General features: G+C 39.1%; 1 protein-coding gene across 2 annotated transcripts; it reads left to right on the top strand.

The window, feature by feature from the left end:
- Window positions 1–3,092: 3,092 nt before the first annotated feature.
- Window positions 3,093–318,680, top strand: EFNA5 (ephrin A5). Of its 2 annotated transcripts, XM_003405004.4 has the most exons (5): window positions 3,093–3,583; window positions 259,299–259,591; window positions 309,687–309,752; window positions 310,158–310,238; window positions 315,578–318,680. In XM_003405004.4, exons 1-5 carry the CDS (start codon window positions 3,459–3,461, stop codon window positions 315,697–315,699), a joined length of 687 nt encoding a protein of 228 aa, XP_003405052.1. In that variant the 5' UTR covers window positions 3,093–3,458; the 3' UTR covers window positions 315,700–318,680. The 2 variants fall into 2 exon arrangements, with proteins under 2 accessions (XP_003405052.1, XP_064130772.1); XM_064274702.1 differs by lacking the exon at window positions 310,158–310,238.
- Window positions 318,681–487,587: the final 168,907 nt, after the last annotated feature.

Raw genomic sequence — 487,587 nt, 5'->3', positions numbered from 1 at the left:
TCTACTGACCGTAATTTATATCTAGTCAGAAAACAGAAGTTACTTTCCTAGAACAATTTTGGATCTTTTTTTTCAGGTAGGAAAAATTCCTATAATTGAGAAAATACTCAATTTTTAGGTAAGAGTATGTAACATCCGGGTAACCCTGTACCCATGTGAATTGTTCCTTTTCCCTCAAATCTTTATTGGTCATGAACCCAGATTCTCGGTCAAACTCAACCGGTCTGAGCTACAGGCAATACCCCCGCTGGGTGCGGACTGCAGGCCCACCACTGGAGGGCGTCTGGACGCTTCTAAACAGTTTCGAAGCGCCTGGAAATCCCGATTGGAAAGTGGAGGAAGAAGACGGTATTTGATTTTATTGGGCTAATAAGTTAAGGGGAGAACAGGCAGGTTTGCGAGGTGAAACTAAACTGTCTTCTTTCTGGGCTGAGGCAGCAAAATTCCGGAGAGAGCAAGGGAGAACATTACGACGGCCGACAGGAGACCACGGAGCCCCGCGAGGGCGGGTCTCGGGGGTTTATGGCCCCGCAGCGCCTGGCGCCCAGCTTGCTCTCCTGGTGCAGGAGCACAGGGGGACGCGTCCCGAGGCGCCGGGGCCTCCTCGCTGCCAGGTGATCGCGCTCTGGTGACGGCCAAGGCGCAGCAACCTGCCCCGGGAAGTCCGAGAATGCGAGGTCTTTTCAAGGAAATGGGAACTCCTTTTCATCCCACCCGCGCCCTCCGTTTTTTCCCTCACCGGGTTCCTAAAAGGCATTTATTCTTTGGGGAGTGGGCAGCGAACCAACCTCGGGATTGAAATGGAAAAGGTGTAAAGTATTTCTCATGGGCTCGCCTACCGCATCCATTCCCTCCCTGCTGAAGGTTAGCATCGAATTGTAATCACTTTCAAGTGTATGATTTTAAAAATTGTTTTTAGAGCATCACTTTAAAGAAAAGTCTTGCTTCCTGCTCTTGAACCTTTAAATCCGTGGCAACAAGAGAAGGGTTGACAGGCCTAAGATGCTCAGGTTTGCAGGCAACCCCTACGCCCGGCAATGTGCGATGTTAGAAACAGGGCAGAGATTTACAACACGCACTCACTGAGGTTCCATTCCAGCCTGTCTGCAGGGACTTCATGTCACCTGAGAGGCCCCGGTGATAGATTTCGGCTCTCCAACTACAGGGTGGGAACCAGTTCTGTTAAAATCTAAAGACCCATTCTCAGGTAAAAAGATGTCAAATCACTCCTCGGCTCAGACGGAATTCAGTATCCAAAGGGTTACGCGTGGCTGACGGGCTCGGCAGAGGAGAGGGCGCCTTGGCACTCCCAGTAATTCAATTAGTCAGGTTTCTGGAAGGTGGGGCCGGGGTGGGGGTGGGGGGGGAGGAAACGAGGAAGGGAGGAGATTAGGAAAACGCCTCTTTCTCGTGGAGCAAACCAATCCGGTTGGAGTAAAGAGAGAGGAAAAAACCCCAATCTGTAAGCAAACAGCAGGCCGTTCCCTGACTGGCTGCTCCAGCCACCCCGCCTTTCCCAAGTAAACTGCACGGAAAAAAAAAAAAAAAAAAAAAGCAGCCCACATGACCCGGGCCCCGGCGGCAGCGCTGGCTGGGCGCGGGCTGGCGGCACCTCCCCCTGCTCGGTCCGAAGCTTACACCCGCGCTCGCGCCGCCCAGCGCCCTGCACCCCGCGCCCGGCGCACACACGCCCGGGCGGAGCCGTCCCGCGCCGCCCACGTCCACGTCCACGCGCGCGGCCTCGCGCTCCCCGCAACCGCCGTGCGGCTCCTGCTGCTGCCGCTGGGTCGCCGCTGCTGTCGGCTTTACACGCAGGTCATTAACGAGGGGGCGTGCCCGAGGAGATTTTTCCCATAAAGCATTTTTTCTCTCTCTTTTTTTTTTTTTTCCGCCTCTTTGCAAAACTGACTTTTACCCCTTTTCACTTCTAGCCAGTCGTTTCAATTCTTGCCGGGCTGCTCGTGCTCCTTCGGCTGCACCCAAGTTTATTTTCCCGCCTGGGTAGGGGTTTTAGGATTTGGTTCGTGGTGTTCACCTCTTGTTGCTGCTGTTTCTAAGGAGGGAAAGAGGAGCAGCTGCGGGAGGATCGGGAAGGTTTTCTGATGTAGTCATCGGGGAGGTGCCGCTCGCTTGCGCGCGCTCTCTTTTTTTCTCTTTTCTTATTTCAAACTGATTGATGCATCTCTACAAGTTGCTAGGCTTGGGACCGGACCCGTCGGAGTCGCAGGGACACTTCTGAGAGCTCACCCGGGGCTCTTGGCACCGCGTCTGGGGGGCTCCGTCTCGCTCCCGGAAGGCGATCAGAGACTGACATCAGCCCATCCAGGAGTTGGAGGGATCCATTTGAAAGTGATTGTTTCCCCTCCCGCTCTCCAACCCTGCAGGTTTGGGCATCTCAGCTCCGCCCCGCTGGCTGGTTCGTAACCTCTGCTCTTCATTTCACTCTCGTACACCCACGCCCCGGCTAGGAAAAGCACACAAGAGAAATCCCCGCTGAAGCTTTGTCAACGCCCGGAGTGTCTTCTCCCGCCGCCGCTGCAGTCCGATTCTGCCGAGGGACCTGCCGGAAGACGCGGAGAGACAAACTTTTCTTTGAGGGTTGAGAGGCAAGACTGTTCTTCGCCCGCGCAGCTGCCGCTTAACCAGTTCCAGGACGCCGGCGGGGCTGCGTTTGTGGCCCCAGATACCCACCCTTCTCGGCACACCGCCCCGAACCCGCAATACCTACAACTCCTCCGAGATTTCCTGGGGTCGTCTGGCAGAGCGCAGAGGAGGCGAGGAAAAGGGGCTCACAGACTCTCGGGGCCCCAAGCGCGCAGCCCCCCAACCACAAGGCGCCCTCCTCCTACAGTTTCCCACCGGCGGCTAAAGTAACTTGGAGAGAAGCGGGGCGCAGTGCAAGGGCCTTGGGTGGCGGCGGAGCCGTGCGCAGCCCGCGGCACTGACGCTGAGCCGGGCCCGGCGGGCCGGTGTATGTCTCCCCGCGGCCGCGAAGCGCAACTCCCGGTGACTGTGCAGCGCGCGCCGCCGCCTGCCCCAACCCGCGCTGCCACCGCCCGGCCCGGCGCGCACCTCCCTCTCCCGGGGTGACCGGCCTGAAGCCGCAGCCTGAGACACAGCTTGGCACCCGTTCCCCCGCTGTTGCCGCTGCCACCACCACACACATACGTACACACACACGCACGCTTTTCTCCATCTTGTGATTCCTTTTCTCCTCCTTAACCCTCCAGTGGGGGTGCGAGTTTGTTTTTATTACCCCCACTCCACTGCTTTCTTTTCTTCTCGCTCTCCTCCCCCTCCCCAGCTTGGTGTGTGCTTCTTTATTTTCTTACTTCCCTTTATTTCTATTTATTCATATTTATTTGGCGCCCGTTCTCCTTTCTTCCCGTTCCTCTTCCTCCGGATTCCGCTCTCTCCCCGGAGTGGCGCGTCGGGGGCTCCGCCGCTGGCCAGGCGTGATGTTGCACGTGGAGATGTTGACGCTGGTGTTTCTGGTGCTCTGGATGTGTGTGTTCACCCAGGACCCGGGCTCAAAGGCCGTTGCCGACCGCTACGCCGTCTACTGGAACAGCAGCAACCCCAGGTAAGGCAGCGGGGGACGGAGAGCCGAGGCTGCCGGGGCCTCGGGACCCTGTGGAAGGAACGGTGGCGGCAGCAGGCGGGACCAGCGCGCATGGGCTGCCGGCGGCGCGCACCCTCGGAGCCTGCGTCGCTCGAGCGCTGATAGCTTCGGGGAGCCCGCGGGAGGCGCGCCCGTCGCGCTCTCTTTGTTAAGCCCCGGCGGAGAGGCCGTGCGCCCCCGGGAGTGCCCAGGGCTGCCCAGACCGACTGTCTGCAGGACCTGGCGAGATTCGGAAAAGGGCAGGCGCCGGGGATTTGGGACTGTTCCGCTTCCCTGCCCGGGCAGGCTGGCCGGCTTCCCGATCGAGGCGCAGGGCTGGGGCATGGGGCACCTTGGGTGCACCCTGCTGGAGCGCCCTCCTGGAGCGTGGGTGTTCAAGAACTGTGGGGAGAACCCGCCAAATATCCCTGAAGTTTTTGTTATTCTCGTTTTGTTTTTAAAATTTCCTTCTTTTTTTCTGGTTCGCGCAGGGAAAGCGCACGGACCGGGGGAAGTGAGGGTGCTGGGAAGCGGAAGCTTTAGGCTATTATTTTTCTCTTTAACTGCAAGGAAATCAACCGGCTCCTGGGTCAGTTTGGGCCCGGTGCACTAGGTAGTGGCGAGGATTCTTCCACCTTATTCCCCCCTCCCTGCAGTGGCTTAAGGTGCCAAAAGTTTGATCTAATGTCGGGTTACGTCATGTGTGCAGAGCAAGCTGGTGGAGTTAGCAGAGAGGAGAGGTGGGAGCCCTTCGCCCAGGGACCGGCAGTGCGCAGCCAAAGAAACGCACTCGGTTACCTGGAACCGTTTTGCAGGCGTTCCTGAAGCCTGCTGGGCGTGCGATATGCGGGAGGCCGGAGATGGGCACCTGGGGCAGCCCTAGCGCGTCTGCTGGACCTCGGCCGGCCGCCGACATCCCGGGTTCATGGACCAGCGACGCGGAGAGGGGAGATTGTCCAGGGTGCCTGGCGCACCTTCCGGCCCGGAGCAGCTCCAAGCCTTACTTGCCCCCGGGCCTAGGCCGAGCACTCGGCCCCCCGGGGCCGTATCACTCTCCCTCCACGGGACCGAGGCCAGATTCCAGATGTGCGAAGCAGCACCAGTTGTACCTAAGACCACGGGTTTTTTCCTGGGCTGGAGTGGAAGTTGAGAGGGGAGAGGCGTCCAGTGATTGCTGTGCGCCCAGCGCGCCTGGGAAGAGAGAGGAAAGGCAGGCGCCTCCAACTCCTTTCACCACCCGCCGGCCTCCCGCCTTCCCTTAATCTGCAGGCTAGCGAGGGACTCCGGCTTGAAGTATGTCAGCTCAGATGAAGATGGGCAGATTTTCCCCCCAAGCAGTCCACTGGTTGCTGAACAGAGAAGGGGTTCTGTCATGCAATGCTAACCCAGGAAAGATAGTTGCACCTAGGTAGCGGGAGACCTAAATGGACCGCCCAGCAAAAGTAGAGGTATCCCTGAAAGTTTGGTTTAAGACGACAAAAAAAAAAAAAAAAAAAAAAAGGCTTGTGGAGGTGGGTGGTGGGATGGGAAGCTATTTCTTACTTGACATGCTACTTACCACTATTAGGAAAAGAGAAAAGAGAAGCCATCCCGCCAGAGGAGATGCCTTTTATTAAAGCTGACAAGACAAATAGAGCGAGCTTTCCAGTTGTGATGGTGTTAAAAGCAAGCCTCATTATGTTGGTTGGTTTTATTCCCCTTTGGGCTTTATTAGACAGCATATATGAAACAGAGGAATTTATATTTCTAAACCTTAGTGCCTTATTACAAAAAGCAACAGTAAAACCGGTTAGTTGAGTTTAGGACATTTTGATCTTGGTTGTCTTTTATTCCCAAACTTCATGGTGTGCTCCTTTTCTCATGGGCATTCATTTATTTGGATACTTGGGTGTTCCAGTTTTCCCTTGGTTAAAACAGAAAGGATCGGCAACACCCCCCTCCCTAACACCCCCCCCCCGTACTTAACCTGTCAAGCTAGTCTGAGGACATTTTATCTTAGGTTATCTCTGTTTTATGCTTTTGATACTCTTGTTTGGTTTGAGATTAGCACATTGATTTTTGTCACAGGTCATGTTTTTTAATAGATCTGCCTTGCCTGCAGAAAACTCTTCTACTCTGGATGCCATGGTGGCTTTGAACCTGTCCAGACAAAGTTAATGTGTAGAATTTTAAAATACCAAGAGTATTCTTGGTAACTCAGTATTGCAATTGGTGGTTTGTGGGAGCACCTTTCTATTTGATTATTATCAGTTCGATTATGTCTGAAGAAAGACTGGCGTGTCCACCCTCCCCCAAGAGATTCGGCTGAAACATTTAGTATTCTTTGGAGTTTATGGGTGCATTTACTTCTATGTTGTCACAGTAACACTGACTTTTAAAAATAATATAATTTCAAAAGTATGTACTGGTAGACAGTTTTAGCTCTGAATGCTGAATAAGATGGCACTTTTTTGATTCATTTAAAAGGAGCCAATGCAAAATAGGTAATTAAAAAAAAAAAGTTCATCACAAAAACCGTGAAGAAATCTTTCAAAAAGTTTGAATGAGTTTACCAGATTTTAGAAATTAAATGTTTTGCATTTCCTTTTCATATATGCTATCACTTTTAAAGTAAGAAAGCTATGCCTTTTGATTTTGTATAAAGCCTAACTTTTATTTTGCTAAACTAGTAATATGTTATAAAAACTTTAACTTTTTGAAGAGAATGTACAACAGCAGTTGCGAATTAAGTAGATTTTTAATTTTTTTATTAGAGGAAAGTTTAATAGGCACATTCAGCTGAAACTAATTGATACTTCTCTATGTGAAGTAAATACCTTTAGCTTATCGTAATGGACTGCAATTTGAAATTAAGTTTAGATAAAATCAGAATTATATGTGACATCTTGATCATCACATTTAAATATCTTATTATGTAACTGGTATAATTGTAGGATTTTATCAGGTACTGTGAGGTTCGTTCTTGACTCTCCATTGATACAAGTATCCATAGATGTAGGTACACAGAGGGAAAAAAAATACTAAATTTATTTTCTGTCAGAGTAGTTTTACTATTAACATGTATGTTCCCAGGTACTTTTGGGAGGTAGACGTTCAATTTTCAAATGCTGATAACATTTGGTGTTGACTCGAGCTAATTTTCTGTGTTCAGTTGCCTCCGATCTGTGAAACAGCATTTAGGAGTTATTTAATCTGAAGAGAAATATATGAGAACATTTGTCTGAATTCATCTTCTCTATTTTTAATATTTGAAAAGTTGTATGAGTTTCACCTAACTAGTAATAGAATGGTCCTGTAAATGTGAAGTTGAATTCTGAACCGGAATGTTATTAAGTAACTGTAAGTAATGGAAATCCAAATCAAGGAAAATATAGCTGTTTGTCCTTAATTTCTTTAAGACTCTAAAACGCTTTTAAGTAACTTTAAAAAGGTTTTCAATAATAAATCCTTATTTAATATGTCCCTTGGTATCGATACTTATAAAGATAGAGGTGCCCCAATATTAAGAGCGTCCCTCTTGATCACACTGTGAACAGTTTGATTCTTCTAATGAGAACATTCTTATAAACACTGTGTCTATAATGAAAAACTTGAATTCAAACGTGTCTCCTACTGGTTGGCATGCCTGGATGGAATAGTAAAACAAAACAGTAGCAAATATAAGAAATATACCTTTAGGAAAACTGATTCTCCTCATTTGGTGCTTTGCTTCTGCGAAGGTTTGAGTGTCACTGGTTTAGAGTGCTCTCTTCAGGGAAAAAATATCTCTTAATTCATGAGGGATTTACACAACGTTAACCTAATCATATGTTTTCTTTGGCCTTTTTTGAATATTTGTAGGGACTTGTAAATTAAACATTTCATATTAGAGTAGCAGGTAATTGACACCATTTAGTTTTGTTAGCATGTAATCTTGGAGTTGTGAAAGTAATGTGAATTCTAGGTCAGCACTCCCAAATTTTCCTGGCAGCACAGGTCATGTATGTATGCGAATAAGTAGAGAGAGGCAGTAACTTTTTTTCCCTAATCATATTCTTTTAGTCTCTGTCCTATTGCAAAATTCAGTTTTTTCTTTTCTGAAAATCTGAGCCGTCAGCGTGTGTTGATATATGTATACCAGTATATTGGCACCGTGTCTTTTTTCCCTGACAAGTAAATGAAATCAACAGGGTTTAAATCTAAGAATTTGTTTTGGGGAACGATGGAAAGTTGATCTTGGTGCTGAATGAGTTTTTCATCGCCAGACTTGTAAAGGATTTCCTTTCTTTTTAGAATTTTGAAGTGTTTTTGATAATATTTTTATGTGTTGGAAGCATAAATGTTCTTTAAGTAAAAGACAGTACTTAGAATCTATTAACTTTATTAATCATGAGCCTCAATTTAATGTATTGTTTTTATTGGATATGCTGGGTAATTTTGTTTTGATATTTATATCAGAATTTATAGAAATACCAGGAAAAAAATACAATAGTATGCCTGAGATGTGTATCCCATGTTTTTACCCTTATTCATTTATAAGCCAAAAAAACCAAACCCACTGTTGTGGAGTTGACTCTGACTCAAAATGACCCTACAGGACAGAGTAGAACTGCCTCATAAGGTTTCCAAGGCTGTAAATCTTCACCGAAGCGGACTGCTACATATTTCTCCCGTGGAGCGGCTGGTAGGTTTGAACCTTCAACCTTTTGGTTAGCAACTGAGTGCTTTAACCACTGTGCCACCAGAGCTCTCTTTATTCATTTACAGGAAACCTGAAACAAATCTCCCCTTTCTCTTTTTTTTTTTATCTAGAAATTTGTAAAAGAGAAGTATATTTCTTAATTTTTGGCCAGCTTGTCGTAGAATGTTGAAAAGAAGAGTTAGTTACTGAGATGTTATATTACACCCATTTATGCATTGTTTGTGTATGTTCTTAATAAGCTATCAGAAATAGCCAGTTATTTTTTAGATGGTTGTAGAACATCCATGCTATATGAAGCACGTTTGGATATGTAGTCTAATTTGGCATTTCTAGTATGGGAAAACCAAACCCAGCCCATTGCCGTCATGTCAGTTCCACCTCACAGCAGGCCTGTACGACAGAGTAGAACTGCCCCGTAGGGTCTCCAAGGAACGTCTGGTAGATTTGAACTGCTGACCTTTTGGTTAGCAGCTGTAACTCTTAACCACTGTGCCACCAAGGCTCCCCAGTATGAGATCAAGATCAATAAACTTGCTGTGATTAAAATGTACCAGAGGGAGTTTTCAATAGTTCATTACTCCCTGTTAGTTGATTTTAGTGGTGCTTGCTAAACCATTGGCTCACTGAATTAATACCTTGTTGCCACGTTTGGTCTCATTGAATATTCAAGGGCTTTAGAGGCTTCTACCTTTGAAGGCCGAAGATCAGGTTTGGAAGGAGCATTTAGGTATTTGGGGGCAAATTAACTTCCTGAATTTCCTGCCATTTAATCTCTCAAGATGCTTTCTGAACAGGCATTTCATTGCATTCTGCCCACTGGCCTGGTTTCTGTTGGATAGGGACAGATAAAGGTGAGCGCCTCCTTTTCTCTCCTGTTGCTCTGAACCAAGTAAGCTACCAGCTCCATGCTGGGCCAAGAAAATGAATGAATACAATTAGTTCTTCAGGAGTCCTGGCCTTTGCAGTCTTGGGAGAAGTACATGTCAAAAAGATATCCCTGTAAGAGAGAGAAAATGTTAAGCCATAAAATGAAAAAGAAAAAAAAAAAAAGCACAAGAACATGTTGAGAACAGAATTTTTCATGTGTGTAGTTGCGTTTGGTCTATTGCTTGGCATCCCTGCCCCCCCCCCCCCGTAAGCCACTTGCTTCATAATTTTTTAGAAGATACCACTCAACCCTCTTCATTTTTACATTTGTCTTTGAACAATCTTGAGTAGCCATAAGGATTTAAAAAGCTATGTTTTATTTTAGGCAGTTATGTTGCCTGATTCCATATTATCGATTTTCTTTTCAGAAACAGTATACAAATGGTTAAAATTGCAGTCCTGAGTAGAGTTTTCCTGTTGAAAGGGAAGCCTATATTTCTCTAAGTACAGTGAGGAAGGCCCTTGTCACTTGCCCAGGTTACTCAGTCAGGATCAGTTTTCTGAACTGGGAAAAAATTGCTTTCTGATCATTTGTGATGGATGACACCTTCATAAAAAAAAAAAAAAAATTTTTTTTTTTTTGCATATTCAGGTATAAAAACCTCAAAAAGGAGTGTAAGAAATGAGGTGTTAATATTCAGGTTTAGTGATTTGTCTTACCATGGTGGTCTTAGACAGCAAAACATCAATAAATTATTGTTTCTTTTAAGGGCCTGATTTATATTATTAGATTTATATTTTAGTCTGCTTCTCAACCTCTGTTCTCAGTTCTTTTGTAGAAAAGTTTCTTGTGATTAATTTGAACTTCCAGTGTCTCTGAATGGGATATTACTCACTACTATGAGATCTGTGTTCTCTTAAATTCATCTGCATTTGTGTTTTAAAATATAGTTATACAAGTATTATGTGATTCTACTTATATCAAATATGTAAAATAGGATAATATATAGAGGCGGAAGTAAATTAGAGGATACCAGGGGCTGGGTCGAGGGAGAAACAGAATCCTTGCTTAATGGGTACAGAGTTTCTGTTTGGAGAGATGAAAAAGTTTAGTGGTGATGGTTGCCTAACATTGTGCATGTAATTAATGCCACTCAATTATATACCTAAAATGGTTAAAATGACCAATTTTTTTCATATATAATTTATCACAAATTAAAAAAAAAATTTCTGACTGTAGTCATAAAACAGCATAATGACACAGAACGACTTAGTTTAAAATGAAAAAATGTTGCAACTTTTCTTGCTACTGCAACTATTATGCATAGTTTTGAGTAAAAAAAAAGAAAAAAGCTGTTCATATTTTATGGTTTGTGATAATCGGTACCCCTTATTGTACTTTCTGAAGGATTTATTGTAAGGTACTGATATTTGTATATTAGTCCCTAATCTAAAAATTTGTGGTGTTGTAGACTCTTGGTTTTGAAGTGTCTGAACGTAGTTTTCAAACGATGAACTATAGATTTCAGTAAAAACAATTTTAAACTAGTTTTAACTAGTCGCGGAGAGACAGTACTGTACTGCAGTGATGGTTAGCTCAGCTTTCACTCAGGTAGAATTCTATCATTTTCAATAGGGAAAAATAAACCTTTGTCATCTGTAGAAAATCCTTCATACAACTGACAGCTGACAGGTTGAAGAAAATGTTACTGTCAGGTTTTATTTTCTACTCAAGTGAGGAATAAAAATAGGTTTGAGTGATTTTTAAAAATATTGATTTTTTTTCAAAATTCAAATTTTTTCTAAGGAAAATGCCTTAAGTTTTATATGTATGTCCTAGAATTTATCCATCATTTGTTTCAGGGAAGGTCAGGAGAGTGCAGTTTAGGGAGCACTTGTCAAACAGTTAAATTTCTAGGATATTTATTCTTAGAAATCCAAATGTAATTGATTTATTTGTAACAGGATATTACTGGACATTTTTACAGTTGGATTCTTTAAGAGACATAGAGATCAGTATTATTACTTCTATTACTTTATCAAGTGACCTGATTTTCATGACTGATGATCATGATTCTGGTATGAAATGTAAGCGGGATCTTTGACCGTGTGATAGTGCCGTGTATATGCATTGAACAACCATGTTATTAGTATGCAAAGATTAGATGGGCCTTCTGTAATTGCTTCGCTATGAATGATTTTTAAATAACTGCACAATATAATCTGTGGATTTCCTTGAAGAAGTACATGAACACATAGTTGGAAGTTAAAAAAAAAAAAAGTCCTTATTTCTCAACTTAGAAAAAATAGCCTTTTGGTTTTCCTTTATATCAGCGTTCTTTTTTTTTTTTTCCCCCTCTTCCTAGAAGCAGCCATCTTGTTTTAAGACCGATTTTATTTCTTTCATGAAAATGGTCCGGAAATGAATATGGACGATAGGAAAGGACTAAACCACTTTTTAATCATTTTGGCAGCGCTGTACATTTAAAGCTCTATCTTTAGTAATTTGTACGCTCACTAAAATGCTGTCTTCTTGTATTTAGTTGAGAAAGAAAAAGGCGTTTTAACTTCATAATAGTATATTTAAACTAGGCATATGAAACCTTAATGCTAAATGTTGGGCTGTACCATGTTTACATACATGTTTTTCTCTGAAGCTTATCATTTACTGTTAATTTCAAAATAATATAATAGCCCTCACTCTTATCCCTTCAAATCCTGATTTTCTTTCTCTGATCATACTAAGTTGTACTTTTTATTGAATATTTTTCCCCCTAAATTGCTTAGCGGTATTGGGACTCTTCTGCAATTAAAGCATTTGAGTGCTTTAAGAGGCAATAGATGCAATCAGAGCCCCCCGGCTCTCACTGGCTTATTACCAAGCCCTTCTTGTGAGTTCTTACAGAAAATTATTTTGGAAATGAATTCGTTTTTGTTACTAAGAATTATGAGAATATGTATCAACTGAGTCTGCTATATTTTCCACTATGTTTTGTGTTTCTGGAATCTGGATACATTTGGAAGGACATGTGGCCTGGTAAACTTTACCAAGAATTTATGCTACACTTCTTGCTACTGTATCTGCTTGATGATGTCTGGGAACATTATTCCCATGTACTCCAGTAAAAGCAGTGCTTTCTTAAGATTAATTTCAAAAGTAACTTGACTCAGGCAGTCTGATGAGACTGGGCACAGATGAATACTATGTATGTTACAGATTGCTTCAATTCATTACCAGTAGGTTCTTTGGTTATCGTAGATCCAACGTAAAGGTGATAAATAAAATGCATGTTTTCAGAGCAGATATACATCTCATGGGCTCCTGAGTAAAAGCCAGGTATAAGCTGACAGTTTTTGTACCCCAAAAAACCTTCCTCTGATATTCATCATCTACTTTTCTTTTGACTGGCTGGTGGGGAAGATTCAAATAGCTCAGTGCTCAAAGTGATCCTTTGGTTTTAAGTGAATTAATAAATACCTTTTGTTTTTTCTTGCTGTTTCAAGCTGTCAGAATTTCCATTTTAAGTTTTGTCAGTAATTTGTCTATGTAAAAGCCATAATTAACAATTAGTGTTCCTGCTTCCTATTTTGAAAATACATATTATGAAAATACTTTCTTCTATTAAAAATGCAGTGTTGTGGCTTGAATAACATCAAGTTTTGGCTTATTTTGTTTGGGTAATTATAGTGCAAATTGTCATCTAGATTTTGATGGTGGGCTTGAAACTCCATGTTTCATGTGTCATAGACATATGACTTTGTCGCCTTACTGAACTGAATGTTTAGGGGACTTAGCCTTTTGGTTAAGTTTTTTCTAGTGTTTAATTTTATGGAGACAAATGGGATTGGGGAAAAGGAAAAATAACTCTAAAAACGGGAAAATTATCCTTTGTGTTTAACAATTAGGTTAAACAAAGTGGGAGCAAATGAGTCTAGTTCCCCTTCTATTGTTTCAGGGCAAGAAAATGCAGACAGATGTCGGCATGTGGAATCGGTGACCTCTGACACGCACAGCATGGCCACTGCCCTGGCACACAAGTGTCCTGAGCCACCATCGTAGCAGGATGCTTTTTTGAAGTGACTGATACTTTGAGATGGAAAACCTGAAACTGATTCTGTAGCTATTTGCAGCTCTCCGAAGTATCAGCTCCAATTTTAAGTTCCTCACCTTACCTTCTAAGAAAAATGTTTCTTTGTTGGGCTCAGCCAGAGCTTTTGTGACTCTGTCCATGCAGTCACTATTAATCTTTGCTTCCCAATAATTTTATTCATCAGGTTGGGAGAATGGAGGAGGTTAAGGGAGATTCAGACGCATAGTTCTGCTGCAGCAAAGTGTTTGCCTGCTTGAGTTAGCTAGTGCTTTTTTTTTTTTTGTAAGACACATGAAAGCAGTGGTTTTGTTAAAGGCCTTTTCTTTTATTCTCTGCTCTGCAATCTTGCCAATAACCCCTGGGTTCAGACAGACCATTAATGTTTTAGATACTGTGGCATTCAGTGTTTTCTTCATATATTTGTTTACTGTTACTGCTTCAATAAACTTTTATGCCTATTTTGGTAGTTTTCTGGCAGGGGCTCCATTTATTAAAATTTAGTGACCCAGCACTAAGAGGGGTACAGTTCAAATTGTGGTCCTTCTGACAGGGTTTTGTGTCAAACTAAAGAAAATAATAGGGAAATGAAAGCTGCCAAAATGTGTCTCCCAATTACTAATTAATCAGGCAAGAAAGGGCCTCAATGACAGATCTGGTGTCTGCCATGACAGCAACTTGGGGATGCTTTTTTTTAAAAACTGTATAAAACCAGTTAAAGTAAGCTCAGGGAATCTAATACCCAGATATTTGACATAACAGGTGCTCATTTTTTAGGCTTGTGGAAAACAAAGCAAAAAAAACAAAAAACATAGCTATTCTGAAGAGTATTTCCCTTATTAATAAGCAATGCCTTTATTCTTATCAATATTTTATTACAGGTATGATAATTGTATTCTTTGATTTTCGTACTGGTGTAGCATTGTATGTATACCTTAGTGACTCTAATTGCAGACTTGGGAAAAAATCTAAAATTTTTCATCACATGCCTGGCATTAATATTTTGAGCATTACTGTAACTGCAGAACGAAACTTTATTTCCTCCTGCAGATAGTATTTTTGCTATCCCAGAGGTTCCAGTCTTTTCTGGCAACGTTCCCACTATAGTTGCTGGACCCATAATTAAATGCCTGTTATTAGTGTATTTTTTCCATTGCGTTTACAACATTAAAAGAAAAAGGTCTTGTATGGAAGTATAGCTGTCAGGGGAACAGTGAAAACTAATTACACACTCTGCTATCACCATTGTCAACTATACTCTTGGGAAAACAACAGCAGGACAGAGTGTGTGTGGGGTGTGTGTGTGTATGCACATGCATATGTATATATGGGATATTCCATGTGGATATGTACATACAGGGTCAGACACATGTAGTGGCTTGACTCTAGACTCCCTGAAGCAAAAAAATAAAATAAAGTAAAAGACTATAATTCAGTAAATTAAAAAAAAAAAAAGGCAGTTGTTTGGAGAGGGGCTAGCTTCTTTAGTATCCCTCCTTTCTTTATAACGTGGACTTTTATAATATGGACTAAGAGCACCAGCAGTATTTATGATTTCTGAATATCTCATTATTTTGAGTAATACTTTGGGTATGATCTTATTATCAATACATCCATGCTATTATCATCTTAGTATTTCTTACAGTTATCTCTCTTACAAATTATTATTTCTTTAGATAGTCTTAGAGCTTTGTGTTGCTCTCTGGTTATTTCTGGGCTAAATCATTTAGTTCACTTATTGAGTCTCTCTATTGCTATCTTTTTCTTTGGATGGCTTTGGTGATTTCACTCTCTCTGGGCGGTAGGTAGATTTGAGAAAAGAAAACTAAAAACTGATATTCCTGAAAATTATAACAGGTTTGTTACAGGATTTGGTAAGAAAAGACTTTGAAGCTATTGAGTTACAGGAGGTTTTAGGATCAATTTTGGATTTCAAACATTCATGCCTTTCCTGTTCTGTGGTTCATGCCTTTCCCATTCTCTGGTTCCACGTAGAGTTGGGACTTAGCCCTATATAGTGTTTCCATTAGCATTTCAGTTACTTGGGTGAACTTTCTGTATGTAAACCCAAAGCCAAATAGATGGATTCAGGAATTCTATGTTGATTTTTAACATCTTTCCAAAATTTTCACAATAAAAATGTATTCTAGCTAATATATCTAACAGGAATATATTCCTATATTGAATATCTGAAACTTAAATTTGGTAAAATATTTATTATTGAATGATATTATATATTAAAAACTGGGAGACATACAGGGCATTCAAAGATGAATAAGACAACATCTGCACCCTTAAGGAATTTAGAGTTTTGTGTGGACATGATAGTTTTTTATATATAATCACAGTATAGAATAGAAAATTCCATAAGAAATTTTCACAGATAGATTCATTTATTTGACAAAATTATCTAGTGTCCACTGGGTGCCAGGTATTTTCCTCGGCACTCAAGATATTGGAGTAAACAGTATAGACAACCCTGCCATCATGAAACATTCAATTAGGGATTTCTAGCTCACTGCTTCTCATTCTAATGTGCACATAACCCCCCTGAGGATCTGGTTGAAATTCAGATTTTAATTCAGTAGACCTGGGATGGGTCTGACATTCTGCATTTCTAACAAGCTCCCAGATGATACCAGTGCTGCTGGCCCAGGCACCACAGTTTGAGCAAGGAGGAATTCACTTGGGAGAGAGATTGCTTCTGGCTCCTTATCAAGAACTTTGGGTTGTATTTGCCCTGAACTCTCTATATAGTTCTGTAATCTCTAACAGGGCGCAATATTTACTTGAATGAAAGTGTTATTTAGAACCCTGGAATACCTAGTAGTCTTTATTGGCAGCCACTTCCCCCCAAATCTCAGACAAATAATATAGGTTTTTACATTGAGGTTTACGTGTCATTAAAAATAAACCACTAGCAAAGGTAATCCGGTAAGAATTTTGTTCCAAGTGTCACTTTCTATAGACAAATTCTACTAGAACAAAATTGTTGCCCTGGTCCAAAATGTTGAAGGAGGATCCTGCCGTAAATGTCTAAGCATGTTTATTTGCAAACCCTCCCCAGATGTATTTTATGTGGCAATGCCAGAATTATGCCTTATAAACAGATTTTTAACACTTTCCAATTTAAATCCGTATGGTTAAATGAACCCAAAATGTTCATTTTACTCTCAGTATATAAGATGACTAACAGTTTTTCTGCCTTCACTGGCTTTCTCTCATGGATAGCTTTCCGAAGCCTCCATTTCCAGTGGAGTTATAAAGACTTGAAAAATGCTTTTCTGCCCTAAAGTTCTGTGATTTTAGTGTCCTTAGTGAGAAATCTCTGTTGCTGTAGAGTCTAGGTAATATGTAGCCTGTACATGTTTCTGCTTTTTCACAGTATATATATCAGACTTAACTTTGCAAAGCAGATATTATGTGATGCTTCTGTGAACAAGTAGGGAGTAAAACCAAAACCCACTGCTGTTGAGTCGATTCCAACTTACAGTGACCCTAAAGGACAGAGTAGAACTGCCCCGTAGAGTCTCCAAGGAGCGCTGGTGGATTTGAACTGCTGATCTTTTGGTTAGCAGCCATAGCTCTTAATCACTATGGCCAGGGTTTTCAAGTAGGGAATGGAAGTAGTTAAATTCAGAAGATTGTCCTACCTGCTTACCTATTTTTTTTTTCACTGTTCTTCACTCTGTGTATATAATTATAATACTGCGTATCTCCTGAGTGAATTTTAGTCTTTGAAAGCACCAGCAAATAGACTTATTTAACTGAAATACATCTCTATGAAACAAAGATGAAATAGTTCGTACTGTAAAGCAGGTATATGTTTATGACAAGAAACAAAAAGGGAGGGGAAGGTGAGCACTCAATTCATTAAAGTATCCCCTTTTATTTTTATAACAATTTTTATTATTACTTTTTATAGTCAGTTATAAAATGGAAACATATTTTTTCATTTGAAAATTGTTGATAAAAATTTTTAAATTCCATTTTTTTCCATTTTTAAATTAAGACATTAGGAAACATTTCATAAGAACTATGAATATTGTTGAGAATGGTATATTAAGACATTAGTGTTTTCGTCTGTTTTTTCCTGGGAGGTTTATGATTATGCTTACTGCGGTGTGAATAAGCTTTCTTAGACAGTGGCTTTAAGGTGACACCCACTTAGGGTTTCTAGTTTTATGAGTCTCATAGATACAGAAATGAAAGAATCTTCTGTGACTATGTGTGAACTTAAGCGGTTCCTAAAGGAGAAATATGCTGTATGCTTAGAAGATTGTTAAATTTAGAAATGGAATATATCCATTGATTAAAATAAAGTCATTTGCATATCTCTAAGGAATGACTTTTTCAAAATAGGGTTGATAGAGAGTTGTCCTAGGATTTACAGTCATTACCTTGTTATAGGGTAAAGTGGGTGATGTTCCGTGGTTCTAATTATTGCCCCCCCCCATTTAAGGAAAGTAAGTACATTGAATAGATTTTATTTAACTGGAGGTTGTTAACAGTGATTTATTATCAAGTTAATTGGTTGTAAACAAGTTCTTAGGTACACTGATATATGCACATACATAGATTATTTTAACTACTTAAAGTAAAAACATTGAATTCGTGTACTTTTTTTGTTTTGGATTTTTTTTTATAGCAACTGTTTTGGATAAATATTTTCAGATGTGTCGGAGAGTTGTATAGGCACGGGCTCAGAGAGTGAGATATTAAAATATAACAGATCAGATTTTTCAGTTGTTTTTGTTAACCTTTTTTTGTTGTTGTGTTTCAGATTAATTTTCAGTTCTAGTTGGGTGTAAGTATGCCATTTGTAGTAATGAATCTGAGTCTCAGTTTCTTAACCTAATAAATAAATTGACTACAGTAAAAAGAATGTCTCCCTCAGATTTATGAAAATTTAAAGTGTATATGTGACAGTACTTTAAAAATGGCCATAAAACTGATATAGAAAGAATAGAGACTAAGAAGTCACCTCAGTTGATACAAGTATAGCTCAGTATGTAATTCTGTATATTCTTGGAAGTTGTGTAGAAAATACATTTTTACCAATAAAAACTTACTTGCAAAGCATTAAAGAAAATGTGACCTTTTAAAAGAAAGACTGAGTTGTATTATTTTGTAAAATATGTTGCCCCTGATGGGTTTGTTTTGTATACTTACATTGGGTTTTCTTTTAAAGATTGGCGTTTTAGGTTTTATCTTGTCATTTCTACAAGACTGGGAAGAGTGACACTTGAAAGGTGTGTCAGCTGGGAAGGAACTTAGAATCTCCTTTGTAAAATTGGTCAAGTTTATTTTTAGTGCCCTCTCTCCCCGTCTTTGTTTGTCTGTTCTGTATTATTTCCTCTTTAAAACCCTAATATTCTACTTTGCAGTTCGTAGATATAATGACATATCTCCATCTCAAAAGAGAAATTAATGAATACAGACACCCTCTTGGAGAATGCTTGTATTTCCGGTGAGGAGCTTGTTGAAACAAATCAATTTCTGTCTGGGGCTGCTCCTTATAGACAGCCTGGCTGTCCCTCAGATCCTTGGATTCTTCTGAATCCCACTGCCAGAAAAAACAGGATTTAGTTTCTTGACACCCCTGTGTTTAAAAAATTTTGCTAGGGACTCCTTTTAAACTTAGCACGTATTAATTACACACACATTAATATTAGGACCATAAATAGATCATAACAGCATCTAGCTGAGAAAGGAGACAAAATTTGTCAAAGAACACATCTTTTAATGAATTGAAATCTGGAGTAACACGTAACTCTTAAAGTGCCACTCTCCTGGGGAATTGTCTGGTGGTTATTCAAAGCAGGTTTTACTTCATATGTTTATAGTTATTTAGGGTGAATATCAAATGTGCCTGTTAGTTGTTTCAAAATTGCAATCATACACTTACGTAATTATTTTATAATATTGTTTTACTCCTGAAGGTATAAACCTCACGTTTGCTGCCCCCCTCAAAAAAAAAAAAAGGTAATTCATAAGGGAAAGTATCAAAGATCCTATGTGCTGTACCCAGAAACTTTGTGAGGGCAGAACTTGGCCAGTAGCAGTGAAAATGTTGGTTTTAGTAATTCCAAAATTATTTGAAAGAGCACCACTTTACATAACCTGTTTCCCTTAAAAGTACAGTGCTTTAATATTTATTTATGTTCACTGGAATGCAGAATATCTTTGTTGCTCCTGTGCCGTTTCACACACAAGCAAGTTCTCTTGCTTGCTAACTTGGAAGTTAAGATTTTTCAAGGGAATGAGCTTGCTCTGTGTTAATTTTAAGTTTAAAACTTTTTAAGTTTATGTTACTTGTTTTCTCTGCCTGATGAATGATTAATGGTTACAGTCTCTCCTCTGTTCCAGACCTCCTTTCTTGGCAAAAGGGTAATCTGGAAGTTTAAATTTTGAGGACTTACTTATTGACACTTTGTATTATAAAAGAAATTAATGCCTTATTCTCTTATATATTGGTTAAAAAATATCAGCCAAAGACTTTACCTCAGCCAGGCTTGCTTGTATTTTCTTTCCTTGAGAGCATGTTGATTGATCAAATCGACTGTATAGCAATACAGTAATTCCTTAAGATATTGAAGTGATTAGATTAAGTGGCATTTTGATTAATTTTTATTAATATGGTAGTAAAGATGGGCACACAGCACATTCCAGTGTATTTGATAAACTCAGACATTCAAACTTAAAAGAACAGGCCAGTCGTAGTGTACCACTTTTTACCTCAAGATTTTTTGGAGGGAGGAGTGGCTTGAATTCTCTTCATTTCTCTTTGGAAAAGGCTAAATTATGTTAACATGTTTTATATGTTTTGGATACAGGAGATGGTAAACTGCCCTTTAATACTAGGATTGTCATAAAGTAGAATTTTAAAACTGGGTAGTTAAAAATCCTCTTCAGTTTCTCATTAAACTTTTCAGATCATTTGGCTCCGTCCTTATGGAAATGTAAAATGTGAATGGAATGTTTGGTTAGGTTTTTAAGGAAAGAGAACAAAATCTACTTATTGATTTGAACGGAATAATGACTGTTATAATTGGTTACAGCACACTCCTGTGAATTTGTTTTCTCAGGTATCCAACAGAAATCTTTAATAATGTATATAGTCTTAATCTTTGCAGCAAAATTTCCCACCACCACTTTGGATTAATTTTACAATAGTTGACCCTTTAAAAAGATATTTAATTGGGCCAACTGGGCAAAACCAAAGGAGCCTGGTGGCACAGTGGTTAAAGTGCTCAGCTACTAACAGAAAGATCGGGAGTCAGAACCCATCAGGCATTCCTCAGGAGAAAGATGTGACAGACTGCTTCTGTGAAGATTACAGCCTTGGAAATCCTATGGGGCAATTCTCTTCTGTCCTGTAGGGTCACTATGAGTCGAAATTCACTTGAAGGCAGTGGGTATGGGTTTGGGCAAAACCCAAAATATTTGCAGTTAAATAGTTATATGTTTAATTTTAAAAAGTATGTATGTTTATCCCAACAAAACCAAAACCATTGCCATCAAGTTGATTCTGACTCATAGCGACCCTATAGGACAGAGTAGAGCTGCCCCATAGGGTTTCCAAGGAGTGCCTGGTGGATTTGAACTGCTGACCTTTTGGTTAACAGCCATAGCTCTTAACCACTACGCCACCAGGGTTTCCATTCCAACAAAAGGGAATGTAAATTCCACTGACTCTAGTATAGTATTGGAACCAACTATCTATCCCTCCCCATCCCACCTCCCATCCGCCATTCCATAGTAAGCCACTTTCACTGGCAAGAAGAGTGTTCATGACTTCTTTTCAGTCACTGTCTTAAGAGCCATAGGTTCACCTCCCCAATCTATTGTTAAGATAGCAGACACTAGTTATTTATCATAAAGTTATTTATTATATTATGATATATATCATATTATGATATTAAATATCATAAAATTATCATAGCACACTCTTAATTGATGGTGTTTGGTAATTATGATTTCATTTTAGAATATACTTTGAGTTGGTTCCATTTGGGAGTCAGAGTCATGGAGTTTGGGCTAACTTTACCTAGGGGCCTTGCATTATGGGCAGTGTAGGCAAACATTGGCAAGCTTTGGGCGATTGACGGGATCAGGGCTCTGCTCACAAGATATACAGGGGTCCCATTAAGCGAATTTGTGTTGCAGCCTGATACAAAGTTTAAGGCTGCAGTATTCAGTGTTGGAAGGCGATTGGTTTTTCTTGTTATAAATTGCTAATTAGTATTGAAAGTCTAACCTGTTTTGTTGAACAGCCTCCCTTATTTTCTCTGAAAAAGTGGTTTGGACAGTAATCTATTTACTCTATCTCTTCACCCCTCTTCCCTCTTGTTAAAATAAAATCTAGAAACCTCTGGGGACTCCCCACTGTTGAGTTCTGCTTGGAAGGAGCTTTAAAGCAGTGGCTCTAAACTGAAGTAAATATTGACTGGGCCTGGGGCTGAGCCCTCCTCAAAGCCTCCTATTGTTCCTCCTTCATCAGCACTCCAGAGTCAGCTCAAGTATGCATGTGTTTGGGAGAGAAGAAAGGCTGCAGAGGGAAATTAACAGGGCCCACAGCTGAACTCGTAAATGCGCCATATAGAGGAAAGGGAAGCCGACTACAAAGCCAGCGGGAGCTTATGCTGTGTTACAGAGAATGTAGGAGACTGAAGTGCAAAAACACTGGCTGCCCTGTCTGTTTTAGAGAAGTTTCAGGTACATGAAGCTGTTTGTCTTGGTGGGGCCAGCCTGTCTCTGTGAAACCTTCATGCCAGGGATGCTGTCTTCTCAAGGGGAGAAATGTAACGTTTTTGTGGACTTGCAAGAAAGTTAAGGAGTAAACCTGGATTCTAGACTAACACTTCTCCCTCCCTGATACCTGTTTCTCATGCCTCTCTCAGCCTCCCTCCTTCAGCTGTCATGTCGGATTACACACTCTCCAGCCTCCTAAGTGCTTTGGTATCCCTGGGGTGTGGGATGGGTGAGGAAGAGCCATATGCCGTCTGAAAGTTCTAAAGTTCTGAAGATGGGATGTTCTTATTATGTGAAAATTTTGAACTTTTTTTTTTTTTAAATTAAATCATTTAAATGTGGAACAGATTCCCTTGTTTAAAATGGAATACTTTGAGTAAAAGCTGCCTTTATTTTTACCATTCAATTCAAGAACCCAAACAAACAGCTGGCTGACTTATGTTTTAGCAAAAGCTACCCTGGTTCATTTGCTAACTGAAAAAGTAAACATCCTTAAAAAGAAATTCTCGTGTGTCCTAACTCAAAGTGATTTTTAATAAATGTACAGTAAAACCAGTGGCATCTTTGAATTGTTATTTATTCCCTTTGGTATTGTAATGGTCTTACATGCCTAGTTTTTATATGTTATTCGATATGCACATGTCAGTGCTAAAGTCCACATGCAGGCAAATACCAGAACAATTAGAAAATTCATTAATTGTCCAGGCAATGACCAAAATGTTCTGCATCACTCAAGCCACTATTAGAACAAGTAATGTCACAATAAAGCATGGGATGCTGTGGGCAGAGAGAGAAAGCACATCTGTTCAAGGGTATCAGGAACTACTTGGAGAGGAATAATTTAGTCTAGGCCTTGAATGATGGATATGATTTTAGTAGAGATAAACGGGAGTAGAATATTCCAGGGATCCGTAGCAACAGAAGCAAAAGTCTGCTGTCTGGAGCCTGGAAATGCATTGGGGGATATACAGAAGGTAGTTTATTTAGAGTGAGGAGAACCTTGCAAAAATATTTGAAACGTGGACTAGAAAGATGTGTTGGGCCTTGTCGTAGGGTGTTACTGTGTTTTTATTGTCCAGGGAAACGTCATTACAATGGATTATTCTTCATAATGGATGAATTAACAGGATTCTAATCTGTATTATGGAAATCCTGGCGTAGTGGTTAAGTGCTACAGCTGCTAACCAAAGGGGTGGCAGCTCAAATCCGCCAGGCGCTCCTTGGAAACTCTATGGGGCAGTTCTACTCTGTCCTGTAGGGTCGCTATGAGTCGGATTCGACTCCACGACACTGGGTTTGGTTTTCTGGGAAGATGTATTATAATTATTTTGCACCGTTGTGTATCTTAACCACTGTTTAAATGCTTTGTAAATATAACTGAATGCTGGTAAATGTTGAAGATCTTCAAATTTGGCTTGGTTTGTAAGTGGTTAGATGGTGGGATGGTAAAAATCAGCACCATTTTAATATTTCCAAATGAAATCTGGGGTGTTCTGTTATATCTGAATTGTTTCTTGATTTATGGATTAAGCAGTTGTTTTGGAAATTCTTTTTTAGCCAAAAAGCTGTTTTTCACAAATAATATTAGCAAAGGCCCAATATGTAAAACAGCAAAAATAAAACAAAACCCAAACCAACAAATGTAAGGCTATATATTTAGAAGAGGCTGGGGTCTGGGACTCTGCCTGCCTCCCTTCCCAGGCTTCTGAGAGGGCTGTGAGGCCCCTGTGACTTTTTAAAGCATAATTTAAAACCCCCTAAATTGGAGTGTGGACTTCAGCATTACTCAGGGACAAGTAGGAGCAATGCTGTGGAAGAAATTGCTTTTACAGCCACAGTAAGTGCTTGCGTTCATCTCTAGGAGTCGACTTGAATAACTCATATGTATTGAGCACTTACTGTATACCAAGCACAGTGCTGTACAGACTTCATAATCATTATCATTTATTTAATCCTGATACCAGCTCTTAATGAGGAAAGTATGATAATGATCATTGTTTCACAGTTGAGACAACTGAGTTTTTACATAATTTAAACTAGATGAAGGTCACTTGGCCAGGAAGACCTCTTTCATCTAATGGAACTCAGCGTAATGTCAAGGGTGACCTTGGGGCAAAATTTCCAAGGAGACACAGAGGAGAATGATGCGGACTGTATTCTGATATTATGAAATGCATACTTATATTCCTCTCTGTTGAGTATTTAGTGGACTGAAGTAGCAAACCACACTGTTGCACTCATAGCATATAATTAGTACATCCAGAGGTTAAATGTTTTGTGGACTTGTTCTTTGGAGCTGATTGTAAGGCTGTATGAATGTACAGTGTGCATTGTATATGAAGGATAACTAGACTGTTAGGGAATTCGTGTTCCAGCTGGCCCTCTGTGTTCAGGTAGGATTGATTCATGAGAGGTGGCCCAGGTATAGAGCTATTTTTGAAAAATTTCAGAGGAAATTTGGAATATCCCTTGAATAAAATTTTCAGAGTTTAGCAATCATATGGCCGGGAAAAAAATTTCCCCATGTTTAATCTAAATTTCTGTGCTTTATGTCAATTTTGGCTTGCATAATAGCAGTATAGATTTACTTAGAAATTTTAAATGTAGGCTTTGCCTTTCCCACAGTAAACAAATTTTGAGCAAGAAATAAACATTTTATAAGCTATAGGGAGCAGCATATGAATGCCCAAAATGTTCTTTTGTGTCCCAACCCTACCCCTCCATCCCCATTTTGTTCTTCTTCCTATGGCTTCCTTCCATCACAGGACTTTTTGCCCTATAGTGCAGCCAGTAAATTACTCCTGATTAGTTTCCAAGACAAAAGTCTCTTGATAGGATGTGAGTGGGTCAGGTTTCCACCTACTCTCAAGTAGCTGGGGACCAAAGAGTTTTGTCACCTTCTCCATTTTGTACATCTGCTGTGCCAGACTAACCTGGATCTTACAGTTGAAATGTGTTCCTGGAAACTTTAGGTGACCCATCCCTCATGCACAGCACTTTGTACCTGTGCCGTGGAAGTTGTTACTCCATCTTCTACTTCAGTTTATGTGAATAATATTGTAGTTTGTGCACACTACCTGCATCTTTGTATGTATTCTATTCCCATTACTAGATTATAAAATTCTTGAGGCCAGAGATTCTAGTTTTCTTGCAGAAGCACTATGCACATGACCTGGCCCTTAATGACTAAGTCCCTGGGTAGGTACTTGGTGTAGCGTTCAGTTCTCTGCTCCACCACCCACTAGTTGCTATGGTCCTGGACAGATTATTTAACCCTTCTGTGTTTTGTTTTCTTCAGCTGTACATAGATACAATAATACGTTTATCTCATAGAGCTTATTGCGAGGAACAAACGACATATGTCTTAGACCAATGTCTGGTACATAGTACATGGCCAATAAATGTTACCCATTAATAAATATTTTTGAGTGTATTTCTGTAGTTTTGGTTGTCTCTTTAATGTACAAAAAGATCTTATTATAATGATATACAGAGATATATCAAGGAGAGAGCATAGACTAACTTGGAAGTCAGGATGACCTGGGTTCAAATCTTGACTCTTTTCTCTAACCCTCAGTTTCCTCTTGTGGAAATTTGCAAGACTGTTGTGATAATTCATTAAGAAAGTAAATGTGTGTAAAATGTTTGGTGCATAATACTCTTTCAGTAAAATTTAGGCATAATTCATTATTGCCATTATTCTGATTCATTAATTTAAAGAATTAATTATTGGAGCATTAACATAAGATACGTTACTGCCCATAGATTTTTTCTCGTTATTTCATTTTCTTGGCTGCCTATTGCCAAATGTTTTGATAACGTAATTGAGCTCATGTGTTAATTGTATGAAAATTCTCCTTTCTGATTTTGTCAGCTTGAAAGATGAAGTAATACAGCTTAAAAAAAAAAAAAAGTCTAAGGCTGGAAGTCAGGTTATGTGGGTGTTACTTTTTCTCTTCTGCCGACTAGATGTTTGACCTTAAGCAAATCACTGAATGTTCTGGGACTCTGTTTTTCATCTTAACAACAAGATGATTGAATTAGTTGGTCTCTTAGGCAAGTGCATCTGACTCAGAATATCTGAGTTGTGACAAGGCCTTGACACTATTTAACTGTTTGACCTTGGGCAAGTCACTTAACCTTGGCCAAGTCGTGTTTCCTCATCTGTGAAATGAGGGGATTGTCTCCTTTGAGAGGTCATTTTCAACTTCATGAGTCTATGGCCTGTTTAAGTTCCTTGGATAAAACATGTTATTTACTTTGCCCCTTTTATTTTTGTTTTATCAGTGCAGAGAAACCAAGGCAAACATATTTACAACATGTGTAAATTTTTGAAGAGAACACACGGGTGATTTTCCTTTCAATCATGATTTCAAAGATTTTTTTTTAAGGATTTTTTCTTTCCAAACATGACTTCAAGGATTTATATCTGGAAAACCACACTGAAGTTACAGTTAATCAGTAAGAGAACAATGAATGACATGTATCCGACTACCCAGGTTACCCAACCACCAAAAATAAGTCCTATCCTGAAATTTGACACAGGGATATCTTTATGATTGACTGAATGTTATCTGATGAAACTCCTAATTTAGATTAGTCCTAAAATTAAGAATAGTTCTTTAAAAATGTAAATGTTTCAGAAGAAAAGAAGCAGCTCAAAAGAGAAAAAATATTTTAAATTCACAGCTATGAGATCTACCACAAATTGAATTACTGATTTTTTTTGGTTTTCCCTTGCCTGTAGGAGAAAATACGAAGTAGAATAGGGAAGACTTTAGAAAATTTAATAAATGAGTACATATTACAGTACAGTATACAATTATACAGTATAAATCTTTTATCGTAGTTATATGAATCTGACTCCTGTTACACTTTTGTTTTTTATATAGCTCACCTTTTTTTTTTCACATTTTTCATATATGATCATTAAATTATGTACTTATTATTTGAAATGTTCTTTCAAAAATTACTAATCAGTGAAAACCTAAGTGGATAAGACATGTGTAGCCTATGAAAGAGATCCAAGAAGTCCGTTCATTATGTGAGAAAGAATGATTCAGCCAGAAAATCAATTACAATTTAAAATAAGTTATTAAATGAATTTGCATGAAGGTGTAATGGTAAATGTAGGCATAGGTACATAAACAGCAATGGGTAATTATTAGCTCCATTTCGTGCCATCCTTGCATTGAACAGACCTGCTTACAGAGGAGAAATTGTCTCGTTTATTTGGAGATGCTTGGCCCACTTCAGGGTCTATTTCTCAGCAGTTTCTAGTCAAATTATTGCTAATCAGTTTCATGGGTAGATTGGACTGGATTCACCCCATTTCATGTGGCAGTGTGGGTTTTCAGTGGACTAATCACAGTCACAGAGCGCAGAGATCTGTTCTCTTAGAGGTTAGGTCTTGTTCTCATCCAAGGAGATTGATTTGTGAGCAGCAGCCGTTACCGACAGTAGAATGTGTGTTTGCCAGTATGTTTCTGCATTTAGTAATTTGTTGAACAGGAACTTTATGTTTTTCATTTCCTTGTTATTCAGTAAAAGCAGCCTGACTAAATTTAAGAATCTAACTTTTGTGGAATCTGTTCTTTCATTTTGCCATTAGCTTGTAATTTTGTAATCTTTGATTTTCAGTTATTAGAATGAGTATTAAAGTAGGCTTATTTTGCTAATATTTACTTCCAGTTAATAATATTTACTTTCATTAAAAGATATCCTTAAAATAAGAGCTTATAACAATGCTAATTATAGAACATTTTAAACTACATTCCCCTTTTACAAATACTGAGTTATTATTAATCCATTGTAGACAGTTGTAGTCATGATACAATTGTGAGATACTGAAGAAAGTGTATATAGAGTAGCTGTACAGTGACACGGAAAAGCTTGAGTGTCTGGTTCTTAAGTTTCCAGAATTGAATAAGACAAAAATGCATCGATGTCTCACGATGCAAAACAAATTCTTTTCTTTAAATACATACATAAATTACGTTTTACCTTTTCTACTGTATATCATTTACTTGTGTTTTATATTGTTATCAGGGTGACACCATCACAAAGATGCAGTTTTTGAAAGAATAAAAGTCAATCATTTGTATTATAGGGACCTTACTGTGCATGTCATAACTATCTTTTATATGACATTTAAACATGCTTATTAGCTGCCTGGAAACCCTGGTGGCATAGCGGTTACATGCTACGGCTGCTAACCAAAGGGTCGGCAGTTCGAATCCGCCAGGCACTCCTTGGAAACTCTGTGGGGCAGATCTACTCTGTCCTATAGGGTCGCTATGAGTCGGAATCGACTCGACTGCACTGGGTTTGGTTTTTTTTTTTTGGTGTTTATCAGCTGCCTAGAATTTGCTGATAACAACGTGGACCAGTCCCAGTTGAGGTAGAATTCATATAACAAAATATTATTTCTGGAGGAACTTGGAAAACTGATCTTGAATATCTGTACTTTTCATAAAAATCCTACACATTGAAGCTTTGTCGGTAAGAATTTTTTACATTTCTTTGGAATCAAGGAAATTCCGTCTAAAGAACTACTTTTAGTGACAATTCTCACTGTTGGCAAACAGCAGTATTCCCCACTTCCCTTACACTGGCAGTTAAATAAATACGTTATTTTTTCAGAAGCAGTAGTTCTAACGTTCTTCCAGCAGCTATCTCTTTCAGTATGATGCACACAATATGAGTATATGTGTGAGATTCTTCCTGTCACACATTTACTGGGAAACAGAAGAGCCCAAGTCAATTTATAAAAGGAAGAACTAACACCAACGTGTTCAGTTAGTGCCCCTCTTCATTACCTTTATTATAATAGCCATCTAACCTCATTAAAAATATCAACACTAGATACATTGTAATCTCCTGAGTTTCCTGGTGGTGGTTTGTTAATCTTTGTGTTTACCTTGTTTAGCATAGTATTTGGCACACAGTAGGCATTTTGTAGATTTTTTTAAATACCAGAATGATAATGCTTTTAAGCATATAGGGTCTGTTTAGATTCTGCTCACCTTTCATTTCTTAGAAAGGGAGCTATGCTTTTAACCCATTTTTTATTTGATAACTGGTTAAGCCACTGGGTCTTACTTAAGCTAACCTATGATTATTCTTTACAACAGAAGTGTAAATGGATCCTTGTTCATTGTTTTTCTCAGCTTCATTGTTTGATCTCAGCCTCTTAGATTTGAAAAGATGGATTGATGATGGCAAAACAGGTGACAGGCTTCAGGCCACAGGGAATGTGTGGTCAAATGAGTTTGACTTCCTTAATGTTACTGAATCCTCCATATTTGTCTGGAAACAAACAAACAAACAAACAAACCAGTAATAGCTAAGTCAGTTAGTTTGATCAAAGCCTAGAGTGAGCCTTTTATGGTGGTTCTTGTTGTTTTTGTTTTAACAATCTTCTGGCAAGAATTTCATCATTAAATATGCTTAACACTTAAACATTTGGTAGCTATTCTGTAAAGACGTGATGACTTTAGATAGTTGCAATATCCACAAGATATGGGTAAATGAGAAATAACTTTATGCCTCAAAATCCTTTTTTAAATGAGATTCTGGCAAAAAATCTTGTATATTCAAATGCTTATTTTGGCATATTGGGGTAAATTTAATGATAGAATCAGACTGACTGTAAAACTTGAACCAGTATAGTGTGGACAAATCGGTTAAGATGGCCCTAAAAACAGTCACCAAAAATAAAAATAAATAGATTGAAATAAGATTGGTAGAGTTGTTAACATATGAACAGTAAATGCACTGAAATTTAGGGGGGCTGCTAACCAAAATATTATGAATGGTGGTACAAATTTAATTCAGCCTGTTGGAAAAAAAAAAAAAAAACTTTATAAAATACGAATGAGTAGTTTAGTGTTACACAGGTTTAAAGGTGGCTAGGAAGGCAGATTTATTCATTTTTATTGTTTGGAACTTGTCAGATAATAGACATTTTATAATTTTTTTTGAATGAATTTAGCTCAGGTGAACAGTTGAAGTCATTTGGGAATCTTAACATTATATAATTTGATTTTTTTCTCATTTTAGAAAGAGTAACAGTTATTTATAATGTGTTGGGGAAGTTCATTTATTAACTCTGGATTGAGCATCTACTGTGGACCAGGTACTGATTAGATAATAAACAGATATTTTTGGATGAGAAAAAACAAAACAAAATTAAAACTGTTTATGGATTAATAACTGGATTTATCAGCTTGCTTTCCTTTACAACAAAAAGTACAAGTTTCTGTTTATATGTGAAATTTCTTTGGATAAAATTATTTTTTTCCCTTTAATGAACTTCCTCCTCTTACCATGTTTTTCTTCCTTAATTTGTATAAATAATTTTCAAAATGAAGCAGAATGTTGGCTTTGTACTTTTTTGTTCTAAATAATGTTTCTTTCTCTCTTTTTTTAACTAACCACTAAATTTTTTCGGAAGACTAATAGAAGGTAACAGTAGCAGTATAGTGTTTGTCTGAGGAATCTGAGGCAAGGTGGCTATTTATCTCTAATGGAGGATGACAGTGAAGGATTTAAGAAGGCATCCCCTTATTGTCTCCAGCACAAAAACCTTCCGCCTGCATCTTTCAGTTTGTATCACCACTTCTAAAGGATCTATGGGCAAACTGCTGAATTTTTATTAATCAGCTTAACTTAATGAGATGAAAAGACCTTTTCAAAAGAGTGGAGAAGGGAGAGACAGATACTGAGAGCTACTCTTATTCTTTTCCGTGAAAAAAAACATTTTCCTCACAGTGTTGTAGGGAAGACATAATCAGTTCTGTTTCCAGGTAATTTATCTGACTAGTCTTTCTAATTTTCACACAACTTACGGACTTAGCCATGTGCTGCCTTTATTATTATTTTTTAAAGAAAGTAGACAGCTATAAAGAATTAATGAGAGTTGAGGGGGAAAATACCTTTGGGAAAAGAGGCAGGAAAACTTAAGCTGATAAAACATGACTCTTTTTTGATGGGGGTTCTGTTTGGATAACTTGCCCTTGTCTAAATTCTTCTCTCTTCCAGCCCCTCCCACTCCCCCCCATCTTTCCCTCCCACTCTCTTGTCAAGCCTACTTCATAAACGGTAGCAGCTGGAGATCTTATAGTGGCATTCAGGGATTACTTCCCTTTGGGGTTTTAATAAGCCCTGATGCTTGAAACATAGTAAGGGCGCTCCCAGAGACAATCACCATTCAGGCTGGGGGCTGACAGCCCTTTGGTGGCCCAGATGTTTGGGTTTTGGTGGCACCCCAGGATGCGTTGAGGATGACAGATCACTGAAGCAGAGAGTCTACGGGCCCAGTAGAACAGACGGGAACACAGTCAATGGAAGTATTGATTTCTGTGTGGTCAGTAGAGGCTGGCTTCCTGTTACTTCTTAACCAACTTGACTCATCCTCCTTTAAAGGCCTGGAGTTAAGTCTATGACCAGCCATATTTGCCACTACTAAAGTCATATGGTCCAGTGGAGACACTAAAATGGCAAGATGTTAACCTCATTCATTATGTCTAGTGAAGCGTTACAGGGGCTGTAGTGGTTCAGTGGTAGAATTCTCACTTTCCCGGGGAGACCTGGGTTCAATTCCTGGCAAAGATACCTCATGCCACTGGAGGCTTGTATGTTGCTCTGATGGTGAACAGGTTTCAGTGGAGCTTGCAGACCTAAGACTAGGAAGAAGGGGTTGGCAATCAACTTCAAAAATTAGCCAGTGAAAACCCTGTGGATCACAGTGGTCCAATCCACAACTGATCTTTGGGATGGCACAGGAGCAGGCAGCATTTCATTCCGTTGGGCATGGGGTCACTGTAAAGCAGGAGCTAATAACAACAACTGAGGTGTTATTTAAAGGTCTAGACTGAACCTATTGAGAATTGAAGGGGTGCAGAGTGTATCAGTGTTAGAAGAAAAATGTGGTATTGCCTCCTAATTTTTTTAAGGCCAGGTAATTCTCTTATATTACATAGTAATTTATTCTAATATATATGGGGAAATAAAAGACAAAATGACATTTTTAGATCTCATGCAAAACACAGGTCTGTCCTCTCACCTATGATTGCTAGGATTTTTCTCTCTTTCACTCCGCCCTGTGGAATTCTATGTTTAAAGCGGTCTCTGAAAGAATTTCAGGAAAATCCCAATATGCCAAGGAGCATCCTTTAAAACCCACAGCCACTCCCTGTGTTGTCTTTTTCTTTCACTCTGGAAAACATGTTAATTTTCCTTTTCCCTCCATAATGTCTTGACTTCACGTCATCAGGCAGGTAAGGGTACAGCTGTTTGAGGGAGTGTTCATGCCCGTGCCTGGTTATGTGACCATCTTTGCCTGTCTGTCATGTTCTTTAGAAGTCACATGAGTTCCAGGGAAAGAACTCCTATTTTAGGGTTGGAAATCAGTCCTCTCTCCCAACATTTCCTGGCCTTTTAAACGCAGGTGGGTAGGTGGTCTCATGAGGTGGATTTCTGGACATAGGAAATAAGATTATGATTTTACAAAAGCCCTAAGTGATGGTGTTAGAAGGTGTTTCTCAAAATGCCATCTGGTTAGGCCAGGCCCACTCTGCCGTGTCTCCACTTAATCCAGTTCATGGCCCTGACAGTTTCAACTGGGGAAAACCAGAGTGTGGGCAGTTTTAGGCTAGTCATTGGCTTTAGCATGGGCTCAGTGCGAGCGGGAATATTAGGAAACAGCTGTTCTTTGTCTGTGTGGACAGTCATTGGTTTTTAAATACTTGGGCCTCCTGATGGCATAAAAACCCATTTGTGCCTCTTTAGATTAAGGTTAATTTTTGTGGTAGTGAGTGCAGATGCAACGAACAGATGCCGCACACTTGCTTTAGCTTTTATACGTACCCTTTATACTTTAAAATGAAATTTTATTAAAAATTAAATGCGTCATTAGGTCATAAAGAGAAAAGGAAAAAAAAAAATCCTTAACTAGAATGTATTGCAGCAAATAAAATCATGGTGCCAGATAAACCTTGGGAGCTGATGAATTATTAAAGTTCATAGATAAATGTGAACTGTTCATTATTGATTAGGTTGTTTTTTTTTGTTTGTTTTTCTCCTCCTGTAGGTATCAGCCTGCCATGCCCTTATCTAGTGATTTCTTGAAACTACATTAACCCTAATCAAACAATTACAAGGATTGTAACTTGATGTTTATTTATTTTCTCCAACACAATGAAAATCACACTTTTTATAGCATGTGTAAGCAGCCACATAAATAACTGGTATGTATACTGGGCCGTTAAACTTCAAGCTCAGAAAGCAGTCTAAGAGAAGTGATAATGGTATGACTTGCTCGGGTGTGCCCGCCCTTGCCCCCAGCTCATCTTGTTCTAGGAAGAAGAGAAACCCAGTTGTCTGGGAGATTTGTGATTGACCTTGCATGTGGCAGCATTCTCATTTGTCTTTCAAAGTATCCGTATAGTGGTTACCTCTGTGGTTAGGAAATCATTTGTAGCTTAGAGTTGTAATGCTGTGAGACAGTCTGCTCACCTGCAGATAATGTTTCATTAGCCTCTTTCAAATTGACAGGGCTGACTGCTTCCATGTCTTCCTCTGGTGAAGCTGAATGATCGCTGTGTTTGTTTTCTCCTTTCTTGTTACAGGTCACTTTCAGTAAGGATTCTCCCCTCAGGCCTTATTAAAGTAACAACCAGATAAATAAACAAACTATACTTCCAAATCAGGAAGAAGGAAGATGGGACTTGATATCACTGAGTCGCATTGGTTTTATTATTATCATTGTTATGAACTTTTTTGCGTAATAAAAGTAAGATTACGTTACAGAAACATTCGCAGGTAATTCTGCAACTCTTCCTGGGATATTTCTGTCTGAGCTTTTCTCATATCCTTGGCTATTAGTTCATTGATTGAGCCCAGTTTTTTTTTTGTTTGTTTTCTCTCTTAACATTATAATAATATTTTCTCTTGTTGCTGAAAACAGACTATATAATACTCAAAACTATCCTTGCCAATGACTGCATAAATTTTCTTCAAGAAGATTAACCATCACTCATTTAACCTGTACTTTCTCATCCTGTTCCATGGCACTCTAAATCAATGGGAAACTTAACATATTGCTGTCCAAAAATGTTCTGTTATTCATACATTTGGGATATGCTGGATTAAAGAGATGACTTTAAGTCCAAGCCTTTCCCTGCTTTTAATATATGAATAATCACCATGATAGCACAAGATGGGGAATCTGGTTACATGTAGCACATCTTAAACTAACTGCCTCTTTTGAAGTACTGACTTATTATTTTCTTATTCTTATCGACATCTGTGTTGTTTCCAGTTTTTCACAACATATTCAACACATAAGTAACTTAAAATATTTGTTTACTTAAAGTTTTCTATAAGGAAATACAAGTTTTGGCTTTTCTTTAGGGTGGGATAGGAGGATTATTGGGTCAAACAGTAGTAACATTTTATAATTCTTGATAGTATTGCCAGATTGCTTTATAGTTTCTTTATACTCTTACCAGCACTGGGTATTTTTTTTTTAAAGGGTCTCATTTTAATAAACAAAAAAGAGCCCTTTTTTAAATATACATTTCTTTGATAATTAAGATGAGATGCTTATTTATTTATTTTCTAAAACTATTTACAGAGGTAAGAATAATTGGAAAAGCTTGCTCTTATTGACCTGTGCCGTTAGGATAAAAATATCACTGTTGGCTACCACTGTGCTCAGTTGGGCACTGCTTGGGGCACCTTGCGTGCCTTGTCTCTGTTGTCTGCACAGCAGCCTTGGGATAAGCAGACAGATAGCTCTTACTAGGTGCCAGTCACTTTTCTAAGCACAGTGCGTATGTTAAGTTTTACAGTTTGCACAATGACCTTAAGACGGTGGTGGTTGTTAGGTGCCTTTGCGTTGAATTTTCAACTCATAACAACCCAGTGTGACAGAGTGGAACTGCCTCATACGGTTTTCTAGGCTACAATCTTCACAGAGAGGAACCTTGGTGCCACAGCGGTTCGGTGTTTGTCTGCTAACCAAAAGTTAGGCAGGTCGAACCTACTAGTGGCTTTGTGAGAGAAAAGACCTGGCAATCTGGTCTCCTAAAGATTACAGCCTAGGAAACCCTATGGGGCAGTTCTGCTGTGTCATATGGGGTCTCTATAGGAATCGACTCCATGGCACACAAGAATAACAACAATCTTTACTGGACTAGATTGCATGGTCTTTTCTCCTGTGGAGCAGCTGGGTGAGTTCGAGCTGCTAACCTTTCAGTCAGCAGCTGAGCGATTAACCATCGTGCCACCAAGCCTCCTTATATAAGTGCGTGCGCGTGCGCACGCGCACACACACACACACACACACACACACACAGACACGAAATGGACCTAGAAGTTACCTTAGAGGTGTAGGGCCTTATATTTTTCTTCTATTTTGAGGATTTTGAAGTAAAAACTTGTTCTTTTTTTTTTTAATTCAGTAACTCATACTTGAAAAGCAAAAAATAAATAAATAAGTAAACGTGCTTGGCAGCTCTTTGGGACTGTTTGGTCCTGAGCCTCTCTAATGATATGCTTTCTCCCTCTGAAGTATTATTCATCTCCTGTTAGCATTCTCCCATGAATTGAGAGTTAGGTTTGTGATTTTCTTGACAGATGGCTGGGAGCAAGATGGAGTCACAGGACTTCCCTTGTCATTCTAAATATTATAGATTGAAGGGACTTATTTTAAGCAAGAATCTTTTTTGGAGGGGGTGGGATAAAGGATTAGGGAGGCTATGGCTGTACTTTTGATCTTTAGGGACTTTTGATTCTCCTTAAAATTCTTTGAAGATTTTATTTTTTCATTATGGTTTAACAAAAAAGTGGCCAGTAATGAACTCATTTACCGTTGTTGGCCGTATAGAAGAAATTTAAGCCTCCCACACAGAATTTAGGGATGGAATCTTTGCTTAGTTCAGCATTTAGGTATTTGTCGTGGTCATTGTTGGCCTCAGTAAAATAAAAAAAACAAAAAGCGGGCAAATTTTAGAAAGATTTATAGTAGGATGTTCTTATAAAACCAGAAAACGTTTAAAATCTGGTTGATTCAAACCAGAATGCTTGCTTTGCTGTCACATATTTATAAAATGCTAAATACTTTTCATGCTTGTTTCTGGTGGTTTACAGGTTACCGTAGTGCCCTGTGTCGTCGTGCCCACTCCCCTGCCAGACCCCTACAACCTACACAGCTAGTTAATTAGGCAACCATGTTTGCCCATGTTTCAGTCTTTCCTTTTAGACAGTCTTCATGGGGCTTAGCATTTAAATTTTCTAATTGAAATGTTGTTATCCAAGATACATATCTAATGCACATTTATCCAAATTATAGAACATAATCAAATCTTCTTGAGAAAAAAATTGGATGAGATATTCTGTTATTATAGCTGTAATAAAGAATGTAATATGATATGACAATTCTTCTGGGAACAAATATTTTAAGTAAACAGATAAGTCAAATAAATCCTGTATTTCAGATTTGCCATTTTGGTAATAACTCAGAGGTGCCCAGAAGAGCTGACATGTTGTTTGGTTAAAACTTGTCATGGCTTTCTGAAGTTTCTGACTGTTGGATTATCAGTCTATAAAGGATGAGATAAAGCATTTCCTTGTATTGGATTTGAACATGCTCTGTGCTCTGGGCTCCATGAAATATTAAATTGTGTTTGCCATCTTTACAGGCAAGCGTGGGGTTGGGGTGTGTGATTGGGTTTGTGCCATCTTCGTGTGAAGATTTTTTTTTTCCTCTCTCTCATTTAACAGTAATGGTTACCTGGGATGTGTTTTGAGGAAGTCATGTGGGCCACAATTATAAATGTAAAACATACATAGTGTTTTCATGAGAGTTTTACTACCAGCATCAGTTAAGCCCATATAGGCTGGTTTTGTCTCAGACTATGATTTCACAGTTACAGCATGCAGAGTATCTAATGTGGTAGCTTAAATGATGCACTTAAACAAGACAGTTTTAAAGTCATAAAAGGATAAGAAAAAGGAAAAATATCTCAGTCATTGATGCTTATAATAACATTTTCGCCCAGTGTCCTTCAGGTTTAATTGCCCCAGAGAAGTTAGATTTGCTCACTATCTGGGCAAACTCACGTAACCTTGCTGAGTGTTGGCTCACTCCTGAGACCATCCATTCCAAGGATGAATGCGTTCCCTAACCTGGATGTCGCTGTCAGCGTGTCTGCACTGGGCTGAATTGATACATCTACACTTCTTAATGAGGAGTTTGGTCTTAAATGTAGTGAACCCTCTCACTGTGAGGCTGTCTGTTACCTAAGGCTCAAAATCTATCATAATTACCATTTCTCTTAAACACCCATCATTAAGGAGTGAACAAAACGCTTGCCTTAAAAGGATAGTTTCATGGAGATTGCTTCTTGGGTATGTGTCAGCACAAAATGAAATCCCTGGGGTTAAAAAAAAGAAGCACTTACACACAGAAAAATGGAGGAAAATCTAAAAATTCAAATACTGCCGACTGAAAGGCAATTAATGGGTTGCAAGGTGGTGCAGCCTCAGAGGCAGCTAGCTTTGTGCCCTGCTGAAATGCTGGCACTGTTTCTTTCACTGGTGGTGTGTCGATGTTGAAAAGCAGGACCTGTTACGTGAGAAAGAGCTCATTTGGCCTAGGCAAGAATATACATCTAACTTTGGGCTAAAAATTGTAAGGAGTTGGCTTGGAGCAAAAAAAGAAATAAAATGAAAAGCAGTCATACATTAAAATAAAAACCCTGAATCATGATTTATTGACTTTGGCCATATCAATTTGCTAAATCATATGGATACGATTTAAGAAGAATGTTATTTTAAGAAGTTGTGCTCCCCTTTAATTTGACATGACTAAACCTGAAGCCTTTTGGAAACCACAGTTCAGAATGGTTTTTCCCCCTAGAGTTTTCATCAATTTGCATTTAGAAATGTAATATTAGCTCTCATGTAGACTAAGGATTAATTTTGGAATATTTCTAGATAATGGGAGCCTCATTCCAAAAATGAAGCCGAGTATCGTTTGACGTGAATTAAGTGCTGTTCTTCTAAATTTTCATCTATTTTAAGGTCAGCCTTTGATTTATCAACATCCCTACTGATACCTACTTTTATTCTTTCCTCTTTCACTGTTGTATGGACTACTGGGATTATTCTGCCTTTTAAAACAAGAGAAATGTGCATTATACCTTGAGAATTATTTCCATAAGGAGATCAAGAGACACTTGGCAGTTATCTGAATTTTTTCAGTCTGAAATGCCGTCATTTTTTGCTTTGGGGCATACACCATTGGTGACTCCATCTAACATCTAGTTTTCCTGTGTGAATAAAGAGCATCCTCCTGGTGTTCAGATACGGTCAGTGTTACCTAGTTTGGAACTTCTCGGGGCATTCAGGGAGGACACTTTATTTCCTTTGCGGTTTTTGAACATATAAAAGTTTCTTCTCAGTTGGGACTTTTCAAATCACAATTCAAGAAAAATAGAATACCAGCAAAGAAACTTGTAGAGTTTCTGAATTACAGTTGAGAGATGGTAAAATGCAGTAGAGGAGGGGTTAGACAGATCATCTCTGTGTCTGTAGCCCCCTTCTAACTCCCAATTATACTTTACCATTAAGCAAATCTGTATACCATGTGCCAAAAAGAGTTCTTGGAATTTGAATGTCGGTAAAGTTTGAATACATTTACATTGAAGCAATGTGTCTTTTTCTCTTAAGATCTTTGAATATATAATTGCTTATCTTTTTTAGAAGATGTGAAATGTGATGGACCTCTACAGTACCGCTCGCTTCACCTCATGGCTGGATGGGACCATAAATGCATGCCAGTTGTTAGGTCCTGTGACCTTTGCGAGATTTTTCATGTTTTTGAAGTGTGATTGCTTTTGTGAGATTCCATTTATTTCGCCCCTTTCTTCTCAGTGGGCAGTGAACAGGAGGTTCAGTAGTGAGTGTATTCTGGGCTTTGCCGAAACTGGTCATTCTGGTACATTTGAACCTTCCACATACATCACATTCCCCTCGCCTCATATCACTGGTAAAGGGAACATGGTACACAGGTGTTTAAATTATTAACCGCCATAATCGGCCTTTATGTTACACTGCCTTGCCAGGCCTCTGTTATTCTAGTGCATAATTGATGGTGCTCAGAAGTGGAAAAGTTAGAAAAGCGGAAGTAATGTGACGCACAGTGCAGTGAGGCGGCGGGGGCTCCACCCGCTGGGACTGAGCACGGAGAGAGGCGGCTCACTGTGGAGGATGCCTGGCAAGTTCCAGGGCTTATTTGGTATCTTGTCAGGAATTTTCCCTTGTTACTTTTTCGATGCAGAAATGGACAAGAAGAGGGGTGGGGGGGAGAGTGAGCACGTGAGATTTTTGCAGCCTAGTTGCATGTCTGATCCTGACTCTTGAGTAGAACTGGCTGGTATACATGTAATTCTTCTTGAAACACATAGTATTTTTAGAGGAGCAGAAATTTCACTTCAGAAAAGAACCATGAGCCTTGGCTTGATTTTTATTAAGATTAGCAAATGGCTCACAAATAATGAAGGCAGGGAGAAATTTTAAAAGAGTGGAGTGTGCTCAAAAAATGAACTCAATTTAGAATGTTAACAGACATTTCTTTCTCATACCTCTGTGTGCCATTTATTGGAAAGCAAGAAATGGAAAATACACTGCATTGTACATAAAAGTGCACTTGCAATGACAATGAGTTAAGTGCAATTTAAACACATATAAAGAAAAATAAAATAAATGAATTCTAAAATGTAGTCTTGGACAAGTTATTCTGAAAGGTATATATACGTATATGTATCTGTGTGTGTGTATATATATATACCCTTGTTAGTTGCTGTCCAGTTGATTCTGATACATGGCGACTCCATGTGTGCAGAGTAGAACTGCTCCATAGGATTTTCAAGGCTGTGACTCTTCAGAAGCAGATTGCCTGGCCTTACTTTCAAGGTGCCTGTGGGTGGATTTGAACCAGCCTTTTAGTTAGTAGTCCAGAGCCCTTAACTGTTTGCACCACTATCCAGGAACTCTCTGTATATAGTAAGTAAAATATTTTGGGGTACATGAATAGATGAGAATATTTTCAAAGAATGCCTTGAACAGCCGTATTGGAGATGTCTTATGATTGGTTGAAACATTTGATACATAATTATTTCCATCCTAGGAGACTGTTTATTTTGAGGCATATCCTCTGGATTTTCTGTTACAGGTCTACGAAGGAGAGGAGAAAGTGTGGTAGAAAAAGGAAGGTTCTCTGGATAAAACGTGGTGAGATTTTATGTATATTCAGAAGGGGAGGCTATAGAGTAACTGGTTAATTTTGAAAGCATGTTCTTGGACTAGAGTAATAAAGATGAAGAGAAGAACAGAGAAGAGGAGAAAAGCATGCTAGAGGGGAGAATAACTGAGAAGGTAAAGGATTGTGGTAAAGAGAGAAGAGTAGAAGTTGTTGGAAAATAGAAGACAGGTGATAAGATGGAAGGTTGGAAATGTAGCGAAGAGAACTACAAAGGATTCAATACTCTAGTCCTGCTCACCTGCTGTAGCTATATTTTTCCCCACTGGACTTTTATCAAAATGTTTAGTTTTGTGTTTTGTTTTAAGTATCATAAGGCTTTGTGGAACACTGCCGTTTACAAACAAGTGAAATTTGTTAGAGGAGTGACAAGAAGTAGAAACTTGAGAAGGGAAGGAATGGAGAGCAAGTGAGGAAAAGAAAAGGAAAGGGGAAAAACAGTAAAGCAAGGACAGAGGGCTAAAGATGGAAAGAGACAAGGCCATGGAGAAAAGAGAAAGAAAAGGAGAGAAGAGAGGAGAAAATCAAGGAGAGATGAAAGGGAGAAGTGCGAATGAATTAGAGAAGCAGTTATTTCTAAAATGTCTTGCCTTGCGTCACCCTGTCCACTCTTCCTTCTCTCTGCTGTGTGCTAGGTTGGTGGGGCTAGAAGGCGGAACCTCTCCCGAGGCCTGGAGGGAGGTTGTGCTGTGGCTCCTTTTCAGTGGCTGTAGGACTTGGTTCCTTTAGAAATGACCCCAGCCCCATTAAAATCAGATTGGTATCTAAGAAATTTCAAATACATACAAAATATCCAAGCACATGTGTTTGTGAAATCTGATCAACTAACGTCTCCATGATCTCTTCCAATAATTTAATTTTTTCTCGAAAAATAAATACTTTGTGTCAATTCTTTTTTTTTAAATTCGGAGTGGCTGAAATATTTTGTGCTATGGAGATAGCTTGAGATAGGGTAAATAAATATTTATCATTTACTTTTTGCTGGGAAAATGTATACCTCTACATCTCCAAATTACTCATCATGTGTGTAAAAAAAAGGGTACACAACAAACAAATGATAGCAATTATTTATTTCGTACTTACTAGTGTTCTATGGGATTTTTTAGTGTTCTATGGGGTTTTTTTTTTTTATTGGAAGAATTGTTTTTTCATATAAGACAGTAATGTTTCTGGTGTCCAGGAAAGCTTTATTTACTTACTCATGACTAGTTCTTTGTTTGCTATGTGGGAAAAATTTGTGTATGTATGTATATATATGTGTGTGTGTGAGTGTACATATATATGCATATGGAAAAATATATGGAAAGGGCAAGGCTTATATATTTTTAAGATATAGTTTTATATTTTTCTCCCTACCATACTGTTTGAAATGTAGATTATTCAGAAATTATTTTATTAACCATTCATTAATTCATTAATAATCATTCATTAATTATTTAAAATGACTAAGTAGAATTTGCTAAATATTGCATTACTTTGGTGAATGTATACTGAGACTGAAAATTTTATTTTTGTGAATATAATAGGGAATACAGGCACATAGTAATTTTTGGACAGTACAAAACAGTTCAAAGGTATAGAGAAAAAATGTCTCCTTCCTGCCTCTGTTCCTTTTAGTAGAGGCAAATGAATCAGACTTGAAGATAATCACTTAGGATGCCTAAAAAAAATACATGTTCAGAAAAGATAGACTTTTTCCATTTATTTTCTGTATCTGCAGAAACAAATAATTATATCAGAAGCATGTCCTTACTTTCTTTTACCATGTCCTTCTTATATATATATATATTAGTATTGTAATATTAATCAGAAATGATGTCACTATCTTTACCAGACCTAAAAAATACTACTTTATTTGTGCTAAATAAGGCCTTCTCTTTTCATATGCCTCAGAAGACTGAGGGACAGCTTGAGTGGGACAAACATCCATTTTATTTCAGCTTCATATTTCATCTTTGAGTTACATTGTAATTTTGTTTTCAGTTGCCATTACTCATTGTCAATGTAATATTTAGTGTTTATCAAAGGTTCTCTGGGTACAATATGGTGTGGCATTTTCAATAATGTATAGATTAGCTGCTATTCCAGCTATGAATAGTTTGTAATGTAAACAAGAAACAAACACTTTCAATCTTATGTATATGTAGCGACATGTTTTTATAATGAATTGATTGGGAAAGTGGAGCAGGAGGTACTCAGTTTATGAAAAGTGTTTATTCTCGGTACCTTCTGAGTTTATTTATTTTGTTATTGCTGTAAAAATATAGGTAACACAACATTTGCCAATTCACCATTTTTCACTTGCACAGTTCAGTGAAACCAATTACACCAGTCATGTTGTGCAACCATCACCAACATCCGTCGCCATATTTTCCATCCGCATAAACAGAAGCTCAGTGCTAACTAAACGAATAGTCCCCTCTTTACTTTTCCCTCATACCCCTGGTGACCACTGTTGAACTCTGATCTATATACATTTGCCTGTTCTAAGTGTTTCGTATTAGTGTGATCATACAATATTTTTCGTTTTGTGTTGTTTCATTTTATACATTGGTACGTTTTTGAGACTCTAACATGAAATTTTTAAAGTGCCACAATGTGCATAATACTATAAACCTATTTTAAAATTAAAGTTCTTTTCTTGGTACTGGTAAAATGTAGCATTTGATTTGTGTCAGATTTCTTAAGAAGACATCATGGCATACTGGCTTAATTTTTAATTTGGAACATAAGCTCTAGAGCCAATTACCCACCACTTACTAACTGTGTAATCTTAGGCAGGTTCCTTAACTTCTTGGTGTATCACTTTACTCATTTGTAAAATAGGGATGATAATGGTACAAACCTCATGGTGTTATTTTACAGATGAAATTGAGTTAATATGTGTGAAGTGTTTAGTTTGCTCCCTGGCACACAGTAAGAGATTAGTAAGCATTGGTTTTTATTATTTTCAGTGTTAGATTACTGTAGATGTAGCCCAGTTAATTTTTATGCTTTATTCTCATTAAATAATGACATATATTTTGAAACTAAATATTGTATGGCTATGATGGTGAAAATAAATGTATTTCATAATTGACAGTGAGCAGTGCTAGTAAATAGGACTTACTCTCCTCTAGTAAAAATAAATGTTTGCAGCTTGTGTAAACAACGTTATGGTAATTGAAATGAAACTTCATCACAATATAAAATACTTGATTCAATACATGAAACAGCACACTTAAATATATATGCATATATAAATGTATTTACTGCTGAGAATTGGTGCCTTAATGACACAAAAACAATGGCGTAATGCTCCTTAACTGCTAATGTATTTTCATCTTAAGTAGCATCCTCAGGTATTTTTGGTTGATGTCATAAATGACCAGGCACTATTTAACGAAGCTTAGACTTACATTCTGTTGAGGAAGAAGGTAGTTCTTACATAGGCATTTGCATGCTAAATACTCCCTTGGTGACAATCCCTCAGGTGATAAAGTGGCTAATAATGTTTATTATTGTATCTATGCAGAGAAAATGAATGTTCCATCTCCATTTGTTAGGAGGAGGAGAGTTGAGAGCTCAAATCAATTCATCCAGGTACTCCACTGTCCCTCTTTAGTAATATTTCTATATTAATTTCACCAAAGTTAACAAAACAAAAAATAGACAATAGAAATAAGTCACTCAAATATTATTATGACAAGAGGACTGAAAGGAGGTATGTACCTATTTTTTAATAAGAAAAAACAAGTTAGTGAAGGGACAGAAGTCATTACAGCCTATTTGATGATGCTGTATCAAATCTTCTAATAACCCATGAAGAGAGGCATCTCAGGACTGTGTACAGATAAGGAATGGCTGGAGGGTCAGTTCCACAGCTTTGGACCGGGGGAGCCTGGGGATACCAAATACTTTTTTTTTTTTTGTTCAGGGCTTCACCAACTGTGATTTTCAAGGAAAAGTTGTCAAGAGATGTTTTTCTCTGAAGTTAAAAAATAACCAAATCTATCCCAGTGCACTGAAAGTAATATGGAAGCAGTCTGAGTTTAATGAATAGATATTCTTTAAGAATGCCTATTACGTATGTAACGCTGAAGAGATGTATCATCAGAGTAAAGCATCATACGTGGGCTGTAGGTTCAACCAGGCTGCTGTCCATAGCATAGATATCTCATTACCAAATTTTTAGTTTTCTGTTTTCTAGGATAATGACTTGGGGATTTTGATTGAGTGGTGCTGTTTTTCTTAAAGCTATCAGCCACCTTTATACACAGTAACACATTTTAATTGGAGTAGAGCTTCCATATCATTCCAGGACCTGCGTACAGCCAGTGCTTAGTTAAACAACACTGCTAATCAATTCATAAGGTCTTACTTCAATAATGAGTAATTATTCGTCAGGCTAGACCTGAAAACAGGTTTGTGATCCATGAATATATCAATTGTCTTACTCGGGCAAATAATTGATTTTCACTGAGTGAGTAGCAATTGTGGTGAGATACTCATTGAAACTATACTTAATCTTCTATTGAAAAAAAAAACAACTTAAATATGTAAAACTGTATTGTACATTTCATTAAAATTTGAAAATAATGGTAACAAGACAGTGATTTCTGAGTTACAATCAATAAGACTAATTTAATTTGGGGTAGCTGAGGAGAAAGACGAAAATCAAGTACTGTAGTTTGAATTATGGAAAGTGTCATATTTAATTTCACAATTGGTTCTGGTGTGTTTGGGGATTTAGAATAATTTCATACCTTAACATTCGATCTTTATTTTACAGTGAATAAGCTAATTTTAGATGACTGCTCAACCTGCGCCTGCCTGCTATTATGGAATATTAGCTTTGGAATAATCTGGTAACTCTTACTTAACACCAATTGATAAGGAATTGGGATTATAATTTTAGGTGTGAAAAAATTGCTTCAAATTAACGCATTATGTAGCTTATATAAAGTGTTACTAGTGACAGAAAAAGAATCAAGAAGGTATGCCGCCTGTTGGTTTTCTTTCACTTGTCTTTGGTTCTGCTTTGTTCAAATGTGTTGGGAGAAATTGGCTAATTGTGAATGTTATAATCATGCTAACTTATCGATGGTTCCTAGGTGCAGAAATACACAGGAGACAATCTCAAGACACTTCACCTGTCAAATTAAAGCATGTGTCAGTTAGCCACCTAAAGGCAGAACAGCCAGCTAAATTCACTCAATTGAGTCAAACAGCTGGATCTTCAGGAAACAAAGCTCTCTTGTTTACTAGCTTTGAGTAGGATTTAAACATTAGTTGTCGTACTGTGTGGGCAGTTTTACTCTGACTTACAGGGGCGCTATGAGTTGGGATGCACTTAATGGCAGACAACAGCAACCACAAGTTTAGTAGTTATTTTGGGGAGAATTTTCCTTTAAATGTTCACATTTTGGGTTGTGTTAGGGCCATCCTTCTGCATGCAAGATAGAAAGATAGAAAGCTTATGAAAACATTAGAATTAACCTGATAAAAATCTCTGGAATTATTTGACCAGAATGATATTAAGTGGTTGACAAATGAATGTTTACAAAGAAAATACATTCTTTGTGAAAACTGTACTTCTCCCCATAAATAATATAGTTAAGGAAGGAAGTTTTAAAGGTTATACCTCACACATAGCAGATACTAATTTTGTTAGGGCTAGTATATATTTTGTTGTGTATGTATAAGATCACTCTAAAGTGAATTGGCTTTGTTGTTGGTGTTAGGTGCCGTCCAGTTGGTTCTCACTCATAATGACCCTATTAACAACAGAACGAGACACTGCCCAGTCCTGTGCCATCCTCCCAATCATTCCTGTGTTTGAGCTCATTGTTGTAGCCGCTGTGTCAGTCCATCTCATCAAGGGTCTTCCTCTTTTTCACTGACCCGCTACTTTTCCAAGTATGATGTCCTTCTCCAGGAACTGGCCCCTCCTGATAACATGTTCAAAGTACATGGGGACGAAGTCTCCTCGTCCTTGCTTTTAAGGAGCATTCTGGCTGTACTTCTTCCAAGGCAGATTTGTTGGTTGTTCAGGCAGTTCATTGTATATCCACTATTCTTCGCCAACACCATGATTCAAAGGCATCAGTTCTTCTTCAGTCTTCCTTATTCATTATCCAGCTTTTCATGCATATGAGGTGATTGAAAATACCATGGCTTGGGTTGGATGCACCTTAATCCTCAAAGTGACATCTTTGGTTTTGAACACCTTAAAGAGGTCTTTTGCAGCAGATTTGCCCAATGCAATGCATTGTTTGATTTCTTGACTGCTGCTTGCACTGGCTTTAGAGTGGTCTTATGCACTTTAGAAGGTTATTTGTGATTTTGGTGGGTTTATTTTTAAAATGGCTGCTCTTATGAGATGAACTTAATCCTGTGATTTAACTTTTATTCAGGAAAACTATATCTACTGTAAAAATTCACCGCCAAGTTGTTGAAGTTTCTAGAGAGAATATTTTTAGTCAACAAAGTTAGTAGAAGTTATATGCAGAATTTGGCAAAGAATACAGACATCTGTGCTGAGCTGGAATTTGGGGACTACATGTCTAGAAAAACAAGAAAGAAAAAATTTTAAACTCAGGCTCCACCAATAGGTGATCTTCTTTACAGTGGTGAGCATTGTATTAGCACAGCTGTATATTATGCTTAATGCATTGAGAGTTATCACTTTGGAATTCTATTAAATCTGCAGTAATAGAGTATATAGTGAAAGAATGAAAATTATGAAAGATACATTGTGTTCCTAGGTATGTGGCTGGAGTTTTGGGTTGTCTTGAGGAAAATTTGTGAAGGACCTTTCTCATGCAGGTGGGAATGCTAAACTTTGATTGCTGACTTTTGTCATTACAATTTAGTCTGTGGTCACTGTCAGCTTCACATCAACACTCCCTTTTAATTATAGCATTGATTATTGACCTAATTCTGCTTATTAAGGTTAAGTGAATTCCCTGGCAAAATTAGGGTGGCTGTTAGTGGTATTATAAAATCCATTTGGATTGAATAAAGGCCTGGTTCAGGCCTTTATCTCTTTAGATGTTTCTGGAGCAAAAGACATTTAATTTTAGGTTTGTGTGTTGGATAAAGTACAGGGGGCTTTTCCACTAGTCTATTAGAAAAAAAAATACACATTTTTTAGTCTCATTTTACTGATATTCTTTGGAATTTGGTAGGGATGGGGTGGGGAGTGAGTTGAAAACAATACAACCCTGTTCAAAGAAATGAATTTTTTAAATTCTTTAAGACTTTAGCACAAAACTCCTTCCTTGTCATTTTTGGGTGACTGGAGAAAGAATTTTTTTTTTTTGGAGAAAGAATTAGCATATCCTTAGGATCATAAAAGATTTTTCTGCCTTTGTAATTTATAGCACTGGCAAAGTAGTGAATACCTTCTTTTTTGGTAACTGACTGCTTCCCCTCCCTTTAAAAAATGTTTTTCGAAGTAATAAGGCAAAATTATAAATGATAAATTATTGTCATGGTGGCTGTCCACCAGCCTGCCCACCCGTTCATGCTCTATAGTCCTTCATAGAAAGTTATGTTTAAAGTCATTTAATGAGTCCTGAGAACTGGTGTGCTCTCAGACACATTGATGGGCTGTTGAATTTACAAATGTTCTATGGCTATAAATTATCATTAAATATTAGGAAAGAGAAGTTTTTCTATGCATTTCTTGTGATTTATTTAAATTTCTACACCAGGAAGCTGAAAACAGTCGAGGATTTGGTGCTTCTGCTCACGTTTTGGAATGTAATCTGAACTTGGCACATTCTGGATCTAGATCAGAGAGAAGTTTGCGTGAAACAAATATAAAGTTTTATTAAGTAGCTATACATAATGGCTAGGTGAAAGTGACTTCAGTTAGGTTCTTGTTGAGCAATCATAAAACCAAACCTGTAGCTGTCGTCACTGTGGGTTGCGCAGTCATAGGACTCAAGAAATAAGGTTCACTACTGGTTATTTAGAGTGGATTGTTTTTAAATATTACTAGTAGTCTCCTCCTCCTTCCTTCCCCACAATCTCACTGTTCACTTGTACCTTCACTGGCACCCTTTAGATGAAAGGAAAGGAAGTAAAACACATCCGGAGAGGCAATACTGTGCAGTGGTTAGGAGAACTACCTTTAATTTAGTTAATTCTGGGCTTGAATACTGACTTGTGGACCTCTAAGCCCAGTGCTATAACTTGATACACCTCAGTTTCCTGGGAAATAAAATAATAGTAATATTGACCTCAGACCATTGTTATAAGAATCAAGTTAGGGAATGTGTATATACAGTAATTTTCAAGGAATCTACCTAGCATAGTGGCATAATGGAGATATTCATTAAGTAGTAAAGCCAAAAACTAAACCCGTTGCCTTCTAGTTGATTCCGACTCATAGCAATCCTATAGGACAGAGTACAACTGTTCATAGGGTTTCAAGGAGTGGCTGGGGGATTAGAACTGCCAGCCTTTTGGTTTGCAGCCATAGCTCTTAACCCTGTGCCACCAGGGCTCCCAATAAGTAGTAGCTGTGTTTTTTTTTTTTTTTTTTGTTACTATCTGATATTGTTTATGCCATTTGAACAGAAGTCTTGATGGAATAAGGTATTAAGTGATATGATGGGATGATCATGATGTGTTTAAATCAGTGGTTTTTCAATTCCTGCTTCACATTTTGAATCACCTGTGAAACTTTTAATACCCATGCCCAAATACTTTGCTTTGGCCTGACTCAAGACAATTTTAAATCAGGCTATTTGAGGGTGGGGCATGGATTTTTTTTTAAGCTTCCTAGGAGATTCTACTATGCCACCAAATGCAGCCAAGAATGGCTAGTCTGCCATTCCTTGGGATGTAGCCCATATCGTCATGATCCACAATGACTGCTAAAGCTCCAGTCATCAGGTTCACCTTCTAGGGAGCAGGGTAGAAGAAAGACCAAAGAGCATGTTCCCTCCTTCTAAGAAGTTCCTCATAATTTTACTTATGTCGTGTTGATCATTACTTGATCACCTACGTGCAAAAGGGGCCTTGCTATAAAGTGGATCCTCCCTTTTTTTCAGTTAAAAATTGAGAGAATGATATAGGGATGCACTAATAGTTCTAGAAACTGAATATCAAATCAAGGGAAAGTTAAGTGTAGGAGGAAGGTGTTATCCCCTACCTAGTGCCTCCATCTCTAACTCTGATCTCTCTTCATTTTAGAAAACAGCTCATCTAAAAGCAAACCCGCATGACGCTGTTTATTCCATATTAATATCAACTTAAAAAAACCAAAACCAAACCCAGTGCCGTCGAGTTGATTCCGACTCATAGCGACCCTATAGGACAGAGTAGAACTGCCCTGTAGAGTTTCCAAGGAGTTCCTGGAGGATTCGAGCTGCCGACCCTTTGGTTAGCAGCCGTAGCACTTAACCAGTACACCACCAGGGTTTCCACTTAGATCTCCCAAAATGGTATATGTGAAGTCCTTATCCTTCCTCTATATTGTCTCTCATTGACTGATGATGATGATTATGATTCTTTGAGTAATTTCATAACAAGCCAGGAATTAGGTATTATTCCCATTTTATAGATAAGCACACAGAATGGAAAGCACCTCCTTCAATGTCCAGCAGCTCAGAGAGTAGAGCCAGGAGATGTCTTCTGGTCTTGCTAACCCTGAAGCACATTCTGTAAACCCTTGTGCTTCATTGTCTCTCATATATGATCAGTTGTTAAGCTCTGTTGACTTTGCCTTAATTGGCCACACTGTTTTTGTTGGATTTTTTTGGTTGAGAAGACTAACTTACGTTCCATTAACATTTGACTCAGGTGCCCATTCCTAGGGTGCTGAGTGACCCCAACTGGGCATGAGTGGTCTAATGTTGCTTCCCGGGGCGAGGAACCTTGTCAGGGCTGGAAACATAAGCTAACCAGGCACAGAACATCATCTCCCAACCATGGACCCTCACAGTAGCCTCTTACAGTCTCTGTTCCTATTCTTGCTCCACAATCCATTTTCTCCCAGATGTTTTTGCTAAAGTTATCTTCTGCCAGACATGTCTACCACAGTTATCTTTCAAAAACATGAAGCTGATCATATCTTTCTTTTACATAAACACTTCGATTGCTCCAAAATCAATTGATGGCTCCTTTACATTCTAGCCCTACCTTCTCATATTAACTTTTACCATTGCCTTCCCATCCACTATTTTCTGGACATATCAGATTACTTTCCATTCTCTTAAAGTTCCATGCTGTCTCACTCTCTTTCACACAGTGGTGATCCAAATCTAGAATGCTCCTATCCCTGTCTTCTACTGGTTCCTGCTCATTAGTTATTCCTACCTCTGTACACCTCAAGTTTACACAGAAACCTCTATGATTATACTAATTACCTGTCTTGTAATTATTTGGTTTTCTCTTTTAGCCTGTAAGTTAATGGTGGGGACTTTCAAATCTATTTTCCTCTACTGCGTTTCACCCATGGTAGAGGAGCTTAGTTCATGCTGAATAAATGCTCAGTGAGAATACATATCCTGAAATGACTGGCTAGTCTTTTTTCGGAATTTGGTGGAATAGAGCCTTTTGCAGGGTTGTCAAATACTACATTATATTACATTCTCCCAAATATAGTGAAAAAATAAGTTTTGACAGTGCTCCTTTGAAAAGGAAAAAAATCGTGAAGCCAGGCTGAAAATACAGAACCCATGTTAAGTCAGAAAAATGTATTTTTTCAGTGTCTCTTTTAGTTGACTTGGTACATGTTTAGTTTGGGAGACTGCATATAGCCCTGGTGGCGCAGTGTTTAAGTACTTGGGTGCTAACGGAAAGGTTGGTGGTTTGAATCCACCAGCTGCTCCATGGGAGAAAGATGTGGCAGTTTGCTTCTGTAAAGATTTCAGCCTTGGAAACCCTCTGGGGCAGTTCTGCTCTGTCCTATAGGGTCGCTATGAGTCAGCATTGACTGGTTTGGTTTGGTTTTTTGGTTTATGTATAGACTTAGGCAATAAAGAAATGATTCTTTATTTCAGTGTATAAATTCGTAAGTATGTAAATTTTCAATCAGTTTGAAATAAGTAATTTTGAGTATTTGGTAATTTACACTGCAAACATTGATAGATTGCTGCCAAATTGGTGGTGAAAGTAAATGAAACGTGGCCAGCACAATTAGGAATTGCCTGAGTAGGGATCTTGTTTTTTGTTTTTTAGAAAATGAGAGATGCCAAGTGTTAACAGAGATTTTGTCAATATTCTTTATTATTGCAGATTTGTGCAACATCATTTATAGATGGAAATCAGATGAAGGTTGACAGTGCTGGAGTGGTTAGATGACTTGGAAGAAACACGTCTGAATAAGGCACTCTGCATCTCCCATCTGAGAAGCTCATTGGGGTTTGCGATTGTCAGAATACAGTGCTCCTGCAGAGATTTACAGCCATTTAGTGCCTTCGGGCTGATTTCTTTTGGAGATCTGTTTACAAATGGGATATTGGAGGAGTCAGAGTTTTGTAGCCAGAGGTCGAAACACGGGTCTTGGCTCTGTGTAGTGCCTCTTGGAAAACTGATTAAGCTGTTTCTTCTTTCAGCCACAATTTGTAGAATGTGATTGTGTGAGTGTGCATGTGGGGCGATGGTGATGGTGGTGACAGAGGGAAGTGGGTTTATATAGAATTCAGGAAGGAGCATGACGTAGATTAGAATTTGCCTTCTCGTGTTTTAATTTGCTTTAATATTTTAAAATGTTTTATTGTATTTTCGGTGAAGGTAATACACAGCAGCTCAGGTTCCCATTCAACAGTTTCTACACATAATGTTCAGTGACAATGGTTAACTTCTTCAGTTTGTGTCAACATTCTCATTATTTCTGTTCTGGTTGTTCCACGCCCATTAATTTATTCTCACTGCCCGCCAGACTTCTCATCTGCGCTTTAGAGTAACTGTTGCCCACTTGGTCTCTTCTGGATAGGTAATTTTTAAGAGCATGCAGTTCTCAAGGGCAAAATTCTTTGCTTTTTGAACTAACCTGCTATTTAGTTAAAACATATTTTCAGAGGATAGTTTATGTTCAAAGTTTAGAGAGTATTTCAGGGCAGTAGTCTTGAGGATTACTTTAGTCTCAATAGATGCAGTTAGCCTGGATACTTTGAGAATTTGAAGTTCTGTTCCGTATTTTTTCCCCTTTCTGTCATCTGTTGTGGCCCTGATCAGAATGTTTGGTAGTGGTAGCCAGGCACCGTCTAATTCTTCTGGTTTGAAGGTAGAGGAGGCTGTGGCTGTGATTTTTTTTTTTATTTGCCAAGACTAATAGATGAAATGTAAGGCCCAGTAGAGGTATGTCATGCCATACCTTCAGCTCAGAGCTAAGTTTTGCTTTCTTAAAATTTTCACTCCATACTGTGGTTCATTCACTCATTCGCCCACATTTATTAAAGTACTCAGTTGGTGCAAGGCATGTTGGGTGGCTTGAAGAGGAATGAGGCTGAGCACCTCCCTTGAGTAAATAGGATTGTTTTTATAAGCAGAAATACAATAAGATACCTTAATCCTTTTAACCTAAGTGGACATTTTCCAAGTTATGTGTTTCGTTAATTAAGCAGTCAGGCATTTTATAACATCTTTGTCGGAGACTCAAGTGGCATGTCATACATTTCGTCTTGTTGCGTGTAGTCGTTTTCTCCAAAATAGCAGACAAAAGTGGTTTTTCTCCCTCCTCATTCTAACTTGGACTCTGAAACTTTGGTGTGCTAAAACTGTCAGGAAAACTGTGCCTATCTTGTCATCGCCAAACCTGACATTTCTGAAGATTATGCCACATGTATTTTCTGACACATTTCAGTTGATTGAAGCTGAGAGGTACTTCTTATCTTTTGATTTGTCAGTCTACTGGCCTGAGGAATATAGCTACAATCCCTGGGAATCATATGACATGCAGAAGCTGAATGGCTGTTTTCAAGTGCTGTCAATTAGTGTTTGGAAATGGGGGAAAAAAACAGTGCATGAGAATGTCACAAGTTCATATAATGAATTTTGTTTAAAATGAATTTCGTGTTCACACATTTTCTTACCAATATAAAATAACTGGCTGAAAGCCTCAGTTTTCCTTCTGTGACTTTACCTGTTCAAAAGAGACAGAGGAATTGCTGACAACACTGCATATGAACTCTTTGGATTACATGTACGTATTATATATATAAAGACATGGTGCCTAGAATAGGGCTTGGCACATAGTAGGAGCTCAGCAAATCTTTGTTTAATGAGTAAATGAAGGATTGTAGATAATGTGGTAGGGTATATCTGTATATACATACATATGTATGTATGTATATATATACTTTGCTTCATGAAATACCTTTTAATGTAAATATTTATTTAATAGGTTTACTTATGTGGATGCTTTTTTGCATGGTTAAAACCGTTTTGTTTCCACTTCTGTTAGAATTTCCCTGTGGCCCCAACAGAGACTTCAGTGCATGTTCTGCATTATACTTGTTTCTATAGCTGAGTTCTCACAGTAGGAGGTAGGAAAGGACTTACTTTATCAGTGTTTTCAATTCATCGTTACCTTTGAACCACTGCAAACCCTGTGGGACAAACTTGCCTCCCAGTATGCATTTTCCTTCTTTCCTTTTATTTTACTTCTTTTTCCCTCCTGTCACTCCCAGACTCAATGTAAGTTCTGAAGTAGCAGAGGGGGCTGGGTGAGTCATTGTGAGTGTTGGGTAGTGGTGCTGAAGGTGACTCCTGACCTTCTCTGGTTAGGAGGTAGCTTCCCCAGAGCAGAATCCTGTTTTATTATTATTAAAATCTTTCTCAGTGTCTGGTACTGTTACTAACATCTGGTTGGTGCTGAATAAATATTTGTTGAATTAATGGTTGACAGAGTAGGGACCGCATTGCTCCAGTTCCTTTTTCCTATACTTGGCAACTGTGTGTGTGATTTCATGAGTGCGTGTTGAGATATGTTCACTTTTTTATGGATTGAAATTTAATGTTAGGATACATAGTAGTGGTATCACCTGAAACAGGTTAATTTTCTCTGGGGTAAAGCTAGGGGGATGGATCTTGGTGATTGTTCTGTGAATGTACATTAAGCGTGGGTCAAAATTTCCTTTATAAGATTACATTTTCAGATGTAGCCAAAGGTACCCGGACTCATCCAACTTGATATATGGATTTTTTTTAATCCTATTTTTGTTTGTTGAATAAAAAGTGTTGCCTCCACAAATTCTTAGTGGCATTTTCTAAGACCATAACTTATAATAAATACAGTAGATCTTTATGTAAAGAAGCCTTTACTTGTGCAACTACTTGACACATAACTTTTTCAGATACCTCTTAATGGGCAAGATACTTTGTTAGCAACTGAAACATGGCTCTTTTCTTTCTTCCCTTTTTTTGGCAGGGTCGGGGGGATGGTGGTTGATGTATAAACTTTAGAGCTCTCTCACTCCCCCCCCTTTTTTTGAGTGTGTTTGTGAACTTTATTCATATTTACCTCCTTCATTACGTCACCTCCAACTTATCCACATGTGGTTTATTTAGCCTTGGGAATCATCTGCAGAATTTTTTCAAATCTCAGACTGCACTCTGCTATCATTTGTATGAATTATGTTACCGTGTCATCAGTGTGTGCTGTGGTAGTGCGGCCTAAACCAAGCATAGCTGGAAAGCAAATCAGCCCATCCCCTCTGTGTGATATTCTGAGGCACAATATTTATCATTTTTGTCACTCTTTTCCCCTTTGGGATCATCCTATCCGTTATTAGCACTGTTGACTATGAATTATATGTGCTCTGATTAAAGATGAAGTATCACATAATGTAAGATCTTCCAATTCACTTTATTTTTCCCAACTTTCTTGGCAAAATTAAATTCTTTTGACTTGATCAAAGGTGCTGCATGGAAAGGCTTGACTGAACTTTGGTTACTGGTTTCAGTATTACCCATTCCCATTGAGTCGATTGCCACTCAGAGCGACCCTGTAGGATAGAGTAGGAAGTGCTCCATGGGATTTCCAGGGAGCCGTTGGTGGATTCAAACTGGTGACCTTTTTGGTTAGCAGCCAAGCTCTTACCTACCCACTGCGCTACCAGGGCTCCGGTTTCAATATAATACTTATTAAATCCGAACATAATTTCTCTAATTTCCTCTCTAACCCCTTACTTAAATAAAATAATAGATCCTAAAGTTAAGTATAGTTAGAAGAATAACTTATAAATGGAAAATTATTTTTTTGTGTTTTGGGTACCAGTCTTCTTTGGACTTTAACCTCCTTCTGTCCCTCTTTCTTATTCTAGGTACTTAAGATAAGGTGTGTTTTGTTTCTGACCTGCTCATTGTAAAACATAGATTTTGGCATAACTAGTTTTTTTTTTAGGGGGAAGAGAAGATGGAAGAGACACCCCACCCCGTGCTGATAATATCTCTAACTGACTGAGGGTTCTGATGAGGAGATAGAGGGATGATTAGTCAAAATTTAAAGTGGAGCCAGCTTTTAGAGAGCAAGAGAAAAATTATTTGGTTGTTTTTTGGTGTGCTCGCTAGAAACCCGAGAGGAAAGGATGCATAATGGGATGCCGTACTTGTGCATTTCGCCAAAGATCTCATCTTTTGGAATTCATTGCTTGTGAGTTATTATTTCTAATCATACGCTTGATTGACTCCAGCTAAATGACTGTCTGACTGCAAAGGCAGGGGTGTTAAATCCAAAACCATAAGTGCGCATTTTAACTGAAAATGGGGATCATCACGGAATGCCTTCTCAATCAGTAGTGTCTGACACCCTCCCTCCCACCCCCCAAAGTATTTTTAAATAGATCCTCGTGTAGGAACAGAGAATCACAGAGGGTGATTGAGCTCCAAGAGAGAAGATTGAAACCCTGGAGGGGATATCAAAATGATGAAAACTTAGGCTCCAATGGTGCTACCATGAGTGTAGTTAATATGCCACTTTAGTTTGACGAGTCAGGCAGGTGCCCCTTAAAACTCCTCTTTGAGATTACCTTGTCATTTTAAAGATTAAAAAAAAAAAGGAAGAAAGAAGAGGCTAGTGGAAGTATTATTTAGAAGCAGGACTTGGGTGTTTCAATGCTTTTTGCATGAAAATTTGTTAAATACCTTGTTCTCTTTTGGCAGTTCACATAGGTATTTTCCAATGTCAAAGCACTGTGGCTCCTTAATAATTTGATTTCATTTGAAATAAAACAAGATAAAGTAAAATCACATGTAGGGGAAAAAAAGGCAGCAATAAAAGCTGAGACATCCTTTCACGTAGGGTTTTTTTTTTTAATATTGGTTTTTAAAAATAAGCCATCAAGGCATTGTTTAAACATTTAAGCATATTCATTATGTTATAGCTTACTAATAAGGTCTGTCTGTTTATTATGTTACTGGGACTTCTGCCTTTCTTGCTTTAATATTCCACAAATAGTTGAAAGTTTCCTTCTGGATTTGTGAGGGAGAAAATTTTTACGGAATCAGGAGTCTTCTGGAAATTGATTTGAATGTATCTGCCTGTATATCCTGAAAGCTAAAATAACCATTGGTCTTTATTAGTGAAAAGAGCTTTATCAAAAGGCAGCTGCAGGTACTCAAGGATTGTGTGTGTGTTGCCTTCAAAATAGAGGGCAGAATGATAAACGGACGCATGATAAATCGTCTGAACCCCTTTCTACCTAGGAGAAAGCCAGTGAAAGCTAAGCGTTTCCTCAAATGGCTGGCTTGTTTTTATCAGTATTTTAGTGGTAATTTAAAAATAATTGCAAATTTTACATTCGATAATAATTTGTATATGATTTGAGATTCTTTAAACCACTACCTGATTTTATAAAGCCACTTGAAATTTAAACGCCACCAACGATGTGTTAATATGTTAAATATTCAATGCTTGATGGTTTAAAAATAAAATTTTTCTTTCATCTCAACATCACAAGCTTCCTGCAGGAAGACCTATCCAGTTCTGTCTTGTGCCTGGGGAGGGGATTGAAGTCGTTTGTGAACCAGTTCCAGCAAGAAGCATTATCTATGTAATTAGCACAGCGATGATATTATGAGGCATGTGGATTATGTGTGTAAACTATACAGGGTGTGAGGTTGGGTGTTAATCTTTTTATGAAGGTCATTGGATGGTGAGTAGGAACAGGTGCTAGGATGACTATGAGTTCTCTGAGGATCAAAAGGTTAGACAAACTGCTTCTAGGATTTATATAGAGTAGTGATGTCTATGTCAGTTTAATTATCCTTGTGTTTTACAAGACTGTCAGTCAGGATGCCTGGAAGTTTTACGGAATTGGAGGCTCTGAAAACTTTTGAGGCTATTTCTTATTGGGTTTATTTGATATTCATTCTTTTTATGATGACCTTAGATGAAATGAAGAGCTGTTGGAACTACAAGGCCTCCTTTAGTGTCAGAAGAAGATTTAATCAGGAGTATATCATCCAGTGAGAAAAATGCTTTTCATTCTCTTTTCATTCATTTGAAATTACTTAGAGATTCAGGAATCTCTTCTCGGGGTCATTACTTTAATTTTTAACTTAGTAATGTAACTCTTGAAATACTTTATGTAAATGATTTCCTTCAAGGTGTTCTGTGTTTAAAAAGCTATCAATCAGTTGAAATTGTTTTTAATTTATTTCACCCTAGAAGCATGATCTGTCAGGAATAAATGGAGAGAGAACAGAAGTTCATACAGCCAGGGTCATGCTGTGCTATCCAATCACCAATTCATAACGGATTTTTAGTGGTTTCTTCCTTTTTAGAATACTGGAAACATCTTGAAGACTGTGTTTATTTTAATTTGCTGGTAGTAATTACACCGGCCACATTACAGTTAATAACTTGCATATCATTTCTTCAACCCCAAAGGCATGAAGATAAAAAGAAACTTATATGATATTTAAAAAAAAAAAAAACCTCAGCAATTTTTCCAGGCCCGTTACTTTTATAAAACACTTGAGATTTTATTTTTATTAGTGTAAGACACTTAAAAATGAGTAACTAGCAAATAAACTTAGTGATATAATTCAAGTTTATATTGCTGGGCTAAATACAATGAATAAAATCATAGCCTTTCCCATGGTTTTCCTTCATCTTTCTTATTTTTTTTTATTGCGAAGAAAATTGTCAAAGTTATAGGTTTACAAGTCTTTCAGGAAATTATCTTCAGTTGTTTGTGTTACTTTCTCACTGTTTGTAGAAGGTGAAGCAAATTTTGTAGCTTTTGCCAAAGCGGTGACTCTTTCAGAAATTTTATTTGAAAACTGTTTTACTTCCTATTTTGCTGCTGAGTTTGTATGTCTGGAAGGCGATTTCCTTTAACTTTTATTCATCTAAGAGGATTCTGGGATCTTATTGCAGATTTTACAGTCTAGTAAACACAAAATGTATTCTCGTAGTGGCTCTGTTTCGTCCACAGCAGTTCATTAAGTAGGCTTCCCCTGTGTTAATACAGTGACTGATGGAATATCACCACCAGGGCCTTTATGTTGGGGAGCCGCTCACAGCTTTGTTCCGGTTCTTCACCGTGCTTTGCAATGATATGCTTCTCTTTGCATCTGTATTCCGATTAAACAAAGAGCTTGCTTTCCTGGATAACTTCTTAATATTAATCCTGTGTGGGCCTCAACAGTTCCCAATTAGGTTTAGGGTCCGAACAAGGTAGGTGTTTTAGATGAGCTCTTATTTTTTGAAAGTATGGATTTCAAAATATATTTTTAAAAGAGAATTTTTAATTTCTCAGCCAATTGTTTGCTTGCCTGGGCTATTGATGATTGCATGTTCCATAACACCAAATAGGCCTTCCTGGTTATAACCAAACTGGTCATGAGAGTCCAGAGCTGTTACATAGTACGGTCGCCTTAATAGATATCCCTCAATGATTCATGTATTTTCCTGATTCTGTACAATTTCATTGTGTTGTTATAATACAACTTATTACAAATGACATGGAAGTTATAATTAATCACTTCCTTATTTACCAGTAAAATTTACCTCCTAAGAAACATCAAAAATGAGTAAAAGAAATAAATATAGTAGTAGTAGAATAATCAGAAATAATTTTTATCCAGTTGCTTACGCATAACATATACCACAGCAAAAAATAGCCAGAAGTTTTCCTGCTGAATGATGATATTTAAGAAAGTATAAAGCTTATAGTAAAATTCTTTGTTAACTTCGGAGGAAAGTAGATACATTTGAAGGCTGTCCGTTATTTATTGCTACTTCTCCAGTGTTGTTAATGTTATTTAATTAGTATGTTGTCAAAATTGTGGCATAGCTGAGTACAGAAACAGTTCCCCATGTGGTATCCTCAAATGAAACCTAGCAGAGAAAATTATTTCAAATAACTACTCTTTCCACATTCACCCATTTCTTCACTGCCACTGAAGCACTTTTGTTCCTAATCAGGTCAAGGACATGGATTGAGGCTGCATTAGACTAGCTAGTTTAATGCCTTTCTATGGGCAAAAATGGCTATCCTAACCCTGGCCTTCTCTCTTAGAAATATTTATCTTTGGAAACAATTGAAAGATCAGGTGACAATACAACGTCAACCTATATCCTCTCTGAAAACCAAAAACCGATAAAACCTATAAGGTCATACTCTGTGTCCTGTCATATTCACTTATCTGCAGTTAGAACCTAGAATTCTTAAAAAAAAAAAAAAAAAAACTCAAATCTAAAGGAAAAAACCTTCTGTGTATATTTCAGTGTCAGCGAAATAAGATAAATACACCCTAATATGTTTATATTCAAAATTTGAATGATCATCAGAGTAACCTCAGCATCCTTTTACTACATCGAGGACCAAGCTAAGTCAAGACTTGAGGAAATCTTTGTCTTATATGGAATTTTTACAAATGTGAGTTTTTATCAATAATGTATGATTTTACATAGCAAGAAAAGCATACACTGACATGGCGCTTGGTTCGTTGTGAGTTAAAATAATCTACTAATGTTTCATTTGTCTTACGGATTGAATATAAAACTATTTTAAATATTCTAGTTTGTGATAGAGTTCTGTCGTTTTCCTTAAACTATGGCCTTTCCAGCTTGGTTTTTATGTCATTATTTTTGTCTGTGGACTACAGCCTCTTATGCGTGGTGGAGTGATAAAGCTGTGTTGCTAGGCAGAGTTCTTCCAGGCAGTTCATGCTGGGCTTCATATCTGTCATTGCCCCACTTTCATGTTTCTATGAGGATGGAAATGATTTGAGACAGAATATCATTGGGAATAGGCACATAGTTAAGTGCCCAGGTCTCCTGATTCTCCATTGAGTCATCATGAGCATCTCTGAACAGCGCCAGTGGTATTCTTGGCACGCGAGGCTCAGCGGGAATAACACTGAAATAGCAAAGATCGAAACCTGCGTTGCTAGAAAATTCTCTGCTTGCTATATGACCGTTTTTGGTCTTCTACCTTTGAATATGTGCCTGCGCATCAGTGCCACTATAGAAAGATCAGGGCTGCCATAAAAAGTGCCGGGGAGAATGCAGCAAAGATATGAATAAAACGAACAGTTGGTGAACAATTGTATTAATTTTTTTTAATGTTCCTGAAATTTATATCAGAAACATGGGACTTTGACAGAGTTTGTAATAAAAAAATAATCAAAAGGTAATTCAGGTTTTTCAATAGCAAAATTTTAAAGAGTATTTTAAAAAAAATGAAGCACTTTTAGTGACGATTCAATGATAGCATGGCTGTTCTATAAAAGGAGTAATTAGAGTGGCCCCAATAGTCTGCCATTAAGAAGATAAGGTTGAGTCTTAATAGTTGGAAAAAATAACTGATCATTTTCTTTTTTTGTATCAAGTATTTGGCTGTATATATAAATTAACAAGCTCTTGCAATTGAATTGCTATATGTTTATTAGGCTTTTCAAAATGTCTGCCAGGCTGAGGAACCTCATAAAGAGAGGCGGTTGCTGTGTGAGGCTGGTCTGCTCAGCATTTCTCTGTAAATACTCCTCTCATGATATGCCTGAAAACCTTCAATATTACACTAATGCTAATAAAAATGGAAAACTGAATTCTTTATAGATGCATAAAAAAGTGTAATTTCTCTGTGACCTGAATAACTCTTCAAATCGCTGCTCTGGCCCTTTGAAAGAAGGCGGCTTTACTATACTGCTTTGTGTTCCTTTGAACGCCTTGCTATCTGACTATTTTAAGGGTGGAAATAATAGAAGAGAATATAAGTCAGGGTTGTACTTTGAAGGACAGGTGGGATTCCCTCCCACTCTGCCCTGTGATTTTTTTTCTCCCGCTTCCCATTCTATTGAATGTTGCAATCTAGCCTGGCTACTTAAATGAGAGGTGATCTTGTTGATGAAAAAAATTAAATGATAATACCATTTTTCACTTATTCAGACTCTTCCACCTTTTGGTTTTGTCCCTTTGAGAATGGTAAATTGGATTTGTTATCGCGACCTTTCAAGAGGCACCGTTCAGTCGTCTTATTTCAATCGTCGGCGGGAAGGGGCGCCGGTGGCTGGAGGAGTTCTAGGGTGGAAGGCAGAAGGGCTGTGTGCTGGAGGCCTCTGGCCTTGGGAAGCAGGGCAAGTGCAGTGCAGGTAAATTCGGGGAGAAATACTTCCAACAGTGGCCCGTTCTTACTTTCTAACGCTTTCGATGGAATGAGTGGTGGACACAGACTGAAGTGTCTGCAGTAGTATACCCTTCAGCTCTGAGGTGGGCTCGGGGGTGATTGTGCTTCTCCCGCTTTGCGTGGCTTGGCATTGGGGGCTGCTTGCTGTGTTTTAAGCCTTCTTCTTAAGAATTATTTTTTCTCATTTGATGTGGATCTACTGCTCCTGCCACTAATGTTAATAACTTGGGGAGAAAGATCAAAGGAGGCCAAGCCCCAGGAAGAGGAGAAGGGCAACCTGGATTGGCATGGCAGAGACTTAGTTTTAATGATCAGTTTTATAGGTAATTTTAGTAATGACAGATTTTGGTTGTTGCTTAAATGAATGGAAATTGTTGATAGTAAATTTTCATTGTTTTTGTTTCTTCGTGTGCTACCAAATGCTGGCATAAAAATCGTACCCAGTCATAAACAGCAACAACCAAGTGCATTTTACTGGAAATTTAGAGAGGACGCCCTTTTAATTATACTGTGTAATTTTAGTTGGTCTTCTTCCAGTTTCCTTCATACTTAACAGCCTCTTGATTATTTGAGATTTTTTTCTTTATAAATTATTGTAGCTGCATATAGATGTGTATGGGGTATATAAAATCCATGTTTTGTAAGAAGAAATATTATACTCAGAATTTAGTGCATGAAGAAAAAGATCAGGAAGTTCTCTAATGCCCCATTTAATGAACATTTCCTAATTAGTAAGTTCCACTTATGGTTAAAATAAAAAGCCCACAGCCCTCCTGATTCTAGTAAAGTGTTCTTTGGCTGAGTATTTGGACATTCACAGAGACTGAAGTCTTGGTTCAGCCTCTGAAATAAGCCGAACTTGAGGACCGCCTACTTGTGGCCATCATTAGCACCATTGCAGATAAAGGATGAAAGCTGTGGCAGTTTAGGCTTTGCACTGCTTTGTGGAAAGGGGAATGCTGCATGGAGTCCTGGCTATGTCCTGCCCAGCAGGGAGGTGAAGCACAGCCTTGACGTTGTGGTTCCCTTCCTTCTCACTCCTCTGCTGCAGAGTGCTCACATGCTGTGTGAGAGGACAGGCCCAGCTGGGCTTGCAGCCTCCATCTTGTGCTCCAGAGAGCCCCTGCCTTGGGAAATCCGGATACCGCTACTCGTGATCTCTTGGCATTGTGGCACACAGGGGACAAAGAGAACATCTTGCAAAGAGCATATTCAGCTGAAATAGCCTGGCAGAAAGACCTGCCTGCCTGCAACATACATTTGAAAGTATGTCTGTGTAAGCGAGCGGGAAGCCTAGGGTTTGAGCAGTGTATTTCTACAGTGAATGAGGCTTAACATTTTAGATTGTGTATGACACTGTGGCCACGGCATGGAAACCTGACTTAGTTTTGTTGCATCGATGGCTACATCAAATCTCCTAGTACAGCTGCTCAAGAGGGGGTGCTATGGGAATCACAGAATGGGGCTAGAAAAACGTGGAGCTGCTTGGGGACTCTGAACTGAGAAGGAGGTCAGCTGAGTGGCAGCCAGGACACCCAGTGGCTGGAATCAGTTAGTTTTTGAAGTCCTTGCTTCAGTGGAAGTTATAGGTTTCTGTGTTATAAGTACAATTCATACTTTACCACAGCAGCAGTGATGCACATGCGGCCAGCCCTCTTCAGAGAAGAGCGTGGTCTGCGTTAGTGTTGGCATTGCTGAATGCTGTTTTCCTTTTATGGTGCTGAATTTTAGAAACTCGGTGAAATTTGTGAGCAGATGGGTGGTAGATCTCTGGGACTACGAGGCTCTGACAGCTTATCTTCATTTTACTGTGAAGGTGGCAGCATCAGGAAGGGTGTTAGGGAGTTGAGGAGACATATAGGGAATATAATGGGTTTGTCTGGTCCAGGTCTTTTTCAGATGTGAGCTGTACAGGATCAGCAAGGTGAGGCCCTTTTTGACAATGAAAATTGCTCCTAGGTCACACTCCCCCTTTTTCCTCCTTGCCCCACCCCATTCAAGTTTGTGATAAACTTTGTTGAGAGGAAAAGACAAATTTTGAATTTTCAGCTGAAAAGATGCACATTCAGCTACAAAATATAGTCTCTGTCATTATGAGAGTTGATTTAAAATGTGGCAACAAATTATTTTTTCAGTGTTAGTAATATACATTAGTAAAACCTGAAATCTTGGGGTGGGGGGAAAGTCATTGGTTTTAAAAGTTTGTACAATAAATGGCCAGAAAGTAAAATAGACAGTGTTGCCTTAAAACAGTTATTTTAAGGTATTGATTAACTAGGCTCAGGCTCTACTGCATATGTTTGGAGACGGAGAAGCAGTGAGTGCAATGTCATCTGCAAAAGGCAGGAGGTCCGCCCACTCACTCCCTTATTGAAGTGTGTGTGAGTGGGTTTCTACCTGCGGGTAGGAGAAGGATCACACACCCCTACTGTTTTGTATCCTAATGTGTTGAAATAGGTTATCAGTCATAGTAGAGTCTGGTTCCAAAACGTTTTCATTAATATTTGTAGACCATCTTTTTTAATGGTATAAACTTTATCTTAGCTTTCTCTGCAGTGTGACATTTTTTGGCATTTTAAATGCAACTGTAAAACTCTGGGCTAATGACAGGATGGCTATATTTATGGTTTTGTTTTAACTGGGCATCCATCATTAATATGGTTATATTAGCTCTCTTTTCTTTGGAGAAAGATTGAGAAACAGAAAATATTAATCCTCTTTAGATAGAATACAGATTTATGAAAGAAAGGGTAAGAGGTATTGAAATAAGAAATTGACAATGGACAGAAAACGTTTAGGACTTTTTCCACCATCAGCAAACTCCAGAAGAAACTCTTTCCTTTTTGTTTATCTGTCAGGTCTGTTATAAAGAACATTGTGCCTAGGAGGAGGGGAAGAGGTGGGAAGTGACCAGTATTTATAGAGGGTCTACTATTGCTGTGCTGTGATATTATTCGGTAGCTCTACAAGTTAGGAATTACCATCTTGATTTTATGGAAGGGGAAACTGAAGTTTCAAAGATATTAAGTAACTTGCCAAGGTTAATTGGCAAGTATGTGGTGTAGACAAAAATTTTAGCACACCACACTACTATACAAAGTACAGCAGTATTTTGTATTGTTGAGTCGTGGTGTGTGTGTGTGTGTGTTGTAGACGCATTTATGCGTCTGTGATTGGAGTAGAGTAGCAGAGGCTAAAGCACCAAAGCAGTTAAAAACAAAATAACAACAGGTAGATGGATAGATGGATGGATCAGAGGGAGGGAGGAAGGAATTAAAGCTTCACTTTGTGAACTGTGTAGATTCATTTACTCATTCACCCAATGAGAAAACTCATTTTTAAGAATTAAGGCTGTCACTGTTCTTTACTCTGCAGTAAAGTTTTACATGTAAGCAAATCATGTGAGTGGTAGCAAGTCACTTTGGATGGCTATTCCTTATGTTACAGGCGAGAATACCAGAGTCTGGGAAAGTAAAAGGACTTTTTAAAAAGATAAGCAATAGTGGCTTTATTTCATTAGGTATTTGCAACAGCTATTTGTCTGAGCAAGTAGAATTGTTAGATTTGCCATGTTTTGGAGGAGCTGAGGATTGGGTGGAAGGCTGGCTTGTCATGCCTGTATTGATTTGGAGCCTGGGGGCTGTATTGTGTACTCTTCACAAGTGTAGTCTCCTGCTCTTGTCTGCTTTTGATCACCTTCTCACCTTGAATTGACCTAAAGTGATCTTATATAGGAAACAGGAGTTTTATTAAAATGGGAGTGATACTCCATCCCCTAGAAAACCATTTTATTCAGTGCCAAGAGAAATAGAAAGTACTTCCCTTCCCCCTTGCTTCCTCTTGGTTCCCCATATTGGCTTTACAAGGAGGGAAGAAAGCCTGTTATTGAGGACAATATTGAAGGGAGGAGAGGTCAGGGCAGGCAGGGGAAAGGGAGGTTCTTGTAAGAACAATACATTCTCTGTGTTTTTTTACGTAGTGTGTGATATTAATTCTCAGTTAAAGCTGAAAGTCAAAGCTTCTTGAAATATGTATGGATCAACAGAACCGCTTTGCACCCAAAAAAGGATAAAGTGCTGGCATCGAGCCATATTGAAATCTTGGGCTTAAGAGTTTGAAGGTGGAATGGGGGGTAGGGGGATGACAAAGGACATGTTGGCAACAGGATGTACCATTGGCAGACTGGTAGGTCAGCCTTAAATCTCCCTGTTAGCTGGGGTTTATTGCTCCCATAGGGTTTCTCTTGGTTATCATGACTGCTATCTGCTAGCAGGGCAATTTTATGCTGTGTTACCGTATTTGGATAACAGGGGATTTAAAAAAATTATCAAATAAAGGTTTACAGGAGTTTACCTCATACTCCTGGCAGGTAACTTTCGTCTCTAACATGCTGAGTTATGGCCCCTGGCCGCATGTAGAGTCAAGAGGGCTGAGCCTCTCCACTGGGTCATGCATATGCTTTCCTTCCTAATACCCTTAAGAGGCTTTAGGGGGAAAGGAGAAGAATATAAACACAGAAACCACATCCTAACAGCTGCCTCCAGTTAGCTCTGGTTTCCCCCTTAGCTTTTAAATCTTACAGCAGCACCTAATTTGTCCCACATGGGTTTCCTCCCGATGGAGCTGCTGTCCCTCTCCTTGCTGCCCTTCTTTGATCCAGAGCAAACAGTTACGAAGAATCAGCTAGTTCAGCCAGTTTAGGACACTGTCATTCGGCTGCTGGTTTGCAGGCGTCTATGAATTAGGGAGAAGATGACCATTTTTACATTGTTGGAGACACAGAACAAGTCTGAACCAATTTAGGTGCCAGTGGACTTATCAGAATATCCCCCCCATTAGACACTGCGTGAAATTAGTCGATCAAATGGCTGAGATGGTGAGCCACTGAGTGGACTACTGTGATTTGCATAGACAAGTAGTTTTGACCTAGGGGGTTATGCCAGAATCATCTGGGGTGCTTAAAAAATTCATGCACATGCGCAACTTCTTCTCTTTCATTCTTCCTCTATTTTAATAAGCCTGGGAGTAAGGAGTATAGACTTAAACAGATCTGTGCTCCAACATGTCTCCATGGGAAGTGGGTTGCAACTTGCACTATTTTCATTTTTTTAAAGTTCTAATTTTTTTTTTCCTGTGTGCGTTACTCATGTCTGCACTCCCTCTCCCATTCTTTTTTTTTTTTTTTAATACAGTGAGGCCAAAGACAGAGGCTTATAGGGCAGGCAGAATACTGAATTAAGTTATTTCCTTCAGTGAAGCTACTGTTCTGTTTCTCCCTTCCAGCTCCTGTTTATTTCTTAATGCTGCCGAGAAGTAAGATGTGAAATCCTCACATTCACTGTCCTTTTCTTGTAGCTTTAAAAAAAACGAATTTGGTCCTGCTTAAAAAAATCCAGATTGATTTTAGTGACGGGGACTTGCCATTGTCGTACTGATGTTACCTCTCACATCATTTATTATTTAAGATTTATTAATTGTCTGAATTTTATCACACATGGGCAGAATATTACTGCTTCACGTCCTCTAAGATTTGGGAAATATATGTATTTCACCTTGAAAAAGGAGTACCTGAATTAGTCCTTACAAAATCGCCTTGTCCTGATGATTCCTGCTAAATAGCAGATACTCTTTTTCTATAGTCGGGAATAAACCTATCACTGCTTGCTTTAAAAGGTCATTGTCTCTTGCAAAGTAGATTAGCTGTCTTTGCTCCATGAGCAGGAACCATGCTGCAGTTCTGTAAAACTATACATATAAAGCAAATTTCTGATATCATTTTAGCTTGCTCTTGTAAAAGAAATTTCATGCCTACCAGTTTTCACTTGCTAACATAAGTCACAGCTCCTCATGGGTAAGTGAAGTGGCAGGTCAAGAATGGTGTCTATAGCATGCTTCGACTTTGAATGTTTCTCTGCTCTTAACAAATGCAGTGTATCAAGCATGGGAAACGGGTATAAAAACACCAGTGATGTATTTGGTGACTTAATGTTTTTGGTGTTGTTGGGACCGGTTGTTAGTAGGTGAGTCATAGTAGTAATTGAAATGACTGACTTGCATTTTATGAAAGTGAATGACTGAAAGGGACTCTTTCCTTTGGTTCATGTGTATCATCCAGAATGAGAGAGAGCACTGTTCTCCTGAAGTATGGCCTATTAATCTCTGGTAAATATAAATCCCCACGCATCAGAGACAGTCATTTATCATGTTACTTAGAAAAGCCTGTAAATTTATATGAAAGTAGGAGATAAAAATTGCCGTGATATTTTCTTGAAGAACAATAATTAATTCTATATATTCTTTCTTTCTCTCCTAAGCTAAGAATGCAATGGGAAGAAAATCCCATTAAAAGGAACAGTGACTCTTTGGTACACCTTAAAATGCAACCTTCCCTACAGTAACTAATTCATCTAGTGTCCATCCAGGAAGGAGGAGTTCTGGCTAAATGTGCTTAATCCCTTGAACAATGAAACAGTTATAACTGCTCTTACTGCAAACGGTTCTAAAATGTCACAGTCATTATAAGACAAGGTCCGGTAGAGTATGGTGAGTTTTCTCAATGAACCAGGACCCTCATTAAGAACACCAGTTATTGAACTGTTTGGTAATACTGGAATGCACTCGGGAGCCTGACTTTTTATGATTTTTCCCAGATGGCTGGTCCACTCGCCTCCTACCAGTGTATAGGGCTCTTTATTCCAAAGCCCACGGCCTCTGGTCACTGTGCTTTTCTCATTTTTTTTTTTTTTTTCCTCTCTTGTGGTAATTTCTATTCTCCTCTGCCATTTTTAACTACTGGGAGCCTGTTCTGACTTCTAGAATCCAAAATTGACTTTTCTTTCTTTTATTTGCAGCCGTGGACCAGTTTGAGGATTGCAGGTTGAATCCAGATAAGTCAGTTTTACCTCTGTAATTGGTTCAAATCATTAGTCTGATCCCCAGCCCAAAAGGTGTTTGGTGGGGAGGAGAACAGGGCTGACTCTACCCTGGTCCGGGAAAAAGTACACGGGCTTTGTAACTGCTGTTTTCCTGTAGCTTGTGCATTCTTTTGTTTTGCTCCTGATGTTCTTCTGGGTTCCCTGACCAGATTCTGACCAGAAAAATGAGAACCAATTCCAATTATCCCCTAAAGGCAGTTTATGGGCTCTGATTTCCTGTCTGCCCCATCGTCTCTGACTTTTCTTTTTTCTTGGAATGGTTATTTGTTGGAAATACAAATCCACTTACATTAACAATAATGTAATATAAATAATGAAGTCTCAAATCCATCCCACTACCCCTTAACAATATTCATAATTAGACACATTTCATGAAAGGCCAGGTTTTAGATAGTGAAGTATCTGCTGATTTTCCAAACCTAACTCCTACCTTAAATGGGGACTGTGAAAAGGGGTAATCATATTGAACATGCTTTTGCTTTGAATTTCATGAATAATGGGCACAATTCCTGAGTGATCGTCAATTCCCGTTCTTTCTTTGCCTCCTCAGTGAGCTCACATCTCTTTCCCAAGATAAACTGGAGTGTTACATTCAGAGTAATGCTCATTCCAAGTATTTAGTAAATTGAGGAAAATTTGAATACATGCATTAAGGCTAGAAAGAAAAAAATAATTAGTTCCTGGAAAACTGTAAATTAATTTATCTAAAACATTTTTTTGGGGAGGGGGAGAAAACATATTCATGTGTTAAATGAATGTTTTGGTATGCGTAGTTTATTGTATCAATGAGTCAGCATCCTGAATTCAAATTCATAGGACTCTAGATTACCTCTACTTTTTATCAAGTTTTTTTTTTCTTTGTTTCTACAAAGATATTAACCAAAAGTAAAAAGTGAAAATGTGAGTTTCAGAGTATTCAAAGGACCTGGTGCTGTGTCCGCCAGCTAGTAAGTGCTCAGTTAATGCGCCTAGTCTTTGGGATGCCTTTACTGTCAGTTGCACATGACTGTTTCTATTTATTAAACTCTTATAGACTTATTTTCTTTAAAAAGATGGTCATTGCCTTATTTACCTAATCAGCTGATAATTTTCTTATGTTATTTTGCAGTCTTCTTGAGATTAAATAATACAGATTCCCTAAAGTTGTTTAATTCTGATTACTTGATTTGTTTGAGTTGTTTTTTTGTTTGTTTGCTTGTTTCAGAATAGCATTTATTTCCACAGCCCTGAGAAGATGGTGCAGCCCAAAGCAATGGTGTGTGGAGACTGAGCGTGAATTACCTCATGCTTCTCCAGTGCTACTCTCTGGCTGACATTGTCTTCATTTCAGATTGCCCCTCTGTCAGCCCTGCTAAGGGACCTAAGAGCTGAGATAGAAGTGGGACTGCAGTATGAGTTGTTTGCTTGCCAATGGGGCCAAAGGGTTGTGGACAATTAAGGACTCCCTCCCTTGGGATATATTACAGACTTTGTTTCTAGTAATTGAATGTATCACAATCTAAACCTCTTTTGAATTTAATTTTAGATCCAGCTTGTGTCCCTTTTAGAGGTAATAAGTTCTCTAAGCTTACCTTATACTGTATAAAGACTGCCTCCTTTAATTTCTCATATTTACCAGGTTTAAAGGGGAGCCCCAAAGCTCAAATAAGAATTTGATTATCACTTTTCCCAGCTCTCGTTATTTCAGACAAAGGGATTTCAAACTTTGTAGATTTTCTGGGCTTCTCCTTATCTCGACCAACTTAGTTTCCCTCCTCTGGACTGTCTTCAGCTCTTCAGGGTGTGGGATTCAGATTTAAGATGGAATACCAAGTGTAAACATACCTCAGGTTTGTATATTAAGGAGGACGGCCTTCAGTTTGTTGTTGACCTTTGGCTATAGCAGTATATTAGGTTGTAATCTTTAGTGAGTAGTCATCAGTGGCCAGCAGCTCCTCTTCTTGGGTTGTACCTGACACTTTGGAGCCCACTGATCATCCTCCAAGTATAATTTATATTCATTTCCCTTAAATGCTGCCATTACATTTGCCCACATTTCAGCTTCTATGCCACCGTTCTGTCTATCCACATAGCCCTGTGAAATCTTGCTGCAATTCATCTCATCAGCTTGTGTTCATTTCCCATCTAGCACCTTCAAAGCTTGGCTCCAGTTCACTTCCTCTAGGAAGTATCCCCTGATTAACCCTGACTGACACTGATCACTCATCATCCCGATTTCATCACGAGGAACTTCAGCTTTCAAGCCCTTTTGTCATTAATCATTTCTTGAGTATGACTACTTCATATTCTTTTTTACTGAATTTGGAAGGTATTCAAGAGATGACGAAGAGTCCTGAAGGGAAGCTGCCGCTCTGGGACTATAGCAGATAGTTTCCGGTTTTTCCAAATGTATTCTTAAGAGCAGTTGCCATTGAGTGCCTGCCAGGCACACCCTGGGTGATGCCTTTCGGAAAATGAGGGCTCTCACTGGAGTCTTTATAAGTAAAGTCACTAAGATTCTCCTGAAAGCATATACTAGCTATTACTCTTCTTTCCTCATCAGATCTCCCAAGTTTTGTCACATGCTCTGTACCAGTTGATGTCAAGTCGATTCTAATTCCTGGCAACCCCATGTGTGTCCCAGTAGAACTATTGCCCACAGGGCTTTCAGGTTCTGATTTTTTGGAAGTCGAAGGCCTTTCTTCTGAGGTGCCTCCGGGTGGATTCAAACCTCCAACTTTCTAGTTAGTAGCCAAGTGCATTAACCATTTGCACCATCCAGGGACTCTACATGCCTTATAAGTAGCTACTTTTCGTAAAGCATTTGTTAAGTCCTTCTTGGCTACAGTGATATTTATGACTACTACATACTGTCAGAAATTTTCTGTCAGTCTCTAGTTGTCTATAGACTCTTCTATCTTACTTTACTTTTTAACAGTTAGTGTATTAAAAAGGTTCAGAAATTAGCATGCTATAAAAAAATGAAGGAGTCATGGTGGCACAATGGTTAAGCGCTCAGCTGCTAACCCAAAAGTTTGGCAGGTTAAACCCACCCAGCGGCCACATGGGAGAAAGACCTCATGATCTGCTTCCATAAAGGTTACAGCCAAGAAAACATTCTGGGGCAGCTCTACTCTGTCAGATGGGGTCACTATGAGTTGGAATCGACTCAATGGCACCTAACAACAATGACATAAAAAGATGTATAGAGAGAAGTTTTGCTGCGCATTCCTGTCTCCATCCCCCTGTTCACTACTATCCGCCGTAGGAAATCTCTTTAGTTTTTCCAGTATTTTATTTTTGTGCAAATGCAAGCATATACAAATACTTTTTTTAAAAAAATATAATCTCTACTTTCCTACTGAAGGCATATTATACTCAGAGCATGTTGTATAGTCTGTTCTGTACCTTGCTTTTTTCACTGGAGATTTTTCCATATCGGTGCATAGAGAGCTTCCTTATTATTGTTTACAACTTCATATTGTTCTGTTGTGTGGATATGCTATAGTTTACTTAGGTGGTCCCTAGCCATGGGCCTGTGGGTTGTTTGCAGGGTTTTCCTATGTAAGCAATGCTGTAATGAATAACCTTGTACACACGTCATTTCATATATGTGCCTACTGATCTTTATCCTCTTTTTTCCTTGCTCATTTCCTTGTAGACATCTTAAGCTGCTGTAAAACTGGGTAAGCATGATGTTTTTATCTCCATTAATGTATCCACAAATGACTTCCTGACTAGGGAAGTAACGTCTTGAACTGTAGGATGCCCCCAATTCAGACTTCTCTTGTTTCTTGTGAGTCTCAATCCTGTCCTCTTTGGGTATCTTTTAATTCTGTGAATTGAGCTAAAAGGGAATGAATATAATTCAAAAGAAGTACCCCACATTCAGATGTAGTTAAGAAGTTAAACTTTGAGGATATATTTTGTCATACAGTGAAATATTAAAATCTTAATTAGATTACTAGCTACTTGAAAGAAAAAAATGGAAAAAAAATGGTATGTTGAGATTTAAGAGTAGAGATCTAAATGTAACTGCATGATTAACAAATTAGTGTTTCATGGTACACTGGTCAGCGTTTATAATTTTGATTTTGAATTCTGATTTTTCTAAGGCTACTATATGTTGATCCATACCTATTTACAGGCTTAGAAGTTGCTTTGTGGGAGCATTTATAATACACAGCCTCCCAAAGAACAGATAATCAGCTTCTCAAGTGAATAATTCTATTTTATTTTCCTGTCTTTCTTTTCTGTCATATTTCCCATCATTTCTGGTTTTCCATAAAGAGTCTGTGGTCCACTATGAACCTTGCCTTTTCTATATTTAGGCATAGCTACTCTTTTCCCAGAATTTGATTTTTTCTACTCATAGAGAAATTCTCTTTATTGCTTCTCTGTCCTTTCAGAGTATTTCCTATTTCTTTCAATTTGGTATCAGAGCCAGTTATTACAGATAGGATGGATAATAGCACAGTGTCTCTCCCCTGGTGTTAATGAGAAGGGGGTACTGATGAGAAACGTGAAATACCTAGCACAGTGTCAAACTCATAGTTAGCAAAAAAATGAATAATAGGTGTCCTATGTTATCTCTACATATACTACTTTATGAGTTTTTATTGTCTTTGAGAACAATTAAAGGTTATTGTAAATAGTTGAATAAATCATTCAAATGTTCTTTAGTGATTGTCTCATTCAAAAATAGGAAAATGGCTATAAAACAAACAAACAAACAAACCCACGGCCGTCAAGTCGATTTCGACTCAAAGTGACCCTATAGGACAGAGTAGAACTGCCCTACAGAGTTTCCAAGGAGCGCCTGGCAGATTCGAACAGCTGACCCTTTGGTTAGCAGCTGTAGCACTTAACCACTATGCCACCAGGGTTTCTGCATGTGGGTGTAGAAGTTGTTAAAGATCTGTGTTAGTATGCTTACATGGAATTGTTTGGTCCCTCTGGTTTGTTTAATACTTCTCCATTTTTCTGCCAGTTCATTAGGAATTCTGCCGGGGGATGCGCTTCTATCAGCACATTATCAGCCGCTGAAGAATTTTCAGTTTTCTGCTCACTCAGTGCTTGTAAAAATTGAATATATATCGCTTCCCCTTTATCATGTTGAAAATCTCTGGTTTGTGGTCTGTTGAAATTCATCTTGTTACATTCAAAATGCATCTCCTGGAAGCAGCAACAATGCACAAGGCTTGAGTACACTTAATTCTCAGTGTTTTTGTTTCAATTCTCTTTCTACACTTTTTACTTGGAGATATTTTGTTTTACTCTTCTCTTCCCTTTTCCTCTAGCCAAGTTTTTTGTTTGTGAAAAGTAATATTTTTCCAAGCTGTATTCTGTGTGATACAATATGGCCGTGTTTCAAGATGTTCTTCAGCTCTCACATCCAGCTTCTAATTCATTGCTTTGAAAAAACTAGATGATGTTTGTGGTGATGGGTCAGTGCCAGTGGAAGGAAATAATTTTGTGGAAGATGAATCCATTTCCAAGTAATGTTGGCTGAGTGGAGGCTTTCGCTGGAATTTGTTAGGTTGTTTGATAGGATCCAAATTTGACCAAGATGAGGCTGAGATCTTCCATTGTTTACTCGTGTATACCTCGTGGAATGTATGTATAGAGGATATAATTTTGCTTTCATTATAATTTAAAAGATTAAAATAGTAGCTTTTATTTCCCTTACTGATTTCTTTTTGGTGGGTGTCCTAAAAAATATTTTTAATCAATTTTAAATTTAATGAGCTATTTTAAAAAATGGTTTGATGTGCTTGGTTCTTTAACTTACATCATCTTACTTAATCCTTGCACCAGGTCTGAAGGAAGTGAATGTTATTAACCCCATTTATGGGTGAGGATGTATGCTCAGAGAACTTAGGTAACTTGCTCAAGGTCACACAGTTATTAAGTGCCAGAGCTAGATTTTGAGTCCTGGGGTCTTGATCTACTGTATTTTTTACACAACTAATGCACATGCTATTATTATTATTTGCTGATGCCCTCCCTTCTCCCCCCCGCCAGGTATTTCCATAAGTGGGCTATGCTAATTTTTTACATGTTCACTTGTGAAAATACCTCAGGGATAGGGGGAGGATGAGGTTGGAAAAAAAACTTATAACACATGTTATTGACGTAAAAATATGGTACCTGATTCCAACACTGGGCTATTTGGTTGATACTCAGTTCTGTGTAGTGAAGTGCTGGTGAGATTTCACTTTAGGGCTTAACTTCCTGTTGATACTTTCTGAGAATATAAAGTCACAGTGGTAAGAAAAATAGAATCCTTGGTATCGTCTTTGGACAGGGTCGGATGGAGGAGTGTGGTCAAAACCCACTAATGTCATATATCTCCTATAATAGGGAGTTAGAGGATTTTCAGTTTCACAACTTGAATAACTTTGCAAGCATTTTGAGGCTATACATAGATTTGGACTCTTTTCCAAATCACTAAAATGATTCTTGATAAATTAATTAAAAAAGGAAAGACATTTGTTACCACTCTGTATTGAGGAAATAAAATTTGCTTCTAAAAAAATATTTTTAAGTAAAACCGTGGCTTTAATACTTTACCTTTGAATTCTATTTTTCAACTTTGCTTTGATGAGCATTAGTGGGAAGGCCCGGTAATATACCTAGGAGAGGTCACAGCCATTGAAAACACGATGTACAGTTCTGCTCTGAAACACCTGGAATCACCATGAATCGGAATTGACTCGATAGCAACTGGTTACTGGTTTGGTTAATAGAAAGCAGGATGTATTTTTTCCTAGACAACATAAGAAAAATAGCTACTTGGAATCACCTTATAAGTATATAAAGTCTTTTTCTTGTCACCACCTAGAAATATATGTGCCTCCCCCCCTCCTTTTTTTACTTTTTGAAGCTCATTTTCTCTTAATAGGTACCGTTTATTGAGTATGTATCTGCCAGACACTTTGAAGTACATATTTTATCCCCATCTTAGAGATTGGGAAATCAAAGATTGGAAGCTTTAATTAACTTTCCCATATCACAAAGCTAGTAAGCAGAGCCGGAGGTCAATCTTGGATTTGTCTGACTCCAAATCCTGTGCTGTAGTGTGAACAGGCCACTCAGATGTGAAGCCTTCTCTAAATAAGTTTTATAATTTCACAGAAGTTATAAAGCTGAGTTCATAGTAAATTAATTTTATCTTTCCCTTTCCTGGCTTCTAAAAAGTGAGTTATTGCTTCTTTTTCTATAAAGAATATTTATTGAATAATGAATTTAAAAGGGTAGATGGTAATAAATAACAATTGAGCGTCGTGTTAATGGTATATTGAAGCCGTATGTGATAGGGTAAGGTGATTTTAATCGTTGGGGCTCAGTACAGGCTTAGATCAGACATACCCGTTTCATAATGAGACCTCAGTCATATAGTATGCCCTGCCTGTATTAGATTGTACAGGGAATTTCCTTTGAAAAGTATGACTGACTTTTCCTCCTCTTAGGAAGACAGATTAATAATTTTTCACTATTAGTTAGGTTCCATCTGCTCTTCCTGGCTTAAATTGTAAAGGTTGTACTTATTACCATATTCACAAACCAACCCAACTGTGTAATCGAAGGTTTTAAAAAATTTTAAACCAAAGATTCAATCTTGGTTTCTATAGTGTACTTTTCTTGGCTACTACAGCAGGGGACCAATGACTCCACTTCCTTCTTCTTCCTTATTTTCTTTGATTCCATTTTCCTTCTTCTTGAAATCCTGCCATTGCCACAAATTACACAAAATTAAACTATCTGATATGAGATACAGTAATAAAAGAAGTGGGGCACCCACTCAACCGCCACTTTGGTCAGAAGTCCCTTTAGTATCCAGGTCACAAAAATGAGCAGTGAAAAAGGCCTAAATGACATCTATATTTGGGAAGAACGCATTGTGTTTCATATTTTGTGTTCTCCTAATTTCAAGCGCAGCGCCTCAGCATATACCCTTTAAAACCAGGGCTCCCATTTGCCAAGGCCTATAGGCTGTGTTTGTGGACCGCTCTGTGAGTGGATGATGAGAAAATGGTTGGAAGAAAGCAGGCCCTGACTTCGTAGCTAAAAATATGAATAAATGAAGCTCCATACCACAAATTGAGTAAAATTTGATGATAGGGGATTACTGGAACATTTTATTAACTTGGGGTTTACTTTAAAAAAATTAACTTTTGAAAAAAAGTTGAATCACTGAGCTTATGTGTAAGGGTTTGGCTTGTGGATGGTGGTGATTACAGCAGCTGGCACAATTATCCAAACCCCTTACTGTTATACCCTACAGTGGCCCAGCTCATTTTTTCCTCTCCTCCCCCCGCCCCCTTCTTTTTCTCCTGCCTTCCTTTTCTTGGCCTTGTGCCTTTCCCTACCACCACCAGATAAACTCTCTTTTTACCTTTCATTATAAGCCCAGGGTAGCTTTTGTGACTTACACAATTAGAACATTATTTACAGAGTAATTAAGAATGAGTATCTATATACATAATCTTTAACAATCTATCTTATATTCAGAATTGGTCTTTGATAAAAGAGGCTCACAATTTTCAACAGTATCACAGACCTTGGCATTTTCGTTACAGATGAAACAGGTTGTATCAACCAGGCAAATAACTTCAAGCTTAACAGCATTATTTGAAGCAAGTTGCCTTTTTTCCACTCGTTTCGTTGTTCAGAAAGCCAGTAATGAAGAGGATTGAGAGGACGTGCGCATACCTGGCTTTGCCTTACTTCTTTTACTAATCATATAACTATTTCATTAGAAGCAAATATTTTTCAGTAGGCAGAATATAATTCTAGTTCAGTAGCTTAAAAAAAAAACAAAACGAGATTGTACCTAACAGAAGGATTTTCAGGTGGAAAGAGGGTGATAGCTAGGTCAGGAGAGGAATTAGATCTGAGTTTGGTTGGGTGACCTAAGTTTGTAATTATTTGGTGGCGGCGGTGGTGGTAGGGGTCCTTTTATAGCAACATCCCATCTTTTACTTGGCCTTTTTCTTTTGAGCTAGCATTCCCTTTCTGGTTCTTTTTCCTTTTTCACTTTAATTCTTCTAGGCCCATGATTTTCAACACTGGCTGCACATTTAGACTCACTTTGCTGAGGATGGGGGGGAGAGAGGGATGCTAAGACTCCTCCCTTAGAGAATCTGATTTCATTTGAATCGGGTGAGGCCTGAGCATTGGTATTTTTAAAAGCTCTTTAGGTGATTCTAATGTGTAGCTAGAGTTGCCATCTTCTGCTGTAGAGGTTTGAAAATCTCTGCAAAACTGGCATGCCTTTGGAACCATGGAGTGGGTTGGATTTTAAGTCAAAAGCAGTGCAGTTCCTCATCATAGTCTTGGCATGATCGACCACATTAGAGTAATCAAACAGATTGGCTGGAAGGCTCCTCTCCTTCAGAGAGAACAGATTTGTTCTCCTGGTACACAGCCACAGAATGCCTCACCGCTGAGTCCAGTCCTCTTCTAGGAAGGCGCTGGCTCCTGGAAACAGGCTGGCCTTGTTTTGACAGTCCCGGATGGATGATTGACAGCGAGGAATGCACGTAATGGCCGAGGATCTGTGTCTCAAGAGCATCGTCTCCCAATCCTGGGTCACTCAGCTGCTCTCAGAGCAGTTTCAAAACAGGTGCTAATGTACATGCTTGGAGAGCAAGGAATTAAACAGACACTTGCTAACTAGGGGCGTGAGCAGAATTCACATGCTACAACCCTTCTGGAGCTTAGTTTCTCACATCCTTTTAATATTTTGTACGGCTGCTTTTGTGCAACGTTAAATTTTTTGCAACCAATTTGCTTCATTGATGGTTCTCATGACTGCTCAGAAAAATTAGTCAAAAGAAGCCTAGGTTTTTCCTGTCTTCACTATGACTTGTGAGCTAACTCATTCACAGAAGGAAAAAAAAAAAAAAAAAAGGCTTCCTGGTGGGTCTTTTGGGTGAGAGATTAGGAAGTGTGATGGTTTATTCACAGTCATAGATTTCACTTCATGTCCGTATGTGTGTCAGCTTCCCAGAATAGAGAGCTCACCACTGTTGATTCATTCCTGCTGAAGTGGCCCTCCTCCAGCGACGGGCTCCTTCCCTTCTAAAACTGCCTGTCTCTGCAGCTCTTTGGTAGTAGTGTTCCTGACTGGGGTTCCGGTGCCCTACTAAACTGCATGGAATAAGTTCAAAGCCATCTAAAAGAAATCTTTTTTTTTTTTTTTTTAATTTTTATTGTACTTTAAGTGAAAGTTTACAAATCAAGTCAGTCTCTCATACAAAAATTTATATGCACCTTGCTATGTACTCCTAGTTGCTCTCCCTCTAATGAGACAGCACATTCCTTCTGTCCACCTTCTATTTCTGTGTCCATTCAGCCAGCTTCTGTCGCCCTCTGCCTTCTCATCTCCCGTCCAGACAGGAGCTGTCCACATAGTCTCATGTGTCTACTTGATCCAAGAAGCTCACTCCTCACCAGTATCATTTTCTATCCTGTAGTCCAGTCCAATCCCTGTCTGAAGAGTTGGCTTTGGGAATGGCTCCTGTCTTGGGCTAACAGAAGGTCTGGGGACTATGACCTCCGGGGTCCTCCTAGTCTCAATCAGACCATTAAGCCTGGTCTAAAATAAATCATTTTTTTTGGTCAGCCACATTTCTCCTTCAAGACCAATTTTAAATAATGTTTAAAGTAGCAGGTCCAGTTTTTCAGGTTTTTTTTTTTGTTTTTGTTTATAAATGAGATAATGAGAGGGTTCATAGAATATTTAAAACATGTCCATGTTACAAATAATCATGTGATATTTGGCTTAGATTTGTTCAAGAATAAGGACCATATTTGCATCCATCAACAGACTTTTTGGTCAAATTTGTGTACTACATATGTACTGTGATCTAGTGGACATTCAACTTGGTATAGATGAAGTTTACACAATCTTTTTTTTACCATTGAAAATCCATTTGAAGATATTCTTTAATATTTCTACAAAATTAACTGTAGAAGAAGTAACTGGTTTGAGAAATAAACTGGAATATGTTTCTGGGCTTGCTGCTCTGATGTTTTTTAAAATTTGTTCATTCATTGATTCATTCACTAAATAGATCTATATTAAGCATCTGCCATGTGTTAAACTTCTTGATCTATATCAGGCTCTCGAACTCAAACGCCAATAAAGGCCAAACAGGTAACATAAGTGAGGCAGAGAGGGTGTTATAGAAACAATAGGGAGAGGTGAGGACTGTGATCAACTGGAGGATCTAGCTACCATTGAAAGGGGCTCTATTGCTGGCCATGAATATTAATATGAACAGCATTGCCAGGTATTACCATTTTTTTATGAAAAGCTAGCAATCTAGATTTCTTAGGTCAACACTACACTGAATTTTTAAATATTGGCTCAAATTAAAAAAAAAAAAATGTGTCAGACAAGTAAAGCATGTTTGTAGGCTGAGGACTTTTTGTGACCTCTGATCTTCATAGCTCTCTGTTCTCTGCTCCCCTCCGCATCCCAGACACATGGAAACCATTTGAACAGGACTGCTTACTTAAATATATTCTCAATGCTGAGACTTCCATGTTAAGTAATGAAAAATTATTGAAACAACAGAAGGTAATAAAATACGTACAGTGATAGGTTCACTTCACATATACACTCCTGTACTGACCCACCCACACAACTGTTAAAATTTTTGCATTAGGGACCAAACAGGTCACAAGCATCTCTATGATTATTGGTATGGAAAATGCCCATAAATATAAGCACATAAACTACTCAAATGAGTTCTGGTCGCATTATCTCTCAAAACAGTTTCTGAAAGCAGTTGCAGTTAGCTTGGTTCAGCCTGATGGCCACAGAACACCAGAGGTTCTTGCCTTCTGTGTGCACGCCATTTACTTTTCAAGATAAAATCATGCTGGTGGCTAGAGATCCTAGGTCGTTGACATTTGACACCGAACTATAAATTCTCTTCCTTCTGGATGGAATTTCTCTGGAAGCATTTCAAGAATGTCAGTCTTCTAAGTTGCTGTTTGGAGGGTAGAATTTATAATACATACCACTGCAAGAGAGAAGATGAGTTATCCGTGTTTCTTTTAGCATTTTTAAAAGGTCTTGACAGCCTTCCTTAGTCATGTACATTGTTAAAAATAATCAGAACTCACAGAAAGTTGAAGACAATGGTTATTCTGAGCAATTATTCTGTATGCATATAGGGAGACCATTTTGATTCCACAAAAAGCAAATGGCTCATATAAGCTAGGTACAATGAAGCTTATGAAGAGGAGAGAGAAATATAAAGATCAACCATTGGCTAATCTTAACGTGATTGATTGAACCCTGCCTTCCTCCGTTACTGAGATCAGCTGACATCAGGTTACTTCTGGCCTGGCTGCTAATAATTTGGCCCTCCACTCACCTGCAGGCTGTACTCTGATGGCACAGCGGTTGAGAGCTCAGGCTGCTAACCAAAAGGTCAGCAATTTGAATCCACCAGCCACTCCTTGGAAACCCTATAGGGTAGTTCTCCCCTGCCCTGTAGGGTTGCTATGAATCGTAATTCACTTGATGGCAACAGGTTTTTTGGAAACCCTGGTGGCATATGGTTAAAAGCTACAGCTGCTAACCGAAAAGTGGGCAGTTCGAATCTACCAGGCACTCCTTGGAAACCCTATGGGGCAGTTCTGTCCTGTCCTTTAGGGTCACTATGAGTCAGAATCCACTGGATGGCAAGGAGTCTTTTTTTACTCACCTGCAGCCATGAGGCTTTTTGAGATTTAAATTAAGGAGGTAATGGTTTGACAACTATACTAGCAGGATGAGATATTTGCATGGCTGTAGAGCAGTTTCTGGCAGGCTTTTGCAGTTTGGGTCAGGCTTTTTATGGTTAATATTTGGTTTAGTGGATAAGAAAATCCTTAAAATCAAAGTAAGATGTCTGTTAGTAATATTCCTATTCAACAACATTTCTCTCTCAATTGCTCCGGTAGAAGGCATATGACCGTTGCTATTCTTGCTGTATAGATAAGGAAACCAAGGTACAGAAAACTCACTTGTATATTCAAGATCACCGTCTCCAATATAGTATATAGTAGTCTCTAATATATATATAGTAGCCTTCAAAAATACATATACATGCAGGAGTCTGTCTTATATTTCGTGCCCTACTTGTTTTAAGCCTTTCAGCTATTTTTTTTGGTTTTTATGACCTGAATAGAAAGGGATTGGTGAATTAAACTCAAATGACTGACTGGTTCTTTAGGTAGCTTTGGGATTAGTCTATGAGAAAGTTAAAACTGTTGCTTATATTTAGAAGTAGTGGTTATCTGTAGACTAGATTCATTTATCCTGCTCCCCCTTATCAAGCATAATTCAGTTGACTTTGTATACCTAAATGCACATCCATCTGCATAATTTCTGAGTTCTCTTCACCTGAAATTGGAAGCTGCCACTCTCACTTGGCCACATACATGATAGGGGCTGAGCAGTGCCAGGAAATGTTGGAAATCTTTTTTAGAGCAAGTTGAAGACCCTTGATATCTATTCTAGAAGCCAGAGTGCTGTGCACACTTTTACTTTGTACTGCAGCCAGAGCACCTGTTCAGTCAGAGGAATCAGCTAAATTACTAGACGTAATTGATGTTTGTGTAAAACATAGAACATTTGTTTTTCCTTGTGGTTAATGCTTAGCTTGATAATTTAGATGAACCTTTCTCCTCTCTCTTCCCATCCCTCTCCCCATTCCGTTTCACACATTTTTCCCCCTTAGCCTTTGTTTCTTGGGCAGGAACAGTTGATCAGTGTTTCTTATGGAGGATAATATACTTAGGAAACAATCTCCATTCAATGCTACCTGGCCTGTTTCTACAACCCAGGCAGTGAAGTGTGGGTATGGTACAGTTACCTTCCCCAAGTCGAGTCATTTTAAAGTATATGCACGTAATATATAGTTTTTAATAATCTCTCTGCTATAGAGCATAAACTGGTCTATGAACAAGGACGGTCTGATGAAACTCGCTTCCGTGTAAACATGGCTTGAGCGGAATCAGCCAATTTCAAGGCAGATTAGTGTCAGTGCAGAGAGACCAGGATAAATAGACGATGAGCATCACTTGAAGAAAAGAAAAATCATGAGAAAATCCTCTTCCACAATACGGGGATTCATTTGGGGTGACCAGAGTGGGCCTCCCAGTTCTCCCTTTGGCATAGTGTAGAACAATATGCCAAACACCTAGTGGCTGCCTCCATTTTTTAATTTTTAAGTAAAAATAAAACCTGATTGTTTTATAAGACTAATTCAGACCATGTAAACAGTCAGTAGAATTTGAACACTCTTCCCAGACAGCGGTTTGGTTTGTCTGCTTAATTTCTTGCCAACCATATTTTTCCATGATTTATTGTATGAGCCAAGAGAGAGGGTCACTGTGAGTTTTTAGCTTTATCCTTACACATGTTGAGCTGTTTAGCCCTCCCAATTTGTCTGGCTTTGATTACAGTCTCTTGTGCATGGTGGTTTGCAACCAGTTGCCTGTGCCATTGGACCTACTGTTAGTTTAGCACAGTGTGGGTCCTTGCTAGGTCTTAGCATTTCCTGTCTCCTGGATTGTTTTTCTAGTTGTTAGGGGGTGGCAACGCCAGAAGAGAGGAACAGTTGTCACGTCTTATAATTGTAGGGGGCAGAGATAAGGAGAAAACTAATGACACCAGCTTAGTGGTACAGAGCATGATCACTCTTTGGATAGTTAATATACCTGAGTTATATATAGTTTCCGTGGTAAATGCTTGATTTTCGTAATTTTTAAAATCTTACATATTATTTCTGCCACTTTCTTCCCCTTTATTTCCCAGCATACAAGTAGGTCAAGAAGTCTTCTGAGAGTCCTGAAATAACTTTCAGGTTACTTTGGAGGCCATGATGCTTCCACTTTTACTATTTCCCTGATTTCCCATCAAAAGGAGGAGGCAGAGGACAAGGAAGAGGAGAAGAGGAATTAAAGTGCATGGTTTGGTTAAGCATGTTATGAAGCATTTTTCTGTTTATACGTATTAATCATTTAGTGGCTGTTCGATGCTGTTATGATTTTACTTAGGAAATTAATCTCTGTTCCCTCATTTTCCCCTTCTTTCTAGATTTTGCTGAGAGACAGTTGAGAATAAATGCCATCTTTAACAGAGTTGGTGTTATCAGTTGAGCCTATAGTGACTCACAGGTCTGAAAAATTTCCATAAGAAATAATCTAGCCAATCCTTCTGTCTCCATGTAAGATTACACCTAGTCATATCTGAAAGACCGTTGTTTAACTCTTAGAACTATTTTTCAGGAAATGTAGACCCCACAGTATTCTTTGGTAACGCAGATGTGCTTTAAAACCGGAAACTTTTAAAGGTAAAATTATTTCTAATTTTTAATCTGAGTTTGTCCCTTAAAATAACCCATTTTTTTTGGTTTCCCATCTGAAGAGATATGCTTCACTTTATTGAATAGATGTGTTTCTGTAAAACTGGTCCTTTTCTATGAATACAAAGGGCTTTAGAGCTGTATTCCCGCTGACTTGTATCATAAAATTGAAAACCACATTTAAACCACTCCCTGCATTTTAAATGTACACATTGATGGATAATAATTATTTTGAGGAGGAGGGTAATAAAAATAGTCATTAAGAAAAACCACTGGGGATGCCTGGAATATAGTTCCACAGGTGAATTCTCTTGGGTCTAGCTTCATAGGTAGAGCAGTAGGCCCTACATTTTTATATTCTCCTCATAGTTCTGTGTTCTCCCTCCATCTCATGCTTTTAGCTGTTCTTTCTAAAGGCAGATTTATGAGGTCTGCTATTTCAGTTGTTTACTCAACAGCCCTAATTAGGGCTGGAGATGTGTTGTTTACAGTCTTTTGTTTAGTTCTTTATAGGAAAGGCCAGCTTACTTTTCCTGATTTCTAGGTACGAGGTGCCTTTAAAAACCATTACTGTGAGCAATTATTCTCGTAATTGCAGATCTTTATGTAGTGAGTTTTATTTCAGCAGGCTCTATTCTTAATTGAGCATGTTTGAATAAAACAAAAATACCTGAATTTGAGCAATCCCATGAGTCAACTGAAGAATTCAAAAACAAAGAAAAACATTGTGAACACAATATTTTCAGGCCAGTGGCATGAGAAGTCACAATTAAAAAAATTGCGTCTACTCCAGCATTAGTTTGATGGGGATTTTGATGTCAGTCCGATTTTTCTCTTTGAGTGATCTGCTTTGCGTAGTAGTCTTCATTTCAGCAGTTTTACTCACTGCACTATCCAAAGCATTAAACATACGAGTGAACTAAACTGTCCCCAAAATGTAATTTCATTTTATACCATATGATATCTTCTACTGATTTATCACCTTCCAGATTATGTAACTTAACTTCTAACCACAGTTCTGAAACATTTAGGACTAATTTCTGCTACGGCACTTTCTTAGCATCTTTCATGGAAGGAGAATTGGCTTTTTCATATTTGGGGATTGACTTGATTTTAAAGGGTTCACTGATTAAATTACCCCTTCCTTCTGCTTTTTTTGTTTTTTGGTAGTTTCACCTGTTTTGCGTAGCAGATGTGGTATCTGGACCGATTGATTTTTCAAAGGCCTATAATAATGAAAACGTTTTTCTTTTCTTTCACTTTTCACAGTTAGAAATGAATGCCACTTAAAAGCTTTTCTGTTTCTATACTGGGTCTAAAACAATTAGAATTCATCAGCACCCTGACTTGGTGACTGAGTTATCATTCTTTCTGTTGGAAGAATGTACCTCTCCAGATTCCAAAACTACCTTCCTGCTTACCTTGAACTGGCTGTTGCTGTTAATAGAAATGACAAGAAATTCAGGTTAAGAGACATATCTGTTTTTGTGCTTTGTTGCATTGCAATAGGAATGAACCAACTTCTGGGATGCCAGTGAGAGGCTCCTTGGCCTTTGTATTTTACAGAGGTTACCTTAGAATTTCCCAGCACTGGCCCTTATTATAAATGAGGAGCAAGAAATTGTTGTTGTACGTGGAATGAATGCTGTCTACTCCTGCGCCATCCCCATGGTCGGTTGTGGTTCAGACAATTTTGATTCATAGGGCTTTCACAGGCTGATGTTTGGAAATAGATTGCCAGGCCTTTCTTCCTAGTTTGCCTTAGGAAGTTCTGCTGAAATCTATTCAGTGTCATAAGCCTCCACTGAAAAATGGGTGGTAGCTGTGCATGAGGTGCATTGGCTGGGAATGGAACCCTAGTCTTCTGCATGGAAGGTGAGAATTCTACCACTGGACCACTACTGACCCCTGCAGTGAATTGTACCCACTGTCTCTTGCCATGGATATTGCATGAAATTGTTTTCTTCAAATCCTGTCCTACTTTTGTCCATGTCCACTAGAGGACTGGAAGGGATTTATTCCCAAGAGAGATTTTCACACCATTTGTAGTCCCTGGAGATTGCCCGGGCATAATTACGGTATTTAGTGGTATTATGATATCAGTGATTAACTTTTCCTCTTGACCAGGGAATATCCTCCATCTGCTATGCCTTCTTGTCCTACATTATTAAACCAGAAGACTTGCTACTATTACAACCCCTCTGACCATCTTCGAGACCTGATGGCACAGTGGTTAAGAGCTTGGCTGCTAACCAAATGATCGGCAATTTGAATCTATCAGCTGCTCCTTGGATAGCCCTATGGGGCAGTTCTGTTCTGTCCTATGGGGTCGCTATGAGTCGGAATCCAGTCTATGGCAATGGGTTTTGTCTGACGACTGTCTTTACCATTATCACAACCCTGCTCCCACTTTGCAATTACTGAGTCCTTACAACGTGTTGGGCTCCTTCTTACACACTTTATGTGGGGCCTCTTAGTATTCTATCAGCAACCTTGTTCATTCATTTATTTATTCTACAAATATTTGTTGAGTACCAACTATATACTAGGAACTGTATCAAGATATAGTTGTCATCGATATATCCCAGGCACCAAGAAAAGTGCTTGCACATGGTAAGTGCTCAATAAATAGTCGCAGAATGAGTGGATGAATATATATATAGTGATACAAGATTTTCCTTTTTTACACATGAAGAGTTAGAGAAAGAGAAGTTAAATTCGTACAAGATCCCTCAACTAGCAGGCAAGAGTAACTATGAAAATTGATAACATGTTGTTCATTAGCTATAAAAAAAAATTTTTTTTTTTTATAGCTAATAACTAATAGTAAATGCTGCCAAAAAACCAAACTAAATCTGTTGCTATAGAGTTAATTCCGACTCATAGCGACCCTGTAGAACAGAGTAGAACTGCCCCGTAGGGTTTCCAAGGAGCACCTGGTGGATTTGAACTGTCAACCTTTCTGGTTAGCAGCCATAGCTCTTAACCACTATGCCAATCAGGGTTTCCTATAAATGCTACCAGTTGGGAAGAAAAACAAATCAGAGACACTAACTTTGCCCATTAAATATCGTCATGGTTGGTTTACAAAAAGAGGAGAGAGATGGCAATATTCAGAAGGTGATAAGAAACCCAGATAACTTCTGATATACAGATGTCCAGTTGTCGCATTTAAAAGTAACTAATGTTTAGATGGAAATCCTGCTGGCATAGTGGTTAGGGGTTACGGCTGCTAACCAAAAGGCGGGCAGTTCCAACCCACCAGGCACTCCTTGAAAACCCTATGGGGCATTTCTGCTCAGTCCTATAGGATCATTATGAGTCAGAATTGACACCATGACAACGGGTTTGGGTTTTTGGAATGTTTAGATACAAAATTTAAGAAATATAAACCTCAGGGAAAATGCTGCAGCCGTCCCCCTGGACTGTGCCTTGGCTGTGCTCCTTTTCCTGACAGGACTGAATTCTGGATAGCCAGTTTGCTCTAACAATGTCAAAAAGGAGCTCATCTTCAGTGAGCCTGACCCCTGGGCTTTCCAGACTACTGGTCTAGGTGAACATGATCACCTCAGGACTCCAGTTGTCCCAAAGCCTTGAGGTTACTTTAGAGGATAATGCAAGCAAGAGTCTTGCTTATTGCCCAATTCACTGGTCTCTGAAGGACAGGGTTCTGTTTTGGAGACCCCCCAAGGGGGTTCTAATTGGTTCAATGGGGAAAATTTGGAAATTCGCAGAGCAGCCTGGACCTCTGTAGTATCCCCATGGAACTAATTGTAACCTTTGGGAATGTTTGTGTGTGGTCTTTCCCTAGAGATGATGTGCAGCCCCCGTGGACATCAAGGCTGCCTAGACCCACAGCAGACTGTCTTCTGGGAAAGTGAACTGGGAGTAAGGGCCTCATCTCTGCTCTGGAGTGGAGATTAAGTAGGCAGGTCAGTAGTCACAGAGAACTACCTTCATTTGACTTGCACCTATCTTATCTGATTTGCCATGAGTGTCTTAATGGGACATTAATAATTTGGATATAAAAATATTAATTGTGTATGAACTGTGTAAAAAGGAGTCCTGGTGGCACAGCGGTTAAAGTGCTCGGCTGCTTACCGAAAGGTCAGCAGTTGGAAACCACCAGCCGCTCCAGGCAGAAAGATGTGGCGCTGTGCTTCCATAAAGATTTACACCCTTGGCAAGGTCATGGTAGCTCCTTAGACACATCTAAACTCCCTGAGGGACCAAATTGCTGGGCTGAGGGCAGTGGGGACCATGATCTCGGGGAACATCTAGCTCAATTCGCAAAACACAGTTTATAAGAATATGTTCTGCATTCTACTTTGGTGAGTAGCGTCTTGGATCTTAAAAGCCTGTGAGTGGCCATCTAGGATACTCCACTGGTCTCACCCCTTCGGGAGCAAGGGATAATGAAGAAAACTAAAGGTAGAAGGGAAAGATTAGTCCAAAGCGCTAATGGATCACATCTACCATGGCTTCCACCAGACTAAGTCCAGTAAAACTAGGTGGTGCCTGACTACCACCACTGACTGTTCTGACAGGGATCACAATAGAGGGTCCCTGACAGAGCTAGAGAAAAATGTGTAACAAAATTCTAACTCAAAAAGAAAGACTAGACTTGCTGGCCTGGCAGAGACTGGAGAAACCCTGAGAGTATGGCCCCCAGACACCCTTTCAGCTCATTAATAAGGCCACTCCTGGGGTTCACCCTTCAGCCAAAGATTGAAGAGGCCCATGGAACAAAACAAGACTAAAGGGGTGCACCAGCCCTGGGGGAGGGACTGGAAGGCAGGATGGAACAGGACAGCTGGTAATAGGGAACCCAGGGTTGAGAAGGGAGAGTGTTGACATGTCGTGGGGTTGTTAACCAATGTCATAGAACAATGTGTGTGGTAACTGTTTGTTGAGAAACTAGTTTGTTCTGTAAACCTTCATCTAAAGTACAATTGGAAAAAAAAAAAAAAGAGAGATTTACAGCCTTGGAAACTCTATGGGGTGTTTCTACTCTGTCCTATAGGATAACTGTTGAGTTGGCATGGACTCCACGACAATGGACTTGTTTTTGTTTGTTTTTAGTAGGCTGCTACTTTTAGGGGAAAGGGGAACATTGTTAGGGCTTAGAGTACTAGTTGATATTAAACTAGCTTTCCTCCAACTTTTTCCCAGAAAATATTTAGTTATGAGGCCCTTGAATATTTGCTTATCTGAATTTTATAGGATTAAAATTCTTTATCCTTTAATGATTACTGGTTCATATATATAAATGTTATACACATGACCTTATTTTTGAACTTTAGGAGGTGTCTTGTTGTTTCCTTATAGGAGGGAATTAAAGTTTTTGGTCAAGGAAACTTAGCACTCCTGTTGCTATAACCTTTCAAACCATAAGGAATCCTATAACTAGATTATAGTTACTTACAGCTGTTTCCTTGAAAAGCTAATCTTCTATTCATCTGTTGTTTGAAATGGAATGTAGTATTTATTGACCTCAATCTGGCAGGCAAGTGAAGCGTAGAGGAACAGAAAGAGAAAAAAAGAATAAACTATTTTTTTATTCTTTTTTTTTTTGTACAAGATCTTCATAGATTCTTTAGAAATTATGCTTAGTTTCACTCTTAATCATTTACTTTGTGGGGGGTGGCTGCAAATAAAAGTAATGTTTAAACATTAGTTCAAAGAAATAGCATTTGGACAATAATGCAGGAATCACTTTTATTTTCCTAAATACTGCACTCTCATGCCTACAGCAGAATTCAGTGAAAAAGTGTTGACTAGGTTGAGAAACACCCAAACTTTTTTTGCTTAGCTTCCTAACCTAGCAAAAAGATATGTAATTTACAGGTCTTTAATTCTACCCATAAAAAGGATCATATTCTGTTCTCCAAATGTTTATGGAACCATTTACTAATTGTATTATTATGTCTTATATATGCTAAAATGAACAAATATAATCCCAGTCTTGAATGAACTTAATTTCCTACATGGATATGTTAAAGATCCATAAATACACGTAGTTTTAAAATACCCATTCAGGCCATCAGTGTTTATCAAGTACTTGCTATGTGCCAGGCTTGGTACTAGGTTGAGTCTTTAGCATACTATATGCTGATTAAAAAGTGACAGTAGACTTGTAAGTAATATTATATTGCTCTGTTAGAGCTAAAAAATACCAAAGAGTCAACCCATTGCAGTGAAGCCGATTCCGACTCATAGCAACCCTGTGGGACAAAGTAGAACTGCCGCATAGGGTTTCCAAGGCTGTGAGTTTTTATGCAAGCATACCCTGCCACATCGTTCTTCCAAGGGGTGGCTGGTGGGTTTGAACTGCCGACCTTTTGGTTAGCTTAACTACTGCACCACCACAGCTCCTTTCTATTAGAGTTACTACCAATTTATTTTTGTAAAAGTTTTTAGTCTATATTTTTTACACCCAGCTTCCACTTACATATGATGAATTTATACCCATGTACTTAGAATGAGACTGTTGGCCACACGATTAGTTGTCCAAGTACATGCAGAAAGCAATTCTCCCCCCCCACCCCTGCTTTTTTTTTTTCGCAAAGATAAAATTTGAGTTGCTTTCTGTCACTGATTTTCTCTTTTTTAATTTAATTTTTTTTTATTATGGTGAGTGTGTATATATAGCAAAAAATTGTCATTTCAGCATTTTTTGCGTGTACAATTCAGTGACATTAATTACTTTCATTGTGTTGTACAATCATCATCACTGTTCATTTCCAAATTTTTCTATCGCTGTTCTCTTTTACTTATTTGCATTCACCTCAGTTGATGTCAGTGATCTGAGGAGAACCCACATGCAACTAAAATTCTCTTTTGAACATTCAGCAGAGCTGATTTGGCTGCAAAAATGATAGAGGAGTTTTGGTTCTCATGAGACACTGGGACAGTGAGTTTTTCTCCTAAGCTATGAAAGGATCTGTTTTTGCTGCACTGGGGACCTGGACTCCCCTGTTCCCATTTACACACTCAGGCAGGCAGCTGTACAAGTGGAACTTGAGTCTAAATCGCAGGGTGTTACAACATATGAAACTTGAATGCGGCAACTGTTACTGTCTGCAGTAGTGAACTGTCTGGGGAAATTCAATCCCAGCCTTGGGCCTGGCGGTGGAGGCTCCAGCAGTACTTGGTCACCAGTGTAGATGGCTTTGGAACTGATTTTAAACACTCTTCTTCAGAGCCAAGCGTAGTTCTGACCTTCAGCTTGATCATATTTTTGAGGTGCTCTAGACTAGTGGAAATTTTTACTGTTTTTGGCTGGGAACATCCCTAAAGGCACAGTTATGTCTCTGTTGCTCTTTGTTATTCCTTCATATGTCTCAGGGGTGAAAGACCAAGATAATGAATAATCTCTCAGGATCGTATCACAGGGAGAATGAAACTTTAGCAAGTGGGGAAAGAGGTAGACTAAATTATTTCTAAAGTCCCTTTCAATAATGTTTCTATGAAACCGTTTAAGCTGTATTAGCTTGTTCCAAGGTGAAAAATGTGATGCTTCTGGAAGTTATTAATGGAATTTTGGCAGATGACCATGCTGGAGAGGAAGGAGCTGGATCCGAGTTACACGGGCTGGTTGGCTATGTGGATCACAGCCTGAATTGTTCAACTTTAGGTTTTCTACAGTCTTGCGATGATATATTTTATACACACACACACACCTCTTTAAAATTTCTTATTCCAAGTCATTTTTCAATTTCACCCCAAAGCACAAATTACGGTGAGAGTTACTCTCAACGTACTGGCTCAGCTCTGAGATCAGGAAATTCTCTAAGTTTGTTTTTTGAATGTGTTTATCTTAAGATCAGTGATTCCTACGATTTGGAGGGCAACAAATGGGCCAAAACAGCCAAACGTTTTTGCGGATACAGCGAATGGAGCGGTACAACACAATGTGTGTGCAAGCCCATTTTGTGGTGGTGTTTTGTAGTCTGGTAGTTTTTTTTTTTTTTTTCTTTTTCTGTGAAAGAGTATGGATGTTCTCTTCTTTTTGCTTTGCAGTTGCCATATAACACCTATTCAGGTAATCATGAGGAGAAGATCCCTGCAAATGGGACATAAATCACAGGAGAAAATGAGTTTATTAATATATAGGCCCTGTTCTCATGCAGATGCCCCAAATTTTTAAATCCAGATGTAGAATTCAGTATATTATCAGAATTGTCTCTAAATGGAACATTCTTCAGTGTTCATGAGGTCTTTTCAGAGATTTAACTTTTAGTAGATTTAACTTCAATTGCACTGGCAGTTGGTAACTGAAAAGAGCTCTTGAAATTGTAATTTGTGTGTAGCTATATTGACTTGTCAAGTACCTTCAGAAGTGTGATTATGTGGTCCACTAATATACCTTTCTGAGGGGCTGAATTATTGTTAGAGTCCTCATCAAAGCATATAAAATCAGTTTTTAAAGTCCAATAAAATGCTGTGGACAACTGTAAACTGTTAAAAGATTTATGGATAAAGACTTTTATTATAAATGTTCAGAGTCGTAGCTGATTAAACATCCTACCTCTTTCTTATACAGTTGAAAGATTATAAACAACAGGGGGGTAGTTTGACTGACTAATAAATGAAATTGTTCAACAGCACAAAGGTCAGAAGTGCAGCCCACTGCTGTTAAGGTGGGGCCTATGAAAGTTCTGCTGGAAGTGAATCAAGGATGCTGCCTTTCTGGTGGATGAAAATACTTGAACGATGAATTCATCCTGTATTTTTTTTTTAACTGAAATTACCACGTCACATTGCTGACTTTTCCTATTAAGAAAAGAAAGACTACAGTACTATTAACTGTGGCTTTTGGGTTTTCTATTTTGCATAGATTTATTTAAGGATGGACTGTCTCTCTTTTTTTAAAGACTGGGTCGCATGCAGAAGGATTCTTGGGTCCCCATTCCTATTATGCAGGTCTCAAGAGAAACACTGGCATAATGAAAAGACTTCAGAGGCAGACCTGGGTTGGAATGCTGGCTCAGCTGCAGGCTGTTTAACCTGGGGCAATAATAATGATTATAGTAATAGCCACTATCTTTTACTTTGTGCTAGGCCCTTATATACCTTTTTTTCTAATGCTCTTAACCCTGTAAATTGTATCTTCTCAGTGTCTCATAGCTGGTGAATGGAGGAGCCACCATTCCAATCCAGCTTTGTTGCTAAAGTCCATAATCTTTCTTCTTCATCACGCTAATGTGAGCTGTTTGCTTTACAAGTCACATATATAAAATGGAGTCTGTTAAAACTTAACTTCTAGAGTTGTTGGGAACAATAGAGAGGTTATGTAGAGTTCTGAGTAGGCACACAGAAAGTGGCAGTTTTGATCTGGGTCTCAGTATGGTTTACATGGCTCTCAAGCACTTTTGTCTTTGTGGGCCTTTTCCTCCATAAAAATTAAAAATTGTATGTGTATAAATGTAATTCAAATTTCAAGGCTAGGTTATACTCAATTTTTATTTTGTTCTTAAAAGAAAATAAAACATGTTAATGGGTGCTAGGCCCTGGGCCTCCCGTGCCCAATGTATATATAAGGTGGCCCGTAGGCTCGTTACAGGCTTTAGAGCCGTGTCTTTTTCTTTTGAGAATTGTGTTGCTGTTACACCTTTTAATTGAAATAAAAATTCTTCCCAGCGAGTGTGTGTATTTGGGGGCAAGAAAAACCTGTCACCGTGGGTATTAGCTGGACAGATATTCTTAATAAAACCAAAAAAAAAAAAAGCCCCACTTCTATTGAGTTGATTCTGACTCATAGTGACCCCCATAGGGTTTCCAAGGCTGTAAATCTCTACTAAATCAGACTGCCACATCTTTCTCCTGTGGAGCTGCTGGTGGTTTCAAACCGCCCACCTTCTGGTTAGTAGTCAATTGCTTTAACCACTGTACCACTAGGGCTCCTTAATGGTGGGTGTTTATAAGGATAGCCCCTGACTGATTAGTCAGTTTATGCCGTTTATCATTGAATTTTCTTGTATTTTTCGACCTATTTCACAACTTTTAGACCAGTCGTATCCATACTGAAAGTTATTTATAGAAGTGTCTGGAATAGTCTCTCAGTTTTTTTCCCTTCAACTGATTAAACTGGCAGCTGGTTTTGATCCCAGTGTCTCTCCCTGTTGGTTTCCAGGGCAGCTTCTCTTGGCCTGGTACCCTTGAAATCCACAACCCAAAAGTGATTACAGTCAACGGTTCTCGACATTCAGTGTGAAACTCATGGTTTACACCAGACTTCATGGATATTGGCTAGGTCTGTATGCATAACCAGTTTGATTGACTCATAACTAGTTTAATTACTTAATGTTTTGCCTGGCTTAGATTTGCAAACTTCTCTGGGAGAGGAGCTTTTCTGCATCTTCTCAACACCTAAGCATTTAATAAATCTTGTTGATTGAATGAAGGAATGACTGGCTGGCAGAGAACTAGTCAGTTATGTCAAAGGTGCCAACTTGATTGTTTTCAGACTCAATCCATTAAAAACTTGGCTGTTTGGAGAGAGAAGCAGGAGTTTCACCAAAAGGTTAGAATTTGAGAAAAACTTTTTATAATCTTATCAGGTTATCAGGATCCAGGCCATGTTCTTTGATCACTTAGGGAAAAAAATACCAACTGTCAGGCGTAACCCAAGGTTTCTGGGAAGCCTTCCTCAGTGACGTCTGAACCCCAGTACTCCAAAAAGGTTTTGTCCCTCCTGTGGATGGCAGACAATATGCTTGCTGATGCAGCCGGTGATATAATTAAACTTTTGACCACATGCATGACTTTAAGCAAAAAAGTGGCTAAAGCTCTGTGTCTAACATGATTGAAGGGTGGAATCTGATGCTGAGGCTCCCAAACTAATCTTTCCTTTCAGAGTTCTCTGGAAGCAGCTCTTCTGGGGGTCCAGAGTTTACAATAAGACCCTTTTATACTTAAAATGTCAGCAAAACACTAAGACTAGCTCTTCCTGAAACACGAAGGGGTAAGCCTGTCCATTCTTTCCTCTTGACATTTGGTCTAATTCTATCTCAGATAAGTGGGTCTTGGATGTAATCCAGCTGGAGTGGGGCATCCTAAAATTACCCCTTGTTTCAGTATGCCCTTTGGATCTAACTCTTATCGCTAAACCCTCACTGGGTTTTCTGTATCTGAAAAGAGCACAGGGCTCTTCTTTTTTTGGTCTGTAGTAATATCTGATATTTAGATTTCATAGAAACTATGAAATGTTGTTCATAGACACAACAGCCCAGCCGAGAAACTGACTTCATCTGGGAATGGGAGATTTCCATGTTCCCAGGCTGCTTTCTCAAGCAAGGTTTGAATTTTATGTTCACAATTGACTTGTTTCAGAGTGACCAGGTGGCCAGAGTGCCTTTGAAAACCCCCTCAGGGCCTGAGGAAATTTGTATTGGCATTTATGTTAGTCATTTTGCAGGTGAAAGTTATTCTGATTTACATTTCACAGTCTGATCTGCCGCCAGCCAAGGGTGAAAAACCAGTGCAATTGGCCACTAGTTCTTTTTGAAACTAAGAGTGAAATATCTCTACTTAAAATTCAGGGAAAATTCTCTGACTATAGCTGAGATAGATGGGCAGGTTGAAACAGATTTCCATGTTTTGGACTAGAAACAACCCTGGAATGTTAACCTTTCTGGGGTGAGAGAAGTACAAGTATGTGCAATGATCAGAATGTGGATTAGAGAAAGGGTTTCGTCACATCTTACTTTAGTATTGTACATCCTAGGCCGCTGCTCATAAGGTTCTATGGGAAGGAGGCTTCGTATTTTTGAAGGTAAATAACAGTAAGGCAAGCTTCTCTGAACATATCCTTGCATCCTCATGAACTAAAGAATTTTGGGGTTGGCAGTTTTAACTTATAGGAACCTTTCTAGATAGCCGTTGCTGTATTATTTCCCTCTCACACCAGTTTTCTCCAACTTCCTGGGTAAAAAAGTAAGCAGAGTGTTAATTGATAAAGTCATATATGCAGCCATTCATGTCATAGGTAAACTTATGGCCAGAAAAATATCTCACGTAGTCTCATCTAAGACAGTGGAAAGCAGGACATTGCCCAGCAAAATGTCAGTGTAATTCTGATGTTGTATTTGTATGTAACTCTTTTGCATTTGGCATGATTCAAAACTGATTTTATGAATAGGGCTGCAGATTAACCTTTCTGTAACAGGCTGGAAAAATGATCACTTGAAAACATAGTGCCCCCTAATAGCATCCTTTGTAGCCATCAGAGGTAATCTGCTTGTGCGCAGTCATGTTATTAGCTCATTTCCTTAAGCCGTTTCCTAAACTTGTTATCTGACTGCCCTGATGGTACCCGTTATTGGATTGGAGGGATAGTTCCTTTTACTGAGCGTAACTTTTTTCAATTAAAAGAAATATGACAATGATAATGGGAATGGACATTTCTTTGAGAACACTGGAGTAAGAGTAGAAGACGAGAAAATGTTCATTAAAAACAACCCATTGTTTCCCATGCCAATGTATTTTGAGAAGTAGACATTTAACTCAGGTGAGTCCTTGGTTGTCATCATTACTGGCCTCCTTGGGTGAGTGCTTAACGTGGGCTGTTTAAGTTACTGTTTTCCCAGCGTTTCTTCCTTAAGGAAATGAGGCAGTTTGCAGAAAAGACATTAAATAAATGCTTTTCTTTCCTTTTAATTGCCCTTGACATTTCCATGAAAACTTTAAGTATATTTGGGGGACCTCTAAGTATATTTGCTGTGGGCGATTGCTGATGTTCTCTTAACTAAGTCATTTTGGAAGCTGGTAGAAGTAGGTCATACTAAATAGGTGGAATCTTAAACCCTATGTCTTTTTTCTTTTTGATGCCTTTCTTCATAATATCTTGATATTTTCCTAAAACTTTTTATTTATTTATTTTTGGTACCATTTCCTAAAAAAAAAAACAGTCAAACCCGTTGCTCTCGAGTCAATTTTGACTCATAGCAACCCTGTAGGACAAATACCAAGGAGCAGCTGGTGGATTCTAACTGCTGGCCTTTTGGTTAGCAGCCGAGCTCTTAACCACTTTAACTCCTGAAGGGTAGGGAGTATGTATTGTACTACTGTTTTCTTGGTGCACAGTAGCTCTGTAATAGATTATTTTATAGTTTTTAGGAACTCAGCCGTCATGACTAACTTGCCTGACCAAAGCAAATCTATCAGGGTTGATGAAAATGTTATAGAAATATTAAAAAGTGCCTAAGTATCTCTACCAAATTTTATGAACTAACTGGTATACAAATCACTCTATAATTGTCTGAGGAATTCTAGAAAAAGATTTTTTACATTCAGAAAATACAATTTTCTCCTTTGGGATAAATTGTATGTGTCCTAATCCCATTGCCACTAAGTCAGTTCCAACTCATAGCAACACTACCAGGCAGAGTAGAACAGCCTGTGTAGGGTTTCCAAGGCTGTAAATCTTACAGAAACAGTTTGCCACATCTTTCTCCCATGGAGCCTCTGGTGGGCTCGAACCACCAACCTTCCAGTTAGCCTCCGAGTGCTTAAACACTGATCCACTAGGGCTCATTAGTATGTGTCATAAGAAAAAAAACCAATACTGACCACAAAACAAGCCAAACATTCTGGAGAGGTGCCTGCTTTAGCATTCTGGGTTTTAAGTGCAGCTGAAATTTCTTAAAAATTTTACTAGGGTAAATCTATTTATAAAATATGATAGTTTTCCCGATTATTCAAAGATCACTTTCTATCTTTTGGGGGAAGAATTTCTTACAGATTAAGGGCCGTTTCCCACCTCTTGGATCTTTTTGATTAACCACTTGTTATATTTATACCTCCAGACAAGGACCAAAGAATAATTCCGTTTTTATTCTTTGTTACTTTTGAAGAATTAATGTGAAAGAATGTCACGCTCTGCCAGGGAATGATTTTTCTTGTTAGAATTAGCAAAGCAGAGCAAGAGCCCTCTGCTGTGGCTTTTTACCATATTAGACAGGGATGTCCTTCAGAGCCTTTGGTGATGATGGGCATAAATCAAATTGAGAATAGCGGTATGTAGTGAATTTAGCGCAACTGCATTTTTTAATATGTAAGTAGGCTTAGGTTTTTATCTCCCTTATCTTAAGCTCCGTCAAGATCAAACTCAAGCAAGCATTCACTTCCACAATTGAATCTCACCAGCCTTTTTCTTTAAGTTAACATTAGTTCAAACTCTCCCCACTGCTTCTGTCAATAGATCTTTTAAAGGCAAGCATTAGAGTTAAGTTGGCCTTAGTCTTTTTTTTCCTTCCACAGCTTCAAGCCCAAGGGCTCCTTTTAATAGGCATTAGTTAAGGCCCAGAATTGAGTAGACATTTGTGAAGGAGAGTTGAGGTTTGGAACAGAATTGGCCTTTATAGTTTTTCCTTGGGGGGAAAAAAATCTTCTTATGAGAATAAAGGCTGCCTACTAATCTGCTACCATCTGGAGAATGGAGAAGCCAGAGGTTGTTGGCACCAGGTCACATCCCTTATGTAAACTGTCAAATTCTTTTCATATTAATGGCATATTGAGTTAAAGCTAGGGAGGTTTGGTGTATCAGTCAGAGCTCATTTATTGATTTTTTTCTTTTTGGCAAGGGAGGGGTCTTAGTATTGTTGCAATATGAGAGAAAGACACTTAGTATCTCTAAAAGAATTTTCGATTCATAAAGGACTTTTCCTTTTGCTCACAGGTTGCTTACCCATTAGTGATCATTGAGGATATGAATAAAAATTCTCAAGTTAGTATTCTTCCAGGCAACTCTTTCCATCCAACTTTATGAAAAAAAGGTTTGAATGAGTTTAAGTTCAATAAGAAGACCAATTAATCGTTATCACGTTTATCCCATACTTGAAATAAAGCAGTTAAAATAAGTCTTAGAAAACATAAGATTCTGTTTTTCTCATAGATGATTTGGCACGTATAATCTACGTGCACGTGAGTATAAATACAAATGTGCATTTTTGTGCTTTAGGGTATGATAGAAAAGCTAAAATCAGCCCATGTCTTGAGAGATTCCTGCTATCCGAGTGGTAAAGAATAAAAATTCCTCATTTTTTTGATCATGAAACCTTTTAGCTTCTTGTGGCCATTGAGCCAAACAGATTGTGAATGTCTTGACGGCTCTATTCAAAGCAGAAGCTCTCGTCAGCAGTGCTTAGTCCCCAAACCGGTGCAGACTGATTTTGTACATTGCAAAACTGTTCTGCTCTCCCCACTTTTATAAATAAAAATAGACCCATGCACTCACTTTCAGGTCTTTTGATAGGTAAATGTTGCGCTCTCTAAACCACAGCATGGAATTACAAATCATCATATTATTCCTGGGGATAGACGTCTGTAAGTACAAGTTAAAAAAAAAACAAAACAGTGGTGAGTAGAAGCCACTGTTGGGTTACATACTGTTCACATAGAATATTTTGGCTAAAACAAGTCTAACATTCCCGACATGATCATTGAACAAATAAATATAAGAATGACTGTGAACCCCCGTTTTACCTGGATACTCTTTTGATTTCATAAGGAACATGAAGAAACGAAACCTAAAAATTTTGGCAAACATGATTCAGTAAAAATAAGCCCTGAGATTCCCAGCTTTTGGAAATCCTTTGTAAATTCAACAGTGAGCATTTGTCCTTGGGGTCTATATTTCCTGAGTGCTGCTTCTTACCCTGCTAGTTGCATATGTAAACCAGAAAATGAAAACCAGACCAAATGACCCAAAAGAGATGAAGCATGTTTGTTTTGCCCATTATATTTCTCTGCTCACGCCTATATGCCTTGCCTTCTCTCTCCCTTGTGTTTGAAGTTGAGAGCTGGGAACGGACATCAGATTGAGGTCCCAGGAGAAGCCAAGTTCAGCCTGAACTGGTGAACTCACTGAGACTGAGGGCGGATAACATGGGCTAAAAGAGCCTCATGTATGACATTTCTGCCAGTAGGGGAGAAAGCCACCCGGGCTTTACAAACAGGTTTCTTTTTGGTTGACTTAGTCTAAGGATGGAGCCTAGCTGAACGTCTTGGCAATTTTCCCTTAAGTAAGCGTCTCCAATTGATGACGGTGGGAATGAGCTTACACACAAGCCCATGTTACATAGGATTTTCTGCCAGAGGCATTGAATGCTATGACTCTGAGGGGAATCGTCGTAGGGGACGGTGGCGGATATTACAAAACATCAGCATGGTTTTGTAAACAGCAAAAGAAATGAAAAAGTATTCTGTGAAAAGGGAAGGGGAATGGAAGAAAACTGGGGGGGGGGTGGGGGGAGAATATGAAAATGTGTGTGTATCGTAGTGTGATGTAAAAAAGAAATGAGGATATAAAACTGATTTTAGTTGTGTATTTTGTTGGTAATAAGTTTTACCCTCATGTTTGAATGCATTTTAATCCTGTGCTGCAGTGTGAGGATTTAAATGATTAAATTAAATAGAGTTTAAATTACTACTATTAAGAATACCATAATAAACTCTTATTTTTTAAGACGTAGTCAAGGTTTCCCCAGTGATCAAACATTTTTTATATGACTGACTAAAGAATCTTTTTATGGTGGGCCCCCTTTGTCTTCCCCATCCTCAACTTTCTAAAGCTCTCACATGCAAAGCAGCAATCAGGTTTGCATTCTTTCTTTTCAGCTGGGTTGGAATTTATCTGACTGCAGAGAACTGTGACTGGACAAAGATTGTGGTTTTGGGCGGCGTCTGTGCTGTGAGGGGACCTTTTACTCCCATTGTGTGCTCTGCAAGGAACTTGCAGTGCCTGAGCTCTTTGCTCCTGGTCCTGGCCTTATCGAAAGAGATCAGGCTTTCTGGAGCTGGACCAAGAGGCGGAGTTCAGCGCCGGGTCCAGCAGGGGGTGCCCTTGCTAGATAAGAAGAGCAGGTTTCTGTGTACCAGAGCAGCTAAAACCACGTTCTTTGCCTGTCTTTCTCTTTTAGTCAATTTGGCTCAAGGATCGACCCCAGAGGCATTTTACTTTGCCCCTTCAGGTCCTGGCCCACACCTGTATGACTGTGCTGTCCACACTGTTGTTTTCAGTTTCTTTTTGTTGTTAACAGTAGACTCTGCTTTGCGATAGCTGCCTTTGGTCACCTTTTACTTAGAAATTGGCGAGTGTTCCTTTTTTTTCCGCCTTCTCCCCATACTTAAGGTCAAGTTGAAGGGCACAGTCACCTACAGGGAACAGGACCAAGTATGTTCATTGAGCATTTTGCTGTTTTACATGACCTAGTCAAAAAGGAATGTCTCTGTGGGAAAGGAAAAACCTGTTTCATAACAAAGTACAGAGCTTTGTTTTCTCTCATCAGAGTGACAGCCCTTTGGTGCCTGCCAGTGGGTATGCGACGAGAAGGTGGGGAAATTGGATCATGAAAATTCCACGGGCTGGTGATTGTTCATTCTTTAGCCTTGTAGCCAGGAGGATCCGTCTGGTTCCCAGGGTGGCACGGTACAGTATTTAATTCACAGAGCCCAAACTTAGGAATCAGCATTTTACTCTTTAAAAAAAAGAAAAAAGACGACAGTCCTTCACCATTTTTAAGCAGCTTCAGTGTAGTCTGCTGGGAGGGGGGTTTTGAAGGAGGTTGTTTCTTGAAACTTGGATTCCGTGGTGGTCTTGTTGACTGAACTTGGCTGGGTAATGCTTTCCCCAGACAGCGAGAGCCATCTGCTCAGGAAAAGTTCACAGCACACACCCGGGACTTGTTACCACAATGTGGTGCTTTATGGCTGAGAGACTTTCCTTGAATGCCTGAGCCACTAGGTTCCTGTGGCCTCTGCCCCATGTGGGATTACAAGCTCCCCCAACATGCTGGAGTGATTCCCACTCTGGCTGGGGCGGACCCGAGAGCAGAAACCCCACAGCAGGTGCTGATGGCCCAGATGTCCTTTTGTGCAGGCCTTCTAAGCCCCTTCCCCATTCCCTTACAGCCCCCAACCCCTGCCACCCCATGCTCCCAGTTCTTGGATTAGTTCTCAGGCAGTTGCAAATACTGATGCTCTGTCTCCTGTTTTTTTTTTTTAAAAAAAAACCAGTGCAACAGGTACCCTCCGGGGAGGAATGTGAAGTCACTGAGCTCAAATCTTAGTTGGCTTCAGAAGTCTGTGTGGAGTGAGTTTATTTTGTTTTGTTTTTTAGTAAAATCTAGTTATTTAATGGAAACCCTGGTGGTGTAGTGGTTAAGTGCTACGGCTACTAACCAAAGGGTTGGCAGTTCGAATTCGCCAGGGGGCCCTTGGAAACTCTATGGGGCAGCTCTACTCTGTCCTATAGAGTCGCTATGAGTTGGAATCAACTTGATAGCACTGGGTTTGGTTTTTTTTTTTTAGTTATTTAATGGGATCAGTTTCCTTTGTTTTCAAGCCCCTTGTAAGTAACTGTGTGGCATTTCAGCTGTATAAGGATAGAGAATCAAAGCCCTTTGCTATCCACCAGTTCTTGTTTTGCTCACATGAATGAAACTGTTTAAGCAAGTCCTATGCAAAACGGAGTTCTGAAATTGAATTTTTGTTTTTAGAAACTGCTGTCTATTTTCTGTCCTCTCTTCCTACTATTAACGGAATCATTTAATTTCTGCCCTCCCAAAGCCTTTTTTTTTTCTTTTCATTTTAAAAGTCATCTTTAGAAGCTATCTTTCCCAGAGCCTCATTGTTCATGAATTATATTGTGAATCCATTTGGACACTGACCAGAAACTTGCTATAATTGCTCACATGCAAGTAAAAGCTTTCTCTGTGTATTAATTAATTGATACAAGGAATTAAGATGATTCCATGAAAGGCATTGCTGCTTGCCTCTGAATAGTTAGACCAAGGTGGGTACCAAGGCATCATTTGATCCCATTTACTTAGCATGTTTTCTTGATAAAAGCACAGAAATTTGAATAGTGAGGTTTCCTAGGGCAGCAGAATGTGGGGAACATTTGGATTCACTGTTTCTGTTGATGTGAAATGTGGGATATTAATCAAGGCTAATTACACGCACTGGGTTTGGAACAAACCGAAGGCCAGTTCAGGGCATGGTTCTCTGTGTAATTACTGACTTTAAGGTACCGGGGTAATTACTAGAAATTAGAGGCCCTTCATTTATGGTTCTTGCCTCTCAGAATGTGGAAACAGTTCCTTTCAATATTCGGAGGTAGCTCTCTGCTCAGAGTTTGGCGTTGAACACATATGACCAGCTTTTAAGTAGGCCTTGGCTACGCTACGTCGTTTTTTGGAGTTAGGGCAATAACCCAGATAATTCTGCCTTCTCTCCCCTTCCCTCCCCAGTCAGGGACCTTTTAATATTTGAATTAAAAATAAAAGTTTAAATATGTTTGACTAATAATTGACTAGAGAGAGTGGAATTTCCTAGCAGTCTATTTCTTCTAGTATTATATTCTTTAAAAAAGATAATATGTAACCTTTCCATTAATAAATTTATCATAATTTTTACTTGAAAAACAGTAGTTCATAGTTGCTTCACAATGTATAAGTATCTTAAAGTACAGTTGTCATTTTCGGGGGAGGTGTCTAGCATCTTGAAACCCTTTCCTAGAGGGCTGGGAAATCCACCATTATGAGACTCTTGTGGGTAGCTGAGGTTCACCTCTAATAAAGAAAGCTTCAAAGGCCAGCCTCTTCTCCCCAGTGATCTCTAGCAGGTAGGGAGCAGGTATGTGACCTAAGCTCCCCAGTGCAATACCCGTGCCCAGGTCTTGGAGCTTAGAGAGAGGGACATGAAGAATCATGGACAGTTGAGAACTCCCTCTATCTGCCATGGCTTCTAGTGCCTGCTGATCAGGGACAGGAGTGGCAGTGGGGTCCTGAGTTCAACAGCTTGGCATGGCATGTCCCAAGGTGGCAGGAGTGTTAGCTCCAGTGGCTGAATTCTTAGCTTCATGCCCATTTCCTTGTAATCTTCCAGTTTATTTTGTGAGAGAATGAATTTTCTTATAGGAAATACCGCTTCTGCTTAAGTTCACATAGAGTTGGTTTCTGTTGTTGGCAGGAAGAACCCTGGCTTGTGTGAGGATCGTCATGAATTCCTTTATGCTTGTCTTGGGGCTAATACGCTGTGTGTAGATTTAATTACATGTATGTACATATATATGCTGAAATAAATGCATATGCCTACTTTGTGTGTATATGTGCATGTGTTCATCATAAGCTCAGGGAAGGGGCTAGGTCCCTAGGCTAAAGGAATCAGGGTGGGAGAAACTATAGATTTTTTATAAAAGTCACGCTTTTGGCACTCCTGACACTGTCCTTTTGAAGGGCTGCCAGAGCCAGTTCTCATCCTAGCTGTACTGCTGCTGACTCCGGAAGCTGAGATGGATTTGTAAAAATATAGAGGGCTTCAATAATTCTGTAGAACTGGCAAGTTGTATTATTTTATGTATATGATATACTCCTTATCAAGTTTTTCAGAAATATTTTTCAGGTAGCTGATTTCATCACAAAGCTCAAACAACTTGCAAAGTTTTGTTTAGTTGGTGCTTTTGATTATTTACATCCCACAATTATTTATGTGTTACATGCCCAGAAGGTATACTTCTTAACTTTGCTCAGAAGCACTCCTGCACATTTCTGATCCAGGTTTGAGGATGGGCAGTGGAAAATGGAGTAAGTTGAGGCAGTTAAGGACAGTAGCTGTCGAATGCTCTGTGGTTCCCCTCTTTCCGCATGTTTTTACCCTTGAATTATTTTATAACTTCAGTGTTAGTACCTCACTTCTTATGGGCCATTATTTCTCCATTTCTTCCCCTTGACATCCTGCTGCTGCATGTCCCCTTCATGAGACTTGCAGGCATCTCCCTAGTTCGGCTGTCTTTCTGACTTCTCTTTCCTTGCTTTCCGTAGTTCCCTCCCCATGATCCTTTATCTTTCCTCTTTTCCCCTTTTCCTCCTAAATCTCTTCTCTTTATAGAAACGTGGGTGTATAAATGAAAGCTATGGATATATATGCAGTCAGAGGGGTATATCTGTGTTTGTGTCAAATTTGAATGTAAATATTAAAAATACGCTCTTCAAGTCATATGCTTGCTGCCTTACCTCAGAGCTCACACCACACCTCTTAAAAATTTCCCGGTATAGCCTAGAAATTCCACATCAGCATCACTTTTTACCCTTTTTGTGGTCTTCAGGGCATCTGGTTGTTGGTATATTAAAGTTAATGATCCTGCTTTCCTTATGAGATCAGGGAGAAGACTGCTGGAACACTGCTACCCTTTGTCCTCCCTTTCTTGGGAGACCTGTGGGCCGCAGTTTCAGGCATCTCAGCCTGGGGTGCGGTGGGGTGTGGTAGAGTAGTCTGGCTCAAAGCTCCAACTCCATTCACCTGTCATGGTGCGCTCTTATCTTTCCAGAGTACAGCGATGACTTGCTTGAGTCCCAGGGCCTGAGTATATGCACACACATGTGTACACATATTCCACTGCTAGCAGAAGGGTAAGCCCAAGGTCACAGAAGTAAATCAGCAAAAGCGGAAGCTAGGGGTTGTTGATTCTTTATTCCCTGTAGCTGCCCTCGTATATTCTTGAAGAGCTCGTATATGTTTTTCTCTTCTGCATTTTAAAGATTTATTTCATCTTTGACTATACAGATAGGAAGTGGAATTTGGTCTGTGGGGACATTCCTTTGTATGGACTATCGGTGACATCATGGAATGACTAGAGTCCTGCTTTTTATTAAAGGACACATGGAAAGTTGTTCTACACAAGTGACATTTCTTTCTCATTCCGTTTATTTCAAAGAATTCATATCTAGTTTTAAGTTCTTTAAATACTTTGTGAAAGCTCAAGTAGCCATGGAATAGACATTTTGTCAGTGTTTTTAAAGGAAATATTAATGAGAACTTAAGGGAAACTGTGGCAAAAAAAATTATTGCTGACTTTGCTATCATCATTCTTTTAGGATTAGCCAAGATAAGGGGAATCACACAGAATTGCATTTAGGGACATATTTGGAAGAATCTATTATGTTGTAAGAATAAAGAATTTGATCAATATTCTGTTTCCTTAATATTTTTCACACTTTTGCAAAAATAACTGGAAGAGACCCAAAACTTGAAACTCAAATGAAATTGCAGACAGTGTTTATAGTCTTCTGCTTCCCCTACGGTTGATAAAAGTTGACTGATGGGCTTTGAAAGGAAGCCAGAAGTCTTTTTTTTTTTTTTTCTGTGTGTATGTATGTGATGTCTGTAAAGCTGCAGTCACCTCGGGCGTTCCCTCTTGTGAAGATCCACGTACGTGTGACAAGGAATGCAGCATTTAGGTATTTGCTTATGTGTTTTAAAATATCATTAGTAGAAGCATAGGATATGATAACAGTGGGTTTTTTGTCTTGTTTTCTAAGCTAGGCTATTCTATTATGGCTTATTCTAAAATAAGCTGCCTTTTTTTTTTTTTTTTTAGGCAAGCTGGAAACCCTGGCCACTGACGCAGCCTTTTCCTTCGCGTTTGAACTTTCCTGGCAGAAATGGCTTGTCGATAGAGTCCAAGCTAGTTCATTCCCTTTGTGTGTAGAGAATTAGACACGTGAATGCCACAAATTAATCAAATGTTAAGTCCAGAATAGAAGGCTCTCACCCACTAACATGCCTGTGAAAGCCGCTTTGAATAAGAGGGAAAAGGACCCATCAAATATACATGAAAAATAGTGAGTTTATGAAGGCCCAGGAATTGTTGGATTTGACTGGACCTGCATGCCACCACGTAGGGGGCAAGAGCAGAGGGTGGGAGTGGGAGGACCACCAGCCCATGAGATGGGGTTTTTCTTTTTTAATGATCTCCTCCCATTGAGAAGAGCTTCTGGGAATATCAATGAGCCCCTTGCTGAGGCAGGGTTGGAGGTCAAAGTGCAGGGCCAGCTGCCAGGCTTCCTGAGGGACAATAGCAAAGCCCTTTCTGTATATATGACAAAGAAATATTTCAAAACAATGTTTTTAGACACTGAATGAAACAGTAGTTAAATTAAAATTATGCAGCATCATGTAAGATTAACCTTTTTGTCTCCCTCTTTTTTCCCAGAATTGAAAGATTTATTTGGCTCTTATTTTTCAGATTTCAGTCACCTCCTTTTTGATTTACAGAACTTGAATCATTTATCCACTTAAGTTTAAAATATTTTTTAGGCCCTTTTTAACACTTAGAAGGGAATGTAATAAAGAAAAAGTTTTTTTGTGTTTAGTATCCCTAGCATTATTAGGCCTCTTTTATAAATTGGGGGAAAAAAATACATGTTTCTAGATTGGTGTAAAATATATATTAGATACAGCAAGTTCTGTGCAAATGATAAAAATGAAATGTAGCAATATAGTAATGTGGTTGAATTAAATTCGTATGCACAGATTATTTCCTAGAGAAACATTAAAAATAAAAAGTTGAACTCTTGTGAAAATATTACCAAGTGTTACTCAAGTATTTATTCTGAAATGCTCTAAATCTGGATTTGATATAAATGTAATTTATGTAAACATAAACAGATGAAATATGAGAGGTCCTAATATTAACCTAGAAACAAAAGGAAAACTTGGCATTTAAGTCACGTAAAATCACTATGCATACTATTTTCCTGACTATATCTTGATGAAATTGAGAGTTGCCCATGAAAAATACTACTTTGTGGTCGCTCAGCCCATATTTTTGTTGCTAGAGTGGTTTAAATTTCACAGTATGTTTATTGTTCTTCATTCTCAGTGTCCTCACCCTGAAGCCACAGAACCTATTCAGTGGAAAGGAGAGTATTATATCACACTTCCTGGTTGAGACCAGTTACTCCAGTGTGGACTTTCTTTGTGGCTTTCCCTTGGAATGATACCATATTATTGGTTTTCATGTTTGCCAAAATAGTTCCATTTTTCCACCAAATCCCTGAAAAGGTCACATACTCCTTATCCTAGTGGCCAGTCACACATGCTGAGGGGTGTATAGTTTCTTGGTGAAATGACGAAGAATGGAAAGTTTGGGGCTTTCATGTTCAGTTCTTAAAGTAGGCATTTATTGAACCCCTCCAGCTGGTCAAAGATCTCTTCGATCAGATAAAACCCAGTGCCATCGGTAGTGGTAGTAAATTAATGTTGGATATTTATTACTGTGTATCCTTAACACATTAATAACTCTTAACCTGAGAACAGACCCCAGAGAAAGCTAGAAGAGGACAAAGATCAGGGCAAGAGGCCCTGCTGGGACCTGCCCAAGTCATTACCAATGATGCTGTTAGGAGACTTGGATTAGACTACTGTTGTCTGATGAAGAGAATCAAATCGGAAAGTGAATCAAAGAAAAGCAAGATAAAAGCATCTCAACTGTGTTTTTGACCATCTCTTCTTAGTATCTTGACATTTGACAAACATTCCCAGAGTACCTACAGTATGAGTTAAGTGCTGTTGGGAATACAATCTAGTTTATATCCTAATAATGAAAATGGATCAAGTAGATTATATCCAGTAATAGCAAGACAAATACAATTAATATCATCAAACATACATCAAATGCTGTGGGGATTTAAAGATAGAGGAAGGCAAGTATGATGCACAGATCAGAAAGGATTTCTCTGGAGAGGAGAGCAGGGTATGAAATATTAGGGATTTGAATTTCAGAATGGAGTGAAGGTTAGGAACCAAACCAGGGATACAGGAAGTTCTGTCTTTAATAGTAATTGGACAGGCCACTTTGTGTAGAACATCGTCTAGAAATAATTTATGTAAGACATTTGAACAAATAGGCCTGGCTACTTAAGGCTGGGAGGCAACAGGCCCTGCAGAGTATCCCTCCTCCCTTCTTGACTCCCCAGAACCACCACTTCCCCCAGCTCTCTTCACACTGAGGAGATAAGGCTTTCTTCTCAAGGTGTAATCTTTTTTGGGGTACTTCCACTGAGATGCTCTAACTGGAACATAATGGAGGATAAGAGGGGAAAGGTAAACAGCGGCCCCATTGAAATTGTCCTGGAATGATAGACTGAGAAGTTATTAGTACTACGAAAGCAGGGGAGAAAGCTGATGTCTTTTGAGCAGGAGTATTGAGACTTGTGATTAGAACTAGATTAATCACAGAGCAGGGAGAGACTGGAGGTAAGAAGCTTATATATAGTTAGGAGGCTGGTGCAATAGTATAAGCAATAGGAATGTGAGTTTGAATTCAAGTAAACTCTGAGCGTGAAAAAGAAGATAGGTGTCCCAAAGACTTGGCAGAGAAGGCATCTAGCCACAGGAGGGGGCAGAAAGGAAGCAGGCAGTGACACCCAGGTTTCAAGGGTGAATGAAGGGGGTGCTTAGAAAAAGTTTCAACCTTAATACACATAGGAACATCAGACGAGATGTTAAAAAAGTGTGCAATTATTGAGACATAGACAATAAGCATGATCTTTGTTTAAAAGATTAGATCATTAAAGACAACAAACTGATAATTAAACTCTGTTCAAAGGGAGTTGTGATCAGTTTTTTTGCAGAGTTGGATTTAACTTTAAGGAAACATTTGCGTCTGTATCACGACGTCATTGAAATGGTTGCGGGGCTAGACAGTGATTATTTTCATATCCCACTGGCTTTCATGTTAGTTTGTGAATCCACTGAAAATGAGGCCTTTCCCTCACATTTTATAACACAAACAGTCAGCCCAGCAATTTAATGCTGGGCCTTCCAATATAAATATTACATTATGAGTATAATTTCCCATTATTACCACAAAAAACTATCTGGATGCTAAGAATAATTCAACTTTATAAGGTCATACACTAGTATATTTTTTCCAACCCCAAACGTAAAAAATATAAAGAGAGGCTCTTCTTTCGGTTTTCTTTCCTGCACTAGATTAACAGTGTCTCCATAGAGGAGGCAGCCTTCTGCACGGGGGTGCTCAGCAAATGTTGTTTCTCACTGTGGTCTGGTGAGTCTACTACAGATTTGGAACATGATTTTTTTTTTTTTTTTTTAATGTGATACTTATCTACTCCTCGTAGATTCAAATCATTACTTTAAGTTTAATTCTAGCTTTTCATTAGGGATAGGACCAGGATCCCATTGCTGTTACTCGATTCCGACTCATAGCAACCTTATAGGTAAAAAAAAAAAAAAAAAAAGACTACATAAATTACACTACATTCAAAGTTTTTACCCCAAGTCAAAATGTGTTACTGAAAAAGCACATACGTGTGTGTGTGTATAAATGAACTAATAGCTTCCAATCTTATTTCACAAAAAGTGACTAGAGTATTCACTTAGAAAGAATATAACTCAAAAATGAGGATGTCTGTGCATGTATGTGTGAGAGAAAGAGAGAGGCACAGTGGAGGAGAGGGGGAGGGATGAGAAGCTAGATACAATGATAAATGAAAACCTAAAAAGGTGGGCTTCATTTCACTGGTATTAATTTGGTAAATTATCCATAATTTATTAGAGCTTGTAAACATTGTGGCAAATTGTTTTTGCCCTGTCAGTAATGAATTGCTACATCATTAATTTTGTCAAGGGATCAAGAAACAACATTGCTGAGCTCAAAGAAAACTCTAGATGAATATAGTTAGATTTGAAGTGCTGGTGTGGCTAATAGCAATCGAGCAGTGAATCCTGGTGGCTGTTTCTTGGCATGAGGGAGCTTTTCCTCACCAGTGGCCTGGCCACAGCTGCCATGGATGGTAGGATGCGCTGACCTAAGGGAAGCAGGCAGCTTCATGTTCCTTGTGTTTCCCAGTGGCACCATTCTGGCCCTCGTGATGTATGTCTTCATCCTGGGGAGAGAATCTCAGGAGTCAGCTGAGGTATCGCTATATATTTATCTTCATTACTTCCAAGTATCTTTCAGTTGGTGGATGAAAAAAATACATTTAAAAAGCCAGTTGAAATAAAAATTATAAAAGAGGTCAGTAATAATTTAGATAAGAATAATTTGGGGGAGGAATCTAGAATATCTGTTTAAGCATTAAATTCGGCTTTTAGTGTCCTGGTAGCTATGGGAAAAGAGAAATCTCATTGTTTATATAGTTCTCATTTTCTCATGAAAGAATGTGTTTTTTTCTGGCATTTAATGATGAGGAGGTGTTTGTCATGTGGCTCTTAGTATAAGTGGTACTGGGTGGACTAGCAGATACTGTCTTAACTTTGAGTTTTATAAATTCTATTTTATGGCTATTTCTTATTACTTACCCTCTAAAGACCAAATTCCTGACTTTGAATCATAGCTCAGAGGAGGCATTTCAGCAAGAGAGTTAAGCTGCCGTTTCCTTGTGAAGTGAGATTATCCAAGGATTCCTAATTTGGTCATCTGGCTTGAAAAGGGGTAGAGTTTAGGGAACCTAGAAGAGTGAACAGGGATTATATCTCTTCTACTGCATTTGCCTCTTGTCTGTTGCTTCAGTTGGAGCAGTTAATAGATGGTTAAATCCTCATTTGTGTTTAAAGCACATTTATTCTCTGTTATTGGGAAAAAGAGCATGGAGTGGAGACACCTGATGTAGAGGTGACAGTGGAAGCACAGAATCGTAGAGCTAACAAGGAACCTTAGAGCTAAGCCTGCCCAGTGAGTCCTGCCTCTGCCTCCTCTTGGCAGATTCTCATCTCAGGGAACCACACTTCAGGCTCTGTCTAAGCAAGCAACTGTTAGGATAGGTGAGGTCTGCCCTTCCATTGTATGGAGGATGTTTGGCATGGGGGCAAGGAGAGGAGCTCAATTCTAATTCAAGCCCCTTTTTAACACGTGAGGAATGCAACCTTCTGGCAGGTTAGCACACTTTACTATGTCACCCAGCTAAACCAGTTGCCATTGAGGCAACTGTCGCTCATGGCCACCCCATGTGTGTCAGAATAGAACTGTGAATCCCTAGGGTTTTCAATGGCTGGTTTTTTGGAAGTAGATTGCCAGGTTTTTCTTCTGAGGTGCTTCAGGGTCGACTTGAGCCTCAAACCTTTGCATTAGGAGCCAACCACGTTAACCATTTACACCACCCAGGGACTAGGCAGTAGTAGCCTATGTGAAGCTGGAGTATATAAAGGTAGGTAGCTTGACTTAGGTTTGTGGACAGCCAAAAGGTGAGCCTACTTCAAAACAGCAAGATGACTCAAGTAGTTGAGTGAAAAGAATAATGAGAGGATAATATTAAAGGAGAATATTTGATTAATAAAAATATAAGGTGGGGGTATCTGGGTATCTTCATTTTTGTTTTTACACAGAGGCAAGTTCACCTGCTCTTTATGGTAGAGAGCACACAATACCTGGACAGAAGGGGAAATTCCATCAGTCAGCTAGTTTCTATGTTTAAGGAATCAGGTGGTGGTTTTCTTCCGCTGCCTCTCTCCACTTCATGTTATTTGAAATGCCTTAATCGGTCCATTGTTTTTAATAACATAACCGATGACTGTGTTTTAAGTAACAGTTTTAAGTCTTCCTATGCTGGGTAATAAGCGTTTTATAAAATTTGAAGCTGAAGGTAATTCATTCGTCAGCTTTTCAATTTTAAGGCAATCTTTTAAGAATAAACTGTCAGCATAAGAAGTTTGAATCTTCAGTGGTGGAGCATTTGATAAAACACAGTAAATCTAGTTTTATATAACTGCCCTAACACTCTTAGAATACAAAAGTGTTTTACAGTAACGAGTTTGACATAGGATCCAACAGGAGTATATTATCTTCATAGCCAATTTCAGAACACATATAAAGCAAAGCTGTATATACGCACAATCCGTGTTTCAAAGTATATTCATGTTCTCAGATTTGAGGTGGGATAGAAGCATTCAGAAAGAAGTATTTTTTAGAAACAAACTCCCTAAAGGATAATTGCTTTTCTAGAGGGATCAGTGTATTTTCAGTACTTATCTTTGCAGTGTGATACATTTCTATTATTTTCCAGTCATATCACTCTTAGCACAGGATGGGTATAGGAGGACTTCTTCCAGAGACATAGTGAATGACCTTAAAATAGCTCTGCTTGAGGCCATATTTTCCTCCAGAGGGAATATAATTATTTTTTGAGTTGCTCATATTACTTAAAGCCTTATGTATGTAGTTAAGTTGAACTTAAACAGATGTAAACAAGTCTTTGAATTTTTAATTTTTTTTTAAAGTTAATATTCCACCATGAATTATATTATGACTTCATAGGTGAGGAGAGAGAAGTTAGGAGCTGGCTCTTCGAGAGTGCTGTATGCACATGTCATTATTGTCAAGAGGAATTCATTCATTCTGTCACTGTCAGTAAATACTCAGGACATCATTATGGGCCAAGCACTGTACTGTATCCCCAAACCAAAAACCAAACTAGTTGCTGTTGAGTCGATTTTGACTCATGGCCACCCGGTGTGTGTCAGAGTAGAACTGTGCTCTGTAGGATTTTCAAGGCTGTTGCCTTTCAGAAGCAGATTGGCAGGCTTTTTTTTTCATTGATTTGAACCACCAACCTTTTGATTAGCAGTCAGCCGCTTAACCATTTGCACGACCCATGGACTCAACCATATCCCAAGAGGGTTGCGAATAAATAAGACATCCTCGATAAGTGTGTGTATGTGTGTGTGTTTTGATGAGACAGGCATAAGTGAAAGAGTTAAACGACAGTTTGAGTAGAGTCACAGTCAGTTCTCAGGCCAGCAGAAGTCACCATGAAGAAGGGTTTTGGGGGAAGTGGGACTAAGCAGGACAGCACAGGTAATGAGGGTGGGGACCCAGATGCCCTGACTCCCAGCCAGACACCCTTCTCCCCACTGGCTATTCAGTCCCAGTGATTTCCTGAATCTTCTGTGTTAATTTCTTCAAACAGAGATCATCTCTACTGTCTCTTCTTGCCGTCCTGTCATCCGGCTGTAAAGTTCCCTTCACTTCTGCCTCCAAAATTTTGCTTAAACATAAAACTGACAGAAAAGAAAATTTCAAAAGCCAACTTTCTCTTATTCTGTTTCCTTAGATTCGGCGTGGATTCTTTTGCTCCATCAATATTTCTCATTTAGTGAGTAATTGCATCAAAAGAAGCTATACGTTTAAACATGTATGGCTTTTACTGTTGCATTTTAACTGAGCCTAAATCGGAAGATTCTCATTAACAAAAGGACAAGAAAATAAGTTAAGACATAATTAGGTCACAGCATTTGACCATGGTGACTCACCCTTTCCTTTGCCCTTATCTGCTAAAGCTTGGCCTTAATATGGACAAAGAGCAGTTTAAAACTCTTCCCATTCCTATCCTCTTCCTTAGTGCAGCTCCGGATCTAAACCTCTAATGACGGGAGGGATAATAAAATAGCAGGAAAGTATAATGAGAATCATATTGACTCTCATAGAAGTTTTGTAAGCGAATACATTCTTTTCCCTCAGCTCTGCAATAATATAATCTTGGTGTGATTTCTACTTTGTTAGACTAGGGCCCATTTAAAAAAAAAAAAAAAAAATTTTGGAAACCTTTAATGAATATAATCAAGCTGTAAGCATTTAAAAAATTACTATTTCCTGAAAGCCAGGAAATTATTTGCTCAGCATAAAATGCGAAAGAGAAAGGAAAAAAGAAAAACCAAGTTACTTTTTTTTTTTTTTTAGCGTCATAATGCATGTGACATGATGCAGTGGAGTTAGGAGTGGGAGTTGAAAGTTTCAGCCCCATCTTTGAATCTTGCTGTGTAAACTTGGTCAAGTCACTTAATTTCTTCGGGGCTCAAGCTTTTCATGTCAAAATGATAATAATAGCTAGCACTTATATTTAGCATGTACCAGGCACTGTTCTAAACCTTTTATTTATATTAAATCACTTAATCCTCCCAACATCACCTTGGAGTAGATACTACCATATGATTGCAGTTTAGTTCTTGCTTTATCTTCCTTAAATGTTTTCAAAGAAATTATTTGAATACAAGTCTCTTTTATTCTAAACCTATGCTATGAACCACTGTGCCCGACTGCCTCGTTCTTTTTATGAGGCCAAATCTTCAGATTACTTAATTATTCAAAGGTGGATTCATTTATAAACCCATACTGATAGTACGGAACTTTGTGTATACAAGCTATTTTGTCTTTAAAGAAACTGTGAGAGAGGACATTTAATATTTTGGTGATTGATCAAGTTCTCATGTTAGTAATAGAGGCTCTTCGTTATACCCACTGTACAGATGAGAACAATAGAGATACACATGCAGATGCACAGAGAGGAAGTGCTGGCAGAATATAGCAGAATGACACAGCTAACCAGGACTGAATTCACCTCTGTATATGTCAGTTAAGAAATGTCATTGTTTAGACATGCGGAAGCACAAAAAGCTTTCTACCACATTGCCCCAGGCACCACCATCTCTCAGCATTGGCCACTGAGCTACATAGTTCTTGAGACAACACATGGCCCAGATTCATGCTGTTCTGCCTGTCACCTGCCCTACGTTCCGCCCGGCTCCACTCCATCCTCATTTAGCCAAGATTTATTGAGCATCTACCACATACCAAGCATTGCACAGGAACCAGGGCTAAAATGTAACCAGTAATAAATGTAGCTGCTGCCCTCCTGTAGCTTACAGTTCAGTGGGGAGGTGGACATTGCGGAAATAGTTACACAAAGGGACACAAAATTATAGGTGTGCTGAGGAGATATAGGTGATATAGATGGCTCCAGGAGGGGAAGGTGGGACAGGAGCCTTGAGGCTTGTGCTCAGCCAGCCCTTTAATTTTTTCCTATGTATTCTAGCCTTAGTGTGACCAGGCTCCCACTATGGCCAGAGATGTACCAAAGTGATCTAAATAAGATCAAAAAAGTTTTTTTTTCCTATGGGTTTTTGTTAATGGAATATGAAGTGGAGTGGTGAATTGGTTTTAGGAGGGCATTGATCCAGGGAATTTCCTCTTCCTGCACACCATTGGATTTGAGAAATTTATTCAAGAAGGCAGTTTTAAACCCCACTAACCAAAATAAGAAGATTGACAGTTCAACTCCACCAACTGCTCCTTGAAAATACTGTGGGCAGTTCTGCTCTGTCCTATAGGGTCACTATTAGTCAGAATTGCCTCAGTGGCAATGGATTTGTGTGTGTGTGTGTGGTGTGTGTGCACACGCATACAGGGAAATGGAGTTCTAAATCGAGAGACAGAAAATGTGAATTTATTTTTTGCTCTGTCACCAAATAATTTGTGTGTTTTTTGTAAACTCTTATAAGACTCCTATGAGGCTTAAGTAAGAATGTGTACAAAATCTCTCTGTCACATAGTAGCTACTGACTAAATTTAGTTCTCTTTGTTACTAGCTAGGGTGAGAGAGGCAAAGGTAGATACGACACTGACACCGTGCATACCAGGTCATGGACAGCCTTGCTGGGGAGACACAATATTTGACCACAAAAAAGATTGTTGTGGTACATGTGAGCCAAATAAGGGCTGTTGGAGTGCTGGTAGTGCAGTGGTTAAGTGTCCAGCTGCTAACCAAAAGACTGGCAGTTTGAAGCTACTAGCTGCTCCTTGGAAACCCCGTAAGGCAGTTCTACTCTGTCCTGTAGGGTTGCTATAAGTTGAAATCTACTTGATGGCAATGGGTTTGGTTTTTTGGGGGGTGTTGGGTGGATTTAGTAGGCAATAAGTGGTCTAGGGGAATCCCTGGCTAGTGCAAACAGTTAACGTGCTGAGTTGCTAACTGCAAGGTTAGAAGTTTGAGTGCCTCAGAAGAAAGGCCTGGCAATCTCTGAAAAAATCAGCCATTAAAAACCCTGTGCGCACCATTCTACTCAGACACACATAGGGTTGCCATGAATTGGAATCAACTTGACAACAATTGTTTGTTTTTCAGTTGTCTAGGGGTTTAGTAAGGGAATATTCTGAAGGGGGACAGTGTGTGGTAAAGTCATCCAACTTGGCAATACGTGATCTTTAGAGGGGGAGTATTGTTTGGTAAGGCTGGATATGTGATGCTTAAAGGGGGCCTGGGCGTTTCACCCTATATCCCAAGGGAGCTTTTTTTTTCCTTTCTCAGTCTCCTGGATGGAAGGTGAAAACAAATAGAAAGAATGCTATTTTTACTCTGTCTTCGAATGGGAGCTTTGCTCTAAGTTGGTTGTCTTGCAAAGAAGTTCCTTTCCCTTATTTTTAGCTTGAGATTTAATGGACACTTGTAGTAAAATCAGATTAGCCGCATACACTCCTATTAAAGAAGAATGTGTATATCTTACATCTCATTTTAAGCGATTAGCCATTCTTTGCATTCCTTTCTTCTCTCACAGGTTAATTAAACCCATGTTGTGGACAGTGTTTACTTTATATGGCATAGTGTTTAACACTCAGTTTCAGATAACTAGATGAAAAGTAGTGGGATAGAAATCTTTAAATTGATGACTTTAAGACTCAATTGTAGAGTAAAATAATGATGAAATTAAAATGTATCAAAATACAAAAAAACTCAGTGCCTCTGTTCCCCTTCTACCGTACACAAAATGATAAATAACAGCAGACACAAAAGCACTAAAAATATGTTGAACATGGGTAGCTGCACAAACAGGATTACAAAGCTGTACCTTGTCTGACCAAACAGATTAATGGGTGATGTATATCTGGCTATCTCAAGGTTCTGAAGGTGTACCAGAGCAAGATAATGAAATTGCCTGTCAGGTAATCTGATTTGAGAATTCCAGTCATCTGTGAGCTGGTGCGTGGGCTAATAAGAGTTTGCCAAGACTCATTATTTTTTAAGCTGCTCCACTCTCCATCTATCCCTGCAGGATATGCTAGACCAAGTGTCCTGCCTAGACCAAGGGGTGGGGGCACCTTGAGAGTACCCAGGTTACAGAAGAATGCTGAGCCACAGTCTGGATTGAGTGAAACATTTCTCAGAGTAGTACACAGCTGCTTGCAGAGAGCATGGTGACCTCTATACCTCGTGGGTGGCAGAAGCTGCTGTTGTATTGTCTAGTAGCAAGTGTCCCTCGAAAGGGGTTTCAGTATCACACAGATCTGTTTTAAATCTTGGCTCCAGCATTTATTACCACTTCGACCTTGGCCAAGATACATAACCTTCCTGAAGCTCAGTTTCCCCATCTGTAAACTGCAGATAATAATACCTAACTGATATGTTTATTGTTGGGATTAAAATTGACCTCACAGTATTTTGCAAATAATCAAAGGATTAAGTAAATTGAGGACTTGTGTACATCATTGCTATTTCTGTTTGCCTATTAATTAGTTTCTTCCTACCTCCTTTTTTTCTGAAATGCAATTGCTGTTATCTCTTTTACTTAAGGTTTCTATGAGGATAAATAGAGAAACCTCACAATTGCTTACTTTTATAGTACATTTTTGTTTTATTAGGATCTTACATGTATTATGCAAATATTAATTGTTTCCGTATCAGTGACAGAAAAATCACCAGCAGTAATTCTTTCTTTTGGATACAAGATTCACCTGGAAGATCAGAATGGGAGGAATCAAAAAAAGATGATCAAAGCTTCAATTGTTTTTTCTTCTAATACAAATGAGATGCATGCTTTTAATATATATCTGTTTATATTCTGGAGTAATTAGTTTCTCCCTTTTGTAATTCATTAGCCTTGAAATATTTCATAGGGAAAAATACCAGTGCCCTTTTAAAAACAGTGCAAACAAATTACAGGGTGATCAGCTAGCTTTCTGGACATCAATTGCAGCTTGCCTCTTCTTTGATGAACTTTTTTTGTTCTCTGTACAGAATTTATCATAAAATTACTCTACTTTTTAAAGGAATTATTTCAGAACTTGTATTTCCTTTTGTAAAATATCATAAAAGATATTTTTGCACCCCAGGTAAAATAGTAATCAAAAAACACTGCAAAGGTAGATAGAAAATATAAGATATGAAAGAACCCACTAGAAGTGGGATTGCCTTTTTTTCCTGGCTCTAAAGAATCTCACAGAATGATTATAATGTGTATATATAATTTAGAAAAAAAATTGTTTTAATATTCTATGTGCTTCATTTAGTAGCAGGAAACTCATAGAGGGAATCAACTTACCTCAATTATTGATTTATCGAACTCTGTAGAATTCCCATTGGATATTGAAGAAAATGCATTAATATCAATAGCCCAAAAAAAAAAGCAGTGGCCACAAACTATAGTGTCCTGCCAGATAATTGCTCTACCACTAGGAGAGGTGTCTGTGGTAGACCAGCAAGAGTTTCTGTTCAAGGTCAAGGGCTCTTCTGAAGGTTAAAACAACTATACCTCAGGGAGATGTGAAATGGAGATGATTTCTTCCCTTTAGGAATATAAAATCTAATGGATGGGTTTACCTTCCCCCGGGTTACTATGGCCTTGACCTTGTGGAGTAGATTACCCTTACCATGCTTTAAAGCAGTGGGGGTGGCAGCGCAGTGGTGGAGGAAGGACAGGATCTCTCCTGGCTCCCACCTTGCCCTCTATGTCACATGTTCTTCTTCTCTAGCACTTCCCCACCTCAGCATTGCAGGATCACTGCTGATTGCAGGACAGGCATTTAGTGCTTGCCCCACTGCTAGTGTTGTCTCCTGCCCGCCCACATTTTAATAAGGTCCCCGGGGAAGTCCAAGTAAATATCTTAAGTTCTGGGGTGTTTAGTTGAATTGGGTCAGTTGCAGTTCTTTTCCTCTCCCCCTCATTTTCTTGGTGTATTTATCTTGCCACATGGTTAAAATTTCCCCTCTGGAGAGAAAGTTATATCTAACCCAATTCCTTAGAGGAGAGCTGTAATAATAAAATAACAAGTTGCACTTATTTAACCTTTTACAGTTTACAGAGTACCCTCACACACATTTTCTCTTTTATTTCCCAAACTAACCCTCAGAGGTAAATAATTATTGTCCCATGTTATAGCTTATAAAAATTGTTGCTCAAAGTGGCAGAGCCAGAAACTGGACCCAGAAGTTGTTTTCCACGGCATGGGCTAGTCTTTTCCACTTTACCGTGCCATAGGTGGCTGCCTGCAGTGTCTGGTACACTTGGACAACATCAAAGCATATTCTTTTCTGAATTATCTTTTTATCTTTATCTCCTTGGCTTTGACAAATAGATACCTCCATGAGAACACTGAGCTTCATGATGGGACATAGCCCATTCATATAAATGGCTTTTGGACCCATACTATATGAGTTTCAGCATTTTTAATAGTGCTTTGCTCTCAGTGGATACCAGATATTGTTGCACTAATGGAACAGTGGAGAATGGTTGCAGACATAGGCCTTGGAGCCTGCAGTCATAGCTAGGTCTATCATCCCAGTCTTCTTCTCTCTTGTCAGATACCTGACTCTCCTGTGCCTCAGCTTCCTTATCCATTAAATGGGGACGATAACAATATCTCCCTCGTGGGTTGTTTGAGGATCAAATGAGTTAATATATGCCTAGAACAGTGTTTGGCTCATAATCAGCCCCCAGTAAATATTGACAGTTATTATTATCATTCTTAATGTCATTATTGTTATCGTAATTCTCCTCTCACATTTGTTCCTATCATTTACCATAAAGCTAATGTTAGAAGATTCTTAGGCATTTTCACAGCAGAAATTTCCAGAGACAGTGAGACTACTGGTCATGTTGTATAGCCTTATAGGACTCAGTGAGTAGTGAGGATTGCTTAGCTCTGTGAAAGCCAGGGGAAGGGGGGTGGGGGGGTGGTAAAGTCATATATACATTTGGCAATATTAAAAAAAAATGGATCTCAGTAAAAGAAAAGAAAGAGATTGTTATAAAGCTGAAGTGGGTTGATCATAGGGGAGCAAAGTGGGGATTCTTTCAGCTTTGTAAAATCTAGCAGCCTTTTTCACCATCTTGCTTGTATTTTTTGCTTGTAGTTCCTTCTCAGACCTAAGAGAATTAGCATGTCTAGTACGGCACTAGGTTTTTTAGGAGATCTATATCCATTGCTCTGGAGTGGATTCTGACTTATAGCAACCCTTTTTTTTTTTTATAGGACAGAGTAGAACTGCCCTGTGGGGCTTCCAAGGAGCAAGTGGTGGATTCAAACTGCCGAAAGGTTGGAATCCACCAGCTGCTCCTTGGAAATCCTACAGGGTAGTTCTGCTGTGTCCCATAGGGTCGCTGTAAGTCAGAATCAACTTGATGGCAGCAGGTCAAAGGGTTAGGAGATCTATCAGATAATGTTTTGTATTAAAATTAGGTGGGCAGATTTTAAAGTAAATGTTCAGAGACATTGGTGCTTCACTTGGGTTAGGAGAGAGCAGAGGGGAGTAAAATGGATAATAATAACTTCGACTTTGATAACCTTGTTCATAAATATACTGTTTGATGGAGAAAAATACAGACGTTTGTAGGGACTTGCTGGAGTCGATCAGAGTGTTTATATGGAGTCCTAAACCCAGAGTCCTGAAGCATGGATCTTCTGGTCTCTGCAGCTGCTTTAAAGGAGATACTCATTGCGCCTTAGCTTTCTTACTGACCAAATGGGAACGATGTAACATGTCCTTACCGCAGAAGATTGTTGTGAGAATCAAATCAAATGAGTTACATGTAAAACTGCTTTGAAAAATAGAACACATTTGAAAGGCAGAATACTGTGATGTTTTCCAGCAGGAATTGGCAAACTACTCATTACATATTGCCTATGACAGAGACCATGTCTCCTGCAAAGCCTGAAATTGTGCTTTCTGGCCCTTCAAGAAAAGTTGGCCAAGCCCTTGTTTAGAGCATGGACTCTAATGCCAGTTGGCCGAGTTTGAATCCTGGCTGTGCTCCCTACTGCCGTGAGACCTTGGGCTGATTAATTAACCTCTCTATATCTTGGTCTCCTTATCTGTTTTTTTTTTTTAAATCTGTAAAGGAGATGCTGGTGGTACCAGTGTCATGGGGAGGCTGAGATGATGAAATGAGTTACTGCATGTAAAGCTCTTAGGGCAATGCCTGGCACTTATTAAGTGTTCTATAAGATTTATATGGTATTATTAAACATATTATTAATGTAGGATATTATTGGTATAAATATCAATTTTAATATATAGGATTCTAATTCTGTAATGTGATGTTTGAATGCTAAAGTTTTTTAAAATGGCTAAATTGATAGTTATGGAAACTGACTTTATATATTTTCCATTGTACTTAGCAGGATACTACCTAGAATACTAGAGTATTCTACCTAGAGTACTAGAATACTGCTTCGGCTTAGAAGTATTCTAGGAACTATGGTAGCACATTGTGGATTATCACATAATGCCATTTGAGGTAGCTTCAGCTGAACCTAGGCAAACTCATGATGGTGGCCAAATTGAAATAAAATTGAAAAAGTTTGGTGTTCTAGTTGAGAAGAAATGTGTAATAAAATGCATACATTTTATTTCAACAGAGAAAGTAGCAACAAAAATTTTAAGTGCCTTTTAAGTAAGGTACTTCACCTACATTTTATCAGTTGGCGCTCATATTAGTACAGCAAGGTATATATTTTTCTTCCCATTTGAGAAATGGGGAGGTTGAAGCTCAGAAAGATTAGTCAACCTGCTGAAGGTTTAGCTGGGAAGCACATTGATGCATCCTCCTCTGCGACACTGCATGTCAAAGAGAAATAATCTCAAGTATCCTGCATTTAAATCTCAACATTGCCTCTCATGCATGTAAGTATTAGCAAACTCCGATAGATAATATAAATGGTGGTGCAGTGGTGAAGTGCTCAGCTGCTAACCAAGAGGGCAGCCGTTTGAACCTACCAGCCGCTCTCGGAAGAAAGCTGTGGCAGTCTGCTTTCCTAAAGATCACAACCTTGGGAACCCTGTGGGGCAGTTCTACTCTGTCTTGTCGCTATGAGTTGGAATCAACTCGATGGCAAACAGCAACAACGTATTATTAGTAGTAAACCCAGTGCCGTCGAGTCGATTCTGACCCATAGCGACCCTATAGGACAGAGTAGAACTGCCCCATAGAGTTTCCAAGGAGCGCCTGGCGGGTTCGAACTGCTGACCTTTTGGTTAGCAGCCGTAGCACTTAACCACTATGCTACCAGGGTTTCCATTATTCATAGTACCCAGAACCCAGTGCCGTCGAGTCATAGTACTGTTTAATTCAACAACCTAAAAATAAATATCCCGGATTATTGAGTTGTTATTATATTTCTATGTTAAATTGATATTTGACGTCTCTGTGAGTGTTGCTTGTAAGAGTTATTGCTTATATTTAAGGACCAGCAGTTTTTTTTTTTTTAATAATTTTTATTCTGCTTTAAGTGAAAGTTTACAAATCAAGTCAGTCTCTCACACAAAAACCCATATACACTTTGCTACACAAGGACCAGCAGTTTTGTGATGGTGTGGACCTATCAGAGCGCATTTAAAAACATCTCTAGATTTAGTGGAACCGAGGGAGAGCACTTGGCCCATGATGAAAGCTCTTTGAGAGTGTTCTTTGCTAATGTCTTCCCAGAGACCTAGTAACAAGAGGTCTCCTACTTTAATACACTTGTCCTCCTAAAAATCTGAAAGTCAAAAGTTCGGAAGCTGAAAGGTTGACATATACCTTAGAAGAAATGGCTTCTGTTTCCAGAGAGCTATCAGTACTAATCAGTCCCCATACATGTTTGGTACAGGAGCTGTTTCTGTCTGAGCCAGGCAGCCCTGTGGGTGGTGAGAACCTTGGCAGTCTGGGGCACCTAGACAGGTGACCACTCATTTCTGGTAACTTGGAAGATGCAGCCCCTCAGTATACTGGATAGAAGGAGCAAGAACAGAGCCTAGGGTAGCCATGCCTTAGCCTGTGGCAAGACCCAGTCTACATATAAGGAAACACACAGGAACACCGCTGCACAGGCCACACCAGAGGGCTGGGCCTTCCTCTTCCCTCTTATCACTGTGGGAAAGCCAGGAACCATCATGTTTTGGAAAATGTCTGAAGAGATTGAATTTAGTACCGGTGAGACACTAAAAGTTGTAGATATGCAATGTGGCTGAGGATGGAATGTGATAGATAGTCCAGGCCTATCTGTTCACAAAAACCTCAGTTTACTTTTAGGGACTAGATTCTTATCTCTTACTTTTCATCTGTTCAAGGGAACTAGAAAGCAAATTTTGAGCATTCATCTCCTCACCTGTAAAATAAGGGTAATTCTTTTTTTTTTTTGCTTTTACATAAGCAGCCTCAGCAGCTATTTTGTTTTTGTTGTTCTTGTAAACATATCTATCACATAACTTTTGCCAGTTCAGCTTTTTACAGGTGTACAACTTATTGACAGCAATTGAATTAATCCCCCTCCCTCCTGCCCCTAGTAACTGCTAATGAACTTTGGTCTCTCTATATATTTGCCTGTTCTTGTCTTTTTATATAAGTGAGGTTGTATTTGTCCCTTGTGATTAACTTATCAAAACCACAATGGGATTTCATTTCATTCCTACTAGGATGGGGCAGTTCTACTCTGTCCTACAGGGTCGCTATGAGTCGGAATGACTCGACAGCACTGGGGTTTTTGGGTTTTTAGGATGGCCAAGGAGCCCTGGTGGTATAGTGGTTAAGAGCTACTGCTGCTAACCAAAAGGGGAGCAGTTTGACTCCACCAGCTCTTCCTTGGAAACCCTATGGGGCAGTTCTACTTTTTCCTTAAAGGGTCACTATGAGTCGGAATTGAGTTGATGACAATGGGTTTGGTTTTTTGTTTGTTTGTTTAGGATGGCTAAAGGAGCCCAGCTGGCACAGTGATTAAAGCACTTATCTGCTAATCAAAAAGTCAGTGGTTTGAACCCACCAACCCCTCCTTGAAGGAAAGGTGTGGCAGTCTGCTCCCATAAAGATTTACAGGCTTGGAAGTCCTATGGGGCAGTTCTACCCTCTCCTATAGGGTTGCTATGAGTCAGAATCGACTGAATGGCAGCGGGTTTAGGATAGCTAAGAAAATAACAAATGTTGGCAGGATGTGGGGAAGTTGGAACACTTATCCATTGCTGATGGGAATGCAAAATGGTACAGCTGCTGTAGAAAACAGTGTGGTGGTTCTTCAGAAAACTAAAAATAGAACTACCATAAGACCCAGCAATTCCACTCCTAGATATATACCCAAAAGACTTAAAAGCAGAGACTCAAACAGATACTTGTACACCAATGTTCATTGCAGCACTATGCATAATAGCCAAAAGGTGAAACAAACTAAATGCCCATCAATGGATGGATGGATAAACAAAATGTGGTACATACATACAGTGTACCACATCTGGGATTTGTCTAGAGCAAATCCTCTCAATGACTTTTGATTGGCTAGATTTCTGCTGGATTCTGCCTTACACTGTTGAACTCGGTGGAGTACTAGTCCTACCACCATAATCTACTAAAGCCAACAAACTTTTGAAAGACTGTTTCCTGCAGATGAGGGAATTGACAGGTGGTTTCATATTTTGCACATCTGGTCCTAAAACAAAGGGCTGATTCAACAAATACTCAGCATCAATCTGTTCACCACTGCTAGAGACTGCTACTCACATCTCATCTCAGCTGTACATTTCAGCTCTGGATTATTTAGGTGACAGTATCTTGTAGCCCACTGAATACCAGCAATCAAAGCAAGTATTTTCCAAATTTCAAGCTTTACCTATTGAAAAACTTACTGTCCCTACAAAAAATGATTTGAAGGTATATCTGCAACATTCCTTTATTTTTAGTTGTACCCTTTATAAAAATAATAATCATCTTATGTTAAGTGTGAGACAAAATTGTAGGAAAAACTACTTTGTCTATGAATGCCGGAATTGCATATGTGATGTCTAATTTTCCCATACAGTTTGGTGTGGAAAGAGAAGAGATTGTTTTACAAGTCCATTGTTTCATGAAATTTATGTTGGCTTCTAAACTTTGAAGAATTAAAAGAAAGAAAGAAAAAAAAAAAAAACCCAAAACTTGGCTAACATTCCCCCACCACACCCCAACTAAAATAATGAATTGCATTCTGAAGTTTAACTTGGATTTTATTCTCAGATATGCTGTGCTGTGTTTCCTAGGATAGGTTATTTTATCTCTCTGGATATAGTTTTCCTCATCTGTAAAATGAAGTTTTAGACTGATTCATTTTGGTGGCTTCTTCCACAATCTGTTCCAAATGAGGTTTACGTTTCAAAATTATCTTTAACTGAGGCAGGATCACAGCTTTATACAGACTTTTTTAGGAACTTGGATCCTACTGCATAAAGAAGTAGCCTCCATCTTTGAAACGGAATACTGTTTTAGGGTATGATATTTGTTTATTTGTTCAAAGAATAGTGACTTCCTTTAAACCAAAAGCCTTAGTTTAATAGCAAATTCTCAGTGAAGCTGTTCTCCTGAAGTTACTTTACCATGAAATTTCTAGGGAGGGGGAGAAACAATTACAGTTACCCCTTCTAATCATTCGCAATTAGTATACATCATCAAAAAGAAAAGAAAAATGTTCTCTTTTTTTATGGTTAAAAATCATGGAGGACTTATATGAATATGTAATCCAGTTAATGACTTTTTTTAATGTCATGTGGCCAAGTCAATCAAAAATGTCCTGCCAAGGGTAAACTCTCCTTCTGTATTTTTTTGCACAGTATACATTGGTTTCATGAGGTAGACTTGTATTTCTTTGAATAACATCAGTGTCTTGCCTAACCTAACACTTCAAACTGTAAAGCTAAAACCCCTGGCCAAGGGAGTTTTGTTGTTAGAAAGCTTGGAGGGTGCTGCGTGACCCATCACACCTGTGTCATGGTCCCCAAGGTTTCTGTGATTAGGGAGGAACCAGTGTTACTAAAGAAAACCGTCAACCCATCTCTATTCTCCTCTGGAAAGTCAGACCTACCCCAGGAATGAAGTATGAATTTCCAGCTCTGGCATACGTAGGAAAATGCCTTGCTTAACAGAGCTTCCGCTTGGGGTCTGAAGGAAGTTATATCTTCTTTGCTTTTTCAACTGCATTCCAATTTTCAGCCAGGCCAGCGTGGTACAGCATATCTATGATCTATGTGTACAGTAGGAGAATGAAGCCACAGTAAGTAATACAAAAAGCTACTTCTTTTGCGCCTTGATTAAAACAATCCACTTGTAGTTGGTTGGTTGTCAGCTTGAGCTTGTCTCTGTGACTTCTTTTCTGCCTCTCACTTCCATCCATCATTGCAGGGAGTACAGAAGAAGGAATATATATAGTGCCCTGTGCTTGCTTAGGCCTTAGCAAATATCAATTCATCACCAACTTGGCTTTAAAAGGGACCATTCATTGGCATGTTAGAACATCACAATTTACCCAGTGTTCCCTGGTGCCGAAGGAGTCATATGACCGGATCTCAAAACAAAAAGAATTCCACAATATGTTCTTGGAGGTATTAATAAAAATAACTGCTGGTTGGCAGGAAAAGCATATGGCAGATTTAAGATGCATGGCCACAGTATTTTGTTAAAAAAAATTCTTCCCTACGTCGGGGATGAATATATGTGTATGTGTATTATGCACCAGAAAAGCCTCCAACCCTGACAAGCTACTGATGAGGTGTTTTCAGTCTTCACTAGCTTCCTATTTCATTGCTCTGCCATTGAATCCTTGTAATACTGCAGTGAATAAATGTAATCAAGCAATTGGCTGCCTGAGATCTTTTTTAATGCACTACTTCGGACGCAGTACATATGCCGTGCAAATAAATACAAAATTAGTGTTCGTGTTGGAAGCGTCTGGTGAGAATGAGTGATTTGTCTTGCTTATGAAAGGTGCATACATTTCCGCTCATAGCTGTTTATCAGCCGGCCTCTCTCTGCTTATGGATGCAGAGATGGAATTCATCATTTGTCAGCGCACAAGCAGATGTGCTAGAGACAACCAGATTGATCCATGAGGATGAACTGAGCTGCAGCACCAGTGCTAAGAGGGCGGCCCCTACAAATTATATTATCTTTTGAGACTGTTGTCTACTAGCTGTTTTCTGTACCACAGGAAGTGAAGGAAGGCTGACCGTTTCTACTTCTCATTTCTGAATTTGCAAAAAATCGCCACTTTGGGTGTAGTTCACTGGAAATGGAAAACAGCCCCACTCTCTCTGTGTAGTGAAATCCCCTGAAAATCCATTTTTCCATACACACTCTCTCTTTCTTCTGATTGCAAGTATGTTATTTGATATTGGATATCAATTAAAAACAAAACACTGGTGTCAGGATTGCAGAAGTGTCATTTGCTCTGTTTTCAAACTGCTACAGGCAAAATTTTCTCTCAATTCATAGAAAGCATTTTCACAAGGAAAACATTAGGAGGCAAGAGATGGTGTTGTACTTGGAGAAGACTGATGGCTCTTCAAAAGTTTCACCTGCTTTCCGTCCGTGCAAAAGGCCCGTTGAAGCAGAGTTGATTACAGAGCCATCAGATGCCCTGTTTGCCAACAAAACTCCTTTGCGCTTGGATACTGTTGAAAATTGCTGTCTGATGCCAGTAGATTGACGAGATGAATGTAAGCTGCTGAGAAACTATGTGTGGCTTCCAAACCACAGGTTCTTGACCAGGATCTGAAGTAATTAACCATTTAGGAGCCGTATAGTTCTCTAAGGAAACCCTGGTGGCATAGTGGTTAAGTGCTACAGCTGCTAACCAAAAGGTCGGCAGTTCAAATTCACCAGTCACTCCTTGGAAACTATGGGGCAGTTCTCCTCTGTCCTATAAGGTCACTATGAGTCAGAATCGACATGACTGCAGTGGGTTTGGTTTGGTTGGTCCAGTCCTCTGAGGGTGTCTGGATAGAGAAGCACATTCTCATCCAGTTAATGAGTGGATGTAAATGTAGAAGCAGGGCTAGTTTACCTCATGAAGCTGGGAAAGGGCTGAAACCCAGGTGGAGCTCAAATGTTTTTCTTGAGTATCTACAGCCTCTGTTTTGCTTCTGTAATTCCTCCATGAATATTTCCCTTCGGGTGATTTCTTTTAAATCACAGTGGTAGGAAAACAATTTCATACTCAATATACCCAACATACAAGGCCATCAGAAATACTGCATGTGTTTTTGAAAATATGGCCCATAGCCCTGGACACATCTTGGTTACAGCCGATATTACTGAGTTAACATGGAGGCCTTTGGCCAAGCCCTGGTACCGTGACAGGCAGGTAATATTTGTGAAAGATGTGGCTTTGATGAATTAAGGAAAGTAAGTGGTTCGATGTGTGACTTTTATTTCCTCAGTGAGCTGAGATCTAGGCTTTAGGAGGTAGAAAAGAACATATGTTTTCGCTTGTCATTCACCTTTTAGCTGATGTTGTCACTTAGTCTTGTCATCAGTGTGACTTTTTTACAAGTCACATGGCTTCAAAGACACCATCAAAGATGCTTAGGCAGACATTGATAACTAAAATGACGGTGTAGGCATTTATGAGATGGAGAACAATCAGATATGATGATGGTTTCTTGGGGCTTGTTTTCCACATTTCTGAGGAAGTTCTTTTTTTCAGCATGTAATTAAAAAATTTTTTTTTAAATACTTAAAAAAATTTTTTTTCCAAACATTGTGCCAAATATTGGGGTTAAAATGTGAATAAAACATTCCCTGCTCTCAAGGCACTCAGGCAGAGTGGTGAGTAAATAAGTAATTACAGTACACAGTGTGAGTGCTGTAACTGAGGAATAGTTCAAGAGCACTGAGGAGGGAGTGGTTATTTCTGTGGGACCAGCCCCTGAACTGCTCTTATCCCTTCAAGTTGTTTAACTAGGGTCTGAAGATAATTTTTAGAGCCGACAAGGATTCATTATTTGCCTTTCCAAGTGCTGCTTTTCTGTAATCTGAAGTTCCCAGTTTTATATTCATTCACAGAACAGAACCTCTCTCCAAGAACAAATTGTTCCTGGTCTGGGAGGAGCCACAATGTTTGGTACTCCAGAGATTGCTCACAGAAATGTACATCCTTGCTCTGCCTGGTTCTCAGGTGCTCAGGGACACCGTGGGCCTGGGTGACAGCTCTCAGATGCTCAGTGCAAAGCCCCCTTAAGAGATTTTTCAAAGCCTTCTGTGGTGCTGAGGCCAGCATTTACTTCCATTTTTTTTTTTTTTTCCAGCAAACGCCATGTCTCCTTCATCAGGCTGGGCTGTCGTCAGAATTGTCTGATTGAACACCAGCAAGTGCTCTCTAGGAGGGAGATTTTATTGCCCATTTTCTGTTTCCTAAATGATCTTAATTGCTTGGGTAAGGAGGCATCCATTCTAAGTCTCCCTCCCACCAGGGGTGACTCACACAGTAACAAGGATTAGATTACCCCAAATGTCAGAACCCCCACAGATATAATGGGCTTCCCTCCAGGTCCTACCTGACAGGCTTCTTCTCTTTCAAATACCTTCCCTGCCCAGAACTCATCACCTCTTGGACTGCACCCTGGATTCCAGCCCCTTTATTAGGGTTAGGGAGTCAAATCTGCTTCGCTGTACCTTTTGTTTTAATTTTCAGAATCTGTGCCAGATGCTGATATGTTTGGTATTTTTAATCTCATTTTAGAACATACTAAATATTAAAACATATAAGTGATATTGTCACCAAGGAGAATTTTTAGGATTAAAAAAAAGTGATAGTTATAGTTCACATTTAGGTACAGTTAATGGCTTCTGAAAAGGAGGAAATCATAAAAAATTCTAATTTAAGTTTCGAATAGTTACCTCTTTTTCATCTCTCTATGATCCGTGTTCTTTCTTCCTTTCCTTTAGTATACTGATAACCTCAGACAGTTCTGTATACTATCTATATACCAGTTTATCTAAACAAAGCACTTCTGTGACAACAGTAAGTTTGTGGAAAACAGCTAAATTAAAAAAAGAGTGCTGAAAATAAAACATTTGGATTACTTGTTCCAGCCAAGCTATTCTTTGTGTAATTTTTTTTTTTTTTTCTGGTGAGGAAAACGGCTTCCTCCTCTTTTCCATCAAGCCATGAGAAAGAAATAGGGGTAGCATTGTCGTATTTGAAAAAGAAAATGATTGACAGTATCACTTAAATTCAAATGTCTCCTTGAAATACATGTAAAAGGCCCTTTGAAGAAGTTGTTTTAAGAGTCTTTTTTTTTTATTGTAACCTGGAGTCCCCAACTTTTTTTTTCCCCTTCTACTTTGTCCGTTCAAACTGATGGGTACATTTAGCCCTCATCAGAGTGAGGACCCCGGGCTGAGCCAGGAATGTGCGTTAGATGTGTCTGACGTTGCATAACCTCTGCCAGGCAGCCCTGCCCAGCAAGCTCCAGGAGCAGACCTCAGGGTGCTTCCCTGCTGGCCTCTTCGGTTTCTGGGGAGCACAGACTCCTGGTGCTGCTGCCAGGCTGTGTGGCAATTGTGTGAAGTACATAAGTGGACCTTGCATGAGGCCATCACATTTCTTAACTTGTGACAGTCTATCTTTTCTCTGAGCACTGAGCCTAGCATTTCAGGATAGAAAGAATGAAGTCACAAATGTGCTGCCTGTTGAGATTGTGAGGCAAGCCTGTTTACGTCCTCTTATGTGATAAAAAACATTTCTAACCATTGAAATAATATTTATTACAAATGAGATTAAGAGCATAGTTATAGCCAGAACATTGTGAAAGCTGATAGATATCTTTTTAAATACCTACCAGTTTCAGGATACTTGCTGTTCTGAAATGCCCAGAGGCATGAGTCAGACCATCTGACAGCCAGGTGAGTACTTTTCCCCTCCTAGCACACGTATGGCTGATTGAGAAGGCTTGACCCCCTTACATCCACTCCTCCCCTTATACCACAGCAACACAGATGTAACATGTATAAAAGGGGTAGTTTGTGAACAATTGCATGCAAGCAGCAGACTACGTACTGTACTTGGAAATCAGAGTCCATCACTTTAATTTTCAAAAAGGACTGGCCCTGTATATACCCTGTCACTGCCATCTTTTACCAATTTGACACCAGTGGAGCCCTGGCCAGCAGTTCAAATCCACTAGGTGCTCCTTGGAAACCCTATGGGGCAGTTCTACTCTGTCCTGTAGGGTGGCTATGAGTCGGAATCCACTCGATGGCAATGGGTTTAGCTTTTTTACTGGAAATTCTCACAGTGCCCATACAATCAGAGAAAATGGAGCTCTTATCAGAGTTTACTTTCTGTTATCTTTGACAGTTTCCTTTCAGTACAATTTTTGGGGCAAACGGTTGGTCGTCTTGTTTTTCAAGACAAACTTTTTGTAAGCAATCTTAAAATAATTAAAAACTTTTTAAATTGGACAGGATTTAAGAAGACATGCTATGGCACATGTATTATTTTTTTTTCCCTTATAGTGTGGCCCCCTATCCCCTCATGTCAACTTCTTGAGCATATGGGAAATAGAAGGGTCGGGTATAATCAGATTTAAACAAAATATCAGAATTTTTTCAGAAAGTTAATTTTTTTTGAAGAATGTGTTAGTGTTTTTTTTTTTATATATATAACTTGCTTTAGAACATGTGGCTTTGAAGTATGTTTCTTCTCATACCACAACAATATAAATATAAAAAGTAAAACATTTATAATGGGAATGTAATTTAGATGTCTGAAGAGATCAGTAAAACAGAGAGAGTAATTAAAATAGTGGCTGGCCTATTTCCACAGGTTGGCTATGAAAATTCTCCACGTGTGATTAAGTCAGAATTCTAAAGGATGGGTCTTATTTCTTCCTTACCTTCACATCAGGTACAAAATCTATAGCCTTAGCTTCCAGGCTACTTAGAAAATGATTTCTTTTCCTCACTGCAGTTTATTGTGCTTAAGGTTGTGCTGTGTCTAGCTTAATCTGGCATATTTGTGTGTATAGGCACAAAAGTTTCCTGTGAGACAAAGCAACCTGGCCCCTACTCACTAAAATCTATAACCAATACAAGTTTCAGGTCAGTCTTAGGTTAGAGAAAACTGACCATATGAAATTTAATCTAATTTATTTTGTGTATTCCATCATAAATAATTCATGGAATAAGTTCATGGTACTATTTTATTGCTGTTTTTGAAGTTGTAGACTTTGATTACATTTTTCTGATTGTAACCTTTTTCATTTGTAGTATTTGTAAAATTCTAATGAGTCATTTTTTTCCATATACATACAAAGGCTCTCATTTACAGTTTGTTTTTTCCTGCATAGCTGCAATCAAATTGTGAATATAATTTGTGGCTTGATTTTCTTACCCGATCTTGTATTGTAATGATTTTTACATGTCATTAAAATTTTTACAAAGCTTTTTTTTTTAATGGATTAAAATTTTCAAACAAAAACCTTTATCGGTCTTCTGAAGATTTCCTTAGGATATATTACTGGAATAGGTTTTCTAGGTCAAAGTCTATGACCATTTTGAAGATTTTGAATGTCTATTGCCTAATTTCTTTTACTAAAAGCTCTTTCAAATTTATACTCCTCAAGTGTCTGAGAGTATTGAATAGATATTTCTTTAACTCTGATAATTTGTAGCAAAAATGACTGATTTTCCACATCTTTGATTATCTTACTGATAAGGTGAGGCATTTTCATGTATATCATATATGTGCATTATTTCTTCAGTCTGCTCGTATTCCTTGCAATGCGGTTTTCATAAAGTTAGGGCAAAAAGGTTGTATATAATCAACTTTTTTAGTGACATTTTCATATCAATGAGATTTTTTGTTCCCTTTTTAAATATGTGAAAGAATAAATAGGATTCTTCTTATAGTAGCAAACTGTTACATAAACAGGTTTTGTCATGCATTTTTCAATCTGATTTTAGACTATAAATTAGAATAGCTGTTTTGTGCTTCTTTTGCCTTGAATATGTATTTTAGTTATAGGCATAATTATGTGTGTTCATAAAACTTAAAGAGTGGCATGCCTTTGTGATTTCCTTGTCTGCTGTTTGATTCTTGCCCCTTCGCCTACCTTGGCCCCAGGATAGATCATCTTCTCCCTTGAGTCCATCTGTCATGTCATCTGTCTGAGGGCTTAGCATTCCCTCACCCTCTCAGAATTACCCAGAACAAATAGTCCATGGCTAAAGAAAACCTAATGGGCATTTCTGCGTGAAAGGCAGACTTAGACCACCTTAATAATAATCCCTTCTTGTAGTCTGAGGCAAGAAGCCTTTGGCCGAGGTGTGATTCACCAGCCACATCCACAAGCCCGTTCTGACCTCTAGCTCTGGCACTAATGTTTCTTTCAGTGTTGCTTCTCCCCATTTCTCCCTTTAACCACAAAATTTTTTCCTCCACTGGTAAGCTGACTGATTTGAATCCTTTAAGAACTTTCAAAGTCAGGTGATTCTCCCTCCCCTTAAATCTCATATCTCTTCGAAGCATAGTCGCCATGCCTGTGGTGGTCATGGATTAAGTGTGTTACCAGTAACCAGGCTGCGGTTAGTGTTTTCCATTGCCCTCTCTTCCCTAGCCTTCAGAAGAGGAGAGAGATCTCTTGTGGATATGGAGCCAGGAGTAGCCCCTCCCTTTGCAAATGGCACAGCTCTTAACACCATAAATTAAATTGGCGCATGTGGTCTTAAACAGCCCAGGCATGTAAGGCATGATTATCTTTCTGAGAAAATGATCTGGACTACATTCTAAGAACCCCCTGTCTCCCAAGGAGCAACTAAGAACACGTCAGTGTGGGGTGACTTTTCTGGGGCATGAATGGGATTTCGAGTTCTGCCTTTTCGTTAGTGTACACTCTGTGTATGAGGCCTTGCAAGCTGTGAATGTTGTGACAGTGGCTTTTGTTCCCATGTTTGCAGTTGTTAATTGTATCAGCTGGAAATGCAGAAACCATATCAAAGCAAGGCAGCCATAACAAAGGAGAAAAGCTGAGCGCTTCAAAAGAACCACTACATGGAAAGGTACACATTCTCCCCAAGATGGTACACCCAAGAACCAAATGTTCATGTGATGTCATTGCAGCCAAATCAAGACCTCAAAGTCTTGTCATGAAAGTCAAAGTTATGAATATAACATAGAATAACCATCTCGTCTCTTTTTGAACCTTCTATTCCCAGTGGAATTTGTACCTCCAGTGCCTTCCTTGCACAGTTCCTGCCACAAAGTAGATGCTATATGTTCTGTCAGATGAAGAGTTAACTGAATACATCTACCTCATCCTGGCCTCATCACCTATGCTTGTGGTGTTTACTGGCCAGGAATACCATCCTGACATCCAGCTCACCTAAATCCCACTCTTCCTGTAAAAGTACATTGTACGTACTATTCAGGCCATTCATATGCTCCTTAATCATGTGCTATCTAATTTGGAGATCTATGTTTTTATGTCTTTGTTCTTTAGGAAGCATGGGCAATGCTCTGAGTACTTCTCAGAGTGGAAAGCACAGTATTTTGCACATATTAAACCAAAACCAAACCAGTTGCCTTCAAGTCACTTCCAACTCGTGGCAATCCCTTGTGTGTCAGAGGAGAGCTACTCTCTATAAGGTTTTCAGTGGCTCTTTTTCAGAAGAAAATCGCCAGGCCTCTGGGTGAACTTGAACCTCCAACCTTTTGGTTAGTAGCGAAGTGCTTCAGTAGAGGCTCAATAAATACTTTCATGATTAATTCATTAATTTTTCCCATGAGAAAATGGATTTGAATGGGTAAGTCTGAGAAAAGAATCCAGGTATTCTCCTATATTGAGTAAACTTGGCTATAGTGGTGAAATTTTCTTGGCCTCAAATTATGTACTAGGTGGAAATTGATGATGTATCCTTTGTGGAATTACTTTTAGCCTGAACTTTCCAAATCGACTGTAACCCATTGTGTCAAAATAACTCGTTATCTACAGAGCTTCTACCTCTCTTCTTCGGGATCACCTAGCTCTACCTATCCTTTAAGACCCAGCTGAGGGTCCACCTTTTAAAGAAGCTCTCCTTGCCTTCCTAATCTCAATCTGCCCCTTCTCTTCTGCCCTGAAAGACAGCTGACTCTCCTCTAGAATTTACCATCTGTAAATTTTGTTGTTGTTGTTGTTGTGTGTCATCAAGTCGGTTATGACTCAGATTGACCCTATACAACAGAGTAAAACTGCCCTATAGGGTTTTCTAGGCTGTAATCTTTATGAGAGCGATTGCCAGGTCTTTTCTCCTGAGGAGCTGCTGGTGAGTTAAAACTGTGAGCCTTTGGATTAGCAGTTTAACACTTAACCATTGGGAAACTTGGGTTCTTTTTATAAATATTGCAGTGCTTTATATCCTAATTATCTGTGTGTATCTGACTTCCTTCCACATTAGTTCATAGCCTCCTTGGGTGTCCCAGGACCATAAGTTTAATCCTGGGAACTGCATAGCATTAGTGTGATGTTTGTCTTGGATTTAGTGGGAACTATTCAGAAATTTGGTTTGTGTGACTATGTTAACTAATAATTGTGTGAGCTGAGTAAATCACTTCACCTCTCTGAGCCATAGTTTTGTCATCTGCAAAATGATAATAGTCTCACAGAATTTTCATGAAGATTAAATAGAATAGTGGATGGACAAGTATGATTAAATTGTAAACCAGCATAATAATGAAGGGAATTATTATTGCTTGTTGATTAACTTAAAAAAATGAAAAACTATGCTTTATCCCACTGAATATACATTTTCTGAGGGAGCTTTGTGTTCTCTTTATTTTTATGATTTAGAATCATACCTGCCACATAGTCAGTGCTCAAAAATATCTTTTTGACTGAGATACTGGTTGGCTGACTGGAAGACATTTGAGCTTCTGTTGACTTTTACATATTTTTAAAAAGAAATACTTTGAGTTAAGAATTGGGGCATATTATGTTTAGCCTTGATTCAAGGGTGCTATGTTGACCATCCATTAGAAATAATAAATCATAAAGAGTATTTTAGGTATGCTAGGAATGGAATTTAAAAAACAAAAATATTGAATAATTTTTATCAACATTATACATGACCACAAGCCATATAAAGATACAGTTGAGTGGCTTGTGGTAGGAAATGAAGAAAAAGATTTGAATAAAGAAGTTAATAAGTCTTTAAGGTCAGTAGTTTTCTACCATAGCTCTGTATTAGAATTATCTGGATGGCCTTTAAAAAAAAAAAATCAGGTGCCTGGGCTCTTCCTCAATTAAACCATCATTTCTGCTTTCAGTAAAGGGTTAGCTTATTGTTGGCTAGAGGTGAATGATATGAAATGAGCAGGTTATTTGAAGATTTCCAAAATGTGCTATTATTTAGTGTCTTACTATTAAACTTAGCTTCTTCTCTGGCAATAAGAATGTTAAAAAGGAATAGAACAGGGAGAGTTAAACAACTGTATGGTGTCATCTGAGTCTCAGTAAAAATTTGGTAAGAATACCTCCTTCATTTCAGGTACAATGTGCTAGGCAGGCAGCTTCCTCAGGAAATGGTCCCTGTCCTTGTCCTTGATGAATGTTTGGCTTGTGGGGAGATGTGTGTGTGTGTGTATCTAGACAGACAGACAGACAGAGGCAGACAGACAGACAGACGAGAGAGAGAGAAGATGCAATGGAATCAGAAGGGAAGAGAGAGTGCACTGGGCCTTGAAAGAGTGAGGGAAGGCTTTAAAGGATGCAGAGAAACTTCCCAGGTAGACAAGAAGTGTAGACTAGACCTCATGTGAGCAATTCTGGCTGTTGGCAAACAGGTAATGTTAATATTTCCTCTAAACCTTGCACACAGTGGCTGTTCCATAAATATTAATTGGGATTAATGATAGTGATGATCTTCATGGTTAAAATTAATTGCTGAATCTGTGGACCAAAATGACCTCGAGAAACAACTGTATTCTAGTCCTATCATTGAGTAAGAAAATGAAGCAAATGCTACAGTCTGCATATGACTTTTTCCAAATCTGAAATTGCCTTTTTATAGCCAATAAAAATTATTTCTGCTGCTATAAGAGAGCTTGATATTCCATTCTAATTTTAAGAATGCCTAGTTTCTGTACTCTATAAAATATTATTTCAGGTAATGAACATTGTTATGTTTTACTTTGCAAACTTCATTGTAATTTTATTAATCTGAGTTTTATTTTCCAGTTTTTGACAATTTTTTTAAATTTTTGATTCTATTTTTTTCCATGTTTTTCCTTTAGAGTGATCAGTCTTAGTAAGGGTGCATTCAAGGGCATATATTGTAAGATTACTTTGTAAGTCTTAGGTATTATTCATCACCTGATAAACTTACTGCCGTTGAGTTGATTTTGACTCATAGCGACTCTACAGGACAGAGTAGAACTGCCCCCTAGGGTTTTCAAGGCTGTAATCTTTATGGAAGCAGACTGCCACATCTTCTGCTCAAAGAGTGGCTGGTGGGTTCAAACTGCTGACCTTTTGGTTAGCCGCTGAGTGCTTTAAATTCTGCGCCACCATGGCTCCTTTATCATTTGATACTACTGGTAAATTATTTTCTTTTTAAACTGTTCACTGTGTTGTTAGGTGGGAATCATTAGGCCTCCAATCTCTTTTCTTCTGTATCTACAAATAGTCATCATACATCTGGTATAAAAAATATAGGTGGCATTTATTTTTCCTTTCTAAGTCAGCCGTCCTCTATCTTCCTATTTGTCCACGACTACTGGATGCCACTCTGCCATTACTCTCCTCTCATGGACAAGAAAGCAAGTTACTGTCTTCCGTTTATACTTCACGTATGAGAGAGCTAAATGAATAGGTCCTAATTTTTTCCCCTTTTCCTCAGAAAGACATACATATAAGGGGGTGTATTATATTTTTTTCATAAAAAGTATAGGAAGTCACTTTTTTAAAGAAAAATGGAATATTTTCCTTAGTGACAAACTTCTATTATGCTTTTATTTATTTTTCATGAAAGAACGTATGCTTTATAGAATCAGGCTCCCTTTGAAGCTATACCACTCCCCCTTTCTATCAGTTGTTTTCCTTTAGAACATGATTTGTTTGATAAACTTCCTAGTATCCTGTTCAGCTGTCAGATTTTGATAAGCTTACTGGGGAGTTCACATACACTGTTCATTTCACCCCAATTCAGTGCTGTTTTCCTTATCTGTGGTCTACCAGAAGGAACTTGGGGTTAAGGTTTGGCACTTCAGCCTGGTGTTTTGGCTTTGGCATTGAAAAACCTATCACAAAGCAGATATTGAAAAACCTATCACAAAGCAGATATAATATGTGTACAAATAGCTAGACACTTGTAGAATCTTGTCAGCTAAAATGCAGAAAAGCCTCTGAAGAGTGAAAAGAAGAAAATTGTGCTGAGCGTATTTATGATAGCATGTTTGAGTCTATCATGGAAACCACAGCTAGTATTATTACTTTGAAATGAACTAGATTTTCACTTCATCATCCTTTGCCCTCGTGCTAGGTGTAAAAGTAATTATAAGGCATGCATTTCACATGTGTCGCTCGCTCTTAGCTCATGTGTTTACATGGAGACACCCACTCACAGACACAAAAGGAAAGAGGCCTCAAGTAATATTCCTTAAGTGAGGGAGATACCATCAGACCTCTTCTGGTTTATACATCCTCAAACTGTATTTATGATGAAAGTCAAGATCTTCAAGTGTTTGCTGCTCCCAGGTTTAATTGGTTTTATCTGCTGTTATCATAACAACCTTATCTCTGCAGACAGTTGCATGGATAATATTTGGAGATCAGAATTCAAGCCCAGACACACGGTGTCATGCAGCAATTAAATGTTATTTGATAGCCCTGTGTGTGGCTCAGGTGCTGGGGAGCTCCTGCCTCTGGTTGACAGTCTTTATAGCATCATAAAATGGTTCTCAGGGGAAATCCAGATATGGAAAGCTTTCCGAATAGAAATGGCTAGAAAAGCCAGGGTAAAGTGTAGTTCAGGCTCTAATAGCGGTTCCAGTCATTGACTATTGCCTAATGACTATGCAGTTCAGGTCCGAGAGATGTTTAATTATTTGTTATTGTATTTTGGTGAAAGGATAAAGAAGCCATCTAGCTCCGTGACGCGGATGCTGATGTATATTTTGGGGGACTCCATTAAATGGATCAACATTGCTTTCCGCATGCCCAATTTAATCCCTCGGATGAGAACTACATAAAACATACTCTTTATAGGAGAATTCTTGATGGGTGTTTAGCTTCATAGATCTAATTAGATGCAGAGCAAGACTTCCCCCAAATGATTAACTGGCAAGATTAGGTAGACCTTCCTTTGTTTTGTTGGGATTTGGGCTTTCTTCCTGTAATATTCCTTTTTATCTTTTAAAATGAGTTTCTGAAAGCTGAAATGGAGGCAAAGCAAGCACTTGACACAGCCAAGGTTTGAAGAGTATTATAGTTATTCTTCTGGGCTTTTCCAGGAGTGGATTACCTCTTTAACTTCCTGTGGCCTGTGTAGGGGAGATAGGGAGAAGCCCAATTCAGGTTTGTCTGTAGGTGAAGCACTAAAGTATTCTGCTCATTATTTGTTTTAATTGCTCAGTTGTGTCTGGAATGTAGATTAACTCTCTAACACCTGAAAAAAGATTCCCCCTTCATATCGAGAGCAGTGAAGATGGAAGACAATAGGATGACAAATGAGATTGCTAAGTGGAGCCCTGATCAATAGAGAGTGCTGTCCATTTGGGTAATGGACATCCCTGTCATCTCAGCTGTTAAAAATTCAGCAGAGATGAGTCCCCAAAGGTCTGCAAAGTATAAGGCATCCAATACAGGAAACATTACCACCTCTCTCCCCAACCCCAATAAATAAAAAGGTGCATCTCGGGAGCTCAGTCTTTAGCTGCAGTAAGCTGTCGTGCATGGGATTTATTGTACTCTATTCTCAAAAATCTGTGCACAAAGCAGAAAGACAACCTGGAGACTGGGGGGGTGGTCTTTGTTTTCTCAGACCTTAACCATGGTATGAACACCTTAGGTAATCTTGTGTGTGGTGAGAAGAAAAGTCTTCAGATTTAGAATTATGAGATAGTTCAAATTGCTCTTTTAAAATGTTCTGTCCTCCACCTGGCAATTTAAAGCCTGCATATTTGGCAGCGAAGAAGCTTGACGAATCGTTTTTGTCAGACAGCCATATGGCAGATGGGGTGGAGGTCACTGTGGTGCCCAGCCTTCCTTACTCAGATTAGTGCCATTTCGGTCAACACATCCAATTCTGACAGAGGACCGTTCATTCATGGTTTTCCCTTCCTAAATACCTTCAATATGGTCAATCTCTACTTCTTGGAAACTCCAGGCTTATTCTCTCCCTTGTTGTATCATAGAGGCCGGGTGGAGTGTATTTCTTCATCTGTCTTGTCACTACTTATTTAATCCAGCTAATTCCCAAAGGGATTGCTGTAACCATTGACGGCCAGACTCCCTGTTGGAATGTGAATGTGAGAATTTCCGGACTATTGTGAAGAGGAGTGCAGTTTCACTGGGCAGTCAGGTGTGGGTCATTAATTTTCAGTGGTGTTGTTTAACTATTAATGAGGTCATGGCCCCAGGGCAAGGCTGACTTTACCTATCAGATGTCTCCCATCTCCCAGCAGGCCATTCACCTTCAGTCAGAGCTCTCCACTAATAATTGTCCCGTACGGTGTTCACACGCCATTGCCTCATGTCTTAACTTCAGCTTCTTCTAGATAAGAAATAATTCCTCCTGCCCATCTCCCCAGTCATCCATCTTCAGCAAGGCCCATAAAACAAAGCCGTTCCCATTTTCCATTAACCTCTATGTCCTGAAACTTAGAGCCATATACACTTTTTTTTTTTTTCTTTCTCAGTAAGGGGCATCTACTTGCCATCATTTGCAGCAGGTCTTAAATTATGCAGAACAGGCAGTCATCACCCCCGTTGACCTAGCCACCTACTTTACCTTTTATTTCTCTCCTATTTACCATTGGAGTTGATAATTTGTAGAACTCAGTCAAGTAATTCACAACTGTCAGCATCTTTATTATATTGCAGGCAGCAGCAGAAACCATAACCCTAAGGGATATCTAGTAAATGAAGATTTCTGTAGCGTAAGCAGTGTAAATGAATTCCTGCATATTATATTATTATTTTTATAATGTCTTTATTAAAAAGGAAAGGAGAGGACGTTTATTTAAAGCAAGTACAAACTGTCCAAATGCTGATAGATTCTTAGGGTTGAAAAAAGGACATTAGAGACCCTAAGCCCCAATTCCTGCCCGTCTTGGTCTCATTGTCAAATCCTCAGGAAGTCAGTAGCTGGCCCCTCCTTGGCCGTAATCTTACCAGCAGTCAAGGAGTAATTCCTACCACTTCATCCTCCTCCTGTTCTCTTGATTAGCACAGAGAAAGATCTATTCTGCATGACATCCTTTCAGGTATGAGAGAATTGGTATCATGTTTCCTGAAACAGTCTAGTCCCTCTTCTAGCTGAAACATCCCCAGATTTTCAGCCACTCCTCCTCAGTCATGCTGTCTGTACTCCCACAATCCTGTCTGCACCCTTCATTTGTCAGTAGAGGCTTAGAAAGGGTGTCCCAAGCACTCCAATACATATGTGGTCTGGCATATAAAATACAAGGCGTTCGTTATGTCCCTCGATCTGGACTCTAGGTTTTGATTACCATAGGTATCGCACTCTGATATGTTCTATTCAAAGGAGCCTTGGTGGCACAACTCAGTTAGAGCTCAGCTTCTAACTGAAATGTTGGCAATTTGAACATACCCGGTGGCTGTACAGGAGAGAGACCTGGCAATCTACTCCTGTAAAGATTACAACCAAGAAAACTCTGTGGGGCAGTTCCGCTGTGCCACATGGGATCACTATGAGTCGGAATTGACTCAGCAGCACCCAACAATAATAACGTGTCCTTTATTCAGTTCTTATATATTTTTGTCCTATTCAGTTTTTATATATATCCACTAATGACTCATGATCTAAAGTTTAAGAAACCTGGGACACATCTCTTCCATCTAACCATCCATTCACCCATTTATCTATAACAATTTATTATAGGTGATAAGCAGTATAACCTCTCTAGACATAAACCTATGTATGTGGTATGATTAAAATCTTAAATTTCATTGGAGAACTTTTGATCATAATGACATCACTGAGAGAAATGCTAAATATTTAATTTTCAAAGGATTTTTCTTGTTGGATTTAGAAAGAAAGTTTCAGCTGCGAGAGGATGGAGAGAAAAAAACTCATGAACTATTAATACAATCAAGAATAGAATTAGGTAGTTAGCTAGAAGGTTTCTTGTTTTTAAGACTATCACTTTAAACTCAGTATGTGTTTTAGACTGATAGTTCAGCTGAGCAGTCAAGCAAGTTTTATCTTTTCTTTTTTATTAAATTCTGAACTTTACTTTTTTAATAAAAACATTTATGGAGTTATAGGTACACTTAAGATATGCTTCGAGTAAATCGGTGTTGGTTTTGTTGGGAATAAAAAAACAAAACAGAATTGTTTGCCAATTGTGAATAAGCGGGGTGTCTGTAGCTTGGTGAAAGCCATTGTTATTTTTTTCATAATAACTAATGCCCCATAAGGTAAAGACCAGAGGTTCTGTAATTGACTTAGTTGTTTCAGCATCCAGCTCTGTGGATGGAGAAGGATGTTCTCTGTGTTATCCAGGCCTTGTGAGGTAAGCAGAGTGTATTCCACTAATCCCATTTAAAAGATGACTTAGGTGAACAGGGGAGTCCCTGGGTGGTGCAAATGGTGAATATACATGGCTACTAACTGAAAGTTTGGAGATTTGAGTCCTCCCAGGGGTTCCTCCGAAGGAAGGCCTGACAGTCAGTCAGCCATTGAAAACCATGTGAAGCACAGTCATCTACTCTGGCACACATGAGGTTGCCATAGGTGGGAATCTACTCAACTGCAACTAATAAGGTGGAGAGTAGTAGTATACTCCCTTTGGTCTTTCTGTAAATTAACAGGTTAAGCACTCAGCTGCTGACCAAAAGGTCAGCAGTTCAAATCCACCAGCTGCTCCAAGGGAGAAAGATGTGGCAGTCTGCTTCCATAAAGATTTCAGCCTTGGAAACCCTATGGTGCAGTTCGATAGAGTGATTATGAGCTGGAATCAATTCGATGGCAATGGGTTATTTATTTATTTAGGGATAAACAGTGACTTATCACTGTTTCCTCCAGTCCACTCATCTACCAGGCTTTGCTTCTTGCTAATCATTTTATTTTCTGGTTGCTGAAATAACATCTGGGGAGAATGCTCCAAACAACTTTTACTTCTGGGGGGATAAAGTTATTGCATTCTGCATGTTCTGGGGCGGGGGGGGGGGGGGAGAAAAGGCCCTAGGAGTCAAGCTTGGGTGCCAGCTGTTGTCAGTCTCTACCTGACTATAATTAAAGAAATTAGAATTTCATGTTGTACTTAGTCATAGTCCCATTTTTAACACAGCACTCTATCATTTAGGAATTTGCCCTTTTCCTCATCAACTTAGGATGACTTCTTACTCCACTGATTTAGTTGTTAGGATGATATGATGGACTTCCACGTTAAGAAGTAAATCCTATTCTATTCATTTCTGTACACTTTTCACTTGGGAAACTATTTAATCAGAGAATCTAGTTATAATCTGTGACCGGATATAAAGGCACATGTAAAGATGATTTATAAAAAAAGGCAGAAAGTGCTGTAGCTTTTGGATGATGGCAGAGTTACAAAGGGTGTCCATACCAGGACATTTCCAAGTCTAGGCTGTTTACTTTCTCCTGTCAAAGTGAGCAAAAATCACATGTAAGGTCCAGCCCTAATTTTAAGAAGAATGTTTCCAAATAATCTTTATGCTAGAATAAATTACCCAAAGAAAGTGCAGCTTTGGGTATAGAACCACAGAGCTGGAACCAAGGTCAAGCTTTTCTTCCCTGCAGAAAGGAGAAGATGCCCATTTAAAGCAAATACAAATGGTCTGAAGGCTGATAGGTTCTTAGGTTTGATAAAAAGCACATTAGAGAGCCTAAGACTCAATTCCTGCCCATCTTGGACTTGCCACCATATCCTCATAGTGACCCCATGTGCGATAAGGTTTTCTTGGCTGTAATCTTTACAGAAGCAGATCAATGGGTCTTTTAACGAGGAGCCACAGTGTAGGTTCGAACCACTGACCTTTCAGTTAGTAGCCCAGCGCTTAACCGTTTTGCTACCAGGGCTTCTTCTGAAATTAAATTAGTGTTATTTAAGTTTGAAAACATTTTGGATGGTTTAAATGGGAAGCTTTTTACTTACCAATGTATACAGTTCAATTAAGTAAATAGAAACTAAAAGCCTAGATATATGAAAAGATTACCTCTTTTCAAAACCTGTATGCTATGCATTAAAATAATGATAATCATAACAGCAATAATTATAGAGGCATGGTAAGGATACATATCAAAGATGAGATACTGTCTTAGTTATCTAGTGCTGCTATAACAGAAATACCTCAAGTGCGAGGCTTCAAGACAGAGAAGTTTCTTTTCTCACAGGTAAGGAGGCTAGAAGTCTGAATTCAGGGCGCTGGCTCTAGGGGAAGGTCCCTCTTCCTTGGCTCCATGGTGATCTTCATGTGGGTTAGCATCTGTCTTCCCCATCTCTCCTTTGCTCACTCTGTTAATCTCTTTTATATCTCAAAAGAAATTGACTCAAGGAAGACCCTATACTAATCCTTCTCTATTAACATAACAAAGACAGTCCATTCCCAAATGGGATTATAACAGCAGGCATAGAGGTTAGGATTTAAAACACGTATTTTGGCAGGAAGGGGGGTGGATATTCAATCCATAACAAATACTATCTAAATATTAAAGTTCAAGATCAAGACTAGTACTTAGTGACCCACAGAAGTACCACACGAAGCTGCTTTGCATTATTTTGAAAAATAACATGATTATGATAATAGATGAGTATGTGCAAAGTAGTAAAACAATCATAAAAATCATGTAGAAGTCATTAATTTGAATTACCTAAATGTTTCAGGCCAAATTTGAGGATTTCCATTAGATAATTGTGTAAAGATTTACGTGGTTCTCCACTTTGCATTTGTAGATGCTCTTGCAGGTGCAAAAAAATATGCTTAGGACATTAACAGTTACTCAGTGATCACAGCAACCTAAGAAATAACTGACTTAAATCACATACTAATGTGGAATGGCTTCTGCAGCTCTCCTTAACCATTTAAATCAGTCCATTAGGTACTTAAGTATATGGTCAGATGGTTAGGTTTTGTTTGTTTAAAGTGTAAGAATCTGAGAAAATTGAAGTATAAGAATTTACAATTAGCTGTAGATGAAGAAACTATTTAAATGGTAATTGTTTACTGGAAAATCTTTGAGAACTCCTGCAGGCATTGTACGATGGAAGCAGGAGGGACCAGGAATTCTTTCTTCATCAGTACAGTAACCATTCTTCTGGTGCCCTTCATAGGTATAATGTTTTATGCCCAAATTGGATGTTAAACTCCTAACATGATGAAAAATTTAAATCATATCATTCAATTCTTAAAATTCTCCTGTTTACTCCCTTTAGCTTCTCTTTGTTATTAATTTTTTCATGAGTTTACCCAAAACATTTTGAAATCTTGTTGACTTCCATTTGAAGTTTCTCTGTAATGTATTTAAAAAACGTTTGTGTAAAATGATTATTTATATTAAAAAACCATTACACAATTTCAGCAAATACGTAGCTTTGCAATGCCTTGTTTGACAATGTACTTTACGTAGCTTCGCTGTTAGTTAAGCAACTAATTTTAGAGTCCTTCTCTGTATGTATGTATGTGTGTGTATGTGGATTAAGATCATTGAAACTGCATTTAGTAAAGTTTCTAATTCTCTGCCAGTGGTTTAAAAAAAAAAGCGTTTGAGTTAATAAAGTAGGTAATAGATTATATGTAAATAGTATAGAGTACTTTGTTTTTCATCTACCTTAAACTGTTTTTGCATTTTTACTGTATCTGACCTGTCTATATTGAGGTACTTTCTGTTCTGCTGTGACTCACTCACCCTGTGCTCTAGATCTTTTTCTGTAACCACGTACAGGCAGTCCCCGGATTACGAATAAGTTCTGTTCCTCAATCTCTTTAAGTCGATTTTGTACGTAAGTCAGAACAGTTAGTTACGGTTCGTATCTAACTTCAGCCAGTCAAATGTTTGTCTTAGTGTATAGTGTGCCTTTTGATAAGGAGCCCTGGTGGTACAGTGGTTAAGTGCTTGGCTGCTAACCAAAAGGTAGGAAGTTTGAACCCACCAGCCGCTCCATGGGAGAAAGATGGCCTTGGAAACCTTATGGGGCGGTTCTACCCTGTCCTATAGGGCTGCTATGAGTTGAAACTAACTCTGCGGCAATGGGGATGGGTACCTTTCTATGCTTAAAAAAACGTTAAAGAGACACTTCCAGATACACTAAACCATCTTCAACATGGTAATACAGTAATAATGTTTTGATGCACGTTACAAAGTAGTGCCCATTTGTTATTACAGACCGTTTTGTGTACCTCAAATTTTTAATCTAATAGGCTTTACAGTGGTTGGTTCGTGTAACTATGGGTTTTACGCAAGTCAGATGTTCGTAACCCACACGTTCATAACCCAGAATCTGCCTGTACATGATAGTGTTTTGTCGTTATTAATATCATTTCCCACCTGTCTAGTAATTGTTTCTACTGGGAAAGCTGTTGCCAAGAGAAGCTTTTATGTTACCTCCAGTGAGTATATTGTTCACAGATCTGGTCTGCCAGGAACATAGGCAAGTAACTTCAAGTTAAAGGGTCACTCGTGGTAATTTCAAATTAGGTCTGCATGCCATCAGTGACTTCATCTACAGTAACGATTGGCATGGGTGGAAAAAGGTGAAACAATGTTATTTTGGTTGACTTAGTACATGAATTACAGAACAGAAGACCCCAAAAGATTGATTTTCAAGATCCAAACCACAGGCATTAAAAAACAAACTTTTAACTGCTATCTTGCACCACCTTAAAGATATTCAAAACTCAGCCTGTTACTTTAAATTGCTGCACAATTTAATTATTTTCTACTGGAAGAATGAAAGGAGTTGGAAGGTAAGAAGGGAGATAGATCTTCTCTGTTAATTGCAAATGGGAATCCCCAGTCTGCTTCTGCTACCTGTTGTCATTCTTCCTCACCAACAAACGCAGAGGTACCCATGCATCACTCATCTGCATACAGGAGAAGAAGGAAACTCTCATTTGTCATTACAAAAGGATTTATTTCAATAAAGAAATAAAGTGAAGGGATGACAGATAAGTGCACTTAAACCTTTTGAGCATTATGGCAAGCTTGTAGAATTTGGGCACTGAGCATAATCTTTGTAATTCTCTGTTCACGGTAGAGCCTCTTGGACAGATTGACGCTGTGCCTGGCACCATAATCCTCTCTGTATGTCACTGTGTTGATTGTTAACAAGCGGGAGACACAAACTCATTGCTGTTTCTTACACTCTCCACCTGCTGGCCCCCTTATGAACCAGAGCTTTGAGGCAGATGTAGCCTGTTGGGTATTTGCACAAAGGGCCGGGCACATTTGTGAGCAGCATGCTTGCCACAAAGCAGTGGGACAGCAGAAGCCTTAAAAGCATCTTATATTGTTTTGAGTTTAACAATATAAGGCAAATGAACTGAATATCTGAGACTATTTCAAAAAAAAAAAAAAAAAAGGGAAGCTTATATTTTCAGTTTCCATAACCGATTGTTACCATATCTGTTTCGTGATTCTGGATTATAGTAAAATAACTGCACTTCCAGAAGGGTCTAGCGTATGCAAAATCTTTCAAAAGCAAAGACGAGCATGAACCCAAAGGAATATTGTTTAGACCTGCCATCGTTTAAAAAAAAAAAAAAAAGCATCATCGAGTTTAGTAACATTAACTTCATCAATGAAACCAGTTTGACTGTTTTCTTTTTCCATCTTGTGAAACCTATTGTTAATAACGGGAATTAAATGATCTTTAAATATGGTGAGTCCCGTTCCTAGATATTAACTATTCTAGGTTAAAGATTGACAAGGCAAGGTCCCTGCTCTCATGAATAGGGGATACAGATGACTTCCAAGTAAAGGAATAAAGAGAGTTGGAGATGGTGATGAATATGAATGAAAAATAAAGTAAATAAAAAAAACAGAGACGTAATAGAGATTAAGGGGGTGGAGGAAAGTTAGTAAACGGGTGGTCAGTGAAGACAACTCTGATGGCAGAAAAATGAGAAAGAGCTAAGGACATAGGTGTCAGTAGGGTGATGCTGGAAGGCTTCAAAGGGATCTTCACATCCTTTGTATTGCAAAATTCAATGGTTGACTCTAAAGTGTGTGCATATGGGTCTTGGAAATACATGTGCCGTTATTTTTCAAAGAAATATTCATGCTGTTGGGATTAGGAAAATATAAATCCATATAAAATGTTAGTTCACTTATAGTTATTTTTGGCATTTTGCATCTTTTTAGTGTTCAGAAAAAAAGGAGATACAACTACTTTCATATGAGAGTTTTCATTTTTGAAAAGGTTGGGAACGACTCATGTATAATATTGTTGATAGGTGCGTTTCTGCTGCGTGAAGTTGATATTCCTACTCTTCTAGCAGAACAGGAGAATATAAAATTGCATATAGGTCTAATGGTAAAATTGCACACATTCATTTTCCACTTAGATCTCAAATCATATTACATTTATCTGATAATTAATACTTATAGACTAAATTTAGGAGTGTGGAAGCTTGGAAAATAGACAAAAAGGATGTTTCATTCAATACGATACAGTTAAATATTATGTATGGTTATATGACCAGGATATGAATGACAGCTAACTACCCTGAACTATCGCTAAAAGGTAATTACTTGAAAAGAACAGCAAAAACATCCTGATCCGTAGTCATTACTCTCACTTCACTCTGTTTTAGGTAGACCTGAATAGTACTGAGCCCACAGAAACATGTTCTCACACATTCTTGAAAACTTAACTAATTATAGTTTGAAAGCCAGCTCCTCTTGTAGACTGTTCAGAAGAAAATCTGAAAATGGCAGATTCATTCAGTTCAATCTAACAGTTATTGCATTTCTTAAACTCAATAGGAGTTTTCACCTGCCTACCAGGCAGAAGGATATTCCTAGTGGCGTAGTGGTTAAGAGTTCGGCTGCTAACCAAAAGGCTGGTGGTTTGAATCCACCTAGGCGCTCCTTGGAAACCTTATGAGGCAGTCTACTCTGTCCTGTAGGGTCACTATGAGTCAGAATTGACTCGACAGCAACCTGTTTGTGTTTTGCTTTTTTTTTTTGGTTTACCAGGTGACAGAATAGTTGATTTGGACTAACTTTAGCACAGGTACTAAGAGATGCTCAGTATTTTGTATTTACCATCTTGAGAATAGCAGAGTACACTGTAAAGTAGCCAATTAACTCTGACCAGAAGTCTTACTGTGTGTGTGTGTGTGTGTGTGTGTGTGTGTGTGTGTGTGTGTAAAACCAAAAAACCAAACCCAGTGCCGTCGAGTCGACTCCGACTCATAGCGACCCTACAGGACAGAGTAGAACTGCCCCGTAGAGTTTCCAAGGAGCGCCTGGCAGATTTGAACTGCCGACACTTCGATTAGCAGCCGTAGTACTTAACCACTAGGTCACCAGGGTTTCCGTGTGTGTGTGTGTGTGTATTTATGCATATTCAGAGTTTACTTATTTTCATTTCATAATTGAGACATTATTCATATTTTGATATTTTTAGTAACTAGTTCCTTGAATTCTTTATTAAAAGGGCTTTACTGTATCGAGAACAAAGGTCCCGCCTTTTCTCACTCTCATTGTTTGTTACATTTACAAAGCTTTTAGTGACAAGCCAGATGTGGTATGCAAACAGACTCTTCCAGCAAGTATAGCAACAGAAAGCCTCTCATACAGTACACGAGAGCAGTTTCTGTTATACCAGAGTGACACGGTGATTTATGAAGTGTCAAACCCTCTCGCCTTTGAAGAATTCCAGCCTTCGCATCTGTCTTTCGTGTTTATTTCAGTTGTCCTGGTGACACACTGTCCCTGTAAGCCCTGAAATGATTCTGTGGACCTTGCTGCAAATGAATGGCTGTCCGTTTCCCTCCTTTTAAGAAGGGAAACAAAGCTATGAATGAGAAATCAGGAGAGAATGAGAAAGTGCGTCATGTGCTTTGTCACTGCTGCACCCTCTCCATCACACCTGACACTGCCCAAGCCAAGCTTACAGTTCAGAGGGGAAAGGAAGCCTTCTGGCTAAGATTTCGTTTCGCTTTTGAGGATCTCCAAATGAAAATGCTTTATCAACCCTCCTTTTTCCTGAAATTACTTTAAGTAAATCTATTCAAGTAGAGGTGCTTAAGCAAAGTTGCATTTTTTTCTAAACTTGAATTGTCTTTAGAATACCTGTTCATTGGCTTAAATTTGTGCTGTTCAGTTAGATGCCTCATTTTATATTTTTCTGCACTGTGTGTTTTTCAAGGGGATTTTTCATTCAAGGCCCCCAAATAAACAATACTCATTTTCTGAGTGTCTCATTTTGGCAGAGAAAACACTCTTTTTGAGACCTCTGTATATTTTTCCCTCAGAACTTTGACACCCTGTATGTCTGTTTATTGTTACAGTATCATGTAGAAATTCTGAACAGGGCTTTCCTCAGGATGAAGTGAATTAAGTGAGAAGTTTTCCAAAAGGATTAAGCTAGGAGAAACTTGGTGTGACCTTGTCAAGACAAGATTATTTTTATTTCTTTGCCTCAAAAAATGGTCTTTCATTTTTGGGTAAAGAAGTCATGAAAAGGTAAATATCTGATTTTTTTTTTTTTTAATCTACAATTTAGCATATGTATCTCCTGTAGTTTTAAGTGATGTTCTGTGAATCAGGATCGGCACTAGGACAGATTCTGCTCACCAGGGTCTGACTTTCAGAGCAAGAGTTTTTGTCAGTTAAAAGTCTGCCTTGGGTAGCAGCTGATAATGTGATCTCATTAGTAAGTGGCACTCTAGCAGAATGATAGGAGAACTCCATTTCAATGTGGCATATGAAGCTTGGGCAGTACAACAGTTAATATGCTCTGCTGCTAACCAAAACATTAGAGGCTTGTTTTGGTTAGCAGAGGTGCCACAAAAGAAAGGCCTGCTTTACTTCTAGAAAAATCAGCGATTCAAAATCCCATGGAGCACAGTTCTACTCTGACATACATGGAGCTGCCGTGAGTGGTAGTTGACTCATCAGCAACTGGTAGTAAAATGTAGCAGTCTCTATTGTCTATCTGGAAGAGGGACAATTTCCTCGGATGAGGTAATATTCATTAAACTAATCTAATCTATGTCATGGAAATAGATTTATTCTCTGTAACCACATATCCCAAACATCATTATATCAGATGAAACAAGCTGGATGTTCTTGTTAAATTTGGGTCATGGGGATCATAAAGGATAAGAACTTTGGAAGTAATTAACACGGTTTCTCTCAATATAGAGAGAGAAAATATTTTTTCACTGTTCCTAGGGATTCAAGTATGACAAAAAAAGATAAAGTTGTCTTTGTGATTCAAGACTGTGGTTTCTTGCCTTTCAGACATGCCTAATGAAACTGTAGTTGCCGTACTTTATGGAAACCATTGTTGCCTTTCTGAAATGATTTGAGCGACAGCAGCTCAAGGATGCTTCTGGAAATTGGAGTTACTGAAGTATACCTAATGGAAATGGCTACAGGTGCCTTGCCTTTGGCAAAGGAAGATCCTTGCCCTGGGAATTTTTAGTTTCCTTTTTTTGGTATGGTGTATCTCAGCTTTCCAATGTGTACTAATTGACTGAGAATGTAATTTGCAATCCTTGAGCATCCTTCCACCCACTAGCCCTGTAGGCTTTGCCTGTTGCATTGTTCTCCATAGAGGCTGCTGTTCTATTAAGTATGGTCAGTACTTGGGGCCTCGCCTCTGAAGTTGTGTGTGCATTATCAACCCTCCTACCAACACCAAAATCTTGTCAATCACAGTGACCTCTGGGGGCCTCCAGCAAGCCTGATAAACAAGGGACCAATGTCTGCAATGGCTTTTTATTCACTTTTTTTTTTTTTTTGAGAGGGGCTTTCTAATTACTCGCTTGTGTATGCAAACACTGAGGGAGCATTAGGCGCATCAAGTGGGGCTCTGCTTTTATTAGGAAACCCTTTTATTTCCTAAACAGAATATTTCAAAGATATTCTTTCTTTTTTAGACAGTTAACCTTTTATCTCTCATGTAGCATAAATTCCAGTCTCTGGGGCTTGCTTATTTTGTATTTTGAAATATTCTAAAGCAGAAGCAAAATGCTGTTTACAGTGCCTTCATTAAAAAGATTTTAATTGTGTGTTGTTGCAGCATATATTGTCTGGATCCCTGCTGGGTACACTTCTTTGCACCAGAAAAATACAGTAGTTTTTCAAGACACACCAATAAACCCAACCCAATTTTACTTTGACCCTGACAATTGAGTAGACAAAGTACTTTTAAAGTGTTCATACTTAGTAGATTATAATGAAAATATGAGTTCAGTAGATCCTCAGGAATGTGTTTCTAATGTTTCTAAATGATCTCCAACCTTATTTTTGAAAAAAATCCCCTTATGTAGACCATTTAATTTTTCCTCATATATACTTTGAATAATATAACAGTGCCACTTATTATATGGCTTGTCATAGAACACAGTTTGGACATAATGCAGTTTGATTCATGTGTAAAGCAGTGTTTCCCAACCCTTCTCTTATCTTGCCATATCCAGAAAACTAAATATATCACGTACACTGAGAAGAGGCTAAAGGGATAATACCAATAGTAAGCACATATGAGGTATTTAGCTATTGTTTATTAATTATGGGAAACCCTGGTGGTGAAGTGGTTAAGTGCTATGGCTGCTAATCAAATGGTCGGCAGTTCGAATCCTCCAGGTGCTCCTTGGAAACACTATGGGGCAGTCCTACTCTGCCCTGTAGGGTTGCTATGAGTCGGAATCGACTTGACGGCACTGGGTTTTATTAAATATAGAATTAAATGTTCACAAAAACCATATGAGTTGGTACCGTTATGGTTTCGGTTTACAGATGAGGAAACTAAAGAACAGGGAGTACCTTAAAGAGATTTACCTGGAGTCACACAGACAGTAAGTGATTGACCCCTGATGGGACCAAGACAGTCTGCAGTAGGTTCATGCTTTTGGCCCTGTGCTTTGCGTAAAGGAGCCCTGGTGGCACAGTGGTTAAGCACTAACCTACCAACCAAAAGGTCGGTAGCTTAAACCCACCAGCAACTCCTTGGGGGGAAAAGACGTAGCAGTCTCCTTTTGTAAAGATTGCTGCCTTGGGAACCCTCTGGGGCCATTCTGCTCTGTCCTGTAGGGTGGCTGTGAGTCAAAATTGACTTGATGGCAGTGGGTGGGTTATGCTCGAAGCACTTGTAACCTTCTTATGGCTCCCTAGGAATGTACCAGTTGTCGAATCTACTCCAATTCATGGCCACGCTACGTGTATCAGAGTAGAGCTATTACCACAGGGTTTTCAAAAGCTGATTTTTCGGAAGTACGTCCCCAATCCTTTCTGTTAAGGTGCCTCTGAGTGGACTGGAACCCCAACCTTTTGGTTAGCTGCTGAGTACATTAATGGTTTGCCCCACGCATAGATTCCTCCTGGAATATGGGGGGCAAGAAAAAGGAAGGGGATAAAGAATAGAAACCATAATTTACGTGATAAATGTTCTGAGATAGCTTCATTCTCTTGTTGTTTTGTTTTGTTTTTCCATTATAAGCTACAAAGACTTAGAGGTGCTAGACATTTTTCTCTACTTTCTTTTAAACAACTTTATTGAAATAGAATTTATAAACCCTAAAATTCACCTGTGGTAAATGTGTAATTCAGTGAATTTTAGTATATTACAGAGCTTTACGTTCACCACAACCTAATTCTATAACATTTTCATCTTTCTGTGAAAAGAAACTTCGGTGGCCATCCCCACTCCCAGCCAGATAGCATCTAATTTACTTTCTTTTTTTTTTTTTTTCCTGGTGTGGCGATGGGGGGTGGTGGGGAGGGCATTTCATATCAGTGGAATCGTACAGTATGTGTTCGTGTCTGGCTTCTTTCAAGGAGAATAATGTTTTCAAGGGACTTTTATGTAAAATATTTCATTATTTTCAAGCATTTTTCAAATGTCTTCTAAACCTACCTCCATGAAAGCCAGGCTTACTAACTAAATACTGTGGTTTGCAGCTGTCATAGTGAGTTTAGGTGGCCCTACCAGAACCATGAAGAGTTTTCCATTGAGGGGAAACAATACCATCGCCATCATTGTGAGCCTCCCAGATAATTAATTTCGTGCTTAGATGTGGGCTTCATGCTATTTAAAGCATTCTTTGCCTTTATAGCTATGTATGTTCTGGGTCAAATAGACAATTTGGAGTGGGGGTGGGAGACAAGATGTGTCAATTCCATGCAAAAAAATGAATTGGCTATTTCTCATAATACGGTTAAAACAGTTGTTTTTCTAGCAGTTTGTTTTCCTACTTGGCCAGCAGGTTGTTGTAGGTTTGGGGCATTGCGCAGGCACAGAATGAATCACTCTGTTCATACAGCTTTTTCTTCTTGGCTTTTCGAGAATTAAACTTTCTTGGTATCTATTTTTTTTTTTTTTTATATGTCTTAGCTGCTTAAATTTTTTTTATTCATCTCTAGAGTAGCTAGAACTGTAGGTCATTTGAATCATAAGGTTAAATAGCACAACTTAAAAGGGTAATTTAACAGAAGGATGCTATAACAATCTACGTAGTGAAATTGACTTTATTCATTTTAAAACTACTTTGCAATGATTTTCACTGTGTCCCGCCTTGGATTCTCCTGTATATAATGGATCTTGTAGATAGATACCTTTGGGGCATAAGCATGAGTCGGAAGAGGTTATGAGATTAGGAAGTACCCAGAGCTCTATTTTATAATTCTTTGATTTGATTTGTGGAGTCCAGGCCTTGAGTGGATAAAACAGAGCACTTTGAAAGCCACTGCCCGTGTGTTGCTCTCACGTGGCAAGCGGAGTCACATTTTGGGTTACATGCAGCTTGGGAAGATGCCCTCTTTAATAAGTAACAAGTTGCCATTCAAAACCAACTACTTATTGAGTACCTATTATGCACCAGGCACTGTCTGTAGTGCTGGGGACACAGCAGTGAACTAGTTTACTTGTAAAGCAGGGTAAGGGGATAGGGAGTGCTGCCTGAATATGGTGGTCAGGAAAGTTCTCTCTGATGAAGTGAAATAGGAGGAAATAGGAAACCCCAGGAAAAGTGTGGGAAGTCCTGGAGGTAGCCATGCCAGTATCTGGAGGAAGACAGTCTCAGGCAGAGGGAGCAGCAAGTGTAAATGTCGTGAGCCAGCAGCATGTTCTGGAAGTTAGTCTGGCTGTAATAAAACAACTTCTAGGAGAAGAGGTATAGGTTAAGTCAGAGAGATAAGGAGGAGGGGCCGGGGAGCCAGGCAGGTCATATAGGGCCTTAGAGGACCATGGTGAAGACTTCAGCTTTTACTTAGAGTGAGGCGGGAAACCATTGGAGAATTCTGAGCTTTTTTTTTTTTTCCCCTTGTGAAGACTAATAGGCTTTTTCTTGTTTGACGATAAAAAGAGTTAACCCATTTCTGTTTTCAGGGTTTTACTGTTGGCCATTGTGTTGTTAGTTCCCTTCTTGTGAATGTCTGCTTCTCTTGTCTGTCTGCTCCATCGAGTCTCTCACACACATACTTCAGGTGGAGAAGTTTGAATTAAAAACAAGCATTTCACAAATGATTCACGTTCCAGCTGGGATGATGTGTTCTCTGCCTACCACAGAGAAGGGGAAAATCACTTTGCATTAAACAGTAACCTTTTCTTTCTCTCCACATTCTCCGAGGTGCAGAAAAACATACACATGATTTCTTTCTGATTGTGTATTTGGAATTTTCCTTCAGATGGATCTCTGTTGAATTCCCAAGTGGACTCTTCGATCTGTATTTAGTCTCAATTCTGACAAAAAGGAAAACCTCCACGAGATGGGAGGCCAGGTCTTTCTGCTGTTTTCTTTAGGTCTGGGAGATCAGGGATGTGTCATAACTTAGTGCCAGCAGAGAAGGGAAGATTGATTGGGATTTTATGAGGTGGCAAAACACATAGCTAAACCAGGGGAAAGGGATGTCATTTAGGATGACAGACACAGCAGAAAAAAAGAATGTGCTTTATTTTGTTGTTTTTGTTAAAGCAATGTGAGATTTGTTATTTCTTCCCCCTGCGGTCCTGGCTGTTGTTTTTATGTTCAGCACAGATGTTCAGGAAACAAATTCCAGCCCCAGCACCTGTGTGACACTGACCCGGGCCTACCTTGCAACATCCTCTGCTCTTACTGTATCGAGCAGATCAGCTTACATGGGACACTTACTTCCTCTCCCCTCTGCTCATCCATCCATAGCTACTCACTGAGCATTTCTGTGCATCCATCTGAGTTTTTGGAATTAAAAGAAAAGCAATATGGGTCCAAGTGTCTCAGAGGACAGTCTGTTTTTAATGGACAGGTACTACCAGCCTCTTTTTGTTTAGAGGCATCAATGAATTTATGAGCTCAGTTTTGTAGGCTTGCAAGAAGCTGGTGCCCCACAGCATCCGTCATGTAGAATAAATAAGTGAACAGTTGATTTCAGTGGGGTGTCAGTGTCCTATTTATGGAATACCGTATAATTCATCCAAGGCCGTTCAGGTAATTCTCATTTTTAAACTCTAACATCTGCCCAGCATACGGCTTCTGACATCTGGCTTCCACTCACTATACTATGGAGACCCTCAGACTGATTTCATGATCTTTGCAATGGGACAGTACCTGTTTCTGGAGTGCTCTGAAGGCGAATGGGGGGAGCAAATGATGTGAAAGCATGTTGGAAACAAAACCTACAGAATCAACATGCTCATCACATTTTATTATTAATTGAGCTCCCAGGTGAGTGTTTCTTTGTAAATCTCGACAGGAATTTTATTTTTATTGAGTTTACCTCTTTTCTCTCCTCTTGGCTCAGGAGGGTGCTGTGCTGCCTCTCTGGAAAGTCTCCTCCCTTTTCCCAGGTCCAGAATCTCTGGCTACAGCTGCAGCTGTGGCATGTTAGTCTCACAGCTGAGGTGCTCACCTTGGTGCCAGATAGGCAGAGGAGCACCAGGTCACCCCTAGCCTTGGTCCCCGTCTCCCCTCTGGGTCCTGGTTTTGCTCAGGGCCACTGTGGACATGAACACCCATTAGGAGGGCCATGGCCTCTTTCTAACAGCAGAACAGCCCAAGGGAGGGACCTGATCAAAACATCAAGGAGCAGAGACTTAAATTCACAGTTGATTTTCTCTACAGCAATTTCAGGTCCTCAAAGAGCTCCACAATTATTTTTATTACTCATTTTTCATAAGCAACTAGTGTTGAGGTAGTTCAGAATGAACAGGCTAATGGACAAAAGAGGTTAAGTAATGTACTTCGAAATAGTGGTTGGTGGTTACCTTTAGATTCAGAACTGTGCTCTTGGTGATTACTGCGAGATAGAGCTGTCATCCTGGGATTAAGGTCCCTTACATGCTTCTGTGAAAATACCATGGTGTTTGTGTTGCTGTGGCAAAACTTCAGCTCATCACACTCTTTTAACAGTGATGTTCTTGTTGTTATGTTGTTAGGTTCCATCAAGTCGGCTCTGACTCATGGCAACCCCATGCACAACAAAACAAACAGTCCTGTGCCATCCTCGGAATAGTTGCTATGTTTGAGCCCAGTGTTGCAGATTGTATCATCCATCTTATTGCGGGTCTTCCTATTTTCCACAGACTCTCTACCAAGCATGATGCCCTTGTCCAAGGAGTGGTACCTCCTGATAATATGTCCAAAGTCTCACTCTCCTCGCTTCTGAGGAACATTGTGTCTGTACTTCTTTCAAGACAGATTTGTTTGTTCTTCTGGCAGTCCATGGTACGTTCAATGTTCTTCACCATCACAATTCAAGGGTGTCAATTCTTTGGTCTTCCTTATTCATTGTCCAGCTTTCACATGCATATGATGTGATTGAAAATAACATGGCTTAGGTCAGGCACACCTTAGTCTTCAAGGTGACATCTTTGCTTTTCAATACTCTAAAGAGGTCATTTGCAGCAGATTTGCCCAATGCAATGCGTCTTTTGATTTCTTGACTGCTGCTTCCATGGGTGTTGGTTGTGGATCCAAGTAAAATGAAATCCTTGACAACTTCAATCTTTTCTCCATTTATCATGATGTTACTTATTCATCCAGCTGTGAGGATTTTTGTTTCCTTTATGTTGAGGTGTGATCCATACTGAAGCCTGTGGTCTTTGATCTACATCAGTAAGTGCTTCAAGTCCTCTTCACTTTCAGCAAGCAAGATTGTGTCATCTGCATAACGCAGGTTGTTAGTGAGTCATCCTCCAATCCTGATGTCCCATTCTTCTTCATATAGTCCAGCTTCTTGGATTATTTGCTCAGCATACAGATGGAATAGGTATGGTGAAGGGATACAACCCTGATGCACACCTTTCCTTACTTTAAACCACTAGGTATCCCCTTGTTCTGTCCAAACAACTGCCTGTTGATTTATGTAAAGGTTCCTCATGAGCACGATTAAGTATTCTGGAATTCCCATTCTTCGCAATGTTATCCATAATTGGTTATGATCCACACAGTTGAATGTCTTTGCATAGTCAATAAAACACAGGTAAACATCCTTCTGGTATTCTCTGCTTTCAGCCAGGATCCATCTGACATTAACAATGATATCCCTGGTTCCACATCCTCTTCTGAATCCAGTCTGAATTTCTGGCAGTTCTTTGTTGATACACTGCTGCAGCCACTTTTGAATGATCTTCAGCAATATTTTGCTTGCGTGTGATATTAATGATATTGTTTGATAATGTCCGCATTTGGTTGGATCACCTTTCTTGGGAATAGGCATAAATATGGATCTCTTCCAGTTAGTTGGCCAGGAAGCTGTCTTCCATATTTCTTGGCATGGACGAGTGAGCACTTCCAGTGCTGCAACCGTTTGTTGAAACGTCTTAGTTGATATTCTATCAATTCCTGGAGCCTTGCTTTTCACCAGTGCCTTCAGTGCAGGTTTGACTTCTTCCTTCAGTACCATCGGTTCCTGATCATATGCTACCTCTTGAAATGGTTGAATGTCGACTAATTCTTTTTGGTATAATGACTCCGTGTATTCCTTCCACCCTCTTTTGATGCTTCCTGTGTCGTTTAATATTTTCTCCATGGAATCCTTCACTATTGCAACTCGAGACTTGAATTTTTTCTTCAGTTCTTTCAGTTTGAGAAACACCAAGCGTGTTCTTTCCTTTTGGTTTTCTATCTCCAGCTCTTTGCACAGGTCATTATAATACATTACTGATATTGTTTGATAATTTCCGCATTCTGTTGGGTCACTTTTCTTTGGAGCAGACACAAATATGGATCTCTTCCAGTCGATTGGACAGGTACCTGTCTTCCAAATTTCTTGGCATAGAAGAGTGAGCGCTTCCAGCTTTGAATCCGTTTGTTGAAACATTTCAATTGGTGTTCTGTCAAACCAGTGTTTTTCGCCAGTGTCTTCAGTGCAGTTTGGACTTTTTCCTTCAGTATCATCGGTTCTTGATCATATGCTATCTCCTGAAATAGTTGAATGTCAACCAGTTCTTTTTGGTATAGTAACTCTGTGTATTCCTTCTGTCTTATTTTGGTGCTTCCTGTATTTTTCAATATTTTGCCTGTAGAATCCTTCAGTATTGTAACTCAAGGCTTGAATTTTGTCTTCAGTTCTTTTACCTTGAGAAATGTTGAGTGTGTTCTTCGCTTTTGATTTCCTAACTCCAGGTCTTTCCATGTTTCATTATAATACTCTTCTTGAGACTTCCTTTGAAATCTTCTGTTCAGCTCTCTTACTTCATCTTTTCTTCCATTTATTTTAGCTACTCGACATTCAAGAACAAGTTTCAGAGTCTCTTCTGATATTCATTTTGGTCTTTTCTTTCTTTTCTGTCTGACCTTTTGCTTTCTTTATGTACGATGTCCTTGATGTCATTCCACAACTTGTCTGGTCTTTGGTCATTAGTGTGTCAAATCTATTCTTGAGATTGTTTCTAATTTCAGGTGGGATATACTTGAGGTTGTATTTCGGCTTTCATGGATTTGTTTTAATTTTCTTCAGCTTCAACTTGAACGTACATAGGAGCAGTTCTGTTCTTCTGTTGGCCCCTGGTCTTGTTCTGACTGATGATATCAAGCTTTTCCATTGCTTCTTTCAACAGGTGTAGTTAATTTGATTCCTGTGTATTCCATCTAGTAAGGTCCACGTGTACAGCCACCATTTATGTTGTTGAAAAAAAGTATTTGCAATGAGTAAGTTGTTGGTCTTGCATATTTCTATCATGCGATCTCTGGTGTCATTTACATCACCCAGCCGATATTTTCCAACTACTGATCCTTCTTTCTTGTTTCCAACTTTTGCATTCCAATCAGCAGTAATTATCAATGCATCTTGATTGCATGTTTGATCAATTTCAGACTGCAGAAGTTGAGAAAAATCCTCAAGTTCATCTTTGACATTGGTGGTTGGTCCGTAAATTGAATAGTAGTTGTATTAATTGGCCTTTGTAGGGGTATGGATATTATCCTATTGCTGACAGTGTTGTACTTCAGGATAGTTTCGAAATATTCTTTTTGGATGATGAATGTGATGCCATTTTTCCTTAATTTGTCGTTCCCAACATAGTAGACTGTATGATTGTCCGATTCTAAATGGCCAACACCAGTCCATTTCAGCTCACTAATGCCTAGGATATCGATCTTTTGCATTCCATTTCATTTTTGACGACTTCCAATTTTCCTTGTTTCATACTTTATACGTTCCATGTTGCGATTACTAATGGATGTTTGCAACTATTTCTTCTCATCAGTGGTGATAATCACTGAAAATTGCACAATTTCCCCAGCTCTTTAACCCAAGCAAGATGTTTCAGCTTGGTTTGTTATCTGGCTGTCTGTAATTATGGCCTACAAGAGTGTACTTTTCTAGAACTCTTCTAGAGAAGGTAGAAAAGAGGCTAGAGTATTGGCTTTAGGGTATGTCAAGAGGAAACCAGTTTTTTACCCCTTTCGCTTGCAAATCAGTTGCTTCTACCTAGACTGTTGGAGTAATTTACACCCTACTGAGGAGCCTACATGAGGTTCTTTAACCACTGAGCATGGACTGATTGACAGCAGCTGTCTTTAAGTACAACAGAGATGGAGTGAGTGCTTATACAGACTCAGTGGGGTGGGACTTCCCTGTTGAATGCTGCTTTATGTCTTTTCAGCCAAGTGCCATTTACATCTGCCTACCATTTGAAATCTCCTTTGACTTTCTACTTTTTACAAAAGGAAGTAAAACAAGTGTTGCAGTAGTCACACATAGCATCATGGCATTTCCTTCATTTCCCCAAAATGCACCTTTTTGGGTGTTTTGTGAGCAAGATCTTAAGGAAAGTAGGTCTTTTCAAATGAAAATTTTGTCAAGCCTTACTATGAAGAAAGCTAATGAAACTTTTGGAAATGCTTTGTGGGGCAGGGGGCAAGAGGCATGGTTATTTGCCCTTTGAACAAACCATATCTGCATGTAGTATGTTCATGGTGCCAAATTATTAGTTAATTTTTATTTTCTTAAGAAGTTTGATGTGCATCTAAATTGATAGACAGTAACTTTTGTTGTTGTTAATGGACAGTTTTGGTGTTACATAGACAGTGGTGGTGAGGATGAAGTTAAAACTGTGATATTAGACTATTTAATACACTTACTTTATGGATTAAATTATTTAAAGGAATTGTATCTTTTTTTGTTGTCGTTTGTTTTGTTTTTGTCTCGGGTTGGGATACAGCACTTTTTTAATGGATATGCATAGGAAATTATCACAGGAAAATACAATATACTTTAAAAGTCAGTGTATTTTGCAGACCGATCATACCATTTACTTCAAAAATAGTCAGGCTGTCCTGGATCTCATTATCGTATTTTCAGACTGTGTGAGAGGATTATATTCAGGCTTGCAATTATGTTGAAATAATGATGCAGTCATTGGGATAACCATCTAACCCAAATGATTGAATTTACCATTTAGTGTAAAATTCTTCGTATGTAAGAATTGAAAAAAGTCAAGAAAAGATTTCTGGTTCTTACAAAAGTCTGACTGGATGACTCATTGCCATCCTAGTTTTAATATGTAACTTTGGAGAAGCTGATCACAACTTTGAGACCATGTTAAAAGTTGCAACACAGGAGGTTTACAAAGATTAGGCAGTTCTACTGGACTTTGGCACCTCTTCAAAGTAACAATGTAATTTTGCAATCATGATGTCTTAAGGACTCACTTTTCTAAACCCTGGCCCAGTCTTTGGGATTCATTTATTCAAGAAAATTTATTAAGCACCTACTTCTCCGTAACATTTTAAAATTATATGATAGCTACCATTTAATATTTTCACATTGTAGCATACAGTGAAATGGTGATCAGGTAGCATATTATTAATGATAAGTAATGGCCTCACTGTTACCATGAATTATTCTGTCTTTAAAATTTTTTTATTTTGAATGTCTGTTATGTGCCATTTAATCACACGCATCTTTCGAGCATCTGCTGTGGCTTGCTATGAGTTGGAATCGACTCGATGGCAATGGGTTTGTTTGTTTGTTTGTTTTCCTACTGGGGCTTTTGACTCTTCTGGATACCAGGGATATTGCAAGGAATATAACAGGCAGAAGTTTCTGCCTTCATGAAGATGCATTTCAGTGTTTTCTCATCTGCATTTTTAAACCATTTAACAGTCATTCATATGTATATGAGTTTTCTTAATACTTGTAGAAAGAGTTGACCCCATATTTGTTCTTTCGTGTTGGTTCTTTTAGAAGAAAAGAAGAGTTGTTTCAAAAAGTCTGAAAGGTGTATCTAAAGACATCCACTCTTATTTTTAAAGGGATGTAAGATAATTTAGGCAAAATTGCATTGATGACTCATATGTCTTGCTAGTCAACACTGTTATGCAAGTGACCCACAAATTCTGATCACCCCAAAAGAAAGGACATTCTGTAAATAAATGTTAAAGAATAGCCTTTGTCCAAATACAACGAAAACTGATGTTTGCTCCTAGAAAATTTATACTAAAACATGTAAGGTATCCATTTGAGGAAGTATTAACTATCAGGATAATTACTGCATACAATAAATACTGCAAAAAATAATAAGTCAATGAATAATTAGATGTGATGTTTGAAGTTGAGTAAGCCTAATTCCCTCCTGACACTGGACACAAGAAAACAAACTAAATTATTAAAATTAAATATTGAAGCACCTTTAAGTGAAATTAATTTTAGGCCCTGTCCCTTCATTATTGTAAAAATAGGATTACTCATTGCATATTCTATCTTTTTAGTACACTAATTTCTGATGCCTTTAAATTGTGGTGTTGGTGAAGAATATTGAATATACTATGGACTGCCAAGAGAATGAACAAATCTGTCTTAGAAGAAGTACAGCTAGAATGCTCCTTAGAAGCAAGGATGGCGAGACTGTGTCTTACATACTTTGGACATGTTGTCAGGAGGGATGAGTCCCTGGAGAAGGACATCATGCTTGGCAGAGTACAGGGTCAGTGGAAAAGAGGAAGACCCTCAATGAGGTGGATTGACACAGTAGCTGCAATAATGAGCTCAAGCATAACAACGAGTGTAAGGATGGCTCAGGACCGGGCAGTGTTTTGTTCTGTTGTGCTTAGGGTCACTATGAGTCGGAACCGGCTCGAGGGCACCTAACAACAACAACATTTTCTGTCTGAAGAAGAATAGCATTGGTTTTAGCTTGATTTATTCACCCTGAGATCTTAGGAGTGCCTGGTTAATTAAGGTTATTGCTGTATGTTGATGGCCAAAGTTGATTAGAAAATGGCAGAATTGACCTCACCAACTTGATAACCATGCAGCCAGTCTGAAAGTGTGTCTACAATTCATGTATTTGAGGTTAGCATAGAGTAGATGAGGTCTACACTTATATTTTAAAAGATATTAAGGAACTGAAGAAATTATGTAGTAAAGACATAGAAATTGTACTTTATACTAAACAACTCTGTGATGATATCTTTTGTGCCTGTATGTATGTGTGTGTTTTAAGAACATAATTATCCAGAGAGCTGCTTCTGGAATCTAGTCACCTCATTCATCAGACCTCAGATATTTGCATGGTAACTGGTCACTGAAGGTGGATGCTTTCCTAACATAAGGACTGACATGCTTTCAGTTATATTCTAAGAAGCCATCCATCTGTACTTTATTTGGCTCACAGTTTCACAGAGAATGATAAACTGCAAGTTGAGTTCAGTGGGAGGAGACCTGATTTGCCCAAAGGCATCATACTGTGAAGTTCCAAAGATGATGGGGGAGATGCCTTTCTCATGGGTAACTCCCCGAAACTTTTTCCTGTGAGATAACATAATGCCCTAAAGACTAGTCTATTTTTTTTTTCCTCTCTAGATCCTTGTCTCTGTATGGTTAGATTCCACCTTGTCTCTGGGCCATTCCTAGGCATTCTAGAGCCCACAGCAGGCTAATCTTGCTCGTTCTGTAGAACAGCATTGTCCAGTAGAAATATAATGTGGGACACATACGTAATGTCAGATTTTCTGGTTACTACATTTACAAGTAAAAATTTTATACTTAGCCCAACATATCTAAAATACTACCATTTTACCATGTAATTAAAATTCAAAATTGAAAAGTTTTATGTACTGTTTTTCACTAAGTCTTCAAAATCTGGTGTGTATTTTACATTTACAGCACATCTTAATTTGGGCTAACACATTTCAAATGTTCAAATGGCTACAGTGTTAAACAGCACATCTTAGAGACAGTGAGTGTAACCAGAGTGGAGAGCTGGTGTCCTTATTTATATCTGAACCCTTCCTCCACCCTGCATTGCCTGTGTTAAAAATAATCAAAACTCAAAGAAATTGAAACATAAAGTTTAGTCTGAGCACTTATTCTGTATGCATCTAGAGAGACCATTCTGATTCCAAAAAGAAGCAAAAGGCTCTAAGTAGGCTAGTTACAATGAAGCTTATAAAGAGGAGGGAGAAGAATAGAAGATCAACCATCGGCTAATCTTAGATTGTACTCTGCCCTCTCTCTTTTACTGAAATAAACTGCTATCAAGTCACAAGGTAGTCTGTGGCCCTCCACCCACCTGCAGCCATGATACCTTTTGGAATTTAAATTAAGTAAGCCTGGCTTCCAACAGGAAAGAAAAGATTGGTAACTTTGGGTAAAAAAAAAAACAAAAAAAACCCACTGGCAGGATTAATTTTGGGACCAGAATTTTCTTTACCGCTAATAGTTGGTTTTGTGAGCGAGAAAAACCTTAAAATCAAAGCAAGGTATCTGTTAATTTTTGTCTTTGGCAGTTCTTAATATGTACTGCGGAATGAATCAATGAATGAACAATCCATTGTCATTGACCCTATTGTTTTAATCTTTTAAAGTTCATGTGAAAACCCATTGCCATTGAGTAAATTCTGACTCATAGCGACCCTATAGTTCATACAGATATTATTAAAGAGTCAAAATCTGTTTTGAACCAATAAAATATACTAGAAATTCTTTTTCTAGTGTAGTCACATTTATAGCTATTAAAAACAGTAGAGGCTAAACAGTATACCAGAGTCAGGAGACCAGATTTGTAGTCCAAGTTAATACTAGCAGTTTTCTCTATGACCTGGGGACAGGTTGTATAGCTTCTGTGGTCTTCTCAGTCTTCTCGCCTAGAAAATGCTGTGGCATTAGATTACTTCTAAGGTTGTTTCCTATTCTCTGAGTATATAATTTATTTTTGAAAAAAATGCACTCTTTTGTTTCTTTGTCACAAATCATATTAACCTGTTGTTGTCAAGTTGATTCATAGTGACCCTATAGGGCAGGGTAGAACTGCCCCATAGGGTTTCTAAGGTTGTAATCTTCACGGAAGCAGACTACCACATCTTTCTGCCATGGAACATCTTGTAGGTTTGAACTGCCAACCTCTCATTAGCAGCACTTAAGCACTGCACCACCAGGGCTCTACAAATCGTATTATAGAAGAATAATAGTTCCCCCTTCTGACCTTCGGAAACAAACTGCGATAATTTTTATGATTTTTTTTCTCTTTAGTCCATGTTTTGTGTTTTTGTTTTCAAAAGTTAGGATTCTTATCCTTGAAAATAATATTGTTTCTTTATCCTTAGCACATAGGTTAACACATAGGTTAAATAAATTTTCATTTATATTAAAAACTATTAGATATAGTTTACTTGGCAGAGAAAGTTGTTATGTTTCAGCAGAAAGTAGATGTTTCAGCCATCTTTTACTAAAAGTGGATTCTGAGTAGATGTCACCCTCAAAAACTAGATATTGGATCTTTTCCCTTATTCAGCTTTGTCTTCCCTACAACCCAGAATGTTTTTCCTATCTCATGTTCAAAACTCTTCAGTGCCCAAAGAACACATTTGAGGCTCCTTGACTTGACTTTAAAGGGAGACTGGATGCTCATTCTGGCCCCTCTACCTGCCATCCCAACACTTCCTTGCAATGAGCCCTGGCATAAATTTATTTGGGCAAAACGGTCTGTTCATCCTACCCAGACATACCTCAGGCAGTCCTTTCTCTGTGCCTTTACCTGTTAGTTTGCCTCTCCCTGCCTTCTCCTTCCAGTTATCTGAAGCCTTCCCATTCGTCAATGTCAGACAGAGTTAGGTTCAAACCCTATCTTCAGCCCATAATGTGCAGATAACCCTTTTTCTTATTTGTCATCATACTGCCTTAATAAATGCAAATATACCAGTAGATTATGGTATACATGGTATATTCTCCAAGTAGATTGTAAAGTTCTAAAGACAGATTGATTACTCATTTATTTACTAATCCTTATTGGATGTTTAAAGGAGCCCTGGGGGCACAGTTGTTAAGCTCTCTGCTGCTAAACAAAAGGTCAGGGGTTCAAACCCATGAGCCACTGGACAGAAGAAAGATATGGCACTCTCCTTCCATAAAAACCTGTGGGGCAGTTCTACCCTACCCTATAGGGCCACTATGAGTTGGTTTTTGGTTTGGGTGTTATTGAATGCTTAAAGTCCCAGGGTGATGAAAGCAGTTTGTGCTCAACTACTAATCTAAGGTTGGTGGTTCAAACCCACCCAGTGGCGCTGTGGCAGAAAGACATAGCAATTTTCCGTAAAGGTTATTGCCAGGAAAACCCTATGGAGCATGTGTACTCTGTAACACATGGCATTCCTATGAGCCGTAATTAACTCAATGGCAACTTTTTTTTTTTTTTTCAATGCTTACTATGTGTGCTGGATTCTGGGCCAGGTCCCCCAAACATAAAAAAAGAGATAACATATATATCATACAGGCAAATAATTACAATACAGGTATGATAATTACAGGTCTAATATGTACAAAGCACCTCGCTGGGCCAGAGGAAGGAGTACACACCTGTTCTTGAGGGAAATCTGAGAAAAGTTCATGGAGTTGGAAGTCATTTCAGGCAAAGGGGACTGCAGTAATAAAGGCATAAATGCCTAAGGGCTTGGAGCATTGTCCTGTGCTTCCTCACAGTCATGCTTTAGAGCAGCATGTATAGCGGTTGAGTGTACAGGCTACTAGACTGCTGGGTTCAAATCCTGGCTCTGCCACTTATTTGCTCTTTCAACTTGAGCAGGTTATTTTGTCTTTTCATGCTTCAGTTTTTTTCAAATGTACAAGGGTGATGATAACAATGATAATTTACCCCAGGAGGGTGGCTTTAAATGGGTTAATTTAAGTAAAGCATTTAGAACAGCAGAAAAACAAACAAAAATTGCCATGGAGTTGATTCCGACTAATAGAACAAGTGCTTAATAATTGTTAGTTGTTATTTTCTATTTCTATTCATTCTCACAGTAAGATGTACACAGAAGATGCTCAGCATATATTTATTGATTGATTGCACATTACTACCCATGTTGGTCAGTTAGTTATACATCCACACCCTTTATGTGTGACATACATTCTCTAACACCTTATGTCACAACGTTATGCTACTTTTTTGAGTGTACGGGGTACGTGTGTGTGTGTGTGTGTGTGAGATAATATGTGCTGCATTCATTTTGCCTCACTAGGGGAAATTTTCCACTTCTAAGATCAATGACCTGAAACCTTTGTCTTCTCTGATTTCCAGCTGCCTAAATTTTTGATACAGCATGCTGTAGGCAATGTTTGCAGATTTGTTGCATGGAGAATCAGTACACAGTGCACCGTATAGTTACACATCTCTTGTAGGACTCAGTTTCTTCTTTAATGGAATGTATATGAAATTAATAACATGGGATGCATGAAGTTCTAAATCCTTTTAAGTTAAATCATTTGATAGTATTTAGAATTGACATATCTGTAATGAGCAATTTTTTTCCTCACAGGTATACAGTACCTACTGTTTCACAAATTATGAACTATGAGTATTTACTTAACATATAACAGGTCCTTCATCTTAAAATTAATAGCATTTTTGCCAGGAACCAAGATTATTTCCAAGTCCTCGGTAGGTACTTTCCCTTTACAGGGCATGTCTTTTATTATTATTGTCACAGTCGTTTTTCAGAACAAACTGCATTAAAGACACACACACACAAAAAAAGGCTCTTTTTGTGTATATACATACATATAGTGGCTATTGAAGCTATAATTGACTAATAAATATGAAGTTACTAAAGGGTCATGATTTTACTATTAATTGTATGGTAGGTTTTTCTGTTATAAGCTATATTTTTGAAGCATTTTTAAGTAAAATAGTAAGAGTTATTCCTAAAGATTACAATTTAAAATCTTTACTAGAAGAGTAATGAAAACATTATAATTGTACTTCTACAGAGATACGCCGGAGCTTTTTGTCTTGGTGTCTAAATAGGCTTGCTTCATCAACACTTTTTCATGTGTTCTCACCATATACCTCGGGGATAGGTAGGGAGGCTGTTCTACTGATTTCACAGATGGGTAAACCGAATCACAGAGCAGATAAATGATTTGCCCAGGGTTATGGAGTAATTAGATATCTGTATTTGTGCTCTTTTCATTAAATTTTTCTGCTACTCAAAACATTTATTCCTATAAGCATATACTTAAATATAAAAAAAAAAAAACCTGTTGCCTTTGAGTTGATTCCAACTCGTAGTGACCGTATATAAATATATAAGTAAATTATTGTATTCCTTTAAATCATTTTCTATTTCTCTATAAGAAAATAAGCAAGGCAGTGGTTAAAGGTGATCGGCAGCTAACTGAAAGGTTGGCGGTTGGAAACGACCAGAGGCTCCAAGTGAGAAAGATGTGGCAGCCTGCTTCCTTAGAGATTTATCACCTTGGAAACCCTATGGGATTGCCTTGAGTTGGAATCAGTGGGTTTTTATAGAGAGGATACATATTTTAGTAACGTGGGTCAGACATCTAGTTCTTTTTTATAATATATCACTAAAAATGTATCCTCCTTGAGAGTAGTGACATATTGTATTTTATTCATTTCATGGTGATCATTTAATAAAAAAAGCTGGTTTCATTTCAAACCAGCCACCTTTTAAAGTACTTATTTTAAAAAGATATTTTAAATGTCTTTTGGTCAGTAATTCAAACCTTAAGCATGGTCCTCCTTTTCAGATAATTATAAAAATATTCCCTCCCCAAGTATTTTCTTCCTACCACCAGAAAGATCTTTTTTGGGGATTTTTTTCTACCTGGCAGAGAGCTCCTTACAACAAAATATGTAATGAAACCAGAAAGCTCATCAGACACTTCTCATGTAACTGATGTTTGAAAATGCTAGTCTGGCTGATGTATGAAAATGAAATTTTCCATAACATGATATTTTAAATCATGTTATGATTTAATTGTCTTGAATGAGACAATTGGGCAAATCTGCTGCAAAAAAACCTCTTTAAAGCGTTAATTAAAAAGCAAAGATGTTACCTTGAAGACTAAGGTGAGCCTGACCTAAGTTAAGCCATGGCATTTTCAATCACCTCATATGCATGTCAAAGCCAGACAATGAATAAGGAAGACCAAAGAAGAATTGATGCATTTGAATGATGGTGAGAATGAGAATTGTCTTGACTATTAGTTTAAAGGTGGCTAATGTAATTAAAAAAAAAAAAAAAAATTTTTTTTTTTTAATGTAATACATGGAAACCCTGGTGGCATAGTGGTTAAGAGCTATGTCTGCTAAGCAAAAGATTGGCAGTTTGAATCCACCAGGCACCCCTTGAAAACTCTGTGGGGCAGTTCTACTCTGTTCTATAGGGTCACTATGCGTCGGAATCAGTGTGAAGAGTTTCGTTTTTTTGTTTTGTTTTTAATGTAATATATGCTGTATACTTTTTAATAGTTTTATATTGCAAATTTTGAATGACATAAACATATTTTTGTTTCCAAAAATGTTTAAACACACTAAAATGTTATAGAAATTTAGTTTTTTTTTAAAAAATTTTAAAGACCATTTCTCTAAACCTTTTCTCTGTTGTTTTAGGGTGTCAAGTTGGTCCAGACTGACAGCAACCCTATGTACAACAGAATGAAACACTGCCTGGTCTGCACCATCCTCACAATCTTTGCTGTGCTTGAGCCCATTGTTGCAGCCAGTGTGCCAGTCCATCTCATTGAGGGTCTTCGTCTTTTCCCCTGACCTTCTGCTTTACCAAGCATGATGTCCTTCTCCAGGGACTGGTCCCTCCTGATAACATGTCCAAGTACGAGAGACGAAGTCTTGCCATCTTGTCTTCTGAGGAGCATTCTGGCTATACTTCTTCCAAGACAGATTTGTTCCTTCTTCTGGTAGTTGGTAGTATATTAAATACTCTTTGCCAACACCATCATTCAAATGCATCAATTCTTCTTTGGTCTTCCTTATTCATTGTCTGGCTTTCACATGCATATGAGGTGATTGAAAATACCCTGGCTTAACTTAGGTCAGGTGCACCTTAGCCTTCAAGGTAACATCTTTGCTTTTTAATGCTTTAAAGAGATTTTTTTGCAGCAGATTTACCCAATGAAATGCTTTGTTTGATTTCTTGACTGCTGCATCCATGGGTGTTGATTGTGGACACAAGTAAAATGAAATCCTTGACAACATCAGTCATTTCTCCATTTATCATGATGTTGCTTATTGGTCCAGTTGGAGAATTTTTGTTTTTTTTATGTTCAGGTATAATCTGTATTGAAGGCCGTAGTCTTTGATTTTCATTAGTAAGTACTTTTTTTTTTCAAGTCCACCTTACTTTCAGCAAGTAAGGTTATGTCATCTGCACATCCAAAACCAAACCAAACCCACTGCCATCAAGTTGATTCTGACTCATACCAACTCTATAGGACAGAATAGAACCGCCCCATAGGGTTTCCAAGGCTGTAAATCTTTTTGATGGAGGGGTGGGTGAGTTCGAACCGCCAACCTTTTGGTTAATAGCCAAGCACTTTAACTACTGTGCCACCAGGGCTCCTTAATCTGAATCTAGCAATTTGTTAATTAGTCTTCTTACAGTTCTGAAGTCATACTCTTCTTCGTATATCCGACTTCTTGGGTAATTGCTTAGCATGCTGATTGAATAAGTATGGTGAAAGGATACAATGCTGATGCACACCTTTCTTGATTTTAAACCACGCAGTGTCCCCTTGTTCTGTTCAAATCACTGCCTCTTCGTCTGTGTACTGGTTCCTCACGAGCACAAGTAAGTGTTCTGGAATTCCCATTCTTCACAATGTTATCCATAATTTGTTTTGATCCACACAGTCGAATGCCCTTGGGTAGTTAATAAACCACAGGCAAACAGCTTTCTGGTGTGCTCTGCTTTCAGCCAGGGTCCATCTGACAGCAGCAATGATAATCTTTGTTCCATGTCCTCTTCTGAATCTGGCTGAATTTCTGGCAGTTCCCTGTCGAAGTACTATTGCAACTGTTTTTGAATTATCTTCAGCAGAATTTTACTTGTGTGTCACGTTAATGATACTGTTTGATAATTTCTACATTCTGTTGGGTACCCTTACTTTGGAATGGGCACAAATAGAGATGTCTTCCGGCTGATTGGCCAGGAACCTGTCTTCCAAATTTCTTGGCATAGATGAGTGAGTGCTTCCAGCATTACATCTGTTTGTTGAAACATCTCAGTTGGTATTCTGTCAAATCCTGGAGCCTTGCTTTTCACCAGTGCCTACAGTACAGTTTGGACTTCTTCCTTCAGTATCATCAGTTCTTGATCATATGCTATCTCCTGAGATGGTCAAATGTCGACCAATTCTTTTTGGTATAGTGAGTCTGTGTATTCCTTCCATCTTCCATCTGTCCTACCCATTGAATCCTTCAATAATGCAACTCAAGGCTTGAATTTTTTTCTTTGGTTCTTTTAGTTTGAGAAATGCCAAGTATGTTCTTCCCTTTTGGTCTTGTCTCCAGGTCTTTGCGTATTTCATTATGATACTTTACTTTGTCTTCTCAAGCTACCCTTTGAAATCTTCTGTTCAGCTCTTTTACTTCATTGTTTCTTCCATTTGGTCTAGCTACTCTAAACTCAGGTGGCATAGTGGTTAAGAGCTAAGGCTGCTAACCAAAACAGTGGCAGTTCTGATGCACCGAGCACTCCTTGGAAACCCTGTGGGCAGTTCTACTCTGTCCTATAAGGTCACTGTGAGTCGGAATCGACTCGATGGCAGTGGGTTTTTTTACTCTAAGTTCAAGAACAAGTTTTAGAGTCTCTTCGGACATCCATTTTGGTGTTTTCTTTCTTTCCTGTCTTTTTAATAACCTTTTGCTTTCTTCGTATATGATGTCCTTGATGTCATCCACAACTCTCTTGTCCTTTGGTCATTAGTGTTCAATGCCTCTAATCTATTCTTGAGATGGTCTCTAAATTGAGGTGGGATATACTCTAGGCTGTACTCTGGCTCTCATAAACTTGTTTTATTATTGTAAGTTTCAACTTGAACTTGCATATGAGCAGTTGATGGTCTGTTCTTCAGTTAGCTCCTGGCCTTTTTCTGACTGATATTGAGCTTCCTCATCATCTCTTTCCACAGATGTAGCCAATTTGATTCCTCCGTACTCTTATTCGGTGAGGTCTATGTGCATAAAAAAAAAATCCATTAATATTGTTGAAAATAATATTTCCAATTAGTAGGTCATTGGTCTTGCAAAATTCTATTGTGTGGTCTCCAGCATTATTTCTATCTCGAAGACCGTATTTTCCAACTAATGATCCTTCGTCCTTATTTTCAGTTTTCACATGGAAATCACCAGTAATTGTCAATGCATTTTGATTGCATGTTTGATCAATTTCAGATTGCAAGGAGTTGGTAAAAATCTTCAATTTCTTCATCTTTGGCATTAGTGGTTGGTGCATCAACTTGAATAATAGTTGTATTAACCGTAGGCATATGGATATCATCCTATCACTGACAGTGTTGTTCTTCAGGATAGATCTTGAAATGTACTTGCTGACTATGAATATGACACCATTCCTCTTCAGTTTGTCATTTCCAGCATAGTAGACCATATGATTGTCCAGTTCAAAATGGCCAATACCAAACTATTTCAGCTCACTAATGCCTAGGATATTGATCTGCAAGTGTTCCATTTTAATTTTTGACAACTTCCAATTTTCCTAGATTCATACTTCATACATGTTCTGATTATTAATGAAAGTTTGCAGCTATTTCTTCTCTTCTGAGTCGTGCTGTATCAGCAAATAAATGTCGTAAAAGCTTGACCCCATCCACGTCATTAAGGTTGACTCTGCTTTGAGGGGGCAGCTCTTTCCGAGTCATATTTTGAGTGCCTTCCAACCTGATGGGATCATCTTCCAGCACTATGTCAGAGAAATGTTCTGCTGCTATTCATAAGGTTTTCACTGGCCAAGTTTTTTAGAAGTTGATCGCTAGGTCCTTCTTCCTAGTCTGTCTTAGCCTGGAAGCTCCTGTGAAACCTGTCCACCATGGGGTGCCCCTGCTGGTATTTGAAATACTGGTGACATAGCTTCTGGCATCACAGCAACATGCAAGCCACCACAGTATGACAAACTGACAGACAAGTGATAAATAATGATTATGAAGGTAATGATTTTAAAGTGACTGCTGATGATTTGGGTTACAAATGGCCTTATCTTTTAAGACCTTATCTCTTTACAACGTGCTTTTACATACTTTGCCTCATCTGTTTTTACTGCATCCCTATACTGTGATTTGTGTGGGTGCCACAGTCCTGACTATGTAGGTAGTGAAACCAAAACATAGATTAAGTGATTTACTCTTAATTTCATGCTGACTTTTGTCAGGCAATTTCTAAGGCTTTATGTTGCCATTATGCTAAGGAATGAATATTTCAGAACAGTGAGGGAATCTAGGTGAAGACATAAGAACACTAGTGCAGGAAGATCAAGATTATTTCGAGCTCTTAATGACTCTTCCTGAAAGACTTTTAGTGGGCCTAAAAACTATTTCTGATGAAAGTAGAGGGTTAAAACTGTTGACATTTGTCTTAGTTATCTAGTGCTGCTGTAACAGATATACTGGAAGTTGGTGGTTTTCACAAGCAGGAATTTATTTTCTCACAGTTGAGGCTAGAAGCCTAAATTCAGGGTGTCAGCTCTAGGGGAACACTTTCTCTGTTGTCTCTGGAGGAAGGTCCTTGTCTCTTTAGTTTCTGCTTCCTGGTTCCTTGAAGATATCCATGTTTCTTGGCATCTATCTTAATCCATCTCTGCTCTGCTTGCTTGCTTAATCTCTTTTATATCTCAAAAGAGACTGGCTCAAAATATACCATACACTAATCCTGCCTCATTAACATAACAAAGACAACCTATTCCTAAATGAGATTATAACCACAGGCATAGAGATTAGGATTTACAACACGTATTTTTGAGGGACATAGTTCAATTCATAACATTTTACAGTAATCATAAGGTGAAGGCATTGTGACTGGGCACAAAACATATTAAGAAAATCAGAGAGTGTTTTGTTCATTACAAATCAGATGAAGGCAGATTTCACCAATTCTGGAAACTATGATAGTGAGTGGAGATGATCGTACATGGTAAATCAGATGATTAGAAATAGGTGACCCATTGTCATCGAGTCAGTTCAAACTCATAATGATTATATATAGGGCAGAATGGAACAGCTCCATAGAGTTTCCAAGGTTGTAAACCTTTACGGAAACAGACTGCCATATCTTTCTCCCGTGGAGCGGTTGGTGGGTTCGAATCACCTTTTGGTTAGCAGTTGAGCGCTTAACCACTGTGCCACCAGGGCTCCTTAAGATATAGATGACCTGATAGTAAACACTGAAGTTCATGGCAGAGACTGTTCCTCTGCCAGGCCTTTCCCAATGTGCTGTGATACATTTTGAGCTCTTCCATTTTATCTTCCATTATCCACCACCCAAGTTCTCAATTCAATTTCATACTCAAAGCCTGTAATTCTATTTGTTTTGAGTAAATTTAGCAAGCTGCTCCTGATTACACCTTAGCCAGGGACCATCTGCTGACTGGCGTGCCTCTCCAAGGAGTGGTTTCTGTAGGCAATGAATGGGAAGAGGATTGGAGCTCTGCTGCTATTAGTAAGCAGATGCACCGTATCAGGGATAGTCCTTCCCGCCTTTCAATCTGCCAGCTCTCTATATTGATGGAGTGTCTTATGCCTGTGAGTCATTCCATCCTGAGGCAATGAGAAGTGCTCTCCTAGGGCCCGTTTATCAAGTGCTTCTACTGGCATTTGATTGAAAGGAATTTAGAAATCATAGCTTGATACACTTTGAGCACGGCGACATTCTCCTTTGCACCTCCCTGGTATGTATGTGTATATATATCGCCCCATGTACACGCTTTTCAGCAGCTGTAGTCATGTGCTATCAAAAGTTCCACAGATGAAACAACAGGATACAGCTGTGCTTTGTAATGTGATGCGTAAACCTTCACAGTGCCAGGATCACAATTTTTTAAAGTGCTGCTTTCTCTACGAAAATTATTGCTGAATCATTTGAATCAGATAAGGAAGTTGTGCTAGATAAATTCAGAATGTTGGGGAACAGTTTTGATGCTGACTACGGCATGATGAGGGTTCATTCTAAATGATGATGGTTTCGTTAGCTCACGGCTAAGACGAGACTCTGGTCTCAAAATAACAGCGACGGCAGGCAGCTTCCTGTTGCAGTGAGGCATGAGGGGAAAATGGATGAAGTGAACATGAATTAACTTCATCTCGTTCTCTGAAAGAATTGGAGGAATTAGATGAGGGAAGGAGGCAGAAGTGAGGGAAGAAAGCAGTGGATTGCCAGAGTGCTTGAATGCTGGAATGAGATCAGGAAAGTGAGAGAATTGGGTAAAAAGGTGTACTCAGTGTTAGCAGCTGCAGGTTGGCGTAATTTACTGCCTTCTGTAGGAAATGCCTAAGGTTCATCTTAGATACCCATCAGATGGGATATTCCTTATTAAGTTCAGCTTTTGGCTTCAAAATTGTATCCCAGCTGCAATAGTTTCCCGTAAGACAAGAGTTTAAATGTAATAAAAATATCTCAGGATTTTAACCCAAACCCACTGCTGTTGAGTCAGATAGGACTCATAGTGAGCGTAGAACTGCCCAATAGGGCTTCCAAGGTTGTAATCTTTACAGAAGCAGACTGCCACATCTTTCTCCCTCAAGGTGGCTGGTGGGTTTGAACCACCGACCTTTCAGTTAGCAGTCGAGTGCATAACCACTGCATCACCAGGGCTCCTTCAGGATTTTAAATCCACTACTTTTTCTACCTAGTTATCCCTATCATTTTGACTTTATGGCCTTTCTTTAATGCCATGAATTACAGCAGAACATTTCCCTCCATTCTTTTCTCTCACATACAAAGTCAACATTCTTTAATGTGGGTTATGAAAATCATGGCTGGTTCACTGAATTGAGGGTTAAGGTACCAAAACAGAAATATAGTCTATTATCTGTATCTTAAATCTTACTCAATAGTAACTGCATTAAAATAATATTAAAATTCTTAATTTTCAAACAAGTAATGAACAACTACACAACATAAAGAACTGATTTTTTTTTTTAAAAGGATTAGACTCAATCTTATTGGAAAAGAATTGTTTCTGGGAATTTCTTTGCTAATCAGGGCAATTCCATTCATTGCTACTGAACTGATAAATGGGAGCCTGATCTAATAAGCTATAATTTTTGTGCTTACATGTTGTCTCTGGTATAACAAGATATACAGTGTTTAAAACTGCAGAACGTCACCACACCACAAAATGATGATTACACAAATGGACTAAGAGGCTTAATTTACAAATAAAGGTTATATTGTTTTGCTTCTATAGTTGATATTATGCAGGTAATAAGAAATATCCTGAATGAGCAAAGGAATAGAATGAAAAGGACATTTAAAAAAAATTATAGTTTGTTTCCTCTCTGTGAATAGAGCTTAAATGATACAAACTTAAATTGTTGTAACAAAAGTCTGACCTTTAGGAAACGACACTTGATGGGTACACTGTAGAAGACCTATAGAAGTTGTCCTCATATTAATTTATATTATACACACTATTGCCTTACCTACAGTGGTGCACACTCTAAAACAGGAAACATAAAAGCAAGGCTACTCCAGGTATGAATAGTGAGAGTTAGAACTGAAGCTGACTCCATTATGAATTCTTCTGTCCGCTGTTGGAGGGATGGATTTGCAGGTTCCTCCGTCAGGCCCCAGGATGAATGATCCTGGCCCAAATGTTCGCAGGAAACACTTTTTCAAGAACTATTTTTCAGGCTTTTGCTGTTTGAAGAAACAGAGTCAAGGTGATTTAAGGGCAAAGCAAATAGCGCTTAAACACCATCATAGCTGTTTTATCACGTTTGAACATATGCTAAGTTACCTTCAGCATCTCATGTTCTGGTCAGGTCAGAGCAGGTTAGTTTGTAAGTGACGCGTGCATCAGTGACACACGTGGGGAAATAAGTAAGACTAACAAGTATGCGTTCAGGATAGACTTAGAAGAGGGTAAGACAGCCACACCATACAACAATAGTGCTGGTGGAAATAGGGCCAGACTAACAGAAGGCATTGTCTCCTCTTGCTAGGCTTATGCTGGCAAAATCATTAGAGAACAAGTAAGACTTGGCAATAATGGTAAGTATATGCAAAACCACACATGCGTTCTTTAGGGGATAACGGTATAAGTTGTAGCTCCAAACCAAAAAACCACCACTATCGAGTTGATTCTGCTTCACAGTGACCCTATAGTAGCTGGTGGGTTCAATCTGCTGACCTTTTAGTTAACAGCCAAGTGCTTAACCACCACACCACCAGGGCTCCTTTATAAGTTGTAGGGAAAATATAAAAGATCAGCCGTCATGCCCTACAGATCACAGTTACTCATGATACATTCGTGTCAGCTTTGCCTTATTGTAGATTATAAACAGACCCCCCCAAAACACATAATTACTAATGACCAACTTACAGACGGAGATTATATTGCAGTGGTCTCTCCTGATGGGGGATCTGCTTTGAGAGATGCTACCCAAGAGTGGCATTTGGGAAAATTAAAAAGAGAGGAGAAAGAAGAGCTATAACTGAGCCTCTAGTAAGAATATTGTCAATGCCAGGTCACAACTGCCCTGTGCTGTGGACTCCTTCCTGTATGCTGCTTGGATGAATGATCTCGGCTGAAGCGTGCACAGCACAATGCAGACCTGGGACCACGACCTGTGGACTTTCTCCTGCTGGCCCTTCTCAGCTATTCCACTTGGTGCTGCCAGCTTTATACTCTCTCTGGGCCTATTTACCTTGGTAATATGCACCTGATGCATTTATATTGGTGATTTTTTTTCCTCCTTGGAGCCCTGGGATCTCATTTTATTCAAGAGCGCAATAAAGTGGTGGAGTGAAAATCCCTCCCTAAAGCAAGAAGGGGAAGAATTGTTTAGGAAAATAGCAACTACGAAAACTGTGGCTCTAATTAAAACACCAAAAGAAGCCTGTTCTTATTTAGATAGTGGCTCATACTTGTATCTCCGTGTACATGTAGGCCAGTGCTTAGTCCATCTGTGGGCATTGCTGCAAACTTTTTTTTTTCTTTGTCCAGTGTTGTGTGTTTTAGTCTCAAACCAAAACAATAATAGCCCTAAGATTGAAACACAAGAATTCTTTGGCCACAGCTTGCAGAACAGCCATGCTTGGTAGTGTGTGCATGTAGGGAAAATTACTTTGAATAACAAAAGCACAAACAAGAACTGATAGAATAATAAGCAATTAAGGTGGATTAACAACAGTTGCTGAATTCCAGCTGTTGGCTGCAGATGCAACCTGGCTCCTTAATTCAAACTAATTGAAGCCCGTTGCTATTCAGAGACTAGAAAGAAGAGAAGTGTGTCCATGGCAATGCCCTTATCAGGGACAGCTTTGTTGTTGTCCATTGTGGCTGATTTCAGTATTTGGGATATGCTTTACTTTCTTCTTGTTTCTTGTGAATTTATTCATTTTCCTTTGCCTTCTGTTATTTTGATCCCTTCCTACATATTTCTGTGTCCCTTTTGATTTAGAATGACTAACCAAAATCTCTGTGCTTGCTGTTTGGTTGTGGCAGATCACAAAGGAAGAGAAGAGCAGAGCATCTGCCTATGTCTGTTTCCAGTGGGAAAGAGGAGCTAAAAGTAGGAGAAATCACAGATTCCTTTGGCTGCTATAAATAATTATCTGGATTGTTTCCTGGGCAAACAGCTAAACCACACTGGGTTCTGCCTTAAGGAGAACATTCTCTGATAATTGTAGGCCCAACTACCCAACCCTGGGACACTGTATGAACAGGTAGTTTGCAGGGAATCACTATATATAGCTTATCCCCTGCAGCTCTACCATGGGGTGTTTGATTAGCCTTAGATATTTGTCCTTGAAAGGCCCTGCTTCTTGTGTCATCCTCTAGGCCCCCTAATAGTAATGGCCAGAGGGCTGAGGGGCAGGGCAAGCTAGTGGCCCATGCAGTCACACATGGCCCTATTCAGAAGGGCCCCGTGTTTGGTTTAAGGCTCACCATCTCAAAGTTCTTAATAATTTTATCTCTAAGCTAATGTTTCATAAGTGAAGTCCAAATGGGACAATGGAACATGCGTGTAAGCCGAGGTGATACGTGCAATATGTGTTTCTACCTCCGTGGCATCATTTGCATATAGCATCCATGACGCCTGATAGATAGAAAATTCTTGTGGTCCACGATGAGTGAGTGTTCAGCCAGACTAAAGTGAGTACAAGGTAAACATGTTATGGAAGCCATCAGCTTCCACAGAGTGTCAATAGAATATGCATGCATCAAGAAGTAAGATGAAAACAGTTGTTCGTTTCAGTTGAGTTGGTTTTGTGCCGTGTTTTCACTGTCCTAGTAAGAACGAAATGCATATGCATTGCTAATTATGAAATACAGATTGTGTGAGTTTAGTGATTCTGCATACAAGTTAAAATTTCTTATATTTGCATTAAAAACTGGCATGGCACAATATAATGATGAATGGAAAAAATCATGCTAATAATTAAACATTTTAGTTTTTCTTTATTTAGAATGACATTAAATAGCAAATGAAAAACATCATGACAAGTTGAGAGATACCATGGAAGAAAAGGAAGAAGTTTTATATTTTAGTACCTTTAACAACACCTTTTCCTGCTTTTTGAACAAGGAACCCTGCGTTTTGTTTTGGTGCTCAGTCCAACAGATTATGTAGTTGGCTTTACTGAGGGGACCTATCCTCAGATTTAACTGGGACAAATTGAAGATGGTGTAAGATCTCCTGGGGTTCCTTAGGTAGTCCATGAGACACAGACACCAAACAGATACACATCTTGTTCCTTCCTTACAGCCTTAGCTGGTGCAAAGGATTGACCCAAATGGGTGCCTATTTAATCATTTAGCCGTTAGCCATTCCCTTCGAGTCGATTCCAACTGATAGCGACCCTATAGGACAGAGTGGAACTGCCCCACAGAGTCTCCAATGAGCACGTGGTGGATTCAAATGGCCGACCTTTTGGTTAGCAGTTGTAGCACTTAACCACTAGGCCACCAGGGTTTCCGCCCATTTACTCAGATACCACCGTATTTTACCTGTTCAAAGAATCTGTGCAGCATTTTGTCTAGGCAGCCAGTTTTTTTTCACAACTATGTAATTATCTCCAATACTGTGCAAAGTGCCTTTTACCTTCTAGAAGTGGTTAACAAAAGGGGTGGGGGGTTGTACTAGCTTATAAACAGATTATAAAGTGCCTCTCCCTGCCTGAGCCTTTGTCTCTGCTCTTTTCCTGACGTTTGTTTTCAGCAAAATGTGAACTTGTTCCTGCAAATGAATTAGGGGATGTGGACTTGTTGATTTATTTGGCTTCATGAATGTCAACAGTTCTCTGAAAAAATGGTGCCCTCTACCACAGACAAAATGCTCCAGACTAATACTTTGCTCATGATAGCATGTAAGCCTATATACTACTCTCGCCCAAGGCAACTTACTAGCCATCTTCTAGGTCCAAACAGTGTTAGTAAATGGAAACAACCTCAGGGATCTGATTATGAAACCACAGGTCCCCACTTGGGGCCAGTGGGAGAGCTGGTCAGAATGAGGGCAAACAGAGTCCAGGGGACATTGTCTCCCACAGTTTAACATAAAGCCAAGACTGAATGGGAAATGTCTTGCTTCTAAGAGGCATGCAGTTTCCAACCACATGAAATGTCCACTTGATATTTTCCACAAACCATTTTATCTCAGCAGGAGAGGTTATGGCCCAGTGAGAGGGGGAGAAGCCAAAAACCGTATCCTTGATCTGGATTTTGTCAAAGGTTTGCTGGCCCAGGTTTCTTCTCCAGCATCTTCCTCTCTAGGAATACATCATGTACTTAGAGAAGTTGCAGTTATTCTTTAAGTACACTTTAGTCTTTAGCAGACCCCAAACAGACTGCATCCTCTGTTGACTTGACAACATTTCCCCAGAAAAGGAATGCCTGTTTTTGCACCTACACAGTTCTTTTTGTGAGAGCAAGAGGGAGGAGTGGGGTGGGAGAAGCTATGGACATGTAGTTTGAGTACTTCACATTTTCTCCTGTAGGCGAAATGAGTATCCTGAATTGAAATGCAGGCAGCCTGAAATGGAATAACTCACTACAACATTACCTTTCATAAACTCGGTAGTAACCAGACACGCTGATCTTGTCTATGGTGAAGAGTTGCTCAGTAGAGACTTTTTGGTTTTAGGTAGTTTGGAGGAATTGAGTTCAGGTTAGACGAAGGGGAGAGAAGAGACACCTGGACAAGATGCCAGGAGGTTGGCTTCTTGACCTCATCTTAGGCCAGTAGTGGATGGAAGTGGCCAAGGCTTTCTTCCTGCTTTTGACTACAGAGATCTGCTGAGCTCTCCTGCAACTGACCTGTCTAAACTGGACTCAGTAATAAAGTCAACACCAGGCCAGGAGCCATTTTACACTGAAGGTCCATGGTATTTGAAGATCCTATCTTCCAGTGGGGTTGGAAACATGTTCTTTTATGGTGTTTCATTTATTTTTATTCTTTTCATGGGGGTGAGGAGGTCAAGGAGCTTCATACTCCTTGAGAGGTCGTGGTATTTGACACACCACTTCACGTTCCCTCAAAAGCCTGACATTGACTTTGCATGTTCTAGGGATTTAATAAATATTTACTAAAAAAAATGAAACATAATACCCTAAAAATTCATGGATGCCTGCTGCCTGTGTCAGTGACGTTGTAAAATAGTTATTGAGATAAAAAAAAAGTCAAGAAGATTGCTTCATACTTCATATCCTGTCATTTTAGGAAAATTAAATTCATTACAAAGTAGTGTTTAGAATGCAGATAGTAGAGCTAGATTACCTGCGTTCCAGTCTTAAACTACCACTAATTTGTAGTATAACCTTGGGTAAGCGTCTATGCCTCTGTTTCCTCATCCGTAAAATGAGGATAATAATTATATGAATGCCATTGGATTATTGTGATTATTGAATAAGTTAATGCATATAAAGCTCTTGGAACTGTGCCTGTGTTTAATAAATGCATGCTGTTGATATTTTTCAGAAGGCAAAATATGCCAGTTGTGCACAATATAGCCAGAAACATAAGAGGGGGAACCTATAGCTCATTACAAAGTTTGAGGTAGTTATTAAAATTAATCTGTTTGCACATGAAGCTTCTTTAAAAGGACAAGTTATCTGTATTCCTTGCCATCTACCCATTGCCATCAAGTCAATTCTGACTCATAGCAACCCTATAGGTAGAACTGCCCCATAGGGTTTCCAAGGCTGTACTGTTTCCTAAAGCAGACTGCCACATCTTTCTGCCATGGAGTGGCTGGTGGATTCAAACTGCCAAGCTTTGGGTTAGCAGCTTAGCTCTTTAACCACTGCGCCACCAGGACTCCTTTCCCTGCCATCTAGCAGTTTGCAGATCAAAATAAATACAGTGTAACTGTGTGACTTTGATTTTCCAGTCTTGTTATTTGCTTATTTTTTTTCTTCTTGGAAAAGGAATTCAGTCCTTGGAGCCATTATACTAAGGCAACTTTCCTTTATTACCTACAAAAGCAGGTGGAAGGAATGTGATGAGTGTGTAGCTGGTGGAAGGAATGTGTGTAGGGCCTACATGAACAGAAACAAGGTGTAGGAAACATTTTGCAATTACCTCACCCTTTCAGCTTCTGAATCCTTTAATTTTTCTTATCAGTAATCCACTTTAGATAACAACTCTAGAGATAAAGTAGGCCTTAGAGGCTGGCTAAAGGGAGGGAGAGAACAAAAGGTTTTATTGGTCTTTTATCTCTTGTTTACTAAAAAAAGTTTAGTTGTAAAAGATAAAACTATTGTGTCTGCTCCAGAAAATGAACAAATAAAAGTAATTATTGCGGACGGGCATTAAGTAACAAGTAGAATACATTTACTTTTCCCTTGTTGGTGGTTTCAAATCTAGAATTCATTAGGTTTTTTTTTTCTTTCTTTCTTTCTTTTTTTTTAGCATTTTTAGCATCTCCAGTTGAAAATCAAACACAAGAATAGGCCTTAAGGCTAATTTTCTTTCAAAGTGAAATTGAGAGACCTGAGGTGTCCTCTGGAATACCCTGGTGGTATAGTGGGTAAGTGCTACTACAGCTGCTAACCAAAACATCGGCAGTTCAAATCCACTGGGTGCTCCTTGGAAACTCTATGGGGCGGTTCTCCTCTGTCCTATAGGGTCACTATGAGTCAGAATCGGCTCAACGGCAATGGGTTTGGTTTTTTTGGTTTGAGGTATCCTCAGCCTAATTTTATTCTGTAAGGACCATGAACCGGTGGCTTCTTTCTCTATTGGGTGCCTAGCATGTGACAGAAAACGGAGTGGAAAAGCACGTTAATCAAAGTTCTCGGGTCGTATTGGAGACAATAAGATGATCACAACAGACAAATAATGTATATTTTCTTGAAGTGCTTGACATCAGTCAAGAATATCTTAGCAGAGAAAAACAGCATGATTTTTTTTTTTTTAAGAAAAAGCATATTATTTGTATTTGTAATTTCTAACTTTTATAACGTTGACATAGGTAATGATCTTCCTAGTTGAATAGTAATCATAATAAAAGGATGATATATGACTTAACAGTATCTGTTCTGGTAAAGTTTTAGATATGAAGTTTTTAAAGTATCTTTACAAAGTTGGTTACTAATATTGGCTTGTTTTTGAACGATCAGATTTAAAAAAAATTTTTGTAACTATAAAACTGGATGATTTATTTTAACATAGTTTAGGCAGGATTTTTTTTTACTTATTCTTTTAAAATTAAATTGTACTTATTTTTTGAGTGTGTAATACATGCACATGATACAAAATTCTAAAGATACAAACAGTATACAGTGAAAAATATATCTCCTTCCCACTGCTGTTTTCCAGCTATCAAGTTCCCCTCTCAAAAGGTAATTCTTCATCATACATTTTGCAGGTACTTTAAAAAAAAAACCAAAAACAAACGTGTTGCCCTTAAGTTGATTCCAACTCATAACGACCCTATAGGACAGAGTATCACCGCCCCATAGGTTTTCCAAGGCTGTAATCTTTACGGAAGCAGACCACGACATCTTTCTCCAGTGGAGTGGCTGGTGAGTTCGAACCATCGACCTTTTGGTTAGCAGCCGGGCACTTTAACCACTGTGTACCAGGGCTCCTTGTAGGTACTTAAAGAGATTATATTTGCACATACAAATCTGTGTGTTTGTGTGTATTTTTTACACAGATAGTGGCTTACTATATATATTGTTTTGCATCTTGTTTTTTCACGTAAAGTATGTTTTCTTGTCACTCTCTAAAACTGCCTACATATTCTGTGTGGATTTACTGTAATTTATTTAACTCATCCCCTATTGATGGACATTTAGGTTGTAACTAAACTTATGCTAGCAAAAATAATGCTGGGTCTTTTGCACAAGTATTTGTGTATCTTTCAATATATCTATAGGGTAATTTCCTAGAAGTGAAAATGCTGGGATCGATAGTATATATGTTTTAAGCTTTGATATATATTGCCAAATTACCCATCACAGAGGTCGTACCAATTTACATCAGCAATATATGAGGGTTCTTTTTCTGCCTTGCCCTCAACAACATAATGGATAAGAAACCTTTTGATCTTTGCCCATTCAAAAGGTGAAAAATAGTATTTCATCAAAATTTTAATTTGGATTTGCCTTTTGAATGAGTGGAACACATTTGCGTGTTTAGGAGTCTTTTTTATTTTGTGTAATCTGTTTATTCAGGAAAGTTTTTAAGAAATGAAACAACAGTGAGAACTAGAAAGACTTATACTCTTACATGTACATCCCTGTTAACGGGATTACTTTTTTAGACTTTACCTTCCTCTGTGAACAGAGAGGAATGTTTGGGGGACATGAGATTAAATATGCTAATTAAACGAAGTTTTTATTTCCTAAAGAATAGTAAATGTGTTCACTATTTTATTCTCTGTACTCCATAAACAGAAAATGAATCTATTTGAAATTGTGAATTATCAAAGAAAAATAACTTACACTCAAATTAATTATAGACATCCATGAAAATATTGAAATCTCACAATACCATATCCTATATCTATGGTGAGCTACGGCTGCTAACCAAAAGGTCGGCAGTTCGAACCCATCAGCCACTGCTTGGAAACCCTATGGGGCAGTTCTGCTCTGTCCTAAAGGGTTGCTATGAGTCAGAATTGACTCAACGGCAATTTTTTTTTTTTTTTTAAATAGATAAGTATATTGTAAGGCAAGTCCTTTCTATATGTCATTTCAAGGAATATGTTTATTAGAATTTCCACAGTGACAATTTTATAAAATGTAGGACCCACTACATGAGCACCTAAACAAGAGAAAGGAAAGAAGGGAGAACTTTGGAATAATGAAAATATTTTCAAATGAATATTCTCACTTATCTAAGCCTCGATTTATAATTTTGAAATGTATTTTGTTACATGGTTCATCTATATCACTTGCTAAATGCATAATAAATAAAAGTATTGATTAAATTTACAACCTAGAATGGGCATAAAACTACTTGAGCCACTTTGTGGATAAATTAAAGATGGTAAACTTAAATCCACCACTTATCTGAAGGATATCATTGCTGATGTCAGATGGATCCAGAGAACACCAGAAAGATGTTTACCTGAGTGTTATTGACTATGCAGAGGCATTCGACTGTGTGGATCATAACAAATTATGGATAACATTGTGAAGAATGGGTATCCCAGAACACTTAATTGTGTGCGTGCAGAACCTGTACATAGTCCAAGAGGCAGTCAGTCATTTAAACAGAACAGGGGAATACTGTGTGGTTTAAAATGAGGAAGGGTGTGCATCAGGGTTGTATCCTTTCACCCTATTTATTCCGTCTGTATGCTGAGCAAATAATCCTAACAGCTGGACTATATGAAGAAGAAGGCGGCATCAGGATTGGTGGAAGACTCATTAACAACCTGTGATACATAGACGACAGAACCTTGCTTGCTGAAAGCAAAGAGTACCTGAAGCACTTGCTGATGAAGGTCAAAAACTACAGCCTTCAGTATGGATTACACCTCAACATAAAGAAAATAAAAATCCTCACAACTGGACCAATAACCAATGTCATGATAAATGGAGAAAAGATTGACGTTGTCAAGGATTTCATTTTACTTGGATCCACAATTGACACCCATGGAAGCAGCAGTCAAGAAATCAAACGATGTATTGCATTGGGCAGATCTGCTGCAAAAGACTTCTTTAAAGTGTTAAAAAGCGAAGATGCCACTTTGAGGACTGAGGTGCGCATGACCCCAGCCATGGTACATTTAGTCGCCTCATATGCATGCAAAAGCTAGAGAGTGAATAAGGAAGACTGTGATGGTTAAGATTGTACGTCAGTTTGGTTGAGCCACGGTTCTCAGTGGTTTGGCAGTCGTATAATAAAATCACTTGCTTGTTGAGATTTGATGTGTGATTACTCCCACAATGGATGCTGAAGCTGGCTCGTTGTGTTCATCTGATCTCCAGTTCTTAGGACTTGAGCTAGCATCTTACCTGCCGTCTTGCCTGCCCATCTTGGGATTCATCATCTCACATACTTTGGACAAGTTATCAGGAGGGACCAGTCCCTCTATGAGTCGGAACTGACCTTACAGCACGTAACAACAACAAACCTAAATAGTGCGTTAGTGAAGATGTAGTACTTGGTTTATTGGTCTGTGTGTGCAAACATGCATTTGTCAACTTTTTATTTGCATACTAAGTTCAGAACATTCAGGCTATACATTTATATAGCATTTCCTTGTATCTTCATTCATGAAACAGAGTCCTCTTTGTATATCCAAATCTATTCAAATTCAGTAAAATTCTTGCCATTTTAATTAATAGTTTTTGACCTTTTTGTATAACCACCAAGTCTTCACTTTTAAGTTAGTAGCATCCAGTAGCATCACTGAATTCTATTTGAATAGAACTATTCCTCAACACTTACAATATTGTTGAAAAACTGTTAATTTATATAATCTACCTGAAACCCCGTGGCCTTCATGGAAGAACCATTGTGTTCATGTCAAAAGACCAAAAAATACAGGAGTTTTTCCCAGATTTAAAGAAAACAATACATATTCTTTGTCAAAAATTTAGAAAATGTAAAAAAGCATAAAGAATAGACTATTAATCCCCCCCAAAAATGTTAACATCTTGATTTGGGCTATTAAATTTTTGCTTTATAATTTCCTTTTTAAACTCAAGGGATATACCATGAATATTTTGCCATTATTTAACATTCCTATGAAATACAATTTGTGATGGCTGCATCACATTCCATTCAGTGACTACAGAGTAAGTTAAAGAGTTGTCTATTAGATATTTAAGTCATTTTTTATTTGGGCATATTATAAATCATTGAAATAAATGGTACAGTAGTTAAGAGCTTGGCTGTTAACCAGAGGTTGTCAGTTCAAATCTACCAGACACTCATTGGAAACCCTACAAGGCAGTTCTGCTCTGTCCTATAGGGTGGCTATGAGTCAGAATCAACTCAACGGCAACGGGTTTGGTTTTTTTGTACTTTAAATGAAGATTTACAGAGCAAACAAATTTTTCATTAAGCAATTAGTACACATATTGTTTTGTGACATTGGTTGGCAACCCTACGACATGTCAACACTCTCCCCTTCTTGACCTTTGATTTTTCATTACGAGCTTTTCTGACCCCTCTTACCTCCTCATCCTTGCCTTTGGGCTAGTGTGCCCGTTTAGTCTTGTTTTGTTTTATGGGCCTGTCTAATCTTTGGCTGAGGGGTGAACCTCAGGAGTGACTTAATTACTGAACTATAAGCGTATCTGGGGGCCATATTCATGGGGTTTCTCCAGTCTCTGTCAGACCATTAAGTCTGTTCCTTTGTGTGTGTGTGTGTGTTAGAATTTTGTTCTACATTTTTCTCCACCCCCGTCTGGATGCTTCTATTGTGATCCCTGTCAGAGCAGTCAGTGGTAGTAGCTAAGTGCCATCTAGTTGTGCTGGACTCAGTCTGGTGGAGGCTGTGGTAATTGTGGTCCATTAGTCCTCCATTGTTGGGTTTTAGTCCTTTGGACTAATCTTTCCCCTGTGTCTTTGGTTTTCTTCTGTCTCCCTTGCTCCAGACCAGGTGAGACCAGTGGACGGGTTTGATTTTTTGGTAAATGGATGTTACACGTTATTGATTTTTTTTTTTTTTTTTAGGAAAAATACATAAAAATTGAATACTAGGATCAGTGAGATATTAGCATTGTAAAACTTTTGGATGTATTTTGCCAAATTGCTCTGTAGAAGCCGAACACAGAAAAAACCATGCCTATGCCTACATAGTACATTATGGTTTAGAAAGTACTTCCTGTCTACATTATCTACTAGATAAGCAAGCAAATCAAGGTATTTTTAATCCCTGTGTCACAGAAGAGGAAGGTGAGTCTCAGTATGTTTGTCATTTGTGCAGACACAGCCCTAATATCCAAACCCATTGCTGTTGAGTCAGTTCCAACTCGTAGTGATGCTATAGAACAGAGTAGAACTGCCCCATAGGGTTTCTAAGGAGTGGGTGGTGGATGCGAACTGTTGACCTTCTGGTTAGCAGCCAAGCTCTTTAACCACTGCTCCACCAGGGCTCCATAATGTATGTCAAACCCAGTGTCATCGAGTCTTATAGTGACCCTATAGGACAGAGTAGAGCTGCCCCGTAGAGTTTCCAAGGAGCGCCTGGAGGATTTCAACTGCCGACCCTTTGGTTAGCAGCCGTAGCACTTAACCACTACGACACCAGGTTTCCATAATGTATGTAGACTCCCCTTATTCCAGGCCCCAAGAAAAATGAAAGTACGTAGTGCAAATTATCTGTATTGCCATTAAGAAGATACTGGAATTAGATGTCCTGCTGCTTGGAGCCACCCCATCTCACAATTTTTAATATGCCCAGAGGAGGGGGCTTGCTGCTTACCACCACCCTGGAGGCAGTTTGGCTAGACCATGGAAAAACCAGCATATGTCCTGTTCCCAGCAGTGACAGCACCAGGAGTCCCTGAACGTTTTAAAACGCAATTCTGATAACACACATGCTCCCTAATTCATAAATCACTTCATGTCAATATGTAGCTTGAATAAACGTAAAATGTGTTCTCAAGCCTTAAGCAGGTTTGAAGCCCAGTTTGCTGCCTTCAAGTTGGGTTCCAGGTTTATCACATAAAGGGATAATGAAATCTTACCCAGTTTTCAAATATAAAATGAGTAGTATCTCTGAAAGTTACCCTAACTCTACTAGGACGGTTAAGATAATATTTTCGAGTTTATGTACCTTGAATTAATACCATGTTTCTTTTCCCCAGCAATGGTGGCCTAGCAAGTAAAGATGTAATGACTGTGATGTAATGCCTTGGCCACGTCTGTGCACGTGCAGACTTCTTTACCTGTATCAGCTTCCTTCACCTATGTAGTGACAGGTGTGGGTCAATGATTAGTGGTTTCCCTCCAAGGGAACTTACATGTCTGATGGACTCTGGAGTACAGATGGTGGCCTGCCCTGCCCCTCAGGAGAAGTGAAGGTTGCACCCTCCCTCCCTGGCAGGCCCACATCGAAGTGCTACAAGTTGGAGGTGTTATTGTTAGTTGCCTTTGAAAGAGGGTGCAAGAAGTACTCAACTTCCTTTGAAATGATTGATTTGATGATTCTTTTTTGGAAAGTGTAATGCAATTCATGGAGAAAGGATAAATTGTTTAACTGAAAGTGTGGGTGGGCTGGGTTGAAAACAAATACACTAGGAAGGCATAGTCCTCACCATAGGTGTGAGCTTTTTCTCTTTCTGTCACAAATAAATGATTTGAAAAACTGGTTATGTTCAGCTGCAGGAATGAAACATTGATGTCGAGAGTTTGTGGGTGGGTAGGTGGATGGGGTCAAATCAATCATGTAGTGCTCAGAAGCTTCAGAGTTCAGTAAAATAAGTTCTGGGTACCTTCTAAATTTACACTGCAATAAAAGTTTTCAAATATTTTTTAAAGTAGTAAGATATCCCTTTAAGGCCAACCCAGGGTACATTTAAGTCTGTAAAATTTTCTTTAAATTTTGTTTAGTCCAATAGTTAAGTTTACTGTAGATTAAATGACTTAGTTTGTGAAAATGGTAATATTTTAAGTTATTGATAATACGTATACCTTGAATTCTGTTTCAAAGACACATTTTACTTTCTGAGATTTAAGACTGAGTCCCTTGGGATCAAGTGCTGGACAGTCTCTTAAGAGAGATTTTCTGTTTTTCAATCTTAATGCTTCTTCTAAGGACAGAAGTTTACTAGATTAGTGTGTCTGTGTATCAAGGAGAGGCCCACAGTAAAACCAGGTAGAGCTTCTGAATGGAGCGGTGTTTGTGACATGGGTCTGTAAAATAATTGGATGCCTGTAGGACTCCCTGTTGACAGCCATAGCTTTAAAAAAATGCTTCAACAAGAGAGAAACCCTGTCTGATAATGAATAACTAAAGAAATTTGGAGACCAAAGGCAGTAGGAGAAACAGGTACTTTATTCCTTTACCTCACTCACCATTTTTGCTTTTGGGTATTAAGGGAATTAGGGCAATGTGAAACAGAAAATATATCTAAATAGCCTTTTGAATAAATCTTGGAAACAACGTCGTCTTGCATGATGAAAAGTATTCGATAAGTATTAAATGAATGAAGCAATCAGTCCATTAATCAATGAAAATTTAACCAAATTCCAAGGTGGAGAATTAAATTTGCATACAGCAATTAGTCTTTCTAGCTACCTGTAGGTATATTTTCTTTCATTTGCCCTGTTTCCACTTTAAAAGTCACATTTCTAGCTCAGAATTCACCTGTTGTTGTTTGCTGTCCAGTTAATCCCAGCTCATAGAGACCGTATAACCTGTTGCCATTGAGTCTATTCTGACTCATAGTGACCCTATAGGACAGAGTAGAGCTGCCCCATAGGGTTTCTAAAGCTGTAAATCTTTATAGAAGCAGACTGCCACATCTTTCTCACGCAGAGCAGCTGGTGTATTCAAACTGCCAACCTTTTGGTTAGCAGCTGAGCACTTAACCCACTGTGCCACCAGGGCTTCTTATAGCATCCATATAGCACAGAGGAAGACTGCCCCATAGGGTTTCCTAGGCTATAATTTTTACGGGAGCAGATCGCCAGGTCTTTTCTCCCACGGGATGGCTGGTCTCCTAACATTTGTCTTTTAAATGTACCATCATTCTTCTAGGACCCCAGCCTGAAAACATCAATTTATATCAAAGATCCTGAAACCTGCTGATGGGCTATTAGGCTTTCTTGGATTTCTACTTCCACATTTCCATAGGTACTACCCCCTTTAAATCCATGTCCCATTTAACGTTGTACATAATACAATAGGCTGCTAGCTGGCCATTCCAGCCTCACAGCATAGGAGGTAATCTTTCTAAAATTAAATTCAGTAAATATTTGTTGGCACCTGTTATACAAACACTGTGCTTGTTGCTACAGGGGATACAAATATGATTAAGACACAGTACCTGTTTTCAAGGAGCTTTGGAGTCAAAGAGGGAATAAGATAGGTACAAACATAGCTGTCACTCAAGGCACAAGGTGTTAGGAGGCTACACAAAATTTTCATCATTTCTCTGCTCAGAAAAGTGTAATGACTTTGTATCACCTTGGGGATCTCATGAAAAATACCCAGTCTTCATAATTTGACACCATCCTAACTGTTTAAATGTATGTCTTATTACTGTCCAACAAAACTTGTCTACTCTGCTAAAATTATGGTTAACACATCCATCCACACCTTCCTTCCTTCCTTCCTTTATTAATTTATTAAGTCTGTAAATACCAACTGTGTGTCAGATAGCCAGTTACTTGGGAAAAACAAAAGTGAATAAAACATAGTCCCTTCCTGGAGCAGCTCACCATTTTGTGGGAGGAGAGAGACAGGAAAACATTTTTTTAAGGTATGATGTGTTGTGTTTTAACGGAAGAATGTGTAAGGTACTGAGGAAGGACAGGGGAGATGAAAGCCTCACAGAGGAAGTGAATCTTCCCAGAAGTTGATGAAGAGTTCACCAGGGACAAGAGAGGAGAGAGCACAATAGACAGAAGCAACATGTAGCAATTGATGGAGGCATAGCAGAATGTAGCACTATTAGGGAGCTGGCCGCAGGAATGCAGGATGGGAGCTAATGGGCAAAAATAATACTGGCAGAGCCCCAGTTTATGATGGGCCTTCACTGCTATGCTAAGGAAATTGGTTTTTATCTTTTGTGTCAGGTAAATACACCTGAAGCTTCAAACAGAGACATGAACAGATGCATATCTTAGAATGTTCTGGCAGCAGTGTGGAGGATTTGAGTGGGAGGTGCTGGCGGCAGAGAGACCAGAGTATTGGAATAGTCCCAACCGGAGGAAAAAAGGGCTTGAACTAAAGCAAAGGTGTGAAGAGATCCTAAAATGATTTTCAGAGTTAATTCCTCTAGGAGGGTCTTCCTTGAATTGGTATACGTGTATTAGTCAGGACAGGATAGGTTTTGCTGCAGTAAAAAAAAAAAAAAAAAAGCCCCAAAATCTGAGGGACTTAACTCAAAAAGTTTATTTCTTATTTCAGGTAACTGTTCTCCACATATTGACTCACGGTGAGAGACTCCCTCAATCTTGTGGCTTTGTCATATCAACCAACACAAGTTTCATGTAAGAGAAGACTAGAGGGTCTTGCTGTGGCCTACAAATGACACACATTTCTTTTGTTCACTCCACAACCTAACTATAAGGGGTAAAACCCAAAAAACCCAGTGAGGGGTAGGGAGGCATAATGCCCTCGTGTGCCCAAAGGGAGAAGACAAAATATATGGATGAACTCTAGGAATCCCTACAACTCTATAATCTATTGCCTTTTTTACTTCTTTAGTTTCCTCAGACTATCTGTATATTATTTAGATCACTCTCCTACTACTTAGTTGTATATGTATTTCCTTAGAATTATCCAGTTATTTCTTAGAAGGGGCAGAGGTGGTTCAGTGGTAGAATTCTCGCCTTCCATGCAAGACCTGGGTTCAATTCCCAGCCAATACACCTCACTCACAGCCACCACCCATCTCTATCCGTAGAAGCTTGTGTGTTGCTATGATGCTCAGTAGGTTGCAGCAGAGCTTCCAGACTAAGACATGTTAGTAAAAAAGGCCCGGAGATCTAATTCTGAAATTCAGCCAGTTAAAACCCTATGGATCACAATAGCCCGGTCCATAATCAGTCATGGGGAGATACAGGTACCAGGCATGGGATCCTCATGCGTCGGGGGCTGACTCAGCGGCAACTAATTTGTTGTCTCTTGTTCTTCTAGCTACCTGATTTTTTTTAAGTTCTCAAGGATAAGGTTGTATCTTCTACATCTTTTAGATTTTATAGTCCCTCATGGGTCCTAACACTGAAGGAAAAATCCGTAAGCCAAGCAGGGGCTGGTGAAAACACGTTGGATTGAATTTAGCATGTTTGGCATTTTTCGATCAGGGTTTCTTCAACACACACCTAGGAATCATCTGATTTGGTTTTCTCTTTGTTTGCGATTTTGTGTCCATCAGATAATTGGAATTTGATCTGAACTAAAATGAATCAGTAGCAGTTTGACTCTGTTTTACTCGTAAGTCTTTAATGTCATTTTGCCAGTGAGGCCCTCATTTCTCGTTCCTGCTGTGTGAAAACTGTACACCATTTACCCTAAATGTGACATTGCCTTGGCACATTTTAAAGGTGAATCTGAAAGTTTAAGGGCATCTAAATATGCCATCCTCGCTTCAGTATCCAGTTGGCTAGGCTCAATAGAAAACGAATCAGTTGCCATCCTTTGTTGAAAGTAAGCACACAAAGATTTAGCTGAAAAAAGGAATATTTCAGAATGAATGTATACATGGTAGAAGGTGGGAGGTCAGGACTCATGGAGCCCTTTATCTGAAACTCTGTTTGGTTACTCAGACTGCACATTTCATCCTTTTTTGGTCAATCTCTTTGACTTTTTCTTCCCTACTAAACCTGACTTTTAAATTAAGTGAGAGTGCAGTGAAGCAAACCCTGGTTCCGATTAGTTCCCCATAGTGTAAAGACAGAATAAGTATCTATAGCTTTTGAACATAATCCATAGGAGGTAGGTATGAAGATAATTATTTCTGGCCCAACACGTAAAGCTAACAGATCAATTTACTCTTTCTCAAGGACCAGTTCTACCACAAACATTTTCTGCCCTGGAAAAAAAAAAGAGATTCATTCAGTAGTAACAGGGCAAGCTGTTTATCTGTCACCCTGCATACTTGAAACACTGTGTATTATACTAGCACCCCTCGGGGGTTACTTGCTGGCTTCCATTTATGCCTGAGAATTTGTTGCTATGAAGTGTGTGTAGAGCCTTGCTTTTTTTTTTTTTTTTAACTTTGTATTTGCATTTTACCCTTTTTTCCTTCTTTCTAGCTAGGAGGAAACTTTCTTTAGTCATTTCTGCCTTGGGACTGCTGCAAGTTGAAGCGGGGCTAAAATTGGGCCATATATGCAAAGTCAAGATGCAGAACAGGGATTTGAATAGATGTTCAAGGAAAAAGAACAGGATCAGAAATTCAAACCTTCCTGCCTTTTCCCTTTTTTTCCCACTTGCCTTCCTTCTCATCTGGTTTCTCCTGAAATTTCTTAATTTTTTTTTCCTCTTCTTGCATCTTCCATTTTTCCACTTCTTGGTTCTCCCTGTGAACTTTGTTTTTCAGATGTATTTTCCTTTCTGTACACACCTCAGAAACCGTGGTGGTGTGGTGGTTAAGTGCTATGGCTGCTCACCAAAAGGTCGGCAGTTTGAATCCACCAGGCGCTCCTTGGAAACTCTCTGGGCAGTTCCACTCTGTCCTATAAGGTCACTATGAGTCGGAATCAGCTTGATGGCAACATGTTTGGTTTTTTGGTGGTTTTATACACACCTCAATTGGATCATTACTGCACTTGCTTGCAAACATCCCTCATTTCTTAGAATTGTGATGCAAATGCAAAAACAATCATACGGATAACAACAATAAGAACACCTGATCTTCTTCGTGCTCTACCTAGATGCCCTGGGCTTTATCTCGTTTAACCCTTCACCACCATCCTGTTTAGTTAATTTTCCTGAGGTTACACACAGTGCCTGTGATCTTGGAGTAAAATCTTTGGGGCTCTGTCATAACTTGTGTATTTGGCTCATATATCTTAGAAGAATTCTCAAGTGACCACCTGATGTCACCACGGCTTTCTGATCAGCCCCTTTAGTTCCAGTGTGACTACCTGCACATCTGTTGTGATGGATCTCTTTAAATATTACACGTTAGTTCTGAATCAGACCCTCCGTGATTTGGAGGCTGTGCAGTGAGAAAGAAGTTTCTCCTGTGTTACCATGGCTGGAACCTGGCAGCTTCATAATGCTGACTCATTAGTAGTAGAAGCAGCCTTTGGAGAACGGGCGTCCTCTCTCACTGTGGGCACCTACTCCCTAATTCTCAGAAGACTCGAAAGTATTAACCTGGTGGGGAGAGAAGAGAGGGCTCCTGAGCTTGGCTTGATAGAGATGCTAAGGGTGTTCAGCAGTTGCAGAGTCGCAGCTGTGTTACCTATTTTGTGCTAATTAGGAGTTACTATGAATCAGCTTGACAATTAAGGACAGGGTGAACTTTGAGGCAGATCGGTACCATGGGACAGTAAACAGTTCTCTCCAGCAAGCAAAATGAAAATTTTGTACTGTGTTTTACCAAGACTGTAAAATGTCTTCAATGACGTGAATTTAAATACATAAATAAAAGCACGAAGTACATTTTCACTCACCTGAATTGGGTCTCTCTCTGATGAATAATAATTATTTCAACATTAGTCTTAACCGTTTCTTGGATTTCACATGTCTGTTTTTTTGCTAGCCTCGTAGCAGTTTAGTTATTAAATAGCTTTCTAGATCAGGAAAGTATAGAAAGGTTCAATTTCTCTTAAGAGTCATACTTGATGCGACAGATTTTAAGATAAAATTTTTCTCAGATTAAGTTTTCTGTTCTTCAGTGCTTTTCTTCCAAACTAATTTGTACACACATGTATCTGTTCCCATGCATTTGGGTCTAGGTCATAAGTGCTCTTAAATCATGTTCTTTTGGTGGGCTGTAAAAATACCTGAGGGGAGATTTATCAGGGCCGAATTCCTTAAGGACTGGCTGTGATGTTTCAGGCATGATTGCCCTGTTATCATCCAGAATCTGAGAAAGAGACAGCAGCCTGGGTATGAGTTATAGCTAGGATTCAGGGAGATATGCAGAGTTCAGGAAAAACCTGCATACTGTGAGGGGTGGCTGAAAACTGTAAATATAATTAAGCCAGGTGGATTCCATGACAACAAAGAGGATTAGGGACTGGGTGGATCTGGTAAACCATTGAGACCTATTGGAATAGATGTTAATTTATTTATATCCTTTTTCCCCAGGAAAAAAGAAAAGGAAAAAAAAAAAAAAAAGCACAACATAGTTTGATGTCTAAATGAAGTAATCTCTAGAAAGAAAAGGGAGATTATATTTGTTAAACTGTATAAAAAAATCAGAAGATAATATGGCGTTGTTCACAGTATTACATAAAGAAGATTAAAGACGAGGAACAAGCTGCTTAAACACTGTAAACTAATTAGTTCTACGAATTGTTTTCCCGAGGTTCATGAGATATGAAACATTGGCACCAGTGCATGAAATACCCTCTGCCTCAGTGCTCTTTTCAATTTATTTTTCTGTTAGTATCATATGTATATAAAAAAAGAGCAGCCAAAAAGAAAGAGGTTACAGAGGAAGACCAAAGCCTGTCAGAGGATTGAGGCTGACATTTTGTCATCTTAAGCTGGTGCGGGAGGGTCCTCCTCTAATACCCTGTATAAATACCAGCTTCATTTTCTGCCATCATAGGCTACATTGCGCAAATGATGTCATGACAAGGCCCCGAGGAATTCCTGCTGCTGCTTAGAGCACTCTGGCCGCTCCCAGTCCAGCACATGCATCCTTAATTTGTTTCCCAGACTCTTGGTCTTAGGCTGGGAAGACATGGATGAGGGTAGGGCCAAGGGTCTGTCATCATCATTTCATTCGTTTGTTCAAGCAAGAGATCTACTGTTGTCCTAAAGTTGAGTATTTTCTAGGTGAAAGCCCAGTCAAAGGTAAGTTTTTATTCCTCTGATTAAAAATAAGTATATTTATCGGATCTAAACTAGAATAAACAAAAACAACAGACACACCTGTTGCCATCGAGTCGATTCTGACTCATATAGGAATTTTGTTTATTTGTTTCAGGCAGCATAACATTTTTTTCTTCCCAGAAATTTGTCTTTAACTTAGCAGTATATTATTAGGAAAGGAGATTATGCTTCAAACTCTGTTGGAATGAGGCTGTACGTAACCCTGACTCGCCATCATTTCCTTTCTGTTTTTGTTTTTTTCTTATAGATACCGTGCAAAAACATACTCGTTCCCTACCATAAGCATTCCCTGGTTTCCTAGTCAGAATGAGTCCCTGCTTTCTCTGAATTCTCAAAGAACTATGTAGTAGGCTGTTATAGATACAAAAGTGTAAGATTACCATCCTCTTTGTTACACCATCAAACTTGACCTGGCACTATTGAGAATGCTGTCTCAGCAGTAACAGAAGACTTCCTTACTATCAAATCCATTGATCTCGGTTCTCATTGAGCCAAATTGTCACCCCTCCAAACTCCAGCATTCAATGTCAGAAACTATCTCCCCCTTCTTGAAACTCTCCTGAAGTCAGGAGAACCATAAGCTTCACTCATTTATAGTTGGACAATTTTCAGGCCGTATTTCTGGCTTTCCCCTCTTATTCATCCGTAGTCTAGTTACCTGTCTCCACCCACCCATCTCTTATATCTGTTTTGTTCACTCTTGTATCCCCCAATTCTAGAACAATACCTGGCATGTATCGAGAGCTTAGTCACTACTATATATGCTGAATTATTTAAATGCTGAATCTCCCCAGGATATCCCCCTGCCAACTTTTCAAACTCAAAAAGTCTCTGGTCTTCCAGATCTACTTCCCTTCATTTGTTCTGTTACTGGCTATCTGCCTTGCTTCCCTTTGTTCAGATTTCAGTTAATTCCAGGTTCTTCTTCTGGTTCTAAGCATGCTACGCATCCATGAGGTCATCTTCTCTACTGTCTCTCACTTCTTCCTCTCTTCTTCACTGCTTTTAATAGGCTTTGTGCAAGTAGTCCTTACTTAGCCCTTCCTGCACTACTAACTCCAAGGATCTTGTAACTGCTTTCCGTGACTTCTATTTATCCTCCACTCTGCTACTGGAATTATTTCCCTCAATCACAAATCTGAATACACTGAAAAACATAGTATCATTCCCTGTTGTAACAAAATCAACATTTTTCTTCATGGGTAGCCTTCAAAGGCCTTTTCAACCTAGCATCTGTTTATATGTCTTACTTTACCCCCCAGTCAAGCCCATTTTTCCCAGTGTCTGAGCTCCATGGTTCCAGTTAAATTGTGACTTCTGACAATGCCCTGTGACACTCTCCCACCTTCTCCTTAATGTTTTGTTTGCCTTTTATGCACTCATCAAAGGAAGCCAGATATGCACGTGATTTATTTATTGACTCTCCTATACCTAGAACATTTTGAAAGGCAGAAGCCTATATTAGTCATTAGTTTCAATATCCATATAATGCCTAAAAGAGTGCTTTACATGTAATGTGGCACATTACTTTTTTAAAAAATTGAACTGTAGCCATTACTACCAAAAAAACCTAAACATGTTGCCATTAAGTCTATTGTGACTGATAGCGACCCTGTAGAACAGAGCAGAACTGCCCCTTAGGATTTCCAAGAAGTGGCTATAGATACCAGTGCAGACAGTTCTAGGAATACGTTGATTTATGGGGGAAAAATCTTCTGTTTGAATTTTAGCGTATTATTTCATTAAGCAATCATATCAAAATAGCAGTATGTTGGCTTTTCCCATTTTAACTAGAGCCTTGCATATATCAAGCATACCTTTAGGGCAATTTGGAAATGGAAATATGTATTGTTTACCTGTATATGGTAACCGGAATTTTTTAGCTATTCTGTATTTTCTAATGAGCTTTTTTTTTAAACTGATATAAGCAGGGACTTGTAGGTTTAAGACACCACATTTTGGAATTAAATTAGTACTATTTCAGAAGAATTTTGGTATTTTACCTTTTTTCTTAGAAAAGAGTATTTTTAGAGTGTCAGTATTATATTATGGAAATCCTGTTTCCTTTTTTCATGTTTTTCAGAATATGTAGTAGTCGGCATGTTTTTCATTACTTTAGGAAAGTGTAGCAGATTAAGAATGTGCGCTCTGGAGCAAGAGCCTCTGCATCTCAGTTTCCTTACCTGTAAAATGGGATTAGCACTGGTCCTACTTCATGGGGATGCCTTGAGGATTTGTGGAGATAATCCCTGTTAAGCTGTTTGCAGAGTGCCTGGCGCGCGCGCACACACACACACACACACACTCTCTCTCTCAGTGCATGGTTAGATAATACTATTATTTTGTTTCAGATAGGGTTTGTATAGGGAGGGAGTTGTATATTTGGTGGGGGTAACATCTGAAGAAAAATCTCATGGACTTTTTGGTGCCTTCTAGTTCATGAGCAGAAGTGGTTGTGGGTGATTCCCTAGAAAACTTGCCTGCCTTGCCTAACCTCAAAACCCCATGGCAATGGTAAATCACTTTTTGGCCTGAATAAGGATTACTATAATTTAGTTTTTTTTTTTTTTAATGTGTTTTCATTTATTGAGGTCAGTGCATTTGCGTCGAACAATTGAAACTTGACAAGAAAAATCAAGGGTAGCCTGGGCATTGCTCAATTATTACTGTGATCAGATTTTAATTAGCACCAGATGTAAAAGGGAGTGCTATTTTTATTATCCATTACCATGTCCTTGCTTACATATTTACCCCGGGGTTAGAGGTGTTTTATTAATTATTTTTCTTGGCAACCAAGACAATAGTTTTGACTTCTGAATTGAAACTTGCCAACCTCTTTAAACACTAATCAGCATCATAAGAAATGAGCAGTGCTATTTACCAAGGGTGAACCAATCTCTACAAACTAGAGTAATCCATTGTTAAGATGAGATCACGACCTTTAACTTTTATTCAGGGTTATTCCAAACGCTGTCACTTAGAAATTTTTTAAATCCAAATTAAAATTGTTTTCTTGAAGTTGAGCTCTTTTAATCAATATGAATTGTCAACATGAATTTGCATCTCTCTTAATGTAGTAGACTTTCCTGATCAGAAGGTCAGTGCTGCTTAATTATGCTTTTGTAGCAGCCCGAGAGAAATATAGAAACTTCCATAAATAAAATGAAAGTTTCATTTTAGAAAGCTGACTAATGAAGTATGAACCAGTCTAATGGCAATGGTATATGGCAACATGAAAAAAAATTCGGTCCTTTTAGGAAAATAATTAAATACTAGGGGGCGTCTAGTGGTTCCAAAAGTAAACTCAGGTGACCCTGTCTTATTTATGAAGACTGATGAGCTCCAGTCGGTGTGTCTCTTCCTTTGCCCCTGCCACATTTCCGTATTTTTTACATGCTGTCTAGAAGTTTGCAACTTCCATGCTATATATTTTTTCCTACCTGACTTTTATGACTTCCCCCATAAAATGTACTGGTTGTCGGAGTCTCACAAATCCTAAACTGCTTAATGGCTGTGGCTGCATCCATTATGCTGTTCTGTGTGTGTGTGTGTCTTTTTCCCAGACATCTGTGTAGATAGCTTCTGAAATTTACAAAACCTTTGTAACTAATCCCATAGGTTGACCTGAGCAGGGGCAGTGTTTGTTGCTGCTAATTACACAGTGCAAACCTTTGGGAAATAGGCCCTTTGTTAATGATGAATTTGAGCATGCAACTAAACATCCCTGAATAATGCTGAGAATATTACTTGCCTGGGTCTTTATGACTATGGATCTCCTGCCTGCCCCTTCATTCTCCATAGATGTCTGGCCACCGTGCTTGATGTGCATATTAATTGCTGGATCAGGAAGAGAAGCGGGGAGCTTTCTTTGGCAACAGGGTGTAACACAGACAGCTGTGTAATGAGGCACAAGTGGGTTATTAGGTATGACATAATGAGTAGTATTTCTATCATGGATTATATATCTGTCAGGGTTTTTGTCAGGCTTTTTCCTTCCTATGGCTTGAAAACCTGCTCCTGTATTTCAGTGGTTATCACTAAAAATGGCCAGAAATCCCACTGTTACCAGTCAGTTATTTTACCTCTAAATATCAGCCTCTGATTGATAGCTTGTTAAAGTGAGTTTCAAAAGCAAGGGGGAACTGTCTTTAGAGTGGATGTGTATTTGATTTAGGGTATATTGATTTGCATAATTTAGGAGATATAGAGTACTGCATAATTAAAGGTCTGGAGACATTTACTCTTACCTAACTTTAAAAAAATACCATTCATATATTGTGGCCTAGATTAGTCACATAAGAACCATCCTGTAAAAAGGAAACAGTACAGGTAGAAATTCATTAAGAGAACGCCGTAGCCACACCTTGAGTAAACCCTTCACCTGCTGGCTTGGTTACTACAATAAGGTCCACACAAAAGAGAGCAGGATTACAGAGAGAAATAAAAAGACTTAATGAACTTGTATCTCAAAAAAACACCTGAAAAACAAAGGGATATAATAAAGGTGATTGCCAGAGATACTTTTACAATTGCACGCGCAATATGGAAAATTTGCTAGAACAGTAGTGTCGTAGTTATCTAGTGCTGCTATAATGGAAACACCACAAGTGAGTGGCTTTAATAAACAGAAGTTTATTCTGTCATAGTTTAGGAGGCTACAAGTCTGAATTGAGGGTTCCAGCTCCAGGGGAAAGCTCTCTCTCTGTCTGGATTCTGAGGGGAGATCCTTGTTATCAATCTTCCCTTGGTCTAGGAGCTTCTCAGCTCAGGGACCCCGGGCCCAGAGGAGGTGCTCTGCTCTAGGCACTTCTTTCCTTCTATAAGGTCCCTCTTCTCTCTGCTGGAGTCTCTCTTTTATACCTAAAAAGAGATTGCCTCAAGATACCACCTAATCCTGTAGATTGTGTCGTTCCTCATTAACATAACTGCCTCTAATCTTGCCTCATTAACATCATAGATTTTAGGATTTACAACACATAGGATGCTCACATCAGATCACAAAATGGTGGACAGTCTCACAGTACTGGGAATCATGGCCTCCAAGTTGACACACATTTTGGGGGGACACAATTCAATCCCTAATAAGTAGTACCTCATATAAGGAAAGCTCCTTTTCAAGGTGTGCTTTCAGAATTTTTTTTTTTTTTTAGAATAAAATTCCTTTATAATTGCACATGCAGTATTAGGTCTAGATTTGGACCAGTAAACAGCCCAGGAAGGTGACAGTTTCTCCAGATGTTATTCTATTGATTGCTCAGTTCAGAATGTTCCACATTGTTTAATCTATTTTAGAAGGGAAGCCTTAAGATACGGATGTGGTCATCTGTATTTTAATACTGATATTATTTTGTTTAATATTTCTTTTCTGTACCTTGACCAATTTATTAAATTTCTTCTCAAGAAAATTTCTGTTAATAAACTAGTAACCTCCCTTTTGAAGCTGTATGGTGCACTGTATTTCCTTTTTTGGGCCATTGGGAAGCTCAGCTAGGTTTCGTGTTCACGAGGTCCCTCTTGTTCTCTGCCACAGCCCTAGCAGCACCAAGGCATAGTATGTGCTCAATAAATATACACTCAATCAGCAAGTGTATGACTTGAAGTAGTTTTTCATTATAATTGATTTTCCTTCCTCTTAATATTTGGCATTTTTCTTTTTAAGCTGTCTAAGGTCTAATCATTTCGTTATGTCTAAATCTTATTTGTGAGCTACATTAAGTCATTTCATGAAAGAGGCAGGATGTAATAATAAACATGAACAGATTAACCCTTTGTTGGACACTGTGACAATTCAGTTTGGTGATTTCATGTGTATGTATATATAGTAAAGTCAGCTAAATGGACTAAGAATACAATATTTCTTGAGGGAGTTAAAAATATAAAATCTTAGGAATCGGACTTGATAGTAAGGTAACAAAGTGTTTTTCCCCAAATGCTACTCAGATATATTCACTGAACCGAATACTTTCATTTTGTTTTATAGTTAATTAAACTGGAAAGGAAAAACAATAGGAATAGAAGAGTCTGTTTTGAAACTCTAAACAAGCTAGGTAGTGGCTTTTTTTTTTTTTTTTTTTTTGATCAGTAAACAGCACTGGATCCTTGCTTCATGAGGGAGTTATGAAAACATAGACTTGTAAAGGTTTACGTATTTCCATTCTAAGTATTATGTACTCTGTTTTGCTCTCAAGTGTCTACTACTTTAAAAACTCTCAAGCCACCCTGGTATCTTCCATCTTATGTTTTATTGATTTTTAATAAACCATACCATTTCAAACAGGTGCCAGGCTGTGAAAAATATGAGCACAGTTTGCAATTCACTCTTTTAAAACATATCAATGTTTGATGTTTAATAGGGTCTGGGGAGTGTTTATTAACAGCATCCCAGTGTTCCAGGTATTTTGAGCCTGGGTATTTTGAGGACAATCTAAAGGGCTTTCTCACTTTGGGGTGGTATAAACAGGATGCTTTCATGAGAAATATTTAACAGGATGCTTTCATGAGAAATATTTAATAAAGTTTGTGGATACCTTACGTAAGTATATCTTAAGGTGTATAAGTGTTGTGCAAGGTTATAACGTTACTAACATAGTCCTTGAGTGGTGCTCAAAATTATACTGGCTTTCAGGCTCTGCTCCCCTTTTGGCAATGCAGCAGATTAAAATAGCTTCTGAAGCACTTTGAAAATGTTGTGCTGTGGAAAGCCTTAGAATCTCTTGACATTTTTCTCCCAGGATCCTCACCAAATCCTTTGACATGGACAGCAGTGGCATTTGGTTTCTCTTGAGTTTCTTGGAAAGTTCACATACACTGCCACCCTCCACCTGTGCTAAATGTTCATAGGCCATTACCTAGCACTACAAGCCATCTGCTGTTTCACACTTAGCTGGCTGAGGTCAGTGATACTGATAGCTGGATAAGTGCGAAGTATATGAAATGATTAGCCCTCTCACAAGGGTGGGGTGAGGTTGCACCAGTACCTGTTTGAAAAGCTCGTGTGTGTCAATTCACAAAGACAAATTAATTATTAACATTTAATACTGTATAACTTACAGGGAGAAAAAAAGGATTGTTTATTCAGCGTGCTACTGTGACACCTTTGTTCAACAGGGAACGTGTTACAAATGCCACAAGTAGTAACTTGAGGATACATCTTTTAACACTTTATTAGTAATCATTTCCCAGTCATGTCAACATCTTAGCCCCAGAAGTTTATTCAGTAAGGCACAGTCATAGTATAAACAGGAAGTAACGTCATCTTGCACAAAAACTATCTTAACAGTGGGGCAGAGACTGCTCTAATAGACAGGGGTTTTTATGTAAATTTAATAGCCCTTGAATGTAGGAGCCTGAACAGTTATGAGTTACCATAATTTGTCCTTTCACTTAGAATGGCCTTAAATAGTCATGTATCAGCATCATCTTCGAACTTCTTGGCTCCCCCTTGCTCCCTACTATTGGCAGAAGTCAGTCTGCATCATTCTGGAACAGTTGCCGGTCATCTCTCTGCCTTCAGAATGAGTAACTCTTGGCTGGAACATAGTGGCCTAATAATTTTCATTCCAAAACAGACTTACCAAGATTGAGGTGGTGTTCTTTATATTAACTGTTAAAGATTGAATTGTGCCCCCTAAAAATGTGTGTCAGTTTTGTTAGGCCATGATTCCAAATATTGTGTGGTTGTCCTTCAATTTGTAATCTGATGTGTTTTAAATCCTAACCTCTTATGGTGTCAATGAAGCAAGATTAGAGGAAGTTATGTTAATGAGGCATGACTCAATCTATAGGATTAGATTGTATATTGAATCAGTCTCTTTTGAGATATAAGAGAGAGAAGGGAGCAGAGAAGAGAGGGACCACCTACCACCAAGAACGAAGAGCCAGGAGCAGAGTATATTATTTGGACCCGGGGTCCCTAGGCTGAGAAACTCCTAGACCCAATGGAAGATTGATGACAAGGACCTTTCCCCAGAACTGACAGAGAGAGAAGGCCTTCCCCTGGAGCTGGCACCCTGAATTCAGACTTTCATCCTCCTAGGCTGTGAGAGTATAAATTTCTGTTTGTTAAAGCAATTCACTTTTAGTATTTCTGTTATAGCAACACTAGATAACTAAGACGTTAACCAACATTTAACAATGACAGACCTGACACCTTTTAACAAAGTTGATGGCCCTGAGATATGTTCTCCAACATATTAAAGCCATCCCAGGATGCTAAAGTTGGATGAATTGCAGTTGAACCATTCCTCATTGCCAGTGCAGAAATGCATAGTTGCATGATAACACCTCCCTGTATTGTATTAGTCATGCTTGAAGGAAAACTCAACAAGGGTTTCTGATCCTCTGGGAATTTTTACAGTCAAAACTAGAATTCAGACTGTCTAAAATCCTAGAAAACTCTATTCTGGCTGTTCTGTACTGATGAATATTTCTTAAATTGAAGCCAGTCTGTAAAATATTATTAATTACATGGCAAACTCTGAGAAGTGACAAAGACAGAGGTTCTTTGGCAGAGGATACAGACCTACATGGCTGTTGCAAGCAGGCAGATACCTACGTGAGAAAAGCAGACCTAATGTACAAACTGGGGGGTTAAGGGCCCTGTTTAAGGGAATGGCCGCTCCTCGGTTCTAGCAAATGTTGCCATGTAAGATCAAGGTGGAGCCAGTGATACCAGATCTTCTGATTTTTCAAGAGAATATGGAAATCTATACTTCATATGAAATGTCTGGATTTCTAAATATTGGTTCAGATTATTCTGAAACATTGAACCAGACAAAAGTTGCATATATAGTACTGAAATTGGTCTATAGGCCACCAGTTTACAGTCTCGGTTTTATGATGATCATATTTAAACCAGAGTCCCTGGTGGTACAAATGGCTAATCCACTTGGCTGCTTACGGAATCATTGGCAGTTCAGGTTCATACGGACACCTGGGAAGGAAGACCTGCGGATCTACTTCCAAAATATCAGCCATTGAAAACCCTATGGAGCACAGCTCCACTCTGATACATATAGGGTCACCGTGAGTTGGAATAAACTGGATGACAGCTATTTTTTATTTAGCATTAGCTGTGGATATTAAAGTCAAATGAAAGTTTAATTGATAATGAGGTAGACCATTGCATCAAAGCATTTTCCAGAGCCTGGCAGAATGTGTCTTGGTATTTTGTCACATTGCATGCCAAATTGTAGACAGGGTTTCGAGAATGTTTTTGCCACCCACCACAGAGGTACTGAATCAGAATGTACATTTATTAAGATCCTCAGGTGATTCTTAATGTGTAATGCAAATTCTTAGCAGGGGTTCAAACCCGAATGAACCCGTTTGGAGCCCCAATTGTAGGTTCAGAGGCTAACTGTATTTTCAGATTCATTTGGCTTTGAGAACTGGGCCTATTATAACCACAGTTCCTGACTTTGGGGATAATTATATTAACTTCTCCAGTGAGCTCTTGTTAACATTAAATTAACACAAGACAGAATCCCTACTAATAATTTAGGGAAAGCAGTGAGTTTGTCATTGGTGAAGAATTTTAGCCCCTCTTGGTGCCGTGCGTGTAAAGCAGAATCTGTAAGAAGCTGGCTGCTATCATTTTTAGGGAGTTAGAGAATGACATCAACAAGCAGGATGAATAAAAGAAATACTTTAAAGCCCTAAATTCCACTGTCATCAGTAGAGCCAGGCTGCTATAATCAGGCCTGGAATGCAGCAAATAGGAATGATGTGGGTTCCTTGAGCAAAGATCTGTGACGTCTGAAGTATAAGTTCCAGAGACCAAGTTTCAAGTAGTGTCAGCTGTACAAAGGCCTACGACTTCAAACACTTTATGTCCCCAGAGCTAGGTCTCCATCAGTAACATCTTGGAAGAGGGCAGAGTTGTTTGCAGAAAAACAGTGGTTAGGGTCCATGGAATGAGTGAAAGCTTCCCTGGGAGGTAATGCGTAGGTGACCGAAGAGTTCAAGCAGGTGCTGGGGGGGAAGGGGGGAACTCCATTTACAGTGTCGAGATTCCTTCAGGGGCTAAGAATATCAAAGGTTTGTTCAGATATCCTTCAGCCTTTTCATCAACTCAACATTTGCATCCCGTGGTCCTACCAGCTTTGTTTCAGCGGTAAGTATGCTCAGATGACCTAGCCAGCTCACATTACTGATTGCTACCAGTTTGTCATTTTAGCCCTCTTACCTCCCACGTGAGTTGTACTTTTTGGTGCAGATAAGCTGCTGGAGCTAGCCTGGCTTGCTCTCTGTGCTGCAGATGTCTCTAATTAACTTGATTGTGACAGGTCCATGGGATCCTGTTGCACAGCCTGACAAATCCCACTGTCCTGGGAGGCACTATCCCCTCACCTCTTGCTAATGTCCTCTGGGCAGAGTTTATTAATGACTAAAGTCTTCAAGTGTCCATGCTTTTAATATGAAAGCTGTGGAGTGATGGTTGTTAATGGTCAGCCAAGAATGTAAGAATTATCTTGTGCTCTCCTTTTAGGTTCTGAGAAGAAATTTCAAGAGAACTTTACTTTCTGTGGCATTTTAATATCGAAAAGGTTACCATTTTTATCATAACTAATACTGTTAACATTATTTTAGTAGCTGAGAGAAGCATGGTCTTAACTCATTGCCAAGCATAAAAAAAAAAGCATAGACACTTAAAAAATGTTTAATGACTCCATTGTGAGATAGTGATAAAATACATAATAAAACAAGTGTTTGGAAGTACTGGTTTGACTAGTTCTGGGATCTACAAGATGTTCAATTACTATGGGTGAAACCAGCCCCAAGCACTGTAAAGACTGGGTTTGTTTTTATTTCCTTCAACAACCACATTTACTCTAGTTTGTCTAGAGTAATAAATTATTCATTTGTATTTTGTGTGTGTGGTTTTGCATATGTGTGTATTTGTTTTCTACAAATAACTATAGCCTTTTCTACAGTTTCCAGGTCTTTTATGTATCAGTCCAGACTTTGGGCTATTTATTTTGAATCACTGCAAGGATATCTTATAACGGTTATTTTCTAAGATATTCTACACAGAAATCAAGTATTAAATGTTGAAAGAAACAACAGACAGATGTTCAACCATATATAAAAACTGTTCTGCTTGTAAATGGAGGAGCCTAGTGGTGCAGAGGTTAAAGTGCTCGGCTGCTAACCAAAAGGTTGGCAGTTCAAATCCACCAGCCTCTCCTTGGAAACCTTATGGGGGTGTTCTCCTCTGTCCTGTAGGGTCGCTGTGAGTTGGAATCGACTCAACAGCAACGGGTTTTTGGTTTACTATGTGCTTCAGCGTAAAAATATTCTCAGTCCTGCTAGATTTCAAAAAAGGAAGAGCTCTTTGTTGAGTGTGAAGGTGGTGCAAGGTTTACAGAGGAGCTTAACCATTGTCAAAGGCTCAGGGGAGGAATGAGGGGATTGGAGGCAAAGGGAGAATCAACAGAGGCATGAAGATGGGAGTTCACATAGCAGGTGAGAAGGCCAGGGTGACAGAGAAGTCCTGGAAATTGAGGTTGGATAGGTTCAGTGGTATCGGCATATGGAGGACCTGATGGATCAAGTATGAATTAAAATTGCTCTTACAGAATAGGGAACCATTTGAGTTCTTGACTTAGGAAGTCCTGATGAATTGGGAGGGGACAGTTAAGCAGCTAGGGACAAGAGAGAGCAGCTAGGAAGTGATGATGCTAATCCATACGTGTGACAATAAGTGCCAGATAAGCCTACGATATTGGAATAAATCCTGAGCTGGAGATCTGAGAAGGATATGAAAGAAGGAAATCATAAGAATCTGTTAAAAGTGGGGCTTGTGTTAAAGGAAGGAGACAAAAAAGACATCTTTCTCCTCATTTTCCTTTACAGAACCGAGAAATGAAATTTCAAAAAGTTCATTTTAGCCATTATTAGCAATGTTAATCTTTGACAAATGAAAGGGGAAAAGGGTTTATGGATTGTTGAAGGACTGCTAAAGTCGAGGGTTGATAGAGAATTTAGAATACATTTTAAACTTCTATCTAAATGTCATTAGGAGAAAACAGCAATTAATTGATTCTATCAGCTTCTCTGTGTAGTCTTCCAATTTTAATCAAATACAACTGAAATAGGCATTAATGGTTCATCTGCTATTATACTACTCCCTCTGGTCAAGTCTCAGTGCTGACACACATGGAAACTGGAAATTCGTCATTTCTTCAGATGCACTGCATCATCCTAGAAGCTGTACAATGATGACTAGGTGTCATTTGTTTTTGGTCCAGCTTGGAGGCTTAAAACGATGTCTCTGGCTATTCAGATAAGCCCTTTTGCAGATCTGAGTCCTGTATGACAGCCCCAGGAGCAACAAGTTAGTGGTCCCAGAACTGCACTGTAGCAATTTTTCTGAAGCAAAAACAGACAGCAAGAGCTCACCTGCTTTGGCATTGAGGGGGTTATTGTTGCAGGGAAGGAGAGGTTCCTCCAGCCATAGGTGTACATCTGAGTGTCAGAGCCCCTCCTCATGAATTTTAGACTGAGAATCTCATTCTCCTATAACTATCACTTGAGAATCAGAGTAATTATTTCCTATTGCCCTTTGTGGAATACAGTTATAATTGCATTACTGTTAACGGTGTTCGCATTAACAATTGTTAATGTCCTCCTAATTTGGGGGAAATCATCACCCCTTCATATTTCATATTAAAGAGTTGTTAAACTCAGAGAGGATAATTTGAAGCTTCCAAATGGGGAAACGAGAAATGCTGGAATTCAGAGGCAGGATTTGGAGTGACTTCTCTTTCTGGTATCTCTTTGTGTGTGAGTTTGTTTTCTTTTAAGGTATTGTACATCTGCTGCGTTTTGTGGTTAAGCTGCAATGTACAGCCGCTTACTGGAAAGTCACAGGGACTCCTGTGTGGTGTGGAAACAGCTCTGGGGTTCATGGTAGGACAAAGGCAGTAACTTTCTCTCTTAGCTGACATCCTGTTTGCGTGTTGAAAGACACATTAACAAGAAATGAAAGACACCACTGTGGCAAGGTCAGCCAGACGGTGGTGGGCTACGGGCCTTGACTTTCAGATGATTGTTAACTTCTTTCTTTACAATATACTGAATGCCTGTTGTTAACAACCAAGCAATTCCTTGGGTTAGCTTCGCAGCAGGAAACTGAAATATTTTGAGAAGTCTTTATTCAGGCTTGTTTAAAAAAAAAAAAAAAAAGGAGAAAGAGGAAATACCAGAATTATATCAATCTTGAATCTGTAAGGGGAATGTTATTTGGGGTAATTGAGGATCTATTTTCATTTGAACATAGGATGGGCATCTCTATGATGCTGGCTTGGAATGAACTTTGTTAGGCACCAGAAAGAGGAATAACTACAATTCCCAAGCACTAAAAACAACTTTATGGGTATTTGACCTTTACCTTCACGTTCAGAAGAGCCCAGCATTTTGTTTAATGCTCTGCTGTTGCTGCCATCTTGAGATTCTTAATTTTTGAATGAAGGGTTCCTCATTTTCATTTTGCACCAAACCAAAAACCCAGTGCCGTCTTGTTGATTCCGACTCATAGTGATGCTATAGGACAGAGTAGAACTGCCCCACAAGGTTTCCACGGAGCAGCTGGTGGACTTAAACTGCCGACCTTTTGGTTACCAGCCAAGCTCTTAACCACTGTGCCACCAGTGTTTCTCATTTTGCACCAAAAAAAAAAAAAAAAAAAAAACCTGTTACCATTGAGTCACTTCCAACTTATAGCGACCCTATAGGACAGAGTAGAACTGCCCATTTTGTACCAGGCTTTACAAATTATATAGCTGGTCCTGCCAAGCAGTCATTGGTGGTTGGAGCCAGTGCAGTTTAAATATCACCAAGTGTGCTAGAAACTCAAGTCCCCTTAACCCCCAAACCAAACCCACTGCCATCTAGTCAATTCCAGCTCATAGCAACCCTATAGGGTTTCCAAGGCTGTAAATCTTTATGGGAGCAGACTGCCACATCTTTCTCTCATGGAGCAGCTGGTAGATTTGAACTGTCAACCATATGGTTGGCAGCTAAATGCTTTAACCACTGTGCCACCAGGGCTCCTTTATCCTCAGCCACCTATCCCATACCCGTTGCCATTGAGTTGATTCCGACTCATAGCGACCCTATAGGACAGGGTAGAACCGCCCCATAGAGTTTCTGAGGAGCGCCTGGCAGATTTGAACTGCCGACCTTTAGGTTAGCAGCCAGCCGTAGCACTTAACCACAGCCACCTATAGATAATTAAATTCTGTATTCTTATCAACACATAAAACTGGTCTGACAAGATTTCAGGCTTATGCTTTTTTAAAAAAGGTCATTTAGTTAAACAGCTATAGGGTAAGTCCCCAGTGTTACTAAGACTTAGGAACAACTCCTACTTGCCCTTCAATGTAAATTTGCCCTCACTTTGAAATGAATGGAAACCCAGGTGGGGTAGTGGTTAAGTGCTAGGGCTGCTAGCGAAGAGGTCAGCAGTTCAAATCCACCAGGCGTTCCTTGGAAACTCTATGGTGCAGTTCTACTCTGTCCTATGGGGTCACTATGAGTCAGAATCGACTCGATGGCAGTGGGTTTGGTTTGGGTTTTGAAATGAATGAACCAACCCATACTCAGCAAGATGGTCTTCATTACATTACATTAAAAAAAAAATTAAATATGAGAAATTAATGAGTTTAGTTTCACAAGTTTAATGTATTGTTTCAACCAGAAGAATTATTAAAACTAGTGGATCAAAAGTTGTGCATATGAGTCAATTTCAACTCATGTTATTCTTGTTAGGTAGTGTTGTTGTTAGGTGCCACCGAGTCAGTTCTGACTCAGAGTGACCCTAGGTACAACAGAATGAAACACTGCCCAGTCCTGTGCGATGCCCATAGTTGTTACGTTTGAGCCCGTTGATGCAGCCACTGTGTCAGCCTATCTCATTGAGGGTCTTCCTCTTTTTTACTGACCCTCTACTTTACCAAGCATGATGTCCTTCTCCTAGGGACTGGTCCCTCCTGATAACATGTCTGTCCAAAGCAGTCTTACCATCTTTGCTTCTAAGGAGCATTCTGGCTGCACTTCTTCCAAGACAGATTTGTTGGTTCTTCTGGCAGTCCATGATATATTCAACATTCTTCCTCAACACCATAACTCAAAGGCATCAGTTCATCTTTGGTCTTCCTTATTCACTGCCCAGCTTTCACATGCATATGAGGCAATTGAAAACACCAAGGCTTTGATCAGGCACACCTTATCCTTAAAGAGATCTTTTGCAGCAGATTTGCCCAATACAATGTGTTTTTTGATTCTTGACTGCTGCTTCCATGGGTGTTGATTATGGATTCAAGTAAAATGAAATCCTTGACAACTTCAACCTTTTCTCCATTTATCATGACGTTGCTAATTGGTCCAATTGTGAGGATTTTTGTTTTCTTTATGTTGAGCTGTAATCCACACTGAAAACTGTAGTCTTTGATCGTCATCAGTAAGTGCTTCAAGTTCTCAAGCAAGGTTGTGTAGTCTGCATATCGCAGGTTGTTAATGAGTCTGCCACCAATCCTGATCCCCCATTCTTCTTCTTATAGTCCAGCTTCTCAGATTATTTGCTCAGCACACAGATTGAATAAGTGTAATGAAAGGATACAACCCTGACACACACCTTTCCAGATTTTAAACCATGCAGGCACTGGGTTTTGTTTAGTATCCCTTTGTTCTGTTCGAACGACTGCCTCGATCTATGTACAGATTTCTCATGAACACTGTTAAGTGTTCTGGAATCCCATTCTTCCCAATGTTAATCCATAATTTGTTATGATCCACACAGTCGATTCCCTTTGCATAGTCAATAAAACACAGGTAAACATGTTTCTGGTATTCTCTGCTTTCAGCCAAGATCCATCTGACATCAGCAACGATATCTCTCGTTCCACATCCTCTTGTGAATCTGGCTTGAATTTCTGGCAGTTCATTGTTGATGTACTGCTGCAACTGCTTTTGAATGATCTTCAGCAAAATTTATGATATATCATATGATATGTGATACTAATGATACTGTTTGATAATTTCTGCATTCTGTTGGATCACCTTTCTTTGGAATAGGTGTAAATATGGATCTCCTCCAGTCGATTAGCCAGGCAGCTGTCTTCCAAATTTCTTGGCATAAACAAGTGATTGTGTCAGTTCCAGGACCCTTGTTTTTCACCAACGTTGTCAGTGCAGTTTTGACTTCTTCTTTCAGTATCGTTGGTTCTTGATCATACGCTACCTTCTGAAATGATTGAACATCAACCAGTTCTTTTTGGTACAGTGACTCTATATTCCTTCCATCTTCTTTTGATGCTTCCTTTGCCATTCAGTATTTTGCCATAGAATCCTTCAGTATTGCAACTTGAGACTTGAATTTTTTCTTCATTTCTTTCAGCTTGAGAGATGTCTAATGTGTTCTTCCCTTTTGGTTTTCTAACTCCAGGTCTTTGCGTATGTCTTTATAATACTTTGTCTTCTCAAGCCCCCCTTTGAAATCTTCTGTTTGTCTCTTTTACTTCATCATTTCTTCCTTTTACTTTAGCTACTCAGCGTTCAGGAGCAAGTTTCAGAGTCTCTTCTGACATCCATTTTGGTCTTTTCTTTCTTTCCTGTCTTTTTAATGACCTCTGGCTTTCTTCATGTGTGATGTCCTTGATGTCATTCCACAACTCCTCTGGTCTTCGGTCATTAGTGTTCAGTGCATCAAAGCTATTCTTGAGGCGGTCTGTACATTCTGGTGGGATACACTCAAGCTCCCACTTTGGCTGTCATGGCCTTGTTCTAATTTTCTTTGGCTTCAGCTTGAACTTGCATATGAGCAATTGGTAGTCTGTTCCATAGTCATCCCCTGGCCTTGTACTGACTGATGATTTTGAGCTTTTCGATCTTTTGTTTCCCCAGATGTAGTCAATTTGATTCCTGTGTATTCCATCCGGTGAGGCCCATGTGTATAGTTGCTGTTTATATTGTTGAAAAAGATATTTGCAATGAAGTCACTGGTCTTGCAAAATTCTTTCATGCGATCTCTGGCATTATTTCTATCAGCAAGGCTGTATCTTCCAACTACTGATCCTTCTTTGTTTCCAACTTTCGCATTCCAATCACCCGTAATTATCAATGCATCCTGATGGCATGTTTGATCAATTTCATACTGCAGAAGTTGGTAAAAATCTTCAATTTCTTCATCTTTGGACTTAGTGGTTAGTGCCTAAATTTGAACGATAGTCGTATTAACTGGTCTTCCCTGTAGGCATATGGATATTATCCTACCACTGACAGCGTTGTACTTCAGGATAGATCTTGATATGTTCTTTTTGACGATGAATGCAATGCCAGTCTTCTTCAAGTTGTCATTTCTAGCATAGTAGACCATATAATTTTCCAATTTAAAATGGCCAGTAGCAGTCTATTTCAGCTCACTAATGCCTAGGATCTCGATGTTTTTGTATTCCATTTCATTTTTGATGATTCTCAATTTTCCTACATTCCATGTTCTGATTATTAATGGATGTTTGCAGCTGTTTCTTCTCATTTTTAGTTGTGCCACATCAGCACTGAAGGTCCTGAAAGCTTGATTCCATCCATGTCATTAAGGTCAACTCTACTTTGAGGAGGCAGTTCTTCCCCAGTCATCTTCTGAGTGCCTTTCAACCTGAAGGGGTCATCTTCCGGCACTGTATCAGACAGTGTTCTACTGCTATTCACATGGTTTTCACTAGCTAATTTTTTTCAGAGGTAGACTGCCAGGTCCTTCTTCATAGTCTGCCTTAGTCTGAAAGCTCTTCTGAAAACTGTCTGCCATGGGTGACCCTGCTGCTATTTGCATAGTGGTGGGATAGCTTCCAGTATCACAGCAACACAGAGAGTAGAACGGCCCTGTGGGTTTCCTAGGCTGTAATCTTTACGGGAAAGGAGCCCTGGTGATGCAATGTTTGAGCGCTTGGGTGCTAACTGGAAGGTCAATGGTTGGAAGCCAACTACTGCTCTGCAGTGGAAAAAGATTATATAGCCTAGAAAACCCTATTGGGTAGTTCTGCTCTGTCATTTTTGGTCACTATGAGTCAGAATCAACTCTATAGCACACAACAACAACAGTCTTTATGGAAGTAGATCACTGGGCCTTTTTACCGAAGAATGGTTGGTGGGTTCAAACCACTGACCTTCCAGTTAGCGGCTGAGCTCTTAACCGTTGTGTCAACAGGGCTTCTTGGTTCAAAAGTAGTCTACCAAGAGTGCTGTGGGTTTTAACACTTACATGCCCTGAGACGCATTCCTTAATTTCTTAGTCTTAGAGTATGATTGTTTAGACCTGGAAGATTTCAAAAGCACCTCCAGGCAAAGCCACCCTCCTTCCAAGAGAGGTTACCTGGCACAGTTATTGTGCAGACCTTAAAATGATTTCTGCTAGCATGGCTTGATTTCTTATCAAGTTATGCACTGACAAGTGAGGAACCACATCATTCATTTTATTTTGCTCTATGACTCATTAGCTTTATTTCTCACAAACACCATTCCCTTCCAAGTACAATCTAAAAAGTTCTGTCATTAAAAGCAATTTTGTTTTTCCAGCCTAAGGGAGACTATTTCCAACAAAATATGTGCATTTTGACCATGTGAGTCTTGCCTGTTTAAACAAATAAGTATAATTTTTATTGACTGATAATCTTTCTTTGTGACAGAACAAAGTACAGTCACTACTTCTTTCCTTTTTTTAAAAAAAAGTGTGATTTTGTAATTCTTTACACACATTTTAAAGGAAATTTTACATAATTCTACTTTTAAAAAAAGAAGGGAAAAACAATTATACTGGCTTTGTTATCAGTTTTACAGGGGTGTCAGCGGTATTGAGCATTAAATGAAGCGTAAATAGGTCACGAAAGGAGAACAGAATGCTTTGTTGCATTTGAAAGTTTTGGGTTAAATACTTCATTCCAGAAATTATAATTATTACTGTAAAACAAACAAAAAAAAAAACTTAAGCTTGATTTTTATGTCAGCTTCTGTGCACATGTGTGTTGCCGTTTTCTGATTCTTTTTGGTCAGCTATGAAAGGAAATGTACCTTGGACAGTGGGTCACTGGTCTCTGTTGTTCTCCCTCAGGAAGACAACAAGATAACATTTCACAGCCCTGCCTCTAGGTCTGCTGCTGTTACTGCTCGGAGCTGCCCTGTCTTACCAACTCTCACTCTTATATTTTACTTCTGGGTCAGTAAATCCGTAGGGTAAAGCTGCCTTATGAACAGGCTATGAGACAGGATTTCTTAAACTTTGGTCATCCATGCATACCTTCAAAATATTTGTTTTTTCATGTATCACCTATACTATAATTTATTTAATATTTTTCTTTAAATTAGACCCATTTTTTGTCTGATATTTTTTATGGAAATTTTATATCTCTAAATGTCCCTTTGCCATGTAAAGCAAACAAGGCTCTGAGCCTGATGCCTACCCTTTCTTTGATAAAAGTGGAGATTTGCTGGTATTAAAGAGGTGTTAAAAGGAGCCCTGGTTGCCCAGTGGTTAAGGGCTCAGCTGCTTACCAAGGCTCAAGGAAGAAAGACCTGGCTGGCAATTTGTTCCTGGAAAAATTACAACAACAACAACAAAAAACCCTATGGGACAGTTCTACTCTGTCACATGGGGTCACTACGAGTCAAAACTCAATGGCACCTAACCACAACAAAGAGGTGTTGAAGACCTGTTGTTGTTAGTTACTCTCAAGTTGGTTCAATGATGACCTTATGTATTACAGAAGAGAATATCGCCTGGTCCTGTGCCATCCTCATGATTGTTGGTGTGTTTGAGTTCATTGCTGTGGCTCTTGTGTCAGTCCATCTCATTGAGGGTTTCCCTCATTTTCACTTGGCCCTCTATAAACATAATACCCTTTTCTAGCAATTGGTCTTTCCAAATATAAGCATCCTCCTAAGATTTTCTCCATGACTACTTGGAAGAGGATCCCTAAAAGAATACTTTTTTCGTTAATGTGATTCATTGTTGGTTAATGCTGTACCTACACTAACACCTGTAGTCCTCCTAATACTGCTAGAGGTCTAGGTCATTCACTTTGAAAATACGGCATTCGGTGATGCAATTTGATGGGTGCTGAGAAGACCCCTCCACTTGCCATGTTGCAAAAATCCCACCATTGTAATTGGTCGTTTAGATTTTTATTTCGATTTTGTTCAGTAATTACCTATTTAAATGTAAATTACTCTGTAACCTTTTAGTAGTCTTCTAAAGATTGGTTTTCCTTATTATTGAAACTAAAGCTCCACCAAAGAAGGACACAGGCCAGAGATGTGACCTGCGGAAGGATAAAACAAATACTCAGGACAAACAGACATTCTTCACAATTAACTCAGAGTTGTAGTCTCTTTTCTGGTATTTCATTCAGCCTAGCTGATCCTCCTTTCAGTCTCCCCACCTCCACTCTGTCACACTTTCTGAAATGCTCTCAAATGCCAACCCCTCTACAGCCCACCCCAGAGGCCGTAAGGCTCTGTAGCTTGCTTACACAACTCACCACACTAAGTTACATTATAGTTATTTGTGAGCTCTACTTACCTCCTCTGGTAGACACTAAGTAAGTGATACATGAACAGGAGACCTGACTTCACTGACTGTGACAGAGAGCAGGAAAGGTATCACAAAGCAAGTTTTTCTAAATTGGTTTCGCAAGAATATTCCTCATGCAGCGTGGCTGGGAAGGGTCCCGTTTCATCTACCCAGATTTGGCTCAGTGACATTATGTGTTCCCATGTATATAAATCATTAGAAAAGGCAGGCATTGAGGCTTGCTGAGGTGTGGGAGTGGGTAAGGGAATTTGGGAGAGAGAAACCATTTCTATCATTTCAGCTCTGGTGCCCAGCTCTGCTTGAGCTATCTTTCTCCAAGCCTAGCTGACTGGCTAGAATATGTAGACAGGGAGGATAAAGTATTATCTCTGCAAAGCATAGCAGTGACTCAGCATTTAATATACCTGCGCCTTTGACACAGATTATGGCTTAACACGCTTTATGTGCTGCGCCTTATTTATAAATCCACGGTGGAACTTTTGTATTATAGAAGAAGTTTTGGCAACATGAACCAGACTGTTTTAGCAAAGGAATACATCTCTAAATAATTCAGGCGCCATCTTTGGAATCATGGTATCATAAAAAGTGCCTTAGAGTCTAAATATGTGGGATTGAATCTGAGTTCTGCACTTAGAAACCAAATGACTTGATGAGAATTTGTTAGCCTCCCAGTGTTGCTGGGTATATAGGTCAGGTAGGCTGGTTGTAGAACACATGGCAGTATCTGGCACCAGTAGTCACAAAGCCTTAGCTTCCTCTCATTTTCTTTGTATTTCAGTGAAGATGTTAGGTGTCATCTAGCTTGGATTCTGTGTGTGTGTGTGTGTGTGTGTGTGTGTGTATGTCTTTGTGTGTTCATGAGTGCCCTTTTCTCTTCAGGGCACTAAGATACCAAGATAATACTTTTAAGATGGAGAGACATCCCTTCAGACAAGCTGAAATAACCAGTGGTGGAGAGAAAAGTATTATTACTCATTGTATTTCATATGCTCTGTGGTGGCTTTGCTTGGGAACAAAACCTCTGGTAGTTAGCTACCTATTTATTTAATTTTCAACTGTGTTGGACTAAAGTTCTCACAAGCTAACTGCCATAACTTCCTGGTCATCCTCCTGTCTTTGCTGTAATTTTGGCTCTCATCTTTATAAGGCATAGCCACAGACTTATGTGGCTTCCTTGGAGTCAAGGAGTGGAATCTTGGTATTTAGCCAAATCAGGAGTGGCCTCTTAGGACTCACCTGGCCATATCAACCCTCCTAGTCTACATGAGTTGTGATAGAACAAAATCTGTGAACTACAAAGAAATTACACTGAGTTGTCATCTTAGCTAACCTTCAACCATCCTCCTCAGAGGCTTAAGTGTTGACGTTCACTGTCTGTGGGTATGCAAGGAAAGATGGCCTTGGGAGGGATTTGGAACGAAGTGGAGGTGAAGCCTGGCATATTATAAGTCATAATTTGGGTCACATTTGAAAATAAAAAGCTTTGCTATCGCTGTTGGTAACCATTGGCCTGAGGAAAAGCAGTGGTTCAGAAACTTCCCTTTACTTGTTTTTCTTTAAAAAAAAAAAAAAAAAAACTCACACAAAATTGAAAGTTTGGGTCACAGGTGTAAAGCCTTAGGCCCTGCTTCTTCAGTGAGCTCCGTGCTGGTCTCAAGGACAAAGAAGAGAGAGAAAAAAAGAGTTTTGCATTAAAAACAGATTCACCTCTCCAGGCAGAGGGGATGGCTGTGAATGTTGTCTCTGTCGGGACCTGGAGTCAGGAGGAAGAGTTGGAAACAGTAGCTGCAGACTTGAGGTGTTTATTTCTTCCTCTCCTCTTGCCTGGCATGATGAATTTTTGCTCATGGATTTGATTTTGCTTCAGAGTTCATTCCATGTGAGATGTGAAGGTTAGCTACTTGGGGACTGGTAGTTAATTTGAGCCTATGGGCAACTCCCCTCTTGCCTGGGATTCTATTTGTAACATTTTGCTCTGTGGGTTTAACTAAACTGTCAGGAAGGCAGAGGGCTGAGTTATTGTAGTTCATTGTAGAACGCTCAGGCAGGAAATGAAACCGTTCACCACCCCAGAGAAGGAGCGTAGCAGCAGGGAAGGAGAGAGTGTGGGTCCGGAATGCTCTGTGATGGTTTGTTTCTCCGGAAAATTATGTGCAGAATTTCCCCGTATGTTCCCTGAGGATGGACAGACAATAGATTTTAAGGCAGTATGTTCTGCCTCCACCTTTGTTAAGGCACAGGCTTTCTCTAGTTTATCCTGGTCTAGGGGCAGGTCTCAGCCTGTTTGATCTTCTTCAGAGGCATCCCAGGGCCTGCGTTGTGACAGGGATGATGAAGGGTGTAGTAGGGATATTCTGAGACACATACCCTTGAGGACAAAAGAGTAGATCAAAGCTTCCTCTTGGCTCCAGAAACCACTGACCCTGAGGCTGAGTTCATACCAGCCCAGTGACCAAAGGTTATGCAGTTAAGGGCAAGGTATGCCTAAGTTACTGCTCTGCCTCCTTTTTAAACCTCATAATGCTCCTATTTTCCCCTGTCTGTAGTCATTTTTTTTTTCATTGCTTCTAGTTTAAAGATTGATATTAAAACTTCCTAAAAGCTCTCCTGAGCTCTAAAATTACTTTCTTAGTGCTTTTAACCCACTTCTCATACAAAGTGAACCTTAATCTAATACGAGGTACTTGATGCTACATGGATCCCTGGTGGCGCAGTGGTTAAGAGCTATGGCTACTAACCAGAAGGTTGGCAGTTCAAATCCACTAGCCGCTCCTTGTAAACACTATGAGGCAGTTCTACTCTGTTGTATAGGGTCTCTATGAGCCAGAATGGGCTCCGCGGCAGTGAGGTTTTTTTTTTTTTTTGGTTTGATGATACGTGTGACATTCTCAGGATTACGTGATTATGTTTAGGTACAGCTCCATAGATGTGACTTTATGCGTTTCAAGTCAGACGTTAGTAACATCAAGTCACTCTCACAAGGAGCCAAAGTGCACAGCATTTTATAGGGATGGAAGATATCAGATTTTTTCTGAGCTCTCTAATAGATTTATATTTCCTCTCTGAAATGTTTAGGTCAGTTATTTTTGTGCCAAGTGTCACAATTCCTTTCACTGAATTTCAGTGCTTTATATATTTTACATACATATGTAGATATATGTATATTATATACATATAGGTATATGTATGTACATCACAAATTTTTGTTGAGAGAGTTTTGCAAGACAGTCCTGAAAATAGGTAAGTGTAGTAGCTTAATTTTTAAAATTCTAATATTATTTTTCTGATTATAAGAGAAATGAATTATTATTGAGGAAAATTAGAAATATATTTTTTAAGGTTTATTCAAAATGTTGGATGTGGATTTTACATATAAAACAAAAAAACTCAAACCCGTTGCCTTCAAGTCTGCTCCAATTCATGGTGACTGCATAGATATAGGGCTTGATAAATATACAGAGCCCTGTCGTGCAGTGGTTGAGAGCTTGGCTGCTAACCAAAAGATTGGCAGTTCGAATCCACCAGCTGCTCCTTGGAAACCCTATGATGCAATTCTACTCTGCTCTACAGGGTTGCTGTGAGTCAGAATCAACTCGATGGCAATAGACATATATTGTATTCAAATCTGAATTTTTATCTAGTGATATAAGACAGTTATTAATTTTACTGTATAAATGACCAAACTGAGTTTCCACAAAATCTTTTAAGAATGATTGTGATTGTACTCTGGAAGAAAATAAAAATATACTACCTCTTTTAAATACTTAGAATTAAAGAATATGGTAGTAGAGGCCTCCTCCTATCTGCCCCAATCTAATTTTAGCCCACTCTATTTGTAGATGAAGAAACTGAGCCCTGCAGAGTGTATGACACACTCAAGGTCACGCTGTAAATTGGTGACAGAATGGGGTCTCAAACTCAGGTCTCCTGCCTCCCAGCCAGCCGTATTTTCTCTCCTGTAGAGGTCTTTATGTAATATTTTGCTTTACTCCCATATATGAACTTCAGGTTCATGAACCTTTGAAATCTTAGCACTTAAAAGGTGTGAGCCATCAATACAATGGATTTGGGAGGACAGGGAAGAAGAAGGGAACTGGGCTTGGCGTAGCACAGGCTGTCAGGTGCCCTATTGAACAAATGGTGATGATCGTCAGTCTCAGGGAAGGAGGTGTCTTGGGTAATACTGCCCCACACAGCAGGATACAGCTTTACGCTTTCCCAGGAGTTTTCTTTTTTTGATCATCACAATATCTCTGGGAAATTGGTAGGGATGGTGTTTCCTTTGAACTAATGACTTAAATTCTGAGAACTCAAGAAGCTCCACAAGTTCCATGCTGTGTGTGAAGCTTTATATCTATTGTGTAGCATGGACTTGGGACAGTTTACTATGGTTACTTTTTTTTTTTTTTTTTCCATGGTGGGTGTTTTTATAGAGCAATGTTTCTGTTGATGAGAACTGATAATACCAGTTCAGGAATACAGCATTTGTCCCATTCGTTCACTTAATTTCTCAATATAAACTGTTTAATATAAACAAAAGATCCTCTTGTTTCTTTCCTTTTCCCCATTCTTTCTCTTTTTTTCTCCTTCCACCTTTCTCATCCTTTCTTCAAATCCCCTCCAACATACACTTTAGCCTCCTTGTTGCTGTGGTTAGTTGCTGTAAAGTCGATTCCAGCTTGTGATGGCCCCATTGCCATCTAAGTGATCATTAGTATGTTGAGTGCATTGTTGGGGCCATGTGTCAGTCCATCTACTGAGGGTTTCTTTTGCCTTGTATGGCCCAGTAACTTACCAAACATGATGTCCTTTTCCAGGGATTGGTCCCTCCTGACAGCATGTCCAAAGCAAGTCAAAATCTCAGACAATATTCTGTGATCCATGGAGTCTTCATGAGCTAATTTTTGGAAATAGATCACCATGCCTTTCTTCTTAGTCTGTCTTAGTCTGGAAGCTCTGCTGAAACCTGTCTACCATGGGTGACATTGCTGTTATTTGACATACAGGTGGCATAGCTTCCAGCATTATAGCCACATGCAAGTCACCACAATACAACAAACTGACAGACGGCTGGTGGCTGTCCTCCTTACATCTTCTGAATTCTCTCATTTCTTCACTCTTTGCTGTGAAGATGACAACTGCATGCACCTTTAGGACCATGGAACATATGTATGTATGTATATGTGTGTGTTTCCTGGCATTTTTAGGATCTTTGCAGAGATCCCAGGACCTAACTACACTCTCCTCAAAAAGAACATCCTGAAGAGTTGCAGGAAATAATTGATCAAGAGGTTGCTCTGTGCAGGGCACATTGGAATTTAGTTCAGGTGTAGCCTGAAGCAGAAAGTGCCTTGCTGCTTTCAAGCCCCTTTGAAAACATATACAAGTATTTGGTGAGAACTTCAGAACTCAGTTGTCTTTGATTCCAAAGACATCCCTAGGGCTAGTGAATAAATTACAGATGTTCTTTTTTTTTTTTTTAATTTTTACTTAATGCCTGTATTAAATAATTGATTTGTTATGAATCAGCGTGACTAAATAGGTTAATCAAATTATTGCTAGATTTGCTTAATTTTCTCCACTTTTTTTATTGCCTCGTTTAAAGAGGTAATAACGGGATCCTTTGTTATTGTTATTCGTGTATAAAATTAAACACTTTTGACCTATAGAAGCAATGCTGCATGTATAAGCTGTTCTGGGTTCATTTAGTGGAGTGCTTGTTCACCTTTCTTCTCTGTTCTCCCTTGGCTAGATTACAGCTTGTGGGGTCTTTTTCTCTGTATTTAATGTATGGCACGTAGGGCCTCTCTTTAGGGGTGTATGGACAAGATTCACAAAGATGCTATTTGGGGCTTGAACTCATTGACTTACTAAGTGGTACCTCTGTACCCTTAAGGAATTCTGTTGAATAGCTTTTTTGCTATTCTTTGGCAAGTTCAGCCTCTACATCTGTATGCTTCGTCCTTGATTCATCTAAAAACTGAGTGAAACTATATGTTATTATTATGGGTATTTTAACCCATGCTTTTACTTAATTTCTCTTTTTGGCAAATTGTAACCTTTCTTGTTCTATCAGTCTTTGTTTTATTTTTAAATTTCAAGGTCTTCTGGAATCAGGAAATTGCAAGCGACCTTAGGGGTCATCTACTCTGATTCCTGTGTCTCTCATTTAAGTATGCAGATGGTCAGAATTTGAAATGTCCTTGCTCTGAAAACACACAGGAAGGAATACAGGGGAAGTTTTGGAGACCGGAGGCTCTTGTGCCTGAGATTGTTATTATTCCCTTTTGGTTTTAATAGCCTCACCCCACATATTTGCACAACAAATGTGGAATGAATGCAGAGTGTGTTTTTAGGTTTTCTCACTGAATACCCTAGGATTTTTTTCTAAAGGGAGGGGGAGTTAATCAGAAGCTTATTCTCCTCTCTTTTAATGACTTAGCTATATTCCTTTAACAGACCTAGACACCCATATGAAGACACAACTTTTCTTAGGGAATTTGAAATTGATTAGCATCTCGATGAGCCTTCAAGCTTTATGGTAATGTTGGTATCATTTCTTTTTTTTTTTTTTTGGTTAAGATAGTGGAAGTAGGTCAACTCTATGCCAGTTTTCTTTCTTTAGCTTTTTCCACATTTTAAATTATAAAGGGTCTTAGTTTGTCAAATTTGCTTCCCCCCCACCCCACCCCCCCCCAAAAAAAAAAAACACACCTAAAAATCAGCTGATACCTGCTCTTTAGAATCTGGCTTTACCCAGTCAAGTTTTTGATAAATCAGTTACACTGATATGCTTGCTGTGTGACAGACTGCAACTGAACCTCATTATTCATACATGTCTGTGTGATGTTACTGAATCAATTTGTTCTGTATCCATTTTGCACTCATGGATAGTTCACGGTCCCTTATGAGCAGAAATAGTCAGCAGGCAATAATAGAAGACATGGAGCAGAAATGGATGGGGCCCATAATCCTTTGCTCCATGGTGCTAGGTCCATTTTAAAAATTCGTTTTTTAGTGTCTTTAAAAAAAAAGCAGGTCTGGTCTCATCAATACAAGGACAGCATCAGCAAAATAAAAAAGCAGATAGTTCCCAAACCTTTCAAATCATTCTGCTTTTATTCTACTACAAGGTGTTAAACGAGGGGAGGAAAAAGGGTCTCTGTATCATCTGATTAGCAGAGGGGACAGTTCCGCGTGTAATCGTGTAATGTTATATTGGCCATAGTAGTCTTCTACATAGCACAGTAGCCTCTCCTGATTCAAAAGGTGGCATGAAACAAGAAAAGCCAAAACTGCACTCAAAAATGTTACCTTTGCAATGGCTAAACTGTTCCTAAGGAAAAGTGTTTGAGTTGAGCAAAACAGAGTGGAAGAAAAAATATAAAATAGCCTTAGAAGCACCTGTAGCCGACAGTGTCAGACTGACTCAAGTATCTGTTGGCAGGTGGAGACAGAGTCATGGCCAGTAAAGCAGACTTCAGTCCAGCATTCTGTAGGGCCTATTGTCAGCAGATGCCTCCTTAGATGTCTCTTTGTGTGAGATTCCACGGAGGGAGTGGTGTAAAGTCACCCATCACACTTGAAGCTCAGAACTTTCTTCTGCCTGTGCCACTGCTTGACAACTCAATTCTGACCACTCTCCTCTTGCTCCTGTGCATTGGTGATTTTCCTGAGGAAGAAAATGTGAACCTCACAGGGTCTTCAACTCTTTTTGCACTCTCAGAACTCTAGGAGATAAGTATTGTAGCTTTTTTCTGGAACTCAGGAATTTACTCTACTCTGAGCTCTGTAGTTAATAAGCTTGGTGGTCTTGGCCAAGTGAGTCCACTTCTCAGCATGTCAGTTACTTACGGGTAAAACATGGGTAATGGATAAATGACCCTCAAGTCTCCCTTCACTTTCAATTTTTTTGTCTGTGGTTCAAGACTTGTGTCGTTGCTTGGGCATTTTATGGGCATTTAAAAAAAAAGTATGTGCCTCATGGATATTTTAGGTCCTAAATAAAATGTTATTAATTTAAAAAGTAAATTTAAAGGAAGAAATTCTCGTTAGTTCAAAGAACAGAGAATTATCAGATACACACTTATGAAAAAGCGTATTTCAATACCACGGGGGAATCAACTTCTACCTAGAGAGCTTTTATACTAAAAAAAAAAAAAAAAAAACACTAGGCTACGCTTGTTAAAATATCAGTAATATTCTGAAGTTTCCAAATCAAAACTAAATTATTCTATTTTCCCCCTGTTGTACAATGATTACAAATTCTGTTGCACACAACAGACGGCAGTAAAAAATATTTCATAAAAAGCTCACTCTTCCGTAGAGAAACTTGGTCACTTTAACAAATGTTCTAAACGGGATAACGAAAGTAGAAGGGAGTTGAATACCTAGTCTCATGATTTCAGCAAATTAATTCATGATACTGACCCACATTTAGGTTTTCTAGCACTAGAATTGCTATAACAGAGTATTTATTTATAACTACAGTTTATTGTTTTATTACTTCCCAAAAGGCTTTAGCCATACGTGTTCCTGCCATCTTATTCTTCACTCTTCTGCTTTTTGGTTCCCTCATGCCATCTACCCTACCTAGAATGCCTGTCTGTGCTAACTTTAGATAACTCCTGTTCAAGCTTCGACTCTAGGAAGCCTGCTCTTATCTCCAAGGCTTCATTTGGGATTCTACTTTTACATCCCAAAATGTAATTACAAGTTTACATGTCCACCCTCCTGACATGCTGAATTCTGGGAACACAGGAATTATATCCCATTCATCCTGGTGCCCCACTGTTCAGGATGATGCCTAGCACATAGTTAAAACTCAGTGAAAGCTTTTTAAATGACTAACTGAAGGTATATCATGAGACCATTTAAATTATAAAAATAATAGCAAAAATATAAAGAAATGTGGGAAAATATATCAAAAGTAATATGTTACTCCCATTCAACATTAAATTCAGCTCTCAGCTGTTTGGCAACCAAATCCAGCAATAAATATAATGTGATGAAAATATATAGAAAGCTGTATGGCTTAAAGGGAGCATCACAGGCTTTGGATCCCGGCTCCACTACTTACTACTGACCTCAAACAGGTTCACAATTTCTCCTCACCTCAGTTACTTAATCTGCAAAATGGGAATGATAAACTTCACTTCATAGCATTCTAAGGAATGAATGAATTAAAATATGTAGAGTGATAAAAAGACCAGACTTAATGGTCTGACTGAGACTAGAAGAATCCCGGTGGTCATGGTCCCCAAACCTTCTGTTGGCCCAGGACAGGAACCATTCCCGAAGACAACTCAGCAGACATGGAAGGGACTGGACAATGGGTTGGAGAGAGATGCTGATGAAGAGTGAGCTACTTGTATCAGCTGGACACTTGAGACTGTGTTGGCATCTCCTGTCTGGAGGGGAGATGGGAGGGTAGAGAGGGTTAGAAACTGGCAAAACGGTCACGAAAGGAGAGACTGGAAGGAGGGAGCGGGCTGACTCCTTAGGGGGAGAGTAAATGGGAGTATGTAGTAAGGTGTATAAGTTTATATGCGACAGACTGACTTGATTTGTAAACTTTCACTTAAAGCACAATAAAAATTATTTTAAAAAATATGTAGAGTGAACAGAGTTGCTGCACATGAGTAAGGTAATTTACAAAGTCACTATGTTTTTGGGTTTTTTTAATTAGTAGAATTTATTTTTAGAGCAGTTTTAGGTTTACAGAAATTGATCAGTTAGCATAGAGTTGCCATATACTTCCTCCCTCCCCAATTCTGTTTCCCCTGTTACTTTTTCTTTTTTTTAGGGTTAACTAAGTAATTTATTTAAATTGTGTGCTAATATATTAAATAATATACCAACTTTATAATTAATATGGTGAGAGGCCAAGTAAAGGGGCTGTAGTGTGTTTATCTTCAAAGACTACTTGGCCATCTCCCTTCCTGTCTATAGGGCACAGTATTAAGTGGCAAATGAGCTTTCCTTTGAAGAAGATAACTTTAGACCATAATAGGTCAGTGATGAAAGTTAAAGCAGTTTGTTTCTATCAACAGCATTATAAATTTGGAATTCATACGCTTTAAGTTTGTTTTACAAGAATCTGGGGAGGGTTTCCAAGTGGAGTTGAGTGGGTCACTGAGGCTGGTCATTAGTAGGTTGATGGAAGGCGTGTGACCTGATGGTCCCAGCTGAACCTGGGCAAAGAGGCACAAAGGGTTTGACGTGCCAACAGTGGACCCCCAATGGAAAACCACAGCGAGCATGAAGGGAAGTGGCGTAGGAGGGCTGAGCGACTGCGCAGAATCAACACAAACATACAGGCGCATGCATTTCCTTGAGAAGCATTCAGAATATAAAACAGCATTTGTCCGTATAAGAAATACATTTCTTCCTCTAAAGTTTTTGCAGGGCCATCCGGAAGAAGAGGAAAGCTAGAACAGACAGCCAGGGTGCTAATTTGGACAGGAGGTGGGCGATGAAAGAAGCAAGAGAGGTGATGCATCAGCCCCCATCAGAAGCAGTAACAAGGCAAGACAGATTTGCTGGGAGAAGCATGGTTTTTTAAACTAACGTAGAAAAATATCCCAACCACTGGCGCAGTTGCAACAGTACTTGGTTTCAAAACATCTCTTCTTAAAATGGGATGTTTTTCAGCTCTCTAGAGGCTTAGCAAGATCTGAAGAGATTTTGCTCCTGTTGGCTGGCTGCAACACATGCCACTTTTTACACCTTTACCTAGATGGAAAGCACTGTAACCCACTGCTTTGCGTGTTCGAACAAGCCTGCTTGGATAGATGACAGGGCATGAACAGCTGGCTTCTTCAAGAGCTGATTTGCACTGTCCTGACGTTACCTAAACAATCATTACTTACTCTTTTTCTTCCTTCAGTGCTTAAGCAAGTTTCAGCATGTTAGAAAAGAAATATGTGGGAAATTGCCTAGAGCTCTGGGATAAAAATATAAGCCACACCCTAATTGACAGGAAACCCTGGTGGCGTGGCGGTTAAGTGCTACAGCTGCTAACCAAAAGTCGGTAGTTCAAATCCACCAGGCGCTCCTTAGAAACTCAGTGGGGCAGTTCTATTCTGTCCTATAGGAATCGACTTGATGGCAACGGGTTTGGTGTTTTTTCTTTTTTTGGTGGTTGATTTAGGTTAAATTAACTTCAGATTGATATAGATGGACAACTGCTTTTAGTTGTTGAACACCACCCTAGAACACTTAATTAGCCCTCTCCATTCCTAACCATGGACCTCTGGCCATTTCCTAAGTCTTTCTCAGTTAAGGGTTCTAAGTTGTAAGGACAGTTAATATCACTACCATTGTATTATGTCTGCAGAGCTAAAAGTGTGTTAATCAAACAGAGCAGAGGATGAAGCATTTCCGGAAAGTGGATGGCAGGTCTCTGCAGGAAGTACTCACAATCAGAAGTTTAGCTGCATCTGATCATTGGGGCAGCTGTGCATCAAAGTTGTTCTGCGCATATGCTAATGCTAACTGGACCAAAGTGTTACTTTTACAGATCATTAAGAGGCTTGTGGGAGGAAAAAAATAATTCACACTGAGTGCAGAGGAGAGAATTCTCTCTTACCAGATTGTAACAATGAGCTCTAACAGTAAAGAAACAGAGACATTGAAGTTCCTTAGCTATGCGTCTCTGTGTTTTCCTAGGGAGATGGACTCGAGAGAGGTTGAAGACAGAGAGCCAGGAATTTCCCATTCTAATCTAATAAGGGTATTTTAAATAATTTATTTGATAAAGTCCATGCCCACTTCTCAGTTGATTTAGTATATAGTGTCTTCCCTCGTTAAAGATTTTCAGGGAAAAAACTGGGCAGTTTTTGTACCCAGGTATTCACGAGTTCCCAGAGTGGCTGGTTGGTAATTCCTTATCCCACAAGGAATTTGAAAAATGTGCCAGCCTAAGGAGGTCAGAGGGTAAAGCATGGAGGTGTTTAATGCATATTTTTTTGCTAGCTCACTAATAGACTGTTGACAGGGGTCTTTTGTGAACTCCATGGCTAACCAAATACACACATGATCTGAGTAAGGAGAGGAACAGAGAATGCTCAAATTTCAGAATATAAAGTTTTGTTTAATTTCTGTTAATCCTTTGTTGATGGCAAGTACACCAGATGAAATGCATCCTGCAAATGAGCCCTGAGATCTTTGGGTCTGTGGATATAAATCATCTTTACCTGCCGTGACACCAAATCCAGCATACACCATTGACACTGACAGGGACCAGATGTTTAAGGCTATGGCAAAGACATTAGGTTTTGACATCAGCTGACTGACAGTTACGTTTGGAGGCACCAGTCGAGGTTTTGAGATTTTGTCAGAGTTGGGCAGAGAGATGGAAATCTGCATTTAATGGTATCACATGCCTTTAAAACACCTAACTGAAGATAAAACCTCAGCTGTTCATTGAACTGAGCTTAAAATAACCTAGTTTAATTGCCCCAAATACTTCCCTAGCTCTCTCTCACTCTTTCATTTCCATAGCCACGGTGGAGAGAGAGTTTGAAAAGTAAAAACAAAATTTGCAGAACAGCTATAAAATATTTTTTCCTGCAATGTTTTCTGCCTAATTTCTTCTCTACCCATTTCTAAATATACTAAACATGACACATTTATGAGCAAAGAACAATATATATAATACATTTTACGTTCTCAAACTAACAAAATAAATTTCTAATAAAAAAAAAGTTTTTTTTTTACTAAAAATTTTTTACTAAAAATATTTGCATATTTTTAAAAATTCCTTCAGGTTTTCATTTTTAAGAGCTTAATAACTTCATAATTTTATATTTCTAAGTCTTGAGGTTTAAAAATTTTATCGTAGAAATAGTAGTTGAAGTAGATTACAACTCTAAGTGAAAGTTATTCTTGCGCAAAACTAATGAGTGAAGTCATTTTAATCTGAAGGTGAAGGAAGCCGAAGATCACAAAGTGGGGCTTCCGATAACACATTGGACTGATTTTAATGTAGCTCTTTGGGTGATTAAATGTTTATTTTTTAATCTTATTTAAGAACTAAAGCTATTTTATTTCTTTAATACATTTTCAGTAATATTTAGATGAAAATAAGTAAAAACAGTTTTATTTATCTTAAAGCCAGTTCTTATTGAGTCAAGCATAACGTATTTTAAAGCAATTCCTGGAAACTAGCTTATAGAGTTTTATGAGTTCAATTTTCAGGGACAAAATATGAGTGCATTTTTACTTTTAGACAGCCTGAATATCAGCGTTTGCTTTAGTGTGTAGAAAAGCCATTGCAAAGTGACAGAAGGAAAATGTTCATGCTAATTATGAAAGGAATTACTGGCTTTGTTCGTATTGGAGCCCCTTTAATGTTTGAAGAGTAGGATAATGATGGTCTGGCATTCATTCACTGTGCATCCATCATAAAACACACACACACATACATACACACAACCCTCAGTTGGCATTTTTGCCTACAGGCTGCCGAGAGCTGATTATTCTTTTAATCAGAACTGTCACAATCAGGGGAGACAATTAGCCAGGTTGGGCCTCTGCTGATTTCACGTGTGGCCCTTAGCATCAAATGGCCTTGAGCACTCCTGAATCCTATCAACAAATATTTCAATAATACCTACTCTGCTCCACCTGCTGCAGTTAGGGTCTGCCTTTCATCTCTGGAATTGCTTGAGTTTGTGAGTTCTTGTTTATTTTAAGTTGAGACCACAAGGTATTGGAATTTTCAAAAGTGGGAACTTGGCAGGCTTCGTTGCTAGTGCCATTTAAAAATCAACCTAGTCAATAGCTCCAGAAATCTTGAAATCAATAACCTATAAATAGGTCTCTATTAGAAGTGAGGATGGAGAGACTTATGTCTCTCATCCTTTGGACATGTTATTAAGAGGGACCAGTCCCTGGAGAAAGACTTCATGCTAGGTAAAATAGAGGGTCAGCAAAAAAGAGGAAGATCTTCAACGAGATGAATTGACACAGTGGCAGCAAAAATGGGCTCAAACATAGCAACAATTGTGAGGATGGTGCAGGACCGGGCAGTTTTTTGTTCTGTTGTACGTAGGGTCAATGAGTTGGAACCAACTCAACAGCACCTAAAACAACATTTGTTTTCTGTACTTATGCAGTCATGAAACTCCATTTATAGAGTTTGAATCCCATGTACAGTACATATTTATGCATTGTATAAGGGAGATTCCCATGTACAATAAAGAACTAGTCTCAGCATCCTTACTTAAATCAGAATGATGTTAAGACCCATTTGACAATAATACATTTTCTTATTTTTCAAATGAATTTTTTTTAATATAGGAAATATTAGTCTGGTTGTTGTTCGAATTTACCAGATATTGGAAGATTTTTAGTTAAAAAAAGCAATGATTTTTATCAACTCTTTCAATATCTAATGTGTCTAAATAGCCCTTATATCTTTCTATTTGAACATTCTGTGAGTTTTAGAACTCCGTTCAGAATATGAATATGTTCCAAGATTTTATAGTCAAATAAATATCATTTATTTCAATATTCAGTTTAATAGTATATTGTCACTTAGAAGTGAAGTTTCTTAAGCAGGAAGCAGAAGATCAGAGAGAGATTTGTTTCAAACACAAACATGTATAGATCTTGTTATTCTCATTATGTAAGGGTACAATATTCATAGAAATTAAAAAAAAAAAAAACACAAATACCAGGCAAACATTTCTTTTCACTTAACTGAAGGATTATGGTGTCACATACTGTGGTATTAATTTCATGTTTGTGAGTTAGGTCTTTTTGTGTATGTGCACGTCTGTGTGTTCATGAGTTTCCTGGGTGTATACACCATAATTCTTATATTTGGCTAATGGCTCTAACAGGAGAGATCAATTGGAAAATCACTCTTTAAGGGTTTAACATTTAAGAGAGAATAATTTGTTTTATATAAGAAAGCTTCCTTTCATTATAGCTAGGATCATTAAATGAAAATAGACTTGAATTTCTACAAGTAAATGTCAACTTTTTAAGTCTGACATTTCTTAAATGGGTTCAGGTTCAGGTAACTTATATGTCTTCTCTACTCATTTGTGTATTCACTCATTCAAAACATCATTTATTCATTCGTTCATTCACCATTACATACTCTGTATAAATAAATATACAAATATAAAAGTATATTGAGATTACTTATCCTCAGTCTCCAAGCCAATAATGGTAGTTAACTCCAATGTAATCTTTTTTTTAGTTTAGGTTTTTTTTTTCTTTCAGCAAAATTTATAAAAGTTTGTAGGGTCTATTTATAGTTCATGGGAATAACCACTCTAATTTTTGCAGTTTATAAATTGAACAGCCTTGCATGGTTTTGTTGTTTTTTGTTTTTCACCTTACACGTATGCATAGATAGCTAATACAAATGAACATAGCTGATTCATCCTATTACTCTATGGGCAATTAAGCCAGGAGTATTATCTCAGCAGGAGTAAGTGGGCAAATTACACATGTGAAGTAAATGGATCTTTGAAGCTTGAGCACATAGGTATTACTGTACAAGAGGCTACATTAAGATTCCTGTAGGGATCAATGGGGGCTTATTGATGAATACCAGAGAATAGCAAAGTGATGTCATAAACTTTTAATAGTCTAATAAACTCTAGTTAAGATTTTCTGTCTTGGTAGGACCTACAGCTTTTATGCTATATAATAGTGTGGTCCTCTCCGTATTGTGCAAAAAGCTCTCTGCATTCCCAAGGGCTTAACCCTCAGGGATCAAATGCCGTGGCCATGTAGCTCTCAGTTCCCTGCAGTTGTCTAAAGAAAATGAAAAGCCTCCAGAATCTTTACCTTTGTTCTCTTAAGAAATGTGATGAACGATAAAGCATTGTGCCTTTTTAAAATTTCTTTTGAGTTGTCACATATAAGCGTAACTCACATATTCTCTTTGGTTGGAGTGGGTTCTGACTGACCTCAACAATACTATATAATTTTAGAATTCTAGACACCACCACTGTCTCTTACAAAACAGAGTCCAGTTCATGTGAAATAATGAATACTTTGTTCATGGATTTTGTAGAAGAACCACATACATCCAGTGCCCTGGTTTTCACCCTTAGTACTCGAATGGCTCAGTATTTTGTGCTGTTATCAATTATAAGCAAAATTTAAGGAACAAAAGTAAGGAAAAAAAAAAATTTGAGTTACTGAGCAATACTTTTAGGCAGTAGGCTGTTATGAATGTTACGTACAAATTAAAAACACAGAAGGAGAAAATACTTCCTGAGCAAAACTAGTTTAGGAAGAAGACAGGAAAAGGAGAATGGCAAAAGGGATTTCACAACTGCAGTCCTCTGACGTTATTTAAATCAAGTCACAGTTAGACAGATAGCATCAGTTTTCCAGGAAGTGAATATTTTGCTGTCTTTGGAGAAGCCAAGAACTTTGCCTTTGGATCCTGAGCCCAAACATATATAGTGTTCATAGCGTGCTCAAAAATCCATTTCGTTTGAATGGATCACAGTGACCAAAAAACATTTTTGTTTGGTATATCCCATTCTCTCTCTGATTTTTCTCTGATAGCTCTGCTTTTTCTTCTTAATGCTGAAATCAAAGCGTATAAAATATTTTGAGGTGTTCTTTCATAGTCAACTCTTCAGTTACCACTGGGTTAATGGTTTACCAGCCACTTTTTATGCCTCTGGACCTCAGAGGTAAGGCGTTATCCTGGTTCTAATGCATTTAGCATCAAGATGAGTCCCTTTTGAAATATGTGAGGCTCAGCAGATGAGAGTTGGAGACTCATTGTTCTGTATGTTGAGCATTCTACTGAATGATGCTTTCTGGATGTGTTAGTTTTATAAACTTTTGCCTTTTTTTCCTTTTATTTCTGTGAGATAAGGTTTGCCAGCATAATTATGGCTTCCCTGTGTGATAGTTAGGGAGTTCTAATGGGTTTGTTTTGGTATTTCTGTGTCATATTTGGAAAATCAGAGGTTCCCCCGTAACCTAATAGAAAGGGGCCCGCAGTAAATTATTGAGATAGCTCTCATGGCTCTACAGTGCCACTCACGTCATTGGTGGCTTGTATTACCAGATCATATTTCTCAAAATCCATATTACTAACTAAAATTTAAACACACTCAATTGGTAAGCATGCATTCCAATACTGAAAACACATGCTATCAAAAAAAAAAAGAGAAAAAAATGTAGTAATGATTAATCCAAATTTATTGACAAAAATAATGTCATTTGAAAGTACATGATTTGTCTTGCCTTTGGGACTGCAGGTCTATCTACCATGCATGACAATAAAACATTTAAGTCAGCATCCCAGTAACCAAAACCCAGTGCCCTCGAGTCGATTCCAACTCATAGCGTATCCTTCATCAAAGCCAAAAGAGAAAGGTAGAGGAAAGAAATGACCTCAATCTGCTTAACGTATTGTCAACAGTTTTGGAGACGGACAAAATCTTAAATTACCCCCCCAAAAAAACCAAAACCAAACGCAGTGCCATCGAGTCGATTACCTACTCATAGCGACCCTATAGGACAGTGTAGAATAGCCCCCATAGTGTCCAGGGAGCACCTGGTGGATTCAAACTGCCAACCTTTTGGTTAGCAGCTGTAGCTCTTAACCACTATGCCACCAGGGTTTCCACCCCGACACTTAAGGCATATAATTACCTTTTGAAAGACGTGGGGAGGGAAAAAGTTTTATCTGTCCAGAGAGGATGATACAGATGTTTTTTTCCTATCGTTTTTATTAAGAGGGGACAGGTGTGAAACAGTTTTGATTAAGTGCAGATTGTATATTTGTATTCCTTTAACGGGGATGTTGGAACCTGGAGAGCTCCTCAAGGACTTTGAATGTGAAGAGAATCCACCCAACAGTTACAAGATACTTGGGGAAAATTATTAAATGGTGACCTCACTGATTTTTTTCCTCGTTGTACTTGCCATTTTCTGCTGTGTTGCTTTGACCCTTGGTATGGTTGAGAGCAGGTGTGGAGGAAAATGATGATGTGATAAACTGTAACTACAGCTTCTCTTACAGCTTCTCAGCTGTGCTATCATTTCTTTAAATGGTCCCTAGTTCTGCCACTTTCTTTGTGGAAGGGGTGAAATCTTTTTTATGGTTTTCATCATACTTTTGGCCTTCCAACCTTGCATACCAGAGACTGTACACTTGATCTTCGTGGCTTCCTGTGTCCCCTGGGCATTGTAACACTGTGCCTGCTTTGAGTGTTTGGCTAAATCTGTGATCCTCATTCATCAGAAATGGGTGTAATAGTGGCCAAGAATCTAGGAGCAGACTTAGATCTAATCTTAGTCTGATCATTTAGTTCCTAAAGTAATTCAGTCACCAAATATGTATTAAATGACTTGTCAGCATGTTCCTGTGCTAGACTGAAGTAGTATTGTAGTCTTTAGGACATATAGTTTCTCATTAATTTATTTAAAAAGGGAGCTATAGAAAAATTAAGTGGCTTCCCTAATTCACAGAGTTTATAAAAAGGAGAGACAGTATTTAAAACCCAGCCTTTTAACTCCAAATTCATTCCTCTTTCAGCCCCTCCGCATTACCCTTTAACACATGCAGTGATACTTAAAAGCTGCAAAATATTGAACGCATATTAAGGATTATTATTAACTCTCTTCTGATGTATCGGCCTCTGTGTAACTTCCCTTGTTCATCTCCTTTTCTTTAATTCCACAGCTGCCCTTCCTTAAGCACTCTTTGATCTCATGCTTAGGCAGTCACAGGAAGCTGAAGGGCATAATTTGAGTCTGACTTATTTTGGATCCTCCATAGCACAAAGTATCTTGCACACAGTAGGACCTCTGTAAGTTGTTGCCAAATGGATGAATAGTTTGTCATCAGGTGCCAGTGAGTAAAGAATCCTAAGCCTAGACTTGTAATGTCTGTCTCTTCTTGGTTTGCCTAGTCTCCTCCATGACCATCTTCCTGCTCCAGGCTTTCTCCCATCCAGACCGTCTTCTCCAGTTCTAGCAGAATGATCACTTTGAAGCACAAATTCCATCATGTCCTGCGCCTACTTAAAAATCTTCACTGGCTCTTCATTGCCTTCCAAACTCCTTTTCCAAAATAAAGTTTTAACCTCCTTTGGTGGCCTCATTTGCTCTCTCAACAAACCCCTTGCTTTCAAGCCTCCTTGGATTTGTATAGGTCACTTTTGCCTGCCAGGGAAGCCCGCTACCTTGGCTTCTTTTGAAATAATTCTGTCCATCCTCTTAAGACCTAGCTCCTCTGTGAGGGCTTCCTGAAGTCTTTCCAAATCTGCTGCTGCTTCCTATTTTCCACAGCAGTTTGTACAAATTTCTTTTATAATATTCATCACATTTTCTTGCAGTGATTTATTTGTGTGACTCTCTCCTCCACTAGATTGTCGGTTCCTCTAGGGCAGGACTATGTCTTAGTTCATTCTTGTTTCTCCACCTTCAAGTATAATGCCTGAGCTACAGGAGGCAATCAATACACTTGTATTGAATGAATTAATTAATTAATGAAGAGAGACAGGACTTACGTATGTGAAAACTCGGTCAAATTAAGAAAGGATGGAAGGTCAATCTAATATCATATTGCTCGAGTGATGTGTGATTTTCAACTTTAAGTTAAAGCAATCCTTCCTGTAGAGAAAACTCATTTATTCTAATGTAATGTAACTCTTAGTCTGAAGAACTGAACTCAGCAGAATCAGGGAGTCTCAAGTGTTTCTCAGGCATCTCACCCTGCACCTCTGTCACGCTGTCTGCTCCCTGAGGCCTGTCCTCCCCAGCAGCCAACACCCTGCAGACCATTTCTTTTACTCTTTTCTCATCAAAATGTACCCACTGCATTCCCTAGTCTCTCAGGGGTCTTAATTCTGCTAGGTGACAAGTATTAATGGGTCAGAGAAATGAAAATATGTTAATGCATTAGTTGGCAAGTATGACTTCCTCCCCAAGCAAAATAATGCTTTACCCACATTTAAGGACTAAAATTCAGGCTCTTGGATAAGGTATTTTTGCTTAAAGTTGGCTTTTGTGTCCCAGAAACCATACCGCATAGGCAGCTGCCCACACTTCTCCATGTCTTTAGTCCAAAAGACAACTGAGTTGACGTTGTGTAAGTATAGGCAGTCTTTCTACAGAATCAGCAGTCTCTCTCATCCATTCTACAAGCTTCTTGTAGAAATCACTTTTCCTTACTTCATAAACAAAAATTTGTTATATAGTAAAACCTGTGAAAGCCAGAACCTGTGTAAGGTGGAAATCTGTCAGGAAGACAAAACTCAAATTTATTTTCAACTAAACTGAGCAATAAAAAAGGCAGAAAACTCTACCCTGTCAAAGGCAGAAAACTTGCCAGACCCAGAAAAATAAGGCAGTCCTGTCGAGCTCTGACTCTCATGGGTTTCACTGTAATTCAACTCTACCTACTGAAGAGATGGAGCCCTGGTGGCGTAGTGGTTAAGAGCTCGGCTGCTAACCAAAAGATTGGCAGGTCAAATCCACCAGCCGCTCCTTGGAAACCCTATGGGGCAGTTCTACCCTGTCCTGTAGGGTTGCTGTGAGTCAGAATTGACTCAATGGCACCTAACAACAACACTTGAGATGTCTCCATGACTGTTAAAAAAGTACTTCTAAAGATCTTTGAGATTCTTAACAAATTTTTAACATATGAAAATTTCTTTGTCTTTAAGGGTCAAAAATACCTTTTTTGGTTATGTAAGTATATAAGGATACGTATTCTTCTCACATTGTATTGATATTTATTGAGCACACCCTATTTGTCAAGCACTGTACTAAGCACTTTACATTTAATCCTCATTTGCTCATTTAATTTACTGATTTAATCCTAACAGACATCCTAGCAGTGAAGCATTATTGTTATTCTGATGTTACAGATGAGGAAACCAAGGCATAGAGAGACAAAATAACTTACCAAGATTTTACATTTAGGAGTAGCAGACAGCTCTATATTCCTGTCTCTTGACCACTTTCCCGCACTGCCTGCCACAATGAATAAGTTAGGTGTTTTTTCTCAGGTATCAGATGGATGTCAGCAAAGTCTGGAAAAGGAGGATAAAGCTGAAATATCTTTAATCAGCTCTGATTTCCTTGATAACCACCAGCCATTAGCAAACTATACGTACCATATGTGCTGAAAAAGCCAGGTGCCATGAGGATTGAAGATGAAATTTTCTTTCCACTCTGATTTCCACTTTTTATTAGTGACACTTCCCAAGTGGTTCAGAGGATGCCTATTAGTGTTTCTGGACATCTTGCGCTATTTGCAACCATCCTTGGAGAGGTCTGGGTGGCTGAACCCAACACCTGCCAGGTGTCCTCTGCCTCTGTCCAGTATTTGTGCATGAGCAAGTCTAGAATGCTCACTAAGCTGAGAAGCCTCCGCTTCCACAGGCTTAGCATCTTGTGATTTCCCCATTGTCGAATCCCTAGTACCAGTAATCAGCCCCGAGGAGCAAGAGGCCAGATTTCCCCTCTAGACATTCACACTCCCCTCCTCTTTTTTGGATGTAGGTTGTTTGAAGTGAAACAAGAAGAAAGCGTGTGTGCTCTGTACAAAATGGATTAAAATACTCTTTAGGGTTTAAAATCCTGTATCAAGATGGCAAGTTTTGTGCTATTTTGTCCTATAGTCAACACCTTTTGGATCAGTTAATATTTAAATAAGTTATTTTATCATTATATTCCTGAGACTGAAATTAGATCTGTTTACTTAAATCCATAAACAGAAAACATTGAGCATAACTAATATTGAAAGACTTGTATGTAGTTTCATGTATATATATATGTATATACATATATATGTATATATATTTTTTTTTCAGAATGAAGTACGACATTAAAACATTATTTGAGACTAGAAGCAAATTAAATAGCATATCATATCTGAAAATTGTTCTTTTGGAGTTAAACCCTTTTGCCGGTTTTCGCAGTAAAGGACATTTAACTTCTAAATTTGGCTGTCTTACACAAATGGGTTTGGAAAAGAAGGGCCATTCCTGGCCTGCATATAGCAGCTGTGCTTACTGGTTTTATAATCTGTAATCTCAAATTGCGCTTCTATTTTAATTTCATCGTGCCTGAAGCACCGGATTCTTTTCAAATGTTCAGACTATTTAAAATTGAAAAGAGAAGTTCAAACATTAAGTGTTCTCATCTTCTCTGAGATTTTCTTTCTGATGTGATGAAGTGAAATACTTTCTCATGTCGTCCGTAATTTGTACTTACACTGTCTTGCTTATGCAAACTTTTAAATAGGCTGTATATGCAAGAGCATATAAAAATGTGTACAAATTTTGCCTGGCTTTGCATTATTGTGAAGTCAGCGAGGATTCTAATGGAGTACAGGGGATGAGACAACAAGAATCCAATCAATTGATGCAAAAGGCAAATGAACTTGCATAAATTAGCACTCTCTTCATAGGAAAAGAGAAATACAAATTCTTTTACATCTTTCAAGCATTACGTGTTATTTATTGAAAGAGGCTTAACAGATAGCACCCTATTTCTGGCTTTTTTCAGGGGTACAAAAACTGGAAAATGTAAGTAAATTGAGCAGAGTAGAAAGTGTTCTGAACAAATGATGTTCAGATCAATGTGTCAAATACAGTAGATAGAACTTAGCATGTTGGGTCCACATGGATGACACTGCCCTTAGTGTTGCTCATGGAAATATGAATCCTAATGGAGATCTCCAGAGGAGGGTTTGTTCCGTGACCAGAGTTTGTCTTGAGGCACTAGTCTTAAATCCTGACTTTTACACCATATCCACAACAGAGATGGCAGATGAATTTGTCAGATGGAGAATGTCTGGATGTCTAGAATCTGGGCAGTCACAGATCATTGCCACTACACTACCATAGAGTTCGTTAACCATCACCAGCTCAACGAATGCTTGAGGAGTGATGGCAGTGTACTCTGATTTCCATTATGCCAGTTATACCCTTTTCTGGAGTCTCTGGGTGATGCTGACAGTTAACACACTCAGCTGCTAACCAAAAGGTTGGAGGTTTGAGTCTACCCAGGGGTGTCTCAGAAGAAAGGCCTGGTGAGATGTACTTCTAAAAAATCAGCCATTGAAAACTCTATGGAGCTCAGTTGTACTCTGACACACATGGAGTCACCATGAGTCAGAGTCAATTTGACAGCAGCTGGTTGGTTTTACCCTGTTTCTGGTGAGAATAGCCGCCATGGCATGAATGTCAGAGGGTAGCAAGTACGTGGGCACTCTAACTTCTGGCTATAAGATAATGAACAACACTTAACATTTCTCTCTACTACTTTTTCGTGTTCCCTCAACTCTTTGTTTACTGCTTCTCACTGTGGGGAAGGAACTCAGTTTCTCAGAGGATCCAAGCAACCATTGCTGCCCTGGCTGAAAAACAGACCCCTGAGCCTTGGAATTGCCATCTCACTCAGCAGCCTTCAGCCTAGCACAGCAATCTGATCACTGTGTTGCTGGTTGATTCTGTATTGGTCAATAAGCAATGCCCTAATGGTTTCACGATGGCTCTTTTCCAAAGAGCTCACCTACCGGCAGAGAGAAACCTGCACCCTGGGGAAATTTTGGATTTCCTCTTTCCTGATATTAGGGGAGATAGTCTAGGATGAAGTACGTACTTTTTCAAGATCCAATATGTGTAAAAATCACATTGTTACTTTTTATAGCACCCTGGAAATTTTATTCTTTGGGAAATCTGGAAACTCTATCTTAGAGGAAATATCATCTGTATTGTTGGAAGAGCAAGAAGAATTAATTTGATAGTGATGTTGTTTTGATCTCAATCCAAAGAGCCAAAAAGAGTTAAAAAAAATAAATAAAAAAAACCTTTGCTCAATATCAGCATTTCTTATCTTTTTCTTTGCATATTTTAGTAATAGGTCTGTTCTTAGCTGTTCCATTATGGTTAACTGTAATCATTACTTTATGGTTATATTATATGGCTTTGTTTCATTAGGGCAATGAAAATGGTATTGAACAATAGCAATATAATGCAGGAGAACAGTTTGTAATTCAGTTGGAAATTGCTAATGCGGTAGACAGTCGATAATACAATCAGCTCGACTTTCCTAGGAAAACATGAGCTAAATTTCCTCTATGTTTCTTTCGAACCATCTCACAGTGTGGGAGTCGGAGGAATGCTCTGAACAATACTGAAAAGCTGGATGCCCCTGAATAGAGAATTTCTTTATGCGTTGAATTTTGAGTGACGTCTGTAGGTCCTGGGAAGAGCTACTATTTAAGGCTCAGATTCTCCCTGGTGATTTTCAAAAGAGAGACTAGATAATTAACAGCCCTGAAAAGAAACAGCTGGACAAGCTGAAACCTCAAAGTTCCTTCTACCAGTATCTCTATAGTCTTGATACAGAAATAGGGTTCTTATGAAATTATTGTTGAGTATAGAGTCCCAAGGAAAAACCAGCAGGCCATCTCTTTACAAGCCTGTGCCATTCATGCTGTGCAAGTTAGGAAGTTTATAATTACTGTAGGTTAAGACTGGTAAAGATGCATAATGCCTAGGAACACAAAGGTAGATCCAAAGTAAAAACCCACTGCCATCGAGTCAATTCTGACTCATAGCGACCCTGTAGGACAGAGTAGAACTGCCCCATAGAGTTTCTAAGGAGAGCCTGGCGGATTTGAACTGCCTACCTCTTGGTTAGCAGCCATACAAAGATAGATAGCCTGGTGTATTCAAGAAGTGGGGAGTTAGGATTTTGTCACTCTTTAGTAATGTGCTTGTAATGGTTAAGTCAAAACCGATTATCGAAGTTTGATGTGAGGAGCTCGTGGGTTCAATAGCATACATAAATACTTAGCTACAAATTTAATGTGGAGAATTCCAATTTTAATTCAGTGAGTACTTGGGGATGCTAGATTGCAAGTTACCATTAAGAACAAGAGGAGTGATGTCTCTAATTTTGAATTGTCCAATAAATTTTTCTAGTCATTAGAACCAAAACAACTTGCACACCTGTGACATGAATTTTTTAAATGTCTAATTGTCTAACAGAGATTAGCAATATTTCATGTTTCCATATACTTCCAAACATCTCTGACAACTCTAGAGATATTAATTATATCTTGAAGCCACTTTGATTTAAAAAATAAATATAATGCTTTACCAGAAAGTGCTATGTATGTATAAATTTATTCCATCAGCTTTGTATGCCAGAAATCTGTTTACACTAAAAACAAAACACTGCCATGGATCTTAACTTGATTCAGTTCATTTTCTCTGTTGGGTTAGAAGAATAGTTTTGTAACTTCTTAGGATTCAAAATCCTAAGTTGAGGTGTGTGTAAGCTTCAGATCATGCCTCAGTCATTTGGTGGCAAACACAACTCCAACCTAGCTTTACTGCCCATGCAAGCAGAAGGAAAAGGCGTTTCTGTAGGCATTTTTTTCTTATTCCTTCAGTCTTAGGCATTAGTGCATGCTGCAGGGCAGGCTACCAACACCAACAGTGGACATACTTTTTTTTTTTTTTTAATAATTTTTATTGTACTTTAAGTGAAAGTTTACAAATCAAGTCAGTCTCTCACATATAAACTTATATACACCTTACTACATACTCCTACTTACTCTCCCCATAATGAGTCAGCCCGCTCCCTCCTTCCAGTCTCTCCTTTCTTGACCATTTTGCCAGTTTCTAACCCCCTCTACCCTCCCATCTCCCCTCCAGACAGGAGATGCCAACATAGTCTCAAGTGTCCAGCTGATGCAAGTAGCTCACTCCTCATCAGCATCTCTCTCTAAACCATTGTCCAGTCCAATCCTTGTCTGATGAGTTGGCTTCAGGAATGGTTCCTCTCCTAGGCCAACAGAAGGTTTGGGATCGTGACCACCAGGATTCTTCCAGTCTTAGTCAGACCATTAAGTCTGGTCTTTTTATTAGAATTTGGGGTGTGCATCCCACTGTTCTCCTGCTCCCTCAGGGGTTCTCTGTTGTGCTTCTTGTCAGGGCAGTCATTGGTTGTGGCCAGGCACCATCTAGTTCTTCTGGTCTCAGGATGATGTATTCTCTAGTTCATGTAGCCCTTTTCTGTCTCTTGGGCTCAAAATTACCTTGTGACCTTGGTGTTCTTTATTCTCTTTTGATCCAGGTGGGTTGAGACTCATTGATGCATCTTAGAGGATCACTTGCTAGCGTTTAAGACCCCAGACACCACACTTCAAAGTGGGGTGCAGAATGTTTTCTTAATAGAATTTATTTTGCCAGTTGACTTAGATTGGACATACTCTTTATTAGCCTTGTAGACTGTGCTTCTAGCTTGCCCACTTGGCCAGCACATGTCATAATGTTGCATAAAAACATAGCAACCAGCACTTTTAGTGCTTTTCAATGAATGACTAAACCAAACCAGACTCACTGCTGTCGAGTTGGTTCCAACTCACAGCGACCCTATAGGACAGAGTAGAACTGCCCCGTGGGGTTTTGAAGGCTTAAATCTTTACATAAGTAGACTGCTGCATCCTTCTCCCATAGAGCACCTGGTGGGTTTGAACCACCAACCTTTTGGTTAGCAGCCCAGCACTTCAACCACTGCACATGAGGGCTCCTCAAGTAATGAGTAGATTCATTAAAACATTTTTGACTGAGTCTTGGTTATTGTTGTGAATCTTCTCTCAGATGCAGTGTCCTGCAGCATGAAGCTTGAGAGTGCTGTGAAGTGAATTCTCTATCTGCCACACCTTTACTTCCCAGAGATAGGATTGAGCTGTATACCTTCTATTTGGGGAATAAAAGAAAGCAAACAAACAAACAAAAAGCTGAATTCCCTTTAGAATGCAAAAATGTTGTGATTTGAATTAAATATTTGGCATGCACAAAGTACCCAGATGTTGAATTAAAACATCAACAAACGAAATGGCCCTATTCTATAAGTAAAGTTCATCAATGAGCTGTTAGAGTCCGATTTTTCCTCGAACTGGATGTGGATCCTGTATTAAGCCCCAGGCTTTTTTTCATTTTATTATCTTCCATAGGTTTCCTATACCCCTTTGTTTTTTTTTGACCCAGCTCATCAACACTGAGTTTGTGACTCCACAGTAGCTCCCATTTGCCCTTTCTCTCTGCCTTGAGCAGTTTGACCAGCAATAAAATGTTAATGCGCACAGAGTAGAATCTTTGGGATCTGGGACTGTACTTCTAAGTGTTGAGGAAAGCCAGTTGTGACCTTGTCCTCTCAAGGCTCACAGTGCTGAGTTGTCACCCAGCATGGAGTGCCCGTTATCACCCTCTTGTTTCATCATCTTTGTGTTTTGGCATTAACCATCCCTCAGAAACCTCACAGTCCGCACAAGTGGCTCACTTCAGAGCTTGTTGCAGGACCCAAAATTCTGAAAGTTCAAGAGAAGGGTCATGTGCATTTACTTTGAACTGTAGTTCTTTTCCAAGGTAGACATTTTAAAAGTAGGGTATATTAAAGCAAGACGGAGGAGAGGGGAAGCAACGACTATATTCCCTGTCATTGAGCTAGACAAGCATTTAAGTAGGTGGAAATATTATAGTACTTGAGAATCCCCTAAAGTGCTTAGATTTATTTCTTAGAAATAAATGGCGAATTGTTTATTTCTCTCTCCCCCTCATGTTTCCTTGGGATAGAGCAATTAGTTTCTTATTTTTTATGATTGCATTATTCTTGCATATATCATTCTGTGGTCCAGGCTATAAAAGTAAATCGAGGATCCAGCTGTATGAATGACTACGCTTTTAATGAATGTGGGGAGGAAACAATACTAAGTAGTGCAAAACCATTTTTATGTGATAAACCAAAGTACCTTTGTTCTCAAGCTCCCCAGTCTTAAGCCACAGGCCACCAGTAAGTGCCTGCATGAAATGACAGTTTCATATATTCTGGTGTTAACAAAGGTACTTGTGGTTTGTTTGGTCCCAGAACGCACTTAATATGATTTTTGAAGGGTGGTGGCATATTCTGTTTTAATTTCCAGGGTCAAGAAAGGGTAAAGTGGAGTATGCGACTTTTCCATAACACCATTCTGTCTCTGAGCGAAAGCCTTGCTGAAACAGCGAGATAACACAGTTGCCAGGTGATAATACAGTCATTTTCGTAGTGCCATGAGTTAATTTCAGAGGTGAAACTATCCTTACTTAGGAAAATAATGAGTCTTCTCCCTTCAGACCAGCCATTTGCTCAGAACAGCAAATGGATATTGAGTAACTCCCATGTGCAAGGCATTGTGGGAGGTGCCAGCAGCGGCTTAGCTCTTATCTCTTCCCTTCCCCCTTATTCCCTTTCTCCCACCCAGTTTTGCTTTGTTGTTTTTCATTGATTCTTTATATTTCTGAGGTCACTGGCAGCAATGTAATTCAGTACTACCCCAAACCCCAACACCACAATTAATATAATTTTTCATTCCCCAAATATTAGAAGAAAATCCTAAAATAGAGAACCACACCATGAAATGAATGTTGTAGCAGTTACTGAACATTTAGCTGGACACCCTGTTCTTGTTTCACCTAGCAATGGCTCATGTTAACATGTTCTGATGAAGGTTACAGGGGAGACCTTGAGTAGTCCTAGGATAATGCTGAATGAAGAATATCAAATGCCTGTTTCTATGACCGTCTTCCAACAGTGATCTGTATTGTCTAGTAGAGAGGCGAAAGGAAGACGTTTCTAGTCCTCAGAAATGACAGGGATTTGGCATTGTAAAGCCCAAGGACAACAGGTTGGCTGTAGCCTTTCTCTACAAAGATTTGAGTTACTGTTTGGTAGGTTTGAAGAGACTCTGGCTGGTTCTTGAGAAAGCTAATTTCCTCTTCTGACCCTGGTTTGGGGAACAGAGACTGGACGCCCTGGTAGGAGGGGCACAGTCCTCATGCCTCTGCCAACTGGAGCAAACCCCTGGGCATATCTCAGCCTGGTCCGGGCCTGACCTGAGCAGAAGGGAGCCTCAGAACCAGAAGATCTGTGAACTGCCAACTCGCAGTTGCTGGGACACAGCTCAGGGCAGAACAGTGGTTGGCAGAGTCTGAAAGGGAGTCTTGGATGTTCCTGCCAATGTGATAGGTGGTTGCAGGGTTTTGTGAAGCAGTCTGGTGAACCCTCTCATATCAAGGCACCTAATGCCACTCGGCTGTGTAATTGGGATGGAGATGGGCCAATGAGAGGTGGCAGTTTGTGCTTAACCTTTTGGGAGCCTTGTTCCAGGAGACTGTGTGGCAGGGCGGGGGGGACAAAAAAAGAAACATTGCAAATAATGAGCTTCTCTGCCTGATTTGTAATGAATTAGTAATAAATGGCCAAGCTCTGTACGAAAGTCTGACGATCACAGAGCAGCTTTAGCTAAGTGCACGGGACCACATCTTATTTTGATCAGCTGTAGCATAACGAAGACATGTAATTATCATAATCTAACAATTAGCCTGGCATCACTTTCCAGTGTTTAATTACCCCGATAAATGGTAATTGAATAGAGGACTTAATGACAAGAGAGAAACTTTCATTCTGCCTTAGGTGCTTAAGTTGTCTACTCATCTAGGCATAATTTTCTGCCGTTGCTTCAACAACAATCCTGATTATCACTTTCCTTTTTGCAGCCTGCCATTATTTTGTTTCCTGATCTTGATCGTTGTTTATAATATTATTTTGCTCCTCTGGCAATTTGATACTGGAACCCAGAACATGGAAGCAGATTATTGGGTACTTTACACAGATTTCCTGTTTTTAACCGTTGCTTTTAATACCCTTCAGCTACAGTTTCCTTTCTTTGAACATCCATGAAGTCACCACTATGTGCCAGATACTGTGCTAAGTGCTGGGAAAACAGAGATGAGTAAACACCTGCACTATCTTCAAGGGATTTAAGATCTATACAAAAATATTATAAAAAATAATTAAAACTATTTGCTTTCAGCACAGTCACAATCTTCTTCCAAATCTACACATTTGACTTGGATGAAATCAATACTTTTTGTGACTGCAACTCCCACTTAATTTCAAATGACTCCACATCTCTTTTCTTCCTGGTCCTAAATTTTATATTCTACCTGCTCACAGGGTTCTAACCAACCAAACTTAACTGCTTCTCATATGTTAATTTTGCATAGAAACCGTATCAATTTCTGCTTGATATCGAAGCTGTGAATGGCACATATCATTATTATTATTACAACTCCCACCACCACCATTCCCTAGCGTCATCAAGTATGTTCTTCCCCTTGTCTTATTATGATCAAGCGTAAAGGGGATCCATAAATTATTATTTAGGAGTGTATTTCTTTTCTTCTGGTTTATTGTTTTAGTTTAGCAAAAGGTTGATAGAGATTAGTTCCGTGCCAAGTAGGGATCAGATACCCCGGTTTCTGAAAAGTCAGGGCCAAATCTTTGACTTAGATGGTAATGATCTCATGAAGTTATTGTCATCAATCCACATTACAAATATGTATTTCCCTGTTTCATCAGACGCTAAAGAATGATTAAATCCCCAAAACCCCACTTCGAGTTGGTTAGTAAAAGGGAGATTTATTAAAGCTCTTTGATGACTGCTATTATTTCTGAAGCTTGGAATAGCATGAAATTCCACTGGGTACCTCCACCCCAATAGGCTATAAAAGGGCTACGTGTACTAAGTAAAGCAATGTGGCAGGTGGCTTATTTGTTTGATTGACTCCAACATCCCCTGAACAGAATTGGTTTGTTTAATCCTGTTCTCCTAGGACAGTGGCTGGATAACCTGTTCGATGATTTCTGGAGTCTGTTTTCACTAAATCTGTGTGTATGTGGCAGGTGCTCTGTTCTGTGCATTCTGCGCGATATAAAATTGTGGGTAACTTAGGGCATGAAGTGCAGCTTTGTCAGAAAATCCCTGGCCAGCAGGACTAGAGAAAAAAAAAAAACTGTTTTGCACTGTGGGAGTGGCCACTCTTAGGACACATACTGACATTATAATTTTTATATAAAATATAATTGTCACATGTACATGTATTTATTTATTTTTAGTCCCTGTTTGAAATCCCTTTGAAATGATCTATGACGTGCGGGGGCTGTAGAACTCTGCCTGGTTAATTCTTTGGCTGACTTGGCCTGTTGACATTGACACGTTCTTACGCCATGCCTGAGGCCTCTTTGGGGGCTTAGAAGCAATTAGACTGTCACCCAGAGCTCCCAGCGCCTTCCTGGAGGAAAGTCTTGTTTAGGCTCTGCCAATTTAATGCTTTATTTCCTTTGGAGCTCCTCCGTCAAGCTAATAAACTCCAAATGAGTTAAAACAGTAGAAGAGAGAACATTTTGTGGGCCCTGTATTTGAAACAGGTGCTATTCTTGGGAGATACCACTTTTAAAAAGTCTTTCAGACTGACATGGCTTGTACTAGAAAAGCAACAAGCAAAAGCTGTTTGAGATTTTAGTCCATATATTTGATATAGATAATTAGTATCAGTTAGGGCATTTTAAAGCCACTTGTTAAAGTACCAACACGTACATATGCACACATACACACACAAGAGAAAAAAGGTGACAGATTAGCATACTAAACCACTGATGAATTCTAAATATCTGGTTAAGTAATTTGTCTTATTGCCGTGGCCAGCAAGGCTGTCATGCTTTAGAATTTATAATTACCAAAACATGTGTGCACGAACTCTGTTGGAATTTGCATTAATGGATAAACAGAGCACCACCTCTGGGTTCCAACTATTTTGTCAACATATTGTGCTTCACCGCACGAAAATGTATGTGTTGCAGTACAGTAAAACCTGCAAAAGCCAGAACCTGTGTAAGGCGGAAACCTGTCAGAGAAGGAAAGCTCAAGTATTTTCCAGTAACAGAGCAGGAAACCCTGGTGACATAGTGGTTAAGAGTTTGGCAGCTAACCAAAAGGTCGGCAATTCGAATCCGCCAGGCACTCCTTGGAAACCCCCATGGGGCAGTTCTCTTCTGTCCCGTAGGGTCACTATGAGTCAGAATTGACTTGACGGCAACGGGAATAGAGAGCAATGGAAAAATGGTAAGACTGCACCCTTTCAAAGGCGGAAAACTTGCAAGCCCCGGAAAAACAAGACAGTCCCATGGAGTTCCAGCTCTCAAAGGTTTTACTGCATATATTGCATTTCGGCTGCAAAAAAAAAAAAGAAGAGGGAAACATTTCTGAAATTCATCCTTGAGTTTTTTGGGGGTTTTTTTGTTTGTAAATCTTGGCATTTTGTGGGAATTTTAGTTGTCGCTGGTATATTCTAGAGCCTGGAAAAGGAGCCCTGGGAGCACAATGGTTAAAGCACTCTACTACTAACCCACCAGCCACTCCACGGGACAAAAGACCCAGCAATCTGCTACCGTAAAGATTACAGCCTAGGAAACTCTATGGAGCAGTTCTCCTCTGTCCTATAGGGTTGCTATGAGTTGGAATCGACTTGACAGCACCCAACAACAGAGCCTGGGAAAGTTGGATTGTACTCCCTGAAATTATGTGTTTCAGTCAACATGTAAGACCTGTTTCGACCTTAACAACTGGCCTGGTCATGGTGAACCTGCCCATGACACGGACTGATCACCTCGGAGCTGAAAATGCAGGTCGGTTAGCAGTCCATTTGAGAGATAGACGTGTTTCAGCCCATGAGAGAAAAGAAAAGGCAAAAAAATTAGCAAAATAAATCTTTGCTCAGCCTCCGATAATGCTAACATTATTTATATACTCCAAGTTTGGTTTGCTGTTTGAGGTTCTGCTTTAACCTCTGCAGGGAAAAAAAAAAAAAGAGCATCTTCAGATTGAGGATAGGAAACCCATAAGGCCTGCATTCTGTGCAGAAAAGAATAACAGAAGGAGGACAAGAAGAAGTGTGTTATGCAACAGAGACTTCCATCCTGCCCATCTCCTCACAAAAACATATTTACAAACCAATCCCATGTCTGTTTCAGGGCTCAGTAGACACTTAACAGACAAATAAATGCTTTTTGGTGAAGAAGAGACATCATATTCTGAAATTAGCCCTTAAACCCATAATAGTAGAATTGAGGGTGCTGCCAAGACATGCTCACTCTGGATTTAGTTTAGAATTTGGGAGGAACCCTAAGCTGATAAATTTCCTTAATCTTTGACTGTAAATCATATCCTTCTATTACATTTCAATTTCAGAACATAATACATTAAGGTGCCTTGTAATTAAAAAAGTGACAACGTAGTTCTGTTCCAATAGGAATATTAAAACCATCGCCTCTTTGACGGATTAAAATACATTTAAAATTTAATAATCGACCATCCAGTTAGTGAGAAATAACATTTTCATTATTGAATCCTTTAAAACATTACACGAAGGGGGATAAAGTATCTCACAGTGTCCTAACCTCTAATAACCACTCAGTCTCCTTTCAGTAATGCTGCTTCTATATTTATGGAGTGAAGAAACTTCACTTAGGAGCTGCTTGATAAAATACCTCAGTACATATTTCCCTGGAAGCAGGCTCTCTGCTGTGCCAGCAACATATGCTAAAGGCCAATTTAGAAAGCTTTAATATGCACCGTGCCCTTCCTTTTCTAGATACTAAAATGAAATTCATTTTGGCTTTAGCAAATGAGGATGGAATGAGAGGAGGAGCACTGCAGGGGCAGTGGCTGAAGATACTCTCAGAGCAGGCTGATTATGATGCTGTCCCTCTGCAGCCCGAAACCCAGGGCACTGCCTGTGTGTCCTGTAGACTCAGCCTCCCCAGCTGTCAGTGTCCACAACACAAGAACATATGGCGGTACAGGAGGAAGTAAGGTCAGCGACATGGAAAACCATCCATTGAGAAAGAAAGTTAGGTGATGTTGACTTGCCCTTGCAAAGAGGAACCTAAGGACAGGGTCAGACTAAACTGAGAACTTCCACTTGTAGAGGGTAAGGGAGCTAGAGTATTTAAGTATTAGATGCCCCTTCCTTTCGAAGACTCAGTTGGAAAATACATTATTTAGTTAGGAGGGGCAAAGTCCTTATGATTCAGGTTAACAGATCTCATAAAACAATGATTCGGGCCTTCTCTCAGGAGGAAATTGGGTGCACACTTTTGATAACTAAATGACAAGACAGTTTTCAGTCATTACCTCACCTCTTTTGTCTTTATTTCATTTGAATTCTGAGGCTTTGGCAGTGATTAACTTCCTCAAGACAGGTTCAAAGAAGGAGAGATTAATAATGGTTTTAAATGGGTGATTAAAAACTATATTTGCTTTGGAATGCCATCAGGTAAACAGTGAGAGACAAACACATATCTCTGCAAAGAGAGGCTCACTTTCCAACTCAAACCTCAGCTTGTGTTGTTACTTTTACTGTCAGTAGCCCCTGAAATGTGTTTTTTGTCCAACCATCTAGGCAGCCTCTGGGGCATCAAGAACTACTATAAAGTGCATAATTCACTTTTGGTATTTGACTTGATTATAAAGGACTAGTTGCTATGCTGAATTTTATGCTTCTCAGTTAGTTAAAACGACCCTTTCATTTTATATGGCATTGATTCTCAACAAGTTAACTGCCAAATTTTGATAAAAGTGTGAAATTTCTTCTTGCCTTGACAGAGTGTATACACTGTTACAGTTTTGTGTTATATGGAACACTGACCAGAGTAGCTGTGCAACACATGGGAGAACAAGGTCCATCTTTCTATGCATACAAGGTGTTTCCTGACACTCGAGACTTTTGTATTGTGAGAGTAAAGCCAGGGCAGTCATTTTACTTAAACACAGTCACTTTTCTAAGTATAGTTAGCTGTGCATGCTTTTACACTGTGAACCACAGTGATAGTTTAGTAAAGATTGTACTATAATTACTGCTGCCTTGTTGATGTGCAGCCGGAAGTTCTTATAGGTCAAAATGTATGGTGATCTCAGAGCGGTAGAGAACCACTGATACAATGAATGGAATTAGGATAAGGGGTAACGGGAGACATTTCCAAGAAAATTTCCAAGAAATTTACGGATGTGTTACAGCAGTGGCCGTGCAACTTGTGGCATTTGTAAACATTGGCATGCAGAATTATTTTTCCTGGATGTGAATTTGCTCTTTTAATATGAGAAGCTCATTTAAGCTGTTTCCTGACAGAATAAAAGGATCCCTTTATGTGAATGGCTGGGGAGCCTACCAGCAGCTTATTCTGTGGAAAAATGGAATGATGTGCATGAGTCAGGAGCTAACCCTGCGATTTGAGGTTTAGTCTAAATAAATGTTGACACACTCCTCAGCTTTCGGTTTAGGAGTTTGGTACTCAACCTAGTGGCTAAGAGAGTGGGGCCTCTAGTGCAACATGCTTCTCCCAGAAGATCAGTACAAATTTAAAATAACCTGATAGCATCCAAACTCTTAAGAGGGCTCCATCTGGGGAGGGAGGAGCCCTGGCTGCACAGTGATTAAGTGCTCAGCTGCTAACCAAAAGGTTGGCAGTTCAAACCCACCAGCCACTTCACAGGAGAAAGATGTGGCAGTCTGCTTCCATAAAAATTTACAGCCTTGGAAGCCCTATTGGGTGGTTGGTTCTACCTTGTTCTATGGGGTCACTGTGAATCAGAATCAACTCGGTGGCAGTGGGTTTATCAGGTGAGGGGAATTTCTACAACTGGTAAAGCTTTCAAGCCATTGTGGTTAGAAGGAAAGAGAATATGCTTCAGTCCCATATAAGACCTGGATTCAAATCCTAACTCTGCTACTTACTGTGAAAAATCAAGCAAAGTGGATTCCTTATTGGTAAAATGTAATTAATTATAACTACCCAATATGGCTGTTTTAAGGATTTCATATGACAACATATGTAAAGTACATAACAGATTCTGGATGTAGCAAATGTTTATTGCATCACTGAACGGAGAGGAGAACCAAAACCACATCAAGAACGAGAATTATTCCTTTAGGGGAACTCAGAGTAGACCTAAGAATCTGACTTTAGCAATTTAGTCTCTCAGAAAGTTGAGCAGGGAAGAGCTTCTGTTCTGAGGTCAGGTTGCTTGAGTTTGAATTCTGTTTCTACCTTTTACTAGTCATATAACGTTGGGTACGTTGCTTGACTCCTCGATATCAGTTTCCTCATCTTTAAGTGGGTGTGATAATAATGTCTTTTCTGTGTTATTGTGATAGAGATTAAACTGAGATAATGAATATAAAATACTAAGCACTCGATCAGTATTAGCTATGTACTTCTTCACAGTAAAGCCAGAAAAGATTGGATCAGTGCCACTTTGTACACAGAGAACATGATATGTAATAATTTTAGAATATCTGACCTGAAACTTTTCTTTGGATTGTACTTGGGGAGGTTGTACAAATGCCTTTTAAGAGTTCCAGTTTATCATTGTTTTTACATTTATATTGTCCATTCTTTGAAATTTACATCAGCAAACTAATTTACACAAGGTGAAAAACCTGAAACAGCCTAAGTTGGTTTTATGGGGAATCATCTTTTCTTTCTTGTATGGATAGATCGGAGGGTAGAAATACTAATCTGTGAAGCAGTCACATGTTTAACATGGATTCTACAATGATTCATTCCACACACACACACAAAAAAAAAACCCACTGCCATCGAGTCAATTCCGACTCATAGCGACCCTATAGGGCAGAGTAAAACTGCCCCATAGAGTTCCCAAGGAGCACCTGGCGGATTCGAACTGCTTACCTTTTGATTAGCAGCCATAGCACTTAACCACTATACCACCAGGGTTTCAGTCCACAGCCCACGCAAAATCAAAATGTCTCCAGAATGGATAACGGGTCAACCCATTATAGACTGGGTCTTCAGTCCCATGGTTTGCTTTATTAAAATTTTAGCAACTTCTAACAGGACTAAAAGTTGGGAGAGGGGAGCTAAATCTCAAGTGTCAAAAAATGATGACAATTTGTGGAATAAAAGAATAACAGAATGGATTTGGACAGTTTTAATTTTTATTTTCACTTTTAAGCATTGCCAAGTGTTAGTAGAAGCTAAAATGAGTGACACTTAAGGAAAAAAAAAAAAAAAAAAAAAAAACCTTCCCCCCTGAATGTCTTTAAAATCTACAATAATATAAAGTGTATGGGCATTACCTTCTGCTGTAGTTCTTGTCTGGCTCTCATCCGACACTGTCAGGCTACTCTGAGTACTGATGATTCATAGCCCAGCACCCTTTTATCTGAGCGTGGCAGTGTCTTTTCTTTGTACTTTGGCAGTGATGTTACCTTGAAGTTCCAAAATCTTTTAAAAGCAACACAGGCTTTCCTTGCATTTGACAAATCGTTGTCTGCCAGTAATGAAGAAAAAGTAAACCTGGTTCCGTGATTGTTGTAAATATAAAGATAAGCAGAGAAATAAATACTTCCAAGGGTTTTCTGTTTTTTTTTTTTTTAAATGGTTATGTGTTTTGGGATTCTCTAACTGAAAAGTGAATATTTTGATAGTATTTCCTAATTTTCCTTGTTTAAATCATTACGCTGCTTTCCAAAAGCACGGGTCAAATGGGATTTCTGTGGATCGTTTGATATTTGAGGACAGAATTTAGGATTTTCATATGATTTCTTCTGGGATTTTTTAAAAGGGCAAGGTAGGGACAGGTTTTATATCTGTAGAATATTCCTACCACCGTTGTTTTAAAATTAGTATTTTTGTTATTTGCTCATTTTAATATACTTTAATCTGTCCTGATAACAGGAGCAATTCTTTACCTTAGCGTGGTGCTTTTCATATATTTGCTCACTGAGGCTTGAAGCAGCCATGTGAGGTCAGCAGGGTTGGTTTTCATTATTATTCCTACTTACATAAGAGGAAACTGAGGCACAGGATGGTTTATGGCTCCTCCACTCAACGAGCAACAGATCCACACATTCCTTAAATGTCAGTCTCCTCAGAATGAGGGGTGCTTCCGCTTTTATTGCGCTGCATCTCAGAAGGGAATCTCAGCTCTGTCAGTGAACCTGCAGCATCCACAGCGAAGGTAGTAGTACTTCCATTGGGGTATATACATCGGTCACACAACCATTCAGGAATCTTTTGTTATGTTTGGAGTTCTGCATTTTAAGAAGAACACTGGCAAAATGAAGGACATGAGGAGGATCAAGAAACTAGAATGATGAGGAGCCTGAGAACTATACCAGAAATAGTCAAAGGAATCAGGATTTTCAAATCTGGAGAAAGGAGGATACATAGCTGACATCTCCAAATGTTTTTATAGACTACTGTGTGAAGGAGGAATTCGATTTGTTCTTTTTAATTTCAGGCAGCAGAAGTAGGATCACTGGATAGAAGTTACACAGAAGCAGATTTATGCTCAATATAAGGAAAAACTTTTTAACATTTACAGATATCCAAAAATGGAATAGCCTATCTCACCATCACTGGAAGTGTTCATGCAGAGAGTCTCCGACTCAAAGATTATATGAGTTTATGGGCATCGTATTTCAGCAGTAACATGGCTTTATGATGAACCTTCTAAGGACTCAGAGAAGAATTTCCCTACTAGTGGAAAACATAGGGATTTTGTAGAATTTTCCCCCTGATTTCAGAGAAAGTTGTATTCATAACAATTCCTGTTTCATAGATCATCCTTACATATGTGTGTATATCTTGAAAATACTGTTCAGCTGATGGGGAAAGTCATATTAGTTAAAAAAAGATAAAGCAAAACTTTTGCAAAACAAGAATTGAAGCAGACAATGTGGTATATGCAGTGGTGTGTGTGTTTTAACTACTTCAGATGAAATGGCCATGATTTTTTGCTATTTTCATCTGGTTTATTACTTTCACTCCTTCTCCTTCTCAGTTCAGCCCTAAAACACAGCCTATAAAATTGAAAGAAATGGGAAGAAAGCCACTTGATTTAGATGGTTTCCATTTTCTTAATATGGAGAGAGACAGGGCATCAAAAGAGAGAGAGATTAAGATGAGTTTGTGAAATAAGCAGATCTGCTAAGAAAAGTACTGGACTGGGATTCAAAGCCTTTATTCCAGGTCTAACTCAGTTACTCGTTGCTTTGTTTTTATGCCTTAGTTTTTATTTCCCTTTAAAATGGAAGTGTTGTTCTAGGAATTTTCTTTCCAGCTTTCTAATTTTATGATTTAATTCTCCCAATTTTATGATTCAAATTTTCCACATTTGCATAGGAAGCTGAGTTGAGAATGGCCTCAGTTTCAAAAAACAGAGTTCTGTTCATTGTTCCATCTTTAATTTATTCATTTATTTATTCAAAAACATTTATTATGCAAAATACTCTTTTAACAAGAATATGAAAACTTTGCTTCAATATATGTGATTATAAGAATAAAGAAAAAGGAGATCACAGCAAAACATTACCTTTGTAGGGTTTTATTTTGAAAGAATGACTAACGTAACACTTAAAATGAAATTGAAGCACTCCATTTGTAGGGCCTTTTGAAACAAATATAATAGAATTCCTCTCTAAAATGGCTTGTCATCGCTTATTTGAAGCTGCAACATTTCAAATTGTGCCCCAAATCATAATGACATGCAATAAAAATTTCTTACAATAAATCTTTTGGCCCCAGCATTATTAAAGTGTATGGCCACTGATTCCAAGCAGAAGGCCTTTCCTATATGAGTAATCTCATCTTTTTCTTTTTCCAATAGATTCCAGAGGGGCGATTACCACATTGACGTCTGTATCAATGACTACCTGGATGTTTTCTGCCCTCACTATGAGGACTCCGTTCCAGAAGATAAGACTGAGCGCTATGTCCTCTACATGGTGAACTATGATGGCTACAGTGCCTGCGATCACACTTCCAAAGGGTTTAAGAGATGGGAATGTAACCGGCCTCACTCTCCAAACGGACCGCTGAAGTTCTCTGAAAAATTCCAGCTCTTCACTCCCTTTTCTCTAGGATTTGAATTCAGGCCGGGCCGGGAATATTTCTACATCTGTGAGTATACCGAGATTTATCATGTTGTAGGGCAGCTGCGAGAACCCAGGCTAGTTTTTTGCCCACGTTTCAGAGAATTGCAGAGAGCTAGACTCTGCATTATAGATGTCTCCTTGTAAATGCATACATCAGGATCCCTAGATACATTAGCTGGGAATTGAGAGTACAAATTAGATTAAAGACACAGTACCTCTCCCCTTATGAAACTGCGTGTCAGCCTGTTCAGTGAACCACTGCTGACTTGTCTTTCTTTTAAATGAAAATTGCTAGGACTTCTCCAAAGCCCAGGAACAGAAAAAAAGATTCCTGAAAAAAAATTAAAGGAAATAATTAAATTTACATAGCTTGGCATCATTGGATTTTTTATTCAGGTGTCAGCAATGTCCTTTCAATCATCCTCATTTTCAGTGGAGAAAGCCAAAACTCCTGCAAATGTCAGCATGGTGACAATAAGTACTCTCTTTGCACCAAGGAGAAAAGACAATTATTAAGAGCAGCTGTGTCTTTAAATGGACAAGAGTATGAAGAGCTATCTAGAAAGAGTTCCAAGGCAACTGTTGTGAGTGAGTTTCCCACGTGTGAGTGTTAAGTGACTGCCTAGAGAGCTCTAAAACTTTCTCGGCAGACCTCTGTGTTAATCACATTGCAGTGGCCTTGTTTCTGCTCCATCATGCATTCATTTACTTCTTTAGGCTCATCATAGTCACGTATTATAGGCAAGTGTCTCTCAGACTTCACTTTGCATGAGAGTCATCTGGGAATCTTATTAAACTGCCAATTTTGACTCCAGAGGGTATGAATTCTGCATTTATAAAGCTCCCAGGTGATATGATATTACAGGTTTCTGGACCATACTTTGAGTAGTAAGGTTGTAAGTAATATCTAATTGAGACAACTTGATGTTTATCTGGACTTTGCTTTATTAACAGGTATCAGATATTTAAAGTATTTGGCCTTTCCCACATGTTTTCATGGCCAAATGAAGGAGTAAAACGTTTATTTGTTCAAATGTACATTTATGGAGCAGCTTATTGTGGTGCATAAACGCGGGTGATGCAAGATGGAGTGGCACTCCCTGTTCACAAGGAGTGACAGTCTAGTGGGGTGCAGTCACATAAATAGACAATTACAGTGTAAATAGGCAATTGCTGAATGAAGATAAATTCAGGGAGCAGTGGGAACCTGAGGGACATTGTGCCTCACCTGCCTAGGTGCCTCACCTGCCTACAAAGTGTGTATAGATCCAGGAAATACCACCCAGTACATTTAGCCTCAATGTTTCACTCCAGCTTTACCAGACAAGCAAGATAAAGAACACTTCTCCAATCCAGTGTCCCCTTACACTCCTTACCCACATATTTTAAGTCTATAGGATTTCTAGTTCCTCTTCTCCAGAAAACAGAATTTTATAAGAAGCTGGATTTTATCATCACAAGAACACTCGTACTTATATTGGGATTGAATTTTAAAAAGGAAATTGAACAGTAGCAGTTTTATTATTTCAGTGCATATTTTGGTCATTAGTCATGAGAAAACATGTAAAAGCCTTGATGTTATCTCACATTCTATCCGTAAAATAAGAAAGGAATATTGAGTCCCACAGATGCAGGAAACACTGGCCCACAGTGAACTCACACGTTCTCAGGCAGCATGCTCTTGACTTTTGGTGACTTTCTTACATTGTGAAAGAATCCCATTCAGCAAATGACAAAAAGGAAAGGGGAGTGCTTCAATTGTGGGATGGCATCTCATTAATTGCCTAACTGTAAAATACTATACCAGTGTTAGAGGAAATTATTGCCAGTTTAAAAGTTTTCTTATTGGCATCTCAGATTAGAAAACAACAAAAGCAAAAATGAATTGAGAGCACCAAGATGGGAAACATACCCACCAGTTAAGTAGTTGATTTTGCATGATTATTAGAAATTATAGAATCCATTGAGGTTCATAAGCAAGATATTCTTATTCAGGTATACCCATAGTGCTTATGACTGGTTTTTCCTCATTTGTGGTTAAATTCAATATTTCACTAAAAATCATTATGTGTCTTCTATAACATTCATTTATCAGAGTCATTTAACTGTCAAGGGCTCCTGTCAAAGTAATTGTTCCAAATGCTTGAAAATATCAAGAGCTTTTTGCTGTTCAGCTGAGTTTAGCTTGAATTACTTTTTTAAATGAAAGGTAAAATAGCACAAAATTACCAGCAAAGAAATGTCCATTTGCAAGAGGCACATTGGCCTGGTATTTGGTTAAATTGAATTTTCAGCCATGTTTTAGGACTCCAAAAACTGCCTCCCCCCACCGGCCCCGCCTTTTTTTTTTAGTAGTGAAAGGGTTTCTTCTTTCTTTTACTTCTGAGAGCAGGCGCGGCAGAGCTGATGTGATGTCTTAGAGACGGTTAATATACTGTGGCCATAATTAAAGCAAAGGATTCTTAGGGGAGCATTGGCCCTCAGTTGAATTTTCTTCTCTTCTAATATGCATGGAATGAACAAGATGATTGGGAAATGGCTTTTTTCACACTTACTATGTTACCAAGAAGTTCTTAGTGCCGATCTCAGGAGTGAGCTTGACTGCCCACCAGTTAATTGATAAAGTGCTATTAGGTCAGGGGAAATCTATGACTGCTCACCAAAAGGGTGGTCAAATCCACCAGGTGCTCCTTGGAAACCCTATGGGGCAGTTCTACTCTGTCCTATTGGGTCGCTATGAGTCGAAATTGACTTGACGGCCGTGGGTTTTATTTGGCCAGGGTGCATTTCCGCTCCTCATGGCCTTGAAATCTTTTCTTACTTATGTGAAGGAAAAAAAGTTACAGCCTTTTCGGCAGTCCTGCATTAGGGTGCTAGAGGAAGATTTAAGCTTAGTGGTAACTGTGGACTGCCAGCATTCAGATACAAACACTGATTTGGGGGAAGGAGGGATGAGTATTTCATAACGGTACATTTCACCTCATCACTGAGACTCAGAAAGGGCCCAAATCAGAGAATTTTTATCAGATTCTGCTTTATCCTCAACAAGATTTATTTTATTCTTAATTTTTTTGGTTCTATAAAATTAAGAAAACATAGTAGTTAGAAATATATGGCGTTTCCAAATCCTTCACAATTCTCCATCCTTCTTTATTTGTCCCAGGAAAGACCCTATCATTGAAACATTTCCCTGTCCTTGAAAACAGGCAGTATACTAAGTTGTTATAATCTCTGATCATTGCTAAGGCAGATGAAGGCCATTCCTGAATGTGACAAATACTGTTGTTAATCTACAGGAGTCATTTTGGTAAGAGATTGGTGTACTAAAGTAATTACGGAAAGTTGGAGATATTTCTCTTCTAGGATAGATGTGCAGAGCTTCCAGACAATAGAATTAAGGTCCTAGTCACTTATGTAGACTTCCAGCTATGAGTCGGAATCGACTCGACGGCACTGGGTTTAATGGAAAGAGTTATTTTAAAAAGCAAAAAAATACTAATTTTAGAAATGATTCCTATATATATTAACCTAATGAGAATGTGTTTGAAAGAAGCTTTGCTGTTGGCATTTTTAAATCAGAAGAAATGAAGGAAAATAATTGAAATAAGAACACTATTCGTTATCTTCAAAACTCAGTAGAAACACTGATCTCACATGTATTCTTTTCTAAAGTAAGGAAAATTGAGTCCTAAATCCTTCTCTTGACCTAACTAGGTGTATGATCTTGGGTAAATCATTTAACCTCTCTCCATTTCTAATTCCACATCTATAAAATAATGTGGTTGCAGTAGATGATTTCAAAGATTTCTTGGAGCTTTAACATCCTAGTCTTATCATATTTTATCTGAGAGTATGAGCCATTGGGATGAGAGGTAACACCTGTAAATGGCCCGATCCAATGCCTTACTTAATAGATGTTGAACACTTAGTAGGTGATGAGTAAATGACAGTTAAAGGGAAATCTTTGGAGGAAATGTGAAGCAGAGAGGCATGTTAGAATTATCAACCAAGTTCTACCTCTGCCACCTTATCCAAGTTACCGTCACCTATAGTCTTGACTCTTATCAGTGGTTAAGAGGTATAGCTGCTAACCAAAAGGTCAGCAGTTCAAATCCACCAGCTGCTCCTTGGAAACCCTGTGGGGCAGCTCTACTCTGTCCATTGCTTGCACATATACCTGTAGGGTTGCTATGACCTGGAATCGACTCAAAGACAATGGGTTTGGTTTTGGTACCAGAGTTATTCTTCTGAGATTTAAGTCAGATCATGTCACTGCTCTGACAGAACCGTCCAGTGACTTCTCTCTCACCAAGTCTAAAAGCCAAAGTCTACAACATGGCCAACAAGGTCTTGCCTGGCATGAACCCCTCTCCCCTCACTCGCAGCCTCTCTGACTTCCTATCCTACCACTTTCTGCTTTTTTCTTCCTGCTTCAGCTACACTGTCTCCTTTCTATTCCTTACACGTGTCCAGCACACGGCTATATCCAAGCCTTTGGACTTTATCTTCCTTCTGCCTAGGGTTCTCAATGCCCCAGGTATCCATGCTCCTTGTTCTCACTTTCTTTAGGTCTCTGCTGAAAAAATTTTATTAAAGAGGCCAGTCTGGTCTCCTACATAAAATAATACTTTGTGTATCATTCTCTACACCCTTACTTTGCTTTAATTTTCCTCAGGCACTTGTGATATTACCTATCTATGATTTATTTGTTCACTGCTGATGTTTCTACTCTATGCTCTATATTACATTGCTTGGCACATAGTAGATGTTAAATAAATAAGAGTAACTAGTGCTTACGTAGCACTTACTCTATGTCAGGCACTGTTCTAAGCACCCTCCAGTTCTCAGAACACCATTATGAGGCAGGTACTATTCTAATTTCCTATTTCACAGGTGTTAAAATGGAAGTACAGAAACATAATTTGAAAAAATTTTTGCATAGATAAGAAATGACTAATTTGGGAGTAAGTTTAGATAAGAAATGACCAGTTTGGGAGTAAGTTAAATGAGGAAGCAATTAAAGGAGGTAAAGAGATAAAAGTCCTGCACCTCGTGTGCTTAGAAAGGAGAAACACACTTTATTTTTATATTAAAGAAAAGATTAAAAACAATTAGCACTCACTCTGACATCTACTGTGTAGAGGATACTATGCTATGAACTCTTCCTAGAAGCTCCAAATCAGATAGTAGAAAGATGCATTTTAAACTGCACATTTTTGGAGCCCTGGTGGCATAATGGTTAAGAGCCCAGCTGCTAACCCAAAAGGTCGGCAGTCAGAATCCACCAGCCACTCCTTGGAAACCCTACTGGGTAGTTTTACTCTGTTCTATAGGGTCACTATGAGTTAGGATTGACTGAACAGCAACGGTTTAGTTTTTTGTTTATACAGTTTTAGTTCCAAAGGATACTTTTCCATCTCCAGAAGATATTTTAACTGTACCTTCTCAGATGGTCGGCCCTTTCAATCTAGGTAACTTCAGAGGCCAGAAAAGTTGTATTTGCTAAGAAATTCTTCTTAAATACACTGAATACTCAGCAACCAAGCTGAATCATACTTATACACCTGATCAGAAATAAGTTCATTCTAATGAGAAACCTGCAACAAAGAAGACAAATGTCATTTTTTGAAAATAATACTAAAAAATCAGAGAATTCTTCCAGCATTTATTGCATCTAAGTCAGAGCTGATTTTCTCCAAAAGAAGATACTCAGTGTAAAGATAGTTTGTAGTCACAGCACCCGGATGGAAAACTGGCATTTCTGGGAGATTTATAGGGACAAGGAGTCCCAGAGTGGTACAAATGGTTAAGCATTCAGCTACTAGTTGAGAGTTTGGCAGATCAAACCCACTTAGAGGCACCTCAGAAGATAGGTCTGGTGATCCACATCCAAAAGGTGACAGCCTCGAAAATCCTTTGGAGCAGTTCTACTTGTACACATGAGGTCACCGTGAGTTGGAATCAACTCGACAGCAACTAACAACAACAACAGTGTTACTAAGCTTGTTGTTAGGGACCGTGGAGTTGGTTCTGATTCACAGCCACCGTATGTACGACAGAACAAAACGCTGCCCTGTCCTCCGCCATCCTCACAGTCATTGTCATGCTTGAGCTCATTGTTGCAGCCACTGTGTCAATTAATCTCTTTCAGAGTCTTCCTCTTTTTTGCTGACCCTCTAAATTTATTGCCAAGTAAACTCGAATACAGGTTGTGGCATTATTCCTTCATATTGATGGTAGAAGTACATGGTGATAGAAGTACACAGCTGAAAAATGTCCATTTCTTTGAAATTGGGATCCTAAAGATCTCATTATTAAAAAGAATTTGCAGGGAGCTAAAGAAGACTTCTGCCCCAGTCTTTTTAGTATGCATATCTTTCAAAATTGGAAAAAAAAAAAAAAAAAAAAGAACAACAAACTATGGGAGCAGTCTGTGTTACAGAGGGCATCATTCTTAAACTCATAGTATATAGCTACTTAAATGCAGGTGGTTAACTGTTAATTCTGCTGTACATGTTTTTAATTAAATGTTTACAGTTTTGTTGTACACTGAGAGACAGGGTACAGTTTTTAAAACTAGGTAAGAATAAGTAACGTAAGTTTCTAAGAGATGTTAAAGTAATCTAAATCAGCTTCAGGAACCATTTGATTGTATAGTATGATATTGACTAGCCAGTAGAAGGTATAATAATATTCACTACATCGAGAGAATGCTAACGTAAGGAAAGCCCTTTACTTGCCAACTGGATGTGTTGCAGAAGTTAATTTGCGAGTGAGTCGTTTGGAACTTATAGTATATTTTCTCATAGAGGTGTTTATAAAATCAGGCAAGCTCTCCATAATATGGAGAACCTGCTTAACCATAATAAAAAATGGTATGTTTTCAATTTAAAAAAAGTACAAAACCACATCTAGAAAAGTGCCTGGCACATAGGAAGTATCTGATAAATATTTGTTAAATGAGTAAATGCCAAAATAATAAATTAAACAGAACAGAAAAATAACTAATTAAAAAAAAAATCTCTTGTAATATTTGAGAAGGGAACAATGGTGGTTCAGTTTTAGAATTCTCGCCTTTTATGTGAGAGACCCAGGTTCAACTCCTGGCCAACACACCTCACAGGCAGCCACCACTCATCTGTCCGTGGAGGATTGCATGTTGCTATGATGCTGAACAGGTATCAGTGGTGCTTCCAGACTAAGGTAGATGAGGAAGACAGGCCTGGAGACCTGCTTCTAAAAATCAGGCAGTGAGAACCCTATGAATCACAACAGTCCAATGTGCACCTGATCGTGGTGGCGGCCCAGAACTGGGTAGTGTTTCCTTCTCTTGTGCAATGTTTGAGAAAAGCAGAAAAATTAGAGATCCCAGGTTGTACTGTGCCCTCGGCAGCAGTTCCCTAGTTTCTTAGTAATGCTTTTTTGATCATTAGCTGAGGGTGGATGGCGTGAATGGAGAGAGTGGAACATGGTAATAAAAGCACAGACTACTATGCTAAGTGCAGCCGTGGCCCTAGCCCTGCTTCTGTACTCATAGTAACTGATGTGGCAACTCAGCCTCATCAAGCCTCACTCTCTTCATATTGAAAAGTAGTTATAATAATAGTTCTTTATCACAATTGTTCCTATTTCTAAGACCCAGTTAAAGAAATATTTTTCTAAAGGACCAGTTGACTGCTAAAAAGATATCTTCAATAATTTACATCCAAAGCATATTCATTATTTGAAAAGTTAAGGCAACTTGAATAGCCCTGATTGATATTTAGCTTAATAAAAAAGACCAGCCCCTATATTTTGGAGAAGCATTATGCTAGGACTGAATATGCCTAAGGAGTCAGTTTTTCAGTGGCTTACCTGAGTAATCTACATTAAGAATGATTTTGTCCCTGACATTTCACACCAATGTACCTTTTTACCGAGTTGTTCATATTGAAATAGAAGAGTGTCAAAATGGCACAATTATCAAAGCAGGAGATAATCTTTTTCACCACTTACAGTCTTTTACTCTTGCAGGGGAGGTGACCCATAAGTACAATGTACTTTCTTAAAATGAACGCTTCAATGTGTGTATGTGCATTTTGCTTTTTTTATTGATTTTTTTTTTTTTTTTTTCGGTTACTAGAGTCTTATTTTAGCATTATTCACTCTGGCAAACTTCAGCTGAGATTCAAGGGATTTACAACTGGAATTTCCAGAAAGATTGTGGTCAAATGCTAGTTCACCTCCTGTATTTTTTTATGTATGTAGTCCTTCAGCAAAGCGTGTTTATATTAATAGAGAAGGAAGAGGAAGGGCAGTGTTAAGAAATTGACACTTTTAGTATTTTCTAAAGGGGAAAAAATGAATATGGCCATAGCACAAATATTAAATAGTAATTGCTCAGTAATAGATGCAGAGCATATATTGCAGAGTATATATTATTGTTCTTAGGTGCCGTTGATTCAGTTCCAACTCATAGCGACCATATGTACAATAAAACAAAACACTGCCTGGTCTTGTGCCATCCTCACAATTGTTGTTATGCTTGAGCCCATTGTTGCAGCCACTGTGTCAGTCCATCTCATTGAAGGTCTTCCTCTTTTTTGCTGACCTTCTACTTTACCTAGCATGATGTCCCTCTCCAGGGACTGATCCCTCCTGATAACATGTCCAAAGTAGATGAGACATAGTCTTGCTGTCCTTGCTTCTAAGGAGCATTCTCGTTGTATGTCTTCTAAGACAGATTTGTTCATTCTTTTGGCAGTCCATGGTATATTCAGTATTTTTCACCAACAGCATAAATTAGAGGCATCAATTCTTTGGTCTTCCTTATTCATTGTCCAGCTTTTGCTTGCAAAACTATATACTAGTCACTAAAAACTATTTACACTTTGGGTTTTTTTTGTAAATAATTTGTGTTTTATCTTAAAAATAGAATAGAACAATTTCTTCTCCACTTGGATCCTGGAGGTATGCCTGGAATCATATCAGGTTTCTGTCAGAAAGTTGTGCTTCCATTCCTTTAGTATACTTGCGGAGGTTTTTAGTGAGCCTGCAAGAATGCACCTTTTTATTTAAAGAATGAATGTAGAGAGTTGTGTCTGTTTCAAGTTGTCCCTCGCCATCTTTTAGGACAGCATGAATGGATTTCAAGGGCTCACAAATGAAGGTTAAATAAAGAATATGAAAGAGGAATATTTAGGGACTTCAGGATATTTTTCTGTCTTAATTGAAATTTTCCTTTATGAAAAGAGTTGTTTTATTGCCAGTTGGCCTGTTACCTTCTGAACAAGGATGCTCAGCATGGGTGCAGGTACTGCTGGACTCTCTCCCCCCTGGCATGCCTGAGGTCGCCTGAGTAAAATCAAAGGTGGACAAGGCAATGGATAACAACACAGGGTATTTAACAGCACTTTATTATTTCTTAAAGTTTTGGCAATATTTGGCATCCTAAGGGGGACAAATGAATTATGTCACCTTTTGCTTCCTTTTACCCCACTGAAACTAAATGCTGAAATGGGAACAAATTAGAGCATTGTTCTTTTCATCCCTAAATGTCAAAAGTGGCCGCATCTCCTAGAGAAATGATGCACCTGATTAATTGTGTAATTTCACAGGGAAGCAGTAATTCTCAGCCTTCTAAACATGTAATGTACTAATTTGGTTTCAGAGTTAACTGAAAACAGTTTAATGAGCTGCTGCGTCGCGTATATGTGCAGTGTAACATACAGCAGATGCCAGGAGAAATGGAAGTAACACGCCAGTGACACTTGGAATAACAGTGTTTATACTTCATTGACTTTGGGTTGTCAGCATGCTATTCTCTGTTTCCCTTAGTAACTTATTAAGGCAACTGAACTTCGGTTTGATGATGTCTAAGTGTCACTTGTTGTAAATTACACAAGCATGCACACATCAAACACATAGTCAATCTTCAGAAAAAATAATAATACTTTTGAGTCCAGGCAACCAAGATATTATCCATGAGACACACACACACAGCTAACGGTGGCTCTCTGAACATTGCACATGCTGCAAGAACAGTGTTTTGACCTTTCATCAGAAGAAATACTATTTCTACAGCTTTTCCTGCTCATCTATTCTTGCTCTATTTTAACAGAATGGTCGTGTAACTCTTGGTTTGAAAGTTGTCATACAGCCTCACAGCAGGCTTATATTATCTACAGAGTTCTTTATGAGGAAATATAAATCACTACAAATGAGACTTTTCACAGCCAGAGATATGTAGAAATTTGTGTCAGTGCTTTGCTGGCTTGCTAAAAAATATGTCTAGGCTCCAAAGCTCTCTCACAACTCATCCCCACTCCCTATCCTTTTGGGAAGCAATTCTCAAAACTTGAGATTTATGGTCCAGAGAGCTGATAGTGGCTATAAAGTTTTCTATTTTCTCTTTTCTTTAATATTAATGCAGAGAACAAGGCATTATCATTCATTATTTTAGTTCATGAGTATCCTGCGGGCTCAAAATATAGTTTCTGGGGATATGGCTTACCTCTGTTTAATAGGGGAAAGATGTGGACTTTGGCAACAGGCTTCTTTTCCATCGGATATTTTTAGGTAGATTTTATAAAATCCATGTTATGAGCAGAATTTTAATACATATGCTATATCCAGATTTGATTTTAAAATTTAAAGCGTTACAAAATATTAATTCATCCTGAGCCCCAAAAGCCTATCCAGTAAAATATCATGAATTAGAGAATAGCCAGCCAGTCGATTATTGTTAAAAATTGGACCAGTAATACCTTTTCATTTTACTATTTTCAGAGCTGTACAGTATTTCCAACTAGTTTTATCCATATTAATGTTAGATAAATTTTAGTTTATAATTAGCACTCTCTTTTCCATCCAAATTCTTAAAACACATCTCTAAATCATTAAAAAATGATGTATATTGTTTTTAACTTAAAGTTGCCTAGTTTTAATAGCTTCAATATCTGGCTTTTAATGTAAATTTGCTTTGCTTGATTTCTTTTTTTTAAAGAAATGTTAAAAAGATAATTTTTTCTTAAAGTAAATTGTCATAGACTGATTAAAATCTGAACTGGGATAGAATTTGCTTTAACGATTTCAGTGGGTCTTTAACTTTGAATTCAGAATTCTTGCTCTTTTTTAGGCCTAATTTTTAAGGAACAAATATAAACACGGAGAGTAAAATAATATGAATAGTAAATATGAACAGTAAAATGATATGAATAGACAATTTTTTTTCCTTTTAATAAATTGCTTTAAAAAAAAACAACCCAAACCTGTTGCCACCGATTCTGACTCATAGCAACCCTATAGGACAGAGTAGAACTGCCTTAAGGGTTTCCAAGGAGCAGCTGGTGGATTTGAACTGCCGACCTTTTGGTTAAGAGCCTGAGCTCTTAGCCACTGCACCACCAGGGTTCCAAATTGCTGAAAGATGTTGCTATACACACCTGGGAAGTTTAGTTTTGTTTTGAGACCATGTAATGAATGTTTCAAGGATGTAAATGAAGTTTAGTTCAGAGTAATTTTTGTAGTAAAAGTAGCCTGTTGCTAAAGGGTTATTCATGTTTTGGCTGATAAATGTTCCCCTACCACTCGTTCTGATAATCGTAATTACAGTGATTTAGCATTTATTGAAAGCTTAGTATGTGCCAGGCACTGTACCAATCACCATAGATCCATTGCTGTCAAGTTGATTCTGACTCACAGTGACCTTATAGGACGGAGTAGAACTGTCCCATAGGGTTTCTGAGGCTGAAATCTCTATGGAAGCAGATTGCCATATCTTTCTCCCTTGAAGCAGGTGGTGGGTTCCAACCGCCGACCTTTTGGTTAGCAGCCGAGCACTTTAACCACTGTGCCACAGGGCTCCTTACCAAGCACCTGTGTGCTTTAATTTGTTGAATATTACTCTATGAGGTAATTACTCTTGTTATCCCCATTGTAGAGGTGTGGAAATTGAAGCTCAGAGAGGTTAAGTAACTTGTCTAAGATCCTATAGTGAGTAATAGAGCTAGGATTCAGACCTGTGCAGTTTGACTCCAAGTATTTAAAATTTTAAGTATTTAAAAAGAAGTTGAAAGGAAACGCTTTCAAGCACTGCTGGCAAATCACTAAAGAAGTCCTATACCCTGGAACTGAAGGCAGACCCTGTACTAAAAATGGGTAATGTGAACAATATTGGGAAGTTTCATATCAGTTTATTCCTGAGAGTCACACAGGAGGCATATGAGTTTTTAAAAGTAAATTTTTTTTTTTTTTTTTTAGAGCACTACTGAATGTTTTGTGGGGTCAAGATATAATGTCATAATAAAATGTGTCATTCACTATTTCAAATTTGATTAAGACATTCAGTGATTAGCAGGATTATTGAAAGTACGTGTCTCATTGGCACCCTGAATCATTTTTCAGAGGCTTAAATTTCATTAACAAAATCAATAGCACAGAGCAGGCATTGATGGATATATTGAAAGCCTTGTGACCAACTGTCTCAACACTGAACTTGTTAATATGATATTTTGGGGATTGCCTTACCTTGTCCTTAAGCAGCACCGTAAAACCTGTTGCCGTTGAGTCCATTCCAACTTATAGTGACCCTATAGGACAGAGCAGAACTGTTCCATAGGGTTTCCAAGGAGCACCCGGTGGATTCAAACTGCTAAACTTTTGGCTGGCAGTCGAACTCTTAACCACTACGCCACCAGACTTGCCTTAAGCAACACAACAGCTGCGAATTAATTTTGCTATTATTCTTACATGTAGATGTTGTCGTTGTTATCATTGTTACTTTAAATTCGCCAGTTTTTCACTGATTTGAAGTAATTATATATCATTACAAATTCAAGAAAAAGGAGCAGAGACTTTACAAGGCTGCTTTGAGTAATTATGACATCTGAAATCCTTAGGAATGAAGTTCAAGGATTGTGGCAGTCGTGTGCTACACCTGGGTTTTATACAGAGGGGTTACTATACTGTTTCATGAGAGTGGTCACTAGAGTTAGGGTGACCACCCCAGCTTGTTCCAGAGAACAAGCTTCACACAGCTCACGTTGGTTACCTCTCTTACCTGCCTCCCTCTCCTGATAAGACATCAGAACAGCAAAGACTCAGGGTCTCACTGGATAGAGAGTATTTGGAAAATAAGACTGGATAGACTGGGCCAGATTTGAGAGGGCCTTCTGGCCTGAAGAGCTCGGGATTTGTCCAGCAGCAAAATAGTGTATTCTTTGAAGGGGAAACTGATTTGAGTTTTATCAGGTAAATACATTGAAATAATTTGTTTAAGGGCTAGACTCTTGCTGGTTATGTAATAATAATAATAATAGCAGCTAGCATTTAAGGAGTACATATCCATTCCACATGCTTCCATATATTTTCTCAGTCCCTGAGTGGTACAAATGGTTAACGTGCTCAGCTGCTAACCTTAAGGTTGGTAGTTCAAGCACACCCGTAAGTACCTCAAAAGAAAGGCCTGGTGATCTACTTCTGAAATATCAGCGATTGAAAAGCCTGTGGAGCCCAGTTCTACACTGACACACATGGGGTTGCCCTAAGTCAGAACTGACTCTGCAGCAACTGGTGTACATACGTTATCACAGCTCTGGGGTAGGTACTATCATTGTCCCCTTCTTACAGATGAGGAAACTGAAACATGGACAGGTCAAATAACTTGTCTAAAACCACACTGTTCATGTGTGGAGGAGCCCAGATTGAGCAAAGGCATTCTGACTGCAGACTCTGTGCTCATAGCTTCCACATTATCCATGTAGGGCAAGTAATGTTCGAAAACTTCCTCCATATATTCTTCATGGTAGTTATGGAGAAAGTTTTCTAATGTCAGCAATATTAATATCCTTTACGTGAATTTGTATTGTTTCTGAATTGCTTTCATCTCCTTTGCCATAGCTGCACAATTTAAAAAAATTTTTTGCATAGGCTTTTATGCTGTTTATATTAAGTGGAATTGCTAAATCAATAACATTTGTTGGCTTATTAGTAGAATCAAATTGGAGATTTTCTGACCTTTTGATATGATGTGTTAGTTTATTATTAAAGTCCATTTTGGAAGATTTATTGCAGCTATTTCCTAAAATATTTATATTCAAAATGCTACATAAATCCATTTATTAAACTGTCTGTTGGTACTTGTGGCACCGTTATATTTGTAGAAAATCCACAGTGACTATGGAAGGACACACTTCAGTACTATGTGTTACTTTCTCCTTAATCAAACAGTTCATCAATGCTTACTGAGCTGTGCTTACCCAGCAGGCCTGTGTAGCAGACCTTGTAGAGGTACAATAGAAAGTAGTGGATGTAATCTTTGTCCTCCAGGTACACACAATCCAAGGTGGGAAGAATATATGCATGAAAATAATAGCAAAGTGAATTACAAGATTAACACTGTCCATAAAAAAAGAGAGAGAGGAGATTGTTTTCAGGAGGAAGATAATAGTTACAGATAGAAAGCAGTGGTTGAGGGGCAAGGTAGAATTCAGATCTAAGGGCTTGAGACACTATCTCCAACTTTAATGACCCCCCCACCCCCATAGAGGTGGGTTAAAATGCAGATTCTCAGAACTCTTGCCCGAAAGTCTGATTTATTTGATTTTTGGGGGTTGCCGGAGGAATCCTTGGGAGAAGATGTGGCAGTCTGCTTCTGTAAAGATTACAGCCTTGGAAACCTTACAGGGCAGTTCTCCTCTGCCCTACAGGGTAGCTATGAGTCGGAACTGACTTGATGGCAATGGGTTTGGTTTGGGTTTAGTAGAGATCTACATTTTTAACAAGCCCTCCAGCTGTTTCTCCTGCAGTCCATCAGACTGTGGGAACACTAGCTTGAAGTGGGAGTGGATGGGTCTGAATTCAACACATGGAAGCTGTACGTACTGGAGAATTTTAGCGAGTGGAAGTATCAGTAGGGTTGTATCTTCACAGCAGCATCAAGGCTGAAAAACGACGGTCCTTATAATGTGTACATTTATATAATGCAGGGGAAAACTAGTTAGGGTGTGAAGCTAAGAAAGAAGATTTTGGGAGTCATCTTACCTGCCTTGATCACAAAGACCATCTCTTCTGCCTCACCAAGCAGTCTGTCTTATTTGCTTTATCCATAAGTGAGACACAATTTGGTCCAGCTGATGCAACCAAGAAATACGTAACTGTTTGGGGTTTTTGTATTTCTTATACAAATTTCTCTTATTGTTGTTATGAAATGAATTCCTTTTGGAAAATGGTAAGCCGTGTAAGTGAGGATTAGAATTAGAAAGCCACATCAAAATAGAGGAGGGGAGGAAGGGAAGATATCAAGTGATAAGAAATATTCATTGTGGACCAACAGCTTATAAAGAAATGTGTGCTTGGGTAAAAAGGAAAGAATAATCAATCATTCTTGTAACATTTTCTTCATCTAACACAAGGTTTTGGAAGCTGCGTTGAGGAAGTAGATGCCTATTGTCTGTGACCTTTTGTGCTTGTTCAGTTTGTGTTTTCCTCTCCCTGATGTCGGTTAAAGTCTGATGAAAAAGGAGTACATCTAAGTGGAGCAATGATTTGGCCATGATTAAAGGTCAACAGTGATGTATACTTAATCACTATTTAGTACTTATATATTGGGTTAAACAGCAGTCATTTTTTAACCATAAAATATGCCTCGATTCCTAGAAAATTAATCCATTATTTAATAGGCTTATTTTTTAAGATATTATTAATTAGGTTTAGGAAAATGGATTAGGCAGGAGTTAGGAGATTTGGGTCTTGACTACACCACTCACTAGTTGTATTAACTTAGTCAGAATAATTAAACTCCCCATATGTAAATGAGTTAAAGTGCTAGTTTAATAAATGGTATTCTCAATATTGATATTTAAAAGGCAATTAGTTATATTCCTAGCCTCTGTCAGAATTAATGGTAGCCTCCATTACAAATTTTTATGGGTTCTTTAAATTATACATTTGCATGTGTCAAAAATAGTTCATATCATCAGCTGGTTTGAAATACACTGGTGGTGAGAAATAGCTCAGTGTCATTTACTCACTGAGCTATTTTTTTTCCACAAACTTTGATATGACCAAAATATATTAATTCTGCTCAAACAATATTAATTCAGTTCATTATGGTTCATTTAGAATGTCCTACGGGGTGAAGATGCGGAAGTATCAATTCTGTCACTTAACCGATTGCCCTTCAGTGGATTCCAACTCATAGCAACCCTGTAGGAGAGAGTTGAACTGCCCTGTATGGTTTTTAAGGCTGTAACCTTTGCAGAAGCAGAGTGCCACATCTTTCTTCCACAGAGCGGCTAGTGGGTTTGAACCGTTGATCTTTCGGTTAGCAGCTGAGCACTTAACCACTGTCCCATCAGGACTCCTTTCTGTCACTTAGAGAACTAGTTTTTGGGTCACATCCAAGTTTTCAGTGGTGAATTGAATGCATTCAAATTCTTTTTGAAGGGCTAACCAGAAAATTCCTTTCCATTGGCAGGTTTGTTTACCTGTCCCCAGAGTGTTATACCTGGAAAACATGGAGAAATGTTTTTTTCCTGAATTGAAAAATTCAGCTGTAGTCTAAATGAAATGGGATAAATTATCTTTTTCACAATTATCCATTAAGAGGAGAATTAGAATTAATATTAACCACAGATGTTTCATCAAGTTTTATTATCAACCAGATTGACTGCCAAAGTGCTTTCTGGAAGACATTTTCTCTCCCTCCCCCACCAGCTACTGAGAACAAATGATTATTATGAGTCCTTAGATAAAGATTAATGGTTTTAGCAATTCATTTGAGAAAATCCATACTTTACTGTACATTCCACTTCAGCTCAAGGCATCACTGAAAACATGGTTTGTCACCTCCCTAATAAAATTATACAATGGAGTCACTAGATGGTATAATTCTTTCCATGATGAGAAACAGGTTAATCAGTAAAGCAGCCCAGAGTTGGTATTACCAGATTCGTTTTTTTTTAAACTTGGCAAGCCTTTTTGTAGATAAAATAAGCAAAATACCTATGTATCCTGGGATTCTAGCACCTTTATTTTTGCCCCTTATGTCTAATTTACTTTAATATTACTTTCATTTTTAATTCAGCTTTTTTCTAGAATAATTCATTACCAAATATGTGACCTTCGTAACCATTGATAATGCCTCATCTATTTGCAAAGTACATCATAGATGAGTACTATATTCATTAAGGTTCTCCTCTTATAAATAACATTTATCAATTCTAGCTATCTGAAGCAAACAAAAAAGAGGGGGCAACCTTCTTCTATTAACAAGGTTGATTTTTTTTTTTTTTAACTGAAGTTACCAGAATGGCCAGGAACCAAGGCAGTGCTGGGGATCTAGACCCTAGAAATAAATAAATGGATAAACTTTTCAAGACACAGCCATTCAATTTTCTCAGCTTTAATGATTCTCCATTCCTTTATCACTCCACTCAGGATTCAAGTTTCTGGAGAAGGAATTTGATTGGCATATATGACATCCTTTGGCAAGAATGAGGAGTCCTAGTGACACAGTGGTTAAAGCACTCTGCTGCTAACTGAAAGGTTGGTGTTTTGAACCCACCAGCCAGTCTGTGGGATAAAGATGTGGCAGTCTGCTTCCATAAAGATTTACAGCCTTGCAAACCCTATGGGGCAGCTCTACTGTGTCCTTATAGGCTCACTATGAGTCAGATTCAACTCGATGGTGGTGGGTTTAGTTGGGTTTTGGCAAGAATAAAGAGTGCCTTGCTTCACATTTTCGCCAAGACTGTAGTTTAAGGAAAGGAGTTATTTAAAGTTTTTGGTATTATTTGGTTGTTTTTAACCTAAAGAAGATAGATAGTCATCCTAAGTAGGCAAAACAACCACTGGCCAAAACAAGGGTTTATTTCACTGGCGAATAGTAGTGTAGAATATGTAGAATTGCTAAAAACAGAGAAAATCCATGTAATAAATCCTCGAAGTGCAACAAGGGCAGAGCACAACATCAGTTTAACATTTTTATTTCTAGTTTGTTGTGCACTAATGTATTCTTTGTCTTGTACTTTTTCAGGCTTTCTTGTAGTCCAACAAATTAAAGAATATGGTTCATATTTTGTTAGTTACGATTTCTGTCACATTTAATGGTTTTTTTTTTTTTTTCTTTTTATGGAGATAATATGAAAAAGCAAAGTCTCCAAGACAAAGAATGGAAATCAACCCTGCTTTATATTTTTTGCATCAACAGAATATAAGAAATGCAGTCAACTGAATTTAGTTCCATTGCAGCTACTACCCAACTCTAGGCAGATCTGGGATCAGACATAGAGCTGAGTCTGTTTCTTGAGGGCCCTGGTTTCCATGAGACTAGATTACATCATATATAAGATCCCACTCAGCTTTAAAATATAGTAGGTGTATACTTCTCTAAGTCCCAAAAAATGTGAAATCATTTTAATATCTTTCATCATCTCGCCCTTTAGATCTAGTCTGATTTTACTGATTCTACCTTTATAGGCCTTATGAACTTTACTTCGATCCCTCTCGCTGACCTTCATCAATACTTTTCAATGGTTGCAATACTTTTCTATCAAACTCCCAGTCTTGTCTTACTCCAACCCACTTTAAATACAGATTAGCCTTCTTAACCCTGCTTCCTTTATCTTACCTCCTTTCTCTAAGAAACAGCAATGGATTTGCCCTAACTTAGCAGCCTGATATTTAAGCCTTTCTACCATCTGGCCTTACCTTATTTAACGAAGCAAATCTCTCCTTGTTACCCATAATGAACCCCTCCTCTGTGATTTCATGTACTCTCTCTTATTAAATGTCCTCCATCTAAATCTTCCTCTTCTTTCAAGGCCTAGGTCTACGGTCAACCCACTATGTCTTTCCTTACCCTAAATTCTTCAGATCTTCTGTTGTCTCCATCTTCTCTCTAATTTGTGTGTGTGTGTATGTGTCTTGCCTGGAACACTTTTCATTTAGTACACCAATACAAAACATGCAGTTTTCTTTAGTGTTTGACTCAAGAGCCATATTTTCTATGAACTTAGGCTAACAATTTTCTTTTTACTTACTCTGAATCCTAATAATACTTAGAATAGTATATATTCTACAATCTATGTCTTCTCTCTTCCCCCTGCTATTTTCTCCTTTTTGAATTACCTGAAATGCCATTAGAATCATTGGAATTTAGGGCTGAACAGAAATTTAAGTCTAGTCTAAACCCATTTTACAGATGAGGCAGCTGAAGAACTCAGAGCTTATGTGATTTGCCAAACAGGATTCAGTGAATCTCTTTAAAAGTTGAAGAATAAGACTTTTATACACACAATCTCAATCTCATGTTTGTTCAGCTTCTCGTCATCCATGTTTGTCGTGTATGTACATCTGTCTCTCCACAGCCTGCAGTCTCTTTAAAGGCATCTACTTCTGTATCATCACTGCCTGATTCTTTTAATCAATTATTTATTAAACCAATGGCTATGGAGCAACCTATATATAGTGGTTTTTGCATGTCACCCAGCTTTGCTGTAGGAAATAATAAGTAAAATTATTACTTTAATTTTGATTGTAAGGAAATTTAAATGAAGTTTAGTAGAAGAGTGATGTAATAATAATATCTGTAGAGTCTGAAAACCTCTCTTTCATTCCTTTTATTCACCAACATTCTCCTACCTGAAGATGGGATAATAACTAGTCTTCAAGACTCCTCACTTCCAGATAAGACAGGAGCGAAAGCAAACTTATCGTTGTTAGATACAGTGGAGTTGATTCTGACTCATAGCAGCTCCGTGTACAACAGAATGAAACACTGCCCAGTCCTGTGCCATTCGCACAGTCATTGCTATGCTTGAGCCCATTGTCGTAGCCACTCTGTCAATCCATCTCATTGAGGGTCTTCCTCTTCTTCGCTGACCCTCTACTTTACCAAGCATGATGTTCTTCTCTAGGGACTGATTCCTCCTGATAAAGTGTCCAAAATATGTGAGATGTAGTCTCGCCACCCTTGCTTCTTAAAGAGCATTCTGGCTCTACTGCTTCCAAGACAGATTTGTTCATTCTTTTGGCAGTCCATGGGATATTCAGTATTCTTCACCAAGCACCACAATTCAAAGGCATCAATTCTTCTTTGCTCTTCCTTATTCAGTGTCCAGCTTTCACATGTGTATGAGGCGACTGAAAATACCATGGCTTGGGTCAGGAACACCTTAGCCTTCAAGGTGACATATTTGCATAGTAGACCAGAATTTATCTTTGGTTATTATAGTTCAAAAACACAGGGCATCTTAGTCATCTAGTGCTGATGTAACAGAAATACAAGTGGATAGCTTTAACAAACAGAAGTTTATTCTCTTACAGTCTTCTTGTTGTTGTTAGGGGCCGCAGAGTCGATTCTGTCTCATAGTGACCCCATGCACAACAGAACGAAGTGCTGCCTAGTCCTATACCATCTACACAATTGTTGCTGTGCTTGAGCCCACTGTTGCAGCCACTGTGTCAGTCTATCTCCTTGAGGGTTTTCCTCTTTTTCAGTGACCCTCCACTTTACCAAGAATGATGTCCTTCTCCAGGGAATGATCCCTCCTGATAACGTGTTCAAAGTATGGGAGACATAGTCTCACCATTCTTGCTTCTAAGGAGCATTCTGGTTGTACTTCTTCCAAGACAGGTTTGGTCATTCTTTTGGCAGTCCAGGGTATATTCAGTATTCTTCACCAACACCACAATTCAAAATGTCAAATCTTCTTCCGTCCTTATTAATTGTCCAGCTTTCACATGCATATGATGCAATTGAAAATACCATGGCTTGGGTCAGGTTCACTTTTTTTTTGGGGTCAGGTTCACTTTAGTCATTAAAGTGCCATATTTGCTTTTTAACACTTTAAAGAGATCTTTTACAGCAGATTTACCCAGGGCAATGCGTCCTTTGATATCTTGACTGCTGCTTCCATGGTCGTTGATTATGCATCCAAGTAAAATGAAATCTTTGAAAACCTCAATCTTTTCTCCATTTATCATGATGTTGCTTATTGGTCCAGTTGTGAGGATTTTTGTTTTCTTTATGTTGAGGTGTAATCCATACTGAAGGCTGTGGTCTTTGATCTTCATCGGTAACTGCTTCAAGTCTTCTTCACTTTCAGCAAGCAAGGTTGTGTCATCTGCATAACGCAGGTAGTTAATGAGTCTTCCTCCAAACATGATGCCCTATTCTTCTTCATATAGTCCAGCTTCTTAAATTATTTGCTTAGCATGCAGATTGAATACGTATGGTGAAAGGATACAACCTTTCCTGACTTTAAATCATGCAGTATCCCCTTGTTCTATTCAAAGACTGCCTCGTCATCCATGTATAGATTCCTCATGAGCGTGATTAAGTGTTCTGGAATTCCCATTCTCTGCAATGCTGTCCATAATCTGTTATGATCCACATAGTCAAAGACCTTAGCATAGACAATAAAATACAGGTAAACATCCTTCTGGTATTCTCTGCTTTCAGCCAGGATCCATCTGATATCAGCAATGATATCCCTGGTCCCTCTTCTAAATCTGGCTTGAATTTCTAGCAATTCCCTGTCAATATACTCGATGGCAATGGGTTATACTACTGTAGCCGCTTTTGAATGATCTTCAACAAAATTTTCCTGGCATGTGATATTAATGATGATTGTTTTATAATTTCCACATTCAGTTGTATCACCTTTCTTGGCAGTAGGCATAAATATAGATCTCTTCCAGTCGGTCAGCCAGGTAGCTGCCTCCCAAATTTCTTGCCATAGACTAGTGAGCACTTCCAGTGATGCATCTGTTCATTGAAACATCTCAATTGGTATTCTGTCAGTTCCTGGAGCCTTGTTTTTCACCAGTACCTTCAGTACAGCTTGGACTTCTTCCTTCAGTATCATCGGTTCCTGATCATATGTTACCTCCTGAAATGGTTGAGCGTTGACCCTTTCTTTTTGGTATACTGTGTATTCCTTCCATCTTCTTTTGATGCTTCCTGTGCTGTTTGTATTTTCCCCGTAGAATCCTTCAGTATTGCAACTTGAGGCTTGAATTTTTCTTCAGTTCTTTCAGCTTGAGAAATGCTGAGCATGTTCTTTCCTTTTGGTTTTCTGTCTCCAGGTCTTTGCACATGTCACCACAATACTTTATTTGTCTTCTGGAGGCACCCTTTGAAATCTTCTGTTCAGCTCTTTTACTTCATCATTTTTTCCTTTTGCTTTAGCTACTGGACCAACATTCAAGGGCAAGTTTCAGTCTCTTCTGACATCCATTTAGGTCTTTTCTTTCTCTCCTGTCTTTTTAATGACCTCTTCCTTTCTTCATGGATGATGTCCTTGATGTCATTCCACAACTCATCTGGTCTTCGGTCATTAGTGTTATGACAGGTCAAATCTATTCTTGAGATGGTCTCTAACTTCAGGTGGAATATACTCAGGGTCATGCTTTGGCTTTTGTGGACTTATTCTAATTTTCTTCAGTTTCAACTTGAGCTTGCATATAAGTAATTGATGGTGTGATCCACAATTGTCCCTGGCCTTGTTCTGACTGATGATATTGAGCTTTTCTATCATCTCTTTCCATAGATGTAGTCGATTTGATTTCTGTATATTCCATCTGGTGAGGTCCATGTGTATAGTTGTCATTTATGATGATGAAAAAGGGTATTTGCAATGAAGAAGTCGTTGGTCTTGCAAAATTTAATCATGTGATTTCTGGCATCATTTCTATCACCAAGGCCATATTTTCCAACTACCAATCCTTTTCTTTGTTTCCAGCTTTTGCTTTCCAATCACCAGCAATTATCAATGTATCTCGACTACATGTTTGATCAATTTCAGACTGCAGAAGTTGGTAAAAATCTTTAATTTCTTCATCTTTGGCCTCAGTGGTTGGTGTGTAAATTTGAATAATAGTTGCATTAACTGTTCTTCCTTGTAGGTGTCTGGATATTATCCTATCATTGACAGTGTTGTACTTCAGGGTAGATCTTGAAATACTCTTTTTGAAGATGAATGCAACGCCATTCCTCTTCAAGTCGTTGTTCCCGGCATAGTAGACCATATGATCGTTTGATTCAAAATTACCATTACCTGTCCATTTCAGCTCACTGATGCCTAGGATATTGATCTTTATGCATTCCATCTCATTTTTTGATGATTTCCAATTTTCTTAGATTCATACTTCATACATTCCACGTTCCTATTATTAATAGATGCTTGCAGCTGTTTCTTCTCATTTTAAGTAGCGACACATTGACAAATGAGGCCCCAAAAGCTTGACTCTATCTACGTCATTAAGGCTGACTCTACTTTGAGGAGGCAGCTGTTCCCCAGTTGTATTTTGAGTGCCTTCCAACCTGTGGGGCTCATCTTCAGGCACTATACCAGAGAGTGTTCTGCTGCTATTCATAACGTTTTCACTGGCTAAATCTTTTCAGAAGTTGACAGATGGCTCCTTCTTCCTAGTCTTTTTTCATCTGGAAGCTCAGCTGAAACCTGTCTGCCATGGGTGACCCTGCTAGTATTGAATACTGGTGGTATCACAGCAACACACAAGCCCCTACAGTACGACAAACTGACAGACATGTGGGGGTCTCACAGTCTAGTAGGCTAGAAGTCCAAATGCAGGGCGTCAGCTCCAGGGGAAGGCTTTCACTATGGCTCTGGAGGAAGATTCTTGTCATCAATCTTCCCCTGAACTATGAGCTTCTCTGCGTAGGAACCCCAGATCCAAAGAACGCATTCTGCTCCTGGCGCTGCTTTCTTGGTTGTGTCAGGTTCCCCCACTCTGCTTGCTTTGCTTTCTTTTTATCTCTTGTAAGTTAAAAGGTGGTATAAGCCACCCTCCAGGGAAACTCCCTTTACGTTGGATCAGGGATGTCATCTGAGTAAGGGCATTACAATCTCACTCTAATTCTCTTCACCATAAAATTACAATCACGAAATGGGGGACAACCACACAATACTGGGAATCACGGCCTAACCAAGTTGACACTTAGTTTTTGGGAACACAGAATTCAATCTATGACACAGGGGTAGCAGAATTTATTTTCTTTAATGAAACCAATCAGGACTATGTTAATTCAAGTGACAGAAAACAAACTCAAAACAATACATCAAAAAGAAAGAAATCCTTCGTTACATATATGGGAAAGTTTGAGGGCTAAACGTGACAGCTGTATCCAAGTCTTCAATTTATGTCAGCAGATCTGTTTTCTCTCTCTGTTTCCCATTTTTGTTTTGCTTCACTCTCAGCCAATTTCCCTACAAGTGGCTGCTGGCATGTCAAAGTTCGCATTCCGTCAGTATAATTAAAAAAGAAAAATTGCCGTTGAGTCAGTTCAACTCATTGAGACCCTATAGGACAGAATAGAACTGCTCCATACGATTTCCAGGGATCGGCTGGTGGATTCAAAATGATATCCTTTTGCTTAGTAGCCGTTAACTCTTAACCACCAGGGCTTCGTCAGTGTAGTTGTTGTTATTAGGTGCTGTCGAGGCAGTTCCAACTAATAGCGACCCTATGCGCAACAGAGCCAAACACTGCCTGGTCCTGCGCCATCTTCATAGTTGTTTTTACACTTAAGCCCATTGTAGCTACTATGTCAATCCATCTTGTTGAGGGTCTTCCTCTTTTTCACTGACCCTCTGCAAAGCATGATGTCCTTCTCCGGGCACTGGTCCCTCCTGATACCATGTCCAGAATATATGAGACAGAGTCTTGCCATCCTTGCTTCTAAGGAGCATTTGGACTGTACTTCTTCCAAGATAGATTTGTTCATTCTGGCAGTCCATGGTATATTCAGTATTCTTTGACACTACAATTCAAAGGCGTCAATTCTTCATCAGTCTTCTTTATTCATTGTCCAGTGTAATAAGCTCTATAAAATGGGATCATATCTTCCCACTAATTGTAGTGAAAATCCCAAGGCTGAACTTTTTGGCACGTCTTGGATCATGTGTCCATCCCAAAACCAACTGGTATGACTTTGAATGGTCAGGACTGCATCTGGGGTGAGGCTAATTCCATCCAATCAAACTGTATGAACTGAGAGAGGAAGATTGGTTTCCAGAAGAAAATCCAGGAGTTATTAACAGAAAAAGAGGGAAAGAATGCTGGGGAGTCAGAAGCAATAGTTGTTTTCTGCAGCAATCTTGGTTCTTAACCTTTCTCAGTGTTTAAATATCTTTATACTCAAGAAAGATTTTCCTTTCTAGCAGAACCAGACTTTCCGTATAGCTGAACCTGTATCCTTGAGTCTAGTCCTCTTCTGGAAACCTTGGTGGTGTAGTGATTAAGAGCTACGGCTGCTAACCAAAAGGTATGCAGTTCAAATTCACCAGGTGCTCCTTGGAAACCCTATGGGGCAGTTCTACTCTGCCTACAAGGTTGCTATGAGTCAGAAGCGACTCAACAGCAATGGGTTTAGTTTTCTTTTTTTCTTTATTAGTCCTCTTCTGAGATGAGCAATGAATAACTGGCCAGTTGTCTCTTCCTTCAGAGATTCATGCGTTTGTGGAGAGTTATGCCACTTAAATTCTTCTGGTTGTTTGTATGAGAACGATCTTAAATGTTTTTTAATAACTTTTGACACTTATCTGGTGTCTTATTTTAAATGCAGATCCAAAACACGAAAACACCACTTTGATCAGATCTGATAAATACGTGGAGCAGTGTGATGCATATTCAATATGTAGTCCACTGTTTTTTTTTTTTTCCCCCTGCTTTTTTTTTTTTTTTTTAATACCTGTACACCGTCTGCTATCCTTCTGTACATATGATAGGCTTTAGTATATTCTTTGTTGTTCTTTTGAACTTCATTCCTCTTTCATGGGCCATTTTTCTAGTTGTCTTCAAGACTATTTACTTCACCCAAATAATTTTGCTTATAAACTTATCATCAAGGCCATCTCACAATCCTCTGATGGAAATATTAAATAACACCTCAAGATTGACTCAGTTAGGGGCTAGGGGAGAGGAAGCATTCACTAAAATGCCTTCAAAGTTGGTTCTGAACATTAAAAATCTTGTTTTTGCAATGAATCACTAGCCATTTTTACATTCAACAGTGCTACAAAATGTGATCTTTTCATCTAGTATCTCACTGTCTATAAAAGACATCATGCTACCTGCATTATTGCACCAGGACGTTATTCCCTCTGCACCCTCATGGGTTCTTCAGCTCTCCCATAGGCCCAATATGGGTGATTGTCCTTGGTGCTCTGAGCTGTCAGATTCTAATTGCTAGGCCCAGAGGCTTCCCAAAGCCTTGGCATCTTCAGAAGCTACTCTAGGATGTGGATACGTATATACGATGTGGATACGTATATACATGCTTGCTAGCATCGAAGTAATAGTAATCCAAAAATGAAAGACGAGGCGTCATCCTCGCCCCTAAAGTTCAGTTTCTAGGGTGAACATGGCATAGGTATTCAGGAAATGCTTTTTGAACTGCATTGTGCCTGGTACCCCCTCCAGGTTAGCAGATGTACCCGGATTGCCGAGAGGTTCCATATGAACCCACCCCATTGGAAGCCCTTAATGTCATTGTGCTCTAGTTTGATGTGGAGTTTAGCACCTTGGACTTGGTCCTGTGAGTCACAGTTGTTTGATCTAATGGCCCCATTCCAAGCTGATCCCCCAACCTCTTTCTCTGTATCAAATCCCTTGCTTCTTCCTTAGAACATACATGACAATTCCAGAATTTTCTGTCTTACTCTCTAAAACATAAGGGCCTGAGGGCAGGGATGGTGTTTCTCTTTTTTCTTTTTGTAAACACATTGGCATAGTACCTGACACAAAGAAGGAAAGCAGGGAGGGATAAAAAAAATGGACTAATCTACCTGTATGGGGTCCAGGGATTCAGGGCTCTCCGACTAGCGTTTGGGCAGAGATGGAGCCCACCAAGGCTTGACAGTGAGTATTCAGATGACATTCCTGCATTTGAGAATTTTTGTTCTATGCAGATATAAAGATAATGACAAGGCAGAAGCTGCCAGTTATTTTTAAAATTCTGTTCTCTATTCTAGAGGAAGTTTTCAACTGAAATTGAGTAGAAAGAAATAATTAATGTTGGCTTTATCCCCTTGAGGAAATCTGAACAGGTCTATATCATTTTAAACAAGCGTGACATGTGAAAATTAGGATTTTACATAAGATAAATTACAGAGTGATCTTTGCCTTTACAGAAATGGAATACTTTTCAGTAGCCTTGGAGCATTTTTAAAAATGATTTGATTTCTAAAAATCCAGTTTACATAAACTTTTCAGGGTCAGACTGGTTGTAAGAAGCAAAGGGAATTGAAATTTTTGAAAAGATTGCTGGGGTGATCATTTCTTTAACAGTAGGTGGAAATTCTTGAGAGAACTGAGATAAAAATTATGAAACCTCTTAGTAAGATGGTAGCAGGGTGGCGGTGGTGGTGGTGTGTATGTTTTGTATTGCTTAGGGCAAGTTGTGGTGGTAGTTCTGGCCTTGGCCAAAGTTGTACATGTATAGATGCAGTATTACACTGTATAGAGAATAGAGGCTGGTGGCTACTTATGAGAAATAACAGTTCTATAACTTCATTAGTTTTTTCAAATTAGTATCATAGACAGCTCCCACTTTTCACCACCGTGCTTTCTGGAAATAGAATCATAAAATAGAGTTGTAAAGTGCCTCCCGTATTCCTTCAGGAGTAATATCTTAATTGAGACTGTGTCTCTGACCATATATTTGAGAAGAAATAAATCATAACTATGACCAACCCTATGTCACAGACAAAGATGCAGTAGCTGTATCCTTTTATAGTTATTTAAAATAGTAAAATTATACTCTTTTCTATAAAAGGGATATAAATGTATTATACACATTGATTTTATATGCACTCCAAAGAATATGTTCAGCAAATAAAAAGTTCAGCTAAACTATTTCATAAATTTTAGCAGCACTAGCTATAATATAAATTCATTAAATATTTAATTTCTAATAATTTGGTTCTTGCTATTTAAGAGGAGCTTTGGGGATGATTTTTATGCCCTAGTTCTGTCCAAGGTAGTTTGAGTGAACACTTTTCTTTTGATAAACATCACTGGGACAGATTAGACTGTTAAATATCCTTCCCCTAAAACCAAAAAAAAAAGAAAGAAAACAATTACTATTGAGTAGATTCTGACTCATAGTGACTATATAGGACAGAGTAGAACTGCCCCATAGGGTTTCCAAGGAGCATCTGGTGGATACAAACTGCCAGCGTTTCGGTTAGCAGCCATAGCTCTTAACCACTATGCCACCAGGGTTTCTTTCCTCTAGTAAGGTGAGACTTTGATCAGCTAGTTGGCCCGTCAGAAATGCCAAAATCTCAGTTTCTTAAACTTTTAAAATGAGGAGCCTGAACTAGGTCGTCTTCAAGTTTCTTGACCTTGAGTTCTGTGATTCAGTGACAAGCTTGCAGGTTGGTCTAAGGATGCAAAGGTGCTTAATGATTAGATATTGATGATGATGAGATTCCTGTCTTATTTTATCCAAGTCTCTGTCACCCTCATGAATCCTTAGGCTAATCAGGGCTGCTGCTAGTGCTCAGCATTACTCCAAATAAAGGCCACCAAAAAAAAATAAAGTCACTTTTTAGACTTGATACTTGGTTGATATTTTCTTACCATCTGCCTATTAGCTTTCTGAAAGGTACTTTAAAATCATTTTGCTTTATACAGATATGTTTTAGTGCATCTTAATTGAATGTGAAAAAAAGAAACACTCTGTTGAAAAATAAGCCACTTACTCATATTTATAGCAGACTTAAGGACCTACATACATTACACGAAACTCACCTACTTAGACACTGGATTTTTTATTTTACTTTTCTTTCCAAACTTGTTATTTATCTGAGCATTTCTACTAGATCAGTGAGTACCCCAGCATTTTTCTTCTGATGACCTTGCCTTTCTTTTATTTATTCTTTTCCTTCTTTTACTGAACAGGTATTTATTGAGTACATACTGCTGGCCAAGTAGTATTTTAGACTCTGTGAACAAAGAAAAAAAATAGGTGAAGACCTTGGTTTAATGGAACCTATATTACTGGGGAGGGTGAAGGCAAATAAACAAGCAAATAAATAAATATGAAATATGTCAGGTAATTGGTAAGTGTTGTGATGAAAAAGGTGGCATAGTGGTTAAGGGCAACCAAAGGGTCATCAGTTTGAATCCACCAGGTGCTCCTTGGAAGCTCTATGGGGCAGTTCTATTCTTTCCTATAGGGTCACTATGAGTCGGAATTGACTCGATGGCACACAACAACAATAACATGATAAAAAAATAATGCGGAATACAGAGGATAGAGAATATGAAGTTAGAGGAATTGCTGTTTTATATAGGATGGTCAGGGAAGGCCTTTCTTAGTTAAAATTTGTGTAGGAAACTAAAATAGGTGAAGAAACAAGCCACGTGTATATCTGGCAAAAGAATGTTCCAGGCAAAGGGAACAGAAAAACACAAAGACCCAACAGGGTGAGGAGGCTCGTGACTGGAGCACCCCAGGAACTGCAGGGAGGCCAGTGTGGCTGGAGCAGGATGGACAAGGGGAGAGCTCTGTAAGTGAGCAGGAGAGGCAATGGCTTGGGGGCCAGGGGCAGATCTGCAAGACCTTGAGGACGTGGAAAGGATTGGGGGTTTCACTCTGAGTGCTATGGGAGCCATTGGAGGATTTTCATCAGAGAAATAACATGATCTGATTTAGAGTCTACCAGAATCACTCTGCTGTGTTGCCCATCTGTCCACAGTGGAGCGGAGTCATTTGTTTCTCTGGCTGAATGGGATCCTTTAGATTCATTCTATTAAGAGGCAGAATTTTTGGAAAAATAAGTGGGACAGAAAAATGTTTCACTACCATTGAGTAGGATATTTCTTGATCAAATTTCAACATTGTGGGAGAAAAATAGAAGGGTACCTTTGGTGCATCTTATCAATGAACCCATATCCTTTCTGAATTTAAGGTAAAAATTGGTGACTCTGCGGCACTTTTCCCCCACCCCCAGGCATTCATAAAGGCCTTTGACTGTTTGTAGGTCAGGTGATTTGGGGTTCTACCTGGCCCCTCCCGTAGATTGCATCCTCTTAATTGGGTTTTGGATAAAAGGAATTCCACTTTGCATGTTACTTTTGGTTCTTGTTCCACAACTTTGTCAGCTAATCTGCCTCTCCTCCTTGCCGGAGGAAACCCTGGTCGCGTAGTGATTAAGAGCTATGGCTACTAACCAAAAGGTCGGCATTTCGAATCCACGAGGCACTCCTTGGAAACCCTATGGGGAAGTTCTACTTTGTCCTACAGGGTCACTATAGGGTCACTAGAAGTCAGAATTGACTTGACGGCAGTGGGTTTGGATTTTTTTGGGTTTCCTTGCCAGAGCTATGGCACCACAGGGGTGGGAGCAAGCAAGAGTTTCCCAAATCTCAAGGGATAACATAAAGTCAGAGCGAGCAAGGTCAGGCTGGGAAGTCTCTTGTTTTACGGGGGAGTGTGTGCCAAGGGTACTGCTAATTTCCCCCAATTTTCTTTTTTTTTGAACATTGGGTCACTGTGTTCTGTTTCATATTTCCTCCTACAGTGGTGCCTATGGGTACTTAGGAGTACATTAGTTGCAGTAATATAATATTAAAAGGTTTTTTCTTGACATGCACCTGATTAGGAAATATGTATAGAGCTTGTCTCTGCAGGCAAAACCTTCACTCAGTTTTCCTACTGAAACCTATACAGCACATGTTTGAGATTACACAGTCAAGTTCTACTAAGTTTTTACTCCCCAGACTTTCTTTTTTGGAAGGACTTTTAGGAACTTCTGGGAAAGTATAAAACAAATATTTTAAGTAGAGCAATCATGATGAAAAGTGTGATTTATACTATAAACTGCAGTTGTATAGTTTTGGCATCTGAAAGACTTGAATTTGAATATTTGTTCTGCCACCCTATTTTAGCTATGTATGACATTGGCTAATTATTTATCCTAAGTCTCAGTTTTCTCATCTCTAAAATGGACATAATAATACCTGCCTCACAGAACTGTTCTGAGAATTGAATTTAATCAGTCTGGCCCAGTGCCTGGCATATAGAAATAATAGGTAAATGGTAGCTATTAGCATAATATTATTGTGCATCCTGAGATGAAGGTCCCTCCCTACAAGTTCCATGTCAATTAAGAAATAATTTCATGTTTCCAATTTGTATTTGGTTTTGTTAAATAGAGAAAAAGAAACATCATGGAGAAATAATTTTCTAGAGTAATAAGTGCCAAAAGAGTCTGAAAATAAAAATATAGGTCTTGTTATTAATTCCTTAAAACAATCATTTGTAACCATTTTGCAACAAATTTATTGACTACAGCATTCATTTAGAAATGCTAAACTAATGAGAACTAGCCATTAGTCGTGATAATGGTCTGTCCCTTCAAGGAGCTAAAGCTTGAACCATGTGTACTTATTTGGCTTCATTTCAAAATAATAAATTATTTCAAACCCATTTCATTTCTTGAAAATGTCCTTATGATTAGGCCATGCTATTTATGGATTATATGAATACTATTCCTATAATCTACTATCCAAAATAAACTATATGATTCTGGGCTATTTTAAGATTGAGAAACTTCAGACATTTTTCAGGAATTGCACAAGGGGTTACAGGGTTTCTGAAGCCTTTAATTTACCTTTTCGTGCCTTTCCTTGATTGTTGTTCCACATGAAGATTTATTTTCCTTTTAAAATATCTGTGCACACAGAGAATATACTGCTAAATACTACCGCAATAGAATGTTTACAGATGCAAATGACTTCTATTTAAGGAGCTCATGATTAAAACTTGAAAGAATATGGCACTAGAAAGCATGTGAATAACCTTTGAAAAATATCACAATAGAACCAAATATGGGATCTTTTTATAATCTAGGATTACAGCTGTAAGGGTATGTGTAAATATGTGTGTTCAAGATGCCCACGAAGGACCTCAAATTCAAAACTGGTTAGTCTAATTTTAGTTTTCTTTAATTTAAATGACATAAGTATTTTATTATTGGGAAAGAGTAATGTGAAATGAACTAGAAAACCAATGAACTAGAAGGAACTAGTGCTATCTTTGCCTGCAACAGGTGAACCAGACAGTTTCTATAATTCCATCCTTCTTGTAAAGACAAGGGACATCTAAGTTCTTCATGGAGTCATTCCAGTTTCTCCTAGATGCTTTGATGCTCCAAATACATTTCATTATTTCATCTATTTATTGCTCACAGAGCAGACTGCTAATAAAGTCAGCCTAAAAAAATTTTTTTTTTTTTTTTTAAGGCTACACTGGCAAACATAATTTTTTTTTCAGTCTCTTCGTACCCAGAGAATACCTACGCTTTGTCTTCAGGTTTTAAAGACTAATCTACGGGGTCGTCGGAATGATCAGGACAAGTTGCATGTCTCATGTTGGTGGAAACTGCATCTTTAACTCTTTTGGGTTACTAACCAGTCCTACCCCCTACCATGCAGATGGGTTCTGGAGAACAGCCTGGCTCAGGCCCTGGCTATACGGGAGAACTAATGAACATGTCACGCGCATCTCAAGTTTTCCAGTCTCTGGCACAGCTGTGGCACTCTCCCCCCCTGCTGAGAGGCACAGCACGCTGGCCATTTGTTGGCAAGTTCATATTTCACACTGCAGGGAATTGAAATGATTGAACAGACAGAAGAAGAGTTTTATTTGCAGTAGCCTGCGTATCCCCAGACTCTGATTTGGTATAAAACATCTGCTTCATGATCTGCTTCAAGGCCAGTTCCTTTCCTCCAACAAAGGTTACGACTTAAGGCAAGCTGTGCTTCCACTGGCAGGAGGAAATTTGCCCGAAGACTTGATTTAGTCAGAATCAAAGCATCCTGCCACAGAATTTTCTTTTTTCAATTATCTCCGAAGAGGCAGCCAGACTTTAAATGTATCAGTATAATAAATGTAATGAAATAAGGCAGACACCCCTGTCCCCCTGTTGCTGTCAATGGGAGGTGCATAGACAGTTGCGCATCCACACCCGGAAGCCTGTGAAGCTTACCTACCTATCTGCCAACACACATATCTTGGCAATGGCACATTTTCGGTATGGCCTTTGGATGTGTTTTGGCCCATCGGCAAGATAAATAAGCACATACATTGGTTTTACCTGCAGTGTATGCATCTTTCAGATTATGAAAGCAAATGGGCATGATGCCGAATGTAATTATTACTCTTTTTCATAGTGAGGAAGTATCATACGGCTTTTGTTTTGTAGTATGGTCCTAATTACTAATTATATTTACCCGCATGATTTTGTTGTGCACAGTCATATTTTTTGTTCAAGACAGCCCTCGCTAGCCTTACAGACATATATACAAAATTAAATCCTGGCATTTTATTGTACTAGAGCAATTACATGCCATCCTCGTAATGAGAAACATGACATCTTCATCGCTCTACTCTATATTTTCATGTTGTTTTAATGCAGACATTTACCAGAATTGAATACAGTCTTCCTATTACACACACACACACATACACCCTCTAATTGAATATCTGCATATCTCCAAGGAGTCCTGTGTGTGAAACCATGTATTCATCTTCTTTAGTTCTTAGGCCACTTTGGTTTAAGAGTAAGAACTGTTGCTTTTATGAAGTGCCTTTTTCTATAAAGTCAAAACCTCACAGCAGTGCACAGAAAGCCGATGGTATAAAGGAGCTAAGTAGAGTCTTTAATAGAGAGAGCTGGGTTGTAAGTGTTTTTGTTCCTACAGAGCAGATAGATTTGGCTCCATCTGTTCCATATTCATAACAAAGGAGCTCACTTACAGGAGGGCCAACTTCCCTGGAGCCGCCTGGTAATGATCTTTTCACCAGAATGAAAGCATCTGAGCCCAGTCGCTTGGCTCCGTGAAAAGGAAGGAGCAGGATTGCCCTTCAGAACCCCTGTTTCCTCGCATCTCAGATTGACGTAAGTTTTCCCAGTATAAAAAAATTAACCAATTTCTCGTCTCCCGGTAGCCCTGTGGTAGTTGGGAAGTTGGGAAAAAAGATTTGTAATTAGATAGTTTTGGGGGGAGGTTTGCAGTTGAAGTACCTGAGGGTATCACAGGGGAGGGGCTTCTTCAAACTTTTAAGTTGTTTCTATTCAGACTACTTAATCTTTTTAAAACTGGGGTTAATGAATAGAAATATGAATTACACCAAATAAGGAAAAACCCCTGTTGAGTTTTGTAATTAGAAAACTTCAAAGCCAATTACAACTGGAACCTCTTAGATTAAAAAAGATAAGTTGACCCGAGTATAGGCTTTTCTTCCACTAAGCAGAGGAAAAATTAGAATGAATTTTTCCCCAAAATGCCAACGTTCACAATACATCTTCCTGTTTATATGACTTATAGAGTCAGCATAGATATATAAGTGATTTCTTAAAACTTAAATGGCACATTGGTGTTTAATATCATAGCTAATAGATAGACTGTATTTATGTGCAAACTTCGTAATAAATTTCTTAAGAAACAGGAATGTATTTTGAAATATGGTTATCCTTTTCTCCATTCTGCAGACTTTTCAGCTACTAAAAGCTCCTAAAAAAATACACTTTGATTTATTTAATATACTTCATGTTAAAGTTATAATGGTATCTTATCAACATTTCACTATCTATCTTGGTACCATCAGTGTGTTATCTGCTAGTCAAACTAGGGTTTCTGGCAAATCAAGTAGAAAACATCTCTCTCAAAAAGTCGGCAGCAGCAATAAAAGTGGGTGAAGTTTGCATCTAGCCATCTGTGAGATTGTTCTGTATGTTACCAAGAGGAAATACAAAAGTTATATTCACAAAGAGTGAAAAACAACAGATTAATCTGTGAAGATGTCGGGTTTTAGAACACCTTGGTACCTTTGGTTGTTTTTGATTATATATGGACCTGAATATTTCTGGCTCATTCAGTTTCTAATGAATTCAATTTAAGATGTTTTGGGGTACCTGTCTTCTGCTATGCACTATGTTAGATTTTAAGGTGTACTTAAAAACGTTTCCTGTTCTGCAGCTTTAGCTTATTTGGGAAATAGACGATAAACCAGGAAACAAATAAATCTATGTTGTTGTTAGGTGCCATGGAGGCGGTTCCGACTCATAGCGACCGTATGCACAACAGAACGAATCACTGCCCGGTCCTGTGCCATCCTTTCAATCGTTGTTATGCTTGAGCGCATTGTTGCAGCCACTGTGTCAATCCACCTCATTGAGGGTCTTCCTCTTTTCCGCTGACCCTGTACTCTGCCAAGCACGATGTCCTTCTCCAGGAACTGATCCCTCCTGACAACATGTCCGAAGTATGTAAGATGCAGTCTCGCCATCCTTGCCTCTAAGGAGCATTCTGGCCGCACTTCGTCCAAGACAGATTTGTTCGTTCTTTTGGCAGTCTGTGGTATATCCAATATTCTTCGCCAACACCACAATTCAAAGGCATCAACTCTTCTTCGGTCTTCCTTATTCATTGTCCAGCTTTCACATGCATATGATGTGATTGAAAATACCATGGCTTGGGTCAGGTGCACCTTAGTCTTCAGGGTGACATCTTTGCTCTTCAACACTTCGAAGAGGTCCTTTGCAGCAGATTTACCCAATGCAATGTGTCTTTTGATTTCTTGACTGCTGCTTCCATGGCTGTTGATTGTGGATCCAAGTGAAATGAAATCCTTGACAACTTCAATCTTTTCTCCGTTTACCATGATGTTGCTCATTGGTCCAGTTGTGAGGATTTTTGTTTTCTTTATGTTGAGGTGAAATCCATACTGAAGGCTGTGGTCTTTGATCTTCATTAGTAAGTGCTTCAAGTCCTCTTCACTTTCAGCAAGCAAGGTTGTGTCATCTGCATAACGCAGGTTGTTAATGAGTCTTCTTCCAATCCTGATGCCCCGTTGTTCTTCATATAGTCCAGCTTCTCGTATTATTTGTTCAGCATACAGATTAAATAGGTACGGTGAAAGAATATAACCCTGGCGCGCACCTTTCCTGACTTTAAACCAGTCAGTATCCCTTTGTTCTGTCCAAACGACTGCCTCTTGATCTATGTAAAGGTTTCTCATGAGCACAATTAAGTGTTCTGGAATTCCCATTCTTGGCAGTGTTATCCATAGTTTGTTATGATCCACACAGTTGAATGCCTTTGTATAGTCAATAAAACACAGGTAAACATCCTTCTGGTATTCTCTGCTTTCAGCCAGGATCCATCTGACATCAGCAATGATATCCCTGGTTCCATGTCCTCTTCTGAAACTGGCCTGAATTTCTGGCAGTTCCCTGTCGATATACTCCTGCAACCATTTTTGAATGATCTTCAGCAAAATTTTGTTTGCGTGTGATATTAATGATAAACAAATCTATAACTGTCAATTATAGTAGGACCTGTAAAGGAGCTAGATGCAGTGACAGAGAAATATGGGGAGTGGAGGGGAGACACCTCTCATTTGGGTGAGCATGGGAGGCCTTTCTGAGGAGGCAGCACGTGAGCCCGGGTCTGGAAGATAGGAAGTATCAGTGTGAATTTTTAGTGTATGTACAAGTGGTTTCTGTCCATAGAAGAGATTTACTTTGAATTTAGAACTTGATACTTGACTTAATAAAGTTACAAATTAAAAACCCATTGCCGTCGAGTTGATTCCAATTCATAGTGACCCTATAGGACAGAGTAGAGCTGTCCCATGGAGCCGTCTCATAAGGTTTCCAAGGAGTGGCTGGTAGATTCAGACTGCCAACGTTTTTGTTAGCAGCTGAACTCTTAACCGCTGCCCCACCAAATTAGAAGAAACTAATTCTTCCTTAAAAGTTCAAATTTAGCCTATTCAAATTAGCTTATGCATCTTGTTATTCTATAAATAAAAGTAGTAAATGTAAATACTTCATTCTTTTTAAAGATTTGGTTAATTAAACTCTTTTGACCATTTAAAGCTGAACTTGAAGATTTAATATCTTCTCTTTCCTTTTTAAGTACTTTAGTTGTCTGACTAAAAATTCTTCCCAAGTGCTTAAGTAATTCTTACAATAAATTAAACTTAAAAGTATGATGACCCTTTAGTTCTCTTAAATATTCTGTGGAAAACACTATATGCATACCTAAGACTTCACATAGACACAAGTCTAAATCAGTCATTCCTGTATATATTTTAAATTGGAATTACTTACATGTCTGACCTGTTATTCTAATTGGCCAAAGTTCTTCTACACTTTAAAAGTATTCGCATTCACACATTTTCTTAACACAAAAATACTATGGTTCACTGGCTTTAAACCTCTTTAAAAAGTCTATACTTAATTTATAAATTCTGTTGTGGGTAAGGAGCCCTGGTGGCACAGTGGTTAAGAGCTCAGATATGCCTCTACACAATTTGAGTTTGAGGAGGTTAGCTTCTCTTAAATTTTTTTGAGATACCTTAACTTGCCGAAGCTTCTTAATGCCTAGAGAGTGTCAGCTTGGCTGACTTGATCTTTACTTGTGATGCTGACTACCCCAGAGCCGTTTTTTGTGTTATTATTACTTAAGGAAGCTCTTGGCCACCTAGATCCTAGCGTTACCTTGCCTTCATTCTCCTGTCCCCTCAGAGAGGCCTTCAGCTCCCACCCAGGCTGGTCATTTGAATAGATCCTGCATATTTGTGGCTCTAAAGATGCCTCATTTCTTTCATTTACTTCTTATCTCTTAGGATCACACGCTCACTCTTAAGATATTAAAATCATACCTGATTGATTTTTTTTTTTATGTCTCTCCTGGGCTTTGGCTGACTATTTGGTCACAGTTTCTAAGATCATTCTACAGGAGCCAGTAGAGAGGAGAGGCACCTTCCAGGGAAAGGGACTTTTTTCCCTCCTGTGGAATTTGTCACTACTCTCTCTTCTTTTATCTTTTTGGTTCTAATCCTGAGTTTTGCTTCAGTATTGGACAACAAATCACTTTATGGCTTTATATATTTTTACCCCTATGCTCATTCTTCAAATCTTTATTGGACAACTTTTATGAACAAAGCAATTGACCCCCCAGAACCCAAGAAACCAGTATGATAACTCTTGAACTCAGAGAACTTGAAACGCTAGTAGCAGAGATAAGACGTAACCAAAACTAAAAAAGCCAACCCAGTTATTGTTGAGTCATTTATGACTCATGATGACCCCATGAGTGTCAGAGTGAAACTGTGCTCCATAGGTTTTGCAGTGGCTGGTTTTTTGGAATTAGATTACCAGGTCTTTCTTTCTAAGCACCTCCAGCCTTTCAGGTAGCCAATCACATTAATCATTTGTACTACCTAGGACTCCTAAAATGTAACAGTCAGCTCTAAAACAAAACAATGGGGAAAATGCTGTTAGGGAGATAGAAAGAAATTGGTGAAATAACCCAGAACAAGGGTTAATGGGTAGAAATGGAGACATATTTAAAGTAGTAGGGAGGCAGCTGGGATTTTGAGAGGCAAGGAAAGGGCACACGAGGAAAGGTAGACAAGGAGGCTCAGGGAGGGAATATTGTTGAGACCAGCTATTAAGGGAAAGAAATAGTAGGAGAGAAATAATGAAATATAGGTTAAGGCCAGGTTATGGAAGACATTGGCTGCTGGGCGTGGGATGACGCATTGGAGTACACACCCGTTAACTTTATTGGAAATGGTCCTACTCAAATACAACGAGATCAACCTAGTATTCAGTCCCTATGATTAGGTTTGATTTTTATTCACTCTGTCAACATAAAACCTTCATCAAGGGAAGCACTTTTGGTGGGAAACAAGACGTGCCACCATGATACCTGACTCCCTCCTTGATAGAACGTTAGCCTTCTAAAGAGGGAACATTAAATTGTGCAAGCCTCTAGGTTTCCATTCAGTGCCTGCAGCCTAAAAGAATGAATATTCCTCCCTAATACTTACCTTACCACCAGAAATGACAGATGTGGGAGAAAGCAGATCAAATAATTGACTGAGAAAGATAATTGATTTTTGTAAATAGGCATTTGCCCAAATGTAAGGCAAAAGAATATTGAAGAGTGGATTAGGAACCATTTACAATATCCATGGACTGGTGTGGGCATGGTCTGGATCCATCTCTGGGCTGTTTTTATTTAGTGCCATCACTGTAGGGCAGTCAGGCTATGCGGCTGCAAAGGCAGCCTCAATGCCTAGCCTGGTTGCTTCTCTGCAGGATTTATATCCACGTCTGTGGTCTGTCATTCCTCTAATAAAATAGCATGTTTCCCCTCTTAAAATGGATTTAAAAAAGAACCCACAGAATTTTAGCAGGACTTTCAGAAGAAGCAGGGTCTCCCAGTGCTCTTTCCAATTTTCTAAACGCTCACCCAGCCTTAGTACACAATCTTACATAAATACCCATTCTCCCCCATCCCCTCACAGCAGTGTACACACACTCCTCCCAACAGATATACACACTAACAAGTCAGACCGTGGTAGCATTCAGGTTTTCTAATTCAGGCTGGAAATAAAGTGTCATACCCTTACCCTTACCCTAGCTTTTCTTATGTCTCATAAATAACTTTTTATCATGACTCTCCATAAACTGACCCTTTCCCCCCGCCTATAAATTTGTACTCAGAACTAGAGACATGAGAAGTCCCCAGCTGGGGGCCTTGCTTATGGAGCAATAAACACAGAGCTGATAATGTCAATCTGTACAGAAGTAAGACGATATTCTTCATCTGTAGGAACCTGTCACTTGAGTTTCCAAGTTCACTATAAAAGGTGACAGCCCTCTAAAGTACATCATACCTAAAATTTTTTAAGACAGGGAGGCTCATGGGGAAACTGAGTCCTAGGTGGGTTGAGGAGCTGGCTCAAAGCCACAAAATAAATCAGAATGGGTTAGCCAGAAAGTTCAGAGCATCGTTGTACATGCTCTCAGACCACTAAATCACCACCTTTCCTAGTATCCTTGCCAAGGGCGATCCGGATGAAAGTGGTTATGAAAGGTTCAAGGAAATACTGTTAATTTTTTTTCTAGGAGCTTCTTTGAATTGCATTAACCCAATGATTTATTAGTAATTTACTGTCATGCTACATTAGTGCTATGTGATAATGACATTGTTTCTGTTAATACTGTACAAATGAGTAATGGGATTTGTGGCGTTCATTGCTTACCACTTAACAGTCACCCTGATAGCATATCACAGAGAGAGGCACAAGCAGCTCATGGAGAAGGGAGAGTATCAATGGTTCCTCCCGTGAGATTCTAAGAATTCTGCCCCTTGTCTGCTTAGGGTTCCCCTAGGTTTTTTTTGTTTTTTAATTGTGCTTTAAGTGAATGTTTACAGCTCAAGTTAGTTTCTCATACAAAAATGTATACACACATTGTTATGGGACCATAGTTGCTATCCTTATAATGTGATAGCACACTCCTCCTTTCTACCCTAGACTTCCCGTGTCCATTCAACCAGCTTCTGTCTCTCTCTGCCTTCTCATCTCACCTCTGGACAGGAGCTGCCTATTTAGTCTCATGTGATACTTGTGAAGAGTGTGTTTCTTGAGTTAAGAAACACACTCTTCACAAGTATCATTTTATGTTTCATAGTCCAGCCTAATCTTTGTCTGAAGAGTTGGCTTTGGGAAGGGTTCTCGTTTTGGGCTAACAGAGAGTCCAGGGGCCGTGTCTTCTGGGGTCCCTCCAGTCATAGTCAGAGCATTAAGTCTGGTCTTCTTACATGAATTTGAGTTCTGTGCCCCACTTTTCTCCTGCTCCATCAGGGACTCTCTGTTGTATTCCCTGTTAGGGGGGTCATTGGGTGGTAGCTGAGCATCATTTAGTTCTTCTGGTCTCAGGCTGATGGAGTCTCTGGTTTATGTAGTCTCTGGTTTATGTGGCCCTTTCTGTCTCTTGGGCTCATATTTTCCTTGTGTTTTTGGTGTTCTGCATTCTCCTTTGCTGTCTACGTTTTTGTTGTTACCTTTATTATGTGGCTTCCAGATGAAGAATTGTTTGGCCTATCTGTTTTCTTTGGACCAGTTATACTCATCCGGTAGTGGTGGTGATATTAGCTGTCATGGAGTCAGTCCCCCGCTTGCGGTACCCCATGCACAACAAAATGAAACATTGGCTCGTCCTACATCATCCCCGTGGTCACTTGGGGATTGGACTGCTGTAATCCATAGAGTTTTTATTGGCTGATTTTTGGAAGAAGATCGCCAGACATTTCTTTGTAGTCTCTCTTAGTTTGGAAGCTCTGCTGAAACCTGTTCAGCGTCATAGCAGCACACAAACCTCCACTGACACATCAGTGGGGGTGCCCATGAGGTGCATTGGCCAGGAATTGAACCCAGGTCTCTGGATGGAAGGCAAGGATTCTTCCAGTGAAATGGCATTACCCCTCACCTGTCTGGTCCAAACCAAAAACCAAACTGTTGCCCTCAAGTCAATTCCAGCTCATGTGTGTCAGAGTAGAAATAGTCTCCATAGGGTTCTCGGTGGCTGATTTTTCAGAAGTAGACCACCAGACCTTTTTTCCAAGGAGCCTCTGGGTGGACATGAGCTGCCAACCTGGCAGTTAGCAGCCAAGTGTGTTAACCATTTGAGCCACCTAGTCAAAACCGAATCAAACCCGTTGCCATGGAGTCTTTTTTGACTCATAGCAACCCTTTAAGGACAGAGTAAAACTGCCCCGTAGTGTTTCCAAGGCAATAAATCTTTACAGAAGCAGGCTGCCATGTCTTTCTCCCGCAGAGTGGCTGGTAGGTTCAAACCTCTGACCTTTCAGTTAGCAGCCAAGCACGTAACCGCTGGGCCACTAGGACTGTGCAGCGGACTAAATTCACCAAAATTGTTACAAACAAGAAAGAACCATTGGAGTGGAATAGACACTTAAATCGTTTGGCATCAGGCAAGCCCTGATCTCAGAAAATAGTTACACTAGTTTTTATGCGCCCTGGCCGTGCAATGGTTAAGAACTATAGCTGCTAATAACCAAAAGGTCAGCAGTTTGAATCCACCAGCTGCTCCTTAGAAGCCCTATGGGGAAGTTCTACTCTGTCCTGTAGCGTCACTATGAGTCGAAATCAACTCAACAGCAGTGGGTTTGCTTGTTTGTTTGGTTTAGCCATTCTAAGATGTTCGAGGAGGTTCTTTAAAAAATACATACACAGATATGTGTGTGTGTGTGTGTGTGTGTGTGTAGCTAGTAAGAAACTTAGCTATATTTCCTTGTATGTAGAGTTTTGTTAAGGAGTCCTGGTGGCCCAATGGTTAAGGGCTCAGCTGGTAACCAAAAGGTTGGCACTTTGAACCTACCCAATGGCTCCTCAGGAGAAAGACCTGGCAATCTGCTTCCATAAAGATTACAGCCAAGGAAATCCTGTCACATGGGGTTACTGTGAGCCTAAATTGACTTGACGGCACACAACAACAGGGTTTTGTTAAGAATTAAAATGATATCTAAATGTTGTCTTGCTTTCTGTGTCTACGTGACTGGATTACTGAAAAGAACTAGGTAACATCTAGATTCAGAATTGGAGACTTATGCTGATTTACTTTGTTTTTTTAAGATACATTTAGAAATGCTTCCTTGTAGAGGAAATTTTAAAAACATTCTCAAAATCCAGACAACTTTTTGGTTAGACCTTAATAGATATCAAAGTATATGGGACAAATCCTACCCTTCTTCAGTAAGCTGAAGAAATGAGTTTCTTGTCATGGAGCTTTAAAAGAGTAAATGTTTGCACACACTTCAAATAAATGTGTATAAAAGCATGATACTTTCCTATTTGTTTATTCTTAGAAATCAGTGGAAAGAAACTTGTCCTTAGTCATTTATTTGAGGTTGCTAAGAAAAAGTAATTGACCTACTGAGGCTTAGCTGCTGGAATTTAAATAATACTTAAGTTACCGTTTGCAGTGAGAATTTTGCCTAAGGGGGTAGAGAGATGGGGGGGGCAGGTAATGGGTTGGATGGGTGGTACCTCCCATTTTGTCTTTTTGTCTGAGGCTGCACAGCTGGAACTTATTTCACTTCCTTTGCCCTGAACTTTAATTGTTTGTTCCCTGTTGAAACCAAGTTTTAGCTTGTGGAGTACATTTCTCTATCCTTGTTATATTATGGGAAACACACCCCTCTTTTTTTCCCCCACTGGTTTTTTTAAAAGAAACATATCCCCAGAACCACAGCAAAGTGTCAAATATCTACACAATATTTTTAATTTCTCCAGGGCTTCCACCATTACTCAGTAATTTCGTGTCCAGTTTTTACATTTGGGGCTTTGACCTTAACCTGCTAAGTGATTTAACTCTTAAGACACTGTGGGCTGCAAAAGATGAAATGTGTTGGCAAATTTAGCCAGCTGTTGTGGCTGCTCCTAAGATGTAAGCTTGATAAACTGGGAGCCTTGAACAAGTAATCAATACAGGTGACTTTTAAATCTTGAAAGGTAGAATGGTGAGTTTTGGTCCATCATAATTTAGCTGATGATTTTGTTCTTCATATGAAAACTAAGTGCTTGGGGTGCTTTAAAAAAAAGGCTAATAGCCAGTTGCAAATTGTTGCCAGCATATTGTTTCCTAACCAGAGGTCTGACTTTTTAAGAATTTTTCTGACGGGTCTGGTAACCATTTCCCAAGAAGCCCAGATGGCTTTGGTTAATCTCTGTCCTCTTACCACCACTTCTTCTGTTCCCCACCCTCTATCAACATACCCAAAACCCAAAAACATACACAAAATGGATTTTATTGATTCGTTAAGTTCTGGGAGACATTTCAGTACGACCATTTATTTAAATTGGCTTTATTTTTTCAGCATTTATTGAGAAAGCATATTAATGTTTAATTCCACCTTCACCTGCCTAATTTGCATATATTTGTGCTGTACGTTAAATCACATGAAAAACCTACAGGGGAAAAACTGGTCTCTGCTAACAACTAATAGCCTATCTTTTCTTTAGACTAGCACAAATTGAGAAATATTGCCTGTGGCAAACATAATGGAAAACTGAATTTTTAACATTCCCCCACACACTCATTTCTTTGAAGAGAAGAAAGTGGCTGACCGTTCTTAAAAATAAAACTTCCCAAAGTACCCAGATTGTCATGGGGCCAGAAAAGGAGAAGGATTTTGGCTTTTAGAATTAAGATTTGAGGTGAGATTAGGTTAGGCAGAAATGCTAGGGTTGACTAATCGGTACAGTATTGGCCTGAAAATGTGAAATAAATAGAAAGGCTTGAAGTGCAAGAGTCTTGGCCCCCTCCTGCTAAATATTTGGTTCTTTCTTCATGAAGAAAAATGTTACCTCGATTACTGGGGAACTTTTGAGTTGCTTGAAATCTCATGACATATATATTTATTTTAATGGTCTATGTAAAAGATAACCAATAGTTTTTTACGCTAAGATAAATTTTAACTTATATTAACAATTTTTATTTTACATGTTTTTAAAGCTCACCTTTGTGTTCCATTTTTCATATTTGAGGCAGTGTTCTCTCTTAAGATTTAAGTTCCCATTTTGTATCAAAACACATTTGGGTTCACCCAGCAATTTGGAGTTAAAGTGAGACATGCTAATTGCAAAGGAATAGTACAGGTTGGCTACATTAGCAAAAAACAAACTTGAAGTTGCAAGGGAAGGAAAATGAAAAACAGTTTTTAAATGCTGGCATAAGAACACATAGATACGCCTGGTAGTATTTCTTCAACAGCAGTTTATAATTTTCCGTCTTCAAGATGTATTTTAAGTGGATGTGTAACGGTAGCTTGCAATGTAAACAAGTAAGGGCTCCAGTTGTTTAGACAGGGCAGCAGAATCAGCAATGAGCAGCTCTGGGAGCAAGGGCATTGCTGTCCACAGCAGAGGAGTCTTCGTGCCATAGTCCTGAGGTCTGAAGTCTGCCGTGGGAAGCCTTTGATTTAACAGATTTGTCTGTATACAGCATTGTATCAGTTAGCGCTTGAGTAACAAAAACAAAAAAAACCAAACCCATTGATGTGGAGTCGATTCTAACTCATAGCAACACAGTAGAACTGCCCCATGGGGTTTCAAAGGAGCGGCTGGTAGATTCAAACTGCTGACCTTTTAGCAGCCATAGCTCGTAACCACTATGCCACCAGGGCTCCAGAGCTTGAGTAATAAATCACCCCCCAATTTGGTGGCTAAAACAACAACATTTATTATGTCACAGTTTCTGTGGGTCAGGAATCCAAGTACAGCATTGCTGGGCCCTCCGGTTCTAGGTCCCTCAACAATGTGGCAGAACCTTAAGGCTAGACTGAGCAGGATTCAGTTCCTCGCAGGTTGTTGGCCTAAGGCATCGGTTCCTTTCAAGCTCTTGACTGGAAACCTCCTTCCACCCCTTGCCTTATGAGTCTCTCTGTAGAGCATCTCACAAAATGGCAGCTTGCTTCAGGAGCAAGCAAGAGAGAGAATGCTGGCAAGGAGATAGCCGCAGTCTTTTGTAACCTAATTATGGAAGTGACATCCCATCGCTCATGCTGTGTTCTGTGCATTAGAAGCAAATCGCTAGGTCCAACCTACTCTCAAGTGAAGGGGATTGGATTGTACAAGGGCATGAATACAAGGAGCTGTGCAGGGATGGATTATCTTAATCGGCAAGGTAAGCACGGTGCTTACTTTCCTTACTAGTTCATCTGTAGTGGACAATTCACATTTTTCACCACATGAAGCATTCTGCTAGATATGCTGGCGTCTGTCTCTCTCCCAACCCCACGGCACCTTCCTCCAGAATAAAATCTTCTTTTAAATTTAGAATCCCTGACAGGTACAGATTACCCAGTGAGCAAGGTAAGCAAAAGTTTACCTTGCTTATTGTGTAATTCGCCCCTGGAGCTGTGCCACAAACTGCCTACCACAAGCATGATGCCATTTTTATCGTGCTATGTCAGGGTGATAGACCTGTAGTCAATTGCAGCATGAATAATGCTAAATACAGCTTTTAGAAGTACTGATGTGGGGCATTGAATGTGGTCCCCTTTGAGTACCAAGTTGGTTGGTGAGTGCTAAACCCTGTTCACCTAAGCCCCAGGAGATCAAGGAACAAGTTTTCAGGAATGGCTGAAGTTAGGGCTCCTCATGGCATTATTAGCATAGTACTCTAAATGTGAGAGCCAGAGGGCCCCCAGTTTGTATTTCATTATGTGTTGCAAGATTTTAATTGGTACTTTGCAGATCATTAGAGGGAAGGGACCCTATGGATTGATTTATAGAGTTGCTATTAAGATATTGGAATGTGAGGTTTTGTTTGTTTTAATGGTCCCTATATCCCCCCTTCTAGCTTTCTGATTCCAAACGTACATTTTCAGCAGTAAACTGAGTGAAAGGATGTGAGTTTGGTTTATGGGACTAATGTTTAAAGCATGAGTTGGGTTTCTCATTTTAATTTGTATTGTACTGAATTGTATTGTATTAACTTGTATTGAAAAGTCCATGACTCTTTATAGGAAGATTCCAGGGTTAGATTTTCTTTGCTTGTTGTTGTTGTTAATTTCCCTTGAGTCAGCTCCAACTCATGGCAACCTTACACGTAACAGAACAAAACATCCAGTTCTGTGCTATCTTCGTCGTCGGTGGTATGCTCCAGTGCATTGTTGTGGCTATCATCCACCTACTACAGGTTAATGCCCCTTTTTGGTTGCTAAAGCTCCAATTTGGAAATTTATGGGTGAAATATTTTAACTCTTTTGCTGAAGTTGCTATTGGATGGTTTATGGAGGACCTGTGAAACCTCTGATGAAATTCCCTCTGATAAACATGTCTGGGACACCTTCAGATTCCCAAAGATAATCTCTCAATGCCCAAAGAAAGCTTTGCTGGTTCTTCATGCAAACATGAATTATCACACCAGTCCCTCCGGGTGCTCTCAACTGTTGTTCGTATTTATAATCACAGGCTGGAATAAGCACAATACAAGGGCAGAAAGGATATGTCTTTTACATCTTTTTAGCCACAACATCTAATGAAGAATATGACACATAGTAGGAACTTTAAAAGTGTTTGATGGTTGAAGCGCAGTAATGTATAATGCATGTTGGTAATTATTCACTGTCGCTTTTCTAATGTGACTGTTACTTTTCTAAGGAAAGCAGCACAAGAAATTAAACATAAATTTTATGGTAACTAAGATAAAGATACTGTTGGTCATTATAAAGTGAGATGTCTCTGGAATCACAGGGATTAATATTACCTACCTGCTGACAACCAAAAAAAAAAAAACCCATTGCCATCTCGAGTCGATTCCAATTCATAGCGACCCTGTAGGACAGAGTAGAACTGCCCCACAGGATTTCCAAGGAGTGCCTGGTGGATTCGAACTGCTGACCTTTTGGTTAGCAGCCTTGGCTCTTAACCACTACACCACCAGGGTTTACCTGCTGATAAAGACCTGGCCCATTTTTAGTTTTTTTCTCCTTCACTTCCATTCTCAATTCTGACACTGTTTGCTCATGTTTGATCTTGAGAAAATTTTCTTTGTAAGTTTACTTGGACGAATATTACACTTTTCAATTCCTTAGTTATTTTTGGGTTTTTAATACTTGACCCTCTGGTTTTTGTTTTTTTTACTTGTGGCCAGCAAAGCACTTTTGTATTATCTTATATCTTTAAGTATTATGAATAATTAATAATCTACATTTCTAAGTGGTATAAATTCACCTTGTGCTTGTCAATCCAGGGATATGGGGTGAAGAAACCTTAAATATCGCATGAAGTAAAACTACATTCTCACTTTTTTAAACCTTTCATAAAAATGAAGAATTGTTGATCTGTGGAAAAGGTTATATTTTGAGGTTTTAGTTTTATTTTTCAACTTGATAAATAAAGAACTCAAGTTAAATTCACCTAGCAAGGCACACCTGTCAGTTTGGCTCAAAGAGTTAAGAGTTTACTCCATGATTTCAAACGTGAAGTTGTGAAATCACCCTGTCGGATGTAATCCTGTGTCGTGTAACCGTGTAATGTGAGTGTATTCTTTGTTCGTAATTTCTTTCTGAGGATTACGGTATAATAGCCACACAGAATCACAAGGTGTCAGTCACATTATCATCGTTCCAACTTTTGTGGTGACAGAGAAGAGACGAGGAAGTAATGAGGAATGTTGATGAGGAAGAGAGGATTTTATTTCATTTTTTACATAAATGTTTTTTATATCTTTAATTCACAGAAGGAGAATATAGGTCATCCAGGAGCTGAGGTGAATTGTCCCTTCTCGATTGCTGGTGGGAGAATTTGGATATTTCCTGAGCAGCTTATCATCGTTGCAGTTTAGTTATTCCACTGTGCCCTACATTGTTTTTTATGTCCTGGATTTACGGGATTTCTCTTAACCAGAAATATGAAAGACGTGTGGTAAATCCAAGAAGGCCCCCACTAAAACAATTAAACATTTGACCCTGCCTTCAGCCTGTTACAGCTTGCAGTATCATCTGTAAAATTCAGCTGTTGCACGTGGCAAATCAAGTTCGCAAGGCTTGAAGTAGGTTCATCTCAGCTCAGAAATCCATAGAATGGCAGTGTAAACATCTATGTGTCACTTTTTCACACCACCTCCCATGAGTATGACATAAGCTGTCTGAAGAACCCATGGTTTTGCTAATGAGTTGGAGCCACCTATGTGTACTGTATTTGTGACATGCACGTTTGCAGTTAGGGTCCACAGGAAGGACACCATTTCCTGGATCAAACCACAGAGTGCAAATATTGTTCCCTAAATAACACACCAGTTACTGTAAATGTCAGTAGAGGGAGTTTTTCCAACTTTGATTTAATGAAAGCCTACAGCAAAGCCAGCTGTTAGCACTTCTTAACTGCTTGTCAGAGCAGCCAGGGGGAATGGGGAGGGCCGAAAACTTCATTTCTGTGTACTTTTGTCTTGAAATTAAGAGTTTTCATCAGATGTTGGATAGGAACACTGGGGGTCCTTTATTGCTTAGTGTGTTTTAGGTGGTGGTGAATTTGTAAGTTCTCCTCCAGGATGTCTACGTAGATTTGGATCCTAGTCTAAAAGATGAGGAGATTCATATAAAAGTGGTTTAGAGTTTTGTGTCCTGATCCTCTCACCTGCAAAACAAGCATTTTCATTTTCTGGGTTCCCCATGAGGAATAATAAAGGATAAAAATAAAAGAGAGAGAAGGCACACCAAACACCCGGTCCTCTCTGTCACTGAGGGTATTACAAAACTAATTTGTGAGCCATGTGCGTTTTGATTGATGTCATCTGTTTTCCTGAACAAAGAAGCCACTTGAAGCAAACACAGAGAGAGGAAGGCATGCAGCCCTCATTTCTGTAATTTTTGTCGTTTCTAGAATGCATTAGTAAGCACGTGTGGTTGTGAAGGGTCCTGCAGCCCCTGGGAATCCTTTTGACATTGCCCTGTATGTACTGAGGGGGAGATAATCTTTCAAAGGTAGGGAAGGTTTGCAGTCTTACTATCTTGAAGAGGAGAAGAAAGTTTCTTCCTCAAATGATTTATAACTTGAAACATGTTGTCATGTTTTGGTAAGCCCGTTTTATTAACTCCATCCTTCTCTGTGGCAAGTTAAAAAAAAAAAAGGAAAGAACATTGCAACATAGTACTTTTTCAATAGCATATTGTACTTATAATAGAATGATGGAAATTGCCAGGCTCGGTTTAGTCATATAGAATGTGAAGCCAAGTTCTGAGTAAAACCTCTAATTGAATTACCTGCAAAGCACTGACAGACAAGCTTTCAGGACAGACGAAACTCTGCTTTCCCCAGCAGAAATAGGTCATGTTCAAGTCTGCCCTGTAACTATCTGTTACTGGTTTTTGCCAGCACTTTCACCTTGAGCTTCTGTCAGGCCCCTTCTCCTACAGCAAAGGAGGAGGAGCTCTGTGAAAGCAGGACTCAAGCATTATCTTTTTGATTTCCAGAAAATTGATAACAGATCAAGTTAAAGGGAAGAGGCTTTGAAATAAAAATCCAGAATATTTTTGCACAGATGACCCTCATCCTTACATGCCTGTGTCTTTACTGAAAAGAACAGGGAGGAATAGGAAAGTAGCCCTTTCTAGATAAGTCTGTATCAATCTGAAAAGCACTGTTTGTTTTACCTCTGGTAAAAATTAAGAGTATGTTGCTGTGGTCCCGTTTTATTATTAGACCATTTGGATTTGAAAATGAAGCATAATGAAGTCTTATTCTCTCCTCTCTGTTTTACCCACAGCATCTGCAATCCCAGATAATGGAAGAAGGTCCTGTCTAAAGCTCAAAGTCTTTGTGAGACCAACAAGTAAGTTCAGTAGAATGAGCTTCGAGGGTGGCTTCACTGTGTGCATGCTTTATTGTCTGGTCTGGTTCACAGTGGTGGAGCTTTTTTTTTTTACTGTTAAATTCTGTGTCGTATCTGTTTGATATATCAACATCCATGTTTTAGTTTTCATCGTATTTTTTTCTCATCATTCTTCATGATGCTTTTATTTAAGTACACAGCAGTTGCTAACTTGTTGTTTCTTAGACTGTTGTACATGCATAGCAAATGGGAATAATATTGGCATTTGGATACATGCCATTGATTGTGAAACAATCTCTACATAAATAAAAGGAAAACAATAGAGAGAAAGAAAAAAAGAAAGAAATGGGAGTTGAAGGGTGTCTTCACTAACATATTTGGCTGTTATCTCTATTTTCGTTATAGATAGCTGTATGAAAACTATAGGTGTTCATGATCGTGTTTTCGATGTTAACGACAAAGTAGAAAATTCATTAGAACCAGCAGGTTAGTATGCTTAGAGAATCTCTTTTAACAAATGCATCTATCTCTCTGGTGCTTCAGTCCTTTTTTCCTTTCTTCCTCTCTGGATGTTTGCATGTTAGACTTGCTCTGCTTTTGCTCATTGCTAGCAATGCTGATATTACTTATATTCTTCCTCATTACTCCAGTAGCTTTGTGTAATGCATGTTAGATAAAATACAGCTTTCTTTTTTTGGACATGGGTTTGATAAAATGCATTAACCTAGTATAGAAGCCTCATCAGAATGCTAAAATCTCACTACCTTTTCCCATTTCCTCAGAGCATGTTGGTAAATCGCTGTGAATATTAAAGGATCTGTTACCATGTAAGATAGAAAAAATATCTACTGTTTATGTTTATAAGAATTTTTTTTGTTATGCCCAATCTATGAATAAAAGTATTGCAACTCTTGCATATTGAACACTAACGAAAATATAGCAACTAATTTGACATACTGAATTTTCTCTAGAAATCTACACATATCATGAAATGATCTGAAGAACTTCACTTTATTTCAAATATTCTCTGTGCTGTTTTGCCCATAGCAAATGATATGGAGGACGGCCATGCTGCCTCCTTACTCCCCAAATGCACACATCTGCTACTTCCACAAATATACCAGTAGCCTGTCGACCCAAATGTGTTTCTTGATTACTGGGGCAATATAAGTATTAAGAGTAAATAAAATTTCTGTATTACTGACTTTCACACACCTAAACTTTCCCATCACCTTGAAAATATGTAAAATCCACAAAGACACTGAAACATTTACGCTGTAACATACTATAGATCTTATAAGCCTGGAAATTATCCATTTGATTACAAATTCAGTCTGGCTATTAAGTACAACTATACTGATTGTATTTTTTTATACTGATTGTAAGGGTCTGGTAGCCCCTTTGCCTGTTGTTCCTTAAGGGGTATGCCTCCATGCCCTTCCTGTATGCTCCCCTTCCTGTGGTTTCCTTTCCTCACCACACCTGTTCAAGATTTTCACTCTGGTTTCCTTACCTATCTTCCATGAGCATATCAAAGTTTAAGTGAGTAAAATTATCTCCTCGTCACAGAAATATTAAAGCCCCCTTAAGTAAACAGTGTTTTTTTTTTTTTTTTTGTCTGTTTACAGTAGGACTTCTCTTTCTTATGGTCCTAGAAATTAAAGGCTTTTGAGGGTCCACTTTGTCATCAGAGCATTGTTACAGGGACAACACAGTCAATGAGCCTTAGAGAAAATTACCCTGAGTGAATGTGGTACCTTGGGACATAACAATAACTTTCACATTGTAACTGACGGGAAGAGTTAGTTTTGGGGTTCCCTCTCTTCCCCCCCCCACCCCCCCGAGCATTCTTGTTTTTTTAAGGCAGATATCATACCCAGAGTGTAAATGAGAAGTGTGTACAATAAGCTCTCAGAGGCCATAGTGGCTCCCCAGAATCAGTTAGCCACTTTAGAAAGTTGCAAGGAATGAGTACTGACAAAGAGACATTTTAATTTTGTCCTGGAAACCCTGAAGCATTCCTGTAGCTTTCCAAGGTACCAGATTCCTTCCAAGCTTGAAGACATGGGCAGCCAGAGGATCCGTGAGTTAGGTGTGCTGTCTTTTAAAGACCACAGGGTCTACACTCTTCATTTTATGACTGAGTAGATATGTCCAAGGCCACAAAGGGAGTTGGGGACAGATCCACATTTAACGCTCAGATCTCTTGATTCCCATCCCAACATTAGTATAGAAGTAGGATTATCCTACCATTATTAGAGATATAGATGTTTATACAGAAGACTTTACTTCCTGGGTTTTGTTAATAAGTCACAAATAGAATGACTGACAGAGTTAGGCTTGTTTGAAATAAAAGTTACCCTGGCTTATGATTTTCCAAAGGAGGTAGTGCAGAACCTAAGCATATCTTTCCAGTAATCATTTTTTCCAGGTAAACTTCACTGCCTATCTAGAAACCTAGAGGCTATTCAGAAACAACAGATATACGTTTCTGTCTGGCAATAAAGAGGCACACTGAGGACTTTTCTGACATTAGGAAAATTACATTTGAATTCAACTAATGATAAAAGACAAGATATTAAGATGCTTTTGGATGTAAGCATATTTCACAGGCCATTTTTCACTGAGCATGGAAAAAGCCCAAAACCTAACCATATGTAACTGATGGATGTTTTCAAAGGTTAAACAGAATGTTGTGTGTGTGTGTGTGTGTTGGGAATGTGCCTAAGTGTATATACTAGAACAGCTCCTTGAATCGGTCATGACTATATTCAAGGGCTTGCTGGTGAGCATCTTCACTAAAGAGGTTGGACAAGGTACAGCTACAATCCCTGGCAGTGTCAATGCAATACCAAATTTGAGTACTTCACCTTATTCCTTAGAAATTTATTCATACTTGCAGCTCTTCACCATTGTGTTGAACAGTTGAGTGAATGAATATTTGCCTTCATCCAGCTCTGGGTGTAGACCCAGACTCTATGAATACAGCCAGCCTGAAAGGATTCCACTGCATGCTCTCGGCAATGTGTACTAATTCACCTGTCTTTGGAATGTATTTGTCCTTTTTGTTTGCTTGCACACTCTGCCTGTCAGTTTCCTATCATCAGGGATACAGGATGATCTCAGGGCAGACATATGCCACGTAATATGCTCCAGAATATTGCTAGTGTTCTCTCAGTTAACCATTGAATCCCATGTTGTGGAATCCTGTAGCCAGGAGGCAAGACTTGATTTGGCTTTGAAAAAGGAACATTTTCTTCTTCCAAGCCTTGTTCTTTTACAAATGTTAGGCGTTCTCTCATATTTAGGTGTAATTTCCATTGGGATAGATTTTGCTTTTGAATTCCTCCAATTTTGAAATTGCTCACATTTACCCAAGGTGACAGCAATTTTCTCATTTTGCTCTCGGGGTCATAGAATCTACCACATTGAGGCCTCATTTTCATCAAAGGATTCTTTGTAGAATCCTGAGTGAAGACCAGTGTGTTGTAGGAAGAAGGAAAAAACCAAGATGCCCCAGTGAGATGGGTTTTCACCTTTGGGGGCAAGGTAGCAGATTTTCGTTGGTTGGTTGGTTAGATAAAGACTAATTCTAAATCTTGTCTAAAACTAGAGGGCTGAAAGGCATGTTTAGCCTCATGTGTCACTTAGATGAAAGATGAAAGTTTTCCTCTCTAGGGGCTCCAGCAAGGTGGATTCACCATGTCCTGAGCTGAGTGGGCCTCCAGCAATGAATGGCCTTGCTGAGTACCTGAAGGGACCAAGGACAGAAGGAGTCCTCTTCATGCTCACACTGAGTACACCAGGTGTTACTTGGATACCTTTTAGCAGTACAGTTCTGTACAAGGAGGAGGATTGAACAGTATGTTATTAAAAATAAGACAGGGAATAAACCAATAACTGATGTAATTTCAGGTGTGTAAATGTAAGTGGCGTCTCAAAGTGAACTCTGGAATCCTTCTGGGTTTATGGTTCTTTCACAATTAAGCTTTAAGCACTCCATTGTTCTGATTGACAACATATTGGTACTAAGAAAGTGATTTGGATTTTAATTTCAGGGCTGTTAAGGGCATTTACTTCCATCTCCTATTAACTACAGATTTAACAGATTTGCAAGGCTGAAAAGGAGCAGAGAAAGAGGAGAGTCCACAGATATTTGGCTGCATTGTGCAGGACTTTATATTTTCCTCTGCATCCATGTATCTTCCCATTCTTGCTTCCTAATCCTTTCTAGTCACCTAAACTAAAGCCACTCCATGAAGGATTGCTAAGGTCCAGGAAAGGGGAGCAAACCTGACAAAGGAGTGCCATAGCTTCCAGATGAGGACGGGCTAAAACGATTAGAGTATTCCAGAGTAGAAGACGCAAGGCTGAGAAGACATAGTTCTTAGTTCCTATTTTTTTTTTTTTTAATTGGGAATAGACATGATGAACAGAAATATCTCAAATGAGCGTATCTGAAGCAGAGGCCAATCTCTGAGTTTGAATAGTAGCCATTTTAGACCAAATAACAGCAAGTATGTGACTACCTAGTGAAGGAAAAGCATTCTTCATCGTCATGTTATGTGGTATGAAAATATAAATGCGTTAAAAATACTTTATAGATCATTAAGGTGTTTAAGATGCATCATTTAGGGATATTTAGAGATTATCTTTTAAAGATCTATGTTATTGATAACAACCATTTGAGTTGTTTGTACTTGGTACTGTTCTCTCTGATTGACCATTGAGTGAATCCGGAACAACAATTGCAGAGATCCTGCAGGAAGTTCCCCTGATGCTGAAATAAAATCTGCCCAGAGCTGTACTGTTGGCCCAAAAACCATGTAATTCAAGATCACTGAGTCTAAAAGCACAAGTTAGACCAGGTGGAGGGAAGAAGACCGCAACACTAGAGCATAGCATGGCTCCCAGACAAGCCTCTAATCTATCTTTGGGTCCTAATTGCTTCAGAGTTCCTGTTTCTACCTTAAGCCTGTTAATCACGTAGATCAGGAAGGCTATCCAAAGTCAGAAGCAGCCTCGTAGAACACTTTATAGCTAAATAAAAGAAGCTTAACTCACTTAATCCATTTTATTTAGAGGAAAATTTGCATCCACACTGATAATTTATGTGCCAAGCTTCAGCTTGATAAAAATAAAAATAGTCAAGTTCAAGTAATTTAATCCTGGAGATACAGGGTTTGTAAGGGAAATAGCGCCATAATTGACTCCTAATTGTAGGTGAACCAGTGGACACCTGTTTATTGAGGTTTATGTATAGTTGATTTAAAATACTGTCATTTTGACATTTAATTTTTCATATTTGAAAATTCATCTAGGCATCCAACAACTAGGCATTCAACACTAATCCTATGAAACCGTTTAAAAAGTGTGAAATGGGCAGCCTGTTCTGGTTAACCACTAATATGCCAGCCTAACTGCTTCTCTTCTTTCCCCCTTACTCCCACCCCAAAGTACTACTTGCTTTCCCCTTGCGTCTTAGGTTTAAAAAGCACATTCAGACGTCTGAAGTTTGTTCATGGTGTGTCTGACTGCTAGGAAACCCAAGTAGCTGGTACGCCAAAGGCTATGGTGTATGCATACTTTTTTCCTCCATAATTTGTAAGCAAAGTATTAATATTGCAGAGAAAGTTCCATTTTCTCTGCCTCTCCTTTGTTTGCTGTAAATAATGAGTGATTATGCAGACATGAAAGTCAATGGTGGCACAAGGTTCATTACCCGACTTTGCAGAGGGTGGTGAGGTCTGTTAACAGCAGGCTGCTGCAAGAGAGTTATTAAGGATGTGAAATCTCACTGGAACGTGTGCTTTCTGTTTGAACAGATGACACCGTACATGAGTCAGCCGAGCCATCCCGCGGCGAGAACGCGGCACAAACACCAAGGATACCCAGCCGCCTTTTGGCAATCCTACTGTTCTTCCTGGCGATGCTGTTGACGTTATAGCACAGTCTCCTCCCGTCACCTGTCACAGAGAACATCAGGGTCTTGGAACACCAGAGATCCACCTAACTACTCATCCTAAGAAGGGACTTGTTATTGGTTTTTGGCAGATGTCAGATTTTTGTTTTCTTTCTTTCAGCCTGAATTCTAAGCCACAACTTGGGGGTAGGGGAGCTAAACTAGTTGCCGCCTCCCTCACCCCACCCTACCCCCAGCCCTTGCCCGGGACGTCTCTCACTCCTTCCAAATTAAATGGACTCCAGGTGAAAATGCCAAACTGTCGTAGTGACACCAGTGGTTCGTCAGCTCCTGTGCGTTCTCCTCTAAGAGCTCACCTCCGCGAGCGCCCTGGGTCAGCGGTACATGGACAAGGAAGAATAGCAGCAAATGCAGCCAGCAATGGCTAGGCCCAGGAGGCTTTTGCTCTCCTATACAATATTTATGCCTTCTCATTCAGAACTGTAAGATGATCGTGCGGGGCATCGTGTCACCATGTCAGGTCCAGAGGGGAGGTATTAAGAACATATAATATTACACCGTTTCCTCTAGGAGGATATAAATGAACAGGCTTCTAAAAGGTTGAGACACTGGTTCTTTAATATGACTGTCTTAAAGCATTCTTGACAGCAAAACTTGTGCTCTGTAAAAGAAGGCTTTTTTTTCCCCCCAAGGAGGTGGGTCGGGTGCAGGAATGCTTGCACAGAGCAAGTGTGAAAACCAAGACAACTACGTGTTTGGTGGGGGTGTGTATGTGTGAGTGCCTCTAATTTTTTTTGGTGACTGGACAGTGCACACTAGATTTTTTTTTCCTTTGAATACAGATCACCATGGTGCTACAACTCTTTTCTTTTTAGAAACTCAAAGAGGCATTTTTATGAATAAAGTGACCTTCCCCAAGGCTCACAAGCCAGAGTTGATGAGCGCATAGTGGCATAGCTTTGGATAATCCTCTGGGGGATGATCTGTACCAAGGCAAGGGTGGCAGTAGCCAGAGGAGATGACAGTTTGGCTTTGCTGGAGTGCCAGCGAGCTGTGGCCTTTTCCCAACTCCCACCCGAAAACCCATGTTTTGCTCCTCACTCCACCTCTGCAGGGGCCCCGATATAAACCCCTGTCACTAGGAGAGTCAGTCAGCACTACTTGGGAGGGCTAAAGGGACATTTGGAATAAAAATTCCAAAGTTTGAAAAAAAAAAAATTCAACTGTTGAGTTTATATTCTTACCCTTTCTGACACAGCCTAAAGCGTAGGGGGAACATGTGTTTATCTGTGGGAGATAAACAAGATGGAGTCCCAAAGACTTTAACAAAATATTTTTTTAAAAATCCACTAGAATAGAAAATACATTATTTAGATATACTTTATGCTGAGAGTGAGTATATATGCTTGTCCTATTTAAACTTGTGAGAAAAAGTGGTATCCCTTGATACATTTAGAAATATGGGAGGCTATCTTGTTTCATTGTGGGGGTGGGGCAGAAGAAGCATAAAAGCAGGATCGCCCTGTTTAAGGAATCTTAGCATGGCCAACGGTTGATTACCAGGAAATGCAAGCCTTGGGGTTTCTTTCTACTGGTGGGGCTGTCACGATTGAACTCCAAAGCCTAGACAGGGAAAATCAGACAATGGAAAAGCAATCTAGCCTTTTTTGCTATTGCACATGTCAATAGAAACCATGCCTTTCAAAACAAAATCAACACGATGATCATGTAAAATGTGAAAAATAGAAAGCATTCCAGCAAAAGGGTTTTTTTTTTTTATATATATATATTTGTTTTTTAAAATGTATATGTAAAAAAAGGGAGAGGAGTCATATTATGGACAGACTTCATGAGTGAGAACTTGCTTAGAATCGTGAGTAGTTCTGAATTAGACAAAATATGTGAATGAAAGGCAGTTATAAATGTACTGCACCCTGGAGAGTTGTACACATGTTGAAATGTCATCTGGGCTTACCTGATCCGTTTGGTGTGGATGTTACTGCTGGGTCTCTTCTCACTTGGAACCAGGTGAGTGGGGTTGCCAGCCTTGCAGATACAATCAGTCCAATTCCCTCCAGACATCAGGAACTACTCTGGAGTGGCAGAGCCTTATCACAGAAGGCAACCACCATTTCACTGAAACAAAAGTTCACAGCATTCGATTCCTTTTTCCTTTAACTATTTATATGCTCAGTACTCTCAGTAGTACCCAGTAATACTTCTTTTTATTAATAGCTACAGGCTTGTTGGGCCAGTGGGATTTGGGTTGGGGGAAAAAAGAGACACTTTCTAAAATGGGTCAATAGTTAGAACCAAAATAATCCTGCATGTTCTATAACCACAAGGAAAACAAATGATCCTGTAATGATTCCAGTTAGTCATAACTACAGTGCTAATTTCATTTTAGAAATGGTGATTTCTGTGGTTTTTCTAGCATTTGTCTCTTAACAAATGATGAAATAATTACTCATGGCCCTCTCTGCCATTGTCTTTCATTTTTTCACAATGAAATTAGGCCTCTTTCCTTCACCATTGTGCCACTGCAAAGCAAGTAAAAAATAGCAAGACTACCCACGCCAGTGAACAGTGTGCGTCTCTACCTGTAAGTGACATCATTGTAGGTAGTGCATTTGCCACTGAGTTCTCAAGCACCTGACTGCTATCAGACAGCTCTCATCCTGTCCAAAAAGTGCTGGTGGCCTTTTTTTTTTTTCTTTTTGATGTTGTTGAAATGCTCTGGGGGCTTAGGAGGATGTCGATGCAACTTGCTAGCAGCTTTTAATTTCAAAAACAATTCAAAAGTCTGAAGGGCAGCCTTAGCTGCCTCTCAGCCCCAGTTAGTCAAACCCCAGCAACCTTTGCCCTGGTTGCCAAGGGCTTTGCAACATGAAGCAGGGAAATAAGGATCTGTCTGTTTAGTGGATACTGTGTATCCTTTAATAGGCCAGGTACAGTTGGTGTTAGCTTAGACTATTGTTTTGTACTGTACTTTCTTGGGTGGCAGAGGAAAGTAAAACATTTAAAAAAAAAAAAAGAAAAAAAACTGCGTTCTTTAAATTCTGTATTATTAGCAACCTCTGTTGTATATAGTGTTTGATAATAAAGTATTAATTTGATTCTTATGTCTTTTGTAAGTGAGAACAATAGACTTTCAGGATACAAAACATGCATTGAGGCTTTGAAACATCCAATGTATGCGTGGCTGAGAAAAGAGTCACAAATGGCTGAGACACTGCTCCATACAGGACTCATGTGTGGTCATCACTCCCCCAATCTCAAGACTCCACCATCTTGGGACCTGGAATAACATGACTTTTATGATCAATATTAATCCTCAGTGTTTTCAAGGTTGGAGCCCTATGGGTTTTTTTTTCCCTCCCCCCAGCATGTTCGTTTGAAAAGGTTTAGGAAATTTAGTAACAGTTCTGTACTTTGGCTTGGTTTTCTGTTTGTGGTTGTTTTCATGGGCTGTTTCCTTTTTTCCCCAGGAAAGGTCTTGCCAGTATCAGTGAAGCTGAGCATGGAATTGGTTGCAAACCAATCAATTTAGGAAGGTTAAGTGGGGCTGTTTCTCTGTGTCGTTGTGAAAGGAAGAGGCATACAGTTACCTGCGGATTTGCAGGAACTCTGTTTTTCTCTGACAACGGCAACGGCAGTCATTATTTTCCAAAAAATTAGAAAAATAGCTTAAACGTCCCTCCATTCATTGCTGTCAGAGTTGTGGTCATGAGTTTTTCTTTTGAAAACCACCTCCACCAACACCCCCGTTTGCCTGGCTCCCCTTGACTTTTTTATTTTTTCGTCTCTCGCCTTCCTCCCACATTATATTTTCCCTCAGAGCCATGAATGGGCAGGTCTGTCTCTGGCTTGGCATCACTGAGCTTTTCCCATGCATTTGCCCCAGAGCCGCTCAGATGTGAGACAAATCTCCCTACAATGGGCTTGCTCCCATTGTCTGTACAGTTTAATAGATGCTGGCATGTTGGAGGTTACCCATGAGTCAAAATCCACTTTCCATGCTTACTCTTGACACCCCATTGAAGCCACTCATTGTGTGTATGTCTGGGTGTGAAGTCCAGCTCCGTGTGGTCCTGTGCTTGTACTGCCCTGCTTTGCAGTTCCTTCGCACTTACTCATCGAGTGCTGTTTTGAAATGCTGACATTATATAAACGTAAAAGAAAATGTAAAAAAAAAAAACCACACACACAAACAAACCCATACAATCTGTATTTGTATATACACGTGTCCGTACAAGTATACCTAAATAAAAATTAAAGATTTTCATCATTTTAATTGGATTCCCTCCTTCTACTTCTTTGTTCCTTGAATGATGCCTTTATTTCAGGGGCTACTTGGACTCTGCTGATTTTTCAAAATCTTTGTGGACAAAAAACATAATACCACACGCACGAGAGAAGGCCTGGGAAGCTCAAAGAATGCAGGGTTAGAAATGGCCGAGTATCTAGGCGCATTCCAGTTATTATGATGAGAGAATGGTGAGAGTTCAGCCTTGTCTCTGTATTTGAGCCCTCAAAATAGGCACCATAACAAGCCATGCATCCTAAAACGACTGGGCATGAAATACAAATTAAATTCTTGTACTTTACACATATTTTCTTCACTCCATCAAGAAATAGACCAAATAAACAATTTTCCCAACAGTCATCTTACACTCTCGAAAGAAATAACAGTAAAAAAGTAGTCATCACTTCAGTACAATCTGGAGCCTCAATTCTCATTTCTCAAGGAAGAACTGACCTGCCACTTTGTGACCTTGGGCAAGTCACATAACATCTTTGGGCCTCAGTTTCCTCATCTGTAAATAACAGGATTGAATAAGTGATTCATTTTACTTTATGAATTCTGCCCTTGGGTACCACTGGGCACTGCAGAGCCCATTTTGCATCTGAGTGATGTGAGTGTGTTTTTGTCCTTGACAATGACATTGCTATAAGCACAATTTGAGCATTTCACCTGTAGGGGGGAAAAAACATCAAATATCTGACATAATAGGTACCTAATGCATTTCAAGATTTGGCTTTAATTACACCATGTTAACATTAAACTCATTGAAATCTTTTTATTCTACTTAAATGTTTGGCAGGGCACTAAACACTATAACTTTAACCTTTTTTGCTAATGAAGAACGACAGCTTTGTAGAATGAGGAGCAACTCAAAAAAGAAAACAAAACAAAGGACGTACTGGACTATCTATGTGATATTTTCAAGCCAGAACAGCATTACATTGTCATTCTCATCACCATTGTCATCAAAAGCATTTAAGTGACCATTACATTGTGCTCAGTGCTGTGCAAAATGCTTACAGTCTGTACTATCAGAGTTTACAACACAAGGCAGACATTATGTATAAGTGTGCCATATTAATGATTTATAGAGGAGAAAATACAAAATCTAAGCATTTATATCATGATAAATAATGGGATAGGTTGATACTCTTTCTTTTAACAAAGACAGGTGAAAAAAGTTGGGGTTTTAAACTCAGGAAGCTTAAAGATAAAGGAAATCCCCTACAAGTAGTCAAAGTAGGGATAGGAGCGTTTTACAAAACAAAATCTGGTGAGTTACAAACCACTGGAGACTTTAAGAGGGTGGTGAGATGCATGGAGTAAATTTGCATAGTAGCTGCAGAGGTGACTGAAAACAAGAACATCGAAGACAAACTCTGAGTGTCACTGAAGCAAATTGTGAGGCTATGGTACAGGGAAATCACCATCATACCCTAAGGAAGTAGGGGAAGTGATGAAAAGTTAACAATTTCAGGTTGCCCTATACAGAATAATCAGCTGCCACTGAAGCTGAGACTATCTACATCCAATTGTGACATGTCCAGGGCCTCGGTGAAGGCTTCACACACACACAAACACATACATGAGAGAAAATAGGATAAAGTGCAGAACACACAAAGTCGGGGCTAAGATAATTTGACCATGACTGTGAGTCCCAGGTTGAGGCTAGTTCCCAAGAGATAGTGCTGCATGCGCTCACAGGAAGACAGGAGGGACCAGAGAGGGACAAGGAGCTGCACTGCATGACCCACACATAATTTGTTTGGTAACAAAGCGTTTGGAATGCTTGAGGCATCTAAGGTGTTGTAAGGAAAACAAATAAGAGGAAAATTTGAAATTTAGATTTCCGTGAAGTTGGTGAATAAAACACATACAACATATATTTGAATCTCTTATCTCAGTAGGTTTCTTATATCTTTAATATAGAAAAGTATGTAATCTACGTGTCATCAAAAAAGTTCAAGGTGGTTCTTATGAATTGCTCATGGGGCATTCTAATAGTTCCTAGGAATTGTTTACAAAGGTTGGTTTCATAATCAGCTGATAACGTATATTTCAGAAAAGCATTTGGCAAAAATGCTGTGAAGAACATTGTGATCTTTGCACAGACCCTTTGGAAAACAAGTACTTCTGAAAATGATTATAAATAACTTAATCAGGCCAACATTCTCTGTCAGTTTAGAGTTTGGTATAGCCCACTACATTACCCCAGAAAAAAAACCCAGTGCCGTCGAGTCAATTCCGACTCATAGCAACCTATATTAGTCAAGTTAAATTCGGTGGTTAAGTACATATGTGTGCCTGTGTTTAAAATGTGGTTCTAAGCTGTGATGGACTCTGTGGGCAGTAAATTTGCATCAATCAGGCAGTCTTCTTAAAAAAAAAAAAATTACAAATGAATGCACAAGATGTAAAAAGAAAAAAAAAAGGATTATGTTGCCCCAAAGAACCAATCAAGGGCATCACCAAGTGTTAATTTGGATTGGAGAGGGGTAATTAGCCAAGCCACTCTAAAAAAAACATATCACCTAAGTAGACACAGGAATTCCTGGGGGTGAAAATGGTTAACACTCTTGGGTGCTAACTGAAAAGTTAGAGGTAAGTCCACATAGAGGTACCCAGGAAGAAAGGCCTGGCAATCTACTTTGAGAAAATCATCCATTGAAAACTCTATGGAGCATACTTCTGCTCTGACACATATGGGGCTGCCACGAGTCAGACGGAGTCTACTTGATAGCAAATGGGCTTGTTTGTTTGTTTTTAAAGTAGAAATAATGGGCTTGCTATGCAAATGCAGCCTTCAGGCAAGTCCACTACCACGCAAACCACCATCACTCCTGCTTTCCAAACAAGATAAAGCTTCTAAGCCCTTCCTATACAGAATTTCTGGAGCCACCTCTTACAATTGGGGAGAAGAAAGGCAACTAAAGGCCTCATGTTCAGTATATCCCAACATAATGACACTTTCGACAGCTCTCATCGGAGATTGTCACACTCTCTTCCCAAGATCCTCAGCACCTGCTGAAAATGAAATATGATTGCAGTACGTCTCACCGAAAGCCTCCACCTGCTCCTTTCTAAGTGTTCATCTCACCCCCAGCAACAACATTAGCTGGTGTCCACTCCAAAGCAAGGTCAACAAGATAGTGCCACCTACTTCAAGTAAAAAGAACTTTTAGCTCTTCTTCCTGCCGTTTGCTCTTTGATTCAGCATTTAATTCCCAAGCGTGAGGTTTTCTGTAACATTAATGGGGGAAGCCTTTTTAGCACCACAACCTGTATCATCACAGCCCTGGGACGAGGACACCAGCATCAGAGATGTGGCCGGAACCCGAGAGGATTGCAATGTGGGGTAAAAGCACTACCTCACCAATGCTGTCAGTTAGAGTTAATTCAGAAGAATCCAATCTAGTATGGGCTCTCAGAGTCAATAACGCACTTTGAAATATCCTGGAGTTTAGTCATGATTATTCAAGCAAGAACTTCATGTCAGTTGGTAAACACACGATCCTTGTCAATCTTGACAGGAACACAAAGGAAAGGACAAAAAAAATTTCTAAAAGAGATTACAATGGGAAAATAGAACAAAATATTTTTGCATGTTCTTTTGTTCAAGAGTGCCAGGTGCTCCCTTGAACTGCACATATCATTTGAGATGTGGGTAGCCAAAGTCGTCTTCTTTCCTTCACAGTCATGAAACAAGACACTAAAATAAGAGAAAAAAACACATTTCTTCCCACACAGATCTTCGAAAATGCATTTTGTCGACACCTTAGTATATTCTCCTTTTTGTGTTTAGAGCTTGTTCTTTAGGACCAAAAAAAAAAAAAAAAAAAAGATTTGTTTAGCACAGAGTGTGAAAGTTGCAACTCCTCTGAAATTTGTACTCTGCTTTATGAGATCTGGACACATTTTCTGCAGTAGATAGAACAAAAAGATCTGTGTCTTTCTTTTTTTCTTTTTTCCCTGAAGACAGTGTGCCAGCCAGAAAGCTGACTCCATTTATTTCTCCTGCAGGAAGCCAGCGTTCCTTCTCCTGGAAGATGCAGGTACTTAAAATAGTAATAGGCTTTGTGGTTTATAGAGAATATTTCATCCCAAGATCTTAAAGGCATAAAGAATAAAACACAAACTAATGGTTCTTTCCAACAAGCTTGGGAAGAATTAACTGGAGAGGAGGATTGTCATCGTTCTTCCCTGGAGGAACAGAGAGAAGAAAGCTACTTAACTCAGGTAGCCCAGGGAAAGAAGGAGAGTCAAGTTGATTCTGGATTTGGACAGAGACCTCCAGTCTGTTACTCTTCATTCCTAACAATTTGATTAAAAGCTTCAGCTGAAGGAAAAATAAATGATGTGTTTGTCCTCTTTACAAAAAAAAAAAAAAAAACCTTTGCAGTCCAGTCGATTCCAACTCATAGTGACCCTATAGGACAGAGTAGGACTGCCCCACGGGTTTCCAAGGAGCGGCTGGTGGATTTGAACTGATGACCTTTTGGTTAGCAGTGGAGCTCTTAACCACGGTGCCACCAGGGCTCCATCTCTTCTTTAGGAAGTTTCAAATACAGTCAAAACACAATCTCATTGAGACAGGGTCACTAGGCAACTTTTCAAATTTGTAAATTTCTTCCATAATTTCTCAAGGTGCCTCCAATCTTCTGTCCATATTCAAACGAATCTGTAAAAACTCAGAAGAATTAACGAATGCACTGTCACTTCTTTCAGCAGTTCCCCTCCCCCCACATACACACGTTTGCAGCCTTTTACATTTTCTCTAATTTTATGCATTCACAGCACTCTTTTTCTTGGCATTGTCTGTGCTAAGCAGTGTGGCATTTAAAAGGACACTGAGGGCTACTTCAGACACATTTAAAAAACAGTTTGATAACATCTAAAGCCATAGGACAAAACATGTGGTATTTAGGTGGAATCATGCCAGGTTATCGGCAAGCCAGGTAACATGGTGTTCACGTATCTGACGTTAGTTTAGAAAATTTCCCAAAACCCCAGCTATAAATGGGAAAATGTCTACTCAAGCAGGGAACATCACTTGGCATTTTGTACCCTTGGTGTCTTTTCCTCAGTTCAGCTGACTTCCCCACCCACAGAGCCAAGGAGGCTCCTGAACTCCCTGACATTCCAGGGCAGGCAGAGCCATCATTCAAAGTTTGGGCCCCGAGCTTTTCTGATCAGTCAGACTGAGAGTGCCTGAACTCTGATCACTAGAGGAGTAGGATCTGTACCTATGAAAGACTGACCAGTGTGGGCAAGCACAAGGACCCACAAAGTTGACAAAATTCATGTTGCCTTGGGACTTCCTTAAGTTCACTCTGTAAATTTACCTCAGTCTGGACTGGATGCTGGTACAAATTATAAACTCCTCATTCATTCCTAGTTCAGGTTCTGAGGCCACCGTGAATTAGAGCGTTCTGTATTCTGTGTGGGTCCTGCCCTTCCCTGTTCCCTGTCAGTATTCAACAAAGCAAGTTAATCTCCCTGGTAAGTGACAGCTCTGCCCCTTGTAACTGGCATGGAATCAATTTTTAAACTTGATTTGAGAAGTGAGGGGGGCATCAAGAATTCAGTGCTTGCTGGTGGATTCATTAGCAAGCTGAATCAGTTTTAGCTGGAATCTGTTTGGCTGTCCTCATCTCTTAGTTTTGCTTTTTTTTTTCTTCCTTTTGTCATCGATCCTGCCCACAAGACTTATTACCTACTCGTCTACTGTGGACACCAGGCTTCTTCGTTAAGTTGCTCACAGCAGGCGCACGCACCACTCTGCTCTGGCCTGGAGTTTGGCGGCCCTGTAGAGAAGAGGGAGAAAAATAAAGTGGGTGAACATTACATTTTCACAGACATTGACCCAAACACCCCAGGATGTTGTTGTTTTTGTTAGGTGCCATTGAGTCAGTTCCAATTCATAATGACCCTACGTACAACAGAATAAAATACTGCCCAGTCTTGCGCCATCCTCAGAACCACTGCTATGTTTAAGCCCATTGTTGTAGCAACTGTGTCAGTCCATCTCATTGAGAGTCTTCCTCTTTTTCACTGACGCTTTACTTTACCAAGCATGATGGCCTTCTCGGGGACTGGTCCCTCCTGACAACATGTCCAAAGTAAGCAAGCATTCGTAATCTGAAATGGACTGGTATTGGCCATTTTAAATTGGACAATCGTATGGTCTACTGTGCTGGAAATGACAAATTAAGAGGAAGGTGTGGCATTCATAGCCAAAAAGAACATATCATTCATACACCTACAAGGAAGACCAGTTAATATGACTATTATTCAAATTTACACACCAACCACTAATGCCAAAGATGAAGAAACTGAAGATTTTTACCAACTTTTACAGTCTGAAATTGATCATACATGTAATCAAGATGCATTCATAATTATTGGTGATTGGAATGTGAAAGTTGGAAACGAAGAAGGATCAGTAGTTTGATAATTTGTCCTTGGTGGTAGAAACAATGCTGGAGATTGCATGATAGAACTTTGTAAGATCAGTGACATATTCATGGAGATATCTTTTTTCAGCAACATAAATGGCAACACAAGGACCTTGCCAGTTGTAATGCACAGGATCTAAACTGACTACATCTCTGGAAAGAAATGATGGAGAGGCTCAATGTCATCAGTCAGAACAAGGCTAGGAGCTGAGTGCAGAACAGACCACCAGTTGCTAATATGCAAGTTCAAATTGAAGCTGGAGAAAATTAAAAACAAGTCCATGAGAGCCAAAGTAAAACTTTGACTATATTCCGACCCAGGATGCTACAAGGAAGCAAAAGAGTCACCTTAAATGGAAGCAAAGATAATTGTCTTTGAGAGGTGTATACAGCCTTTAGAACACCACATTCCCTCCCCCTAGATACAAGGAAGTTTGTCTTCGAGCAATATGGAAGAAATCTGAGGCTGCCACTTTGAAGGGATTGGCATTCTTTTTTTTGGTGGAGAATTTAGAAAAAGGCAGATTGATTTTCCAATCACTACAATGTTTTCTGTGCTTCTAAACTGATTCTCTGCCCTAATCTAGTTTATGGGTGTACAGGCAGGAACAAATGAAAATAATGACTGATCAGAGGCACATCTAGGCAGGAACAGACCTTTGAGTCTATTCCGACTCATAGCGACCTTATAGGACAGAGTAGAACTGTTGCACAGGATTTCCAAGGAGCCGCTGGTGAATTTGAACTGCCGACCTTTTGGTTAGCAGCCGTAGCACTTAACCTCTAGGCCACCAGGGTTTCTAATCATGGCCTACTGGGAGTATATTCTGTAGTCTTCTACAGAGAGTGGCTCCAGGTGTTCAAGAGAATGCCTGAAGACACAGCAAGTTTCTCATCCTAAAATGAGGTTTGGCCTTTACATCATAGAAAACTGACTTGCTGACTGTACCACAGTGACTTGATTCTTATAGATCAAGGAAAAAAAATTCTCTGGAAAGAACAGAGAAAAAGTGAGATAAACCATTTCTTAGAATCCAGAACCCTCTGTAATTCACTGCTATTGACAAGTAAATGGTACCAAATCATACGCAGACCACAAATTACTTCACTTCACCCCAAACCTAGCCCCAGGAAAGAAGAATATAAAGTTTCACTTATTCATTTAACCATAATTTATGGAGCACTTACTATATGCCAGAACCTGTGCTAAGCACTATAGATATTATTTTAAATAACAAACTCATCCCACCGATGAACAGCTCCCAAAGGACTGTACACATCAGTCATGGAGACAGCCATATTCACAGCCCCTTCTAAGGAAGAAGGCAGTCCTTGGGAGCCATGTAATACACCAAGTTATCGCATCTTTGGCCACAGCCGATTGGACAGAGAGTGGGCCCCTGACCCAGAGGCATCAATCCACAGACTGGTTGGAGTTCTGTATGTGGCTCAGCAAGGAAAGGAAAAAAATCTTTCCCCATTCTTGTAGTTAATAATTACCCAAGACAATTAGTTGGTTCCTCTTGAAAGGTAATATAAATAGAATGAGTATGAAAAAATGGAGATAAACAAAAAAGGAGCAAATAAAAGTATCTAAGTCACCTTTCTTCCAAGAAAGCCCTAACATCAATTGCTTAGTTCCATAGAGGTACTTCCTTTAACCCAGAGCCACTTTCTAGTTTCAGTTACTGTAGGTTTTCCCACAGGTTTTCAAAGCAGAGGCTGGTGGATTTGAACTGCCAGTCTTTTGGTTTACAGACAAACACTTAACCACTGTGCAACCAGGGTCCCCTACACCACCAGGGCTCCCATTATTAGCATAAACCTGTTTCCGTCCAGTCAATTCTGACTTATGGTGACCCAACAGGACAGAGTAGAACTTGCCCCATAGGGTTTCCAAGGAATGGCTGGTGGATTTGAACTGCTGACCTTTAAGTTAGCAGTCTGAGCTCTTAACAACTGCACCACCAGGGCTCCATAATTAGTGTGTTGTTGTTGTTAGATGCCATCAAGTCGGTTCTGACTCATAGTGACCCTATGCACAACAGAACAAAACACTGCCCAGTCCTTCGCCATCCTCACAATTGTTCTTATGCTTGAGCCCATTGCTGCAGCCCCTGTGTCAATTCATCTCGTTGAGGCTCTTCCTCTTTTTCGCTGACCCTCTACTTTATCAAGCATGATGTCCTTCTCCAGGTACTGAGCCCTCCTGATACCATGTCCAAAGTATATGAGACATAGTCTCACCATCCTTGCTTCTAAGGAGCATTGTGGCTGTACTTCTCCCAAGACAGATTCGTCCGTTCTTTTGGCAGTCCATTCAGTGTTCTTCACCGACACCACAATTCACGCCTATTCTCCAGAATGGTGATCCAACCAAATGTGGAAATTATCGAACAATATCATTAATATCACATGCAAGTAAAATTTTGGTGAAGATTGTTCAAAAGCGGCTGCAGCAGTACATGACAGGGAACTGCCAGAAATTCAAGCCAAATTTGGAAGGGACGTGGAACCAGAGATTATTAGTGTAGGCATCCTTAAAATACACCCTCATTACTTAAGCTGTCCTGAGCAAATCACAGTTCCTTCCAAGCAAAAGAGTCTATTAAACAAATAGAATAAGATGGTTATGAAGAAGGTGCAATAGAAGCACAGAGGGAGTAATTAATACTGCTAGAAGTTTAAAACCTGATTTTGAAATTCAATATGCTACAGTACTAAAGAAATATGCTCTATTTCAAAGGTCATCAAATCCAAATTGACACAATGAATTATATAAAATGGCATACTTGATTTTCTTGAAGACTAAAACTTTTTTTTTTTTTGGATGGGGTCAGATATAAAATAAATAGTGACAAAACTCCCTCACCCTGCTGACATCCTGTATCACCTGGCACAGGGAAGAGTTATAAAAGTAAGATTCTAATTAGAACGTCTTTGAGACGGCCAACAAACAATGCCAAACACCACCACAAATGAGCTCAAGGATCAATAGGGAGAAAAAGGACCTACTCTAATACCGCAGGAGCAGACCAACGAGAACTTTCCTTAATTGGTCCTCTGATTGGGAACCTAGAGCTCTCTTCCATTAACATGAGACATTTGCTCGCAATGTGATATACACTAACAGCAGTCTCATACTCGGATTGGTGGAAACATGTTTCTACTTGGCATAAACTCCTCAAGAAAAGCAGAACTTGCTGAGCAGCCTTGAATGTTATCAGTATTTTCTGGCACCTGTTAGCCACTATGCAGAGAAGGCATCTCATTATCAGATATAAACGCCGTCAGTAATGGCGTGGCGGAATTCTAAACCAGTGCAGGCAAGGGGCCGCGAAACTTATATTGGTGTAAATATTTCCTCTCTACAAGCTCACACCGTATAAACATTCCTTTTCAGTGGTGAGAATCCTTAAGCCGAAAAGACGGGGAAAAAAGTGTTTCAAGGCATGAATTTGTGGTGCAAAAGATCCCCCCACTGGTTTAAATCTGTGTGCCCCGAAGGGGAGTAAGTGGGATGGGGGAGGGACATTACTCCAACACCACTCGGCTGCTGCAGAAGTTTGCTGAGTTCTCTTTTACTCCTATGAAAAGCTCTCAGTACTGATGGAAGAGTGCACAGCTTAGATAAACTGGACTAGAAGAAGAGAGAGAGATGGATATAATTCTTTCTTAGACACTGAAAATGGGATGGCCGCCTGCTATAAGTCCAAGAAAAGGGATGCGCTTATCTCAACTCCAACCTGACGTCAGTAATTATACAGAACAGGAGAAGAAAGGTCCCTGTTAATCAAAGCAGGGGGTTTATCTGGCCTTTGTTGGCTCCTGGATAAATCCATTAGCATTGCAGCCTGGCTATTCCCCCTCGTCTTACACTGTTTACCCTTATCTTCCGCTTGACACAAAAGCACAATCAAGACAAAGCCAAGGAATGTGTGGCTCTTCTTTGCAAGGGGACGCCTCCCCTGCTTATCTCTTGTAATTATTATTTATAGTCTGCATTTGTTTTCAGGTTAAAATAACATAAAATAGAAAAGCCACCCTGTATTTCCTGGGCTCTGGTCTCATTAGCCAGATCTTAAAACTCTGGTACTTCAGAGAAGTTTTGCCAAGTGGCTAAATGAAATGCACACAATTGCAAAGTGTTATGAATATTTATGATGGTTTAATGATGGGATTTTTTTTTTTTTTACATCCATGAATAATAAAGATTTTAACAAGAACAGATAACGAGATGGGGACAAAACAGTGATGTGGTTAATACAAGACCAGCTCTTGGAGGGACCCCACTGAGAACAGCAGGAGCCAGTGGCCTCCCCTCCCTCTCCACCAGATCGAAGTGCAAAGTAGGGCTCTGGGTTTAGGCAATCCCCTCCCAGCTCTTTTTAATAGATATCTGCAGCTAAAATAGGCTTTTTATCCCCACTTTGTGCCTAAGCTCTTGGTCTCCCCTGGAGGTGTAGGAAGTTCAGAGTGACAGACAACAGCATTGCAAAGTGACCTTCCACTTCTAAGGGTTGTAGTTCTTTCAGCCTTAGGTTTCTCCAGCAAAGTTTGCTGCTTTGTCTTTTCTGAGCCAGCTACTAATTAAAAAGTACTTGGTAGAGGCTGAAGTTGCTGGGCCCTCTCCCTGGAAGCTGCTCTATCTCACAGGTAACCATTCTCAATTTGAGGAGGGCCTTCAGCAAGTCCCTTCAGTAGAAGGTCCTAAAAGATAAAGTTTCAAGTCGCCATCCCCATTGATATTTCATGAATTGAAGGCAAATAATTCTCTGTATGGCCCTGCCAGTCTCTGACACATAGGTCATACTCTAGCTCCCAGTTCTTGGTCCCCCTGCAGCCTACCCTGGGAACATGGAAGCCCTGGCAGTGATGCCAAAGAGCCAGGTGGTTGAACTCAAACAGTTCTGGGCTAGCTGCCACCTTTGGCTTAAGTGATTTACTCTTGTGAGGCAAACTGTCTCTGACCCCCAGGTCCATTCATTCATTCAGCAAATGTTTACTGAGCACCTACGACATGCCATGAAGTGTTCTAAGCATAGACGATACATCCTTGAAGAAAATAGATGATGATTTGCTCTCAATAATCTTACAAACAGTAGGTGGTGACAGGATATAAATAATAAAACAAATAAGTAAATGGTGGATCATTGATGGAGTGACCCAGGCAAAAAGGAAATGAAGCTTCCATGTTTACCTTAGTAATGTGCTTGCTTTTTGTGGTAGCTACAAAAATTCCAAAAAAGTTGCAGGAACATGAAATAATACCTTTAAAGCTGTAGAGCAGTTTGTGGAGCCCTGGTGGTGTAGTGGTTAAGAGCTCAGCTGCTAACCAAAAGGTCAGCAGTTGGAATCAACCACCCTCTTCTTGGAAACCCTATGGAGCAGTTCTACTCTGTCCTATAGGGTCGCTATGAGTCGGAATCAACTTGACAGCAATAGGTTCAGCTTTTTGGTTTTAAAGCAGTGTGTATATGATTACGTGTATCTTTAAAAGAATCACATGGTGAATCCTTTTGTTGAGTTGACATGTCCTACCTTATGTCCTTTGGGATTCTGAATTTATAACTAAGTCTGGTGTGCACAAATATAAATGTCCACTCTTCATAAAACGTCCTTAGGATTGGACAATCTTTAATACCAAATAATAATCTTGCTAATATTTGGTTAACCCCTTATGGTGGGGAGCCACAATCATGCTCTTACATCTACCGGTGCAGGCTCATAGGGAAACCATTCTCACCTGGAAACTCATTTAAATAGTAAATTAGGCAGAGGGAGAGAAGGGCTCATAGGCACCTCTGCTACCTTTACTTCCTCTGCGTCTCTATATTCCTCACCAGTATTCTCACACAGTCCAACATCCCTGCCTGCCAATTTTATTAAAGCCTGCTGTGCAGGAATTTCCTTTCTCTGCTTTACTAGCTACCAAGACAACCCCGTCAACGTGATTTTTCACACATTTTCTTTTCCTGCGTTCTGCATCTCAGTGAAATTTCATCTCTCGGACTTACCGTTAAGTGTTTCTCATCTGAAATCACACTCACTTGTAATCGCAAATAAAGTGAAAAAAGTCACAAAAGGAGAAAGACAGACCACAGTCCTTCTCCCTCCAATTACTCAGACATTAAGCAAAAACTACAAGGGAATTGCCCAGTCAACCAAGACTAACTGAATACCAACATCTACAGAATAGAAGATTAGTCTTGGCACTTAAGACACCACATTCCACAGCACTTCTTCTTTAATGGAGCACATACATCTGTCCAGTTAATAAAATCTGAGGAACTGATGATAGGTGTTTCATAGAGCAACAAGAGTAATTGGAATCTGGAGTCCCACAGGCTACAATCTAGATTACCTCCCCAGGGAAGAAGAAATAGAGCTAGAGGAGGGAGAGCAAGAAGGGAAGGAGGTAGAAGAGAGGAATAAAGAAGGAAAGCCTAACAAAAACAAGAATAAGAAATTGCTTCGGAAGGAAGTCCCCAGCCCAGGCCACCCTACTTAACAGGAAAAACTCAAAAGTATCTTCGTGGAAATAAGCAGTCGTCTATCTTTTATCACACAAAAACAAAAACAAAAAAGGCATAATTGCCCCCCACCCCCAAATCTGAGATCTGTGTAGGAACATTCTAATTCTAATATTTCCAGGAGCCCTCAAAATGTATTTGACACTATGTCAAGTAATAGCTGACAAGATGAAGAAGTCATCACAATGTTAGGACAAAGAGCAGGAACCTGGGTCCAACTTCTGCTTCTAATTCATGCATAATGGAGAAGCCCTGGTAGTGCAATGGTTAAGCACTGTGATGCTAACAGAAAGGTCAGCAGTTCAAAACCATCAGCGACTCTACAGGAGAAAAAACCTGACAAAGATTACAGACTTGAAAACCCTATAGGGCAGCCCTACTCTGTCCTACAGGGTTGCTGTGAATTGTAATCAACTAGATGGTACACAACAATAGTGCATAATGGTTACACTTGGTCAGTTGGAAGTTCTTGCATTGTGTCAAAAGTTGTGTGTAATAATGAGCTGGGCATGAATGCTACTATCAAGGACTTAATACCTAAATCCATGGACAAAACATTCATGACAGAATTTGCAGGAAATGAACCAATTAAAATTTGCTGTTCATGTGATTATGTGTGGTCAGGAGTCAGACGGAAGGAGGACTCTCTGTTTCCTTGCTCGTTTTATCTTGATTCACAGAGGAACATAGGAAAGGGATATGTGGAATGTGAGGGGAAAAAAAGGAATGGAAAACCTAAGGCAATAATGATCTGTAGAGAAATAGGAACACTAGTCCAACTGTGTCAATTATTTCCATTCACCAGGTGTACAATTTTTTTTCCTAATGGCACCCTATTGAGGCATAAGAAGTATTAAAGCCATGGGCTGAATGGACATGGGCCAATATAGACCATTATAGACATGGACCAATACAGAAAAAAATTGACACAGTTTGAAAAGTGAACTTAATCAAATAAAATTGCACGAAGAAATACCATAATGGCTCACTGGCTTCAATTAATTTGAGGTTGTGATCCCCTTGATCCCAGATGAGTGCTCTGAGATTTCAAGAAATGGACCAAGGCTCAAAAAAGGTACCTGATGGAATCAACAAAAATCATATGAGACGGGCTCAGAGTGACAAACAGCGTATCCTAGTTCCCTGACAGGTTGCCTTAGTTGTTTCTGAACTTGCCATCTTCCTAACAATCACATGTGAGATCAAGTTTTTGTTAGCTTCTTGGTGCAATATGAGAGATGACTGGCTTTGGAATCAGAGAAAAATGGGTTTGAATCTCATATAGTCCATATACTAACAGGAAGAAAAATCCTTTCTTCCACATCCATAAAGGACTCATCCCCTCCATTGGATGGGTTTTTGGGAGGGTTGAATATGAGATTTCGTATATCAGGCAAAAAGGATGGTGATTGGCTCATGGGAAATGCTCAATAATACTTATTGCTAACAAGAACACTTGAATCAATAAAAAAAAAAAAATTTTTTTTTTTTAACCTAGGAAATATTCGAAGACAATAGCTACTTCCTCCTATTTTGCCTTGTAGTGCTTTTCTGTCCCTGCTTCCTCTACCATTCCTTTTTTTTTTTTTTTAAACCTGAGATGCTAATGTATTGCTTTCCCAAATTCTCCATGCTTTTATTCTGGCCTCCATGCGTTCTCTTGTCGTGCTCTCTAAGAATGGAAGAAATGATGAAAATGTTCTTGTCTGACAGATTCGGGAAGGCTCAACAGATGGTATACCTGAGGTGACAGCTTTATAAAAAGAAACCCACCAAAATGTATTCGTCCAAATGAGAGTCGTTTGCTTCTATTCAGTCCTCTGGGATGCCATACCCATACTTCCAATGTTGTTGCTTTGTTTAAAATTTAAAAAAAAGCAATCATCTTTTTAATTGCTTTCAGAATCTTTTCAATGTCCTCAGTGATGATGTATTTTTGTGCTTTGAAGGTGCATTTAATTTTTAGAAATAGCCAAAAGCAATTGAAAACAAACCTGGTAAGTACAAAGAGTGATTTATCTGGATAGCACTGTTTTTAAGCAAAAATGAGATATAATTTTAAGGTGTGAATAGAACGTTCTTGTGTGGTTTATAAACATGTCTGAAGCAAAGTCCAATGATATTTTGAATAAATTCAGCATTTCTGGAATCAATATGAGTTCCTAAAGTTACTTCTTGATGGACAACTATTTTGGCTGTTTCAATCCCTATGTGTTTGTTTTAAATACGTACAGGCAGTCACCAGTCATCACTTTGTAGTCACTCCTGATAGACCCAGAAAAAAAGATGGTGACATTTCCCACATCTGTAATATACTAAGTATTGAAAAATGTGTGAAAAACATTTACTATGAAGTGGATCTGACTTCTTATTTTCATCAGCTTAAGCTTTGCATTTTATGTGTTGTATGAAAGTACTTGTGGGCTAATGGAAATATCTTGGTCTAGAAAGTAGTTAATAATACTTGCAAAGCACATTAAGGTAGATAGTGGATACAGCGAACTTCTGTTCCTTGGCACCTGATTAACCCAAATGCTGTTTCAACCAGTATTTTTTTGGCAGTACAAAGAAAACCTCAATAATCATAACGACCCAAGGTTGTACAAGGACAGTGAAGCATTTTGTGAACAGTCAAAAACATTGATGTTCCTTATAGTTATAGTGTTATTGATGATTCATGCTCAGTCTGTAGAGCAAATTTCTATCATTGCATGTGTTTAATTAACCATCACATTTCACCATGTAGCCATAATGGAAAAAGAACATTACACAAATTTGTCTAAAAGTTTCCAACTGACCTCTAGCTCTCTTCTTTTCTCCCTGGAACCCAACCAATGTTCAGACCACTACTATGTGCCAGGTGTGTCCATCATGATGCCTCCTGCGTCTTCATAACACTTTAAAGGTGGTGAAACTCAGCACCAGAAGGTTTGGGTTCTTTGTCCAAGACCTTGTGCCTCCTAAATAGTAGGGCAAGGACTTGAAGCCAGGTGTGTGTGAGTACAATTCCATATTATACTAGCAGGTCCTGGTGACTGGAGATGGGTTGAGCAAAAGCCATGAACTGACCCCTGGAAAGGTCTTAACCGGATAAGCGAAGTAGGCTTAGGTATTAGGTATGTAACCTATTAAGAGGTTTCATGGCTCTGAATGACACCTGCTGTGGATGTGGATATGTCCTCCCCTTTCTCCTTCAGGTTGCATTATCCATGTGCTTTCTGGAAGCCTTAGCGCTGGTTTACCGTTTGGCTTCTAACCAACCCTACTCTGTCAGAACAAGCAGGGAAAAGCAAAAGAGAGAAATATTACCTTAGTTGTTTATCCCTAAATACCACATAATTCACACCAACACACTAAAATATTAAGACACTTTTCTTGACAACTTTCTTTAAACGACAAGAAGGATTCCTCCTGTCTTTTTCCCTTATATGAACTATAATTTTCTTCTGTGTGTGGGTTAGCCTACACAGAATTAGAGATTATTTAGAAAAGTACTTGGTTTCTTCATTACTTTTATTTGTGTGAAACTCAACTGAAAATTTACATGGGGATTTTTTTTTTTTTTAAATTGTGCTTTAGTGAAAGTTTACAGAGCAAATTAGTTTCTCATTAAACAATTGATCCACATATTGTTTTTGTGACATTGGTTGCCAACAGGGATTTTTTTTTAAACCCTGAAAATTGGTTTAATTCGGGCATTTCACCAGATTTCTTTGTTTGTTTTTATCCATGATAATCTAGTGTCCCATTACCATGAAAAATTAAGGATTGCTTAGTCATGAAAGGGTAATAATAAGCAATAATTATGCTCAATCGCCATTCTCAATATAGCTCAGAATAAAGAATGAGCTACAGTCTTGATTAAGGGACCAGGTGTTTCATTCCATATACATGGAAATACTTTTTCTTGAACCACAATTCAGCCCTTTGAAATGGCCATATATTCATTAATCTTTTAAAAGATGATAGAATAAGCTAACAAAGGAGGATGGGGCTTGGACGTAATTGAAGTAGGTAAGTAATTGTCAGGACGTTTACATTATACGAGATGCAGCGGAAACTTCTGGCCACCTATCTAGTAATTATTCTCCCTTTTTTTCTTACTGTCAAAAATACTGATTTTATTTAGTGTGGAAATATTCCCAAGCAAAAGATTACGGTCAAAAGATGTAAGCAAAAATCATTTGGGAAACTTCTGAGGAAACAGCGTAAAAGGGGAACAGTCAGATAGGACTCATTTATGCACCATTGCCTCTCCTTCCTGCGGGGGCATAAATGTGACAACAGCACCCATCTTAAACCAGGAGGGAAAGTTGAGGTTGAAAGCTATGCCTTAAGGATAAAGAGGGAGTTAACATGCCTGGCTACTAAATAAAAGGTTGGAGGTTTGAGTCCACCCAGAGGTGCCTCAGCAGAAAGGCCTGGAGATCCACTATTGAAAAGTCAGACATTGAAAGCCCTATGGAGCAGAGTTCTACTAGGACACGCATGAGGTTGCCAGGAGTTAACTCAGCAACTGATTTTTTTTTAAGGATAAAGAGGTCCTCAATCCCTGTTGACCATGGAATTTTAAGCTCTGATCTCTGTTAAAGTGCAAGGCTCCTGGGAGGAGTAACTCATTTTGTTGCATTTAAGGTCATTTCTGTATAACAGGTTTTGGAAAGGAGAGCAAAAGTAGAGATAGAGGACTTCCGAATGCAGAAAAAGCGCTGGTAGGGGTCATTGCGGGTACATCAAATAAATAATTAAAAATCGGTTCATTTTAATATAACTGGTGGAGTGATCAAGAGACTGTGCATTGAGACCTTTGTAAGACTCGAATCAAAGAAAACAAATGTGGATCACGGGAGCAGGGGCAACCTGCGCTAAACCAGGAGAAAAACAATGAGGTCCTGTTTACCTGACATCCTTCCCCCTTGAATTTTGTACTCACATTTCCCCCCAGGGATGAACAGTAACTAGGCAATAAGGATCCACCTGGGGGCACCTTCTTATCACCAGATATTCAACCCCTTCCCATCATAACTGTACTTTTTGCTGTGTTATTCTCATATCCATCAGCTCCTGCTGATTTTAAGAGTCAGGGGTTTTTACAAAAAATATTTTAATACCTTTCACTCTTCTATCTCTTTGAAGTTCCAGCCATTATAATTCAGCTATTTCTTGGCTCATAAACTTGGCAAGGCTTTCTGGAAAGAAAAAAAAAAAGTCATCTCATTGGCAGGGAGGTTTCTCATATGCTGACAGTTTAGCTTATATGAAATCGCTGAGTAATAGGAAGGATAAAATAGGGATTGTAAGGGGAACAGTAAGCAGAATGCTCTCAGTAAAGGAGCCCCAGACACTGATTTTTGCTTATCTTAAGAACACAAGGGCCTTTCCTTTAAAGCCACATTCATTGACCTCTTGCTGAAATTGTTTATTCTATGTGATTTCTTCACCGAGTGGAGAGTCATCTCATCTTCTTCCCCAAACCTTTCCTTAAGTGCCGTTTCCAACGTGATTCTGTGCAGACTCTTTGTGAGCAGCCGTCCCCAACCCCTTCTGCTAAAAACACAGCTGGAGGTTTAGGCCCACTTAGGATGCCTGACACTCAAGGAGCCCTTCATCTCAAAAGAAATCTCTTAAAAATATTCCTTGGAGCGAATCTTTGTAGGTTGCTCTATCTGACATCTCGTAAAGACTGAAAAGAGGAAGCTTTGTGCACCTCTGAAGAGAGCCAATACCCATCTCTGCATCTGAAGCACACGGAAAATATTAATTAGCGAAGTCCTTGAGTACACAATGCAGAAGACATCTGCCCTTGTTTTCTCCATGCTAAATCCCTTTTCCATGAGTACCATAGCTAAAAAAAAAAAAAAAAAAAAACACAGGAAGTAAAAATGGTTCAAATTAAAAACATACTCTTTCACACAACATCCTGTCCTGCTTAACAGCGCCATAATTCTACTGCACTGTAAACAATTAGATGGGGATATTGTAAAATTAGCTCCAATTTGCATAATAATGCTTTACCGTTATAATTTAGTGACTGCATTTGCACAAATTTAATAACAACTCAGCTTACGTTTTTTGTTTTAATCTATTTTATACAAATAATGTCAAATTTATACATGACTAGGCTCTCAAAAGCGAGCCAGATGAGGACATTGTATTTTCGTGAGTTTTATACACCACATGATATGGTAATTCTAGCCTTCTTAAATTAAAGGTCACCTCCTTTACTGATTCTGTTTTTTTTTTTCTTTTCTCTGCTTAAGAAATAAAGTTTTAGAGACTCCTAATGAGCTGGAAGAATGAAAAATATACATCCGATGGCATCTAAACCAGCTCAAAATAATTTAAATGTGTTTTCTCCCCATTTTGTATCCCAGGAACTATAGAATTTAATGCTAAAAAATCTTCAAAATCAGATCTTACCTTTAAAATCAATCACATTTGAACCGTGGACTGGTGAGGCAAATTGCATTAAAAATGTTTTTATTGTATTTGCTGTCACAAAAGTTAATTGAACAGATCTAACCATTATTGTCTTTGGAATTTATAGTACAATTTCACCTGAGAGATATTGAATTGCCACATAAGCTCTGTTCTTATCTGAGGCTTTGTGCTCCTAGGGCCACTGGTTCAATGATTAAATCATTCCAAGTCCTGAATCAATGCTCTCTTTGAGGAAAATTTCGATGATCTTTGCTATGAAATAACATCTCTTTTTTACAAATGAGACCACCAGGGGTTTTCTTGAAAAAAATTAGAAGGTTTGTTACTACAGAGAGGTAAGTTACCTAGTTTTGTCAAGGTAGCTGGTTAACTATTAAAAAGACTTTCCTGACAATGTTGGTTGTTAAACTTCGAAATGAGTTGTCAAGAAAAGGTGCAGAAAGGGATATTCTTAATGGTGTTTTGAAATTCTTGATTCTGCTCCACATGGTTGTTCAGGTTGCTTGCTAAGAGAGGGAGCAAGTGGACTGAATGCAGCCTGCCCCCCTACTCATCAAGCTGGGTGCCCTGGCATGGAATTGCAAGTGCCAAAAGGCAAAAGTGCCTTTCCCAGTTGCTCTGATTCTCTAAACCAAAAGAAGAAAAAAAGCAGTTGCCCTGGAGTCAATTCTGACTCAGGCAACCCCACGCGTGTGCGTGAGAGTAGAACCGTACTCCATATGGTTTTCGATGGCTGATTTTTTGGAAGTAGATTGCCAAGCCTTTCTTCCCAGGCACCTCTGAGTGGACTCAAATCTCCAAACTTTTGGTTCCATTTACACCATCCCAAAAAACCAAGCTGAACCCTTTGCCATTGAGTCGATTCCTATTCGTAGCAACCCCATGTGTTACAGAGTAGAACTGTTCCTTAGTGTTTTTTTTTAGCTTATGGTTATGCTTTTATTGATTCATAACTCACCATGTACTCCTGTCTTTCAGGCAAAAATAATGTGATTTGCAGGTGATTAGCCCTATTAGAGTTATTTGCTTTTTGTTTTACCCTAATGGGGTAATGGCTGTTGTCCTCTTTTTTTTTTTTTTTTGGAATATTTTATTGTGTTTTAAGTGAAAGTTTACATAGCAAATTAGTTTCCCATTCAACAATTTGTACACAAATTGTCCTGTGACACTGGTTGCTATCCCAGCGATATGTCGGCACTCTCCCCATTTCCACCCTACTTTCCCAGTTTCCATCTGTTCCTTCAGTTTCCCTGCCCCTCCTTGCCTTCTCATCTTTGCTTTTGGGCAAATGTTGCCTGCTTAGTCTCATATAGTTAGTTGATTGTTCTAAGGAGTACATTCCTCACGGGTGTTATTGTTTACTTTACAGGACAATTTATTATTTGGCTGAAAAGAGTCCTCCAGGACTGGTTTCAGTTCCAGATTAAAAGGGTGCCTTAGGGCAATATTCTCAGAGTTTCTCCAGATTCTATCAGTCCAGCAAGTCTGTTTTTTTTTTTTTTTTTTTAATGAATTTGGGTTTCGTTCTACATTTTTATCCCATTCTAACTGGGACCTTCTATTGCGTCCCTGGTCAGAACAGTTGGTAGTAGTAGCTGGGCACCATCTAGTTCTTCTGGTCTCAGGCTAGAGGAGGCTATGATATTTGTGTGGGCCGTTAGTCCTGTTGACTAATTGTTTGAGTCTTTGATCCAGACAGGAGGAAACCATAGTTGTGTGTTAGATGGCCACTCTCAAGTTTTTAAGACCCCAGAAACTACTCAACAAACTAGGATGTAGAACATTACCTTTATGAACTATGTTATGCCAATTGACCTAGATATCCCCTGAGACCTTGGTCCTGAGCCTTCAAACCTCCATAGAGTTTTCTTGGCTGTGATATTTTACAGAAGCAAATCACCAGATCTTTCTTCCGTGTGACACTGGGTGGGTTTGAACCATCAGCCTTTATGTTAGTTGCCTATTATAAAGCACTTATGCCACCTGGGATTTTTTTTTTTTCAGGTTCATGGTCAAGTGCAAACCATTTGTGCCACTCAGGGACCTTTATATCACCCAGAATCTTACTAGTAAAGGTTTCACAATCTTTTTTATTATAATTATTGTGAGATTAGCATTTTGAGTTAGACAATTTCAGTTTATGTCCCCTGAGGTCTTTATCTGAAAGTATAGAATTCTGGAAAGCAGAGACCCTAGGAAGCAGTTCTTTGTTAAGTAAAACCACATTTACACCAACCTGGAGTAATTATAAGGAGCTCTGGTGGCATGGTAGTTAAAGTGCTCAGTTGCAAACAAAAGGTTGGCAGTTCAAACCCACCAGCCACTCCACAGGAGGAGGATGTGGCAGTCTGCTTCTGTAAAGATTTGTAGCCTTGGAAATCCTATGGGGCAGTTCTATTCTGTCCTATAGGGTCACTATGAGTCGAAATTGCCTAGATGGCAGTGGGTTTTTCATTTGTTTTTGGAATAACTGTGATTGTCATTATAACAATCATAATTACTGCACGTTGGTGTATATGTGGTTTGACTAAGCAAAGAACTACTTCCTAGGGTCTCTCCTTCCCGGAATGCCATACATTCAAATAAAGGCCTTATGAGATATAAACTGGAGTTGTTTAACTCAAAATGCTAATCTCACAAAAATTGTAATAAAGAGGATTGTGGAAACCACTAGTGGTAACATCCAAGTTGATCCTGGTTCAGTGTATGTCTTCTTATTTGCGGTTTCATTGGGAACTTGTGGTTCTATCTGTACCCTGCAAATAATGTCAACACTTAGCCAAAGTATTTAATCAGTGTGGACAATCAATCACAATAATCAGGCCAAAACCCCATTCCCCATCCCACCTCCATCTTCTTCTAAGTGGCAGCAGTTTTAGTGTAAAGTTTTGTCTAAACTCTTAGATAAGTTCGTCAACTCTTTACTTTGGTTTTCCAAATAGAATCAACCTATCCCTTCAATATCACCATCTTTGAGGTAAGGCTAGTCACACTGACCAAAATGCTTCTTCAGTCACAGAGTTGTCTAGAAGATTCATTGAGTAAAAAATTATTTGGTTTGAAGAGACTTTGCGCATTATAAAAAGCTGTTTGTGCTATTATTTGCTACATGAATTGCTTTATTTGACATGCATGCTGGTCTATTTAAGGGCATCTGGAATGTTCAAATGATCAGACAGAAATCTCTTGACAAAGAACTAATAATTAATATAGATTTCAACCTAAGGGGGAGGGGAGGAAGAAGCAGACAAGGTAATAAAAATGTATATACAGTTTAGCACAAAAATTATTTTTTGTATGTCTTATACAGAGCTATTTCATTAAACGTGGCCTGAAAAAATATACTTGAATGAATCCCCTATCTCTGCCATGCTTTTATATAATCAGCTTTGCAGCTTATGAAACTTTTCCTTGATGATTTATTTAGAATTAACCTCTCTAGGTTTCCATATATAAACTGTCTAAGTAAACCTAAGACCTACTGTACAGGAAGAATAAAGAGAATATAAATTTAGGTGTATAAATTCTAAACACAGTATTATCTGTAAAAGTATATGACTGAAGCCCTCCTTCAGTGAATTCTAGAATGCCAGCCAGATTCCTATCCTGAGTTTTCTCTAGCAATAGAGTCAGGCAGAGATTTGTGCCTTTGCAACTGTTTCCTAATTCGTTCTTGATGACCATTGATCAGAAGCTTTCCTTCTTAATAGCCACGCCTCATGAAGAGACACAGCTCTAGCTGAAGGCCTTCTAGGACTGATTTGCCAAGAAAATACAACTTTATCAGTGAATGCTAAAAATCTAGGATTTTCTTCTATTACTCTTGTACTAAAACCATATAAAACATGCAAGGCTGCATGCATTCATGTTCTAGGCTGGAGAAAAGAGGCTTCATGCACTCTGCAGAGGCCTAGATAATAAGCCTCAATCTTCAGTCCTGGACCGCTTTCAGACATTTTTTTTTCTAATCTGCATACTACCTGTATTACTGGAGTCCTGGTGGTGCAGTGGTTAAGAGTTGAGGCTGCTAACCAAAAGGTCTGCAGTCCGAATCTACCAGCCGCTCCTTGGAAACCCTGTGGAGCAGTTCTGCTCTGTCCTGTAGGGTTGCTATGAGTTGGAATCGACTTGATGGCAATGTTTTTGTTTGTTTTTATCTGTATTATTGGCTTATATTTTTTCTTAAATGACTCACTTAAAAAAAAGCTTAAATACAATTTTTTTTTTAAAAGGAAAATTTATGTCACTACTCTAAAGGGAAAAATTACTGTCACTTGCCTTGAGACTACTATAAAAGTAAAAATAATGAAAACAAAGCAAATTAGAAAGTTCTAGCTGGAAAGTTTTACCTGTCAAATGCTCTGAGCCCTAGCCTTGTTATTTGTTAAAAAAAAAAAAAAATGAGACTGGAAAGTTTGGGAGAGATATTTTAGTATTATTGGGGTTCTAAAAATAATTTGATAGGGGAATACATTTCTTTGCATGGAACTCAATATTACGTAATATCAGATCTTTCTGCCTCTTAAAATCATCTGTAATGGCAGCAGGGTTACAAGACCCAAACATTTGGAAACACTAAATGAAGGTATCTGCCATCACTGGATGCCCTTCTGCACATTTCTGACTCAACACTGTTTCTAGCCCTTTGCCCGTGATTGCGAAGAGCGTTTGGTAAGCGCAAAGGAGCCTTGTGGCAGTGGTTAAGTTCACGGCTGTTAACCGAAGGTAGGCAGTTGGAAATCACTAGCTGCTCCGAGGGAGAAAGACGTGGCAGTCTGCTTCTGTAAAGATTACAGACTTGGAAACCCTAAGGGGCAGTTCTACTCCATCCTGTAGGGTTGCTATGAATCGGAGTTGACTTGATGGGTTTGGGTTTGGCTTTAGTAAATATCATAATGTAATTACTCAACCTATTTATTCATTTGCTCGGCAGACAGATAGTAGCTACATAAAAACAGAGGCAATCAGCGAGCTAGCTGGTGAGCTTGCAAAGATTCAGTCCTTATCATTTAAGGGCTTAATCTACTGAAGAATTATTAATTACCCAACATTTTAGGAATAAAATTAAAAAAAAAAAAGAGAAAAAATATTTTGTATGTCCTAATACATTTTGTTGGACTTTACTTCTATCTTCCTTAAATGAGTGAATGAATGAATAAGCCAATCCACCAACCATGAAGCAAGAAGGAAAATGTTCATCTCAGGTAATCACTCACAATTCTTGATTATGGTCATCTCATTATCACACAGCTATTCCAAAGTCTTTTTAATGTGTGCTAATTGCTAAGATATGGAACTACTCTCAAAACCTGAAAAATAAAATAAAATTGAAAAAGCTACCACATAAACTTAGGATACCAAAGTAATAACTTAACATGCCTATCATCTTATAATTTGCAGAACACTGCCATATGCATTTTCTCATTTGAGCCTCATGACAGTTCAGGTACAACTCATAATTCCATTTTATGAGGAAAAGAAATTGAGTATCCAAAAGGCTGTCATGGCTAATAAATGGAAATGTTCAGCCATACTCTTTCGGTTACTCTCTCAGCAAAACACTCTCTCATCATCGATAGTTTGGGAACAATCCTTCCTCTGTCCAGTTTCCTGTTCCACGTTCAGGTCAGTGTCTATTTATTGGATTTCTACCATGCACTACGATAGTAAGGATACAAAAATGAATGACATGGCCCCGATGCCACCTGCTTAACTTGGGTTCTGCGGAAAGTAGGTTTATAGGATATTCTAAGGGAAAGTGATCCAAGGAAGCATTACTGAGTTGGGCAACACTAAGCGCAACTGACTGCCACATCCCTTAGAACTGTCTTCTAGAAGTTTTATAACCTGTGTTTCAGAACAGACTGTGGTGAGTTTGGGGGAGAAGTTTGGAGAAAATGGAACAAATTTATCTTCCAGCTCCTATCTCTCATTGATCGAAGGATTACCTCTTGGAGTAATAACTTCCTCACACTTTGGGCTTGCCCATATGTGAGCTCCTAGGGCCTCAGCATGTATTCCCTATCTCTATGTTACGAGGGAAGTCTCAGGTGGAAGGAGAGGGGCATATGGTGTGGGCATAAGGTGAGGCACTGTCGGTGGTGCCCGCAGAACTCACAGGTGCCCCAGTGGGATGCTGCAGTGAAAGACAGGGTAAGCCAAGTGTGTCTGAGGTGATGCATGAAAGGAATCTTGACATCATTCACTGTGAAGATTTTAACTCTCACCATCCACATTTCCAGTCCTCACAACCCTATCAGGAATCTTTACACAGATGCCTCTTAGCATCTCTAACCTTGTACATTTCCAAACCACAAGCCTTTGTCATCTCCTGCTCAAACTCAACTATCCTCCAAAATAATCAGACACAAAAAGATTCATCTTCACTCTAAGGAATGTAATTTCATTCTTACAATTAAATATCCTATGATATAAACAAACAAAAACTCAAACCCGTTGCTGTTGAGTCAATTCCGACTCATAGTGACACTATAGGACAGAGTAGAACTGCCCCATAGGGTTTCCAGGGTGGTAATCTTTAGGGAAGCAGACTGCCACATCATTCTCCTGCGGTGTAGCTGCAGCTGACCTTTCCATTAGCTCTGAGTGCTTAACCTCTGTGGCACCAGGGCTCTGTCTTATGATATAGAAGGCAGGAAATGGGACATACAAAGAGCATGAATCTAGGAATAAAACTTCAGTCTAATTCACTTGGCCAACTAATATTGACTGAATGACTTCTCTGTATTAGGCTTTGTGCTAGTGGGGATGGGATACAATTGCTAATATCAGTTCTTGCTTTGGAAAAATGGACTCCTGACCTTGGAAGCACTTGCAGTTCACTTGGGGTTCTATCCTCAGAGGCTCTAATTTAACTGGACTGGGATGCAGCCAGGGCATCAGGATTTTTTAAAGTGATTCCACTGTGTAGGCCAGTCAGTTATTGTGACAACTGATCCATTGATAGAGAACTGACTACAGTCTAGCCTACCCAAAACCAAACCTAACTCATTGCCATCAAGTCAGTTCTGACTCATAGTGACCCTGTTAATAAATAAATAAATAAATAAAACAAAAAAACAAACCCATTGCCATTGAGTTGGTTCCGATTCATAGTCACGCAATGGACAGAGTACAGCTTCCCCATAGGGTTTCTAAGGAGTGGCTGGTGGATTCAAACTGCTGACCTTTTGGTTAGCAGCCAAGCTCTTAACCACTGCACCACCAGGGTTCCATACTGACCCTATCCAAAAACCAAAACCAGTTGCCATCCAGTCAATTCGAACTCATAGCAGCCCTACAGGACAGACTAGAACTGCCCCATAGTGTTTCCAAGGAGCAGCTGTTGGATTTGAGCAGCTGACCTTTTGGTTAGCAGCCAAGCTCCAGTCACCAACTAAAACCACCCCATAGGGTTTCCAAGGCTGTAATCTTTATGGAAGCAGACTGCCAATTCGTTCTCACTCAGAGTGTCTGGTGGGTTTGAACTGCTAACCTTTTAGTTAATACCCAAGCTCTTAACCACTGTCACCACCAGGGCTCCTCAGTCTAACCTAGACAATCTCAAACTTCAGTGCATCAGAATTACCTAGTGAATTCTTTAAAGATGCTGAGTCCCATATTCACAGCCAGGATTCCAACCCCAGTATTCATGGCCAGGATTATGCTTCACTAAATCTAGGGTGGTGCACAGGAATCTGCATATTTAACAAGTGCTCCAAGTGAACTTTACATACAGAGTGCTTGGACCTCACTTGGAGAAATATTTAAAGCCTTAAGGGGATAATGGCAGAAGTGAAAAGATTTCAGAAGAGAGCACAAAGGTTATTCAAGGGTTGAAAAAGAGTATGAGGAAATATTAAGATTATTTATTTCAATGTCAGGGCCAAAGGAGGATTAAAAAAGTAGGAAAAAAAAAAAAGGAGGTTAGAGACTGTTTCTCCCAGAGAGGATGTTGTATGGTGACCAGCTGTTCTCTATCTCCTCCAGGACAGATAAAGAGGAAAGGCCTTTAAACTGTAGCACGTGGGCTGTAGGTTATACACAAGGAAGGAATTCCTGGCAGTGAGAATTGTTAAGCATTGATTTAGGTTATTAAGGAAGACTGTGAAATTTTTTTTCTCTGAAGGTTTTCGAAACCAGTATAGATTCTCATCTATCTGGGCTGACTAAGGTATTACCCTGCCCAAAGGCAGAGGGAATCGACTAGATAATTTTTAAGCTCTTGAATGGCTTATGATTCATGAATTTGTAACTAACAGCAAAAAAAAAAAAACAAAAAACAGCAATGATAGTTAAATGTGAGTGTGGGGAGACTTCTAAGATGGCGGAGTGAGGATCCTGGTGGATTCTCTTCCTAGCAAAACAACTGTTTAATCAATGAAAATTCAACAACAACAACAACAAAAAACTCAGTCATTTAGAAGCTCTGGAAATTGTCCTAAGGGCACACAGCAAGTGGAGAAACATTAATTCAGGAAAATCTCAGAAAGAACAGTGGAAGTCTGTGATATTTGAGCCCCAATCCTCCCTCTCTGAACCCAGCTTCATGTTCCAAAAACTCTATTCCAGGTGCTCTACTCTGGGTGGTTATAGTCAAGAAGACAAAAGGCACCCTCTTTCTCCAGATTTCAGTTTAGGGCTAAATTTTCCCCCATACCCTGTTATACCAGTTGCCGTTGAGTCGATTCTGGCTCATATTGACCCTATAGGACAGACTAGAACTGCTCCATACGGTTTCCAAGGAGCACCTGGTGGATTTGTACTGCTAACCTTTTGATTAGCAGCCATAGCTCTTAACCACTACATTACCAGGGTTTCCAGGTTTTCACCGTGGAGGGACTGATTTCAGGGATTTATCAATCCCCCTATAACTCTTGTGTTGCAGAAGCTGTATTCAGAGGTGGAGTAGATGAAAAGATGGAGGCTCCCTTCCCTGCCCCCCCCCCACCCTCTCCTTATAGGATAGAAGCTCTACCCCAGGTACAATAGGCTGAAAATACCGGGGCCCCAGTTGCCCCTGCCCCAGGTTGCCTGTAGTATGTCAGCTCCACACTGGAAGGGGCAAGCTGAGAAGACGAGGGGCTACCACCCCCACTTCAGTGCCCACTCCTAGAGCAGGGGTACCACTTTGGGAGAGGCAGGTCGCTGACCCTGCTCCCATCTCCAGTGTAGTCGTGTAGATATTCTGTCATGGGGAAAGGCAGGCTGTAAATAGCTGTGCATCAGGTAACTGGCTTTATTTGGAATGGAGCTTGGAGAATTCCAGGCCTAAGGTTGTGGGTGAAAACAATAGAGATCCTGGTAGAGAGCAATTAAGAGGGTTTGCTACTCCATGATACTGGTAGCAACAAGCGAAATGGTAGAACAGTCAGAAATTTAACAGAAAGAACCATAGAAAGAGATGACCAAGAATAACCCTCCTGAGATCATAGTCAGAACTGGGGGGTAGGAAGCATCGTGCACATGTGCTAGGCTGCAATTACTCAGAAGTAATCAGGGCAGGATGTGGGGAAGAAGTGAAATCACTCCTCAAGCTGCACATAGGTACATCAACCCAGAGTGGAAACCTTGCCGGCACAGGGGATTAAAACACAGTCTCTGACCAGTTACTGACTGAACGATGAACTTCTCTGAGCCAGGGGCAACTTCTAGAATCCAGGCTTAAAAATAAAATCATATGCATCTCTGGCAATTTGGAAGACTGTGTGTATGCCCAAGTCTGCACCCTCTTAGGGGTGGTCACAGACAGAACTTCCAAGCTATTGTTCCTGACTGAATGTGAAGCAAAACCATAAATTTTCTAAATTGTGGTAACAGCTCAAACCACACACACATCCAGTGGTAAAGACTGGAAATCAAATTGATCAAGGACGCTTAAGCAAAATCTTGGACAATAAGTGGCTTATGCTAACTCAGGGACAACTCCTGGGAAGACAGGCTAAAAGATAAAACAAGGGAAAAATAATCTAAGCAGAGACATCAGAAGTACACACTACGGGGTTTGTTCAGCCAAGTCACTAAATGAATAGACAAATGATTAAGGAAACAACAACAATCCCAAGTATATTATTTTCCTAGGGGTATCATAACAAAGTAAAGTGGGCAGCTTTAAATAACAGAAATTTGTTATAGTCCTAGTGGCTAGTAGTCTAAAGTCAGAGTGTCAACAGGGCTGTGTTCTCTCTGAAAACTTTGTAGGAAGATCCTTTGTTGTCTCTCCTGGCTTTTTCCAGGAACTTCCTGGTGTTTCTTGGCTTGTAGATACATCTTCACATGGTCATCTTTCCTATTTTCTTTCTGTGTGTGTCTTCTTTTTTATAGGATGGCACTCAGATTGAATTACGGCTGATATGACCTGATGTTAACTGAAAACATTTTCAAAGACCCTATTTCCAAAAAAATTCATGTTTTACAAGTACCAAGGGGTAAGACTTTCACATATCTTTTAGGGGGAACATAATTTAACCCATAATACCAAGGGATGGTAGTGTCCAAAATTGATACAATATGTTATCTAAAATATTCATTTTCAACAACAAAAAAATTGAGTCATGCAAAGAAACAAGAAAGCGTGACACATACACAGGAAAAACAACAGGTAATTGAAACTTCCTCTGAAGGCCAAGATATTGGACTTAACAAAGACTTCAAGCAAGTTTAGTTCAAATAACTAAAGTAAACCACATCTAAAGAATTAAAGAAAACACTTATGACAATGTCTTATCAAATAAAGAATATTAATGAAGAAATAGATACTATAAAATAGAACAAAAGTGGAAAGCACGAAGTTGAAAAGCACTATAACCAAAATGATAAATTTGCTAGAGGGACTCAACAGTAGATTTGAACTGCCTGAAGAAAGAGTAAAAAAACTTGAGGTTATATCAACAGAGATTATGTAATCTGAAGAACAGGGAAAAAAGGATGAAAAATAAATACAGCCTCAGGAAACGTGGGACACCATTAATGCGCGAACATGTGCATAATGGGAGTACCCAAACGAGAGGAGAGATAGAAAAACGGAGAAAAAGCATTTGGAGATATAATGAACCTAGTTATAGAATGCTGCTGTAACAGAAATACCACAAGGGGGTGTCTTTAAAGAAGAGAAATTTATTTTCTCACAGCTCTGGAGGCTAAAAATTCAAATTAGGGACAAATCCTTGGTCAATTCCTTGTGAGTCCCCGTCCTAGCTCTGGTCTCTGCCCACGATCCTTGGTTCCTTGGCTTGTGGACAATCTTCATATGTTATCTGTCCTCCCCCATGTGCAAGAGTATCCCTGCCTCTAATCTGCTGTTTTTATAACTCAGAAGTGATTAGATTCAGAACCTGCCCTGCTCTTTGTTGTTGTGGTTGTTAGGTGCCATTGAGTCGGTTCCGACTCATAGCAACCCTATGCACAACAGAACGAAACACTGCCCAGGCCTGCGCCATCCTTACAATCGTTATGCATAAGCTCATTGTTGCAGCCACTGTATCTGTCCATCTCATTGAGCGTCTTTCTCTTTTTTGCTGATCCTCTACTCTACCAAGCATGATGTCCTCCAGGGACTGATCCCCCCGGCAACATGTCCAAAGTATGTAAGTCACAGTCTCACCATCCTTGCTTCTAAGGAGCATTCTGGTTGTACTTCTAAGACAGATTTGTTAGTTCTTTTGGCAGTCCATGGTATATTCAATATTTTTCGCCAACATCACAATTCAAAGGCATCAACTCTTCTTCAGTCTTCCTTATTTACTGTCCAGCTTTCACATGCACAAGATGAGATTGAAAAAACCATGGCTTGGGCCACACACATCTTAGTCTTCAAGGTGACATCTTTGCTTTTCAACACTTTAAAGAGTTCCTTTGCAGCAGATTTACCCAATGCAATGCGTCTTTTGATTTCTTGACTGCTGCTTCCATAGCTGTTGATTGTGGATCCAAGTGAAACGAAATTCTTGACAAGTTCAATCTTTTCTCTGTTTACCATGATGTTGCTCATTGGTCCAGTTGTGAGGATTTTTGTTTTCTTTATGTTGAGGTGTAATCCATACTGAAGGCTGTGGTCTTTGATCTTCATTAGTAAGTGCTTCAAGTCCTCTTCACTTTCAGCAACCAAGGTTGTGTCGTCTGCATAACGCAGGTTGTTAATGAGTCTTCCTCCCATCCAGCTTCCCCTGTTCTGTCCGAACAACTGCCTCTTGATCTATGTAAAGCTTCCTCATGAGCTCAATTAAGTGTTCTGGAATTCCCATTCTTCAGAATGTTATCCTTAATGTGTTATGATCCACACAGTCAAATACCTTTGTATAGTCAATAAAACACAGGTAAACATCCTTCAGGTATTCTCTGCTTTCAGCCAGGATCCATCTGACATCAGCAATGATATCCCTGGTTCCACGTCCTCTTCTGAAACTGGCCTGAATTTCTGGCAGTTCCCTGTTGATATATTGCTGCAGCCGTTTTTGAATGATCTTCAGCAGAATTTTGCTTGCGTATGATATTAATGATATTGTTCTATAATTTGCACATTTGGTTGGATCACCTTTCTGGGGAATAGGCATAAATATGGATCTCTTCCAGTCAGTTGGACAGGAAGCTGTCTTCCATATTTCTTGGCATAGATGAGTGAGCACCTCCAGCGCTGCATCTGTTTGTTGAAATATCTCAATTGATATTCCATCAATTCCTGTAGCCTTGTTTTTTACCAATGCCTTCAGTACTGTCAGTTCCTGATCATATGCTACCTCTTGAAATGGCTGAACATCAACTAATTCTTTTTGGTATAATGACTCTGCGTATTCCTTCCATTTCTTTTGATGCTTCCTGTGTCGTTTAATATTTTCCCCATGGAATCTTTCACTATTGCAACTCAACGCTTGAATTTTTTCTTCAGGTCTTTCAGCTTGAGAAATGCCAAACGTGTTCTTCCTTTTTAGTTTTCCATCTTCAGCTCTCAGCACGTGTTATTGTAATACTTTGTCTTCTCGAACCATCCTTTGAAATCTTCTGTTCCATCCTTTTACATCATCAATTGTTCCTTTTGCTTTAGCTGCTTGACGTTCTAGAGCAAGTTTCAGAGTCTCCTCTGACATCCATCTTGGTCTTTTCTTTCTTTTCTGTCTTTTCAATGACCTCTTGCTTTCTTCATGGATGATGTTCTTGATGTCATTCCACAATTCATCTGGTCTTCGGTCACTAGTGTTCAATGCATCAAATCTATTCTTGAGGTGATCTCTAAGTTCAGGTGGGATATACTCAAGGTCATATTTTGGCTCTCGTGGACTTGCTTTGATTTTCTTCAGTTTCAGCTTGAATTTGCATATGAGCAATTGATGGTCTGTTCCACAGTCAGCCCCTGGCCTTGCTCTGACTGATGATATTGAGGTTTTCCATCACCACAGACGCAGTCAACTTGATTTCTGCGTGTTCCATCTGGCGAGGTCCATGTGTACAGTCGCCATTTAAGTTGGTGAAAGAAAGTATTTGCAATGAAGAAGTCGTTGATCTTGCAAAGTTCTGTCATTCGATCTCTGGCATTTTTTCTATCACCAAGGTCATATTTTCCAACTACTGATCCTTCTTCTTTGTTTCCAACTTTTGCAGTCCAATTGCCAGTAATTATCAGTGCATTTCGATTGCATGTTTGATGAATTTCAGACTGAGGCAGCTGATAAAAATCTTCTATTTCTTCATCTTTGGGCCTAGTGGTTGGTGCGAAAATTCGATTAATAGTTGTATTAACTGGTCTTCCTTGTAGGCGTATGGATATTATCCTATCACTGACAGAGTTGTACTTCAGGATAGATCTTGAAATGTTCTTTTTGATGATGAATTCAACACCATTCTTCTTCAAGTTGTCATTCCCAGCATAGTAGACTATATGATTGTCCAATTCAAAATGGCCAATACCAGTCCCTTTCAGCTCACTAATGCCTAGAATATCGATGTTTATGCATTCCATTTCATTTTTGATGATTTCCAATTTTCCTAGATTCATAGTTCATACATTCCAGGTTCCGATTATTAATGGATGTTTGCAGCTGTTTCTTCTCATTTTGAGTCATGCCACATCAACAAATGAAGGCCCTGAAAGCTTTACTCCATCCATGTCATTAAGGTCGACTCTACTTTGAGGAGGCAGCTCTTCCCCAGTCATCTTTTGAGTGCCTTCCAACCTGGAGGGCTCATCTTTCAGCACTGTATCAGACAATGTTCTGCTGCTATTCATAAGGTTTTCACTGGCTAATGCTTTTCAGAAGTAGACTGCCGGGTCCTTCTTCCTAGCCTGTCTTAATCTGGAAGCTCAGCTGAAACCTGTCCTCCATGGATGACCCTGCTGGTGTCTGAATACCGGTGGCATAGCTTCCAGCATCGCAGCAACACGCAAGTCCCCACAGTAGGACAAACTGACAGACACATGGGGGCTGCTCTGCTCAGGTATGACCAAATTAGCATAACAAAAATCCTGTTTTCAAGCTGGGGTTAGAATTTCACAGGGGTTAAGATTTCAATACATTTTAAGGAGATACAATTCTACCGGTAATATACCTTCTCATTAGAAACAATAGAACCCAGAACGGAGTGGGTTGACATATTCAAAATGTGGACGTGCCGTTGGAGACTGGAATTTATGGACATTATTCCCCAATGACTTCATATTAGATATTTGTTTTTCTCTTTCTATTCTGTGTGATTTCTTCATTATTCCTCACACTTGTATCTCCTGATAGTTTCTGAATCTCAGTGTGGGAAATATTTTACTGTTCCAATTAGTACAAATTCATAAACATTTTCAAAAACAGTTTTTGACCTTATGTCGCTCCTAAGATTAAGTATGAATCTATGATTCTTATCTAAATAATTAAGATGAAATTAAAAAAGACTTCTCTTGTTTTTAGGCTGTGAGAACAATACATTTCTGTTGTTGCTTGCTCTGGATCAACTCCTTCTCCTTATTATGGTACTCTCTGGTGTTATTTTGGGGTAGTCATCTGTCTTAGTTATCTCTTTGCTTGCTTCTGTCTTTTATATCTCAAAAGAGATTGATTTAAGAGACAACCTAATGTTGTAGATTGAGTCCTGCCTCATTAATATAAATTTTTTTTTTTTTAATCCTGTCTCACTAACTTCATAGAGGTAGGATTTACAACGTATAGAAAAATCACATCAGATGACAAAATGGTGGACAATCACACAGTACTTGGAATCATGGCCTAGCCAAATGGACAAATATTTTTTTGGGACACAATTCAACCCATGACACTATCCCTCTCACCTTCTCACTCCATATGGTTTATGCATCTAAACTTCTGGCTCTAGAGTAGGCATGTGATAGCAACATGATTGTTTTGATTCCTGTGATAAATTAGCTCACGATGGACACACAATTCAAGCTATGCTAATGAGATGTAATTCTGGGACTTTGGCTAGAAAACTGGGAAGAAGGAGGTGTCATTTCGTCAGGGTTTCTCAGCTGGTAAAATGTAAGCCTAGGGCAGTCTTAGGCTTTCAGGAGGAGAGAGTCTTCCTGACATGGATGCTGACACAGGGACAAGTAAAACTGAGAGGCTGGAAACAGAAATCCATTCCTGAAGACCATTGTTTGAGTTGTGCCTGAAGCTGTACTTCCACCTTTGATTACATGAACAATAAATTCCTTTTTTCCTTATTGAGTTTGAGTTATATTTCTATTAGTCAGGATGAGAAAAAGTCATGAATAGCGAAATACTCTTCTACGCTTTTTAAATATTCTGAGTGTTCATTTTACAAGTAAAAACAAACGCTATATAAGAAACAAAACGGAAATAGGCACACAGAGACTCAGAAATAGTTTAAAATGTTATCTTAGAAAGCCAGTTTCCTTTGTGGATTTTTTTTTTAAAGCTGGATTGACTTTGATAATGAATTCAAGAAACTGATGCCAATTTGATCGTCTAACAGCTCATGTGTTGGACAATGCCCAGTAGGTGATGTTCATCTAAGTGTTAAACATCCAGGCCTGGAGAGGTGATTGAGGTTAGAGTTGAGGCAGGGTGGGCAGAGGCGATTAGCAAGAAAGCCCTGAACATCAACTCAGGGCCTTGCTGAGCTATGTAGGACATACTAAAAGATCCAAGGAGGCCACATTTAAAAATAGCATAATGAAATTAGTACACTGCAGTCTGCCCTGAGGAGCAGGCATGACCTGACTTGATGAAGCTTCACATACAAAATGGATTTTATTTTTAGGACATTCTATCTGGGATAACAATGGCTCTGCTGATAGGAAGGTGGTGGGTATAGTTTGTCTTAGTGGCTGGCACTTAGGCTTGAAAAGAACAAAATAGCATATTTAAACTGTCAAGCCCTAATTGTTTCATTAGATGGTGGTAGTCTTTGACAAAAGGAGCCGGCTAACTGCTGAAAGCAAGAATGATGAGCAGTAATTCTGGCAGGGCACTGGGGCACTGCACTAGTTACCTCTCCTCCTTTGTTTCTTCCCAGTTCATCTCTGTTACAAGGAGAAGTCTCATTTTCTAATGTAATGGCTGCTATTAAAATCAGTTAAAAGCCTTTCATGAGCTCTGTGGTATATCGTCTACATATTTTTAGATATGAATGAACCATGGAGGCAAGTTCTAGCATTTGTATTCATCTGTTGGGTCTCTAGCATCTAGCTTAATATCAATTATAGTAATGACAGATATTTATTTAGGACTTTGAACCCAGCAGGATCCTAAAGTGATTTACACATTTTGTACATTACGGATGAAATGTTTTGTTTACCACTAACTTGCATCCCCCTCACTTTTGTTGGGGAATACCAGGCAACTACCAACTGCCACTCCTATATGGAAAATGGACAGCCTCCTGTCTGATAGAAATGGTGGAGGACTTTTCTGGTAGGCAGAAGGCAAGAACTCAGTTTAGTATCTTGATTGGGCACAGTAGAGAATGCCCTGGGCTAGGCATTTATGGTAAATAAAGCAGTTTCCACATATTAATTTTATAAAGCATTTCTGCTCTTCCCTCTAACGCTGCACATCTGTGAGGTATCAGGGGAGAGACTGAGTAAGGGTGTGAGGAGGAGGGGATTCTGATTTATTTCTTGGTGCTCAGTGGAATAAAGACCCACAGCATGTTTTCCATTTACACACATTTAAGAATTTAGAAGCTGCTTAGAATGAGAGGGTGGCTATATTTCATCAAGAGACATCATAAAAGCTTTCTCCAGTTTGAAACACAAAAAAATCAGATCCCATAGATAGCTATTTTTTCTCAGGTACAAGGAACCAAATGTGATTAATGTCTTTTTCAAGGGTCTCAGCCTGCCTTTCCCCAGCCAGGGAGAGCTCACAGAGGAATCCTCCCAGCCGCCCAGCACTCTGTTCTTGGCAGGGAGGGAGGGCGACTCCTCCACTGGGTGGGCTGCCTGGACCTCTCCTTCGGACGCTGCCCCTCTAAGTTCAGAAAGCTGATTTATCTTCAATTCAGGTTTTTAAATTAGCCTTGTTTAAAATCGTCTATCTTTCCAAGGGCAGATTTGCTTTTAGCCAAGCCTCACATTACACACTGTAGATAAATTTCAGCTGAGTTGTTTTCCAGATTCAAGAGTCTGAAATGTTGAAGCCCAAGTTTATCATCATGCAGGCTGAGCTGCAGCAAACTTGTCCTTGTTAGACATTAGTTTCAAGTCTGAAGGTTCTGTCTACTTTATTGGATCTTCCTCAATATTAAATAACAATGACTTTATTGGAGAGATGCTTGCCATTTAAACCCACCCCACCTTAAGTAAGATACGTATGAGTAGATGAGCTATCTTAGTAATTGGAAAGCTCCATTAAATGAAAAGAAACCAGTCAGGAAAATGTGGAAAGTGTGTTGAAGAGGAAAGAGACTTCTTGAGCTGAACTAAAAACTGAAGTTGAAGGACAATCCTGGTGAAGAAGGGATGCAAAATAATTCCGAATCCAAGGGAAACCCACCAAGGAAAAGCTGCTATTTGAAGGCAGCTTGCCTTGTGGTTTTGAAAACAAGTGGACAAAAACTGACCATACCAGGTAGAAGCAGGGCTAACTACCAAGGAGTGGAAAAACAATTTTCTGGCAGTCTCTTTACCAGTGTGGACAGGACTCCAGGTTGCCACTCTCAGCGTGTGCTGACACAGGGTTTTCCTTGTTCTTATGACTCATTGCCATTTCCAGAGGCTGATCTGCCACTCCACATGTTCCACAGAGATGTGAAACGCTCAGAAGCTGGAGCTAAGTCCCTTGCCATTGGGGACCATTAAGAAGACATAAGTACAGAGTCTCATTTTCACATGTTCATTTGGTCTGACACAGGTAAGAATGCATTTCAATGGTCTAATCTGGGAATCTGGTTTTCTAGGTAACAAACAACACAACAACACCCTCTAGGTATGATTACCTTTCCTCCTCATTTCTATAATTTTCCAACAGCATATGAGTGGATGAGGGGAGAAAGGGATTTACTTAATGGTTACAAAATGTTTTTAGCTCTGAAAAGAAATTTAGAAATTGAATAATTGCATAATTCCCAGTTTTTTTTTTTTTTTTTTAATCTAAATGCAAACTAACAGGCTGGAAACCTGGGAGCTATAGTCAGTGACATGGCTATGGGCATTAAAGCACACTGCCTCACCTAAAGTGGAATTAAAATATATGGCAATGCATTTCTTCCAGGTCTATTCAGGACTACACTAGTGATGAAAGCTGTCATCCGTAGATTAACAGGTACACTTAACCGTTTCTTATTTTTTATTCCCTCTGAAAAACTAGCATACTTGTTATTTTCATAGACCATTCCATTACGTACATTAATTGATCAAATGTTAAATCAGTGCTTTACCTAGCAGGTTCTCCAAGTTTAAGGAGTTATTATCAACCATTAATAATAACTCACAATCCCATAAAATTGCCAAATTATAATCTTGGCTGTAAATTGAATCAGGAATCTGCCATTATGAGCTCTTTTGACAGGCTTCATGAGACTACCTGAGAATGCACATGGAATTATAGAATGATGGGGCTGGGCATGAACTTGAAAGCATTTAGCACAATGGAGGGGGAGACGGAGCTCAGCGAGGTTAATCAGACAACTAGTTACAGACATAGCTAGTCTCCATTTATCTATTTGTAACAAGCTTTCCTTCAAAGGCCAGCTAGGAATGTCTGCTATAAAAGGTAAAAATGATCTTAGTGATTGTATTGCTATTTTTGAGACCTTTTTATTTTTAATAATCCTTCAGAGTTTCATTAGGAAAAATAAGTAGTCAAGCTTAGTAATCAGGGTCTTGTGGTAATTCTTGAATGTTATCTTTTAGAAATACTTAAATATGAAGTCTAAATTGATGCCCCAAAGTGGGAACAGAATGGTACAAGAATGAGACTCTATTGGGAGATTTTCTCTGCCTCTTCCCCAGCCCTAATCTTTCCTAAAAAATCTAACCACTAGAGGATCTTTCAGGTACCCTCCAACCCACAGGTCTAGGATTCGACGATAAAGCATGTGGGGCAATACTATTTGCCAGAACCCTTATGAATCAAATATATAGCATTCCTCACCTAACTACCTGCCCTTCACCCTTTAAATCTCTTAGTCTTACTTTCGTTCACCTAGAGCACCCAGCTCTTATTCTCAGTATCTATGAAAGTTAAAATAAGTTGGCTAGAATTGGAAAATTCAGTATAGTTTTGTTTTTTTTTTTATTTAATTTTTGGTGAAAATATACACAGCAAAACCCACTGAATGAATAATTCCTTTTGTAAGGATCAGTACAAAGCTGGTTTCAATGAGGCAGAAGCTAAAGATGTCCCAAATGTTCAACTTCTCCATATTGCTGTACCACTCCATCATCTCTAATATCAACTACTCCTTCTCCCCTCAGTACTCTCCTTCTCGTCTTTGGGTTCCATAATTCATTGCAACATCTCACAGAACTCATGAACCATGTCAAGGAAATGGCTCACATGACGCTGGAGGCTGGCGAGTCCCAAATCCACAGGTCAGGCTTAGGCTCCTCCTGACTCACGTGGCCACAGTGGCCAATGAACCCAAATCAGCAGGTCAGACAGCAAGGCTTTTTGCTCACAAGGCTGCAGAAGCTGGTGAATCCGGTCAGATGATAGGCTGCTGGCCCACGGGACTGTGGAAGCTGGTGAATTCCAGAAGTGGTAGGTCAGATGGCAAGACACTAGCTCAAGTCCCAAGAACTGGAGGTCAGACAGTGACAAACCAGATGCCAGATCCAGAGATAGAGAGAGAGAGAGCCCCACCAGAGCACCCACATATATACATTGGATGCAGGCCACACCCCAGGGAAGGGCATGACTTGAGTAAGGGTAGGACCTGAATCACACCCTCCTGCAAGGCTGTGACTCAGGATACACCCCACACTAATCCTGCCTCATTAACATATAGAGGTTAGCATTTATAACACACAAAATGGAGGATAATTACATCAGATCACAAAATGGAGGACAGCCAAGCAATACTGGGAATCATGGTCCAGTCAAGCTGACATACAACCCCAACCATCACAAGTTTCATACACCTTATTTGCATAGTCCCACTCAATTATTGTGTGAGTCACAAAGACTATGGCTACAAGGGCTGTATTAAGTAGTTCATCGCACTGTACCCACAGTTCTAGACATAAAGATTACTGATATTGGTTATATTTCTCACATTGTGCCAATATTCTCGTTATGTCTGTTCTAGTTGTTTCACTTCCATTTACTTAATATCCCTGTCCCCTCCCCACCCCAACCTTCTCACCTATGCTTTAAAATAACTTTTGATCCTTTTGTTCTTATGGACAATTTTTTTTCTTTTTTTTAAGCACAATACTCAAGGGTGACTATCTTACTCTTTGGGCTAAACTGTTACTTAGTTTAAAGGTGTACAATAGAGCTTTAAATAATTTTCTGTTCATTTTGGGGACACATATTCTAGGTTTTAATTTAGAAAAAAAACTTTTTTTTAGAGGTATTATAAAATGGCTTCGGCATAACCGCTAAGATTCAAATAATGGTAATAAGAAAAATCTAAAAACATTGGATTTTTTTTTTAATGTTTCAATACATTTACATGGAATAATAGTGTATGTAAAGTTTTAATGCTTCAGACTCACACTAAGTCAGCCTATAGTAGAATGCATGACATCACAGAAAAAATAAAATCTGACATATCTAATGCATGATATTGATGAGTATTGGGCAGAAAGGACATTTAGAAAATGTGATTCAATTGGGCATCACCCACTAGAGTTAAAAAACTCTTGGTGTAGACAAAACGGTAACAACTCCAGAGAGGGGATGCATCTCATTAAAAAAAGGTACTCTGGTACTGTCCCAGGAAGGGGGGGTGGGGGGAGATGGTGAACACAAATAAGTAAGCTACACAGGGAGAATTTAAGCAATATTATAATTATCATCCTACAGACTCCCAGATCTCTCTCCCAAACTCCACTTTTCAGTCTCACCTTCCTTTGTGTACCAGACATCAACAATGAGATATCTTGCTGTCATCTCAGCTATATCTTTTAAATATAACTTTTTTTTGCCTTTGAGCTCTGTTTCCTAAATCTGATGAAGATCTCTAGGTTACCCAGGCTTGAAATCCTAGACTTACCCCTGACTCATATTTCTGTTTTATTAAGGAAACCCGTGGAATTATCTAAGTATTGACTCTGTATTCTTTATTCATCTTTTGATCACATTTTTATCGTCAGTTATGCCAATCTCTTAAATAATCCATTGGCACTTCATCAAGAGACTCCTTTCATGGCCACTATTCCTCTGGGTTCTGTGAATTGTTTAGGGTTCAGTTCAAGACTTATTTCTCCATGCAGCTTTGCTGAATTTTGCTGAATTTATGCCCTTGATCCTTCATTTCTAAACCTTGACAATACTTAATTTCTACTGAAAAACCCCGCTAAATAAGGCACTAAATTATTGCCTGCCTTATGATGTTTGATGTTGTTTGCAGACAGTATCATCTTTCCAGTGAAATGTAAGGCCCTAGCATGCACAGACTGCCTCTCATGCTTATTCTAAATTCCATACAGAAATTAGATGGTGCTGGGGAAGCAATAGGAATGCTAAAACAGAATGATTAATCCATTTCATATTTACTGAAAACTAGCAAAAACAAAAGACCTCTTTAAAGTGTTAAAAAGCAAAAATGTCACTCTAAGGACTGAGGTGCACCTGACCCAAGCCATGGTGTTTTCAGTCACCTCATATGCATGCAAAAGCTGGGCAAAGAATAAGGAAGACTGAAGAAGAATTGATACCTTTGAATTACGGTATTGGCAAATATTGAATATACCACGGCCTGCCAGAAGAACAAACAAATTTGTCTAGGAAGAAGTACAACCCGAATGCTTCTTGGAAGCAAGGATGACAAGACTTTGTCTCACATAACTTTGGACATGTTATCAGGAGTGACCAGTCCTTGGAGAAGGACACCATGCTTGACAAAGTAGAGGATCAATGAAAAAGAGGAAGACCCTCAACAAGACGGATTGACACAGTGGCTGCAACAATGGGCTCAAGCATAACAACATGAGGATGGCATAGGACCGGGCCCTGTTTCATTCTGTTATACATAGGGTCGCTGTGAGCTGGAACCTACTTGATGGCATCTAACAACAACAGCAAAAACATCGTTTATACTTTCCATAAAACTCATCTTTGTGTTTAGTTTCAGAAAAGTCAAGGTGAGTCAAACATTAAAAATATATATATATATTTAACTTTGGGTATTTTTACCATGTACCTGCATTCTTTGCTAAGAGTGGAGGAAAACATCTAAGGAGGCAAATGTGTAGGAATAATGCAAATTAGTGAATGAAGTAAAATTTTTTAAATTTCTGTGACATTTGAGAAAACTTGCTAGGCTGATACAAATTCAATTTTGTTTTTATCTTGTAAGCATTTGGGTTTTTGGTCGCTCCACATTTGTGTGGGTACTTTGGGGGTCATGTCAGATTATATTTTCAGGGGCTGAGAACTGATATGTATCATCAAAATGACCCAAGCCATGGTGTTTTCAATCACCCCATATGCATGGGAAAGCTGGACAATGAATAAGGAAGACTGAAGAAGAATTGATGCCTTTGAATTATGGCGCTGGCCAAAACCCACTGCCACTGACTCAAGTCCAATTCATAGTGACCCTGTAGGACAGAGTAGAACTACTCCATAGTATTTCCAAGATTGTAAATCTTTACGGAAGCAGACTGCTGCATCTTTCTCCTGCAGAGTGGCTGGTGAGTTCAAACCTCCAACCTTTTGTTTAGCAGTTAAGCGCTTTAACCACTGTGTCACCAGGGCTCTTAGATTTCTGATAGTCAATGAAAATTAGAAAACAGCAAAAATGCAGATGTTTTCAAATTCTTTCATATTCTAGGCTGTATTAAAGTTGTCTCCCATGACTAACTAATTTTGTACATTAACACAAATAGCTTTATCAACATTTTAGAAAGAAACACAGTTCAGTGGTATAGATATCATTCAAAAAGAGGATAAGTAGTGATGCAACTGATTCTCAATAAATCTAGATGAGAGTTTGAATTTTCGGCAATAGCTGTATTTACTTTTATTGTTTTTTTTTTTTATGAGAAGCCTTTGGAAAGGCTTATGTTCCGTGATCTGACGTTTATGGACGGTTCAGTCTTTCTTTGAAGATGAGCTACACTCGTAAAATAGGCCATGACTAATCTGGGTACTTATGACTACATGATGTTCATTTGTAAAGTTCAAATTTTTACAACCTTATGGACGCACCTCTTTTTGACAAGCCTGAGGTGCCAGGACTCCTCAGGGATGTAAGTATGTGTCACTACAGGCTCAGAAATGGGCATGCTTTTCTGTCATCCAGGCTGACCTCAGTGTCTCTGGCTATATAAACTAGTCTGTCTGCTCTGCATATTAATCATGTTAGCTTTAAACTTGAGAGTCTTTTAAAAGAGAAGCTTCCCACTTCTCAACGATAACAAACAATTTAACATTGTGTTTAGCAACTTGTCAGCTATTCCATTTCTGTCAAAGTCATTTCTTTGGTGATTACATCTCAATTATGGCTGGACCAGTTTGCAATATGCATTATAGAGAAATGAGGTGTCCATAAAACAACTTAATAACATTTCTTTATGCTTGGGGAAAAAAATTGAGGAAAAAGAGAGAGAAAGAAAGAGAAAAATGTGAAGTAGCAATTATAGCTAGTACTCGTAGAGTCCTCACTATGTGCCAGGAGCTTCTGAGTGCCTCATATAGATTGACTCATTTAATTCTCATAACAACCCCATGAGACAGCTACTATTATTATCCTTGCTTTATGATGAGGGAACTGAGGCACAACAAATAAGTACACATTTAGGATTTGAACACAGGCAGCCTGACACTAGAGCCCAAGCCTTAGACCTCTATGGCATATTTCTTCTCTGTATAACAAATACTGACTGCTCTATGAAAACAGCAATTTAATTTTTAAAAATAGTCTTAACTCAAAATAAATTGGGTTTTGATGCAGACCCCAAATTCTAGTAAAAAGACCAGACTTAATGGTCTGACAGAGACCAGAGGGTCTTCGGAGGTCACAGTCCCCAGACCTTCTGTTAGCCCAAGACAGGAACCATTCTCAAAGCCGACTCTTCAGACAGAGATTGGATTGGACTACAAGACAGAAAATGATACTGGTGAGGAGTGGGGCTTCTTGAATCAAGGAGACATATGAAACTATCTGGCAGCTCCTGTCCAGAGGGGAGGTATGAAGGCTGAGGGGGACAGAAGCTGGCTGAATGGACACGGATACACAGGGTGGAGAGAAGAAATGTGTTGTGTCATTAGGGGGAGACCAATTAGGAGTATATAACAAGGTGTATATAAGGTTTTGTATGAGAGACTGACTTGATTTGTAAACTTTTACTTAAAGCACAATAAAAATTTAATTAAATAAATAAATTGGGTTTTGAATTTTCATTCTGTTTTAGTTCCACAAGATGTCCAAGCAATCTACCGAACATAGAAATATTTCACCAATCGTTTGGTTTTAAGCCCATGAAATGGAGCTGTTTGTTTGGTCGATGGTGGGTGGAATGAACTGACAGTGTTTGCAAAATAGGGAGGCAGTGAGTGTCATTTGAAATCTCATAATGGTTAGGAAATACATCTATTCCTTGGGTCCATTTGGCTTCTTTTCATAAAGTCTCATTCTTGGTCACTTTTCTTATTTTTTTGTAGATATTAATGCAGATGTGCCCTAGCCTTTATAAATGTCAAAGAATTAGCCAGCAAATATTAATTGATTATAAGTTTGCTTCCCCTCTTGATATAGATGGCAAGAGACTAGGGTCTTATGGGTGCTTTACTGAGGGTTGGTAGATAGAGTTAGTCATTCAGCCAAAAGTAAAGGGCATGGCATGAATATGAAGTGTATAATGTTTTATCTATAGACCATAAAAAAATGGTTTGTTTTTGGTAGTCAATATCTGGTCATATAAGTTTAACAAAACAAAACTAGGAAATTATTTTTTGTCTTGGTGCACGAAGTTACTTTCAGGCATCACTTGTTGAGTACTATGTCAAGTATAGTAGACAATTATTGTTTTGCTGCTCCCACTCTTAGCTCACGTGGACCTGGTAGACTGTATTCCTAGTTCTAGGGGTAAAGCGTGTAACCAAAGCCCAAGGCAATCCACACATTACTTTCCTTTAACACTTCTAATTGATTCAAGTCAGTCTATTAGGGCATTTAAAGACTACTTGGATTTTGGGGTTTTTTTTTTTTTTCAGCCATGGTAGTATCTGGCAGCCATTTTGAAGCCATGAGAATAGAGCAACATTGAAGACGTCTGTTGAGAAATGGTGGGGGGGGGGGGAACAACTCAAGATAACACTCCTGGGTAAAATCATTCAAGCTCTGGATCATCTATCCTTACCTTAATCCCGAATACCCCTGTCTTGTTCAATTATGTGAGTCTATGGATTTCATTTTTTCTTTAAGAAAATTTGAATTGGGGTTTCAATGATTTGCAAGTGAAACAATGTTGTTGTTGTTGTTAGGTGCCATCGAGTTGGTTCTGACTCATAGCGACTCTATGCACAACAGAACGAAACACCGTCCAGTCCTGCACCATCCTTACAATCGTTGCTATGCTTGAGGTCTTTGTTGCAGCCACTGTGTCAATCCACCTCGTTGAGAGTCTTCCTCTTTTCCACTGACTCTGTATTTTGCCAAGCGTGATGTCCTTCTCCAGGGACTGATCCCTCCTGACAACATGTCCAAAGTATGTAAGAGGCAGTCTTGCCATCCCTGCTTCTAAAGAGCGTTCTGGTTGTACTTCTTCTAAGACAGATTTGTTCGTTATTTTGGCAGTCCATGGTAGTCAATATTGTTCACCAACACCACAATTCCAAGGCGTCAATTCTTCTTCCATCTTCCTTATTCATTGTCCAGCTTTCACATGCATATTATGCGAGTGAAAATACCATGGCTTGGGCCAGGCACACCTTAGTCTTCAAGGTGGCATCTTTGCTCTTCAACACTTTAAAGAGGTCCTTTGCAGCAGTTTTACCCAATGCAATGCGTCTTTTGATTTTTTGATTGCTGCTTGCATAGCTGTTGATTGTGGATCCAAGTCAAATGAAATCCTTGACAACTTCAATCTTTTCTCCATTTATCATGATGTTGCTCATCAGTCCAGTTGTGAGGATTTTTGTTTTCTTTATGTTGAGGTATAATCCATACTGAAGGCTCTGGTCTTTGATCTTCATTAGTAAGTGCTTCAAGTTCTTTTCACTTTCAGCAAGTAAAGGTTGTGTCATCTGTATAACGCAGGTTGTTAATGAGTCTTCATCTAATCCTGATGCCCCGTTCTTCTTCATATAGTCCAGCTTCTCGGATTATTTCCTCAGCGTACAGAATGAATAGTTATGGTGAAAGAATACAACCCTGATGCACACCTTTTCTGACTTTAAACCAATCAGTATCCCCTTATTCTGTCTGAACAACTACCTCTTGATCTATGTAAAGTTTCCTCATGAGCATAATTAAGTGTTCTGGAATTCCCATTTTTCATAATGTTATCCATAATTTGTTATGATCCACACAGTTGAATGCCTTTGCGTAGTCAGTAAAACACAGGTAAACATTCTTCTGGTATTCTCTGCTTTCAGTCAGGATCCATCTGACATCAGTAATGATATCCCTGGTTCCACGTTCTCCTCTGAAACCGGCCTGAATTTCTGGCAGTTCCCTGTCAATATACTGCTGCAACTGTTTTTAAATAATCTTCAGTTTGTCGTACTGTGGGGGCTTATGTGTTGCTGTGATGCTGGAAGCTGTGCCACCGGTATTCAGACACCAGCAGTGTCACCCATGGAGGACAGGTTTCAGCTGAGCTTCCAGACTAAGACAGACTAGGAAGAAGGACCTGGCAGTCTACCTCTGAAAAGCATTAGCCAGTGAAAACCTTATGAATAGCAGCAGAACATTGTCTTGATACAGCGCTGGAAGATGAGCCCTCCAGGTTGGAAGGCACTCAAAAGATGACTGAGGAAGAGCTGCCTCAAAGTAGAGTTGAACTTAATGACTTGCATGGAGTAAAGCTTTGAGGACTTTCATTTGTTGATGTGGCATGACTCAATATGAGAAGAAACAGCTGCAAACACTCATTAATAATCAGAACCTGAAAAGTACAAAGTATGAATCTAGGAAAATTGGAAATCATCAAAAATGAGATGGGAAGCATAAACATCGATATCCTAGGCATTAGAGAGCTGAAAGGGACTGGTATAGGCCATTTTGAATTGGACAATCATATACTCTCCTATGCTGGGAATTGAAAGAATACTAAATATTAAAAATAAGAAGAAAGAAAAAGGAAACAAAGCAAGAAAATTCTTAAATAAATGTTTAACTTCCTTATCATGGGGCCTGTATGAGTTGAAAAAATGACTTGACAGTACCTATCAGCAACAACAAGAACAGTGGTGGTTCCGTGGTAGAAATCTCGCCTTGCATGTGGGAGACTCAGGTTCCATTCCCGGCCAATGCACCTCACGCAAGCCACCACACGTCTGTCAGTGGAGGCTTGCGTGTTGCTATGATGTTGAACAGTTTCCAGCAGGGCTTCCAAACTAAGACAGACTAGGAAAAAGGGCCTGGGAACCTACTTCTAAAATATCAGCCAATAAAAACTCAGCAGATTACAATGGCTTGATCCCATTGTGCATCAAGTCAGTTGTCATGAGTCAGGGCAGCTCTACAGCAGCTAACAATAACAATATCATGATATTAACTTGTTAATGTCAGATATTAATTTTTGAAATCATCTTCCTCAGTGTTTTTTTTTTTTTTTCAGCAGACCCTACTTGGGCCTAGAAAAATCCTCTTGTTACATTTCTGCCTGTATTCCTTTTTTTTTTTTAATTTTTTATTGTGCTTTAGGTGAAAGTTTACAGTTCAAGTTTCTCATACAAAAATTTATACACATGTTGTTATGTGGTCCTAGTTGCTATCCCTACAGTATGACAGCAAACTTCCCCTTTTCATCCCCGGAAGTGTCAATTCAACCAGCTCCTATCCCTTTCTGCCTTCTCATCTTGCCTCTGGACAGTAGCTGCCCATTTAGCCTCATGTATCTACTTGAACTAAGAAGCACACTCTTCACGAGTATCATTTTTTGTCTTATAGTCCAGTCTAATCTTTGTCTGAATGGTTGGCTTCAGGAATGGTTTTACTTTTGGGATCACAGAGAGTCTAGGGGCCATGTCTTCTGGGGTTCCTCTACTCTCAGTTAGACCATTAACTCTGGTCTTTTTATGTGAACTTGAGTTTTTTTTTGAGTTCTGCACCCCACTTTTCTCCTGCTGCATCAGGGACTCTCTGTTGTGTTCCCTGCCAGGATGGTCATTGGTAGTAGTTGGGCACCATCTAGTTCTTCTCTCAGGCTGATGGAGTCTCTGGTTTATGGGGTCTTTTTTGTCTCTTGGGCTCATATTTTCCTTGTATCTTTGGTGTTCTTTGTTCTCCGTTGCTCCAGGTGGGTTGGGACCAACTGGTGCATCTTAGATGGCTACCAGTATTCTTGATAGCACTTGCTGAAATGTTAGGACTAAAAGGCCATGTTGGTATGTAATATTGAGCCCTGCCACCTCTGTTGGGGACATGACAAAGGTGAAGTCAATCTAGAGGTTGAGCTGAGCCAAATGTTTTATCTCATTTGAGAGTCTGAACTGAGACAGAATTATAGCCAGACAATGATGAACACTTGAACTACAGGTCATGTTGAGTCTGGTGGTAATTTTCAGCTGTGTGCACATTGACTAGTAAGCAGAAAATGCAAGTCTGGAGCAAGAAATGGGAGACTGCAATTGACAAGCAAAAAAGGACATGGGATCTACAATAGATGAAAAGAAGTCATTTAAGTTTGACTTCCCAGTTTCACTCTTCGTGTAACTTGGCTATGTGTCCTGATTGTTTATTCATTCATTCTTTTGCTCATTCTTGTATTCAAGAAATAATCTTGGAGCTACTCTGTATCAGTACTGTACTGGGTTCTGCAGTTACAGTGATAAAAAAGACATAGTTCATACCTTCATGGAGTTTATGCTTTAAGGAGGAGGCTGAAAGAAAAACAGAAGGAAGGAAAAAGAAGAGGAGGATGGAAGGAAAGAATGAAAGGGAATCTACGTATATAGAGAGAAAGAGAATTATGAGTTGCTTTGAAGAAAAATGCAAAAGGTAAAGGCCTAGAGAGGGGCCCAGAAACGTATGTGGGAGTGATGGTATTTTAATTGGCTGGCCAAGGGTTGTGTTCCTAAGGTGATATTTTGACAATTAAGGCCGTGAGGAAATAGGCTACAGTGACAGCTGAGAAAAAGTGAGTTTTAAGAAGAGATAGCAGAAAATTTAAAGGCGGTAACAAGAGTGGTGTTGGAGAATTACAAGAAGGTCAGCGTGGTCTGAGTAAGCCAGTTGGAGATTGGTAGAACTTGAGATCAGAGAGATATATGTAGGTGAATAATTATGTAGGGCCTTGAAGGCCATGCTGAGGACATTCTGAGGTCAGTTAGAATTTCTGGTGTTTACCAATAATAAAGTACCAGAAATTCTGATTATTTATTTAGAGTTAGCTTGAGTAGGTTTCTGTTTCTTTAAAGTGGTTTCAAATATTTTTCATAACGGAATGAATCTGGTTTCAAATTCAGTATCTTGTAAAACCCTTAAGTATGAAAGAGATGAGACAGTGTCATAGTTGAAACACTGTTTTAAAAGTTCATATTTGTAATATTTATTTATTATAAATGCAAATTAATGAGATAAGTGACGCTGGTTTAATAAGCAAAAAATGTGATCTCTCGGTTATAGACAATAGATGCAGTCTCAATCTTCAATTTTATTTTTGTATTTTGCATTGCTTGCATGATATTGAAAAAAAAAATCCTGATTCACACCAATAAATAGGTGCAAATGATAAACAATTTTAACAGCTCGCCTTGAAGATCTCAGGATTTTCCTCAAATAAACTGACCTAGAAACCTGAAAGTGGAGCAATGGTTAGTTTTCTTTAAAAATGTAGACCCTTATCAGTCTCTATTATATCTGCATTCTTCATCATGAATATAAAAGGGAGGCAATAAACTTATAAAACTTAGAGGACATGTTGAGATTATCAACAATATGGCATCACAAGACGTGTGTTTTGCTCACTTGTTAGGGCAAAGCTGACTGTTGCACTGTGCCTAGGATATGCATCAAGGGGATCAGGCTGAGGCTGGGCGGCCATTAACAGAGCTCAGCAGGCTTGTTCTGCAGTAGGCTACTTTTTTGAATCATTTTTCACAAAGTGCGCCCATGAAGAAACAAATTTACTGAGAGGCCAGGTCAGAACTACAACCTTCTTTATCAATGATCCAATTTCAAGAAGTCCAAATATATGCACAGAGATCATTACGAAAAAAGACCTGTACAAACATTGGTTAACCTGCATGCGTAAGTTATCATGTTGGTAGTTTCCAATGGGCTAAAATTTTGTTTAAAGCATGATTGGACTGTGCATTTTTCCTTAGTACATTAAAAAATTATTTACAAATTATCTTAAAAATTAAAGTTTTTAAATAAAAATTTTTCTGGACCAAAAGCTTCTCCAAGGAATTCCAGTGAACTTGGAACAATTTTTTAAATGGTTGATCAAATTAACCCCCAACTCCCAATAACCCCTAATTAACCCCCAATATCACAGCTTGTGAGGCCTGGTGGCATAGTGATTAAGAGCTTGGCTGCTAACCAAAAGGTCGGCTGTTCAAATCCACCAGCCGCTCCTTGGAAATCATATGGGGCCGTTATACTCTTTCCTATAGGGTCACTATTAGTCGGAATTGACTCCATGGCAACAGGTTTTTGTTTCTTTTTCTTTTCTTTCTTTTTTTTTTTTTATCACAGCTTGTGAAATTAAAACCCAGTGAGAGAATTTGGGGATATGGTGGGGGCTAGGACTAGCGCACTTGTCTGATTGTCTTTTGTTTCATGACTCTGCTTTGCACACTTGTAATTTTAGCTTTCTTAATGCAAAATTGGAAACCCTGGCGTGGTGTAGTGGTTAAGAGCTAAGGCTGCTAGCCAAAAGATCGGCAGTTCGAATCCACCAGGTGCTCCTTGGAAACCCTATGGGGCAGTTCTACTCTGTCCTGTGGGGTTGCTATGAGTCAGAATCCACTCGACGGCAATGGGTTTGGTTTTTTTTGGTTTTAATGCAAAATTAGGAAGTTCTGTTTCAAAAATTTTGACCTAATAAAGTTATTTTCAGGTCTGCCAGTATAGTTTATGCAACACATTGTAACAACTTTGCATTTATTGCTATGATATCTATAGAAGGATGGTAAAATCCAGAAAAAAAAAAATCTAGTTACTAGGAGTGGCTCTTATATTAAAACACTTATCAAGTAGGAAGGTAGCCCAAACCCAAAAATCTTGTTTCTGAATGAGACAAGCTGGTCTGTCTCACTCCACCACTATATAAACTCCAGCAGGATAAGGACTATGTCTGTCTTGTTTATTTTTAAATTACCAGCTTCTAGAATAGTGCTGGAAACCCTGGTGGTATAGTGGTTAAGTACCACAGCTGCTAAACAAAATGTCGGCAGTTTGAATCCACCAGGCACTCCTTGGAAACTTTAATGGGCAGTTCTACTCTGTCCTATAGGACCACCATGAGCTGGAACGTACTCCACTGCAATGGGTTTGGTTTGCTTTTTTTTGAATAGTGCTGTGTGCGTGGCACATAGTAAGTATTCAGTAAATTTTTGCTATCTTCTTGGCAACACAGCCAGAGAAAGCAGGGCATGACTTAATTCCCAGTGGTCATAATTAGATAAGCTCTTAAGTAACATGCTATAGAGGCCAGCTTTATTTACGGAGGGGGTTCATCTTAAGGATTCCTAGAGTATTAACATTTAATGCGTAAATCCAGACTTAAAAGCCCTCAAGTAATTTCCTATCCAATTTTGGCGTAGTTGAGAGACTACTCTTATGCTAAGACCTATAAAGTTTTTCCAAATTTCTTATTCAGGTGTGATTGAACTGTATTGTTAATGGCCCCTCCCTATTTTAATAATGCCTCCGTTGTACTTAAGAGTGTTATCCTGAAACTTCCACTGCTAATGGTTGGCTTCCTAAAGGTCGAGGGACAGTAGACTCTGATTTACCTCAGCTGATTGTGGTTAGCATGGATATATAAGTGTATTAATGCTAGCCCATTTTCAGCGGACGTAATAGATAACTAGAGTTTCATTTATTTAATGACTGGTCTATTAATTAGCTTCTTTGCATTACTTGGAATTTGGGGGTGTGTGTAGTAAAAATTAAAGATAGGAAAACTTATGGAATCAAAACTATATTTACATGTTAATTATATCTAGTTGTTATCCCAGATTGTGATCCTGTTCAGAACCTGTCTTTTAAGGCTCTCTCTGTTTAATATTATGGGTAGCACTGGTTTAGTGTGCAATTTACTTTGCCCCTGAGATTAGCTCCTTTCTTTCTTCCTTATTCCTGGGCTGCCACTCCTCATCCTAACAATGGTGCTTTATGCTTCCAAGCCAACACCTTTGTGTTGTGCTCATGTGTTGGATTATTGCCAAGAGTGAAACTCTGAAAACTCTATGGAAGTGCTGACTCTGGTAAAGCTCCAAATGGAAGAGCATAATAAGAAAATGATCTCAAATTTCTAGGAGCTGTTCCATCTTAAAATCACAGTGGGAGTTTCCCCCGCTTGCCTCCTTCAGTTGAGTGGCCACTAGCCCTCTGGTGACTAATCCTGCCTGAATTGTGGGGAAGACCATAGGAAGAATAATCACCAACACTGAAGTATTATTGCTCTTTGGAAAAAGAACAGGGAGATAAAAATGGCACATGATCTGAAGACAATCAGTTTTGACCTCTTCAATTGTTGTATTCTAATTTCTTTCCCAATAAAACTTTTGATTGAATTTCACAACCTGTATGTTTTTTTGAAGTTTTCTCCTTTCTTCCTACATTACCTAACAGATAGGGGCAAGCACCAAGTTATGGATTGAATTGTGTCCCCCCGCCCCCAAATGTATTGAATCTGTATGCTGTGGTACCTGTGTATGTGATTCTGTTTGGAAATAAGATTTTTCTTTTGTTATGTTAATGAGCCATACCAGAATTGGGTGGGTCCTAATCCTAATCACTTCTGAGCTATAAAAGGAGCAAAACAGACATAGAGACACAGCAGGGGAAGATGCCACATGGATGTGCATTGATAAACCCAGCAAGTCCAAGGATTGCTGTCTACTAGAATAGATAAAGAAGGACCTCATCCTAGAGCCACACTCTAAATTTGGACTTCTACCTTCCTGGAAAAAAAAAAAAAAAAAAAAGCCAGTTGTCATCCTGTTGACTCTGATCAAGGCAACCCTGTGTGTCAGAGTAGAACTGTGCTCTGAAGGGTTTATCAATGGCTGATTTTTCAGAAATAGATCACCAGGCCTTTCTGCTGAGGTGCCTCAGGGTGGCCTTGAACCTCCAAGCTTTCAGTTACCAGCCAAGCACATTAATCATTTGCACCACTCAGAGATTCCTGAACTATGAGAAAATAAATTTCTGTTCTTTTAAGTGACCCACTTGTGATTTCTGTTAAGGCAGCACTAGGTATTTAAGACACCACCCCAAAAATTTAGAGAGTGGGCTGAATTTCTCAATATTCTCCCATTGGCCCTTTTTGGAACCATCTTCCAAATCCTGACCACCTTTCCACCTTAGTAATGCCCATGCTCACTACTGCATATTCGGAATGGCTCAAATTATTCCCTTCTTCCTTCTGCCCTCGTCTTATTAAAATAGATCTGCCTAGCATTGCATTCCCATAGAACCCTGAGCTCTACCAGGAAACATGCTATCTGGTCTCCTAAGTAAGTACTATGTTAGTGACCATTACCAGGTTAAGATTTATCTACTCATGAGTAACGTATTTGTTTTAATAGAGACCATCTTCAGGTGATTTTGGCACCAAAAAATAAGGCAAGAAGTGAAAGTTTCAGGATACGGAGGGAGAGCGTGAAAGGGAGGGCAGATATTTTGGGGTAAACACACCTGTCATATCCTTCAAGTTGTATCGCACAGCCAACTGCCTACTGTCCCTTGTCTTTGAATCCTGCTGGTGGCAGTTCAAGTACCGTCCCAAGGGCAGGCCACTGGAAGAAGTGCCTAAGAGCCTACATGCAGCATACTCTGATAATTGCTTAATGTCAGTTCATAGTCCTTATGTTGTTTTTATTTTACTTTCTTTATAATTGGGCTTTTTTAATTTTTTGTAACAAAATTCCTCCTCTGTGAGGTGCTTCCCTCTACCACCAAATGATGTGAAGGAAAGCACAGATACACGTAACAATGATAGACTAGGTTTCTTCAATTCATCAAACTACCAAATAAATGGTCAAAAGTCATTAGTAAAGGTGTTTTTGCATGTATATGTATTATACATGTTTATATAACACATTAAGGAGCCCTGATGGTGCAATGGTTAAGTGCTCAGCTGCTAACTGAAAGATTGGCAGTTTAAACCCACCCAGTGGCTCTGAAGGAGAAAGACTTGGTGATCTGTCCCCGTAAAGATTACAGCCTAGAAAACCCTATAGGGAAGTTCTACTCTGTCACATGGTGTCAATAGGAGTCAGAATAGACTCAACGGCACCCAACAACAATAACATATAGCAGATTGTGCTTACATGCTACTAAATAAATCCCTTGTTTATAATTTTACACCTTTCCTAAATTTTTAACTGGCTTCAATAAGCAAATTAACAGATTTGTTTTGTTTTGTTTTTTTCTGGAATTGGATAGAGTGGCCCAGTTCAAGAGAGAGGTGCTCAAAGTTAATCGCGTATCAATTGTGTGGCCAAGTCTCACACAACTTAGCATTTTTCGCTTCTGTTTCCTGGGGTTCAGGTGATTGAATATCTGTCTTCTTCCACTGAGTGCCCACTCAGGAAACAGCTCCAAGAGTGTAGTGCCCCAGCAACTTGATTTTGATAATGACAACTCATACTGATTTTCTGCCAGGGCACATAGCTGTAAGTAATTTTTGAAATAATAATACTGTACTAAGTGACCATCCTCAGTTAAACAATGTAAAAACATCCTAGAACTTATTCAGGTCTAAAAGTTCAGAAGGTATCAATCTTAAAAGGATGGTTTTCTTTCATGGAAAATGCTAATTTCCTTCTATTTTTGTTATCACTGGCAGCAATCCTGTGGTGACTACAAACAAGCCATTGTTTACTGACTTATAAAATTAGAGTCTTCCCTGAGAAAGGAAAAGTATAAATAAGAGCACTGGCTCTGGAGTCAGAACGCCTGGGTTCAAATCCCACTTTCACTATTATAGGCAGTGTGTCTTTGGGCAAGTTACTGAACTTCTTTTTCCTTGATGTCCTCTTTCATAAAATGGAGATAACAATAGTACTGACCTTATTGCATTGTTGTGATGATCAAATGAGTTAATGTACACGAAGACCCTAGTACAATATCTGGCTCATCCTAAGCACTCAATAAATGGTAGTGGTGGTTGAGTGGTAGAATTCTCAACTTTCATGTAGGAGACTTGGGTTCGATTCCTGGCCAATGTACCTCAAGTGCATCCACCACTGATCTGTCAGTGAAAGCTGGTTTGTTGCTGTGATGCTGAACAGGGTTTAGCAGAACTTTCAGACTAAGACATACTAGAAAGAAAGGCCTGGCAGTCTACTTCCAAAAATCAGCCAGTGAAAGCCCTGTGGATCACAACAATACGATTCGGTTGTGCATGGATCGCCATGAATCAGTGCCGACTCAATGGCAGCTAACAACAACAACATTGTTATTAATATTGTGAATTTTTCTTAATTTCAGAAGGAACAACCCCTTCAGGCTCCTAGATGAAGCTGGGATTGGGGCTGGTACACCAGCTGTTCCTAGCAAAGGAAGGATCATGGTAAAGTGTTTTGGGGGCATATAAAAGGATGCAGAAACCAAAATGGATGGGAGCTGAGTGGCTGATGAGGACTACGCCAAAGTAGTTATTTCACTTGTACTGGCAATGGCCTGAGCTGATTTCCATGATTGCTTCTGAGTCCTGGGCTGTCTGGTGTGCTTAGAGCACTATGAAGATTTCTGCTTTGGAAGATGTCTTGTAGTTCCATAGGAAATACTGTCTTAGAAAACATTTGTCAGAATTCAAGTCTTTGTTAGTACATTGTCTTATAGGCCATCAAAACCAGGCCATGAAACAAAAGGCTTATCCAAAAAGTGATGTTTTTAACCAAGTTGGAAATGAGCACAGGACCAGAATAGAGGATTAAACAGCAAAAAGGAAATAAGGCCAGAATGCAGGGAGGCTAAATCAGGTGGCAGAAATGAGATTACCATGGCTTTGTATTTTAGTGGGGCGTCAGATTCAAAATCAGCACTTAAGGTGAAAATCACATAGTGAAAATTCCCCTGGAAAATCCATTTTTTTTCTCCACATGAAGAATAATATATATAAGGTTTTGTGCATCCAATCCTACAAACCTCATGTATAGTATGTCTGAAAAATTAATTAGTATATGAAAGATGGTACATATGCAAAATGTAATTTTACAGAAGTTTATAGGATTTTCAACTGAACCTTGAGCATAAATAGTTGGATTCACTGTGAATCACCATGAATTCACTATGAATCTTGAGCATGAATGTGGTACTTAATACTCTGGTTGTGCCCTGGGCTACTCTTATTTCTGGGGCCCGTGTTATGCCTTCCTTCTTAGCTTGCATGTGTAATCATGTATATTGATACCTAAAGACCAATGTACTTTTTCAGAAAAAAGGAATTTTTTAAAAGGTGAGGTAATGTGAATATTTTGTCTTTTAAGATTGTCTATATCATAGATAGCTGAATAAGAGTTTTAACAGAGCTGCCGCTAGGAAATTAACAAAAAGAATTCTTGCATCTATGTGTATTACTGTATTAGTTTCCTAAGGCTGCCATAACAAACAAACAAAAAAAAAACAAAGCACCACAAATTGAGAGACTTATAAGAACAGAGATTTATTGTCTTGTTGTTCTGGACACTGTAGTCTAAATTCAGGGTGTTGGCAGGACCATGTTCTCTCTGAAGGCTCTAGGAGACTATCCTTTCTCATCTTTCCAGGATTCTGGTAGCCCCAGATGTTCCTTGGTTTGCAGCTGCGGACTCCTTCATCACATGGTCATTTTCCCTCTGTCTGTCTCTGCGTCTCCAATTCTCTTTTATAAGGACACCATTATGATTGGATTTATAAGGTTTTCACTGGTCAATTTTTTTTTTAGAAGTAGATCGCCTGGTTCTTCTTCCTAATTTGTCTTAGTCTGGACACTGTGCTGAAACTTGTCCACCATGGGTGACCTTGCTGGTATTTGAAATACCGGTGACATAGCTTCTAGCATCAGAGCAACACACAAGCCACCGCACTATGACAAACAGACAGACTAGTGGTGGATCAGGAAAAAAGAAGTCCCTCAACAGGATGGATTGACACAGTGGCTGCAACAATGGGCTCAAACATAGCAACGATTGGGAGGATAGTGCAGGACCAGGCAGTGTTTCTTCCTGTTGTGTACCTATGAGTGGGAACAGACTAGATGGCATGTAATAACAACATGATTGGATTAGGGCCCACCCTACTCAGGAATGACTTCGTGTTGACTGACTGATAACATCTCCAAAGGCCTCATTTCCATACAAAGTCACCTTCACAGATTCTAGGAGTCTTCGAACCTCTGTTTTTGGGGGACACGATTCAATCTGCAACAGTTGTTATATCAGGATTGCCAAGGTTTCCATGTTAGGAGAGCAATGAAAAAAGCACATGTGATAGCACTTTAAGACCCCAAACCAAAACCAAACCCATAGTGACCCTCTAGGATAGAGTTGAACTGACCTATAGGATTTCCAAGGAGCGGCTGGTGGATTTGAACTGCCTACCTTTTGGTTTGCTGAAAGCGTAACCACTGCGTCACCACTTTAAGACAGTTCACCGAAATTAGTGAGAACCTCTGCTCAATTCTTCTTGGTTGTTTCCCTCGCAATGAGACTAGATAGTTTATACAGTGTTAAACATTGAATGAAAAGCCAGGTGACTACAGTGTGATTGAAAGGATTTTAGGGAACACTTTGTCTCCCACATGTTATCTATAATCAATATGGAATTTTGTATAAAAGATTAATATCTTTGGTTTAGGTTTTTCCTGCTTTAGACTTGTCAGCCATTGTGCCAGAGTCAGGCTAGATGAACAACCATTTTTTCCTTTTAGGTACAAACAAAAACTCTATTTTCAGCCTGGTTGCAGTTAGGTTGAAAGTAATTTCAGTGTAAGGGATACCTACTACTTCCGGGCATGGACTTAAAGTCCCCTGCTTGGTCTTCTGAGCTCTCTTTTCCTGCCTTGGTGATTGAGAAGGTCTTTTCAAATATGGTGATATTACGATATGGAAGCATCCTGAATCCCTGAATTCTCACTTGCAGGAAAGTCTCTTAAAAGATCTGCTCACCCATATCAAACTGTATAAATGTCAAACATGCCTTTTTAGTGTTGAGCTATTGAGATTCCGAAGTTGTTTGTTACAATAGCTAAGGCTGTTATCCTAATATAGATATTTATGTCAGGAATGGAATACTGCTATTAAAAATCTAAATTAGGTGTGATTGATTTAGTTGTAGAGATATAGGTAATTAAAAAAAAAAAACTTGACATCAGAGGCTGGAAAGATGGCTATCCATGTGATACAGTGGCAAAATATTTGGTAAAAATGTCCCTTGAAATAAATTCAGAGCAAGTTTCTACTCAGCCTACATCTGTAGGGGAGATGGCTGAAACGGATCAAACGTTAGTGTGAGTTGGCTGTATTTTCAAGGTATTAAAAAAAGAGATGAGCTCAGGAAATAACGGGCTGGTTTACAAGGAAAAGTGAAGGGAATAGATGGAGTTCAAAAAATGTGGGCCCTTGCAGGGTTGGAAAGTTGTTTCTAAATCCTAAACCAGAAGAGTTGGTTTTAAAAAACTTGCTAGTTGAATTAAGTAACTCAGGGCAAAGATCAGATTAAGGGCGTAGCCATTCCTTAGCTGCAAACTAATTCTCATTGGTGGCTTACTGATAAGGACAATTACCTCATTCTCCACATTGCAGATACCATCAAAACCTCTACCATTAAAGTACGGAAGAGAGGCATGGGGGAGAGAAAGCAAAGTAACAAATCTTACTTAAGAATTATATCTCAGAAAAAAAGTTGGAAGTGGTTAGCTGCTTATGGCAAATGTATTGGAAGCCTAAGAAGTTGTTGAGAGAATTGTATTGCCAATGAAACTAAGAATACAGGCTAAAACACCTTTGACTCTTAGAATTTAAGTAACCCTTTGGCCGTATAGCAGGTGCTGTCATTGTACCATCCATGTCTCCTCAGCCTATCCCAGGATGCAACAGACACATGCCCTCTCTGCCTGGGGGTCTTTACTGACTACAGAACTCAGTTTCTGCACCTGTCAGAGAAATTGTGTTCCACATAGTCCCTTAGAGGGTCACAGAAGTTCTGAGCTGCAATTGCTCAAAGTGGTAACCTACTTATGAATACTCATTTTTTTGCCTTTCCTTTCTTACATGTCTTACTATCTCACAGTGCTTCTTAAGATCACTTGCCAGAAAAAGTGCATGCACCTAGATCATTGTACAAGGGTATGGTTTTCAGGGAACACATACTGAAAGAGGTGATGATCTTCCATGAACAGCAGGCAGGGCTTCAAGTGCTCTACAGCCTCCAAGGAGATCATGCGCCATCACTTGTGGCCAAGGAGGATAATGGAGAAGGAAAGACCTCCAGAAGAAGGAGCCAGGGACCATGGTGAACAACTAACAAAGTGGTTTCTCCCAGAGAGCAGAATTCATCTGTGGAAATGGTGGTATCAAAATATGAAAGGAACTTTTATTCTTCAGCCACTACTTAGAGAAGAGCTGCCTCGGGAAACTGCCCAACCGTTGCTGGACTCTGATCTAAGCAACAAATAAATCTTTATTTTGTTAAGACACTGCAATTTTGGGATTGTTTGTTATAGCAGCTGGCCTAACTCATTCAAACTTGTAGAGACATACACATTGATGTGTTGACTTCTCTTGAATTAAACATCTGCTTAGACCATGCTTGATGGGGCAGAAGGCAGCTACATCATGATGGGGGCCAGTAAGCATCAGCAAAGGAGGAATTGTTTCTGAAAGAAACCATAGGGTGTGGAAAACAGACCACACTTTTCTGCCTGGAAGTGACTCTTGTTTCTCAACGGGATTACGTAGGAGTATATATGCTCTTTTGGGGGGTGGGGGTGAGAGTGGAGGGGGATGTACCCACAGCCTCTATATACTTGAGGAAGACACAGGTGGGGCCATCTATAGGTAGTGGAGTAGAGCAGGAAAAGTTCTTGGCCTCCTTCCTAGATCTCCTTTCAGTCATCCTTCTCTTTTTCTTCTTTGCCCTCTATCAATCCCTTCTTGTTTCACACTCAAATGAGCTGTTTATGACCTCCATAATCCCAGGTATAGTCAGGGTTGCTGTGGAGAATCAGGCTGGCTGGACAAGCTTTGCAAAGGCATAGACTTCACAGATAGGGAAAGCTCATCCTAGCTCAAGGGTCCACCTCATTTCCAGCTGGCTATCAACTAATTCTTGCAAAAAAGTGCTTCTTTTTCTAGAAGCATTTGTACTTTACTTAGAACTTCCAGGGAACTGCTGAGAATTGCAAGAAAATCTTTTCTTCTTTTAATTTAAAACATTTTATTTTTAATAGGTAATACATGGTAACATGAGCACATGGTTCAAAATAAAAATAATACACACTGAGCAGAATTTGTTTACATCTTATATCACCACCTCTGCAGCCTACAAGTAACCACTTTTATTAGGCTCTTATGGAAAATAAGAGTCCTTGGGTGGTGCAAATGTTTAACGCATAGGTTGGAGTTTGGAGTCTACCCAGAAAAAAAAAAAAGACTTTTTTTTTTTTCTGGAGGTACTTCCGAAGAAAGTCCTGGTGATATACTTCCACAAAATCCGCAACTGAAAACCCTATGTATCACAGTTCTACACTGATGCACGTGGGGTCATCATGAGTTGGAACTGACTCAGCAACAGCCGGTTTTTAATTTATGTAAAATAAATCTTTTATGATGAAATTTCAGGTACCAAGAGCTGATGAAGAAATGTTTCAGGACGGAGAATTCTCTCTTAAAATTGGACGCTGTAAGTGGCCATCTACACTCCCTAGTTATGAAAATGGTTTTAAATTGAGAATTTAAGCATTGAGAATTTGTCTTCACCCTGTACCCCGTCACCAAAGACTAACCAACTAAATTTCCATACCATAGATTAAAAAAGGTTATTAAATTATAAACTCTATAGTTACTGAAATAAACATCCAGCCATTAACTCACAACAAATTTTGATTCTGAGCATTTTTAATCTTTGTAACAAAGATTTACGTATTTATCTTAGCCTCTCTCCTCTTTTTTTTTTTCTCTCCTCAGACTTTTTTTCTGTCATTCTGCTGGTATCCAAGAACAAACGTGCTATAGCAATCTAATAGGTAATAATATCACAGCTCTACTGTGTTTCCCCAGCACGAATGCAATCAGTTCCTAAATTTCTTTCCTATAGATTCTTCTCTCACTTTTCTCCATGGCAACAACTCCTAGAAACTTAACCCCTGCCCCTTTAATTTAGAAAAATTAATTTCATTTGAATTATAAAACCCTGAATAAATTCAGTCCTAAAGATATATTTGATATTATACTTTTCTTTGAATGTTATTTCTTGTGACAGTTTCATTCAAAATTTTAAGCAGTAAAAAAAATGAAAATGAAGTTCTGAATGTTAAATATTAACCATGTGTTTGAGATTGTTGGAGGGGAGGTAGGGATTGCAGGGCTTTTGAATTTATACAACAGCAGATGGAAAGATCAAAAAGGAAAAATCAGGAGTATGAGTGTAGGGAAAATACTTTGAAGTGTAAGCGTTTTTCACCGAAGGAACGTAATGTCCCCAATTTACTAACAACACTGGGATGAATAAACCTTTGGTGTAGAAGAGCTGATGCTGAAATGTTGATAGACTAATAGATGGGAGAATGGGTTTTTTTTGTTGTGGTTTTAGTTTTCTGCCTTTTCATTCTCTTAAGTTATATGAGAAGAACACAAAAATCATAGCAAAACAAAACAGGGGTTGGGACTCGTCAGGATTCTGAATAAAAGTACAAATACGTCATTTTGAAAAATTGAGTATGTCTTTGTAACCATATGATGACTAAGCCAGAATTTTTAAAATTTTAAAGCCTCTATGCTTCTTTGTGTTTTAAGCATATCATGGAAACATTTTTTTATCCTTGTGGTTAGAAAAATAATTAATTAATTAATAGTTTAGCATTTGTAATTATTGTCCAAAATTTTAGCCATTATGTTGTTGTCCATATTTAATAAGTAATAATTACTATTTGGAAATCTTCAAAGGTTGTCTAACCTAAGAAACCTTAGGGACTCTTAGCGCAAGAGTAGCACGTGGTATTTTTTAGAGGACTTTGCTTTTTGTTTTTATTTTTTTAAGAGGTTTCAAGATCATCTGCTTCCTCTGGCTTCTCGTGAACAACTTTGTGAATGACTCTGCCTCTTCCTTATGTGCATGCTTTATGATGAGCTCAATGAATAACATGCTGGGCTCTGTGAATTTGCTGCCATATGGAACAAGTTAGCAGATATTTAATTTCTAAAAATGTTTATGAAGTCCACAGTCCATTGTTATTTTTAGAGAAGCTTGTTCAGATCTTTGCCAGACAGTTATTTCAGGACTTCAGAGATTCTCCCTTTTCTTTCTGAAACTCCTCTAGAAAACAGGCTACCTTAAAACTATACTGATTTAATATAAAGTTTTAAAAAAGGTATTGATTCTTCGTCTTACTCACATTAATTCTCTTCCAATATTAGTTAGTTTGATTTAACTACATGACAAACAGAATTTGCTTTAATTAGAAAATTTGTCTATAAGTTTATTTGGATTTATAACCAATGAGGGAATTGTATTCATGATTGACCAAAAAATACATATGGTCATTTTAGGAATTATAAAAACCCTTAAATACAGTAAACTAAAATAAACAACAGCAAGCAAACAAAAATCTGATCTAGTTTCATCTGTTTTTAGTGTGTAAGAGGAACCTTACAGACAAAACTTATGGCCGTTTCCTGGTTTCCAATATCATAGTCCTTAGGTGGTTCAATTTTTCTTCTTGGCCTACAAGCTCAGAGTTATCCGTTTATTCAAGGGTTTGGCATCTTTTAGTATTCAACCTTCGTTGCTCCTTCTGAAATCTCGTGGTTGAATGTTGAAGACTCAGAAAAGTTGAGGGGTATTTAAATGTGAAAATGAATTCTTATAATTAGATTTACTCTTTTTAATCAAGGATGCAAAATACTGTTTCTTGTTGTAAATGAAACTTAGGGGATGAAACTGAGAAAATGTAAAAGTGAATGTATCTGTTTCTGCCTATTAAAAAAAATCTGTATCTCCTGTGAATTGTTCTTATTTGAGAATGCTCTTCTCATTACATGACTACTTAGATGTAGCTGTAAGAGAATATTTGCATTAAAAAAATGCCAGTCTGGTGGCATTAGAGAAACATTTTGTGGGAGACGCTTATCTCTGGGTGGCAACTTAGGGTGAACATTTATGGAACAAGGGATTGCCATGAGAAAGGAAGTAGGAAAGGAAAATGACTCATGGAAGGATGTATAATTTGGCTCCAGATAAGTTTGGTGTTGTAGGGGTCCTAATAGTTTCTTACAGACAATACCTGTTGTGGAAGACTCATAGGCAAAATATTAAAATGCAAGATCCTTTTCCTTTTTAAGGCTCATAGGAACTCAATGGAAAGTTTTTTTCTTAAAGCATTAATTTTAAAATAAAATGAATTTGTCAGTCTCAGGAACCAGTCTCTCTCTCTAGATGAAAAATAATTTTGTTTTGATTTATGCATTTAATATTTCACACTGGAAATGTAAAACTACAGCAGTTATTTTATAGTGACTGAGATCAGAAAATATGGAGGTAATTCATTATATTTATTATTTTTCTTTATAAAACTATAAATCAATGTTATTGAAAATTAAATGTATGGTCTACTGTGAGAACATTTTTGAGGTATAACAGTACTTTACATAAAGCTTTCTAGGATCTGACAGAAACCTGAATTATTCATAAGGGTCTTGGATTTTCCTTCAACCTAATCAAATTAATAAAACAATTTCAATTCCAAAAGCTATTAATTCTCTGCAGAAGAGAGCAAAAGGCGTGAATTTATCTTCAGTTCCCTTTTGAATTTTGTGTACTTCTGGGAATAACCAAGACCAAAAAAGTAGATTAAAAAAAAAAAATTAGTGTGCTGAATATTATCATTGTTACTTTGGTAGTATAATAAACTAGTGTGAGAGTTTTTGTTTTTCCATTGATATTGTACTTCCAAGGAAGGTTATCACTTGTAGTCCCTTCAAGGGTCTTTTAAACTGCTTTTTTTTAAGGGGGGAATATATATATTTATATATATATAGAAGCTTTTTAGTTTTTAAGATTAATTATCATATTAAATCCAAAATGTTTTTGAAGTCCTTTATAAAACAGATTCATAACGTGTGACGAGAAAATATAAACAGAGAATAGAGATGTAAGGAGGAACAGAGATATTATGTTACTGGGTATATTAGGTGAGCATATTCTTTAACTTGGTCACTGACCTGGATTGACTTAAAATTTTTGGCATCCAAGGCAAAAGAGAAATAAGTTGTATTATGTAAACTTCATTGTCTAAACCAAAAGCAAGGCTACGTATTAGTCTGTGGAAACTGATTTCAAGGTGTACAAAGAGAATTTTTTAAAATTTTTATCGTGCTTTAAGTGCAAGTTTACAAACCAAGTCAGTTTCTCATTCAAAGATTTATATACACCTTGCCATATACTCCTAGTTGCTCTCCCTGTAATGAGACAGCACGCTCCTTCCCTCCACTCTCTATTCTTGTGTCCGTTCCGCCAGCTTCTGCCCCGCTCTGCCCTCTCATCTCTCCTCCAGACAGAAGCTGCCCACATAGTCTCAAAGAGAATTTTTTAAATGTGGGTCCTTGTGTAAGGGACTTTTAATAATAAAGTAAACCATATCTTGAACTCCAGTGTCATTTTATAGAAACATTGTTCAAATAGACCCTTCTTGGATCAGTCCTCTTTGAAGGTTGAGGATATGATATTAAGCCATAACTCAGTGAAAGCATTCCTAGAGGGATTCAGATAATAAAGTCTAAGTATTCTAGTGTTGAAAATCTGGCTCAGTATAGGGAGGGAGAGAGCTGCGCAACCTAGAAGGAAGTGCAACCAAGTCCCCTGAATAGTTTCTTTCAAATTTCAGATGCTTTGAGCAAACCTTTAGGAAGTACAGGAGTCCCTGGGTGGTGCATACAGTTAATATGCTTGGCTGCTAACCAAAAGTTTGTAGGTTTGAGTTCACCCAAAGGTGCCTCAGAAGAAAGGCCTGGCGATCTACTTCTGAAAAATCAGCCATGGAAAATCTTTTGGAGCAGTTTTACTCTGACACACATGGCGGGGAGGTGGTTGTCATGAATTGAAATTGACTCAATGGCAGCTGGTTTTTTTTTTAGTTTTTGTTTTAGTAAGTAATACATCACAGTCCATTTCAGGATGCAATTCTGAACCAGAAACCCATAAGTAGGAGTGAGACTCAACTGTCATTCTGTTTTGAAAGCCCAACTTACACTCTCACTCACCCAGAAAACATCCTACTCTAGCACAGTCATGGGCAGTTACAATGCTTAAAGGTAGGGTCAATATGTTCTCCAAATCTTCCTAAGTATTTCCTGGTATTGCAAACTTAAAGCATGCTGGATTTGAACTAGCCAGCAAAATGTTCATGCTACTGTGGAAAATCCAGTTTCTAAGCAGAACTACATTTTGATAGACCTGCAAAGTATGCACAACATACTTAAATCTGTTGAACGGTGTTATTCAAGAATGTTCATTTAAACGTTAGAGGATGCCTAACAGATGTTATCAATTTTGATGGAAATGAGATTAAGTGAATCCTTTTGCTTTTTAATAACTGATGAATACAATGCTTAGGACCATTATTTTATTGTAAGAAAAAACACACCTGTTGGGTCAACATAAAGAAGGGTGTTTGGCATCTTAATTGCTATAGCAGAAAGGGAATACGGTTTGTTCATTGACTAGCTGTACTGTATTATATAGTTGAAAACATAAAAGTAGTATGCTAGGAAGCAGCACACTTATCAAAATTTAACTTGTCAATCAAAATTTCACAAGTACTTTGCACAATGCCCTTATGTCTACTCATAGTCTAATGACTATATCAAGTTTGGGCTGATTGTTCCACAAATTGAGTAAAAGATAGGTGAGCTAAAAAAGAAGGGGTGGTTAAGATATTGGTGGTTGAATAATGGACCTAGATGCCAGCTTATAGCATAGAGTTTAGAGGACATGTCCTGGACCATGTGGCTCAGTGGTTAAGAGCTCAGACTGCTAACCAAAAGGTTGGCAGTTCGAATCCACCAGCTGCTCCTTGGAAACCCTATGGGACATTCTACTCTGTCCTATACGGTTGCTATGAGTGGGAATCGACTTGACGGCAATGGGTTTATGGGCCCAACAGATGAAGAATATGAAGTGTCCATTTGTAAAAGCTGGGTATTCTGAGGGCTTTGATCTCTAATTTGACAGGGATGAAAACACAGTAAGAATAGGTTGAAAATAGTTTTGGTGACAAGAGTAGAAGGGCATTTTAAAATATTAAGTAATTTATCAAAAATTTTGCCTTGGGAGGGGGGGCCAAGATGGCTGACTAGGTAGACGCTACCTCGGATCCCTCTTGCAACAAAGACTCAGAGAAACAAGTGAATCGATCACATACATGACAATCTACGAACCCTGAACAAAAAACACAGATTTAAAGAGTTGACCTGAGTGACAGAGACGGAGAAGGAACAACTACGGGGAAGCAGCGACTGTTTTCGGAGCCTGGAGCCAGAGTTCCAGTCAGGTAACCTTGGCACCGGGCTTAGGTCTGGGCTCAGAGGAGCTGAACACAACATCTTGTGACGGAGCAAACACGGGGCGCAGCCCTAGCCACCTGAACTGACCCCGGAAGGGGGCTCAGCCGGTCCTTGTGGGCGGCGCGGCCACGTGGCTGGTGGGAGGAGAAGTCCCTGGGAGGCAGTGACTGGTTTTGGAGCTGGGAGGGCAGCGTCCCAGCTGGGGAACCTTGGCGCCAGGCTTTGGACTGCGCCCAGGGAAGCTGGGCACGGCATCAGGCCACAGTGCAAACATGGGGCGCAGCCCTACCCCCCTGAACTGACCCTGGGAGTGGGCCCAGCCGGTCTGCGCAGGAGGCATGGCGATTCGGCTGGCAGGAGAAGTCCTCAGGAGGCAGTGACTGATTTTGGAGCCGGGAGGGCAGCGTTCCAGCAGGGGAAACTTGACGCTGGGCTGTGGACTGGCAGTGAAGGATCTGACCGTGGCTTCAGCGGGCCAGACCCTCGGGGGCAATCTCTACCCAGCCAGCACACATAGGCGACACACCCCTTGGGAATCTCAGATAAAATAGTAATCCCAAGCAAGATAAGCAACTTTGGCTACATTCCGGGGTGCTACTCTCTCCTGTTTTTCTGAACCCTCCCCTCCCCTTCCCAGGCAGCTTCATTAACATTGGAATTTCCTGAGCCAGAGGGAGAATGGCTCCGGCTCCACGGCTTTCCTTTTCCCTTTTTTGTTTTTTTTTTTTTTTGGTCTTTTCCTAACCCATTCTGCCGGCCTGAGAGAAGCAACCACAAAAAACCCAGGGACCAAAAATCCTTCCCTAATTGGACTAAAAACACAGAACCATCTTCAGCCAAGCATATATGATCCATATCTCGGGATTTCATTCCTACAGGGAACAAGGTGGCTATTATAATGCAAAGGCATTTCCGATAGGGATCTGACTGCATTTTTTTTTTAGCGCATTTACTGGAAAAACAAGTTTCCTAGGTCTGATATCTCTGCTTATTCAACAGAGCCCTAACTGACCCACAACAGGGAACTGAGGGCTGAAGCTCCCCCCAGACCACCTAGCCTCTTGCCTTAGGGGTCTAAGGAGGGTGACACCTACCAATCTGTAGAGGTACTTGCATTGGGGGCCTAAGGTACAGCTGCAGAGCCCTCCCACCAAGGTGCTTTAGGAATAGAGACACACCTACCTCACTGACACTTGGGGGAAGCCTGTCAGCATCCTGCCCCCCCTGGAGTGTGAACCCCAGCTGCTAATAGAATCTGGTGCACACAACTATCACCACTACTTCTTGAGGTGGATAGGTGTTAGGGTGCAGCACACTCTTGATGACCCAAAATCAGATTCTACTCAAGAATAGTGAATAGACTCAGGCATATATATCTGGCAACAGCCCAAACCAGCTGGTAATAGGGCATAAGTAAGTCAAGGGCTACAGCAAACAAGACAGCACAATCTAGTAGCCCATTCACTATATTGAAAGAAAACAAAACAAGATAAGACTCAGTGAGCAAATATAGAATAAATCTCTACAATATCTTAGTGGTGGCTCAGAGACAGCAGTCGATATCAAACCACATAAAGAAGCAGACCATGACAGCTTCTACAACCCCCCAAACGAAAGAATCAAAATCTTTCCCAAATGAAGACACAATCCTGGAATTGTCAGATACAGAATATAAAAAACTAATTTACAGAATGCTTCAAGACATCAGGGATGACCTCAGAAACGAAATAAGGCAAACTGCAGAAAAAGCCAAGAACACACAGATAAAACAGTTGAAGAACTCAAAAAGATTATTCAAGAACATAGTGGAAAAATTAATAAGTTGCAAGAATCCATGGAGAGACAGCATGTAGAAATCCAAAAGATTAACAACAAAATTAAAGAATTAGACAACACAACAGGAAGTCAGAGGAGCAGACTCGAGCAATTAGAATGCAGACTGGGACATCTGGAGGACCAGGGAATTAACACCAACATAGCTGAAAAAAAATCCGATAAAAGAATTAAAAAAAATGAAGAAACCCTAAGAATCATGTGGGACTCTCTCAAGAAGGATAATTTGCGTGTGATTGGAGTCCCAGAACAGGGAGGGAGGACAGAAAACACAGAGAAAATAGTTGAAGATCTCCTGACAGAAAACTTCCCTGACATCATGAAAGACGAAAGGATATCTATCCAAGATGCTCATCCAACCCCATTTAAGATTGATCCAAAAAGAAAAAAAAAAGAAAGGTCTCCTTCAAGGGAGAATCAATAAGAATAAGTTCAGACTACTCAGCAGAAACCATGCAGGCAAGAAGGCAATGCAATGACATATACAGAGCACTGAAGGAGAAAAACTGCCAGCCAAGGATCATATATCCAGCAAAACTCTCTCTGAAATATGAAGGCGAAATTAAGATATTTACAGATAAACATGAGCTTAGAGAATTTGCAAAAACCAAACCAAAGCTACAAGAAATACTAAAGGAAATTGGTCAGAAAACCAATAATATCAGATACCAGCACAACACAAGGTCACAGAACAGAACATCCTGATATCAATTCAAATAGGGAAATCACATAATCACAAAAACAAATTAAGATTAAAAAAAAAAAAAGCTCAAAACAGGGAATCATTGAAGTCAATATGTAAAAGATCACAATAATCAAAAAGAGGGACTAAATACAGGTGGCATAGGACTGCCATACGGAGAGGGATACAGGGCGATATAGGACAATACAAGTTAGGTTTTTACTTAGAAAAATAGGGATAAATATTAAGATAACCACAAAGAGGTATAACAACTCCATAACTCAAAATAAAACCCAAGAAAAACGTAACGACTCAACAAACATCAAGTCAGATACTATGAAAATGAGGATCTCACAATTTACAAAGAAAAATGTCTCAGCACAAAAAAGTAAGTGGAAAAATGAAATTGTCAACAAAACACATAAAAAGGCATGAAAATGACAACACTAAAAACTTATTTATCTATAATTACGCTGAATGTAAGTGGACTAAATGTACCAATAAAGAGACAGAGAGTCTCAGACTGGATAAAGAAACACGATCTGTCTATATGGTGCCTACAAGAGACACACCTTAGACTTAGAGACACAAACAAACTAAAACTCAAAGGATGGAAAAAAATACATCAAGCAAACAATAAGCAAAAAAGAAGAGGAGTAGCAATATTAATTTCTGACAAAATAGACTTTAAACTTAAATCCTCCACAAAGGATAAAGAAGGACACTACATAATGATAAAAGGGACAATTGATCAGGAAGATATAAGCATATTAAATATTTATGCACCCAATGACAGGGCTGCAAGATACATAAATCAAATTTTAACAGAACTGAAAAGTGAGATAGACACCTCCACAATTATAGTAGGAGACTTCAACACACCACTTTCGGAGAAGGACAGGACATCCAGTAAGAAGCTCAATAGAGACACGGAAGACCTAATTACAACAATCAACCAACTTGACCTCATTGACTTATACAGAACTCTCCACCCAACTGCTGCAAAGTATACTTTTTTTTCTAGCGCACATGGAACATTCTCTAGAATAGACCACATATTAGGTCATAAAACAAACCTTTGCAGAATCCAAAACATCGAAATATTACAAAGCATCTTAGACCACAAGGCCATAAAAGTGGAAATCAATAACAGAAAAAATTAGGGAAAAGAAATCCAATACTTGGAAACTGAACAATACCCTCCTGAAAAAAGACTGGGTTACAGAAGACATTAAGGAGGGAATAAGGAAATTCATAGAATGCAACGAGAATGAAAATACTTCCTATCAAAACCTCTGGGACACAGCAAAAGCAGTGCTCAGAGGCCAGTATATATCGATAAATGCACACATACAAAAAGAAGAAAGAGCCAAAGTCAGAGAACTGTCCCTACAACTTGAACAAATAGAAAGTGAGCAACAGAAGAATCCATCAGTCACCAGAAGAAAACAAATAATAAAAATTAGAGCTGAACTAAATGAATTAGAGAACAGAAAAACAATTGAAAGAATTAACAAAGCCAAAAGCTGGTTCTTCAAAAAAATTAACAAAATTGATAAACCATTGGCTAGACTGACTAAAGAAATACAGGAAAGGAAACAAATAACCCGAATAAAAAACGAGATGGGCCACATCACAACAGACCCAACTGAAATTAAAAGAATCATATCAGATTATTACGAAAAATTGTACTCTAACAAATTTGCAAACCTAGAAGAAATGGATGAATTCCTGGAAAAACACTACCTGCCTAAACTAACACAATCAGAAGTAGAACAACTAAATAGACCCATAACAAAAAAAGAGTTTGAAACGGTAATCAAAAAACTCCCAACAAAAAAAAGCCCTGGCCCGGACAGCTTCACTGCAGAGTTCTACCAAACTTTCAGAGAAGATTAAACACCACTACTACTAAAAGTATTTCAAAGCATAGAAAATGATGGAATACTCCCTAACTCATTCTATGAAGCCACCATCTCCCTGATACCAAAACCAGGTAAAGAGATCACAAAAAAAGAAAATTACAGACTTATATCCCTCATGAACATAGATGCAAAAATCCTCAACAAAATTCTAGCCAATAGAATTCAACAACATATCAAAAAAATAATTCACCACGACCAAGTGGGATTTATACCAGGTATGCAAGGCTGGTTTAATATCAGAAAAACCATTAATGTAATCCACCATATAAATAAAACAAAAGACAAAAACCACATGATCTTATCAATTGATGCAGAAAAGGCATTTGACAAAGTCCAACACCCATTTATGATAAAAACTCTCACCAAAATAGGAATTGAAGGAAAATTCCTCAACATAATAAAGGGCATCTATGCAAAGCCAACAGCCAACATCACTCTAAATGGAAAGAGCCTGAAAGCATTTCCCTTGAGAACAGGAACCAGACAAGGATGCCCTTTATCACTGGTCTTATTCAACATTGTGCTAGGGGTCCTAGCCAGAGCAATTAGGCTAGACAAAGAAATAAAGGGCATCCGGATTGGCAAAGAGGAAGTAAAATTATCTCTATTTGCAGATGACATGATCCTATACACAGAAAACCCTAAGGAATCCTCCAGAAAACTACGGAAACTAATAGAGGAGTTTGTCAGAGTCTCAGGTTATAAGATAAACATACAAAAATCACTTGGATTCCTCTACATCAACAAAAAGAACATCAAAGAGGAAATAAGCAAATCAATACCATTCGCAGTAGCCCCCAAGAAGATAAAATACTTAGGAATAAATCTTACCAAGGATGTAAAAGACCTATACAAAGAAAACTACAAAGCTCTACTACAAGAAATTCAAAAGGACATACTTAAGTGGAAAAACATACCTTGCTCATGGATAGGAAGACTTAACATAGTAAAAATGTCTATTCTACCAAAAGCCATCTATACATACAATGCACTTCCGATCCAAATTCCAATGTCATTTTTTAAGGTGATAGAGAAACAAATCACCAACTTCATATGGAAGAGAAAGAAGCCTCGGATAAGCAAAACATTACTGAAAAAGAAGAAGAAAGTGGGAGGCCTCACTCTACCTGATTTCAGAACCTATTATACAGCCACAGTAGTCAAAACAGCCTGGTACTGGTACAACTAAAGGCACATAGACCAGTGGAACAGAATTGAGAACCCAGATATAAATCCATCCACATATGAGCAGCTGATATTTGACAAAGGCCCAGTGTCAGTTAACTGGGGAAAAGATAGTCTTTTTAACAAATGGTGTTGGCATAACTGGATATCCATTTGCAAAAAAATGAAACAGGACCCATACCTCACACCATGCACAAAAACTAACTCCAAGTGGATCAAAGACCTAAACATAAAGACTAAAACGATAAAGATCATGGAAGAAAAAATAGGGACAACCCCAGAAGCCCTAATACAAGGCATAAACGGAATACAAAACATTACCAAAAATGATGAAGAGAAACCAGATAGCTGGGAGCTCCTAAAAATCAAACACCTATGCTCATCTAAAGACTTCACCAAAAGAGTGAAAAGACCATCTACAGACTGGGAAAGAATTTTCAGCTATGACATCTCTGACCAGCGCCTGATCTCTCAAATCTATATGATTCTGTCAAAACTCAACCACAAAAAGGCAAACAACCCAATCAAGAAGTGGGCAAAGGAGATGAACACACACTTCACTAAAGAAGATATTCAGGCAGCTAACAGATACATGAGAAAATGCTCTCGATCATTAGCCATTAGAGAAATGGAAATGAAAACTACGATAAGATTCCATCTCACTCCAACAAGGCTGGCATTAATCCAAAAAACACAAAATAATAAATGTTGGAGAGGCTGCGGAGAGATTGGAACTCTTATACACTGCTGGTGGGAATGTAAAATGGTACAACCACTTTGGAAATCTATCTGGCGTTATCTTAAACAGTTAGAAATAGAACTACCATACAACCCAGAAATCCCACTCCTCGGAATATACCCTAGAGAAATAAGAGCCTTCACACAAACAGATATATGCACACCCATGTTTATTGCAGCTCTGTTTACAATAGCAAAAAGCTGGAAGCAACCAAGGTGTCCATCAACGGATGAATGGTTAAATAAATTGTGGTATATTCACACAATGGAATACTGCGCATCGATAAAGAACAGTGACGAATCTGTGAAACATTTCATAACATGGAGGAACCTGGAAGGCATTATGCTGAGCGAAATGAGTCAGAGGCAAAAGGACAAATATTGTATAAGACCACTATTATAAGATCTTGAGAAATAGTATAAACTGAGAAGAACACATACTTTTGTGGTTATGAGAGGGGGAGGGAGGGAGGGCAGGAGAGGGTTTTTTACTGATTAATTAGTAGATAAGAACTGCTTTAGGTGAAGAGAAGGACAATACTCAATACATGGAAGGTCAGCTCAACTGAACTGGACCAAAAGCAAAGAAGTTTCCGGGACAAACCGAATGCTTCAAAGGTCAGTGGACCAAGGGCGGAGGTTTGGGGACCATGGTTTAAGGGGACTTCTAAGTCAATTGGCAAAATAATTCTATTATGAGAACATTCTGCATTCCACTTTGAAATGTGGCATCTGGGGTCTTAAATGCTAACAAGCGGCCATCTAAGATGAATCAATTGGTCTCAACCCACCTGGATCAAAGGAGAATGAAGAACACCAAGGTCACATGATAACTAAGAGCCCAAGAGACAGAAAGGGCCACATGAACCAGAGACCGACATCATCCTGAGACCAGAAGAACCAGTTGGTGCCTGGCCACAATCGATGACTGCCCTGACAGGGAGCACAACAGAGAACCCCTGAGGGAACAGGAGATCAGTGGGATGCAGACCCCAAATTCTCATAAAAAGACCATACTTAATGGTCTGACTGAGACTAGAGGAATCCCGGCGGTCATGGTCCCCAAACCTTCTGTTGGCACAGGACAGGAACCATTCCCAAAGACAACTCATCAGACATGAAAGGGATTGGACAGTGGGTAGGAAAGAGATGCTGATGAAGAGTGAGCTATTTGTATCAGGTGGACACTTGAGACTGTGTTGGCATCTCCTGTCTGGAGGGGTGATGGGAGGATAGAGAGAGTTGGAAGCTGGCAAAATTGTCACGAAAGGAGAGACTGGAAGGGCTGACTCATTAGGGGGAGAGCAAGTGGGAGAACGGAGTAAGGTGTATATAAACTTATATGTGACAGTTTGACTTGATTTGTAAACGTTCACTTGAAGCTCAATAAAAGTTAATAAAAAAAAAAAAATTTGCCTTGGATACTGTTACATGTTCCCATCTGGGAAGGTTCATCAGCTATATAAGATATGAAGATCGCTGTTTGAATTTAAATAGAGATTTATATTTCTATAAATGCTCTGGTAAAAGCCAAATCATAAGTAACCATGTCTACAAATCCTCCTTGTTTTCTGTAGTGCCTGAATTCCGGAGTTTTCATTGAGATCTTATATTTTAAAAAATATGTGACATGTCTTATATATATTACATAATATATATCATACTTAAGTTACATGATATATTTTGTGTATTATTTATATGTACTGAAAATTTGTGAACTTAGAAATGGCAGGAGGGGAGTGAAGAGGTGGCATTTTGTTTTGTTTGTTTATTTTGGAGATGGGGTATCAATTTATATAGAATCAAAAGTTAGGTGAAGCCAGACCTTTATTTTCCCAGATAAAAAGCAGCCAATAGTGGCTTCACTTCTGTGAAGAAAGTTACCTGAAATGGGATTGTAGAGGTTAATTGAGGAATTGGTGGGATCCTCATTCCCTATTGACCTCTTTACTGTGCTGCCACCTCCTCATAATCTCACCCATTCAGCTGTGGAGTCAGACTCAAGGACAATGATACTGAAAGTCAAAGTATGTTTAAGGAAGAATGAAAGAATTTCAGCAGTGGCCTGGATATAAATTTGAAAAGCAAAAATAAAATAAGCTATATTAATTGATCATTAATGTTGATGTCCCCTAGATAGCCCAGAGGCTGCCATTTAATGCTATAAAGTTATGGAGTATGAGTTTGACTAGATATATCATTGAAGTTTCAAACATTTATCTGCATAGAAAGAGCTCACGGAAAGGCAATTTTCTCATCTAAATTTCCGTTGTGTGGAAGGAGATGTGGGTTTACTACTCATTAGTTTAATGACTTTGGGTAAATAAGTACATTAATCTTGAATTTGTTTCTGCATTTGTAAAATAGGAATAATAGCAACTTGACCATTAATTTAATAGGACATTTTAATATAAAAACCATTTATACACTGTACTATTATATACACAAATGTAACAGTTTATTCCTGGATGATATCTTCATGGAGTCTTTCAGAGGCACTACTGCATAGTACTAATGAGCATGCGTAGGTTCTGAATCATGCTGATTTGGCTTGAATCCCATCTCTACCACCTGCTAGTGTGACTTTGACATCTGTGCCTCTGTTTCCTTACCTGTACAATGAGGACAATGATATTTCCTTCCTATTGTTATTAAAAATTTTTATTAAGCTCCCCTAAAATTGATCAACCTTACAATCAAGAAGAACCAATAATTTCTGGTGATTGGATTGTGAAAGTTGGAAACATGGAAAATATGGCCTTGATGATAGAAACGGTGTTGGAGACTACATGACAGAATTTTGCAAGACCAATAACGTAGTCATAGGAAATACCCCTTTTTTTTTTTACCAACATAAACGGTGACTATGGATCTCACCAGGTGGAATACCCAGGAATCAGATCAACTACATCTGTGGAAAGAGATGATGGAAAAGCTCAATATCATCAGTTAGAACAAGGCCAGGGGCCAGCTTTGGAGCAGACCATAAATTGCTCATATGCAATTCCAATTTGAAAAAAAAAAAAAAAATTTGAAGCTGAAGAAAATTAAAACAAGTCCATGAGGGCTAAAGTATGACCTTGAGTATATCCCCCATTTAGGTATTTACTTAAAGGCCATCTCAAGAACAGATTTGAAACATTGAACACTAATGACCAACAACCAGACTGGTTGTGGGATGACATCAAGGACATCAAACATGAAGAAAACAGAAGGACATTAAAAAAAAAAAAAAGACCAGAATGGATGTCAGAAGAGACTCTGAAACTTACTCTTGAATGCAGAATAACTAAAACAAACAGAAGAAATGATGTAGTCAAAGAGCCGAAGAGAATATTTCAATGGGTGGCTCCAGAAGACAAAGTAGAGTCTTATAATGAAATATGCAAAGACCTGGAGTTAGAAAACCAAAAGGGAAGAACACGCTCGGCATTTCTCAAGCTGAAAGAACTGAAGAAAAATTAAAGCCTCAAGTTGCAATATGGAAGGATTCAATGGACAAAATATTCAACAACACAGGAAACATCAAAAGAAGATGGAAGGAATACACAAAAGAATTGGTTGATGTTCAACCATTTCAGGAGGTGGCATATGATCGAGAGCTGATGGTACTGAAGGAAGAAGTCCAGGATCCGCTGAAGGCATTGGAGACAAACAAGGAATTGATGGAATACCAACTGAGATGTTTCAACAAATGAAGCAACCCTAGAAGCACTCACTTGTCTATGCCAAGAAATTTGGAAAACAGCTACCTGGCCAACTAATTGGAAGAGATTCATATACATGCCCATTCCAAAGAAAGGTGATCTAACAGAATGTGGAAATTATTGAACAATATTGTTAATATTGCATGAAAGAAAAATTATGCTGAAGATAATACAAAAATGGTTGCAGAAGCACATTGACAGGAAACTACCAGAAATTCAAGCTGGATGAAATGAGGGATATCATTGCTGATGTCAGATGGATCTTGGCTAAAAGCAGAGAATACCAGAAAGATGTTTTTCTGTGGTTTATTGCTTATGCAAAGACATTAAACTATATGTGGATCGTAAGAAATTATGAATAACATTGCAAAGAATGAGAATTCCAGAACACTTTATTGTGCTTATGTGGAACCTATGCATACAGATGGAGAGGCAGTCACTCAAACAGAAGAAGAGGATACTGCATGGTTTAAAGTCAGGAAAGGTGTGTGCCAGGGTTGTATCCTTTCACCATACTTATTCCATCTATATGCTGAGCAAATAATCTGAGAATCTGGACTATATGAAGAAGAACGCAGCATCACTATTAAAAGAAGACTCATTAACAACCTGTGATATGCAGGTGACACAGCCTTGCTTTGGGAAAATGAAGAGGACTTGAAGCTGATGAAGATTAAAAACTACAGCCTTCAGTATGGATTATGCCTTAACATAGAGAAAACAAAAATCCTCATAACTGCACCAATAAGCAACATCATGACAAAGGTAGGATATGTTTAAGTTGTCAAGGATTTCATTTTACTTGGATCCACAGTCAATGCCATGGAAACAGCAGTCAAGAAATCAAATGACTTATTGTATTGGACAAATCTGCTCCAAAAGACTTCTTTAAAGTGTTAAAAAGGTGCTAAGGTGTGCCTGACCCAAGCTGTGGTATTTTCAATCACCTCATATGCATGCAACAGCTGAACAATGAATAAGGAAGACTGAAGAAGAATTGATGCCTTTGAATTAAGTTGTTCGGAAAGAATATTGCACATACCATGGACTGCCAGAAGGTCTTAGAAGTCCAGCCAAAATGCTCCTTAGAAGCAAGGATGGTGAAACTTCTTATGTAGTTTGGATATGTTATAAAGAAGGATCAGTCCTTGAAGGAGGACATCATGCTTGGTAGATGATCAGCAAAAAAGCAAAAGACTCTCGATGAGGTGGGTTGACACGGTGGCTGCAACAATAGGCTGAAACATAGCAATGATTGTGGGGGTGTTGCAGGAATGGGCAGTGTTTCCTTCAGTTGTATGTAGGGCCACTGTGAGCCGCAACGAACTTGATGGCACCTAACAACAACACAATTGTTGTTAGGAGAGTTATACAAGTTAAGTATAAAGCAATTAGGGAAGTACCTGCCACATAGAAAACACCAATAATTGTAAACTGAGGTCGTTGTGATGAATACCATAAAATCTGCCATTCAGGCCTCCCCAATGAATGCTGGAACATTTGATATTTAAAAGACAGTTAAACTGGTTCCAGACATACAGAATGTAAGTTTATATAGCCAACATATCTATAGCTATACACATACATACACGGTCTACATGAATACATACACTGATAAAAATTTTTTTTAATTTATTTATTTATTTATTTAATCTACGTAGATAGTTACCACAAAATGTGGAGGTTTGGAGGAGATGGGGAGGGGAGAAGGAAACGGAAGAACTTCACACAGGACTGAATAAGAATGGCGGAGGCCATGGTGAGTAGGGGACAGAGCAGAGTCAAGGAATGTTTAAAAAAAATCACTGTGATGAGTGATTAAGGGATCAAAGGAAAAAAAGATTGCTTAAAATAAATTACAAGAATATTGTAGGCCTAGCTGATATTGGAAGATTCTACTATATGGTAGTGAACAACAACAACAAAAAAACTCGCTGCCATCGAGTCGATTCTGACTCGCAGCACCCCTATAGGCCAGAGCAGAACTGCCCTGTAGGATTTCCAAGGCTGTGAATCTTTACAGAAGCAGGCCGCCACATCTTTCTCTCAAGGAGTGGCTGGTGGGTTCAAACCGCCTACCTTTTGGTTAGCAGCTGAGTGCTTTAATCACTGCACCACCAGGGCAACAATCATTTTTTGTGCCGAAAGCCACTAATCTGTTTCAGGAATGCTCTTTTGGCACTTTTACAGATGAAGGAACTGAAGCTTGGGTTAACTGGAAGAGTACAAATGGGAAAAGGAATAGCCAGTTGGTCACTTGTTAACTCTGGGCAGAGAGACGGTGGCCCTAGGAACTTCAGATTTAAAGTGAATGGATTTTTCTTTTATTGAAACTGTCAAAAAAATTTTCTCTTTCACACTATGAGCCTCAAAATTTGTGAATTGAATTAAAATTAGAGTGTATTGAATTTTAAAAAATCATTTGATGATTTAGCAGTATGGAGTGGCTTAAACAAACCTGTGTCAGAAAATTTTCCATTGCAAGTGGGAGATAATCCAATTGAAACCAGCTTCAGCAAAGAGAAATGACTGGATTTACTGTTCAAATCATGTCAGTGGTTTCTCTGCATCTCTCAGCTCTGCCTTTTCTCTGCTGCCTCATTTTTCAGGTTCTGGTGCTGGTAAAACAGCTGCATTAACTAGGGTCTTTATCATTTTGGGACAAATCCAGTCAAAAAAGAGTTAACTCCACTGGGCAACTCCTACAACGGTTCTAAATTTCACTCTGATTGAGCAGTTTTGGTCACATCCTAACCCTGAACCAATTACTATGGACAGTAAGAATGTGCTGATTGGTTTATGGTGGTTTTGAGATTGAGGGAAAGAAGGGGAGAAGCCTAAAAGAAATTTGGGGGTGCTTGCTTAAGGGAAACTGGATGTTGGTGAGGCAAGCACCAAATACCCATTGAAGGCTAAAGCATCTTGGATGGTACCTAAAATACCCTTGACATGATTGTGTGTTGAAATAATTATTGGAAGAAAACTATATAAAATGTAAACACAGGTTTTATTCTGGGCAGGTGCTAAACCCAGAAAACCGGCAGGTGCTAGGAGATACTATATCTTGAGTTACAACATCTTCGTTAATTTTCAGGTAAAAAAAAAAAAAAAAATTTTTTTTTTTTTAAAGAACCCTACTGTCCTATAGGGCTGCTATGAGTCGGAATTGACTTGATGGCAGTGGGTTTGGTTTTTGGTTTTAAAGAACCCTAAGAAGACCTGGTGGCGTAATGGTTAATCGCTTGATTGCTAAACAAAAAGTCAATAGTTCGAATCCACTAGTCACTTTGTGGCAGAAAGATGTGGCAGTCTGCTTCTGTAAAGATTTACAACTTTGGAAAACCCTATGGGACAGTTCTACTCTGTCCTGTGAGATCACTATGAGTCAGAATCAACTCAATGGCAATGGGTTTGGTTTTCTGGAAAAAAGCTCTGGTGGCACAATGGTTAAAGTGCTCAGCTGCTAATCAAAAGGTTGGAAGTTTCAACTAACTAGCAGCTTTGAGGGAGAAAAGACTTGGTGATCTGCTCCTGTAAAGACTGTTGTTGTTAGGTGCCGATGAGTTTTCTCCCACTCATAGTGACCCTGTGTACAACAGAACGGAACACCACCTGGCCTGTGCCATCCTCATAATCCTTGTTATGCTTCAGCCCATTGTTACAACCACTGTGTCAGTCCATCTCATTGGGGGTCTTCCTCTTTTTTGCTGACCCTCTTCTTTACCAAGCATGATGTCTTTTTCCGGGGACTGATCCCTCCTGATAATGTGTCCAAAGTGTGAGATGTACTTTGCATCTAAGCAAAGAAGCAAGATGTTCCTTGCTTCTAAGGAGCAGTCCGGTCGTACTTCTTTCAAGATAGATTTATTTTATTTGTTCTTTGGCAGTCCATGATATATTCAGTATTCTTTGCCAACACCACGATTCAAAGGTGTCAATTCTTCTTCTGTTTTCCTTATTCATCATCCTGCTTTCGCATGCATATGAGGCCATTGGAAATACCATGACCTGTAAAGGTTAAAGCATAGGAAACCCTATAGGACAGTTCTACTCTGTCAAATAGGTTCACTGTAGGTCGGAATTGACTCGAGGGTACACAACAATCTGGAGATAGCTTTACATTTGTCTGGATAAATCAACAATTGAGCACATAGCCACCTTTATCATTCTTCATTGCAAAAATCGAATTCAAGCTAGTCACAGAATAGAAAGGCTAATTTAAATGAACCTCTATGAATGCTTCTTGTCTAAAAAGAAATGGAAGTTTGTTCATTTTTCTTTCAATATGATTGATTGAAATGCTTTAAAATTAATTTTTTGAGTTGCTTAGACACTAAAATTGGCTCTGATCTTTGAACATGTTTTCATTCTTAAATTTGTGTTATATTGTTAATATAATAAGCATATATTTAAATTGATTTAAAAACTGGGCTTGATAGTTAAAAAAGGAACAATTATGATTTAAATAAACACAAAAACTCTGGATGTATATTTTTGTGACTGTAATTTTTTAATCATTATAATTTACAAAAATTGCATCTACATAAAATACAATGAATACAAAGAAAGAACATATGATGCCAAATTTTTCACACTATTCTAAAAAAGAATTGGGTTTCACTATATTACTTTTTCTTAGAGAAATAATAGGCTTAATATAAAAGTACTAGATAGCTGGAAAAATGTTACAAAAACATTAGAATTAGGCACATGTAAATGGTTTTTCCTGTTCACCCTTGCTATGAAAAAAATACCACCAATATTTTGGGAGCAAAACAGTATTTGAAAAAACCAAACAGCTTGGTATTAAATTGATGTATGGGGCACTTCAGCAAAATATCAAGAGAATCATCTAACAATACAATATAGTTCACTGTTGTTCCATGGATCTAAATGTTTCCTTGTATTTTAATGTTTATTTATATGAGTTATAATCACTTAAGGCTACATGAAATTTACATAATTTAACGATTTGAAAGAGCACGTGGTCTTTAAGTTTTATCAGAAATTTTGTTACTGATTTCTTTCAATGCTGGTGTGGCTATTAACAAATTTCCTTGAGAGAAAGAAATGTGTATCTTATATGCTATCCAAGGTGGATGCCTTGTTGTTCAGTGTTTAGTATGCCGAATACAATGCTTTTATTACTAAATTGTTGGCCAACCAACTAACATTCACTGGCTAACTACCCTCTATTGTAACTGGGAGTCTACATGAGGACAACAGTCTGGTTCAGGGCTGACCAGACTGAGGTGGGTGGTGTTTTCCAAACATACCTGGTTTGGCCCAGTCAGCTCTTCCAGCAAAAGAGTATTATGGGAATCAGCCTATTCTCTCACAGTGAGAGGGATTTTTCCAGCCAATGCATTTGATTGCTTTTGTGTAAACAGCTCAAGTATTAGATGGGGAGAACTGACATAACTTCACGTGAAACCAGCTACTGCCTGTTTCTGCTGGACAGGCCCAGTTCAGAATGCTCTTTGTTTCATTACTGAGAGTCTCAGAGGGAGGGCAATGCAGTCAGTAATATCAGTACAGCCATAACAGTTGTTAAAATGTTGAATTACTTCTTTATCAATTCTTAAATAGTAACTGCGCTAAGTAGCCTTCCCCACCAACAACCCTCTAGCCCTCTTGGCCCCTTCCCTGGACCCCTAGGCCTCTCCATGATACAGCAACTCTGAGGTGATACCTGACAGAGCACTTTAAAGGCCCCAGGCCCCTGCTGCCTACTGCAGCCAGTTGTCTGTTCTGATGGCGGTGTCTGTGTGTGCTCGTGGTTCTTGAATCTATTGAATATCACTCAGAACAATGACTGCAATTAAAATGGAGAAAAGGACCCTAGCACTAACTTAAGTGGCCTTCTGATCCCCATGCTTCCTCAAGGACAATCTTGGCTGCGTGTGATGTCGTTTGTCTCTCCTTATCCTTCCCTCCCCTCTTTTGGAACTGGCTCTGTTTATAATCCTTGGTAGGGTTTGCAGCAATTGCGCTAAAATTCCACGGTAGAACATTTCTGCTAATGAGCATATGCCGGAGGCGTGTGGGTAGAACGATAACAACCCACCCACTTTTAAGCTTATTTTAGAAGATGCAAACATTAGAAAAATGAAAATTAATTAATGAGCAAATTAAGGCCAATGCCAAATGTCACGGATTAAGGATTTCCGCCTTTCCTTCTTTCTTTCACCTAGAATTTTTTTAAAAACCTGAATTAAGTTGTGTCTTTATTGGTTTAAAACTCTCCAGGGGCTTCCCACTGCTATGTGAATAAAATTCTCATCCCTTCTCATACCTGTAAAGTTCTCCACGATCTGGCCATGCTCTTTCTCTCTGATATGATCACATACTGTTCAGTGGCATCACTAAGGTTGGTGACAACCTGCGCGGCAACTCATAGTGTCACCGCCCCCACAACATCCTCATGTACCAGACCATACAGAATCCTTAGCAGTGTTTCTTATACTAATGTTATTTGCCAATTGTAATTCCTACATATTACTCCTTCTTTTCCTTTAATTACTACTTCATTCTAAAAAAAGAAAGCTATTGATATAAGTTCATAAATGCTAATTGCCACAATGTTGTAACTAAAACACCAGAAAATTTGACAAAATCAGCGACTATAAAAATACCAGCAACAACAAGAACAACAGTGTTTGCTTGTAGCATGTGCAGACAAAAACCATGTGATTCGAAGCATCATTGTAATTAGGTAATAATGACAGCTCTGACTGGAGTGCATTAGAATGTTCAAAAATTAAATTAGCATAGAGTTTTAGTCTTGTGGGTATATCGATCCATGTAAGCTGGGCTTAGGAAAAATGTTTTTGTTGTTGTAACTAACCAAAGGAATATTTTTATAAAAAATAATAAATTTCTGCTGAAACACTACACAAAAATTTTATCTACAGCCATTTTGGTGTCACCCCCTCTGACAGCGTCACCCGGTGTGGTCCATATCCCTTGGACCTCCTTAATGATACCACTGATAGTGTACTCCATCTCACGCTGCTTCAGGCTCACTGGCCCTCCACACACACACACTGAGCTATTCCTTGCCTCAGGGTTTTGTACTTGCTGTTCCCTGTGTTCCAAATGTCTTCCCCTGGTTCCTGCTGTCATTCAGTTTTAGCTTCTTAAAAAATCAAACCAAACCACTTTTCATCGAGTCAATTCTGACACACAGTGACCCCACGTATGTCAGAGTAGAACTGTGTTCCTTTGGGTTTTCAATGGCTGTGACCTTTTAGAAATAGATTGTCACACCCTTTACTTCTGAGGCATCCCTGGGTGGACTCAAACCACCAACCTTTCAGTTTGTAGCCAAGTGTTTAATAACTGTTTGTGCCCCGAGGTGGCCCTTATCTGCTTATTGAGACATTTTTTGCTTTTTCTGGATGATTGGTTTTCTTTCAGGCACTATTTTTACTTACTCTACTTTAGTTATCCAAGCTGTAGTTACTATCTGAAATTATTTTTTTGTTTGTTGTCTGCCTCTATCCTCCAGAATGTGAGCTAAGTAAGGGCAGGGACTTTTCCTGGCTTATTCACATTGTAGCCCAGTACCTAAAAGCCTGAGACAGCATAGAGTAGACAAGGCAATTGAGGGTAGGCTTTATACATGCAGGCCCTGGAGCTAGAAAATCTGTGTTAGAAACAGTCCCACTGCCTAATTGCTGCGTGGCCTTGGGAAAAAGCAGCATGCGTGTTGTAGGGTCCTTGTGAAACAAAAGAGTTGATGCATGTAAATTTCCTTAAGACAGAGTCTGGCACGTGATAAACACCGTGTAAATGTCTGGCTTATCTTTTTTATTAGAATATAAGCTCCAAGAGGGTAGTATTTGCTGTTTTGTTTATTGACTAATCCTCAGCAACAGTATCTAGCTCACTGTAGGCACTCAATGACTAATGTTGAATGAATGTTAAAAGTGCCCTTTTTTGAATTATATTAAAACCAAAAACCCATTGCCATTGAGTCAATTCCAACTCATAACAATCCTGTAGGACAGACTAGAGCTGCCCAACAAAGTTTCCAAGGCTGTAATCTTTATGGGAGCAGATTGTCACATCTTTCTCCCACGGAGTGGCTAGTGGGTTAGAACAACTGATCTTTTGGTTAGCAGCCGAGCTCTTTACCACTGCACCACCAGGGCTCCTCTGAGTTATATTACTCTGCAAGAATGATAATTTACTGTATCATTCACCCCCCACATGTCTAATGATGCCTGGAATTTCCCAGTTCTGGTCTCTATAGTCTATGCAAATAGTTCCAATTTGTTAATTGAGGATAAGCCTCTTTCCTCCTAAGTGTGGTTGGGCCTCAGAAATCCTTCTCAAGCCAGTGTAGTGGGATACTGACACCAGTTACAGTAAGCACGCAAGGTCAAACCCAATCGCTGTGGTGGAGTCTAGGGAATGTGTTGGTAGTAGGAATGATATGCGGTTTGCTTCTATTCTGTATTCATCTGAAAGATGCTTCTGTCCCTGCTTCCTACTGGCTACTTAGAAGTGACGGGGATGAGAGAAGCAAGGAATGCTATTTCTGATGCCATGGGACTTTGTTTTATCTTTTCGGGGTGAGGTGTGCTCAGATCACAGATAAGAGGGTGATGAGAAATCATTAAATCTCACTGCTTTAATTAAATATTCCTCACCTGACTAATAGCAGCAGAAGAGGTGCGAACTTGAATTCACTCTACACTCCTTAGGTGTTAACACTGCCTCAATATGAAAATTAAGTACTAGTGATTTTTCTCACTTAAAAAAAAAAAAATAGAGCAAAATAAATTATGTACATATGGAAAATCTCAGAGACACCAAGCAGGTTATCAAAAACATTCACAGGGAAATCCAGTATTATTTGAAAATCTTAGTTTTCTTCACAATTTGGTTAGGTTTCATTTGTAACGTTAAAGTTGCATTCACATTTATTTTTCTCATTCTGGCCCAGGCATCCTTTAACTTGGTTGGTTGGAGCTTAGTGTTAATGAGATCATAGTCAGGGGTTCAGTTCTTTGTCTTCCTGTCAGAGTTAGTTAGATCAACACAGAGAAGGCTGCTCTCCAATCTCTAACTTGGCCATTATTCTAGTTATCTGTCACACAAGCATGCCACTTACAAGGTAGGGAATTCATCCTTGCACTAATTCAACCTATGCTTATTAAACTTTTGTTACTATTATTCCGTCAATTCTAAGGTGCCATTGATGATAAGCTGTACCATCAATTTAATATAAGGAAAAAAAAAAAAAAAAGAAACCTTATTGGCTTCCCACAGATATGTATAAAATACACATATAAAAATTTAAAATGTGACAACATGTATTTATCTTAGAATCTGGGACATATAGCTTGTAGCCTAACCCCTTACCATTACAAGAAAACAATACGGATACGCACATTTTTTACTTTTGATGGAGACACTAAATTTAATACATATTTCATTAGACCCAAAGCTCATTTTCAGTATGAGATTAAACAGTTCGCTCTATTTACTGAAATATTATTCATTCAGCTATATGCCCGGTTATATATTCATTCAACAAATACCTTTTTATATGAAGTACAGTCCAGGTATGGTAAATACATTCAATAGCAAAAGGTCAGATAAGGCCCCCGTTTTCCTGTGTCAGTAAGGCAGAAACAGTAAATAGAAAATGAAAATAAATGACAGTGATAAAGACCACAAAACTAAGCAGGGTAGTGTATTTTGTGAGTGCCTAGGAAGAGGAGCAGTCTATTGCAGAGTTGGTCAGAGAAACCTCTGAGGAAGTCATAGCTGAGCTAAGACCCTGGTGATGAAACGCAGCAAACTACATGAAGCTATGGGAACAGAACGCACCAGGCAGAGGGAACAGAGCAAGAGTTCCAAGGTGGAAAGGAAATTGGACTATCTGAGCAACGCCTACAGTACAACAAAAGCCAGTGTGCCTGGAGCTAGAGAGAGGGGAGATGATAAGTTATGAGATCAGAACAGTATGTGGGGTAGAGATGGTACAGTTCCTGGTAGATTATGTCAAGGAGTTTTTATTTTATTCTGTGATCAATGGAAAAGTCCCCGAGTGGCCCAAATGATTAAGCGCTCGACTACTAACTGCAAGGCCTGGTGATCTGCTTCCTAAAGGGCATAGTCTTCAAAAGCCTATGGAGCACAGTTTTACTCTGCAACATATGTGGCTGTCATGAGTTCAAATTAACTTGACGGCAGCTGGAAAAAATGATCAATGGGAAGCATTGGGGGCTTAGCAGAATCACAGTATATTTTTTCTTTACATTAAAAAAGTTTTTCTGTCTCTGGTTTCTCTGTGTATCTTGAAGGGGGCAGGAATGCAGGTAGGAAGGCCAGTTAGGAGGTTATTGCAGGGTAGATTTGATGGTGGCTTGACAGCGGTGAAAGCAGTATGGTAGCAATGGCCAGATTCAGAATACTTTTTAGAGACAGAGGTGACAGGACTGGCTGATGAATTGTTTGTGGAGTGCAAAGAGAGGCATCAATAGAATTTTGACTTCTTCAACAAGGTGCAGTGATGTTACTCTCTGAGTTTGGGGACAAATAGCTTTGTTGGCAGAGAGGAAGAAGAATCAAGGCTTCTGTTTTGACCTTGACAGTTTTAAGAAAAGTCTGTGACACATTTAAATAGAAATCCCAGCAGTGACAGGAATATAAAGGAAGCTGATAACATAAAAATATTAGTTTTATGTCAATTTTGAAAACATGAGATATTTAAAATGAAGAAACTAAGGTTACTGAGATACTGAAACTCAGAATTATCTAGATCCTGGAAAACCACTATGTCTGGTCTCTGAATTCTTGTCTTTAATAATAGTTCAATCAGGAATATCATTCTCTATTGATAGAGCATTATATGGTAAGACACATTTTAAAGATATATTTTAAGAAATGTTTATAATATAGTAGTAGGAAATTACAGAGCAAATGATTCCTTTCAATAATAATGGCATTTGAGCTACATTCTGCAGACCAAAGGGTATTTCAAGCGCTGAACACAAGATAACTAAAGAATGATGGACAAGAATCTAAGTAGCTTGTACTCTGGCAAATATTTGCAACAGTACATGATGCATGATAAGTTATTTCTAAAACAAGATAGGTTGTGATCCAGAACAGAATATACCATAGCCTCTGGAGTTCTTACAGTTATGCTCTACTTTGTTAGTGTAGAAATAGCTTTAGACTTAACAAGGAATCATGAACCACAAGGCTCAGTAAGCCAGCCTTGTTTACAATACCAAAAGTATGAGGTATTCAAACTTATGCAACTTGGACACCAGAGCTTTTATTTATATAGTGCTGTAAAGGTACAAAAGGCTTTATAATGATAGAATTGTGCCAAAAAAAAAAAAAAAGAAAGAAAGGAAAAAGGAGCTGATTGTTATAGTTTGGGCTCTAGGGGAGGCAGACTCTGTAATGGGGATTTGTGTACAGGTGGTTTATTGGGCGTGGTCTTGGGAATGACACTTTTAATGGGGGGAGGGAAGGCGGGTGATGTGGAGGGCAAAGTTGATCTGTGATGAAGTGGTAACAGAGCCTTTAGCCGATCCATGTGAGTTCTCAAGCTGGGTTGGCCCTTTTCAGGTATTTTGAATCGAGGCAAGTGTCCATGGGTAAAGCAGGTTTATCCCTGAGAAGAAATTCAGTTGTGGGCTGACAATTGAATGCCTCAGTCCTGCGGGGAGGTAGATCCGAATGGCATAGCACGGTGTCCCCTACAGTTCAACCATTGTGCTGCTCAGAACAACTTCGTTTATATAATAGGTTGACCTCATTTGGAAATGGTTACTCAAGGATACCGATTAATCTATTCTCTTGGAGAAACTTTACTATAGTAAGGCTTGTAGGAAGAACTATAGCCCTCACTACAGTCCTTGGTTTTAGGACTACAAATAGTTTTCATCATCTCCCTTCTCTGCTATCCACTCTATTCTCTCCTCATTCTCAGCTGGTACTTCTGCTGGTCTAGGTAGCTTACCTGGTGGGGTGACTCAGACCTTAACCCTGAGGGATCATCATACCCTTCTCCAGTTATGGCTAATACATTTATTTTCAAAACTTTGCAGGACAGTAACAAGAGATGGTCCAGTGGGTCACCAGAGCACTAAATATCTCCTCTGTTTCATGTGTTACAGTAGCTCTGTCTCTTTCTGATGATCAGGGTCAACTACTCCAGCCAGAAGGGTGACTTCTTTCTTCACCTGATGTTCACTTGGCTCAAGGAGCCTGAAGTGACTGTACAGTACTGGTGGGAAGCATTCCATCTCAGCTGATTGTAGGCAAGATGAATTGCTGCCAGCAACAGAGACCAAGACTGGGATCCTGATATGGCACCATCTCTTGATGAGACAAAACATTCCCTGGTGGCAAGGTGATTACACTGAACCTCTTCTATCCTATAATCAACCTGATTCCACTGTCTCTTCCAGGGTAGAAGAGGTCCAATGTAATTGAATTGCCACCTTGTGATGTTTTCCCTCCCAAAAGGATGATGCCATAGTCCAGCTCAGTTTTGGTCTTTGTTGCTGGCAGGTTGTCCATTTGGGAGCAGGAGTATCTAGATTATTATTAGTGAATGGGGAGCCCATTCTGTTTGGATCATCATGTCCTTCATCCCTCCATTGTGGCTACTTTGCTCATGCACGTATTGTTCCAGCACTGGGGTGGCTGATGCCATGGGCTGTATTATGTTTTCTGCCCAAGCCATCTAGTCTACTCTTTTGCTTAGTGCCTCTTTCAGTGTGGATGATTTCTGCTGGGCATTACATGTGAAACAAAGATCTTTAGACTTTGTACCCACTGCCATAGGTCTATCCACGCACGTCTTGGCCTCATAGTCCCTAATCTTTCAATCTTCGTCTTTAAAAAATTTTTTTTATTAACTTTTATTGAGCTTCAAGTGAACGTTTACAAATCAAGTCAGACTGTCACATATAAGTTTATATACACCTTACTCCGTTCTCCCACTTGCTCTCCCCCTAATGAGTCAGCCCTTCCAGTCTCTCCTTTCCTGACAATTTTGCCAGCTTCCAACTCTCTCTATCCTCCCATCCCCCCTCCAGACAGGAGATGTCAACACAGTCTCAAGTGTCCACCTGATACAAATAGCTCACTCTTCATCAGCATCTCTCTCCTACCCACTGTCCAGTCCCTTTCATGTCTGCTGAGTTGTCTTCGGGAATGGTTCCTGTCCTGGGCCAACAGAAGGTTTGGGGACCATGACCGCCGGGATTCCTCTAGTCTCAGTCAGACCATTAAGTATGGTCTTTTTATGAGAATTTGGGGTCTGCATCCCACTGATCTCCTGTTCCCTCAGGGGTTCTCTGTTGTGCTCCCTGTCAGGGCAGTCATCGATTGTGGCCAGGCACCAACTAGTTCTTCTGGTCTCAGGATGATGTAGGTCTCTGGCTCATGGGGCCCTTTCTGTCTCTTGGGCTCTTAGTTATCGTGTGACCTTGGTGTTCTTCATTCTCCTTTGATCCAGGTGGGTTGAGACCAATTGATGCCTCTTAGATGGCCGCTTGTTAGCATTTAAGACCCCAGATGCCACATTTCAAAGTGGGATGCAGAATGTTTTCATAATAGAATTATTTTGCCAATTGACTTAGAAGTCCCCTTAAACCATGGTCCCCAACCCCCCACCCTTGGTCCACTGACCTTTGAAGCATTCGGTTTGTCCCGGAAACTTCTTTGCTTTTGGTCCAGTCCAGTCCAATTGAGCTGACCTTCCATGTATTGAGTATTGTCCTTCCCTTCACCTACAGCAGTTCTTATCTACTAATTAATCAGTAAAAAACCCTCTCCCACCCTCCCTCCCTCCCCCCCCATAACCACAAAAGTATGTGTTCTTCTCAGTTTATACTATTTCTCAAGATCTTATAATAGTGGTCTTATACAATATTTGTCCTTTTGCCTCTGACTCATTTCGCTCAGCATAATGCCTTCCAGGTTCCTCCATGTTATGAAATGTTTCACAGATTCATCACTGTTCTTTATCGATGCATAGTATTCCATTGTGTGAATATACCACAATTTATTTAACCATTCAACCGTTGATGGACACCTTGGTTGTTTCCAGCTTTTTGCTGTTGTAAACAGAGCTGCAATAAACATGGGTGTGCATATATCTGTTTGTGTGAAGGCTCTTATTTCTCTAGGGTATATTCCGAGGAGTGGGATTTCTGGGTTGTATGGTAGTTCTATTTCTAACTGTTTAAGATAACGCCAGATAGATTTCCAAAGTGGTTGTACCATTTTACATTCCCACCAGCAGTGTATAAGAGTTCCCATCTCTCCGCAGCCTCTCCAACATTTATTATTTTGTGTTTCTTGGATTAATGCCAGCCTTGTTGGAGTGAGATGGAATCTCATTGTAGTTTTAATTTGCATTTCTCTAATAGCTAATGATCGAGAGCGTTTTCTCATGTATCTGTTAGCTGCCTGAATATCTTCTTTAGTGAAGTGTGAGTTCATCTCCTTTGCCCACTTCTTGATTGGGTTGTTTGTCTTTTTGTGGTTGAGTTTTGACAGAATCATATAGATTTGAGAGATCAGGCGCTGGTCTGAGATATCATAGCTGAAAATTCTTTCCCAGTCTGTAGGTGGTCTTTTTACTCTTTTGGTGAAGTCTTTAGAGGAGCATAGGTGTTTGATTTTTAGGAGCTCCCAGTTATCTGGTTTCTCTTCGTCGTTTTTGGTAATGTTTGGTATTCTGTTCATGCCTTGTATTAGGGCTTCTAAGGTTGTCCCTGTTTTTTCTTCCATGATCTTTATCGTTTTAGTCTTTATGTTTAGGTCTTTGATCCACTTGGAGTTAGTTTTTGTGCATGGTGTGAGGTATGGGTCCTGTTTCATTTTTTTGCAAATGGATATCCAGTTATGCCAGCACCATTTGTTAAAAAGACTATCTTTCCCCCAGTTAACTGACACTGGGCCTTTGTCAAATATCAGCTGCTCATATGTGGATGGATTTATATCTGGGTTCTCAATTCTGTTCCACTGGTCTATGTGTCTGTTGTTGTACCAGTACCAGGCTGTTTTGACTACTGTGGCTGTATAATAGGTTCTGAAATCAGGTAGAGTGAGGCCTCCCACTTTCTTCTTCTTTTTCAGTAATGCTTTGCTTATCCGAGGCTTCTTTCCCTTCCATATGAAGTTGGTGATTTGTTTCTCTATCACCTTAAAAAATGACATTGGAATTTGGATCGGAAGCGCATTGTATGTATAGATGGCTTTTGGTAGAATAGACATTTTTACTATGTTAAGTCTTCCTATCCATGAGCAAGGTATGTTTTTCCACTTAAGTATGTCCTTTTGAATTTCTTGTAGTAGAGCTTTGTAGTTTTCTTTGTATAGGTCTTTTACATCCTTGGTAAGATTTCAAACTTTGTTTTTTAATGTTCCTGTCCAAGTATTCAACCCATTTGCCACTGCTCATAATATACTTGGTTTAGCCTGCTTCTTTTTTCACGTGATGTGGATGACTAGAAGAATTTTCTCACTAATATCTTTCAGGGCCACCCTGAAAGTGCAGTAAGAGTATATTTTTGCTTTGCACCTACATAACAAGCTAAGCCATTCAGGAGAGAATTTTGGTCTTTTTTCTCTTCCATACACTGGTCATTAGGGGGACTTCACCGCCCTATGCAACCACAGATATGAGATGAGGAAGAGACACTGGTGCAACAGTGGTGAATGTCCTCTAAGTGGGTGTGGGGAGTGGGCTTGGGCAGAAGGAGAAGTTGAACTGTGACTCAGTAGCAACAGAACCCTCAGCAGACCCCACGAGAAGTTCTGAAGCTGGTATAGCCTTTAGACATGTCCCATATTGAAGGCAGATAGTTGAGCCATTCATGTTCTGCATGGACCAGTCATTGGGTGTGTGGAATTCCTCTGGGGAGAAGATATAACTTTGGGTGGGACAGTTTGTTTCAGTTGAGGACAATTCCTGGGGAGGGGCTTGGCTGTGAGTTCATCAAGCAACACTCTAGGCAGCTAGAGTGTGTCTCAGTCTTGAAGTAAGAGATCTGGGTGGCACACTACAGTACACCAATGTAACCCATGTAACTTTTTCTAGGCTAATTTACTGTCTAAAGGAATAAGATAAAAAATGATGGGCTAGTTGAAACCAAAATAACCCACAAAACAAGTAGCAATTTGAATTTGGGGCATTATTGAGCATTCTTAGTAACTCCCATAATTGAGTGTCATACAGGAAGATGCTGAAATTTAAAAGGTAGGAATGAAGGAGTGGAGGATTTCCAAATAGAATTTATTATCACATCCATGTCCACTTGAAACCTACTCCACCTCCTCTCATTCTCAGACTCAGTGAAAGGCCCTGAGAAGAGCAACACCTTGTTTGCAGTCACCTGAGACAAGAGCCTAGTTACCATCCTTGCCTCTTCTCTTTCCTTCCCTTCACATTACATTCAATCATCACACCTTGTTGATAGGCACTCTGTGATTTTTCTAGAATTTACTCACTCTTCTTTATATCCATTGCCTTAGTTAAGACCCTAATTACTTTTTACTCATTAAGAGTCTCCAGATTTGTTTCCTGCCTTCAACCTCAGACTTTTCCTGGGCTTCTGTGCAGTGCACTATACTTTAGCCAGAATGATTTTTCTAGAAGGCAAATTTGATGGTGTTAGGCCTCTGTTTAAAATTCATTAATGGCTACTTATTGCTTTCCTCCTACATTCCAGTTCCTTACCTGAGTACAGACTCTTCCAGAACCAATCTTTGCCCACCTCTGCTGTACCTTCTCTCCTCGCTCCCTGCCTAGTTCTGTTTTGTTTCAGCCTTATTAATTTACTTGGGGTTCCACTCACACTTACTGTTCTCTGCTTTCTGGTCCTTACCTGGAACCCTCCTGTGGTACACAGAATTGTAGCCCCCCAAAGATGTCCACATCCTAATCCCCAGAACCTGTGACTACGTTACCTTAAATGGCAAAGAGACTTTGCAGCTGTGCATAAGTTCAAGCTCTTAAGATGGAGAGATTGGCCTGAGTTATCCAGGTGGGCCCAATTTAAGCACAATGGTCCTTATAAGAAGATGACAAAAGGATTAAAGTCAGAGAAAGAGAAGTGACCGTGGAAGGACAGTGATCATTATAAACCAAGGATGAAACTGCTTTGGGAAAGGGAAGGAAATAGGTTCTCCCTAGAGCCTCTAGAAAGAATGTAGTCCTGCTGACACCTTGATGTTAACCCGTTGTTGTTATTAGTTGCCATCGAGTGGATCCCAACTCATGGCAACATCATGTGTACAGAGTAAAACTGCATTCTATAGGGTTTTCAAGGCTGTTACCTTTTGGAAGCAGTTCCGAGGCGCCTCTGGGTGGGTTTGAATCACCAACCTTTTAATTAATAGTCTAGTCCTTAACCATTTGCACCACCTAGGGACTCTGATGATAGCCCAGTGAGACCCATTTTGGATTTCTGACCTCCCGAACTGTAAGATAATACGTTTGTGTTGTTTTAAGCTGCTAAGTTTGTGGTAATTTTATACAGCAGCAATAGGAAACTAATACACCTCCCCTGTGGCTAAATTCTATTAGTCTTTCAAGACTCAGCTGAAGCAACAATTCTGGTTTAGGTGATTCTCCTCTACTGTCCTACAGCTAATACAATATTCGTTAAACTTTATTGTGATTATCTGCTTATTTTTTCTCTCTCCCATCTCTCTTAAACCATTTACACCCTACCTGAAAGCTGTAACTGTCTTATGTTCTTTGAGTCCCAGTTAGCAAAGTGCAAGCACGTAGGTGCAGTGAAGTTGTAATGCCACTTCCATCACTGTCCCCTCTCACCGTGGGATTTTCCTTCGCCACTTTGATGCCACCACTGCCGCTTGGGTGTTGAAGACCCTGTTTTCTGTTTTGAGGGCTTATGTTTGTTTGGGGTTTGTACAAAGAGGGAGGAGAGTGGATCATGCAAGTCAGCTCAGATGAGCTTAGAATGTCCCAGGCAGAGGTGAGGGGTCCTTCTGCTGGGGATTCATGGGGTGAATCCTCACTTCACAGCGTCACAAATAGCATTTCAACCAGCTCTTCTTCTCAGCCACGGTGCTTATTCACTGGAATCCTGAGAAGCAGGATTGCCTTGAGGCCCCTGGCGTTGACCCCACTACTATCTACAGTCCATTGTGACCCCCTCCTCTCTGGGGTCCCTGGCTTGTCCTGCCTCAGCCTTTCTCCTGTATGATTTTCTGCATTAGAATTCTTTTGCCGTTCTATTTTTATGGCCTAAACTTGCTCATTTGCTTCCCTCAGGCCCTCTCTTTTGATCCTCTAGAGACCATTTTAGAAATTAAAAACAAATACCCAAAATTCACTTCCCTCAAGGCTATGTGCTTGCCTCTGGCTGACTGGGGGGAAAGTCATAAGGAACTTCAGAAAGAAATGCACATATATTCCAACAAATTATCTTGCTGCATTTCAGTCTTATAAATAAATATTTGTCAAATGAATGCGCAGTGCAAGGGAATAGAAGAGAATATTAAGGTTTTGGTAAGGGCATTGTTTTCAACTCTAGACTCCTTTTGGGTCCCATGGTGGTCCTTATACCACTTGTTGACAATCATTGTTTTCAAGAACCTTCAGGGATGAACATTTTACATAGAAATGGAAAAACCTGGAAGATGCTATCAAAGCCTCTAGTGAAGAAAGCTCTGATTTTTAGGCAACCAGATGAGAAAAGATACAGCATAGGTAACCCAAGCATCTATTTCCCCCCTTACAAGGAGAAAAAGGTAGTTTTTATTTGACCTCTCTATCCTCAGCACTGTGACTCCTCTGTGCAACTCTCCTTGCTCCAGGCCAACATTTCCTTTGCTGTGGTTTCCTGCTTGAACTCTTGGAAACAAGCCCCATGATGACATGATGACATCTTACTCTTTGACAGCAGAGCCTGGCTGTGAGAAGACCACAGGTCTGTTTGCTGCCCTGTCCCTTCATTTCACCGCAACACAAGGAGCAGAGGCAACTGACTTTAATGATAGGCTGGGTTAACAAAATGTAGTGACAACACAAGAAGGGAACATGTGAAGCTAATGCATAATATTTACCAGAGTCCGTCATGGAGATCGACTAATGGATGCAGCCCAGTTTGTAACCTCACCCTTCTTTAGGTTTCTCAGTGAAACCCTGTGCTGTATACCTCTACCCTGGGTCACATCACAAACTTTTAGGAAACCTCATCTTGTATCCATAAAGATTGCTCTGATCTCAGGCCCCATCTTCCTTCCTGTCCCTTCTGTAATATAGAGACCCGTTCCCGTGGTTTTGGAGTCCCTGGGTGGTGTAAATAGTTAACACACTCGGATGTTAACCAAAGGTTGGAGACACAAGGTCACCCAGAGGTACCTTGGAAGAAAGGCCTGGTGATTTACTTTTGAAAAATCAGCCACAAAAACTCTATGGAGCACAGTTCAACTATGAAACTCTGAAACATTTGAATTTGTCTTGAGTTGAAATTGATTCCACAATTGGCTGATTCTAGTTCCTGTGGTTTTGAAATGACCACCTGTCAAGACTTCATTAAGGTCTTAATCTGGGCTGTCAGTGTCCCAGTTTGGCTCTGGGGAAGCAAGGGAAAAATTTCATTCTCTAGCTATATTTGTCTCATTCGTAGATGGCAAAAAATCCGCGGTCATTGCCAAACCTCTGCTAATTGTTTTTCAGTGGGTGATAGCAGAAGGTTTCAGAATGTTCCCCATCATTACGCTGGAGGGAAGAGGATGAAAGGTGGAACATGAAGCAGTGTTTTACTTTAAGATGAAATCTTCATCCTGGGGTTGGGGGATCTTTTCTTTCTATGTTGATTGTTGCCTGGCTTTGTTCCCACAGTGAACTTCCTTTAAAGATGTAGGATGAGATGTGGAACGACCCGCTCCCCTCCTCTCCCACTTCCAACACATACAGTGAAGAAGCTGGGTTTTTAAAGTAAGCTCAGGTATTTCACCAAGTGATGTGTCCCTAGAGGGGAAAGTCACAGCTTTATTGATTAAAATCTTGGTATAACATCCCTAATTAGAGTTTTCCTGTCATTTGGTGCCAGGTTGCCTCACCATTTTCCTTAGGGACTATATATCAAATGCTATTTTTCATGCTACTGTTTGCTGATAAGAGTCTGATAAACCACTAGTTTAACCTGATATTAGATTTCCAGAGATGAAAGCACTGGGACAGATTGCCAAATGTCCTCAAATACACTGATAATCCATATCAATATTTTTTAAAAAAAGTATGACTAAGAGAAAAATAATATCTTTATGTTTAAATGTGTGTTTGTGTTTTCATCCCCTACTTTCAGTGTGTATTTTTATCCATTGCAAACAATTTCCAATCAATAATTAAAATTGGTAAACAGATCTACAGGGGAAAAATCCTTCAGCTGCAGTTTAATAGATCGCCTCTCAAAGTCACTCCCTGACACAGCAAGTTGCCGAGGGAGTTGGTGCCAGTAAGTAGGCAAGAACGGGGTTGATTAAAAAGTAAAACAACACAAAACCTGACATCCTGTTGTGAGTTTAAAAATAAAGCAAAATGACTATTAGCCACCCACTTTGATTTCTGTCATACTATCTGTATCTGTGCTGGAAGGACAAGGAGGAATAAAACATTCCTTCTAGTCACTTTGGGCTTTATGGGATCTTGTGACTTTTTTGTATTCTCAAACCTCTGTCTTTTTGTTTGTAAGTTTTTGGTCGTTGTTGTTTTCTGAGGACGTTTCTTCGCCTGTTGGAGACTCAGGAGACATCTATTAGTCAGTCTGGTGCCTAGAGGTATTGCAGTTGCTGCAGGAGGACATATGGGATGTCTTTCTGCTTTACTTTCACGTAGATTTGTTGCATGTTTACCAAGGTGAAAGGACTAGTGCCCTGGAGATCATTTGCTTTCATAAGCTTTAAACTGGAGCAGCAAAAGTTTCATATCTTGACTCTCTTCCAACAGCTTTTTCGCTCAGCAAGGCATAGAGGAGCAAGCTGAGACCTACCTACGGATTGCCAGCAGACCCTTCCAACACAGTTGCCTTCTCTCCATCAGTTAAACCGGGTGGGAACAGAGAGCCTCTGCCAGCATTCTCCCATCTCTTCTGCCATGTGGCCAGACACCCAAAGCATTCCACAGGGCTTTATAATCAGAATGAAATACTCCAGATTTCTAAGTCTGAATAATACCCAAACCCCAGACCATAATTCACATACTTTCTAACCTTTGCATTTTTCATACAACCTCCCTTGTCAGACATTGATTTTCTGAAACTCCATATAGAATATAAAGAAGAAAAAAAGGAGAAAAAAAAATCATTCTGTAAAGCTAAGTGCTACTTCTATTTAATGTAAAAAAGAAAGTAGTAGATATAGAGATTAAAAATTTTACTCTCCAGCAATTTATAGCAAATATGTTCCTATATGACGGGCACCTAAAAGATGATGATTTAAAATGTTTGTTTTGAAATGGAATATAATAGACGCTAGAATGACAGCAGTTAAACAAACAATAGCCCCAAAGCTGGTTTGCAACAAATTCAAAGCCTGGTAAATGCAAGTGGGCCCCTGTTCCCAAATTACTTACAAAATAAAATAAAAAAAAGAAAGAAATGTAATTTTATATTCTTTGTACATCCTCCTTCCCCCTGCTTCTGGAAGTTAGGGTGTGGCTGATGCCTTTATGTATTAATGGACAGCACGCTCCCTTTGACAAGGCAATGATCCAATTTGCCAATGAACTGACTAAAGGAATTTACTAATTTAAGCACTGGACACAAGGAAACCGTAAAAGAGAGCAAAATAATTTCCACCGGGAAGTTACATATTTTTTGTTTGTTTTAAGTTTATACTCTTATACAAGTACAGCCCTGAATATCTTCAGAATGTCTACAACGCCAATAACTCCAAATATTAACCTTAAATTTCCATTGATCACTTCTGTATTTGGACAACTTAATATCTCTGAATTATCTACCATTTATTTGCCCTCAAAGAATGCCTTCACCTTGTATTTCACTTCAGGGGGAAAATGGATGTTGTTGTTGTTGTTAGGTGCCATCGAGTTGGTTCCGGCTCATAGTGACCCTATGCACAACAGAACAAAACACTGCCTGGCTCTGCACCATCCTTACAATCGTTGTTATGCTTGAGCTCATTGTTGCAGTCACTGTGTCAATCCACCTCATTGAGGGTCTTCCTCTTTTCCGCTGACCCTGTACTCTGCCAAGCATGATGTCCTTCTCCAGGGACTGATCCCTCCTAACAACATGTCCAAAGTATGTAAGACGCAGTCTCGCCGCCTTTGCTTCTGAGGAGCAGTCTGGTTGTACTTCTTCTAAGACAGAGTTGGTCGTTCTTTTGGCAGTCCATGCTATATTCAATATTCTTCACCAACACCACAATTCAAAGGAGTCAATTCTTCTTCGGTCTTCCTTATTCATTGTCCAGCCTTCACATACATATGATGCGATTGAAAATCCCATGGGCTGGGTCAGGCGTACCTTAGGCTTCAAGGCGACATTTTTGCTCTTCGACACTTTAAAGAGGTCCTTTGCAGCAGATTCACCCAATGCAATGTGTCTTTTGATTTCTTGACTGCTGCTTCCATGGCTGTTGATTGTGGATCCAAGTAAAATGAAATGCTTGACAACTTCGATCTTTTCTCCATTTATCATGATATTATTCATTGGTCCAGTTGTGAGGATTTTTTGTAAATTTTTGAAAATGGATAAGTTCTTCAAATTATTCTACCAAATCTACAAAACCGTCTAAGGACTCTCCTTACTTTTCTTTCTCTGTTTCTCACTTATTACTCAACTATTCTTTCTCTTTCATCCTCTCTTTTTTTTATTCTGTGTCTTAAATCTTTCAGCTGCTCCAGGATCCTATTTTCAATGCTTAAACATGCTGGTATCTCTTGCATTTAAAAGCACAACAATAAAAAACAAACCCTGCTTTCTAGATTATAACACACCCTCCTTCTGTACACTATGTTTCTCCTTCCTTTCATAGTTACACTTCTCTAGGAAATATTGTTATCAAGTGACCTAAAGCCATATTTGCAGTTCGACGAAATTGTCAGGTTATTTTGGAGAACATTGGTAGACTCTGATCCTTAGAGATAGATAAGGGCTTTATGTACCCTCCTTACAACTTCATTTCCAGGTGGTGTGTTATTACAAATGCAAGTCTCAGTTTGAAATCTGCCACTTGTACAAACATTAGAAAACAGACACAAAATTCATATAGCCAGATTCTGTAAAATTAATTAAGTCCTTAATCACTGTCCTTAGGCACTTGGATGAAAGATTTACTGTAAAGCAGACCCTGTGGTAGTCTGCAGAACTTCTAGTTGCTGAGACATCAGAACCCAATATGTGGGGAAGACACAGGAGTAAATGGAGTTGTAGACCTAGGCTTTAGTTGTTTTAGGCTGCTGTTAGGTTTGCCGGATTCTTTAATTTTTTTCAGTTAAGGGTAATAGAACCCATGTATCCCTTTTGTTCTCCAAATATCATGAGCCCTACTCATTTCACCAAAAAAAAAAAAAAAAAAAAAATTTCCAAAATTCATTATGATAATTCACTTTCTAGCGTAGATTGAGGTAATAATATTTGAAAGATTTGCCTTAGTGCTTCTGCAGTCTGGATTTCTAATTAAGTTCCTCTAAAGGTTAACTGGAGCCCTGTGGTACAGTGGTTAAAGCGCCCCACCGCTAACAGAAAAGTTGGTGGTTCACCGTTGGCTTTGTAGGAGAAAGATTAGACAGTCTGCTTCTGTAAAGATTTACAGCCTTGGAAACCCTATGGGGTGGTTCTACTCTGTTTTATAGGGTCACAGTGAGTCAAAATTGACTCAGTGGCAGTGGATTTTTTGTTTTGTTTTTAAGGGCTAACTAACCTCCAACTGGTGTCTGATTATAGTTAAATACATGTATTACAAATACATGTTAACTTATGTAAATATATATTACCACCCAGTTGTTTAACAGTTGTCTCTTTTCCCTATTTCTGTTTCTTCCTTACTCACAATTCCATCCATTCTCAGTGGCTCTGTTCTCATCACTTCAAGGAGGTCATTAACAACCTCTATGTCAAAATCCAGAGCTTCTTGGTGGCAGCAACCAAAAGGTTGGCTGTTTGAACCCAAACAGAGACCTGGTGATCTGCTCCTGAAAGTTCACAGCCTTGAAAACTCTGTGTAACACAGTTGTACTCTGCAATGCATGGGGTTGCCATGAGTCAGAATTGACTTGACAGCCACCGGTAAAATGTCCAAAATTCAGGGGATAGGCTTTACTCCTCATTTCACTTCTGGTTGGATTAAGCACTGTTGATCACTTACTTTTTCTTGAAATACTCATCTCTCCACTTTTTAAATTCCACACTCTACAAGCTTTCTTCTTGCCCCTCTGACCAAGCCTTGGCTTCCTTGGCGGGATCCCCAGGCAAAAAAGATGAAAATGAGTACAACGGTCAATTTCTCAAGGATGACGTCTCGGTTTACCTCATATATTGTTATATATCACTCCCTTTAGAAGATGATGATAGAATACAGAATCAAGCACTGAGCACTTCAAAATGATGACAAGCCAGATGATGAGGAACCAATAAGGGAGTTTGAGAAGGATTGGCCAGAAAGGTAGGAAGAAAGTCATCATAGGGTAGAGAGGAGATAGCATGTTTCACTTCTGAACACCCGATTAAGATGAGGTCAAAGAAGTATTCATAGAATTTAGCAGTCTGGAACTTGTTGGTATTGCTTGTGAAAACAATATCGGTATAATGGTAGGGACAGAACATAACTTGGGTGGGGGCAATGAGTGGGAGATGAGAATGGGAGAATTACTTTTGAAACATTTTCCTGTGAAGCAGAGCAGAGAAATGGAATGATGGAGGAACACATGGAATCAAAAGAGATTTTTTTTTTTTTAACATGAGCAATACTATGCTTATATGCTGATGAGAAAGATCCAATAGTTGTTAGTTGCCATCAAGAGGAAGAAACTGATGATGTATTAAAAGAGTATTAAATCAGAGGATGAGGGGGATAAATTCTACAATGCTAGGAGAGGTATTGGCTCTTGACAGAAAGAGAACAGTCCTTCAAATGTAATAGGAATGAACAGAGATGATTAACTTTGTAATTTTAGGGGTGGGATGAATAGAGATCTAGTAATTTTTCAAACTACTGGGATCTTCAAATAGTTAGAAGGAAGAATTTTTACTCTGTGCCAAAATTGAGTGCAAACATTGGGCATGTGCTGTCACATATGCTACTTGGGGAAGGACTTTCCTAACATATATGAGCATGCCAAAGAATATCAGATGTGTGTGTGTGTGAAGGGTGTGAGACATAGGTAGATTCTGGATTTTGGTGTGCGTGGGTTAAGATATGCATGTTGTCATTACTTAAGACATTTCACATTTTGTTTTATGATATGAAGGGTATTTGTTTTGATGGAAGATAATAGCTGTTTAGAGGCAGTGATGATAGCTAACTTTTGATTCAATAAAGTCACTTCCTTAAGTGACAAGTCAAAATAATAACAATGGTGCTACCATGTTGACTGATTGAAAGCCTCTTCTCATGATGAGAACAAACTTGGCAACTAAGTGCAAGTTGGTTCTAAAAGGTAAGCATTCCCTACACTCCCTGAGAGAATTTGAACTCAAAAAGGTGAATCACTGTGTTTTGCAAGTTTGTAGATAATTGGTTTTGTTACAAAATCACCACTGTCATCATACAGCATGCTTTTGAGGGAATGCTTTTATAGGACATTATTACAAATACCAAGTGGCATGCACTGCTGGTGGGAATGCAAAATGGTACCACCATTTTGGAAAATGATAGGGCACTTCCTTAAAAAGCTAGAAATAGAAATACCATACGATCCAGCAATCCCACTCTTGGGAATATAAAAAAAAAAAAAGGAATATATCTTAGAGAAATAAGAGCTGTCACATGAGTAGACATATTCACACCCATGTTCATTGCAGCATTATTCACAATACCCCAAAATGGAAACAACCTAAGTGCCCATTAACAGATGAAAGGATAAACAAATTGTGGTACATACACACAATGGAATACTATGTAAGGATAAAGAGCAATGATGAATTGGCAAAACATTTCACAACACAGATGAATTTGAAGGGCATTATGGTGAGTGAAGTAAGTCAATCACAAAAGGACAAATACTGTATGAGACCACTATTATAAAAACTCATGAAAAGGTTTACACAGAAAAGGAAACAATCTTTGATGGTTATGAGGAAGGGGCAGGATGGGGAGGGAAAAGCATCAACTAGATAATAGGTAAGTGATAACTGTGGTATAGGGTAAGATAGTACACAATACTAGGGAAGTTAGTACAACTTGACCAAGGCAAGGTCATGGAAGCTTCACACATCCAAACTCCCTGTGGGACTGAATTCATGGGCTGAGGCCTGGAGACCAAGGTCTCGGGAGATATCTAGCTCAATTGGTGTAATATTTTATGAAGAAAATGTTCTACATCCTACTTTGGATAGTAGCATCAGAGGTCTTAAAAGCTTATGAGTGGCCATCAAAGATACTCCACTGGTCCCACCCTGTCTGGAGCAATGGTGAATGAAGAAAATCAAAGATACAAGGGCGATTAGGCCAAAGGACTAGTGGAACACAACTACCACAGCCTCCACCAGACTGAGAGGCCAGTACAACTAGATGGTGTTGGGCTACCTCCATAGACTGCTCTGACAGGGATCACAATAGAGGGTCCTGGACAGAGCTGGAGAAAAATGTAGAACAAAATTCTAACTCACAAAAAAAGACCTGACTTCTTACTGGTCTGACAGAGACTGAAGAAATCCTGAGAATATGGCCCCAGATACCCTTTTAACTCAGTACTGAAGTCACTCCTGTGGTTCACTCTTTAGCCAAAGATGAGACAGGCCCATAAAGCAAACAATAATATGGATAGTTCAACCATGTACATGAGACTAAATGGGCACACCAGCCCAGAGACAAGGACAAGAAGGCAGGAGGAAATAGGAAAGCTGGATAAATGGAAATGGGGAACCCAAGGTCGAGAAGGGGAGAGAGCTGACATGTGGCGGGGTTGGTAACCAATGTCACAAAACAATACGTGTATTAATTGTTTAATGAGAAGCTAATTTGCTCCGTAAACCTTCATCTAAAGCACAATAAAAAAAATAAAAATCAAACAACAACAAAAATAAGTAGCAATAACCACTCTGGTGGTTAATCAAAGTCTCAGGCAGCATCCTTCTCTTAATTTTCAGGTTGTTCATTTTCCTTCTGAAATAGAAAAAAATAAACTCTTACTTGAATTTTCCAAATACCTACACAAGGCATCCATTACCAGAGTTTGCCCAGTGGGAGAAATAGAGTCAGTGTTTAGGATATCAGACATGGACTTCCGCTAAAATATTTTTCCTCAAAGGTAACTAGATACTCATGTTACTACTGCATTTCCTTAGAAGCAGACGTCTCCTGATCATAATTACAGGTTTAGAGCAAGGGAAACAGTAGTGAAGAATTTCAGAGCTCTGTAAATATTCCTGAAGAACTATGCCAAATATATGTATAAATACTGGCATGGGGAAACTCTGAGTTTAGCATTCTTAACTTGATATTTGAAGAGTGTTTCCAAAAACAAGGTTTTATAAGGACTTTTTAAAATTTGTTTGTTTTTAAAGGAAGTTTTAGCCTGTCTGGTTGTGCAGATAATCTTTCCTCCCTAAATCAGTGCCTTGCTGTTTTTTTTAAGTCCATGGCCCAGCAGACTGAAACAAAAAGCGTGAAGTCCTTCTCATCCATCTTAATGGGGTGTTAATGACTCAGAGGCTGACTGTGACCATTTAAATGTGAGCACTATTAATCAAAGAGAAAAAACACAAACACCCAACTTGAGCCACTGAAATGTAATTGCAAGGGACAGTTGAGTCCGATCTTGTTTTTGAATGAAGACTTGTATTTAAAAAATGAACTGACCCCATGCCAGTTTGGTAGATTTAACGCCAAGCCAACAGGGAACTGCCTTCTAACCTCTTACTGAGATTTAAAGAACCAGTTTCTACCGTGAACTTGCAGTTTAGCTGTTCTGCATCAAATGAATAACTTTTATCAGTGGTGTAAATTTCTACTAGGCAGTTACTTGCCAAATTACATTTCCTTCATTTTCACATGCGCTTTGATTTGAAAAAATATATATGCATGTGTGTGTGTTCAATGGCTTCAATAATTTTTTAATCAAGTTTTTGAATAATTTCCTATATCTACAATTGCTTGTTTGGACTCTTCTTGCAATGTGTTTGTCATGGTTGAAATTATTTTTCTCAGTTTTTTAGGGGGGAAATCATGGTTTTATCATTGCGAAGTTGACAATATCTCTGGAAAGTAAAATGAGAAATCTGGAGGAAAACGTCTTTTTATGGTTATTGCTGTTTTGCAGGGTGGGCTCAGGAAGAGCAGAAATGTACCAATTCTACTTTACATGAAATGAAAGCCTCCTAGCTTCTGGTTTTAGAGCTTCTATTAATGCACTAATAAGGAGCCCTGGTAGACGCACAGTAGTTAAAATCTTCAGTTGCTAACTGAAACGTTGACGATTTGAACCTACCAGTCTCTCTGTAGGAGAAAGATGTGGCAGTTTGCTCCAGTAAAGATTAACCAAAAAACAAAACAAAAAACCCAAACCTGTTGCCCCATTGGGTTTCTAAGAAGCAGCTGGTGGATTTGAACTGCCAACCTTTTGGTTAACAGCCAAGCTCTTAACCACTGCACCACCAGGGCTCCCCAGTAAAGATTACAACAGCCTTGGAAACCACATGGGGGTAGTTCTACTCTGTCCTATAGGGTTGCTAGGAGTCAGAGTCCACTCGAAGGCAATAGGTTTGGTTTTTTGGTTTCTATTAATGTGCGAGGAGTCCCTGGGTGGTGCAAACAGCTAGTGCTGGACTAGTAGGTGAATGGTTAGCTGTTCAAACCCACCCATATGCAGGTCAGAAAACAGGCCTGGTGATCTGCTTCTGAAAGGTCATGGTCTTGAAAACTCTATGGAGCCGTTCTACTCGGCACACACAGGGTCATCACGAGTTGGAATCAACTCAGAGGCAACTAACAATAACAACAACAACATGAATGTATTAAATTAATAGAAGTATGAGTGTTAACAAGTTTTAAGCTGAGGAGTGTGCAGTTTAGCAGGTATTCTGGGCCACTTCATTTATACATTGCCTGGAGTTTGAGGTTAGTAATCAGGGATAGCTTGTTTATTTTTGCTTTTCTATAGAAGGCCTTAAGACTATTCCAAAATGCATAATCTGCCATTGGAGTGTGAGGAAATTGGAGGTAAAGGATTCTCTCTAGTCCACTGTCCTTTACCTGTGACATTATGCTGTGTCTCCAGCAATAACTACCATTGGGAGCAATGGCCTGGTGCAGCCTGATCTGACCCTGAATAAGATGCAAGATTGCAGGGTATTTATCTCAACTGCTGGACTTGAGCAGCCAAGCCATTTTTGGTTTTACCACTTCTTAAATTCACCCCTTCCGTGTTCACTAGGGCAGAAGGCACTTGGAAAGTTCACAAAGGAAATAAAATTCTGCAGTTGCCTGTGAAGTTAAATAAAATACTTGTCTATGGGTTAGGCCTTCTCTCTCCCATTTCCCAATGGAGAGAGGCAGAAAATCTGTGGATTTTAATAAGGCTAACATTCTAGGTTTGGAAAAGGTCAAGTGACCACAAACGCCTGATAAAGTATTTGCCTTTTTTTTTTTTTTAGTATAATATTTGAATTTTAAAACATGATATTTAGAGCAATTACTCTTCAGAAATTCACTAACTTCAAATGAGTAGGTTCTAAGGGGCTAAAAATGCTCAGTTCTTTTTTTTTTCTTTTTAGGAGTTGTCATTTATATTGTTGTAATTGAGACTTAAGGGAAGATGTGAGATTTAATATGTTTTAAGATATTGTCAGCCCCTTGCCTAATACTTTAGGTGGGGAGAGAAGGATGGATTAAAAGGCAATCTGAGCTGGTATCAAATAATAGCAATGTATACATAAAGTTGACCATACTGTGGTGGTTTGCATGTCGCTGTGATTTTGGGAGCTATGCCAGAGGTATAGCAGGGTCACCCATTGTGGACAGGTTTCAACAAAGCTTCCAGACTAACACAGGCTAGGAAGAAAAGCCTGGCTCTCTACTTCCAAAAATTAGTCAACAAAAACCCTATGAATCACAACAGAATATTGTCCCACATACTGCTGGAAAATAAGCCCCCTTGGTGCAAGTCACTCAAAATGCATAGTGGTGGCAACAGTGGACTCTGGCATGCCAATAATTGGGAATATGGCACAGGAGCAGGCAATGTATCATTATGTTGTACATGGGTTACTGTGAGCTGGAGCTGACTCAATGGCAACTAAGAACAGCAACAATACATGAAGTACAGGTGATATAATGTTATTCTTTAGTTTTCATTGTGAAAGTTAAGGGTGAATCTTTGGAAAAACAATAAATGCTCTCTACTTCCTCTATTTCTCCTGTTGTCCTATTACGGGTTATTAGGTAGACTTTTCTCAGTCTTTTTGGATTGAAGTATTTGGAAGATTTAACAATATTCTACTACTTCTGGGTTGATTTTTAATACTTCTGATGCTCCTTCTGCTAAGGTTACCTGTCTGTGAAGGCAACTGTTGGAGAGGAAGAGTTGGGAAAATGGACTGATTTGGCTTTTCCCTCAGAAGCCCTGGATTCAAGTGTTAGTTTTAATTCTGGCTCTGTATCTGCCTCACTGTGTGGTCTTGGCAAGATGTTATGTTTTTATCTCAATTTCCCCACCTGTATAAAAGGAGTCAATTACACTAGCTCACTCAGTAGGTTGCAGCCTTGGACAACAAATGAGTGATTTACCAAGTACTTAGAAACTACAAGAGAATATAGAAATACTAAGTGTTATAGTCTTTTTCCCTTGCAGGGTGTGATAAAGTAAAAGTGAGGTTTAATTAGTTAATATAAGCAAATTGAAATTCCTAGATGAAAGGGGCAGGGGAAGTTCAAAGTCATTTTATTATTATTAATAATAGGCATTGTACCTCTCTCTCACCCTCCTCATCTAATCAGCATACATTCCTTGGGTTAAAGGGAGTGTTCTCTCTCCAAATAACTTTTATCTTGAGTTTTGAGACATCCCTTATCCTGTTTTATGGATATGGAGTTTTGGAGGACTATAAACAACTCCCTTGTTCATAAATTCTTTTTTTTTTTCTTGAAAAGGAGGCAAGTTGGCTCATGGTTCACCTTCCTAAGCATGTGAAAAATGTTATAGAAGCTCCTTTATAAACTCTATTCTTCTTTGTGGGACCAGAACCTCCTTGGCCATGGGACCTTTTGTATGCTCCACATTCTTAAGCAATTTTCCCTTGTTTATGTGGAGAGGTCCCAATTTTATGCATGATCTATATAGTCTCAAATTATCTCTCTAATTTCATGCAAAACCTCTCTTAAATGAGAATAATAAGTGGAAGGTAAAAATAGGAATGTACTTTAAAATTTTGCAATAGTGGAGAATGGAAAGAAGACATTTCTCAAGTGAAAGGAACTTGGCCTAGATGACAAATATGAGCCTCACCTGGCTGAATGGATGGGAAGATATGGAGCCAGCACTGGCTTTAGGAGGACTGAGGATTGGCAAATCTAAGTGTTTGGCTTCCAACCAGTGCAGTTCTGAATCTTTCCCCCTGTCTAGTGAAAACCATATTGGATAAAGCATCCAAATTCCAACTGTGCAAAAGAATAAACAATGACTTATTGAAGTAGGACCTGGTGGGAAGTTCATTGGCTTTTTTATTCAAAACATTAGCAAGGATCTTCGTTATCACATCAAACTGTGTGGGGATTATAGGGGATAGAAGTATGTTCAAAATCAAATTGACTAGACAAGGAACATAGTGACCATTTCAAGGAGCACCTGGTGGATTCAAACTGCTGACCTTTTGGTTAGCAGCCATAGCGCTTAACCACTACACCACCAGGTTTTCCATTTAGATAACCAGAGTCAAGTAATGACAGAATTGTTCCAAAGCAGGTGATAACTAAATGTCAAATGAGAGTGACAGACAGTAAATGCTGTGCCCCTGGCTTGGCACATTGTAGGGACTCAAGAAGTACTTTTGGATGATTTCACAGGAAGTAAAGGTCACTGCAGGTTGGAATGCTGCAAAGTCATTGTGGAGGATGTAACAGTTGAGCCGGCTGTTAGTTCTGGCTTATGAATTGATGTGGGGAGAAGATAAGAACAGGCATTCCAAACTAGAGGGCCGTGGGGAGAGTTGTAAAGATGGTCAATCATGGTGTGTTGAAGAGGTGTGTTGAAGAAAAAAATGAGTAAATGTATGAATGGGCCAGAGGACTGACAACTCTTTGATATAAAACACAGCAATGTGTAGACTATCCATGGAATTGTATAGCTTCTACGTACTTTATAGTTTCCCATTAGCTGCTCAAGGCTAAAAACCTATAGGGTGAGCTGGAATGATTGTCTTTTGGCAAGCTGCAGCTGGGTGATTGGCACTTAGGAAGGAGATGCAGTTATGGGACTCCTCTTCAGAGAAGTGATAGCTAATACCATGCAAGTGTTGCTACTTAGGATTTGAAGCCTTAAGCTAAATGCATTTATCTTCTAAAGTAGACTTTTAAGCAATCGTAAATGCAAGCACATGAGCAAAGGGAAGCCAAGGTAGACGATGCAAGAAGTTTAAGGGGTATCTGTTTTTGTTGTGCCTAAAATCACCCTATAGACAACTTCCTACATTTTTTAAGGATATGGAGGCCCTCCTCCCTGCCCTATATGAATGAAGGGGTGCTGGGGAAATAGGTAGTACTTAGACTTAGGAACTAGAATAAAGCATGGCTTGTCAGTGACCAACTCAGTATATCTGTTTTGAGATGATTTTTACAAACTGAAGTTTTACAACCTCATTAACGATTGTTAAAAAAAAACAACAAAGAAACATATTGCCTTGTTTTCTTTCATAGTTCATTGTGCATGTAGCTGCCATTTAATGAGTGCCTGCGGCATTCCAGGCTCTGCATATGTGCTTTTTCAGATATTATCTTCCAAGCTTTCAAAAGATCTACAAAGCAGGTGCTGTGACCCTCTTTTTGCAGTAGAAAAACTGAGCCTCTGAGAGGTTTAGCAACTTTTTCATGATTACACAGCAGTCATGTCACTAGAGAGGTGTGGAGCATGCAGGCTGTACCAGGTGACGCTGTCAGAGGGGGATGACACCAAAATGACTGTCTATAAAATTTTTGTGCAGTGTTTCAGCAGAAATTTATTATTTTGTAAAAATATCCCTGTAGTTAGTTATAACAACAATACCATTTTTATAACCCCAAATAAGATCTATCAATATACCTACAAGACTAAAACTCTATGCTAATTTACTTTTTGAACTTTCTAATATGCTCAGGTCAGAGCTGTCATTATTACCTAATTATAATGACACTTTGAATCACTTGGTTTTGTTTGTTATTTAATTAGGAGCGCTTGGCTGTTAACGGAAAATTGTGCTTTGAACCCACCAGCTGCCCTGTAGGAGAAAGATGTGGCAGTCTGCTTCTGCAAAGATTAAACCAAATCCATTGCCATGGAGTTGATTCCTACTCATAGTGACCCTATAAGACAGAGTAGAACTGCCCCACAGGGTTTCCAAGGAGCACCTGGTGGATTCCAACTGCCGACCTTTTGGTTAGCAGCTAACCTTTTAACCACTATGCCACCAGGGTTTTAGGGCCTTGGAAATCTCATGGGGCAGTTATACTCTGTCCTGTAGGATTGCTATGAGTCAGAATTGACTCGACTGCAAGGGTTTTTTTTTTTTTTAATTACTCTTATTTAAGTCTGGACACTCCTGGTAGCACAGTGGTTAAGAGTTCAGCTGCTAACTAAAAAATCAGCTGTTTGAATCCACTAGTGGCTCCTTGGAAATCTTACAGAGCAGCTCTACTCTGTCCTACAGAGTCACTATGGGTTGGAATTGACTCGGCGTCAACAGGTTAACATAAATCTGTAGGCATTTTATACATAACAGGCCAGATTCACCTATAGGCTACGTGTTGTATTTATACACTCTGAAGCTGTTCCATAAGTGAAAATTTAGTTGCGAAGGAAAGTTATGGACACGTACGAAGAATCCCTTGGCCTTCTCCATGCTGACTCCACTCCCTGCAGCTTTTGGAACTGAACAGAGGCTGCCAGAACCCATGTGTCCGTGAAGATATCAGTCCTTAAAGCAGAAGTTGGCAACGCTTTAAGAATGGAAACGGCTGCAGATGTTGAGGGCTGGGGAGTTCAAAAGCAGCCCTGCTATGTGGAATTCCACATTTGAGATTCCCTTTCTTTTGGTGGGGAAACTAATAACCCTCCAGTTTTGAGTTAAAACATTATGCTTCTTTCAGCGGAAATATAAAGAGCCCTTGCCTTCTCTGCCTAGGCTGAGGTGGTCCTACCCTTTGTGTCTCATCAACCTTGTGCTTCAGCCTTGGCCCCGGATTCACACCTCCTCCTTGCCACTGGCACTAGTTGAAAGGAAGGATCATGGCCAAGATGTAATCTGACCAAACAGAAGTTTGTGGTGCCAGCATGGAGCCCCTTTCTCATCTCCAACCTCCATCACTTCATCAGACATAAGCTATTTCTTTGGCTTCCAGTTCTTCCATTATGTTTTTAGACTTGGCGTTTTTAAACTCTACAGCACACTCATTATTTATTAAGTACAATTCCTCAAATTTAAAAACATCAGTAGATTGTCTATTCTCCACCTTATTCTTTCACCCCTTTACCTTTCCCTCCCTCCCTCCAGGGAGAATCTATGATAATAAATCAATTGAACAAAACCTGGCCCTGTTGTGCTTTCCAGGACACCCACTTATTCCACTATAAATCCTTTTCTCTTAATTAGGTGCTGGATGGGTTTATGTAATGCCTTTGTGGAGCCTCATGCCTTATATGTGTACGTGTGGACGTCTTGGACTAGTTACCCAGATGGATGTGTCATCTGTGTGTCAATACATTAACCACGCCACCCACTCATCAATAGTTTTTGAGTTTCAGTCTCTCATTTCTCAATTTCTCACTTATGTTCAGCTGCTCATATGACCTGATGAATAATTCCTTTTGTCTCCCTTCTCAATCATCTTTTGTCCCAGCAGTAAAATTGGAGGATGTTACTTGGCCCTTGAACAAGCTTCAGAGCCACGTGGTAGAACTGGATGAGAGCTATGGACTAAGAGTTTGGAGACAAGAGTACCTCTTCTGGTTTGGCAACTTGAGACTTTGAGCAAGTCTGTTTTTCTTTCTGAGCCTCATTTCCTTCTGAAAACAGATGGCTTGGGCTGGATGATTCATCACTGTTGTTGTTGTTAGATGCCATTGAGTCGGTTCCGACTCATAGCGACCCTATGCACAACGGAACAAAACACTGCCTGGTCCTATGCCATCCTTACAATCGTTGTTATGCTTGAGCTCATTGTTGCAGCCACTGTGTCAATCCACCTCGTTGAGGGTCTTCCTCTTTTCCGCTGACCCTGTACTCTGCCAAGCATGATATCCTTCTCTAGGGACTGATCCCTCCTAACAGCATGTCCAAAGTATGTAAGACGCAGTCTCGCCATCCTTGCTTCTAAGGAGCATTCTGGTTGTACTTCTTCTAAGACAGATTTGTTCTTTCTTTTGGCAGTCCATGGTATATTCAATATTCTTCACCAACACCACAATTCAAAGGCGTCAATTCTTCTTCGGTCTTCCTTATTCATTGTCCAGCTTTCACATGCGTATGCCATGACTGAAAATACCACAGCTTGGGTCAGGTGCACCTTAGTCTTCAAGGTGACATCCTTGCTCTTCAACACTTTGAAGAGGTCCTTTGCAGTAGTTTTACCCAATGCAATGCGTCTTTTGATTTCTTGACTGCTGCTTCCATGGCTGTTGATTGTGGATCCAAGTAAAATGAAATCCTCGACAACTTCAATCTTTTCTCTGTTTACCATGATGTTGCCCATTGGTCCAGTTGTGAGGATTTTTGTTTTCTTTATGTTGAGGTGTAATCCATACTGAAGGCTGTGGTCTTTGATCTTCATTAGTAAGTGCTTCAAGTCCTTTTCACTTTCAGCAAGCAAGGTTGTGTCATCTGCATAACGCAGGTTGTTAGTGAGTTTTCCTCCAATCCTGATGCCCCGTTCTTCTTCATATAGTCCAGCTTCTCGTATTATTTTTTCAGCATACAGATTAAATAGGTATGGTGAAAGAATACAAACCTGCTGCATACCTTTCCTGACTTTAAACCAATCAGTATCCCCTTGTTCTGTCCGAACAACTGCCTCTTGATCTATGTAAAGCTTCCTCATGAGCTCAATTAAGTGTTCTGGAATTCCCACTCTTGGCAGTGTTATCCGTAGTTTGTTATGATCCACACAGTTGAATGCCTTTGCATAGTCAATAAAACACAGGTAAACATCCTTCTGATATTCTCTGCTTTCAGCCAGGATCCATCTGACATCAGCAATGATATCCCTGGTTCCACGTACCGGCCTGAATTTCTGGCAGTTCCCGGTCAATATACTGCTGCAGCTGTTTTTGAATGATCTTCAGCAAAATTTTGCTTGCATATGATATTAATGATATTGTTCTATAATTTGCACATTCGGTTGGAGCACCTTTCTTGGGAATAGGCATAAATATGGATCTCTTCCAGTCAGTTAGCCAGGAAGCTGTCTTTGATATTTCTTGGCATAGATGAGTGAGCACCTCCAGCACTGCATCTGTTTGTTGAAACATCTCAATTGATATTCCATCAATTCCTGGAGCCTTGTTTTTCACCAATGCCTTCAGAGCAGCTTGGACTTCTTCCTTTAGTACCATCGGTTCCTGATCATATACCACCTCTGGAAATTGTTGAATATCGACTAATTCTTTTTGGTATAATGACTCTGTGTATTCCTTCCATCTTCTTTTGATGTTTCCTGCATCGTTTAATATTTTCCCCATGGAAAACCAGAGGAGACTCTGAAACTTGCTGTTGAGCATCGAGCAGCTAAAGCGAAAGGAAGAATTGATAAAGTAAAAGAACTGAACAGAAGATTTCAAAGGGCCTCTCGAGAAGACAAAGTAAAGTATTATAATGACATGTGCAAAGAGCTGGAGATGGAAAACCAAAAGGGAAGAACATGCGCCCGGCGTTTCTCAAGCTGAAAGAACTGAAGAAAGAATTCAAGCCTCGAGTTGCAATAGTGAAGGATTCATCACTAATGTCCATTATTTCACTCAGGACATAGCTAATGAGTCCCTACTTTGTGTCCGACCTGAGCTAGATGTTGTCGACACAATGGTGAGAACATAGATGGCATTAACAGTGTAGTGGGGTATAAGTTGTCAGTGAAAAATCCCTCAAATAACATGCATTTGTCATCTATTATAAGTGCTATGAAGGGCATGTACAAGGTGCCACAGAAGCAGATAATAAGGTGAACATGAACACAAGGGATGGAGATATGCCCAGAAGGAAATTTGAGGAAGTCTGAAGGATGGCACTGGAGTTAACTAAGCAAACCCATTGTCATCGAGTCAATTCCGACTCAGAGCAACCCTGTAGGACAGAGTAGAACTGCCTCATATGGTTACCAAGGAGCCACTGGTGGATTCAAACTGCCGACCTTTTGTTTAGCAACCAAGCTCTTAACCACTGCTCCAACAGGGTTCCTAATTAAGCAAAGAGGAGGAAAAAGGAGAACATTCTAGGAAGAAGAAATGGTAAATGTAAATGCCCCAAGGCAGATGGGAACATGGTATATGGGGAGAGTTGAAAAAAGACAAGCCAGGCTGAGAGAGACCATACTGTGAAATGAGTGTTAAAAAAAAGTCTGTAGAGATAGAGGGAGGCCAAATCAGGTGAGGCCTTGTAGGCAAACTTAGGAACTTTGAATTCTATTCTAAGTACAATTATTGTTGTTGGGTACCTTTGAGTGGATTCCAACTCATCACGACCCTGTGAGACAGAGTAGAACTGCCACAAAGGGTTTTCTTGACTGTAATGTTTATAGAGGCAGATCTCGAGGTCTTTCTCCTGCAGAGTCTCTGGGTGGATTTGAACCACCACCAATCTTTTAGTTAGCAGTCGAGCGCTTAACTGTTTGTGCCATCAAGGCTCCTTCTAAGTATAATTAACAGGTTTTAAAGCAGGAGAGTGGCATCAGGTTTGCATTTTTAAAAGGGCACTCTTGCCCAGCCTCCCAGTAGAAAATTTATAGAAGGAGTAGATACAGGAATGGGGAGTCTTTAGATTTCAGGAAAGAGGAGGGTATAGTTTAGAAGAGGGTGGCAGCAGAGAGCTGGAGAGAAATAGACCATCCTTCACTATTTTTTTTTTTTTTCACTAACACTGCAGTTCAAATGCATCAATTCTTCTTCTGTCTTCCTTTTTCTTTGTCCAGCTTTTGCACACATATGATTTGATTGAAAAGACCTTGGTTTGGGTCAGGTGCACCTTAGTCATCAAAGTGACATCTTTGCTTTTTAAAAATTTAAAGAAGTCTTTGCAGCAGCAGATTTACCTAATACTATATGTTAGTACTTATATTAGCCTTTCTCTAAGTTTTGGGACTTTAGAAGAGTTCATCATGGATTCTTTCTTTCCCTCATCTGCTTTGTTAAAAAAATAGAAGGCGGAGGCTGGGGTGGGAGGAAGAACAAACTTTAGCTTTCCTTAGCACCTCTTCCCTTTTCCTCAGAACCTACTTCTAACTCCCTACACTACAATCTCTTTGTAAGGTTCTAGAATAGATGACATTGTGCTAAAAGCAATCTCTATATGACTCTGAGAAGTCCCCATTGTCTTCAATTAGATTCTTTAAAATTCTTAAAACCCCCCAGGCACATTTAAACTTAAGAAGCTAGAGCATTTTTCTAGAATCACCCTTTACTCCAGTTTATTTCTGATGAGAGTTGTATTTTTCCCTGGCACTGAAAAAATAAAGACAAAGAGAATTTGCAGTTCCATAATGTACAGATAGTCATTTAAAGGACAGGGAGAATGCCATCCTCTAATTGTGCTGAGTTATGACTTTCTTGAGTTTTACGTAAATATTTTGAAAAGAAAAAAGGCAGGTTAAGTTTCAGTTTTTTGGAAAAAATAAAAACATGTTGAGAATTAAGGACATTCTCAGAGAAGCCATGCTGTGGATAAGAGCAGGGAAATTTTAGATTTAGAAAGAAATTGCTGTAATGTTAATTCTCCCTGAAAACTGTGATCAGGTCATAAAGTATTGTAGCTTGGAAAGGGGTAGGTATCTGAGGGCCATCTGGAATTACCTTCAACTTCATTGGAAGGAATATACCAAGATAGAGGTCTTTTTTCAGCAGTCTGTTTATTAACTGCTATCCTTCAGATTTAGCTTTCTGTGGTCCTTTTGAATAACAAGCATCTGAGACAAAAACCAAGTCTGGCAAAAATTGCAAAGGTAGAAGTAACTGTACCAAAACCACAACCCAGGGTCAAAAAGACCTTCATCCATTTGAAGATAAGAATCATAATGTGATGTTGAAAGACCTCTGGCTCAGGAGTCAGTGGGCCTGGGTACCCCCTTCAGTTCCAGCCCTTTATCACCGTTTGACCTCTGGGCAGGCTGCTTAACCCTACAGACACTCTTTCCTCACCTCTGAAGTATGGATAAAAGCTCCTGCCCTACCCACTGCCCAGAGTTGTTCTGAGGATCAAATGAGGACACCAATTTAGAAGTGCTTTGAAAACTCAAAGACCTCTGGGAATACAAGGCAGTTTTACTAAAACAAAATGAAACAAACCAGCAAGAGAAGTATTTACCTCACAAAAATTAGTGATTCCTTCCTTTGTGGGGGTTAGGAGTCTGTGCGCACATTTTATTCTGTGGGAAGAACGTCTGCTATCCTTCCTTTGAAACTGCCAAGAGATAGGCTCAGTGCTGGTGGAAAGTAGCAACCCTCTTACATCCCTTCAAAAGACCAAGAACGGGACTGAATTTTTTTAGAGGCTAAGTCTGATGGACAAGCTGAGGCAGCAGCCACTGGATCTCTACCAGTGATCTCCCTTTCCTGCTGAGTAATGTGAACACTTCACAGACAACTGATGTGAGGTTCTGAGTCATGTTTTCAGTGTTTCCAGGTGGTGGCTGATACCAAATGATTTTTGCCAGTGCTGTGGAGTCTGTTGTGTCATGGTAGAGAGGAGTGAAACTCCCTTTACAATGCTCAATTTTAAAGAATGTGTCCTTTTTTTTTTTTTTTTCCACCGCTTTATTAAGCACTGATTGAGCAAACACCATGCTGGGCACTAGGGATGATTCCTGGTCTCCGACACTGAAAGACTGTCAGTGACTTTGGGGAGACAAATGCCATACAATAAAATTATGTCACATTGTGATCAAGTTTTGATCTGAGGTAGTTGGGACAGGAACGCTCCCTCCCATACCTGTGTTCCCCTTATATGGCAACTTCAGAGGGTATATGCTTCAAAGAGTGTGCTCCTTGGAAACTATGGGGTGGTTCTACTCTGTTCTATAGGGTCACTATGAGCTGGAAGGTGGTGGAGACCCTGTTAGTCTTGTCTCTGTGGAAGAGATTCTTCACCCTACTCCATCCTGCCACCAACCAGCATTCAGCATTGGGCATGTAACAGAAGTGAGATTTTGGCATTTGTCTGAGGTAGTAGTTAGCAATAACTTATTCCAATCCATATTATTATTATTATTTACAAATATTAATTAATAATATTTTCTCCCAATCATTGGCCAAGTAACTTCGATTCTAACTAGGGACGAAAGGGTCACACAATGTAGATATTCCTAACCTGTTGGGTATAGATTTTTGCCATGGGCAGAAGTTTTATTGCAAAAGAGCTACAATAATACCTCAAACATAGCCTCTCATCTAAACAAATTATATACTCGTATATGTATGTGCTACTATCTTTTAAATGTATGTAGATGCTGTTGTGATTAATAAAAGACAAGTCCATTCGAAAGTTCATAGTGTCTCCTTGCCATTTCGTGCTTTACTCCTGCTGTGTGATTATTTTATTTTATGTCTTTCCCTATAGAGTAGGCTCCATGAATCTGTTTTCACACTCCATTATGTCCCTGAGGGGTACTCAAACAATATTTGCTAAATGTTGGTTGAGTATATTTTCTCAATCAACAGATTGAGAAATTACAAATATCATGCACTGCCCCTTGAAATTTTATAATGTTGAAAAGGTGTCCTCCTTTGGGCTGAGGTTGAGATTCTCAGAGTAAGGGTCAATAAAAGAAAAATGAGATGCAGAATAAAGACACACAGAGGAGCTGCACACAAGGACTTAAAGCTGATGAGTTAGAGGAGATTAGCCCTGGAGAGTCATTGCTGCCTTAGCCTCTCATTGTCTTGCATTGCTTCCTGCTCTTTACATTTCCAAGGACTCTGACAAATCTTGCCTCATGTGAGCTGGGCAATAACACAATGAGGTAACTAGCTGAGAACTGGAGCTGTATGGCGACTGGCTGGCTCCCTTCTCTTAAGGATTTACAGAGCCACTAATACCTTGAAGGACAGAACTGGAAGCTCCTGAAGATGTCACCCTCTACATTTTATATTAAGGCTTCATTTTATACTAAGGAAACAGAAGCCCAAAGATGTTAAGGTTCCTGTCCAAGTTCATAAAACTAGATCATGGCAGAGGCAGGACTGGAATCCAAGTTCTAGTCTGACCCAGACTCTCTCCAGCACACTGTGCTGCCTCTTTGTTGGGGTCTTGCTTATCATTGTTCAAATATTTGATTTTGGAGGAGAAAGGGCTATTACTGGTGAATTAAGAAAGTTTGCATTCGAATTTATAGTTTATGTCAATGACTTTACCTTTTTTTAGTTCCTTAAAATATATGTTCCTCCAAAAATACAGTTTTGACTGTAAACTTGATGTTAATGTCTACCTAATTCCATTGAAGATCATAATCTTCAAGTCAGTATGTATTTATTCTGTCAAGTCATTACAAACATGCTACTCACCTTAATAAGAGTGAGTAATTGTGTTCTTTCTTTATTTGGATGTTCTTTCTACACAATAATTCCTCTCTGAAGCCAATATCAATGCTAATTCTGCATTAAGAAAGATAAAGACATAAAATACAATGCTGCAATAAATATCTGGTATGCCACAGAGACACTATTTTAAAGGAAAATTGTCTCAAGACACTATAATGCTTTCTACTGCTATGGTTGCAGAATTACAAGGCACTTTGCTATTAAACATATTAATGAGATTCATAAGAACACTAATAGGTAAATCCTAACCTAACTTCATCAGTAGTGGTACAAATTAATGCACTTCTAACTGTTTAACTTGAGGTTATAAATATTCATGCAAATTGTCTATTGTAATGAACATAGACTCTGCATATTCCAAATATGTTTGCAAAAAGAGCAGGCTGTATATGTTGACATCATGACAAAAATCAAACCATCATCTACAGGGTGAATATTCTGATCTCAGTTAAACATGGAAGCTCTAGCTCATGTGTTATTATTGTTAAAGAAGAAATGTGCATGACCAGCTAGAGATTTGAGGGTAGACAGTTTAAATTTTCTCTAACAACTTTCGATGCCCTTGACCCATAGTCTTTGTCATCAGCCTGAACAGTACTTGTAAGACCATCTGCTGAGTTCAGGCACACCAGTCATTTGGTGAAGAGTGAAGGAGATTAAAAAATGATACTAGAGAAGAGCGCAGGCATGGGGAAACCGGAAAAATGTATCATGGCAGCACAACTAACATTCTGTGGATGTCTGAAGGGAGACGGAATTCTACGTAGGTGGAAGGGAATGTGAGTCCTTGCTCTGAAACGATGTGATCACAACACTGAATACCCCAGTGAACTTTGCCATTCAATGATTTAAGAAATCTGTCATTTCAAAAAAAAAAAAATTTTTTTTTTTCCCTCTAATGCCTTATTTTATAGCACTCCGTGGTGATTCTGCTTGATAAATAAGATTGCCTCATTATTAGGTCTCTGTGGTCCTTAAGAAAACCCTGGTGGTGTAGGTGGTGTAATGGCTAAAAGCTAAGGCTGCTAACCAAAAGGTCGGCAGTTTGAATCTACCAGGTACTCCTTGGAAACTCTATGGGGCAGTTCTACTCTGTCCTATAGGGTCGCTATGAGTCAGAATCGACTCAACCGCAATGGGCTTTTTGGTGGTCCTTAAAAATCAAAATTCATTTAGATGGAAATGAATACAAGCCTGATTTTTCTTAATTCCAAGCCGCATTGAGGTTCTGAGGTGTTCACTTCAAATAAGCATTCTTTTGCACTATGTGGCCTCAAATACTTAGCATTTTTCTAAGTCAGAATAATTAGGAGAAAACACCTTGTTTTCCAGGTTATTAAAGAAGCAAGTTCATTAATTGTGTGCTTTTAAGAATCATTATTTGCATAGATAAAATTGTTGTATAACTTAGTTTTCTTTCTTTATGGATATTTTAAATATAATTGAAGATCCTCATGTACATTTTTTTATTAAGGTGTGATTCATGATTGTTCAATGTTTCAGTCTGTGTTTTGTCTCTAGTAGTCCAATCTCAGATGGTATTTTGGTTTCAAAGGTACCCGTTGGTCTGGATGTTGTATGAGCACACTCAGGGAAAGCCACATTGGATTTGCAAATAAACACTCAAGTATTAATTTGGCATATGATCATCTCCTGTGTGTATTTGAATTTTTTTTTGATGTATGTTTGCAGTCATTACTTTCTTTTTACTCTGTGCATTTTACATCTCTTGCCTTTATCATCTCCCTTGTGTTTTCTCCGAAATAGTTTATTTTATCAAATGTGCCACCAGGGGCATCTTGCTTCCATGATGCAATCTAGCTATGTGCACATGTACAGATCGTTTTCAACACAGGAAAGGCATTTTTCTTTACTCATAAATGACATTATTCCTTGGCATTCCAGTCTACAAATATCTGCAAATCACAATCCTTTTTGAGTTTAGCCAAACTACCTGAAGCCTGAAAAGAGACCCATGCCAATGCAGGATAGCCAACTAGTTAAAGCTTTCTTTATCCTTAGATTTTCCCACACCTAATAGTCACCACCTTCAGTTTAAATAAATTCAACTGCAAAATGGTATATAAAGAAATCACTTTTAAGTCTCTGTTCAGACTTCTTTCAAAGTGTCTTTTTTGTTTTAAAAATATATACACGGTACAGAAGCAGCAGCAGTTCCAAACCAGAAAAATCATGAAAAAGGAGTAATGAGGTATGGTGAAAGAACCCCAAATCAATACCAGCTGCTGATCAATTAGATTCAACTGCTACCAGGTGTGTAGAAGAGCCCATGTACAAGGTTAACTTTTGTCAATGTGTCTTCCAAACAAAAGAACTCTTGGATGTAGAATTCCCAGAGCATTTGGAGTGTTTGGAGGAAATGCTTCCTATATACACAAATCTGTGATGTCTATATGTTTATATGGACATAAAAGCTTGTTTCTTTATAGATCTCCTTTTATAATTGAAAGAAATTAAATCTTTCTATTATATAGGTCATAGAGTGTGGTGAGGACAAGGGAGTAGTGGTATTTACAACCTGGGGTCCTTGGACTTGGGGGATGTCCCCCCAAAATATCTGTCAACTTTGCTAGGTCATGATTCCCTTGTGTGATTGTATGATTGTCTACCATTTTATCATCTGATGTGATTTCCCTGTATGTTGTAAATCCTATCACTATGGTGTCATAAGATGCATTAACAGAAGTTATACTGAGATCTACAAGATTAGATAGTGTCTTAAGCTAATCTTTTTTGAGATATAAAAGAGAGAAGCAAGCAGAGAGACAGTGGGACCTCATACCTCCAAGAAAGCAGTGCCGGGAGCAAAGCGTGTCCTTTGGACCTGAAGTTCTTGCACTGAGATGCTCCCGGAGATGACAGAGAGCTGAAGTCTTCCCCTGGAGCTGGTGCCCTGAATTTGGGCTTCTAGCCTGCTGGACTGTGAGAGAATAAACTTCTCTTTGTTAAAACCATCCACGTGTGGTATTTCTGTTATAGCAGCCCTAGATGACCAAGGTGGAGGGCGTTTGCATGAAGGGTTTCAAAGCATACTCAAAATTTTGTGCATGTTTGCATTATTAATTCTTGTGTTAGGTTTCAAAGCTTTCATCAGGTTTTTAAAGGCCTGTGAAGCCCCTCCAATTTGAAAACCAGAGTGGTTGAAAGAGCATGAATTGTAAGTTAACCAGACTATGTTAAAATCTCTGTATATTATAGGATCTTTATGAACTTGTTTTGTCATCTATAAAATGGGGTTAGTGTCACTGACATCATTTGCTTATTGAGTTATTTAAGTCAGAGTTTTTCAAACTTCAGTGTGCATGTTGACCAATTGAAAGCTTGTAAAAATGAGTACTGTTTCAGTAGATCTGGTGTGGGTCATGAAATTCTCAACATCTAAGTGCGTAGGTGATGTTGGCGTTATTGATCTGCATATCAGACTTTGTTTTGAGTGGCAAGAACCAAACACTGGTCTCCAATTTGACTGTACATTGGAATTACCTGGGAAGTTTAAACAATTACTAAATCCTGGGTCCATTTTTAAAGTTTCTGATTTAATTTGTATGGGGTATATCCTGGGCATCAGGATTTTTTTTTTTAATTATAAAAATATGGGCTTATTATAGCAAAAAAAATTCAGCCATCAAAAGACATTAAGAAAATAAAAACCACACACACAAAATCTTAGAGAGGAGTGATAACATTTTCCTGTCATCCCAGAAGAATGAACAAATCAGTCTCAGAATAAATAGAACCAGAATTCTCCTTGGAAATGAGAATAGTAAGGCTTCATCTTGTTTACTTTGGACATGTCAAAAGAAAGACCAATCACTATGACATTATGTTTGGTAAAGTAGAGGGTTAGTAAAAATGAGAGAAACCCTCAATGAGATGAATTGACACAGTGGCCACAACAATGGACTTGAGCCTGGCAACGATTATGAAGATGGTGCAACACTGGGCAACTTTTCGTGGGCATCAGGATTTTGAAAAGCTGCCCAGATACTCCTAATATGCAGTTAAGTATGAGAAGCACCGATTTAAAGCACAGTGCCTGACACATCTCAGGCACTCAACAATCATTAGTTTCCTTAAAAAAAACCTTAGGAGGTTCCTTAATTAGTGGGACAGTGCAATGAAAAATGAGACTGACGTAAGTGGTCTCTCTATGGTATGATGGCTGAAAAGATTTCTAGGGACCAGCAAATTGAATTGCATTCTGCAGTAGATTTCCTGTGACCAGGGATATGGTTTCCTATCCTTTCTTTGTATCTTATATTTAAACAGAGGGAAAGGGATAATTATGCTTTAACCTCACATACTTTTTGGGAAAATTAATGCTTATAAAATGCTTTAGGATCCAAGGATGAAAGGTTATTCATAACATTTAAAATATATAATGGAAAAGATAGGTACTCTTTAAAAATTTTCGGTAAGTAGCTCATGACAAGGGTAGATAACTTTGGAGTAATGAAGAAAAGGCAGTGTTGGTGTCGGCATGAGTTCTTTAGATCTTTGGAGAAACAGAGCAGAAACAACTTTATATTGGTTAATTTTACTGGCCTTGATAATTTCTAAGGACTTTTTTTTTTTGTTTTTCTAGTGATAGCCTAAATTTCAAACCAGAATATAGGTTTCGAAGTCTTCTTACCCAGCACAGGCTACAGGAGCCACCTCTAACTAAAAAAAACAAACAAAAAAAACTAAGCTATTATTATCGCCAATTCTTGCCAGGAAGAATTCCCAGTCTTTCACACTCCATCACCAGCCCTTTGGGAATGCTTTAAGCAAATGCTTTGATATTTGTTAAATGTTGATCTCATTTATGAGTGCCCAAATTCCTTGAGAGTGAAGTTCTTGTCATTACTACAAAACATCAAATATTTGGAAAGACCATTTATAAAGGCAGGATCCAACATGGTGTGTGTAAAAAGGAGTGAGTTTTCTGTGCCCTGGACTCAAGTAGGTGAAATGTAATGATAGGGGTGCTATGCCAGACATCTTGCATTCATCCCTGCCGATCAAGTCTCCATTCTTCTGAAACCTGCTCTCAGCCCCAGAGGCTGACCTGCACTAGCAACATCAGTGAGCTCCCTTGTTCTCTAGCCTCAGGGTCGAATTAGGCCAAAGGGAGACCCTGGCTGGAAGCACAGAAAGGAGAGATTTGGGCTTTTAATTTTGCTAGTTCCCTCCTGACGACCCCATTGGGTTGGTTGTACTTCTTGATTAAAACTCACAGCTCCTGTCAAAGTAGCCCTCTCCACATGACTCTGTCCTTAGTTCTAGTACCTGCCCCTTTCCTTATCTCTTTGGGTTTCTGGTGATAAGAGCCCCTGTGTTACTGGACCCAAAGTACTGTATTATAGCTTGTAGTTTTCCTTCATTCTGCCCATGATTTTGTAAATAATTACTAAACCTCACTGGTTTATTCTTATTTAGCATGAATGGAAATACTATGAGAGCCAGAACTTCATTTGTCTTGTTTGCTGCTGTATTTTTATTGATACTTGTTGAATGAACAAATTCGTAAATGTTTGAGCGCCTTCTTCATTGGCTGCATTTGTATCCTCGACATAAGAATATTGACTAGTTTTTAGGGGAACAGCCCATGGGGGAGTAAATTATATAAGAACCAAGCCCATATATGGAACTTTTCCATCTTCTTTTGCTTATTTTTATTTTTAGATTCTTAAAAGTTATATAGAATGAGACAGACTGGATTTGTAAACGTTCACTTGAAGCTTAATAAAAGTTAATAAAAAAAAAAAAACTAAAAAAAAAAGGATGAAGTAGATTTATGTGTAGAGACCTGGAAAGATGTCTATGATATACTAAAACGAAAAAGGAAAAAAAGCAGATTGCAGACTAATAGGTAAAATAAGGAAAAAAAAAAAGTTATATAGAATTTTAAAATATGACATCAATATTGGATTAAAAAAGTGTTTGTTTTCAACTTTTCTCTCATTTACCCAATTGGGTAGGTTACCCTTGGACATAACCAGAATTTACAGCACATACCTGCCAAGCAAAACATCTACATCTCTTAAACCCCATTCTTCTTAGGTGCCCCTCAGCTTCTCTACCTCTCATTGTTTTTGTGTTTTCTTCTTTAGCCACAAGAACTGCATTCGCATTCTGAGGTGATGATTGGCATGCACTTTCCAGTCTTACAGTAAAAAAATAAGTCATATTTTCTTTGATATTCAATTTGAGCCTTGATTTGCTCAAATTAGCAGTAAATCTAAACTTTCCACAATAATCCTTTTCCCAGATTTTTCCAAGGAGCCATTTAAATAAGTCTATGAGATAGGCTCCTCAGAAGGGGCTTGCAGTAGATTAATTCCTTTTGTGTGTGGCCTTTCTAGCCAGGGTCTTGTAACTCTCACACAGGTGATTTTGTGATAGGGTAATTGTGGCCTACCAAGGGAATTGGTCAGCTTTGCCTTAAAAGAGACCCAATTCCAGAGCAGAGAGGAGGAGTCTGCCACCACCAAGAAAAGAGAGCCCAACAGGAGAGACCCAGCAGAAGGACATGGCACGGTAGACTTCCTGGTGCACAGAGAGAGAAAGCTGCGTGCCTTTGAGCAGAAACTGAGGGCCAGGGAGAGGTATGCCTATGAGTGTAGCTGGGGAGAGGTTATCCTGATGGAAGAACTATATCCTGAGTGTTCCTGAGCCTGAACTGTAGCTGTTACTTCCCTAATAAACCCCATAATTGTAAGATTGGCCTGTGAGTTCTGTGTGGCCACGGCAATGAATTATCGAACCCAGTAGAGAGTGCTATGGGAGGGACAGTTGGTGTCAGAATTGGTAAGGATGGTAGAAGGGGGAGGCTTGTCTGATCTCCTTCTCATAGGAATCAGCCTTGGGCTGTTGACATTAGTTCTCCTTTCCCCTTGTGGGGTTGCAGGAGGGAGTTTGACTTGAGTTGGCTGTAAGGCTGTGTTTGCATCATTCTGTCTTCACAGGCACCATGTCTTATATAAGCTGCAACTGCAGAAAATGTTCAATTGCAGCTCTTTCAGCTTCCGTTCACAGTTAGGCAATCCTCCTATCTTGGCCCTGGTTACAAGCAGTGAGCCAGGTCTTTCAGCCTTAACTCAAATATGGAATAGTCCTCATTATCTTGAAAGGAGCCCTGGTAACACAGTGGTAAAGTGCTTGGCTGCTAACCAAAAGGTCGGTAGTTCAAATTCACCAGCCACTCTTTGGAAACCCTATGGGACAGTTCTACTGTGTCCCATAGGGTTGCTGTGAGTTGAAATTGACTTGACAGCAATGGGTTTGGTTCTTTTTTTGGTTATCTTGAAAGGCCGGGTGATCTAATTCTGAAGAATCAGCCATTGAAAACCTTATGGAACACAGTTCTGCTCTGACACACATGGGGTCTTCATGGTTGTTCCTATCTGTTTCCAGACACAGAACCTAACACAACTGGTGCTTCTGTCCCCTGACTTCTTTGTGTTTCTTGTCTGTAGAGAGGATTGCCCTGTTTTGAGCTTAGCTGTATTTTTTAAGCTTTATCTTGTTATATTTTATCCATCATTGTCTGCGTGTGTTTAGATTGGGGCAGAAGATGTCAATGTATGTCTTGATAGTACCATCTTAATGAAATTCCCAAGGTTATTTTTTAAAGAAAAAAAATATGAAAATTTTTGTTGATACCCGACTTTCACAAGAAGTATAAATATAACCATTTGGTCAAGTAAATGTTGACATCATAGGAAACTAACACAGCTATACAGGAGATTAATTAACAATGTTCCTCCAAATATATATCCAAACCATCTAAATATGTCCCCAAACCAAATCCACTGCTGTTGAGTTGATTTAGACTCATAGCCACTCTATAGGACAGAGTTGAACTGCCCCGCAGGGTTTCCAAGTCTGTAAATCTTCACAGAAGCAGACTGCCACATCTTTTTCCTGTGGAGCAGCTGGTGGGTTTAAACCACCCACCTTTCAGTTAGCAGCTGAGCACTTAACCTCTATGCCATCAGGGCTCCCTTCTAAATTTAATGTAGCAGTACAAATAATAATAATAAAAAATAACCATAAACCAATTTCTAAATATTAGGTAATATAATCAGTGATTTTTCAATTTGAATGTCTTGGGTACAAATAATTTTTGAAAGTCTGAATTATTTATGCTAATGAGGGGCACAGTAACAAGGGTAATACTAGAATAGTAAATCGCAAATAATTTATATTTTGTTTTACTCTACATTTATGAACTGTATTTAATCCAGGTGCTTGATATGTAGTGGAGTTTATACCATTTACATTCAAATGATAAAACTGCATTCGAAAGATCTGATCTGGAAAATTTCCCAGCTTCCTATTCTGTTTTATCATCTGCCAAAGTCTTTCCTGTTACTGATTCCATGCTTGGGAGGGACACTGGATTGTTTTGACTGATTCATAGCACCTGGAACTCACCTTATCTCTTTCTAAACTCATCCACGATCTGACTCACACCTTCCTTTGGGGGGATATTGGAAGGTAATGATGCGTTTTGGATTCCAAGGCTTTTTCTGATGTCTGAAACTGGGAGGAAGAGAGAAATACCCTAAAATCCTGCAAAGGTTATATATAGACTAAGCCAACAGGACATGGTGCTCAGACATTTTCTGTGAGTAATGCACAAACCAAAAAACCAAACCTGTTGCCATTGAGTCGATTCCGACTCATAGCAACCCTATAGGTCAGAATAAAACTGCTACTTATTGTTTCCAAGGAGTGGCTGGTGGATTCAAACCACTGACTTTTTGCTTAGCAGCCAAGCTCTTAACCATTGCACCACCACACACAGAGGGGCTGATTCTCTCATAGGTTTAACTGTCACATTGTTGAAAATTACTGTTATTCTTTTGACAAAAATGCAGATTATTGATCAACCTGCTCTAATTCACCTGTGCAATGAAAGCAAAAAAGACAAGTGAATAAAACCGTACTCTGAACTATTTTGGTTACTGGCAAAGATAATCCAACATTTGACATCATTTGCCATTTTCTGTTCACAAACTACTGATCAGAACCTCTCTGTACATAGAAAAATGAATCCACTTGACTTTCCCAAACTGTATAAGATCTTTGATCTTGGTCTATAGAAATTTACCCACATAACATTTTCCCCTACAAATACGTATTGAACTCCTACTACATGTCAGAACTATTCTAGGCACAGAGATAACAGCAGTGAAATCGGAGCAGATTTTAGTCTGAGAGGTGCTCAAAACTGAACGTTTATGTTTTCTAATTGAGATATGACTAAACATTTGTGCTCACTAATAAGAGAGCAACTTTACTATGCTTTTCTATAAACACGCTTGTTAAATGATTTGAGATCTGGTTTTTTGAATTCCAGCTTGACAACTTTGACGGATATGTAGATAAGTTTTGTTAAATTTTTCTGGCAAAAGTTTGTGGTTCTGGTGTTATATTGCTGCCACATGTAGGTCCAGTTAGTGATAAATATAATGGCTGTTTGTACTTAAACCAAAAAAAACCAAACCCATTGCCACCGAGTCAATTCCGACTCACAGCGACTCTGTAGGACAGAGTAGAACTACCCCTTTGAGTTTCCAAGGAGTGCCTGGTGGATTTGAACTGCCAACTTTTTGCTTAGCAGCCATAGCACTTAACTACTATGCACCAGGGTTTCCTGTTTGTATTTAGGTAATGTAAATTAGAGTATCAAGAAAACTACCCAGGCAACTTAGGAGGAAAAGATCTGTTAAGGGAAAGCTGAGGTTTCATCACCCAGATTCAAGTCCCTTACTCTGATTCACAGCATAATTAAATACATTTCTATTTTGCTTTATTCATATGGACAAAACCAGTAAGAAAAGGCTGAGGAGGGACAGTAAAATGAGTTTCATCTTTTCTAATGTAAATAACTACTTTTTTGTTTTTTATAACCTCAGTTTTATTATTCAACACTATGCCAATAATTTACCATAACAAAAATGTGCTATAAAAACAGTTCACATGGACATTGGCTTCTGCTGCTAAAAATGCAGAGCCAAGTTTTAGAAACGGACTGACTGAAGTTTGCTTGGAAATTTTCCGTGGTTCTAACGTTGCATTTGAGAATTTGGGGATTGGCTTGCAATTGATAATATTATGTAGGCAGAAAATTGTTGACTTTAACAATATTATATATAGCATTGTGTATCGAAGTCTTTCTCCAATTGTTTGGAATTAAACCTTACCTCAGTGTTTCTCAAACTATGATCACAGCTCTCCTTCAGAATCACTCAGTCAGATAACTGGGTTCTATGTCAGACCTTCTGAATCAGAATCTTCATGAGTGTAGTGAATCCTAAAATCAACATTTGGGATAAACTATCCAGGCAATTCTAATGCATACTAAAGTTCAGAACCCCCATCTTTACCTGGGGAGTCCCTGGGTGGTGCAAATGGTTAATGTGCTTGGCTGCTAACTGAAAAGTTTGTAGTTCAAATCTACCCCAAGGTGCCTCGAAAGAAAGACCTGGCGATCTGCTTCCAAAAAACCAGCCATTGAAAACCCCATGGAGCACAGTTCTACTCTGACATGAATGCATGACTCAGGACTCAATGGCAACTGATTACTGGTCTTAACCTTACTATGTCATAACACATTTCATTTGCTGCTCCTTGAAATTGTCTTCTCGGTTATGCATAATTTCCATTTCTTCATTAGTTTAGGCAATTGGAAAACATCAAAGATAATATAAATGATTTAAGACGTTTTACATCATAAAGGAAAGAGCCCCAGTGATGCAGTGATTAAGCGCTCTGCAGCATGAACCCACCAGTCGCTCTGCAGGAGAAAATACTTGGCGATCTACTCCTATAAATATTACAGTCTAGAAAACCCTGTGGAGGCAGTTCTACTCTGTTATACAGGGTCACTATGAGTTGGAATTGACTTGATGGCATACAACAACAAGAACAACATCATAAATGATAGTCCGTATGATTTGAAAAATGGCTACCTAACCTCATTTATATTTTCCCAATGTTGGCTAATTTTAATAACTAATTCAGTTTGGCTTATAACTCAGGTGTTCTTTAGTCAACTACATTGCTTAATTGTAACCTAAATGCATGTTGGTGCCCCAGGAGACACCATTTCCACAAAGAACAGTATCAAAAAAAGTACAAATACAATTAAAAATGAATTCTAATATTTATCTACCTCATTCATAGCACATTAAAGGAGATCTCTAGGTTAGGTTTCTCAGAAGTCCTTCCAATTCTTTTGCTACTCTCAAGCTGCCATTGAATTACCCATATCATAAATTCAAAACTCCCTCTTCACTCCAGCATGGATATCTTTCCCCCTCTTCCTCTGATCCTCTCTATTATTTAGATAAATTTAGCTCCTATAGATACCTTCCTTTTTCTTCTGACTTGTACTCAATACTCATGTAAATAATTAGGAACTGATTGAAAATATGGTTGCATATCTGGAAGGTTTGAGGTGGTGTGAGATTTAAAAATTTTATTTTGATCAATATGTCCTAATATTACTGTTACCAAAGAAAACATTAGCTATGTGAGATCTACGAAAAAAAAATTTTAATTTTTGCAATTTTGGCAACTATTAAATGATGTAAAATATTGTGGTATATAATTTCAGTACCTCTATGAATATGATATGTGGTTAAAAACTGAATGCCATACAGTACACATTCATTGCTGATTACAAACCACAGCAAAAACATTTTCAAGCTAATATTAGTATTTCCACAGATCAATGTGATCTAAACACTCTGGAACATATATAGACCTCAGACTTTTGCGACACGGAAATTTTTATTACATGCTTTGCCTTCAGTTTACTTTAATAACACTTAATAATAATACAGTGCATATATGTAGCACTTTTTATCCAATGATCCCAAAGCACTATATAAACATTAAATCTTAAAACTCTCTAGGAGATCCGTAAGTATTTTTATCCGCATTAAAATTCTTAGTAGAATATAAATGCGTGCTATAGCTGAAGCTAACATATTAAATGGTTTAATTTGCTAGGGAAAAGAAGCTTTACAGTTTTTGCTTCTGGATTTTGAAATTCACTGTTTATTAACAATAAAACAAAGGAATTTTTTTTTCCGAGTACAAAGTAATGTATGTTCATTGTAGAAAATCGGGAACATTCTTTAAGTATAAAGAATATAAAAAATCACCCACTTTTCCTGCAACCTAGAAGTAATAAACATTCTTAGTCTTTTATATATTTTCTACAAAACATATATTTTACAAAATTATATTATGACCAAGTGTATGTTTATGTTTAACTTTTTCACCTATTACTATATCAAAAGAATTTTCAAATGATTTAAAATGATTTGAATATGTGAATTTCAATTGAAACCAGTTAAATACGTTATAATTTATTTAACTGTTCTCATACTTTTTGATTTTTAGGCTACTTCAGGTTTCCAGGATAATGAATAGTCTGGTAATGATCACTCTTATGCAAAAAGCCTTTATCTTCATTTCCTTAGAATAGATTTTAGAAGCGGAGTTACTGCGTCAAATGTCATTTAAAGATTTAAGCTACTTGTATATGTTATGAAATCACTTTCCAGAAGGGTTTTCTGACTTAAGTGTTTGTACATTATTTTCTTTTTTGAAATGAAAACTGAGTTTAAAAGTTTCTACAAACTTAATCTGAAATTAAAGAAAAAATAATGTTACAATGATTAAGGGTGTTAGCTTTGATGTCACTCATTCTTAGCTTTGAATTTAGCTGTGTAAACTCAGGCAAAATAATTAATCTCTGAGTTTCAGTTCTTCATCTGTAAATGGGGGAGCATAATGCCTATTCTATAGAGTGGCTGTAAGCATTACACAAAATAAGACACACAAAAGAATTAGAACAGTTTCTGGAAATTTCTCCCAGGCTGAATATCTCATCCGTTGGACATATCACAGCTATGTAGCCCCAGCTCAGGCCTGTCTTCTGAGTTCCTGACTTGTGTATCCAGTTTTCCTCTTGACATCTCCATTTGGATACCTCACAAGCATCTCAGTCACAAAGCTTCCAAAACTTTAATATTTGGTACAAGTCGTTACATGTACATATACAAATATATTTTGTTTTATAAAACTGTATTGTTACTAAGTGCATGTGTGTACTAATTACTACTAAATAACTTATTTTTATGCCTCTGGAGCTTTCCCGATTTCACTACATGCTTCCAGCATGCATCCAGTTGCATGAACCAGATACTTCAGGTTGACACCAGCTTCTTCTTCATCACTCATATGAAATCCTCCACCAACCGCTGTGTATTTGACTTTCTAAATGTCTCTCCAATCCACCTTCTCTCTTCCACTGGTATATATTTTACCAAGTGCGTGTTAATGTTTTGCTTTTTCACTAATATTATATTAAAAGAATTTTCCAATATTTTAAAATAATTTTGAATATGTGATTTTTCAATGGGTATATAATAGACACCAGCTGAATACATTATAATTCATTTAACTATTCTCATAATAAAATATAATGTCTAGGTCATCATTGCCTCTAATTTGGACTATTGTATTGTTTTTACCCTTTCCTTGTTCCATGCGTTCTCAACAGGAAGAGTAATCTTTAAAAATTAAAATTTCTGCTTAACCTTCAAAAGCTTCCTATTTCTCTAAGAATAAAAACCAGTTCCTTACCATAACATAAGAGACAGTTCATGATCTGGTCCCCTATCACCCTTCTGCATTCATCTCTTAATACACCTACTTTCCAACACCACTGACTGCTTTTAGTTCTTGGAAACTGCCTATTTCCTGCTTCAAGACCTTTGCATAAGTTGTTCCTCTGCTAGTTCCCTTACTCCCTAGCCCTTTGCATACTTTTGGGTCCTTCCTATACTTTAGGACTTAAATTAAGTCTCCATTTAGAGCTGGGTTCCCTGGATTTTCTACCTAAAGTTATTCTTTGCTGAGGACTTTCTGCTCCCCCACCCATGAGTGACAATAATATGTTGTGTGTGAGTATATATTTACTTGTTTATTAAATGTCTCTCAGACTATCTGTAACTTCCATGAAGGCAGGGACCACGGCCGTTTGATTCACCATGGTACACCCATTGCTTAACACATTCTCTGCGTGAAGAGGGTTTTAAGTCAGTATTAAAAAAATGAAAGAATAATACAGACTTACTCAGTAGATAACAGATGTTACTTTTCATAATTTATTATTATTAGAATTACAAGATTATAATATAGTATAATGTGTTAGTAGTGAAGATCCTGGCTTTAAAGACATCTTTTAAAATTTCTCCTTTCTGAAAGACTAGCCTTCTAGTGGTGAATTTTTCAGCAACCCGTTAGTATAAGGATGTTAATGTTATTAAAAACACTAAAGGAAGTGTTATGTGTGTAAAATTTTGACATTACTCATTCAGAATATAGACTATTGTATTACAGAACTCGTTATCACACGCAAGAAAGAAGTAATAAATTACCACTTATTTGCTGAGATGAAAGTGTATTTTTTTCCTTAATGTTTCTTTCTAAGTGATTCCTACTTTTGTAGAATTTTTCTCCTCTATAATAAATGCATCAAATATCATTTTGAAGTGGATTCCATTTTTCACTGTATGTAAGGGGAAGTTTAAATAGATTTAGACATAAGTTAAAATGCAATTGTCTTAGCTATTTTTTATCTAGCACTGCTGTAACAGAGATATCACAAGTGGATGGCTTCAACAAACAGAAGTTTATTCTCTCACAGTCTAGTAGGCTAGAAGTACAAATTCAGGGTGTCAGCTCCAGGAGAAGACTTTCTCTCTCTGTTGGCTCTGGAGGAAGGTCCTTGTCATCAATCTTCTCCTGGACTAAGAGCTTCTCAGAGCAGGGACCTGGCACTACTTTCTCGGTGGTATGAGGAAGGCTCACCCCAGTTTCTCTCTTTTACATCTCAAAAGAGATAGATTTAAGGCACAACCTAATCTTGTAGATTGAGTTCTGCCTCATTAACATAATAGCCGCTAATCTCACCTCATTAACATCATAGAGATAGGAGTTGCAATACACAGGAAAATCATATCAGATGACAAAATGGTGGACAGTCACACAATACTGGGAATCATGGCCTAGCCAAGTTAACACACATTTTTGGGGGACACAGTTCAATCTACAACAGCGAAAATAATAATTATCATCACTATTTAATAATTACAAGACTATAAGGTTATCCCAGACAGGGTGGGAGAAAAATATAGAACAAAATTCAAATTCACAAAAAAAGACTGTCAGATTTACCGGTCTGACAGAGACAGGAGGAATCCCTGAGACTATGGCCCCCGGAAACCCTGCTAACTCAGAGCTGAAGCCACTCCTGAAGCCCACTTTTCAGACAAAGGTTAGACAGACCTATAAAACAAATAATAACACACGTGAGGAACATGCTTCTTAGTTCAATCAAAAACGCCAAACCAAGTGGGCAGCTCCTGCCCAAAAAAAGTAAGTTGAGAAGGCAGAAAGGGACAGGAGAAGGGGATGAATGGACAAAGGGAACCTGGGGTGGAAAGGGGGAGAGTGCTGTCACGTTAAGGGGATTGCCACCAATGTCACAGAACAATACATGTATAAATTTTTGAATGCGAAACTAACTTGAGCTATGTATAGATTTTAACCTAAAGCACACACACACACACACACACACGCAAAAAGACTATAAGGTTAGAATTTTTGCTAATTATACAAGTGAGAAAACTTGTACAATTTTGACACATGGCAACCCCATGTATGCAGAATAAAACTGCCCCATAGGGTTTTCAAAGCTGTGAACTTTTGGAAGCATATCATCAGGCCTATCTTCCAAGGCACCTCTGGGCAGATTTGAACCACTGACCTTTTGGTTGGTGGTTCAGTGCCTAACCATTTGTGCCACCCAGGGACTCATAGGCACTGCTCTAATGACCAGCTAATGGGGGTACTCCATATCACTTTGTCGGTAATGCTTGTTGACAGCTGTCAATTTTCAGGGAAGTTGATATGCCTGGGAACTGCCTTCATATTTTATGCCGTGTCTGTGTAGGCCAACTTATGTAGGATCACAGATCGGGCTGTTAATGTCATTTCCAGGCACTAAACATGTCAATGAAATGGAATTGGAAATGGTAATGGAAGGCCTTGGCTGGCTTTATGTTCTGATAGCATTTTTGCCTTAATGTTCTTCTTTGGTCAGTGTGTTGGCTAGCTATAATTCTAACCCTCTACTCTGACTAAATCATATGATTATATCTTTTTTTAATTACATACATAACTTTGCCAAAACAAAAATATTTACATAAATTACTAAAATTGCCTCTGTGATTATATGGAAACTCAAAATTTACAAAGCCCAAATAGGTATATATTTCTAGGGGTCACCATGAGTTGGGAGTCGATTCAAAGGCAACAATTAGGCAACAATAAGAGCAACAACAACTAACAGGTATGCAGTTGGTTTGTCAAGAATATCAGTTGAATGAGCAGCATATACCTCTCTCACTCATCCTGTGGTAAATTAAAATGAAAGGGGAAACATGAAGCCTGTCCTCTGGGAACTTGCAACATAATATTGGCCTGAGGAGAGGCCCTTAAATATAAATGTAGCCAATGATAACATTTTTCAATGGTAATGAGTGTTATTAGAATGATAGGACAAAGGCAAAGTGAATCTGGGAAGGCTTCACGGAAAATGTGAGTTTTAAATAAGGTTTTGAAGGGTTTGAAGGAATAGAGTTTGGCAGAAAGGTTATTTCTTGGCAACACAGGCAAGAAGAATGTTCTAGGCAATCTCTTCTTACTCTATATTTTTCCTCCATTCCCAGGCCACACCAAGGCTTCAAAAACTTTTTATATGTTGAATATACTCACATTTGCATATATTCAGTTGCCTACTGAAATATTCACTTGGCTTCTCCAGAAGATTCTTAAACTCATCCTATTTAAAGCACTCATCAATATCCACTCTTCTGCTTCTCTTCTAGTCTTCTACTCTCAGTAGAAGGGGCACCACCATCCATCTATTTGATCAAGGAAAAACTGTATGATTCTTTCTTGATACTCCTCCACTCTCATGTCTACATCCAATCAGTGGGTAAGGACTATCAAATTTATCTCACAAATAATTCTGTTAACTATCTTTCTCCATCCTCACAGCCCTACTCCTAGTCCAAGTCCTCTATAAGAAACTCCAAATTGGTCTTTCTGTAACCACCTTTGTCCCTTCCAGTTCATTTTTAACATTTTACCTAGAGCAATTCCCTATAAATGCAAGCCTTATCATGTTACTCTTCTGCTATAAACTCTTTAATATCTTTCCATTTTTGGTAAGATAATATCCAACTTCTTACCATGGCTTATGAATTGCTCCACAATATGGCCTAAGCCTGCCTCTTCACCTTCATCTAGTGCCACTCTACTTCTCACTCTCTCTGCCTCAACTATACTGGACTCCTTTTCGTGTCACAAATGCACCACCATCTTCCTTATCTCTTATCTTTTACAAATGCTCTTCACTTTACTTGGAGGAACAATTGGGAGTATTCATCCATTCAGAAATAAATAGATACTTAGAGATCATAATAAGGTCAATGAAAGAAAAGTGTGAGGTGCAGTGAGGGAGCCTAACTAGAATGGAGGCTGGAGGAAGCTGATGTGTGGGTCTTAAGCAGTATGGTGTAAGGAACATCCCAGAAAGAATGATAGAATACTCAAAAGCTATGGGTAAAAAGAATGTGCCAAGTTAGGGAATATGAATGAAAGAAAAAAGATAGTGAATGAGAGGGCAAGTAATATGAGCTGAGGCTGGAAAAGCAGGTGCAGAGGGAGTAGGGGGCAGATAATGAAGGGTGTCCTGATCATGCTGAAAATTTTGAGTATGAGGGTATAGCATACTCATATAGTTATGTTGCTTTGGAGTAAGCAGTCAGTGTGACAATATAGAATTTATTAGACCAGGTGAGCTGGGTTCCTGGATTTTCATTAACAGTGCTTAGCCACATCAGCACAGGGCAGAAGAAGTGGGGAATGGGGAGGTAAAAGAGAATGAGAAATACATACAAGCCTAGTGTCCAGTGCCAGGGTCAGCTTTAGGGAAGAACAAAACCCAGAGTAATATTTATATGAGAAGTTTAAGTTCAAATGAACATTTAGGAGCACTTTGAAAGATAAAAGAAACCCTGGTGGCACAGTGGTTAAGTGCTATGGCTGTTAACCAAAAGGTTGACAGTTCGAATCCACCAGGTGCTCCTTGGAAACCCTGAGGGGCAGTCGTACTCTGTCCTGTAGGGTCACTGTGAGTCAGAATTGACTTGATGGCAATGGGTTTGTTTTTTTTGTTTTTTGAAGGATAAAAAGAAAATGGCAGTATCCAAACAGGACAACACGTGGCTTGAAAAGTATATACAAGTAGGAAGAAAGAGCTGATAATCAGACTTTGAGGCCTGATGATGTGCTGATTTTATAGGAGGGGTGTGTGTCTGTGTCTGTGTGTTGTGTGTTACTGAAGCATGAGGGGCAAGTGCCTCTTCCTTTTTAGTTCCTTTTTGGTTAGAATCTTGCTATGACATTTGTTAGCTTAGTGGTCTTGGGAAAATCACTTAAATTCTTTGTACTTCAGCTTCCTCATCTTTAAAATAGATGTTTTAAAAGAAAAGAATGCTACTCTGAGAGTTCCTTATGAGTTTTAAGTGAGCCAGTATCTGAGAAACTGACTAGCTTCTTTCCTCCACATTTCATCCCTCAAGCTCTGGCAGGTCATCAAGGGAGCTGGGCTCACTGCGTCTATTTTCTGCTCCTGCTGCCCACTGCTGTTGGAACACTTACACTACTTTCCAAGGCCTCCTCATTTAGGAGGAAATCAGATGCCATCTGCTTGACAACCTAATAGATCTATTTCCATGAAAGAGATTATTGCCACAATTTTTGAATTCATGAGACTTTCATTGATGCAGCAATGAGCATCAGTGCCCTTGATAATGCTTTCATCTCTAGGTTACACAGAATAAGGCTGCACCTGTAAACTCATTGTAATTTGCAGAGCTGTACATACCTTTGAAAAATGATTTGTAATTCTCATGGCTGGCTCTCAAAGTATTTTTTAAATGACTCTGAGCTGAACAAGGACAAGCCAACCATGTAAGGCTTTGAAGAGGCACTTGACAGACATAGATATCACACATCTGTTGTGATGGTCACCAGGACCACTAGGAAGATGTCTAATTCCACTGATCACAAATAGATTTCACAAGGGCTTTTATTTGGATATTTTTCCCCATATGTCTCATATATTCTATAAAAATGCATTCCTTCTGGAGTTTTGCTTTCCTTGACTTAGGAAAAGACATAAGAAGAAACCTTAGGTCTTTTTTTAGATCAGCATGGATTCCAAAAGTACTTATAAGCATAATAACCCTGCAAACAGAGATAATGTTATAAGGATTGCTACAAGGGGATGCTCGTTTATTTCTGAATACAGCCAAACGATGCCAACTAATAATCTCCAATTGGCTGTGCTAGAACAAGTTTATTCTGGAATATTTAGAGTTTCTACATCAGGCTGCAGCAAAATACCCTTTATTATTATTATTTTTTGAACTTGAGATCAGGGCAAATTCATATAAAAATAATAAAACCTGCACTCTGGAATGATTAGAACATGTGTAACATTTAAATAGGAGCTACTACAAATTTGTTCTTTCAGAAGGTGAGAAATGGAGTGTTTAGGTACCCAGGTTGTATCACGGGTAGGGGCTGTACCTGACCTTGGGAAATAGAACTGGGCTAGTGGGCAGGGGTAAAAGAAAGTCTTAAACCTCATCTGCCTACAAATAATTATCCTTTAATCACCCCAAGACAGAAACTGTTGTGTTTACCTGCCTTTCCTTCAGAGAAGCCTCAGGCTGCAGATTTTTACCTCAGACATCTTTGAGGCTGTTCTCTGTCAGCGTCTTACTCAGCTCTCTTATGTAAAAATGTTGGAAGGATGATGAGGGTTAGCAGCAATTAATTACCACTTTTGCGACAAACATGATTTTTTGCCTTGAGCGTTTTATCCATCCTCAGGGATAAAAATGTAACAGTTTGACCTGAAAAGTATGGTTTGAACATTTTTATGTCTCACTTTCATAGTGATAACTTTGGACTCACTAATAATCAACAACAATAGCCATAGCAACAAAATCATCAAAAACATTGAAGGGTTACTGGATCAAAACTTCTTTAGATTAATTCACAGATTTTAGTCAATTATAATTCATTTTTTTCCTAAAGCATCTTTGGACTAACACTGTTCTTCCATTGTCTTCTTTTGAAATCTGTTTTCTTGTTGCTGGCAAACTAATTTATTTAAAATAGAACATTATTTAAAGCATGTGATATTAGCATGATTTGCTCTGAGGGTGTTAACCTATTTTTTTTTTAATTCAGTTTTAATATCTCAGTGGTATTATGCTTTGTTAAAATTGCATTTCTGGAAAAACTCACTCATCTGTAACAATTTAAACAAGAACCCTTTACCAATATACTATATTAGCAGAGTAAAAAATGAATTTCCGTTTTACTGTTTTTCTTTTCAATATATCTTGTGAAATCATAGGAGAATTCTGCAATTTATATAGGGAAATTTGGCTGCCATTTGCTTGGACTGTGACATATGACTATAATTTGTAACTTTCCTTCCAACACTTGGTTATTTGTTATCTGAACATCTGAGTTTCAAACATATGAATTAGTACATGAACAGTGGAAAAAGAAAAAAGGTATTCTGTAATTCTCAGGGGCAGGGTGTGCTATCCTTCTTAGAAATATGGGTTAGGAAACACATTTAGGTACAGAATTTGTATCTGCTTATTTTAATGATTTACACGACTCTGTGTGACGTGCATCTTCATTTGATTTTTGCGTCTTTTTATTTGTATGTTAGTCATTCTTTTTTGGGACTGTGCATGTCTCTGACTGTTTCCAATTGTCTTTGAAATGTTATCAAAATCCCAGCCTTATCCTCTGGGTGCTTTTTAAAGAAAAAATAATATTGAAGGCATATAGCTCTGGCAGAGTAGGGCATTTATTCACTTAACAAATATTTATCAAGCTGCTGGGAACACAGATTTAAACAAGGCAGACATGGTCCCTGTCTCAGAGAGTAAGTAGCCTAGCAGAAATTATAGATGAGCAAACAGGCAAACAAAATGTGGTAAAAAATAGGGTGGCAGAGTTGAGGCACGTAGGAGGAGTACCTGCGCCAGAATTGGTTGGCTAGGGAGGGCTTCCCGAGGAAGCAACTATACCTGAGACTTGAATGATGAAGAGGACTTAGCCAGACAACAGGAGTTTAGGGTTTGGATCAGGGGGAGGTAGTGGAGGGGAGGATAGTGTTCTAGTAAGAGGTACTAACTTTGTTAAACAAAAGACTAGAGGTAACAAAGAGCATCAGTCCTGTGAGAAATTAATGTATTTCACTGTGGCATTGGAGGTGGAGCACTAGAGACATTTTGTTGTCGTTAGTTGCCATCAGGTTGGCTCTGACTCATGGTGGGCAACCTTATGTGTAACAAGGAAATGTTGCCAAGTCTTGTGCCATCTCCATGATCGTTGATGTGTTGGAGCCCATTGTTGAGGCTATTGTGCCAATCCAGCTCATTGAGGGATTTCTTCATTTTCACTGACCTTCTACCAAACATGATATCCTTGTCTAGCATTTGTTTTTTCCTGATGATATATCCAAAGTAAGCTAGGCAAAGTTTCACTCTCCTTGCTTCTAGGGAGCATTCTTGTTGTATTTCTTCAAAAACTAATTTACTCTAGATACATAGCTGAGAGATATTTGAGAAACAGTATTCTATAGGTGTGGTGATTATTGATTGGATATGTGCCTGGGAGAGGTGAAAGTCCAGAATGTCACCCAAATTTATTATCTGAGTAATGTATGGTTAAGGGAGAGTAGGTTAATTGGGGATGAAGACCAATGAAATTAGTTTGAGCATGATGAATTTTAGCAACATTGAAAAACATAAAATAAGTACAGGATGTTTAGGTGGATATGGGGTGTATATATATATATATATATATATATTTTTTTTTTTTTCCCTGATATTCAGGAAAAAGATCTGAAATGGACTTGTACTGCTGGGATTCCTTAGCATATAGATATTATATAGAGCCATGGGGATGGATTTGATGAAGACTTTTAGTGGTCAGTGTAATTCACTAAAATTTAAGCCTGGATCATAATAAGTAAAGGAGTTGGTTCAGATGCCCCAAAAAACCATTGAGGTTCATGCATATCAGGGACTAAGACTTACTGAGTTAATTTGTCATCAAAGAGCATGCACGAACCACAGAGGTCCTCTGATGGCATCTGCTTAAAGGCCCTCGTGAAAGGGAATGTTATAGCAATATAGTCTCAGCTTTGGTTTGACCCTTTCAGAAGGAAACTGCCATCAAAGATGGAGACACTGGCACAATCTGAGTTGAAGTTTAAAGATTCTGTTGGACAGGTCCATCACAGTGTCTGTCATGGCAATAGCTTCCTTCTAAGGGAAAGTGTCTTACCTAACACAAGTAGTCTGTGGGAGATGCCCTGGGTGGCCCCCATTCCCCTTCTCACAAACCTGTTTGACTGGACCAGGGTGGTCCTATCCTTAACCAATCCCTAGGCTCGCCAATGTCCTATGAGATGGTTTGGCATAAAAACCTGCCCAAGCAGGCAAAATGGTGATTAGTTGGGTCAGATGTTCTTGCGCAGGAATTTGAGCTAGGGCATCTGGGGAGGGAGTCAAATAGTTGGTTTTGGGAGGGAGTATAAGCTAAAAAGAACCACAAAAACAGGCCTTGTGGCAGCAAGAAAGATGAGTAAACTGATGGTGTAAGTAAACAGAATTTATGAGTAAGCAGAAACTGAAACAGAAACAACAGAGAGTCGAGGGTAAGGTGGCTAATTGGTACTGGTAGAAAGAGGAGATACAGTCAGAAATCAAGAACCAAACCCAGTGCCGTCGAGTCGATTCCGACTCATAGCGACCCTATAGGACAGAGTAGAACTGCCTCATATGGTTTCTAAGGGGCCCCAGATGGATTTGAACTGCCAACCTCTTGGTTAGAAGCCATAGCTCTTAACCACTACACCACCAGGGTTTTCAGGAAGGAGCTTAATCACTAGAAAATCAAGGATCCACCAAATCCTGCTACTAGAGTGCCCTGAAAGTTAGTGGTCACTGGTGCTTTGTTGGATTTTCTTATTCCCGAATATTCCAGTCTCTGAGGTGTATAAGATATTCCATGATATTCTTGCTTGTCTGTGTCTATGAATATCTGTGTAACAAGTACTAACTAATGAAGTGAACCAAAGTGACTATTTATTGGAAACAAATGTTTTTACCAACAGAATCTTTCTACCCCTAAAATTTCTCCCAGGTTTGGCTGACATAGAGTATGATGAAATATGCCACTAGAAATGCATCCCTTTGGGCTAAGAAATTCTTTGATAAAATGTAAATATTCCTGAGTGATATGATATAGTAAGTCACTTTTCAACATAAAAAGCAATTATAAAGCTTCTATTATGTATTGAACATTGTGTGTGTTTTGAGATGGAGGTAGTGGTGAGGGGGATGCAGGTAGGAAGCTCTGAAGAATATTGAGTGTACATAAGATAAAAGTTCTTATCGTTAGACATTTACAATACATTTTGGGGTATATTCAGGAATAGAACGGATTTTAAGGATAATCTAGACTGTTGTTGTTAGGTGCTATCCAGTCAATTCCGACTCATGGTGACTCTATGTACAACAGAAGGAAACACTGCCCAGTCCTGCACCATCCTCACAATCCTTGTTATGCTTAAGCCCACTGCTGCAGCCACTGTGTCAATCCATCTCATCTAGGGTCTTTCTCTTTTTTGCTGACCCTCTACTTAGCCCATGATTATGTCTTTCTCCAGGAACTGATCCCTCCTGATAACATGTCAAAAGTACATGAGATGTAGCCTCCTCATCCTTGCTTCTAAGGAGCATTCTGGTTGTACTTCTTACAAGGCAGGCTTTTTTGTTCTTTTGGCAGTCCATGGTTTATTATTATTCTTGGCCAATACCACAATTCAAAGGTGTCAATTCTTCTTAGGTCTTCCTTACTCATAGTTCAGCTTTCGAATGCATATGAGGTGATTGAAAATACCATGGCTTGGGTCAGGCGTACCTTAGTCTTCAAGGTGACATCTTTGCTTTTTGACATTTTAAAGAGGTCTTTTGCAGCTGATTTGCCCAGTGCAATGCATCTTTTGATTTCTTGACTGCTGCTTCCATGGGTGTTGTTTGTGGATCCAAGTAAAATGAAATCCTTGACAACTTCAATCTTTTCTGCATTTGTCATAATGTTGCTTATTGGTCCAGTTGTGAGGATTTTTGTTTTCTTTATGTTGAGGTGTGATCCATACTGAAGGCTGTGGTCTTTGATCTTCATCAGTAAGTGCTTCAAGTCCTCTTTGCTTTCAGCAAGCAAGGTTACATCAATTACACAACACGGGTTGTTGATGAGTCTTTCTCCAATCTCAATGCCTTCTCCTTCTTCATATAGTCCAGCTTCTCAGATTATTTGATCAGCATAGAGATTTAATAAGTATGGTGAAAGGACACAACCCTGACACACACCTTTCCTGACTTTAAACTGTGCGGTATCCCCTTGTTCTATTCGAAGGACAACTGCCTCTTGATCTATGTATAGGGTCCTCATGAGCACAATTAAGTGTTCTGGAATTCTCATTCTATGCAAGGTTATCCATAACTTGCTATGAGTCACACAGTTGAATGCCTTTGCATAGTCAATGAAACACAGGTAAACATCTTTCTGGTAGTCTCTGCTTTCAGCCAGGATCCACCCAATATCATAATTGATACCCCTGATTCCCCATCCTCTTCTGAATCCAGCTTGAATTTCTGGTAGTTCACTGTCAATATACTGCTGCATTTGCTTTTGAATGATCTTCAGCAAAATTTTGCTTGTGTGTGATATTAATGATATCGTTTGATAATTTCTGCATTTGGCTGGATCACCTTTCTTGGGAATAGGCATAAATATAGATCTATTCCAGACAGTTGGCCAGATAACCGTATTCCAAATTTCTTGGCATAGGCGAGTGAGCACTTGCAGGGCTGCTACCATTTGTTGAAACATCTCAATTGATACTCTATCAATTCCTGAAACCTAGTTTTTTGCCAATGCCTTCTGTGCAGCTTGGACTTCTTCCTTCAGTACCATCAGTTCCGTATCATATGCTACCTCCTGAAATGGTTGAACATCGACCAATTCTTTTAAGGTATAGTGACTCTGTGTTTTTCTCTCCATCTTCTTTGAGGCTTCCTGCATCATTTCACATTTCCCCATAGAATCCTTCAATATTGCAACTGGAGGCTTGAGTTTTTTCTTCAGTTCTTTCAGCTTGAGAAACGCAGGGTGCATTCTTGCCTTTTGGTTTTCTATCTCCAGCTCTTCGCACATGTCTTTTGCACAGAAATCTGTGCAACTCTTTGACTTCATCATTTCTTCCTTTCACTTTAGGTACTCTATGTTCAAGAGCAAGTTTCAGAGTCTCTTCTTACATCCATTTTGGTCTTTTCTTTCTTTCCTGTCTTTTTAATGACCTCTTGTTTTCTTCATGTATGGTGTCCTTGATATCATTCTACAACTCATTTGGTCTTTGGTGATTAGTGTTCAATGTGTCAAATCTATTCTTGAGATGGTCTCTAAATTCCAGTCAGATATACTCAAGGTTGTGCTTTGGCTCTTGAACTTGCATATGAGCAATTGATGGCCTGTTGCACAGTTGGCCCCTGGATGATATCGAGAGTTTCCATGGTCTCTTTCCACAGATTTAGTCGATTTGATTCCTGTGTATTCCATCTGGCTAGGTGTGTGTGTGTAGTTGCCCTTTATGTTGGCAAAAAAAAGGTATTTGCAACGAAGAACGCATCGGTCTTGCAAAATTCTGTTGTGCTATCTCCAGTATTGTTCCTATCACCAAGGCTGTATTTTCCAACTACCGATCCTTCTTCTTTGTCTCCAACTTTCACATTCTAATCACCAGTAATTATCATTGCATCCTGATTGCATGTTTGATCAGTTTCAGACTGCAGAAGTTGGTAAAAATCTTCCATGTCTTCATCTTTGGCCTTAGTGGTTGGCGTGTAAATTTGAATAATAGTCTTATGAACTGGTCTTACTTGTAGGTGTATAATATTATCCTATCACTGACAGTGTTGTACTTCGGGATATAAATCTTGCAATGTTCTTTTTGACTATGAATACAACTCCATTCTTCTTCAAGTTGTCATTCCTGGCATAGCAGAGCACATGATTGTCTGATTCAAAATGGCAAATACCAGTCCATTTCAGCTCACTGACGCCTAGGATATTGTGTCTACGCATTCCATTTCATTTTTGATGATTTCTAGTTTTCCCAGATTCGTACTTTGTACATTCTAGGTTCTGATTATTAATGAATGTTTGCAGCTGTTTCTTCTCATTTTGAGTAAAGCACACCAGCATATGAAGGTCTAGACTAGGGATTGTAAATTCAAATGCCTGTAGGGACCAAGTAAGTAGAGTTTTGAATGAAATGAGCTGGGTGAGAACTGTGGGGAATTGGAGAATACATATAATCATCCAAAAAACTTTTCAGTCTAACACAATTGTTACTACATGGGAATGCTTGTCCAATCTTCCACATCTAGTTTTTCAAGGCAGGCTCAAATTTTATGTAAAATACCCTAACTTTCAAATATGAGTGTGTAATTCAAATTTAATGGAGTCCCAGGGTGGTGCAAATGGTTAAGCACTGGACTGCTACTAACTGAAAAGTTGGCTGTTCAAATCCATGCAGACATGCTTCAGAAGACAGGCCTCCTGGTGATCGGCTTCTGAAAGCCCACAGCCATTGAAAACCTTATGAAGCACAGTTCTACTCTGCAGCACATGAGGTCACCATGAGTCAGAATCAACTCCATGGCAACTGGTGTCTGGTACTTCAAATTAAAGCAAAGAGAAACAAAAACTCTTTGGTGGCAAGCAAAAAACAAACATCTGCAAGGTGCATTTAGACCATGGGCCAAGAGTTTGTGATCTCTGTTCTAGAGCAGTGGGTTTCAAAATGTTTCAGAATTTAGCACCCTTCATGAAAAGAAGTTTTATGCCTAAATCTAACATACAAAAGACAGAAGAAATGCTTCAGTTAAAAATAGGGTGAGGAAGTAAGAACCCTGCTACTCCCATCTTCTGCTTCTACCCAAAGCAGGCCAAGTGGAGCTTGGCTGAACCTTCAAAACCACTGAGGCAGTTTGATCCTTTAGTTTTACAAATGAGTGACAGAGAGTCTCCAAGGGCTGACCCCAGGTAACAATGTTTAGAGAATAATGAAAGATTACATCTTTTTGTATGCTATAAAGTGTAAGTTGCTGGTTAATTGTTCTGGTTCTAGAGCCACAGTACCTGGGTTTGAACTCAATTCTGTGCAAATGTAATAAGATGGCATTAAGTCTCTGCCTAAATTTCCATATCTGCCAGATGGGAATGATAAATTATATTATTTACCTTCATTTAGGTTGTTGAGAAGATCAAATGAAATAACACACGTATAATACATAATGCAGTCCCTGACACACGCTGTTTTTGCTAGTTACTGTTGAGTTGGCTCTGATTCATGGTGATCTTATGTGTAACAGAATAAAATGTTGCCCGATCCTGCACTGTCTTCATGATCATTGGTATGTTTGAGTTCATCGTTGTGGCTATTGTGTCAATCCATCTCATGGAGGGTTTCCCTTGTTAAAAACCTTCATATATAAAAAATATATATATATAGTAAGAGCTTAATAAATGTTAGTGATTTTTATTATAGGGTGTCATTGCCAGTTATTAACACTACAACACAATTTAATTTATCTAATAAATTCCTGTCACCTATAAAATAATCCTGGTGGGATGGGACAGAAGTTTTGATGGGACACCTTATATCTGAAACATGCAAATCTTTTAGAAAGAGCAGGCAAAGTTGGATCACCTTAGCCTGGGAGTGCTTTTTTCTCTGAAGCTCTGGTCCTTGCAACTCCTTAGGTATAAAGACTTTACAGGTTATGGGTAGACTTCTGACCTTCATGCATGCACAAAACCCATTGTTGAGATCTAAAGAGCTGCGGTGATATCTAGAATCAGGATAAGCTGATCAAGGTGTTGAAATATTTTCCAACAATATTTCAATATTGATTCTTCATAACAGAAAAAAACAGTGTGTAGGTGGTACCTAATGTGTAAGTCTACTCCCCTCCCACAATGGTACCTATGGCTCGCTATACCCCTTATGAAGCACCTGAAGAAGGCAGCTGCCATTTTCTAAAAGTCCAGTTTCAGAGCCTTCATCACTGAAGACTGTCTTTCTTGGCAGTATCTTTGGAATAATATGGTGGATATTCAATAACTAATTCCTGGACATCTACCATGTCCCCAAGTTTAGAATGTCTCAACTCCTTTCCAGTTAGGATGGTTTGGTCTGCCCCATGCTGGTCTGCAGGGTGACTTCAGATCCTGTCACCCTTACCCTGCACCAGCCCCCTCTGCAATTCCTGCTCCTGACAGCACAGATGCTTTAGGACCATCTGGGTGAAAGAGAGCTTGGAGAAAGGAAAGTTTGGAAAGCTCTTGGCAGAAAGGAACATTAACAACCAACAGTAAAAGGGTTTTCTAAATATGTCCACAATCCAATATAGCCCTCAGTAATTTGATTTGTAGGAAATGGAGAGTAGAACATTACACACAGAGTGCTTATCTATAATTCATAATAATTACTGTAACGGAGAATCTATCGTATAGATGTAGAAACACAAATTACACGCCCAGGTTGAAGAATGCATTTTCGGCTGAAATAACCCTTCATGCCCTCCTAGTCTACCTATTTAGTGCTCACCACTTAGTTGCCTAGTGGGTTTAAGGATTTTCTTTGGGATACCTGTTGAAAGCTCAAAAACAGATTCTTCTTTTGATGAGAGAGAGCAATGGCCTGCTTTGCAGGAGGAACTTGAGTATTTCTTTAGCCTAGTTGTTGTTTAGTGTTTTGGGCTCTGGACAATCACAACATAGCATTTGAGAATTTATTGATTTATTGGTTTGCATGACCTGTGACCTAGTGATTAGGACAAGAATATTTTCTCTTCAGTGGAAATGATAGTGCTTTTTTAGCTGCTTTTGCCAATGGAGGCCTAAATTGAATTGGGCTGAAGGCCAGTCTGCCTTCGGGAAACATGGCCCTTTGAAAGGGGGTGGGGTAATAAACAAATGTGTGAGGAGCAATAAAAAATAGAGACAGGTATCCTTTGTTTTAAATGCAGATGCTAGAATTAAAGTAATAACTTCTTACATTGTATGGAATCAATTTATCTTTGCATAATTGTGCTCTCTCTATGTATACATAAATATACGTACATTTTTTTTTCTTGAGAATAAGGGTAGAGAGTAGTAGGTGCTACACATTTCACAAGAAAAGAACTGTGGTATCTTCATTCTTTTATTTTAGGTATTATTTTCATAACCGACATCTTTCTTTTCCAGATGGCCCTTCGGAGCCTTGCGTCCCACCTCAAGAGAACTCTTTGTTCCAGTAGCTCGAAACACTGATCATAGTCTCTTTTAGTTGCTCTTTTTACAGTTTATAATTGTCCATCATCATTTACTTTTGGTCTGTCTGGGAGACATGCAGAATCTAACCATTACTTTATTTTTAGTGGCAGAGCGTGTCTACTCTTCAGCTGTTGGGAATGCTGGTCCTGGCTGCGAATCTTGTTTGCTTTAAGTTGCAATACTTTCGGCCCCATGTGTTTTAGTTTTTGGAAGCAGCTGTATTGGTAAAGCTTCAGGCTGAATTACCGGACAAAGCCTGCATTATAAAAATCCTCAACTTGTTTGCTCTTCACTTCAAAAAGACTGTGGGCTGCCAGCTTGTCATACTCATATTACCCACATGCCTGCTTAAGTTTTCACCAGCTGGCATGAATCTCTTGGTCTCCAGTTTTTTTTTTTTTTTTTCTTTTTAATTGGTTGGCCTATTGCTATTTGGTTTGATACTGATCTGTCAAAGACAAACCATGAAGGCGCTGGCACGAGACAGCTGGCAGTCTATGGCCCTCCATTAGCAAGAATACGGTTTTGGAAAGAGGATTTACTTTTTCCTCTGGTCAGCATCTTCAGAACAGAGCTGAAACCAGTGTAGAACACTTTTGTTGGCTTTTGGAAAACTGATTGCTCAGTCTTTGAACTCAAAATATATGTGGATAAGGGTCTGTATTTGTATGTGTTGGCACCAGGGACTCTTGGGCAGTAAAGCAGGTTATGGTAGGAAACACAAACATACTGTGGTTTGTAAACTGAGTCATATATGCCCAGACATCACAAGAAGGAGGAAGTTTCAGCTGGTCGGTGGCTCATGGAAGCATTGGAATTCCATCAATGCTACGCAGTTGTTCAGTTTCTTAAATTGCCACCTATCACTGGTTTTCATTGCCCCTAAACTAATCCTTCTGTTCCTCCAAATTTCAGAACGCTTCCTGGGCGTTCACCGCCATTTCTGATTTTTGTGATCACTGCGACCCAACTGCCTTTCATCTTTTCTTGTGATTTGTTCTCTGTTTCGAAGAACTTCTGAATAGTTGAAGAGATTAATGGATGGAAATTGAATTGATCTGCAGTTGGTTATTGGTACTTATACTGGATACCGTAGAACCCATCCTCCAAGGTTTAAGAAAAATGATAGGTGACAGGAGAATTAGTTCTTTTAGGCTCTTACAGAGAGTCTGGATCTGGTAAAAGATGTCAGTGCAGAATTGAATAGCAGAACTTAGCTTTTTGAAATGTTCTCAGCATCAAGGTCTTAGTTGAAGCAGTAGTGAATCTTGTGTTTGAATTAAAATAGGAAAAATGAAACACAGCATTACTGAGCATTGCCAAGACTAGAGGTGAAAACTCTCAGCCTTGGATCTGGCTGGCCCACAGATGAGATTTAGTTTGGCGTGAACATTTACGGTCCACCAAGTGGTTGGTTTCTTTCTTTTATTTGAATTAGTTGTCATTACTTAAAAACTTAAAAATTGGGAGATTTCACATAAAAATCTTGATTTTCAGCTCTTCAGGAAACTTTTGGTGTTGGTGGTAGTTGTCGTCGAGTTATTTCAGTCTCATGGCAACCCCGTATGTGCAGAGTAAAACTGCCCCATAGGTTTTCAAGGCTGTGTCCTTTCAGATGCAGATTGTCAGGCCTGTCTTCTGAGGTGCCTCTGAGCGGGTTTGAACTGCCAATCTTTTGTTTAGTAGTCGAGCGCTTAATGGCTTGTGCCACCAAACTGTAAGGTCTGGCAATACTGGGCTTATATTCTTGCCTGCAAAACATTTGAATGGAGCTTAGTAACCGCTGACCCTTTTAGATAGGCGAAGGTCACCACAGTCTCCAAGAATCCCTGTGGCTTCGCAATCACTGAAGCTCAGTGTCAACTGCCACTTACCATATTTGCAGTTTTGTTTTTTTAAAGGTGACGTTAGGAGACAAGTGGATCCTTTCTTGTGCCCACTTCCCATTGCAATTATGTGCTTGGCTCCTAAACATACTGCATTTGTGGCACTGCCTTCATCTCTGTATAAGGCACAAGAAACATAGATCAGAGAATGACATTCTCCTCTTTTTAAGGAACTCAGGAAAGAGGGCCTGTTGGACTTGTTTTGTATGGTTTGTTGATGTAAAATTCTGGTGTCTGAATTGTTATGTACTTGTGGTATCAGACATAATGTCTCAGGCAGATGCAAAGGAGAGACTTTGTTATCTCTGTTAGCTATAAATGATTCAGCATGGCAGTAATGCACTAGGGTAGGGGGAGAGTCTGGTAGGTCACAGGACTGTGGAAAGCTTAAATATAATGAACTGTGAATTCTTTGAAGAAAAACAAGCCCTTTATATCCTTTCCCTATGCTAGAGATTACAAAAGAAAACCTGGGCTTGAACTCTACCTCCTTTTGAGTTTGCATCAAATAAGGAAATGTGAGAGTCATTGTGTATTGTCTTAAGGATTACTGCAGTACAGACTTCCCAGCTGAGTACTGTGTGTTTTGGGGGACAGAATCACGGCTGGAAGAGCCTGCTAAGAATTCATTCGTTTTACTACCTGCCCCTTTGATTTGGGGCGTTTGATACCCACCTATTTCTCTTTGTGGGAAGAGGCATGTTATGGGGGAACAAAATAAATACCCTCTGGGTGCTTGATAAATATTTCTGGATGATGATGAATTTGTAGCACGATGTTTGCTTTCTAAACAAGGGAATCAGGGGTGAAAAGTGATAGGTTCCTGGCTTTTTAATGATTCGCTCCCCAGGAAGAGACTGCCATTTGAAATTACTTAACATTTTTCCCCCAATATAAATGCTTAAGGCAAGAACTAGATTTTATACCTAGCAAATAGCAATGTAAATGTCAAAGAACATATTCCAGAGCATTACACTTACAGCTCTTAAAATGGCATCTTAGAATGGTATTAATCACTGTCAATTTTGTGTACAACATTTCATCAATTAAATAGCAAGAGGACCTATCCTTTCATGGAAAGCAAATAACACATATGGATTTCCTCTTAGCAATTAGCTGAACATTCTGCATTTCCTTCTTGCTTGCAAAAAGGGTTTGGACTGAAACCATCAACATGTTTGTTTTCTTCGGTGGTAAAGCAAAGCAGATGTGTGACTTAGCTTTCAGTAAAATCCAGATTCATTTATAAAGCACCTTGTGAAACATCTTGATGCTGAAGCCTTTCTATATTGTTAGCTATTTTAGAATTGGATAGAGGGTGACACACTGTGAAAGTTTCTAAATGTTTGAAACTTTGTCGTGACTTGAGCCAAGATTTTCAAAACTGTGTCAGTATGGGTATGTAGAGGGGGAGTTGAAAACTTTCAAGCCTAATGCAAAAAAATTTGTTTCCAGCAGGGACCAGTTTCAACTAGGTCTATGGATTTGTAAAATGATGAGACAATTTTATGTAGCAAAGACTGATGATAGAAATGCAGTTTACATAAATGGCCATGGATTAGCACTTAAACCACTCTCCATGTATGTTTAAACAATCTTCTATGACCCTCGAAAGTCTCCTTTTATAAACTTCATCATTTATCTGGGATTAAAAGGGCACTGTTTTGACAACACTGTTGATTTACATGTAACTCATCATTTGTTTATCATTTATCTGTGCCTGAACTTCATTGGCCTGGAATGTCTATTACACTTGTTTACATTTTTCATAGATGATGCCCTTTTTAATGTACTTTTTAGTGCTCAGGACTGCTTGGTGACTTTGATGATCCTCCTAGCAATCAGCCTCATTGAAGCTGGAGAGAAGTTGACAATATATAACTTTTCAGCACAGCTCAGTTTTAGTGATAATCCATCAAAGTCCTTAGTATTCTTCTCAGACCACAGCCCCAGGCCTAGTCTGACAAGATACATTGGTCTCTGGAAATTGACCGTCAGGGCCATGAAGTCCTGTGAAGAGTCAGGAGTACAGCACCAGGCATATGTATTCCCAAATGTGTAGATGTAAGTGAATGAATGGAGATGTGGATACCAACAAACCAAGAGAAGCTGCCTATTGGTAAAAATAAATAATATTGTAATTAAGATATAATTATTGTGCTGCAGTATTGTTTATGCATCTAAATAGCTCTTGCCTTCATTCATATTTCCAGTGATAGAGTATGCTTGTTGCCAACTATTTGTTATGATTTTTTCCCATCTAGGACCATTCTAAATTGATTCTATGGCTTAAAATCAGTGAGAGACTTTCTGAGGAAGTGATCAAAAATAATTTTTATTTGTAGGACAATTTCAGTGGTTGAATGGTAGGATCGCACACTTTATAAATTGAAAATTTAACAAGGTGGAGAATTTGTACTTTCAACCAACAGAATTCTTGAGAGAGCTGATCTTTTGAGAAAAGCATTCTGAGCAGAAGAAAACTCTACTCCTTAGGGGCTGCAGATGATGTGGAAATTTACGTGTTGGGAGCTCTGTGTTTACAAGTCATACCTCAGGGAGCAGAAGGGAGAGAAACATGGCAGGAAGTGAGCATGAAGAGATAGTAAGAGACAACTTCCATGAAAGAAAGAACTGGAGTGAGTAACTTTTAGGAAGAGTTCTGTGAAGCTTTGTGTAAATTCCCCACCTTGAAAGAAATTCAATAAAGACATAAAACTGATGCTTCATGTCCTCTGTGGTCATACTACCGTTTCTGTGAATATAATGTTATACAGACTGATCCAATTGAGAATCAGATAGATTTGGGTTATATAGATGTGGGAGCACATCTGGGATTTTGGATTTAAATCATCACCTTAGAAATAGGCTGAAAGTGACCATTGTATGACTGTCCATGTGAAAATTGGCGTTATGTGAAAATGGAGGATGACCACATCAGATCACAAAATGGAAGATGACTACATCATCACATAACTGCAAAATTACATCATTATATAATTGCCAAACACTGAGAATCATGGCCCAACCAAGTTAATACATAACCTTAACCATCACAGCTGGTGTTACTCTCACCTTGCACCTCAGCATTTGTTACTACCAGAAGTACAGCGTTATGTGCAAAATAGTCAGATTGTAGATTTTTTACTATGGCCGTGAAAGAGAAATGTTAGATAGTTTATAAGTGAGGAGTAGGTCTACTATGAATTTCCTTTGATTGCATGGTTATTTCAGGTGAAGAAACAAGACATGGCATTTTACAATTTTATTGAATTAAAATGTGGCCATATTAGGGTGTTTTTCCTATTATGCATGTATTTGTTTATAGAGCATATCTGCAGTAGGCAGATGCAGAGTTTTGGAAGAGATTTATGGGTAAGCCATAGAGTTTTAAAACTGTATCAAAAAGAGGAAAAACTAATCAGTAACAATATTCTCATACAATGTTCAAGTAGAACTTAGGTTCAACAGAGAGTTGAAAGAGGATGGATTAGCCCAAAGTATCAAAAGAAGAAGAGCTGATTGAATGGACTCAATCTCATATCTCCTTGGAAAAAAGCCTTTGGATGACCCTACCTATTATAGTGAGAAGACAGTGAGACATCAATAAGAGAAAAGTAAGAAGGGTTATTGGTCATGGGGTTGGAGTGGTGAGTTACTGAGGGAGAAACTAGAGGTGAGAAAAGGAGAACTATTTCCTTGTATTATATATAAACCAGATCACTCATTGTGTCATTGATTCTAGGCCAAACTACAACTGGTTAAGGATTTCTTTTAAAGACAATGCTCTCAGATGAAATAAAGTTAAGTAGTCCCTGTCATAGTTACCATTTACTAACAGGGAAGATGTCTGATGCATATGGCTTGCTGGGAAAATGTTCTCTGGTTGGATTTGGATTTTGTGCTATTGGTCTATGTTCTGTAGCATCATGTGGCTTGGTTTGAGATTAATGGCTGAGGGTCAACAGAGGAAGTCTTAAAAATTCCCTTGTGAACTAACAGACTGAAAATTGATTTTTAACTTAGACTCAGTGGACACTCATTTACTGAGGAAATTGGAGTTGTTCTTGGAAAGGGAGAAGAGGTCAGTGACAGACATGCTTGGGTTAGTTCAATGCTTTTGCCTTACCTCATTGGAAGAGAACAAATCTCTTGGGTCTTGGCTGCAACTGTGGGACTGGAATTAAGCAGGCTTTGAGACTACTGGTATAGGCCAACTCTACCAGAAACTTGAGAAATTAATAGGAGGTACTATGCCAGGGACTGGAGTAAAGGTCTCTAAATAGCAGTTAAAAATGTCACTGAAATGGAACAAAGATAAATAGCCTAAGAGCAGGGAAATGCCACCAACTAAGTAAGAGTCTACAGGCGTTCGGGTCACTCATAGATTCAAACTCACCAGGAATTTCCATGGAAAGTAGCTGAGATTCACATTTTGAATTGACAACTATGAATCAATGAGAGGAAAATAGACTTCAGAGTTAAACGGAAGCAACTGTAACAGTGGTCCATCCACCAGGGGGCAGTAGATTGAAGCTTGGTCCATTGGAACTTGTAGGGAGCAGATTCACTATTTATAAGCAACATTTTGCATTTTATCGCCTAACCAAGGAGCCATCACATTTTTTTTCCGAGGAAAAGGCAACTCTCTCAAACCTCCCGGAACACAAACAACTAATTAAGTTTAGGCCTGAGAAGCTGGCATGATTTGATCAGCTGGAATGATGAAGATATGCTTCAGTTTCAGGAAGTTTGACCCCCTAACAGAAAAGGTCTCTGTGAGCAGGGATTAGCAGATTGCGTACCCTACAGACACTGATAAGATCAGGTTAGAGACTGCCCCCTTGTTCGTTTCAGAAGCGGTATGGTGCTTGTAAGTAAAGTGGCTTTGATTCTCTGGCCACTCATTCCTCAGTGTTTTGCACATCTCACCACACTCAGGCTGCTCGGAAATATGGGGGGCCGGAAACAATCCACCTTTGCTTTTGTTATTTTATCAAGGAGCTTCTAGTGCCCAATAGTTCCATGAGAGAAATAATTACGTGATTATACCTCTTCCTTACCTCACCAGAGACAGAGACTCTAGAGGAGGCTGGTATCAGATCAGAAAGCTGACAAGTTTTGCTCTTGGACTTGCTAAGAGTGATAGTAACCCTTACAAAGTGACTCGATTGCCTGGGAGCAATCATGTTCAGCTCAGTAAAAGAAAGGGAAGAAAACCCGAGTGTGAGGTACGGGAACGTGAACAGAAAGAACCGGCGGGTGGCACAAGAAGAGGTTATACTAGTCTTTGTGAAACATCACCAAGATACAACCAGAGAGAAGTCCTAACAACACATAATAGCTAGCGAGTATTTGCACGTGCTTTTTTTTTTATGTATCATACGGAAACCCTGGTGGTGCAGTTGTTAAGTGCTACGGCTGCTAACCATAAGGGTCGGCAGTTTGAATCCGCCAGGCGATCCTTGGAAACTCTATGGGGCAGTTCTACTCTGTCCTATAGGGTCGCTATGAGTCGGAATCGACTCGACGGCACTGGGTTTGGTTTGGTTTTTGGTATTTATCATACACTGTTCTAAATGCTTAAATATGATAACTTATTTTATCCTCACAATACCCTGAAGTGAGATATTATCATGATTGCATTTTGTAGGTGAGGAAACTGAAGCACAGGGAAGGTAAGATCCCACAGTAAGGCTCAGCAACTCAGACAACTTGGCACCAGAAGTCGGTTTTTAACAGTGCTATCCTGCTTCACAAATGAGGTAGACAATTTTATTCACCAGAGTTTCAGAGGGCAGAATGCCAGAGGTGATTCTTCTGAGAAAGGCAGTAGTAAACTTTTGGGGAGAGGAAAATAATAAATCAGATAAGATATTTAGAAAGCATTTGGTGTTGAATGCTGTGTTATCTCCTGTTCCCAGCACACCCGTCTTTTATTTGTAAGAAACTGTGGGTAAAGGTCTATATTGTTCTTCAGGACTTCTGGAGTTGAATTGTTGTATCTTTGTAATTGCTGCTGTTAGTTGCTCTTGAGTGGATTTCAACTCATGGCAACCTCATGTGTGCAGAGTAGAACTGCTCCATAGGGTTTTCAAGGCCTTATGGAAGCAGATTGCCATGCCTGTCTTCCAAGGTGCCTCTGGGTGGGCTTGAACCCCTAACCCTTCAGTTAGTAGTCCAGTACTTAACCATTTGCTCCACCCAGGGAATCCTTGAATTGCTATATCTTTGAATGCTGTACTATGTAGAGATTAATACATAAGGATGACCAACTATATTCAGATTGCAATAACTGGAGTAATTAAAAAAAAAATCTATTATTAAGTATGCGTTTGCTATTTTTTTCTTGCTTTTCATGTAAGATCTTTTCCCAAAGTTATTAGAGGTCTTTAAAAGTTCAAAATTCAAAATTATAAAGAATGTAATATTTTGAAAGGCAACGTTATGGTATAGTGGTTGTGAGCTTTGGGAATGGTTCCTGTCTTGGGCTAACAGAAGGTCTGGAGACCATGGCCTCTGGGGTCCTTCCAGTCCCAGTCTGACCATTAAGTCTGGTCTTTTTATGAGAATTTGGGGTCTGCATCCCACTGTTCTCCTGCTCCCTCAAGGGTTCTCTGTTGTGTTTCCTGTCGAGGCAGTCATCGGTTGTGGTCAGGCACCAGCTACTTCTTCTGGTCTCAGGCTAATGTAGTCTTTGGTTTATGTGGTCCTTTCTGTCTCTTAGGCTCATAATTACCTTGTGTCTTTGGTGTTCTTCATTCTTCTTTGGTCCAGATGGGTTGAGACCAATTGACGCATTTTAGGTGGCCACTTGCTGGCTTTTAGGACCCCAGATGCCACTCTCCAAAGTGGGATGCAGAATATTTTCTTAATAGATTTTAATTATGCCAATTGACTTAGATGTCCCCTGAAACCATGGTCCTCAAACCCCCACCCCTGCTATGCTGGCTTTCGAAACATTCAGTTTATTCCGGAAACTTCTTTGCTTTTGGTTTAGTCCAGTTGAGTTGACCTCTCCTGTATTGTGTATTGTCTTTCCCTTCACCTAAAATAAAGCTTATCTACTATCTATTTAGTGAATACCTGTCTCTCCCTCCCTCCCTCCCCCATCTTGTAACCATCTAAGAATATTTACTTCTCTGTTTAAACTATTTCTCCAGTAGGAACCTACTTTTGAAGTCATTAATATCATCTATTGCAGCCCTGGTGGTGCAGTAGTTAAAGACCTTGGCTGCTAACCAAAAGGTCACCAGTTCAAATCTACCAGCCACTCCTTGGAAACCCTATGGGGCAGTCCTACTCTGTCCTATACGGTCACTATGAGCAGGAATTGACTTGACTGCAACGGGTTTGATTTGGTTTGGTTTTAATATCATCTTTTTTTTTTTAGTTAATGGTATTGGACACAATGATTGCTTATCCTTTAAAAAAAATTTTTTTTTTTTTGCTTGGCTTCTGATGTCCATGCTACCACACTAACCTCTTCTGTTAGACTTCTTTCTTGGTTCCTGCTCACCTTCTCATTCTCTTAACATCAAAGAATTCCTGGGCCAGTTCTTGGAACTCTGTTTTATCTGCACTCATTCTTTTGGAATCTCTTTTAAATATCATATCTACATTGACTGCTCCCAAGTGTCTATCTCCAAACTAGAATTCAATTACAGACTCATATTTAATTGCCTACCAACATCTCCACCTAGATATCTAAAAGAAAACCCACACACACACACACAGTTGCATTGAGTCGACCCTGACTCATGGTGGCAAACAAGTGTGTGTCAGAGTACAGCTGCACTCCACTGGGTTTTCAAAGGCTGATTTTTCAGAAGTCGATCACCAGGCCTTTCTTCTGGTGCCTCTGGGTGAACCTGAACCTCTAACCTTTTGATTAGCAGCTGAGCGCCTTAACAGTTTGATATCCCCACCCAGGGATATCAAACTAATCATGTTCAACTCTCAGTCTTTCTCCTAAATCTTGTTCTACCCAGAGTTTTTCCTATCTCCAGTTTAAAAAGAAACACAACAAAAAACCTGGAATCACTCTTGGCTCCCCTTTTCCCTAATGTATCACACATCCATTGCATCGAGAAATTTTATTGGTTCCATCTTCGAAATATTTCTAAAATCTTACCACTTCTTCCTGTCTCCTTGATACTATCCAGGTCGAAGCCATTGCCACCTCTTGTCTGCATTCTCGCAACCCCCTCCAAACTGGTTTTACTGATCTCATCTTTGCCCTCTTCAGTCTATTCTCAAACAGTAACCGGAATGACCCTCTTAAAACGTAGCTAAGATCACACCTCTGCTCACATCCTGTGACCTCATCTCACTTAGACCAAAGCCAAATTAAAAAACAAAAAAAATTGCTTCCAAACCACTGCATAATCTGGGACACTTTCTCCCTACAATGCTCTGACCTTTTTCGATTTCTCACTCTCCAGCCATTCTGGCCTCCTTGCTTTTGATTCAGTATAACAAACATATGCCCTTGGGCCATTTGCGTTGGCTTTTCTCTCTACTTTGAATACTTTGCTTTCAGGTATTGGCAAAACTCACCCTCTCGCCCCTAAGTCTTTGATCACCCTAATTAAAAGGGCGACCCCTGACACTCTCTATATTTCTACATCAAGTTCAACTGGACTAAGAAATTGACTCCATTATTTTCCAACACAGTAATTATCCTCTATTAATATACTCCGTATTTTATTATTTAATTTGTCTATTGTCTGCTTCTCCACTTCAGTATTTAACTCCATCAGGGCAGCAAGTTTTGTTATATGACCTCTGCTATGTCCCCAGTGCTAGAACATTGCCTGTGACGTTGTGCACCCAATAATTCTTGGGGGATAAATGAATTAGTTATTCTTCATGAATTAGACATGGTCTTTTTGATACCTTACTCTACCACTTACTACAACCTTGGAGCTTCAGTCACCAGGTATAATTTCATGTTATAAGAGAATTTCAGTTCATTTGCAAGGCAGGTGTCAAGTATTTGGCATATATATGCATATATACATAGAGAGAGCTTGGCCTCTGCCATTTGAAATGTTTAGGATGGCATGTCCTTCTGGGATGTGCTGTTAAGGAAATCACCCTGGTTTTCAACCCCCGCCCCCCTCCCCAAATAATGGAGAATGCTTCAGCAAAACTAAAAAAAAAAAAAAGGGATGTATTTATTTTCCCTCCTTTAGTGTTTGTAATTATTTCCTTTCATTCTCACTTGTTGACGCCACTGTTCCTGCAAACCACGGAACCCAATACTAAAATTTCCTACTACTTGGGATTCAGGCAATAACTACCATCACCGCCCGCTCTTTTCTCGCTAACAATTGGAGGGGCTATTGTATTACATGCATGGACTGTCCAATGAGCAAAAGGCCAGATGTCACCCTGAGTGACAGCCTTCCAATTTGCAAAAACTATAACCCTGTTCACTTTAGCTTCAGAATACCTCCTCTCAACTCCCCTGGTTTTGACTGCATTCTGGAGTTGAAGCTGGAAGAAGAGGGCAGTGTAAGGCAGAGCACTGACAATCTGAAGTCCCTGCAAACTGGGCCTGTCTATGCTGTTGTGTATTTTATTCCTGCTGCAATGTGTCTATCTTTGACTACTAGTGATAAAGTTCCTTCTTTTTTTTTTTTGTTTTTTTAAGTGACAGGTATTTCTTCAATGAAAGGAAAAGCAGATTCAAGTGGTCTCTAAGGGTAGGACTCATCTAGTTCTAAGATTTGAAACTAATTCCTCAACAACATTCCTATATTAGCTTAGTTGAATAGAAATAATGAAACTATGGCTTTGCTAACCTGATTGTTATCTGTTATCTTTGTATGGCTGAAGATGACATTGCATGGCTGATTCAGCTGCAGTTGGTCTCATTTGGCATCGCTGCATGTCAAGATAGCCACGATGGTGAGCTTGGAAATGAAACGGCCTGGTTAACTGGCCACAGATGATAGTTGCTGGACAGATGTTTTTCTTAGTAGTATTTAGCCAGGCTGCTTTTTCTCAAGTGTCCTGTGACATTAAGTGAAAACATCTACATTGCCACTGATCTAGACAGTAGTGTAGTTGTTTGGGTTAGTTCAACAATCTCTTAAAAATTAAGAAGATTGACCATTCTTCAGTGTGAGATCTGGAAGTAGGTAGAGAGACATCTCTCTTCATGGCACAACTGAGTAAGCCTGTAGGGCCATTTACCTTTCTCCCAAACATCAGTGGCATCCGGTTATAAAAACTTTGACAGTTAGACTGGGGACTGGGACTTAGTGCTTTTAACACAGGGGATACTTTGCCTTTAGTCAAGTGTCTGAGCCCTGCTTAAGAAAGATGAGTGTGACAGAGACTGCTATGTATCCACCAAAACTCATTTCCTTCTCTTCCTGGAAACAGAGCTTGACTCAACTTTCTTTTTGTTATGTAAGACCATGTGACTGCATTTTGGCCAGAAAAACTTGAGTGGAAATGACATGTGTTACTTCTTTGCTAAAGTGGTTAAGAAGTGAGTGTGCCTTTCCTATCTGCTGGCTATAGGACCTAAGAGTGGGTGGAGCTGCAAGATATAAAAGATCTCAAATTACTAAAGAATGCTTGACTAGAAACACTCGTATTGGAGTGAAACATGAGTGAGAAATAAACTCTGTGTGGGTGTGTTAAGCCATGAGATTCTAGCATTACTATGCTAATTAGTCTTTTATTCATAGGCAATTTTAATAGGAAGGGGAAGATTCTTGGTGAATAAGACCAGTTGGATTACTTTTGCACAGAAGTGATGATGGCTAATTTTATAGTTGAGTCAATGAAGAATGAAAAGAACTTTAAGAAATAGTTATTACATTAGACGTAAAGGATGAATTAAAAAAAAAAGAGACAAAGATAAATTAAAAAATTTAAACTGAGAAATTAGGATAGCAGTTACCTCAGACAAAAAGGGATAAATGGGAAGAAGAGCTGATGTGGGGATAATAATTATGAATTGAATGCAGTAGATGTTGTTTGGCATATGGGTAACATGGGGAGTTGGAAATATAGGATGGGAGATCCGTGAGAGGTCAGGGTATAGCTTTAGAGTTGAGTCATTGGGGAGCTCAGGTGGTGCAGTGGTTAAAGGCTCTGCTATTAACCGAAAGGTTGGTGGTATGAATCCACCAGCTGCTTCACAAGAGAAAGATGTGAGAGTCTGCTTCCGTAAAGATTTACAGCCTTGGAAACCCTATGGAGCAATTCTACCCTGTCCTATAGGATCTCTATGAGTTGGAATCAACTTGATGGCAATGGGTTTGATCTGGCTTGGAATATCTCTAAAGAAAGTGGTATTATTGATAGATGACAAGTGTGATGGTAGCATCGGTATGGATAGATAGATATCTGCTATCAAGTCAACTCTGACTCATGTTGACCCCTTGTATATATTCCAGCCATGTATAATAGAACAAAATATTGCCCAGTCCTGTGTTTTTTTCTCCAAATCACCAGCATGTTTGAGACCATCACTATGGGTACTGTGTCAATCCATCTCACCAAGGGTCTTCCTTGACCTCACTGACCTACTTCAGCAAACACAATGTCCTTCCCTAGTCCAAAGCAAGTGAGTCAGATAATTGTTCTGTTGTGATCCATAAGGTTTTCATTGGCTAATTTTTGGCAGCAGATTGCCAGGTCTTAGCCTGGAAAGTCTGCTGAAACCTGTCCTCCATGGCTGACTCTGCCAGTATTTGAAATATTAGTGGCATAGCTTCCAGCATCATAGCAATAAGCAAGCCACCACAGTACAACAAAATGATATACAGGTGGTAAATAGATGTGGATACTACTGTTTAAAGACAAATAGGAATTAGTAATGAAGGCAGAAAAGTAACCACTAAATAAATCAAAGTAAAGAGCAGTGTGATGGAAGTCTAGAGAAAAGAGTTAAACAAATAATTCGTCTAACACTGAAAAATGATTCAGGTAACCAAGAAGATAAAGAATAAAAAAGGGCTATTTTCTTGGACACTTTTAGGACCATTCCTAGGGGCTTCCCTCCCTACGACCATAGTGGATTTATATATGCATATATTATTGGAATATAATTTTAATGGGGTGGTCACTGGAAAGGGCTAAGACATTTTGGATTCAGTATATGCTTCAACATCTGTCAGATCTTTGCTGAGCACCTATATATTCCAGCCATTATACGAAAAGTATGGAATGGAAGACAGGCATAACGTTTGCCACAGGTACCCCAATTGCTATGTCAAAAAATTCCATGGGGACACAGGGCTGGGATTAATGGGGTTTTTCAGGCCTGTGGGGATGGGTCAGTGAGAAAGTAATATTAAACAAACTGAATTTCAGGCAGAGGGGAAAATAAGCAAAGGCAAAACAAACAAGTTGTAGGAGATTTTAAGGAATGGTGAGAGTCCATGTGTGTAGACTGGTCACCATGGAGAGGAGAAGACAAATTTGAAAGTGTTTTAGACATGGAAATGGTAAAATTTTGTGAATAATTAATGTGGAAGTAGGTAGAAGGTTTAAGAAAGATTCAACAATGCTACCTGAGTTTGAGGATGCCATTATAGGTGTTGTGGTGAGGAGTTCTATTAAATATCTGGATTACTATGCACTATATACTAGATTGAATAGTGTCCTCCCCAAAATTTATGTCCACCTGGAACCTCAGAATGTGGCCTTATTTGAAAATAGGGTCTTTGCAGATATCATTAGTTAAGAAAAGATGAGGTTATACTGGGTTAAGGTGGGCCCTAAACCAATGACTAATGTCCTTATAAGAAGGCCATGTGAAGACGGGAGCAGAGATTGTAGTGATGCATGTACAAGCCAAGGAACACCAAGGGTTGCTGGCAACCAGAAACCAGAGGACAGTTATGGAACAGACTCTCCCTCAGAGCCTCGAGAAGAAACCATCACTGACAACACTTTGATTTCAGACTTCTGGCCTCCAGAACTGTGAGAGAATACATTTATACTGTTTGAAATCACCCAGTTGGTGGTACTTTGTTATGGCAGCTCTATGAAACTAATGCATACCACATTCAATCTGAGGAAAAAAATGACCCCACTCTCTAATTATATCTAGTATCCAATGCTTCTCACAGCTTTCTACTCTAGACCAAGCCACCATCCTCTCTTGCTTGCCTTTTAATAGTCTATTCTCCATGCAGCATCCAGAATTTTCCTGTGAAAACCTGAACACATGTCTTTCTACTTCTCAAAGTCTTTCAGTAGCTTCCCACTTCTCTCAGAGTAAAGCCAAAATTATAACACGATATAAGTGGCACTACCTAATCTGCCCCCTTGCTCCACCATTCACACACACAAACCCATTATCTGCCACCTGGCTCACTTAGCTCCAGCTTCGTTGGCTTCCTTGTGTTACCATTAATACATCAGGCAAACATTTGCCTCAGGTCCTTTGCACGTACTTTAGTCTCTGTTGGGGATGCTTTCTCTCAGATGGCTGCATGACTCCACCCCTTACTTTTTTTAGGTCTTCACTCAAATTCATTTCCCAGGAGGCCATCCTTGGTTACCTGATCTAAAATGTAAGCATGCCTTTTTTTCCTCTCTCTTTTTTTAATAATTTTTATTGTGCTTTAAGTGAAAGTTTACAAATCAAGCCACTGTCTCACACAAAAACACATATACACCTTGCTACACACTCCCAATTACTCTCCCCCTAATGAGACAGCCCGATCTCTCCCTCCACTCTCTCTTTTTGTGTCCATTTTGTCAGCTTCTAATCCCCTCTACCCTCTCATCTCCCCTCCAGGCAGGAGATGCCAACATAGTCTTAAGTGTCCACCTGATCCAAGAAGCTCACTCCTCACCAGCATCCTTCTCCAACCCATTGCCCAGTCCAATCCATGTCTGAAGAGTTGGCTTCGGGAATGGTTCCTGTCCTGGGCCAAAAGAAGGTCTGGGACCATGACCACCAGGGTCCTTCTAGTCTCAGTCAGACCATTAAGTCTGGTCTTATGAGAATTTGGGGTCTGCATCCCACTGCTCTCCTGCTCCCTCAGGGGTTCTCTGTTGTGTTCCCTGTCAGGGCAGTCATCGGTTGTAGCCGGGCACCATCTAGTTCTTCTGGTCTCAGGATGTAGTCTCTGGTTCATGTGGCCCTTTCTGTGTCTTGGGCTCATAATCACCTTGTGTCCTTGGTGTTCTTCATTCTCCTTTGATCCAGGTGGGTTGAGACCAATTGATGCATCTTAGATGGCTGCTTGCTAGGGTTTAAGACCCCAGACGCCACTCTTCAAAGTGGGATGCAGAATGTTTTCTTAATGGATTTTATTATGCCAATTAACTTAGATGTCCCCTGAAACCATGGTCCCTAGACCCCTGCCCCTGCTACGCTGGCCTTCGAAGCATTCAGTTTATTCAGGGAACTTCTTTGCTTTTGGTTTAGTCCAATTATGCTGACCTCCCCTGTATTGTGTGCTGTCTTTCACTTCACCTAAAGTACTTCTTATCTACTGTCTAGTTAGTGAATACCCCTTTCCCACCCTCCCTCCCCCTTCTCGTAACCACAAAAGAATGTTTTCTTCTCAGTTTAAACTATTTCTCAAGTTCTTATAATAGTGGTCTTATACAATATTTGTCCTTTTGCCTCTGACTCATTTCGCTCAGCATAATGCCTTCCAGGTTCTTCCATGTTATGAAATGTTTCACAGATTCCTCACTGTTCTTTATCCATGCGTAGTATTCCATTGTGTGAATATACCATAATGTGTTTTTCCATTCTTCTGCTGATGGGCACCTTGGTTGCTTCCATCTTTTTGCTATTGTAAATAGTGCTGCAATAAACATGGGTGTGCATATATCTGTTCACGTAAAGGCTCTTATTTCTCTAGGCTATATTCCAAGGAGTGAGACTGCTGGATCGTATGGTAGTTCTATTTCTAGTTTTTAAGGAAGCGGCAAATCCGTTTCCAAAGTGGTTGTACCATTTTACATTCCCACCAGCACTGTATAAGTGTTCCAGTCTCTCCACAACCTCTCCAACATTTATTATTTTGTGTTTTTTTGGATTAATGCCAGCCTCGTTGGAGTGAGATGAAATCTCATTGCACTTTTGATCTGCATTTCTCTAACGGCTAATGATCGTGAACATTTCCTCATATATCTGTTAGCTACCTAAATGTCTTCTTTAGTGAAGTGTCTATTCATATCTTTTGCCCATTTTTAAATTGGGTTATTAGTCTTTTTGCAGTTGAGTTTTTGCAGTATGAAGCAGATTTTAGAGATCAGGCGCTGATCAGGAATGTCATAGCTAAAAACTTTTTCCCAGTCTGTAGGTAGTCTTTTTACTCTTTTGGCGAAGTCTTTGGATGAGCGTAAGTGTTTGATTTTTAGGAGCTCCCAGTTATCTAGTTTTTCTTCTACGTTCTGTATAATGTTTTCTATACTGTTTATGTCATGTATTAGGGCTCCTAACGTTGTCCCTATTTTTTCTTCCATTATCTTTATCGTTTTAGATTTTATATTTAGGTCTTTGATCCATTTTGAGTTAGTTTTTGTGCATGGAGTGAGGTATGGATCTTGTTTCATTTTTTTGCAGATGGATATCCAGTTATGCCAGCACCATTTGTTAAAAAAGACTCTTTTCCTCATTTAACTGTTTTGGGGCCTTTGTCAAATATCAGTTGCTCATATGTGGATGGATTTATGTATGGATTCTCAATTCTGTTCCATTGGTCTATGTATCTGTTCTTGTACGAGTACCAGGCTGTTTTGACTACTGTGGCAGTATAATAGGTTCTAAAATCAGGTAAAGTGAGGCCTCCCACTTTGTTCTTCTTTTTCAGTAATGCCTTATTTATCTGGGGCCTCTTTCCTTTCCATGTGAAGTTGGTGATTTGTTTCTCCATCTCATTAAAGAATGTCTTTGGGATTGGGATAGGAATTGCATTAAATGTATAGATTGGTTTTGGTAGAATAGACATTTTCATAATGTTAAGTCTTCCTATCCACGAGCAAGGTACATTCTTCCACTTATGTAAGTCTCTTTTGGTTTCTTGCAGAAGCGTACTGTAATTTTCTTTGTATAAGTCTTATACATTTCTGGTAAGATTTATTCTAAAGTATTTTATCTTCTTGGGGGCTACTGTAAATAGCATTGATTTGGTTATTTCTTCTTCGATGTTCTTTTTGTTGGTGTAGAGGAATCAAACTGATTTTTGTATGTTTATCTTGTATCCTGATACTCTGCTGATCTCTTCTATTAGTTTCAGTAGTTTTCTGGAGGATTCCTCAGGGTTTTCTGTCATCTGCAAATAGAGATACTTTTACTTCTTCCTTGCCAATCTGGTTGCCCTTTATTTCTTTATCTAGCCTAATTGCTCTGGCTAGGACTTCCAGCACAATGTTGAATAAGAGCGGTGATAAAGGGCATCATTGTCTGGTTCCCGATCTCAATGGGAATGTTTTCAGGCTCTCTCCATTTAGGGTGATGTTGGCTGTTGGCTTTGTATAAATGCCCTTTATTACGTTAAGGAATTTTCCTTCTATTCCTATTTTGCTGAGAGTTTTTATCATGAATGAGTGTTGAACTTTGTCAAATGCCTTTTCTGCATCAATTGATAAAATCCTGTGATTCTTGTCTTTTGTTTTATTTATGTGGTGGATTACATTAATTATTTTTCTAATGTTGAACCATCCCTGAATACCTGGTATGAATCCCACTTGGTCATGGTGAATTATTTTTTTGATATGTTTTTGAATTCTATTGGCTAAAATTTTGTTGAGGAT

The sequence above is a fragment of the Loxodonta africana genome, chromosome 2, assembly GCF_030014295.1.
Source record: "Loxodonta africana isolate mLoxAfr1 chromosome 2, mLoxAfr1.hap2, whole genome shotgun sequence".
NCBI classification, from domain to species: Eukaryota; Metazoa; Chordata; class Mammalia; order Proboscidea; family Elephantidae; genus Loxodonta; species Loxodonta africana.
Note: the sequence above shows the minus strand (reverse complement) of the source record. Positions and strands in the feature narration are given on the sequence as shown.

Coding starts and splice junctions, on each gene's coding strand:
- EFNA5 (XM_003405004.4), top strand. CDS start 3,459: ATGTTGCACGTGGAGATGTTGACGCTGGTGTTTCTGGTGCTCTGGATG. Junction 3,584..259,298: donor TGGAACAGCAGCAACCCCAG/GTAAGGCAGCGG, acceptor TTTTTCCAATAG/ATTCCAGAGGGGCGATTACC. Junction 310,239..315,577: donor AAATTCATTAGAACCAGCAG/GTTAGTATGCTT, acceptor CTGTTTGAACAG/ATGACACCGTACATGAGTCA.